Source organism: Pseudorca crassidens, chromosome 6, assembly GCF_039906515.1.
Source record: "Pseudorca crassidens isolate mPseCra1 chromosome 6, mPseCra1.hap1, whole genome shotgun sequence".
In the NCBI taxonomy this organism is placed as follows: domain Eukaryota; kingdom Metazoa; phylum Chordata; class Mammalia; order Artiodactyla; family Delphinidae; genus Pseudorca; species Pseudorca crassidens.
In genome coordinates this window covers 11,289,798-11,766,263 of record NC_090301.1, presented here as the reverse complement: position 1 = coordinate 11,766,263, position 476,466 = coordinate 11,289,798, and the positions used below count along the sequence as shown (strand labels likewise).

Here is a 476,466-nt window from a genome sequence, read left to right as displayed (position 1 = left end):
TGAATTGACCTGGGAGAGGCTTTGCCACTTGCATGTACATGAGCTAAGAAAATCACCACGTGGGACCTGGGAGCACCTTGACCTGCCAGCTGGCACGTGTTACCTGAGCTCCTTGGGTTAATTTTTGATTGATATAAAGCTACGTACAGCATGTTTAGAGTATGAATTGTATCTCTGAGTCTCGTAGCTTCAAACATTTTAAAATTTAAATGTTCAAGCTAAATGTCTTTTCTCCCAAACTCTTCGAACTTGTTTCCCATGCCTCTGTTGGGAGTAAGCTCATTCTTTTTTTTTTTTTTTGAGGTACGCGGGCCTCTCACTGTTGTGGCCTCTCCCGTTGAGGAGCACAGGCTCCAGACGCGCAGGCTCAGCGGCCATGGCTCACGGGCCCAGCCACTCTGCGGTATGTGGGATCTTCCCGGACCGGGGCACGAACCCGCGTCCCCTGCATCGGCAGGCGGACTCTCAACCACTGCGCCACCAGGGAGCCCCGGAGTAAGCTCATTCTTAACATGCCATCTTCTCATAGCACATTGTAAAGGTAATTCTGTTATAACACTTATATCTTGCCCTATGACTTTTTGTGCACAACTGTAGAAAGACGTGCCTTCTGCATGCGAGCGCGGGTTATGAATGGCTCTGGGATGAGGCCTGTGTCTTGTTAACTCTACACTTCCGCCTCAACCCTGCCACCCAAAGGCTGGCGCCTGGCTCCCAGTAGGGGCTTATTAAACGTTAGCTTCCCCAAAGTGTTTTTTTCAATGCATTAAAAGTCCAACCACTATATATGGACGTATATATATATATATTTTTACTGCTGTTGAGTCCAATAATAGTAGCTCCTTGCTCTGTTTCACTTGTCAGATATAAAGACACCATAACTGAATTTCAGATGTGTACCTGTAATATGCATGCCGTCTTTATTTATGGGGTGAAACATCACTAAACTTTACAGATGTGGGAAAGGTCACTTTAGTTACAAATATAAACCGGTTATCTTAGCACAACAGTAAAGGTGTTTTGGAAACTACTATAATTACTTTGTTCAGTTAATAGGCTTACTTGTAACCAGTGCTTATTATTTTCAACATCCGTCTTATTTTTTTTCCTACAAGAAGGAATCTCCAAAGTTATGCCAAAAAACTGGAATTGGATTGAGAAAGACAAAAGCCAGTGCATTCGACTGTCTCTAATAGGAAATAAGCATTTAGAGCTGGTTTTAAATTTGGTTTCTTTGCTTTAATAGTAATTTCCTGATTGTTAAACATCCCCACACTTTGGTTGTGGTTAGTCAACTTATGAGACCTCTTAATTCAGAATCTTTCCTTGGTTCTCAAGATGAGGGAGCAGTTAAATTGCTTCCTCTTTGCGACCTTGGAAGTATTTAGTGCCGGTGATTCCAAAGTTGTACATGATTGTTCAAGGCTCCTCTGTGCTTTTAAGCTGTCTGTTTTTGAGGCCCAGACAGTAAATGGCTGGTTTTTGTAGAATCGGGGCCAGTCTACATATTGGTCACACATTCCGCCGCTTGGGGAGTAAGTTAAAGGGCTGAGACCCACCACCAAACAAGGACAGTAAAACAGAGGGTGTGGCCAACTTGCCACCGACTTCCCAAGTCCTAGTTCATCTTGGGAGAGTCAAATAGTCATTAAAACAAAACAAAACAAACCTGTCATCTCTTCCTTTCCCTTTCCATGGATTATTGCAGTCATTTCCTTTTTTTTGCCCCTAGTCTTTCATTTTAGAGTCACAGACTCCCTGCTTAGAAGGACCTTAAAATCTCTCAGTACATTGCTCAATACTTAAAATACCTCTTCACTCAGTTCTACACAGCGCTGCCAGTTATCTTCCAAAACCTACTTTTGCGATGCCACTCACCATCTCAGTACCTTCTATTGTCTCTCTGTTGCCAAAGGATAAAGGTCAAACCCATTTGCCTCAACCATGGGGCTCCAGCCAGCCCTTCAGCCTCATCCCCCCGTATCTATAACAGAGTCTGTGCTGCTAACTGGTCTCGCCGTCCAAGCTGCGAGCTTTCCTGACCCTGTGACTTAACTGAAGCAACCTTTTCCTCTCCCTCTGCCCATCCAGATTCTCCCCGTCCTGCCATCAGACACCACAACCCAGAATGATCTGCTCTTATAGGGTGTTCATCACAGTTACCACAGACCACTTAGAATTAATTGCTAGTTATCCTTCAGTGAGAGGACTGTCTTTCTCTCTAGATTGTAAACTTCACAAGGGCAGGAACCCTGCATGTGTTACTGTGTATCTCTTCACAGTACCTGAAACAATGCTTTGTCTGGAATGTCAAAACCAATAAACGTTTGTGGATTGAAACAGAAGCTCATTTATACCATCGCCAGTGGCACACATGAAGAGGTGCCCATGGCTGCTTGATACTGTTGAGGGTGTGTGTGTGTGTGTGTTTTCTTGAATCACAGGAAAGAATCACTTGAAAGAAAGCTTTTGTCCATAGAAACAGAAAAATCCAGGCCTTTCCCAACACTTCATAAGACAGCATGCTCACCAGATGGTGGTGAGAGGTCTCCATCCTCCCTGTGTCAGTCTGAGGCATGCCCCACGTCACGAATGCTGCGACCTACTGCACAAAACTCAAGATTCCAGGACATTCAAAGAGTATCACCAGGGAGCCCCTATGGGTACCGCCAAATCTGGCCACTGTACTTTTGCAGGTGTGTTTGATGTGTCTGTGCTAACCCTTTTTTTTTTTCTTCTTCTTCTTTAGGGGCAAGGAGAGAGTGATCTTGACATCTTGTTTAGATCTTCAGATGAACTGACAGATTGGAACATACGATTTATACTTTATCAAGGAAAACTGAAACATTGCTAGTAGAAATCATTGAATTTGGAGGTAATACATATTGCTGCTTGGGAAGAGAATTATGTAATGAAATCAATAGTATGGGAGGTGATGGTGTGGGTAAAATACAATCTTTAGCGACTGATGGACCAGGGTTCAAGTTCTACTGGGTGCTGACTGTGTGACCCTGAGCGAGTTATTCATTCTCTCCAAACCTCAGTTTCCTCGTCTGTAAAATAGGATAGTTGAGAGGTTGAGGGGAGCACCTGTAACAGGGTTCATACAGTTTCTGTCACATAGTAGGTGCTCAAGAAATGTTAATTAAACAGCATTATTTTTCTGTTGAGAAGTTGGACCAAATACCACTCAAGTTCCCTCCTACTTAAAAAGAGTTACTTCATGAAACAGGTGAATATTACCTGTGAATATCGGCACTGCAGCCACCCCTGTGCTCAGCAGTGCGTGGGCTATAAAAATATAATCATCACAAACCCCTAACTGCCAGTTACTCTGGTCATCAGTAACAGTACCTAACGTTTTATATCTCTTTGTAATCATATCTCTTACTCTTGACCCTTACAGCAACCTTGTGAAACAGGTGGTTCAACTAATGGGACAGCTGAGACCCGCGGGGTCTCTGCCCCATGCTGGAGGGTGCATGCAACTCAGCAGAGGCTGCTGCAGGACGGCCCGGGCCCTGAGGCCTGATTTCATGTCTACCCCACCCCATCACTGTGTACAGGACAGTGCTTCCAGGAGCTTCAGAATCCCACGCTTTCCCAAGCCAAGGGGGTCACTTTCCACACTCTGCTCACATGCTCTTCCCATCTGCAGATCGCACTTCTACCATGTGTAACCTTTCCTGTTTTCCCTACTGAGCCAGACCCAAGGTAGGCTGTATTACAAGGTAGGTTAAGTAGTAAACTCACTTTGGCTTGAAAGAAAATTAATGCACCAGATAAAACACAGTTGTTTTTGGAGGTCATTGCAGAATTTTTATACGTAATAAGTGATATTACAAATTGTAATACAAGATTTCAATGTCAATAGCAGGTCAGGCATCTTGCAAAGTTTACATGTTGAAAGTCTTTAACTTTACAACCCTAGGTTAGAGAAAGGGATGCAACTTATCAGACACATTTCACATTTTTTCCTATGAATCATTAAATATTTAAGCACCATGAAATTCAAGCATTTCACACAGATGTGGCAGCCAGCCTTGGTGGTCGAAAATGCATTATGCAGAGTCTCTGGCAGATAATAACAGTGACAATTGCAGAGTACTGACTTTTAATGTCGATTGTTTTGTTCCCTGCAGAACTTCCTGATAATGACCCTGCAGGAAATTGTGAGTTTTGTGTGTGTGGTACAATAACTTTGAGAATTGAAATAAAATAGCATTCCCAAAGACATTAAGAATTGGCCAGGTATAAATAATTCTAATCAGTAATTTATATGCCCTGTGAGAATCCTTATGTTAATTCTACTATGTAAAGAATCCCAAGAAACATTTTTCATATTAAACAGCTTGTTTTAAATAGAAGATGTGACGATAATAAATATACAAGGTCTGCTATCTGCTGGACATAGAATCTAACTTAATTTTCAATGCAAGAGTAGGTGTTACGTCCCACTTTGTAAATGTGGAAAATGAGGCTCAGGGAGTTCGTATAACTCACCCAGGGTAACACCTCTGGAGAGTGACAGAGCTGGATTGAAGCTTGGATTCAACCAACTCTAAAGGCACATCTTTCCACTATTCTTGCAGCCACACCAAATAAAAGTAACTATTATCATTTTAGTCTGGTGAGCCGATAGAAGCACAAATCTAATGTAATTTCCTGGAAAACAGAATGATTTCCTTTATTATCATCTCTAAGAGGCTCAAAATAAAATCCTTGATAAAATCCAGTTTTAGTGGACCATTCTGTTCCTCTTTTCCCAAGCACCAATAACAGGTACACAAACTCTGTAGAGGTGATTTTATAGTAGAACGCTTTGACGATCATGAGGGAATACAGATTACAGCATGAGTTAAGTCATATCACATTTCCATGAAGAGTCTTCTCTCATTGTCACATCTCTCAAATCTTATTTCTGAAATTTCAGTTTATGGAAAAGTAAGCTATTTTTCAGGAGGGGGCTGACTCACTGTGGAGGACTCACTGTGCAGGAACGTGCCCACTTAATTCGGGCTGTTATTTCAAAATTTATTTGACCAGCTTATTAAGATAATTCTAATACCAAAGTTAAGGTGTTTAAAATAGCAAGCAAGATATGTTTCCTATGGCCCATCGATCACCCTTACCTCTTCCCAGAAAGTGTTCTCGGACCAATTTCATGAATGAACATGATGAAATTTTAGAAGGCTTGAATTTTGATAATATATGATAAAACTTGTGGCAACAAAATTGTAATTATAAACAAGGTTGAAATTGGGTTCAATACCACATATTTAGCATGCCATAGGAGAGTTTCAAAAAATTAATAAATGGGTCAAATGAACTAGGAAATATTCTGGTACATCAAGACAATATTTCCTCTTAAAATGTGTATTTTTTCTTCTTACCAGGAAGTAGCCTTAAAATAAATTGTCCCCCCATCCGGGGGACACCCCAGAGCAAAATTCATTTGAAATATATTCTGCATGTAAGTGCACACTCCCAATCAATGTTTGCCAAGGAAAGCATTTCTTATAAACAAAGTTTTAATTGAGTTTTTCTTAATTATTAAGTGCATTGAAAATAAGCACTGAAATGAATGTCACTTTCTCGTGAGAAATTTCTTTAGTTTTCTCTAGAATAACATTTATTTAAATAAGGAAGGCAAGTTTCCTAGAAATCTTTTCCAATAAGCCTTCTAACTTCTAGGATTAGACCACTGAATTCCCAGCAAAATAGAAAACCTATCCTTTGCTATACAGAAAATTACTCACTATAAAGTGACATATCTTCTAAGCTTTTACAGAAGATATTAATGCCAAATATCAAACTGCTGCTTTGCTCTAGTACTGATATAAAATATAAGAATGTTTTTAAGATTAGAAAAGCAGGATGCTCCTGTAAAAACCAATAACAGGAACATAAAATTCAAGTTGTAGGTTATCTTTGTTTCATTTAAAAGAGTGCTAGGTCTTTTGGGGGCATGGGGTGATGATGACTTAAATGAATCTTCTTACCTAAGTTTAATTAAGTCGGCCCTTAATTTTCTCCCAAGTGCATAATGATAGCTCTGTCACTTCCCCGTATGAGATGCCATTATGTGGATGGAGGGAAAGTGTCCGTTGCAGGCCCTCTCTGTGAGGCAGCTCTGCAGGCGCCCCCAGGGAGGGGAACAGGATGCTTTATGTGAACATGGCTCCATGTGGCTCCAGTCCCATTAGCACGCACACTGGAAGACAAGCCAGACCCCGACTGGGCAAAAGCAGTCTGTTTGGAAGTTGACGGCAGTGGGGAGTCAATTCTTGTGAATCGCTGCCTTAATATTCATTAATAGCTTTTCGACTCTTAATCCCTCACTGGACGTATATTTTCCCATAATTGCTACTTTTCCAAAGGGTTGCCAAAGCAGGCATTTCTGTTCTCTGAAAAATGCAGAAGAGAACATAATGTTTTATGTTCATCTGTGATGTGTTTTATGCTAATGTCGCATCTCTGGAATACAGCGACCGTGGTCCTTCCTGGCATAATGATTCATTCTGCTTTGAAATGAACTCTTCAGGCTGGCTGTGTGGATTTTTGTTTAATCTCCGTGGGTCATAGTTTTACAATTAAAGTGCATGGAAAAACAGATTACAGAGGAAATCATTTTGAAACGTAGGAAATCTCTACTTTCTAGTTTCATTTGTTGGCCTATTTATTTTTTCCTGTAAAATCCATCCAGAAGCCCACTGTATTACAGAGTAATTGACTTCAATTGTTTGAGTTGCTATTAACCAATGAATGACGTTTTCAGTAATGTAATTTGTATCATCTATTTGCCTTCCCCTGAATTAGCATACTTTTAAATAAAGCCAGCTAAGAATATCCGGGTTTCATGTAGGTTGGTAGGTCCAAACAAATCCATACGTGTAGCGTTTGCTTAATCTGTCCCAAACGGAGGAAGGGATTACAGTACTGTGGGAACAACCACATCGAAACAGAAGGAACAGCTAAACCAGGAGTCCAAGATGAGCACCACTGAATCTCTTAGCACAGCCTAGGATGCCTTCACCTCCTAGCAAATTTCTCTTGGTGACCTGATGACAAGCGGCGGGTTCTCTAGCTGTGCTTCACACAGACCTGGCACCTGCTAATTTTCTGGCGCTGGGCTTGGCTTTCTTTCAAGGTGTCCGGTGAGGGTGCTGAGGAAAACTGCAAGTCAGGTCTCACAGTTGTCAGCCAGAAGCTATACTCATTTGCAAAAAAGTGGCAAGTTCCCTGACGTCCTTGGCATTCAAGGAACGGTGCAGCTCTGAAATCCTCCAGGCAGCTGCCGGGTGACATGAGGGCCTGGCCGCCTCCTTGGTCCCCAGCGCCTGTGTGCTACCCGGACAACAAGAGAGAATTAGGGCTCAGACATCTGCAGACAACCCCCTACCCATCCAGTGACACGCCGAGGTCTGGGCCTGATTTACATTTTCCCTGAAAATCATCCCAGGAGGGAGAAACTACAATCTGCTGAGGAAAGGAGGCGCGGGAGACGTGAGGGGTGTGCATGCAACAATAAACCACTTTCGCTGAGGGCTGATGCAAACCCATCTTCCAAATTCTACCAAAGTTTAAAAAAAAAAAAAAAAACAAAAAAACATGGACAATAAGAAAAAAGAGTGGCCCTGCATCTCCACAGGCTATAGTCTGTGGTGGCCTTCGTGACCCCATGTCCTACTGCCGTCCGGTCTGCACAGGACTCTCAGAATTTCGGTCCAGTCCGGACGGAAGGGGGTTTAGGGACGGCGGGCGCGCAGGGGCTCACCATCAGGAAAGAGTACCCGATCCAGAGGCTCCTCCAGGCCCGCGGACACGGCGGGACAGACTGGTCCTGACTGTGCACGGCCACGGCTTGCGCGGGGGCCTCGCACACGGCGCAGCGGCTGATGTACGGGCGGATCTCCTCCTCCGAGAGCGGCGTCATAGGCAACGGCGCGGCGCTCGCCAGCCAATAGGACCTGTCGTTCCTCCGGGCGTACTGGCACACTTGGTGGATGTTGCAGTGGGCGAAGGGCAGCGTGCTGAACATGGGGAGGCAGGAGCCCGCCAGGCCTTGGGAGGGAAGGCAGCAGCATGGTGTGCGGGGTGCAGAAGCGGCCTCCCCGACACGGCCCATCTGCGCGCACACGGTCTGGCATCGGGAGGCTCTGGCCAAAGCCTGCTGCTATGGCGGCGAGAGCACGGTGTGCCCCTGACCACTTGGGCCGCCTCCGCGGTCTCAGGGGCCAGCCCGCATTCCCTCGGCCACTTGTCACTGTCTCGGGAGCCAAGCAGTAGGCCGGGTGCTGGAGGGAGAGGTGAGCACAGCTCTTCCCCGAGAGCTTCAAGAAGCTCCTAGCCCGGCCTGATGGGGGAACGTGAGGGGCAGACGGGCCCTGGGAACACAGCAGCACAAGCCCTGAGAAGTGGAGGCACTGGGGCTTACAAGAAGGATGGCTGGAAAAAGTGACTCTACGCTAGGACCTGAATTATGAAAAAGATCTGGCCGGGTCTGGAGATGGTGGTGACCATTCAAAGGAAAGGCCTATTTATACAGCAGTAAAGAGGGCCAGGGGTAGTAAGGGGGCATGGAGCTCAAAGAACTCAAAGAAATTCACTGGGGGGAAGGTGGGGAGAGCAGGTCTGGGTCTGTCTCAAGGGCATCCCAAGGTAAATCAGACCAGAGGATGCGGGCTCTGTCCACCTTGTTAAGGAGTTTGGATTTTATTCCCAAAGCTCTGCAGAGCGAGGCCATGGTGGCTCTGGTTAGACCAGGGCAGGGGAGGTGACCCGTGGTACACATGTAAGTAGCTGCCCCTCTAGGCCTGCACCCTTTCACCACCCTTATGGACTTGGGGGGGGGGGTGTCACAGCCCAATGAGAGCCGTGACGAGACTCACCTTAACACCAGCTGTCCCTGTGGGCACAGCCCTCCTGCACCCACCACTCCAGCCACCACTATCTCGGGGAGACCACGAGTGCCAGCACCCAGGGGGCGGGGGGACTCAACCCTCGGCTTAAAAATCAGTTCCTGCGGCTCACAAATCCACTATTGAAAACTGACAGATAGTGCCAAGGATAACTCCCTGAATAAAGTTCTGATGTTGCTTAAGGTACAAATTTGCAAACAGTAGATAAATAAGTCCTAGTGATCTAATGCACAGTGGAATGAACATAGACAACAATGTTGTATCCTAATCATCAATTTACTAAGGATTAAATCTTAATTATTCCCACCACAAAAAAGAAGTGATAGTTATGTGATACGAGGGAGGTGGCAACTATCGATACAGTGGAATCATCTTATGATATATCGGATCAACACTTTTGTACACCTTAAACTTACATCATGTTATATGTCAAATGTATTTCAATTTTAAAAATTGGCGTAGGTTGAGGAGTTGATGCTGGCTAATGCCACACCATATAACCACCAGGGTACCATTTTACATCTAAACTCAGGAACCAACCATATCCTGATCAAATCATTTACACTGAGAAATAAAAATTGCACTTTATATCAGAGTTACCCTTAAGAATTATTTTTTTTAACTAATAATAAGTAGTCAGATAATAATAACTATAGCCAGAATGAGCTGCTTTGGCACCTCTCAGGATCATAGGTTTAACAGAATTAGTTGAGAATTAGCATGGTAGTTGAAAAAGAAAAAAAATCCCATAGATGACTGATCGTTTAAGATGTTGATGAATCCGTAAAACTAACCCCAAAGTTTTGCTCTTAAGCAATGAATCTGGGTGACCGCGTGCCAGCTACGTACCAAGGTCTTGATTGTGAGCTCTCTCCTGTCCTTCCAGGTATAACAGACTATACCCGGTCCAGAGCCTGGGCATGCCCGCGGGGCAGGTGGGTTCTCCATCTGTCTGACTGTGGAGAACCAGGAGGAAGCCACTGGGGTATACAGGGCCGAACCCTTCGGGCCCAGGATCCCCCACGGGCCCAGGAGGGCCTGGAGGAATAAAGAAACACAAATAAATAAAGGCCATTTAGCGAGTTCAGTTTAACAAGCATTCTTAACACCACCCCGTCTGCTGCTGTGCTAAGTACTCAGGGAGCAGAGAGGAATGTCCCCCTCACACAACTGCAATGTACACCAGCAACTCATCCAGCAAGGACCTGTTCCAAGCAACTTCTAGCTGCTTGTCTTACATTAGCATAAAAACAGATGAAAATCCCTGGCCTCCTAGAGCTTACGTTTTACTCAAAGAAGAGAAATGACAGTAAGCATAATCGAAAGGTAAATTGTGAAATACTTAATAAGTGATAAGTGCTGAGAAGAAAAGAGCTGGAATGACACACCCCATGTAGGATCTCCCAGACCCCTCCGACTAGACTGGGAACCTGCTCTCTGAAAAGGCGAATCTCAAAGTTAGTCTTTCTGACACCTCCCAGACCTGTCCCATTGTTCTGCCATATCGTCAGTTCCATTCTAAGAAGGACAAGGGCTTGGAATCCATATGTTTGGCTTTGTAGCTCTTCTTTTATAAGGGAGGGAGGCGGAAGGAGGGCCGAATTCTAGAACTCTTGAAGTGGCTGGTGGGAAATGAACGGTTGTACAGAATGTGGGCAGGAGCCTCTCCTTTGGCATCTCTAAAGGGCTGACCCATGGAAGAAGGCCCGTGGCTACTTCTAATTGCCAAAAGCAAAAGGTGAGGTTAGACTCTGAAATCAAACGGTGTTTTAAAAATGTGTTGTTTCTGGAAGACTGGCAGCTCTTCTCATCTATACACCAGAAGTTACAAAGTGGTAGCTCGCGGACTGCATCGTGCTCATGTGTTTTGTTTGACTTACCAAGATCTGATGAGTTAAGATTTCCGGCTAGAAAAGCAGAGTGTAGGGAACGTTGAGCCCGCATTTCTACGTGGCAACAATTTCTACAGAGCCGAAGCTGAGCTGCTGCTTTTGGACTGCAGCTTCCATTTTCTTGCAGTGCCCCGTCCTCAGTCCCTCTCCCACCCCTTCACCTGCTTCTCATTAGTAACCCGGTACTGCCAGACAGATACTCTCCAAAGATGAGAGGGTATCTGGGAGCCTTTGGGCCCTAACATATTGCCTAGTGTGTTATCGTTCAAATTTATATTCTGTAGAGTCTTATCTCTTCTCATCCAAGGCCCACTCTCAAATATTTCTCTTAAGGAACAGCCTTGTATTCTATATAAGTTGATTGATGGCTGTATGCTAAGATGAATGAACTCAGAAAACCAGAGGCCAAGTGATTCAGTCAGTTGTAGATGTGAGACCACCCCCACTGTCCCCAAGATCTTCAGCACAGCCTCTCAGTGGCAGTCACACAGCCAATGCCAGGCTTACCTGGGGAAATGGCAGAGCCTTTTAGGTTAATGTACAGTGTTTTGGGAAAATAATGGCTTGACCTGTTTTTATGATGGTCGAGTATCAGTTAAAATGTGGAGGACACATCCTGTTCTGTTCTTGTTGCTTTGTCTCCCTAAAGCCTGGTGAGTGGATGTCTAAGGCAAATGCTTAAGAGGCCAGGGGATCTTGTAAACAGTCTTAGATCCACTGTGCCAGGGAAAAGAAGAGAAACCGAAACTCCTTACCTGGTACTCCTGGGCAGCCCGCTTCTCCCATGTCACCTTTGTGTCCCGGAGGCCCAGGGGACCCTGGAAGGCCATCCTCGCCTCTCCTGCCATCCAGCCCGGGCTCTCCTTTGCACCCTGCAGGGAAGTTCACAATGGTGATGATGACAGCAATGTGACACCCACTAGGCTAGGATTTACTGCGTGGATTCCTCGTGTCAGCCCTGGGCCTCCCATTTGGACCAAGCAGCACTGGCTCATTCCATCCCTGCAGCTACCTGAAGTTGGGGTTATACTGTCTCCACTTGGCAGTGGGGGTAATTGAGGCTCTAAGAGATCAAGTAACTTGATCAATTAAGGCCAATGAATCATTAATGGGCAGAGTCAGGATCTGAAGCCAGAGCAGCGAGGTGTTGAGTGAGACATTTTCACATTTTCTTCATAGTCTTGTATATTTGACCTGGTTGGGTTTTTTTTTGTTGTTGTTGTTGTTTTTAACATTGAACACATCTGGCTTTTGTAATTAAATATTTTCCTTAAGAATAATTTTTTGGAAGCCTGAATGGAGGAATGAATAAAACTTAATAGCATTTAGTTGAGAGTCAGGTTAAATTTAAAGCAAGGGCAGCAATTTTTTTTTTTTTTTTTTTTTTGCGGTACGCGGGCCTCTCACCATTGTGGCCTCTCCCGCTGCGGAGCACAGGCTCCAGACGTGCAGGCTCAGTGGCCATGGCTCACAGGCCCAGCTGCTCCGCGGCATGTGGGATCTTCCCGGACCGGGGCACAAACCCGTGTCCCCTGCATCGGCAGGCGGACTCCAAACCACTGCACCACCAGGGAAGCCCAGGGCAGCAACTTTTAACAACAGTTCTTTGTTGAGGGTTACAAGGTGCTACCCCTTTATGTGAATTATCCAGTTCAGTCTTCACAGCAGCCACGTGACGAGGTGCTCCCACATGCCAGGCTACCAGTGGGGAGACGCAGGCTAAGAAAGGCCATGGTGCTGACCACGTGTAGTGAGGAAACAGGCCTGGCAGGCCGAGGGCAGAGGCTGCACCATCCATCTCCAGACCCTGCTTGGTGACCAGGGCTCAGGCGTGTTCCCTGGAGCCTTGGCGGCCAGCCGTCACACTGAGACTCGAGCGGTTCTTTAAGTGTTTGGCTCCTTTTGGCCCACGACATAAGTTCATTAGCCACGATCTCCTTTGGTCTGGGTAGCAGATTTAGTCCCTGCCTGTGGGGGACTTTGCAGCCCTTCCCCTAATTACCTGAATCACGAGTCCCTCGAGGTTTCTGTTCTCTACCTCTATTCTCTCTCCCTCTCTCCCTTTCTCGATCAGTCTTCTCTGTCCAATCCCTCTCTCTGCCACAAATTAGCCTAAAACCAACCATTAAGTCCAAGAGGGCTCACTTCAGTAGCTGCCCCTCTTTTCCATGCCGGGACGTGTTCTTCAAGGCAGCGGGGGCCACCTGAGGATGTGGCATAGGGCCTGCCGTACTCAGGGGACCAGACATCTCACTTGACTCCGCTCTCACACAGGCACCCTTAAAGCCATCTGAAGTACATGCCCCCCAAACGTCACTGCCTTTACATTTTGTCCTAAAATCGCCTGCCAGAGTGGCCCCCACAAACCTCCTCTTTTCATCCCACATCCAGCAGCCACCACCACCCCTACACCCGACGCTGGTCGCACTACGTTCAGCGTGGGCGTCGGGGGCAGTCCTGGCTTTCGGGGTGCTGTGATGTCACTCTGTCTCCTCTTGGATCATAAATTCTCTTGGAACGTCCTGCAGTGCCTGGACTACGTTCTTACATGGTCACCATTCAGTAAGTGAGAAAGGAAACCTCTCCTCCCCATGGAGGGGAGGGACGCCCTCCCCTGTCTAACTGGGCAGAAGCCTCTTCCTGGATGGCACTGCGGTACGCGAGTTGGTGCATCTCTTTCCACCAGCTTCGAAGAGAATATCCGTTATCTCGGAAGGAACCTAAGCCCGCATGGTGAGCTCAGAGCACTCTTTTCTCTCCCACCCAACGAGGTGATTCCAACACGTGGCTACTGTGCGATCCTGGAAAGGGCTGCCCAGGGCTAATGAGACGGTGAAGCAATGGGCGTATCACAGACAAGGCAGCAGACATTCCTTCCCAAGTATGGACATGCGACGAGCTCACCGCCCCGTCTGGAAAAGAGTTCCCTGCCAGATGTTACAATAGAGGCTTTGCTCCCTTTAGGGGAAGACAAAGGGAAATTGTCAGCAGATGACGTTTCTGAGAGTCAGGAAGGAAGGCTTTTGTTAACTCGAGTTGTGTACCCAGAGCTTTCTACTTGGAACTTGTTTTACAGAACAGACCTACGTCTAAAAGCCCAGCAATGTTGGATGGAGTCCCTCCTCTGAGAGAGTCACGTGTTGACTAGAAGATAAACGCTCCCAACAGGATGTTGGGAAGTCCATTAGGCAGTGACCGTTCAAACCAGAATGGAAACCACTTTTGCGTTCATCACAGGAAGTCTCAGCCTTTGAGGGCCACCCAGGAAGGAAAAGTTGTAGATCAAAGAGATGTGTGGGGCTTCCCTGGTGGTGCAGTGGTTCAGAGTCCGCCTGCCGATGCAGGGGACGCGGGTTCATGCCCCGGTCCGGGAAGATCCCACATGCCGCAGAGCGGCTGGGTCCGTGAGCCATGGCCGCTGAGCCTGCACATCCTGAGCCTGTGCTCCACAGCGGGAGAGGCCACAGCAGTGAGAGGCCCGCGTACCGCAAAAAAAAAAAAAGAGATGTGTGAGTAGAGAAGCATTAGACCTTCTGTGATCGAGAGCTCTTAACAGACTCAAGTTTTACTTAGAGTGGCCATTACCCACTCATACTGGGTAGCAAAGAATCAGAACTTCGTTTTTCTCTATGTAGGTTTCAGCGGCAGCCCTTGGATACAAAATCAGCTTAGCAATGAAAGAGGTTTTGAGGGAAAACAGGAAGAAAACCACAATGTCATTTTAAGCGAAGGTGGTACTTTGCAGGGGCAGCTGATCCTTCACAACAAACCTTGGGGTGGTCTTTACAGCCCCACACACCCTGCTGAAAGAATCGCCTTCAGAAAAGGACAGATGACGCAAGTCCATCACGGCTGGGCCACTTTAGACCCTTAGAATATACCTGTCACTTTTCAGTAACTGGATAGCACGGCCAATGCATCTAGGGTGGCCAGTGGGAGCAGACAGGGAGAGGGGACCAAGGAATACATTGCTGGCAACGAGGGTTCTTTACAACAGGAGCTGGGTTGGGGGCTGTATCAGAGAAGAGGGGGCCCCACAGAAAGCAGTGGGTTGGGAGCGGGTACACAGCAGGGCCAAAAGGAGCTCCAGGGAAGCTGGACCACAGAGCAGTGCAGCCCACACTGTTAGACGGCTGGGGAAAGTGGGTGATGCTTGCCGGGAAGGACTGTGCACTTTTTTTTTTAACATAACAATCACATTCTGTGGCACAACGGTGGCCTCGGGGTGTCCCCACTGTCAGCAGGCAGGGTCAGTGACGTCAGTAAGGAGAGGGCACGGGAAGCCAGAGACGGCCGTTCTGTGGCCACCTGCGGCTGGATAAGCCCATCCGACCCCAAGTCAGGAGGAATTCGAGATGACAGGTGATCACACCTGGACCACAGACACAGTCAGCCCTCTTTCAGAAGCTCACAATCTATGCAGAGAGAATCTTTTATGTGCCCAAGATAACTACTAAGTTAAAGTGTGCAGAATTTGCCCATTTGATTTTTTTCTTTGTCACTTTCTTCGGTTATTTTCCAAAGCCACCACAGTAGGTGAACCCAACTACCTATCTGGTCTCTAATGATATTGGGGTGAAGCAATGGGTCTCAGCCCTGGCTGCCTGCTACAGTCATCCAGGCAGCTTTCTCAAAACACTGATGCTCGGGCCCTGTCTCCCTCTGAGTTTTGCTGGTCTGGGATGAGCCCTGGACATCAATATTTTTTCAAGCCCCTCCAGGTGACTTTAACCTAGAGCTAGGACTGAGTCACTCAAGAAGGCATCACCCTTAGCTGACTCTTTTGAGGACAGCATTCATATAATATAGTTAGGGTTTCTCAAACTTGAATGTATATACAAATATTCCGGGGATCTTGTTAAAATGCAGATTCTAATTAGGTGGGTCTGGGGGGTGGCCTCAGTTGCCACTGGTCCTCAGACCACACTTTGAGCAGCAAAGATGTAGCCGGTTCTCAGTTTCTGGATTATTAGGCCAACCTGCCCCAACTGCGCTCCTGCCATCTCCCTGTTGGACAATTCTGGTTTCTCAAAGTCCAATCTCTCCTTACAAGCTCTGCTCAAATGCCAGCTCTTGCTGGGGTCTTAAGAGTCCCGCAATCCTCCAGGCTGGAATTACCTCTCCCCAACCCGTTTTCCTAATGCCTTTTGCTTGAAACTCCTTCAAAACATGAATTATAATTTCCCATTATTTAGAATTACTTATGATCTGCCAGCTATGTCTACCATGAGGCTGTGAGACCCACATCTCATTCACATCTGTATTGCCCACAACACCTAGTACTGCATTTTATAAAGAGTAGAGGGGTACTTCCCTGGTGGCGCAGTGGTTAAGAATCCGCCTGCCAGTGCAGGGGTACATGGTTCGAGCCCTGGCCTGGGAAGATCCCACATGCCGCAGAGCAACTAAGCCTGTGCGCCACAACTACTGAGCCTGCGCTCTAGAGCCTGCGAGCCACAAATACTGAGCCCACGTGCCACAACTACTGAAGCCCGCGCGCCTAGAGCCCGTGCTCCACAACAAGAGGAGCCACTGCAATGTGAAGCCCACGCACCACAATGAAGAGTAGCCCCCGCACTCTGCAACTAGAGAAAGCCCGCGTGCAGCAACGAAGACCCAACGCAGCCAAAAATAAATAAATATTAAAAAAAAAGAGTAGAGGGGGTCTGGAAGTATTCTCTGAAATGAATTTGCAGAAACCCATTACAGGCCACATCTTCTACTTGAAAGTTAATTTTTTAAAGGGGGGATGGGACCAGCCCTCAATATTGCAGATATATACACAACAAGGCAGCTTGGTTTTAAAATAAGGTTGAGTGATGAGTTTATTGACTGACTAAGGGTTTATTCATGCAAAGAGTGCCAAAAAAAAAAAAGTAACTACTCTCAACTCCCAGCGCCCGTGGGCCGTTAAAGGAAGTTGCTCCCATCCACACTCAATTAACTGACTGCACAAACACAGATGCAATGCAGCAAACACAAACAACAGAATCCCATACTAACATAAACAAGGCTCCAGAGCTGTTCGGGATGCCACCCAAGAACTACACAGACTCCAGCGGACCGGGACATCTCTTGGGTCCTTAGCTACTTGAGTTTGGGGAAACACAAGGAAAAACAGGTGGTGCAAAATTCAGTTTTACTTCCAATTTCTTTGGCCCTGAACCAAAAGGAGCCAGAGCCACAGCTGGGCAGTGGGAAAGCCAGGAAGAGGAACGGTTTCATGCCTCTTAGGCTAATTTGCACATTTGTTTCTAGAATTTGGTATCTAGAACCACAGGCACTGCCACTGGTCTAAAAAGATAAGTTATCTCTAGATGACCAGCCTAAACTCTCTAATCTCTTTGTAAATTACCCAATGAGATGGGGATATATGAAGAGAAAATAAACCATTGGGAGGGCACCTTTTAAAGGAATGGTTTGGTTTAAATACTTAAATAAGAATCCTGCCACCCTGACAATGACTGAGCAATGCTCAGATCCGTTAGATGAATGACGCGATCTTTGCCATAATTTATCGTGACCCTCCCCCTCTTCCCTTTTCCTCTTCCAAGTGATACACCTCCTTCTCCCTTCCTGTAGGCTGTTCTGCTCCACTGGGTCCCAATTCAATTGTTTTTAATTCAAGGTCAAATCAACACCTAATAATGACTACTCACAGAGCATCTACTCTGTGGTGCTAAGAGGTTTCAAAACCTCATGCCCGGGCTTCCCTGGTGGCGCGGTGGTTGAGAGTCCGCCTGCCGATGCAGGGGACACGGGTTCGTGCCCCAATCCGGGAAGATCCCCCATGCCGCGGAGCGGCTGGGCCCGTGAGCCGTGGCCGCTGAGCCTGCGCGTCCGGAGCCTGTGCTCCGCAACGGGAGAGGCCACAACAGTGAGAGGCCCGCGTACTGCCAAAAAAAAAAAAAAAAAAGAAATACCTTATGCCCAAAAGCTGCCCACAAGTAAAAGATTAAAGTAGGCGTTCCTCATCACAACAGAAGGGATGTGTCGATCCCGTTACTACATGATTAAACCTTTGGACAGATGCAGAGAAGATGTTTAAGGGGAAGGAGGTTTCCACTGCTTCATCCCCACTAGTTGTTGCGGCTCCATACCAAAAGCTACGTAGCAAACACCCAGATTTTCATTTCAGCAACCTGTGCTGCCAGTAACAAACAATCAGTGTGAGGTTCATACCTGGTCCTGGGGGGCCTCTCATTCCGGGGAGCCCCATGGTTCCTTCTGGTCCTCTTGGGCCTGGTACCCCAGGAAGCCCCGGGATTCGGGGGCAAGCATCCACGTCTGCAGGGGGCCCAGGTTCACCTGCAATTAGAACCACCACCTGTGTGAGGGATTCAAATGCTTATGAACCAGGTCCTTCTGCCGTCTCGAGCTGGATGGGCTTCTGACACTACGCTGAAACGTTATCGAGCATCTTCAAGCATCCAGTGTCAGCTCTGTGAAGATGGGGCTTTGTCTTGTTCACTGTGAAAACTTCTAGAATGCTTTCTGTTAATGACTGAATGCCTGAATGAGTGAGTGAATGGGAATCTCAGAGAAAGCAAAAGAAGTATGAAATAGTGAAGATGGGCCATGACAGCGATCACGTGGTGACCTTCACAGGATCCGCAATCTTTGGGCCGTTTCTTACCAGGAGCTGGCCACAGGTGGCATGGGGAGAGGTCCCGGTGTGTTCCTCATACTCAGCTTAACATCACCCTAATTCATCAGTCTACACTGCAGCCACCTGGGTTTCCAGAGTGTCTGGTACTCAAGGGGACAATTTCAGGACTGCTAGAGGCACTGAGGCAGTGACTTTCAACCTTGAGTGCACGTTGGAATTATCCAGGCGAGTTATAAAAATACAGATTTCTGGATCCCACTCCAGAAATACTGGTCTCATTGGTATAGGATGTGGCCCGGGCAGTGCCCTCAAGCTTGACTTTACAATAATCCCATCTGCAGAGCTTTTCAAAGATACCGCTGCCAGCAACCCATCTAGATAATTAAAAAGGAATCTCTGGGGGTGGAACCCAGGCATTACTAATTTTTTAAACTCCCCAGATGATTCCAATATTAGCTAGGGCTAAGAAGCACCACCGGAACGCTGCAGTTCTGACGTCAGCACGTCACAATCATCTGTCAGGCTTGTTAGAGCCCAGAGTTTCTGAGTCAGTAGGTCTGGAGGTGCGGGGCAACATTTTACATATCTGACACGTGCCCAGGTAAAGCTGATGGTGCTGACATGGGGAATCTCATTTAGAGAACCACTGCCCTAAAGGTTTAATATGTTTTTTCTTCTTGGGCACATTCACAGCTCTAAAAACTGTGTTTTGGTTTTTTTTTGCTAAATCTTCATTCAGTCACCCTGCAAACATTCACAAGGAAAAAGAAATAATGACACTAAGCCACAATGCTAACAGCTAACACTTACTGGATCACGCATCAGACCTCGTGCTAAGTGCTTTATGAGTGAATGTTCCCACCCAGCCTGTGTGTGTGTGCTGCTGTCATTAGAAGGTTACAGGGAAGAAAAGTCAGGCTCAGGTAAATAAGCAACATACCTAAGGTCACGAAGCTACTACGTGGCACAGTCTAGATAAAACTCCAAGACATCCTTGCTCCAAAACTGCCCTCTTCACCCGCACCCCATAATGCCTTCCCTGAGAACTCTGAACACCTACGTGGTGAATTCTAAGAAATGCAACATATTGTAAAACACATCATTGATTACTTATGGTTTTCTTAAAATTCATACAAATGTGCAAAATAATTTTAAGGACAGTGATAAAGCAGTGAGAAAATCCTAGAAAACCTGGCCACAATGACAATGTAGTCTACACGGTACTTACTCTGCCTGTGGAAAAATGAACTAGAACCCTATAAGCTGTTTGGAATTTAACCTCCTCGAAAATATGGTGTGAAACCACAAGTGACACCAAGTTAGAGACCTTTTTACAGTACATACAGTTTAATGTAAAACTTGGCTTTTTCGCTCTGAGGGACTTGAGAGAGATGCATGTAGGTATTTCCTACTTTCCCTGGATAATCTGGTGCATTATGGTGGGAATTCACCAGTGAGGGTAGAGGGGAGGAAGCAGGTTAGTGGAGGATGGGCGGGCATTTGGCTGGTACGTCACATTTAGGATGTTGATGTTATATTCCAGTGAGTTTATATATACAGTCAGAGAGACACTAAAAGGACTGAAGTGAAACTCATTAAATATACAATAGTAATTTAAAAATATAAACATTTAAAATAGCAGGATTTCTTAAACTTCTGATTTTGCATTTCTTTACTTTCTGACAAACCAGAAGCTGAAAGAAAGGGGCCGAGGTATCTCTTGTAAGGGCCCTAAAAATAATAAATGGTGTCTGTATTCAGGGCAACGTTCCTTAGGGTTAATAACAGACGCCTGCAAAGAAGAAATGCACACTTTCACGATTTTTCTTTTCTTCTTTTGAGAAACTCTTTTTATTCTCTTTAAAAATGCCAGACACAAAATCATATGTTGCTTTCGCATTGTGGAGGATTGAGTGAACACTTAGTTGAAAAGAATAATGGCATTTTCATTTTAACACACAAAGAAACTTGCTCCTTGACAGTGGACTTTGGGTGTGATGGGAAAGGCTCATCACAGCCCCTTACTGGGTAGTAAGGACCCAGCTTTTCATGTTGTTGATGCTACTTATTTTAGGGACGTTCTCTGTATTTATATTGTAGAATTTAGAAAGGAAACCTGCGTTGGTATGTACTGTAGACTTTCACAGAGAAAGCACTCATACTCTGTGCCTGAATTGAAATTCTATAAGCTGAGTCTCTACGCCGCCTTGACAACCTGTAATGAGGCTCAGCATTGGGGCACTCTAATATGGGGTTACCATATCTGTAACGAGGAAGCAAAGGCATTAAAACCTAATATAATTACAGCACCCCATCTAAACAAATGCAACGAGTTGCACTCACACATACAGTGAAAAAGGCAAGTACGGACATGACTGCAAATGAGATTTAGAGGAAATGATTCATCTTATAGCAATGCTTACCTCTGGAGCCTGGAGAGATCCAAAGCCACAATGAGGCCACACAACGATTTTCATACGGCAGAAAGAGATTATAAAAGTGTGAATTAGGACAAAAGTGAAATGACAAGTAGAAGGACGGCATCTTATTTACATAAAAAGTCCACATCAATGTTACTGACAAGAACATCTATGATTAATGGAGTTTTCATATCTACAAAGTCCTGAAGTGAAACTCCCTTGCACAATATAAAATTCGAGTTGAATTCTTACGGCAAATATGCCCCCATTTAATGTATGTAGAAATTCCATCCATTCGAAGGCTTCTGAAAATTCCATATTAATTTGCCAAGTTTTGTAGATTATGCACAGAAAGGAAATAAGAGATGAATCATAGTATAAGTTCTTTATCATGCTGTTCTGTGATCCATCATAAAGCAGGGCAGTGTACTCATTCTTTGGACTAGAGGGCTCATTTACGAGACTGCAAGATATTCTGAACTGACACCGTACTGTCATAGTATTGATTTAGGATCTTCAAAGGTATTACTTCTGCCAATCTCAAATACACGTCTGTTTGCCCTTCCAACCTTTTCGTTGCTTATTTTGACTCTCTGATGAAAACCTGTTGTCTACAGAGCTTACATCGAATAGCCTTTCATCTTCATAGCAACTAATGTACTTTACAGGAAAAGTTTAATAAAACATCTAGGAGAATCGATAGGAGGGAATTTGGGGGCAGGAATTGACTATACAGTCTTCACATACGATAATCAAATCAGTCTTTGCCTCCTGTGTGAGGGAACACAGATTTATGGATATTTACCTTAGAAATAGTACATGTAAAATCAACTCCTAACTTTCAAACTTACTTGCTTTGATAATAAATAAGTTTAACAAACCTGAGACTTTGTAGTGCAGCCTGAGATAAACATAATCTTTATCAGAAAAAGCTTAACTTATTAGAATTTACTGGTAATTTCAGGATAATTACCTTCTGAAAGATGACCCTCATCGTAAATATTTCAATAAAACACTGTATGGAGGTTGCTGGGTGGAGATGACTAGGCATTAGAAGCTTACCTGGAGGACCCAAGGGCCCCTGTCTGCCCGGAGGTCCAGGTAAACCCTTCTCTCCAGGTGGCCCAGGAGTTCCAGGTGGCCCCTGCAGCCCCGGGAATCCCATTGGTCCTAAAACAAACACATGAAAAGGAGGGCACTAGAAGGAAGCAATATAAAGATAATGACAGCTCAATGGGCTGAATTCAGAGGTTCACTCCAGCAAAATGCAGGGCAAAGCCAGCTTCTTCTGCGAGGTGGAGAAGAGCTGCCTCTGTCTGAAGGAAACATAACTATCCATCAACCGGACTAAGGAATATTGTTCCATGACTGAGACAAAACTAAATTAGAATGAAGAGCCCAGTCATCTTCAACTTTCTCTGGAGACAGTCAAAGGACCGCGACAGAAAGGAAAAATAAGGAAAGATGCTCCACTGTCTGGAGACCACCGACCCTGAGTTCCCACCCCCTCTTCCTCACTCTCTCAGTTTCAGCCACACCAGCCACTCAGTGCCTCGCACATACTGTTCCTTTCCCCCCGTCCAGCAAGTGCTCCTCATTCTGTAGCGTGCAGATCACGCCAGGGAAGCCCTCCCTGGAATCCCAACCCAAGTCCACTTGCTTTTTTTTTTTTTGCGGTACGCGGGCCTCCCACTGTTGTGGCCTCTCCCGCTGCGGAGCACAGGCTCCGGACGCGCAGGCTCAGCGGCCATGGCTCACGGGTCCAGCCGCTCCGCGGCATGTGGGATCTTCCCAGACCGGGGCTCGAACCCGTGTCCCCTGCCTCGGCAGGCGGACTCTCAACCACCGCGCCACCAGGGAAGCCCAACATTTGCTTCTCTGGTATCAAGCTTCCTTATTTATGACATAAGGGAGGTAACATGGATAAGCTTTATTGGTCTCTTCTCAACAAAATGTCCTATGAACCTCATAATTCTCTAAAATTCTCGTAACCAAAAACTAAGGTCCCCAAACATTAGCAGTTAGGTAAAAATTAGTTAAAATAAATATTTTAGCCTTAAATACTGGGGGAATTCAGTAATGGAGACTCTTTTGTGATTATAAAAACACAAAGTCAGCAGTCTAAAACTGAACTGTCCAATACAGAAGCCACTAACCACATGCGGCTACTGAACACTTGAAACTGGCAAGTCCAAGCTGTGTTGTGCCGTCAGTGTAAAATACACACCAGATTTCAGCAGCAGAAAGGAGTGTCTTATTTGGGACAAGAACCAGGTTTGTACAGCCAGACCTAATTATCCCTTTGAGAACGCATATCGATTTTATGTTAAAATAATATTTGAATATATTATGTTAAATAAAATAAAGTATGAAAATTTCTTTTGTTTCTTTTTACTTTGAAAATGTGGCTACTATATCTTTTAATTACATACGTAGCTTGCATTACATTTCTATTGTTTAGCTCTTGTCTAGAAGATTATCAAGTATGTTATTAGGGGCTAAAGATGAACTTGTGTTTCTTCTTCTTACTTGTCCAACTATTACCCAAATTTTAGGACTCTGGGAAAGTCAGGACATTTTGGAAATGTAGTCACTATTTCCACAGGAAATGAGAAATACCTCATAGTGGTGCACACCCCAGACCCTTAAGGGCTAAATAATGAAAGTCATCCAGTACTACTTAAAGAACCGCTTGCATTCATACCTTTCTGGCCGTCTTTTCCATCACATCCTGGGAAGCCTTTGCGTCCTGGAGGGCCTGGTGGGCCTGGGGGACCTGGAGGCCCCGGCAGACCACAGTCACCTGGTTCACCTTTCAGAAGTTCAACCCTCCCAGGGGGCCCTGGAGGCCCGGGTATTCCTGACCACAGAGAGTAGGCAAAAAGATTCTTTCAGTCAAATGTGCATGCTGGCTGCCTGCGAGCTTCTTAAGGAAAGGAATTTAATGGCTTACAAGCAAGGGATGCAAGGAATTAGAATAACTAAGTCAGTAGTATCAGAGGTGAAACAGTATGTCTAATACTGGAGCCCAAGTTGAGAAATGGTGTGAATAGTCTGTTAGTAACTGTTAAACAAAATGAGCTAAGCAAAGCCTCCCTTCCTTTCAGAGCCACTCCTTTTGGCAGTATCAGTTTATGATTTTGTCTTGCATTGCCATCCTGCTGCTTTCACACGATGGATGGATGGATGATGGATGGATGGATGGACAGATGGGTAAATGGATAGATGGGTAGATGAATGTATGGGTAGATGGATGGGTGGACAGAGAGAGAGATAATAGGCTTTTAAGAAAATCTGGCTGATGAAAAAGGAATATCCGCTCAATTAAATTTAAAATCCTATTTGAAAACCAGAGTCTACACATGGGAATTGAGCCCCAATTCAATTCCTACTTAGCTTCTAAACTTCTCAGCACATTTTTGAGCATTTTTGTTTTTCTCAGTGTAAGAGAGAACTATATATTTATCCTACCCTTACTAAAATGCTGAAGATTTTAAGGTTTCTGTCTCTCTGGAAGAGTTCTGTGAGCTAGCAGGAATGTGATCGCCTGCCAGTTGGCAAAAAATTGCACTGAGCCACACTCTTTTTCCAACCCCCTGACCATCTCTGGTCCAGTCTTACTTTGTTAAATATTGACTGGCTAGAGTCTGTCCCAGTGAAGTGACGCGAGGAACAACACGTAATGTTAGCAGCACATGAGGAGACTGTTCCTGTGTGTGAGTCAGGCCTGGGTCCTGTCACCCTGGGCCAGAAGCAGTGCTCTCTGTGCGGACGCTGAGACCCACGTGATGGCCTCCTGCTTGTCACTCCTGCACCCTCACGCTCAGCATCGAGCCGACAATGGGAAAGGCTTGCTCTGAGTCAGAGGTGGTCCGATGGAGTTGAAACAGAAGTGTGAGGGGCCTAAGCACCGGTCCTGGGAGCCCGCCACTGCCCACACTCCCCCCGTTTCCATCTGCCAAATCGATGGGGCTGCTAAGGGGTTTCTACTCGGCCACTCTCTGCTCCTCCATCCTTACAGAGCTGGCAGCATCTAAGGAAAGGGGCATCACCATCCTTTGCCATGATTCTTCTCATACCTCTTGGACCATTGGGGCCAGGAGGTCCCTGATCTCCAGGCAGACCCGGGTCCGGAATGTCACCCTTAAGAGCTCTTCCTGGGGCACCTGCAGGACCAGGCGGTCCAGGTCTCCCTGAGAAGGGACATGTTCAGTTGTTAGTCTCATTACATTTGGAAGGCTTGGGTTTAGTTACTGAGAGAAGGGAAAAGCATGCTGCTTCTTACCTGGGGGACCTGGGGGACCTTTGTCTCCAAAAAGTCCTGGAGGAGAAATTCCTGGGCTCCCGGGGTCTCCTGTCTCGCCTTTTGGCCCGGGCATTCCCACTGGACCAGGTGGGCCCATTTTATGGGAACCTTAACGAGGAAAACAGCATTAGCACTGCGTCTTCTCCTGGTGTGTCCCCGCTGTGGGGCCTGGAAAGGAACTGCTTCTAAATAGTCATGTGACAGGGATGCTGCCGGCCCTGCTGAGGCTCAACACTGGCTGTAACGGTGACCCAGATGGCCGCACACCCTTCCTGGGTCGCGTCTCCTGTCTTATGACCCGTCACACTTGTCCAGCATAGCTTTGATTTATTTTATGGTTATTTCCCAGATTTAAAAACACAACAGCTTACTGACAATACTGACCCTTCAACCTCTACAGTGGAAAGAGTGAAACGAATGAGATCCGACGATGAGTGACTGTCAATAAACTGGCTTGAAATTTAAGGTGGAAACCGGCAAATAAAGAGAAGGAATGTGCAGTTTCACGCTGACAAGGCAGAACTTCACTGGTTTCTTGGAGAGGCCACACGTTTTACCAGACTATTTGGAAGAGCTGCTAACTGAATCCTAAGTGAGGTAAATTACTTCTTGACCTTCCAAACCGTATCAAGCTTTTGTCCCTCCTCAACAACAGATTCAAACCACGCAGCACGGCAATCCGATCCTTTTCCAACAGCCCCCCAAATCTGCATGTCTGATTCCAGCTACCTTGTCTGATTGCGAGCTCTTTTCCTGAGAAACTAATGCAACCGATGTGCATTCTATCCAAATAATGGAACAAGCTAAGATCTTGATGATTAGCCTATTTGTGGTATCAAAAATAACAGCAATTTGTTCAGGTAATTTGTTTTAGCAGCAGGCTATTGAAGGATGCTAGAAGTACTAATTAGACCCACGTGGTTGTACTTGGTACGACTATACATAAAACAAAACAATACCCCCCAATCCCGACTATTTATTGGTTGTTCGTAACATTTTGGAAGCTAGCTCCACCTAAGCGATTATTCAGAGTATTTTTAATAGACAGTCACAAGCAGTATCAACAAAAGGCACTGTTAACCAACCATTCCTGCTTAAATTGGGTTTTCTCAAGTGTCTTTCTTATATGTCATCACCAGCACTAAAAACAGTTCCAACATTGTGAATCTGAGCTAAACCACTGTCCTAGTTTCGCATCCGAATTTTGTGAAGGGAGGAAATACCAGCGGACTCTCGTGGTCCCCTGCCTGCTGTTCAGCCTCTTGCAAAGGGTTTTCTCTTACCTGAAGCGCCTTTGCTGCCCTTCTGACCCTTTAAACCGTGCAAGCCGTTCAGGCCGGGCGACCCGGAGGGACCTGAAACACATCACAGGTCTATGACACAAAGTACACAAGGTACATCCTCTGGCTGTACTTTGCAGGCACAGTCCAGGGGAGGGTTAGCTGACGGGGACCCACAGATTCTCCAGGCAGGAACCAGGAGACCTCACCTTCCGAACATCACTATCAAAGCAGAATCCATGCCAGTGGTCATCACTAAATACGTTCATTTGATGGATGTTTTCTGTTAAGACGGCTTAACACATATCTACTTTTTATATATATATATTCTTTTCCATTCTGGTTTATCAGAGGATGTTGAGTAGAGTTCCCTGTGCTATACAGTAGGACCTTGTGGTTTATCCATTCTCTATATAATAGCTTACATCTGCTCACCCCAAACTCCAAACTCCCACGCCATCCCTCAGCCGGGCATATATCCTATCACATAACTTGCTTTGGTTTTAACACAGTGCTGTTGGTTTATGACCGTATCATGAACCTCTCGCTCTCTCTTTCTTTCTCTCTCTTTCTAATCAGATAGACTCTAGAATTACTGAATCTTGGTATAGGAAATGACCTCCAATTTTACAACAATAAAATGATCCTAGGGCTTCCCTGGTGGCGCAGTGGTTGAGAGTCCGCCTGCCGATGCAGGGGACACGGGATCGTGCCCCGGTCCGGGAGGATCCCACATGCCGCGGAGCGGCTGGGCCCGTGAGCCATGGCCACTGAGCCTGCGCGTCCGGAGCCTGTACTCCGCAACGGGAGAGGCCACAACAGGGAGAGGCCCGCGTACCACAAAAAAAAAAAAAAAAAAAAAAAGATCCTAGACAAGGAAAGGGATTGGCTGGGAGCAAACGCCCTCTTCCTTCCTCCTTCCTCCCAGGCCCAGGATCTTCCCACACTCCATGGTCTGCAGATCCTAGTTTCTTCAGAATCTATCTGGATAAAGGTAGTAAGACAGTTAAGGACAGGTGGGGACGGTGGCACCCTGGGGAATACACACCCTACTGATTTTTTGAGCCCTGTGTGACTCAGAAAGAACAGGCCTGCAGGTCAGGTGTGGCTACAGCTGTTCCTCTGCCACCCCTTCTTCCAAAGAGAACCACTCTGATGCCTCTTCGCAACTAGTAAGTGTATTTCACGATGATCATGCAAACTCCATTCTCTGTAATTAGACAGGATCTCGCTGATGCCTGCATCTTCTTCCAGAACCTTCTGTCAGGTGTCAATAGAGTTCTCTAAGGAGCCATCTACTAATCTGACTTTACATAAGTTGTCACTGAAAGCCGAACACCTATAAATCTATAGATTGATAAATATATAGGTATTTGTATCTATATTTATATGATAATACATACAGCATATACATAATACGTTATATATATTTGCCATATATAAATATATAGATTTGTAGGAAGCAAGTAAAGGGAAGGGTGGGGGGAAGAGGCAGATAACTAACAGACATAGAACATCTCCCAGCTGCTGCGCTTCTGCCAAGTGCTGCACCCACGTCCCACTGATTGATGGGGGAGAAAGAATCTTCTCCTCAGCCCCTGGCCAAGCCTGGTAACCTTCCTATTTCATTAATGGATCTTCCAACCAGAAACTTTTCTTTCTCATCTGAGGCTAAAAGCCCCTCAGAACACAGCCAGCCATTCATTCAGTTAAGGGTCCCAGCCCTCGAATTTGTGATAATCACACCCTCAGCTTATGGCGAACACAGAGAAGTACCCCTCATCTACCCCCATGACACCTGTGTAGAGCTCCCTCAATGCCCTTCTGCCAGGCCCATCCTACTCTGTACAACAATCCTGTCTGCGGTGGCTGGTTTACTTTGGATGAATTAACTGAGTGTGAGATCAGGTCTTATTAGTTGTTCTATCCCGCCACTTAGCATATCTCCTGACACACAGTAGGTGCTCAATAAATGTTTGTCGAATGAATGAGTGAATGACCAAGTGTGGAACAGGGAGGGTGAGGGATTGAACAGGTGGAGAGGAAGCTATAAAGAAGGGTGGATTCCAATCTCTATTTGCATGTCATATCTTTCATTGATAGATTTATCGGATGAGTAAGATTTGAGGAAGTTAGTGCTATCCATTTGCATATAAAGAATTCAAGTGCTAATTATTATCTCTTCATTAAAGCAAGTCTTCTGTAGACTTCTTACTGGACGATGGAACAGTTAGTTGGTTCCATTTTATTTTTTATCAGTACTAGAAACAGAGTTATTCTATTTTTTAAATCTAAACGTTAGATTGGTGGGAATAAGCCATATTGTCTTGCACCAAAAAAAAAAAAAAAAAAAGCAGGGTGGGGGAACGCACCCTTTTTTTCCCTAAAGCTCTTATTTCCTAACCACTTTTATCAGTTCTGGCTGAGCTTATTCTCCAATTCTCTTTCCTATTTATGAGCAAATGTTTCAAGTTTGCACCAAAAGAACACACAGACCTTCAACTGCCAAATCTGGATACTTATTGCCATCTATCTGAAATGATAAGACATTTTCTGAGACTCCTCTGCTATTTCACTGTGTTTTGATCTCCAGCTTAAGCCACCAAGATTGATGGCTTGGGGACTTGGCTGGGGGTGGGACGTCTCAGCTCCTGCCAACTCTCCGTTGTCACATCAACACATCCAGGTCCTGCACTGTCACAGCCTCAGCCTCTCGCCATCGTTGAACTGGCTGACCCTTATCTGACGCAATGTTACCTTTCTAAATTGAATGCAGCTACATCTGGGTAGGGTTTTCAGGGCAATTTTTCCTTTTTACTGAAAGCTTCTTTTTTATCCATCCCATCTCTAAATCAAAAAGTTGTTCATGCATAAAATATATACCAGGCAGAGGAGAGGCAATTAGTCTCACAAAGCACATTCCTTGGCAATGAGCATTTTCTGTTCACCTCTCTGGTCATCCTCGGGCTTAACAACCATCATTTAAGGCCGCATCTTGCTGCACTCACAGGCCAGGGTGCCCCCCCTCTAGTCAGAGAATCTACTCTCCCACCCCAGCCATAATCATAATACCAGCTTCTATCTATGTGAGCCAGGTGACTCTTCGTGACTGGATTCCCTCTCTGAGGTTTTCTTTTGTTCTAAAGCCTGAAAATGCTACTCTATCCCCAGGGGCCTTTAACAGGTGTACACTTTTACTAGTGTGACCAACTCGTCCCTGACTGCCGGCGACTTTCTTATAGTTCTAGCACTGGAAGTTCTGTGTCCTGAGCACCCCCTCCGTCCCAGGCAAAACGGGACAGCTGGTCACCCTAACTTGAAAGCCGAAGGGAGAGACCTTTCTTTGTGACTACAGGTAAAGGTTGAACGAAGTGGAAAACGTATCAAAACAGATTCTGAAATAATTGATTGAATTCTTTTTTGATTCAGAAAATACACGAGTGCCTACCAAGGGGACACACAAGAGCCTAAGACATGGTGCCCTAACAGCGAAGTTTCAGTCCCCAAATGCACTTAGTGACAGGAGCTGACCAGACAATGAGAGCAAGAGAGAAACAATCCCTGACTTGACAGAACGAACAGGCAATTACCTCAAGAGTGGTAAGTGCTGTGGAGGCGGGAGAGGGAGGACACTAGCTGCATAAAAGGAGGGAGGATATTTCTGTGGTTTTCACAGCTGTAAGGTGCCCCGCATTTCTATGCTGACAAAAGACATTTCTAGGTGCTTTTTTTTCTTATGAAATAGTTTACCTGTCACCCACCAAAATAACCCAGTCCACATTCTTTACACATTCTCATGCTAAAGCTTATCATTCTAGGTTTCCATTATTACATTCTTTTTTTTTTTAAATAAATTTATTTATTTATTTTTGGCTGCGTTGGGTCTTTGTTCCTGTGCACAGGCTTTCTCTAGTTGTGGTGAGCGGGGGCTACTCTTCGTTGTGGTGCGCAGGCTTCTCACTGAGGTAGCTTCTATTGCTGCGGAGCATGGGCTCTAGGCGTGCGGGCTTCAGTAATTGTGGCACGTAGGCTCAGTAGTTGTGGCTCGCGGGCTCTAGAGCACAGGCTCAGTAGTTGTGGCACACGGGCTTAGTTGCTCCGTGGCATGTGGGATCTTCCCGGACCAGGGCTCGAACCCGTGTCCCCTGCATTGGCAGGTAGATTCTTAACCACTGCGCCACCAGGGAAGCCCTCCATTATTACATTCTTATATGAATGCCTAACTAGGAAATCGAGCATCTTCCTTTTAGAGGCATAGGTACTGGAAAATTTAAGTCTAGGCATCAAGCCATTTTTACATATGTTGAAGTTAAAGTTTAAATCTGATTGAACACAAGCAAGACTCAAGAGTCCATATGGCTCGTTCCAGTGGAGCAAACAACTTTGAGTTCAGCAGCTGGTTTGTTCAAACAAGATAATCAGTCCCCTTGACTTATTTAGAACATACTTCAAATATTTAGCTTCTCAGTTCAAAGCGTTTCTGCCCGAGTGTGGTTCATTTTTCTATCAGCATGATAAACTGCAACAATGGATTTATATTGGAGACGTTTTCATTCCTAGGAATGTATTTCACTGTTTCGTGGGGTTTTTTTTAAAGACTGTGCTGTTCACTGGGCTGTTTGCAGGGAAACAGTGTCCCTGCATGGTCAGGAAGCATCACTGCAGCAACCGTCTGTGCACTGGTATGAATATGTGGGTTGATATATTCATTTTCTCACCTTCTCTTCTTAACAAACTTATTATTTCATAACATCGAATTATGATGTAATTGGAGGTAATTTTGTTGTTCGGTCAAATTCATTAGCTATTAGTTTTTTAATAACATATACTGAAGTTATGTGATAAATGTGAACTAATTCAAGGGAAGGAAGAATCAACCATAGCGACATGAACCTTGTCATTTTAGTCAAACTGAGTGCATAAAATGGCACCCGGACACTTGAAAATCCTTGCCATTTCACTAAACTAGGAGGGTAGGAAGAAGTGGAGATGCAGCAGAAGTAATGGAAAATGTTTTCTTTTGGTTCTTTATCAATTTTGTCCTCCAGACACTCAAAAGAGCATCAAAGAATATCCCGCCAGGGCTATAGGGATTGCCAGAGACAGGAAACAGCCACAAGAACCAGTGAAACTCTTAAAAATACAAAATTATTTTGCTTGGAACGCTAAATTTATCACCAATCACTATACTTCACATTACTAAAAATGCCAGTGAAGAGGAAGGGGGACAGTACAAAGGTATCTTGTGGTGGGAGCTTTTCCTGTCTGCTTATTTGGCTGCGTAGAAATTCGTAAGTATACCAACTCTTCAAACTAAACGGCTTCCCTCTGTACAGAGGCACCAGGTAATACTCACCACCACACTACTACTTGCTGGACAACTGGAGTTATTTGAAATCTACCTGATGAGTGAAGAGGTGAGAGCGTGGAGAAACATTACTTGGATTTGCAAAACAATAGACTGACTAAGCCCAAAAGAAGGGATTTCCAATTCTTCTGAGAGGAAGTACTTTTTATTTGACCAAAATTTAGTGTATGTATGGGCCAACGAGCAGAAGGTAAGTGGGAGGAAAAAGGAGGAAGGAGAGAGAGGGGTCTCAGTTATAGAAACCTACCAAGTAAGGCTGGACCCTTCACCTATTGATCGAAGTGAGGACAGACTCTCAACCTCATAGCTACTTGTTCAGTTGTTCATTCTCTATTTTTCCATTAATTAATTAATTGTATTTATTTATAAAAGTAAATTTATAAATTTTTTAAAATTTATTAATATATTTAAATTTTTATTTATTTCTATAAGTAAATAAATACTTACAATAACCAACCAACAGACTTACTAGGAATATACTGGTTCCAAGGATACAAAAAATAGTTCTTAAAACTAAAAATAGAGCTACCATATGATCCTGTAATCCCACTCCTGGGCATATATCCAGAGAACACCATAACTCGAAAAAGATACATGCACCCCAACATTCATTGCAGCACTATTTACAATAGCCAAGACATGGAAGCAACCCAAATGTCCACTGACAGATGAATGGATAAGGAAGATGTGGTAACATATACACAGAGGAATATTACTCAGCCATAAAAAAGAATGAAATAATGCCATTTGCAGCAACAAGGATGGACCTAGAGATTATCATACTAAGTGAAGCAAGCCAGACAATGAAAGACAAATATGATATGCCGTTGCTTATATGTGGAATCTAAAAAAAAAAAACGATACAAATGAACTTATATTCAAAATAGAAATAGACACACAGACATAGAAAACAAACTTATGGTTACCAAAGGGGGAAGGGGTGTAGGGATAAATTAGGAGTTTGGGATTAACATATACACACTAATGTTAATTAACATTAACACTACTACATAAAATGGATAACCAACAAGGACCTGCTATATAGAACAGGAAACTAAAATCAATATTTTTAAATAACCTATAAGGGAAAAGAATCTGAAAAAAAAATATGTATGTATAACTGAATCACTTTGCTGTACACCTGAAACTAACACAACATTGTAAATCAACTATACTTCAATTTAAAAAAATGATTCTTGCTTTTTAAAAGACCTTTAAACAAACAAACACGATACAACGTAAGTGTCATGCTAGAGGTATACACAAGGTACCCATGGGAAAAAAGAAATCTAAAATGAAAGAAATGGACTGAAAAGGAATAAGTACCAGGGCTGTATGGAGGGGCATGAATATTTGTTAATAACCAATTATTCTATTCTATTCTATTCTATCCCACCAGACCTATGTTATTACCAGTCTACTGTACTTCTAAAGAGAAAAAACTTAACGAGGAAAAAAATGTTTCTCTATCAAACAAAGATAATAAATATTAATTCCTCTTTCTCCATAGCATCTTACTCTTTTCCTTTTCCTTTGCACAACTGACAAAAATACATTTAATATCTGTCTCCCCTACTAAACTGTGAGCTCTGTGAAGGCAGGAACCATGTCTATTTTCTTCAAAATTGTGTGCCTAGTATCACACAGTTAATTGTGTCCTAGAATCTAGGACATAACAGGAGCTTGACTATCTGGGGAAAGAATAAATAAAAAGGCCGGAACATCATGGGAAACAATAGGGGAAATGCAGCTGCACAGCATAGCGAGATCAGCTCGGTGCTTTGTGTCCACGTAGAGGGTGGGATAAGGAAGGTGGGAGGGAGACACAAGAGGGAGGAGATATGGGGATATACGTATATGTATAGCTGATTCACTTTGTTATACAGCAGAAACTAACACACCATTGTAAAGCAATTATACTCCAATAAAGATGTTAAAAAAAAATGAGGGGGCAGCAGCATCATTTTGGTAGAGCGGGTCCAGAGACCAGGCAAGCGCCGCCCAAGTAAGAAAGAACAGGAGGCGCCAACAGGCATCCTTGGAGAGAGCCAGGCCCCAGAGCATGTCATTAGGGTGCTAGAAAGGCACTGTGAACTTGTGGGAGCATCACCGGGGGGAGCTTTCTGATGCGTCGGGTCTCCTTTCGACTTACCTTTTATTCCCGGAAGACCTGGTGCCCCTGGATCCCCCACGAGGCCTCTTGGCCCAGGATCCCCCATTTCTCCTGGATGTCCCTGCAGCCCAGGCAGCCCTGGATTACCTGAGGACGACAGGGAGGTTTTGCAGACACCCAGACGATATGAGTTTCGTGAAATGGGAAGGTCATCTATATTCTTAATCTATGGGTAACTGGGATACTGTTTTATTACTTTTTCTTTCTAGACCTCCTAACTTAATCTCAAGAGGAGAAAATACACTTGAGTGATTAAAGTTGCCAATTATGATTTGAAATGCTCACTTGATTCTGAATTGGCAAGAGGAGGAGCCGTTAAAATGTTGTGTTGAATGTGTGCTGTTTGGCTTAAGTCTAAAGGAGAATAGGAAACCAGCCTCCTGAATGGTAGGTGCATGAGGGAAGGTTGGAAAGGAGCTTTCCTCTGTCAGACCATCGCTTTGTGCCTGGTATCTTCCTAGGTGCGTGACAGGCGCTGTCTTCGTTTACTCCCAGACCAACTCAGTGATGTTGGTCTATCTCCAATTTACAGGTGAGGAATAGTACATTTAAGTGACTTGTCCAAAGTCACAGGTTGGGGAAAAGGCAGAGCCAGCTTCTTCCCCTACACCAAGAGATAGATGAGTGCCCGGGAACTCTGCAGGCTCCTTTCGAGGTACCTGGACACCCCGCTGGTCCAGAGGAGCCAGGCGGTCCTGGCCTTCCGGGTGGTCCTCCAGGTCCTTGAACACCGGGCAAGCCCTGCTCTCCAGGTGCTCCCAAATGTCCTAAAGAAAAAAGGACCAGACATCTGAGTAGTTGTAGTTGCTCTTCAAGGTGGTGAATCTATAAAACCTCCAACTTCAGCTCTCTTTTCTATTCTTACTTTTTTACATGTACAATTTTTCTGTTGAAAAGATAACATTAAGGAAAAATGGAAAACAAAACACCTATAATCCCACCAATTTAATACAGTGTTTCATATGTATAACAAATGTGCAAATAAGGCCTACAATTTTATATTCTGATTTTTTAATTAGCTAGCATTGCATCATAAGTAATTTTCCAAGCTTGATATCATTTTCCTAATTATTGTTTTTAAATAACTGGCTGATAGCTTATTGAGTTAACCCTAATTAAATTAATTAATCTAATTTTCTCTACTGTTGGCCGTCCATGTTATTTCTAACTCTTGCTGTTATGCATAATGATCTTTATACATCTTTAATCAATTTTTTCTCCTATTAAATTATTTCCTCAGGAAAAATTCCTAAGAGTAGAATTTTTGGTTCTTTTTAATGCATTTTTAAATGCTCAAGGATTTTAAAGTAAATCACAGACATCGTGGAATTTCATCCCTAAATATTTCAGGAGGTAAGTCTGAAAAATAACATTTTCCTATGTGGCCAAAGTAACATTATCACAGCCAAGAAAATTAATAATGACCCTTAATATCATATAATCCTCCTTCCATATTTGAGTTTTCTCAATCATCCCCTCAATGTCCTTCACAGCCGGTGAGTCCACACCAGGTCCCATTCCACAACCACACATTACATCTGGTGGATACATCTATTAGGTTAAAAAAAACCTACTACAGTCCCCTTCTCAGGACAGTGACGTGCTGAAGAGAAAGGCCCAACTGTTCTGAGTCTTCTAGAACAGACCATTCAGCATTTGGTTCTTGACAGAGGTTGCCAAATGGTTTGGATAAATGCTCTACCAGCTCACAGCCCTACACGTCACCCACACACAGCCCCAAGACCATCATTCCATGTGCTCACTGAGGACTTTCTAATTTGTTGATTTGTTTTCTTGCTAATTTAGTAAGGATGAAATGATATTTCAGACTTCCTTTAAATTAAATTTCTTTGATTACTAGAGAAGATGACTTCCCCATGTGTTTATTTATAATGTATGACTTTAATATCAATACAATTTATATTTGTAGGATAAACCAATAGTCTGTGCTGAAAATGACCAGTTGAATCTGCAAATAAAATATGTGGTTCTGTATTTACAAACCCACGGGGGTCACAGTCACTATTTATTATAACACACAAGAGAAACAAGCCTATGTTAGTCTATACTTGTTCCCAATCAAATTTGAGATCTATGAGCTTCACTGTGTATTGTTTTCTTCATCCTGAAAATATTCCTATGGTAAAGGGAAGGCAGCCTTTTCCCACCTCCAAATGAAGAAACTGAAATATTAAAGCCTTGCCTCTCCAATCACAGTTATATTAAGAACAGAACCTGTGAGTTAAGCTGTACTGTATTTTCTCTCTGAAATAGAGAAAAGGAAGGTAGAACTGAACCCAGTACAATCATATAAAATCCCCTGAGACAGGCTGCAGATCTACGCCTTCTTGATAGGCTTGTTCAAATTCAATGCAGCATTTTTCAAGCCAATGGAAATTGCATGTTTAGGTAAACTCTGTGCTGGTGAATAACATATGATGCAATTTTAAAATTTTAAGCAAAAGCTATGGCATTTGGGAAAGGGAACCATTTAAACGGTGACAACCACAGGAGACCAGAGAAATTACACCAAGGCAAATTTTCTTGAAAAAGTTAGCCTACATATAAAATAACTCAGTTCTATGATTTTTAACTTACAGTATTAGGTAATATCAAAGGTTTCCATTTTGGACTCTTCTTAGCTTATAAAATCTTACTATCTTAAAGGTTTACATAAAAATACCAGTAAGTGTGGAAAAATCTCTTCATGTTTTGCTGACTGCTGATGACAATGATGAATTACACTTTCCATTTGTGTAGCAATTTTTAGTTTATAAATTGCTTTCAAGGAATCTCATTTGATCCTCAGAACAACCTGTAATATGCATAGGGCCAGTTTACAGGTGAGGAAATAGCTCAAAGATGATAAGCAACTTGCCCAAGACCATATGCTCAGTGGGAAAGGAGGTTGACTTTGAACCAGTGATTTTCCTTTCTGAGACCTCCCTCTGGTACTTTTTATGAGCCTCCACAATGCTAACCTCAAAGCTATTTTCCCCTCCAAATGTACACGTAAGCTGTACATTTCAGTTAAAATATTATATTATCTAAATCTATTTGACCATGCCAGAGGTAAAGGACCCGTATGAAAGGGAGTGGGGAAGGAAGTTTTTGCCAGTGCAATAGCTTGTTTTCCTGTTAGACTTCCATTTTAGCAATCTTATGGTGTAAAAACAAAGATTAATTCATTCTCCTTATTTTAAATGTTCCTTCCCAGTGTCCATAATTTACTGAATCGTGGATATTTATAGAGTGTAAAGACGACTCAAAATCTATAGGGCTTCCCTGGTGGCGCAGTGGTTGACAGTCTGCCTGCAGATGCAGGGGACGCGGGTTCGTGCCCCGGTCCGAAAGGATCCCACATGCCGCGGAGCGGCTGGGCCCATGAGCCATGGCCACTGAGCCTGCGCGTCCGGAGCCTGTGCTCCACAACGGGAGAGGCCACAGCAGTGAGAGGCCCACGTACCGCAAAAAAAAAAAAAAAAACTATAAAATTTCTGAAGTTAAAAATAATAAAAAAATTGATTTATCCTTTAAAGTAAATAAATAAATAAAAATAAAGAAATAAAATTTCCCATAATAGTTCTTCTCAGATATTCTTTCTGTTGTATGGAATGAAACATGGCCACTGCCGAAGAGAATTTTAAGGTAATACACAAAACTATTAATATGAGATATTTTAATTTACAGTGGACCCATCTAAATACAAGCCTGGCTTCTAACCTGTCCACTATCAGCTGAATGACATTGGGCATCACTTATGGAACCAATCATCTGTGAAGAAACAAATTCTTTCCAGGCAGTGGATATCCCTGTGCACAGAGCTGTGTACATTTGTCTGCTTATTGACTTAAGATATATTCCTACACGTGGAATTACTAAGTAAAAGCACGTGTATGTTTTGTCAGCTGTGGGTCGTCCACTGTAACGAGCCGCAACCTCTACCGGAGAGCAGGAACTCCCTGGAACATCACAGTCTGTTCTGAGGGATTACACATCTATTGTTGCTGATACATGAAGTGCTGTTTGGAAAGACTGAGATTTGTTGTTGATGATGAGGCTTTACGTTCCTTTGGTTTGGTTTTGAGTAAACTAGGTACTTAGTAAAGGAGGTATTCAATCATATCTCAGCAACTGCACTCCTCAGGGCATTCACCTATGCTTTTCTTTTTTCTTTGGCCACACCATGAGGCTTGTGGGATCTTAGTTCCTTGACCAGGGATCGAACCCGTGCACCCTGCAGGGAAGTGCGGAGTCCTAAACACTGGACCCCCAGGGAAGTCCCTCGCCTATGCTTTTCTGAGTAGGAAAGAAAGGGCTGGAATGACAACCTGCAGCTGCAGTCAGCTGAGTGGTTATTGTTAATGTATCATTTTTTTTTTTTTTTTTTTGCGGTACGCGGGCCTCTCACTGCTGTGGCCTCTCCCGTCGTGGAGCACAGGCTCCGGATGCGCAGGCTCAGTGGCCATGGCTCACGGGCCCAGCCGCTCCGCGGCATGTGGGATCTTCCCGGACTGGGGCACGAACCCGTGTCCCCTCCATCGGCAGGCGGAGTCTCAACCACTGCGCCACCAGGGGAGCCCCTAATGTATCATTTTTAGTTATAGATTTGCAAAACAGTCCGAATTTTAATTGCTTGCAATAATCATTTTTGACCCTGCCAAAATCTGGGCATGCCTAGGGAAGTGTGTTGTTAACATCCTAGGTCATGGGAGCCATGGTGGAGAAAAGATGGTGAGTTGCTGGTGTATAATCCTGGTGTCCTCCTAGGCCAGTGCTTATACATAATCCTTCTGATAGGTATCTTAATGAGCGAAGGGAGAATATAATACTGATACAACCACTGCCAGCTAGGAAGATAAAGTAATTGCACTATTTTTCAAACCAAACTTACTCTTTTTTGTTTTAATAAGAAAAGTATGTAGCTATACCTGGATATCCAGGGCTACCTGGCTCACCCTTTGGACCAGGTAGGCCAAACTGACTTGCAGGTTCCCCTTTGTATCCTGTAAGTGATAAAATGCACATAACATTATTTAAGAGAGTTTAATTTTGTTCATACAAGTGACTTAATAACTTTCATGATACTTCCCTTTATAGTCTATCCTCAATGTTCCAAGAGAGGATTTTTGAAACAATGCTTTTTTTTTTCTTACATAAGAACAAATAGAAACATAGATGCAAGCTGTGATTTAAACACACACACACACACACACTATTTTATAGTTCAAAACGGTCATAAGAAACTATAAATCTTAATAAGTTTAAATTTTTAAATTTTCTAAAATAATTTCAAATTTAGGGATCTATTTAAGAAATTACTTGGCATTGAGTATCCTTATATTGTTTTTTAGAAACAGAAAGCAGAAACTGTCACTGTTTCAGCTGCTGCAATCACATTTCAAGCTCTCTTCAAGGAAGCTCAACTCGGTGTCCTTGTAAAAAACCGAAATCACAAGTCATCTTACTGATGACTTCACAAGAGATGGTACTTTGGAGGCCATTGTAGGCAGTTGGAGGCCATTGTAGGCAGTGACCCCTACAGTCCCACAGAGCTGTTCCACACTGCTGCTGCATCCTTCCAGACACAAGGACTTACATTATAGCTGGGAGCCAATTACAAATGGAGGACTCAAAATGGTATGGTAGGGAAGGGCAAGAAATTGATGGGATTACAAGGGAAGAGAGCTAATTAGGCATGTTTTAAAGCATCTACACACGAACACCCCTTTTAAAGGGTCCCACCCACACCTATGGTAGGTTCTCTTCCACCTGACCCTACTCATAATTGTGGTTAATTGTTTGAAGGGTATGAATCTGGTTCCTCCCAGGTCAGCCAGTCTTTCCTTTAGGAATTGTAATAAAATGTAAGAACTTGAGGCCCTTGCCTATTGAGGCAGAAATCAAAAGCATCTTCACGATGTCCTAATATAGAGCATGATCAAGTGCAATCCAAACACATCCAGAAAGGATACTGAATAGAGAGTGATAAAGCCAATTGGTAGGCAGGTAAGTAAAAAACAGACCACGGAGAAAAGTCTCAAGAGAAAAATCCATGGATTTCCCAAGGGCTAGGTTCCTTCAGACTATGGTCCTGCAGAACTATCTTATCTGTGGGCTCCACGAGACAGCTTTTACTCCAAGTACCTTCATTGCATTTTGTTTCCTTGCAAACATGGCCAAATACAAGTAGGAAGGAAACAAGAAGAAATAGGTTTGTTCTTTGAGAGAGGCAAAGGGTCTATAATAAATGGATAGATGAGTAGAAGAGGACTGAGTTCTGAACACTGACTGAAGCTATAAAATGTCAAAATAAAATATGAAAACTTCCCTATTTGTAACTATTTCTAAAGAGAAGATCTAAGTTATTCTTTCTGAATAAATACATGTTCACAGTTCACTTTTTCTTACAGCAATTATCATGTTATTTATGGAGTGTCTCTCAAAGCGTAAAGCATGTTTCACTGGTAGTAAGGGAGAAGATTTTTAGGTGGTTCACTAATTACTGTTTCTGATTTTAAAGTTATTTATTTTAATCTGTATTAAAATAAAATATAACTGTACCACAAGCCTGTGAATTCACAGATAGTGAGAATAAGACTAAGGTTAAAAAGGTGAATCATTTTAAAGTAGATTTAAAGAAAAATATTAACCCAATGGTACACAAAAATAGTAAAAAAATATTAAAGCTTTTGTGTAAACGCTGCAATTTAAGATACCCTGGATTTGTTTGTTTTGTTTGCCTGGATAAAGGGTTAACGAAACCTCTCTTTCTCTGAGGACATTTTTTACCTTGGGTTAACTTCCTGTTCCTATTTCTCTGGAAACCTGATAAAGGCAGAATGTAAGTTGTGTTACAAGGCAATAGTCTTTGGCACAAATTAAACTAAGGCCTGTGAGGCCAAATCCAGCCTGCAGCCTGTTGCAAAGAAAGTTTTATTGGAACACAGCTACAGCCCTTTGTTTGCATACTGTCTACGGCTGCTTTCATGCTGTGTGTGCTTTCATGCACAGCTGTTATAGCAGAGACCACACAGCTGAAGATATTTATGATCTGGCCCTTTGAGAAAAACACATTTGCTGACCCTTGGCTTATGGTAAAAATAACTCAACTGTAGATTATGTGTGGCCCAGGAATTCTTAACTGAACTATTAGCACTTGGTGGGAAGTCATGGCTTTGGCCTTCTCCGTGTACCGTGACTCTTGTAACTGGGTCGCCAAAAGCTGTACCTATGGAGTCCTTAGAAGAGATACTGGCTCCTGTGGGGCACGGGGCCATGGACCACCAATGCGAATCTGTCTCCTGGCACCTGAGCTGTCATTTATAGAGCTGCAGTCACTAGGACAGCTGAGAGTACTCCCACCAAGGAGGAAATTATGCTATGCCTGCAAGCATGCTGTTTTCTGTATGGTACCCTTAGATCTGAATGACAAATATAGATGATTTAGGTCTCGTTTTGACTATCTAGTAGAGTCTAAAAAGAACTCTTTGAATGTTGCAGTTTGTTTGATATACTTTACTTTTCATGCCAGAGGTACCTGCTCACAATGCTACAAATACCCAGGACTATAAGCTTAATGGACGGCTGCTGTATCTCCAAACCATACCTTTAGGTCCTCTTGTACCATCAATTCCTGAAAGTCCAGGGGGCCCTGGAGAACCTGGCTCACCCTGATAGTTTAATGAAACAGAAATAAGATTGTAATCGAATTTCAAATACAAATGACACATGCTTGACATGATCCAGTTATAATTTTCTAGAACTAACTTGGTTTTTATAATTTGCAGTGGTAAAGAAAATTGGAAATGCATTGCAAGCATACTACTACATGCATCTAGGTTTTAAAAGTTGACGAAAGTCTTCCAGAATTAGTGATACCAACAGGGGGCATCCAAATCCCAATACTTGGTTGCAAAAGAGTAATTGCATCACATCACTTGAACTTTAAGTTTTGAATGAACAAACTGATACGAAATAAACTGTTATAATTTATACCCAAAACTTGAAAAATCTATTTTATTCCAAAAGATGGGTAGCAAAGTATATTATACATTTTCCAGAAATTATGATGTAGGCTACTGCATTTGTACTTCCTGGGTTCTCAAGGGGTATTTCGCTTATGATTGTAAAGATAAAGTATATTTACAGCAAAATCTATGATGTCTGCAATTGGATAGGAAAGCTTAGTAACCAGAATTTGGGTCATTTTTCAGATGACTCTTTGTGCTGGTAAACCAACAGTCCTCAGGCAAGTCTCTATGGAGCTGTTTAAACAAGGCTGGGGGTAGAATGTGGAGTAAGTGACTTGATCATTTATGTCACCGGAACCAGGCATAAGCACTGGCCAGAATTACAGTTACATCATGGCGTTCTAGAAGTTTCCATTCTTCCCTTGACCAGCTCCTTACATTCTAAAAGCCAGTGAAGGGCTGTGATGTACACTGGCAAAGTAAGATGACTTACGGGCATCCCGAGGCAGAAAGGTTTTATTGTATCTTTCCTTCCAAAACAGCAGTTGCTTACCTGGTCACCTGGAAATCCCGGAAAGCCAATGAGCCCTCTCAGCCCAGGTGAGCCTGGAGGGCCTGGGGGTCCAGGAAGGCCTGGCTGCCCTTTCCTCCCGGGCTCCCCTCTGTGAAGTCCAGGTGGTCCACAGCTTCCTGGCTCTCCTTTCTTCCCTTGTATCCCAGGATGGCCTTTATCACCTGATGGGGTTAGAAGTGTTACAGACCTCTTGGAGGAAATCTCTTGAACTTTAAGCAATAGTTAAACTATCGTGACAGGCGATAGTTAGGCTGTGGGTCTTGGTCCTACTTATAGGAGACAAAGCCATCTCCCAGGAACTGGGAGTCCTAATTAATTCCTGCCCTAAGCTGCATCACAACGGGTTTCTGGCTTCCGCGACCTCACTGTAAAAGGAGCTGCCCAGGGCTTCCCTGGTGGCGCAGTGGTTGAGAGTCCGCCTGCCGATGCAGGGGACACGGGTTCGTGCCCCGGTCTGGGAGGATCCCATGTGCCGCGGAGCGGCTGGGCCCGTGAGCCATGGCCGCTGAGCCTGCGCGTCCGGAGCCTGTGCTCCGCAACGGGAGAGGCCACAACAGTGAGAGGCCTGCGTACCGCAAAAAAAAAAAAAAAAAAAAAAAAAAAAAGGAGCTGCCCATGAAGAGACTCAAGGCTACCCCGGGGGGAGTGAGCAGCATCACTTGCTTTATTTTGGTTTGGTTTGGTTTTTTTGCGGTACGCGGGCCTCTCACTGTTGTGGCCTCTCCCTTTGCGGAGCACAGGCTCCGGATGCGCAGGCTCAGTGGCCATGGCTCACGGGCCCAGCCGCTCCGCGGCATGTGGGATCTTCCCGGACCGGGGCACGAACCCGCGTCCCCTGCATCAGCAGGTGGACTCTCAACCACTGCGCCACCAGGGAAGCCCACTTGCTTTATTTTAACATGCTCATTTTACAAATGAGGAAGGACTTAACCAGAGGACTTAAAACATTTGTTCCCTAACTCGTTAAGGAGAGGGCCAACAAAAGAACCCAGGTCCCATTCAAATTAAGTCTAAACCGGGAAAAGAAAACACAAATGTGGTTGTCAAAATCCTTGCTCTGGGGTGTTTCTGAGGACCAGCAGCACAGGCAGCGAGGGGCTTGTTAGAAAGTCAGAGGCAGACAGGCCCCAGACCTGCTGATTGAGCATCTGCGTTTTAACAAGGGCCCCAAGGGAGGCACACTGAAGGTTGAATAGCACCCACTGAAATGATTTGGAGAGTCATTGTGCTACTCATTTTAAGATCAGCCAGCAAAACCAGGAATACTTTAAACCTGGTACCAGTATTTCATGTATCTGTCTGGACTGATTCAAGTTTGGAATATCCAAATCTATAAACACATATGAACTACAGCTAAGTTCTAGCATGGAAAGAAAAGTACCATGAGGTTCTTTAGTGTATGTTTTTATTTTTATCTAAAGAATGACCTTTCCTAATCTCCGAATTACAGTTTTTTTTGGAAAGTTGTCTAATATGCATGCTTGTTTGAATGACCTGTAAAGAAGTCAACTTATTTGGTATGGTTAAAAAAACATAAGCATTTACCTTCTTCTCCTGGGAATCCACCATCTCCAGGAGGTCCAGGTTCCCCGGTTTCCCCCTTTTTCGAAATAATATCCATTTCTCCTTCATATCCTGGGGGTCCTCTTGCTCCTTTAGATATTAATTTTATAAGAGCAAAACAAAAGGAAGCACCACACACGTGATTATTCTGTTACAGCTCCTCACGCCCAGTTTGCAAATCCCCATTTAACCTGCCAAACTGTATTTATGTTCATAGATTGCACAGTATCAACATTGTTGATTGACTTCCTAAAGGAAGGGCCATGCCTTTTACATTCCTTTCCCAACTTGTCCAGCAAAGGGGACTGGTGTACACTGAGGGCTCAGTGAATGTTTGCTAAATTCAACCAAACTCGTCTCAGAGTCTTCAGACAGGCTTGAAAAGTTCCAGGTCTAAAATACATCTGTGTTACATATATAAAATGTAATATTACTCAGCCATTAAAAAGAATGAAATAACGCCATTTTGCAGCAATATGGATGGACCTAGAGATCATACAAAGCAAGGTAAGTCAGAAAGAGAAAGAAAAATACCATATGATAATCACTTATATGTGGATTCTAAAATACAAGACAAATGAACGTATCTATGAAATAGAAACAGACTCACAAACAGAGAGAACAGACCTGCAGTTGCCAGGGGGAAAGAGTAGTGGGGGAGGGAAGGACTGGGAGGTTGGGATTAGCAGATGCAAACTGATATATATAGAATGGATAAACAGCGGGGTCCTACCATATAGCACAGGGAACTATATTCAATATCCTGTGATAAAGCATAATGGAAAAGAATATGAAAAAGAATGTGTGTATAACTGAGTCACTTTTGCTGTAGGGCAGAAATGAACACAACATTATAAATCAACTATACTTCAATAAAATTTTTTAAAACTACATCTCTTTATCCTGTAAATTTTGAATTGTCCATCTCATATTTTCCAGTTCCTTATCTTCCCCTTCCTAACCAGCCTCCAATATTTTCCTTACATTAAAAGAACAGACACTTAACTTGGTTCTCCACATAGAGAATTCTAAGAGGTAGGGAGGGTATACAATATTTCTCCTGATTTCTGCAAACACTATTCAGTTGTAGATGTGGGCTGGAGTGGGCTCATCTCAGCTTGATGAGAGCCACTTAGTAACAAGTCAAGAATTTTGTAAACTAGTTGTTAAACCATCGGTAGTTTTAAATCAGTCATGTTGAGCGTATTTATGGTGGGAGTATTTACACCCTGGCAATCAGCAAACTGTAGTGTAGTAATCAGGGCATTTTTTAAAAACTTTATTTTAGAGAGCCAGCTTACCAGAACATCACTGGCATTAACCCAATTTTAAATATTTTTAGTGGGATAATTATATAGAAGCACAATAGCACAGCAAACATCACTTATCTAAGCTAACGGAGAATGACTCTGATTCCTTGATTCTATATAAATAATTTACAGGCTAGTAAAACAAAAAATAATAGTAGAATCAATCAACTAAAAGTAATTTGAATTAAATATGAGGCTATTTTCCCAAAGGGCTTTAAAGACAAAAACCTTGTTTCTAGAAATTGTCAAGCATTCATTCTTAACACTAGAAATGAAATCTTACCTTCACTCACCACAGCCTCATGGCTAAGAGATCAAAGTAAATATTTAACAGGGATGGGCACAGAACATTGACACCAGTGGTCTTGAAACTTTTTTTAAAAATAGTAATGGAAACTTTTCTTTAAATGAAGCTTGGGAGAGATGCAATTCATGGCCCAGATGAAAGCGGACTCATTTAGTTCAGCGGTCAGCAGACTACAGCCCACAGGCCAAATCCCACCTGCTGCCAGTTTTTATACAATCCATGAGCTGTGAATGGCTTTCACACTTTTAAATCATTGGGGGAGGTGACTCAAAATAAGAATAATACTTTATGACATGTGAAATTAAGTGAAGTTCAAATTTCAGTGCCCATAAATAAAATGTTCCCAGAACACAGCTATGTTTGTTTGTTTACGTGTTGTCTCAGGCTGCTTTTGTGCTACAAATGCTGAGTTGTGAAATTTCGACAGAGACCATATGGCCTTAACAAAAACACTGTTTTTTTCATTTAAAAAAATTGAAGGAGGGTTTGGGGACCAGGAGTCCTGCCTGCACCCCCTTCCCAAAAGGTGAGAAGGTTTTCTGAAACCCAAGAGCTCTAAGTCAAAGCCCTTGTTAATTTTTTTTCTATTAATAGAGCAATTCATTTGCCATAGTTATATGGGATAAGATTGGGAGGAAAGGAAAATACATTTTGTTTAAAATCCTAAAACAAACACCATAGATTCAAAAGGCAGCAGAATCCAAGCTGCAGGATAGTTCCATTTTATTTTTTCAGGGATCATACTTATAGGTTCTGGTCAAACACTAAAAACAATCTATGCTGCATCGCTGTGCCATTAGCTGCGTTTACCTTTGTCACCTTTCACTCCTCGGTCTCCCAGGGAGCCGGGCCAACCCTGTTCTCCGTGTTCTCCCTTTCTGCCAGGGTGTCCGTCCGGGCCAGGTTTTCCTCTCTCTCCCGGAAAACCCAGGAAGCCGGGTAGCCCCTGGGGTCCTGAGGAGTAACATGAAGTTTTAGGGAAAAGTTTTATAGGCTAGTACGGTTCCTAGATCTGTGTTCCTTGCCGTCCACGTGGAGAAGCGAACTCCCCCTAACTCTGAGCTTGTGCTGAAGGGAACAGTCACTACCAGCCTCCCGCCTGTAAGAGACAATCTGTCCCATCCAAGTCTCAGTTTTCCCCCCCACAGATCTGAACTGCAGGCCTTTATGCTTCTGAGTCCAGATCCCACAAAGCTTTAAGAGAACTGGGCTTCCCTGGTGGCGCAGTGGTTGAGAGTCCACCTGCCAACGCAGGGGACACGGGTTCGAGCCCTGGTCCGGGAGGATCCCACATGCTGCGGAGCGGCTGGGCCCGTGTGCCATGGCTGCTGAGCCTGCGCTCTGGAGCCTGTGCTCCGCAGTGGGAAGCCACGGCAATGAGAAGCCTGCACACCACAATGAAGGGCAGTCCCCACTCTCCGCAACTAGGGAGGGCCCACATGCAGCAACGGGGACCCAATGCAGCCAAAAATAAATAAATAAAATAAATAAATTTTAAAAAGAAAGAAGCAGAAGTTCAAACATGTTGGTCTGGGCCTTGGCACACAGGTAGTGCCTAAAAAAAAAAAATAGAGAACTGGGTATTGGGCAGGGAGGGAGGGAGGGAGGGAGGAGGGAGGGAGGGAGGGTAGAGGGAGGGGCCCATCCAAAGTGGAAGCACATCAGCCCTGACCTCCCCCCTCCATCAGTACCACCCAGTCCTCCGGGCAGAAGTGTGTGTAGGTTCTGTGGACCTAACCCCTCCCCCCAACACTCCCGTTTACCTAAACCAGAACATTCTGCCCCTGGAAATCACAATACAGAAGACAAGAAGAAGGGAGAAGTCACACAGGAAAGGACCAAGTCAGGCTAATATACCAGTAAACTCCACAGTATGGTCACCTGTAATTATCTTCACCTGGCAGTGGATTTCAGATTTATAAAATGGCGGGGGGGGGGGAATAATGGAAAAGCAATACCCACCCTTTGGGCCTGGAAGACCAGGTAGCGCATCATCCCCACTGGGGCCTGGGACTCCCGGGGGCCCTGGGGGTCCATCTGCCCCTGGCCGTCCTGGGACTCCGGGGAGGCCCTTCATTCCAGCGGGTCCAGGAGGCCCCATGTCCCCTTGTTGTCCTTTCCAACCTGGGGCACCTGTGACAAACCGCAGTGACAACAGTGGAGGAAGACTGAGAACTGGCTTCACACACAGGCAGGAAAAAAATCCATGGTAGCTTAAATTGTGTATCTGTGGCCAAGTAAACAATATTTATCAGCTAAAATCCCAGTAGCGACTCTCCATCAGTCTAAGTATATATTTTTCTGGCTGCTATAAAAAGAAAGGCAGATTACTTGAATAAATATTTCCCAGTTGAGATGCATTATAAAGTCTTTTAAAATGGAAAGTGGATAAGGGTAAAGAATTTATATTTACTCTTGGGTGGGGAGAGGGTGGGAACTAATAGGAGAAAACATTCCAGGTGCTTCTTAAAGCTACAGCCAAGTGAATTTTGGTCAAGCTGTTCACTTTGTAATGAAAGCATTATAGGAATCACCAACGTCATCTAGAATTACTGGTGATTAAAAACAAAGCTGTAGTGGCAGGGTTTGCTCCAATCTCGTTTTGATCCTTTGAGAGGGTGTATTCTTGGATGTGGATAAACACAGCAGAATTGAAATAACAGGTGACAATCTGGATGGTGAAATAAAGATCATATTGGAAACAGCCCCCCAGCACCTTGTACTGAGAGACACTTTCTCATGGGTCTCTTTGATGTCTTGCTGGGTATTCCAAGAACAGAGGGTCCTGACCCATCCTCACTCGGGCTATTTCTCAAGGTTGTGTTGGCAGCGAGCAGCCTGACAGATACAGTGTCTCCCTCAGTGAGAAAAGCAAGCTGTCTTGCAGGTTAATGTATAGCTGTTGTATCTCAGGCTCAGAAACTGCAACCCACCATGTGTGCGGCATCCACTAGCCCCTCTTATATCACCCCAGAGACACTTGGGTGACACAAGGAAATGACACAAACCAACATGAAACTCCTGCTACTTGCAGTGCCATAAATAATCAAATCCTTTGTTTCTGACCCAAGAATCTTGCTTCTGCCAGCAGCCGTAAAAGAGCGACAGGTGAGCTTATTCCTCTGTAAGTAGGGTAAACCCCACACCTGTCACAGTTCTTGACACCTGCCGACACTTACCTGGACTTCCTGGAGCTCCAGGGAGCCCTGGTGGCCCTGGTCTCCCTGGAGCGCCTCTTTCACAGGAATGGCCGGGTGGACCTGGGATCCCTGGAAACCCAGCACTTCCCTCTCTCCCTTTGGGACCTTTGAGACCCGGGAATCCGGGCATGCCAGCTGGCCCTGAAATGATACAGTTCATCTGTGACACTGAGGGCATAACACTACATAGACGGCCTACAGTGGCATTCATGTATATCAATACTGGAGGTAAACATTTTGATCCCGGCTCTGGGCTCCAATGAGTTAAGCCTCTGAATGGATTTTCTTATCATAGATGATAGTGAGCTCCAAGTGCACGGTAAAACCATGCATTGCTAAGAGAATTACTTGATAAGGTTATGTAGACAATGTAGAAGTTGCTTATGCAAATTAAAAATCCATGCAGTTCTTCCTGATTTCCATTAGCCTCTAACATTGCGGCAGGCTTTACCCCAAACCACCACAATGCTTGCACGCCCAGTTTGTACTGTCTGAATTTGCATTCTGTAAACGATTTCATCATTCCAACTCTCAAAATTTGTATTTATTGGAAAGATAGCATCATGATCTTCAGGGGGAAAAAAGTCTTCCATAATTCTACACCCTAACCTAAAAATCTATTTTATTGTTTAATGTTTTCATTGTATTTTGGTTCATATGTTTGCATTTTTAAAATAGTAATCCCAGTGCGCTTTCATTTGTTGGGTTATTTCATATTGCATGTTAATATGCAAATGTTTTCCATTTTATTGTAATCTTTGCAAATATAATTTTAATTGTTAATAGCTGAATAGTATTCCTTTGAGTGTGGTGTGTGAGTATGTGTATGTACGTATTACTTAGCTCTCTTTACTGTTTTCAATTGTTCCTCTACTGTGAATAATACTGCAACAGTATTTTCGTACTAACCATCTCCTGTTGAATTCTTCCCTTAAATACATTTCACAAGTGAGATAGTGGGATTACTGGGACAAAATAATTTTCATTGACTCACATAATGTATTATCTTGTTACGTTCCAATTAAATGGGTTTTTGTATATGAAAGCTTCTGACTTACAAACTATTGGATAAGCTCTCTGAGGACCAAGAATGTGGCTTATTTCCCCGCCTTCCATTTTCCCTGTACTATTGTACTATCATGGGTACCTAATAAACACCGGCCCATCCATCATTAGAAAAGAACCAGAACACTGTTTGTAAAAGTCTGATCTGGGGTCCACTTTTCGTCACCATCCCCCAGGGGTTGAAATTCAGACTGGACTGCTGGGCTCCACCCAGTTCTGATGTCATGAATCACAATTTCCTAGATTGGGGCCCAGAAGACGGTGATGTTAATGACCCCCACCTCTACCCCTGTTTTTTGGGGGGCGTGGTATTTTTAAGTACATGAAAATCTGAAAACCTCTGCTGGGGATCCTGAAGAATCCATAACGATTTCAGAAAAGGATGTGACTCAGTGCCAGGGCCATCTCCCCATCTTAAGTTTCACTGCCCTGCCTGCTACCCCTGCTGGAATGAAAGTCCCTCTATCCTTTCACCTGTCCAAAGAACACAGCGTCTGCCAGGACTCAGCTCGTGCCTAGCTCTCCCCCAGAGCTTTCCTTTGAATGCCAGCCCACCCTGCTTTGCCCCACGGAGCTGCTCTTCTCTGACAGCCTGTCCTGCCCTCCTTCAGCCTGGCAATGGCAGTGGGCTGATCTCCCTGCCCCTCGGAGCTAACATACTGTCCTGGAGTCCAAAGCAGGCAGATGTCCGGTAGCTGCTGAATCAAACTGAACAGACTGAGCCACGGTGAGCTGGGTGTGAAAACCACCAATAAAATGCAAAGGCAACACTGCGGATGCAGGTTATTAGAAATGTAACCAATGCCCATGTATGAAGGAAGATGCTTGACTGAAAATTTTAAATTCTAGATTTTTAAGGCAAGATAGTCTAGACACTCTTCAGGGACCTGTTTCAGAACTGAGCTGGCTTTATGGACCACAGGAAGAGCACAGCCCTCATACCTGCAGCCCCCGGTCGTCCAGGATCACCTCTGAGTCCTTTTGACCCTGGTACTCCTAAAAGACCCCTCTTTCCTGGGGGTCCTGGGTAGCCAGTAGCAGAGTCTCCCGGAGGTCCCTTCTGACCATTCACTCCAGGTGAACCTGGAGAGCCTGGGGGCCCGACAGGGGAGGACCCCTTTTCACCTCCAAAACCTGGATCTCCCATATCACCATGAAAACCTATTGAACAAAAAATTGTTTGAATTGTTACATGTACAGATATAGAACCAACACACATATAAGACTACTACTTTGATAAAAACACATTGTTTTAAGATACAGGGATACCTACTAAAATTAGGAGTAACTTAAGAGGCAACATTGTTTTTTCCCACCTTTTGTCAGAAAATGAATTGTAACTCCGTGTTTCCTATAAGCCAATGACGTTTCCCTAATTGCTTTCACTTACCAGCAAAGAGTCTGTCTAGACTGAGCAGTTCCTACAACATAACATAATAGTCTATAACTCATGCTCCAGGTTTAAGGAGCCCTGAGACATCACAAAAGTATCATAACCTAGAAGTTATCGAAACATAGCTAAGAGCCTACTATATCAAGAAAAACCATTCTCCCACCATCTAGGGATCCCTGGGCCATTCGCTGACTAAGATCATGAGACATTCCTAAATGAAAAGCCCTTATTTACCAGGTGGACCAGGTAGTTCTGAGATTCCTGGTTTGCCACGTTGACCCTTTTCCCCATCCAGACACCTCAACCCAGGAGCTCCCCGACGACCTGGAAATCCCTTTGGACCTAAACAAAAACAACAAAACACAGACACAATAAAACCAAATGAGGACAAAATAAGATGATTTTTAAAATAAAATCTATGTTAAGTCTTTCTTAGGGTATTTCTACTTTATGGAAGTATAGGTGGTGCCTAGCCTGGTTTTTATAAGTCTTGTGCTCCAAATAAGCTTTTCATAGAGATTGTGTTAAGGTACTTTCTCAGAAGCCATACCGTAAAGAATTCTTTCTGAAAGCCTTTGGGACGTACACCACCATTCAGATGAATCTTTTGATACCTTCCCATGCTGAGTCTCAAACACAAATATGTGAGGATACCCTTCCTTGTAAGAGGACAGAGGTGGTGGCCAGTGTGTGGCTTGATGAGAAAGCACCAGAATAAAGACCAAGTCTGTTTCCCTGCATCTTACTGCATTTGCCCTTAAATGAAGTACAGGCAAAAAGCACCTGCAAGTGCTTCCCTGGTGGCGCAGTGGTTGAGAGTCCGCCTGTCGATGCAGGGGACGCAGGTTCGTGCCCCGGTCCGGGGAGATCCCACATGCCGCGGAGCAGCTGGGCCCGTGAGCCATGGCCGCTGAGCCTGTGCTCCGCAACGAGAGAGGCCGCAGCAGTGAGAGGCCCGTGTACCGCAAAATAAATAAATAAATAAATAACGAGCACATTTGGGCTTCCCAGGTGGCGCAGTGGTTGAGAGTCCACCTGCCAATGCAGGGGACACAGGTTCGTGCCCCAGTCCGGGAGGATCCCACGTGCCGCGGAGCAGCGGGGCCCGTGAGCCATGGCACTGAGCCTGCGAGTCCGGAGCCTGTGCTCCGCAACGGGAGAGGCCCGCGTACCGGGGAAAAAAAAAAAAAAGCACCTGCAAAACGAATTGAGATTTTTTAAAAACCTGTGTTTTCCTACAAGGAGTTCTCGAAGCAAAAATAACTTATAAATCATGAACTTCAAAGGAGATGCAACTGCTAGCTGAAACTCTGAGTGTTCACTTCCCTTGAGGCTGAAGCTGCTGGAAGTGACCACGCGTGCTTTTTATCCATCCATGACGAGGTACCAGCAAATGTGAAGATGAACGTACAATCAGTCAACCAACCATTCTTCACTCCACTGATACAGAATTATATTTCCACACCCTTGCCACTGCCTTGTGGTGGGTGGCCCGTATTTCCCACACTTTGACCCGGGGCTTGGCCACGTGACTTGCTTTGGCCAATAGGATAGTAACACCATGAAGTAATGAGAGGTGTGAACAGTGCAAGTGAAGCTGGGCCCCACCCTCTGGCATTTCTGCAACCACAGGAGCAGAGCACACCCTGGCCTCACAATGAGATGCCCATTGCAGACCTGACCTAACCCAGGACCAGGCATGAAGCCGATAGAGACCATCTTAGATCAGCTGAACGACAGACCCATAGAGAGAAACTAAATATTATTTGTTAAAGCCCACTGCAATTTGGAGGTTGTTACACAACACGATTGTGAAAGCTAGTGGTTACAGAGGGCAATACAGAGCCATTCATCATTCAATGCTTAAACACTTTTTGTATTGATAGTTACGTAGAACAAGAAAGGTGACCTTTAGTGGCCATGCCAGTACTTAACAGGTCAATTTAAGTGAACTCTAAATAAATAAAAAAGAATTAGACAAAATCCCTTATATAGATCTAGGGTTTAATTCAGCTATAAATACGTGACTGAGTCAAGTGCAGTGGTTGTATGAAAGTGTAATCAGGGGTGTAGATGCATGGGCATTTTTCAGAATGTTTCTGGTCAGATATTTGGGTCTCTTGGAAAGCAGAATAGAGTAAAACTTATAATCAGTAAGCAAGTAATCAATTTTCACCCTCGGGGCACAAGTAAAGAAAGAAGATATAGTTTTAAAACGCTCAAAAGGCGATCATTTTTGCTGATATGTGATCAAATCAAGGTAAATTTTGTTGCACAGAAATATTATTCAGAGTGGGTTTGGTGGACTGGCGACCCAAGAGGAATGGCTACAAATGGTGTTTCCCGTAGTCCCTCAAAACTTTATAATCAGGGTAGAAATATCCTAAATAGTTCCTGAGGATTTGCTATTGGTTTATCTGTCTTACCAGTTCTTTTAGTTGGGAATGTGTATGACAGTAACTTCTCCTTGATCGTACCTGGAGGTCCATCAAAACCTGGCGGGCCTGGCCTCCCAGGGTAGGTTACGTTACAAGGAACTGTATCACCTGGAATGAAAAAAAAAAAATTGGCATTCACATAATTGATAGTCCAATGCAACGTGAATCTCAATGACAACTCGATCAAGATACTTCTTCATACGGTATATGTGGAATTCAAAGGAAAAGAAGACTCTCGAGTCTCATTAGGTCACTTGAACTACGTTTATTTTGAATTTCTAGAAGATCTGTCCTGAAATCTGAACTTCAACTGTCAGACAGTAATAGAAGGGGAGTAAGAAAAATATTGATTCCAAGAAATAGCAGTTTAATAACCTACAAAAAATAATGGATGTATAGACCCATGGATGTCTACTACAATGGAATCAGAAGCTTTGATAAATCATGAAATAGAAGCAAGTATCCAACACTGAGTTCCCAAGATCTGACTCCTAGCTTGGATGTGGGGGAATTGCGCAAATGAAGAGACTGGGAGAGATACTAATAACAGCATCCGTTTACTGAGGGCCTGCCATGGGTCAGGTGCTTCAAATATATTGTCTCTGGGGGCTTCCCTGGTGGCCCAGTGGTTGGGAATCCGTCTGCCAATGCAGGGGACGCGGGCCTGAGCCCTGGTCGGGGAAGATCCCACATGTGGTGGAGTAACTAAGCTCATGTGCCACAACTACTGAGCCTGTGCTCTGGAGCCTGCGAGCCACAACTACTGAGCCCATGTGCCACAACTACACGCCTAAAACCCGTGCTCCGCAACAAGAGAAGCTACCACAATGAGAAGCCCGTGCACCGCAACAAAGAGTAGCTCCCACTCACTGCAACTAGAGAAAGCCCGTGTGCAGCAATGAAGACAAAACGCAGCCAAAAATAAAATAAGTAAATTTATTAAAAATATATATATATACTGGCTCTTGTTTTTCTAATGACTTTGCAATGTGGTTTTGTCATCCTTCATTTCACTTGGTAAAGAAAATAAAATTTCAAAGTTGTGCTCTGAGTTTTCTTCTCCTTTAAAATGGAATGTTTCCCTTTTATAACAGAAATTTCATCTCATAATGTATTACACCATAAGCTCTTAAATAAAAAATGTACCATATGAATAAAAATAATGTTATATTTTGATGGTTCCAGACCATGATCTTAAACCATATCAAATTCCAAGGTATTCGTCTTTCTATGTTGTCAAAGCAAGAACCAAACATATTATTATATTATAAAATTTCACAAGTACCTATGTAACTCAAGTCATATGCACATATTACAAAAGAGAAAAATTTTAAATCAATCTTTTTCCAAACTTTTAAAAAGTTTTCAGCTATAAAACTACAAGTTACTTTATTGTTTGAAATCCAAATAACTGTCAAATATATTTAAAATCCCTCCTTTTTTTCTCCCTAGAATGCCTACAAATGGGTTTTCATGGACAATGCTGTATTTTTAAAATGAAATATTAGTGGTTTTATTCAAATAAAATGCATAATCTCAAAAGATAGTAAAAAAAGAGAGATTTTGAATATATACATGTATGTAATTTTAAGTCAGATTGTCCACATTGATACTGAGAAATGAATGAAAGGCAATTTGCCAAACCAATAAAACAGCAAAGACATCTTAGCATTTTAAAGATTTGTTTTAAGTATTGATTGTGCTGTAATGCTTTTATTTGTTTGACAACATTCAAGGTTTGAACAGTGAATTGTGGGAATTTTATTTTAGAGGTTCTACCATAACTGTAATAACTTTGCCCAGAAGAGAAGCTTACTTTAGTTTCCATGATTTCACTTGACATTCTGCCACAAAAACATTCAAAATTACCTTTCTGACCCTTCCAGCCATCAGGGCCCCTCTTGCCTGGGCAGCCTGGAGCTCCTGGTTGCCCTCTCTCTCCTGGTGGACCAGGAAATCCCAGTCCCGGAGGCCCCCTAGGTCCTGCTCTGCCCGGGGGGCCTGGTGGTCCAGGAGGCCCTTTATCACCTGGGGCTGCATCTTCATGATCTCCCTGAGAACATTTGCATCAAGAGTCAATCACCAACCTTTGAAAGGCCATGAACTCAAAGCAATCATTGTCACTGTAGGTTACAAAAATGCATGCAGAAAGCCAGTTAATTCTAGAAGTTACTTAATAGCAAATGCAATTTTAAATGATTAACTAAGATTCTTCTTAATGTTTTACATACATATCTACAGACATATATATGCTCTTGATGTGTGTTTTATGATTCAAAAACAGAAAATTATATGTGTTACGTCTTAAATACAGAATAAGAAATTTTATTTAGAACCACTCTGTGACAGCAAATACAATAACATATAGAAATGCATACATTAAGGGAAGTAGTGGGCTTACAAACTAAATAAATTCTTATCTATTAGAAACGTTTTCTTCTGCATTATTGTAAGACACAGGGAGGGACTTTATCGCCCTCCACCTCTGTGGGCCAAGGGCTGACAAATCCTTTCTCCTCCTGCATAAGAATGTGACCTTTGGTTAAGGGTCTAGTTCTGCTCTTCAGGAATCTGCATAAAAATGGATGTCAACTGCGTTACTAGACCACATTGCTTATGGTAAAATTAATCCCTGGCTGCAAAACTTGCATGTGGTCTGGAAGAACTATAAAGACCTGTGTGGAGCCTTTGTCAGGGCTTCCTTAAGAGGTGGCTCCTGTAACTGGCAAGTTCCTTGTGGGGTCCCCGCAAGCTAGCCCTGTGGTGGAGATAACACTCCCGTGGAGAAGGAGGCTTTCAAGTCCAGGCTGCTCACACTTCTGCATATGAGAATCTCATTGCCTTCACCCCAACTGAACGAAAAGCTGCAAGGACTCCCGTGTAGGAGGAAGGCCTGACACTGCCCTGCAGGCAAGCTGAGGGTCACGCCTTCTAGCCTTCTGAGCGGCCTGGTCCCAAATGTGGTCTATGAGTCTGAATTGTTTCAGACTCAGTCTGAAACTCTAGAGAGATTCCCCCGTCCCTAGCGGGTGGTATAGAAATTCCTCTCCCCATCTGATCTGTAAATATACTTCGGTTTTTCACAGTTAGGTTAGTACATGATGACACTTATCACTCAGTGACGGTGGTTTCTAAATACAGCAGTCCCCTGCTTATTCACGGTTTCACTTTCCAAGGTTTCAGTTAGGCACGGTCTGAAAATATTAAATGGAAAATTCCAGACATAAACAATTCACAAGTTTTAAACTGCGCTCCGTTCTGAGTAGCATGATGAAGCCGTCTTGCTCCATCTCACTAGGGACGCGAATCAACCCCTTCTCCAGCATATCCTTCAGTCGGTCACTTAGTAGCGTCTGGTTATCAGATTGACTGCAGTGGTATCGCAGTGCTTGTGTGCAAGTCACCCTTATTTTACTTAATAACAGCCCCAGAGCACAAGAGTAGGGACGCTGATAATTCAGATATGCCCAAGAGAAGTTGTAAAGTGCTTCCTCTAAGTGAAAAGGTGCACGTTCTCAATTTAATAAGGAAAGAAAGAAGAATCGTATGCTGAGGTTGCTAAGATCTAAGGTAAGAATGACTTTTATATCCATGAGATTGTGAAGAAGGAAAATGAAATTTGTGCTAGTTTTGCTGCCACACCGCAACCTGCAGAAGTCGTGGCACAGTGCTTGCTAAGTGCTTAGTTAAGATGGAAAGGCATTAAATTTGTACAACAAGATATTTTGAGAGAGAGAGAGAGACACTACATTCACATAAATTGTATTACAGTATCTTGTTATAATTGTTTTATTTTATTATTAGTTGTTAATCTCTCACAGGGCCTAATTTATAAATTAAACTTTATCATAGGTATGTATCATAGGTATGTATGGGGTCGGGTACTATCCACGGTTTCAGGCATCCACTTGGGGTCTTGCACCATGTCCCCTGTGGATGAGGGGGGACCACTGTAGTTTCTTAAGTGGAAGAATGAATGAAACAGGGATTACCAAATCTAAAGCAGAGAAGATTACTTATATACTCAATATCCGCTGAAAGACCAGAAAGCTATAAATACCATCTAACCCAACTTCCAAACTTCCGTCTCTCATTCACATGTATTTTATCAGATAGGAGTCCTATAAAATCAGAACATGGTCCTTCCTTTTTACAACACTCTCAATGGCAGGCTGCATGATCTGGTGGAAACAGCAGGTACTGGAAATAAGAAAGACTGGGTTTGCCCTCCTGCTTAGCCTACTTGATAGATTGTCGACCTTGAGTAACGTACCCTAAGCCTCCATCTCCTTACTGTAAACTCTCAAAGATAATTGTTCCTCAGAAGACAACAGTTACGAGTAAAACATCTAGCTCAGTTTGTGTGGCACTGCAAGCATTCAAAACTACCTCATGTGCCAAGATATTTTAAGTTCCTGCTTATGTCTCACAGTCTTTTCTTATGAACTTCATCAGCTACACGTGGACTCCACCCAAAACATGTCTGAAAAATGCAGAATTATCATTTATCAGTGGGACCTTCCATCAGCCAATATGTCTATCCAGTGGATCTGCACTAGTTCCTCCTTTCTTGCTTGCCACTTCCCCTCATGTGCTTCTTCATCAGAGAACAGAACTGAAGGTAATTATCAGGACCTGTGTGCTATCCTCCACGCTACAGAGTCAACTGAACAGACCTGAAACCAGTGCGGGCTCTGTAGAGACAAGGGCCCCAGAAGGAAATAAGCACCACGAGAAGAATATAAAGACTAGGGAGAGAAACTCTTGCTATGATGAACTTCACTCGGGATTTCAGACCATCTGCAATAAGCCATACCTTTTGTAACAGCCATCTTTTTGTGGCAGGGAATCAAAGGTGACTGATTTACAGCACGTTGACACGTTACCGTTCAGCTTTTTTAAACTGAGAAGGGGAAAACAGATGCTTTGTGACCATGTAAGAGCGTGAAACTCTATAGCAGGAGAAGAGTTATACACACCAGCGGTCCTGGGTCCCCTTTTTCTCCAGCATATCCATCTCGACCGTGTTGTCCCTGCTGCCCCGGAAATCCTGGGGGCCCATCAGGACCTCTTTCTCCTTTATGCCCTGGTAACAAAGGCCGAAAGAGTCAAGCCCTTCTCAGCAATGGAATAAGTAGAAGGAAACAAAGGACTAAAGATAAAGGCAATGACCATGACCCTGGGCTGGTAGAGGTTCCTCTGAGCGTCTCAGTTGACTAAAGTCACACGAAGACCACCATGCAAAAGTCAAAGGGGAGACTGACAATTGCCAAGCCCATTGAATCTCTTATTTGGGAAATGTTTCTTTTCCTGTTCTGACAAGGAGGTTGTGTGTGGAAGTGCCAATCCCTACAGCATCTTCCTCTGCTTGTGTGACACCAAACACGGTATGCCATCCCCTGGCCATAGTGAGTGGGGGAATGGTCCATGGTTGGGCCCATGCCCCAGGCTAATCCAGTCCTTCCTGGACCTTTTTTATTCTAACTGGAGCAGAAGGAGGTAGAGTTTTCTTTCACCTCTGGCTGTAAGAACTTGGAGCTACCTGGGGGCATGTACCCATAGCCCAGAGAAAACCAGACAGGGCGAAAATGCAGATGGTGCAAAGAAAGATGCAAGATGCCGAGACAGCCTTCTCATGCAGTCGTCCCGGTGCAAACCATACACCTAACCTTTCAAATTTTGTTTAAGTCAATAAATGACTTCTCTAAAAACACTACTTCAAGCTGGGTTTTTGTCGCTTACAACCAAAATATTCTTGATTAATACAGGATACTAGAATGCAGTGAATAAATGCTAGGCAAACCAAAGGAGGTCTTGTTTCAAACCCAGTTCACAACAATGAGGATTTGAGCACAGGATTTAGGCTCAACATTCACACGACTCTGAAGGGCAGGGAGTATTTTTTTTAAGCAATCGCAACAGTCCCAAATCTTATTATAGAATTCATCTGCAGTCACAGGAGAAATTAATGCAAGAGAATGGTTCATACATCATTCAGAAAATGGCAGGGAGCTGATTGATTATGCCCACCTTTCACTCTTGATACAACCAGGTCACCTTTTTCTCCTTTGCTGCCAGGTGGTCCTGAGGTACCAGGTTTTCCCTTGGTAAAAAACACGAGGAAAAAATCAGTTTAACTGTGATGGGTCAAAAGTTATTTGTATACATCTAACCTCTCTCTTCTTTCCTTCTAAATCACCTGTTCTAGATTCTAGTTTGGTACTGTTGGTGTCATTCTCTTCCCCACCTTCCAAGGGGGGGTCCTGCCTTACAAAACTGAGGTTCTTGAACTGCCTGTGAAAGCTGGTGGCATCTGAGTAACCACTGTGCCTGAGTCAGCAGAAATGTGTCACTGTCAGTTTCTTGGTTTTGGTAATGTACTGCGGTTCTGTAAGATATTCACTGGGGGAAGCCAGGTGAAGTGTACATGGGACCTCTGGGTATGATTGTGCAACTTCTTGTGAGTCATAACATAAAAATTTATCTCAAAATAATTTACAATTAAAAAAGTTAACTATCTTGAGTGTTGTCATGTAGAATTGGGAGGAAAGGAGGGGAGAGGTTAACCACTGCAGCTGGCACTAGAGCAGAACACAGAGGTTTAGGAATGAATGTGATGAGAAACACTGTGATATTGTAGGACATTGATGAGCAAGAGAAGGAATCTTTCTGTAATCAATGTATTTCCTCTCTATGGCAAGTAAACAACTGATTTTGGCCAATGGGCTCATCATCTTTTAACTTCAACACTGCCCTGAGCCTGGACTATTTCAGTCACAGTTTTGTGTTACATGTTATTAAATAGTAAGACATATCAAAAATCTGTAATCCTACCTCTGGTATATGAGAATGACCAAGCATTACAGTAAATACAGTTATAGAAGCACTGTATATAGCTTAAGGTCACTTATCTGGTGACCTCAATGATCAAGAAACACAGACAAGAATTTGGAAGGAGGTAAAAATGACTGAGCAGACCACTTGCTTTGCTTACACAGATGCCACTTTGTCTTTTTTTCATACAATCTTAACAGCATGGTCAAGCAAGCTTAATTATCTTTTTAACTGGCCTCTATTAGTTCATGAGCAGTGAACTACAAAGGGGGGTAGAGGTACAAGTAGAGAAAGGACAATGGCAGCATCAAACAGTAAGAGCAAAGAAAAAGCCTAAAATGTATACAACAGGTATCAAAACTAAAGTGGACAAAATGATTGGGAGCCATTTAATGTACAGAAAATACAGCTCCACACACTACTCAATACTCCCATTCAGAGCACCACCTAAATGAGCTCCAGAGACGGGCGCGAGTCGCGGCTAACGGCGCGGACACCAGAGATGGGCATGAGACGCTAAGGCTGCTGCTGCAGCCACCAAGAGGCCTGTGTGCGAGCACAGGTCACTATCCACACCTCCCCTCCCGGGAGCCTGTGCAGCTCGCCACTGCCAGGGTCCCGGGATCCAGGTACAACTTCCCCGGGAGAACACACGGCGCGCCTCAGGCTGTGGCAACATCACACCGACCTCTGCCGCCGCAGGCTCGCCCCGCATTCCGTGCCCCTCCCTCTCCCCGGTCTGAGTGAGCAGAGCCCCCAGATCAGCTGCTCCTTTAACCCCGTCCTGTCTGGGCGGGGAACAGACGCCAGAGGGCAACCTACACGCAGAGGAGGGGCGAAATCCAAAGCTGAGCCCCAGGAGCTGTGCGAACAAAGAAGAGAAAGGGAAACCTCTCCCAGCAGCCTCAGGGGCAGCGGATTAAAGCTCCACAATCATCTCTGGAATACCTGGATAGTCAATGAATCAACCCAAAATTGAAGTGGTGGACTTTGGGAGCAACTGTAGACTTGGGGTTTGTTTTCTGCATCTAATTTGTTTCTGGCTTTATGTTTATCTTACTTTAGTATTTAGAGCTTATTGTTATTGGTAGATTTGTTTATTGATTTGGTTGCTCTCTTCCTTTTTTTAATTAATATATATATACATATTTTTTTCCTTTCTCTCTTTTTCTGAGGGTGTAAGTGTATGCTTCTTTGTGTGATTTTGTCTGTATAGCTTTACTTTTACCATTTGTCCTAGGGTTCTGTCTGTCCGTTTTTTTTTTTAGTATAGTTTTGAGCGCTTGTTATCATTGGTGGATTTGTTTTTTAGTTTGGTTGCTCTCTTCTTTCTATCTTTCTTTTTTTATTACTTTTTTATTTTTAATAAGTTTTATTATTTTAATAACTTTATTTATTTATTTATTTATTTTTTTTCTCACATTTCTTCTGAGCCGTGTGGCTGACAGGGTCTTGGTGCTCTGACCAGGTGTCAGGCTTGAGCCTCTGAGGTGGGAGAGCCAAGCTCAGGACACTGGTCCACCAGAGGCCTCCCAGCTCCACGTAATATCAAACAGCGAAAGCTCTCACAGAGATCTCCATCTCAACACTAAGACCCAACTCCACTGAGCGACCAGCAAGCTACAGTGCTGGACATCCTATGCTAAACAAATAGCAAGATAGGAACACAACCCCACCTATTAGCAGAGAGGTTGCCTAAAATCATAATAAGTTCACAGACACCCCAAAACACACCACCAGATGCGGTCCTGCCCACCAGAAGGACAAGATCCAGCCTCATCCACCAGAACACAGCCACCAGTCCCCTCCACCAGGAAGCCTACACAACCCACTGAACCAACCTTAGTCACCGGGGGCAGACACCAAAAACAACGGGAACTACAAACCTGCAGGCTACGCAAAGGAGACCCTAAACACGGTAAGTTAAGCAAAATGAGAAGACAGAGAAACATACAGCAGATGAAGGAGCAAGGTAAAAACGCACCAGACCAAACAAATGAAGAGGAAATAGGCAGTCTACCTGAAAAAGAATTCAGAGTAATGATAGCAAAGATATCCAAAGTCTTGGAAATAGAATGGAGAAAATACAAGAAACGTTTAACAAGGACACAGAAGAACCAAAGAGCAAACAAACAATGATGAACAACACAATAAATGAAATTAAAAATTCTCTAGAAGGAATCAATAGCAGAATAAGTGAGGCAGAAGAACAGATAAGTGACCTGGAAGATAAAATAGTGGAAATAACTACTGCAGAGCAGAATAAAGAAAAAAGAATGAAAAGAATTGAAGGCAGTCACAGAGACCTCTGGGACAACATTAAACGTACCAACATTTGAATTATAGGGGTCCCAGAAGAAGAAGAGAAAAAAAGGGACTGAGAAAATATTTGAAGAGATTATAGTTGAAAACTTCCCTAACATGGGAAAGGAAATAGTCAATCAAGTCCAGGAAGCACAGAGAGTCCATACAGGATAAATCCAAGGAGAAACATGTCAAGACACATATTAACCAAACTATCAAAAATTAAACACAAAGAAAAAATATTAAAAGCAGCAAGGGAAAAGCAACAAATAACATACAAGGGAATCCCCAAAAGGTTAACAGCTGATCTTTCAGCAGGAGCTCCGCAAGCCAGAAGGGAGTGTCAGGACATATTTAAAGTGATAAAAGGGAAAAACCTACAAACAAGATTACTCTACCCAGCAAGAATCTCATTCAGATTTGATGGAGAAATTAAAACCTTTACAGACAAGCAAAAGCTAAGAGAATTCAGCACCACCAAACCAGCTTTAAAACAAATGCTAAAGGAACTTCTCTAGGCAGGAAACACAAGAGAAGGAAAAGACCTACAATAACAAACCCAAAACAATTAAGGAACATACATATCGAAAATTACCTTAAATGTAAATGGATTAAATGCTCCAACCAAAAGACATAGACTGGCTGAATGGATACAAAAACAAGACCTGTATATATGCTGTCTACAAGAGACCCACTTCAGACCTAGGGACACATACAGACTGAAAGTGAGGGGATGGAAAAAGATATTCCATGCAAATGGAAATCAAAAGATAGCTGGAGTAGCAATTCTCATATCAGAAAAAATAGACTTTAAAATAAAGACTATTACAAGAGACAAAGAAGGACACTAAATAATGATCAAGGGATCAATCCAAGAAGAAGATATAACAATTGTAAATATTTATGCACCCAACATAGGAGCACCTTAATACCTAAGGCACATGCTAACAGCCATAAAAGGGGAAATCGATGGTAACACAGTCATAGTAGGGGACTTTAGCACCCCACTTTCACCAATGGACAGATCATCCAAAATGAAAATAAATAAGGAAACACAAGCTTTAAATGATACATTAAACATGATGGACTTAATTGATATTTATAGGATGTTCCATCCCAAAACAACAGAATACACTTTCTTCTCAAGTGCGCATGGAACATTCTCCAGGATAGATCATATCTTGGGTAACACATCAAGCCTTGGTAAATTTAAAAAATTGAAATCATATCAAGTATCATTTCCAACCACAACATTATGAGACTAGATATCAATTACAGGAAAAAATCTGTAAAAAAATACAAACACATGGAGGCTAAACAATACACTACTAAATAACCAAGAGATCACTGAAGAAATCAAAAAAGAAATTAAAAAATACCTAGAAACAAATGACAATGAAAACATGATGACCCAAAACCCATGGGATGCAGCAAAAGCAGTTCTAAGAGGGGAGTTTATAGCAATAGAATGTTACCTCAAGAAACAAGAAACACCTCAAATAAACAAACTAACCTTACATCTAAAGCAATTAGAGAACGAAGAACAAAATATCCCAAAGTAAGCAGAGGGAAAGAAATCATAAAGATCAGATCAGAAATAAATGAAAAAGAAATGAAGGAAATGACAGGAAAGATCAATAAAACTAAAAGCTGGTTCTTTGAGAAGGTAAAATTGATAAACCATTAGCCAGACTCATCAAGAGAAAAAGGGAGAAGCCTCCAATCAGTAAAATTAGAAATGAAAAAGGAGACGTAACAACTGACACTGCAGAAATAGCAAGATAGGAACACAACCCCAATCATGAGATATTACTACAAGCAACAATATGCCAATCATGAGATAATCATGAGATATTACTACAAGCAACAATATGCCAATAAAATGGAAGAAATGGAAAAATTTTTAGAAAAGCACAACCCTCCAAGACTGAACCAGGAAGAAATAGAAAATATAAACAGACCAATCACAAGCACTGAAATTGAAACTGTGATTACAAATCTTCCAACAAACAAAAGGCCAGGACCAGATGGTGTCACAGGTGAATTCTATCAAACATTTAGAGAAGAGCTAACACCTATCCTTGTCAAACTCTTCCAAAATATAGCAGAGGGAGGAACACTCTCCAACTCATTCTACGAGGCCACCATCACCCTGATAAGAAGACCAGACAAAGATGTCACAAGAAAAGAAAACTACAGGCCAATATCACTGATGAACATAGATGCAAAAATCCTCAACAAAGTACTAGCAAACAGAATTCAACAGCACATTAAAAGGATCATACACCATGATCAAGCGGGGTTTATCCCAAGAATGAAAGGTTCTTCAGTATACGCAAATCAATCAATGTGATGCACCATATTAACAAATTGAAGAAAAGCCATATGATCATCTCAATAGATGCAGAAAAAACTTTTGCCAAAATTCAGCACCCATTTATGATAAAAACCCTCCAGAATGTAGACATAGAGGGAACTTACCTCAACATAATAAAGGCCATATATGACAAACCCACAGCCAACATCTTTCTCAGTGGTGAAAAACTGAAACCATTTCCTCTAAGATCAGGAACAAGACAAGGTTACCCACTCTCATCACTATTATTCAACATAGTTTTGGAAGTTTTAGCCACAGAAATCAGAGAAGAAAAAGAAATAAAAGGAATCCAAATCAGAAAAGAAGAAGTAAAGTGTCACTGTTTGCAGATGACATGATACTATACATAATGATGCTACCAGAAAACTACTAGAGCTAACCAGTGAATTTGGTAAAGTAGTAGGATACAAAATTATGCACAGAAATCTCTTGCATTCCTATACACTAATGATGAAAAATCTGAAAGAGAAATTAAGGAAACACTTCCATTTACCACTGCAACAAAAAGAATAAAATACCTAGGAATAAACCTACCTAAAAAGACAAAAGGCCTTTATGCAGAAAACTACAAGACAGTGATGAAAGAAATTAACGATGATACAAACAGATGGAGAGATATACCATGTTCTTGGACTGGATGAATCAACATTGTGAAAATGACTATACTGCCCAAAGCAATCTACAGATTCAATGCAACCCCTATCAAACTACCAATGGCATTTTTCACAGAATTAGAAAAAAAATTTCACAATTTGTATGGAAACACAAGAGACCCCGAATAGCCAAAGCAATCTTGAGAAAGAAAAACGGAGCTGGAGGAATCAGGCTCTCAGACATCAGACTATACTACAAAGCTACAGTAATCAAGACAGTATGGTGCTGGCACAAAAACAGAAATATAGATCAAAGGAACAGGATAGAAATTCCAGAGATAAACCCACGCACATATGGTCACCCTATCTTTGATAAAGGAGGCAAGAATATACAATAGAGAAAAGACAGCCTCTTCAATAAGTGGTGCTGGGAAAACTGGGCAGGTACATGTAAAAGAATGAAATTAGAACACTTCCTAACACTACGCATAAAAATAAACTCAAAATGGATTAAAGACCTAAATATAAGACAAGACACTATAAAACTCTTAGAGGAAAACATAAGCAGAACACTCTATGACATAAATCACAGCAAGATCCTTTTAGCCCCACCTCCTAGAGAAATGGAAATAAAAACAAAAATAAACAAATGGGACCTAATGAAACTTAAAAGATTTTGCACAGCAAAGGAAACAATAAACAAGATGAAAAGACAACCCTCAGAATGGGAAAAAATATTTGCAAACGAAGCAACTGACAAAGGATTAATTTCCAAAATATACAAGCAGCTCATGCAGCTCACTATCAAAAAGACAAACAAACAATCTAAAAATGGGCAGAAGACCTAAATAGACATTTCTCCAAAGAAGATATACAGATTGCCAACAAACACATGAAAGGATGCTCAACATCACTAATCATTAGAGAAATGCAAATCAAAACTACGATGAGGTATCACCTCACACCAGTCAGAATGGCCATCATCAAAAAATCTACAAACAATAAAATGCTGGAGAGGGTGTGGAGAAAAGGGAACCCTCTTGCACTGTTGGTGGGAATGTAAATTGATACAGCCACTATGGAGAACAGTATGGAGGTTCCTTAGAAAACTAAAAATAGAACTACTATATGACCCAGCAATCCCACTACTGGGCATATACCCTGAGACAACCATAATTCAAAAAGAGTCATGTACCACAATGTTCACTGCAGCTCTATTTACCATAGCCAAGACATGGAAGCAATCTAAGTGTCCATAAACAGATGAATGGATGAAGAAGATGTGGCACATATATACTATGGAATATTACTCATCCATAAAAAGAAAGCAAATTGAGTTATTTGTAGTGAGGTGGATGGACCTAGAGACTGTCATACAGAGTGAAGTAAGTCAGAAAGAGAAAAACAAATACCATATGCTAACACATATATATGGAATCTAAGAAAAAAAAGTTTCTGAAGAACCTATGGGGAGGACAGGAATAAAGATGCAGATGTAGAGAATGGACTTGAGGACATGGGGAGGGGGAAGGGTAAGCTGGGATGAAGTGAGCGAGTGGCATGGACATACATACATTACCAAATGTAAAATAGATAGCTAGTGGGAAGCAGTCACATAGCACAGGGAGATCAGCTCGGTGCTTTGTGTCCAGCTAGAGGGGTGGGATAAGGAGGGTGGGAGGGAGATGCAAGAGGGAGGGGATATGGGGATATATGTATATGTATAGCTGATTCACTTTGTTATACAGCAGAAACTAACACACCATTGTAAAGCAATTATACTCCAATAAAGATGTAAAAAAAATACACAACAACAAAATCTCAGCAGCCACAAGAAATCCTCTCTGCCGGGCAAGTACTAGTTATTTTATACACAGTCTAGGTCAGGAACTTCAACCATGGATGCCCACTGGGGGGCCATGCTCTTCCGAAAAGCAGGCGAGAGGGCATGGTGGAGACTCGAGCCCCCAGACCTCCTCAGCTTCCGGCAGTGGTGGGGATCCAGTGATCTGTGCTAATGGGCTTCCAATTTCTCAAGGGCAGCCATAAACATATTAATAGTACAAAAGCAAACACTGTGAGGACAGAATGAAACACGCTGGAGGTTCAGATTTAGTCCATGGCAGTTTGTGACCTTTGGTTTGCGCTGCAACTCCTCAGGGGCAGCGACCCTGGCCATCTGGTTCACTGGTGTGTACCTTGTAGCTCTCAGAATATACTGTTGAATTGAATTCTTACCAACAAACTCGTAGGACAGGTGTTGTTATATCCATCTTACAGGAACACCACAGAGCTCACCAATGTCAGAGTTGGGGTTTGAAGCTTGGTCCATGTGCTCCTAAGCCCTGTGCCTTCCAATAGAGCATCGTGGTGGCAAACCCCCATCCTGGGAACTGCTCTCAGGCTAAGGCAATGAATACAAGGCTTTGGTCCAACCACAGGAAAAACTGCAAAGAACTTAAACCTACTTTTCTGTTTTCTACTTTCCCACAAATCTGTGGCTTCTGGAGCCAGGGACCAGCAGAGGAGAGAGATGTACAGCGGAGTGAGAACACCCAAGAATGCTTGTCTGCGGGTCCTTCAAGCTCCCTCTTTCTGTCCATCCCTCCCTCCCTCCTTTCCTTTCCTGTGCCCCATAGTATGAACTTGGTCCCTAACTGTGATCACAGTGAGATGAATTTAGTACAGAGAAGTCATATGGACAGAATCATACACAGAACAGAGACATCAGAAATACGGCCAGTTTAATGCAACATTGTAAATCAACTACACTTTAATTTAAAATAATTTTTTTTTTTAAATTAAGAGGTAAGTCCTGGAGCAACTGAATTACATAAACCTCCGCCAGGATAACCCTGGCTGAACTAGTAATCCACACTCCAAGATGTTAGCTCTGAGAAGCGACTCAATGTGAAGGAAGAAAAATATTTTAGAGCCAATAAAACCTTCATTATGAAGATTAGGTAACAACATAAAAAAATAACTATGGGACTTCCCTGGTGGCGCAGTGGTTAAGAATCCGCCTGCCAATGCAGGGGACACAGGTTTGAGCCCTGGTCTGGGAAGATCCCACATGCCGCAGAGCAACTAAGCCCGTGAGCCACAACTACTGAGCCTGCACTCTAGAGCCCGTGAGCCACAACTACTGAGCCTGCGTGCTGCAACTACTGAAGCCCACGTGCTTAGAGCCCATGCTCCGCAACAAGAGATGCCACCGCAACGAGAAGCCCACGCACCACAACGCAGAGTAGCCCCTGATCGCCACAACTAGAGAAGCCCCGTGCACAGCAACAAAGACCCAACGCAGCCAAAAATAAATTTAAAAAAAGATTGTTTTAAAAAATAAAAAATTAAAAAATGACTATAAAAAGTTGAATTAAAGAAGCAGACAATAAAATGCAGCCTACTTAATATTGATAATTACAATTATGTTTATTCAACATATGCATATTAAGGACCTAACTTCTCGTTGAGTTGACAAGGTTGGTGCAGGAAGAGCTTAACCATCACCCTCACTTAAGGCTCTCAGACTGGAACCTTAGTTTCATGAGATTTCCTGGGGAAAATGGAAAAGAGTGCACAGGGGCTGATGGTTGGGCTCCTGGCCACCCAAGGATTAAGCCCCTGTAATAAGGGCTGTCTCCAGCCTCCAGGGGAGGGCCCCCAGGGGCACTGATTTTATTCTGAGGGACCGCTCTGCCTCAGCCCGAGTCACTTGGAATGGTCCCTTGGAATGGTCAGCAAATAGAAGTCACCGCAAGATCTCATGCATCCTCTGGCACGAAATATAACATAAACTCTGACGAAGCCGATATCTACAGCTCCAACCGATCTCTCATCTGGACCCCTCACTTGAATCTCATCCCACAGCCCACTTGAGACCTCCGCCTGCTCGTCTAATCGGCACCCCAAACTTAAAATGTGCCCAACAGCACTGCTCCCTTTCCTGTCCCCCAGGCCTGCTCCTCACATTGTCTGTCCATCTTGGCCCCATCCTTTATTTCCCTGCTTTTCATATCCCACATCCAGCCTCACAGCCAGTCTGTTGGCTCTATGGTCAAAATATACCCAGAATCTGACCACTTCCCGTCACACCCAACAGTAATAGGTACACCTGTCCGCCATCATATTTCACCAGGATTACTGCAGCAATAGCCCAGCTAAATCTCCCTACTTCTTCCCTTGTCTCTTCTGGTCTGTTCTTAACAAAGCTGCCTGAGTGATCCAATTAAAACTATTGTCAGACTCCTCTCTCCTTAAAACTCTCCGCTGGCTGTTCTATGTCATCCAGAGTACAAGCTCGAAGCCAACCCACCTGCAATGCTCCATGCTCTCCAACCCCTCCTAACCTCCAGCCATTTCACTTCAGGTCTGCTCTTTCCCTCACTCTCTCCACGCAAGCCACACCAGATGGTGACGGCCTTTATTGCCATCGGCCATACTCTATATTCACCCGTCTATCTGTTATATGGTGTATGTCCTCCCAACAGAGTAGAGGCCCCCAGAGGGCAGAGATAGTGTTCTGGTCCCTGCTGTATCCCCAGCACCTGGAATAGTACCTGGAACATAGTAGGTGCTCAATAAATATTAGCTGACTGAAGAAATGAATGAATGATGAATGAATGAATGAAAGGACAGAGATGATTTTTTGTCATGAATATACTTATAGATTCAAAACATACAATATATATATCACTATAAATTGGAGAGAGGTACAAGTGAATTCTATCTCTACCAGTCTCTTTTAACTAGAAAGACTGATACTGGAGAGAGTTACTCACTGGTGGCCCTGGAGATCCTCTGGCACCAGGAAGGCCTGGGTAACCTTTTTCTCCAAGTCGCCCAGGGAGTCCCAAGTCTCCTTTACTCCCTTGCCTCCCAGGAAGTCCTGGAGGGCCGGGTGGGCCTGAGGGACAAGGCTGGCAGGCACAGAGCCCTGTGCTTCCTAGACAGAGGATAAAAGGCAGCTTTGTCAAATTTCCTGAATGAAATCCCAATAAAGTCTTTACTATACAAAACCAATAGTGCGAATAAGAACAAAAAGGGTCTGATGTGCACAATTCTTATCACAGATAACTGATAACATGTGATGTGGAGAGCACAGGGCATGACCTGGAGGTAGCTATGGTCTATGTGGGTGGACATATCATTTCCAGACAAATGGGGGGTTCTGTCTTAATAAACGCAAACTGACAAAATCTAGGGGAAAAGCCGATGTCTGATTCTATGGAAGAAACTTTGAAAATAAGAAAGTTTCGTATTTTTTAAAGTTTAGAAGTCTCTTATTTGGTTCCTACTAAAAAAAACAAAGTCTCTTAATTTGGTTCCTGCTGAAACAACAACAACAAAATTGGTTAGAGCATAAACTCTGGGCATTTAAAGAATCCAAATAATATGTTAAGAGGGATTATTGATTGTATTGCATGTTACAGCTAATAATTCCCTATAGTGCGTTTTCTAATCATCAGGACCTTTATTTTTAAAAAATGCCTTTAGGACAGTCAAACTCCTCAGCTCTCATACCCACCTGACTCAGTTGGTCAAAAAGGCACCAAACAATTTAGGGTGTAGAAACATAGAGCTATAGGTATTTGATGAGTCTGGGAAAGATGGGACCCACAGAGAGAAACCAAAATTAAAGATCAATACTGTCCTATCTCTGCTTTTTTCAAGGAATTGAGAGGATCCTGTGGAAAAAGTCATCACTTTGAGGCAAATTTCATGGCAGGTAAGTGTCTCCTTTATGCTGTAAGATATAGATTTGACTTTTCGGTAAGTTCTAATCACATCACAAGCACACAGTGAGTTAAGTACTCACAGGGGTAACTAAGGTGAGTGAAGAATCTAAATGAAATCCACATTGTACATTTCACAATGCCTCCCAATCCTCCATATGTTGTTTTCTAGAAATTCTACTTTGATGCATACTTGCCTTTTTCTCCTTTTGAGCCTCTTCTTCCTGGTGGACCCACTTTGCCTTTTATTCCTTGTGGCCCAGGAGGCCCAGCACTACAATATACAACTTTCCAGCGGGAAAGGGGGCGGGCAGAGAGAATCACACAATTTTTGTGAACATCTGATATAGAACATCTGACATAGATCTGATATAGAACAAGTAGAGCTTGGTGTGTTCTCATTCACACCATCCCCTCAACACCATTCTTTCTTCCATTCCTTTCTTATGATTCTTTCTCTCTGCTATAAGAATATGTATACAAATAGACCATACAATTGTCACAGCAAGCTTCTGCTACCATAACCACTGATAACACTCTCCCTAATCTCAGCCCTAATTTAATGGGTTGCAGAGCAAAGTAGTGGATAATAAAGCAAACAAATATATCAAAACAAAACAAATAAACAAAAAACTAAAAGTAAGTATATGGCAAATATATTTTGCCCCTTAATTATCGATAATTACCTAATAAAGAAAGCATAAAGCAGGGTTTGTAAAAGCAAAAATTCAGAGACATCTGATTAAAAATGTTAGATAAAATGCAAACAATAAGTTCCTTGTCTCCCCAAATACCAGTAAGATAACAGACAGTAAAAGAATATTATAAAAAGGTATAATCTTTCAAGACAAAGAAAAAGAGAAACAAAAGCAAAAAAAAAAAAAAAAAGTAAAAAGATTTAGCAGACCTTAAAAAGCTGAATTCCAAGCAGGCTGTGGGGAAAGCGGAAACAGAACACAGTTTACCTAGGAAATCTCTTCCAAAGTTCAAGAATTGGTACCTCTGAAGTAGAATGACAGTGAGACCCCAAACAGGATGATTGGTCAAAGAAGCAGCTAAATAGTAAGAAAACCTTCTCAAAAACTGCAGCAGGAAAAAACAAACGTCCTCAAAACTGGAGGAAACAGACAATGAAGTAAGAAGGAATCTTTAAAATAAACTATATAGTTTAGAAAGCAGACAAGGGAAGGCATTTCATTCCCAAAACACAAACAGGCTGCTGCAAAAAGAAACATTAAAAGGGAACAACAACAGAGAGAGAGAGAGAGAGAGAGAGAGAACAACAACAACAAAATCCTCAGAAATTTAAAAAAAATGGTTATGAAAGCAGAAATTTAAAAATTCAGGAGCAGACTTGGAAGATGGAGTTGAGGAAGTCTACCAGAAAGTGTTGCAGAAAAATAGAAAGGTGAAGAATAATAGAGTGAAGATTTGAAAAACAGACATGTAGGATTGATTCTCTAACAGACAAATATATTGAGTCCAGAAATAGAAAACAGAGGGAAAAAAAAGGAGGACAAAGTATCTTCAAAGAAATACTCCAAGGGCTTCCTTGGTGGCGCAGTGGTTAAGAATCCGCCTGCCAATGCAGGGGACACGGGTTCGAGCCCTGGTCTGGGAAGATCCCACATGCTGTGGAGCAACTAAGCCTGTGAGCCACAACTACTGAGCCTGAGCTCTAGAGCCCGTGAGCCACAACTACTGAGCCCGCGAGCCACAACTACTGAGCCTGTGTGCCACAACTACCGAAGCCCATGTGCCTAGAGCCCGTGATCCAAAACAAGAGAAGTCACCTCAATGAGAAGCCCACGCACTGCAATGAAGAGTAGCCCCCGCTTGCTGCAACTAGAGAAAGTCCGCATGCAACAACGAAGACCCAATGCAGCCAAAAATAAATAAATAAAATAAATACATTTTAAAAAAAAAGAAATACTTCAAGAAATTTTTCCAGAAATGAAGGATTTGTGTTAAATTGCTCCTAGTGCCTGCAAATGTACCCACACTGAGGTAAATCACAGTGAAATTTAAGGACATTGAAAACAAAGGAGAATTCCTATAAGCTTTCAATAAGAAAAGGGATTTTAAACAAAGAATCAAGTATCTAAAGGTTACTGGACTTCTCAGTAACGACACTAAAAAGCAATGGAAAATGCCTTCAAAAACCTGGAGGAAAAATTATTCCAATCTAGAATTTTATATTCAACCAAACTATCAATCTAATTCCACAGTAGAATAAAGGTATTTCAAACAGTGAAGACACCCCAAATATACACATTCTCTCACAAAGTATAATGAGTAAACCATTAGAAGAAATATATGAGTTGTGGAAACAAAGGGACCCAGAGAGACAGAGAATCAGAGAGACAGAGACAGACAGAGAGATAGAGACAGAGAATTCCTAGGATAATGGTGAAGGAAGATCTCCAGGCAGTGTCGCAGCATCAGCTTTTAAAATTGCAACCTGACCTAATTTAAACAGGTCAAAAAGTTCCAGATGAGATTTATTCAAAGAGATTAATACTAGTAATGAGTTAAAACGTATGATTAAGAGATGTATACAATTCTGGACGGTTTGAGGTTGAATTAGCAATAAGTATATTGAAAACCAAGCAAACACACAAAGATATGACAATTATTACCAAACTGTTATGCTAGGAAAGCAGTATCATATATTATTATATGGCTAAACTGGTGAATAGCATTTATATAACCCTTCCGTGTAAACATTGCATATTTATTTAACTAAAATTATGACGCTAACTATATTGATAGGTTGTAGGAGTGGAAAATGGCATATGTGTGGTGGGTGGGGAAAGAGGTGAATTCACCCGCTACAGAGGAAAGTCAATAGATAATGCGCAAACTGAAAAATTAAGAAATAGCAACACAAGTATGTTGAATGGCAATATAGAGGCAAATCCCAAGAAATCCAGCTAATTGTGGGGAAAATATTGCCCCTGGGGAGGAGAGAATAGGAGAAGGGGTTGCCTGGGACAGCAGTTTTTTCACAAAAGGCTTTGTAGAGCTGTTTGACTCAAGCCAGGTCCATACGTAACTCTATAAAAATGACAACTACATTTAAAAAATAAAAATTGTGTTAATTTACAACATTCTATCAGCATACTTAAATTCCCATCCAAATATTTTCACATAATTTAAGAGATGTGGCAGTCCAACATCAGTTTACTTTTTTGTACTTTTAATACAACTAACTTGGCTTATGAAATATTAGATAACGTTTTTAAAATTTGGAAAGTCACGGTTTCTGAATGATACTGCAAATATCAAATGCAACATAAATGCTAGTGAATGTGAATGAAGAGCACTTTACCATCTGATCCTGGAGGTCCCGGCAACCCTGGCACTCCAGGCAACCCAGGTGGTCCCTGGTTGCCTGGTTTCCCTGGAGCAGAATCAGCTCTCCCAGGAATACCAGCTGCCCCTGGAAATCCTGGATGACCAGGAAACCCTCGTGGCCCAGGGGGTCCCATCATGCCTCCAAGAGAAATCAAGAATGAAAACCACACATACTCTCAGATAACATTTTTCTGTAGAAGAAATCAAAATCAGTACATGCTTCTTAGGCTGTGGGATTTTTTTAAGGGAAAAAAATGTAGCTAAAAAATAACTGAGTATCCCAGCCAGCAGAATGCCTCACCTCCTTTGAAACAAGCACACAAGTGGTAATAAAGGTTTAGGGAATCAGATTTTCTTACCTTTTTGTCTATTCTTTAGGATTATTGGAAAAGAAATATATATTATTTAATTAAAATTAGGTTGAAAAATATCAAAAAACTTTGACAACTTGATAAAAAATAACCTGAATAAACACATTAGCACGTATAATGAATTAAAATATGGACTCACAGAAAGACAAGTACTGTATGACATCACTTACATGTGGAATTTTAAAGATACAACAACTAGTGAAAATAACAAAAAAGAAGCACATTCACAGATATAGAGAACAAACAAGTGGTTACTAGTGGGGAGAAGGGGGAGGGGCAAAATAAGGGTAGGAGATTAAGAGGTACAAACTATTACATATGAAATAAGCTATAAGGACCTACTGTAAAACGAGCGGAGTATAGCCAATATTTTATAATAACTATAAACGGAGCATAACCTTTAAAAATTGTGAATCACTATACTGTACATCTGTAACACATAATACTGTACATCAACTAAAGTTCAATAAAAAATTTAAAAAATTAGAAGAAATTAAATAAGATAATACATTAAATCATGTAGATAGGTACCTGGTATATAATTTTAAGCTGTTTGTTTTTATAATTATCATTGACTAGTAGAATTTAATGAGAAAACTGGTGTTGCCATTTAGATACTAAAATGTAATATTTGGATATGATTGAGATATGCTTACATGGAGACAGTCTTCTAATCTTTTACCCCAAAATTAATTGGCACAGCCAAAAAAAATGGGGCTCACAAAATTATCTCTGTAGATGTAAAATACTATAACCACTTAGGTTTGTGGAAAAGCAAAGGGGTGCTAGATTTGAACCTGGCCTCTCCCTCTCCAGCCACAGGTACTTAAGTAGGTTATTTAACTTATTTAATCCTCTATAGCTTCCTCAGAGGCTTGTAATGAAGATTAAATAAAATAATCCACATAAGGAGCTTACTGCAATATGTGGCATGTTCTCAGTGAACGACTGGATGCTCAGTGTGTTTAGAGCAGGTCAAAGTAATGCAGCAGCAGCTAAATCCTGCTTCCCCTTGACATGCTACTTCCCCCTCGCTGGTGGCTTTGGCTTAAAGACAGCCGGAAGCCTTGGTGTGAGAGCGATCATTACTCTGAGCTGCTTCTTCCTAAGCATGCCTGGTTCCAGGACCTCTCTGTGGAAGACTGACGTTATCAAAGATGGCGCCAGGGTAGCTCTAGTCCCTCACGCTCTTGTAGAACCTTGATGCTCCCCTAGCAAGAGGTGGAATGTTCCCCGTCCCTTCAATGTACCAGCCTTTTGTGGTTGTTTGGACTAATGAAGTATGGCGGGAGTGACACGATATGGTTTCCAAGGCCAGATTATTAAAGAAGATTCAGCTTCTTCCTTGTGAGCAAAATGCTTGGACTGGAGTCCTGAGGCACCACAGAAGCAATATCACTGCTCGGAAGCCACCATGCTGTAAGGAAGCCTAAATTAAGTACAGAGTCACACAGAGAGACTTGAGACTATATGAGAAATGAAGGAGAGAGATGCCTGGCCATTCCTCATGTTTCAGTTCCAGACACGATGGCTGCAACCAGATGAAAATCCCTGCTCCATAATCGCTCAGCTTAGCCGTTCCTGAATTCTTGAACCACAGAAAGAGTGAAGGGGAATATACTGAACGTTGTTGTCTTAAACCACTAGGTTTTGGGTTATCTGTTCAGCAACAGACAATTGAAACCCTGTCCGTCATCAGTAATGTAGCATGCAAGTTAAGTTGATGGCTTTCGTTATTGGGTGCATACGTGCTGGGGCTTTACGTGTATTATCAAACATTATCTTTACTCCTTCAACAACCTTGAAAAGTTCATACCTTATAGATAAGGCACAGAAAATTTAGGCCAAATATGAATACTAATAATCGTAGCTAACACAGTGAGTCTTTACTATATCCCCAGTTGTATTCTAAGAACTGTATACATATTATTTCTTTCAACTGTAACAAGAACTCCGTTTTGCAGACAGGAAAACTCAGGCACAGAGAAGTTTAATAAATGCCCAAGATCACACAGTTTGTAAGTACTAGAACCTGGAATGATTTTAGTCCATTGTGTAAACACATAACTATTTCACTATACTATACTGATTGGGAAGGTTGGGATTCAATCACAGGGGTCTGACTCCAAAACCCAACTCATCTCATGGTAAATACTATAGATGACTATAAAATAAAATATGTATAATAAAGGCTACATACAATGGTATGTTTAAAACAAAATGAACATGTACTCCTGTGGACTTGGCTACCATCTTGTCTTCATAACAGTCCTAAGACCTGACTCGGAATCTCCACAATCAGTCACTGGATGGTCCCAGATGCTGCCTGCTATCTTGTCCCAGTACCAGGGAGAATGCTCAACCAGCTTCCAAAAGGCAGAATGGGTTACAGTGTATGGCATATCGCAGCCTCGACCACCAACTGATAGGACATGAAATCAATTCAGTTGTGGCCAGCATTAAAAACTTTTTTTTTTCAAAAGAAAAGAATGGAATAGAAAATAGAGTGTATCAGATACCCCAGAGATATTATTTTGTGAAATCTGTGTTTCAACCATATGTATGTATGTATGCATATATGTGTGTAATGTAATGTAAATGCTATACAATATAAAATTATTTCTTACTATAGGTTGGAGTCAAAATATGGATTCTTTTAAAAAAGATTTTTGGAATTAAGAAGCTTCCTGTTATACTTGGTTTGGAATCTGCTAGAGACAGGTGTTACTTACTCCCACTGGGTTTTGATTTCAATCTGCTGGAGGTGGTATTTTATTATAAACAAGCCCGAAAGGAGAAATGTAAGAGCGGGGTCTAGTGCCTCCCGACCAACAGAGTATTCTGTATGATTTATATAGTTCTGGGTCAATTAAGCCATGGCTGCGATATCGAAAGAGTAAATGAACTAAACAAAGCTTTATTTACTGCCTTTGTGGTCATCAGATCCTACAAACTGAAAGCTAGCTTTGTGAAACATTAAACAAGAACTTTGTAGTTCACAGTTGAATATCTCAAGAAACTTCTAACTCCTCAGGAACTATAACATGAAACAGACCGGATAAAATTACATTTATACCAGACTTTTCTCCCCACACGTTTAATCAGTCTTCCTGGGTTCACAGAATGCAAATATTCCCTAAACTTCCATTCTTAATCTCACTGGGAATATTAGCTAAGACAGCACTTGAAGGAGTTCAAAGTCCGTGTGTCAACAGGATTATTTCTCAGGCCTTTCATCAAATACTACCACGAGCCACAGGGGTTTTTTTGTGGGCGAGAGGGCTGTTGTTCTCTGTTTATTTTTTAACTAAGTCCGAATCAAAATTTTATTTTTTAATTTGCAATTTTGTATTTCCACATTTCATGCAGAAGATTTAAGCTGGGGCCTAGGTGGATGAACTAAATTTTAACAAGTAGATGTCCATAGAGAGAGCCTTCCAAGAAAGTGGGAAAGACCTAAAGACACACTCTAACCCTAGCAGCAGTTTCCACATCTTAACTGCATCTGGTAGTCTTGTGGGAAGCTTGTTTTACATACATATTTCTTATCACACCCCTGAGATAGTGATTGAATATTTCTGAGGTGCAGTCCAGGAGCCTGGATTTCTTCCAATTAAATGATTAATTGGTTTGAGCTCTGTGCTTCTTAATCCTGGCTGTGCATTAGAATTAAGCAGGGGTTGGGGGCGGGTGGTGGGTACTTCCCTGGCGGTCCAGTGGTTAGGACTCCGTGCTTCCAATGCAGGGGGCATGGGTTCAATCCCTGGTCAGGGAAATAAGATCCCACATGCTGCGCAGTGCGGCCAAAAATAAAAAAGTATGGGGACCCTTTTATAATAGTAGATGCCTTGGTCCATCCATCCCTCAGAGAGTCCAACATTCCTGATCTGGGGTACGCACAGCCATCAGTATTTCTGAAACAATGCTAAGGTGATTTTAATATCAGCTAGAGTGGAGAGGCCCTGGTGTGGAAGAGGATGCAGCAAACCTGGCATGTAAAAGCCATACCTGCACAGACTTCGCCTGGTCTACCAGGGGGACCAGGGGGACCAGGTGGTCCAACAGCCCCCGTTTCTCCATAGCGGCCAGGGTGCCCTGGATCCCCTGGAGGCCCTGCCAAAGATAATGGCATAATGTATATAGTAAACATATATATACATTGAAAGGCTCACGCACAATCACTTTTCGTGAGCCTTGTTAAAGTACAACAGGAGATTGTTTTGCAGTTTCTCATCACGTTTAAAGTGCAATATCTTAGACCCTCCGCTGCAGACACAGGAAGTAGTGCGGAATTTGTCATCGATCTAGGCTGCTTTCTTCCTGGAGGCAGCATCTTGGCAGGTCTTAGTCAAATGGCTTCACACATTTCTAGCGATTAAAAAACCTACTTTCTGAAAGGTAACATAATAAAAATCCCAGCATGAAGTTCACTCACTAAAATAAAATTTGGTGTCTTATGGCTGATAGAGACAGACCAAGATGCACATCTCTACTTGCACTAATATAATTATACATTCATGTTAAAAGTGCGTATATGCAGCCTGCTGAGTGTGTAAACTACAGAAGGACTAGGCCAAACTCTTCTTTTGGGACCATGCAAATCCCATTTCAGCATAATCTATAGAGAAACAAAATGGAACACAAACCTTTGAGTGGAAGAGCTGGAGTTGCCAAAATCCCTGGTGGTCCTGGGTGCCCGCGGTCTCCAGGATCTCCCTGAAATCATTCATTCGTTCACTTTTCTTAGAAATATTAATCTTTTTCTCATGTTTCCTGGCACTAAGTAAATATTAGCAACACCAAGTGGGCATTCATATAGGAAACAAAGCCTATAGGCTGACTAGAGAAATAAATAGCTCATGGTGGTCTAAGAGGAACAAAAGTATGAGATCTCCCACCTACAAGCAGAAGTTAACAGCCAACTGGGAAAGTTCTCCCCCCCCCAAAAAAAATTCAAACTCCAAAAATGCTTCCATGTGCATCAACTAGATACCTCTGAAGCCATGAAGTTTCTCGGATCTATTATGAGCATTAATGTCTAACTTGCACTCCAGAACAAATAGTTTATCTGCCTATAGGATCTGAACCTACATTTTAGCAGCAGATATTGTCCCCCTTAATTGTGTCACCTTAATGCCACCATGGCTTGTCCTGCACAAGTTCTAAGGTGAGGTCACATAAAAAGGAAAGAAAAAATGCAGTGGTGTTCAAAGCAAAGGACTCTCCACGGTTCCCTATGTTTTTAATCATGATACTGTATAATCCCTAGGGAATTTTTGAATCTCTCTCATTATTATTCACCTTCAAAAGGATCATTGCTCAAATGTAAAATGTAATCATTACCACATGCATTAAAATAATATAAGCAAAATGAACTGAGGTTTGAATGATTCTTTGAAATATTTTAAAAAATAAATTAGATAACGTAAGGGATATAGGATGTTATCAGACTGTACTCAAATAGGCTCACTTTTTTACCTTTGGACCAAGAAATCCAAACGGCCCAGGATCTCCAAACACTCCCGGTTCCCCCTACAAATAACCAAAAACATGCCTTTTTTAAGCATATATATTTATTTTTATGCACATATTTACCTCCAAAATTTACAGGAAATAAAACAATGCATAATATATACAGTGTTGTTTTCATGAGGATCAAACAATGAAGGTAATTGCAGAACATCAGGGATGAAACACGCCTTTTTTAAAAAATGTGATTGGGTAACAAATTATCTCATTCTCATTTAATCTGAATGACCCATGCTCACCGAGATTCTGTACAGAATCTTAACACTGCTTTGGGGTTGCATCCGACAGTTTTGCTTTAGTTTTTGTACCCACAGTGAAATCATGTAACTTATAAAATAAATGTGTTCCCTTTCTCATTACTGTGTGTGAGTCTACAGGCCCTGGAACAACTTTTGAATGACACTGAATTGCATTTACTGATGAATATGTATTTATCCTCTCTATAATCATGTTCATTTACCTTTAATCCTGGAAAACCTGGAGAGCCATAGAAGCCAGGGTCCCCCTAATAAATTCACAAGAATCAACACAAGCAGAATTAAAACAAAATACATAAACCAGTTCAGTGAATCATTTTTCACCTTAGGAGATTGCTTCATTGGTATTTAACCTTGTCTGCAAAGGTAGCTGGATAAAGGAAATAAATATAAAAGAGATTCCATTTCTTTATAACATTTGTTATTTTAATTATCTTTAATCTTATTCCAAAAAATGAATGTCCTTGACAGTGCTTTAAATTAAGAACACGGTTTTGTTGTTTTTGCTGTTCTTCCATTTCAATTTATTTAATTTAATGCTTGCACTGGGCTAAATATCTTTGAATCATCACAATATAATTTGTCTAGAGATTAATAGTTGCTCTATGCATTATGAGCAATGAAAATTACTATGGAAGTCAATATTGTCTCGTTAAGTACTGAATCTGAGTCAGATGAACTCAATGCCCGTGCTCGCCAAGGTCTGGCCTTCATAGCAACTCTATGAATGGGGATCCCATTAGTGATGTGTGGAGATGTTTGAGGCCTGATGCTATATAGTTGTTTTCTAGCTACTGCTCCTAGGTCAGTACCTTCTTTTATCAAATAGGCTTAAATGAACAATTCCAAGCTACTATCACACTGACATTGAGCCAGTAAGAAAATGCCACGATCCCATTACTTCCTGCCAATTCTCCCATCTTCTGCTTGCCTGTTTTATCCAAATAATGTCCATGAAAGGGATGCTCTGGGGCACTTAGCTATCACACAATTCTTGCTGACCAAAATATAGCATTCCTCTTAGAGATAATCTCCACTTTTGAACTCTCAGAAATATTGATCTAGTCTTATAAAAATGTGAGAGAGAAATGCCTCCAAACTCACTGAAGTTAAGGATGCCAAAAATGATCCTTACCCGAGGTCCTGGAAACCCAGGAATACCTTTCTCTCCTTTTGTCCCAATACCGGGCTCCCCCTTAAAGAGACGACACTTTTAGAGGAGTTCAAGCAACAGTATTTCAGCAATACGAATGCAAAAACAAAACGAGAAATAAAAATTATTGCCAGCAGCTTAAAGAAAACAGCTACTTTGGAAATAGTCTTCCTACAGAATTATGATGAAATATTGAAAAGTTCTAGTAACATATCGGCATTTAAAGCAGTGATAATAACCATGTAAAAATTTTAAATTAAGATAGCACATCATACAATTTTTTAAGTTCTTTAAATAAATTACCTTGGGTCCTGGTGGTCCGGGAGGTCCAATGATTCCAGGCGTTCCTTTAATACCCTAAAAACCACAATGAATATAATATGGCTTACCGGCTCTATTCAACATACTGAGTTCCATCTCTTTAAGAAATTACCTCTTTCAACAGCCATTCTCCTAATTTTTTAATGAGGGATTACTCGTCAACTGTCGGTAATTAGCAACTAAGATCCAAGCGCACCTTTGAACCTGACACTCTTCAGGAGGCCAGTTCTGTGTAAAAGGTGTAGCATTGGGCGGCGTGGGACAGCAGAGCGGTGGGGGGAGCCACCATGGACCCAGGGCAGCAGATGCAAGCTGGGAATGCAGCCACTGAGAGGAGAGGCTCCTTTTGAGCAAGGTAGTGAAACTGAATCCAGTAACTGAAAACTGATGGGAGAATGTGCACATGGCATCAGTAACATCAGTGCTGGAGGGTGACAAAGGAATTAATATTTGCCAAGAGTCTATTACATGCTCGGTTTTATGACTCTGTCACCTTTCAATTACCAAAGCATCAGATCCATATGTAACACCTAAAGGACAGCTGGATTTCCAGTGGTATTTTCAGCGACCATATCAAAGACATGAATGGGGGACTATATCCTGGAGGACATGTCACAGTTTAGCAGCCCAAGCTAGGTCTGCCACTCAACAGCCGGGTAAACTTGAGAACCCTGGTAACCTTTCCAAGTCTCACTTTTTCAACTCTTTATAATGAAACTAATAATAGTACCAACCTGTAAAGGTTACCCTGGGATCAAGGCAGCGTTGCATGTAGGTGCTCAGCTCTTCGCTGGCACGGGAACATGTTCAGAAAACGTTGGCTATGACTACTTTACCAAGGTCATATATGGATTGAAAATTACCTTTGCTCCTTTATAGAGACCAGAATCAGGTGGCTGCACCAGAAGGGTGGGTCCTGGAGAACCCTGCTGGCCAACCTCACCCTTTAAAAAAAATCAAGATAATAAGAATTTCATATTAACTTTAGTTTGAAATAAAAATGGAAACGAAGAAGACTTTCACCCACATATTGTGGTATAATGCTTACAAGCCTTTATGTCATGGATTTAAAATAAAAATTATGGCAAATACATCATGTAATTTTAAATGTTTATTGTTTTTCATAAATAATACATACTGTTAAAAATGAATTTAAAAAATAAAAGTAATCCATAATCCTACCATCCAGAGGTAATCTCTATTAAAACTTTGGTGCAGTTCTTTGTGGTGTGTGTGTGCTTGTATGTATGTGTGGGTCTATAACTGTGTATACACACATGTATACATATGTCTACATATACACATGTGCATGATATGCATGTGTGCATACATGTGTATGGGACTAAATGGTGTGTTAAACATAATTTGAAACTCTAATAGAAGACCCTTATTCAAAAAGACGCATACACCCTAATGTTCATTGCAGCACTATTCACAATAGCCAGGTCACAGAAGCAACCTAAAGGCCCATCAGCAGATGAATGGATAAAGAAGATGTGGTACATATACACAATGGAATATTACTCAGCCATAAAAAAGGAATTATACTGGGTCATTTGTAGAGACGTGGATGGACCTAGAGACTGTCATACAGAGTGAAATAAGTCAGAAAGAGAAAAACAAATACCATACATTAACGTATATATGTGGAATCAGAAAAATGGTACAGATGAACCTGTTTGCAAGGCAGAAATAGAGACACAGATGTGGAGAACAAATGTATGGACACCAAGGGGGGAAAAGGCGGGTGGGATGAATTGGGAGTTTGGAATTGACATATATAAACTAATATGTATAAAATAGATAACTAATGAGAACCTGCTATATAGCACGGGGAATTCTACTCAATGCTCTGCAGTGACCTAAATGGGAAGGAAATCCAAAAATGAGGTAATATATGTATACCTATAGCTGATTCACTTTGCTGTACAGCAGAAACTAACACAACATTGTAAAGCAACTATACCCCAATAAAAAATATATATATTATAAGTAATACTATATAATAATAAACATAATTTAAATGTAGAATATAGTTTATATTGTATTAAAATTTAAAATCATTTAATATATTTTACAACACTATTTTTTGCACATTTTCCTATCACATCGGGTGGGCCAAAAGGTTCATTCGGTTTTTTCCATAAGATGGCTCTAGTAGCACTTAGTTGTCTTTAACTTCATTCGGAACAATTTTGTTAGACCGTATGTGACAGGTGTCACGTCAGCGTGCATTTAAAAAAAGACATCAAAATTGGTGAATTTTTGTGTAGCCATTTTAATATTGGAGATGGAAGAAAAAAAGCAACATTTTCGGCATATTATGCTTTAAAAGGTAAAAACACAACTGAAACACACAAAAAGATTCGTGCAGTATATGGAGAAGGTGCTGTGACTGATCGAACATGTCAAAAGTGGTTTGCAAAGTTTCGTGCTGGAGATTTCTCACTGGATGACGCTCCATGGTCAGGTAGAGCAACTGAGGTTGAGACGGTCAAATTGAAACAATAATTGAGAACAATCAACATTATACCATGCAGGAGATGGCCGACATACTCAAAATATCCACATCAAGCATTGGAAAATCATTTGCACCAGCCTTGGTTATGTGAATCGTGTTGATGTTTGGGTTCCACGTAAGCGAAAAAAACCTTCTTGACCATATTTCCACATGCTATTCTCTACTGAAACGTAATGAAATAGTTCTGTTTTTAAAACAAATTGTGACGGGCAATGAAAAGTGGATACTGTACAACAATGTGGAATGGAAGAGCTCGTGGGGCAAGCGAAATGAACTACCACCAACCACACCAAAGGACGGTCTTCATCCAAAGAAGGTGATGTTGTGTATATGGTGGGATTGGGAGGGAGTCCGCTATTATGAGCTCCTTCCGGAAAACCAAACGGTTAATTCCAACAAGCACTGCTCCCAATTAGACCAACTGAAAGTGTCACTCGGCAAAAAGCGTCCAGAATTAGTCAACAGAAAACGCATAATCTTCCATCAGGATAATGCAAGACCGCATGTTTCTTTGCTGACCAGGCAAAAACTGTTCCAGCTTGGCTGGGAAGTTCTGATTCACCCATCGTACTCAGCAGACATTGCACCTTCGGATTTCCATTTATTTCGGTCTTTACAAAATTCTCTTATTGGAAAAAATTTCAATTCCCTGGAAGAATGTAAAAGGCACCTGGAACAGTTCTTTGCTCAAAAAGATAAAATGTTTTGAGAAGATGGAATGATTAAGTTGCCTGAAAAATGGCAGAAGGTAGTGGTACAAAAGGGTGAATACGCTGTTCAATAAAGTTCTTGGTGAAAATGAAAAATGTGTCTTTTATTTTTACTTAAAACCGAAGGCACTTTTTGGCCAACGCAATAAGTACTAGAACCTGGAATTTCCCCACATCATGACGTCTTCCAGTATATTTTTGGCAAGCGTGTTAAATGGCTGTACCATAAATTTCCCAACCACACTGGAACTCCATGAGAGCGGAGATCAGGTCTGTCTCGCCAAATCCCCACACCAAGCACCAATACTAGCCTGGCACAGGGTAGATGCTCAATATCTATTTACCCACAGTTGTTGAAAGAGCCCCTCACCGACTCTTAAGCATTCAGATTGTTTCCAGATGAGCTTCCACCTTAAGGCACTTTTCTAAAGTTTATCCTTACCTAGTTTTGTGTTTCAGCAGAAAGGACTATGGGTGTGAGGGGTGGACGGTGTGTTGCTCAATGCTTTGGGTCACAGTTATTCATATTTTTATTTATGTGTGAAGTTTAGGACTCTGATGAAATTTGGCAAGTTAAGCTAAACAAATCCATAATTAAACAAATTGTTACCCCGGATATATTATCAGAAATATTCCATGTCTTTGGGCTAGGGGGAAGTGTGTTATATAAATTAAATTGAATTTACTGTTAGGTTTTGTCAGAACTGTCATTTTATAGTCAAGGGTAATGGTGTCATAATAATTCAGCAAAGAAAAATTCTCAGCCATAAAGCTGTACAGTGACGAGAGAACGAACACAAGTTAAGTGGTAATCAGAACCGTCTCCTCGACCCGGGTAGCCCATACATTTTAACATGTGCTCCTCCACGCAAAAGGGAGTTCTTACCGGGTCTCCCATTTGCCCCTTTACTCCCACGCCAGGATTACCCTGGAAAAGAAAAGAAAAAGGAAACTAATTGCTTTGGAATATTAAAAAGTAATTACAAGTAATAAGACTTCTGGTTAAGCAATTTGTTGAAGTGTATTTATTAAATAGTTCGGGAATTCTAAAAAGAGGGAAGACATGATTCTGACAAATACTAGTGTCGCTTATCTCATTGTACATGGACTTCATTTGTGTATCTTACTCATGGCCGCCTACCTTCAAACCTGGACTCCCAGGAGGGCCTGGAGGTCCCTAAATCAACAGCAAAAACACACAAATCAGTTATCAGTGATGGAGATCAGACTGTGCCCTTATTGGTTGTCCCAAGCTCCTCTTTAGGAAACGCTTAATTTTGAAACACACATGATGGACTTCCTACCATGGCTGGGCTGCTTGCCCCCCACCTCCACCCCCCTCCTGCCCCCCACCCCCAGGGACCCGTGCTTCAGGAGGGACTCACGCTCATAATGGTGGGTGTGTCTCGGCCTGAATTGCCCAAGACTGCAATTCTGCTTTCTTTTGCTTGATTTAAATATCAAGTCAGGGCTTTTGGAGAGACAGAATCAACAGTGCTGTACTTACTGCCAACCCCGGCTCTCCTGGATATCCCACTGGGCCTGCTGGTCCTCTCACTCCCCTTGAGCCCTAAACGCGAGAAAAATCAGTAAATTCTTTACCAGAAACCATAATCATCGTTCACGGGAGAGCTGCATGTAATCCCAGTTGGATAAAGACCTCCGGAGAAACCACAGTCCCGGCCACACCTGCCCTGCTGCGTCATCTTGAACAGTAGCTCTGATAGAGCTGGGAAAAGGGCACAGAGCTGGCAGGCAGTAGCACTTGTTGGGTGTGACTAACTCCTACGTTTGGGATTAAGACCCAGAGATCAATCTACTTATCCACAAATAAATCTTGTAGTAGCAAAAGTAGAGAACAAAGAAACCTTGTTACTCCTAAATTCCATATATGTTATAAATTTAATATACATCAAAATGCTTTTACAATATTAATATTACTTAGCATTAAATAAATTATTAATGTAGTTATACTCTAATATATCCTTTCAACATGCCCTGTAAGATCAGTGTGAATAGAAATGTCCCCAATTCAAGATCAAGGTAATTAAGCCATAAACAATTTCCTGCAACATGTTAAGTTACAGCAGAATAACACACAAATTCACAAGGAGAGGTTATAGTTGGGCAGTTCTAGAAGTATGGAGAAAGGGGCTCTGTTCTCCCACTCACCCTGCCCATGTCAAATGATTTGAGAGTGTGCAATGGCATTACTCTCTCCTAGAGAATGAATTGGTATTTATTTTAACAGTGACACCAAGGTATCTCACTGATAACGTAGAACTGAGCTGCCGGAGTAGTAAGAAAAAAACAACCTGAGAAAGTAATCCTGTCAACAGCCAGAAGTTACCAAACACAATTATAGGTGAACCATTAGGAGGCCAAATTGCTTTCAGTTTTAATCTTGTGAATATTGATGAATTGCAAAGACAAATATAATCATTGAATCACAAATTCCAGGAACTTGAAGATAGGGCAAAATACTAAACATAATACACAATTACTGATTCAGCAAGCAAAATCATTTTCACTGGACATATATTATTTAGGTAGTTTCTAAGCGGAATTATCTTCCTAAATATTAAGCGACTATAGCTATCCAAGCAATACCAAATGATCACTGCAAGATAGAAGTGAAAGGTAAGCCGGAGCTTACTGAGATTCAAGGGCGGCTCTGTGGGCCCGGGACCTGTGCAGTCACACAGGGCCTCATGCTTGATTTAATGCTCTGCTGTCACCATCTTAAAATTTGTAATAATTTTTGAACAAGAGACCTACATTTTCATTTTGCACCAGGTGGGCCCTGCAAATTAGGTAGCTGGTCCTGCTGAGATGCAAACTAGTGGAGACCATAGGCTATCTGAGGAGCAAACAGAAGCGCATGGCCTGCCCAGAAGACTTACTGGTAAGCCGGGAGGTCCTGGGTCCCCTCTGTCACCCTGCAATAGTATCAGGACATTGCATTAGAAGAGCAACACCATTTCCCTAAAACACACAACATAAAAGTAAACACACACACACAGGACTTATTTGGACTGTCTGTGCAGTTTGTTCAGTTTTTCAGTGTTGAAAAGACAGCTGTGGAAGGGCTCTATGGAGGTGCTTTTCTGTCTCCATTCTTAAGCCCTGAATTCTACTTCTACCCAGCTGAAACCAGGGAAAGATTGCTGGAGTCGTGAGGACATGGAATCAAGATGAGATTTCATCTTTCAGTTTAAAATGTTCTAAAGAAAAAAACAAAGCTCTAAATTCTCGATCCAGTGGTCCCATTTCATCAGTTTAACTGTCTGTCATCTGATTGGCAGACCGTTGCTCCCTTAATTAACACCTGTTATCACCCAGGAGCAAATGTAAAGGGAATTCGTGTGGAAACCCTCTCTGCCGCTGTGCACACCTACCGCTTTGTGACTCGACTCTGCCCTGAGACTCTACTCACTTGAAAGGATCAAGGGGTGTATATTCTCTTGAATACAGACTCTTCCTTTTTTTTCCAAAATGTAAAATATACCGCAAAATATACGTATGATAAAATTTAACATTTTAACCTTTTTTAAGTGTACGGTTCTGTGGCATTAAATACATTCACCATGTTGTGCAACCATGTTGTGCTTCCATTGTCCAAGCTTTTCCATTTCCTCATGGAAACCCTGTATCCATTAAACACTAGCCCTCCATCCCCCCTTCCCCAGCCCCTGACAAGCACCATCTACTTTCTGTCTCTATGAATTTGACTACTCTAGGGACCTCATCTAAGTGGAATCACACATTTTTCTGTCCTTTTGTGACCAGCTTATTACACTCAGCATAATGACCTCAGGGTTCAACCATGTTGTAGCACGCTTTAGAATTCCCTGACTTTTTAAGGCTGAATAATATTGTGTTGTACGTGTGTACGTACTACACTCTGTTCATCCATTCATCAGTAGGTAGACACTTGGGTTGCTTCCACCTTTTGGCTATTGTGAATAGGCTGCTATGAATATGGGTGTACACATATCTGTTTGAGTTCCTGCCTTCATTTTTGGGAGAACATATCTAGAAGTAGAATAGCTGGGTCATAGGGTAATTCCACATTTAAGTTTTTGAGCAATCACCCTACCATTTTCCACAGCAGCTACACCATTTTACATTTCCACCAGCAATGCACAAGGGTCCCGACTCTTCCACATAATTACTAACACATTATTTTGTTTTTCTTTTTCTTTTTTTAATAATAATCATCCAAATGGGTAGGAAGTGGATATAGGCTCTTAAAACCATTGTTTCTCCAAGGTTATCGATCTGCATGCCACTTTCATTAGGGATCCTCTGTTTCTCTTTAAGATGAGGAACTCTCTATATTCATCTCCCTTTCTGTCTTGCTTGTTGTTTCTTGCACAATTACCAAAAACTACTCACCATAACTAATATTGTACCGTACATTATACTTTACAATACATGGCAGTATAAACTATTATAACAGACCATCAGCACTGAGAGGAAGGCAGGGTAAATATTAATTTCCTTTCACAAATAAGGCAAATGAGGGGCTTCCCTGGTGGTGCAGTGGTTGAGAGTCCGCCTGCCAATGCAGGGGACACGGGTTCGTGCCCCGGTCCGGAAAGATCCCACATGCCACGGAGCGGCTGGGCCCGTGAGCCATGGCCGCTGAGCCTGTGCGTCTGGAGTCTGTGCTCCGCAACAGGAGAGGCCACAACAGTGAGAGGCCCGCGTACCGCAAAATAATAATAATAATAATAATAATAAATAATAAAAAAACTAAGGAAAATGAGGCTCAGAGAGGTTGAGGGGGTTGCTTAAAGTCACAGTAGTAGGTAAGGGTCAGTTCACTCCTTCCAACACATCATACTGGTTCCTAGAATGACCCTGTTTTTGAAGCTATGTTTATGAATGTATCATTTAAGCTATAAATAGAAGCACAGTGCTTGCTGTCTAACAAGTAAGAATAGGCACAGAGGCTATAAACACACATTGTAAGCTCACTTAAGGGATCACCACTCAGGTGTGGCCACTCCAGGTGGCACAGAACTTGGAATCTGATAGAGGCAATCTAGGACTACTTTTATCTAATTATTGCAGAATATCTTTCCTTAAGAGAAATGACCATGTCTTGAAAATGTACTGTATCTCTCCTCTTGAGTCTATCGTATCTAGTGATCTCCTTCTGCTCATCCACGGCTACTCAGATTAGAGAGAGGCGGTGGTCATTCAAGAGTTTATTTCTGAATATTTGTACATCATTCTCTGTGAAAAACACAAAAGCATTTCATTTGCTAAGGATAGTGCTATCAGGTTTCTACAATTTTCAAGTTCAATAGTGGTGACTTCTATCATCATGAATGGTAAATATTAATATCACAATATTTTAACTACAAAGTAATTAATGATTCTCAGCTGGAAGTGATTTTTCCCCCAGGAGACATCTGGTAATGTCTGGAGATATTGTTTGGGTGTGGGGGGTGGGGGTCAGGGGGGTGTTACTGGCATCTAATGGGTAGACACCAGGGAAACTGTTCAACATCCTACAATACACAGGTCAGCCTCCACGACAAATGATTCACCGGCCCAAAATGTCAACAGTGCCGAGGCTGAGAAACTCTGAAATAAATGTATTCATTGCAACTCTGTGAGAATCATGGGGAGGGAGGGGAATTTTGCAGCCAGAGAAGCTAAAGCCAAGCGCCTTCACACAAGAAGTATGGGTCATCCCAGAGGGTCAGGGTAATGATCAAAACCAGTATCCTCAGAGCCATTTTAAAGGAAATCTCAGTCCATGTGTTTTCTGCATGGGTTTACTTATATAGAAAAAAATTGTTTTAAACCCGTCCTGATTGTAAAGCTTACCTGAATACCTTTAATGACACCTAAAATGAACATTGAATTTCCTTTTTCTCCTTTTTTCCCAAGAAGGCCCTGAAAATAAAATAGTCACTTTAAGAGAGGAAAAGAGCATATTACTATTTCTGTATTTTCTTTTGCAAATGAAATATTACTCACCAATAAAATTACCATTATAATCATATTTCACTAGTGGAGATTTCTTTATTCTCATTTTTATTATCATCCTAAGGTTGTCATATATACTTATTTAATATTTGGTTAAGATCTACTGAGGAATCTCCTAAGACAGAATATCTACTAATATATTATATTATATTACGTGGCCGTGAGGCACGGCCACGGAGCCTGCACGTCCGGAGCCTGTGCTCCGCAACAGGAGAGGCCACAACAGTGAGAGGCCCGCGTACCGCAAAAAAAAAAAAAAAAAAAAAATTCCTCTCGTCTTGAAATACCTAGAGGGGTTTATGTATCTGCAGTGAACCCTGAATGATAAACAACCTAAGCTTTGCTAAGTGGCCTCCCTTCCCCTATCATCCATTCTCTGTATTGCAGCCAGGAGCATCATGATAGAACATCAGTCGGATCATATTTCTTCCTTCCTTAAAACCATCCAGTGCATTCCCATGGCATGGAAAAGAAAACCCAGCTTCCTTCCATAGTCTACAAGGCCCCGTGTCTTCTACGTCCTGCCCAACTCTCTGTCCTCATCCTCCAGTCACCCGCATTTGTTCACCAGGCTCCCAGTACACTTGCAATAACTCTGTTTCTCGAACACATCCAGCCTGCTCCCACTGGAGGGCCTTTTCACTTAAGATTCCCACTAGGCTGAATTGTGGCTGTCTTACTGGGGAGCCTTGTGGGCCAGGAGCTCCTCTTTCTCCTGGAAAGCCTGGAGCACCTCTTGAGCCGTTGTAACCATCTATGCCAGATTTGCCTCTGGATCCAGGAGGCCCTGGGTGCCCCTACAAGAAACAAAATGATAGGTGAAGCATTTTTGCAAGAATACCATAACAAAAAGGTTCTGTGATATGGGTCCCCAAATTATGGCAACTGTGACTCACATGTCGTTCAGTTTTGTGAAACTTCCTTCCCCACCCACAAGAACTACGTAGCATAGTAAAAATAAATAAATCTATTTTCATATACCCCAATTTAAATTAATTTAGTCTGGAGTATTTTCAGAGATCAGGGAGGAAATCTTCCTTGAAATCCTTAGAAAAACTCTAATGAATTATAAACCCTGCCAAATACCTTTTCCTTCTTTCCTCTGGTTTTTGTATAAGCAATGAGAGGTTTGAGCCCACTCCCACCATTAGGACTCACCAGCAAATAAAAACTTTTGTAATGAGTATAAATTTATTTCCAGAACATTGTACTTGACCTGACAAGTATACGAGCTCATATCTTGGAATGCTTTTCTCCAATCTTTTTGAAAACCTTGTTCTTCAAGTAAAATGTTCTGGTCTCAGAGTTATTACACAAAATTGAAATGCAAGCACCCTTCCATTTACTAAAATAAGAAAATAAAGAAGAGTTTGCCATATATATTATATATAATATATATCATATAAATATATTTTATATATATACAAAACATGTGATTTTAAGGGCTTTGATGAGTGTCCCTCCCTTCTTTAAAATAAATGGAGAAAATTTAAGGATACTTACAGGTATCCCATCCAAACCTGGGAATCCAGGAACACCGGTTGGACCCTAAAATCCCAGAAAATAAAACGAAGATATAAAAGCTACTAAATTATTAGATTAACAGGTTAGTTTACTTAAAAACATTAATAATTAATAACTTGTTTTAAAAACAAAACCTTATCAGTCATTGTCATCTATTTTTACATTAAGGAGCTCAAATGCCAACATTTGGAAATCAACCATTTGTGCTTTTCTTTTTGTACTTAGGAAGCCAACATGGCAATATTAGTTCAAAGAATACATTCAATACCCTATAACTGGAAACTCAACTTCTCAGACTCTATTTATCCTAGAGAAACAAACTCTTAAATGTAAACACAGGTAATTTACAGGAGTGTTTTTGCACACTTGCACTACACGAAGTTGGACTAGGATCTCAAATTCTCATCAACAGGGAATAGACTATAGTTTTATCCATATTATGGCATATCATAGAGTAAAGGAGTAAATTCAATCTACATAAATTGATATGAAATGATCTCCAAGCCATATGGTTGAGTAAAAAAGAAGGCTCTGCATGATACATATAGTATCAGTTAGGTTGTTTTAAAAAGCCATAAAGAAAACCACTCCTTACTGGGTAAACTCATGTATTTAAGTGCCTAGAAAAGGTCCAGAAAGGCATGCTCCTCTGGAAAGGGGTTAGGAATGAGGACTGAATATCGAAGAGGAGTTTAGACTTGATTTTTCTAAGGTTCCGATAGGTACTACTCGTGATTATTAGAAAATCTGGCATAGCAATTCTGGTGAGGGTTTAATATGAATCTTTCACTTAAGAAGAGACTTACCTTATCACCCTTGTCACCTGCTGCTCCAGGAAGGCCACTGTCACCTCTCATCCCTTTCTCTCCTGGAATTCCAATGGGTCCTGGTGGCCCCAGGGGTCCAATAGGACCCTGTGGCCCTGGTGGTCCTGGTTGACCCTAAGAAGCAAGATTAAAAAGGCAGGGGGATGGATGACTCTTAAGTAACATTTTCTAACAAAAAAATATGGTGACTTGGGTTTACAGAAGACTGGAAAATTAAAGATGGAGCAAACTCTAATAATAGAAGCACGAACGATCAATTAATTATAAAAAAAGAAAATGTTGCCTTTTTCCATCTGAATCAAAGCTGTACGATAAATTTGAATTACTGCATGTACACACACATCTATAAACTGATTATAGTTCTCTTACTATTTTCATTCTGTCATTGAAATTTATAAATCTTGAGCTGTTTAGTGCAGTAAGGAATTTTTAAAAATCAAAGTCTCATTAGCATTATGTAAGTGACACAAGGTAAGAGTGAGGAAAAAGTGCCAGATATTTTATTTACTTCAAATGGCTCATAATTTGTCTGCCCTTTTAGGGGGAAACATTTCTTTCTTAGCTGCTTTTATCTAATTTCTTATCCATAATTTGGAATCAGGCTCTCCATGTCGCATTATTTTTACGCAATCCAACTTTCTTTCCGTGAATGAAAACATCACCTTTTATTTTAGGCAAAGAAGTTTCAGGAACTCAGTTCTCCCCCTAAACCCACAGTGGGAACATCTCTGGGACAAAGATGAGGAACTCCTTGCTCCCTTTAAGCCTGTTCTCCACTGCATTTAGATGCACTGTTGCAGTGAATGAATGTTCAGTTACGACAGCGAGTCTCACAGCTCTTTCTAGGAGTAGGAATGTTGGTATGTCTCAGCATCAGTTTCTCTAACTTCCAGATGATCGTATCTAGCTGCCTCTTTGACATCTCCTTGAATACGATGGTACCTTCAGCTTAAAAAAATCCAAAATGGAACTTTTGATTTTACCCCCAAATTTGATTCTCCATCCACTGTCTCTATCTACCCAGAATCCAGCCCCAGAATCCTGGGATTCATCCTCGATATTCCTCTTTCTGCCACACCTACATTTAACCCATGATCGATTCCTAGCATTTCACTCCCGAAATGGGTCTGAAACTCACCCACCTCACTGTCTGCCTTGCTGTGACCCTGCAGGTCAGCATCAGTGAGACCGGTGTTCCAGGCTCCCAAATGGCTTTCCACCTTCCTCTAACCCTCCTCCCTGCCTCTCTTCAAGTGACATTAAAACAGAAATCAGAGGGACTTCCCTGGTGATACAGTGGTTAAGAGTCTGCCTGCCAATGCAGGGGACACGGGTTCATGCCCTGGTCCGGGAAGATCCCACATGCTGCGGAGCAACTGGGCCCGTGAGCCACAACTACTGAGCCCGCATGCCTGGAGCTGGTGCTCTACAACAGGAGAGGCCACCGCAACGAGAAGCCCACGCACAGCAACTCAACTAGAGAAAGCCCGTGCACAGCAGCTAAGACCCAATGCAGCCACAAATAAATTTATTAAAAAAACAAAAAAAACAGAAATCAGATCATGGCATGGCTCTGCTTTTTAAACTTTCATTGTCTTCCCACTACATGTAGAATAAACCTCGTGCTCCTCCCTTCCAGGCCTTACAGGGTGTGGCCCCAGATTCCCTTGCACCCCATGCTGTGCCCGCCCCACACTCACTAAGTCCCAGCCACGCTGCTCTTTTCTGTCTTTGGGCCTCGGTGCGAGCATTCTCTCTAGATCTGCACATAACGGGGATCTCTCCTAAACTGCCACCAGTGAAGCAGGATCTCCAATTCATCCTCACCCCCATTAGTCTCCCTCAGGGTATCCTGTCCACTTCCTTCTTAGCATCTTAGCATTTCACAGTTTTTAAATTATGTATTTGCCCATTAGTTTGTTGTCCGCTCTCCGACTAGACACTAGCACCATAAGGGCAGGGATATCTGCTCACCAGTTAAGTCTTCCATCTACCATCTACCATGGCCTTTGGCTCAGGAATAAATGAATGAATGAGGGACAGACGTGGCAGTGACTATGCTCACAGGCTTAGTGGTCCAGCCTGACCACCCATCCGCTCCAGACACACGCTACGAGGGCCCTGTATGATCAGGAAAGTGATTTTTGAATGCTGCAAAAAGCTATTCTATCAAATGTAATCTTTATGACATACAGATTGATTTTACACATTCAAACTTGTTTACTTTTTATGAAATAATCAACTCATGGGAACAATGAGGCTCTTCAAATGAATTTAAGAATCTAAAATCAGGGTTTCTAAATGATACTTCTAGCCTCAGCATTCAATCTCTATCTATCTAAAATCAGGGTTTCTAAATGATACTTCTGGCCTCAGCATTCAATCTCTGTCTATAATTTGATGTGAGCAGAAAGTATCTCAGATTCATATGTTTTTTTAAATAACTCGCTTTTCATTCTTAAGATAATACTCTTAGATTAAATAAAGAGAAGCTTTATAATGAGACGTTTATAACGAGGCTTTCGCGGATGCAGGGTGACCTGGTCACATGACACCATGCCCTGTGGGGGCTAATGTGTCCAGCTGTGTTGTCTAACACATGTCAAAATCCATGCTTTATTTCACTACAGTTTGAAAACACTCTGTATTCATCTGCAGTCAGGCTGTCACCTGCAATTATTTTATGCTTTTTAAAAATTTTCCAAAGATTTAAGAAAAAATCATTTAATATCCCCTTTCCCGACCCAAACAACATGGATAACTGCATTCAGAGAGCAAGTAAGTCTTGATATGTGGAGAGAAAAGCTGAGTGGATTTCAGGAGACATCTGCTTAGAACTTGTAAACCTCTGGGCAATTTCAACCTTAGTGCTCAACTCTAACCGTGCACGGGACCCTGTATAAGAATGTAGGGCTATCCTTCGGGTGTATGGGGCCCAGGGAAAAATATGTTTTGGAGAGTCCCACCTACATAAAAATGAGTCACCTGAAATCAGTGTATCAGTGTCATTCTGGTGACCCAATCTCAGGGATTCCATGAACGAAGAACAAAATCCCACAAGCGGGCAAGGGAGGCTGTCCTATCAGGCGGCCACCCTCTGGATACCAGGGCCCGGCCATGGGGCCCCAGCCCAGCCCAAGAGCATGAACCCCAGAGCTCCTCATGCGGTCAACTCCCACTGGATAAAGGGTCAGAGAGCATCCTGTTGAAACTACTTTTAAGCCCAAGATGACGCCGCTGCTGCCTGGGTGCCACTTCAGCAAACTTATGTAACTTCCGTGCCCCTGTAAACGCTCCTCATAAACAGAAATGGAATCCATCCAGGCAGCTAATTGCCAGACGCCAAGCCAACTTCGGGCTCTACGCGTACTTCCTTGTTCCTTATTCATTTCTATTTTTCTCTTCCTTGTTCCTTATTCTTTATCCTATAAAGGCTTCTTGATTTCTCCCCATTTTGCAGTTCTCCAGAACCTCGGGAACAGAGGCTGCCCACTTCATGAGGTGTTAAATAAGATTTGTTTGTACCACCTAAACTGTCTTGAGTTTTAACAACCTTAAAGGGAAGAAACAGATGCTGGGACCCATCGGTCCTGGTCCCCAGTGAGGCCCTGCCTGAGGCGGGGCCTGGGGTCAGGAGCCCTGCTTGTCCTGGTCTAAGGACAATAATGCAAGAATATTCCCCACATCATCTTTGGTAATAACAAGAAAAACTGGAAATCCCATAAAAATCCCAAATGAAACTGACTGAATAAATTATGGTATCTTCATACAATGAAATACCGCACAGGCTGTCTTAGTCTGGGTGCCCCAGAAGCAAATTAGGACACGGCATCAATGCAAACGGTTTAATTGAGAATAAAGGAGACATGGTGAGAAGGAGACGGGATGAAGGAGCAGGGATGTGACACAGAGAAGGAAAGGCAGCCCATAAGGCTGTGCTATCAAGCCAGTTACCACCGTGGGTTACTGGAGCTTAACCCAGAGCGGAAACTCTGGGTGTCAAGGTAGAATACACACCTCAGAGTTATCCGGCCCGGGGTAAGGGAGTTAGGGTGTTTACCTCACTGGTGGAGGGCCACTGACGGTGGGTGGGAAGTGTCTGCTCCTGGGGCTTTGAGAAAGCCCACAGACAAAGAGATGAAGAGACTGGCAGCTGGAGACCCCCCCTTAACTCCCCCCGAAAACAGGAGCACTGAAGTAATAGGCCTCAGGGAAATGCACAGGGCCCAGACACTGAAGGATGAAGTAGGTCTCTCTGGATGGGTATAGAACAGCCTTGTGATACTCATGAAGAAGAAACAGAATGACTGAGCTCCAGGCTCTGCAGTCAGCACCTGTGCGTGAAGCCCAGGCCCACACTTACTAGCTGTGGGACCTTGGGCACGTTTCTTAACCCCCCTGTTCCTCAGCTTCTTTATCTGTCAGTGGCTTGTGGACATAAGAACAATGCATGTAAGGTGTTTAGCATAGTGCCTGCACAGTAATGCTAGCTATCGTTATTATACATGATTGTTATTATAAATAGTTCATTGTTAAGTGGGAAAAAAAAGCCGTGCATCATATGATCCCACCAGTAGAAAAACAAATGGACATACATTTTCTTAACATATATGTTTGTAAACGAACATTTCTAGACGGATATACAAGAAATGGCACGTTACCACATCTCAAGAGTGAAAAATGCAAACCAGGGCAATGATAAAGTCTGTTTTGTGAGCATCTTACCAACAGCAAATGTGACTTTTATAATAAAGATTAATTACGATTTCTTTCATCATTAAGTCATTGACCTTGCTAACATTACCGACAAACTTTAACATCTGCCTAAATTTTATATATCAAAATCATACTTTGTTTGTACTTTCCCTTCTCCTCATGCTTTTTCATCATCATTATAATAGCTACTATTTCTTGAGTATCCATAAAAATACTAAAAGCTCAGCATTTTCAAGGAAGCTTAAATGTATATATATGTGTTACAGAAAAGACAACAATAATATATAAAGTCAATTCTATGGGCACAAACCATCCGGGGGCACTCTGAGGGCATCTTACTTTTCTCTAGGTATTATACAATTTTTAAACTACAATCTAGAAGTAAGAATAAATAATGAATTCAGCTGACCTTTTCTACCTGTTTTAATTAATCTTACTTGGTTTAGATTAATTACCATAAGTGAAAAGCTCCCATTTTTCCTAAATTAAAGGCTCAGGAAATAACTGCTTTTTCATTAAGTATGGAAATTATCTTTGTGTCTTACATATAATTCACACAAACTCCTAAGTTATCTTTTGTGAATGCTGTACTTCACAATAACGTATTATTTAAAAACAACAAAAGGCATGTTTGAACATAAAGGGTAACAGAGTGGACAGCCAATTCACTGGCTATAATTCTCTTTAATGTATTTCATTTTAGACACGTGATGCCGGATCCAGGGAGCTAATGAAACTTTGGGGAGAAAACAAAAAGGAGTGGAAATATTAAGCACAGGGGCAAGAATGATAAAACTCCATTCAAGGGAGTTGACTCCCTGTGCTCCGCAACGGGAGAGGCCACAACAGTGAGAGGCCCGCCTACCGCAAAAAAAAAAAAAAAAAAAATACTCCATTCAACATAGAAATGTGTCCTGGTTTGAGAAAGCGCCATCTAAAACACTCACCAACAGAAGTAAGACGAGGGATGGTAATTTGCATTATTAAATTCTTCCTCCCTCCCTTCCCCCTCCTCCCCAGCCCTGATCGGTCACACCGACATCCTTGCCTTTCACAGACTTCGTTGTCTTATCCCTGAAGTGTCCCTCCCATGCCTTCCATGTCACCTCTCAATCCCCGCCTCCCCCCGCCCCGGAAAGACTCCAGTGATCTCCTGCCCTGGCCCCAAACCCTTCAGAATTAAATGCCTCTCCAAGCCGCCTCTATAATAACACTTCTCACTGGCTCCTGTGATCACCTCTTTGTCTGTAAGTTCCCAGGCCTACATCCACCGGACCGTGAGCTCCTGGAAGACAGAGTCTAGGTGCCCAAGGCCACGATGTTAAGACAGGCAGAGAACAATAAATACTTAATAAAATAACGTTAATAAAATCTTAATAAAATAATTAATCTTAAAAAATAAAATAATTTAAAATATAATAATTAATAAAAATAATTAAAATCTTAATAAATACTTAATAAAATAATAAATAATAAAATAATGTCAGACCCACCCACCCAACCCAAAGGAAGACTGTAAAGGAGGAAAAGGATCTGCTTTATCCTGTCTCTAAACTGACATCCCTGGAAGTCTGGCTGAGAACAGCTATGCAGATCTGAGATGATTCCACGCTGGGGCGAGCAGAGCAAGTGGCCTTGAACACAGTAATGTCTGGTGTCTATTGCTGTTGAGCTATGACACAGGTGTCCTCCATCTTCTTGTCAACCATGCTAAATGGCAAACACAATCCCTACCCTGAAAAGTGAAAAAAACTAACAGAAAGCACTAAATGCCTACTTTTATACGGGGCAGACTGTGGTTTGTTCTCTATGCAGTGCTGTTTTTTCCTCTTAATAGGTATTTTATTATAGGATAAATGTAAAAAATACTCTAAACCTTGTATAACAGTATTAAATCTGTCAGAAAGCTGTTCACAGAAACTTCCCAAACACCAATCTTTGAAATAGTCATGTTAGTTCACCCAATTTGAGTAAATAATTTATCCACAGTGATGGAGAGAACAATTCCACTTTCATTAAGTTATTTCATGTAAAAGAAGGAGTCAGTAATAGAAAAAAAGACGATGTTTAAAAGTAAATAGTTGAGCTTACTAATTTATCAGACTACACCAGAATTAACTTCAGGATGAAGGGGGCATAAATAACAAGCCCAGAAAAGACATTTCTATAACTACAGAATCATTAAATAATCACAGGAATTTTGCATCTTTAAAATAAAAAATTTTAAAGAAATAGTCCACTCCTACCCATGCACCCTCCACCCACGATAGGCAATGGACCACTGCACTGAAGTCACTGTAGCAAAAAGAAAAAATGCCCAGGGGAATGGCTGGCTTCCAGATGTGGGATCTCTGAATTTCTTTTTTTTTTTTTTGCATGGAATTGCCTCTGTGGTTTCCGACTTTCTGTGAGAGACAATGAAGTCAGAAAACGGATTCACTAAATCCAGAAATGCCAATCGGCTTGACAGCTGAGGAAGCTCTGGCATGCCATGGGAAGCCACCAGGCCATCGTCTTCTACCCAAAGGCCAGGCTGACACCGTGTCATCAGACCTGTTACACGCACCTCCCCACTGTGGCTACAGGCGCACTGGCCTCTCGGGCCAGCTGTACAAATAAAGGATGGAGGCAATCGGAGTGGACATGGAATCCTACACCTGGCTCTCTGAAGCCAGAACATTCCTTTAGGATTCTGCCTTGTTAATCGTCTGTGTCAGGCACGTTTCTGGAGCTGGGCTAAGATCAAACTATTTTTATTTCACAACACTTGGTAGACGAGACCAACAGATGTGAGGATATGTACATTTTTAAAACGCAAATCTCCACAAGAGCCTTTTGGGCTGCCACGGACCTGCTTGCCTCCAGGGCCCAAACCCTATGGGGAATGACAAAAATCTAAGAAATCCTTTGTCATTTTAGCAGTATGAGGATTGAGAGAAGTAGCTACAGATATACCATGACAAATGCACGTACAAACACACTTTTTGTGCAACTACTTCTTCCTATTTTTTAACCAGAGAATCAGTGCAAGGAAGTATAAATGAATGAATGAATGAACGAACAAATGAGTAAGAAAGATGCTTTTATTATACTAGTTACACATGAATTTCCAAATTACCCTTGGTCAATAAGATCATGACATTGATCATCAAAAGCGTCGCAGGAAGGGGAGGGTATTTCTTTATTAAGCTTGGTTATGCGCCTCCCAGTGTCCATACCTTTCCTCACTTAATCCAACCAGCAACACTGAGATTTTTATCCCTGTAGAAATGAGGAAAGCCTAGGGGGGTATAGCTTACTCAGACTGAGGTGCCTAGTGAGCTTGAGTTCATACCTGGATCAGTCAGTTTCTCTCCAAACCTCACCTCCTTCCACGGCATCATCCTGGCACCATGGAGGGTCCCTGCACTAAACCACACTCACGCTCTGCCTACCATGACATTTCAACTGCTTCCAGCCTTATCTTATTTGTAAACATTTTAAAAATTTTATCTTGATGTATTTTATTTTCTCTTATGAAGTTATTTTTGGGGGGGAAACAATAATATTCATCAAATGAGTTAAAGACCTCCATTTTTGTGGTTCTCAAATCTAGTTTTCTAGTCCCATCCTCTATCTCTGTTTTCTAGAAACTTTCTTGAATCTTCTTCCCTGTAAATTTACACTCATCATCTCAGAGGTGAGCTCATCCCAGACTAGTTTCCCTGCCTTTTTCTTCCCTGACTCAGCAGACGGCAACTTGGTTCCTTCCATCATTTAAACTCCCCACGCAGCTGTCAGCTTTGGTGATCCCCCTTTCCCTCCTTATCCATTCTGTCCCAAGACCAAGCCTATCACATCTTTCTTTGAATTAAATCTCAGGTGTCGGTCTTTCTTTCATCCCATGTGGAGACCCTGGGTCGTGGTCTGGTCATCTCAGGTGCGGGCGCAAGCACCTGCCTCCCCAGCTTCTCTAACTCCAGTCTCCTCCCCATTTCCACATGTAACTGTCAACCGACCTTCAGCCTTCCCTTTGCTGTGTTATTGCTTCCATCAACACCTGCAATGAGCACAGTCTACCTTCCTCCACCCCAGCCAACCCTAGTCCCTGTGTGTCCACACCTACACCCTCTGCTCCAATTACACTTGCGCCTTCTGTTTGCCTGAGGCAATAGCAGCCTTTGTCCATCGGTAGCTCAAATTCAACCTTCCTCCAACCAAAACTATGATGAGAGCAATGATGAAAATGATGATGACGATGTTAGCGTGCCCTTCACTGAGCACTTACTCCATTCTGGGCACTGACACAGCACTATGCATTCTTCTCATGGAATCTTTACACCCTTAAAGCAAAAAGTCATCCTGTATCTACTTTTTCATTCTGAAATGAGGAAGTTGAGCCTCAGAGAGATGAAGCAAGTGACCCAAGGCCACTTGGCTGCCACCTGGGGGAAGCAGAGTCATACATGCTTCCCTTTTCACCCCAGTCCTTATTAATCTCACTCTGGTACAAACTCTCATGCCCACCCTCAGACAATTAACATAATACCTAAATAGGCTCAGCACCTATTTTCCATTATTGTTTTGTGCACGTTACTTTAATATCTGCTTGGGGTGATGTCGTCCAGTAAGATTTTTGAGGCCAGGAATCTGTGTAAATTTTTATTACCACCTCAGCACCTTGGCTACTGCCTTACACAGTATAAATTCTAAACATATACTCATGGCCTTTTATTATTAAAATCAACAAAGAGGGCTTCCCTGGTGGCGCAGTGGTTGAGAGTCCGCCTGCCAATGCAGGGGACACGGGTTCGTGCCACGGTCCGCGAAGATCCCATATGCCGCAGAGCGGCTGGGCCTGTGAGCCGTGGCCGCTGAGCCTGCGCGTCCGGAGCCTCCGCAACGGGAGAGGCCACAACAGTGAGAGGCCCGCGTACCGCAAAAAAAAAAAAAAAAAAAAAATCAACAAAGCAGCCTTCGGCAGCACCCCTCTGCCTTTTTAACACTTGACTGTAATTCAACCACTCAGCCCCTAGGTGGCACTATAACATCAGTTAAACCCTCAAACGGGAATCAATGCGCAGCTAAAGAGCTGGTGCCTCCAGGGTCCTCCTGCATCACAGATGCAAGGACTGCTGGAGATCTAGAAGGATCATAAAATAATAACAAAAAGGTTTAACTCAAAGAGTAGACAACCCAAGGAGACCGGATTGCAATGGCAGAGTATTTTCTTGTACCTTAAGTTCACCTCACTCAATGAGGGCATAAATTTGTCAGTTTAGCCTGTAGTAACGCTGACTCAGGATCTTCAGCTGTGTTCTTTTTTTTTTTAATGGATGTAAAGTGAATACCATTTTTTTCATAAACATAAGCAGGACAATAAGGTGGTCTTCCAAACCAGTCAGGTGAAACTCACTTATTAATGTCTTTTTATTCGATTAATAAGCTATATTTTCTGTATCTTTTTTTTCTTCCAGGTTCTTTTTTTTTTTTTTTTTTGGCCGTGCCACACGGCTTGTGGGATTTTAATTCCCTCACCAGGGATTGAACCGGCCCTCAGAAGTGAAAGCGTGGAGCCCTAACCACTGGATCACCAGGGAATTCCCTATGCTGTACATCTTAAACTTACACAGTGGTGTATCAATTATATCTCAGTAAAACAGTGGGAATTCCTGAGTCCCAGGTTCGATCCCTGGTCGGGGAACTAAGATCCTGCAAGCTGCACGGTGCACCAAAAAAACAAACAAAAAAGATAAAAAAGATGTACAGCATAATGAATCACAATAAGTGGAGTGAACATCCATCATCTCCTATGGCATAGATACAAAATGTAAGAAAAAGATCAGCTGTTTTCTTAAGAGGCAGCTTGGTGCAGTGGGAAAAAAACACCGCACTGAGAACTAGAAGACACGGCTTTGCCACCGAACGATAAATAAGGTCCCCCACCTACTGTATAGCACAGGGAACTATATTCAATATCTTGTGATAGTCTAAAATGGAAGATAATCTTAAAAAGAATATGTGTGTGTGTGTGTGTGTATAAAACTGAATCACTTTGCTGTACACCTGAAACATTGTAAATCAACCATATTTCAATAAAAAAAAAATAAGGTCACCCCTTGAGCCAGGTCATGGAAGAGTGGTTTTCCCATTTTTAGAAACGGCGTAACATCAGCCCAGCATCGCACACCTGCTGTGGGAACGGAACAGGCAGCGCCGAGAGCTCCTGGTCGGCGTCTGAGAAGCTTGAACCCAGGCGTCTCTCCCTCCCTCTTCCTTGCTCTGCTCTCCTGGTGTCCCTGCCCCAGCCCTGGCCATGTTTTTCTCCTGCCTGTGTCTCCCGTGCTGGCTCCCCTTCCTCTGGGGGCAGGCGGGTTGGGTGGAATTGCCCCTGCAACTCCACTGGGCCGCCCTGCCCTCTTCTTGCTTTCTCTTGGGCAAACTTGTCCATCTCTACGGGGTCAATGACATCCAACTCTGAGCACCCCCTCTATTTCCCTCGCTCACCCGGATGCCCTTCAGGAGCCCCGGCCACACGTCCACATGCAAAGCTGGACTCAGGGTCATCCCCCAAAACGTGCTCCTCGGCCACAGGCTGCCACCCACACAGCTGCTCTCACGCCCCTGGGCGTCCTGGGCGCCTCTAACCGTAACCCCGACCACCCCGCATGGAGCCTCCTTCTCCCGACCAGTCTGCCTCCCAAACATTCCGACACCCATCCTCTCCCCCACCCCGCCCACGCTCACGCCCACGCCCACGCTAAGGCACCGTGACCTCCACCGGGGCAGCGACGGCGGCCTCCTGACGTCCTTCCTAAGGTTGCTCCCACCCCGCACCACCATCACTGTATTCTCCGAAGAGCTGCCAGAACGATCTCCTTATAACACAAATTCAACCTGTTTCTACTCTTCCTAAAGTCTTTCGAATCCTCTGCTTATTCTTCAGGATAAACTGTGTCTCTGCTTTTTCAACTGCATCCCTTACCACTTGCTCCCTCACCTGCAGGATCAAACCTTTCCGGTCACCTTTTGGTCCACCAAACATACCACCCCATCTCCTTCTCAATTCAGGGCCTCAGTAGGGGCTGTTCTCTCTGCCCAAACACTTGCAGTGGTTTGGAGGGTGGCCACAAAAAGATATGTCCACGCCCTAACCCCAGAACCTGTGCATATCACCTTAGGTGGCAAACGATGTGGTAAAGTTAAGGATTTTGAGATGAGGATTTTGTCCTGCGTTATCTAGGTATAAATGCCATTATATGTATCCTTATAAGACATGGAGGGACACGGAGGAAGATCTGAAACAGACACACGGAGGAGAAGCTGATGTGAAGATGGAAGCAGAGATGAGAGTGATGCAGCCACAAGCCAAGGAACGCCGGCAGCACCAGAGGCTGGAAGAGGCAGGGAATGGGGGTCTCCCCTATTGCCTATGGAGAGCGTATGGCAACAGTGACGCCCTGCTGGTGCACTTCTGGCCTCTAGAACTTGTGAGAAAATAAATTTCTGTTGTCTAAAGCCACCAGATATGTGGTCATTATTACAGCAGCCCTAGGAATGAACACACCATGCTTCCACCAGGCCACTGCTAGTTGACCGCCGGTTCCACCAGGTCCAAGCTTCCGAACCGGTCCAAGCTTCCCCGGCACTGTCTACCACACACACACAGGCTCCAGTGCAAAATCAAGGTAGGGCACCAAATATCCACCTGGGGAGGGCACAAGGATCTTCGTCTGTCCTCTTCCCTGATGCATTCCAAGCACCTAGACCGCCCCACGCCTGGCACTCATCAGGCACTCAGAAATAACGGCTGGGAGGTGAACCTGTCTCTCCTGCTGGAGCCCGAGCTCCAGGCCACAGGGACTGTGCTCTTTATCCCCGAGGCCTCACAGCCTCGTCAGACGCCTGGCACACGGGGAACGCTCAACGGCTGTTTGCTGAATGAACGGAAGGAATGAATGTTTATTTGCTGAGTGAACTGCAAGTTCATGTATGTATGACAGAGGAGTGGCAAAAGAGCACCCTGGAGACATATGTTTCCCTGTGGATTTCCTGGCAACTTATTGAAAATGGTATTTGAAAGGAGAAGTACACTTTTCTTTCCTAAAACTCTGTAATTCAGCATTTCAACTAGTTTAGTTGGAGGCTGCCTTTGCACTAGAGAGGTATTCTCAGACTCACAAACACCACTCCCTGTGTTCCTGCGTGGAATACGCCCTGCTTTGAGATGCGCCTTATTTCTCACCAACAACAAAGGCTGACTCCACTTTGGTAATGACCTTGATCCTCTCAAGTTCAGCCTAGTCCCACATTTGCTGAGCTCTGCGCCCGCCTGGCCACGGTTCACACTGGGTCGCAGAGCTCAGCAATCATCGTTGCTATGGGATTGAACTCCACACGGGAGACCAAGGGTTCAGGCTGCAAATCACTGCCCGTTTAATGAGGTGACTGACTGGGGCAGAGATGCCAAAATCTACCTTCAGACGCCTCTGCAACTAGGATTCCTCAGTGAGGTTTCGTACACTTGGCCTGTTTGGTAAATAATACTGGCAAATTATTTAATGAAAGTAGCAGGCAGATATGAGCTTGCTTTCTCTCCTTTTTCAAGCACAAACGCTGGATCTAAAGAGACAGATTGTCAAGCATGCTGAAAGCCATGTTAATTAGTTGGAGTTATTCCTCTGTATAGATATCAGCTATTAGTGACAGCTAATAGGCCAAATAATATAAAATGATAGGCATATATTCCCCCTCTACCCCCCCGGGTCTCCCATACCCTGTTCAGAAATACTTCCTCATGCACTGACATAAAAGATTCATTCTTTCAACTTCTGCAAGTTTTCTATTCTTCAAAATTTAAGCTTAATATTCATGACAAGGAGAACACTTTAACAAGCTAAACCAGTTACAAGCTGGCACGTGGCGGGTTGAATTCTACCAGGAAATTTGTTTAATTGTTAGGCACTATGTTTGTTTGTTTGTTTAATTCTGAATTCTGATGCCTTTACATGACAAGCGCACTGCTCTGCTCCTCATATAGTCCCCAAGGCTGAGGCCCCTTCCCAGGGCCCCTCACTCAGGTCACCTGCTGTCCCCTGAAGGCCGCTGAGTGTGTCAGCATCTATCAGAGAATTCTCCAGTAGAGACACAATGAGCTAGGGAGTTGGCGCTTGGAGGAGAAAGAAGCAGCAAGAAGAAGAAGAAATCAAAACCAAAACACGAAGGGGTGGTGACAGACCAAATGTGCCAACTTCTCCACTGTCACTGGAACTTGCTTCTATCAAAATGTAACATAATTGACTTACGCAAACTTTGGGACATGAAAATAATTGCTCTGAACCATTTATCAGGCTACAGTTAGAGAGTGTACTAGAACGCAGCTGTGTGAGTGATAAAGAGGTTGAATTCTAGAACTTTGTGTGCAAATAATTTAATGATATGAAAAATGTTAACAACAGTTAAAACTACCCAAGGAAATTCCATTTTTATAATGGAATGCAAGCTCTTAGGAGTGTGAGGGACAAGTGAATGAAACTGCAGGAAAGATACTTGTATATACTTTAGTGATTTAAAAGTCCCAAAGGAAAGACTGGTTTGCTGATGTGTAATTTTGGTTTTCAAACCGAAAAAAACTAAGACAGGCCTTGAGTTTTAAGCCATTTGACCTTCTTGTGTATAAAACTACCAAATTGTAAAGTTCTATTGACTTAACAGTTACTAGACTCCCTTGAATGGAAAACAATACAAATATATTTTATTCTGGAAAAATGTACAGAAGGTGTCTTTATTATCAAACTAGTTACTAAAGCAGAACTTACAAAAGGTCCCATCCTAGTCTATGAAGACATGTAATTTTCCCTACAAGAAGACCTCCATCAAAGAAACAGAGATTCTTCCCTTGAAACAGATAAAGAATAATTTAAAATCCTGCCCAAGTCCACCTCATTCATATCCTTAAAGAGGGACCATAATGATGCTTGGGTAAACGTTAGGCAGAGTCACAAAGTACTTTGGAAGCCATTAAATCGCTGTCACATGTGAAAAGTCGTGCCACACATCACAGAACCACAGGGCGTTAGGGCTGGGAGGGACAGGACCAGCCCTCCAGAACAAACCCTTATTTCCCAGGTGAGGGCTCTGAAAACCAAAAAGACCAGAGGGGTAATCCCCAGCGTCCCACACTGAGAATGCAGGATGCTACTGAACCTTTAAAAGGTCTGAGTACAGCAACGGTCATGCTCCTTTCTGTGGCTCAAAGTGCTTATTTCTGGCCCTACCTGAAATTCCAAGAAAATCTGAACTCTGTGAGATGGTCACTTACTACCAGGTTTACATGTTGTGTGTGGGAAAAAAAGACACGGAGGGGAGAGACTTCCCACTAATTCCGTTCCCGTTTCCCTTGGACTTGGCGGGTGTCCCCACATACGTGCTGCATGTGGCCACCAGCTCAGGCTCCCAAATCCTGTCCAGGCTGAACTCTGAATTTTAAGTTATTGATTTATGTGTATTTATTAACTACCTGTTAGGTGCCATCTACTGTGATCACCTCAAAGAAATACCAAAAAAGGACCCCCTTCCCTCAAGGAGGAGAAACAGACATAGGCCACTTCTATTTCTAGAGCATCCACGGTGGGCCGGGAGCCAGCGTGAGCATTTCGCACACGTCCACACAGCCCCCTTTAAGGAGCATGGGCTGACAATCTAATCCAGAGGGTCAGACACACCCACGCTCGAACCCAAGCAGAGCTCCAGGTCAGGGTACGAGAAGCATCACGGGAGGGAAGCAGGTTCACACGGGGGGACCCGTCCACACCGGCTGGGACAGGCAGGAGGCCTTATGGGGGCAGCGTCTCTTCTGAGCTCCTTTGAGGAGGGCTCAAGATGGAGGCCGAGTGGAAGTGGGAAGGCTTTCCAGGAAAGGGTAGAGGTGGTACGTCAAAAATAAATAATAATATAAAATAATATAAAGTAATATATAATAAAATATAATATAAAAATATAATATAAATATACTATATTTATAATATATAAAATATAAAATTTTATATTTATATTTTATAAAATATAATATATAATATATATATAAATTATATATATAATAAAATATATATTTATAATATATATAATATATTAATATATATAATATATAATATAATATATATAATATATATTAATATATATTTATATAAAATAAAATAATATAATAAAATATAAATTTTATATTTTATAAAATATAAAATATAATATATATAAAATAATATATAATAATATATAAAATAATATAAATAATAAATATTGAGTGATTGCTTCCTGGTGGTGAACCCATGGATGATTTATTTTGTGCCTTCTAGTTTTCCAGTATTATCTAAATGGTCTATAATAAGCATATATGAATAGTACAATAAAAACTACTATAATTATTCTTTAAAAAAATAAAAAGGTAGAGGAGTGGGAATATTTAGATTATGTTCAAGGGAGAGTGAGTGGCCCAGCTGATGCAGCAGGAGGTGGTCCAACGGGAGGTCACAGTGATTACTGATGAGAACGCGTGTTGAGGCCGGGCTGTGAGCCTCCAGCGGTACAGCCGTGAGATGAAGGAGCCCCCCTTGGCACCTGCCCTTTGATGCATCCCAACTCCCCCTCAAACCCCAGCTTCCATCTCCAGTTGAAACCCTCACCCAGCCTGGCACCCAACCCTCGCTGCAGACACAGCAGTTTTGATTTGGGGCTGAACAAACCACTCACTCAGCCATTCAACCATACGAGAGGAATCATTTCCCTCTTAGGAAGGCCTGGCTGTTCCACTCACGGGCTATGCCGCCTCGGGCAGAGCCTCAACCCTCGGAATTCGGTACGTTCCTATCTTTACAGTGCACCTTGAGCTGTCCTCGAGAGATGATGTGCGAGTTGGCTGGTCGCCTCCAAACCACCTGCCGGGTATGCACGAGCCACGTTCCCAAATTCCTACCTGGAAAACATCACCAGCAACCTGTGCCGTCACAAAGGACCCGTCTGTGCCGGGAAGGGCAGAGGTTGGCGGTGCTCCGCACACAGCTCCCCCTGACCACCCAGAAGCAGGGACGCAGACAGCGGGGCGGGGCGCAGCCCACCCCCGTGAGCCCTCCTGACCCACGGCGCTGAAGACTGTGTGATGGGAGAGACAGAGCATCCTCTACACGTGCAAATGCTTACGATGGTTTTAGGGCCCAAGGACACAGAAGACAAAGCACCAGGCAGGTAAATATGAGAAAACTGGGCAGAGGAAACTGCCAGGCTTGGGCAGATTCAAGCCGCCACTAGGGCTCCCAAAAGTTAGGGCTAAAACTGGTGTTTGAACCTGAGTGTAATCCTCTTCTCATTGATCATGGGGCAAACTCGGGGGCTGAGACCAAATACCAGGAGGTGGTTCCTGCCTCTTCCACATACTAGCAGGTTATTTAAAATTCTTGTAAATCCAGATTCCTTGTACTGACCAATGGAAATACTGGTAATAATCCTACTGGCCTCGCAGAGTTGCTGTAGGATTAAAGCAGGGTTTCTCAACCTCGGCACTACTGGCGTTCGAGGATGGCTAGTTCTTTCAGTTCTTTCATGTGGGGCCGTCCTGTGCATTGTAGATATTGAAGGGCATCCGTGGTCTGTGACTCACTAGAACCAGTAGCACCCCCCTCCATCCAGCTGTGACAGCAAAAAAAAAAAAACGTCTCGACATCATTAAATCAGAGGCCCACACCTAGCCGGCTTCATCAAAACAACTGTCCCTCTTTGTTTTGTGATGTCCCCATCCCATTCCTGCCACGGAGCTGATCACTACATTCTTCTTGGGCCTCAAGCTCAAAGGGTCTTAAAATCTTGGCACGTTTATAGGGACAACCTCACACAAACGCCAGGCTTTCTTCCTGAGTATTGTGTCCATTGACATGAAAAAAGCTAAAGCACTTCTGCTCTTTTTTAGGGTCCTAACTTTGTTTCCTGGAAATGCAGTTTTTAAATTGTATCATGAAAGTGGCTGGGAAAAGCTCGAGATAAATTCTGATCACCAAAATTTTACTGAAGAAGAAACAAATCCGTTTAAGTAGAAAGCGATCTGCCATAACTTCAGCTCAACAAGGTAGCTGCTTACAGCAAGAACACAACGAAGGACCTGCACATGTGTCACACAACTCGTGTGACGATAAAGCAATGCTGTGGGAGAAAAAATGGTCCTTTCTCTCAGAAAGGTAACATTTCACCTCCTTGTTGACTCATCTTGACTGATTTGTGTTTTTTCAGTGTCACACACAGCCCTGTGGGATCGATTTGGACATGTTTCAAAACGATCACTGATCTGACTCAAAAACTGTCCAAAACTTCTGAAACATACTCTTTTCTTGGAAGATTGTGGGAGTATTTTTAATCAAAAGGATGGTTTGATCTAATACTCCAGCACAGATGAGTTAGTGCCTGCCAATTGCTGCTGTCAGAATATACGAGAGAGGTTCATAAATAAATGTGTAAGAGACCCTATATGCTGTCAGGGTTACTGTGCATCTCAGGGCAGAGAATCGGGTGTAGTCATCAAGAGCACCGTCCTGGGTGGACTTAATTGCTCTGTGCTGAAGTCTTCGACACTGCAAAGATGGTACCATAAGATGGGAAGAGAGTTGTTGTGTGGGATCAGTGAGCTAAAGCATTTTGAGCACATAGGACAGTGCCTGGCACATAAGAAGCACATGATAAATGCAGCTCTCACTTTGATTACAGAACACTATTCCACGGGATTTTAATAGGTGCTGTCCAAACAAGCGTCATGTGGTCAAATGTCTGGAAACACTACTTTAAACAAAGTTAAGTAGGTTTTTTTTTTTTTTAACTCACTGCAGAATTTCTCAGACAGAGCCTTTAAAATGTTGATATACAACATGAATATCAATAATGGCGACCCGGCATGGACCATTCGCACCAGGATCCTTTCTGTACAAGGTGATTCTACAAAATTTTAAGTGAACACAACATTATTGCTGAGAGTGGGTAGAACGTTGGACGGAAGAGTTCTAGAACTTACTCATCTTGCGTAACTGAAGCTTTATGCCCTTTGATTAGTAATTTCCCGTTTCCCGCTCCCATTTCCCATGCTGATTTTTACATCACTTACCCGAGACCCCTTTTCAGGAAAGCACTGGCAAAGAGAGCAATCTCTTCCCCCGCAGGGACCAATAAACTTCTTTCCACCCTAGAAAGTGAAGAATCTGCTTTAGTTTACCAGTATTCATCACCTCGATGGGTACATGGTAAATACCTTATAACAAGCACTGTTGGTTTATCTAACTCATGAGAATGTCACAGTATAATTTTACCTCTGAAACTGTGAAACGACTAATATTGATATATAAAAAGGCAAAAAACTTACATTGTGGCTTGATAATAAAAGAGTTGATGGTTATGTGAGCAGGATAAAAGTTTATGTGAGCCAGGATTAAAAAAAAAAACTCCTGAAGCTACGCTGCTTTAATCAGAATCTTCTGCAATCTCTCTCTCGGTAAGATTTCGTTTACCAAGTTGTGAACAATCTTAGAATGTTAACTATGTAGTTGTGTACACAACTAGACACCACAGTGGTGTCAAGTTTAAATTATAAGCTTGGCTTTTTTTCAATAAGACCCTCTTACTTTATCTCCAAGATCAGCTAGGGTATGTGTCCCACAGGGAGGCCCTCCTGGGTCAGAACTGCAGTCATAGCCTTGGACTCGGATTAAAATTAGTCTTCCTACAATTTGCTCCAAGATGGCTCCCTCTAATGTGTGTCTCAACCAGAAAGCTCTTGGACTTCAATAACTTGAGCACTTTCCCCACTTTTAGCTAGCTTTTCTTCAACTCTCTTTAGAGAATGACCCCACAGTCGCATCTCGTCTTAACTTTAACACACACACACGCACATGCACGCACGCCCCGTGGGAAGAATCAGCCCCTTTTTCTCACAAATTCTATGTATATGGTGAGTCATCAGTCACTTCAATACAGTAGTCCCAGAGGAACTGTTTCCATAAGTAGATCCTCAACGACAGCCAGCATCATGCACCTGCAGTGAAAATGCACTGAGCATTTGTTCACAGACAGGGGTGCACGTTGAGAGGGAGGATGTGGTAAAGCAGCTCTCGGTGCCAGGAGTCGTAGGTGTGGACAGGACCACACGCTTCTATAACCGATAGATCTCTTAAAACTAACGACACTGTAGACTTTAGCCTTTAGACCAACATATAACGGGGAAACATAAAGGAACTGAACCAATATGTACAGTTCTGATAGAAGATATATATACATAACTATACAAACATACTTATGTGCATAAATATACATGAATATACATATGTACACATGAAATACACAAATGTATACATACGAATGTATATGTGATGGGAGGGAAAGGAGTCTGAGCAGCATTCATTTTTCTTTTCAATCATACCATTAAGACCTCTTTTTTCTTGAAAACTATGTGCAGACACAATAAAAAATCTTTAACTTAAGCACTAATAAAAAGGACATCTTTATAAACATAATGCTTATGGGTCATTAAAAGTATATAAAAATTCAAACCTTGACAAGAGCCAAGCAAGTAGATAATTTAAGTTTAAAAAAATGTATTTGAAGTTTCAGAAACATATGCCTCTCGAATTTTGAGGAACCCTGTTATCTATAAATGCAGAAACAATAAGTTCAAAACCCTGATTAGGTAAAAACAATTTTTTAAACGCTCAGGGCCAGGTCAGGACAGCATGAAAGCACTTAAAATAACTAGGCTGAACACTTGGGTTCATTTAAGGTTGGGATTCATTACTATGTGTTCAGTGAAATATCAAAATAACCAGAGAAAAAAGAAGGTCGGTTGATTAGATGGCTTGAAAATAAAGGCAAGTTTGTTTTTTTTTAACTTAATTGTGCCAAGCATCATTGAGATGTTTGTAGCAAAATTAAATTTCAGACAAGAATCAGTTTAAAGTAGATTAGCAGAATTCTAATAAAGGAACACATGTAAAGCTTTGACTTGGACCAATAAAAGAAAAAAGCGAGGTGATTTCAGTCCCTACAAAGTTCTTCTACATCAGACATATCCCCAAAAACATCACTTTAAAGGGGGGGCATTTATAGAGGAAGAAACTGCACCTCAGAAACAGATTGTATAATCCCATTAAAAAGAGATCAAGACAATATCTCAGACAAGTCAACACCCAAAATATAAACCACATTCACTGGGAATACAGTGGCATTCTCAAAAACCAGTGTCATTCTTCTTCAAAGAAAAGAAAAGTCACTATCTATTTTATCTCAGATATTTTTAAACAAATATTTGTTGCATAGAAAGTTAAAGAAAATATTTTACTAACTTCCAGGTTAGTAATCAGTCTTGCATTTTTTACTTTTATTGGGTTTTCTTGGCAAAACAAATAACATATGCACATGATAATTCAAACAGTACAACATAGTGTAATGGAAAAAAGATATTTTATCTTCCAACTCTGGCCCCCGGTTCCCTCCCCTAAAGGTAATCGCTCTCTTCAAACCTGTGTCTGGGCATTTATGAGCATATTTACACAATGATCACACACACACACACACACACACACACACACACACACACTTTTGGTGATTTTTGTCCTTGTCTTATTTTTACCCAAATGGTATATTTCTTTGTACCTTGCTTTTCTCACTTAATCATTCTGAATTAAAACATATGACTATCCACCAAACAAAGTACTATTTAATCAGTCCTTATTGATGGTCATTTCATTATCTCCCTTTTTTGCTATCAAACACTACCTTTAAACTAATATTCTTGTGCATACACCTTTATGCAGAAGTCAGAATAAATATGTATGATAAATTCCAAAAAGGGAAATTGCTATGTCAACAGGCATGTGCATTTAAAATCCTGATAGATAATGCCAAATTGCCTTTAATAGAGATTGCATCAATTTATTTCTCTCCCTTTAAAACCCACCTACAGTAGAGCCACTCTCTGTGTGAAATCTCTAGAATCTTCGCATACCAGAATTTGGCAGGAAGGTCCAGGATAGAATAATCTTTGGTTCAGGAGTTATATGCACTTATATGAGACATAAGTAACAAAGGAAGTAAAATTTAGTGCTCTGTAGACTTCTGTAATAGAAAAAAAAGAATGTAATATAAAAGAAACTTAGAAAAGTCAGATAAGAGAAAAAATAATTCACACACAAATATTTCAGTATGTTTCTGTTCATTATTTGAGGTGATTCTCTGAAATGCCTGAGAACTAAGTTGGGCAAATTTTATCATGCCCACTTCCCACAGGAGAAAACTGAGTCTTGAATAGGTTAAGAGATGAATCAGTGGCAAAGCCAAAAACCTAGGGCGCCCTATTCTTCAATGCATGTGCTTTTGCTCCTGACTAAAAGGGAAAGGAGAATGCATGGCAACTTTCTATTTTGATTCACTCTGCAAAGACCTATGATAACTTGAAATCACCGAAGTTGGATCGGGTGGATCCAAGCTAGTGGACGGATAGACAGACGTGTGTTCACTAGCGTGACTTAAACCAGTCTGGCTTTCTCAAGATGAACCTGACTAAAGGCTGCCTCTAGTAGGATTTCCTAGAAATGTCTGAAGTTGGGTTTAATAACTTAGATTCTCTAGAGAGGAGGCAGAAGAAAGAGGACTTATTACGGAATGTTCTAGGCTTATCCTTCTCCAGAATTAAAACGTTCAAATTTAATCTTATACTTCTTGATTTAATCTTGTAATGGCCCGGCTGCTTCCTGCCCACTCTGAAAAAAGTTTTGAAGAAAGGGTTATATTATAAAACAAAAAAAAATCTCTAATACCTATGCAATTTGGTAATCAGTCTTAACTGTAGAATATAAAAGAAACCTTAGAGTTCATCTAATCCAACACTTCATTTTTACAGATGAGAGAATAATCCCAGAGAGTGAATTGTTTAAAAGTATAATAAAGAAAGAAGAATGAACAAAACCCAAAGGTTTTCATCATAAAGGAAGGAAATAAATCATAAAGATCAGAGCAGAAATAAATGAAATAGAGACTAGAACACAAGAGAAAAGATCAATGAAACTAAAAGCTCACTCTCTGTAAAGGTAAACAAAATTGATAAACCTTTAGCCAGACTCATCAAGAAAAAAAGGAGAGGGATCAAATCAATAAATCAGAAATGAAAAAGGAGAAGTTACAACTGACACTGCAGAAATACAAAGGATCATAAGAGACTACTACAAGCAACTATATGCCAATAAAATGGACAATCTATAAGAAATGAACAAATTCTTAGAAAGGTATAATCTGCCAAGACTGAACCAGGAAGAAATAGAAAATATGAACAGACTAATTACAAGCACTGAAATTGCATGTGTGATTTAAAAACTCCCAACAAACAAAAGTCCAGGACCAGATGGCTTCACAGGCCAATTCTACCAAACATTTAGAGACGAGCTGACACTTAACTTTCTGAAACTATTCCAAAAACTTGTACAGGAAGGAACACTTCTGAACTCATTCTATAAGGTCACCATCACCCTGATACCAAAACCAGACAAAGATATCACAAAACAAGAAAATTATAGGACAATATCACTGATGAACACAGAGGCAAAAATCCTCAACAAAATACCAGCAAACCAACTCCAACAATACATTAAAAGGATCATACACCATGATCAAGTGGGATTTATCCCAGGGATGCAAGGATTTTTCAATATCTGCAAATCAATCAATGTGATATACCACATTTACAAACTGAAGAATAAAAACCATATGATCATCTCAATAGAGGCAGAAAAAGCCTTTGATAAAATTCAACATCCATTTATGATTAAAAAAAAACTCTATAGAAAGTGGGCATAGAGGGAACATACCTCAACATAATAAAGGTCACATATGGCAAACCCACAGCTAACATCATACTCAATGGTGAAAACCTGAAAGTATTTCCTCTAAGATCAGGAACAAGACAAGGATGTCCACTCTCACCACTTAACTCAACATAGTTCTGAAAGTCCTGGCAATCAGAGAAGAAAAAGAAATGAAAGGAATCCAAGTTGGAAAAGGAGTAAAACTGTCACTGTTTGCAGAGATGACATGATACTATACATAGTAAATCCTAAAGATGCTGCCAGAAAACTACTAGAGCTCGTCAATGAATCTGGTAAAGTTGTAGGATACAAAATTAACGTACAGAAATCTCTTGCATTCCTATACACTAACAATGAAATATCAGAAAGAGAAATTAAGGAAACAACCCCATTTACCATAACATCAAAAAGAAAAAAAATACCTATGAATAAACCTACGTAAGGAGGCAAAAGACCTGTACTCTGAAAACTATAAGTCACTGATGAAAGAAATCAAAGATGACACAAACAGATGGAAAGATATACTATGTATTTGGATTGAAAGAATCAATGTTGTCAAAATAGCTATACTACCCAAGGAAATCTACAGATTCAATGCAATCGCTATCGATTTACCAATTGCATTTTTCACAGAACTAGAACAAAAAAATGTTTAATTTGTATGGAAACACAGAAGACCCCAAATAGCCGAAACAATCTTGAGAAGAACGGAGCTGGAGGAAACACGCTCCCTGAATTAAGGTTATACTACAAAGCTACAGTAATCAAAACAGTATGGTACTGGCACAAAAAACAGACATAAACATCAATGGAACAGGATAGAAAGCCCAGAAATAAAACCATGTACTATGGTCAATTACTCTACAACAAAAGAGGCAAGAATATACAGCAGAGAAGAGACAGTTTCTTTGATAAGTGGTGCTGGGTAAACTGGATAGCTACATGTAAAAGAATGAAATTAGAACATTCTCTAACATCATATACAAAGATAAACTCAAAATGGATTAATGTGTTGGTGGGAATGTAAATTGATACAGCCACTGTGGAGAACAGTATGGAGGTTCCTTTAAAAACTACAAATAGAACTACCATATGACCCAGCAATCCCACTACTGGGCATATACCCTGAGAAAACCATAATTCAAAAAGAGTCATGTACCAAAATGCTCATTGCAGCTCTATTTACAATAGCCTGGAGATGGAAACAACCTAAGTGTCCATCATCAGATGAATGGATAAAGAAGATGTGGTACATATATACAATGGAATATTACTCAGCCATAGAAAGAAACGAAACTGAGCTATTTGTAATGAGGTGGATAGACCTAGAGTCTGTCTTACAGAGTGAAGTAAGTCAGAAAGAGAGAGACAAATACCATATGCTAACACATATATATGGAATCTAAGAAAAAAAAAGGTCATGAAGAACCTAGGGGTAAGACGGGAATAAAGACACAGACCTACTAGAGAGTGGACTTGAGGATATGGGGAGGGGGAAGGGTAAGCTGTGACAAAGCGAGAGAGAGGCATGGACATGTATACACTACCAAACGTAAGGTAGATAGCTAGTGGGAAGCAGCCGCATAGCACAGGGAGATCAGCTCGGTGCTTTGTGATCACCTGGAGGGGTGGGATAGGGAGGGTGGGAGGGAGGGCGACGCAAGAGGGAAGAGATATGGGAACGTATGTATATATATAACTGATTCATTTTGTTGTAAAGCAGAAACTAACACACCACTGTAAAGCAATTATACTCTAATAAAGATGTTAAAAAAAATGGATTAATGACCTAAATGTAAGATAGGATACTATAAAACTCCCAGAGGAAAACATAGGCAAAACACCCTTTGACATAAATTGCAGCAAAATTTTTTTGGATCTGTCTCCTAGGGTAATGGAAATAAAAACAAAAATAAACAAATGAGACCTAATTAAACTTAAAATCTTTGTCAAAGCAAAAGAAACCATAAACAAAATGGAAAGACAACTTATGGACTGGGAGAAAATATTTGCAAATGATGCTACTGATAAGGGATTAATTTCCAAAATACACAAACAGCTCATACAGCTTAATATAAAAAAAAGCCAAACAACCAAATAAAAAACGGGTAAAAGACCTAAATAGACATTTCTCCAAAGAAGACATACAGATGGCCAAGAGGCACATGAAAAGATGCTCAATACTGCTAAGTATCAGAGAAATGCAAATCAAAACTACAATGAGGTATCACCTCACACCAGTCAGAATGTCCATCATCAAAAAGTCTACAAATAGGGCTTCCCGGGTGGCGCAGTGGTTGAGAGTCCGCCTGCCGATGCAGGGGACACGGGTTCATACCCCGGTCCGGGAAGATCCCACATGCCGCGGAGTGGCTGGGCCCGTGAGCCATGGACGCTGAGCCTGCGCGTCCAGAGCCTGTGCTCCACAACGGGAGGGGCCACAGCAGTGAGAGGCCCGTGTACCGCAAAAAAAAAAAAAAAAAAAGTCTACAAATAATAAATGCTGGAGAAGGTGTGGAGAAAAGGGAACCCTCCTACACTGCTGGTGGGAATATAAATTGGTTCAGGCACTATGAGGAACAGTATGGAGGTTCCTTAAAAATCTGAAAATAGAGTTACCATGTGATCCTGAAATCCCACTTCTGGGTATTTATCCAGAGAAAACTCTAATTTGAAAAAATACATGCACCCCAATGTTCATAGCAGCACTATTTACAATAGCCAAGACATGGAAGCAACTTAAATGTCTATTAACAGATGAATGGATAAAGAAGATGTGGTAAATATATATATATATATATATATATATATATATATATAACAAATGGTATATTAGCCATAAAAAAGAATGAAATCATGCCATTTGCAGCAATATGGATGGACCTAGAAATTATCATACTAAGTGAAATAAGCCAGAGAAGGACAAATATATGATATCGCTTATATGTGGAATCTAAAAAAATGATACAAATGAATTTATTTACAAAACAGAAATAGACTCACAGACACAGAAAACAAACTTATGGTTATAAAAGGGGAAAGGAGGGGAGGGATAAATTAGGAGTTTGGGATTAACATATACACACTACTATATATAAAACAGATAACCAACAGGGACCTACTGCATAGCACAGGGAACTATATTAAATATCTTGTAATAACCTATAATGGAAAAGAATCAAGATATAGATAGATAGATAGATAAACAGAATCACTTTGCTGTACACCTGAAACTAACACAATATTGTAAATTAACTATACTTGCATTTTTAAAAATGGTTAAAAAAGTATAATAAAAATGATTCATTCAATACAGTGAATTTTCAACATGCAATCAGAGCTCATTAATGGACTTACCCCGTACGCATGTTGTACAGAAAAGAGAATAAGTACGAGCAACCTACGAAAAAGCAAAAACGCGGATTAATTTAAACTGCTGGTTTTAATGCAAAACAAACTAAAAAGAAAAAGAACACAAGAATTAACTCCAGAAACCTTTTTTTTTAGTTTCCAATAAGGTTACTATTGCCAGTTGATTGTCACAAGTGACAAGATAAATGTTATCCTCTCTCTGGATATCATCACTACATTTCCTCCTTTTAATCAGTCAAGTACTCACAACCTTTGGTGTGGTCCTCATTGTGCTGGGTGCGGTGGGGACACTTGGAAGGTGAGACCTGGATGGACGGATGATTGGAGGGAGACGACTCTCATAATGAAAACTAGAGGAAAGCTGGAAGGAGGCAGCCTTGTCCAGGAATTGCTGCAAAGACTAGTGTATCCTGGATGCTGTTAAGTGGAACCAGCCGGAAGGAGGGAGGATGGAAGAAACCTAACCGGACTGGGGAGACGGTTTGGAAAACAATACGAACAAGTCAGGGGAGAGTTAGGTAGTTCAGGGTCTTAAAAGTGAGGCAGAAATCCAACTGGGGTAACATCATTATTATAGAGAAATTTTAACAGGAAAGATGCAACCAAAAAAAGACTGAATGTGTGTGTCCTACCCCAATTCATATGTTGAAATCCTAAGCCCCATGTGATAGTATTAGGAGGTGGGGCCTTTGGGAGTATTAGGTCATGAGGGTGCAGTCCTTGTGAATAGGATTATTCCCCTTCTAAAAGGACCTGGAGAGCTCTCTCTCAGTCCTTCTCCCATGTGAGGATACGATGAGAAGCCAGCAGTCTGCAACCCAGGAGAGCGTCCTCACAAAAACATGCCCATGCTGATACCCGGATCTCAGACGGTCAGCCTCCAGAACTGTGAGAAATAAATTTGTATTGCTCATAAGCCCCCCAGTCGATGGTATGTGTCACAGCAGCCTGGAGTGACTAGGACAACCACTCAAAACTGCGTATGTCTGCCTCGGGCTTATAACCGTCCAAGAGCTTCCACATCCGTCATCGCATTGAATCCTTAAAACAGAGCTTGGATGGGAGGAGAACTGGGGCCCAGACTCGGGCTGTGATTTCTCTGCCACCCTTGTCCCTTTTTTCGTGTAGAGCCTTCTCCTCTCTGAAACCTCCTGTCCAAAGGAGGCTTATTTCTCCATCCTCGGCTCCTTCTTCTTGCGTTGAGATGCTGATAAGCATTACAGAAACCTACAGAGCCGTGCCTCTGCGTGAGACCCAGGCTAGGAGATGGGGGACTGGGAGTGGGTCCGGCCCACACTCACGGGCCTCCACACTAAAGTCCCCCTTCTCCGCGACCCTTCTCTTGGAATTCATGACAATTCCAGTATAGGCCAGGGTGGCATTTCAGTGTAGTAATGGAGTAAATCAGAAAAGAAAAAGGGGAAAGACGTGTTAAATAGAGGGAATAAACTGTTTTAAATCAAAAAGTATTTACAACAACTGTTGTTTAATCAGGTCGTTATCCCTTTGGACATTTGTAAATAAGGACAGGTTACATCTTATAGCAATTTTGGCCTCCGTATATATAGTCTCATTAAAATTGTAGGCAACGTAGGTTTTTCCACATTTTACACCAGAGCAAACTGACTCAGAAATGTTGGATAACGTGCCCAAAAGGCTGTAGGCAGAGTGGCTGGGAGGTGGCACTCGAACAGATCGGAATCCCTGTGACTGTCCCTTCTCCCCCCACCCCATCCCCCATTTGTTCCTCCCGCTGCTTAATATATTTAAAAATAAGGCAATTCCTTTTTTTTTAAATACAGCAGGTTTTTAAAAAAATAAGGCAATTCTATTTTTTATGTTTTTTTTTTTAAATTATAGTTGATTTACAATGCTGTGTTAGTTTTAGGTCTACAGTAAACTGATACAGATATATATATGCACACATTCTTTTTCAGATTCTTTTCCAATATATATTACAAGATACCGAATATAGTTCCCTGTGCTACACAGTAAGTCCTTGTTGATTATCTATTTTATATATAGTAGTGTGCATCTGTTAATCCCAAACTCCTAATTTATCCTTTCCCTCTCTTTCCCCTTTGGTAACCATACGTTTGTTTTCTATGTCTGTGAGTCTGTTTCTGTTTTGTAAATAAGTTCATTAGTATCATTTTTTTAGATTCCACATATAAGCAATATCACATGATATTTGTTTTTCTCTGTTTGACTTCACTTAGCATGATCATTTCTAGTTGCATCCATGCTGCCACAAATGGCATTATTTTATACTTTTTTATGGCTGAGTAATATTCTATTGCATATATCTACACCATATCTTCTTTATCTATTCATCTGTCGACGGACACTTAGGTTGCTTCTATGTCTTGACTATTGTAAATAGTGCTGCTATGAACACGGGTTCATGTTACCTTTTTGAATTAGAATTTTCATCTTTTCCAGATATATGCTTAGGAGTGGGGTTACTTTTTTTTTTTCTTTAAAGAACAATTCAAAATTAAGAGTACTTTGCAGTTTGCTTCACATTCGCTCCAAATAAATAAGACTTGGCTGCATTTCTGAAAGAATTGCGTCCTCCCTCCCATCCCCCTCTCTCCCTTCACTGCCCATCAATACATATTCATCAGCTCCAAAACTTCTCACATGTTTCACCGTTTAACATTTCCCTGTCTTAATTCCCAAAATTTTTTTTAGTCACCTCGAATAATCTCATATTAGTTTCCTACTGCTGCTGTAACACATGACCACAAACTCAGTGGCTGAAAACAATACAAATTTATTCTCTTATGGTTCTGGAGGTCAGAAGTCTGAAGTAGGTCTCACTGGCAGAAGATCAAGGTGCTGGCAGGGCTGTGTTCCTTCTGGAGGCTCCAAGGGAGACTCAGTTTCCTTGCTTTTTCCAGATTCTAAAGGCTGCCTGCATTCCCTGGCTCACGGTCTATTCCACCTTCAAAGCCAGTGGTGACCAGCTGAGTCTCTCCCTTGCTGCAACCCTCTGACCTCTGCTCTTTTCATCACATCTCCTTCTCGACTCTCACTCTTCTGCCTTCCTCTTTTGCTTCTAGGGACCCTTTTAATTATACTGGGCCCACCCAGATAATCCAGGATAATTTCCTCATGGCAAGGTCAGCGGATTAGCAACCTTAATTTCATCAACAACCATAATTCCCCCTTGCTACATAGCAGAGCACGTTCAGAGGCTCTGGGGATTAGGGTGTGGTCATTATTCTGCCTACCCCACTCATGAAGTGCATTGTCCTAACTCTCCTAGTTATAGGGACCCTGCTGCTCTGGACGTATGAGAAGGTTTTTGCTATTCAAACCCAGTGAATAGGAGAGCAAGAATCTGTAGGCTTGTGCGTCCTCCCACTGGGTGATCATGTGGGTGCAACTGGCGGAGAGGAGAGAGGACTGCTGTTTAATAATAAAAATGAATCACAGAATGGCAGCAGGCATAATCCATAGATTTCTGGAACAACTGGGCTTTTTGACATGTGAAGCATTCAGATAATTTACACCTGCAGAACCAACCTTTAGGGGAAATTATTAAATAAAAACCAGTGATCGTACTTGAGGACACTCACCAGGAATCTGTGGCCAAGGGCTTGATCCACCTGAAAGAGCGCCTTACCAATGCCATGTGCACGAATTACTTCATAGTCAAATCTTGGTACTTAAAAAAAATTCTGCCACTCTTCTCTTCCAGAAGACTCTCATCTACAAGTGAGGTTCTATGTCCTGGGTTTAAAGTCTGTATATGTTAAATATAAATATATCTCTTAAAACAGAGTATGCATTATAATGTTGAAAATAATTACTTTCATCATTCAGAGTTAGTGATGGAAATATTTTCTAAAGGGGAACTTCAACAGTGTTTTGACATAACAATCTTTTCTTAGCAATGGTTAAACTGAATACTTAATTTTTAATTCTTACAAGTAAAAATATTCTCAAATTCTTTACAGCATAAATATATTTTTGAGAAATGAAAAGATATATGTATGTAATGCTTGTACAAAAAATATTGCTTCATTTCGCTAAGGGGAATTTTCTTCTATTTAATCTTTTCTCTTAAAAATCCAAGCTACAATTCTTTCAAGTGCTTTTTTAATTTTTTGAAACTAAAAAGGAATCCCCTAGTATAGAAATACACATTTTGCCTACATACAGCAAATACATATAAACATGTTTTTATGTAAAATGGTACAACATTCTGGCAGGTCGTCAAAAAGTTAAACATAGAGTTACCATATGACCCAGCAATTTCATTCCTAGGTATATACCCGAGAGAACTGACAACATATGTTCACACATAAACTTGTACATGAATATATACTGCAGCATTATTTGTAATAGCCAAAATATGGGAACGACTCACTGCAACCGATGAATAGATAAGCAAAACGTGCTACATCCATACAACGGAATACTATTCGACCATAAAAAGCAGTGAAGTACCAATCCGTGCTACAACATGGATGAACCTTGAAAACATTATCCCAAGTGAAAGAAATCACATACTGTATAATTCCATGTATATGGAATGTCCCGAATAGGCAACTTCATGGAGACAGAAAATAGATTAGTAATTATCAGGGGTTGGAGAAGGGGAGAGTTGGGGTGATGGAAATGTTCTGGAACTGGACAGTGGTGATGGTTGCACAACATTCTAAGAACACTAAAAACCACTGAATTATAAACTTTAAAAGAGTAAAGATGGGGTGTTTTATTTTGTGAACTTTATCTCAATTTTAAAAAAGAAAAAATATTTTGACTCTAAGAACTGTATGCTTTGATAAAAGATCTCTTTGGCCGAACGAACTGAAATGTCTCATCTTTAAAACTTTGGCTTCTCTGAAGAGCTGTATCTGTAAGAATTGGGTAGAGAGAAGGAAACTGGGAGTGTAGAATGTTACAAACTATTTTTAAACTTCTGGATAAAATCTGGATAAACTAACTCAGTGTTGCATTTATGAAAGACTAGTTTTCCAAGTAAGTGGTGGAACAACATTCCATGATAGTCTCAAAACCAAGTAGAAACAGAATCACTTTGAGTACCTAGATCTTCTCCCATCCCTAAATCCATCATTTAAAATATTTTTTTACTTGCATTCCAGAAGCAAGTCTCTGTAAAACAAATTATTGTTTTATGAGGAATACAAATTGGTTTGAATCATTCAAAATGTATTTGATATTTTAAACAAATAGGAAACACAGTCAAAAATTAAAGAAAACCAGAGGTATTTGCATTTTAACCAAAAAATAGATACATCATGCAATTAGTCTCCAGACGCATTGTGGTAAAGCATGCATCAAGGGGATTTTGTTAAAATAGTGTGTTGCTGTGGTCACCTTTCAGAGGAAGAATGTCTGATGGTGGCCCTAACATCTAGGAGTGTCTCAGTACATTTTAATTGAAAAGATGGCTGGGTGGATAGATGCATGAATGGACAGCTGAACCAACCTGCAGGAACCTAACTGGTCTCCCATTAGTCAGTGGGACTGTCCAATGTGAAAGGACATTAACTAACAGTGAGAGGACACTGCTATGCTGGGAGTAGCCAATGCATTCCCATCACCATGCACTTAGTTACTATATAAGCTCTATGACAATAGGGATTTCATCTTTTTTTATTCACACGTTTACCCCCAGTGCCATAATAGTCTCTGAAATATAATAAGTACCCAATGTATATCTGTTGGATGAATGGACTTATAGAAGACACTCTGGGACCTTTCAAATGTGAATCAAATATATTTAATAGGGGGTGTAAGATGAGGCTAATTTTGAATATACAAGAGGGTAGAAGAAGGGAGAATGAAGGAGATGGAGAGAAAAATCATAATGGCATTGGAAGAAGTAATGAGAAACCAACACTTACTGATTATACGTAGGACCCTCTGCCTAGAGTGTTGCCCACAATCAAGTCACCTCTTTTCACCACAGTTTAGCAAGAAAAGTATTATTTTCATTGCGTAAGAAAAGCAAACTGGGGAATTCCCTGGCAGCCGTCCAGTGGTTAAGAACTCCGCGCTCTCAATGCCATGGGGCAGGGTTCAATCCCTGGTCAGGGAACTAAAATCCTACAAGCCCCACAGCACGACCAAAAAAAAAAAAAAAAAAGACACTGGATCAATTTAATTAATTGTGCAAAGTTGCAGAGCTACTAAATGGCAGAATCTGGATTTCTGGACTCCAACATATGTCCCTTCTCCCAACTGACACCCCAGCCTTCAGACTTTTCTGCTCTCAAACTCCCATTAGAATTTTGAAAAACCTATTTGAACCCTCTCTTCCTTTTTTAAAGTTAACATATAAAATCTTTAATCTTTTTATTGCAAGGAGTATAATTTGGAACATTGTAAATGGTTACCTATAAAATAAAACTATTTTATAGTTTTTAAAAAACTATAAAAATAAAAAACTATTTTTTATAAAAAATAAAAAACTATTTTATTGTTTTTATTGCAGCACTATTTTAGCTGTAGCCAGTACATCACAATACCAGGCAATCTGATTTTCACCATCATCAGTATAAAATATATGCACACGGTTTTTAACATTATTTTTCTTCATGATTTTGTCTTTCCATTCCACTCCCCCACATATATCCTTGTGCAATATAATTTTATACTTGAAAATCATATTGATCACCCCACACTACTTCTCTGCAACAAAAATACATATAAATTCGATATTTTTTTAATTTCTTATAGTCACAAATCTCTGAATCTTAAAAAAGATTTTTCTCCCGGATTGACTTATTGTTATGATTATTAGTAGTATATGATTCATCAAAGACATAAATAAATTTAAATCTTTATAAACAATTACTAAACATTAAAAGTGAAATTATATTGGAAATGTCATTGGCAATGAAAGAAGTGGGCTCTTTTGTTTCTCAGTTAGTTTATTTAGCCCTAGAGTAATAATACTTCTTACTGGAATGAGACAGGTTCAGCAACAATGTTACTTCCATTTTAATTTTTAAAGCTGTAAAGCCTAATAAAACTTATTCACAAAGTTCAGAAGTTGTGAATGGAAGGAATTTGTAACACAAATGTCACTCAATTCTGAGAACTTCTCTTGAGTTGCATATCAAAAGCAATATAGAATTTATCCTCAGGAATCATTTTGAAAGATCTACCACTTGATAGAGTCTTCCTTCAATCGTGATGAAAACAGAAAGTGGGAAACCAAGTGGCCCAGGGGATGTGCAGCCCAGAAGGTAGATGCTTTCTGTTCTCAACACCCTTCATCCGGCCCCACAAACGGTCTGGACAAAGCAGGCTGGTAACATTTGGGATGGATGGGGCAGAGGGATGGGGTGGAGGTATGCCTTTCTTTTGAAAAGTAGAAGGACAGTTGTGAAAGGGGTGGTGAGAACCTAGTCCAAAGGCCCATTTTCAGATAGAACAACCCTAAGAAATAATATCTGTAACAGTTGAGAAATTAATTCCTTTAATTACTTGTCCAAGCTGCTTGCATAACTTTTAAGAATCTTTTGGTCTCCCAAGGGTACATGTACCTCAGTTTGGGGCTCTGTGCCTTAGACGAGCTGCAAAAAGGAAAACCACTGCCTTGTTCACTGTTTTACCTAGAGAAAGCCTAGCATGACTACTTGCTCATTCCACGCATCTGTCTAGCCTGAAAACAAAGCTACAGAGGAGTTGCAGAGACTTTAGGACTGTTCTCCAGCCTAGGGTGCAGCTCCTAGGTCACAGCTAAGTAAAGGCCCATCTGGCCGTCAGCTAGACACCGTGAACAGCGGAGTGTACAGCACTCTACTCCCAAAAGGCTGTCACACATGGTACCCACAACAGTCTACGAGGATTTCCTTTGTTGCAACTGCCTGTGTTAAGAGCAAAAAACCTTTGGTCTCAACCATGCTTTTGATGACACCAAATAAAAACACCCCAGAACAGCATCCCTCTAACCTATCTTCTCATAAATAAAAGGCTGTCATCACATAGGAGTGGCCAAGACAGGATGTTTCTAATTGGAGTCTATCAAAAAAAAAAAAAGCCTGAACAACCCAAATGCAATGCCACTAAAACATATAGAAACAACAGCACTGGGAGAATGCCTACCTTGGAAACTTTTTCAAAACTTCTGTACCTTTCAAAGGGTGTGCTTTATTCTGCCAACTGTTATTCTCAAGAAGGGAGTGTTGAGTGCTATGGAGTGCTGTATCAGAGCCCCCTAAGTCCCCACCTTTGGCTCTTAATTGAGGGCATGACCAGGTTTTCACCACCTGATTCCATCTCCCCAGGCACACGGAAACTTGGGGAATAACCAAAGCTTGACCCAACCCAGAGCTTGGCTTGGTAACACAGAACTCAGGGCCAGAAGATGGTACAAAAACATCTTTTGAACCAGTCCTCTGAAATTAGGACACTGAGAGAAGAAAGGGAGATGAGGGAGGAAGGACGCATCCAGTACATCCTGAAGTACAGCCAGGCGTTAGAAAACTGGGACAAGTCAAGGCCAAGTGCAAGCCCGAGTTTAGAGGAAACAGATAAGCTAAGTAATCAGAAAAAGCTGTTTCCAAGAGAGGAAAACACAAAAAGAGAAAGACAGATGGTCTCATGAGAGGATGAAAAAACCGGCTCCTTCCCGAGAGCCCCCCCAATTCCTGACGCAGTCTTGCAGTCAATTCCCTTTTCTTGAGCGAATTGATCTCTCAAGCAGCAGAGTCCGATAAAAAGCACTGTCCTCATCACAGCTGCTCCCAAGGCTGCGACATACCTCAGGGAGCTCATTTGAAGCCACCCACCCGCAACAGGGAAGCTGAACGTCCGTGCCCTGGGCCTTTGACATCCATCTCCCTCACTGACCAAGTCCACAGGCTCTTGCCCAGCAGTGTATTTATATCAGTAATTTCTAGCATGCATATTCAGCAGATATCATTGTGTTCTCTTCCTCCAACTCCCTGGGATTATTTTTTTTTCTTCACTCCTTTATGAAAATTCCTGGACTCCAATTCCCCTGGGACTGCTTAGGAGTCTGTGCCCAAAATTTTCCAAAGGCTAGGTCTGGGAACAGGATCTGAGATCTTCCAAATCATTCTCTGTACCATGGGGAATTTGTTTTCTCTGCAACCCAATCTTGAATAGAAATACACCGTGCTGGAGTTCTCATCAATTGGGGGATGGGCGGGGGGCAATGGCCAAGATTGGAGGACCAGATAAACAGGAGACTGAGGAGTGGAATCTTCCAGTCACAAAAGGTAACAGAAACATAATGTCTTTTCTTTTCCCAGGTAACATTAAGTCTCTGAGCCCTTTTTAACAATATTTGTTCTTTCAGGGAAATCATTTCTTATTAACTCACTGACTACATGGTCTTTCCTTTGACTTTCTGACACTGAGCTATCTGAAGACTCTGTTTCCAAGCCTAAATTTTTTGGATGGTCTGAACACCTACTTTTGTATACCTTTATCTTTCCAAAATAGAATTCCTAAAGGCTCAGCTTTTGTAAAGATATAAGCAAGGGGCCTCAGGGGTTAGAAAAACGCTCCCAGAAAAAGAATGGCATGCCTGGTGGCTGGATATCTACTTAGAGGCTCATGCTTTCCCTGTTAAGTCACCTGACCTTTTCCCAACATCCAAGTTGGTTACTTTCTAAAACCCCGTATCTTTGGGTTGACTCTACCTGCAGACTTTCAAAGCCTTCAGGTTGATTTCAGCTTTTTAGCGAAAACAGTCAATCCCGTCAAACATCACAAGGTTTTGAAAGCAAGTCACGAATCTGTGTGGTCCATGCACTACTGGAATGTGGCTGGAGCATCATGTTCCCTGAGAAGGAACCGTGGAAAACTTGAGAACTGCTCAAGTAAATTCTTGAGAATATCTCTAAGTTCCAACGTGAGCTCCAATCCAGAATGTTGCTGGATTCCGGCCAGGCTTGCCCCCGCCTTGCCTTCCCCCTAGGTTCAGCTGAATTGTTTGAGAGTGCTGCACAGGCCTCAGTTGACCTTGGAGTTGACTTTGCTAGTCCAGGGCCAAATGGACAATATATCAGCTAATCCACCATTCTGCCAATATAGGCTTTTATTACCATTTTTCTCCATGAGGTCTCCTCCCAAAACCAACAGAACATTTGACCACAGTCTTAATAATGTCACCACGTGGGAAACACATGCAGGTGATATAGGTTCCACAGATACACAACTGATTTTCAAAACCAGATGCTCCCTTTACCTCCAAGTTAAGAATGACATTCTTAACTCAGAATGCTAGATGTCTCATGTCAAAAGCACTACTCCCCCAGCTTATTCTTGGTCTGTGATTCTACCTGCAGGGGGAGCGACTCTGGATTCCCTAGACCTTTCAGACCTCTGAGAGCTGCCTTTGGAGTAAGCTCTGGCAGTAACAGCCCTTGATTCCACTGGGAAGTGCCCACCCGCAACCAACATACTGAAAGGCTCGCGTTTGCTTTTGATGACGTCTTCCCTCCTCCCTAGAGACCCGCTGCCTTCTTCTCCTGGTACCTTGTGGTCTCGTGGTGAGGGACTGAATGCAGGACTGTAGAGTTACAAAGACTGGTGTTCAGATCTTGATCACTTACCAGTATAACCCTGAGCAAGTCTGTACCCACCCTGGGCTCTTGATTTCTCAGTATGTAAAATGAATGCTTGAGAGGATTACTTGAGTCACAATCCGTGCCTAGCACAGTCTCTGGCATGTGGTAGCAGCTCGATAAATGTTTATTTCCTTCCTTCCTAATTCGCCATGCAGGCAAAACGAGCTCCCGATAAATTAGAGAAGGGTTAGAAAACTGGGAACTGGGGCAAGCCTGGCAGACCTCAGGAGGGGGGCAACACTTGATCTGGGAAAGAAGGAAGATCTGGGCAAATGAGAAGGAGAAATAAGCTGTGACAGTCTCTCCTAAAGTACCTTTGATAACGTCAGGAGAAGTTATCCAGAGGGATGACTCTTCAGTTGGTGTAGAAGAAGGTATACAGGGGGACAAGTCTAGTCAAAATCAGAGTTAACTGGACTCTATGAGGACTCTTAGGAAAAGGTCAGTATCTGGCTTTATCAACCAGAAAGCCATCATCATCTTCCTCGCCATAAGAAATTATAATAAGCAGCATTTTCAGCAGGCAACTTATATGCTAAGCCCTGTGCTAAAGGTTTAACACAGATCTTCAATCTTCACAATAACCCCACAAGGTAAGTAATATGACTATGTCCTTTTACAAATAATGACAGTTAGTATGAGACATTTCCAGGGCTCAAACTCTAAAGTTTCCCTTATTAACCACTACAGTGCACAGCTTCAAAATTCATGGGTAAGTTTCGGGGAATTCATCTCCGGAAAGAACAACTTTAGCCTTCAATATAGTAGTAGCAGGGAAAGTCATTTATAAATGCAACAGTGCACTGTGGAATAAAGACACAGACCTACTAGAGAATGGACTTGAGGGTATGGGGAGGGGGAAGGGTAAGCTGTGACAAAGCGAGAGAGACGCATGGACATGTATACGCTACCAAACGTAAGGCAGATAGCTAGTGGGAAGCAGCTGCATAGCACAGGGAGATCAGCTCGGTGCTTTGTGACCGCCTGGAGGGGTGGGATAGGGAGGGTGGGAGGGAGGGAGATGCAAGAGGGAAGAGATATGGGAACATATGTGTAACTGATTCACTTTGTTATAAAGCAGAAACTAACACATCAATGTAAAGCAATTATATTCCAATAAAGATGTAAAAAGAAAACCCAAAAAAACAGTGCACTGTGATACATAGACATTCAGTTTCCCATGAATCCCAGAAAACTAGAGTTCTCCTGTGAAGGTCTTTATGTTTGGAATTTCAACTCTAGAACTCCTGTAGGACAGTTGGAGATCTTAAGGCACCATTTCTAACTAGATTATAGGAAAGTTAAAGCATTTCAGGCAGATATGTAAGCCAAAAAAAAAGAGAGAGAGAGAGAAAGAGAGAGAGAGAGATTTCACAAAAGTGTTCAAATGAACTTTTAAGGTTAAACAGAAATACTGGGGCAGGTGTCCAATTGGTTCCAAGAGAGGAGAAAAGCTTTGTCTCGGTGGGGAAGGAGAACCGCCTTGATGTGAATCTTGGGCCCTTTCTAAGGAGAGCTTAACCACCTGCTTTTCCTCATGGTTGCATCCTGTCTTGTGCCCACCCCTGTTTGCCTTGCTTCCGGCAGGAGTTGGTTCTAGAGACTGAGTCTCCTAGTGGCTTCCTCCCTATAGGACAAGACCTGGAGCTAGACTCCTCTAGGAATGCTTCTGCCACTCTGGAACCTAATAAAAGATTCAAGGGCATCCCTCAAACCTGGGCTTCAAAACTATGCCATCCCATAGTCTGCTACAGACCATAAAACACAGTTAGTGTTTCAGCGTCAAATTTACACATTGGAAAATAACTGAGCAAAGCCAAGAGAATGTGCTGTGTACTGGATACGGATGTCATGTGGGCAGAATGGCCAAGACAATCCGTGGTTGGAAGTTTCACAGAACCACAAAGAATTCCATTATTAAAGTAAGATTATTTCCCCACTAAAATTTGAAAATGAGAAATTTTTGAAACTTCAGAAATTAAGGATAAGAAGAGGTCTATGTTAAATTTTTACAACTACAACTTTACACATATGGGAATGAAACAAAATAATACATAGAATCTTAACTACATAAGAAAATTACAGGATTTGTAAATTCAAATCCACTAAATATATAATAACGGTTAAAATTTAAAGTGATTTTCTATTAACTAGCCTGGCATTAACCAAAAAAAAATTTTTTTTGGAATCATCTCCATATAACTTTGATACAACATAAAAAACACCTATGACTATTATTCATTCAAGAAATATCTGTCAATATATGTCAGTTTCCCATTTTGTATCAAATGCCATGCTAGGCACTAGGCACTATGGATACAAAAGTGAATTTGATTTACCTGAACTCAATATTCGGTAAATCAAATTTTCAACTTACTGAATATTGAATTCAATTTGAATTCAACTGAATTCAAAAATTCAATATCACTTTTAAGTAGATTGGGTAAAGTTAAAGATGCATACTATAATCCCTAAAGTAACCACTAACAACAATGCAGAGAGATATAACTAGAAGTCAAAAAAAAATTTTAATGGAACACTAAAAAATATTTGATTAACACAAAACAATGCTAGGAAGAAGAAAAGAAACAAAAAACAGATGAGATAGATAAAAAGTAAATGGAGAGATGGCAGACCTAAAAACAACTATAGCAACTACATGAAAATGCACTAAAAACTCCTGTTTAAAGGCAAGATATTGGATTTAAAATAGAAAAAAGAAAAATCCAAGTATATGCTGCCTACAAGATACACAATTTAAATTAAAAGACACAAATAGATTGAAAACAAAAGGCTGAAAAAAGATACACCACACAAACCACAAGCATAAGGAAAGCAGATGAGCTACCTATATATTTTTAAGGTAACAAGTGGATTTATTTACAGAGAGACACACTCCACAGAGTGTGGGCCATCTCAGAAGGTGGATGAGCTATATTAATAGCACATAAAAGAGACCTCAAGATGGAAAGTGACAATAATGATCAAAAAGTTAATATATCAGAAATCGATAAATATTACAAACATATGGGCTTCAGAGCAGAATTTCAAAATACATGAAGCAAAAACTGAAAAACTAAAGGGAGAAATAAATAAATTCTCAAACATAGTTGGAGAATAACTCTTCTCTTGGTAATTGATAGAACAAGGTAGAAAATACCAGTCAAGACACAGAAGATCTGAACAACACTATCAACTACCTTGCCCTAATTTATTTATATATAACACTACACCCAACAACCGCAGAGTATATATCCTTTTCAAGTAGATATGGTATGTTCACCAAGATAAATTAATTATATAATAAAACATAAAACAAGTCTCAACAGATTTCAAAAGACTAAAATCTTGCAGAGAATTAAATTAGAACTCAACAATAAAACATATAGGGAAGTTCAAAATGTTTAGAAATTAATCCACCCCAAGTAACCCATGGGCCAAAGAAGAAAATAATTTGAACTAAATGATAATGAAAACAACATATCAAAACTTATGGGATACAACCTACCCAGAGCAGAGAAAGAAACTAGATCTATAAATGTGTACATTAGGAAAAGAGAAAAGTCTAATCATCAATTATAAGTTCCTATCCTAGGAAACTAAGAGAAGGAGAGCAAATTAAACCTAAAGTAAAAGGTAGGAAATAATAAAGATAGAAGAGGAAATCAATAATGGAGAAAATACTCAAGCAATAGAGAGAAATGAATAAAACCCAAAGTGGTTCTTTGTTTTTTTTTGAAAAGGTAAATAAAATAGATTAACTTGACAAATTACCAATGTCATAAATGACAAAGAGGAAACCACTACAGATATATAGACAAATAAACTTGGCAATGTATAAGAAATGAACACATTTCATGAAAGATGCTAATTATCAAAACTGGCACAAGAAGTAACAGAAAACCTGAATAACCCTATAACAGTTAAATTCATAATTAATTAAATTTGTAGTTAAAAACCTTCCCCAAGGAAAACTCCGGGACCAGTTGGCTTCACTGGTGAATTCTATCAAGTATTTAAGATGGAAATAATACCAATTCGTCACACACTCTTTCAGAAAATAGAAGAGAGAACGTTGGTCAACTCATTTTACAAGCTTAGTATTACTCAGGTACCAAACAGACAAGGATATTACAAGAAAACTACAGACCAATATCTTTAATGAACATAAATACGACACTCCTTAACACAATATTAGCAAAGCAAATTACATATTTATGTAAACACAAATGAACTAGGATAGCATTAGCTATTTTTAAAAAGAGCAATAAAGTTGGAGGACTTATATTACCTGAGTCCATGATCTGCTATAAAGCTACAGTAATAAGAACAATATGGTATTGGTAAAAAAAAAAAAAAGAGATGTGTAGATCAATAGAACAAAAAGGCCCAAACAGAGATGATCAAATGATTTTCCATGAAGGTGCCAAGGCAATTTAACAGAAAAAGTCAACAAATAGTGTTGGAACAACCCGATATCCATACAGAAAAAAATGTTAGAAAATAGATCCTTACCTAACGCCATACTCCCAAATTAACTCAAAATGGATCATGGATCTAAATGTAAAACTACTATAAAAGAAGAAAACATAGAAGAATGTTTGCAATGTTAGCATAGGTGAAGATTTCTCAGATAACAGGAAAAGCATAAACCATAAGGAAAAGGTTGATAAATCGAGCTTCATCAAAATAAAAACATTTGCTCTTCAAAAGACACCAATAAGGAAATGAAAAGAAAAGCCACAGAATGGGAGAAATATTCAAAATATATACATCTGGCAAAGATCTTGTATCCAGAATATATAAGTAGCTATTATGACTCAACGGTAAGAACAACAACCAATTTTTTAAATGGGGAACAGAGCTGAGCAGACACTTCACGAAAGTTCTCTGAATGGTTAATAAGTACATGAAAAGATGTTCAACATCTCTAGTTATTAGAGAAATCAAAAGCACGTTAACTGCCACTGTGTAACCATTTGACTAGCTAAAATTTAAAAAGTTGGCAATACCAAAAGAAGGCACCAAAAATACATGGAGGAACTGGAACTCTCATACATTGCTGATGAGAATGAAGATACAGCTACTTGGGAAAACTCTTTCTTTTATGATTAAATATACATCTACCCTATGGTCCAGCCATTTCGCTCCTAGGTATTTATTCAAGAGAAGTGGAAACACATGTCCACACAAAGCCTTGTACAAAAATAGTCATAGTAGCTGTATTCTAGTAGCCCCAAACTGGAAACAATTCAAATGTCCTACAGGTAACTGGATCTTTAAAAAAGCGATGTCCATACAATGGAATTTTACTCAGCTATAGAACAGAACAAACTGCTGATACACGTAACATGGATCAATCTCAGTATTGTTCTGTTGAGCCAAAGAACCCAGACACCAAAGGGTACACACTGTATGACTCCATTTACATAAAATTCTAGAAAATGCTAACCAACCTACAATGACAGGAAACAGATCAGTGGTTGCCTGGGAATGGACAGGGAGTGAGAGATGGACTGAAACTGGACAGGAGGAAACTTCAGGGAGTGATTGAAAAGCTCTGTATCAGGATCATGCTATTGATTTCACAGGCTGTATGCATCTGTGAAACTCCATGAATTGTGTACTTTAACTAGGTACAGATTTGGGTACATAAATTAAACCTCAATAAATTTATTTTTAAATGTCGCAGTTACTATATTAAAAAAATTAATCTCTGTACCTGCCCTCAAAGGCCTTGTAGTGTGGAAGAGTAAAATACATGACACTGTTTCTGTGATCCATAATAAAGGTCTGGACAAAGGTCTTCACAGAGACCATGATCTTTGACCTTTGATCTAGGTCTCAAAATTCAAGGGTTGCACCAGACAGACCGAAAGGGAGGTCCCTCAAGGTGGAGGGAATGGCAAGTACAAAAGCGTGAGGTAAAGAAGGCTGTACGGTGAACTTGAGAAGTATGGGGTGACATAGGAGATTTTTCAAAAGTTGACTTTGGACCACTCTCTTCTATCCTAAGAAGTGTGAAATAAGCTGTAAAGAAAAACAGGAGCTTCTGGAAGTTTTAAAATAAGTGAGTTACACGATGTATGTGATGAGCATTACTAACATTCATCAAATATTTCCAGAGCTCTTCCAGGCATGTGGTAGATTATTTCCCCATCACTTTCAAAATGAAGTGACCAGTTTGGTCAACGAGATGGTGAAGTAGATGTATCGAGTGTCACACCCAGGTGGCAGCTGTTAGAGCAGTTTTTGATTTGCCGCATTCTCTTCCCCTTTGGAAGAGATCAGAGAAAACTACGTGGAGTGGGAATTTCCATGAGGTTCCTGAGTAGTTATGATAAGCAGAGCCCCCTCCCCCTTTCTCACCTCCCCACACCCTGTGATGAATACTCAGTGTAAAGGGAGAAGAAAAATCTTGTTATGTAAGCCTCTGAAATTCGGGGGTTGTTTGTAACTGCCCCCAAAGTAACCTGTTCCTTCTGATACAATGTGCACTTTTATTCTGACAATAACATAGAAGGTGGATTTCAAAGGAAAGAATCTGCAGGGGACTAGCTAGAAGGCTACCGTAATCCACAGATGATAAGTGCAGGCACTGGGACAGGGGCCATGATCTTAGAAAAGAGGAGAAAGAATCTGGAGATGTAATGGCGAGAGTTGAAAATGACTCCGAGATTGTAGAAGAACCCGAGTCTAATTGTTTTAGAGGTGTTGAAAAGAGAAGGTTCTTGAAAGAAGAGAGATGACTAAGTGGGGAGATGAAGTTAAAAAAAAGATTAACTTAAAATGTAATTAAGATTAAATTTAATCTTTTTAAAAGATTAAAGGAGAAGCTACAGGCAGCCTGGCAAAGTGCATCACATCAAAAGCTGAGGCACATCCCTACACAGGGAAGGCTATAGAAAGATCATAAGCTTTGGAAGAAATCAGACCTGGGTGTGAATCCTGAGTGAATCTGTCAAGTCATCCAGCTTCATTCGTTCAGCAAATAATAAATAACTTCATTCATTCAATAACATTAAAGAACACCAAAAAGTCCACTGTCCTATTGGAGTCAGCCTTCAAAAGTAGGGAAGCAAACATTACACATTTAAGCACTGTGCGAAAAACAGACATGATATTGTGATTATGAAAAGGGGGCAAAAACAATAAGACAGGGCTTGTCAAAGGCCATTACCATTTCCCTTTGTTCAAAACCCTTACCTGGCACCAAATCAAAAGCAGAGATTTGTGTGTCCTTTGTACTTACAAAAAGAGAACCATCCTCACTTTCCTTTAGTTTTATCACATTTCAAGAACCAACTGGGAAACTCTCTTGACTCTAAGACTGTTTTTTAAAAATCAAAAATTCTGGTTAATTAACACCTAGTGAGCATACCAACATTGTACTAAAGCAGAGTGTATACATGTGGGGAGTGAGGAAGGGGTTTGGTTAAACCTGACTCACAGGCAAGCCACTTCTCAACGTTTAAGCACCTGGAGAGCTTGGTGAAAAAAGGCTCTAATTCAGTGGGTCTGGGGTGGTGCCTGAGATTCCTTCTGCATTTCTAACCAGCTCTCCAGGATGCCAAACCTGAGGCTCCCAGGGATGCCAAGCAGCAAGGTTCCAGATGCCTTAAGAGTCTATTGACCTCAAGGGAGCTGGTGCAGTATGCTTGACTCTTGCCACTTCACTGCTGAGCTGAGGAAAGCATCTCTACCCTGTGCCTCTATTTCTCATCAGCTTCCTTTGTTTTCCTTTACAAAACTGGAGAATCAGATTCCAGTATGTGACTGTTTTATGAAGACCCTGGACAAAGGACTTCTAATGGATTACTGAATTAGATTCCTACAGTTCTCTGAGGTGGGTACCCTGATTATGCCCGCTTTATAGAAGAGAAGACCCCAAGCCACATTAGTAAGTGTGGAAAAGATTCAAAATCTAGAGTCTACTCCAGAGACCATACTCTTAACCACTGCTTCCTCCTTGCTGTGGTTACATCACAAGTTTCTTTCCTGCTCTTTTGCAGTGTTGGAAGTGACTTGCAGTTGACTGCTGCCTCCCCTTTCTAAAGTCGATAAAGCCAAGTCTTTATCAGAATGACTTGGTTTCATTTCAAAGGCAATTGAAATCCAAATTAAAAAATCTTCTGGAATTCAGCAAAAAGAAGGAAAATTTAACTCTAGCATTGAGGGTTGTTTTTTTTTTTTGGTCCAGGAAGTAATGTCAGTTCATGCAAGATTGTCATATGCCTCAGAATTCTTGGACACTGTTATTTTATCAACAGAGCACCTGATGTCCTATCTAACAAGGATGGCAGGAGAAGGTTCCACAAGAACCCTCCCTATCAATGGCGAGAAGCTACTATATACCTCACAGCAACATCTGTGGTCTGGGCACTCATAGGACTTAATAAAGAGTTTAATACATGTCCTTTTTATTATTCTATGAAGAAGAGTCCCTGATTCAATGCAACTAACTGAACTATGCATGGAAAACAGTGGCTCTCAAATTTGGTTGCACATGGTAATCTCCAGAGAGCTTTAAATACAGATACCTGAGTCCTACTGCTGGGGAGTCCAGTGTAACTGACTTGGGATGTTTCAGGATTTTTAGAGGCTCCTTAGGAGATTCTAATACACAGCCAGAGTTGACAATCACTGGCATAAAAAACAGGGGGAAGGGGCTTCCCTGGTGGTGCAGTGCTTAAGAATCCGCCTGCCAATGCAGCGGACACGGGTTGGAGCCCTGGTCCGGGAAGATCCCACATGCCGCAGAGCAACTAAGCCTGTGAGCCACAGCTACTGAGCCCGCGCTCTAGAGCCTGTGCTCTGCAACAAGAGAAGCCACCACGATGAGAAGCCTGCGCACCGCAATGAAGAGCAGCCCCCGCTTGCTGCAACTAGAGAAAGCCCGTGCACAGCAACGAAAGCCCAACTCAGCCAAAAATAAATAAATATATATATATATATATATATATATATATATATATATAAACAGAGGGAAGTGTATAATGTTCACTCTACAACCAAAAAGGGGGGTGTGCATCTCCATTCACTCACTGTCAGGGTTTCGCCAACCTACATAGCTACATAGGTCTAATACACATTCTAATTGCAAGCAAATGGTTCTCCACAATCAGTGACCAAACCACATATTTCACACTGTGTGTTTGATGACCGACTACATCAGCAACGCTGATCCAAAGTAGCGGTTCTTAACCTGGAGATGGAATTCAGGTGGTCTGTGAACTTAGATGGGAACAAATATTACATCTCTACTTTCACTAAACTTTCCTGGAAGTTCAGCATTTCCTTCAGTTATGAAAACAGCTAACAAACCACAATAGTATTAGCAGTTCTTGAGAGTTTGCACCCACTGGTATTTTCACGTCACATTTCAGTTTTGCAGTCATCAGTACTTTGAGATTACAATTGTTTAATAGATCTGCTGTTAGATCTAGGTATTTAGTGCAATAAGAATGATGCACCTATGTTACTATATCATGACTTTAATACTTTGATAATTTATTCAAAGTTAAACTGATTCTGATAACTGAATTATTCTAAGAAGGATCTAAATGCTTCATCAGATCCAATGTGGTCAGTGGCACAAGAAAAGGGCACGAGCCCTGCTCTGAGGACGGTGCCCTAACAAGCCAGATATTGCACGTTTGCGTCCAAGGCCACCTCCGAGAAGGGCCCTCTCAGGAGGGAGACACCCCGACAAAGTTGGCTCTTGGCTTTCCCTGCATTTCCGCAGATAAGATTTAACGTGAAAAAGCCAGTTCAACGCGGCAGAAAATAGAATGGATGGGCTTTCTCTTTACCCTCAGCTGCCTCTTGCTCTTGGCATTTCGTTGTGCCCAGACTGCCAGGCTGGTAACTCGAGCCTCCAAATTAATCAAAACACACAGCGCCCAGTTCAAGCCCAGGCAGACAAGCCGGGAGCCAGACAAGCTCTCGTCTGGTGACCCCCAGCCCAGCTCCCCTGCCCCGCCCGCCAGCCCGCGCGCCCCACCCTGGGATGCCACGCTCCCTCCACCGCCCGCGCTTCCAGGCGGGTGGCCCGGGCCCTGGGGCTGCCATCCATCGCCCAGACTGGGTCTGGGGCACCTTACCTCGTGGGGACGCCCGCCGCCCCGGGAGCCACGACTGCGCCCGCCCGCACGGCGCGCACCTCCCACCGCGCCCAATTCCGCGGGCGACTCGGCTGCCTCTTCCCCACGCGCTCACCGCCGGGTCCGGCGGCTGCCGGATTGGAGACGCGTTGAGAAGGGGAAAGAGGCGAGACGGCAGCGGTCGGGAGCCGGAGCGAGCGGGGCCGCGCGAGTGCAGACGCCCGGCGCGCCTCCCGCTTAATCTGAGCAGGGCCGCTGGCCACTCCCTCCCCCGTGCTCCGCCGCCTCCACAACGCTCACCCCCCAAACCCCCCACCTCCGACTCGCAGCCCCTTGCCCCGCCTAGGCCCCTGAACCTTGGGAGCGTCACCTCTTTAACCCCTGACCCTGGCCCCGCACCCACCTGCCCCGCAGGCGCGCAGCCCTTTCTCACAGCCTCCTGGCACGCTTCCTGGGTCGGAGGGACATCTCCCGGTGAGTTGGCTGGGAGGGGGAACGGGGGCGGGACCTAAGCCACTTCTTCCCTCCCTTGAAGCCTCGGTGGGGAGGCTGAGCCCTACAAAACCCGCCCCGGGCGGGCGGGCCAGGCTAGCTTCACAGCCGGGCCCCTCAACCCGCGCCGCGCAGGGCACGCGGCGGCCCAAGAGCCTGCGGGGCCCTGGACACGCCGGGGCTCCTAGCGGACGCCCACGATGCGCCCTGGGACTGCGCCGAGGCCGCCGGCGCTGCTGCTTCTGCTTCAGCTGGTGCTCCTGGTGGCCGCGCCCACTGCCGGCAAGGTGAGTACGCGGCGATGCGACCCCCACCCCGCGTCCTCCGACAGGCCGGCCCCGCCCGCGGGGGCGCTGCCCTTCACTCTCTGCTGATGCGTGCGGTGACTGCGGGCGCCAAGCAGACACCTCGGGGGGCAGCGTGGGACGGGGGCAAGCGGGGATACACAGGAACAGGTGGAATGCGCGGGGCTGGAGGGAGGGGCGAGGAGGAGGCTTGGAGGGCTCCTAGGGGTCAGGGATGGAGAAGGCCCTGACAGAGGTAGATAGGTAAGTAGGTAGGTAGACGGATGATAGATAGATAGATAGATATGCAGGCAGGTAGATATAGAGATGTGGAAAGATATATAATCTCCAGGGATGAGCGCTTGAGAACACGGGATATACAGACGCGCGATGTCACACCGGTGAATCAGAGCAGGCACATGGCCTGGCAGAGAGGACAGAGGGCTGGAGTCCCAGCCCTACCACTTCCTAGATGTCACCTCACACTGAACTCTGACCTCTCTGGAGCTCGCTTTTCCTCCTTGTCAATACTTGCCCTCAAGTGTTCCATCAGTTTTGTTGAGAAAAGCAAATGCCGTCACTGAAAATTTAATAGCACCTTAGAAATAGAACTCATGTTAGGATAAATTAAACAATCTGTCGCTGTGATTTCTATTCAAAATTTGAGAGCTCCTGGATTCATTTATATCCACCCGTATATTTCTTATTCTTTGCGAAGATAAATTAGTGTCCTCAAAACTGTTATGACTCCTAGAGTTGACTTACTTGATTTTAACTGGTGAAAGTGCAATGTAACTTTTCAGCCGCCTTCTGTGACTTTTACACAGAAAACTTAATCTGGGATGACAACGCAGTGTAAGTTTCGTTTCCCAGGATGATCAGATGTTTTTCAAATTTCATGATTAAGATTGTGATTGGAAATTAATAGTCACATAAATATGTGTTAACGTGAAAATGTTTTTCGAACTTTCAGTCACAGGAAATACAAGTATTTTCCATTTAAGTTAAATTTTAAATTATGACATTACAGGTGAAGCTAAAACCCCCTTTGATCACCTCCATACCTTACCCCACCCCGTCTAAAGAAATATATCCACTCTTGCCACTTTGTGTTTCTTTTCAGACATTTTTCTAGGCATTTATGTATTCATATATGGACCTGCAAACAATATGTTTTTTGTTTGTATTTTTTAACATAATCGATACCATATACTTATGCTGTATATATCCTTTTGCATCCTACATGTCTCCCCATGACAGTATTTGAGATAGATCTACCTCTTTTCTTTTTGCCTTATTGCATTATTGTATAGTTTTCCATGATATGAATATGCCAAAGTTAATTGAGCCATTCCCCTACCAATTTACATTTAGGCTATTTAGTGTTTTATATTCTAAAGGATTTTGTAATCCATGTAATCCCTTCATGTAGTTATAGTTCTAACAAAAATGTGCTTTGCATAGACTAAGAATGCCCAACCCATGTAGCTCAGTACTTCTGGGCATGATGCTTAGAACTCATCTAAGTCAGTATTGAATGTCTACCAGCATTAATCCAGGAACAAATCCAACAACTAAAAAAAACTAAAGGAAGTGTATGTATGTTGTGGGAAGGGCTGGGGAAGAGTTCCAGAGCAGGGTTTGCACATTCTTCTAGAGTTCAAAGAAGAGGGGAGATTAGGGACGGTGGAGAAAGAGGGGAAGAATTACACACCGGTAAAGATCAGCCTGAAAAAGTGATCCTCTGTAATCATTCAACCTCTAGTCACACCAATTTTCAATTATACTGTCATATTCCCTTATTATTTTTTACATAAGAATTTTTCTGTCTTGAGTTTGGCCAAATCTTGGAGGCTTCCTGCTGATTCTACAATTAATCCATTCATATTATTTTTAACAGCCCTTGAAGTAAGTCTCTGTTAAAACTTTGCTCAGTTACACAGACGATGTCATTAGAAATCATGAAACGTACCCTCATGGTGTAGAAAAATGGAATCACAGCAAATTAACTGATAACTGGTCGGCACAGTGCCAGCATGCCTCCCTCCACGGGGTAGCTCTGATGCTGTGCAAGCCTCTTGACCTCTCTGAGCCTCAGTCTTCTCATCTGTAAAACGAGGGAGTTGAAACCCCTCATGGAGCCAGTAGATAAGGTTAATTGAGTGAGGCTTTGAGGTAGGGGGCAGTCTTCAGGGCCAGCTAATTGTTGACATTCTAGAATTCAGACTCAGTAATACCAGAATCCAGCTTTTTCAGAAAAGAAGCTGGTAATCTAGTTTCCATGAGAAATCTCTCAATTTCTAAATGTTAGGAAAAAGGAACAAACTCTGTATAAGTGAGAGCTAAATGTAGTCTTTGGGACATAATATTTATCAACTTTGTGCTGCATAGTTAAGGACATATTTTGCTCTAAATTCCTGTAATTTTATGTTAGCATTTCTCAAAGAAATAGGAGTGCTGTTCACCCCTCATTCTGAGTTCAGGCGGGGTGGAACTGTCCACCCACACAATTTGCCCTGAAGAGCCCTGCGCAAAATCCCTCTGCTGCCTGCCTGCAGGCATTCAGCTCCAGGCCTGGCTGTTCAGCACATCCCCAGGTTTTATAGCTATTACCAGGCCCAGCTCATCAACTTGAAACTGGGAGGCACTGTGCTGTTGCCTCAGGCAACAGGTCTGGGAGAAGAGTGAGAGGGAAGGCTCCTTCTCTGATACCTAGAGAAGGTGAGATTCATGGTTTGAGATATCATGGTTTATCCTTCCTCTTTTTGCCTTAAAATTCCAGACAAGGCAGAAATCAAGTATCAGGAGCTGAATAACAGCTGCATTTAGGGAGGAGACTTCTCAACTGATTTGGTTTTTAAATCTAAAAAAAAAAAAAAAATTAAGTTGAATTAAGAAACATTTCAAACAAACAGAAAGTAACGTAACAGACTCCAATTTATCCACCCCTGAGATTACGCAAGTATTAATAAGTTTTGACCTGTTTGTTCTCACATCTCTCCCCTTAGGAAAATAACAGATAAATACAGAAAGTCCTAAACACATCCTTTGCCTCTTCTTCCATGCATGGTTTTATATTTATACTCCATGGATATGTGTGTACGTGTGTGTGTGTGTGTTAGTAACCATAAAAAATAAATATTATTGTTTTGTGGTCCTTCAAATGTAATAAATGGTTTCACATGATACATACCTATTGGAGCTTGCTTGTATCAGTCAGTATGATGTTTTTGGATTTTATCCATGTTGATACATAGAGATGCGATTTGTTTATATACATATAGATGTGAGAGCATAGTATCCAGTTACATAAATAAAGCAGTTTATTTTTCCATCTGCCTAAACGCAGCGAATTTGTTTCCATGCTTTCAGCTTACAGAGTTGGAATTTATATCTTTGTATATGTACCATCGTGACAACTAGATTTTGAATTCCTACGTGGAATTCAGAGGGTTATAAGAGAAAGCGTATTTTAAATTTTTTAGGAATTGTCAAATTGACTTCAAAAGGATTGTACCAACATCGTGCTAGAGTACCTGTTTCCCTATATCCTCAGCAAAACTTGGTGTGCTTAGATGTTAATGGGTGTGAAATAGGATCGTGTTTTGACTAGTGAGTTTAGGAATCTTAGCATATTTTGATTGACAGTCTATAGTTCTCTCTGAGTGAATTGCGTGAACAAGTCTTTGCATATTTATCTTTTGTGGGCTTTGCCTTTTTGTTGCTAATTAAATAGAAGCTATTTATATTTTTGGGTACTGAAATTTTGCTATTTAAATGTGCAGCAAGTATTTCATTCCAATCTTTGGTTTATCTTTTCATTTAGTTATTGGTACCTTAATGTATAATTTTTTTCACTATAATCTCAAACTTATCCATCTTTTCCTTGATTTCCTTGATTTTGTGTTTTGCGTCTTGTTGAAGAGATCCTTTCCTTCCCTGGGATTGTAAAAATATTCTTCTACGTTTAAAACAAATTACAGTTTAATTCTTTTATATTTAAGACTCATAATCCTGGAATTGTTTTCTACTTCCAGGATTATAATTTTATCTTTTTCCATATAGAAAATGAATTGTCCCAACATTATTTATTGAACAGTCCATCCTTTCTCTCACTGTTTTTCAGTGTTACATCTGCAAACATGTGTACCAAGAACTCATTCATGTATGATCTGTTTGTATTCTTACATGAGTCTGTTTATTTAGGGCTTTAATTTCTCCCAGCGTTTTAGAGTTTTCTGTTTTTTTGATTTCTAAGTATTTGACATTTTTTAGTGCTATTATATTAGAAATGGTATATACTTTTTAAATTTTATAGTTTAACTGGTAAAGATACAGCAAAACATAGTTGAATTTTATGTTTTGGCTTTGATCAAGCAACTTTGAATAGTTCAAATGCATTTAAGGCTAAAAAGTTTCCCCCAAAACGCTGTATTAGCTGCATCATACAAATTTTAATATCATTAAGTTCAAAATCTTTTCTAATTTTTTCCTTTGTCTTATTGGTTATTTAACTGTTTATTTCTTAATTTCCAAACATACAGAAATTTTCCAGTTATTTTTTTCACTGAATTGTGGTAAAGATGATATATTTTTTTCTCTTTTATTTTTATTATTATTTTTTAATTTTTATTTTTATTTTGAGATGATATTTTGACTTCAAAGATATCTACGTATGTCAATTAGGTCAAGATTTTTATCATGTTATTAAAATTGTGATACAGGTGCACATGTGTTTTTTATAAATCCTACTCAGTAGATATTTAACCTGAGATTCTCTCTTTTTCATCAAATCTTGAACATTCTCAGACATTCCTTTTTTATATTTCTCCTTCCTCACTCTGTCTCTATTCCTGGCATTCTCAGGATGCTAGCTGGGCCTTCTCATCTTTTCCTCCAGTTCTCCTTCCTTCTTACGTCAGATAACCTTTCCTGTGCCACTCAGCTCCGCTTGGCCTCTCCTTGCTCCTGGGCTCTGGGCGCTTTCTCCCCCAGTGGCCAGCTTGGCCACAGACTTCACACAGGCACAGCCTCGTGTTCCTTGAGACTCTCTTCCATGTCTTCCTGTTGCACCCCGGAAGTGCAGGGCATTAGCACCTGCAGGCAAATCTCTGACCAGTGGGAGATGGAAGCCATTGGATAAATTCTTCTCTTCTGCCCCCAGAAGAACGGTCCTAAAGTGCAGAGGTTCTCACAGCCTCTCCAGGAGACCCATCATCAGTTGTATTTGAGACCAAATTGTAACGTGTTGAGCTTTTGTTTCACATGCTGCTCCCTCCATGCTGTATCCTGCGACGTGTCCTCACATCCATCTTTCAAAGTTTAATTCTCTCTCCTGCTGTTTGTAATGTTCAGTAGATTTTCAATCCACTGTAACTTTCCATAATGGAAAAGAACTCTGGAACCATTCAACAATGGCTATAACCCCAGGTCTGTTAACTACCAGCTTTTTAAAAATTTTTGTCTCAGTTTCCTCATCTTAAACTGGAAGTAAGAGACTCACCTCAGGATTTTATGAGGATCAAATGATTTAGCACATACAACACATACTTTACCATGCCTGTCACATAGTAATCATCCAATAAATGTTAAATATGATTATTTTTATTCATTAAGTTTTAATTTCAATGACTATTCGTATTTCTAGATGCTCTTTTTGGAGTCTAAGTCTGTCTGGGGTTTTCTGACTTGTTAGGGTTTGGTTTTTTTGGTCTTTTTTGTAGGGGTTTTCCCCTCTTTTTTATGACTTTAGTCATTTTGCACTTATTTGTATTATCTTTCTGATTCTTTTTGTATGATTTCAAGGTTTGGGAGTCTATCTTGTTTCTTCAGTCTGTTGACTGACTCTCATCCATAGGAAGACTATGTACATGAGAGATTTGGGGAAAATAAGCCTTCTCTGTCATCACAGCTTGCTCCCAGATTGGAGCTGTCCTGCCCCGGAAGAAAAAGGAGCAAAGGAGTTCTGAGGCTTCCAGGGGATTTTCCCCACTAAGATGGACTGATGTAGTAATGATCTGGGGGGGAGGGGCGCACCAAAGGTGTTTCCTTTCCTGTTCTCAGGGTCACCCTCCTCCAGTCCCCTCCTACTACCTACTTCCTCCAAACATGCTAGACTCATATTTGATGAGGTGGGGCAGGGTCAAGACCACACAGCGAAGCCGCCAGCTTTGTCTCTCTAACCAGACTAAGGGTCTTCCTCCTTTAGTATTTCTCTGGGGTTTCAGTCCTTGGTATGTTTTCAGGCATTGTCCATGGAAAAACTGTGAATTAAATGCAATTTGTCTTTGTATTTCCCTTATCATTATGGCCGTGTTACCCAGAACAAAGTAATAACTGCTTAGTGTTACCTATGACTAAGATTAACTTTGTTAGATATTACAATTGTTAAGACCCTCAAACCTATAAGTGTATGAGTCTGACAGCAGGGCAGTCTGGTCTGCATACACCTTGTGGTCCTTCAGCCATGTGCAGTTAACCACACTCATGTCATGGCCTTCAGCCAAAAAGCAGCCATCCAGCACAGAGTCAAAGATTTTTCAAACACATGGTGCTCAGAGCATTTCTGTTCTACAAAGTTTATATCCAGCCTCAGTCTAAACTTTTGAATCATAACAGACTTTCACCATAGGTCATTTATTTCACCTCTATTTTCAGTTTGAGAAAATAAGGAAACCAAAATTATATCAACTTCTTAACAGAGTAGACATATTACGTTATCAGCCCTACCACCACCACGGCCTTGAACTTAACCTCTCAGAGTTGTCCTCATCTCTAAAAATCTGATAAGAAAGCATCTTACCCCAAGTTCTACTTCATCCCACAAGATCTAATCATTGGCTCTTGTCTTCTCTAAACACCCGTGTCAGTCTTCCCATTCCTCCTGGGGTTCTTCCTGTAACCTCCAATTAAGACCTCTGGCTTCAGGTACATTTTCTAGCCAAGACTGAATTAAATTATATCAGCTTTATAATTTTCCACTTAACTCACTTTCATAAGTTCAGATAAACAAACATCTATGTCCACGTCACCCAATAGAAATATACTGTGAGCCATAACTAGGAGCCACATATGTAATTTTAAATTTTCCAGTAGACACATTAAAAAAGAAAAAGCAACAGGTGAAATTAACTTTAACAGATTTTATTTATTCTAAAGATCCATAACAGTATTGTTGCAACATGTAATCACTATTAAAGACATTAATGGATATTTACAATCCTTTTTTCTTATTAAGTTTGCAAAATCTGGTGCCTATTTTGCATTTTTAGAACCTTTCAATCTAACTACATTTCAAGTGTCTATGGCCACATGTGGGCACCATTCTGGACAGCAAAGATCTAGGTAAATGGCATCCAGATATGAGAGAGGGTTACAGTCCATAAGGACTTACCTCTGGATGGAACACATTTTGTTTATTTACCATAAGAAATAAACATGTGGCAAAATGATAAACTTTAATTTAAGACAATAAATCAGCATGGGTTGTGCCTGAATATCCATGCAACTTTTTCTCCAGAAAATTAAGATAGTTGGCCTTGACTACAATGCTTAAAGCGAAACAAATTACCACTCGTACAAATTTAATTATAGTGATCCATTATCAAAATATGAGTAAGTTATGTGCATAAAGAATTGAAGAAACATCACAAAAACAGCAAACACTTGGCCAAAGAAATAGAGAAGGTGAGAAATATATTGAACACCATCATGCCACACCTAGCCTTTCGTCTAGACTAAATTGTCACTAGACTTCAGCCAGGTAACAGGGTGTTACCCTGAACAAGTTGCTTCCAAAAGCAAACTAGCTTCCCTATCTGAAAATGATGGTACTGTATCTATTACAGGTAAAGTGCTCAGTACAGTTTTTAGTACAAAATAAGTACCCAGCTTTTAGATTCTAGCTACAGTCAATTTGTTATCGTTAATAAAAGCAGGAAGGAGAGAATAGGACAGAGACACAGGCACATGGCAAGGTGCTGGGGATAAACCAAACAGCCTGACTCCCTGGCCATGATGGATTTGGGATTCTAGTGGAATAGGTGAGAGAAACAAGAGCTCAGTAAACAAATGTGCAGCTATGGATTTTGGTACCTGCTGGGAGAGAATGGGATGTGGTGATGGAGAAGAAGAGGTTCTACTGTAGCTAGTGGTGGTCGGGACCCGCCTTTCTGAGGGAGCAGCATAGAGGCTAAGGCCTAGGGAAACAGCATGGAGAGTGCCTTGGGAAGCACTGAGGAATATGGTCCAGGACCTCTGGACAGTGAGGAGAGGTGAGACACTTCCAATTTTATGGCTCCTGGGTGGTCAGAGAATAAAACCAAGACCAAGAGAACTTTTTTTTTTAAGGGAGAAAAAAAAGCTGAGTTTATTTACTCACCACCAAGGGAACGCATGCGCCTGACGGAATATGCTGAGTACTTTGTTAGAGGTGGACAAGGGATGGGAAGCAGGGAATCAGGGGCCCCAGAGGCCAGCTCATGGCGGTCCTGCTAATTAAGGATGGAAAATTGCTTACTGAATAGGGTGGGGTAAGTCCACAGGCCTGTATGTAGTTGATCATGGTATGATTTTAGTGTCTGCACTCAACAAATTTGTATTTTAACAAAAAAGACACAATGCATGTGTTTACGCTACTCGCAGGACAGTTGGCACATTAGTCATGGATGAGTAACAAATTCACACTGTGGCTTGGTAATGGGCCCACATGTAAAGTGGTGCGATGAAAACCTTCTTCTGCTCCTGTCTCTTCATCTTCTTCTCAACCTCACAGGGACGGGTCTAAATTTGCCAAATGTGGCTGTGAGGAGGTAAAGCTGAGCCAGAGTCCCTGTCTCAGCTGACGTAGGCCCAGTCCAGGGAAGGCTCTAGGCCAGGGAAGGATGAAACCCAGTTAAGGACCTGGAGACCTCCTCAATCAAATGACCAGTAACACCAGCCTCCCCTGGGTGTGGGTTAGGAAGACAGAATGTCATGTCGGGCTCCGCCCCAGACCTCCCCAAGTGGAATCCGCATTTTAACCAATCCAAGGGATTCCTGGGCATATTATTGTCTGAGAACTGTACCGGCCTTGATAAGGACACTGGAGGGTCCTTCAAACTGTGATGTGATTGGTGCTGGAGTGTTTCAGAAAGATGGTGACATGACCCCTATTTTAAAGATTTATATGGCTGACCCCTGGAGAGGGTTGACTGTTCTGTCCTTGGGAACCCAGCCTATGTAAAGGTGAAGTAACCAAGCAGGAAACAAGTCTTGTTGGTGCTTTCTCTTTGGATTCTGGTGCCTTGAAAATCAGAAAGAGAGGAAGGGAGGAGAACCAGTCTAGACCAGTATAGCAGTCGCTCAGTCTGTCCCTGTTAATTGTGCAGTTAATCTGATAATTATTTATGTACAAACAGAGGAAGGTTAAAAATCCAGTTCATGAAAAAAAATCCAGTCCATGGTGTAATGCTCTGTATATACAAGATCAGACTATCAAAAAATATTTCCACATATCATGGTAGGTATTATGTATGTCTGTATGTGTGTGTACATATAAATATACACACAAATATATTTAAAGAGTAGCTTATATTTTCAGAATTTTATGTTAATTGTTGTAGGGAGATAATGGCCCCCCCCAAAAGTGTAATTTTCAGGGAGACGCAAGAGGGAGGAGATATGGGGATATATGTATATGTATAGCTGATTCACTTTGTTATGAAGCAGAAACTAACACACTACTGTAAAGCAATTATACTCCAATAAAGATGTGAAAATATATATATATATACATTTTGAACATACATAAAATAGAAATAAAGTTAAGATTTAATTTTTTTTTTAAAAAAGTGTAATTTTCAGAGCTATTTAAAATGTAACCATATAAAAATATTTTATTTTTCTGACAGTAGTTTTGGAGTAAGTTGGGAATTTTCCATTTTTAATCTTTAAGATTGATGGTTGTTAATTAGATTGTCTCTCTAAATCGGTTTCTTAGAGAAGTGATCCCCATATTTAAAAATAAGTTCAAGTTATTTAGAAACCTTGGGAGGTTTATCATTATGTAGACAAAACAGTCAGGTCACTGGATTTTTTTCCCACCAGTATATTTTGCTGTTACATGAACTTTTCAAACAAAAAGTTCTACAAAGTGGAAAGTTGAGAAATCTTCAATATTATCCCTTTGAATCAAATGACAAAGGGAAGAGTGTCTGGGAAGTCAACAAGGCTAATATTCATTTTCTTTGTTTAACCAGATGATAGGATAATTTTATGCTGTTTATTTATGTATGAAATTGGGAAAGCTGAAGAATTCACATGCTGGCTTTAAAAATAAGAAGTTGTATGGGTAGTGCAAAATCTGGAAAGTGTTTAAAAGTACAAAAAGAAATATAAAAATTATCCATAATCATATTGTGCATAGATAATTACTGTTAACATTTTGGTCTATTTCCTTCCAGACTTTTTTTTATTCTACTTTTTTTTCACCTAAGAATAGACTGGAAAAAGTTTTCTGAGTCTTTAATTATTGCAAATATCATTTTAAATGTCTACAGAGTACTTCATTATAGGTGGTACCGTAACTTATTTCAGTAATGCCCTTCTACTGAATATTTTGGTTATTTCCAATTCTTTAGAAATAATGTTACAATAGAACTCCTTGGAGATAAACATTCACTAAAATTATATTTTAAATAATTTTGTGTGTAGATGGTTTCTTATCAAGTGTCTGATTTTGTGCTTTTCTGAGAGTTAGATGGCAAGGTGATATCATTTCTGATTTACAGATGACGGTCTGATGGAAGAGCATTCATCAAGTCAGTGGAGGGAGTGGATTTAGAATTTGGAGTTATCCTTATTAGGGCTCTTCAGTAGGGCTTTTTACTACCAAAAACATCACAGATAATGGAAAAAGAGTGTCAGATGCCACTTTATCCATCATTTAAATAACTAAGTACTATTTGAGAAAAGATTGATTTTTTTATTTAGTTATTTATTTTTTGGCCACACCACATGGCATGAGGGATCTTAGTTCCCCAACGAGTTATCGAACTCGCACCCCCTGCATTGTGAGCATGGAGTCTTAAACACTGGACCACCAGGGAAGTCCCAAGATTGATTTTTTAAACGCTTCAGTTATCCAGAATGACTGATTCCTGACACCGCTATCCTTTTACAATCAAAACACCAACGGAATACCTTTATTTACTGAAGTATTAATTATCTTGCCAATCTAGAAAGGATTTAACCTATTTCCATGTCGCTTTCCCTACTGGACTTCTTGCAGACAGGTGTCTTTCCCATCTTTGTTATTCCAGCTCTTGACAACACACTTAGTATTACTGGTCCTCAATGAATGTTTATAGAATTGGATGTACATTTTATTAAACACTAAAACAAAAAGGTTGATAAAGAATTAACAGATCTTTTGATCCTTTGGCATAAAAATAAAGCATTATTTTTCAGATGAATATTTTTTAATATTATAGTCCATTTATAGATATTATAACATATTGGCTATATTCCCTTGATGTACAATATATCCTTGTAGCTTATTTATTTTATACCTAATAGTTTGCACCTTTCAATCCCCTACCCCTAACATGCCCTTCTCCCCTGCCCTCTTCCCACTAGTAACCACTAGTTTATTCTCTATATCTGTGAATCTGTTTATTTTTTGTTATAGTCAATGTTTGTTTTATTTTTTAGATTTCATATATAAGTGATAACATACAGTATTTTGTCTTTCTCTGTCTGACTTATTTCAATAAGCTTAATACCTTCCAGGTCCATCCATGTTATTGCAAATGGCAAAATTTCATTCTTTTTTATGGCTGAGTAGTATTCCATTGTGTATATATATACCATATCTTCTTTATTCATGCATTTGTTGATGGACTCTTAGGTTGCTTCCATATCTTGTATTGTAAACAATGCTGCTATGCACATTGGGATGCATGTATCTTTTCCAATTAATGTTTTCATTTTCTTTGTCTATGTACCCAGGAGTGGAATTGCTGGATCATATAGTGATTCTATTTTTAGTTTTTGAGGAGCCTCCATACTGTTCTCCATAGTGGCTGCACCAATTTACATCCCACCAACAGTGTACAAGGGTTCCCTTTTCTCCACATCCTTGCCAACACTTATTTGTGGTTCAAGAGAAATATTGAATGCTTCATTCATTAAGTCAGCAAGACGATGGGAACAAAGATAAAACCAACACAGCCCCTCCTCCCTTTATGGAATATGTCACCAAGTGAGGGGTTTAGATAAATATGCAGACAATAGCAATAAAATTATACATGCTGTAACAGGACAAATATGCAAAAGCGAAATTTAAGTGGAGTTGGGAAGGAAGAATAAAGGTCCACAAATGTACAGAACGTCGAACATACAGGCTGTATATAAAGCAAGTGTGTGATGGCAATGGAGCCAGAAATAGTAAGATTTCGGTGGCTTAAACACATAGCTTCTCCTCAAAGTAGAGTACTAAAAATAAGGTTGGAATGAGTGCAGAAAGCAGCTCATAGAGTTACCGGTGGTATTTTCACCTTCTAGCCTCTGTCTCAGCTGGAGCTCTGGTCAGCGTTCGGCAGCTGTGCCCGCAAGGTTTACGCACATGGACTGGATTCCACAGTCCCTTCCAAAAAGTGATAAAAACTAAGAACAGGGACGTCCCTGGCGGTCCAGTGGTTGAGACTATGCCTTCCAGCGCAGGGGGGGTGAGGGTTTGATCCCTGGTCGGGGAGCTAAGATCCCACGTGCCTTGTGGCCAAAAAAACAAAACATAAAACAGAAGCAATATTGTAACAAATTCAATAAAGACCTTAAAAATGGTCCACATCAAAAAAAAATCTTAAAAAAAAATCTAAGAACAATACTGTATCTGAAATCTCATGAGATAAGGTTCCTACTGATTGGAAGCCAGACTATGTGCTCCTGAAGATGCCAACGCTCTCTAGTTGCTGCAGATAAGGCTGGAGAAAGCCAAGGGATTGATTTATCCAGTCCTGCATGTGCCTGGGGCTGTGCCCACAGAACTAGTCAGAGTTTCTGCTCACTGAGACCTGCTGAGACCTCTTGGAGATGAAGCATTCAGAGCCCATGAGACTGGAACAAGCAACATCTCCAAACCCTAAGAGGGCAGTCCTGCAGGTAAGGACATCTGAGGCTCCCTGCCATCCAATGAGGCAACACTGGGCAGCAGTAAGAACCCCTCATCCCGTGCCAGCAGGAAGATACTGTTGTGACAGTCTGAGGCAAATCACTTGAATTCCAAGACTCTTCATTTCCTCAATCATAAAACGTGGTAATAAAACCTCTCTCTCCTAGCTCCAGAAATAATACAATGGAACACATTTTGCACACAGTAAAAGCATGCTACAAATGCCAAGTAGTATTGAGACAGGAATGAGTTTCAATATCAGGAAAGCAGTAGTCCAAATATGTTTCTTATACTCATTTAATTCTCCTATTATGTTGTGACCTAGTATCAACTTCCTGGAATGTATTAAGGAGTTTCTTATTTTCAAAAATATTATTCAGTGCATTCTTTGCTGCTGGTATTTTCTAATAACATTATTTGGAAACATCAGCAGAAATGGCATCCTCCCTTAGCACTGTCTCCACCAAAAAATGAACAGTTTATTGACTTTACATCCCATGTAAATACTAATGCTAAAACTCAAGCGATGATTTCATCACTTTTCTGGTGACTTGCCACATACCTCAACTAAAATACCTGTTAATTACAGGGATAGTCCTGGATAGCATTTCATATTAATAATTTGTTCCTTTCTTATCTTTAAAATATAGGCTTTGGGGCCTGTCTTTAAAAGAAAAGCCATGTAACCAGCTTTGACACACAGCCTCCCTCAAATGCTGTTAATGAGTAATCAGCTGCAACAGGGTGGAAAGTGTAAATTCATTTTGTGCACATTCACTGAGCACCTTCGATGCAATGTATTGTGCTAAGGAAACTCTTGGACGGTCTTTCAAACAGAGGATTGATCCTTGAGGAGTTTCAAGATGAAGTTGCTAGAACCAGTTATCAGACCTACAAAAATATTTTTTCTATGTTGCTTTTTTTCCTAACAGTAAAAGTACAATATATGCCCATTTGTGAACATTCAAGATATATAAGTATAAAAACAAAGCAAAACAAAAAATACCCCTAACATAAGAACCTAGAGGTAGCCAGTGTTAATACTTTGGTATATTTGTATAAAAATAAGGTCATACAGCATATGGCATTTTGTATCCTGCTTTTTTGACATTATATTATATTGCTAGTATTTTCTCACATCAATAAATATCTTTTAAAAATTAATGCATACCATTTCATCATGTTTATATACCATAATTTAGCCTAAATTTTTGATGTTATAAACAAAACTATGAAGAATTCTTGACTCTTTATAATTTATTTTTATAACAGACTCATATATTGATAGAACTATTAATTAGATCAACTGGCATAATGTTCTTCTTTTTTTATACAAGTTCTACTTGTCCAACAATAGACATCGTTTAAATACTAAGCAAAAAGAAAACAAAATTATGCCAAATTCTATCATGTAAATGTAACTAGAATAAACATTTTGATATAAGTTCTATCTTATTTTTTAATTTAACCCGAAATATTTGGTGTATGATGTGAGCAAAGGATATAAATTTTTAAAATTTCTCCAAACTAGCCAATTTTCCCAACATCATTTCTGCAACGATCTACCAATATCCCACTGAATTCTAGTGATCTCAGTTCTGCCCGAAAATGAATATCTTGAATAGAGTCAGGATTTTCTTAGAACACAGATCTGAGAATGAGATACACAGCTAATGGCCACAGATTAAATATGGGGTTTACCAGTTATTCTCCTTATTAGGGAATAGACCTGGAGTCAGTCTAGTGTTAGATAGATTTAAAGATGCTCACCTCAGTCAGCCCACCATTTCTCAGTGACCGCTCCACCCTCGCCCTCAGCTGTAAACCTAGAATGAGGTTAGATTCAAAGATCTCCATTAACCCTCCCTATAGCACATCCCATTGGTTTTAGATCATTCTAAGCATTTGGAGAGAATGAGCTATTTCCAATCAATATCAATGAAATTTTTTTTCCTCTCAATTTCACTCTACCTACCCTATCTCCTCATGCCTCTCTCATGCATTTTTATGACCTCCCAGCAGGTGACATTTGGGCCAAGAATCCATTAGATTTTTTTTAGGTGTCTTGAAGGCCAATCGGGTTTAAACCATGCATCTAAATTAGAACTAAGCTGATTTCCTTATATCAAGTTGAGCAGTAACTTGATAAACATTATAGTACATTATAATCCCAGGAGTAGATTATATAATGATTGCATTATAATCTCATATGCAAATAACAGTGCAGAGAAAAACAGAATTGAAATAAAGAAAAGACCTGAAAACTCACGATTTTGTAAAAGAGGAAAATGGAAATTTTGACCTGCACCTACTGAAACGCAGTATCAGTCAGACCCCTCTTGAATCATCACACACAGGATTCAAGAACTTTTCTTTAAGCAAGTTAACGTGAATGCAATGTGTTTAGCATTTTCTGATGTAAAACCAGGAGACTAATACCAATTACTCTCAACATCCACCCACTAACATACTGTAAATGATTTACTTGGGAGTCTATTTCAATAAAGTTCACTTTCAGAAAGTAGCAGTCAGAAGAACTTCGCTAAAGCCAGACTTGTTTTTACATGTGAAAATGCTGTGCTTTCTCATTTGAATAAATCACTGAATTGGTCTAAATAGAGTGGGCTCTTCATTGTGATTATAAGCTTTTCTTGGCCTAGAGTTTTCCTGTTTATTCACTATGAAGAAGGATGGTGCTTTTTGTTTCTAAAATTAGAGTGGTAGGGCTTCCCTGGTGGCGCAGTGGTTGAGAGTCCGCCTGCCGGTGCAGGGGACACGGGTTCGTGCCCCGGTCCGGGAAGATCCCACATGCCGCGGAGCGGCTGGGCCCGTGGGCCATGGCCGCTGAGCCTGCATGTCTGGAGCCTGTGCTCCGCAACGGGAGAGGCCACAGCAGCGAAAGGCCCAGGCCCATTTTAACTGCTTTAAATAACTTAATTTGAACGTGTTTAAAGTTCATACTCAGAACCAAACAAACCGAATAGGGCATTTTTACTCTATAAAAAGTCTAATCTTGTTTTTTTCATTAGGCACATTTTGGAAAAATTCTCTCTAAACTTGTGTACCACAAATAAATAAATAAATAAATAAAATTAGAGTGGTAGTTCTAACAGTAAGCAAATTGAAGATGATCATGTTCATCAAAACCACCACAGTGAACCACGACCCCAGGAGATGATCTCCAACTGTCCATCTGTGGGGCCTTGTAGAGAAATACAAGCGTTCATAGCTATGCGTTAGAATAAAATTAAGAGACTGTTAATTCCAATCATAGTTTCTCCCTCAACACTGAATTCATCATTTTTAATCGGAGGCCCCTTTTCTCATGTAAAACTTTTTCACAGACCCAAACTTGATTGAGATGATAGAAACTCAATCATTATATAACTCAGTCCACCAACAACTAGTTGTCTGGCCTTGGCTAAGTTGTTGAACTTTATTTTCCTCATCTATAAAATGGGAATAATAATACAAACCTATAGGTTCCTATATATGATGATGATTAAATAAGACAAAGTCTATAAATGTTTAACACCATGGCTGGCACGTTGGGAGCTCAGTACATGTTCATGGCAGTGGGCGGTGGTATTGGGCAGTCTTCGACCAAATCAGCATCTGGTTTTTACTTACTAGAACCCAGCAGTCAAACTCCTTTAGTTTACTTTACAATCTCTTGTTGCATACTGAGAGGACTGTTGAGCTGCTCATTTTTAAAAATGAGATCCTGGTTATATCACAAGGTATTTGTTTCAATTTTTAAATTTCAGTTTACCAAGAGGAATAAAAATAAATTAAATTAGAATTGCCCCTAATGACACTGTACTCACAGGCATTGGATTTATGAAAGATTTGACTTTCAAACAGATGTAAAGTAATTTCTAAGTAGATAGATTCTTAAGGGTTATGCATTTCCAAAGGGAGGAGAGTGGTTTGGTTTGCTTGCTTGTTTTGCCATTTTTTAAAAAAATTGGAATTGTATAGATAAACATCTTGAATTTTTCTCCTTAAAATAATCATTTGGGGCAAATGAGCCCAGAATAACAGTGACCAGCATAAGGACAGGGTGAATCTGGGGAATTTCTCAGAAGCCAGAGGCCAGAAACATCTGAATGTTCCAACCAGAGACCAGAGCAAAGTAGTTTGTGGGAATGAGGGAGATGTAAATGGGCTCTTTTTTTTTTTTTTCGATACGCGGGCCTCTCACTGTTGTGGCCTCTCCTGTTGCGGAGCACAGGCTCCGGACGCGCAGGCTCAGCGGCCATGGCTCACGCGCCCAGCCGCTCTGCGGCTTCCCGTACCGGGGCACGAACCCGTGTCCCCTGCATCGGCAGGCGGACTCTCAACCACTGCGCCACCAGGGAAGCCCCAGGGGGCTCTTTAATTAGGTCAAACCAGGTAGAAGATTGACTCAAACTTGGTGGTTATCAACCTTGGCCAGAAGGACCCAAACTAAGAGGAGACAGTATGTCCAAAGCCAACAGACAGACGGAAATCAGGCAACACCCGAAAACAGAGTGCAGTGGACATCTGCTCTTTTTTCCTGACCACTCTCCTTTCTTCCTTCTGGGGGTGGCACGTTGATTTTACTTTAGGGAACTATCCTCCCTTCGCTGCTTGACAGTCCCTGAGCGAGGGGTTGGCACATGACCTGGGCTGAGCCAGTCAAGTGCCCTCTCCCAGGAATTTGAATCTTCAGCTGAAAGGGCAGGGAGCTTATTCATCCTGACAGCAGCGCCCAGAAAAACTTTCCGTTCGTTTTTGTACCTTGATCCTCACCACAGCCCTGAGGCTGGTCTTTTCTGAGGCCTGTTTGTTTAACTTTTCTTCAACTTCTGTGTGCTGCCCCATGTCATTCCAGCAAATTCCTCGTTTATCGTTGAGTTAGCCTAAATAATTTCTGTTGCTTGCCACCAAAGAACTCAGGAATCCAGACACCAGTCTGGCCAACAGAACTGGTGGGTCAGCAACCTTCTACCCCAGTCAAGGAGCCTCTTATATTAACATATGAGGAGAGAGTTCCCCTCAGCAGCAACAAATTCAGGCCAGCAAGTGCACATGGATGAACTTTTGCTAGGAAACTGACCTGGCAGTTACCCAGGATGGACTGGGAAATGTGAGAACTGAGTTACTGATTAAGCATTGCTTATCACCGAATTATGAAGCACTGTTTTGTATGCATCCAGTATGAGAGCCAGCCCAGGTAAAATCAAGATTGACTCAATCAATTGATAAAAGAAATGGGAACTATTGAAGTATTACCTCTTCCCAAGAGATGTAACTTGGAATAACTACTTGATTTAGCACATTCATGGAGGTAACCTTGTTTGCCAGCTTGGTTTCAGCCCTCAAGAAGTTATGGTCCTTGCTTTTTGTAACAAGAAGGACCTGGCCAACATTTTTGCTGCACTGCTATATTTTGGTGTTCATTTCAAAGTCTATTTTCATTAAATATATCCTTTTACTTTGTAAGGCCTCCCTTTTCTTCTCCACCAGCGATAATATTTTAACTGCTTTAAATAACTTAATTTGAACGTGTTTAAAGTTCATACTCAGAACCAAACAAACCGAATAGGGCATTTTTACTCTATAAAAAGTCTAATCTTGTTTTTTTCATTAGGCACATTTTGGAAAAATTCTCTCTAAACTTGTGTACACATTCTTGACCCTCACTTTGCATAGCTGACTTGTTTGACTCTTGACATTAGGCTGATTTTTTTTTAAAGAAGTGGATTCAGTCAACCAAATTGTAAAAAATAGAAAGCTTCTGGCCAAGTGCAAGGTTTAGTTGATGATTGATGAAATGAAGGATGGGTGGCTTGAGCTGATTTGCCGCAAGGCTGTCAGCAGTTACCCCAGGTAGATAACCAGTGCATGGTGCTGCTAGTCAGGACACCAAGAACAGATCAGATCTCCAGGTGGACTGGTTCACTTCTAGCCGTCTGAGAAAAAGAGCAACCTGACAGGCTGTTCCTGCTCTTGACTGTCAGGCAAAGCTGTCATTACTACTGGAAAAGCAATGCAAAATGGAGGTTTAAAGTTCATCTTCAACTATAAAAGGAATATATGTTTCATTTAATTTGTTATACACTGGATCTCTAACACACATAGCAGGAAAATTAAATAACACATTAATACTAGCAACACAGAGCCAAAATGTAGAGAAAATGAAGAAAATTTAGTTCTTGACAGTATCATAAACTTAGGTGCTTCTTAAGGGGACGGAAAATTCTACCTGGAACGACTAGTTAGAAACTGCTTGGAGCCACTCCTCTCATTGGTGGCGGTCTCCTCACTTACTAGACATCTTCCAGTTATTTTCACTACACATGGCAAAACGGCAGGTGCCTAGCAGTGCATTTCTTCGATCCTTGTAATCAACTGACATATTGTCTTTAAAAGTTCAGAGCACCTGACTCAGGATAATTGAATAATTCTCCATCTTCTTCAGGAATCAGGGATCCCAGCCCCCTTTCAGATGTTGACTTACTAAGTTGCTGAATGGGTTCTTCTGCCAACTGAGAAAATCAGAGGTAGGGTGAGAGTGAGGATGGGGGAAAGATGGTGATGACACTCCTCTAATTGGGGTGAGACTGGTACATCTGGCAATGCTTTTGCAAAAACGGGCTTTGAATGGTGTGACCACGGCAAGAGAAAAGTATGGCAGAAGGGAAGCACCCTGTACAACCCAAATGAGTCTGCATGCTGCTTTGGATATATAGATAGATAGGTAGATAGATAGATAGATAGATAGAGATATATATGCATACATACATATATGTGGATGATGCTTTTTTGATGAGGAACAGAGATTCTCCCAGTATCTCAAGAAATTGTTCTCTGTAAATATATACACTGAACAATAAGAAAAACAGGAATGTAGATTCCTCTTTTCTTTGGGGGGAGGAACTTTCTTTTTTTATTTATTTATTTGTTTGTTTATTTATCGGAGTCTAGTTGCTTTACAATGTTGTGTTAGTTTCTACTGTACAGCAAAGTGAATCATCTATACGTATACATACATCCCCTCTTTGTTGGATTTCCTTCCCAGAGAGGGATCTAAATCTTGAGGCAGGTCTCATGGATAGTGGAAGATGTTTTAGGAATGTGCACTTTTAGTGACCAAGTCACCTCACTGTCCCTTGAACAGTAGGAATTATAGCAACTCCGTAGAAGCTTCTGCTTCTGTTGTTCCTGCCCCAGCTAACTAACCACTTCACCATCTTCCCTGTGTGTGTTCCAGCTCCTGGTTTCTGTTTACTCAGCTTCCACCTCATGGTTTCTGCTCATTCACATCTTCTCCTGCCAGACTTTCTCCCTTCTGCCTTCTGTGTGCTGTTCTGGGCTTCTGTTCCCATCACCAAGCACCTAATTCCCCACCCCAAGGAGAATCTGATTGGTCCAGCTAATCATTTCATCTTTGCCTTGACATAGCTTTTGGGTCAGGGCAGATCACAGGACAATGGATTCACCCACCTTGGTCCAACCAGCTGTGCCCAAGGACGCGGTCCGTAATAAACTCTCAAACAACAATCCCTATTATTTTGCCTTTATGGGGTCTTATGAGAACAATGTCTCAAAATTACTTCCTTTTAAAAATTAAATGTTAGTAACACAGGATATTTATCTGATTGTTCTGCTCCAAAAAAAAAGTATTTTAAGCCCAAATCTAACAACCTTTCTTTATAGGAATCCTGGTTTCTTTCTCACTAAGTCGTTAAAGGACTTCCATCTTTTAAAGTCACTTTTAGTATTAGCACTGGATTTTTTTTTGAAGTATCTGGAGTTAAAAAGTGATAACTATTTGGACATTGTACCCTTTCTCTAGGAGATTTTTAGTCCGATTCTGTTGATAAGCAGATATTTAACACTGAAAAAAGGATCCCAAATAGCCTTTTCAAAGCTCAGCGATCCATTGTGAGACATTGGCTTAACACAAAATACTTTTACATAACCCAAGCCACCAAGAGGGATATCCGGTCAGCTATTTTTAAAGCCTTCTCCCTGACACCATCTCACGTAACAGAGTTACAGCAGTTCACTTAGAAAATTGGCACAGGTTCTGTGATTCATGAAATGAAAACCCAAATGAAATGTTTTTCACTTGTTTAAAGCTGGAACCATTTTCACTTAAATGTGCTACCATACCTGAGAAATAACTTTCTGGTTTAGACACAAATATATGTACACAGAATGTAGTTTTTTGCGTTGCTAGATACATATGGTATTATGTATTGGGTTTACCGGATGAATAATTTTCTAATTAATTCACTCATTCAACAAGTATTTCTAAAGCACTTATTGTGTGCCAGGTGCTGTGTTACAGCTGGGGGCGTGAGAGTGAGAAAGGTGGGCCTGCCCTCACAGAGCTTCCCGTCCAGTAGGAGTTAGGCAATTGCAGTGTCATATGATAGGAGGGCAGTGTGGTAGTAGAGGATGCCTGCACACAGAAGAGTGTCCAAGAAGGCTTCCCAAAGAAAGTGATACCCACATTGAGACCTGAAAGATGAGGAAAAGGCAGCCAGGAAGGATGGGAGGGAAGAAGCTTCCAGTAGAGAGAGCAGTCCATGCTGGACTAGGTTTTCCTGTTGGAGGCCCCAAGAGAAGATGAAATTGCCTGGATATAGAGAGGTAGAGTGAGGAAGGAAGGAGGCTGGAGAGGTGGGCAGGGGTCCGTCGTGCAGGGTCGTGTTAAAGAGTTTGAACTTGGTCGTGAGAGTAATGGGGAACACAGAAACCAGAGATATGATCAGATTTATGCTTTGGAAAGAGCACCCTGGCTGTGGTGTGGAAAAAGAATCAGAGGCATGGTGTGATCCAGATGAGAGATGGAGGTGGTCCCAGGGAGGATAAGGTCAAGAGCGTGGAGAGAAGCAGGCAGGTCTATGAGTTTTTTATATCTAATCAATAGAACTTGATGATAGATGGATGTCTTCAGATCTACCCCAAGTCATCATCAAAGCACTGACCTCGAATAAGGACTTGTGCTACACTCATTTTCCAATTAGTGTCAGTGAAGACTTTGTCTATTTTACTATGTTAGTATGTATTCCTTTTATCAAGTAAGAATTAGTATGTATTCCTTTTATCAAGTAAGAATTAAATAACCCAGAATTCCAGTTAGCAGCCTTGTGATTGTAAGTAACCTAAAACTCTATTCAAAATGATGTAAACAAGAAAAAGAATTTTTTTGTTCCCATAACTTAAAAATCCAGTGTCAGGAGTGTTTCAGGTGAGGCTGGGTCATGTTTCAGTATCATGAAAGACCTGGTTTCTTGGGCCCCTGCTTTTTTTATGATGTCTGCTTCCTCCTAAGGTTGCTTTCTGTCATGGTCTCAACAGCATACTTCCCTGTTGTGTTATGTCCACAATGAAGAGGAATCATCTCCACCAGTTATTCCTCCCCTCCAACCCCCAAATCAGGAAGTTTCATTTCCCAAAAATCTTCCGGGAAATGTTTTGGAGTCCTATGCTCTAAAGCAATCACAGTTGCCAGGGAGAAGGATGGAAGGGAAAAGAGGAAGGAAGAAGGATGTCAGCGGAAAGGGGAAAAAAAGCAAATATCCACTACATTCAGCACGTTTCCCTTTGCATCTTAACTGCCGTCACTGCTGTAAATGAGTAGAAATATTCACCAAAGAGATTTTGAAATAAATTCTCATCTTTTAGGGCAAAGTATATGCATTTCCCTCCAGAGCTGGAGGCATACTCGACGGAGCTATGCTTCTGCCTCACTGCCACCCTTGTCCACATGCCCCATGACTCTTTCTTACTTTCTCTGCTGGTTGTACAAACATGCCTTGAATATCGTCTTTTGCAGATTCTGATACTCTTTGAAAGCACAGACATAAAATGATGCTTCTCACAGCAGTCTGTTATTCCTGAATAACTAAAATCAAAATACTGCTGCAGTCTAAGTCAAACACATAAATAGATAAAGGTATTTAACATATTATCTAGAAACATACATAGTTTCTTCTTTCAGGTCCAAACATCTTATAGATGAGGGACTTTGTATATTCTCTATATTGAGGCTGAGATATAGTGAATAATTAAAAATAAAATGTATTGATGATTTTCTATTATAAAAGTAATGTATGCTAATGAAAGAAAATGTGCAAAATTCTGAAGATTTAAAAAGAAAAAAGTCAATCATAATTTCACTACTTAAAGTCAATATCATTAATGTTTTTAGTATTTTCCTCTAGCATTTTTATTATGTATAGAATTTTTTAAAATATAGATGTAAAGATATTGTGTGTACAATTCTATGCCCCTTTTTCTTTTGCAAAAATAGACTCCATAAATAATATTTACATTGTATTGAAAACATTTTTTTTTAACATTCATGCTTTCTTGACTACTTCTCTCTTAGCAGATTTAGAACCTTTCACATTTTTTAAAATTAATTAATTTATTTATTTTTAGCTGCATTGGGTCTTCCTTGCTGTGCGCGGGTTTTCTCTGGTTGCAGCAAGCGGGGGCTACTCTTTGTTGCAGTGCATGGGATCCTCATTGTCGTGGCTTCTCTTGTTGCCGAGCACGGGCTCTAGGTGTGCAGGCTTCAGTAGTTGTGGCATTCAGGCTCAGTAGTTGTGGCTTGCGGGCTCTAGAGCGCAGGCTCAGTAATTGTGGCGCACAGGCTTATTTGCTCCGTGGCATGTGGGATCCTCCCGGACCAGGGCTCGAACCCGTGTCCCCTGCATTGGCAGGCAGACTCTTAACCACTGCGCCACCAGGGAAGTCCCCTCACATTTTTTTATTACTGTAAATAATGCTGCATGTAATCATACTTGTATATAAAACTCTGCTTCAGATTTTGGATTATATTCTCTGTATAAGTTCCCAGAAATGGAATTCCGGTATGAAAGGGTGTGAAAGTTTAAAATTCTTGATGTATACAAAGACCCATTTTTTGAATTTGGACTTTATTCCAAAAAAAAAAAAAAAAAAGGGAGTGAGAAAGCAGGAAATATAATCAGCTTTAGAAAAGTGTTTTGAAAAGCAGTCCACAAAATCACTCTGCATCAGCAATATAAAAATGTTGAATGGTTCCATCTAAGAAGCATTTATGGAGCCCCCCTGGTGGCCAGGCCCCATATCAAGGATGCCAAGGGGCTGCAATAGAAGATTACAGTGACTCAGCAAAACAGAGTTATCAGATTTCAAAGTCAGCCTAATAACTCATCTTGGAGGCAGATGTGGCTATAATTTTACACTATTGCCTTCAACTTCAAGAAATTTCAGTGTAATTCTAATAGAAATAGATTGTGAACTTTTAGTGAAAACCACTTATTTTAGTCATTGAAAAGACTTTAAAGACTTTAAGAATCTTTAAAAATAAAGATTCTTTTCATAATTCATTTTTGGGACACTAATAATGTGAGAAATTAAGAGTATTACAAATGCTCTTGTACAGCACAGAGACTTTGGAATAAATTTGATAATTTCTTCAAAGGCAGTGCCCTTATCAAAACAGGCTAAGGATACTCATGAAGAGTAAAAAAACAAAAACAAAAAAACCCCCAATGATTGAAGGAAGAAAGAAATTTATATTTGCTTCAATTTACCTAACTGTGAATGTAGCACTGTTAATTTCTTCATTCTCTAAAGCACGCCTTTTAGAAGAAAGAATTGCTCTAAATTATTCATTTTTGTCACTCAGGTTATAGGCTGAAAAGCAAGACATGCCTTTACCATTCAGATGCAAAATGTATTTGAAAGACGGATGGTTAATTTATCCCAAACAAGTGTGGCTCCAGGTGCTGATATCATATTTCATCTTGAATAGCTTGTCCAAACCTAGTTATAGGGTTGTGAAGAAGGCTAGGTTTCTGTCTGGTTGTTATCTTTCCCCTATCATTTTATTTAATTTCTCTATGTGCGCAAAATGCTTTGAAACATTAAATGTGATTTAGTGTACACTATCTCATTTGACTTGCTTATTTCATTTTCTCCAGAACCTAAGGAGGGGGTAATAAAGTCAAAAGAACAAGATAAGTACCAACCCAACCCCTAGGCTTCAGTTTTCTCATCCACTCTTATTACATCTCAGCTCATTGTGGGGATCAAATGGTGTCCTACATATAAACATGATCCTCTTGTCCCGGGAGTGGTGCTGAGGTGTGGGTGCCCCAAATCCTCAATCTCTGAACGTGTCCCTTTTTTCTGGAACTTTGCTCTCTGTCTCTCTGTCTCTGTGTGTGTGTGTGTGTGTGTGTGTGTGTGTGTGTGTGTGTGTGGTGGAGAGCTGGGTGGGTTAGAAGTGGCCTGGAAGGCAGAGAGAGGTGTTATGTATCCTCTGTGTGACAATAGTGAAGAGTGAATAAAAGATCCTTGATCAACCAATTTAACCAAAGTAAATAAGAGTTTAGAGCAATGTTTCTCAATCTTTCTATGGTGAAGGGACAGTTTTGTTTTTGGCTTTTACTTTCCATTCTATCGTGGACCAATACTTGTGTAAAATTTAATGAATATGAAGGATAAGAAAGTAGAATAGGGGCTTCCCTGGTGGCACAGTGGTTAAGAATCCACCTGCCAATGCAGGGGACATGGGTTCGAGCCCTGGTCCGGGAAGATACCACATGCCACGGAGCAACTAAGCCCATGTGCCACAGTTACTGAGCCCACGTGCCACAACTACTGAAGCCCATGCACCTAGAGCACGTGCTCCTCAACAAGAGAAGCCACCGCACCGCAACAAAGAGTAGCCCCCGCTTGTCACAACCAGAGAAAAGCCCGCACACAGCAACAAAGACCCAACACAGCAAAAAATAAAATAAATTTTAAAAAATGTAGAATAAAGAAGATATAAAATATAAGCCCAACTATTTTATTTTAGATTCAACCATCATGAAATTGCTCTGTCAAGTTGCTCTAAACTTTCTAAATGCCTCTCAAGGTCTGATATTATTTTGTCATGTTCAGATGAGAAACTGAGACCCATGCTTTGAATTGCACTGTATTAGAGAAACTGAATAATGCAATTAGTAATTAACCTGATATGTCAAACTCTTATCTCCTGCATCCAAGGATATATATCTTTTCCAGTGTGCATAGAATATTTATAAAAATCAAACATAATTTGAGCACAAAGAATAACTGAAAGAATCCCACAAATTTTACAAATAAAGAATCAAAATCTGTTTACAATGCAATAAAATTACAAACAAATCAAATTAGAAGAAAACAACAACAAAAAGCTTACCTGTACACTTTACATCTTCCTCCTAAATGACTCTTAGCTTTAGGAGGAAGTCAAGGTCACAATGGCGGGATATTTAAATAAATATTGATAATGAGAAGACGAGGAATGAAATTATATGGGATGTATTCAATAGCGTCCTCCGAGGAAAATGCATAGCTGTTGTGTCAGTCAGGGTCCCAATAAGAAACACGTGGCACATTCAAATTCAGATCCTTTGAGCAGAGTTTATTTATGGAGACACTGTTTACAAGGATGAGGTCCAGGGAAGCCATCAGAGATAGTACAGCAGGCAAACTGTTTCCAGTTCTCTCTGCTTCCTTTCCCAGGACCCTGAAATACATTGGTACCAAGTTGACCACTGTTTTGAGGGGTTCCGGGGTCATAGGTAGAGGGACCCAGGAGTTCAAGGCAACCCAGCAGGGAGGGAGACAAGAAAATAAAGACCCTGGCTTCATCTGCTCTCCCCCCACCTCTCCTTTCCTCCATCTCTGGCCAGAAGCCTGACAGCTCAGAAGCCCCTCATTGTGTGAGCTCCTCTCCTTGGCCCTCACAATCAGCCTCCCAGGATAGAGGGCAAGCCTGGAGGAGGACTGGAAATTACCTGCCTCTGCTGCAAGCCACACTGTTATCAAAATAAAGAAGATAAATATAGGAAACAATCAACTCAAAAAGTTTCTTAATAAATGCAAATAGAGAAAATTAAATCAGAAGGAGAAAATTCAGTAAATATTCCAGGAAATAGTTAAGCTTCAGGCTATTAAACAGTTCCATGCATAGAGAAAAATAATAGGTGTCCTGATTTTTTGTTTTCATTTTTGTTATTTTACAAATCATCGTAAATCAATTGCAAACTTGAGCAAAATAGCACAGGAAAATAAAATCATAATATCATGTAAGTATTCTGATGAAAAAGTCCAGAATAAAACATTAGCAAAACAAAATAAAATAATAAAAGTACAGTATATTTTCACCAAGACCAAGTAGTATCATTCCAGAAATGCAAAGTTGTTTAATGCTTTTATGTATAAAATTGACCATGTTTATAACTCAGAAGAGAAAAACATAACCGTATCCCTATAGATACTAGAAAGCATTTGAAAATTTTCCAGTCATTTCTCACAATACACACACACACACACACACACACACACACACACACCCCTTGGAAAAGAAGCAGCAGTTGGAAAATTACAATGGCTAATACTTACTGAGCCCACCTACTGTGGGCCAGCATGCCAGCATGGTGGCAAGCTTTTTATGGGTATTAATTAGAATGTTCCAGCACTCCCATGAGATAGGTTACAATTATTATCCCATTTGACTAATGAGGGAGTGACAGCATGAGGTATCCCATTTGACTAATGAGGTAAATGTGCAGGGTCACAGGCTTGATGAGCAGTGGAGCTGGGATGTTAGCCTGGCAGTCTGGCTCTAGAACTCTGGGTGGGTATCATCACTCCAGTTTATTGCCTTTCCCATGTCCTTTGTGAATTGTGGAAATCATATTTATGCCCAGGTGAAGAAAAGGCAAAACGCCAAGTTTCTTGGAAATAGCCCCCCTTTGACTCTTACCTGAGTCACTGGCCCAGCTTGTTGGCTTGTTGTTCTAGGGATTGTTGCATTTTTCTCTTGGTCAGAATAGATTTAATTCAGTTCTTGGCTATCTATGTGGATCATCTTCTGTAAGTGATAGCAGGGCAGCTATCTTTATTTTGTAACCACTCATGGCATTGAAACCAAAGTCTGGAAGTGAGATGTTTGTTTCCTGCATCCAGGTTTTATCAAGCAAACTTGGATTTGTGAATGGCCATCATAGTCTGACTAGAAGTAGGTTCTTAACCTCAAACTTGGATTTTTTAAATTATCACAATTACTGTTTAAAATTTCAAATATAGGGCTTCCCTGGTGGCGCAGTGGTTGAGAGTCCACCTGCCAATGCAGGGGACACGGGTTCGTGCCCCAGTCCGGAAAGATCCCACATGCCGCGGAGCGGCTGGGCCCGTGAGCCATGGCCACTGAGCCTGCACGTCCGGAGCCTGTGCTCCGCAACGGGAGAGACCACAACAGTGAGAGGCCCGCGTACCACCAAAAAAAAAAAAAAAAAAATTTCAAATATAATGTATCATGTATTAAGAACATAAACTATCTTGTCAATCAAGTATTACTTATGCTTCAAATGAACCAAGTAAAATTGAATACATTGTTACAAATATATTATTTGTATTTATAGTATTATTACTTCAAATGAAGCACATGAGTTATATACATCATTTTTTGAGATAATTAAATAATTATTTCATTCTTTTTTTTAAATGCATTCATTTAATGAACACTCGAGGTCGTGTACTGGGAATATGAAGATGAATGAAAAAAAAAAATCCCTGACCTCAAGGAATATCCATTACAGCGGTAGATGGAAAAGTTTCCAAACTACTTGTAAAACTATTAAAATGACATAAGAATTAAAAGATGGGAGAGAAGAGCTTCTGGCAGCCTTGGCTGGAGGTCAGAGTTCTTGTACAGAGGTGGAGGGAGAGGGAGAAAGAGAAAGAAAGGGGAGAGGAAGAGGGAGATATACTCTATATTTATGAAAGCCCCTCTTTTTTCCCAATGTAAAATCATTTCAATTTTATATTGAAGGCAAGGTAGGGTTTTTAGCAGGGAATCAACATAGATTTACATTTTCAAGACAGTGTGACGGTATAAAGGATGGCTGGAAAGGAAATTGAATGACTTGGAAATAGCAGGAGCCAGGATGGTCTTTCTGAATCAAATGAATCAAAGCAAGGAGCCTGGGACTTATACCCCACCCCGTCTTACCACAGCATCGTGGCGTGCAGTCCGAACCACAGAGGGGGTGTGACTTTGGACAAGGGACTCGCCTCTGCAAAGTTTAGGAATGTTCACAGAAGATCCAAAATAGTGCTCACGGTAGGGGCGGGGCAGTGGGAGGTACTTAGTATCGGGTGTAAGATGGGCTCAAGGACGCATTTTGCAACACGGGGAATATAGCCAACATTTTGTAATAACTAATAACTGTAATTGTATAAACACAAAACAAAAGAGTGCTCACAATACTTGAAAATAAGATGACTAAATCGAAGGGCTACCTTAATATTTTCCATGTATCTGAAACTTTTCCTCTGCTGGTTTAACCCTGGAGAGTACCAGCTGTAGTCTTAACCAAGGACACACCAGAGAAAAATGACTTAAGGAATAAAAATTCAGGTGAGGCACAAAGAAGCACATTACCAGTAAGTGAAGACTGGGAAGTATAGCAATGGGGCATCTCAAAAACAAACATCTTGAGATGGTTATCACAAGAAGAATTCCATGTTCCTCTGGAGGATTTACCTGGGTAATTGCAAGCTCTGTAGTTTTAGAGCAGAGTTAGTTACTAATTTCCTTGTCTATCCTCCCCCTCCCCACTACGCCTTGGGTTGTTTCTATCTCTGACACCGCTTGGACAGTTTTGCCTCTGGAAGTTTTTGCCCCTGACACACCATCATTCTAGAAAAGAAGTATGTAAGAAATTTAAATATAACTGGGTAATCAATGTCCCCTTTGTAGTTTATTTTGCCTCAGCCTACAACCATGACTGGATCAAAACAGATCTAAGGGATTTATCTCTAATCTGAAGCATTCCAAAGAGATTGATTTGAAACTTTCCTAAAGTCCCTGAAAGTACTCAGCTGGAGAAATGACTCAGGGTCAGGCTGAATCCCCTGCTTCAGTGTTCCAGGACAACAACCATGGCATCAACATCACCTGGGGGAACTTCTTAAATATACAAATTCCCAGACTTAAGCTGAATCAGAATGAAGACTGGTTGTAGGAAACAGAAGTCCAGAAGGGCTTGTGCTTTTACCAAGCTCCCTGGGTAATTCCCGTGCACATAAAAATGTTAGAAAACTAGTATGAAGGATGGGTCACGCCTTCGATGATTTTTAAGAAAATTGGAAGGTTGAGGCAAGTGCTTATCTTTATATTTTATATGTTAATTTATAAATTATTCTGCATGTTTACTCACAGCCTTGAAGGTACCACATTTCATAGGCATGAGAATAGTTTGACCTTGCAACAGCATGCTAGAAGTAGAAGGAACCATAGAGATGGCCTTGACCAATCTAAGGAAGCTGAGTGTCAGAAAGACTGAAGTCTTTAACATGTGCTCATGGCTAAATGCTGGCAGAGCCAGACTGTGGGCTGAGCCTCGTCCGTCACCTTACCATCTTCAGACATTACTTTTTGTGATCCGGTTAGTCATTGGAAGAAAAAGAGCAGAAACAAATTTTGTGTCTTTACATAGTGTATATATGTATATCTAGTTCTAAGCAAGGGCTTTTTTTTTTTTTTCAGTCTAAAGCTACTTTCCATTCGAATATTGGATTCAAGTGTTCACAAAGTCCTTCCTGGGTGTCAGCAGCCCAAGGCACCCAACTGTTCTCCATTTCTCAAATAGTACTGGTTCCACATAGGGTTTCAACCCTTCTTTGTTCTCTCATTGGTTCTCATCCTCTTCTCTTCTAAATCCTTGACTCTTTGAGGGCTGGCCCACTATGGAATTTTTTTCGTAGTTCCAAACACAGCTACTGCACATGGTTGGTGCAGAAAGAATGCATGTAGATTTAAAAGTTACCCAATTTTAGAAAACCAGAAAGATGATGGTGGTTGTTTCTAGTATGCACTCGAGCTAGGACTCAGAACGGCTCAGACTCACAAAACCATTCATAGTAGACCCTTTGGCAGTGTTAGGGAGGAAAATCTTTTCCTCTGCCCTCCTATGTTTGTACCTGAGTCTTTTGAATTAAACTGACATAAGCCAGATTAACAGAAGAAAAGCATACAACTTTTATTTGATGTTGATTTTTTTACACGCATGGGGGCTTCACAGAAAAGAAGTGAAAAAGAAGTGAAAAAGTGGTTAGACTTGGGGGCTTATATACTATTTTAACAAAGGACAATAAATTGTGGAGAAGTGACTAGACAGAAGAAAGGGGTTTGGGGGTTTCTACAAATAGTAAATATATGGGAGAAACTAGTAGTAGATAAAGGTTACTTGTTAAGGTTATGCAGACTCATCTTGGTGCTTTGTCTCTGGTGATAAGGGAAGTTATCTTTTTCCTGGAATGGGTGAGGGGAGAGCTCCTTCCCAAGGGAAATAAAGGCCCTGTGTTGAGGCAGATGGCACTTCCTATATCCATTCCCATTTGCCTTCAGCTCAAAATAATCCTTACACCAAAGTAGAATTTTTTGAGATGACGTATTCTGATCCCCTTCAGCAGCACAAACAGAGCTACAATGTGCTGGGGTCTAGATTCTAGAAACCTGTGCACACCTTCCCAAAGCAGGGTTCTCTAAGAGAACCTTTTAGTTCTCTGTGCTTTGTATTTGTAAACTTGTCTCTATAATCAGTTACATGATGTTAATTACAATTAAGTTTATGATTTCAATGCTCAACTAAAACGGTCAAATCTCTGCTTTTTTTGGCGGGGGAGGTTGTTTTGTATTTTTTCTAAAATTTTATTATAAAAATTGTTAAACATTCAGAAAATTTGAAAAAGTTTTTCCTTTTAATTTACTGTTAAAAATTACACTTTTTACATTTCATTTTAATGTAAAAATCATGAAATGTCTCAAGTGTTTTTAAAAATAGTTTTGCTTGAACAAATACATCTACGTTAATTAGATTGAAATGTTACCCTGATGAATCTCTGTTCTAGAGCCAGTCAGCCCCCAGGAAGAACCAAGAAGGTAAAAGTTGAACAATATTGACTTCACATCTGTATAAAGAGCAAGGGAATATTTTATATATATATATATATATATATATATATATCTCCTCTTATTTACAACTTCATGAGTAGTTTTAAGACATGAAACTTTTCCACTGAGGAGGAAAAAATTTCCCCTGTTGGTAAAATTTTAACAGTAGTTTAATAGGAGGGACATAGTTAAGTGGGTTCAAAAAGCAAAATCCAAAATAAGAAAAATGAAAGAACGAAAATCCAACATATTTTGGGTTGGAAAAGCAAATTTGTCACATCCAGGCTTACATTGTATTTGGGGGCTCTCCTCTCAGTCAGTGGTTTTACTTGAACTCTGAAGGCAAAAAAGAAGAATGGAAGCAGAGGATTAGTTTCCAGTTGACCTCGATTTCAATAGACTGTGAAATCCAAGGTGTGGGGTCATGTGTTTAAAGAAACAAATAGTTCATTCTAAATACTGAGAACTACCTGATGTTACTACAGACAGCAGTCAAAATAGAAATAGAAAATAGAAAGGATTCTGTAAAATAGAAAGGATTCTGAATGGTACCAGAGATCTAAAACCATCTATGGGACTCAAGCATTCCAGTTGGATGTATTGATATTTCTCCTATTGAAATTAATGACTCCTATCTATTGGAAGCAGATAAACAGATTCATTTTGTCCTAAACACCCCCTAATCCCAAATAAGGTATTGGTCTAGTTTGCCATTACTTGTTTTGACCGATTCTTCAGACACCAAAGGATGATGTATGATTAACTAAAGTACTAAAAGGAAACTATAGTATACTTTAAATACCAACCCTTAACCATTAACCTGAACGCTGGTTAAAAAAAAAAAAAAAGATTTCAAGATTTGCCAGTGCACTAAGCCCTATTTAATAGTTTGATTTCAGGGTTGGTTAGCAGCATGAAAATCCATGTGCAGAATTCCTTTCCAGAATTATTGTATTACTATGTTCTATTACAGGTTCATTGAATTTGATGTTTTGAATACAGCACGTATTCAACATGATGTAACATTGTAGGTGTCAATATCAAGGCATCACAAGTTCTGGCTTGCCTGCAGTATGTAATTCACCTGTGTTCAGACAGCTAAGTAATTTATACTTGTCTGCATTTGTGACTATTCCCATGTGTTTCTTTCATGTTTAATTATCCTTCCAATCAAACGTTGCCATTTGTTACATACTGTATGTATTTCTTGAAGCCTTAATTTCTATAACTATGGCCGTCTTTCTTTGGCACCCCAAGTTTGCTCTCTGTTTTGGACTGATGATGTTGGTATGCTTGTGTTTAAAAAAGAAGCCGTATATCACGGGAGCAAAGTCCGTTTTTATCTCCAGCAGTAATATTCCACGAATATTTATCACATAACAAGCACATTCGCTTAGAATATAGCTTCTTGAAGGTGGGATGTTCACAGCTGGATCTCTGGCACCATTCATCGCTAGGCACATAGTAAGGGGGGAATAAATATTCATTGACTCACAGTCTTAAATAGAACCTGGGAATACAGTAGTGGAAAATGTTAAGATCCTTGACAGCATGGAGGTTACCTTCTTCATGAGAAGGGCAATTTGCAGCACGAATATCATTGGGTGGCATCTTCACACAGCAGATCTAGACTGTCTGAACTCAAATCCAAGTTTCATTATTTCCTAACTGGGTGACCTTGGGAAAATTACTTAGTCTCTCTGCGCCTCAGGTTTTTTAATCTGTTATATGTTGTAAGGATTAAATGAATTAATAGAAATAGCATATTTAGAACAATGCCCAAAACAGTAATAGACTCACATAGAAACCAAATTTATGGTTCCCAAAAGGGAAAGGATGGGAGGGAGAGATAAGTTAGGAGTTTGGGATTAACATATACATGGTACCATATATAAAATAGATAAACAGCAAGGACCTACTGTATAGCACAAGGAACTATATTCAATATCTTGTAATAACCTGTAATGGAAAAGAATCTGAAAAAGAACATATATATATATATGTGAGTCACTTTGCTCTATACATGAAACTAATACAACATTGTAATCAACTGTACTTCAATTTTACATGTTTTTTTTGTTTTGTTTTTTGGCCACACCACGTGGCATGTAGGATCTTAGTTCCCAGACCAGGGATCAAACCTGCACCCCCTGCATTGGAAGCATGGAGTCTTAACCACTGGACCACCAGGGATGTCCCTATACGTCAATTAAAAGAAAACCAAAAAACGATGCCTGGCACATGAATGTTCAATAACTCTATGCTATTACTTTTAGGTATAACCCGATACTACCTTTACTTGATCTTTTCTTCCTTTGCTTCTATCTTTTTCTCTCTCTCCTTCTTTCCTTCTACCTCACGTTTTTCTTCTCCCTTTACCCTTCCCCCTTCTCCTTTACTATAATCCTGGCAGGGACTCTCACAAGCATTACTAAAACCATCACACATGAAGGGGCCTATGGAAATGCTGGCGAGTCAACCATATGTCTGGGGACATTGGGAGCAGCTCAGCTGAGGCTCTAGGGCAGTGGCTCTCACCTGGGTCTCACCAATGGAAATCACTGGGCAACTTTTGAAAATACTGATGCCTGAGTTCAGCCTCCAGGGATCTGATTCACGAGGTCTGGGGGTGTAGCCTGGGACTTTGGAGGGTTTTAAGAGTTCCCCAGGTGATTCTGATGTGCCAACAATCAGGGTGGTTCTGAAGAATGGATAAGATTTTGATAGACTCGGTTGGGGACTAGGGAGAGGGCAGGAAGAAAAGGATGAGAGCCAGGAGGTCAACAAAAGTGAGTTATTGTGGGAACAACAGGAGAAGGAATTGGCTGAATTCTTCTGCTCAAAGTGTGACTGGTGGACTCACACCCTGGGTTTCACCTGGGAATTTATTAGAAATGCAGACCAGCCCCCCAAGAGTTACTGCATCAGAATCTGCATTTTCAGAAGCCCCCCAGGTGATTTATACTCACAGTAAGATTTGAGAATCCCAGGCTAGGTCACAGGACAACAACAGTGATGGCAAACGCTGAGGTTTGTACACTGGTGTGCAATTTTACATGTTCTCATCTCAGCTAAGCCTCCTATCAACCCAGAAGGAAGTATTCTTTATCATCGCCCATTTTTGAAATGAAAAACTGAAACTAAGGAGGGTTTGGTAGTTTGCTAAGCCAGAAAGTAGTGGAGCAGGGATTTGAACCCAAGACTCCTAACTCCAAAGCTCTTGCCCATATTCATATAACATGTCACCACCTCTGAAGGGGGTCTATGGGACACCCTGGAGGACGGGGGCTTTGAGATATCCCCAAGGGAAAGCCTAAGCCCTGGACTAGGAACGGCAGGCCTGTGAAAGGGCAAGAACCTCCCCACCCCTTGCCAGAGCCCTAGGGGGGTAACCCCAGGGGGCTTGCTCTCTTGTCACCCCTGAGCTTTCACTCCAGGTTTCTAATTAGTTAGAAGAACTTCTTAGAGGCCCGCGTAACGAAAAAAAAAAAAAAAAAAATGATGAGGGAAGGAAGGAAAGGGAAGAGGATAAGAGTTGAGAAATTCCCAAAGGAAAGCAGAGGGGGAGGAGGGCACTAAAAGTAAACTTAAAAAATAACCTAAGTTTTGGCCTAAGCCAGCTATTTTGTTTGTTTGTTTGTTTGTTTGTTTGTTTTGCGGTACGCGGGCCTCTCACCGTTGTGGCCTCTCCGGTTGCGAGCACAGGCTCCGGACGCGCAGGCTCAGCGGCCATGGCTGACGGGCCCAGCCGCTCCGCGGCATGTGGGTTCCTCCCTGACCGGGGCACGAACCCGCGTCCCCTGCATCGGAAGGCGGACTCTCAACCACTGCGCCACCAGGGAAGCCCATAAGCCAGCTATTTTTGAACAATGCAAAATATGGCTTGAGAAAAAGCAGCTCTGCTAACCATGGTCATATGTCACCGACGTGGTATAAGTCACCAGCACAATGCTAGGTCCTGTTACATGCTGGGGTACTTGGAAGGTTATCCGAGGATAATCCTGGGAAGTTCCCTAGGAATGCATGGTCCAGGCTGCATCCAGCTGTGTCAGGATGCTCGATTCCGATGTCAGTTGTCTGGAAGTCTAACCTGCTTTTTCAGTGGACCAAATAGGCCTTCCCTTCCTGCTGTCCTCACTGTAGCCAGTGGGGTCCAATAGCATGAAATCCTCAATATGCCTTGTATTTTTTCACCTCTAGCCTTTGCTTTTTATTCTTCCTTCCTGATACATCTTCCCCAATAGATCCCTTCTTTTGAATCCTACAGTCTTTATAAGCCAGCTGTAGCTCCACCTCTTCTGTGGGGCCTCTGTGACCTTAATCTTACGTGATCTTCACTTCCTATGAATTAGGACAAGTAGATGAGACTCTTACCTACCCTGGCCCCTTTGTCATCCTTTTATTTCTTTTTTAATTTTGACTGGAGTATAGTTGATTTACAATGTTGTATTTCTGCTGTACAGCATAGTGAATCAGTTATCCATACATATATATCTCCACTCTTTTTTAGATTCTTTTCCCATATAGGCCATTACAGAGTATTAAGTAGAGTTCCCTGTGCTCTACAGTAGGTCCTTATTAGTTATCTATTTTATATATCGTAGTGTGTATATGTCAATACCCATCTTCCAATTTATCCCTCCCCCCCCTTACCCCCTGGTAACCATAAGTTTGTTTTCTACCTCTGTAACTCTATTTCTGTTTTGTAGATAAGTTCATTTGTACCCTTTTTTTAGATTCCACATATAAATGGGTATGTCCTGACCAACCCTCAGGTGCTTGATGGGTTATTTAATGTCGTCTGCCTCAGTCTTCTTGTCTGTAAATTGGGAATAATACTATATTCTCAAAAGGTTGTTGTAAGGATCTAATGAGTTACTGGACGTAAAGTGCTTAATACATTGCGATGCGCCTAGTAAAAGCTGTGTAAGCGTTATCCATGAATCTGACTACCTTTGCTGAAACAAACCCAAACTGACGTTAGCTGTTGTCGCAGAATGGGGACAAAGGTTCCAAAGTATCCTTGTAAGTCTGTAACAAGCAGTGCATTATCAAATGCAGCATACGTATAAAAGTGTGCATATTGCATACACACAGTGTAAAGAGGACACAATAAACACACAGGCAAGTGCATGCACACACACACACATCCACCTTAAGATACAGAACTTCACCCGTGCATTTAAAACTCCAGTGGGATCGACCACGACTATGTTCCCTTCCCACAGTCTCCTCACCACCAAATGCAATCCGGAATTTTATGTTTATCATTTCCTTATTTTTCTCTATAGGTTTGTTCTACACAGTTATTTCTAAACAAACAAACGTATGTGTGTATATATATATACATTTATACATATATTAGTTTTGCCTATTTTTGAACTCAGTGTAAACGGAATCTTACTGTATGAATTTTCTGTGACTTGCTTTTTTCACTCTACGTGTGTTTTTAAGTCATCCTTGTTAATTGTAAAGCTGTGGTCTCTTCATTTTCATTGCTGTATAATATCCCATCCTAATGTCATAAAGTTTATTTTTTCATCCTTCCGTGAAGTATATGTGGGGATTTTCAGTTTTTACTATTAGAAACAGTACTGCTGTGAATATATGTTTGTACACTTGTCCTGGTACACGTGTGTCAGGGTCTCTGTAAGGAGTATCCTAGGCATGGAATTGTCATGGCTGTGCATGTTTATCTTGATTAGGAAATGCTAACATTTCCAACGTTCACATTGGAAAACAGTTTATGTTCTCTCCAGCAGGTTATGAGAGTTTGGGTTTCTCTTCATCTTCACCAACATTTGATGCTGTCAGACTTAATTTTCACTGGTCTGGGACCCACTTTTAATTTTGCCAAAATGATTCATGTGAAGTCATACCTGAATTTGGATTAATAATTCTTTCTGATTAATAATGGTGTTGGACATGTTTGTGCATGATTATGGACTGTTTATGTTCCCTCTTCTGTGAAATGACTGGTCATATCTGTTGTTTATTCTTTTGTCTTTTTCTTTTTGATTCTCAGGGTACTAATTCTCTGTTTTGTGTGTTGCACATATCATATTACAGCTTATGACTTATCTCTTCATTCTCTCTATGGTATCTATGGGAAAGACAAAATTTTCATTTGAATATGGTAGAATATATCAATTTTTTAATGTATAATCTGTGCTGTTGCGTCTTGTTTAAGATAGCCTTCCCTACTAAGGTCATAAAGATACACTCTTAAATTTTCTTCTAAATTTAAAAATTGTGTCTTGTTTCTTTGAGTCCTTAGTGCATTTGGCATTGATCCTTTGTAAGACATGAGATGGGGAAACTTTGCATTATTTTCTATATGGATGACCCATTGACTCAGCACTATTGATTGAATAGACCATCCTTTCCCCAGGGTTCTACAATGCCGACTCTGTCATATACAAGGTTTCCATATCTGCAGGTCTATTCTAGGTTCTTTGTTGTTCCATTGGTCTGTTGTCCATCTCTATACCAACAACACAGTGCTTCATTACTATAGTTTTATATCGTATGTCTTGAAATCTACACCAGCATGTTCCCTCCTTGTTCCTTTTTTTTTTTTTTTTGGATTTTTAGAATTTTATTTATTTTTTTATACAGCAGGTTCTTATTAGTCCTTAGTCCCTGGTCCTTTTATTCAGATCTGTTTTGGCTACTGTGGGCTTATTACACTTCCATGTACATTTTAGAATGATGCTTCTCACTTACTGTAGTTCTTGGTCATCCCCGGTGCGTATTGCTCCTGTCTTACCGCTAAAAGCACATTCTCAGCTCTTACTCCCAGGCCTCAAATGTCAGGCCATAGTGTGGGGTGAACATCCACGATTTGTAGGGTCCTGGTGAAAGTCATTGAGAGGTTTCAGAGTCAAGACACTGTCGTCTGTTTGAAGGCTATAAACCTGTTTAAAGTAAAACTCAAGACCCTTGCACTAGAGATGGTTCTTGACTCAATCAGTATAGCCTTGGCCATTCATAAACAACCTGTTTCCGTCAAACTTTTTGGTTTGACATTTAGAAACTTGTAAACACCATAATTACTTCCTTTCATCTTGACCCAGCTTGGCTTCCTCCAAAGCAAATTGAGGTCACAGTGCTATTCTCTGGGTGCTGTGCAAATTAGGTTTGTTAGAATTTCTTAAATAGCTACAGTGTTGTCGGAAACACAAATTAGAATTAAATTAAAAGAGACCATATGTTATAGGAATATGGAAACCCAGAGAAGGTCCTTAGCCAGCCCAAAATCACACAGTCTGAAAACTAACTCAAGTCTTCTTGCTCTCTGTTTAGTTCCAATCCTTTCTACTTTATACCAGGGCCAACAAACTCTTTTTGGAGAGTCAGAAAGTAAATATTTTAAGCAACTGCTCTCCTGGAAAGGCTGATTATGCTTTTATATCTTTAGATTCTTAGCTCGAGGGTCATACAAAAACAGGTGGTAGACCCGGTTTGCCCTGCAGGCTGTATTTCTACCCCTGCTCTAAACCACACCTAGGAGATGTAAATTCTTGTTTCAGTCTTTTGGTGATAAGAGGCATATGAAAATAAAGTTAGAGCCCCAATGGAACCAGAGTCTGGTTGCATTTTACAGGCAACCACAGATGAAAATATGTTCCTGGAAAGAAACTAATTCTATATTATTTGAGAATCAGTTCTGAAGATGACTTGAGTCAATTGGATTCTGGTTCATTCTACCTTCCACATATTGAGAAATCTGCATGCTTTGGGGACTCTTAGGTACCAAACCACAAAATCAAGAATGGTAATTGATGTGAAAATTCCTGATAACCTAGTAAAACACAATGTCTTAGTATTATAATCCCTTAAATATGCACACTTGGAAAGCATATCAGACATGCCATTAATATTTCCAATGTTCTATCAGAGATGGCTTCTTTGATGGGGATTTTGTCATTCGCATCTTCTCTGGTTTAGACATATGCTGTTTGTCTCATACATTTTAAAGGAAGTTGCATTTTCATGACAGCTTAGCATCCAAACCTTTTTTCTCTGTTTCTTTCTCTAAAGCCAGATGACTATAGAGTGTGTTCAGAATTGTGTCTTTTTTCGGTTTTTATTCCATAAGCCAGAGCCTATAAAACACATTACAATCCTAAAGCTATAGCTCCTGGTACACTACTGGCTTTCCATTCTTCAAATGCCTATTCATTACAAATTAGAGGCACTGGCTGTGTAAAGTGGAAAACGTGGCAAACATCTGTGTGTAGAGAACTTGAGAGTCACTGCCGAGCCTTTTGAAATATGGTCATGGACATTGTTAGCTTCCTTCTCGTTATGTAGCGCCCCATATTCTGAAGAGCTTTCTTGTAAACCCATAGAGCTCTGCAGTCTGGGCGTCTGCTTTAAGAACCTCTTATCATATCACATCATTACCCAAGGGCACTATTTACCCACTCCACAAAAATGAAAAGCGTGCATGAAAATATTTGTTTTCAGACTGACTCATTCTTGAATGTGTGAAACTTGTATTTGAATTTCGGGGTTTGTTGTTGTTGTTTAGTTGCCTTAGAACGTAGGACTGAAATGAAAAATTAACATAAGCTGAACCTAAAACGTAGACATTTCTCAGCAATGAATTTTTTTTTATATTTGTGGATAAGTCAACAGCCTACCATTCCCTCATAATCATCATTATTTCTTTTTTTTTGGAAAAAAAAGGAAAATTGTTATTATTGTTTCTTTTCCAGATTAGGAAGTAATGTACATGCAAAAGTTTTAAAACAATTAAAGAAAGTAAAAAGTCAAATATGAAAGGCATATTTGAAAAGCATATCCCACCCCCAGTGATAATCATTTTTAACCATTTCATGTATATACTTCCAGAATTTCTACACATATGTAGATATGTTTCATACAAAAATGTGAAATATGACCATGCTGTTTTAGCAATTGATTTTCTTCACTTAATGTCATATCTTCTCTCCGAGGTGATACATATGGATCTGCCTTGTCTTTTTATGTGTTTCCATAATACTCCACTGTACTGATGTGCTGTAATGTATGTAACCAACCCCTTTTGAAATCTTGTGTCTTTTATGGGCAGATTTATACTCCCTCAGTGTTTCCTAGCTTCATGTAGGCAGGTGTGCATTTTGTGACCTTGGCTTTCAATGACAGATGTTTGTACTACTCTTCTGATATTAAAATTTTAATCATGATAAAGCAAATAAGAGAGTGTTTACATGTTACAACATGGATGAACCTTGAGGACATTATGCTAAGTGAAATAAGTCAGTCACACAAAGACAAGTCATTTGTGCGTCCACTTATACGGGGTCCCTAGAATTGTCAAATTCATAGTGACAGAAAAAATGATGGCTGTCAGGGGCTGCGGTGGGGGGGCAGGGAGCTGTTGTTTGATGGGTATAGCGTTCCAATTTTGCAAGATAAAAAGAATTCTGGAGATTGACTGCTCTATGTGAATGCACTTAACGCTACTGAACTGACACTTAAAAATGGTTAAAATGGTAAATTTTATGTTACGTATATTGTACCACAACCAAACGTTTTTAGAAATAAGAGGATATGTAAAATATGACTGTATATATTTTATTTAATAAAAATGTAACATTTACTTATTAGTTATATAAACACCACCCTTACCTAGAAATTTCAGTTATCTAGAAGATAATAAAAAACCTGGACAAGACTGCAAATCTCCTGAACTTTGTTTACAGCTGAGGCCTTCAGACTTTACCCAGAGTCTTTTTGTTCTGAATTTGTAAGCAATTCTACCAAACTCTAGTTACCTGATTTCTTAATAACACATATGAAACAATTAGAAATGCAGCAAGAAATACAGACAGCTACAGGCAGCAAACCAACAGCAGAAAGAAGGAAAGGCAGAATGCCTTCAAAAAAATCCTTCCTCAAAAAAAAAAAGGATATTTAACAACTGAAGCCATATACTATGTTGTAGTCAAATGATATAGATGCAAACCTCTCTATACATGTAATACCATCAATCAACAAATATTTCTTAATTATCAGTGACTTGCCAAGAATTCATTAGGATATGAAAATGTTGACAGTGACAGCAGTAGTGTTTAGAGAAGGAAGATTATGCCACTTAAAATCTATTTACAAAGGCAGAGGAGTGTGTAATACAATGACAGATGATCAAAGTTTGGGCACTTCACGGCATAAACTCCAGTTATCTAGAAATTAGACTTACAATATTTCATGTTTCCCAACAACCCTGGGTCAAAATGAGACTTTTTTTAATCATCATAGATGGATTAGTGACGTGACTTGCTACCTCACCCGCTTTGCTCCTTTTGTAACGGAGCAATTCGTAAGCATGGTACTCACCAAGCAGCCCGTGTGCAGGTTATGAAGGCATAGTTGCTAGTTTTAAACATTTGAAACAGGGTGTCTTGATTTTAGACACATTGTTTTCTTGGCTATAGCCCTGTTGTATTTGGGTATTTGTGCCAAGAACCACAGTTTATAGATTTGGGCTGTAGAAAAAGCTGATATCCGACAGAAAAAAAATAATACTTGTTGTACACTACATCACTACATGACGGTGAATTCTGGCGCTTTCCTCCCTATTTCCGGGGAAGCTGTAAATTGTGAAAAATTATCAATATGTCATCTAGCAGTGTATTTACCATGCGAAGATTCAGAAATGAAACTTGTGGTTTCAGCAACTGAATTCAATAGCAGAGATCATTGTTCAAGAAAAGTGTGCTTGTAAAAAAGACTTGATCAGTGCAGTCTCTGATGGGACCTCAGTATTTTTCTTTAGAGGTGAAGTATTAAAATTTGGAGGCTTAGGGACTTCCCTGGCTGTCCAGTGGTTGGGACTTCACCTTCCAGTTCCGGGGGTGCGGGTTTGATCCCTGGTCAGGGTGCTAAGATCCCACATGCCTCGCGGCCAAAAGGCCAAAACAAAACAGAAATAGTATTGTAACAAATTCAATAAAAACTTTAAAAATGATCCACATCAAAAAAACGTTTAAAACAATATTTGGAGGCCTTCGAGTTAAACATTATTTTGAATGTTTTGCTTGTTCCGTTGGGCAGCGTGTTTCTGCAAACAAGACTGTGCTTGCCGAAGGGCAGGAGATGCTCTCAGGGCTGCTGTGATAGCCACATTCATCCATTAAAATACACATTCAGAGCTTCCCTGGTGGCGCAGTGGTTAAGAGTCCGCCTGCCCATGAGGGGGACACGGGTTCATGCCCCAGTCCGGCAGGATCCCGCGTGCCGCGGAGCGGCTGGGCCCGTGGGCCGTGGCCGCCGGGCCTGCGCGTACGGAGCCTGTGCTCCGTGGCGGGAGAGGCCCGCGTACCGCAAAAAGAAAGAAAAAAAAAAAAAAAACACATTCAAACTCCCAGAGTAAATGACTTCTGAAAAACCTGAATGTGACTGAATAGCAACATTGTATAATGACTATAGCACAGCCCACGACACTGCAGCTCTCGTGAATCCTGACTGCCAAAGTCCTATTAACAGACAGCCACACCATTTTACTTGTCTGCATATATATATACATACATGTTGTGTATAAATTGTGTGTGTATATATATGTATACGTTATATACATAATTATTTTGAATTTGCCAGAATAGCTAAACCCCTTTTAGGGTTCTCTAAATGCAATCACACATTTGAAAAGATGTCATGTAAAAACATTGCCTTTCTTATTAGGATGTGATACTGATTATATCTCTGTCCTAAGAAAACTAATTTAAATGCACTTTTGTTGTTCTTTCTGTAGTCTTCATTCCAAAACTAACAGTGAAGCAAGCTATCTAGATGCCTGTTCTGAACAAGCAAACTTTATTTCAGCAACAACACAAAGATATTTTTAATAGTAAGAGAAAAGCAAAGCAAACATTAGGAATTCCTGGTGTGCAAATAGAATCATCTCAGAGAGCTCCAAAACATATCTGATGCTTAACAGTTAGAAATTTAGTGATCCAAATTTCAATTGTTTGCATTCAAAATTATGTTATTTTTGCCTGCTTGTATTTCTTATTCTGAAATACAGAATTAACTTTAAAAATCCGTTTATCGTATCCTTCTGTATTCCTGCAAAACAGATACCACCATTATGCAGAATTTCTCATCTTCTAATCAAAAATGAAATAGCATAGAATGAAATCTCTATCCTCTGACCCAGCTTTTCTCTCGTCTTTGCCTTTTCCTCTTACTCTGCTTTCCAGCTCATGCGTTTATTCTTCTCGTAGTGCCCCTCCTATTTATAATACTACACTCTGCCAGCTAATGGATTTTTTTTCCCCAGTGCTAATCCTAAGGACTCTGGTTAATTCTCCCGTGGCTTTCTCATTTATCTGCTCCTACGATTTTATTTACTTGGCATTAGTCATGTGGATGAGAAGAGATATTCAGTCAATCATTAAAATGTCTAAAATATCCATGTTTGTTTTTCCAGAGACATAGCTTACACTTTCTTTTTTTTTTTTTTAAGATGTTGGGGGTAGGAGTTCATTAATTTATTTATTTGTGCTGTGTTGGGTCTTCATTTCTGTGCGAGGGCTTTCTCTAGTTGTGGCGAGCGGGGGCCACTCTTCATCGCGGTGCGCTGGCCTCTCACTATCGCGGCCTCTCTTGTTGTGGAGCACAGGCTCCAGACACGCAGGCTCAGTAGTTGTGGCTCACGGGCCTAGTTGCTCCGCGACATGTGGGATCCTCCCAGACCAGGCCTCAAACCCGTGTCCCCTTGCATTAGCAGGCAGATTCTCAGCCACTGCGCCAACCAGGGAAGCCCTACACTTTCTTACTTATTTTTGTAGGATGTCTCACTCTAGCTGTCATCATTATATTCCCATGCTTATCTCTCCATGGTCTGTTTTCAGAGCCATGAAACATTGTATTACTCTTAATATTTGCCCAGTTTCATTTTTAACCTTCCTTCATCACTATAATTAGAGTTATATATTTTATATAGTTGTATAAATTACCCCACCACCAATTTTATGTACCATCTTTATGTATTTAGCAACCTGTAATCTGTCTTTCATCTAGTCAACATATATTGAGCATCTACTGTTTGCGATTGTAGCCCCAGTGCTATCTAGGAGTACCCTATCCTTTGAGGTTTAAAACCACTTGAAATTCTTTGAATGCCATCTCAAATCCATGGGAAGTCCAAGTTCTGCCCAAGACTTCTGCAAATTCCCTGGGGTCTGCATTTTCTTGGTAGCTGCTTCTTCTGATTTCCTGTGCTTGCTAAAGACTGAATCTCCCAAGCATCTCAATTTCCACTTCTCTTGTTCCATTCGTGGATCAGAGCAGGACAGAGAGCCACTTGTTCAATTTTCCCCAGAATAAGACAGTTTCATAGAGCAAACTTAACTGAGGATTCAGAGACAACAAAGGGGACTCCAACTGTATTTATACTGTGGTATTTCTTACTCTGGGTGGTAGGCAAAGGGGTGTTTGTTACGTTACTCTTTTTACCTTTCCATACATATGGACCACTCCCACCATTCTGGTGTATCTAGAGGGCCTCGTTTATAAGCAAAGGGGCCCCTTATGTCCTGTGCCACAGCTAAGGAGACAATTTCTCCCCTGGGAGGACGGCTCCTCCCCCCCAGACCTGCCCTGGGAACTGTCCCCACTGCCAGAAACACAGAGACAAGTAAAGTGTGGCTTCCTATGAGAAGGCTTGTCAGGTGATAGAGGAAGACATGTAAACAAATACCTACAATGCAATTAGACATGTAATATGAGAGCAGTTATGCACAAAACAGAGGAGAGAGCCACTAACTGCCTAGAGGATTTAGGGAAGTCATCTTCCAGAAAGAAGTAAACTTTGAACTGCTCCCAAATGAGCAAAACTTAGCCAAGCAAGGTAAGGGGTGGTGAGAAGTGCGCATTCAGGCCAAAGAAGGACCATGTGGAAAAGCACAGGAATGGGAATGAGAGCGAGGGTGAGCAGTGGCCTCTGAGGCTGGGGAAATAGAGGGACCAGAATACAAAGAGCCTCATACATCTTGCTGATGGGTATCGTGCTGAGGAACAAATAATTTTAATAGGGGAAGTGATGTAATGCAATTTGGGGTATCTATTTAGGGTTGGTAATTAATCCAACCATCTTCTATTTTTAAAAATAAATGCTGTTTTCATTATCTCATAAATAGCGCAGAGGTTAGTATAATAGTTTTCCAGATGAGTCTTAGTTCCTGCTTCATGCTTGATATGCTGAGGAGATTCTCAAAGTGTGGTCTGGGGAACCCAGTCTTCTGGGCCGCTTGTTTCAAATGCAGAAGCTAGGCCCTCAGACTTACTCGTGAGGAAGGGATCCTGGGAAAAGCATGCCTACCTGGAGCTCCAGGTAATTTATAGATACTAAAAGTTGAGAGCTGTTATCCTAAATTTTAGTTGTAGTACCATGAAACGAAAGAGAGATTTTTCTGAATCACAATTAGATTTGAATGGGTGCTATCAAATAAGGATGCTAATCGCAACAAAGGCAACAAACCATCCAAAAGGTTTATATTATACGTCTTCAAAAGCAAATTCAGGGTATCAGATTCTCTTCTTATGCTTTATAGAAAGTTATATTCATGATTTATTGGCTTGTGTCCAACCCTAATCAAAATGTTAATTGGACAGCATCTACTGTCCACTGTTCGGAGAAGACATTTTCATAGGGATGACCCAGCTAAGCCAGGAATTGTGCCTGAGCGCCATTCAGCCATAGAGAATTCTCCTTCTCTACGGTGAGCTTGCAGGTTTGTGGGCAGGAGAGCTTGTGTGCAGCGCCGTCTCTGTGCATGAAGTTTGCAGTCTCTCCAAAAGGCAGTCAGCTCCTCTAGCCAAGGGAAAATTAGAAGTTCCGGGCTCTAGATAAAATCTGGACCAACCTCAGAATCGGTCTGAGACAGATGACCCTAAGGCCTCTTGCAGTCTTAATATTCCGTGATTTATAACAAGGGAGAACGTAGGTCTCCACTACCAGCAACTGAGCTCTCAGGCAACCTCCAGATTTATTTTTGTCTCAGAGAATTGTCAGCTTGAGGTTTCTTCATCATGTGTCTGAATCATTTTTCTTAAAATTTTCCTGTGTTTATTCTGACTGTATTTTTTTTCTACCGGGGAGTCAGAGCTAAATTGGTAGTTTTCCAAATTGAAGGAAAACATCACTTAATATGAACTTAGAATGCTTCTTTGTTTGAGAATACAATAAATTATAGAACTTTAAATGTAAAGGAACAGGAAATTTTCTGTTTTTGAGGTGAACTTTCTTTTTTATTGTTCTGGGTGAACTTTATTTTTTTACTATTAATTTTTAGCAACATAAAGTATGCAGATAGTAAAAAAAATAATAGTGATAATGATAAAATACTTGTAATATAAAAGACAGAACAAAAACAAAGCCCCTCTTCGGGTTACCCTCTCCGAAGTTCCCCTCCACAGAGGCAACCACTTTCAATTCTTGTGTCTATTTCTTCCATTTATTCACCTCCATGTTTCTGAAAAACGGGCTTATAGAGTTACTTCTCAGTTTGCCACTTTTGACATTATCTATCGACTTGCGGTTTGGTAGGGGAGGACGCTCCCATGACCCACCTCCCTCCTTTTCCTCAAATCTTCTCAACACGCTTGTATCGTAACTTTTGGTTAAATCAGTAGTGAATGATTTTGGAAATTTTGTCCACTGCTGAGCCACTACTTTTCATGTTCGTAGACTTTCTTGGACAAACTTTCGTTTTACCCGAAGTCTTCAAATTTCCTACTGTCTCAGTCGTCAGACAATTGTCTTATCTCCTTGGTGTCCCCTTGGGGCCCCAATCCTCTGGTTCCAATCTGGGTCAGGTGTACCATCGTCATCTGAGACTGTCATTCTGAGTTAGGTCTCTCTCCTGGATCTCATATCTTTCCCTTTTCCTGACCTAATTCTCTTTTTTTGGTGGAGCACATCTTCCTGTAGTTTACTCTGAAAGTGTGCCTGGAAGGTAATATTTTTGTTCATTACACATCTGAAAAGGTCTGTGTCTTCTCAAACTTACGTATCATTTGGTGAGTATAAAGTGTGGGTTGAAAATCAATTTCCTTCAGAATTCTGAAGGCCTCAAGCCATATGTCCCGCGTGATCTTGCTGTTGACACATCCAATGCCTTTTCGACTCCAAGATCTTTGTATGCGACTGTTTCTTGTTGCCTGTTTACTCCTAGGATCTTGGTTCCCAGTGTTCTGTATTGTTATGATAATGCGCCTCAGATGTGTGTGTTTGTGGGAGGAAGACATTTCCTAGGCCCTATCAATCTGAAAACTTATTTTTTTCACTTGAGAAAATTGTTTCTTGTCATTATCTTTTTAATAATTTCCTCCTTTCTATCTTCTCTCTTTTATCTTTCTGAAACTCCTATTGGACAGACACTGGGCATCCTGGATTGATGTTCAAACCTTAGTTTTTTTCTTATTCACCTCTCTTCCTTTTGTCCTATTTTCTAGGAAGATTTCCTGAATTTCTCCTTCATCATTTCCATCAAACTTGCAATTTTAGTTGGGCCCCTGTATTATTTATTGCTGCCTAACAAGTCATCCTACAATATTGCACTTTAAGGCATCAAACACTGGTTATCTCATACGTTTTCTGAGGGTCAGGGTTCTGGGAGCAGCTTAGCTGGTTGGTGCTGACTCAGAGTCTCCCATGGAGCTGCAGTCAAGCTATAGACTGGAGCAGTAGTCATCTAAGGCTTGACAGAGTTGGAAGAGAAGCTTGAAAATAGGTCATTCACGGGATCGTTCCTCAATATATGGGCCTCTTCCTAAGGCTTCTTGACTTATCAAGGCAGCTGGCTTCCCAAGGCAAGTAATCCAAGAGTGAGAGCAGACGGCACAATGTCTTTTTATGAATTATTCTCAGAAGTGACATAACATCACATCTACCTTATTCTAACCTTGGTTCAGCGTGGGAGGGGACCACACAACAGCATAGACACCAGGACGAGATATCGCTGGGGCCATCTTGGAGGCTGGCTGCCACAGCTCTGTTCCAACTTTTTTTGTTTCTTTTCTCTTTCTCCTCTGTGTGTGCCAAGCTTTTCAGGGCTGCCTTTCTTGGGAGTCCTCCAGGACCCCAATCCAAATAGTGTTAAAATGGTGTTTCTTGGTTCATGCTCCCTCTTCTGTCCAGGAGCCAGTCTCCCGGGTACCACAGTGGGCTTCAGACTCAGTCCAGCCACCTAAGGCTTTGGCCTCTCCCACTGCTGTATGTTGCCATGGCATTTTGCTCACCGGGAACATGCATCTTGTTTTTTGAGTTTGTCTGTTTTATTTTCTATTCTTATATCTTATCTTTTATTGGAACAGAGACTATGTGCCAGTGTATTCATAAATGTACCATCCCACTTGACTTGAAGATTCCGCTCACCTCCATCTTCCAAAAATTAATTGACACTTTTAATCTTGTTTTGTCTTCTCACCCATTTTACTTGTCTCGTGAGTTGATACTTTTAAAATTCTTTATCCATCATCGTATTCTGGTGTTCAAAAGGAGAGGGCACATACGAAGTTATTGAAGCAACTGTCTTTCTGGATTAACTCTCATATGAGCGAGCCTGTTTTTCCTGCTTTTCTTCAGAATAGTATAGCTACTCAAGCAGCGTCCATATTTCCAGATAATGTAACGTCAGAATCTTCCCTAGAATCCAAAGAAGGCTTCCATTTGGAAAAGTGGCCTTGTCTTATGGGTGACCCTGAGCTTCTTCTTTCTTTCATACTTTTAAGTTCACGGATACAGCTTCTTCTTTCTTTCATACTTTTAAGTTCACGGATACAAAATGGATTTTTCCTTAAAATGTCTTAACATTTCTGTGATTAAGTACCAGGTTTCTAAGAATTCTTAACAACTGTCCCAGAACCAAAATGGAAAAATGTAAAACTTTTAAATGCACTTTAGATTCGCCATTGACAATTGGTGTAGTTAGCCAAGTAACAGCTTGTGGAAGTGGTGAAAGGCATGTGGTCATTCTCCACATGGACAAGGGCTAAGGGCAGCTTCTCCCAGGAGATTTACTCCCATCTGAAGCAGCACATTCTGGAAAGATCAACCAGAACCCTAAGTGCCTGGTTCAACTGTCAGTAAACAGGTAAAATCCTATTAAGTGCTTATTCACAGATTATCAAATGAAAATGGGAGAGCTGAGTTTTGTATATAAGCTACATTTTATTTTTTTTTAAACAGTATTATCAAAGATATTATCTGAAAGATGTGGTCCTATGCCCAGGCAAACCAGGCTTTCAAACTAAGGGGCCCCATCCCCCAACATGTGTCTCCACCTGTGGGTCTGAAGTTGGAACTTTCTACCATTTGTGGCATTTGTGGCAGGGGTTTGTGTTTGTGTGTTAAAAGGCATTGGTTCTTCAAAAACAAAAAAACAAAACAAACAAACAAAAAAAGGCATTGGTTCTTGAAAAATGCGTCAGATTTTTAAAAATTAATTCATTAGCGTGCCTTATGCACTATGAGATTAACTTCCTGTCACCTCTCAAACAGAAGACCATGCTGCAATACGTCACTAAGCAAATAGTGGCCAGCCAGAGGGGATGGGGGCAGAGAGAGGGGGCAGTCATGCCTAGTTTAGCGCTTCACAAGGTCATATCTGTGTAGACTTTCATCAGACTAAGGCAAACGAAAGAAATAAGAACAGTGTAGAGATTTTTTATGAAGAAGAAGTTATTTGTTTTCATTTTAAAAGAACATCTTGTACTCTGTGAGCATTTCCTTGCTTCCTTCATAGTTTTTTAATTAATTCATTTATTTTTACAGAATGACGACAGTGGTAGATGACAGATTGGTGAGTGAGAGGTTAGATTTGTTTGTTTGTGTTTGTAGGTGGCCATTGCCCTTACAGAGCAAATTATAAATAGGACAGTCCTAGGTTTGTGTCCATTAAAAAATATGTATTTTACATCTCTGTAAATTCCAAAGCACTAGGAACTTCTGGATTAGATGATCTTCAGGGTTCTTCCAGTCCCAAAATTGCATTATCTTGGGCTTAAGTGTGTTGGAGGAAAAAGCAAATAAGGGAGGGATGGGAGGAAAAGAGAGAAATTCCTGTCTGACATTTGGAGGCAGAAAAATCATCTCTCACCAGAGCTCAGAGCTGGTAAATTCCTTAGTTTCTCTTTTAATGTTTTTATGTAACTTCTGTACTGCCACAAAACATATAATCAAGATAATTTACACCAGGGGCTAACAAGCTTTTTCCATAAAGGGTCAAGAGACAAAATCAAGGATATTATGTCGATACCTACATAACAAGACAGAAAGCAAATACCCACAAATACTTTAGTGAAGAAACACCAAACTTTATTTACAGACACCAAAATTTGACGTTCACATAATTTTCATGATACAAACTATTATTGTTCTTTTGATTTTTTTTTCAATTATTTGAAAATATGAAAACCATTCTTAGCTCACAGGCTATACAGAAAAAGAGGGCAGACTGGATTTGACCTGTGGACTGCACTAGCCAACCCAGCTGATTTCATGAGCAACCATGTTATGCTTATTGCTGGGATTTTATGACATCCTTGCAGCGCAGTGACCAGATGAGGGCAGGAGATGTGCATTCTCTCTCCCCCAATGTCTCGGTAGCCCACAAAGCCGGTCAATAATGACACAGGGCGGGGCTTCCCTGGTGGCACAGTGGTTGGGAGTATGGCTGCCGATGCGGGGGGCGTGGGTTCGTGCCCCGGTCCGGGAGGACCCTGCGTGCCGCGGAGCGGCTGGGCCCGTGAGCTGTGGCCGCTGGGCCTGCGCGTCCGGAGCCTGTGCTCTGCGCGGGAGAGGCCGCGGCGGTGGGGGGCCTGCGAACCGCAAAAATAATAATAATAATAATAATGACACAGGGCATAGGGTTGAGAATATGGCATGGGTCAACCCTCCTGGGTTCAGATTCCCCTGCTCTGTTCCTTACCCCCTGTAGCCTTTTAATCTCCCAGTTGTCTTATCTGGAAGAAGAGACTAATAATAGCATCTACTTCACAGAACTGTTATCAAATGTCAATCAGATCATGCACTAGGCAGTGCGCCCTGAGCAGTGCTCCCAAAATGCTGCCTCCTGGTATCATTAGAGTCCTGATCGAAGTTCATTTTCTCCACAGCATCCTTTACATAGGATACTGTAGAGTCTATTAATCTTACATGAAGGGCAACGGCCTCATAGTCTTACTGAACTCAAAACATTTTAGGGCAAGAAAAATAAAAAAAATAAAAACCTGGGAGTTAATGATTATAGGTATAAAGGCCACTCACTGCTTTATGTGAGTTTATTCCCCAGTGGACCAAGAGACGTCTGATTGCCACCTTCTTAGTCAGAGCCAGTAATCTGTGCATTTGCTGTCGTCCAGAAAATCACAAACGGGTGGCTGGTTTAGAAGTCTAGACTAGTGTTGTCTCTCTGGACAGAAAGATAGGAAGTGGCAGTTGCAGTGAGATCCCTGTGATACACAAGTGCGGGGACAGTGGCTCCTGGGCGGGGAAGAAGGGGACACCGCAGAAAGCAGCACATGGATGTCAGCCTCGGTCACTGGAGGGCAGGCTGCCAAGGCTCACAGTTGGTTGCTTAAGGCAGACGCGGATGTAGGGACCCTGCAAAGAACAGCACTAGAGTCTGTCTGGCACCGCCAGCCCGCAGTCTGTCAGCTCTTCTTTTCACACACAGAAACTTTGGCCTCAGGCTATTGGCTGGGCAGGGGGGTCAATAATCATAATGCAAAATCAACAGAGCTGCTCAGTAGAGTGTTAACCAGCTTTGAACGCTGCCAACTTCCCCTTCTGCTAAACCAGGCTGGGCTGCGTGAGGGGGAGGGGAGCCTGGAGGGAGGGCTGGGAAGGCCATGTCTGTTGCACGGGGATGCACAGAAGCTGGGCCTGCGATGCTTTGAGAGTAGAAAGGGGAAACATCCAAGCTCATTTGGAAATTATTTCCTGGTTTATTCATGAACAATTTTTTTAAATGTATGTGCATAATTAGATCCTTTATTAGCTTTAAGAGTAAAAATCAGATAATTTTTTTACTGCCTGCCGGTGCTGAAGGGATGTAAAGATTGTGAGACCCAGTTCCTACTTGCAGACTAGTAAATGTAATAAGCCCTCAGCTCATGGGCATTTAAGTAGCAATATTAAGTTAATATATTAGTAATAGCCCACCTTATGGATAGCCCTCTGTAACAGCTGTAGGGGAGGAAAAAGTTTTCCTAGACCCTCTTAGGGTTCCTAGCTGGATCTGAAAATTAAACCGACAAAAACAGATTAACAGGAGAAAAGCATACACATTTTTAAAAAAATTTTTACATGTGCATGGGAGCATTTGCAAGAGAATGAAGATCCAAGGAAGTGACCGGAGGAGGAAGCATTTAGCCCTTTCAGACAAAGAAACAGTAAATTTGTGAAGAATTGATAAGACAAAGAGGTTTGGGCTAGAGGTAGTAAATGGTGAAGGAGTAACTAGGAGATAAGGGCTAGTTTAATGAGGTTTATATGCAGATTCCTCTAGTGCTATCTCTGGGCTAAGATTCTGTCTTTATTAAAAGGAGAATATATTTCCTGAATTTAGGCACAAAATGGGGGAGCTTTTTCTGCATTTAGTATTTCTTAATTACCTTCAATTCAAAATAATATTTGTATATCAAAGAGGCGAATTTTGGGTGACACATTCTGGTTTCCTTCACAGCCCTCAGTAGGCATCCTATGTACCCTTCTAAGTGCTTTACCAGTGTTACCCTATTTGACCCCATTTTACAGATGTGGAAACGGAGGCACCAGAGATCACCTAAAGTCACACAGGTGGCTTGGCAGAGCTGGCATTTAGACCCAGGAAATCTCCCTGGAGCCAGTGCCCTTTACCTTTCTGCCACACTGTCCCTGAACAGAAGGCAGTGTGCAGGTGACACACGGGCAATACATGGTCACGATGGGAGTTGAAACAGAGAGAAAAGTGTGAGAGCTGATTGATTAGCGTTCCCAGAAGTGCTTACTGCTTTTGTAATATATTTGATCTGCCACCTTTCATTTTTAAGCATCAAATACAATTGATGTTTCAAACCCCAATATTTATTTTATTAAATAAATAAAACAAATTGTTTCTGTGCTCAGGTACAAATCATAATTGGTTAATCAGCTAATATATTCAGCAAACTCTAAGAGGACTATTAACAAATACTACTTAATCCATTTGCAGTTTAACAAAAATACGTTTTAGTCTCTCTGACAATTGCTCAGGACCCATTATTTGGCAGTGGACAAACGACTTCAGGAGGAAATGTCTGGGAAGGCAGTGGCTAGTTTGGAAAAAAAATATCAGAAATTAGCATGTATGTGCTTTGGCACAGGATTGTGCAGCCAAAAAGGAGAGAGTGGCCGCCCCCAGTGACTGAGCCTGCTACTGAATGCAGGACACTCTACCGGCACCCTATTGACCTATAGAGATTATACTGGATTGGCCAAAAAGTTCATTCAGGTTTTTCTGTAAGGTGTTACGGACAAACCCGAACGAACTTTTTGGCCAGCCCAATTGCTTCCTTTACAGGTGAGATAACTTGGAAGGATTAAGTAATTTGTCCAAAGCTCCAGAGAGTAACTGGCAAATCTGGAAATAGATCCCTTACAGATCTGGCAGGAGGCGTGTAATTTCTGGACTTCATAGGCTTTTAAGATTCTCTACCACCAAAGTTTATTTTGCATCCTAAGTGAGGTCATAAAAAAATGAATGTGATTATTAAATGAATGGGTCTCACAAGTTCAACTGTTTAATATGCAGTGGTGCTAAAACGTCATGTAATCTTGGATCACTTCCTGATGTGTTAATGGTTAGCAGGGGGAGAAAAGCCATAAAATCATTATTAAGAGCTTTCTGCTCATGACAAATGATTTCTCACTTCATTAAGTTACATGGAAACTAAGAGGTACTTTATTGTTGGAAGAGGAAAAATCATTAAAATGTTGCTTAAGAAATATCCATCGTTATGCTTTCTTAAGACTTCATAGCATTTGGCCGTACTGGTTTTCAAGTGATTTAGCATTTGAGTAGTAATTAATGGGTTATATTCCATTAATATAATCATGATGTTTTAAAAGGGAGTCCAAAAAAGTGGATCAAACTCAACAAAAATGAAGATATGGCCACTATTATCTTCTAGTCAAATAACCTATCTGAATTATTGAATTATTAAAACACATTTGCAAAGTTAAAAATTTATTTCAAGAAAAGCAGCACAATTAAGAGAAATGGATCTCTTGAGTCTGGGGCTGCTGTCATCATATCCAAGAAAAGCGAAGTGCTTTATTTCACATGGCCCTCTGCTCAGCTCTCTGCAGCACTTGCTTCTAGAGAAGCAGCTGAACATCTGCCAGAGAGCTGCCCAGACCATAATTATGAGTTTATTCAATCAGGTGGAGCACCCACATGTCAGCAAAATTGTCACATCCTCTGAAATCCTAGTCGGTTCCATTGTGCAGATATATAAGCAGGCGATGCCTTGCCAGTTTCACTGAAAATTAAAGTTGGAAAAATTTTGGAGCAATTCTGCTCAACTGGGCACAGAAACACAGCCCTAGCCCTGGCTTTGGAGTCTTGCCAACAGGGCTGAACATCTACACCGTGGATGACTCTGCAAATGAGTAGATAATACAGTAGACCCTCTCTCAATGACTCTCCTTTTAACTTTCAGCAACTGACCAGAACTCTCCATACCTTCTATACGATAGACCAGTTTGATGCCCACTGTCTGCTGCCCCCTTGACACCCATAGGCTTCCCTAGCACACTGACATATGCCCACTCCACGGTGGAGCTTTACGATTGCCAAGAGTTAGCTGCTTCTGCCAGTTGTACTTATTATTATAACAAGGTCATCTGATTAAATATTAAATAACAAATTGTTTAAATACAAATGCATAAAAAAGACATGTTTCTCTCGAACTTATGGTTACCAGGGGGATGGGTGTGGGGAGGGACAGATTGGAAGTTTGGGATTGACAGGTACACACTGCTATATTTAAAAAGTAAATTAATAAATAAGAAAATTCTTAAAGACATGTTTCTGTGAAAGTTAGGTTGGAAGATTTGAAAAGATAAAACTGATAGAAAACTGCTATTCAATTAAGTGTGTCTGAGGAAACATTTCAAAAGTTAGAGGGAGGGACTTCCCTGGTGGCGCAGTGGTTAAGAATCTGCCTGCCAATGCAGGGGACACGGGTTCGAGCCCTGGTCCGGGAAGATCCCACATGCCACAGAGCAACTAAGCCAGTGTGCCACAACTACTGAAGCCTGCGCACCTAGACCCTGTGCTCCGCAAAAAGAGAAGCCGCTGCACCCCAACAAAGAGTAGCCCCTGCTCGCCACAACTAGAAAAAGCCTGTGTGCAGCAAGGATGACCCAACACAGGCAAAAATAAATAAATAAATTTATTTTTTAAAAAAAAGAGGGAAACATGGATTCGTATCTAGAAGGACTCTATACTCAGATTGCTCCACAAGCATCTTTAAGCAATTGGCCTGTTTCAAAGAAACTCAAACTGAAAATGTCGGGGGTGCATTATGCGTGTGACTTAGCAAGAGATGCCCTACACCTCTCGATAGCAGACCCATTCCCAAAGAAAAGACCTGGGCCCTGTTTCACAACGTTGAAGAATTGTTGTGCATTTATATGTTTTAAGTTAAAATAAAATGCTTAACATGTTTACGTTTCTTTTGTTAGTTTGTTTTTGATTCCTCACGTTCACTAACTTTTTCAACTAACCGACCAGCTGGCTCCAAACCATTAAATAAGCCTTCCACCCTTGTGTGAAAACAATGAAGCCAAATACAAACAAAAGCTAAATATGTCACCCCTTGAAGATTCAAGCAAACTCAAGGGCAATAATGTAAAAAATCAGGTGCCATGGTTTTGATGACAAAGAACAAGGATCAGAGTTGCTGTTGGTGTTCATGGGCGACCAGTCCCCAGGCAAGAGGGAATTCAGAGGAGCGAGGGCTGACACTGAGTCCCGCACCTGACCTCCGGGTGCAGCCGTGTCGGCTCTACAGCTTCTTGGATCTGTGACAGTCACTTGTTAAGATCAGACCTCATGTATTGATTATATGTGAAATCACTGATTAAGACCAAATCTCTGGTATGAAATAAAAGATTTGTGGGACTTCCCTGGTGGTCCAGTGGTAAAGAATCCGCCTTCCAATGCAGGGGACGTGAGTACGATCCTTGGTCAGGGACCTAAGATCCCATATGCCACAGAGCAACTAAGCCTGCACGCCACAGCTATTGAGCTCGCGCGCCTCAGCGAAAGAGAAGCCAGCGCCCCACAATGAAAGATCCTGCGTGCTGCAACTAAGACCCGACACAGCCAAAAAAATAAAATAAATAAATATAAAGTAAAAAAAAGATTTGTTAAAAATTAAATAGCTTTTCATTTTCTAATGGTCATCAAGGGTCTTGTAAAGCTGAAGATCTTGTTTAAAAACTAGTAACTAAGTTATTTTATCAATGTTGCTTCCTTAGGTTTGGAAATAATGTTGTAATTGGACAAGAATATACTCTTGTTTTGGGGAGATGCATGCAGAAGTATTAGGTGTAAAGTGTCATGGTGTCTACAGTCTACTTTTGAACGGTTTGGCAAGAAAGTGTGTGTGTGTGTGTGTGTGTAGCTGTAAAGGCTGGGAAAGCACGTTAACAGTTGAGAAACCTAGAAGAGAAGATACATAGGTGTTCATTGTACTGTTTTTCAATCTTCTGAAGATTTAAATTTTTTCCAGAAAAAAATTTATATCCAAGCAAGTAACAACTAATTAGCCTTGTGTTAATTTTAACATGTGTTAAAAGAGCCAAAGCTTCTAGTTTCATTCTCTTCCACTTCAATCACAGTTGTTCAGAATTCATACATATAGAATCTATATACATTTATATAGGAAATATCTTAGTCATGGCAGCCCAACAACAGCCATAGACATCACATGCATTGAAATTCCAGGACCAAACTGGATGTAAACAGATTACCAGCGCTCCATCCACTCACTTATCCATTCAGTCAATCCACAAGCATTTGTTCAGGACATATTATATGCCCCAGTTGCCATTGTGAACAAGACTGAACAATTCCTTCTTTCCTGGGGCTTAGGGCCATCAAGGAAAATATACATTAAACATAGAACTGCAAGTGGCCCAGGGGAGCATATAAGAAGGGGGACCTGACCTAGTTTGGAGGAGTTCAGCAAACATTTATTTGTTCAAGCTAAGGTTGAAAGGTTCCCAGTAGTATAGAGTGACTATGACTTTTACTGTAAGAAATAAAATTAAGATGACCTGCATGCATCTTCTTCGGAGTTAGAGGACTGCCCAGTTGCCTCCTCTTACCTGTGGTCCAGAGATGCTTGGAATCCAGGTGTTGTGTGGTGTCTGGAAGGCAGAAGAATCAGAGACGCTCATGGTCTTTGACCATGTAAAACAGTGGCCACACTGCTGTGGAAACTTGAGCCCCAGCTCCTTGCCCAGGTTGAACTTCCTCGCCCCAGTATCTGGTCCCCTTGGGTGCAGGACTCGGACTTTCCTTCCCAAGGCCCTGCTGCCTCTTCCAGACACCGTGTGGGAACATCTTGCTGGCCCTTCCACTCTTGGGGCCAATGGTCAACAGGTCCCTACACTCCAGAAACAGTAGCCAGGAGAAATCTTGTCTTCAGGCAGCTTTTGCTTTCAGCCCAGTGACAAAAGCATCCCGAAAGTGAGGGGCATACAAGCCTGGCTACTTTCCTGGAATGAGAGAAGAAATGGCATCATAAACAAAGAGCGGATGTGCAAATGAGTGTCTCAAATGGCATAGTGTTCAGAATCTTCAGAGAATTAGCTCTACCCTACAGACTGGGAATTTAGCTATTGGTTTAGACTGGTAGTATCAGAGTCACCCAGGGGACCTATTTTGATTACTGAGACCAACACCAGGATTACTGATTCAGTGCATCTAAGGTAGGGCCGAGAATTTGCATTTCTGAGAAGTTTCCAGATAATGCTGGTGCTGCTGGTCTGGAAATCCACACTTGGAGAACTACTGCTTTAGTAGATATTAGCATACTAGTGTACTAAATTAGTGTATTAGATTCAGTATATACTTAGTATACTTAAACATGTGACTGAAATGAACACTAACGTTTAAAAACCTAGAAAGACAAGATTAAAATAATTAAGCTAGGTATGACTTAATAACCCCAAGCATCTGGGAGGAAAAGTGGAAAAATTTAGTCTAAAAAAAACCAAATAGCCAACCTTGGGAAAAATATAGACTTTCCTTTTCGGTTAATTACTTTCCATTCATATAAATTGAGATGCGTGTAAATGTGGTGAGGATCAATGATGAGTGTATGAAAATTACTATGGACTCCCCTTTCTTTTTTTTTTTTTCTTTTTGCTGTACGTGGGCCTCTCACTGCTGCGGCCTCTCCCGTTGCGGAGCACAGGCTCCGGACGCGCAGGCTCAGCGGCCATGGCTCACGGGCTCAGCCGCTCCGCGGTATGTGGGATCTTAACCAGACCGGGGCACGAATCCATGTCCCCTGCATCGGCAGGCGGACTCTCAACCACTGCGCCACCAGGGAAGCCCTCCTCTTTCTTGAATAACAGCATAGCCTACTGCCCTCGGCTCAGAAAATATATTCAATTAAAGATGTTTGTGTATTCTTATTTTGATTGCACAAACAGGGTCCCCACTTTGGGAATATCTGAGGCAATTTCTTTTTCTTTTTCCTACCAGCCATCACATCTCCTAGCCTTGCCCTGCCTCTGCTGTCAATTACTATCTTTTCCTGGGGAAAATAAACTGATTTCCAGTCAATATTAACACCGCCCCAAAAAAGATAAATATATAACTATAGAAGGTGTGTCAAAAATTTTTTTAAATCCACTGTTTAAATCTGTTTCTCTTTGTTCCTCTGCTGGCAGAGAGGAATTTAAAAATTGACCATTAGAGTCGGCGTGTGCAGAGATGTGAAAGCTGGGCCTGTAAGTGTGTCAAAGTGACTAGTTAGACGGGTAAGAGTTCCCAAGTTCACAGCTAAATTTTTGGTTTTGTTTTTTAATAACAAAAAGCATTTTGATATTGGCTCCAGTTAATTAGTTTGTTCTTTAAAATACATGACGGGTACTGATAATCTTTTCTCAATATTGAACATTATTTCGGGAAAAGAAAACCTTAGAATTACCTATAGAAGATATCACCAATTAATATACACAAATACATATATGTTCATTTTGCTGAACCTAAGAAATTTGCAAACATTAGACCACTTTCTACCTACAACAATGGAAATTTCATATGGTTCAACTATATATATATATTTTTTAATTTTACTTATTTATTTAACCATTGTTTAATTGAAGTATAGTTCATTTACAATGTTGTGTTAGTTTCAGGTGTACGGCAAAGTGATTCAGTCATATATATGTTTTCTTTTTCAGATTCTTTTCCATTTTAGGTTATTACAAGATATTGAATGTAGTTCCCTGTGCTGTACAGTAGGTCTTTGGTTCAACTATATATTGTTCTGAAAAAAAGGAGAGTTGACTTGGTTTTTTGCATAAATAAATTACTTGAAATTCCTAAATACAATAAAAATGATGTACTCTCCACAGTTCTATGTACATCTCACTTTTCTACTCTATTTCTATTGATAAATTGCTACAGTATCACAGGGATCCTGCTAAATAGTGTTTGATGCTCAAAGAACAGAAAAATATGTTTGCTTTTGTTCTGTCAGTTGGGCTCTATTAAGCCATTTTTAAACAAAACCCTTTCTCTTTCCCTCTTCCTAGGGCTGTGTCTGTAAAGACAAAGGCCAGTGCTTCTGTGATGGGACCAAAGGGGAGAAGGTAAACACAAAACCTTCATTCTGCTTCTTTTCTCCAGAGAGCTCATTAAAGGATTCACACTCTTCTTTCATTCGTAGCAAAAAGATCAGCAGTATGATATTCCATTCCCCAAGTCCAATTTCAAAGTAGCTGTATATAAACATGAACCTGGGGTGGTAGAAAAAGGCCTTGGAGGGAAACTTCAAATAACTTGTATAAATACCGGCAGTTACTGTAACTCTCTTGATCTGTAAAGAAAAGATAGTAAGTTAAAGAACAACAGAGTGTATAAGAATGCCTCCGTGTGTATACCCTATTTACATTGTTGCTAAACGCGAGAGAACAACTGAAAACAACTTGATTGCCTCACTTTGGCAGAAACATTGAAACCTGCAGATTTTGCCCTGCAGCATTGGTGTGAGGGCGCCCCCTGGTGGAAGAATCTTGCATCAGCACTCTAGCTGAGGCAAAAATTCGGCGGAGGAAAGCATCTCCATTGTAGAATTGGAGTGAAAAATGAGTGCCGTGAAATCTCATTAATTCGCTCCATTAACTTTCAATTTGTGATGATTAAGACAGAGGCAGAACTAAAGTTTGTCCTTTGTTTACAAAACCCTTTTCTCAGATATGCTAATGAATTGCTTAACAATATTGAAAGATGACTGCTTAAAAATATTTTTAGAACATATTTTAAGCTCTTTAGACAAAATAATAAAAATTACCATATTTATTTTAAAGTATTCTATAATTCATGTGTAGTTTGACTTAGGGTATTTCCTGAAGCTATGAAAGTAGTATATTCAGATCCATGTTGGAAAGCTATGATTCATTCTCGAATTCAAGAAGCATTTATGGAATCCCTACTCTGGGTGAGATGCTGTTCCAGGTGTGTGAAGGTAATGGAGTATTAAGACGGGTCTAGCAAATGCTTTTATTTCTCTTTTTATTGGATTTCACACACACTGTGAAATCGCTGACTTGATCACTCTTTTAAAAATCAAATTTGCTAATTGTGTAACTAGATTGACTGAATCAACCTGTGGCCTTTACTATTAAAGAGGAACCGTGGGATCTGTGTCCACGGGAAGATTATTTGTGGCAGAAACATGTCCCTCATTGGGCCTAAATTACTAAATTACTCACTCATCCCTGAGGGCTTTCCCGTAATATCATCTCTTAACTATTTAGCTCACACTTTTCGTTTTGCCACTTGATATCTCTCCTGCATCTCCTCCACAAACAGCAGATTGAATTCCTAATCCCTGTGTAATCAAGAAAGGACTAAAACTCGTAGCCTGTGTGTGGTTCTTTCAAGCTACATAGCAATTATGCACACTCTCAAGACATTCTTGTGCCTGATTTTCACTGTCTCTCCATCCCCCAGAAAACACACTCCACCAACCTCCATCTCTCTAGCTGGGCTTTCCCCTCAGTTCTTGATTCATGCTCCCTTAATCTCTGTTCTGGGCAGCTCTACCATTTGGGTAAATGTAGAGTTTCCAGGAGACCAAAGACAAACACTTTCAAGCCTACAGACAAATACTAACAGCTGAAAATTTAGAGTTACTCTTGTACTTACTGCTGAGGGCTATTTTTTTTTAATCCAAGGAAAAAATATGCAAGATATTATCATTACATCATAAAGAAAAGAAAATGATGGTTATGGGTGTGTTTATTCCTGGGAATTGCTGTTCTCTGTGTTTATTGTCTTGTTTTGATTTTAACAGGGGGAGAAAGGCTTTCCCGGACCCCCTGGGCCTCCCGGCCAGAAAGGATACCCAGGTCCGGAAGGCCTGCCTGGACCACAGGGACCCAAGGTATGCCAGTCTGTGAGTTCAAAAAATCCCCAGTCCACTTAACCTTCTTTATGCTGACCCCAGGGCTGCTGAGAACCTGGAGAGAATTCCACATCGCAGCCAGCTGATGGACGCTCTGGTAATTTCCTGCTCCGGTCTTAGCTGGGCCCTCCGAACTGAATCTTATTCCAAGATGATTCAAATGATTATCATTATCTTCAAGCTCCCTGCTCTACCTCATCCCCCTCCCTGAGCTACAGTCTCCCTACCTGCATCGGCCCCTCCCTTCTTTCGTCCCACATGAAAGGATGAGTTCTTTTTACCTTCCATTCAGGACCTATCCCTCTACCGGTATCCTGGTCTCTGGGATTCCTACTAGAACCCTGTTCTGATGGTGTGTCCTCTTTCTCAGCCATTTCAACTTTCCTTTTGATGTTGGTTTTTCTCTTTCCATCCTTAAGCATGCAAATATAAAACCCGTACCAATATAAACTTCCTCTAGATCGTTCAGGTCCTGTAACCAAAGGATTGCCATCCTTTCCCTGTCTTACCTTTCTCAGTCAAGCTTCTTTTAAAAAAATAAAATAACTAACCACACTGGCTGTGTTTCATCTCCTATTCACTCCTCAGCCAGCAACAATTTGCTTCCTGCCCACTGCCCTGAAAACCCATGACCTCCAGGTCACCCATGGCCTCCAAAAGGCCAATGCAGAAGGATACTCTGTGTCTTTATCTGACCTGGACCCCTCTGCTTTGTTTCCAACTGTGTGGATCACTCTCTTTTCCTTGAAACACATGTCTTTGTTTCTGGAATCCTCTTTTCTTTGCTTTCCTCTTTCTCAGCTGGTCCCTTACACATCAGGCATCCTAAGGTTCCTACCAGAGCCTACTGCCCTTCACACTCATCACAGATTTTTATCCTAAAGTCTGTGATACAACAAAGGGCTTTGTTTCAATAAATGCCCTAGAGGATTTGCTAACTAACTGTATAACCACTAGATCTGCTGATGGCTCTTTCCTGCTGTGGACTTAAGCCTGGGCTCTCACGCATCCACTGGGTCGCTCCCCTGGCTGCCGGTTTCCAGGGAGCTGTGAACTAACTAATAAATTACGAAAATGCAATTATAATTGATCCACACAGAGTCTTTTTAAATTTCAGATGTATAGACTATTTAGGCAACATTTTCTGCTAATTTATTCTGAGCCAGGCATTGGGACATTTATTCTTGACTAGATCTCATTTATCCCTCACATTGATCCCATCAATCATGACTATAGTTACATATTATTATCTCCATCTTAGAGATGAGGAAACTGATTCTCAGAGCACTTAAGTAATTTGTTCTGGATTACATAGCTAATAGGTGACAAAATCACAGTTCAAATCCAGTATTAGATGACGCCAGAATCAAACTCTTACAGCCAAAGAAACTAAACCCACACCTACAGTTTCCAAGTAAAACGGCAAAGCTTATTATTTCCCAGGAATTCTACTTTATTGTATTTGTGTATGCTTTTTGTTTCTTCATTTCTCCTTCCTCTGATCCTAATTTTGAAAAAGTCATTCAGATTCTGGACATTTGGTGTCTGATTTCAGACATGTTTAGTGTCTGAACATTCCGCTGCGTTCCTTCAGGGTGTGGCCTCAGATTTCCCTCCATTCTCCTGGTAGAATGAAGTTGTCACTTCAACGCTGGACTTAGGATCAGCTTAATGCCAACTCCTTCCTTTTTATTTTGTCCTCTGCACCCCACTCTGCTGGTTTCCTTAGCATTTCTTTAGAGAAGCCAGCAATAAATTAAAATTATAGTTGTAAATACAGGTGCTTCGTATAGGTTACATGGTGTGCAGGTATTTCCTAAAGCTCATCCAGAAACGTATGTTGTCATGAGTTCATATGTTAAAGTATAGCTCAGAGATGTAGTCACAAATGAGAATCCGATCAAAGGCAGGCAATCAGAGAATATTAAAACCTGACCAAAAAGATTTTTCAGGTTTATAAATGTCTTAATTTTAAATATTTTCTATATATTCTCCTATAGAAGATAAGAGAAAATTTATAATGGGGATGTGAAACCTGCAAGTCACGCTTCTGCCTTTGCAGATTACACACAGCATCCTGCAGAGGAGGGGGCCATGGTCACACACCCAGGAATTCTACCTCAGACAGGAAAGGCTGACTTTGGCCTTGACAGTCCAGTCTCAGAAGGCTCTGTAACAACCTTTTCCTCAAATAATCAGAAATACCAAAACATACTGAAACTCTCAGGAATGATGAAAAACTTTTGGATAATGGAACTTTCACACCAAGTGGCCTCGTTAAAACAGTTTTGTTTGTGGTTATTCTCTAAGAAACAGGACCTCCAAATGTATTCATCGTGTTCTTGAAGCAAGTTTATCTCTGGTTCAGGCAGTCCTTAGTTTGCTATTTATTTATTTGTGCCCACCAGGGACATTTTGCTAATAAAGTGTTTCTCATGCACAGAAATATTGGCTGCCATTCTCATCCACTGTTGTAATCGTGTCATTCATCCTTATCAGCCCCCGGCAGCTGTCTGGCTAATGTGGGGCTTTTCCAGAGGCACTTCTCAGACACTAATGTGAGCAAGAATTATCATCACATCTTGTTGAAATGCAAATTCTGAATCAATAGGTCTGGGAGGTGAGGGAGCTGTATTTCTAACAAGCTCCCCCAATGAGGCTACTGTTGGATCCCGCACCTTGAGTAGCAAGGGTATGAATGGATTTTTGTTTGTCCTTTCGGATAAATACTATAGCGCCAATGAAACAACAAGCAATTGAACCGTATTAACGATGAAATAATCGCAAGAGCAAAACTCTTTGGCGTGTGAATAAAACTGGGACCTTTCATTTATGGGCTTATTAGTGCCAAATAATTGTCACAGTGCTTACCTTTTGTTTTCTCCTTTGGATCTAGGGCTCTCCAGGACTTCCAGGATTCACTGGTCCCAAAGGCGTGAGGGTTAGTAGTCCAACCAGTCTAGCCTGACTGTTTGCTGAAAATTCTTTTTTTTAAAAAAAGAAATCTGCACTGTAAAAGTTATACAGATGTCACAAAGGAGTACATTGTGTGTGATACACTTCTATAGATGAAGTTCAGGAACAGGTAAAACCAGTCTATAATGGTAGAAGTCAAAATAGTCCTTACTTTGTTGAGGGTAGGTGTTAACTGACTTTGAGAGGGCATGAGGGAACCATCTGGGGTGTTGGAGATGTTCTATGTCTGGATGGGGTGACAGTATCACCAATATATGCATATGCACATATATAAACATTCCTCAATCTGTTTGTGGAAGATTGGAGCACTTTACTGTATGCAAATTAAACCTGAAATAATCTACCCAAGAAAGGCCCAAAGCAATCTTAATCATCTCTTTTAAAAGTTATATAAATGGAAGATTTACAAAGTTTGTCAAGCCTTTTTTTGTTTTTCAAATAGTTTTTAGTGTTCCCAATTATAGTTGCAGAACGGGGTTATTGGCATGGTAAATCATTTTTTGTTTATAGGTTGAACATCTTTAAAGAGTTTTTTTCTTGCCGCCCTCTCCGTTTTCTATGTCTTTAGGGAACAACTGGATTACCAGGATTTTCAGGTCCTCCTGGACTTCCAGTAAGTAATGAGAAAAATGTGTAAATGGAATAATAAGAAGTAAGCTCATTTTAATAAAGATGTTAAAGCAATAGCACAAGAAAATGAGTACTGATACATTTGCTACATGATGAAAATATCAGAATCACATAGTGTATTAGAGTGTGGATTTACAAGACATACAAGTCAAATTATATTTCCTGAGATACAAACAGATGGAACAGATTGAGATGGAATGGGATGGGATGGGATGGGGTGGGATGGGATAGAATAGAATAGAATAGAATAGAATAGAATAGAATAGAATAGAACAGAATAGAATGAACTCTGCTTGATAGCACAGGATAATAAAATAATAAAATAGTTACCTCTGTGCACACTTCCCTCTTCTCTTTCCTTTCGCCAGCTTAACACAGCATGCTAATGGACTTATTTTATATAGAAAGACCTTTTGTTTTATCTTAAATATCTGTATCTCACTGGATAATTTTTGGTTTTAATTAGCCTATTTTATTTGCTATGATTTTTATTTAAATTATTATCTAAAAGAACTAATTTACTACTTTATTTAAATAACCATTTATACTTAAAGGACTATCTAAATTAGCCCATCTTTTCCCACCATGGTTTCTGCACTGTTTCCACCTGTTCCCGGGGCCTGATTATCTCTCCTTTTTGAGACTTGCTCTATTGTTTAGGGCATCCCAGGCCATCCTGGACCGTATGGACCTGTCGGTTTGCCAGGATGCAATGGTTCTAAGGTATGTATGCCTCACACAGGAGATGGTTAGTTAACGTTTTGCTAAATGAATGAATCAAGGTGAAGTAGTAATGAGACAGGCTAGGCTTTCCTTGAAATATTCTTTTAGCCAGAACCAATGGTATGTGTCTTCAGGGCAGACATATGATGGTTTTCTTTCTTCTTATGCCTTTTTCTTTACTTTCTTCCAGTTTTATTGAGATATAATTGACATACAGCAATACATAAGTTCAAAGTGTACAGCATAATGATTTGACTTACATACACCATGAAATGATCATCACAATAGTTTAGTGAACCCACCATCTCTTATAGATACAAAATTAAAGAAAGAAAAAACATTTGTGTGTGTGATGAGAACTCTTAGGATTTACGCTATCAATGTTCATGTATAACATACAGCAGTGTTAATTAGATTTATCGTGTTGTGCATTCCCTCCCTAGTACTTATTTATCTTATAACTGGAAGTTTGGAGTACCACTTGAGTGTCTGCATCCAATTCCCCTCCCCTCCCCCACCTTGCTTTCTTTTTTAAAAAATTTATTTATTTATTTTTGGCTGCCTTGGGTCTTCGTCGCTGCATGCGGGCTTTCTCTAGTTCTGGCGACCGGGGGCTACTCTTCGTTGCACTGCGCGGACTTCTCATTGTGGTGTTTTCTCTTGCTGCGGAGCAGGGGCTCTAGGTGTGCGGGCTTCAATAGTCGTGGCACGCAGGCTCAGTAGTTGTGGCTCGCAGGCTCTAGAGCGCAGGCTCAGTAGTTGTGGTGCATGGGCTTAGTTACTCCGTGGCATGTGGGATCTTCCCAGACCAGGGCTCAAACCCATGTCCCCTGCATTGGCAGGTGGATTTTTAACCACTACACCACCAAGGAAGTCCCCCCCACCTTGCTTTCTGATTGCTTTTTAAGGAAGTTCTCTGATGCTCTCCCACCGAAAGATAACTGGGGGCTCAAATGGTTATTTGCATCTGAGGTTGTGAGTGTATATAAATCAGAAACTAAGGCTTGGAATGCAAAATTGGTCTTTGGAATAGAATGACTGAGCTTTTCGATGTTCATTCATCTCCTTTGTTTCCTGACTGCACTCTCCTTTTCCCCAGAATGGTGGCCATGAAAGGAGTAATTACTAAAGTTTCAAGGAAGCAGCAATTGAAAAGTTCTTGGCACAATTAGCCTTTTGCCATTTATGCACAATTTGAGAAACAGTAGATTCTAATCCTGTTTTCAATTAAGATAATGGTTTCCTGGCCTTCAGCCTCATGACCCAGTAGCTGTAAGGAATTTGGGTTACTTTGTCTAGATTTACCACTGCAGGGTTGGAAGAGAGAAACAGGGAAATTATCTCAATAGGCTGTTCTAGAACAACTAAGAAGAATGACAAGCTCTGTATGTATTCCAGGGTGAGCAAGGGTTTCCAGGACTTCGGGGGACACCAGGCTACCCAGGCATCCCGGTACGTTTATATTTCTAACTCCCCATCCAAGACATAAAGTACAATTACAAAGAGTTTCCTTTGGAATGACCACATACAGAAATCTGTCATGACCTTGGGGAAGTCTGAAGCAGCCGACAGTAGACATTCAACTAATAGTTGAGAAATGAATGAATAAATGCACTTTGAGACTTTGTTTTGCTTTTGAGACACTGAAGGGGAGATGTGAACTAGACAGTGGGAAAGGCCTGGATTGTGGTGACTCAAGGATGGAAGAGAGGAGAAAAGGGCCCTGGAACTGGGACTTAGAGAGCTCCAGCATGTAATGTGAGATCAAGGACAATAAGCCTGTAAAGGAGGAAGGGCCCTTAAGGTAGAAGAAAGCAGGGAGTGTATTCTGGAAGCCCAGGGAAGATGTTGCTAAATAATAAAAATTTGACTGAGTAACTCTGACCATCTAATATTGGCCTTAGTGGATGATTCACGAGTCTGGCTGCATCCCATCTAGCAAGGAGAGAGTTGCTTCATCCGACCATAGATAGGAAAGGTTTTTAAAGCCAGAGAGGGAATGGAAAAAATGACATTATTAGCAAAGAATGTATTGTTTTATTAACAAAGAAGGCATTTTCTTAGGCAAAGCTGCCTCTTAAGGGGAATGGAAGGTGTTATTGGGTGGAATATCTTATTAGTGCGGACCAGGAATTTCCAGGTTGGCGGGTCAAAGGTCACATTCCTAGGGTAGGTTAAAACCGTAGTCAGGTTAGGTATTAAGTCTTGGTTTACTGCTGTGGACCTAACAGGAGTGATTCCATCTTGGACCCATCTCCTTTTTAACAATTTCCAGGAAAGGGGAGTGACAGATAGCTGCCTAGTGCTGCTGAGAAATCCAGTAAGGCGGGAACTAATGTGTTGTCGTCGGTTTCAGTAACATCAAAGTCACTGCAGACTTTAACTTCCATGACAGGTGGAGGGAGGACATAGACGTGAGTGTAAGAAAGATGTGAGAGATGAAGAGAGTGGGAAGTTTGCCGATGACAAGAAAGATAGACAAGGCAGTATGGGGAGGGTGGATTTAGGGGGAGACTTTGTTTAAATGAGAAAGACTTGAGCATGTTTAAAAGCCAGTGGGAGGTACAGAGCAGGGAGAGAAGGCAGAATAGCAGGGGGGACAAAGCAGGGATGCTGTGTATTTGATTTGCCTCTGGTCGCTAATATGCCGCTCCTTTTCCTAGGGTGCCGTTGGTTTGAAAGGAGAGAAAGTAAGTTATTTGTGGCATGTTATTGTCAAAAAATCTCTAATTGTACATATGAAAGGGACTTGTATTAAACAATAAGACATAAGTAATTACAAATCAGATCTCATGATTAATTCAGAAATCATAGTAATTAGGACATGATATTTATTCCTATTGAACAACTTCTACTTCTTGTCATAGATATGTCTTCAGGAATACAAGTTTTGTATTATTCTTTAGGGAAATAGGGTCTGGGAAAAGAGAGCTGAACTTATGCTCAGGGCCCCAAATTCTAGATAAGGAATTGCCACTCATTTTGGTGTCTTGGGAAATGGTCTGTTATTCTTGTGTCTTTCTTCCCGCCACAGTAAATGGTCAAGTTTAGAAAATACAAAAATGCTTTAAATTCTTGAAAATGGAATAACTAAATAATCCTAAAGCATTTCTCTGAGTATATATCCTGAAAGCGCTTTTATCCTTGAAGCGGTATGACCTTGAATAACCATTTAGAGGAGTTTTGAAGATATAACATTGCTTATGTTTGACGAACTTCTTCATTTTCAAGGGGGCTCCTGCTGAAGGAGAAGGTGTAGCCCTTGATGGAAAAGGTGACCCTGGGTTGCCAGGAGCTCCAGGATTCCAGGTAGGCACTTCAGAGAAGATCCCTATCATTTTCCATCTCTTTCTCTCTGTCTCTCTCTTTCCACCTCTTTTTTCTTCTTCTTCTTCTCTCTCTCTTCTTCTCCCTCTATCTCTTTCTCAATCTCTTACAAATATTCTTCATAGATATTCATATCTCTTCTATTTACATATTTACCTCATTTTATTCTAACACATTCACCTCATTATAAGAAACTACATTTAGCTCATATAAAAAAGGTGATTTTGTACATATGTCTTTTAGCCTCTTCTTAAGTCTCAATCACCCAAGCTTTACTAAATCTAAGAAGGAGCCTTCAGGGAATGGTTGTGTTCCACTTTGTATTTGTTGAAATCCCAGGTAAGATTGTATTACACGTTGAATACAATTTAAAATCGTCATATTACGTAACAGTCCTATTGTAAAGTTTGCATGATAGTAGTATTTTATTTAACTGCACCTTTCTCCTGTTGAATAGTTTGCTTTCTGATCTCTCTGTGTGTAGCCGGAGGGTGACCCAGAATAGATACAAGGAAAGAGCTATTTGGTGGCTGTGTGCACTTTACTCTGTGATTCAGAAGGATCTTTTGATAATAAGTTATTTGATTGGTATATGTTTTTGAAGGCCCTCAAAAAGCTTTCTTGCTGTAAAGAAGTAGGAAAAATAAACGTGTCTTAGCCAAAAAAAAGGAGGGGGAGATCTTTTGATACTAACTTTTAGGTTAATGAATCAGAAATATTTTAACTTAATTCAGAAGTATAGGTGGAAATTCCTGGGCAGAGATAGGAATTTGCCTGAGTGAGTCAAAGAGTTTGAGTTAAGGTTGTTGAACATCTCTATGGTGAGCCATGGCAGCTAATCATGGGCTGCAAAACTGAAGAATGACACGGTTCGGGGCCGTATAAGCTTTTGAGAAAAGATGCAGAATATGATGGCTCTTGTTTTTTTGCTTAGGAAGCATTTAGGGAGCCAGATGCTGAGGGCAGGGCATCTAGTAAGAGGAGATAGTAGCAGTCTGGGACACGGATGGATCCCTTCAATGTGTATTGAGTGTTGGCCGTGTACCACATTGTGCTACTGCTGAAAGTACAGCAGTGGGACCTTCAGTCATACAAGAAATCCTTATTACGTGCCAGGTAGGTTCCAGGGGCTATTTAGGTGCACAAATCTCCAAAAATAGTTTAACAAAAATGTTTGCCCTCATGGCACATTCTAGAAGGAGAACATATTTAAAAATGTAAATTACTAAGTATATGTTGTATTAGATAGTAATAAATGCCAAGGAGAAAAATAATGCAGGGTTGGGGGATAGGAAGTGTCCAGATTAGAAGGAAGGTTGTGGCATTAGGTCGGATGGGCAGGAAGGCCCCATGGAAAGGATAACGTTTGAATAAAGATAAGAAAAGGGAGAGAAAGTGAGTTATAGAGATATCGGGGGAAAGAGGATTCTAGGCAGAGGCAGAGCAGGTGGAAGGGCCCAGAGATAGGAGCGTGCTTGGAGAGGGAGAGAGAGAGAGAGAGAGAGAGAGAGGAAACATTTCTAAAAATTGTAAAACTCTTCTAAAGTAAAGCAACTGCTCTGGTCATTTTCCTGGAAATAGTACCATCAGGATGATCCCGGTAGCCTGTTATACATGGCAACACATGTTACACATGGCCTCTATTGAAATCAATTGCAGCCATAAATAAGAAACATAGGCTCTGATTTTTCTAAAATAGTTTAATGTGTTTAACTAATGGACATCGTTCTTCAGTGAGAAGTAAATTTAAACTTATTCTAATTCTTCTCTTAATTTAAAGGGTTTGCCAGGCCTTCCAGGTTTTCCTGGACCTATTGGTCCCCCTGGCCCTCCAGGATTCTTTGTGAGTATGAAGCCACCGTTGCTGTACACATCGTAACTAATAAAAGAATTATAGCCTAAAATTTTAAACAGAGTTTTAGGCTTGATTCATTACCTGCTGTAATTTTAACTGGTGGATTTTTCTAGGGCTTTCCAGGAACCATGGGACCTCCAGGACCTAAGGTAGATGACAATTCGTATGTTGTGTCAGCCAGAACATCCTAACCGATCTAAAAGCCAAACTCAGTCTGATTCCACATGTGGGTCACTGCTGGGCACCCCTTTGGAACTCACAAGGATTCCCAGCAGGGAAGTAAGCATGGCTAGCCGCTCTGCACCTCCTACTTCCCTTCTCCCTGCACTTCAGTAACTTGATCTCTGATACAAAGCGTCTTAATTCAGTTATAAGGAGTTCCTCATCAGGAAAAGGGCAAGGACTCCTACTCTTTATGTTTCCCGCAACACTTTACCTTATATATTTTTTTACTGGGCTGCTTCCCAAAGCCAACCTGTTTTTATACTAGTAAATAAAAATGACTATTCATGGACTCATTAAGCACAGTCCTGCATTTCCTTCTATTACAAAGGCCACCTGTTAGTATGGGGGAGGAAAAAAACTTTTTCTTCTATCTTCTTAGGTTCAGTGAGTGGATTAACTGTAGGAAGAAAGCTTGATTTCATATGCATGTGGAGACCTCACAGAAATGAAATAAAAAACCCCAAAGAGGCAGTCAGACCCAGAGGCTTGTATACCATTTTAACAAAGGGTGATAAATTTGTGGAGGAGTGACAGGACAAAGGAACAGGGTTTTGAGCTTCAAGGGGCAGTAGATTGTGGAAAGATCAATATATGGGGGAAACTAACGGAAGATAAGTGTTATTTCAGTAAAGTTTGTTTATGCAGACTTAAGTGTGTGTTGTCTCCAGTGATGACTTGTCTTCTCTTCCTGGTACAGGAGAGGGGAGGGTGACACCTTCACAAAGGGAAATTTAGGCCGGGTCTTGAGGCAGATGGGGGAGAACAAGGAACTTTTTCTGCATTTGCTGTTTCTCACTTGCCTTCAGCTCAAAATAATTCTTCTGCCAAAGTGGTGTATTTTGGGGTGGCATATTCTGATCCCCTTCATTATTTTAAGTAAGAAAATGTTGAGCAAGGCTGAGCCCCACCAGGAAATTACTTACTATCAGATAGCCTTTGTGTGTAGGGTACTTGCCAAGGTGCTTTCACATTTATTGTTTCATTGATGTGTGTACACACACACACACACACACACACGTGCACACACATACATACCCTGTGAGATGAACAGGTTCAGGTTAAGTGCTTTTCTCTACAGCCTGTGGCCTACTTGGGGGAAAATCTGCAAACTCAAGAGCAGAAAAGCAAAGACACATTGGTTGAAATGATAGATTACTGAAGAGAGATGATTCACAGACTTATCTCATGTCACTAACTTACTAGTGAAGTCAGGTTGCTTGAATTCTATTCTTAGTTCTCTATTAAGTTTTGAATTTCAGAATCCTGAAGATCAGCTACACATCCCTCTTATTTTTAAGATGGGGAAACTAGGGCATCAGGAAGTTACCAGCCAGAGGAAGCAAAATTGGCTGGTGGCTGAGCCAGAAAAATGTCCTCCGAGCTGGGCTCCTTCCCCTGGCCCACAGCATCTCGTTATCACTTGCCCTATTAAGTAAACCCCTTAAGCTTTCTGCCCTTCAAGATCTCTACTTTTAAAAGAAACATGTTGCCACTCCACTCCAAGAAATAGCTAAAATAACTTTCACGATACTAACATTACAGTTAAAATATAAATGTTCAATTATAAACATTGAACCTTAATGGGTTTAGACTATACATTCATGTTCATTTTTAAAAAAATAATTTGGTTTTGTGTTTTCTTACAGGGTCACATGGGCGATAACGTGATAGGACAAAAAGGAGAGCGGGTAATTTAAATTCTGTGGTTTATTTGTGGGCAAGATATTTTAAGTTCCCTAGCAATCAACTTACACAATTGATTCACTAAGTCACACTGAAACGAAAGTATTTCCTGTGTCTCAGGTTTCATGTGCTTTATCTTCCTAGGTAAGAACTAAAGAGGAAATGTAGATCTCTCAAGCTTAGTTTTTTATTCCTGAGTGTATTTGTCTTTAGGGTATGAAAGGATTAACAGGACCGCCGGGACCACCAGGAACAGTTATCGTGACACTAACCGGCCTGGTTAACAGAACGGTAACTCTTCAATTTTATTATTAAGGTTGCGCCTTCCCCTTTCTGGGATGAGGTCCTTTGATCCCTTACCTCTTTTATAAGCTCTGTCACCCAAGCCCAGCTCAGCCAACTGGGCTTTTATTCCTTCTCCATCTTTTACTCGAGAACTAGAAAACATGAAATGGGGAAGATACAAGGCAAGCCACTTCCAACATTCTTGAAGGAAGAGCCTAGATCTAATTTTGCTAACCCATTATCCCCATCCCTCTCCTTGTTGCTAACATAGGGTGGGTATATGGTGAGTATTTTTGAATAAACAGTAGCAAAATGGTGTGTGGCTCTGATGCAATTGGATAGCAATGACCTAAAGATAAGGGTAGAGCAGTATCATAATCAAATGGGACATTTTTACCCTGCCGTCATAACCCCAAGGCAGTGTGGCCCCCACTCCTCTCCAAGGACACTGTGACTCGTTATTTTGACATTATCATGTGCTTTTTGCTCCCACACTGGGGTAGCTAGAAGGACCAGAGGATGGAATTGAATCAGATGCTCAGAAGAAGTGCATCACAACATCATACACCAATCCTAGACACCAGGTTGATCCTGGAATGTCTGGGAAGGGGAATGGGGAGTGAGGAGGAAGCTAACAATTTTCTTGTGGATTAACTAAGAAATAAACATAAATCATCCTTCTCCTTTAAACTTAATGATTAATTGTTTTTAATAATAGCTTGATTGCAATATAATTCACATACCATAATTTTCACCCTTTCAAAGAATAAAATTCATGAGTTTTAATTATAATTAACTTTTAACCGCATTATTGAGATATAATTCACATGCCATAAAATTCACTTATATAGTGTACAATTCTGTGGCTATCAGTATATCCATAGAGTTGTGCAGCTATAACCATGTGCAATTTTAGAACATTTTCATCACCCCAGAAGAAATCCCTTAATCATCTCTTTCCAATATAATTAATTTTTAATGATAGAAATTATCAAAACAAAACTAGAAGAGTTAAAACAGAACATGGTGAAGTTTTATATGGCCAAAATAATAACTCTCATTGAAGACTGGAAAAAAATTGGCTGAGGAGAATAACTGAACTTTTCAGAATTAATCAACAAAAGTATATTTAATAAAGTCTAAAGCTTTATTGGCTGAAAATTGATGGGAAAAAATCTTATTTTGACAAAGGCAAGATCTGGAAGATTTGACCCAGGGGACAAAATTGAGTTATTTCTAAAAATGATGCCCTCAGGAGGATACTCACATTGGGAAAAAATTGTTTTTGAAAATTATATTTTCACAATATATGAATAAAATGTGATAAGGGCAAAACAAACCTAATTAATGAATTCAATCCTCCTAACATTTACTCAGAAAATAGTTGATCTCAGTGAAAATAATTTCAGTATATTAAAAATGAAAGTAAACTACATTAGAAATGATCTGGGCTTCCCTGGTGGCACAGTGGTTGAGAGTCCGCCTGCCAATGCAGGGGACGCGGGTTCATGCCCCGGTCCGGGAAGATCCCACATGCCGCGGAGCGGCTGGACCCGTGAGCCATGGCCGCTAAGCCTGCGCGTCTGGAGCCTGTGCTCCGCAATGGGAGAGGCCACAACGGTGAGAGGCCCGCGTACCGCCAAAAAATAAAAATAAAAAATAAAAAAAATAATAAAAAAAAAGAAATGATCTAATTGTGCTTATAGAAAACTGATTCAAGAATTAAATTAGTTTAATACAGTTTGATCTAAAGGATACTTTCATTTTTTTTAAAAAAAAGAAAAGGTTATAAAAAGGATATATTGTACAGCACAGGGAATAGAGCCGATATTTTATAGTAACTATAAAAGGAGTATAAAAATCTTGAATCACTACATTGTACACCTGAAACTAATATACTATTGTAAATCAGCTATACATCAGTTTAAAAAATAAATAAAATACAGCACACAAAAAGTTTGTATATTGTTTCAGGGGGTTCCCAGGTATAAAATTCAAAATGTGAAAATTGATAATGTGGTGTGTTAACAGGAGGTATATAAGTAGCTTTAAAATCCAATCCATTGAACAGATAGGGGACTTTTGCAAGTATAGTCAATAATATCTTGTTTGATCTGTTTGTAATGACCTTAACTTGTTTTTGTGACAGGACCTCAAGGGGGAGAAGGGAGACCAGGGAGCCATGGGCCAGTCTGGACGCCCTGGACCCTCAGTAGGTCACTAAGAATCATGTTGTTCCCTTGAAACAAAAAGTAGAACCTTAGAGCATATTCTGATGTATGATCTACCTTTAAATCTTAATATTAGCTGAAGCACGGTAGTATTTTACCGCAGAGATCATAAATACTAGGATTATTTTATGGCCACTTCTGGCTGAAATCCCTGCACCGTTTTACATGTACCCAATGGCACCCATCTTATGATTTATCTTCAGCATCTGTTTTTATATTAATATTCATAAATAAGATGTCCTTCTTAGATAACCCACCATTTCAAAAATTTTAACAGAAGGGAAAAGTTAATAAAAATCAATGTAAGTCAAAAATCAATAATTTACAAAACTTGACCTAACTCTCATTAATACAGGGGCCACCTGGAGAATCTTACGGATCAGAAAAAGGTGCTCCTGGAGAACCAGGCCCGCAGGTGAGTTTGGAAATTCAGTGTCATGGGCAACCTAAATTAGTCAGTACTCAGGACTCTTGAGGTCGTGAATATAAGGTGCTTAACTCAAACTAGCTTAGATTGTCTAAACTTTTTTTAAAAATTTGGGAGTTAGAATTTATTTGTTCAAGTATCTGAGAATTTCAAGGTTAAAACAAGCTTCAAGGACTTCTGAACCTGAAATGAAATGGGCAGGACTCTGTCCATTTCACTTCTGCTCCTCTCTGTGTATCAGCCTCATCCTCTTCTTTGACAAACGATCTTCATCCATATAGGGGGCGATGGGTAAAAAAAGAGGAGAATGTAGAAGTAACAGAGGCTCACTCTCCCACCCAGCTCTATTTTGCAAATATTTAAACACATATATTGTTTAAAAACTCTAAAAATTATACGCTGGGAAAATATTTTTTTCTAAGAAAAAATATTCAACTAATATGATTTTTAATTTTATCATATCATTTATTATTTTATCATAATAGTTAATCCCAAAAGCCCTGTCTGTTTGAATGCTGCAAAATACCTTTTATGCATATATTTAAATATAGGCACATTTGGAGTTCAGGGAATTGCCAACACCGCAAATGAATAGACTGTGAACGCCTCCCTCTTTCTGGATTTTCCTGTTCGATTCTCTGCTCAGTGCTTCCTTGATTTTCCTTCTAAGCTTTGATGGGTAGTGTTAACTCTAGTTTAAGCTTAGCTCTTAATATTCTCTCCTTTTTCCAGTGACCCTCCCTAATTTCCCATTCTGACTGGCTTCTGCCTTCCCTGGCAAGAGAAAGTCATCACCTGTTCTGTGGTTAATAGTTTTTCCTTTTAATAAGTGGGGGAAACCTCAGTCAGGCTTTCTTGCCTAAGGTCAAGAGATGATCATATCATTTAATTTTTCATGTTTATTGAAATTACCCATATTTATGAAGTTACGTGTTTTTGTTTTGCTTTTGTTTTAGGGAAAGCCTGGAAAAGATGGTGCCCCCGGTTTCCCTGGCACTGAGGTAAAGACATGACGTGGCCCATTAATATAGTGAAAGTGTCGGTCCTATTAGACAAAGAAGGGTTTTTGAGAGTCACTAAGTAGTTTTAAGCAAACAAAAAGCATATAGCTTTTAAAAATTATGTTTGAGAATCATAGTGTTACACCCTCACTGTGGAGAGAGGTCATCTGAGCACATTTTTTTTTCCCGAAAGGAGTTTAAAGCATTTTGCTTCCTACAGAAGAGATTGATTATCAATGTGTCTTCTGACCTACGCACTTTGCTGTTCTCCGTAGGGAGCCAAAGGCAGCAAGGGTTTCCCTGGGTTAAGGGGCGAAGATGGCATCAAGGTAATTCCCTTCCTAACATCTATCTTCAGCTTTTTTAACTGGTTGGGTTTGGTCACCCTTTCCCCACACGTCCTGAGACTCGGTACAAGGAATTGCAATTAGAGCTCACTAAAACATCTTAGCATATTTGTTAAGAAGAAAACAAGAGATGTGGCAACTATATTTGAACACTTGAAGGGGAAAGATGTTACACCTGTCCTGTGTAGTAGAAGCTGACTTTGGACGAGTGAGATTTCAGCTCACTCTCAGCTGAGATTTGAGATTTCAGCTCCCCGAGGAAGAAGCTGGAAAGGACCTGCGATTGGAGGAAGTTTCAGGTCATCAGAGGTCAAGGGTAGGCTGGTCCCCGTGAGTCTCAACCTGGGTCATGATGTACTGAAAGGTCATCATCAGTTAACTGTGGACCGTATTCCACATCATTGTTTCTGACAACACGTTACAGATATTTTCAAATAGTTTTCATACGTAGGTATATATGCAGATTCAAGATTTTTATCCTGTGTTAATATCACTTCCAGTAGAATTCTGGAATGCCTTCCTGAGTAGGTAAGAAAGGAGTTTGATTATAGCTGGGACACTGGGAATTGCCTACAACCCACAGCCTGGTTTCTCTGTGCCTCTAGTCTGGGTAGGAACAGGAGAGCACGCAATGATGCAAACATCCTTTGAAGGGAGTGATGTGGAAGAAACCTAGACAACAAGAGCCACTTCTTCCAGACCTTGTAGATAAGATTCTTGACTCAGATAATGGCCCTCCAGGAAGATAATCACAAGTAGTATCCCTTTCATGTTAACTTGGTTTGTACATTTCATAGAAATAACATCAATTTTAACATAGATTTGTTTAACTGTGCATTTTGGTTTCTAGTATACCTAACATGTAAATACTTTTGATTAATGTGCTCATAATTTCTAACTGTCTTTCAACATAGGGGTGGAAAGGAGACATGGGCCCTCCAGGATTTCGTGGTCCAGTAAGTGTAATTAAAGACCATTTTAAGGTCATGTTTGATCAAGTCTTTCAAAATATCAAGGAAATTTTGAATCATTGTCTCTCATTGACTGCTATGATAGAGATTACAGTATTTACCTTTTTATCAAACCGGGGCAAAAAAAATAGCTGTTGTCATTATTTGTCCATTTGATAATGGACAAGTATTTTTCTTTGGTCCTACTTGGTCCCTGGAATGCACTGGCCATGCCCATCCTGGGCTGTAGAGAAGAAAACCTTTGTCTAATCAGGCCTGGCCCAAGGTAAGTAATCCCTTGCCCTTAAGTAGGGCAGGAAGGCAGCAGAGGAGGACAGCATGGGCAGCAGGGTGGCCGTCTCCAGCTGGGCCCCATTAAGACAGCCCTGCACTGTGAGGCAGCAGAAGCTCAGCCCTGGGTTTAATATAGGACCAGCAAAAACCAATGACCCCAGCCCATGCTCCTTAGTGGCAGGCTGTTTCCTCCCCTCCCCGGCGTGAACATGGATTTGATGTCTGTCAGCTCCTGACTGCAGGGTGGCTACATTTTATACCGTGACTCTGCAGCTTAAGGAGATGAGTGCAGAAGACCCAGGCTCTGAGGTCTGGCCTCTTCCTTTCCTGCCTCAAAAGACAGTGGTTCTCACGTTCAGTGTGACTGTGCAGGTGTGACAGAAAGCTCCTCCATGGTGGCAAAGGAGTCACTGGGGGAGTGTGTGTGCGTGTTATTACAAACGCAGTTCTCAGACCCTTCAGGCTAAGTAAGTCAACTCAGTAACCGGAGGAGGGTCCCAGAAATCAGCCTCTTTACACTACAAGCAAATGATTCAGATGGCAAGTAATCCCAAGATACTTTTAAGGGGTTGCTGGGAAAATAAAAGAGGCTATTCTGTGAAAGTACTTACGTGGAAGGTACTCACATGTCTTTATGGATTTTATGATGGAGGAGATTATTACATTATTAGTACTATGATTAGTAGTAATTCTTTTTTGTGATTTTATACTGCTTAACCACAAAGCTCTAGTTACCTGTTCTTTAAACAAGTCAGTGAACTAATTGGCCCCAGGCAGCGTATGAAAAAACTAAGTTTTTAAAAAACTTTTATACTTCCATCTTCTTTCTATCTTCTTTTCTCATGCTCAATACCACATAACTCTGAAGCTTCTGCTAACTTCAGAGGAAGTTCTGCTTTGGAAGTAGATGGTTAAGGAGACCAGCAGTAGGTCCACTGATCACTTCAGAAATACGTAATAGTCGGGCTTCCCTGGTGGCGCAGTGATTGGGAGTCCACCTGCCGATGCGGGGGACGCAGGTTTGTGCCCCGGTCCAGGAGGATCCCACATGCCATGGAGCGGCTGGGCCCGTGGGCCGTGGCCGCTGAGCCTGCGTGTCTGGAGCCTGTGCTCCACAGCGGGAGAGGCCACAACAATGAGAGGCCCGCATACCGCCAAAAAAAAAAAAAAAAAAAGAAATACGTAATAGTCCTGAGTCCTTGAACTGAGGAAACCTTTGTCTGAAGGTCAACAGTGTCCTGAAATGTAAAGAAACAATCAATAAAGTATTTTTGATGTGTAGGTCCCAATATACTTTGAAATAAATTTAGTCCTCAGGACAAGCATTTTTAAAAAGTGAAATAGAATAGAATAAAAAATATCAGAGTTGATCATATGTTGTAAGAAGTCACTATTTTGTGAAACTTTAATTTCTGCATACATATTCACACATACATAGATATGTATATGTATATTGAAATGTGTATATGTGATTTGGGCCACATCATAAAATGTATTTCTAATTGAAAGCCCATGAAATATATGATATCATGATACCAGATTAACTTTTATTTTTAAATGTATCCATCCCATATACTTAACTGCCATATCCTTCTAACACATAAACCTATGAATTCAGGAAAATAAGGAAACTATCATTGTAGCCAAAAAAGAAGGAATTGAAGTAATTGCATTTGGCGAGCTGTCCATAAATAACTGTCTTTTTTCTTTATTAATTTCTTTTTCCTTTAAGACAGAATATTATGATGCGTACCAGGAAAAGGGAGATGAAGGAATTCCAGGCCCACCAGGGCCCAAGGGAGCTCCTGGCCCACAGGGTGAGAATAAATTTCTTCCTAAAGCATTTGCTGATCATTCCATGTCTTTCTTTCAAGGCAAAATGTATAGCGTGTGTTTACAGACCCAGAATTGGCAAGAGGAGAAGGGAGGTCTCCTAATATTCATAGGTGGTGATATTTTTTGGTGTTTCCTAATTTTCATAAGAAAATTCCATAGGTGGTATACAGTAGAAGGTAACTGAATTATCTTTATGTAGGAAAGCATAACGTTCAAGTCTGGTAGGAAGACACAAACATGGCTGGAGAGAAGGAGGTGGGAGTGTCCGAAACCAGCAATCTCAGTGGGATACAAAAGAGAAAATGGAGTCCCTGAAAAGCTATGATTGGAGCAAATCCACACAAATAGTGACAAGAAAGAACTGAAGTCCTGGTTTTCTGACTTCCAGCATCATGAATTAAAGTCACATTTACTTACGTTCTATCCCTTTTGATAGATTGCAAAGATCTGGCTAATAGCTCTTATCTCTTACTACACATTAAAATCCCCAGGAACTGCTAAATAAGAACCACGTCCAGGTCCCATCCCTGTGGTTCTGATTTAATTGCCTGGAGGAGGGCCCTGGATACTGGCAGATCGTTAAAGCTCCCCAGATTAATTCTAACGTGCAACAGGATTAAGAACCACTGATCTAGGAAAATTATTGATATAAATAAGATTTCAAAGAATTTTACTTAAGAGGGGTAAAAGTCTCAGTGTACTTAAACAAATGGACAGATAAGTATTAGACATAGATTTTTAAAAATCTGATATGCTTACTATAAATCACTCATATACATCAAAGAATTAGAGCCCTACGCAGTGTTACAGCTATAAGCGATCTGAGACGGATCCAGACCAAACTCATATTCTTGACAATTCCAGCTATTTAATATTCTGGCATCTGAATCATCCCAGCAAAATGCCAAACACAGAGCAGACTCTTAGGAAGTGTCTTGTTGAATTATTTGAAGATGATAAAGTCATGATTTACTTTTTTTAAAAAATTGAAGTATAGTTGATTTACAATATTATATTGGTTTCAGGTGTACAACATAGTGATTCAATATTTTTGTAGATTATACTCCATGTAAAGTTATTACAAAAAATGGCTGTATTTCTCTCTGCTGTACCATATATCCTTGCTGCTTATTTATTTTATACAGAGTAGCTCATGTCCCTTATCCCCTACCCCTGTCTCTCTTCCCTCCCCCTTTTTGAGTGCTAGACATCTAAGATGAACTTAGTTTCTTCTTTACAGTTTGTTTAAATGAGTGAAGTTTTCTCATATTTACCTCTGTGAGAGTGGAGAAAAAGTATGAAAAATGTATTATTATATTATTATTATATCATCATCCAAGATTTCAGTAACCGGGGGGAGGGGATATTTACATCTTTGTAAACAATTAATTGCTATTATGTATTCACAGGTCCCAGTGGTCCCCCTGGAGCCCCTGGAAGTCCTGGTACGTACATGTTTCTCAGGATACCAATAGAAACGCTATTAAATGGAAAACACACTGCTCTCTAGTGAGTCGACAGTATTTACATAAGACAAATGTTTCATTCATTGATATACAAGTGTTTCCAACGTCTTAATCGTTAACTTTGTGACCTGCAGGGGAAAAGGAAGTGGAAACTGGGAAACTGACACAAAGTAATAGAGAAATGCTCTTTTTTACTTCTCAGTAGTTTTAACTAAGTGTAAGACAGTAACTTCAGTGTAAGGAGCAGAAGCCTTGAAACTCAGAAGAGGCACAGAGCTAGAAAAACAATAATTTTATGGCAACTAGGTTGCTTAAAATGATAGTTTTCGTAGTGTATCACAAGTTGCCTAAAGACACATAGATTACAGCTGTTGTGTAAAGTTTTAATTTTAAAAATATATTGTTTGTGGTACATAGACAATTCTGTGAAGTGGAGAAAATATCCGTGAGTCATTTGAGTGGTTGCCTCTTGAGAGAGGAAGAATAGGATCAAGGATGGTTAAAGATCAACGACCGTAGCCTCAGTTATAACTGTCGTACCGTAATGTGTCATTTTGTAAAGGAGACAAAACTAAGAACAAAATAGCAAAGATTTGGTAAGCCCTGCCATTGACTATATTTTTCTCTGTACTGTGCTGTATATTTAAACTATTTCATAATTTTGAAAATGAATTAAAATTAAACAGACTGAAGAACTACATGTATATTATAATCCTATTGCAAAAGAAAAAGATCAGTGGATAAATATTATGTGTTCTTGCATATGCGTGGAAAAATATATACCAAATTCTTAACAGCAGGTATTTCTTGAAGTCGAAATGATGCAAAAGGGGATTTTAAAGGTCTGACCAAATATTAAGAAAGACTTCCTTCCAAGTAATGAATAGAATGGTTTAAAAAGCCAGCAAGTGAAAATTAAAAAGCTCTAAAACAGATGTCAATCCGAAGGATTATTAGCCTTTAGGCCAAAATCTTCAAGCTCAATAATCAGAAATAATCGGATATTACCCCCACTGGTTTCTCAGCAGAGATTCTTAACTATGAGGCAGAGATTTGAGACTGCCCTTCTCACATCCGGGTCATTTTAGAAGGGACAGAAGAAGGGGGTTTTGTATCACCTGGCATGGCTTCTGCCCCAGGAGATGCCTGCCTCCCCCAGGGTACCCTTTAATATAACTAAGACGATTGGCAAGAAAAAAGTCCAATTACAATTTTCTCTCTTTCTCATTGGAGACCCTGAAAGATAGGCATCTTTTAGTCTCTAATAAAAAGAATTTATAAAATAACATATACTGAAGAATTTCTCCTGAAGTCCTTTTGAATCAAGAGACTACAGTGCATCCCAACCTCTGTTTCAGCCCCTTGTAATAAGTCACATAAATTATCTTCTTGAAATGGAATGGTCTGAGCTCTGCTGTATTGTGATAGTTTAACAAGGCCACAGATAAGGGACATCAGATAATTCACTTTTATATGCTCTATATACTTTTCAATTGTACAACTTTTATAAGAATATATCACTTTTTGCAATTGAAAAACAAATGTATATTAATCAGGGAAACATCTAAAAAACCATAAATGATTATTTTCTCCAAGGGTCATCAAGGCCTGGCCTCCAAGGAGCCCCTGGAGTACCAGGAGCAAAAGGAAGTAAAGGCGAGCGAGGACCCCCAGGAAAGAGCGCAGTGGGGCTTCCCGGGTCCCCTGGCTGTCCTGGTTCACCAGGCCCTACAGGGTTGCCAGGACCTCCAGGACCACCAGGTAAAGATGCCCTTTTGCGTACGTTGCCCGGTGACAGAGAAGTGCCCATCGGGGGCGATGAACCTTACACGCAGCTTGGCCATCAGTGTGGACCGTAGGAGTTATGTTTCCACTGGAGTTTCATTTTATTAACTATCTGTGGAAGCAGCTACGGTGGCAGGGCTACTTTGCAAGCGCAGCCCAGTGTTAGCCTGAGTTCCCACAGAGGGTGGAGCAGGAAACAGGAACAAGGGGAGAGAAGCAGGGAAGGAATGACCATTATCAAGTTGGCCTAGGCCAAGCGCAACTGCTCATTCAGTCCCTGGAGACTATCTTCCAAGAAGCTGTATAACTTCGTCTCAGGATAATCTTTCCTGGGGAGACAAAGAGGCAAGAATTTCCCCACCAGACCCTATTTCGCATGGGTCAAAGTTGTGCGCCACAGGACGGGACTAACACCCTACCATCCCCATCCACGTCCCCCCACAGACACACACTTCCAGGCTGTGTTGGCATGGCTCCTGGGGCGTCCTGGGGCTTGTCATCAGCAGGGGAGCCCCAGGACAGGAGGCTAGAGGTGTGCAACATGGACCAAAGCAAGATGCTACCAGGAAAAGTGGGTCAGAAACCGCAGAGCTGCAGCCCAGAGGCTCTGAAGCGGTACCTGGAAGTTCTGATGAAGTTATCCTTTTCTCTCCATCCCCTGATAGAGCCACTTAGCATTCTGTATGTGGCTGATAGGGATATAGAACCTCAGGAACATACAGATCGCTCTATATATTTTTACATGCCTTTCCTGGCAGGTTCCTGGGAGGTCTTGTGTTTTATACCCAACCCTCCTACTAGCCTTAAGAATCTTCCATGCATCAGTGATATTTTTAAGAAAGGAAGAAACATTATTTATAGACAATATAATTATAAACATAGAAAATTAAAAAGAATAATCTGGAAAACTCTTAGTAGTAATAAAATAATTCTGTTAAGTGTCTAGTTATATGAGTAATATTAAAAATAAAGGGAGTTCCCTGGTGTTCTAGTAGTTAGGATTCGGCACTTCCACTGCCGTGGCCTGGGTTCAATCCCTGGTCAGGGAACTAAGATCCCAGAAGCAGCGCATCACGGCCTAAATAAATAAATAAATAAATAAAAGCTTTCCTTTAGGCTAACAACAATCTAAGAAATTATCCTATTAACAGAAGACAATGTCTAAGAACAAGCTGTTAAGCTATGGAGTGGATCTATGGAAAACTAAGCAAAGCAAAACTCAACAAAAATACTTTACTGTATATCAGGGGTTTGAACAACTTCTAGCCCTCCAAGTCTTTCTCCAGGTGTAGGTTTTGTGTCCTCATTTTATCGATGACAAGCCTGATACGCACAGCTCACGAAGCTCAGGAATGTTCAAATCAGAATCTGGCCCACAGGGCGCCTGCCGTAGATCAGCTCCCGCTCCAAAGGCACCATGCTCCCTCGCCCTTCAGAGACTGTTCTTGTTTCTTAGCCTTTCTTCTCTAAGCAACACCTATCTGTCCTTCCTGTTGGAGCTTCAAAGTCCTGCAGAAAGTTTTCACTGAGCCCACCTACCTCTTATAACACTCAGGTTTATCCTGATCATAGAATTTTCCACATTGCTTGTCTGAGTCAGTTTCCCCTATAAGACTCAAAGCTCTTTGAGGTCAGGGAGTGTCTCATTTACTCTTTGAAGCCCAGCATACAGCATGGGGGCTGGAACATTGTAGGTACTCAAATATTTGTTGAGTTAAATATGAAATGAATATGAAAATGTATAAGTATCTACAAATGTATAAATGTAAAAGTATACATGAGTCTACGTTAAGTATAAAAGTGCCATAAGATTTTCCTTTTTTTTCTATTTTTTAAATTCAGTTTGTTTTATTGAAGTATAATTGATGTACAACATTATATTAGTTTCAGGGGTACATAATATTGATTCAATATTTGTATATATTATGAAATGATCATCACAGTGTCTAGTTAGTGTCTGTCACCATACGTAGTTACAATTTTTCTCTTGTGATGAGAACTTCTAAGACCTATTCTCTTAGCAACTTTCAAATGTGCAATACAGTATTATTAACTATAGTTACCATGCTGTATATTTCATCCCTATGATGTATTTGTTTTAGAAGTGGAAGTAGATTTTACTGTTCAGAGATAACTACCCATTCAACTTAAAGACACAGATAACTGGATCACAAAATAAGCATTCTTTCATAATGGAACAGACATAATATAACACATACATATTCCATCCAAATTAAATGTTTCCACTGTTACCTGTTGCTCTGAAATTGGGGGAAGCTATAGGTATTGTTTGTACATATTTAGTTTCATCAGCATTGCCTTCAACCTATATTGGAAATGGCAAGACCAAAAATTAGATCATAGAACACAACAATTTGAGAGAATTAACTATTAACCGTACCATTATAATAGCAGATGTATGTGGAAGACTGGGAACAGCTTTCTTGAAAAGCTGCTTTAAGAATGACAAACTCGGGCTTCCCTGGTGGCGCAGTGGTTGAGAGTCCACCTGCCGATGCAGGGGACACGGGTTCATGCCCTGGCCCGGGAAGATCCCACATGCCGCTGAGCGGCGAGGCCCGTGAGTCATGGCCACTGAGCCTGCGCGTCTAGAGCCTGTGCTCCGCAACGGGAGAGGCCACAACAGTGAGAGGCCCCCATACCACAAAAAAAACAAAAACAAAAACAAAAAACTAGCTTTGGTGTTTTCTCTTCGTAGGTGGTATTGTTCTTCGCAGAGGTCCCCCTGGAGATGGTGGACCTCCAGGCCATACAGGGTCTCCAGGAATTCCGGGAGTCGATGGGCCCAAAGGTTGGTTCAATCAGTGATGTTTCTCAACTAGAATAAGCCATTCTCATCATCTTTATTATCACTGATTTTATATTTCCCTGAGACAACAATGACCCCAAAATAGCAGACAGTCAGAGACGGCTTCTTTTCCAAAAGGATTACCTAACGGTATTTATTTATCTGGAAATGAATCATTTATTTAGCACCTGTGCAATAAATCATTGGCTCTTCCTAGAATGTGGGTTGTAGCCTGCACTCGAGGAGAGAAACACTGAAATAGTAAATATTTAATACTAGGCTCTTGGGATTTCCTCTCTCAGAACCCAAAAAATAAGGTCAGATAAAGTAAGCAGGTATAATAGATGAATGATGTTTTTCTTAATATGTACAATGTCCTAAATGATTTTCAATACATGAAAAAATTTTTAGGCGTAACGAATGATCGTGTGGTTCGAAAATACGTCCTTTCTGAGGACTCGGCATGGGTTTGTGAGTGATGCAAGCGTGTTCTCATTGCAGGGGAGCCAGGCCTTTTGTGCACACAGTGTCCTTGTGTCCCGGGGCCTCCAGGCCCCCCAGGATTGCCGGGGTTAGATGGCGTAAAAGGATTCCCAGGTACAGACAATTTGCACACAAGTATCTTTTCAAGTACCGAAAGGGTCGATTCATTGGGCAGGAAAAAAAGGCATCAGACTGCTAGATGTCAGGATGTGGTTTATATGAATTTAGAGGGAGACTTTCAGAAACACACTCTGTTAACATAAAGTAAGCCAAAAATCCCATAAAAGCTGGCATTTCCCCTTATTCCGTCTTAGTTGCTGAACTCTAGCAAACCACTGTGTTATCCAGGAATTGTAAACTCACTTTTCTACAGGGGAGCAGCTGGTAACTCGGAGGAGTGAAGCAGCCATACCAAACACAAACCACTTTTTTCTTCCATAAAGAAATAAGCCCCTGGGACTTCCCTGGCAGTCCAGTGGTTAAGACTCTGGGCTTCCACTGCAGGGGGTGAGGGTTCGATCCCTGGTTGGGGAATTAAGATCCTGCAGGCTGAGAGACGTGGCCAAAAAAAAAAAAAATGCAAGAAACTGTCTCCCATTCTTTTTTTCAAGAGACATGACCCTTCTCAGTCTAATTTTTCATGTGCCCCCTTTTGATATCATCATGGGCACATGCACTATTTCACATTATGCTTAACCGTACAAGCACGATAACAAAGTTCACCCATGGCCCCAGTGCCGGGGAAGATAGGGAGTGGTGAGGACTTCAGTAAACTGAAGGGGCTCCGCGGTAAACGGGAAGGTGCCATGAGGCACTCAACTCCAGCCTGTTGTTACTCGGCAGCCTTTTAGGCTCTGTGCTAATAAATCTTCCAATCTTTCATGGGAAGAATAACATTGGGATTTTTTATCTGAAATCTCATGTTTTAAAAAAAATTAGCCGTCAACTTTTGAAGGAAAAAACATTTCATAGGCCAGTATCCTGAGGACTAAATAAAGCATATGTCGCTTCCCTTGTCGACCTCTGTGCCAGCCCAGAACGCTCCACCTCAGCACTGTTGCTCCAGGCTGTCTCTGCCTCGGCTCTCCTACCTTCCCCTTCCCTGGTCATAGAAATGACCATGGACAAAGCCTTGAAGTAGAAAAAAGTCTCTATTTTATTAGTTGGGTTCCTCTGCCCCTGTACCACTCTGCTGGCCACCCAGGGCCTTCACGTGGTATCACACACCATCTGGGTTCTGCCATTAGCACCTTGGTCTATAGACACCATCCTCAAATGATTTCTCATTAACTAATAAGAGCTCTCAAGTTACGGAGCCCTCGCTCAGTGCCCTAGTCATGGTTCTAGATGTCTTCTGTGCCTCCATCCCTTAGTCCTCATGTCAACCCTAGAGCCAAGTGTTACATTAACCCCATTTAACAGAGGAAGCTGAGGTATCAGATGACATAGCTAATAAGCGGTAGAGCCTGACTCCAGTCCAGACACTCTCCTCTGGAGACATGCTCCCGCCTTCTACACTGGAACCCCTTAATTGCTGTACCAGGCGCTGCCCTTTGAGCCAAGTTAATCCAAAGCTCTACCTTAGGAGCTAAGAGCCAAAAGCTCTACCTTTGGAGATAAGAGCATGTTTGCATGTTACCACCATCCAGTAGACATTTGCGTTGACACAGAGTCTTCGGGGAGGCTTGGTCTCAGTCCAAAGAAGAAAGGGTCACGGTGGCAGCTGCGAGCACTGTGGCCAACCAGTAGAGGACATGCATTGGGGCAGGGGTCCTTTGTCACCCTCAAATCCTACCCACTTCTTCATGAAGGCCTTAGTTGCTTTGTAGTCACTGCCCCCTGACTCCCTGAGACCAGCCTGACGGGAAAGGATGGGGCAAAGAACAGGGGGCAGTGTTCTTCATACAGCTCCTATTTGAGGCCCAAGTCTCTGGGGGAAATGTTAAAACAACAACTAAAAGGAAGGGAGGAAGGTAAAGAACAAAAGGAAAGCCATCATAATTTTCCTACATCCCCAGAGCGATCTCTGGCCCAAGGTTAGTGTTGCAGGCAGGTAGCTCACTGCTGCTAACCAACCGGTCGCATTGCTGTATATTCCTTGGTTTTCCTACATTTGAGGTACTACAGGTATAGCTCAAAGAGATACATAAGCAGTAAAACTGTTTGGATTACTATACAAAACATTCTCCTGGCTTAGATCTTGCCAAAAAAAAAATCTGAATAAACATTTGTTAATAAACTGACCTGAGATCCGTCCAAAAGATCCTCTAAAGGGATCCTCTTTACAGAGATAGTTAAATAGAGGAAGTATAAAATCATACAGTAAAACGCAATTTGGCAACCGATATACAAAGCCTCAGAAAGATTTGTACCTGTTTGGACCTGCAGTTACACTTTTAGCAATTTATTGTAAAGGAAATCTTTGGATAAATTTGCAGAACTAAATATCCAGAGGTATTTATCATAGCATTGTTTACAACAACTAAAGTTGAATAAGACAATCTAAATGTCTAAACATAGCTGTTAGCTGAATGAATGATGGTTCACCCATACAATAGGCTACCATGCAGCCATTTAAAGGGAAGCTGTAAGTCCATATTTATTGACATATGTACAGTATGATTCCAAAAAAGTGTATTATGAGTCCTATGCATTTATGGATATATAATTTTATGAGTAATGCACATGAAAATTTTAGCAAATACTGTCTTCTGGTGGTAGATTTATGCGTGATTTGTTTTTTGAATTTTATTTTATTTTATTTTTATACAGCAAGTTCTCATTAGTTATCTATTTTATACATATTAGTGTATATATGTCAATTCCAGTCTCCCAATTCATCACACCACCACTGCCCCCGTATGTGTGATTTTTATTCTCTTCTTTCTGTATTTTTTTTTTACAATGAACACCCATTACTTTTATCATTAGGAGAAAAAAATGTGTCTCCTTAAAATTATAAAGACAAGAATTTTAGGAAGCTAAAATTTAAGAGTTCTTGTTTTGAATGTTATCTCTTATTCCAGTTATTTACTCCCATTCTTACCTTGCACTGTGTGTTTTAATAAAGAACTTTTCTTTCTTCAGAAGAAGACATCCTATTTTCTTCACATACTGCATTACCCTGGCTGTTCAGAGTTTGTGTTCAATGTATACTTAATAATTTACTGCTTTCAGGAAGACAAGGGGCAGCTGGCATTAAAGGAATCCCAGGGTCCCCAGGAAGTGCTGGTCTTCCAGGATTTCCGGTAAGATTTCATGGTTTTAAAGCTTTATTTACTTTCAATTTGGAAAATGGAGCCCTCTGGAAACATGGTTGCGCCCCATATAGGTTGTCAGTTTGGTGCCCGGCAAGGAGCACTTAATAGTAAAGCACTTAGTAGATACTTGTTGGTTGAATGAATAAATGAATGATGTGCGAAAGAATAAGTGAATGAATTAATGAATTTATAATCATTTCAAATGGTTATCAGAGACAGAAGCTGATCAGTGGCTGCCTGGGGCTGAGGCTGGGAACAGGGATGGACTGCAAATAGATTTGCGGGAATTTGGAGGAGTGGTGGAAACATCCTAACACTGGACCGTGGTGATTGTGGCATGAATGTGTAAATTTACCAAAAATCATTGAATTGTATTCTTACAAAAGATTCATTTTATAATATGTAAATTATACATCAATAAAGTTGTTAAAAATTTAAATCAGAAAGTTATACTTGGATAAATATATTTAAATCAAATTATCCATAGATGCATATTGAAATTTACCAGTATTCTAACATAATCTGAATTATGATGAAGGTTGTATCATATTGAATTATATTATTGTATATATATTGCATTGAATTACACTAATTGAATTTTTTTTATAGTTTTGGAAGAAAAAGATAAAGCCAAATAGCTTGAAATTTTACTTATGGGCCAAAAAAAGGGTCTGGAAAAAAATTCACGTTCATTAAAATTGAAAAGTTCTTATTGACATTTTTAAATATTGACACAAGAACTGTACCCAAATGCGAGGTAGACTCATGTCTGTACCACCCTAGGGACTGCCGGGTGACCAGGGTCATCCAGGACTTAAAGGAGAAAAAGGTGGAGCGTCTCGGCCAGAGAGACAAGTGGGTGCCCCAGGGGATCCAGGGCTCCGAGGACATCCTGGAAGAAAGGGCTTGGATGGAATTCCTGGAACTCCGGGAGTAAAAGGATTACCAGGACCTAAGGGAGAACCGGTTGGTATCTAGACACTTTTTTCAAATTACCCTCCCTCTGAATGAAGGGCTCTAAAGTTAAGACATCAGATGATTTCTTTTCAAAAAATTGTTGGCCATTCAGCACAGTTCATCCCTTTAACTGCAGGATTAGGCATCTTCAAATGAGCAGTAATAACCCGAACAAATATTTATAGTATTTTGACAAAAAAAAAATAGCACTCCATGGTTTTTTTAGCCCATAGAGAATTCTACGTTGATAATGACCTTGTTTCATACACAAGTTACAATTCCACATTTGTATCAAATGAGTTTATAGGGAAGTTCAGAAAATGATTAATAATGGAAAGTTTTAGTCAACATTTGGGGGACAATGTTCATTCTTTTAAGTAAAAATAAATGCATAAGAGGACAGAATAGTTAGGGCTTTGTCATTTGGGTAAATGTTTTGTCATTTACCGTATTTAAGTTTATATAATTCTGTTTCTTTTCATGGGATGGAATCTCTCACACGTTCAAGTGAGAGGTTCCTACCAGGATCTTTTTTTTTTTTAGCGTCTTTATTGGAGTATAATTGCTTTAACATGGTGTGTTAGTTTCTGCTTTATAACACAGGGAATCAGCTACACATATATGTATATCCTCATATCTCCTCCCTCTTGCATCTCCCTCCCACCCTCCCTATCCCACCCCTCCAGGTGGTCACAAAGCACCGAGCTGGTCTCCCTGTGCTATGCAGCTGCTTCCCACTAGCTACCTAGTTTACATTTGGTAGTATATATAAGTCCATGCCACTCTCTCACTTCGTCCCCAGAATCTGTTTTTAAATGTCATAGAGGCAGAGGCTGAGAACCTATCGCATGTATCTGAGAAGTTTGCAAGGCATGCTGCCCAGCCTGTTTTATAAAATCCCAGTTTCTCCCAGGGTTAATCAGTGTCATCCAATACAAAGGGTTTCACCTCAAGCAGAGAAACTCGTCAAACAAATTTAAAGATTCACTCACAGACCCTTTAGTATGAGAATATGAGTGGTGACTCCCCAGGTTGTGGATGTGATATGCAGACTTTCCTAAACCTTTTAACTACAAAACGCTTTTTGAGTGGAAGCAGCTAGCAGGGCCAATGTTTCAGACTCTCTTTGGCAAACTGTCAGCAGCCCCTCCAGAGTGGCAGTTATCCTTAAAGAGGGCTGGAGTTGGGAACTCTTTTGGTCTGATATCAAGACAGTTCACGTGATGCTTCCATTTGCATCGCCCTAATTTTTTTTATTAGTTCCAGTAAAAAAGTCCCAGAAAGTAAGAGAAAATCAAGGAACTGATTTGAGTCTTACACCCTGCAATTATGAAAGAAGGATTACTCAGTCCTGCATTGACACTAAACAATGAAAAATCCAGTCAAATTTATTATTTGGGGCCATGTTGGAGAAGAAGGGGAACTTCGGTTATTTTGTCAAATTCAACTTCTTTAAAATAAACAACTCATTTTCAAAGTGACAGACTATGGAATTAACAACAAAAAAAATATTTTATAAGAAAAAAATTACTATAGATAGAATATCTCCTTTATAATGAAACTACCTGGTGAAAAACCAATCAAATTAAAGTTTGCTGTACTGGTTTTATTTTAGAAATGTGCCAGTAACATGAATGTCACCTCTAATGCCATTTGAGTTGTTGGCCAATTTGAGCTAAGTTTTTGGGGCTGTTGTCATATGTGGCATCCCATTGTAGGACACCTTAAGTGGGACTCAAGAGAGTTAATGAAATGTTGCTGGATTCCAAAGGGTAAAACAACAGACATCATTCAGTGCTCTTATTTTAGGAACAATGCCCTTCAGGTAACAACTGCTTTTTAATTCAAGATCTTCTCCATGACAACCTAACTGGTATTCATATTCACGGTGAGGTTAGCCTGTGTAAAGGGATACTGGACGAATCACTATCCAAACATATTTCTATTGATACAGGCCCTGAGGGGGGAGAAGGGAGACCAGGGTCTTCCAGGGGATCCTGGCATCCCTGGGTCCCCAGGACCTGCAGGACCGGCTGGACCATCAGACTATGGACCTTGGGGAGAGCCTGGTCCAAAGGGCACCCAAGGACTTCCTGGAGCCCCTGGACCACCTGGAGAAGCCGGTTGGTTAGTTTTCTTTCCAGTCCTGTTTTCCTGTGGAGTGGGTTGATGGTTCCTAGCGCTAGTGAAACTCCCTCAAGACTAATGAATAGAAACATGCTTCTAGTAAATAGACGATGTCAACTTGTAGACACTGGGAAATAACATGTAGGATATGGTAGAGATAATCCTTTTTTTCCCTGTTAGTGAGCAGTACAGCTGATATTTCCTAGGAATACTGGAAATTTCATTACTGATATAAATACACGGAGTGAATAGATCCTAAGAGATGAGTGGAAGTTAGCTACGATAAACAAAGGGAAGGCAAAAACCTATAGGATTGATCTTGAGAAGCCTTTTCCTGGGCCCAGGGCCCACTCATGTTATTGCAAATTTGTTCTTTTTGATTCATAACCTCATAAATGGTTTCTAAATAAAACTTCAAAGTATCTAAGACAAATGAAGAAAAGTTGTCTTGATAATAAAGTCCCATTAATTTGGGGATCTACGTATACTGAACGTACTTGCGGGATTCAGGAGGGATCTGAACCTCAATGTTTATCTGTGGTGGAGAACGTGGCGAAAGATGAGAATTTCACGTTACTGACAGTGTTAAACAAATAATGCTACCATGGTCGTTTTTTACTTCTAAAATCACTTTAGAGACCCAAAAAACCACTGGTCTCCAAAGCTTTTTATAGCCTCCATCACCAGGAATAAAATTTTGAGTGCAGTATCCCCAGTAGTATTCACGTACAGGTGACCCTCAGATAACGCGGGAGTTAGGACGGGCAACCCTCTACGTGTATAACTTAGAGTCAGCCCTCCTATGTGTGGTTCCTCCGTATCTGTAGTTCATGTAGTACTCTAGTATTTACTATTGAAAAAATCCGCGAATGAGTGAACCCTCGTGGTTCAAACTTGTGTTGTTCAAGGGTCACCAGTATCTTATAAATTGTATGCATGCATTTCTGTCCACACACATATGTAAATCTTATTTTGTGATTATTCATGCATGTGTGTTTTTTTCTGCACCTTACCTTTGAGGCTGCTATTCTAATCCAGGGATTGGCAAACCAATGCAGACCTCAGTCTCAATCCAGCCCACCTCCCACTCATGTATAGTTCCCAAGCTAAGAATGGTTTTTATATTTTTAAATGATTGGGAAAAAACCTTTTGAATAATATTTTGTGACATGTAAAAATTATATAAAATTCAAGTTTCAGTGTCTATATAGGTGTATTGGCACACAGCTATGCTCATTTATTTACAGATTGTTCCTGGCTACTCTCACACTAGGATAACAGAGTTGAGTAATTGCAACAGAGAACCACCTGGGCCATAAAGTCTAAATTATTTACTATCTGGTCCTTTACTGAAAAAGTTTACTCAGCCCTCTTCTAATCCATCTTCAAATCTTCTTCTGTTCTTTCTAAATGTGAATTTTTAGTGAAGGACTCCACTGTCATAAAATATATTATTACCAAATTTTCCCCATCACATTACTGTAAACTTATTCTTTCTATAAATATATGAATATATGGACAATACTGATCACTAACATGTTTTTAATATTGGCCACTGTGGTCAGAATGTTATCTCAAATCTTTACCAGTGACACAGGCATTATTTTCTCAACACATGAGGAACTTATGTTAAAAAACATGCCCGGGCTTCCCTGGTGGCGCAGTGGTTGAGAGTCCGCCTGCCGATACAGGGGACGCGGGTTCATGCCCCGATCCGGGATGGTCCCACATGCCGCGGAGCGGCTAGGCCCGTGAGCCATGGCCGCTGAGCCTGCGCGTCCGGAGCCTGTGCTCTGCAACGGGAGAGGCCACAACAGTGAGAGGCCCGCGTACCACAAAAAAAAAAAAAAAAAAAGCAGGGCCAAGAATCAAGCCCAGATCAACTTGTTAGGCCTCACTTCATGTTTTGTCCAATAAACCATACTGCCTTCCTGTGAAAACTAGTCACCCAATAAATAAATATCCTACTAGTATTCACCAGCAGTTAGGCTGAATTCCATATTATCAATATTTTTAAAAATAGGCTCTCTTTTAACAGACCAGCATGTTGGGCTCTTAATTAAAACAAGGCTTAGACAATAGTAGATGAGCTGGTCATCTTTAAGCCAGTTTTGAAGCCTATGGAAGCAGATTAGTTTTTATATTCCTTAGGGTATGTTTATGAACCCCTTATAATTGTGTTTTTCCCTTCTGAAGAAAGAAAAGCTTCAATATGCACACCAATCTTATGATGCAAATTTTCTTAAGGTCCTAAGGGAGAAATCGGTGTTTTGACACCAGTTCCAGGGCCCCCAGGACCTCCTGGAGCCCCAGGCCGTGCTGGCCCCCAAGGTCCACCTGGTGAGTATCCCTTTGCCACATCTGGTACATGGCATCAGATGGCACCCTGACTCTCCTAGTTATAACTCTCCCATTCTAAGGAAAGCATATAGTCACTGGCTCCAAAAAAAAACAGTGCAGGCCAGAAGGGACAAGCCAACAGACAGGAGACTTGCTGTTGTCCTATGAGGTTCCCCAGATTATTCCTGTTAGTACTTCTGATTCCAAAACAGAATCTCTACCATTACTTAAGAGGAGTTGGAATGCAGAACAATCTGCATGGATTTTTGGTGGAGGAGCAAGGAATGTGGGCTGGTGTTTAATCAGGACAGTTCCCACAGCTTCTTCATTTGAAAACTTACCTTCTTTGCCAACATCGTCTAAAACTTAACTTTGCATTGATGGAGGGAGACATATAGTTCAAGATATCGAGAATATTTCTTTTTAGGAGTTAAATTATATTTTCAAAATTATTTGCACCTCCTAATGATTAGCTCATTGCATAGAAAGGGGGAGGAAGGTGGGGTTATTATTTCTTAATTTTCGAAAAGATCTGGGATGACCGAGAAACAAACATTTTGTTTTAAGGCAAGATAAAGGGAAGGCACTGATGTAAATGTATGCATGTTTTTAAGGTATCCCTGGATCCACAGGAAAATGTGATCTGGGTCTTCCTGGGCCCGATGGTGAACCAGGAATTCCAGGAATCGGATTCCCTGGGCCTCCTGGACCTAAGGGTAAATTTTAAAAAGTTTTTAAACGTAAGGTTCATTGTGGATATTTATAAAATATAAATGCGTATAATGAATAATATAGGAAATATCCATTTAATCCTTTAAAATGATGTTTTCCACCAGTCTTAAATGGGAAAGAAACCTTACAATAATTTTAGCGAAAAAGGGAGAATTCACATTGATTTATGCAATCTCATCGCAGTCATATTTTTTAAAGTACATAAAAAAAACCGTAAGGAAATTCACTAAAATGCTAATAGTGATGCTTCTTGATTGTGGGATTAGGAGGAATTTATTCTTCTTAATAAATGCCTGTACTTTGTACATTTACACATTTCTTCACCTTATACATTTCTTTTATAATAAAAAAAAAACTGTTAAATCACAGATAGCTGATCTCCCTATATACTCCCAAATAAATTATGGAAGTTATTTTCCTTTAGGGAAAAATGCTGTTTCTCATCAAAGTGGGAAAACACTCCAAAGAAATCCAGATGCTAAGAACTCAAACAGGAACCTGAGGCTCCCTGCTGACACATACATCAAAGTCCTGTCCAGGATGGCATATGAGTCATCTCAGTCCCTGCGATGTCCCATAGAACTTAAGATTTTATGATAATTTCATGTTTGTTTCAATATTGTTGAAAGTGCTTATCCCAATATAATCCATTTTTTGGTGCTTCAACTCTTACATTAATATGTCAGCAATGTTTATCACCCATCAGTTCTGCCCAAATATAGGAATATTGATCTCAGTTTATGAGTATTTGAAATAGAAAACATAGTCACATTTCTCACATGGTCCCAAGAATGGCTTTGACTCCAGTTTCTTAGATTTCTTCCCAGTGATCTTGAAGTAATGCAACCTGGCCCATGTTTTAGCCAGGTGCTTCGTGGACCCTGCCTTGAGACGTTGCATCCTAGCTTGTCACCCTATGGATTTGCCTTCTGGAAGGAGACTGTAAACTATGGGAAACAGAACTAGCATAAGGGCTTCTTGAAAGTGGAGATTCAGAATTTCCCAGTTGAACCTAATAAATCCCATGAAATAACTGTGAATTTAAAATTGGTCAAATTAGGGACTTCCCTGGTCGTCCAGTGGGTAAGACTCTGTGCTTCCAATGCAGGGGGCCTGGGTTCTATCCCTTGTCGGGGAACTAGATCCCACATGCATGCCGCAACTAAGAAGCCCACATGCCACAACTATGAGCCCACATGCCACAAAGAAGATCCCACGTGCCGCAACTAAGACCCGACATGGCTAAAATAAATAAATAAATGAAACTGGTCAAATTAGGGGCACAAAGGAACTCTTTGAACGCAGCCTTGCTCTACCAGGCTTTCCTCTTTTGAACCACAGACCGGAGAAAAAGATGTGTGTTAACTCCTTTCTCAACTCTCCTATTATAAATGCGTAAAAGAGAAGTTAATGTTCAGTGGCTATTATAGAGCTTTAGGAAGTAATTCTCTTGAGCAGCCCAGGTTAAGAAAGGCTACCTGGATGCTGGAAATGCTTTATATCTCAATCTGGGTCATGCTTGAGTAGATATATAGACACATTTAAAAATTCATTTGGCTGTACACAGTATGCAAAATACACTTTTTAAAAAAGGCACCCAAATGGTCATTCGGTATCAGTGGTTTAAAGAATTGCTCAAACTTTAGTGGTGCTAAACAACAAGAGTGGAGAAGGTAATTTTTTAAACTGGGAACCAATTTAATCTGATTTGGAATTGACTTTTTTAAAGTGCTAATTTAGCGGTTGGCATTCTCATCATTTAAACTTTCATAAAAATATCTAAGAGCTACTGTTCAGAATCTTCTAAGACCTGTCTTACAACCTTTGTTATCTTTTTCTCTGTAGGAGACCGAGGTTTTCCGGGAACAAAAGGATCACCAGGCTGTCCTGGAGAAATGGGAAAGCCAGGGTTACCTGGAAAGCCAGGCCTCCCAGGAGTCAAGGTCTTTGAGAATTAAAATTCAGACTGATAATTGGGGAGGGGAGGGGAGGGGCAGTTACAGTCAGTCAGTTAGGATGCTTTGTGTGTAGAAATTGTCAATATATTTGTAGATGATGAAGATGCCGACTTTTTTAAAAGTTTCTCTGAACCATCACTCCCCTTTAGAAAGGAGAATAGAAGGTGTAAGAAGACCAATTTGCCTCTCTATTTCTTCCTTAATCTTCAGAAACATTCAGAGTACTTAAAATGGGAAAACTCTAGAAACAGACGTGGATATCTATGAGAAAAACTATCAAAAGGAGAGACATCTAGACTGTTTACAGAAAATTCCACAGTCTTCTTAAAAAGTGGAGGCTATGAAGAATTACTAAGCACAGTTTTATTTAAAAAGTCAGCAACTACAATTGAAAAAGGAAAGTGGATGGAATGGTGGTGACTGTACAAAAGGGACATAGAACCTCCATCACGGAGACGTTATTTTCACGTAAATAGCCCTAAAGACCGGTCAATAGTCGATAAGGATTTGCAAGCATGATACAGTAAAACTAACGTAATTTCTGTGCTATAGGGAGAACCAGGGCTAGCCATGCCTGGAGAGCCAGGAGCACCAGGTTTGCCAGGAGAAAGAGGCAACTCTGGGGAAAAGGGAGAAAGTGGACTCCCTGGACTTCCAGGTCTCCCTGGAATTCCAGGAACTGGAGGGCTTGATGGACCACGAGGTAAAATAGCAAGTGTGATTGCTTTTCTCCACTGTGAGCTCAGCTAAAATGCTGCAGATTGAATGTGTAGGTGCTCTAGGGGTGAAGAACTCTTCTCAAACTTCCAGCTCAATAAATTGAACGTGCGAGCCTTAATTAACTTTCCATTCAAATTTCCATTCCATTGCTGCCCTACCTTTGTTCCCTCTTTCTTCCTTTCTTCCTTCTTTCCTTTTTAATGAGTGTCCTCTCTATAAGACATATCAATGGTATTAACTCTAAGTTCGATATAGGAGGGAAAGTTATAAGAGAATGACTGGGATAGCAATACTAGGACCTTGAGTTTTGCCACCCGATTGTATTCTTGGACTCTATTTTGCAGGGGATCCAGGGCAGCCTGGACCACCTGGAGAAAGAGGCCCCCCAGGAAGGTGCAAAGAAAGTCTCAGTGGAGCTCAAGGACTTCCAGGCTTAAATGGATTGAAAGGGCAACAAGGTAGGGGGAGGCCCTTGAAACCAGTCACCAGGCGGGCAGATGACATGGGACTCCTGCTTTGAGTTTTGCTGCTTAACATGAGAACTATCCGGTAACAAGTCCTGACCACTGTTCAATGGGAAAATTGATTTCAGAAACAAAAACCTGTTGTCACGAACTTGTTGCAGTGAATACCAACTATAGAGTAAGAGACCTGAAGTTACTACAGTAAGATTGGTTTGTGTCTTGTATGCAAGAAAATATGAACAATGAAGATATATACAGATGTATACTTACATATATATATATATATATATACATATAAACTCTCAAATAACTTTTATCTTTAATACTTTCATAGGTATATTAAAGCGGTAAATGTATCCTTATTATTGAAACAGAGTGAATGTATGCAAAGGTATATGTTCACAAGTTACAAACTAAAATACATAGTTGGTTGCTTTACAAGCAACATAAAAGAAAGGGTATGAAAGTAAATCTAAATTATGAAAGCCAGGCGGTCATGGGAAACTTACCCTCTTTTTCGCTCCTCTCAACCAGATCTGTGAACTGTTTCTGGGTAAAAAATCCTTTAGAACTCGCCTATTATACTTCTTATATGTTCACAAACAAAATTTTGGCCAAGAAGTTAATTGTTGTAGTGGTGCTGCTATTGTTTCTAGAAGCATCTGGTGGCTTGCCGCCACGTGAGTGGCTCTGTTCTGGCAGTGAATTCTGCCAGTTAAAGACTGCGCCACGGTCAGAAAGTGCATTCCCAAGATGTGCCTGCAGGACTAGAAAATAAATCTAAATTCTGCACTATCATTACTTCATGAATCATTGAAACACAGAATGTTAAATCCAGAAGGGATCTTAGAATTTTACAAAAGGGGACCTAAATCTATCAATTAGAAAAGTCTGTGGTTTGCCCACAATCACAGAGCTAAATATTTACAGCCATAAAATATATCTGGAGTTGGTGTGGAAAGCAATCGTGCGTTCATTCATTCATTCATTCATATATAGGCAGAAGAGGCGAAACGGGGCCAAAGGGAGACCCAGGTATTCCAGGCTTGGATAGGTCAGGATTTCCTGGAGAACCTGGACCACCAGGAATGCCGGGTCATCGAGGGGAGATGGGACCACCTGGTACAAAAGGATATCCAGGAAATCCAGGATTTTTAGGGCCACCAGGTACCCTTTATGTGCTTTTGTTTTTCTTCTTCTCTGTTCTTCCACATATTCCTTTTAAGGTAGCTGTGTAAACTAGAGACCCGCATAGGCTTTTGACTCTAAGCTTCTCTTTCATTTAGTATAAGTTTTTCTTCTGAGTTATTTGCAAGGAGCCAGAGGGCTGGGAACTGGTGGTAGTGGGATGGTCAAATTTCACAATTACCCACAATATGACTATTTTTGCTGTGTAATCTTGTTAATATATTACTAGTAAAATGTATTTGCTAGTATTTTGTTGAAATTTTTTGCATCCATATTTATAAGGGATACTTACTGGTCTGTTTTCTTGTGATGTTTTTGTCTGGTTTTGGTATCAGGGTAATGCTATCTTATTGAACAAGATGAGAAGTGTTTCCTCCTCTTGTATTTTCTAGAAGAGTTTGTGAAGAATTGATATGCTTTAAATATTTGATAGAGTTCACCAGTGAAGTCACCTGGGGCTTGGGTTTTCTTTGAGAGAAGTTTTAAAATTACTAATTCAATCTCTTTACTTCTTATAGATCTATTCAGATTTTCTGTTTCTTCTTGAGTCAATTTTGGTAATCTGTGCCTCTTCTAAGAATTGGATTTTCTGGCCTGTCATTATTCATAGTATTCCCTTATAATTCTTTTATTTCATCACTTATTATGGTTTATATGTTTGGGGGAGAATATTTCAATAGTCTTCTCATGGCATAAGGACCTCACTGGTCTCTCCTCCAGAGAAGAGTCCAGAATAAGAACTTAATCTGCTAATTAACCTTTCATTTACATTATTGAGCTACTATCATATGCCATCACTGTTCCAGACCCTAGAGACACATTGGTGGATAAGACTCCACCTCGAACAATGGGGAACACGATAACAAACACATTTAAGACCTAAGTTCATCTAGCGACAAATGCTATGGAGAAAGTAAAATAAGGGAATATAACAAAGTTATTGATCAAGGGTTGGGACGAGGGAATGCTCCAAACCTTCAGTATATTTTCTCCTCATCCACAAGTGTGATTTGCTACCAACTTCCACATCTACGATGTAAAAAAAGACCATTTACTGACCCATCCCTAGATGAGTGGGATTTTTTTCCTGTTTACAGAAAACATTTTTTCAACACTCTTTCTCTCTTTCTAAGTATAATTCTTTTTATTTTATGGAGTGTTTCACTTTTCTCATTCTTTACAGCATGTGCTGCCTTGTGTTAATTTGTTTCCATAGGTGAAAAAGGAACGATTGGGATGATGGGGGTTCCCGGAAACGTTGGCCCTCCGGGGCCTCCTGGGAAGCCAGGCACCCTGGGACAGAGGGGTAAGTGATAGAATATCTTTCCAGCTATCAGGGGGCATGAACAATGTTCATTTAATTAGCAGAAAAATAAATTATATTTTATTCTTTGAGGAGAAAGTAGTTCTGAGAAAACCTTATATTTGATTTTGCAGTTTTCTGTATTCCTTTGTCCCTTTTGAATAGTCATATTTTCTCCCTACAGGCTTAGACAACTACCCTCATGTGGCTGCCTGTTTGGGGGCAACTATTTATCAAGTTCTCAGCCCTGTTAACCTTTTTTGGTTTATCTGTCTTGTTTTGTTTTATGGTAAGCACTGTTAACTTTTGAATCCTCATGAACTTTTAAAGAATTAAGGAACTGATGTTGTTACATCTGTCTCTTAGGGAGCTTTGGAATTCCAGGAGTAAAAGGCGAGAGAGGAGCCCCAGGTGCCAAAGGGGAACAAGGAGATAAAGGAATTCCAGGGCCTCCTGGAATATTACGCTTAGTCGGGGACAAAGGGGAACCAGGACTCAAAGGTACAAACGTTCTTACGTTTAGAACCAGAACATCAGAGCTGATTCTGGGACTAAGAAATTATCCAGGAAAATCCCTTTAGTTGACATAAGAGAACAGTGAGGACCAGGGTTTAATTTCCCGCCCAGGCTCACAAAGCCAGTTGGTGACTGAGTTGGACTAGAACTGGGTTTTGTGTGCCTTGAACAGTAATATGTTGCCTCCTTAAATCGTAACTTTTTATTTCCAAGTTAATTCTGCATTTTGGTCTGCTGTCTTTAAATTTTCACTAGCCAATCTTTAAATTCTAAGCCTCAAAACCCCCTTTTGCCAAGTATGGTGAAAATTAAACCTTCAGAAAATTCCACATAAAAACTTCCCTGGCTGGAATAGAAAACTCCACCCCAAATTCAACTCTATTCTATCAGCTGCTAGGGTGAATTTTTCTGATTGCATCTAAAAACTGCTTCTTATACTCAGAATCCTTTGGAGAATAATTACTAAAGAGAAAATATGTTTTGATTACAAATCAGTGCCTTAAAAATGCTGTTATTTGGGCTTCCCTGGTGGCACAGTGGTTGAGAGGCCGCCTGCCGATGCAGGGGACACCAGTTAGTGCTCCAGTCCGGGAAGATCCCACATGCCGCGGAGCGGCTTGGGCCTGTGAGCCATGGCCGCTGACCCTGCGCATCCGGAGCCTGTGCTCAGCAACGGGAGAGGCCACAACAGTGAGAGGCCCGCATACCGCAAAAAACAAACAAGCAAACAAAAAAAACAAAAAAATGCTGTTATTTGTTAACTATAGCTATTAAGCTCAAATTCAAACCCATTCAAATTATTTCAAGTTATTTAAGCACTTTGTATGACAGGTTTTTTTATATGATCAATACAGCCAATATCAAATCAAAATTTAAGAAGGTTTGCCTTGCAGTCTTCCTGATCCAATCTAACCCCAAGTAACTTTAATAAAACAAAGGATTTCTGGGTAAAATTAAATGTTTGCAGATCAAACCTATATGGCAAGGAAGAATAAAAGAAAAATGTGTTTGTAGTTGCAAAACCATATCAAGTTTTGAATAATTTGTAATCAACTTTGAGAAGTTAGATTGTAATATTTGCTTTAAAAATTCTGGATAGAGTTCTGTAGACCAGGCTGGCAAGACTGAATAGCTGTCTCTCCCAGAATCAGGAAGGACTTCACAGAGGTGACATTGGAGCAGGGTTCTGGAGAGTGATTGAATCCAACTAATTTGCTAACTTAAAAAAGGATAATCAGGGACTTCCCTGGTGGTCCAGTGGTTAAGAATCCAATCTGCCTTCCAACACAGGGGATGCGGGTTTGATCCCTGGTCGGGGAACTAAGATCCCATATGCCTAGTGGCAACTAAGCCCGCGTGCCACAACTAGAGAGAAGCCCATGAGCCGCAACGAAGATCCCGCGTGCCGCAGCTAAAACCCAATGCAGCCAAATAAATAAATAAGTAAATATTTTTTAAAAAATAAATAAAAATAAAATAGCCATTCTGGCCTTTTGCTATTCCTCAAATGGACCAAACTTTAAAAATAAATAAATAAAAGGATAATCATTGGGAAAAGAATCAGATTTTTTTCTATAAAGGAAAATTAGCAAGTAAAGGCCTTTTGGGTAGTCCCCCTTTAATCTGCTGTCCAAGGGATGGTTTAGTTCTGGGTGCGAACAGAAGACTGCATTACATTTTTAACAATAGAATAGAAAGTAGTATGAATTTTATAAAATTCTGCTAGAACTGGTCTAAGTCAAGATGTAAAAAAAAAAAAAATACTGGCACAAGTGTCCAGTCTTCATAAACTGTCAGACACCACTTCACTGGATTATTCTAGATGATTTAGGTAGTGTTGCAAACATTTTGAAAAAAATATGAATAGCATTTCTGTGCCTACATAAACTAAAATTTGACTCTAACATCATGAATGCACAATGGGTACTAATTTACAATTAAAGAATTGTTTCTGTAAAATATATAGGGACACATGCTATTTTTATGCTTCTAGCAAAGTACAAGGTGCATGGAAGCTGTCCTACATGTTTCCTTTTGGCTTTTCAAACCCACAACCAAGGAGCAGAGATAGAACCACCACAACAACAAAAGATCATACTATCTAGGCCTCTCTAATTTCTATATGATTCATTTTTCGTCTGAGTTTCTGACTTAAAGACATCCACTGCAAATGTGGAAGAGCTATTGAAGGTATGAAAAGCAAAGTCGTCCTCTCCTCAAGGAGTCTGCATGGAAGATTTAGACATATGTACAAAAAGGTAAAGAATAATACAAAAGAACTGTTACGCTATTTTAGCAAAGACCTGTGAAGCCCTTCCCACATGCAGGTACTGTTCCAAGCTTTACAAATATTGACTCATTTAATTCTCACAACAACCCTAGGAGTAGGTTATTGCTGTCATCCCATTTTATAGATGGGAAATGGAAAGGTCACATTACTCAGTGTCACTCTGATAGGAAGTGCAGAGATGGACCTCACACTGATGTTGTTGGTTCCAAAGTCCATACTCAGCCTTCTCACTGTGCTGCCAGCTGGGTACCACTGGCAGTGAGCCTTGTGGGACATGAGCAAAGCAGAACACACCTCAACCAGGGTAGTCAAAGAAGCCTCCATGAGCACAGGGAACTATATTCAGTATCCTGTAATAAACTATAATGGAAAATAATATGAAAAAGAACTTATACTTGTATAACTGAATCACTTTGCTGTACAGCAGAAATAACACAACATTGTAAGTCAACTATACTTCAATAAAATAAATTTTAAAAAAGAGAAGCCTCCATGAAGAAGGATTTAAATTCTGAGTAGGTTTCCAATGAGCAAGGGATACTCTCGGCTTAAAATCTTTCCAAGTCTCCCCTTGCTTTAAGAATTCAGGTTTCTGGGCTTCCCTGGTGGCGCAGTGGTTGAGAGTCCGCCTGCCGATGCAGGGGACACGGGTTCGTGCCCCGGTCCGGGAAGATCCCACATGCCGTGGAGCGGCTGGGCCCGTGAGCCATGGCCGCTGAGCCTGCACATCCGGAGCCTGTGCTCCTCAAGGGAGAGGCCACAACAGTGAGAGGCCCGCGTACCGCAAAAAAAAAAAAAAAAAAAAAAGAATTCAGGTTTCTTTGACTGGCATCCAGGTTTCTTTATCACTTGCCCTTTGCCTACTTCTCCAGCCACATGACCTTTATTTACTTAGCAAGTATTTTTTAGTACCTATGACTAGACATTTTTACTATGTCCTGAAGACACAGAGGTGAACAAAGCAGAGGTAGTATTCTGGCCGTGAGGAAACTTACAGCTTAATAAGAGAAAGAAACAATAATGTCTCTGTAAACAATTTATATCCAGGGCCAGGTAGTAAATATCTTAGGCTTTGTGGACCACATATGACACCTGTTGCCTATTCTTCTTTTGTGTGTGTTTGTCTGTTTACAGCCCATTAAAAATAGGAAAAGCATCCTTAGCTGTCCAGCCATGCAGCAACAAGCCAAGTTTGGCCCACAGGCGGTTGTTTGCCCCTTAAAAACCAAAGCAAATGAGTAAACTAAGTGATCTATATTTTTAGGTTATGATAAAGGATATAAATGGAAAAAAACCAAAAGTTACAAAAGAAAATATTCTAACTCCCTGCTACTCACCACTCCTTTGCACATGTTATTTTCTTGCCTAAGAATTCTGTCCCACTCCATGCTTTCTCCATCCAGCTAGCTCCCACTTGCTCTTCAACACTGAGCTTATAAATATCCCCTCTTTGGGCTTCCCTGGTGGCGCAGTGGTTGAGAGTCCGCCTGCCGATACAGGGGACGCGGGTTCGTGCCCCGGTCCGGGAAGATCCCACATGCCGCGGAGCGGCTGGGCCCATGAGCCATGGCCGCTGAGCCTGTGCGTCCGGAGCCTGTGCTCCGCAACGGGAGAGGCCACAGCAGTGAGAGGCCCCCGTACCGCAAAAAAAAAAAAAAAAAAAAATCCCCTCTTTTTAAGGAACCTCCATACTGTTCTCCACAGTGGCTGTACCAATTTCCATTCCCAGCAACAGTGCAAGAGGGTTCCCTTTTCTCTATACCCTCTCCAGCATTTACTGTTTGTAGATTTTTTGATGATGGCCATTCTGACCGGTGTGAGGTGATACCTCATTGCAGTTTTGATTTGCATTTCTCTAATAATTAGTGATGTAGGAATAGAAACGGAGAAGTAGAGAATGGATGTGTGGACGTACATTAGGTTTGACATAAATACACTACCATGTGTAAAACAGATAGCTAGTGGGAACCTGAGCACAGGGAGCTCAGCTCAGTGCTCTGGTGATGACCTAGATGGGTGGGATGGGGGGCGAGGTCCAGGCGGGAGGGGATATATGTATACCTATAGCTGATTCACTTCACTATACAGCAGAAACTAACACAATATTGTAAAGCAATCACACTACAATTAAAAAAAAATCCCCTCTTCTCAAAATTCTTCCCTGTAGCCTATTGTGCCCAACTCTGTTACAGAAACTATCTCACTGGTGGTAATTTTTTACTTGGCTGTCTCCCCAGTTAAACACTAAAAACTTGGGAAAAGAGAACTTGATTTTTCTATGTCTCCAGCACTTAGAACAAGAGCTGTCTGTTAATTACGTACTCAATGCGTATGTGAATGAATGAATACGTAAGCAGGGAAACAGCCAAGGGAAGTGAATTTGCTTGAGAAAAGGCACAAGTTGCAGCCATGGATAGATTGTAGAATCTTTCAAGTGCCAGTGAAAGGAGCCTGTCATTTACTCTGTAGGCAAAAGAGATTCAATGAATATTTTTGAGCAGGAGAATGTGATCAAAGCCATGTTTTAGGGAAGGGAGGATGGTGTTGTGGGAAACTTATGAGACTTCTAGCCTGCAGAACTGGATTCAAGTCCCAGCATTACCACTAACTGATGGTGTGACTCTATATTATTTCATTGACTTCTTAAAGAGTCTCAATTTTCTCATCTCTACACCGTATCTGGAAAGGCTCAAGAATACACTGAGGTTGCCTGAAGATTAAATAAGATAAATAAAAGAAAATAATGTCTTCCATAAACCAGTTACTTAATAAATGATAGTTGTAATAAATGGATTAAGAATGAAATAGTCCAGACAAGAATAGTAGTAGATAATCCTCTGTCATTATTTAAAAAAAAAAAAGAAGCTGTATTTAGGCCACTAGTTCTTAAAATGTTGGTTCAAAGTGTAAATGTTATGAAAATTGCTAGAGTTCTTTGAGAACTAACTCATGCCAGGCACTGTGCTAATGCTTTTCATGTATTACCTCTTTTAATCTTCTTTTTAAATAAAATATAAGCCCAAATCTGCCCATACTCTTAACAAATATGCTATGTTGTATATCAATAATAGCTCAAAAATTTTAATCAGGACATGGATAAGCCTGATAAAATTCTAACCTGTATTTTTAATGCATAGTTTTTAACTTTAGGACTTGCAGGGAAGCCTGGTGAGAAAGGAAACAGAGGCATTCCAGGATTACCAGGTTTCAAAGGACTCCAAGGGCCACCTGGACCACCAGGATCACCAGGTATAGCTGATTCTCTAATAGAAATATCAGGTGTTAAGTTTTCCTAGATCTAAATGTAAAAAAAATGTGTTTCTAGAATATGAATTCTGCCCCAACAGAAATTTGCTTCTTATAATTTAACCAAATTATATTTCTTATAATTTAACCAAATTGTAGTCAGCCTGTATTAACTAAAAAATGTTAACCTACGTGAAGTTCTGCTTTGCACTCAAAATTTTATGTTGAACTAGCTGATATGTATTCTAAACTATAATTTATTACAACCTCATATATCCTAGAAGAAAGTAAGATAATGCTTTAGAGGTTTTCAAATTTGCCTCTTTCTATTTTAAACAAGTTATTGAGTTTGCAAAGTCATTTTTTAAACAAATAATGTAGTCCCCTATTCCCGTGACCACATCTGTGATGAAATTTATTGCATTGTAATAAAATTTCCATATTGCATTTGAAAATCTGTTACTATATTGTCACAGGAGCCCCCTCTTTCCTGCTGGCTTTGGTCCTAGGATGATTCTGATGTTTGAAATCCAGGCCTGCTGACAAAAATCTAACTTTCTCTAATTTTACATTTTCTGAGTCACCAGTCCCTTCCTTATTTGAAGGCATAAATGCAGCTAAACAAGTACCTAAACCAGATGGTCTGGCTGCGCTGGATTCATTCATTTGTGCAAGCAACAAGTGTTTATTGAGCATCTACTATGTCCAGGAACTACACAGAGCGTATGACTATTTATTTGTTCTCAAGACTCCAGAGGAGATCCAGGCAGCATTGGGAATCCTGGTGAGCCAGGACCACGTGGTGTGCCAGGAAGCATGGGAAACATGGGGGTGCCAGGTAATGCATAATGTCCTGTTACGAGCCTACAGCCTCAAGATGGGTCCTAATTCTAGATTTTCTGTGTTGTCATTTTGGTTTTCTACTTGGTAGAAAGTTGGTGTGAAACAACTAGATTTGCTTCTAGACAAATGTACTGTATGCAACCAGAACATGAGTGAGAACAAAATAAACATTTACATTGTGTAAAAATCATCCATTAAGACTACCTGTTTTTAGTTTTTTAAGGAAGCTCCATACTGTTCTCCATAGTGGGATGTAGCAATTTACATTCCCACCAACAGTGCAAGAGGGTTCCCTTTTCTCCACATCCTCTCCAGCATTTTTTGTTTGTAGATCTTTTTGATGATGGCCATTCTGACTGGTGTGAGGTCCTACCTCATTGTAGTTTTGATTTGCATTTCTCTAATAAGTGGGATGGGGGGGTGGGAGGGAGGTCCAAGAGGGAGGGGATATATGTATACATATAGCTGATTCACTTCGTTGTACAACAGAAACTGACACAACATTGTAAAGCAATTGTACTTCAATTTTTAAAAAATTGAAAAAAAAAAGACTATCTGACACATCAGTGCTTCTGAAAAACCAGCTTCTTGGGAGAAAGGTGGTTTGTGAAAAGGTGAGAAGTAGAACCCTTCAAGATCTCTGCCTTTACCAATCTACCTGATTTCTTTCCTAATTTCAGGTACTAAAGGAATGAAGGGAACGATGGGATTCCCAGGTCTAGCTGGAAGACCAGGCCTCCCAGGTACTCATGGTCCCCAAGGAGATAAAGGAGAGCCAGGTTATTCAGAAGGTACAAGGCCAGGACCACCAGGACCAAAGGTATATAGGCCACTGAAGTATTTATGTTTTGGTGGTGGAATGAGTCCCTTTAAATATCAACAAGTATCTGGATTCATTGTGGGCAAAGAAAATTGAAAATATTACTGTATTTTCAGACAGTTATTTGAGGTTTTCTCCCCTCTTTCTATAACTAAGGATGCCTATCACACAACTTCAATTTCTGAGTTTATTCCCTCCAGTTTCAACCCCCAAGGAATTTCTCATAACCAACCCTGCAATTTAAGTGTGCTACCAGGAGGAGGTAGTGATCAAAAGCCCATACAAGTTGCCAGGGCAATGTTTGTTTTTCTTGTGCTACAAAGTGGCCAGTCTCTGCTATAGACTCATCTCACACAGGCTTACAAAAATAAATGTTCCAACTTTGTAATAAAAAATACTTGTCTTCTTAAACACAATAAAAGATGAAAAATAAAATAAATTTAGAGCATTATTAAAAAGCAAAACCAAAAAAAAATCCTAAGATATATACATTTATCTTTCTTAATCGTTTTAAAAGTTTCTTGTCATTGCATTACACAGAAGATTTTCTATCTTGTCACAGTGTTCTCAGCGCTTGTGCTCTGTCAACTAGAGACTGGATGCCAAAGCCCTCCCTTGTATGTGGTATCATGCAGCAACCAAAGGCTTCAGTGTGGCTCAGCTGTTCTTTTAGGTTTATCTTCTTCCATCCTTTCTGCATATAGCAGTTACACAAGGGCCAGAGCTAGAGCGATAGAGAATAATTAATAGAAATTCCCACAGGCGGGGTTCTTCACATGGGATTCCATGGATCCCTGGGGAAGCCTATTGTATCCAAAGAAATCGAATGAAAATTGTTTGGATACAGTTTTTGTTTTTGTTTTTTTTAGGAGTCTGTTATTTTTCATCAGACTTCCAAAAAGTATAAAAATCATTACTTAGGAGACTTTCTCCCTGACTCTCTTTTGAGCCTATAAAACACCACCTTTCCTAAAGATTTCCTCCAGCTGTAAAACAACAGGAAAGAAAACTTTTAGAAACCACAAAGACCCGAGAAAGTAACCCTTTACTACTTGGAGTTCAAACAAATTTCCTTTGCCCTTTATTTTTAACGAGGTCCTCAGAAAACCAGAAAGAGACTCCTTCCGCTGAAATTTTTCCTGAGTGAGGAATCATATTTGACTTAATTCACATTCAACTAATGAATAGTTTCATTTAAAGTTTTCATAGGTAACCACAGGAGAAATTTTTTAAACTATGCGTTGAACACAGAATGTGCTGGTTTTATCATGCTGGCAAATCTTAGTAACAGAATAATGAATCTTAGTCAGCTACCATCAAGATTTTGTAAGTTACTATCAAATCCATATGTTCTGGCTTATCATAAAAGTGAAGTACAGATTTAAGGAATATTAAACCATGGGAAGTTTGTGTTTTTGTTTGTTTCTTTTTTTACATGTGGTTGGCATACGTTTATCTGCATGCAGAGTATATGAAGAACACACATCCATTTGTTCTATTTCTTTCTGACCTTATTTAGTGTCTATCTCCCACTGGTCTCTAAAGCTCCATGAAGGCAGGGACTGTATCCATCACATATTCGTACATGGTTACTATTATATTCCTGGCTTCTTGGGCACAGGACTCGTGTAGCCACAGAGGTCCCGTGCTGACAAGGACTCCATGTTTGGTTTAATGCTCTGCCATTTCTGTCTTCAATTACTTTTTAAAAGTTCTTTTAAAGAGAGCTGCATTTTCATTTTGCACTGCACCCCACAAATTATGTAGCCATCCTGTTCCCAGCAGCTATCAGGGTGGTAGCACACAGCAGACACTTACCATGAATTGCTAAATAAATAAATACATAAATAGAAACCAACGTAGTTTATACTTAATTCTGATCACATATCCTGCTTATGAGAATTTTAAAGGTGTTTGACTGAATTTAAGGGAGATCCAGGATTGCCAGGTGACATGGGAAAGAAAGGAGGTAGAGGGCCACCTGGCACACCTGGATGTTCGGGCCCTGCTGCACCAGAGGGAGTTCCTGGGAATCCCGGAAGCCCTGGCCACCCAGGTGAGCTCTGGTTTTGCAACCCGAAAGCTGCAAGCGAGAAGTGTGGTATGGCCCTTGCCTCCTAGAATAGTAAATGGAAAGCAGTTTAGGCTTTTGTACTACAATTGATTTTATTCAAATCTGATCTTCAAATTCGAAGACACTAAGAAATGGCAAATGAATCGCAAGGAGCCCATTTCAGTCGACTTTGGTGACCTGAAATCTAAAAACCTCCTCCTGTAAACAAAACTTCGGGGGTGCTGCCTCAATGAATTCAGCCTAAAGACCTGAAATGTTAGCTTGTTGTCCAACTTTATATTTGTATTGGTTTTCCAGGGCTTCCAAAGCAAATACCACAGATTGGGTAACTTAAACAGAAATTAATTTTCTCCTAGTTCTGGAGGCTGGGAGTCTGAGATCCAGGTGTCGGCAGGGTTGATTTCTTCTGAGGCCTCTCTTGATAGCTTGTAGGTGGCCACCTTCTCCAGGTGTCTTTCCTCTGTGTGTCTGTGTCCCAATCTTTTCTTATAAGGATATCAGTCATATTGTGTTAGGTACTGCCTTGGTGACCTCATTTTAACTTAATTGCTTCTTTAAAGACCCTACCTGGGAATTCTCTGATGGTCCAGTGGTTAGGACTCCTCCAGGGGCCTGGGTTCAATCCGTGATCAAGGAACTAAGATCCCACAAGCTGTGTGGCATGGCCAAAAAGAAAGAAAGAAAAAAAAAAGACAATAAAGACCTACCTCCAAATGCAGTGATATTCTGAAATATAGGGAGTTAGGGCTTCATCATATGCATTTGGGAGCAACACAATTTAACCCATAGCACTGTTGTTCTAAGGGTTTTGTTGTTGCTGTTTCCAGTTTAAACATCGGCTTGCTTTCTTATTTGCTTGTTATTTGGGTTGAAGTTTTCACTTTGATCAAAAACAACTGCCAGGCCACTGGTTTGCAGCTTCAGGTCTTACCTAAAGACAATATTTAAACTATCTTTTCCAACACGGAAAGGTTCAGTGGCTTTGCTGCTAACTCCCAATTAAAGTAATAAATCAGATATTGAGCGGTCCAAGGGGCTGGGGTATGCACACCTTTGAAAATGATTGGCCATGTCTCTGCTGTGCTTCTCTGGGGAAATAACAGCCTGAAGTGACTGGTCGCAGGAGTGCCCCTTGAAGGCCAGCTTGAGCGCAGTTGACTGTAAGAGCTGACTGTTTCAGCCATTGCTGGAATCATTTATCTTTTGGTTTTCTTTTTTTCCTTCCCCTCTCTCTTCATTTATAGGAAAGCCCGGTCCTGATGGTGATTTGGGGTCTAAAGGAATCAAAGGTTTCCCTGGCTCTCCAGGAATAAAAGGCCCTCCAGGTTCCATTTTTGTACTTTGTCTAGTTCCCTTTTGTGAGGGAAGCATATTTTCTTCTGAGGCTGGAATCTCTGTCTACCGGTACCTCTGACCCATGACTGCTCCTTAGAAGGTAGCTCCCAGTTACCCAGTCTTCAGACGACAATGCAGAAAAGTGAGGTTAGGTATTATACGGATCTAATTCAAAGATCAGCTGATCTACACGTTCCAAAGTGAAAAATCCTCATGGTAGCACTAACCTGTCCATGGTTTTCACTGTGAATTTAGCTTCATATAGCTTCAGTTCTGAAAAATGAACACATTTCGCAGAATTCCACACATCTGGGGTTCACATTAGGCCACTGATAGGAAGTAAGTCCTCTCTTTGAATGGCTTTTTTTTTCCAGGCCCTCCAGGATTCCCAGGAAATCCTGGACCAGCGGGTGAGAGAGGTAATCAAGGACGTGATGGAATTCCTGGTCCAGCTGGAGAAAAAGGAGAAACAGGTACCGCTTGCTCATCATTTTGGATACACTAGTTTTCTTTTTCGTAGAATAATTAGTGTCACTGTAATCCTTCATGGCTCTAGAAATTCTTCCCTGACGGAACTGATGATATTTAATGTGTTCTGGGTATGTGATAATTCTTTCTGTAACCAAAGTGAAATTGACCAAGTGGAATAAATTTTATATACATTGGTCAGTTTCACAATTTATATATATAAATACGTATACATTTTTATATGTATATATAAATTAACTGTATGTATAGAATATTAAAATGCCAAAATTTTCTCTTTCAGGTTTGCTGGGAGCACTTCCAGGCCCAAGAGGGAAACCTGGTCCTCAAGGTGAGCAGTTCTTCCTTCCTGAACCTGGTGATATACATTTTCAAGGATAGAATCTAATTTAATATGCCTGATAGATAAAATAAACTTAGCATACTGAATTAAAGAAGTCCCAGTGGTAATATAGCATATGTATATTCTTAGTGTTCAAGTAAAAATGCTTCATTATTACCATCACCACGAAATGAACAAACTAAACACTGTGATCCAATTTTGGAATTTCCTTCCATGAAGGTCTTTAAACATGAAAAAGACTTCTGTATTTGCTTCGATGTTGTTAGCATGGTTTAAATGTATCACCTCCTAAAAAGTTGGAGGTGGAATTGATAGCTTCTCAAGGAGTTTCCTCTCCCTGCTGTTCTGAGATGCAGTAATAACACTAATCCTTTCCCAGCTTGTTATCTTCATAGGTCTGATTCCAACCTCCCAGAGCCAGCTTGTGGCTCGGGTTACTGTTTATTCAGGGATTCCCGGTAACTCTCTCAGCATCTCAGACACGGCAACTTACTGAATATGTCATTCAAAGAATATACAAGTTTTTGTTTGACAGACTGCCAGTCTGGATTTCTCATGCCAGTGTTTCATAAGATAAGCAGCTTCTTTTAACTTTTTCCATTTTGTATAGAAACCTGCCAGAAGAAATACTAGATTGTTTGTACCTTTTATTGACCCTTCTCAGCCGTAGATCCTGTAGGTAGGAGTATTTTATTAGCAAAGATTCCTAAGCCCAGTGACGGCCTCTGGTTATTGATGCTCAAAAGAACCAGCAAGAGTAGCCTGATGCTACAGAGAAACCCCACGGGGCAGGAACTGCTCTGACCTCCCAGCTCAACGTGAAAGTAGACAAGAGCCGTTCTTTCCTGTTTCTGGATGATGCGATAGTCGTTTTGGTTGAGCTCAATGTCTGCACGTCTCTCAGACCCTTCCCTCCCTCGTGAACATAAAGGCTTTTCATAACCTAGTTTTAGAATTATGGTCAAAAGGGGAGTTTCCGTTCATTTTCCTAGGCTAAGCTCACAGTTTAACCATGTGTAATGAGGACACTTTAGCATTTAATTGGAAATAAAATTTGATACCAAACGATCAAATCTTAAATTAAAAAGCCTTTAAAAACAACAAATAGCCTAACTATGAAAGCAAATGATTATGCACCTCAGTCCCTCTAGGATAAATAAATATGGAGACGAGGTCATTGATACTTGGAAGGTATGAATCCTTTTAATTAGTTTTAATTCTCCCAAATCCCAAAAAGAAATCATATTGTAAAACAAGGAAGCATCTTCATGGACATGGAATATACAACTCAAGACAGCATCCTGGTGCCTCAGACCATTGCCAGACCCTGTCGTACAATTACAGGATTTCAGAGCTTGAAGAGAGCTGAAATCATCTAAATACTTTCTTTTAAAAGTATAAATTGCAGGCATAAAAAAAGCTAAAGAACATGATAGACAAAGGGCTAGATATTCAATAGTCATCAATTTTATTTTCATCATCCCCCTAAGCCTTCCCTGCATAAAGCCCTTTCCTGTGCCACCAGCCCCCTCCTCACTTGTCCTTCTTCCTTTCTTCTCTCTCCCATTTTCATGCCATTTACCACTTCTAGAATAACACAAAGATGGGAGAGAAGAGGGAGAGATTATTTTCAATTCAAGCAACATCTTCCATTTATGAATGTCAAAGCACAATTTCTTGAAAGTTCTCTGAGATGAAAAATATTAGTATTAAGTTGTGACCTTTTGCAGGGTCTTCTCTGGTAAATCCAAACCTCTCGCCACATTTGTCCCTTCCAGACTAGTGTTTGTGTTATGGGGGAGAATCAGAGGACAGAATGGGGATGGCAACTTTGTCGTTCCTTTTTCTGGGTTTGTCTGGGCAACACTTTAAATGCACAAACCAGCCATGAAGTTTAGCTTTTTTTTTTTTAATGTATGTATGTATGTATTTATTTACTTTTGGCTGCTTGGGTCTTTGTTGCTGCGGGCGGGCTTTCTCTAGTTGCAGCGAGCGGGGACTACTCTTCGTTGTGGTGCGTGGGCTTCTCATGCGGTGGCTTCTCTTGTTGCAGAGCTCTAGGCGCACGAGCTTCAGTAGTTGTGGCTTGCAGGCTTGGGATTAGTTGCTCCGCAGCATGTGGGATCTCCCCGGACCAGGGCTCGAACCCTTGTCCCCTGCATCAGCAGGTGGATTCTTAACCACTGTGACACCAGGGAAGTTCCGAAGTTTAGCTTTTTAGTGCTCTATTGAATTATCAGTGATTGAATAATATCATTGTAATTAAATATCACCAGATAATAATGATTATGGCTTACATGGACAGAGTACTTTAAAGGTTACACCATGCTTTTCCATCTGTATATTCTCTCACTTGATATTTAAAAAACTGAGTTAAGTCAGATATCACCTTCATTTTTTATTTTTTTTAATTTTTATTATTATTTTTTTTTTGGCTGTGCTGGGTCTTCGTTTCTCTGCGAGGGCTTTCTCTAGTTGTGGCAAGCGGGGACCACTCTTCATCGCGGTGCGCGGGCCTCTCACTATCGCAGCCTCTCCTGTTGCAGAGCACAGGCTCCAAACGCACAGGCTCAGTAGTTGTGGCTCACGGGCCTAGTTGCTCCGCGGCATGTGGGATCCTCCCGGACCAGGGATCAAACCCGTGTCCCCTGCATTGGCAGGCGGATTCTCAACCACTGCGCCACCAGATAAGCCCCCTGGCAGGAGTTCTTTAGACCCAGCCAAGTTGTCAATTACTTGCCGCGCAGTCTTAATTTGGATGTTTGGTGGTCATCTGGGTGGATCTTTTCACGTCCAAAGAGATAGAGCAATAGGAGAATGAGAAAGACTGAGGGGGAAAAGCCTTGGCCTCAGTGCGCTTCTTCACAGCCAGAGAACTGGTCTCTGGCAGATCCTGCAGGTGACGTCAGCTGCCCCTTAACGGGCTACTCGAATCTACGTGGCTCAGGATAAGGCCCAGCCACCCTTCAGAGGGGAGCCATAGCCCAACAGGCGGATCGAGATTATGGCCTTGGAGGCCCCGCACTGGGTGCCAGAAAAGATGCTACAGGAAAGAGAGTGGGGTGCGAGAGGATGGTCACATCCCAAGTCATGTCCGAGTCCCTGGGATGGCCGCCCAGTGTGGGTTCTTGGCTTTGTGCAGGCAAGAATTCAAGAGCAAGACACAGTAAAGTGAAGGAAGGTTTATTCAGGGAGATACACACTCCATAGACAGAGTGTGGGCCATCTTGGAAGGCCAGAGGCCTCACCTTCATTTTTTAGATAAGAAAACGGAGACTTGTAACAGTGAAGAGACTTTATCAGGATCAAACAGCTAAGTGGAGTCAGAATTGAGTCTAGTCTAGACCCAGTCCTTGTAGACCTGTATCTCTTTTGTCAGCCTCTTAAAAAAAATTATCTTGTGAAGCTTAACACCTTTAATCAAAGTGCCTACATTATTAGGGATAATCACAAACTATAACACCACATATAGGGGCATTACAGGAACTTACCAGGCGTTTTTCTTTGCAGGAGCCAAAGGAGACAGGGGAGCCCCAGGCTTGCCGGGCCTCCCTGGCAGGAAAGGGCCAGTGGGAGATGCTGGGCCTCGAGGGCCCATTGGCATGACAGGACCTCAAGGGCCACCAGGCTTTCCTGGTTCAATCATCCCTGGCCAAAAAGGAGATCGAGGTCCACCTGGCAGAAGAGGAAACCCAGGTAGAGGATCTACTTCTAAATACGATGAAAGAGTGAAAGTAACATTTGATGTCTTTCAATCTTCTCGTGACCATCTTGCTTCTTTTCCCCTCTGGTCTCCTCTGGCTTCCCATGCCCACCTGTCCTCACATGGGGTGCAGTAAGGCTGTTGGTGTTGAGGCAGAGGGACCTGTTTGAAAAATTAGTACATACCAAATTAATGAGCCTGGAAGAGAGAGATGCATCCATTCATCAATATTTATTGAGTTCCTACTCTGTATAAGGTACTGGGTTAGACACAGACCCTGCTCTAACAGCCCGTCATCAGGGAGAAGCAGTTCCTGCCTTGTGCCAGGCGCTTGGCTGGCATTATCTCATTCACAATCCTGTCATACCCCACGAGGCAAAGTATGTTCGCTGTAACGATAAAGTACAGAGTTTGCTCTTCATTCAAAAGGGTAACTGACAGGAGCTGCAAAGCCCCCTGAGTGGCAATACTGACAGGCTTTTTGTAAATTCAGGTGAGCCTGGTCCCCCTGGACCTAAAGGGGGTCCCGTAGAAGGCATAAAAGGAGACAAGGGATTTATGGGCCAACCTGGCCCAAGAGGTCCGCCTGGAACTGTAGGAGACATGGGGCCACCAGGTCATCCGGTAAGTGTGGAAAATTATTTTGACGTCTTAGATTCTTCTAAATCGATTGCCAGGATCAGATGTAACTGGAGGCAACAAAAATTTCCCACTTGTGATGCTTCTGTGTAGTGCACCCCAAAAAAGATGGAGTCCAGAAGGTTCAAAGAATCTTAAGAGTTGGACAGATTTGGTCTCCAAGAGGCCTCTGAAAGTTTGGTCCATATGGGACCCTTCTCTATGTCATTCCCGACCTTTTCTTGTTTAGACTCTGAACAGTTCCATTCTAGATGACAACATAATTTTTCTCTATTAATATGCTTTCAAAATGATCTTTGCCGGGCTTCCCTGGTGGCGCAGTGGTTGAGAGTCCGTCTGCCGATGCAAGGGACACGGGTTCGTGCCCCGGTCCGGGAAGATCCCACATGCCGCGGAGCGGCTGGGCCCGTGAGCCATGGCCGCTGAGCCTGCGCATCCGGAGCCTGTGCTCCGCAACGGGAGAGGCCACTACAGTGAGAGGCCCGCGTATCGCCAAAAAAAAAAAAAAATTATCTTTGCCATCCCCTAAATGTCTATTTATTTTCTCCCCATGACATACCTTCCAGTATTTGTAAATAACTGCCATTTCCTTCTATTTTCTTTCTCAATAAATACATGGGTTTTTTTTCTCTCAAATTCAGTTTAAGATGTCATCAGCTCTGCCTCTATTCTGAATATATCTTAGTTTGTCAATACCTTAAAAATGCAGCCCCTGGGACAAACACCTTACAGGAGTAAGAACTCAGTACCCCACGGAGTGGCTAGAGGATGGAAGAGTCTCACTATCCTGAACATTCTGTTTTATAATCCAACCTAAAATTCCACATGAGCTGTTTGGCAGCCTCATTACCACACAGTCATCACACATTGAGCTTATAGTCAACGAAAGACCTTGTGCCTTTTCCTCATGAACTGCTACTAAGTTCTCTCCATTACTTTTTTTTTATTTTTATTTTTGGCTGCGTTGGGTCTTCGTGCTGCATGTGGGCTTTCTCTAGTTGCAGCGAGTGGGGCTACTCTACGCTGCGGTGCACGGGCTTCTCACGGCAGTGGCTTCTCTTGCTGTGGAGCACGGGCCCTAGGCACGCTGGGTTCAGTAGTTGTGGCACGTGGGCTCAGTAGTTGTGGCTCGCGTGCTCTAGAGCACAGGCTCACTTGCTGTGGCTCACGGGCTTAGTTGCTCCACGGCATGTGGGATCTTCCTGGACCAGGGCTGGAACCCGCATCCCCTGCATTGGCAGGTGGATTCTTAACTACTGCGCCACCAGGAAAGCCCTCTCCGTTACTTTTTGTCTTGTCTATTTGTATACTTGCGACATAAGGGCAGAACTTACACATTTACCTTCCTTAGTTATCATCTTGTTCCTTCAGGCTCATGTTTCCAGCCTATTAAAATCTCTCAATTCACAGCATCTCACTCAACACTATGGCTTCCCTAGCTTTCTCTTAACAGCATATTTGAAAAACCTGATCCCTCTGTTTACATCAAATTCTTGGAAACTAATGAGGAAATCGGTTATGTCAGAGATGTTCTGTGTTTCCTTGTGATGGGTAATGAGGTTCTTCAGCATGGCTTCTTGTCAGGAAACATGTTACACTCTCTTAAGCTCTCTTGGTATTTGGTTTCCAGAATCTACCTTTTTAAAACTTTTTTTTTAAGTGAGATATTTGCCCAACTCCAGTCTTAGGTATTTCTCATGTTCTCCGTGATTCTTTGAAAGTGGCAAACACTAATCCTATGATCACACTGAAAGTCCTTCCAAGGACACTGGGATGTGGAAAGTCTGGTTTGGAAATGCGATCTCTCTTAAATCCCCTGTGCCTCCAAGGTTAGTCTAGGCTTCTACATTTGCGCTTGAAAGAAAATTCTTCTTGATGGATATCTAAACTGACTCCTTGCCCTTAACCGCTCTCTCCTTGCAGGAAGCAGCTTCTTCTCCACCCTAGGGCAGGGCCTGGCACCAGAGCTTCCTCCCTGGTTATCTTTACCTCTGGAGAACAGGCCAGACTTCAGAAGCCTGAGACTCCTTGATCACATGGTTGTTTTCTCTCTCTCCTTTTTTTTTTTTTTTTTTTGTGGTACGTGGGCCTCTCACTGCTGTGGTGTCTCCCGTTGCGGAGCACAGGCTCCGGACGCGCAGGCTCAGCGGCCATGGCTCACGGGCCCAGCCGCTCCGCGGCATGTGGGATCCTCCTGGACCTGGGCACGAACCCGCGTCCCCTGCATCGGCAGGCGAACTCTCAACCACTGTGCCACCAGGGAAGCCCTCTCTCTCCTTTTTTAACCTCACACCACCTTATCTAAGAAATAGGACTGTTCTTTCTTTCATCTTCTAGCTCCAAAGACAGCAGGCTGAAAGACCAGTTTTGTTATTGTCGGCATTTTCCATGACCTTCAATTCATTGTTTTCAAGTAATAGCATTCTGTCTCATTCATATGGACAGTATAAGAGTAGATGCAATATACATTCTGACATAGAACTCTTTTCGGAAGCCCTGTTTCCTCCCCGCTCCTCCGATGGCCTTGCTTGAGCATCTTGCTTGAGGTTCAGCAATTAGTCTGAACCTCATAAGGAGGGAGCATCTCTGCCCAGTCAGACCACTGCATCTTTGCCAAACATGCATGTCAAAACTCCCCTGTCAACCCCTTCATGCTCCCATCCCTGGAACCTTTACTTCTATCACTCTGACCAGAGTAAGTTATAACCCTGATGGCTTAGTTAGAATGATGGTGGGTGCTACAATTCAACAGCAACTCTGTTGCCTTTGCAAGAATTACAAATACAAATTATAATTTCCATCCTGGCAATCTGGTACCTATTCTTCCTGAAAGATCTTCAAATACTGGGCAGTTCACTTTAGAATACAGAATATCCAATTGTATCCAATACTCACACCGACACACATTAACATGAGAAGTTATGTTGGCTCTTGGGCTTAAGGGTAGTTTTTACTTCTTTCTTATTGAAAATGACAGTCATAAGGTGAGGTAGGTGGCACAGGAGTTACAGGAGGTGAAATACTGGATTGGAATGTAAAAATGATGTCTGACAACTTTAACTCATTCTGACCCAACATATATCCTATATGCTTTTAAAAAAAACAAACTGTAGTGAGTATTGTGATTTTAAAAATATGTCTGTTGTTCTGCTCTTTCTTATTTAAAATATAGGGAGTACCAGGTGCCCCAGGTCTGCCAGGGGTCAGAGGTGATCCTGGATTCTATGGATTTCCGGGCATGAAAGGTACTGTTTTTGTGCACTACTCTTTGGATGCAAAGACAATGACCATGATTCATATTTTAGGGTACACAAATGTTTACTGAACCCCTACGGTCACCACAGACAGTTGGGATACAAATAGGACCTCAGTATGAACGAAGAAGGAAGACTTCACCAGCACACAACCCCAGGGGCCTTAAAAATTAAACCATAGCTTAAGGATGGAAACTGTAGAAAAACTCAAAACAGGAACAGTTTAAAGTGGTTACCTTTGAGAGTACTGATGTGTGTCGGGCTGGGGGATAAGGAACTACATCAGCGGCAACAGTATTGCTTTGAATGGTTTATTTTACTTTGTGCATGTGTGATAATTTTAAGAAGCTGAAAATCTAAAAGAATATTCACCAAGCTGATAATGGGGGAGGGTAAGTAAATTTTTATATGCAGATTCAAGCACTTGTTTTTTTATGGGGCACATGTATTATGTTTTTAATCAGAGAAGACATGTAATTTGGAGACTTTAAGTTTAAAATGTTCATACACATAAATTTAAACTTCAGGTTTCAGAAAATAATTCTCAAATCTTCCATAAGGGTGCTATGACCTCAAATGACATTTTGAATATTGGATTTGTTGTCTTAGCTGGTTAAATCCACTGGTATTGTTTTGTGTGTGCAGGGAATCTATTATCGTAGACTAAATAGATGCTACACAAGAATTTCAACCAAAGTGAACAAAACCATGTTTCTGTGAAAGACAAACTTTTTCAGGTCTGAGGGAGGACAAGCTGGAGTTTAAAGAGAGCCTTTTCAATGCTTTCAACCACTGGCTCTTCAAGGAGCAAAATAGCAAAGAAGAAATCAAAGCAAGTGATTTTGAGGAGTCTCCCTAGACACTGGGTTGGTGAACACTGTCAGACAGCCTGGGGAAAAGGTGTGCACCTGCCACTGCCCCGAGTCTCAGAACAGGAGCAGCTAAGACTTGAAAACTTATAGAAAGGCCCTACTAAAGAAAGAAATATTCTGGTGAAATATTTACAGGTATATAGAGGGAAGATTAGTAAAATCAGTTCTTTGGAATATGTTCCATGAAACACATTCAATTAGTCTCTTAGATTCCAGAATAAGACTGTCTGTCATCTGGCGCTACCTATGAGTTTGCAGTTCTTTATGTGGAAACTTTTAATCCCCAAAGGGAAAAATACTTAGGCCTCTTCTGGTAGATGTAAGCAAATGTTAACACTATCCTCAAGTTCTGATATCCAGTGGATAATTTATAGTGTAGTTGCCAGTTACCTTTGGGTAATATAATTGTTTTATTATATTTCTGCTATCAATATCATGTTTAGTATTAAGTTCTTTCTAAGTAATCAGATGTAATGTCTACATTTTGTCAAGATTTTTTAAAAGAGAATATTTCTCCAAATCGATGGTTCTTGGTAACATTTCATTCATGTCAAAGACTGTTTGGGAGAGAAATCTTACCTCTTTCATAGTTTACGTCAAAGTAGATATTCCATATGAGCTCATGAGAGTTTCTGACATAACTAACTTTGGGCTACTAGTAAAGCTAGAGTAATAAGCTGATAAAGTAGATAACTATTGATAACGAATATAATTCACTAGGAAGTGCTAAAATAGGTTTTAATGTCACTTCATATTTTACCTTAAATATTAAATTGAATAGGTTTCTGAACTTAAAAAGTGAACTCTTAGGAATCCTTCCCCTTCAATGCTAAAATACTAGTTCTTAATGCCTACTTCTAGAATATATTTTTAATAGACATTAAACATGGCTACATGGCTAATTGGGTCCAAGTGAAATTCCACAACCCACACAAATATAACTAAGTTGCAGCCATTGTCACAGAACTCATAACCTCCGGTCATAACTGCCATTATCTAGAGTCGACCATCAACCTAAAGAGCTGGGAAACCCATTGTTCTATGTGGAATCACATTGCCTTTTTATTTTTTTTAAGGGGAGAAGGGTAATTCAGGATTTCTGGGACCAAGTGGACCTCCAGGGCGAATTGGGCCAAAAGGACCACCTGGTAAATATTATTTCTTTAGTATTGCTGTCCATGAAGAAACAGTAACTCATCAGGAAAGCCATCATCTTCTTATATGTTCATGTCAATAGGTGTACGTGGAGACCCTGGCACAGTGAAGATCATCTCCCTTCCAGGAAGCCCAGGCCCACCTGGCCCACCTGGAGAACCAGGGATGCAAGGAGAACCTGGGCCCCCGGGGCTACCGGGAAACCCAGGTGTGGAACTGGCAGCATTGACTGGGACCACTAGGAAGCAGTTGAACCAAAATACCTGTAAAGAGCCTTGGAAACAAATGATACAACTTCACAGAAAATGTTACACATTACAGTGTTTTTAATAATCAGCTTTAGCATTGAGCTCATTTTACTCTTGACCAGCAAATAAAACTCCTTTTGAGTCTATTGAAAACTGTTGTGTGTAGTATAAACTTGAACAAATACACTTTAGGAAACTCAGGATTTTTTTGGTTAAGGTAAAAGTATGAAGTCTATCTTCTCTGACAACTGTCATTCTTAGAGTTCTGACTATTTATAAATGATTGCCCAAATAAACTTGAGTTTCAGGTATTTATACTTTTCTAACAGTTTGTACAGTACTTGGAAGAGTAGTAAATGCAAATGTATGCTTAATATTATGAAATCTTTTCAAAATATTGGTTCATGGAAATTGACTAACCCTTTTTTATAGTCTTAGCATATTGTAATAGACTTCTGAACGGAATTGTTGTGTTCTACGTTTGCCTGAATCACCTGGGAGATAAGAGAGAGACGATTTATTACTTTGATCAATACAAGGGCATAGTGAATTCTGGAGCGACATAAATCAAAATGGTAGCACAATTTTAAACTGCTGTATTTCATATACTCCTAGTTCACTTTTCAGGGTTTTTTTTTTCCCCCTGGGAAGTAGAGTGTAACATGTTGGATGACCAGCTGTCCCAGTTTGCCCAGTCTGTTCTCTTTGCAGGACTTTTATTGCTGAAACTGTAGAAGTCTTGGGTAAACTGGGATGGTCGGCCACCCTGCATTTTTTTCTATATGATCCATTCAATACAATGTTGGTTTTTTTTGCCTAGGACCCTGTGGGCCAAGAGGTAAACCAGGCAAGGATGGACTACCAGGAACCCCTGGACCAATTGGAGAAAAAGGCAACAAAGGTTGTAAAGGAGAGCAAGGTAAACAAACAGCTGGCTGTTCTCCTTCACTGAAGGAGAGCTATTACCCATATATATACAGAGAAAGGAGCCTTGTTCAAATTTGTGACTATAAGATCTAGATCAAGATCTAGATCTAGATCTTTCAATTTGTGTTGTGCAGATTAGACTAAAAGCGGGGGCAAAATGTTCTTTCGGAAGAAGACAGAAAATCAAGAGTTACTGGAATAAACCATTCTTCCTATCTGTTAACTGGACAAATGTACTTCAGATTTTTAACCTGAGGACACACAGGCCTAATGAAACACCAGTTCTATTTTCAGAAAAGCAGATACTGTGTACTTAGTTGATAATATCTACTTGTAAGAGTAGCACCTAAGTACATAGTTGGAAAAACATTACCTTGATATGAACAGAAGAGCAACTTAGTATCCCTATTTAGGAAAGCTGTCTTTTAACTTTGCCATTCTTGAATACTAACTCAACAACTCATGTACGTGTCCCAAAAGGGGGCCTCTTTAAGTACTTTAGTCTGAACATAAACTTATATGTGTCAATTTGATATGCCCAGATCAAAACCTACCTTCTGCAAAAGTTTCAAAAGCACCTTTCTAGAAAATACCCAGCTCTCCAAATCTTATTTTTTAGGATTGCTGACTTTGTTAAAGTAAGAGAAAACTCTAAATGTGATTTCGAATTCATTGACATATGCCCAGATCTACTATAATACAACTGTAAAGACTAGAGATTTGTCTTTAAATATGCTAACTAATAATATTAATTGTAATATTAACTGCATAATCACTCATGACTTAGAATTGTCCTGAGTGCTTTAAAACATTATTAATCATTCGACTTTCCTTAAAAATGTGTTTTTCAAAATGGTAAAAAATAAAACTCTTATTAATAATCCCATAAATTTAAAAACTTTACTGACCAAGTCTGGGTTACAGAATGGGGCCAAAGCAAGAGCAAGGCTACTACAACACAAACTGTGCTGAGAATTATTCACAAGTAGACAGAGTTTGTCTTGAGGTCAGGCACCACAGGGCAATACGAAGATGAAAACGTGATCTCAAAAGACTCATCATCAGATATACACAAATATCTATCGTAAGAGGCATTTGTAATAAAATAGTCAACATTTAAGAATATTCTTTGGCCATTTTATAAACCATTACTCTTTAGGACTCCTTTCTGTATTTGAGGCTTAATCAATATATATAAACATTTAAATTCTTATTTTGGAAAGACAAGTTTGAGGTTTCATTTGTGTTGCAACGTGTTTAATGTGTTTTTTAAAGGACCGCCTGGATCCGATGGCCTGCCGGGCTTGAAGGGGAAACCTGGAGACACTGGACCACCTGCAAGGGGGACAACGATGAGGGGCTTTGTCTTCACCCGGCACAGCCAGACCACGGCGATTCCCTCCTGTCCAGAAGGGACAGAACAACTCTATAGTGGGTTTTCTCTTCTCTTTGTACAAGGAAACGAACAAGCCCATGGACAGGACCTGGGTAATGCCCTCATTCTCATTTCTAGCTACTTTGTTCCACATGCAGACTCTACATTTTTATGGCATGGGGTACTTCCCTCTGAAGTTAAGTATAAACAACCTGAGTATCTCACAGCACTTTTTAAAGAGAGTAAATAAGATGTTGGCCTGTCTAATATTCATTCCGGAATGTTAGCTCTAGAAGGAGCCTGGCTCATGAATGTCAATCTAGCTCATCCTGTGCAACGCAAAGACTTTTCACTAAAATACCTGTCTGCTTTTTAATCTTCAAAGTAACATCTTTTCTAAAGATTTGTCTGGTTATTGGCTAGCATATACATATGAAGAACTGGGAATACTTCGAAGCAGACATTTTTCCAAGCAACCTCTGCTAGTCCTTAAATTCTAGACTGATTAGAAACGGCCACAGGAAGTGTTAAAGGTGGAAGAACGAAGGAGGATTTCTTTCCCTATTGGATCTTTAATTTCTACCAGTATTAAAACTTTTCAATCACACATTTTGTAAATAGCTCTTTTGTGTTGTCCTTCTCCAGTTTTTGCCATAGGTTGTGTTTTAATTAGCCTCTGTCTAGTAATGATAATCAAAATAATTTGAATTTACTGAAGGTGACACCCAGTCTGATGTTTTATTAGGAACTCTTGGGAGCTGCCTGCAGAGATTTACTACGATGCCATTCTTATTCTGCAATATCAATGACGTATGTAATTTCGCATCTCGAAACGATTATTCATACTGGCTGTCAACACCAGCTCTGATGCCAGTGGACATGGCTCCAATTACTGGCCGGGCCCTGGAGCCTTATATTAGCAGGTAAAATCCCAATCCCTTAGTTTCGTGATGGGAGCAGTTGAATCACTTCGTTTGTAATGGAATGTAAGGCAGCACGTCATGGTGCAGAAAGTGGCGATGCTGCCATCTTCTTTGTTTCGTGTTACAGATGCACTGTCTGTGAAGGTCCTGCGATTGCCATAGCTGTTCACAGCCAAACTACTGATATCCCCTCATGTCCTCCTGGCTGGATTTCTCTCTGGAAAGGATTTTCTTTCATCATGGTAAGGAGAAAAGGAACAGTAAATTCATAGTAAAGATAATCTGTGGAATCTTACATTGGGCTGGATGAGACGTGGCCCCAGGAATATTGCTTGACATCAATATACACAATGTGCTGTGGATATTTGCTTGAAAATCTGCAAATATACTTTTTTTTACTTCAAGTAAGTTGTTCTTTGGTAAATAATGGAGCATTTTAAAAAATAGACTTCTCAGAAAGAGACTACCCACAAATTCTAAGTAAGACATTTAAGTGAAGAGTAGCTACCATATTGGTAATAGAATGCCTTTTTTAAAAAATGTGGCAGCTGTTTTATATATCCTCCAAAAGCCTTCTGAAAACCCTGCAAGGTAGTTTCTATCATCTACAGTTTTACAAGTAAGAATTAAGTAAAGAAATTTCCTCAGGGCCTCACAACTAGTAAGTGGTAAGACTGGGATTTGAATCTGAGCCTGTCTGCTCCAAAATCTTTGTGCCTTATACTGTGACCCTTTGAACTTCCTATGAAGATGGGAACTAAAAGAAACAGCCTTTTAAAGAAAAATTCCCGAGATGTAAGTACTAAGTGAAGAAATCTAGGGATTAACATTTGTGATTCTGATACCTGCACAAACGTGGCTAGTGGTCATTCATATTCTGTGTAGCATCATTTATGATATACTCTTCCCCCTTCTTTACTCACAGACGTCCATTCATTCAATCATTAATTCAACAAATATTTATTTAACACCTACTATATGCCTTGACCATTCTAGGTACTAAGGATACTGGCAGCGAACCAAAGTTCCTGCTCTCATGGAGCTTATATCCTAGTGATAGACATATAAACAAGAAGACAAAATAACAATAATAGTAATGAGTTCAGGCGGTGAACAGTCCTAGGAAGGAAATAAGGCAAGATAAGGGGAGAGACTGATAGGGATGAAGTCGAGGAAATCTTTTTGGAGGTTATATTTAAGCGGACTCCTGAATGACAAGGAAGAACCAGTCAGACCTGGGGAAAAGAGCATTCCAGGCAAAATAAATAGCTTTTATTTTATTTTTGATGACTATCCTTCAAGTTGGAAGGTAGCTGGAGTGTTAGTAAATTTGGGTAAAGAAGCACAAGAGGTTTAATTCATCCTTCTGGGTTTTTTTCTTACTGTCTTCTATTACAACAAAGAACATTTTCGAGCATTGAAAATGTGAGCAGTATGCAAAGAATTCTTATTTGGATACTTTTATTATGATAGTTCACAAGTGCAGGTTCAGAGGGCGCTGGGCAGGCACTGGCATCCCCTGGCTCCTGCTTAGAAGAATTCCGAGCCAGTCCATTTATAGAATGTCATGGAAGAGGAACATGCAACTACTATTCAAATTCCTACAGTTTCTGGTTGGCTTCATTAGACCCCAGAAGAATGTTCAGGTAACTATTCACAGTCACGTTTAATGTGATGACTCAATTGCATAACGATTCAAAGCTTGCCTATGTTAGATTTTCATGCCCTGTGTGTTGACGTACTCACATCTAAAACATCTCCCCATGCCAATAAAATCCTGTTTAGCCTGTTGAGCCAATAAAATCCAGTTTACAAGTGGTCTAGAGTCAACAGGTAGCCCTGGTTTGTGCTACTGTACCAATAAAGACCAAAAAAAATGTGATTTTTGTCATCACTAAATGTATTTAATATTTATATATGAATTTATAGACTACTGAATGAAACTGTCAATACTAAATGATCTGCTAATCTTAATTTACTGTATTGGAAGACTTGTGAGTAATACAGAGTATTGAAAGGATAGGAGTAGTTTTTATTTCAGAAAAAATGATCCATAAGTTTGCACCTGCAAGTTGCTACTAAATACAACTAAAATACTGACATAGATACCTTTTCAGAAATATACCTCCCTATAATAAAGTTTAGATGAGCTACAATATTCATTAATAAAACTCGAACCCAGGAAGTATTTCCCTTTTATCTATAAATTGATGAAACTTTTTGTGGGTTTTTTTTTTTAGTTTTGTTTTGTTTTTTATTTCAGAAAACCTATTCCATCAACTGTGAAAGCTGGGGAGTTAGAAAAGATAATAAGTCGCTGTCAGGTGTGCATGAAGAGGAGACATTGAAGAAATAAAGAAAAAATAGAACTGTGACTTTTCATCCTAAATAACCAAGTAATGATAAAGAACATGCAGTTATTTAAGTATTTTTCTCTAACCAAACAGTATCGCCCTATGATGGCTTAGTACAAAGTTGCTATTTGTTTCCCCACACAACAAAGCATTCTTTTAAGTTAGTTCTGTGATACTGCTCTCTAAATCTGTACTGTGTCAAAGTTCCCTAACTCAAGGCAGTAGACTTTTCACAAAATATCACTGAAATTGTATTCCATTTGTATCCAATGCACTAAGTAAATGGTGACTGTATAAAGTTTGATGCTACAAGTTAAGAGCTATTTGGTCTACTGGATTCCCAGGATTTGCCCCCCTTCTATTCCAGTCTTTGAGACTCAGGGAGGCTAAATCTGTTTTAGATTGCCCAACCACCCGCTTCCTAAAGCTTTAGACCCAGGGTAGGGAAGGGGATGGAGACAAGTGGAATACTAGAGCATCATGAATAAACTGGACTTTCAAACCTGGTGAGTAACCTAAGGCCTAAGGGAACCAGAATTGAACTGAGGTTTATGGATTTTTCTAGTGCTTTTTCAAACATACCCAAGACTATGGCCAAAAGGGGGTTGCTCTGAGTGGAATCATAATAGCCTGGGAAATACTGTCTGGTTTTGGTTTACATTTTTTAAAAGATATTTTTGTTTGTCCATTGAATTCATTTCACTGCAGCAATATAGCTTGCTTATATTCAAATAGATACAATTTTTACCCTAGTGAATTAATTACATCCACACAAATAACAAGGACACTACTTCCTAAATGTGCACTTTATCCCCATCCCTATAAATCTTGGTGCATACCTTATAAAATAGTAGTTCAGCAATCCATGGAAGAAAAGTCATTTGTTAGCTGATCAGGCTCAGAATATTTTTCCTTTGCTCTAAATATTCCATTTAAACTGGGTGTTCAGAGATTTATTCCCTTGTTAACTGTCTAATTCTTCCTTTGTAAAAACATGTTTTTGATATTCTTACAAACCATTGAAAGAGTCCATTGTGTAAAAATCTTGATGTACGAATTGTATAGTTTGGCAGTTGTATGTCAACTATGCTTCCTGATCCACCTAGGTGGAGTTGGTGCTGATATTTAAATTCAGGTTATTGCTTCAGCCTCAGTTGCTCTGTAAGTGAAGATGTGACCCCAGAGGACAGCACAGACTGTGACCTTGGTTGGCATCCTTCACTGCTCATGTGACTACTGTCAAGCCATTTTTACATTTAAACTGAGAAGTGCATTTTACTTATTTACTTAGACTCATTTTTTTTTCAGACTCATCTGATACTAAGACTTCTTTTGCTCTAAAAATATCCTACTCTCTTAATTGTACTATCACGGCATAGGGCTAGCTGATCTCCACAAACCCTGTGTAGGTCAGCAATTCTCAAAATGTCGTCTCTAGACCAGCAGCATCAGCAGTATCTGGGTACTGGCCGTAAGTGCAAATTCGAGGGCTCATCCTAGACCTTTAGAATCAGAAACGCTGGGGGTAAGGCCCAGAAATCTGTGTTTTAACAAACCCTCCAGGTGATTTCTGATTGGGAAGAACTGCTCTAGGCAAACACTCAAGAAACAATTCTACAGACAGTTACCAGGTACAGCTGGCTTTGGTTCACTGCCAGTATCATTGCTCCATCCATGCCTCTCTTTAAAGTCCAAAATCACAAATGACCTTAAGGTCATCTAATTTTACTAATAAGTAAATGCTCTGTACTGGTGCTAATGCCAAATGACTGGCCTCTGCTTGTCCCCAAGCCTCCATCTTTTCTTGCCCTCTTATCAGTGTTTAACTTCTGAGGAAGACAAGTGATGCTAAAACCTTAAATTCCAATGAAGCCATATTAACAGTTGCTCAGTCCCACTTCTAAGACTGAGCATTAAAAGATAGTTCATGTGCATTTCTTTCCAGATACCTATCAGTAGTTTATAAGGTTAGGAAGATTTAACTTTGTAGATAAATGTAAATAACTTGTTTCTTTTAAATTTCGGGCTTCAACTTTGGAATTTCACAGTGTGCTGAAATAGTGGATTTCTCAAAGGTCTTTTTACAAGATAAACATTATTAAGTAACTTATTTATAAAAGTATTACAATAATTCTAAATTTGAATTTTATTGCTAATTTAACTTACAAAGATTTTTCTATGCATCCAATGTAACTTACTGCTACTAAATTTAATATTTACTCTATAACCAAATGAAATATATTTAAAATATATTGAATATTTTATATTATATCTTGACAAAATTACAATGTTGTAATGTACTAATATTTCTGTAATTACAGCTTAAGTATTATTTTATTGTATTGTCTAAGAATAAAATGGAAAAAATTATATCTGGTCTTATTTTTTTCAAAATGTAAACAAATTTTTTTGGATTGTAAAAGCAGTATATGTTCACTGTAAAAACAACAGCAATTATGAAGAAGAATATAAAAATTGCCATGATCTAACCCTCACCCTCACCCAACTTTTTTCTTGTAAATATATTTTTAAACAAAAATGGAATAAAAAGCATGCTGTCTTGAAACTAAAATTTTTAATCAAACTTAATACACTGTGGACATATTTTCACATCAATAGATAAGAACTAATCATTATTTACATGGATTTCCTATATAAATCAATGAATTGATGGACATTTATTTTAGTTTTATTATGGACATATTATACACATTTTATCTTACATTTGTCCAATTATTTACTCAGGATAAATCTCTAGGAGGAAAACTGAAGAATCAAAGGACTTGCAATCTTAGGCCTTTGAGAGAGAGAGAGAGAGAGCGAGAGATACATACATATATATATATATATATATATATATATGTACATATATATATAAATGTTCTCCAGGAACATTGCTAGAATTTCCAGTTGCATCAACACAATGTAATGAAAACACCCATCTCCTTATGATTTTATCAATACTGGATATTCTTTTGTAATTTTGCCTGTCTCATTTTAATTTACATTTTGCTCATTACCAGTGAGGCTGAATATTTATCACTTTAAATTAGTATCTGGGTTTTTTAATTTAGTATATTTAATTAGTGCGTGGTTTTTGTTTTTTTTTTTTACTGTGAAAGGCCTAATAATATCTTTATCATTTCCTATTGAGATATTTAAGGAGTTTTTACAAGTCAATAAGAAAACATACAAATTACAGAAGTTATGGGTCATTTATTTTGATAAATGTTCCCCATTTATAATGCAAATACTCCTTATTCAAAGAAAAATAGTCATAAAATTTCAAAGGTAGAGAATTGGTAAAGATGAATGCCTTTAATACACAAAATCTTAACTCTCATAGGTAAGAAATTTTGGGGCCGTGTTAAATGACAATAAAGATATAATCAAAGGAAAAAACAGAATGAATGAATAGTGATGCTGGGTAATAATTCTAAGAAAGCCAAGAAAATTGTTGCTCAAATAAATATTTAGAAACACTCTCATAATTGGGACAAAAAAATCTAATTTGAAAACATTTTGAGTCAAAAAGTATCTATTTTAATGAACTTATTTTTACTGCTGACAAGTAGAACAACGAGTGCTGTATTTGAGTTCATTCTCTCTACTTATAAGCCTGTTTAAAAAGAAAAATCTTGATCAGTCTCTAAGGGATTCTTTGCAACTTACTGACAGGGCACTTGCAGAACACTAAGAGTGCCTAATTCACCTCGCCCTAATCCCTGCTCTGCTTACTGGAAACTAAGAGACAACCAAACACAGGAGGAAACGTAACTGATTTTGAATAACCGGGCTCAACTTAAACATTCGGATAAATATGACCCTCTCTAGGTTTTTGGAGGCCCCATGGTGTTTCTAAAAATGCTAACACTGCTCAAAACCTGGTTAGAACTATTGCTTTGGAATTATCTTTAATTCCAATTTATCAGTCAAACAGGGAAATAGATCTCATTACTTTAAACCCAAGACCTACAACATGCTCAATATGGCTGCTCCATAAAGATAGAGAGATGAGTGAGATAAAGACCTTGGTCTCAAACATGGAACTTACCATCTGGTAAGGGAAAATAAGGCAAATACATAGATAATTATAATACTGAACAGAATATGACAAGTACTGTAAGAGTCAACAAACAGTGGTTCAAAAGTTGGAGCCCTCAGGAAATCATAAGAGAGAGGACATTTTAGGTGGTCCTTTAAGGGCAGTTAGGATTTCAAGAAACAGAAGGTGATCAGAGGCAGGATGGCATTCTAGGTGGCAGAAATAGCATAGATAAAAGTAAGTACTTAGGAAAGCATGAAGCAATCTCACAGAACAATTAATGGTCAAGAATACATGGAATATATACCTATATATCATATATATATACACACACACACAAGGAGTGGTAAATAAAGTGGCATAGCAGAAGGTGAGGGCCATATTAGGGTTTAGAACACCAAAGTGAACTTGCACATCATTGGTTGGCATTAGAGACCCACTGAAGATTTTGAGCCAAAGAGTAGAATGATCATACAAATGGTAACATGGAAGATCCAATATTTCATATACTACCCTTCCAGTTTCAAGTGTTTTTAAAAATTACTATACTGCTGTAAGGACATTTGAATTTGTGGAGAACTATAAGTCATCAATTTATTTTTGTATTTGGGGCTTCAAATTTGGGATGTCTTTGTCACAAATTGTAAAAATAGGTTCTTTGTGTATCCAATATCCAGGAATAATTAGAGAAAGAAAAATATTGGAAATGGGGAGGCCAGTTAAAAGGGTAACAGTCCAGATGATTGGTCATGGTCTCATAGCGGGAAGAGAAATGACAGAGAAAGTGGACAGTTAGCCCCGAGGTGGGAGAATATAAAGGATGGGGGACAGTGAAAGGTGATTTCAGAATCTTGAATCTTGGTGACTGTAAAAAATATCTTGCCATCAACTGAACAAGGAAATTCAGAAGTTATCTGGATTAGGAAGAGGGAGAAAATTTGAGTTGGAAACCCTGTTGGGATCAAAGCTCCAATGGGACACTTACGAAGAAATGGCTAGAACTACTGTAACAGGATGAGACAAAATGGTCTGTTAATTTTATTTAGATTTAAATACCACCTTTTCCCACAAAAGATTTGAGGCAACTGTGGGTGAAAAGACAGTCAATGATGGATTGAATCATAAACAGGAATGCCCACATTAATGACGGAAGAGACAGAAGACCCAGCATGAAGCTTTATTACAAAAAACAAGGGAGCAGGGCTTCCCTGGTGGCACAGTGCTTAAGAATCTGCCTGCCAATGCAGGGGATATGGGTTCCAGCCCTGGTCCGGGAAGATCCCACATACCGTGGAGCATCTAAGCCTGTGTGCCACAACTACTGAGCCTGCGCTCTAGAGCCCGCGAGCCACAACTACTGAAGTCCGAGCACCACAGCTACTGAAGCCCACACGCTACAACTACTGAAGCCCATGCACCTAGAGCCCGTGATCCACAACAAGAGAAGCCACTGCAATGAGAAGCCCGTGCACCGCAACGAAGAGTAAGTAGCCCCTGCTCGCCAAAACTAGAGAAAGCCCGCGCACAGCAATGAAGACCTAACGCAGCCAAAAATAATACGTAAATTAAATAACTAAATTTACTTTAAAAAAAAAAGGGAGCAGAGTTTCCAGGTAAGGGAGAGAAAGAGCCTTTTTTTTTTCTTTTAGAATTTACTACCAGTTAGGTGTAACTGGTAGGTGCTTTCATGTATTGATACTACAATCTTGTCTAATTTAATTTAACAGAATCAACTGATGCAGGAAGATTATGGATTATCAAGATTAAGGGAGAAGACTTTGGATTTGGTAATTGGATCACAATCCTCATTTGAAAGTGAATTCGATTTTCCTGGAGGGTAAGGGACAGGAGTAAAAACCAAACTGCAAGTAATTAAGATATAGAAAGATATTAATACTAGTGGAGCAGGAAGACCCTCACTTCTAAAGATTTTGGTCATAGTGGGCTTATTCAGCTTGGTCTCTAAATTCCCCCCGAAAGTTTGGCTTGTAATGTCTGATCACTCCTAAAATCAATCTATTCTTTTTGTTTTTTTTTTTTTTTTTTTTTGCGATACGCAGGCCTCTCACCGTTGTGGCCTCTCCCGTTGCGGAGCACAGGCTCTGGACGCGCAGGCTCAGCGGCCATGGCTCACGGGCCCAGCCGCTCCGCGGCATGTGGGATCCTCCCGGACAGGGGCACGAGCCCGTGTCCCCTGCATTGGCAGGATGACTCTCAACCACTGCGCCACCAGGGAAGCCCATCAATCTATTCTTAAAGGATGATTTGTCACTATTAAGAAGGGGCCCCAAAACGAAATTCTCAGAGGACTTTCTAAATGGTTTTAAAGAATGGTAACATCTCTGGAGTATCTTTAGACTCTAGCGAAGTACCTACTCATGTGTATGTCTTTGGCTGTTTGTTAACGTCGAGGCACACAAAGTATTCTGTGAATTGGCTTCAGTCCCTCCCAACGTTGATGAGCATGGCACTGACTTTCCCCCGGAAAGTTAGTGGTTAAGTGGTTAGATGCAGACAATTCTTGGAAGCTAAACAAGGCTGCTAACTACTGTGAACCCTAACTTCTCCTTTTCGGTGATTCTCATCTTTAAGGGTCAGTGGAGCCAGTCAGGGCAGGGGTCACTGTTTAAGGAAGACATAGAGGGCTTGAAAAGTCGTCAAAATTGTACTATAGTGTTTAAGAATCACTTGCAGAACTGGCGAAATATGCAGATTCTTAGGCCTCACACCAGTCCTGATTTTGATGCAGACAGTCCTGAAAACTAGTTATTTAACTAGCTATTGAAGGTTTACCTTGTAAACAGGAGAAGCGGTTGGCACACCTTGCCCATAACAAAGATGTCGCCTCATCGGCGTCGTACTGCCCCCGCTCCTATGCGTGGGCCGTACGTCCGCCCTTCCCTGAGTCACATGACCACAAACCTGCCTCAACTACGGCTCCTGGGAGGGGCCAGTCCCGGAAGTTCTCGCGTCTTTTCCCGCCCGCTGCGGGCCTCTCTGGCCGGTGATTTGCCCGGGCGCCTCCGTGCGCTCGGCCAACGGTCTCTGACAGCGCCCACCCGAGCGCCCCGGGAGCCGGCGGGCGGCGGTCCTCGCCAGGGACCTTCAGCGGGCCCAGGGGTGAGTACTGACGTCTTCCCGACCCGGGAGCCGCGGCCCGAGCCGGCTGCCGGGCCTAGCGCCGCGGCTCTGACCCTCCGTTGATGGAGGGACCCGCTGCGGCCCCGGCCCGTTAGTAGCGTAGTCTTGGCCGGAGGCCCGACCCCAGAGCCTCTTGTCCTCAACCCTGGGCTTTCCTCCTCCTTAGGGCGTCCTGAGAGCTTCAAGCGCGGTTTGGCTGGTAGTATTCTCTCATCCTTCTCAGCCAAGGTCCTGGTACCTTTTAGTATGACCTTGAACCCGATGCCTGCCGTCTTTAAAAGTAGTTTTTGGTTTGTTTTGTCTTTACTTTGTGGAAAAGAACGTGTTCGAAAAGAAAGGCCTTGTTGGAAGCCCAGGTACCTCGGGGAGGTCCCTGGTCGGGCCGCTGTGTAAGCATCCTTGCTCGCAGGTGTGGATGCCCGGAGATGCTCCTAGATTTCATTCCAGGAGCTGGGAAATGGGGAAAGCTCGGATTCCCGTTCCGACAAGCCTCTGACCTTCGTCTGCAGGTGCAGTTCCGCTTATATGGTATTTAGAAGAAAACCCTCGGGTGCGGCCTACAACTTTAGAGCAGGGGGCATTCTCGAGGGAGGAGAATGCTTTCAAAAGTTGTGGCGTCTTTTAGTTGCAAAAGATAAAAGCTTTAGGGCCCTTGTTCCCAAATATAGAACCAGTTGTTTACAGGCCTCTCACCCCACTGAGAGACTTTAACTGAAGGATTTTAAATGTTTTCTCACCCTAAATGAAAAACATTTGTTTCCGTGTCTGATATCCCAAAGGAAAAACCCTGAGGAGGATAGATTCAGAAACAATTAGAGCGATTTAGTTGTACCTAGTAGTCTCTTCCCCTGTAATTAAATTGTGGGTGGGACCTGCTATCTATTTGGTTTCAAGCACTCGTGAGTTGGTTTTGCTGGATTTTTCCAAAAGGAAATTGTGTTTTCTATCCCTTCCTGTCTGATAGGGCTGCCTTATTTTATGATTACAAAGTTTAGCTGTTACTGTCCTCCCTTCTTGTGTTGAAACTTGTTTTCTGTGGATTGATAACCTTATTTTAAAATTCGTTAATTTGTATTTTTCCAAGTTTTCAGTGATTTTTCTTTAAAAATTAAAATTAATCCTGGGTTACTACACTGTGATTTTCTCATACACCCATTCTTTAAGTATAGTTGCTTGAAAAGAGAACTGAAACAGGGTGACTGTATAAAAGCCTTGAACTAGGTCCACATAATAAGCGACAAACAACCCAACATTTTTTTTGGTAATTGGAGAATTATATAAATCTTTGCAACCACAGTCAATTTGACCCAGGTTGTTTCTGTGACTTCCTGGGCTACTTCTTTGCATCCCAGTGTTCTGATATAGAAAATAAGAAAGTCAGGCTTGAATCATTGTGTCCCCAAATTGGGACACTTTCCACAAGTGGGATGTGACTTGACTTTAGGTGGTTTGCAGATGAGGGTTTTTTGTAAGAGTTATGTTTTTGTTACCTGTCTTTATATATGTACATTAAGTCCATGGTTTAAAAAAGTAATGTAAGGGTATTCCCTAGTGGTCCAGTGGTTAGGACTCAGCACTTCCAAAGCCAGGGTCCCAGGTTCAATCCCTGGTTGGGGAATTAAGATCCCTCAAGCTGCATGGCCAAAAAATAAATAAATAAAATAAAATAGTAATGTAAAATTTCCTTTTAAAATACACTTAAGGTTTTTAAAAATTGAGTTAAAGAAAAGATTAAGTATACGTACTGTGTGAGTATGGAAAAAAAAGCATGAAGTTGGTAAGTTACTGATGGTTGGAAACCACCGGGCTTAGAAAGTAGAGATATAAGATCATCTATGATTCTGAGACAGATTTTTGTCTCCTTAGTTATATCACAGAGACTCATGTACTTGTTGCCTAGTAGATTGTAAGTGACAAAATTGGAGTTAGTATCTTAACTCCAAATGAGAAATTTATTTTCTTTATTGCCAAAAGATATTAACAAAAATGTCACAGTCTAATGAGGGAGAAAAAAATTAGATTTTGATCTCTTTTACTTAAGCAGAAAAGCCAGTAATTGGAACAGTACAATGTTAAATCTTAGTAGAAAAGTTCCATCTATTTTGTCAGTAGCTCAGATTGGCTACAGGAGAATTTGACTTTTTCCAGAAGTTGTCTTTTCATTGTCCACCTTTATGATCCAAGTCTGGGATACTTTGCAAACTCAGAGAGTCTTGTAAGAGAAGATGTTGCTGTAAAATGAAATGTTGAGACCCGTGGGATGTACTAGTGGAAAGTTAATAAGAAGGCTGAAATGTAGTAAATGGAATGTGGAGAATAGCACATTTCAGGGAGATAATGTTTTTCTAGCAATTGCGTCCCTTGTTTATTATTATAAAGTTTCAGTTTATAATGTCCCAAGGCTATACTTCTTTTGAGGTATCTCTTTTCAGTGTTAGTTTTAACTATAAGCTTTTACTGTGCTTCAGATATATACGCACAATTATAAGAAGAGTATCTCATTTAGAATGAGGCACAGAAATTGATGAGAGATTGCCTATGGGGACCTAGGTGGTTATAGGATAGGATCTGGTGGGACACTTTATTTTCTTTGTGCATTCTTTTTTTTTTCTTTTCTTTCTTTCTTTTTTTTTTAACATCTTTATTGGAGTATAATTGCTTTACAATGTTGTGTTAGTTTCTGCTGTATAAGAAAGTGAATCAGCTATACGTATACATATATCCCCATGTCCCCTCCCTCTTGTATCCCCCTGCCACCCTCCCTATCCCACCCCTCTAGGTGGTCACAAAGCACGGAGTTGATCTCCCTGTGCTATGCGGCTGCTTCCCACTAGGTATCTATTTTACATTTGGTAGTGTATATATATGTCAGTGCTACTCTCTCACTTCGTCCCAGCTTACCCTTCCCCCTCCCCGTGCCCTCAAGTCCATTCTCTACGTCTGCATCTTTATTCCTGTCCTGGCCCTAGATTCTTTAGAACCATTTTTTTTTTAGATTCCATATACGTGTGTTAGCATATGGTATTTGTTTTTCTCTTTCTGACTTACTTCACTCTGTATGACAGACTCTAGGTCCATCCACCTCACTATGAATAACTCAACTTCATTTCTTTTTATGGCTGAGTTATATTCCATTGTATATATGTGCCACATCTTCTTTATCCATTCATCTGTCGATGGACACTTAGGTTGCTTCCATGTCCTGGCTATTGTAAATAGTGCTGCAATGAACATTGTGGTACATGACTCTTTTTGAATTATGGTTTTCTCAGGGTATATGCCCAGTAGTGGGATTGCTGGGTCGTATGGTAGTTCTATTTGTAGTTCTTTAAGGAACCTCCATACTGTTCTCCATAGTGGCTGTATCAGTTTACATTCCCACCAACAGTGCAAGAGGGTTCCCTTTTCTCCACACCCTCTCCTGCATTTATTGTTTGTAGATTTTTTGATGGTGGCCATTCTGACTGGTGTGAGGTAATACCTCATTGTAGTTTTGATTTGCATTTCTCTAATGATTAGTGATGTTGAGCATCCTTTCATGTGTTTGTTGGCAATCTGTATATCTTCTTTGGAGAAATGTCTATTTAGGTCTTCTGCCCATTTTTGGATTGGGTTGTTTGTTTTTTTGATAGTGAGCTGCATGAGCTGCTTGTAAATTTTAGAGATTAATCCTTTCTGAGTTGCTTCATTTGCAAATATTTTCTCCCACTCTGAGGGTTGTCTTTTCATCTAGTTTATGTTTTCCTTTGCTTTGCAAAAGCTTTGAAGTTTCATTAGGTCCCATTTGTTTACTTTTGGTTTTATTTCCATTTCTCTAGGAGGTGAGTCAAAAAGGATCTTGCTGTGATTTATGTCATAGAGTGTTCTGCCTATGTTTTCCTGTAAGAGTTTTATAGTTTCTGGCCCTACATCTCTGTGTGTTCTTGTGTACTTTGTACCATGTGCGTGTGTTACTGGTTCAAATTAAATACCAAATTAAAGTTGGGAATGAAATGAAACAAATATGAAATTAAATACTGAATGAAAATAGCTGGATGAAAATTTAGCCAATGCATTTGCTCCTCCTTAATTTGTGTGTATATATATATACACTTATATATACACTTATTTATACACATAAGTATTAAGATTCTTTTAAACATAAGTATTTTTCATCAGGTATGTTTTCCTTTGTTTCAAATCAGAAACAATGATTGTCTTTTATCTTGCATTAACTAGTGAATGGCTGTAGGGTTCTGTCTCTAGACCTAAAATTGGTGGTAAGCTTGTTCATTTTTTCTTTATTTATTTTACTGGTTTTTTTAAGGTAAGGTTGTACATCTTTAGTGACTTTCATTATTTGGAGTATTTCCAGCAATGAATCCCTAATGGTAGTATCATCTAGTTTTTCAGTTAGCTCCTGTTTTTTCTCCCCCAGGGACAAAAGTGGCTCTAAATCCAGCACATGCATATTGAAGCAAGTTAAAGGATTTAATATGAAGCACAGAAACAGATAATGCCAAAAAGCAAGCAGTAGTTGGTACACTTTTGTGAGTAAAAATTTTCTTTTGGCTCTGTTTTCTTAGTCTTTAAACTATTTGCATGCAAATCCTGAAAATTCACACATTTTGGTAAAGAATGAAGGGTGCAAGTTAGCAGTCATAAGTAATCATTTGTCAGGGCTTAGCCCCTTAGCAACCTCTAAGAACCCTCCAAAGCATGTCAGTAAGGTGGAGTTTAAAATGTGTGATATATCTCTGACATGGAGTTTAAGAAATGTCCCAGCTATGGCTTACATTTATACTGTCTTTAATTTTTTATTGACCTGGATTTATATATAATACCTTCTGCTGAAAATGTAGTGTAATTTGGCTTTCAAAGTTATTTCCTTTTAAAGAAACCATTACTTATACATCAAATATTAGGTTACTTCAAATACATTTTTCTGCCCTTTACATTATTTTCATAATTTTTTCATTTGTACTTAGGCTGAAAAAGAAAAGGATCTTTTCCCCCTTTAGAATATAATAATTAGAGGAGTTTTATGGCAAAATGTTTTCTTTTAATCTGACTTCACATTTGTATATACATTTGATTAGCTTTTCTTTATCCCGTTTGCAAAATCATAATACAGTGACTATGCTTAAAACAGTCTTTATATTTTTTTGAGGTATAGAATAACTCTTTTTAGGAGAGATTTGGAAATTGATTTTGGTTGAAATCCAAAAATAATTTTAAGTAGATATTTACTTTTATTGATAGTTTTCTTATGAAATGAATTGTTGAAATACTGATTTTTATTCTTTCTTTTTTACAGCTGGAAAAGCAGTTTCCGTGTTGTTATGTACACCTCCAAAAAAATTCAGATCTTTAGGGGAATTGTTGTGTAAATAAACTGAACTACAGGGAGGCAGTACTTTAATAGCTATTATAAACGTGTATTTACTGTATTAAAAATGAGTAAACGAACAAGCAATGACACATCACTAGGAAGGTCAGTGACATTTTATTCAGTTGAGCTGATGACATTATAGGTTTGAGACATAGTTGCTTTAAAGCTGATTGCCCATAGGCTAATCCTGTTCCTTTACACTTCTGTCAGCATTTTGTATCTTGGGGCAACTTCCTTTCTGCTGCATTTCCCTGGAGCATGGATCCTTCTCTGATTTAGGTTTCTCAATGCATTTGTCCTGTCTTTCTGTTTGAAGGCATGTCATGTTTTTAAAAAATATACATGTAAATATGATACTGAGTACAAATTAATAGTGTGAAACTTTCACACTATAGTCCCTCAAAATGAATGCAAACATTAAGGATTTATTAGTGTATATTCTGTATTTGGTATTCATTTCATCTCAGTCATCAGATATACATTCAGTAAGAGAAGTTTTCATTTTTATTTTGTGAAATTCAGGGGGTTGCTTCTTTTTTAGTAAATTTAGAATTAACATTATTTACCTTATGAATCTGATATTCGTCATTAAAAGGTTTTATTTTTTCCATGCATGACCGGAATTTCTAATTTCATTTTTATAAAGTTCTAGCAGCTTCCCTTCATATAATTCATTAGGAAATTTCTATTTAAGTTTTATTTTAGGCATTTTTTGAGTTATGTAAGCAGCATGCATATCTCTTTATGCAGAGAGGAAGAGAGTGTATGTGTGTGCACATTCGTCTTGTGGTTATACAATAATTTAAAAAATTTGTTCCTAAGCAATATCCTCAAGGTGCAGTTTCAACTAAGTGAGAAGGTATTATGTTGAGGAGAACATTTTCTTTGATCTTTTATTTTTCCTTTGGATGTATTCAGTACTCACGAATGAGAAGTCTCCTTTGCTCTTTCTAAAAGATATCCTAACTTCACTACATAGAAAAGACTGACATTTTAACACTCAGTCACCCCTGTCTAAATTTTTTGCCTGCAGAGTGAGTGGGGCAGCATTTCCTTCTCCCAGTGCTGCTGAGATGGCGGAAATTAGTCGAATTCAATATGAAATGGAATACACCGAAGGTATTAGTCAGCGAATGAGGGTCCCGGAAAAATTAAAGGTAGCACCACCAAATGCTGACCTGGAACAAGGATTCCAAGAAGGAGTTTCAAATGCTAGTGTGATTATGCAGGTTCCAGAGAGAATTGTTGTAGCAGGTATTTTATATTTGTTTATAAAGTTGCCTGATAAATGTATTTTATATATTTTTATGAAAACTTTTGGGATTTTTCAAAATGTTACTTAGAAAAGGGGTTGGGAAATGCAACTTTACATTTTCTTCAAAAAGTTTATAAATTACAATAGTCTGAAATTTCAACTAGTATTTTTTAATAATTCAACTAATTATTGAGATATAATTTACATACATAAAATGGTGTAATTTTAAAATGTACAGCCTGATGAGTTTTGACAAATGTATACTCCTATGTAACCTCCACCACAGTCCAGATATAGAACATATTCATTACCCGCCAAAAGGTTTCTCATTCAGTTCCTACCCCTCAATTCCAGGCAACCATAATCTCCTTTTTATAACCAGAGATCACATTTGTCTTTCCCAGAGTTTCGTATGAATGGACTGATACACTATATACTCTTGGGTCTGGCTTCTTTTGCTTAATGTAATGTTTTTGAGATTCTTCCATATTGTTGCTGTATCAGTTGTTCATACCATTTTATTTCTAATATTCCAGTGTGTGGATAAACCACAATTTGTTTATACATTCACCTGTTGGTGGACATTTGGGTTGTTTCCTTTTTGGTGCTATTAGGAATAAAGCTGCTATGAAGACATGTGTTTTCATATCTCTTAGGAGTGGAATTGCTAGATCATATTATAAGTTATGACGTTTAACTTTATGAAAAGCTGTCAAGCTATTTTTGAAATTGGTCGTACCCTGTTATATTCCCATCAGTGACATATGAGAGTTTCATTTGCACTCAGCAACACTTTGTATTGTTAGTCTTTTTAATTTTAGCTATTGCTAGTGGGTGTGTAATGGCAAATACATTTTAATAAAACCTATGTCTTTTAAAAATCTCCCTCCTTTCCTTTTTTTTTTTCCCCCTACGCTTAGGAAATAATGAAGACATTCCATTTTCAAGGCCAGCAGATCTTGACCTTATACAGTCAACTCCCTTCAAACCTCTGGCACTAAAAACACCACCTCGTGTACTTACACTAAGTGAAAGACCACTAGATTTTCTGGATTTAGAAAAACCTCCTCCAACCCCTCAAAGTGAAGAAGTAAGTGCTAGTTTTAACATCATCTGAATTTGAAGTAATAGAGACAGAAGCAAAAGTTAAAGAGGAGTTAAGAGGCTATAAATCATATCATTGGTAATATGTAATGGAATCCTTTTGCATGGAACATTGATTACTATAAATTCTGGCTTATGAATACCCCAAATGAGATACTATGCTGTTGGGTTTTTTTTAATTTAAATATTATATTTCAGGAAAATGACAATTTTGTGGAAATCATTAACATTCATGTGGTCTTGAAGGATGAGCTTTTATGGCTGGGAGTTACACTTTAAGCAATACAGAAAAATTTGGGAAGTTTAGCATGGGAAAAAATTAATGCATCACTTTGTTATAAAAGCAGTCTGGCAAATGGCAGAGAAAGCTCTTTTTTCCCCTTGATACTACCTATTCTCCCTGCTTGCTGGAAAGTTTCTACTGAGTTAGTTACCGTGTTGTGTAATGTTAATGGCCTTGTTGACCTAAATATGATAGTATATGGACTAATAAGGTATTAGTTGCAAAGTTCAAATCTTGCCTTTGCTGTTGATTCAGGGCCAATCTTGTAAGACTCCTTTTCTGTGGTTTCTGTAGTTGCAACTTTTTCATTATAACTTCTAAATTCCTGTGTTGTCATGATGCTAGTATAAAACAGTGTGCAAAGATATGTTTTTATTGATAATGGAACTGCCCTTGTCTTTCATTTTTCATATAATCCTTTCCTAAGAGGGTAAATCACCCATATAACCTACGGGAGTGCAGTTTCCTAGTACTAGGTATGACCTTTTCTTAGGTTGGAAGTTTGAGCTGAGGTGACTCAGATAATACACTCCTAGGTGCCAGTTTAGACATTCTAGGTATTTACTCGGTGAAGAGTACTAAATTTGAATGTTCACACGATGAAGAGGCACTAAGGTACTTGCAGAATTGTACTGATATTTATTTAACAGACATTTTTTGAGCTTTTGTGTAAGACACTGTGCATTGAGACATGGTTCCTTTGTAGTGGTCTGTGTATAATATTGTCTTGGAGTGAGGATTCTGCCAGGAGAGAAACCCTCCCTTTGATATTCTTCAGGTTTTGTTTGTCTTCTGATCTTTATGCTCCCACCATTTTAGACACTTGTGCCTACTTGGTGTGAATAACCAACTGAAAACAAGACGAGTACTGTCTCTCAGGAGACCTAGGTTTTAAGCCCATGTTGGGTTTACTCCTGCTGTAATTGATATATAGCCAAATGTGATAAATGTCCAAAGTGTATAGCACTGGAGTGAAAAGCTGAGGCTGAGAATTAACCTAATTTTGAAGGCCTGCTTTGTTACTTATTAACCACATAACTTTGGGCAAGTTATTTAACAATTCCAAGGCTCATCTCTAAAATAATGATAAGAATAATGCCAACTGCATACGATTATTGAGAGAATTAAATGTAATAATATGTGTAGTATGTTTAGTACATGTTCTAATTGATGTGAAAAGTTCAATAGGTACAAATATCATTGTTGTGAAAATTAACATCCTGTGGCAGAAGATTTGGAAGCATCTTAAGTGTCTATCAACAAATGAATGGATAAAGAAGATGTGACATACATGCACACACTCACACACACACAATGGAATATTACTCAGCCATAAAAAAGAATCAAATTTTGCCATTTGCAACAACATGGATGGACTTGGAGGGTATTATGCTAAGTGAAGTAAGTCTGAGAATCTAAAAAATACAACTAGTGAGTATAACAAAAAAGAAACAGACTCACAGATATAGAGAACAAATTAGTGGTTACCAGCAGGGAGGGGCAGTAGAGGGGTAAGGGTTTAAGAGGTGCAAACTGTTATGTATAAAATAAGCTACAGGGATATACTGTACAACACAGGGACTATAGCCAGTATTTTATAATAACTATAAATGGAGTATGACCTTTAAAAATTGTGAATCACTATATTGTATACCTTTAATTTATGTAATATTGTATATCAACTATACTTCAATTAAAAAAAAAAAAAACCTTTGGCAGGGGCCAAATCCTGAGATGTAGGAGAGGAGTTTCCGATATTAGTACTAGTTGCCTATTAAAAGGAAAGCAAAGGTGATGATCTGTGCTTCAGTCCATAGAAGGGTCAGGTGGCCCTCAAGAGGCAATCAACTAGTGAGCAGAGGAGAAAAGGGAAGGAACCAGAGTTCTGGTAGCTTCTACAAAATGGATTGAAATGGAAGGGTAGTAAGGCCCTGAGTGCTGATAACATTGATTATTCATTCGGATGCTACTTAGAATATATCAAGTAAGATTCCCTAAATCATTTATTCTGTAATAATCATTTTACAACATATGCCAAGGTTTCTCAACCTCAGCACTATGACATTTTAGACTAGATAGTTCTTTGTTGTGGTGAGGGCTGTCCTTTTGCACTGTAAAATATTTAACAGCATTCTTGAGCTCCATCTACGAGACGCCAGTAGCATCCTTCAAGTCATGAAAATCAAAAATGTCTCAAATAACCAAGAGGTGGAAACACCCAGATGCCTTTCAGCTGATGAATGGATAAGCAAAATGTGGTATATCCATACAGTGGAGTATTATTCAGCTATGATAAGGAATGAAGTACTTATACATGCTACAACATGGATGAACCTTGAAAACGTGTTAAGTCAAAGAAGCCAGACAGAAAAGGCCATATGTTGTATGATTCTGCTTACATGAAATATCCAGAATAGTAGTTGACAGGGGTTTAGGGGAGAGAGTACTTGGGACTGACTGCTTAATCTTGGGGTTTCCTTTTGGGGGGATGAAAATGTTCTGAAACTAGATAGTGGTGATGGTTGCACAACACTGTGAATGTTCTGAATACCACTGAATTGTATAATATATATACTTTAAAATGGTTAGAATGGTGAGTTTTGTGTTATGTCTATTTTATCACAATAAAAAGACAGAAAAGATGATCTGCATACATTGCCAGATGTCCCTTGGAGGGAAAAAATCACACCCAGTTGAGAACCACTGGCCTGTGGCAAGAAAGAAGAATACTTGAAGGTGACTTGTGAGGAACACTATACGATTTTTGTTTAAAAGCCTGACTGATACAAGAAATAAATTTGCAGAAAATAACGTACTGACTTCTTAAACTGGCTTGAAGTATCCAAGTGAACATGTGAAGAGGCCTTAAAACACGAAGCATATAATCCCCCTAGCTCAGAGAGGGTTTATAAAATCTGGAGGTAGAGGAAATTGATGAACCTTTCAATATGCCTAATCTCTGCTAATATTCGGAAAGACCATTGCTTGGTGATTCTACCTACAGGGAACTAATAAAGAACTGTGCAATAAACCATCTGATCTGGCTATGAACTGCAAAGTACACAAATCATGACAGCTCTCAGTGTTCTTAGAATAGGTTAGGCAGTGTGAATGAGGAGAAAGAGGCTGTGACACTGACACTACCTCCAGATGGGAGCCCGTGAGAGAAGATCTTGCAGAGAACAAAAAGGAAGAACTGTAAAGAAAAAGAGTTGGAAAATATGAGGACTTGACACAGCTTTGAAGCAGTGTGACCCAGTAAAAAATTTGGACTCCATCAGTATATCCCATCACTCAAGCAGTGGTTTTCTTTGAAAAAATCAATTACAATAAATGGCCAAGAGCTTTGTGAGAAGACCACTGAAGTGGGAAGAGGAAACAAATTGGACTAAAGACAGGTTATAAGAGCTTTTGCCTGAATTGGCAACTTCTACTTCAAAGAAGAGAAGGATGAGAAAGCCATTCATTTTTGCAATAAATCTGGAACAGCAGTGAACCCCAAATGTCCCAAGAATTGGGAAGATTGGTCTGTATAAACCCTGACCTGGTTTTGGAAAAGAACAAAGGCAATGAATGTTTTCAGAAAAAGAAGTGTATCCAGGCCATGCAAGCTTTACACAGGATGCCAAATCCTACAGCAACCATGTACAAAGTGTCTAGCTCAAGGGCTAGGAGGAAATATATCCAGCTAGAACTGACTGCTTTAAAGAATACACTTGGAAAGCAGCTGCTCTAGAAGCTGTCATTAAGGACAACACAAAGGCCATGGGTGTCTAACAGAGGGCTCTAGATCTGTAATCCAACAGTCTGTAAGGACGTAGCAGGTGGTTATCAGTGCCGGGTGATGGTCCAGTTCAATTGCCATGACAACCTCTAGGATGTGAAGTGAAAGTACATAGTTGACCTGAAGTGTAATGAGTGACTTAGCCATATGGCACGTCCTAAAACAAATGTGGAATTGGGAGATTGGGATTGACATATATACACTGCTATGTATAAAATAAATAACTAATGAGAACCTACTTCATAGCACAGGGAACTCTACTCAGTGCTCTGTGGTGACCTAAATGGGAAGGAAATCCAAAAGAGAGGGGATATATGTATACATATGGCCGATTCACTTTGCTGTACAACAGAAAGTGACACAACATTGTAAAGCAACAATACTCCAATAAAAATTAAAAAACGAAAAAGAAATGCGGAAGGACTCCCGGACACTCAGAAGGACTTAAAAGGGTCCTGGCAGTAGCTCTGAAAATTGAGAAGCTGATGAATGTGGGTCTGATCACAATTTGGTGATGGTTTGTTTAACTCCCTTTCCTTTCCCCTCCTGTGGAAAGAGGAGCTGGGGCTGTGATGAGTAGAATGGAGCAAAAGGGAGAGAAGAGGAAAAAGAACAGCTTAATTAATTGTATGTATGTATGCACATTCATCCATGGAAGATTCAGAGATGTGCACTCACATCCTTTGTGCAGTTACTGTTTCATGACCCTATCGCATGGGCATTGTATTCACTGCTGACACATGTATTCCATGTTTCCTTCCCATTGGGTTAATTATTTTTCCAGGTAGTTTATTATTTTAAATTTTGGACAGTGAATATGTTTTGGGGGGTAAGACTGTTCACCCCGATCGTTTGGCCCACATTTTTAACTCTGCTTTACCTCTTCCAATAAAAGTCCCACAGCAATTCACAGATTGTCTCTGAACTATTATTTTTAAAAAGAGGATCAGTATTCATTAATTTGCTGAATAATTCTATTCAATAGTTATATTTTTTTATTTCTTAACTGAAAATGCAACTAACTTACATACTATTTGAGGATAAATCTCCATTTTTCACTGAGATTATACCAAATGATAAAGTGGAGGATTTCCCTTTCTCTCTCTGGACAGAATTAAAAGAAATCCTTTTCTTAAAAAGGTAAAATTGTTTTAAAAATACTAAAAAGAATAAAAAACTGCCTAAATGAAAGGCATAACACAAACATTTCAGAAATCAGTTTTCAATCTTAGTTTTTGCTACAGATTTTCTGAGGGTTGTTTAGTAATCACAGTGGTTATGAAGAACTAGGCTATGGTAGGATCTATGTGCTTGTAATACTTACTGGTTGTTTTAATATAATTACAGTTTTTTATTTTGTATGTGTTGAGAAGTAAAACAAGTGTCTTGTTAAAAAAGGGAGTACACGGGAATCAGTATATATATCCGAAAAAAGACAAAAACACCAATTCGAGAAAGATACATGCACCCCAGTGTTCGTAGCAGCATTATTTACAGTTGCCAAGATATGGAAGCAGCCTAAGTGTCCATCAGTAGATGAATGGATAAAGAAGACGTGCCATGTATACACACACACACACACACACACACACACACACACACAATGGAATATCACTCAGCCATAAAAAAGAATGAGATTTTGCTGTTTGCAGCAACATGGATGGACTTGAAGGGCATTATGCTAAGTGAAATAAGCCAGACAAAGACAAACACTATATGGTATCACTTATGTGGAATCTAAAAAATACAATAAACTAGTGAACATAACAAAAAATAAGCAGACTCACAGATATAGAGAACAAACTTAGGGTTACCAGTTTGTGGGAGGGATATGAGGATGGGAGAGTGAGAGGTACAAACTATTGGGTGTAAGATAAGCTACAAGGATGTATTGTACAACATGGGGAATATAGACAATATTTTGTAGTGACTGTAAATGGAGTGTAACTTTTAAACATTATATAAAAAAATAAAAACAGGGACCAGTATAGGGGAAAATACTGAGGCATCTGAGCAGATTCTTGAAGGAGAGACAAGCTCTAGATAAATCTAGAGAACCAGTAAACAAAGACCTCGGGGACACTGATTTGTCCAGGATTCTGTGAACAATCGAAAGTAACTCAGAGTATAAGCACATTAGAGGAGAATTTTATGCCTGTAATTAGACACAGAAGACCCTGTGACCTAACTTCCAGGAAGTTACCTGAAGCTTGGAAACTATTTCTCAGCCTAAGGAGTGCATGTAAGTTTTATAATGGGTAATCAATGCAGGATGGTTCTGAATGACATTTTAAAACCTTGAATTGTCAATTGGATCTCAATAATGTTGGGAACAAATGTAATTAATTTTTAAAAATTGTTGAATTGAAAAAAACCATCATGATTGTGAACTAAAGGGGAAAGTATTTAAAGATCACCGTGTTGCTTATCACCTCAGGCAGTATCAAAGTTCTTTGGTATTACAGTATACAGGCTGGTCATATGAAGGCATAACAAATATATGCTTTTGTCTTATGTTGTCTTTTTCCTCAATATGTTAGTAATGTCGAGCTTAATGTTCCTGTTAAGATATAATTTAAATCAGGTCTCAAATGGCGAAAATAACAGACCTAGGATCCTCTACTTTGTCAGGTTATGTTGGAGTCATAGACTAATTTGTCTTGTCCTGTCTCTTCCTATCTGCTGAATGTTAGTTCTTACCACATAGCAGGAGGAACAGTTCTAATATAGTAGGAAATTCATCTTGATCCCTACAACGTGGAAGAACAGTTCTCTAGAAAAAGCAAGCACAACTGTGCAGTAGGTAGGCAGGCAAGCATCAGTGGGATTCTCACAAAGCAACCCAGTACTGCTCACTATGAGTAAAGTGTATTTGATTGTGGAGGTGCTAGTTTTTATATATAAATGCCTTCAAGTAATTTTGATTTTTGGTTTAACTGTAAAGAACTCTTGCAGTAGGCTCTGAACCGACTCCTTTTCTGTTTTTTTTTTTTCTTTTGTTTAGATGGGTAAATGGTTTACAACCATAACCAAATCTAAACCAGTCTCTGAAATTATGTGCTGCATAGTAGTCTTAAGTTTTGCTGGCATGAAATACAGGATTTATTCTGTTTTGATGGTGCTTATAACCTGATAATCTATTCCCAAGTCTTTGAGCATTAATAGATACTGGGTGTGCATTTTTGAAAATCTTAATTATCAAGTCTATTGTTTCACACACCAGTTGTCCTTTACAGTAAAGTTCAAATTTTTCTTTAACCATTAAGTTGCCATGGGTGTTTGTAGTAAAAAAAAAAAAAGACGAAAAAAAAATTCTAAAAAAGAAGTGAAGTTAATGATTACCATTGTTCTAGTTATCTATTGCCCCTTAATAAGCCACCCTAAACTTAGTGGCTTGAAACAAAAACAAATAATTTTGCTCATGGATTCTGCGGGTGAGGTATTTGCATCAGGAATAATGAGGAAAGCTTATTTCTGTTGTATATTATCTGGGCCTAGGCTAGGAAGTATCAAAGGCTGTTTATGACTCACACAGCTTGAGGCTGCAGTCATCTAAAGGTTTACTCACTCACATGTCAGTTGATACTACCTGTTGTGTGGACCTCAGCCAGTATTATTGGCTGGTGCACCTACACATGGCCTTTTGTGTGGCTGCTTGGGCTTCCTCACGTCATGGTGTCATTGTTCGAATCTCAAACAGCTCCCCTGGGGAAGGGGAAAAAGGCAGAAGCCTTATTGTTGTTTATGACCTAACCTCAGAAGTCACATTGTATCATCTCTGCAGCGGTCACTAGAGTACCCAATTTCAAGGGAAGGGAACATAGATCCTATTCCTTAATGGAAAGAGGTCAGCAATAACATTTTGTAAGAAGAGCGTGTGAGATGGAAGATTGTGGCTATTTCTAGAATGCTAAAACCTTTAAGCTAGTAAAACTTTTTTTAAGTCTAGTTTTCAGATATCCAACCAAATCTGAATTTGTTTTAACCCCAGAAGCCAGGAACACTTACTTGAGTACAAATATATCCCATGTCCTATAGTGTTTGTGCCTTTAAAAACTATTGTAAATTGTTCTTAAATAATGTAAGTATATTGTATAAATTATGATAAATAAAAATATTAATAATTGTACCAAGTAAGATTGATACTTAAAAAGAAACTAGAAGTAACTTTTTTTGTAAAGAAGATAAGCATTCCTAAGTTTATCTGCATTATAATAAGTAGAGTGTTCTTTTTTTTAACATGTCTACGTATAATACACATACCTGGTAGCAATTCTTGGTTATTTCTTTGTAAATTTTGTGGCTAGTCTTTGATAAAGGTCCTTTTGATGCTAAGCAGTTACTAGGCTATTAAGAATATTCTCTATTCCTTTCCCCTTCTTTGTGCCTAACAGATCCGTGCAGTTGGCAGGCTAAAAAGAGAACGCTCTATGAGTGAAAATGCTGTTCGCCAAAATGGACAGCTGGTCAGGACTGACTCCATGTGAGTAGAACCACTAAGCATTGTATCTCCTTCATTAAGTTTTCTCCATATACTGTCTGTCCTATCCTTTTCTAAATAATTTATTTCCTTTTTTAAACTCTCAAATATTAAAAAAAAGAGGAGGAAGTGTATGTTTTATGCCTAAGAACCTGGAGAAAAAAATAATTCTAATAGTGTTTGAAATCTACTATACATTTACATCAACTTTATATTTTTGCAATACTCTTTATAGCCTTAAAGTCTGACCATTTTGTTAGTTGTGAGAATTTTTCAATCCTGTTATCCTCTTCTATGTGTATGATAGTCTTCTATAAATATGATTTGCTTATTTTGGAAATCTCCTATAAAGTATACTTAAGAAAAATTGACAAAAGTAAGTGCTCAGTTATGTAGCCTTCCAAAATGCTTATCTAGCATATAGGTTGGGGGGAAAAATATAAAATAAAAGGAAAACAATTTATTAAGGAAGCATCTTTATTTTCAAGTTACTCAGTTTGTCATAAGATTATCACAGGATTAGCCCTTTCCAGCTCTGCTTCTTATGAGCCATGGTAAACAATGTAGCGTAAGCAAGTCGAATTTTTTTACTTTCCAGGATTAATTTTTAGCTCTCTGCCTACTGAGTCATTGAATTCTTGGATCCCTGTCATTTTCCAAAAATTTAAATACATTAACAGACTATTTGTGTCAACCTTCCTTGCTCATTTGGTTACATTATACCCTGATCTTAAAGCTACCCCTCTATAAGATGTTTTAAATTGGGCAAGTGCTTTTTGTTGTTTTATTAAAATTAATGGGTTTTAAAAAATAAAATATCCCTTTAAAAACTGGTCAGAATTTTAAGTCTCAAAGCCATTGATGATTTAGATTGTTAATGTAAATTAATGTTTCTTCCTCATTAAATTTTCAGTCAGTTTTCATAAGCTCATTCACCATGAACCATATTTGATATCAAGCATCATATTAGCTTCTCAAACTGACTTTTATTTTTGGCCACACGGCACATGGGATTTTAGTTCCCTGAGCAGGGATCAAACCTGTGCTCCCTGCTTTGGAAATGTGGAGTCTTAACCACTGGACCACCAGGAAAGTCCATATTAGTTTCTCTGGGAACGGCCAAAGAATCAGATGATACGTCTCTCACAGAGCTTGCAAATCTAGGTAAAAGCAAAACATTTAAATTTACATACAAAATAACTAGAGCACAATGCAATTATACTATTTCTGTTAAACCATATCAAGTTCTAATTCAGACTTGACTAAAGAGTATAAGGATGCAGAAGGGATTTTGATAGGGGTAGGATCTCTCTTTTTTTGTGTTAGGTGCAAAGGAGAACTATAACAGTTCTCATTTCTTGGGGAAGCTTTAAATGTCTCCTCAAGTAGTTAGAGTTATTCTGAAGGGGTATATGGGAAGATAGTAAGTTTAAAAGAATATATGTCTCCTTCAGGGAAGGCCTATCTGCAAGGTTCAACCATTATTAATACGAAGTTTTTATGATAACTGTATGTTTCCCTGAAGGTACCTGGCTTACAGTGATGTCAGCCAGTCCATGGAATCCGTTTTTCTAGAATATATTCGATTATGTTACACAAATGGTGAAAAGACCATATAATTTATGGTGAAGGTAGCTTCTTGATATTTAGTACCCTCTCAGAATGATTAAACTTACACCTGAGGGCTTTTGTTATTTTCTATTTGTAATACTTTCTAAGGCACCAAAAGTTTCTAATAAACTTTCCTGTTATATAAAGATATGGCTTATTCTTTAGGTCCGTGATTACTTTGAAACTTCCCGTTAGTGAAATAAAAACAGGACTGTTTTACTATAGCATCATTTTTGGGTTTTTCCCCCACAAAGTATATATTATTGATAGCTGAGTTAAGTTGAAGAGAAAGGAAACAGCTCTATTATATATAAAAACCAGCCTAGTGAAGTATGATTTATAGTAAATGATTAGTTCATAGATATTTTTGCAGTTACCTATAATGTAAGTCCTCATAACAGAAAAGGTTAACAAAGTTAACTAATATTTGAATTCTTTGTTTCTTTAAGTTGCCTTAATGGCATTTTTAAATAAAACAGAATCTCATGTTTTAATTTTTGGTAGTAAAAATAACATGAATATTTAACTATACAATTTTTGCAGTGAAATGCTTACATTACTCAACCATACTTTTTGTTTTAGTAGTTATTTATGTTACCGTTACCTGGTAACATACTTAACCATCTTTTTGTTAATAATGTAACCTTGCCCTTTCTTCTCCTACCGTTATTAATTTTATCATTTATAATTGTATTCATCTTTAAGAATCTACATTGAGTGAACTTTAGAATTTTAATATAATGAGCACACTATGTATTTAATGTTGGCAATGTGGTAAGGAAGAAACTATTAATATAACATGGCTGTATTTTACCTCTACCAAAGTAATTATTAGACTCTTCCTGTCTTTACCTACTGTAGTCTTTTCTTTGTAATGTGAGATTCCTTATGTGTCATTGTGCACAAACCATTGCCTGCCTCCACTTTATTTATTCCTTGGCTTTAAGAATAGAAGTCTATATGGGTATAAGAGCAGAAACACTGGCCTTTGTTTTCTTATTTACCTGCAAGAGACAATAGGATTGATTATTGTCAGCTATTGACACAGAAACGATTGACCAGTAGAATCGTATTTAGCTTTCTGTTTGTGTTATAAAAGCTGAATATATAAAAAGAAGCATAATTATTATTTAAGGTGGCACAGATCAGATTCTGCTCCAAGAAATAAAATTTCAAGGTTCCAGGCACCGATTTCTGCACCGGAGTACACGTAAGATTTTATCTGCTCTGCTTTTCACAAATAGGAGTTGTTCTAATTTTGCAGGCTTTTTGTTATACTAATATTTCACCAGGTAATTGGCATGTAATGCCCTAATTCTTTTACTGTTTGGCTTTTTAGTACCTCTGTTTCAGGATTTCTCAAGCTGTCATCATACACTTTGTCAAGAAAAGAAATAACTAGACCAAGGAAGTTATGTATGATTTGGGGTGTAAGGGTGAAAGTAAAAGGGAATAGTTTACACCAAGCAGCCTTTTACATTTCCTTCATTTTGCTCTGGTTGGCACAAGGTTCAGTGATCCCAATCTTTTTGAAAATTTTAGCATACTATCTTTTCTTGTTCATTTTCACCCAAAAGGACAAAGAGTCTGAGTGTAGTTTGTCATTAAGTTTTTTTTTTAATTCCATAGATTAAAATTATGCTTTGGAAGAATATTTTGAGATCATTAAACCCACTCTTTCTGTACATGTGCTAGAACTAGGTGTGGGAATGACTGGCCTCCTAAGGGGAGGGGGCACTTTGGCGTGCAGTATAAGATTCATCAGCTAATGTAGTTCTTAAGTATCAGAAGCCACTCTGGCAACCAATGATTTTTCTCCTGTTCTCATTCTCTTGTTATGCTTCTAAGAACTAGTCAGTTACCTTAGTGGCAATAAATTAAAGCTTTCTCTCTATTTAAAATTTCAAAAGAAATTTTATGGTACAGAATTTGTACCATAATGGTACAGAATTTGTGTTTCAGTGAGAATTTTTTCTCCCCCATTTTACTGTCTTACCTTTACTGTATTTTTGGAAGAGGCTGGGCCCTCACCAAAGAGATAATCCTCACAGTTTGAGAAACACTGTTCCTATGACAACCCACACAGAAAGAGGTGTTTGACTTTGGACTTACCTTGTAATAATGACATAGTTATGCCAAGTAAATCTTTTAAGTTTGAGTTCTGACATTGGCTAGTGTTGTTTACTCAGCAGTTGTGTAGTAAGATTTCCTGTAAGCATAAGAGAGAGATATTACTAATGAAATAGCATGGTAAATGTAAGTGCTTTCTTCAAAATGTCCTTACCTTTTTTTTTTTTTTTTTTTTTTTGCGATACATGGGCCTCTCCCATTGCGGAGCACAGGCGGCTCCGGACGTGCAGGCTCAGCGGCCACGGCTCACGGGCCCAGCCACTCCGCGGCATGTGGGATCTTCCCGGACCGGGGCACGAACCCGCGTCCCCTGCACCGGCAGGCGGACTCTCAACCACTGCGCCACCAGGGAAGCCCGAAAATGTCCTTATCTTTTATGAAAGAAAGAGATAAAACAGATTTTGCTGTTTTATAACATTACTAGGATCAATTTATCATCAACATGCCTTTTTATTAAATTACTAATATTATACCTTCTGCTTAAATAATCTCAGTGCCTTCGCAATATGTTTACTTTTTCACAGTATTTCATGCGTCAAAACAAACAAACAAAAAAGCCAAAAAGTCAGTCCACTTTGGTTGGGTGGATGCGTGGACAGAGATGAAACTCAACTCTGAACTGTTTCCTGTCACAGTTGATGCCAGTGCTGGACATCCCAGCTAGCATCAGACCAGTTGCTAAAATGGGGCTTATTCTTTTTCGATCTTAAATTTTTTTTTGAATTTTATTTTATTTATTTTTTTATACTGCAGGTTCTTATTAGTCATCCACTTTATACACATCAGTGTATACATGTCAATCCCAATCTCCCAATTCATCACACCACCACCACCACCCCTGCCGCTTTCCCCGCGTGGTGTCCATACGTTTGTTCTCTACGTCTGTGTCTCAATTTCTGCCCTGAAAACCGGTTCATCTGTACCATTTTTCTAGGTTCCACATATATGCGTTAATATGCTATATTTGTTTTTCTCTTTCTGACTTACTTCACTCTGTATGACAGTCTCTAGATCCATCCACATCTCTACAAATGACCCAGTTTCGTTCCTTTTTATGGCTGAGTTTAAATTTTTTTATTTGTAAAGAGACTTGCAAGACTGCTTAAAGCTTGAAGAAGAAAGAATTGCTAGACTGTTTCTTCTAATTCGGGTGAACTGTGGTCATCTTATGATTTAATCATTCAGTTCATCTGTAGATAGAAATAAATATTAACAATCAAGGGCATTTAATCTATATGTACACTGCCTAAAGTGTTGTATAAAATGCTTCCTACTCTGTTTTTGCTGTTTATGAAAGATTGCCATGTACATTAATGAAAAGTCAAATTTCTTACTAATCTTTGAAACTAATTTCTTTTCAGAAACAACCTGAAGTCCAAATATGTTTTTAATATTAGTCTTTGATGAAATATCTTTACTAGTATTGATGAAGACTTAATTTAACTTTTATCTTTCTTCATAAACATGTTTTCTTATTAAGTTACAATTACAGACCATGTAGGATTTTTTTCCATTTAATACCATATTCCAGTTTTATGTGATCATAGAATCTTAGAATTGAAAGTGATCTTATAGACTGTTTTTAAAACTCAGTCTTCTGTGCATTCCATGTTAAGAATTCCTTGCAATTAATCTGAAAATAATTTATTCTAGATTACCTGATTTCCTGTGCAGGGACAGGAAAAACTTGTACTTTTAGAACTTAAATAAACAATTCCTACTGCTTATTTCTGACAAAATGAGTTCTATCAAAGGAAGCCTTCTGGGCTTCCCTGGTGGCGCAGTGGTTGAGAGTCCGCCTGCCGATGCAGGGGACACAGGTTCATGCCCCGGTCCGGGAAGATCCCACATGCTGCGGAGCGGCTGGGCCTGTGAGCTGTGGCCGCTGAGCCTGCGCGTCCGGAGCCTGTGCTCCGCAACGGGAGAGGCCACAACAGGGAGAGGCCGGCATACCGCAAAAAAAAAAAAAAGGAAGCCTTCTTTCCTTTAAAATTTTAATGGGCAAAAATGCATCAAACTTTTTTCATGGATTTGGATTCAGTTTGTCGGCGTTTTTGCTGTAAGATTATAATTCTAAATATTGATCATTATAGACTTTAATATGTATGTAGCTAATTTATTTACTAGTACAAAGTGATATGTGAAGTGTTCAATTTAGCCCCAAAATACGAAGACAAATGCTTTAATTATATCAATAGATATTGTACTGATTAGTGTTTTAAAACTTGCTTAAGTATAAATTTATCCAGGTATGTTGGCACTGCTATCAAGAAGAGTGTAAGATGGATTGCCTGTTTATGTTGACACAGAACTGGCCACTCCATTCCTGCCTCTGGTGACACTTTTCTAACATGAATTCAGTCTGGTTTCTCACAAAGAGCAAGAGCTTCAGGTTTTCTCCATGCTGCCTAAAGAGAATTATGAGTGCAAGGCTAGTACCTAGACTTTGAGTCCCAGATATACTGATTCTTTCACTCTTCTTGGATACGCAGGGTGGGTTTTGCCAAGTACTGTGGGTCAGTTGATAAGCTATATATATATATACTGTTGTTGATACGTTATATATATTACAGAAGATTCCTAGTCTGTGGACAGATGTTTAAGGTAACCATCCATGAGCCTGCGTCTGAAAAATTGCATTTATCTTGACACGATTAAGCCTAATTCCTATGGTGAATCAGCCCTGACAGATTAATTTCTCAGTGTGCCAAGATTTGGCTTAAATCTTTGTCTTTTAAGTAGTCTTTGGAAAACATGGTTTTCATGTTTATTGTACTTCTCACTTTGGATCATCAAGACATTGAAAGTTATTCACAAAATTGTGGAGAAGATTTTGTTTTTAATTTTCTGGGACTCTGGGAATAATATTAGACGACAGTTACCCCTGTCAAACATTATTGCACTTATTTTGTGGTTCCCAAACAAATACATGTTAAGTTAGAAAAGATTTACACAAATCAAAATAAAATCTTTTATCTTTTCAGTCGTTCACTGTCTGCTCCACTTTCATCCTTTTGTGCAGAATACAAAAGGATGAGGTTTAGTCTAAGGCGTTCTTGCCCTGACACTGAGAAAAAATATTGAGCCCACTTCCCATAGTCCTCTTGTAACAACACCTCTTACAACAAACCAGATGCCAAGTCCATATATCAGTTAGATACCTCATATGGCTGATCATGCTCTAACATTAGACAGGCCTCTGAAAGTAAAGAGTTCAGGTTAGAATTGTAAAATTGCTTCATTCAAATGCTCTCAGCTTTTAGGAGGTGCTGTCAGGGGAGCCAAAGAAATTGTGAATCGCAACTCACGTGTGAAAGAATGGTTAAGGTCACTGTCACTGAGCAACCCAGAAATAGCTGTTTAACATCCATCCTTACCTTTTCATTGTATTCACAGAATTGGGAGTAGTTTTATGTTTTAGTCATTTAGCTAGGGAACATATGCTTTAATGTAATTAAGTAATCAAAATGCTTTTGTTAGCTTTCTGAAACTTTAATTCATCTTTAAATTTACTCGTCATAAACTCAGATTGCTTCATTGTCTTTGTGAAGTATTTGAAATGGCATTTTCATGGAATCACTTTGGATTCATGTGTGTAAACCTTGACGCCTATATACCAGAATTCTCTATCTGACTGTTCTGCCCATCCATAAGTTGCAGTGCAGTGTTGTTTGTTAGAGGCTTGGTTTACTGAATTGGAATATACACACAAAGCAAAGAATGCCGCTTCTCTTAAGCTGGGGGTTGAATATACTCCTTGCCGTAGTTCTCTTCCCTCTTAAAGTTGTTCTTTCATATTCAATTTGTTCAATTTGATGTTTAAAGCCACAGTTACAGATACTGCATGGTAGCCTGTTTTTTAAAGCAATTTAATATGTTTATTAACTTCTTTGGCTTGACTCTTTTGGGGGAAAATGAAGGGTGGGAAAAATGGGCAAGAAAACGATAATTCTTAAAATTTGGGGGAAATTTTGGGGAAATTCTTAAAATTTTAATAATTTTAATAATTATTAAATAATTATAAAATTAAGAATTTTAATAATTCTTAAAATTTTGGGGAAACTGCTGAGCTGAAGTTTTATACAAATCTGACTTGAGTGTTTTTCTCTTCATTTGCTGTGCTTGTGTAAACAGTGTGACACCATCGCCACAACAGGTTCGGGTTTGTCCTCCCCGTATGCTACCTGAAGATGGAGCTAATCCTTCCTCCGCTCGTGGCATTTTGTCGCTTATCCAGTCTTCCACTCGTAGGGCTTGCCAGCAGATCCTGGATGTGCTGGATGAAAGCCGCAGGTGATCGGCCCTGTGATTCGCGCCAACTTTACCGCCTGTCTTTTGGCTCCTCATGAGTGGACTGTGGTGTCTTCCTTTTATGTTCGCGCCTTTGTCTCTTTCTCAGATGCAGCGGTTTAAAACAGCTTGCTTTGCTTTCTTTTAATTTGAAATTATTGTCCAAAATTCACATTTCACAAGGTTCTGTTAACTTCTCTTCAGTCAGGGAGGGAATTCAGTTAATAACTAATTATACACGGGAAGTATAATGGTTTTTTTCCCAAGACTTTGTTGACCTGTTTTTAAGTACCTGATTCCATTTTTGGTTATGCTGAGGGGTACTTTTGGATTGAGTGTGTGATGTTGGACTGAACTGTACTCATTTTCTTCAGTAAGTCTTTTGATTCACTCATTTATGTTACTAATGTGGTTGGATTAGGAAGCAAATCTGATATCAGTGTAGCTGCCAGGACGATTTTTTTCTTTCCTCTTAACTAGGGATTTCCACACCTGTACTGAAAATCCCAGGTGCTGTTGTCTTTTTAATGCTGATTTTTTTTCAGTATGGATAGTGTATCTAACTTTCGAACATCTCCAAGTAAAATCATTAGTAGTGTATACTTAGACTTTGTTCATTCAAATAAATTGTTTGCCATTATTTCAAATACTTTTTTCTCCTTGCTTCATTACTAGATGGTGTTTTAAAAAGATGGAATTTGGGAGCTTTTTTGGCATAGTATGAGGAAGGTACAGTCAGTTTCACTTCAACTCTAAACATTTTATGTAGTAACTCTGTGAGTCAGTGTTTGAATTTTCATGATCATTTTTTTAGACTGTTAATTTTGCATTTTGAAGAATTCCCAATAAATTCAGCTGGCCCTTCAGTAAACCTTTTTTGTTACTTTAGGAACTCATATGTCTTATGACTTGCTCTGAACAAACTTTTTATTAAGTGCTTTTGACCCTCACATAAGCCCCAGGTGTTTCACCTCCTGCTGCTCAACTGGTGTTTCTGACCCTTCCCAGGGCTCCCATATGTGTGGGTCCAAGGACTTAAAGCTGTACCAGAAAGAGCATAAAAGAGAAAACTCATGGCAGGGGGAAAATTATATATACATCTATGGACATATGTATTCATGTATAGGTGTATATGCATGTGTGGGTGTTTATCTCCCTCCCCAAAGGTTTAGAGTCCCTCTAATCTCTTTGAAGCTTCAAGGACTATCTTAGGATATTTGGAGCCTGTAAGAAGCATCATGGTTCAGAAGAAAAAAACATGGATCAAGGGAGGGGGTCAGATTTAATCTTGATCCACCCCACTGAACAGCTATAGCTACATGATGGCCTTGGGCGAATTGCTTAGCTTCTCTGGGCCTCATTTTCTTCATCTATTTTTAAAAAAGAAGGGTAATACTAATATTAACCTAGTTTTCTGGATTCTTATGAGGAATCTTCCCCCCTCTCCTGCTTTTATTTAAGATATAGGGATAATGGACTCAAATTCTTTATTTAGTGTCATGGGAGATCCTTAAAAAGATATTGAATATAAAGTACCTGGCACCTGACTAATATTTCCAAAGCCCTGTTTTCTCCTCCCTCCTTAACATAGATTTATTCTTCACCAGGTATCCTCTTTAACTTTTTAATTAAAATAGGTCCTTAGAAGAGACTAGATTATTAGGTCAAATTACATCATATCAAATGCTATTATAGTGAAAATATCTGAATGAGAAAGATGTTTATAAATCCTATATAGATTAAAAGCTAGATGACAAAGCCCCAGTATGTTAAAATTATTTGTCCCATCCCCCTACATATAGACAGTTCAGTGCAGTATATGGAAACATAGTTGGATTTTTTTACTCCTTAATGGAAAAATTTTGCCTCAAGCTCACAAGTACAAAAATCTTACTAATTATAAAATTTACTTTGTATTCTTTTATTTATAAAAAAACTATTTTGAGCTTTAAGTGATTTTTTTTAATTGTAATAAATTGATAACGAAAATTCCCTTTTTTGGGAAGGAAGTATCTTTTCTTATTCACTTAAATGAGATTTTTAAAATTCATAAAGTAGTTGTATTAATAATTCTTTGCTCCTGGATACACACCTTGGAGCCTGGAGGATTAGATTCTCATTAGTGTTATTGGGTGCTTTCAATTTTGAAAGTTTTTTTTTCCCCGTTGCACTGAAATCTCTTATGATCAGATGTTCAGCAGGATTTAATCAGAGTTGTAAGTGCCAAATCAATTTTTATTTCTACTACGAGAACTGTCTAGCATGACTTACCAGATATAAGAAATAGGAATGTGAAATTTGGATAATGTTCTATTTGCATGACTATAAAATAATACTGCTTATAAAGTTTTAAGTGCTTTTATGTTCCTTGCTCTGTACATCATTTTTTTTCCTTTCTGCTTTTTATTCCTGGCTGTTACGCTAATGCAATATCTTATCTTTGGTCTTAAGCCATCACATTAGGTATAGTTAAATTAAGTTAGAACTATTTGGCAGAATGAAAGAAAAAAACCTGTCTGCCTGTTTTATTATCATAAAATAATGTATTTTCACAGTTGTTTGGCATGAGAACTATTTTTAGTTTATACTTTGAGGGACACTGTTGAAAGGTTTATGTATTTTTGTTTTCTCATCTTGAGCACTTACATGATCTAAAACCAAGTTCATCTGAAAACAAAGTTAAATCCTAGGTATACATTAGAAAGGTTTATTTACATAGGTCAGTGCTGTGCATTTGGAAAACTGAGGTGTCAAAAATTCACCAAAACACCTGGGACAAGCACCAGGTGTGTTCTTTGCATTTAAAATGCTGTTTAGTCCTTGCTGGTTATGAGATGCTCATGTCTTCTGACACCTGCCAGAGCTCCGTATCTCACTCGCCAATGCAAAATATTAACGTTTTTAAAAAGAAACTTAGTCCGTATGAAAGAACATGATTTAAGTATTGACAGATTAGTCATGTTCAGCATGCTTAAGTTTTACTTTTAGAAGGAGCTTGAGGGACTTCCCTGGCGGTCCAGTGGTTAAGACTCCACGTTTCCACTGCAGGGGGCGAGGATTCGATCCCTGGTCAGGGAACTAAGATCCCGCATGCTGCGTGGCATGACCCAAAAAAGGGGGGGGGGGTTGATTATTTCTTTAACAGATTATACTAGCTTTGAATGAACAGAATGAGAAACCAGTATGTAAATAATTTATATTTTTTGCAGGTATCCATATAAATATACTATTTGGAAGACCTAGAAATGCAAAGTTGCAGTTGAAACAGTGTTTGTTATTTATCATTTTTAAATTTAAATTTTTAATTTTTAAAATATTCATATAATTCCTGATACATCCAAACTGTTTACTTACTGTAGAAGTTTCCTTTTTTTTTTAGCAAAGAAACATATTCTACTAAGTCAGACCATTTATTTACTCAAAAATGTCAGTATACAAGTTAATGCGGGAACTTGTAGAGCCTTGAATCTCATTCCCTTTTGCCACTTTAATTACAAAACATATTTTCAAACTTAAAAAGATTTTTTAATGTATTAAGTCATAGAGTAGAAAGTGGTACTTGAAGTTTCTAACTTTGCCAAATACCCCTCTAATTTACTTTTATATTATATGTGTCAATTGCCAGTGTGAGAAGACAAAATGAAATACGTTGTGAAAGGTAACTGTGTTATTTTCTGGCTCTGCATCATAAAAGGGGAATCTCTGTGGTGGAATATGTTGAATATGGCAGCTCCTTTTGAGCAATGTATGATTTTTTTAGAAAAAGCTTTAGGTGACAAAGCGGTGGCTTCATTTTTAACCTTTCCTATGTTAATGTAGTGTAGGATTGTAGTTAAGTAAGTTTTCCTAATGTCACAGAATAAATTAATTAGTAGGATGGGATGAGTTGAAAACCTGTCTCAAGCATATGTAATTTTTCACTGTTGTTTAGCCAACAAAATAGAAGTCTAACATCTGACCCAAAAGTCTCTTATCCTATAGGCTCTGGAAATTTTCTTTAAGCACCAGTAGTGCCTTTAGGAAACATACAAGCTAAACATTAAAATTTTCTTGTATAAACTGACCTGACATAAAATAGTGATTTGTATTGTAACCAAAATTCTACAGCGGTGCCAACTTGCAGAAAAAAAATAGTGCATTTGGTACTAAGTGTTTACTATAAGAATTGTCTTGATACTTAAATTCAGACAAAACCTGATCCGTCTGTAGAGTAGGAGACATTCAAAATAGAATGTAATAATTCTTCAAATCCTTATATGGGTTCTATATCCCAGTCTCCTTTCTCTGGTTATAAATATTGCTGATTACTTTTTGGGGAATTGACCAGTGACCACATAGAGCTTTTGTTTTCTGATTTAAAAAATAAAATAAAATTTATTGGAAAGGTTACTGCTTACCTAGGTAGAGAACTAATTGTCCTCTAGAATCAAAGTATGTACTCGGTGAAAATCCAGTGCACCTTAATCTTCATTTCCAGCAGTCCTGTATGTCGCTTCTGGTTGTCTCAAGGTCAGACTCACATATTTGATTGCACTTCCTGTAATGTGCTGCAGTATGCCCCTCAGAGCATGTCCCTGATCTCCTTAGCTCCAGAGCTGAGGCTTGCAGTTTTGCTCTTGAGAGCTGAGGGTTTGAATGAGACACAGCTATATTAAGGTATCAGGCACTAAGCAAAATTAATGAGGTGGGAGGCAAGGAATTGTGAGAAATGGGAGTTTCTTGAAATTTTTGAGATAGAGCTTTGATATCAGATGAGCAACCATGATGATGCAGGTGCTACTAACCAGTTCTTGACATGCTTCTAAAGTTGCTGGTGATTTTTTTTTCCAACTAGAAGAGAGAAAGTATACATTTTGAACAGAGTTGTCCTCTGTCTTGAATTTCATAAATCAAAATATAAGCACCAAAAAAATTATATGCTGGTGCTATTTTGTTATGAAAAACGTAGGTTCCCTTTGTTTTTTAACACATTGTAAGATACTAAACTTATGAAAATCATAAAGTGGAGGACAGTGAGACAAAGATACTTGAAGTGTTTGAAATATATTGTATTGAAACATACAAACATATTTGACATTTATTTGTCTTATTTTTGTCTTATTTTTGCTTTTATCTTGTTACTCTCTGGTTCCTGATTCTGTCTTGTGCCTTCTCCCGCAAAAACCCGCCTTAGACCTGTGTTGCGTGGTGGGTCTGCTGCCGCCACCTCTAACCCTCATCATGACAACGCCAGGTAAACTTTGAGACTTTGTAATTACCAGGGTAGAGAGTTGACTGAACGTGTAGTTTGCAGGACGTAATGCATGTAGCAGCCACGCCTTTATATTATAGCTTGAATCTCTACAGCTTTTCTCTGAGTACATCCTGTTTTTCTCTGAGAACAGTGAGTCTAATCATTCATGACATTTGGCCAAAAGAGTATAAAGAAAAACTGTTATGATACATTATCATGGGAACATCAGAGACAGGGTATTTAAACATGGTTTTAATAGCTTATTGGCGGTCATACTAAAACACAGAAAAAAATAATCTTAAACCTTGTTTTATGTGCATCATTTTAATTGTTGCCTGAGGTTCTGTCCAGCATTTCCTTTTTAGTTGTTAATTGTCTGTAATGTCACTTTCAGTGTGTAGATAAATGTGTCTGTAAAGCATCATCTTAAATTGGGGGAAATCAGCGTTGGTAACCTGAGAAGGTAAATGTTTAGAAAGAGAATTTAGTTTTAAGAATTTTTGTCATCCGTTGATTAAGCTTTTCTCTCTTATTTTTGTCCCTTTCACACTTTCAGATATGCTTAGCCTGAGTAGTTATTTCTTCCTGTCATGCACAAGGACAGATAGAATGGCACATACGAATACTTTGAGGTTCTCAGGTGCCAAAATCTCATTTCCCAACTTCTTGGGTTAAAAAAAAAAATAAAAAATTGGTTAGTATTTACAGATAGCATTTCTGTAATTTTTTCAGAGCCAGTTTTATTTATTTTAAGCAGAACTTGATTATCTGTAGCAGTAGATTTAAAACTGTCAGTAGGGGCTTCCCTGGTGGCGCAGTGGTTGAGTGTCCGCCTGCCGATGCAGGGGACACGGGTTCGTGCCCCGGTACGGGAAGATCCCACATGCCGCGGAGCGGCTGGGCCCGTGAGCCATGGCCGCTGAGCCTGTGCGTCCGGAGCCTGTGCTCCGCAATGGGAGAGGCCACAACAGTGAGAGGCCCACGTACCGCAAAAGAAAAAAACAAACAAAAAAAACTGGCAGCATTATTTCTATGATGAGAGGAAGCAAGCTGGCACGTTCATTTTTAGGCAAGAAAAGAGGGAAATACTGGTTTCTCATTAATACTGAATTCAGGTTAGAAAATTGAAAAGTGTGTCCTTAGGGGTCCCTTTCCACTCCGCTGACTTGTTTCTTTTTACAATATTAACTCAGTCCGTTTTAAGTTTTTCCTTGTGTATTTCTCGTAAGTTTGTGATCCTTTTATTTTTCTGTGAAAGTATTTTCAGGCAGTGATCTGACTTAGATTTCTTACAGAGTTTTTAGCTCTGATCAATACAGGTTTTAGTTTTAAGTCAAATTACACAAGTAAAGTCTTTTGTCATATCCTTAGATTTCTTAGCAAATGAAGATTTCCTTTACAGATATTTAAAACCTTAGTTAGTTCAGGATCTAAATTGTGGGGAGTCCCTTTCAGTTACACTTCATTCTCTCTCTTCAGTCTGGGTCCCTTTACCTTTGAAGCAATTGCTTCTACTGTTTGTTGTTTTTTTCCCAATTATTTATCTCATGTATGACCTCACAGAAATAGAAGAGTTTTATTTTGAGGATAAAGTGTAGAGAAGAGGAATCTTCAACCCTTATGTTTTCCACTAATTGTTTAAGAATTCTGCTTAATGTTCAAAGGAATAATTAACTCAGATGTTTGTAAAGCCATAGTTCTTAGCACCTACTAACTTAGTAGCTAACTTCTCTATCTGATGCCGTTACTCTCGGTATTCCAGTATATTTGCTGTGTTCCCATGAAGGAAGGGGCAGATTAGGAGAAAGTAAGTTAATTTAGCCCTAAAAAGAACATTTAGAGATTGTTCTAGATTATCTAAAGTCAGTACATACCATCTATCATTGAAACTGCAACCTCTGTAATTAAAATCAGCGTTCAGAATGATGACACTGCAGGATTATACAATTAAAAATTGTTTTATGTTATTTATTAAAGTATTTTTGAATTATTTTCAGTGGCATTTGTAACAAAAGGATTTTCTGAATAGACTTGTCTTTAACGTGTCTGGAGGAAAAATATAATTCTCTTCATACACGTTTGTGTGGTAATATGCTTTTTGTAATAGGGACTTGCTTGAAATATATCAATATTACGCTCTATGTGCCAACTCTGTAGATTACATAGGAGTAACTTTTAAATTCAGTTTATTTATGATCCACTCATTTGGAAAAGTTAATGTGCCATTTTACTGAAATAACCATACAGGATTCAAATAGTAAGGATATAAATATACGAGGTGAATTATATGGTATGTGAATTGTATCTTAATTAAAATATATTTTAAAAGTGGAAATCTGGGCAAAGAGGAATAATAGCATTTGTGTGCATTTGTATCTCAGAAGTTTATTGTCATTCATTTAAAAATCGGTGCGCCTTTAGAAGTAACTGCATTTGAACAAGAAATACTTTTTAATGTTTCTCTAAGGTTTGTCTTAGTGGCTTTCCAGTATTATTTTATACACCGCTTCTTAATTATAGTATTTAAATTCTGGATCTGAATGTAGTGACAGGATGTATTCAGGTGATTTTATAATTGCTTCTATGGAGACACAGTAGAGAATAAGTAATTGGAAATAAGAAGTGAAGAGTGGAAATGGCAAGAGAAGAGGCACTGAGAAGAGTAGGAGAAATAAAACATGATCAGAGTCTTCCTTTTTCAGCTGGAGTTTGTTTACTTTGTGTTCCCTGCCATGAGTCTCAGCAGGGACTTCTGAGGAACCACATACAGACATCAGATGGTGGGAGAATTGTATTTCGTTATATGCTAGCACAGCAGCTCTCAAATCTTTTCAGCCAGGTATCCTTTTTAACACTGCCCATCCCTCTGAGTTGAAAAGTGTCTCCTTATTTATATCTTTAGTCAGGGTTTCTTCTCTTTCTCAAACTTTCAGCACACCTTCCTAGTATTGTAGGTAGTTGTTAAGCTAAGCTCTTTCCTTTCCTTTGTTAGTACCCGTTCAGATTGGTAAATATTTTAGTAATTTGTACTGTTAAATACCAGTCTTTTTAACAGTTCTCTGAGCATTACACAATATATTACATGATTTGACTTGCCAGGTACTTTTAGTTCTATTCTAATATTAAATCATATTTTTATTTCTTATCTGCTAGGTATGGCATTTCACATATAGATACAACGATTGAAGGAACCTCAGATGACATGACTGTTGTAGATGCAGCTTCATTAAGACGACAGGTATTTAATGTACCAAATACCATATAATCCTAAATTATATTCATATAATATTTAAAGTGGTAGTTCCTAACATTTTATCATTTTCTGTCCAGTGGAACCCATGGATTAAAATATTTTATCAAACTATTTATTAAACCATAATTGACTTTCCCATTTTGATTAAAGACATATTAAACCACTATTTACATGTTTTGATCAGCATAAAGCAGTATTACCAAAATGGATTGATGTAATTCTAGCCAATAACAAAGAATCCTAACATTTTAAGCAAACCAGTGCATCCATAAATTGCTCTGAAGCTGAGATGACCCTTCACAGTTGGAGCAAGCGGCCTGGGCCTTTTAACCCCATCACCGACCAGTCGGTGGATTCATGCTGCCTTCATAAGGGAGCATGAACTTGGGCAAGACAGTTGTTCAGCCCAGAGCTATTCACAGTAGGGACCAAAGCCGAGGACAGTGCTGTCAACCAGTGACACTCCTAACAGGTAGAGAATTAGCCTTTTAGTCCTGAAGGGTGGCAGGTCACAGGGCCCACTATAGTAGGTTAATTATTGGGATCCTTTTAGTAACTCAGAGAAGGCATAAAACAGTGAAAGCAGGTTAAAGGTGAAAAACTGAAGCTGAGTGACAGAAGCTCATAAGAGAAGAGAATTTAAGTGAATTTAAGCTGTCGCGGGTAACATTTTTTCTATATATAGCTTTCTTTATTTTGCTCCAAATGAAACTCTTCATGTTTGTAATAATTCTTTTTACAAATTAAACTACTCTGTAAGAATCTGATTGCATCATGCATTAAAGCTTCTATTCATTTTTTGATATTGTTTTTTACTTAGATAATCAAACTAAATAGACGTCTACAACTTCTGGAAGAGGAGAACAAAGAACGTGCTAAAAGAGAAATGGTCATGTATTCAATTACTGTAGCATTCTGGCTGCTTAATAGCTGGCTCTGGTTTCGCCGCTAGAGGTAACCTCAACTCTCAAAAATATTGTCTCAACAGCTGGAAATATAAAGAATTTGCAAACCTCTTTATTTCTGTCTTTGCATTGTATGCCGTTTTACAGTCCCCACCCTGAAAATGTATTTCTCCCAGAAAGGATGGGGGAAAGACTTATATTTGCAGAAGTAAAGGTATGTCCTGTCACTCGACTGTATTTAGTTTTAACCAGTTCTGCCATAACACCTACTTAAAATTCTCCCTTTGCATGTTTTGTAAATAGGACCTAGTTTGTTTGTTGTTTTGTTTTGTTTTGTTTTTGCCTCATCAATCTGCACAGCTAATTCTATGAATGGGAGAGAAAAAAGTGTACAGAAAATGGATTTAGAGAAGTGTCTGTAAAGGAAAAATAATACTTTATATTGTCCTGTTTCTCAAACACTGTTAGATTAAACAGTTTAGTTAATAGACATTTTTGCATCCACATTTCAACATTAACACTACTGAAGTCATGGTCTGGTGTCAGATTTAATAAACTCAAGTCACCTCATGTTTCAGGATCACCTTCAATAAAATAATTCCTAACATTTTCAGCAGTTTAAGATGAGGGCAAAATGTGCATTTTTATTTTTATTTTAGTTTTGCAGATGGTTTTCTATAAAGTACATTTTTACTAAGTCCTTGTGTGAATGATTTAAAAAACTACAGAATAAGGTACAAATGTAGTGTATTTAATAAACTGTCAACCAAAGCTATATTTGTGTATCAAAAGATTTTATTTCATCATATTGTGCTGTGAGCTATATTCCATATTATGTTTCTTTATATGCACCTAAGTTTTCCCGGCTCTGGAGCAAGGAAAGCAATTAATGACTTGGCAGGTAGTAAGAACCCACTTGCTTCCTTTCAGATCTTCGTCCTGGTAGTGGTAGGCGCTGGTTTTGTTACAGCTGTTTTTGTAATTTGTAGTGTCTATAAAGTGGTTCAGCTAAAAATACCTTCAGTTGGGCTTCCTTGGTGGCGCAGTGGTTGGGAGTCCGCCTGCCGATGCAGGGGACATGGGTTCGTGCCCCGGTCCGGGTAGATCCCACATGCCGCGGAGCGGCTAGGCCCGTGAGCCATGGCCGCTGAGCCTGCGCGTCCAGAGCCTGTGCTCCGCAACGGGAGAGGCCACAACAGTGAGAGGCCCGCGTACCGCAAAAAAAAAAAAAAAACCTTCAGTTGTGTTGCTTTTTCCATTGTATTTAGCTGATATACTAAATCTGATGAGATTAAATGCATCAATGAAACCAAGTGCTGGGAACCTTTAGTTCCCAAACTTTTTTTTTCCTTTTTTTGTTTCAGAAATGGATAGAATTTTACTTAGGTGCAGTATTCTCCATACATCTTCAGTATCTTTCTACCAAGGCAGTGAGTTTTGAGAAAGGCAATTAGGGGAAATTCCTTAGATGTAGGTATATTGAACTGTTCTATTCTTGCTTCTCTCCTGTCCTTCCAAAAAAAAAAAATACTTGGAGGAAGGATTCTTTTCTTTAATTCCTAGGGTTTATCCTGAGTTTGGTGACAATTTTTTTTACCCATGAAAGTCTTCTGACTTTTATAATATCCTAATGATGTCATTAATTATATTCTATCTTTATATGTATATCTCAAGGTAATTTCTGTGAATAATTGAAACTACAAAAATGATTTAAAAAACAATGGATAAGGGCTTCCCTGGTGGCTCAGTGGTTGAGAATCCGCCTGCCAGTGCAGGGGACATGGGTACAAGACCTGGTCCGGGAAGATCCCACATGCTGTGGAGTAACTAAGCCCGTGTGCCACCACTACTGAGCCTGCGCTGTAGAGCCCGCGAGCCACAACTACTGAGCCCACAAGCCACAATTACTGATAACCGCCTGCCTAGAGCCCGTGCTCTGCAACAAGAGAAGCCACCGCAATGAGAAGCCCGCACACCACAACGAGGAGGGGCCCCACTCGCCGCAACTAGAGAAAGCCTGCACGCAGCAGCGAAGACCCAACGCAGCCAAAACTAAATAAATTAAATTAAATTAAAAAGAATAGTGGATAAAGTTAACACCTCTTTTGTTGGGCAGACATGAAAAGGATTGATTCCATAAAAGTCAAAAATGAACATGAGCAGGAATTCCAGGAGATAAGCACAAAAGCTATTTTTCTCCCTATTGACTTTTACCAAACACTGGAGACCTAGAACTTTCTCTCTTAATGGCTATACGGGGGTAGGAGATATAATTACATGTCTTCTTAGGCAGGCATTAGCTATAACAGGAGACTCCTGCATGAAACTCAAACCCCAAAAAACTACACCCTCAGTGAAAGGGTAAATGAGAAATCAACTTAGCAACCAAAAGGGGACAACAAAGAAACATGTCTTCACCTTGTCACAGATCTAAAAACAAAAGAGCTTGAGTCTCTCTAACTCCAAAACCAAGTCCAGCTATGCCAGCCTCCCTTCCCTAGAAGTCATTTTTCATCATTGTAAGAAAGTGGTTTGGGAGTTGAGAGGAACAGATTCACTCCTGGTCAGGATGGTCAAGAAATACTTCTTAGATATTTGAGCTGAACCTTGAAATAAATAAATATATGATTTCAACAAGCAGAGAATGAAGAAAAGATTCCAGATGCAGGGAACAGTGGAAGAAAAGGATACAGTCAGGGCCAGTAACAGTAATCAACCTACCATACTCACTAGTGCCATACAACTAAGTAGCAAGTACAAGTGTAGCAAGTACATTGTGCCACTACTTTCGGAACTCTGTTTAAAGGTTGGGCGTTTTTCACTTCTAGGAATACTTGTTGAAGCATTTGCTGGTTATTGACACTTTGAGGGATAATTTTATGAAAATATATTTGCAAGAGAGCTTTCCTTCTTTTCCTGCATGAATGTCTGTTATCCAGCTTCTTGATCATATTTGACACTGAAATTGAACTTCTTCTGGCCTCAAGTTTGGAAAAATGTAACTACCGTAACTTGTTCTTTTACATACAATGTATTATCCTGTCAGTAAGTAGAGAGTCATGTGTGCACAGCACTGACCTCAGTAGTAAGCGGTTATAGCAGATGCACCACAAGCCCTGCTCTTAAGGAATTGACATTAATGGAGGAGGAGGGAAATAAGGCTTATTAAAGAAGTAGAGGATTATAAAAATAATTTTATGAAGGAGAAGGAATTTGAGATATATGCCCAAGAACAGGGAGAGAGTGTTTCAGATGGTGGATGCAGTAAAAAAAGTATAAAGATTCCAAAGTGAGATTGAACATGGGAATGGAAGTGAGAAATAAAAAACAATGAGCTTTGTAGATGATTAGGTGCATGTTGTATGTGTGTGGGGGGGGTGGGTGTATAGACGTGCATTTGTAAGTTTAGGTACCGGGGTGGAGAGGGCATGTCCCCAAAAGCCACCTCACCACAAGTGGCCCATCGGCTTTAGGCATTTAATCAAGGCTGCAGTTTCCACAAGACCAAAATTGCAAAGAACTAACTTGCCAGCTATTTCAGCTGATTGTGCTACTGCCAACCATCCTTTCTTGTGCCCTCTGAAATGAGAGGCTCACGTCTCTGTTCATGACCCTGTAGCAAACTGGGGTCATCTCTCGCCCATTTCCAGGCTAATGAAGATTATATGCACTGTCATTGACTTGTTCAGTCAAATACAGTGAGCTGTCGTGTTTATTTTACTTGTGTTTTAATTTTGTGGCTCTTGGCAGTTTGACATTCATTTAGTAAGTGTTGAGTCTTGGCTAAAAGCTGAGTACTAAAGATAGGATTAATTCATTCAACAAAATATTCGTAGTGGCCCTACTTTGTATCGGGCACGGTACTTGGTACTGACTCTCCCGGGAGTGAATAAAAGAAAAATATCCCTGTACCCATGCAGCTTATGGTCTTATGGGGGAGAGTGAAATTTAAGGAACAAGTACACATTAAAATGCTGTTGCCATTGTGATCAGTACTGTTAAGTCAGCAGTCCCCAACCTTTTTGGCACCAGGGACCGGTTTCGTGGAAGACGTTTTTTCCACGGGGTAGTGGGGGATTGTTCAGGTGGAAATGAGAGCGACGGGGAGCGGCGGATGCTGAAGCTCCGCTCGCGCGCCCACTGCCCTCCTTCTGTGCGGCCCGGGTCCTAACAGGCCGTGGACCGCTACCGGTCCACAGCCCGGGGGTTGGGGACCCCTGCTGTAAATGAAAGAACGCTAAAGGAGAGAGTAAAGGGAAGCCTGCCTTCCATTAGGCTGTTAGGGAAAGCCTCAGAAAAAGTGATACTTGTGCTGAAGTCTGAAAGATGAAGAGGATTTAGCCAGAGCTTAGACAGGTGGGAGTGAGAGGTGGGAGCTGGGCAGAGAAGAGGCCTTGCTGAGGACCTGAAGAAGGAAAGAGCTAATGAATAAATGGATGAGAAGGACATGGTCCCTGTTCTCTTAAATTGTGTTAAAGTGATGGATTTATAAACAAAAATATTTACGTTACATTGTGACAGGTATGATAATCGTGGTTTGGGTAAGTGCTAACTTAGTTTGTTGAAATCATTCACTCTGGGAAGGCTTTTTCAAATAGTAGATTTTTAAGCTAGACCTTAAGGATAAATAGGTATTTATAGGAGTATAGGAAGAAGGTCTTTATACAGTAAATGGGTTCAGAAAAAAATGCCTATAAGTTCTTGATGTTACTGATTGGGGGGAGGGGGACAGCTATAATATATGTATTGTAAATTATTTCTAAAATCTTAAGCCCAGTGAATATAAATAATTGAAAAAAAAGCAGGAATGATCATATTCAGAAAATTGTAGATTTTGAGTTTTGTCTATTTTATAACATTTTAATATGGTAAATATGCTGTTTCGTTATCCTGTCTTAAAGTGTGGCATATATATAAGCCAGATTTCAAAAGACTGATTTTATTTCCCTAGATATTTATTGTTTTTTTAATTATTGCGAAAAATGCGAACATAGGAAAATTGAAGAGTGTAATGAATTGCCATATGCCTGTCACCTAAACGTAACATTTTTCAGTTGCTTCATTTTTTAACTGAAATGTCTTAAAAACATGGCATTTTCCCCCAAACACATAAATATGCATTTCTGAAAAATAAGGACATTTTCCTACATAACCATAAAACCATCATCAGGCATAAAAAAACTAACAGTAAGCCCTTAATATTACCTAAACCAGTCCTTGTGCAGGTTCCCCCAGTTATCCCCAACGAGGTTCACGTAATCTATTTGGTTGAATCATGTCTGTCTCTTTGCTCTCTTAATCTAGAATAGTTCCCTCCACCCATCCAACCTTTTATTTTTCTTATACTACATTTTCTTGTTGAAAACAGGGGACCATTGACTGTTTACTGTCCCACCTTTTGAATTTGTCTGAATAATGTCCTCTTTCCCTGGATTTTCTGTAAGCTGAATTAGGTCTAAAAACTTGATTGTATTTAGATTACTGTTCACACTTGAATAACTCAGGGGTTAGGGGCGCCAGCTTTCCACGCAGTCAGAAATCCACATGTAACTTTTGGTTGGGCCTCCATATGCTGGGTTTCTCTGTATCCAGGACTCTGCACCCACAGATTCAACCAACTGCAGATCGTGTAGTACTCTAGTATTTATTTACTCTTGGAAGAAATCTGCATTATAAGTGGACCTGCACAGTTCAAACCTGTGTTGTTCAAGGGTCAACTGTATATATTTAACCTTTTTGAAGTATAAAGAAATGCAATAAAAAGGTCCCATACTTTGGCTTCCAGTATAACTTCTGTTCCTGCTTACCCTCCTCCTTCCCTCCCTTCCTTTCTCCACATATGAGAACATAGTTAGAAAATCCAAATAGTACAGAAAGACACAAAACAAATTGAAAGCTTCTCTCCACTTTTCCCCAAAGTCAACCACTGATGATATTTTTCTTTCCATATGAAAATGTGCATTTACCAACATGCTTCAGTGTGGAAGCTTGACTTGTTTTTTAAGTACATCAAAGGTGACTTTAAAAACAACCTTTGGATTAAACTGACTCATCCACAGCTTTCTAGATAATGTTCCATTATTGAATTTCTAAAAGCATGTCTTTTAAATGTCATTCTAAAATGGTTCAAACTAGTATTTCCATTTTTTTATTATTAAACTACACAATTCGGTTTCTTCGCTTAGAGACTCCTCCACACAGACAGCCAAGGAAGCCGATGAGTATCTGACTGAGCCCAAACAGGGTCTCAAGAATGCCCACAAGCAGTAGACCTAAAAATACTGAGAAATGGATAATCCTATGCTTGTTTTCCATAGAATTGAAGTGTAAGCTGTATGTTCTCCAGTTACTGGCTGTTGTGTTGTTGTTGGAGGGATTATTGAAATCCGTAGGAGAAACACAAGAGTCGTCAAAGAACCACTGCAGATTGAAGGATTCTGGATGAATGGCACTGGACAAAATGAAAGAAATGATAAAGATAAGATATTCAGGAATACCACTGACCGTCTAAAGAATGCAGCATTGTGCCTAGAAAAGGACATGTATGGTAAAACAGAAAGTGCTTTTGAAACATCGTGCCCAGAAACTATAGCTAAGATGAGGGTTTCTGAGCATGTGCCGTTGTACTCTTAACAGTTGTAAAACGTTGACATCGTATATCCCATCACTCAACAAGCATCTACAGAGGATCTACTCTTAGGTTGAACTGTATGAAATTTTCTATGTCAGAAAGGGTTGAATATTAAGTTTCCTGTGGTCGCACCTATTCATGCAGGCACTCTTCTACTGGCTAAAGAAACTAAAACAAGCTCCCCCGTTCAAGGAGCTCAGTTCTTAGTGCAAAACTGGTGTGTTGCGTCTGTTCTTAAACCCGATGTACAATGTTTACTCACAAAAGGCATTTCAAATATGTCTGGTTAAAACCTTGTTGTAACAAGGTATGGAGAATGAGAAACTTTTAGCCCTAACACATCTGTCCTGACATGATTTATCTTTGGTTTTCTACAGTAGGACTAAGTGTTCTTAGAGAGTTTGCATTTCTGCATACCAGCAACTGATGTGCAGCCTGGGAAGAACAACAGCATGTCAGCACGTGGAATATGAGTATGCTCATTGCAGTTTGCAGCGAGCGTAGGGTCACTCTTCTGTAATTGTTTACTCTCCGTAACTGTCTGTCTCCCCAACTAGAGTGGGAATACCTTGATGCTGTGACCTCCAGCTTGGCCTGGCCCCTGGTACATGGTGAGTAGCCATGCGCTGAGGACTGAATGTGTATAGCATGTGTGGTTGAAATCTCTAATTTTCTACTCCAGCTCTACTAGTAAAGGGAGTTTCTTTGGATTTTGATCCACAACAGCTGTGGTATGCAAATTTTGAGAGATTTTTCTTTTTTAATGCAGCGAGATAAGGAAAAAGGGAAAAAAAATTTTTCATGTAACTACAAAAGTGAATTCTAGTTATTTTCCATACTGAACAATATATAGGTAACGAATGAATTAGGTTGTTCTTTTCTTCCAGTTTTACAAATTGTGCCTAGATTCAGGCCAGAACCATCTTACAAGACTGAAATGAGCCATTTCCATGTAACTCTTCAGCATTATTTGTTACTCTGTGAGTTAAACTTTTGATTCATTGTCATGCTGACTGTGTTTCTATTATGTTTGCATGATTCCATTGGCTGCTGCTTTGTTTCTTTCTTAAGGCTTATAGGTAAGCCTCTAGATTTTTTTTTTTACTTATTGTGTTTTTATTCAGTTTATCAAATTATAAAGGTAATATATGCTTAGGGCTTACAATTTTTTAAAATATTTATTTATTTATTTTGGCTGCGCCAGGTCTTAGCTGCAGTGCACAGGATCTTCCTTGTGGCACGCGGGATCTTTAGTTGCGGCATGCAGACTTCTTAGTTGGGACATGCATGAGGGATCTAGTTCCCCGACCAGGGATCAAACCCGGGCCCCCAGCCTTGGGAGCACAGAATCTTACCCACTGGACCACCAGGGAAGTCCCAGGGTCTACAGATTAAATTAGATCAGAAGTGGAGAAAGTCAGTGCTCCCTTCCTTCCCCCAGGGCATCCTCCATTACCATTCTCCAAAGATGAAAGTTAAGTTTTTGGTGTATATTTCCAGAACTTTTTAATATACATGCACATATGCAGCTGTAGATTTTTAAAGGACAAGGATAATCCATCTAAGTCAACTACTCCTTTTAGACGAGACCATACCCAAAGCACTCTGAATGCAGTGATTCCTCCATTTCTCTGCGATTGGGCCAATTGGGATTAATGTGCTAAATACCTAAGAATCTGTCCCACGCCAGATAACATGGCACTGGGTCAGCACCACACTATCCTAACCTAACTAGCTGCAGCTGTGTAAGACGGCAAACGGTTACTCACGTTAAGTTTTCAAATGACAATTCACAACTGGAAGTTCTGTTGCCTTGAGAGTTACAAATGAGAGGGCCCTCCGCGAGAGCCTGGATGGACACCGTCAGGCAGTATGCAGCTCCAGTGACTGTGATCACGTTCAGAAGTGATGAAAGAAACATCTGAAAAATAAAGTAGGCACATTTGCACATGTTGTTACATGTTGCCTGTCTGTTTCTAGTTTCAGCAGCACATGCAGTCTTTATCATCAGCTGCTGCCATTCTGCTGACACCTTACAGTCCTAGATCTTAAGATCACAGTTTGATTAGGTGTGACTTACACAAGAAGGCAGAGGGCAGAGTGCCTGCCATTTCATTAGACTTGCTAAAAGATCATTGGTCTTGCCACTGTTTCTGAAAAACCTGAACTCTTATGCTCTACGTGAACCTTGTCCATTTCAACGGACCACTACAGTGTGTCAGGAACAAAGATAGACTGTAAATAACTAGCAAAGTAACTATAATCCTATATGAATACCAAATGTCAGGAAAAGGTAATTTAAAAAATAAATAAACCAAACTCATGGCTATAAATATGTACCCTTTTAAACAGTGGCTCTCACCCCTGGGAGCACATGAGAATCACACAAGGTGCTTTTGAAAGATACTAATGCAGAATCTCAGGGGGACCACCAGGCATTGGTATTTTTAAGATTTTCCGCAGGTGATTCTAATGTTCCCATCAGGCTGAGAACCATTGCTTTAAAACCTCAAGCTCAGTCAGGAATATTTACTGTGATTTCTTATTTATTGATCTACCTGCTTCCTTAAAGAATTATGAGAGCCCTCGGTGTTACTTCGTAACAATGTTCATGGCATAAAAAGTATGATGACTGGGAATTTTGGAGTCTGATGGATTTGGATACAAACCTACCTAATAACTGTGCTACACTGGCAGGTTATATGCTTTCTCTGAGGATCAATTTCTCAGTAAAACAGATCATAAAACGTATGGGTTTTCAGAAAAATAAGATAGCGTATTTGAAAATGTTCTGAGTATAGTGAGAGAAGGTTAATAAATATTAATTTCCTTTACTTTTAACATAGTTACAATTTTATACATGCCAAATGTTTGAAAAAATAAGTGTTGTCTCCTTTAACTTAACTGGATAAGGACAATTAACATTCTGCTCCTAGTAAACCAGTCTTTCACATGCATAAGAGAACTGAGGATACTTTTTCCCTAAGTATTTTGTACACACCACAAAAGTAACAAGTATTTGAGTATTATGAAATTGATTACAGCCCTGAGTGCAGACATAAATCTCCTTTCTTTGAAAACTTTTAGACTGAAACCGAAGATTGAGGAGAGGTCTGAAAGCTCGCTCCAAAACCAAATTTTTATGGGAAAACAAAAAGACAAACTTCACACTTTCAGCATTATCATATAAATTATTCTAAATAACGTGTTTCTAGGACCAGCCCTGCCACTGGAGCCACACGGTGATTCAGGAGATGCTGACGCCTCGGCGGCTTTGCTGAGATGCCGGTAACTGCTTATGCACCAGACCAGCTGTGCTGTGCTCACCCCGGTTTTGTTATTGCAGCATGCTCTTTTCCTCGCTGCTAAGGACATCGTTGTTGCTGGAATGACCTGGAAATTACATCAACAGGAACAAAGAATATTATTACTTCTCATCAGTTGATAAAGCAATAATCTTCACTTTCTACTTGCCAGCAGTTGTGGGAAGCCAAGAGGCTTAAGAGAATAAAAGGAGATGTGACAATGTCCTTGATCTTGTGACCCTTAACGATCCCCATTTGGACCATAAAGATTAAAAAGGGGGAAAGGATGGGGGATTTCAGGATAGCAATTTAAAACTTCCATCTACATTTTTACTTTGAGTCATTAGAGAGACTTGGATTTTAAATAAAGTTATTTATTCATTATTTTGGAGGAATGTTTCTGAAGGAATGGCTGCATCATCCAAAATTCACTTTTTTTTTTTTTTTTAACTATAATCTGCAACCACTTACCCAATTTCCCCAAAATAGTGTGAATTAATCTGGCAAGGATTCAGAAAGGAACTCGATGGTTTTGTCTGCCTGGTAGTTGGGAGCTAAGAATTCTGTCACTACCCTTCTCCCACTTCCCTAACTTTCCTCTCACTCCCAGGGTCACCACCAGCTCAGTAGTTCCCCAAACTTATGATTTGAGAATTACTTTTAGTTCTACATTCTCCTTTCTACTCCTGTATCCATGGTATGGAATGATCTCACTTCACACTGATGTTTAGAAATCTTGTATTACATTCTGTGTCAAGGGAACACACATTGCTGGGGAAAGCTGTAAGAAATGATGCCATGTTCACAGGCCTTAGGTTAAAATTTCTACTAATAACTAGTCAGCAGCTATAACTAGAAATTCTTCATGAAAGAAGTTTTGTATCATTGAAGGGTTGAATATCGATTACTTCCTTACACTTAAGATATTTTAGCCATAAGTTTTTTGCCGTCTCAGCACAGCTGCCCTTGAGTAGTTCTCTCTCTCTCCTTCCACTCTTGTTTTCTAACATTTTACTGAGTTCTAACAACATACCAGGCACTGTTATAGGTGCTATACGTGTTTTAGTTCATTCACAGCCTCGTAAAAATCCTATGAGGTAGGGCTTCCCTGGTGGCGCAGTGGTTGAGAGTCTGCCTGCCAATGCAGGGGACACGGGTTCGTGCCCCGATCCGGGAAGATCCCACGTGCCGCCTAGCAGCTGGGCCCGTGAGCCATGGCCGCTGAGCCTGAGCGTCCGGAGCCTGTGCTCCGCAACGGGAGGGGCCCCAGCAGTGAGAGGCCCGCGTACCACAAAAAAAAATCCTATGAGGTAGGTGCCAATTATCCCCATTTTACTGGGTCGGAAAACTCAGGCACAGGAAGCTTGAGTAACTTGCCTAAGAAAGTGGAAGAGTTGGGAGTCACAGTTGCGCATTAGGGTTCCAGAGCCCAGACTCAACCACTATTCCAGTCACACTGGCCGATTCTAGCAATTCTCTGTTCCTCCTTAGAGCTTGCACCTTCTCATCTTCCCCACCACCATCACCCCCTCACTCATCTCATTGTCCTCCTCCTAATTGCTCCTTCCCCAATCCATTTTTCCAAGACCATGTCCACCTTTGTCCTTTCAGAGCAGGTCTCGGATTGAACAGCCTTACAAGGCAGCTTTCCTGACAGACTTCACCCCACTCTGACCATGTGCTGACTCCGTGTCACGTATGGAAAACACTGTATTGTTATCAAGCTTTGCTTGCATACTGCCTTGACCACCAACACTCTTATAATTCAAAGGGCACGTGTATGTATGGCAGCCTAGCCATTCAAGGCATAGCTGAGAGCCCAGAAGAAAAGGGAAAAGAAATGTATGTACCCAAATAGGTGTCAGTGTTCATGGGCTAAATTTCTTTTGTTGTACTTAGAAGTGATACTGCCTTCTGAGCTTAAGGAACAAATCATTTAGAACAGGAACTGGCAAACTGGCCCACTGCCTCTTTTTTATAAACTTTTATGAAAACAGACATGCCCATTCGCTTACTTATTATCCATGCTGCTTTGGCGCACCAGCAGTAGAGTTGAATTATTGTGAGAGAGACTGGCTCACAGAGGCTAAAATATTCACTACCTGGCTTTTCGCAGAAAAAAACGTGTTAACCCCTGATTTAGAAAATTAATCTGTTAAAAGAAAGAGCAACATTAAATTATAATTAAAATGGATAAATCATTCCATTTTCCTTATTGATGTAAATTAAACTCTGCTAACTTTCTTGAAGGTTAATTTATTTCAGAGATGCTGAAAGAGATACTTTCATAGTTCGCTTCTCTTGCAAAGGAATTTTATAAAGTAAAAATAGCTTATCATGTATGAATCCTCACCTGGTTGACTTCATGGCATGTTGACACATCTTTGTTACATCATTATGGGTAACTTGGTAACTCTGTATTTCAACCATTTTGCTTATTCAGAGCTTTGGAAATTAGAGGGGCTCTTTATAGGATGAACATTAAAATGTGAAAGTGTGTGTGTGTGTATGTGACTGAATTATAAGTCTTCCAGATAATCTCCTGCACAAGTAAGTAATCTTGAGAATAATCTTTCTCTTCAATTCCTAAGCACATTTGAATGCATGAGTTTTTGTGAAACTTTCTTGATAGTCGTTTGTTTTTATAAAGAAGTAGCACTGTTTATTTTTCCTTACAGAAATCCATATTTTCATCCAGTTTTAGAAATAAGGCATATGATTTCATCAGTGAAGTACAGAAGAGCTTTAGACCATTACAACTCTAATAGAATTCAAACTTTCAGGGTTCCTCTAAGTACTTGAACATGCAAGTAACAAAACAGTGGCTCATTATATAAAATCTATTTTGAAAATTTTTGTTAGACATAATATTTTCTAATGTAACATTCAACAATTTCTTCTCTGTTAAGATTTTAATAATTGGTGAATTATTACACAATAAGTGAACTCAGTAAATAGGCATGATTAAGATTAGGCTTACAATTAATCTATAAAATAAAATGGTCTTTATTTTTTAGAGGAAACATTTCAAGGAAACGTTTCAAGTCGTTTTTTCAGGACTTGGAAAAAGAATGTGTATGGATTTTTCCATTTAGCAGATAATAGGTGAAGGTAATTACGTAACATTTTTACTCTTAGTTATGGTTTCAAAGATGACAAGGTTCACCTCTGTTTTGGGTAAATCATAAAACCATAAAATGACTGTATTTTATGGAGTAATCGATAATGAATTCCATAGTTTTTATTATTGACTACTTCCTGCAAAATTCCCTGTTTTTGAAACAATACTAATTTAAAATGCTACAGATTAGAAAGATTTCAAGAACTATGACAAAAGTGCTTATCACGACAGTGATTTCTTCATTAACTTTTCTGTGTATTTACAAGTATATTGAGAGTTCAATGTTTTGAACTAAGTCAGTATTTTGATAGATGTAAAGGACACAATTCCCTTTGAAAAAAGATATTCTTCCACATTCTATATATAGCCAAGGATCAAGAAAATAACCTTTCTATCACCCACTTATTTGCTTGTGAGCCTAGTCTAGAGTTTGAGGCTCTAGCTATAAAATGTCTATTGAACTTTTCAAAGGGTTGTGTGATACTTTGAAGGTATTCCACAATACCGAGTAATAGTAAGAGCCTGGCGTGATACCAGCACATTGTTAATATTTATTGAGGTGATAAAGCAAACTTAATCCTGGAACAAGAAAAGTCCAGGGCTTCCCTGGTGGCGCAGTGGTTGAGAGTCCGCCTGCTGATGCAGGGGACACGGGTTCATGCCCCGGGCCGGAGCCTGTGCTCCGCAACAGGAGAGACCACAACAGTGAGAGGCCTGCGTACTGCAAAAAAAAAGTCCAGGGCTTCCCTGGTGGCGCGGTGGTTGGGAGTCCGCCTGCCGATGCAGGGGACGCGGGTTCGTGCCCCGGTCCGGGAGGATCCCACATGCCGCGGAGCGGCTGGGCCCGTGAGCCATGGCCGCTGAGCCTGTGCGTCCGGAGCCTGTGCTCCGCGGCGGGAGGGGCCGCAACGGTGAGAGGCCCACATACCGCAAAAAAAAAAAAAAAAAGTCCAGATTCTCTGAAACGATTTCATATTTATATAATTTTTCTATGCTTCAGTTTCCTGGTCACTTAAGTTTATGGGTTAAGTTATAGATCTTGTCTTTCCCCTTTGTCAGCCTGAGACAGGTGATGAGGATTATGTTGCTAATACTGGTGGAAAACAGAGCTTTGGAGTCAGATAAATCTGGAATTGGGTTTCACACCTACTATGTGACCTTGTTAACATTCTTAACCTTCTGTTTGCTGGTCTGTTAAAATATAAATGTTAATAACTACTCAGCCAAGTTATTATAGCATTTAAATAAGATAGTGTAATGTATGAACCCAGTGGTTAGCACTTAACAGTGGTCTCTCTTTCATATATAATGACCTACAAGTGTTTTCATGTTAAGTCTGGAGATAAGACTAGAATAAGACTAGAAGCAATAACTGATCATCATTGTAACACACATACACACACACACATACATCCAAGCAAAGGCGCATTTCTCTGGCATTAACGAGACCACAAGTGGGTGTTATAGCACCCAAGTGGTATCACAAAAACAAGGCTCTTGAATGCTGAATTTTCAAACTTCAATTACATCCCCATTTGACTGATACGGAAACAAAATCACAGGATAAATGATTTGCTAACAGTAGTATATTGGAGAATATACAACCAGAATATCTCAATATCCTGTCATGTCTGAAAACAGGATTTATTGCTCTACACCATGGGTACCACCCAGGCCTGCTGAATCAGAGTTCCCAGAAGGTCTGTGAATCTGCACGTATTACAAGTGCCTCGGGTGACTTATGACCAGGTACCTTGGGGAGTTCTATCTTACACTGCTCTGCTACGGACTTCAACAAAGATAGCCCTATTAAAAATGATCGAACATTAAACAAGCACCATGATGTACGGGTTGTAAAAGATCTGAATCAAAACATCCCTGAGGTCAGAAAGCCAGGGTTTCAAGTCCCCAACCTCTTGGGCCAACTCCCCTCGGTGCAGGCAATGCCATGTTCGTGCCTCACAATCATCATCCAGGAGACTCATCGGGCATGGAATGTTCTTGCCCTTCCTATTGAGCACTTCTCGCTTTTGCCGTATTCCCTGTGAATACTCAGAGCTGGTTTTGGCAAAGGAAAGCTGAGGGAATAAATTCAAAAAGTCCCGAACACTAACTATGAAGCTTGGAAGAGCAGCCTTATATGCGAAGAAGTATGATACGTAATTACCCAACCAATTTTTTTTTTTTTTTTTTTTTTGCGGTACGCAGGCCTCTCACTGCTGTGGCATCTCCCGTTGTGGAGCACAGGCTCTGGGTGCGCAAGCTCAGCAGCTATGGCTCACGGGCCCAGCCGCTCCGCGGCATGTGGGATCTTCCTGGACCGGGGCATGAACCCATGTCCCCTGCATCGGCAGGCGGACTCTCAACCACTGCGCTACCAGGGAAGCCCAATTTTTATCAATATCTTATTTTTTGCCCAAGCTCCCTAGCCTGTACCACAGTTCATTTAAATTGTTGTTCTTCACTGATGCCAATATAAATTAATACCGTACTCACTGATCCTCACTATATCCTAAGCCAAGACATAGCTCACGGCAAGGCTGCAAGATGGTCTTTAGACCGTGTTCAGTAAAATAGCTCCAAATCAAGTCAAATAAATTTCACTCACCATCAGACCTGCTCCAATAATCCCAGGGAACAACCATTCAAAGCAAGAGATGGGGTTTTTAAAAGTTTGGTCTTCCTCCACTAAGTTGACAATTAGAGGTATTGCATTGAGAGTTACTCCAAACAGAAGTAGAACCAGCAGGCTGAATCCATTGCAGGCTGTCCATCCTTCACAGCAGGTCATGGTCACCCCCTGGTTCGAGGAGAAACCCTGTCAGGGTGGCTGTTTTTGTGGCACTGTCTTGCCTTTTATCCTGAGCTTTCTAGTTAAAGCTCAGCACTTACAAAAAAAAAAAAAAAAATTACAGAAATGAGTTCAGAGTCCAGTAGGGCAGGACATTATTATGAGGAGTATTGCAGGAAGTAAGGATGATTTTACGTTACCATGGGGTGGGGAAGGTAGGTGGGAAAAAAATCTGTGGTTGCTACTAGGTAAATTTATACATGAAAATCAGCAGATAAGAAAAATGGGTTTAAAATACACCCTTCTAACATATTTTACATTATACCAGTATGCCATATAAAAAGTAAAAACAAGAATATCCAGTTAATATAACCTATTTTTCTTGTTGTATTGATATTATTACCAGCTATGGAAGATCCTTATTTTGAAATGGTTCAACAAGAAAATGAATATATATGAGATTGGGAGAAAACATTTTCTCTACTGCCAATGTTCTTGATTAGTCAAAATGTTAGGGTTCAGTTTCAGGCTGTATGCTCACACACACAAAACAGGCTTTCTACTTCTTGGTCTCTACCCTATGAAGACTGACTGCTGGTCCTGTGTCTGTTTACTGTGAGATGCCTCTATATTCTCATAATAAATTATCCGCCTATTAGTACTTTAAGTGGGCTTCTTTTTTTTTTTGAAAACAAAGCCAAAGTTACTAAAACCAAGGATAGAAAAGTATACAAATAACTTGCCATACTAAAATAGCAAAAGGAGTCAAGAAAACAGAAGGATTCTATCAAGATGGGCAAAGAAGCAGGATTCCTCTCGGCTTTGGAAGATGGCTAGAATTTGACACAAAAAGATGGTCAGAAAGGTATTTCATGTACCACTGTCAGTTGCAGAAAACCCAAACTCTTCTAGCTGTGCTAAGCTGGAAGAAGGATAATTGGGGAATCGAGTACAAAACTGTTGGGAGGGCTGGAGGGGCAGTCTCCAGGAATGCCTTCCAGGACATGACTGCTGAATGGCCCCAGGGGAACTTCTGCCTCTGCAGTCCTCACAAAGGCAGGGAAATCAAGAAGCTACCTCTGGGATGCATACATCACGGCAGCCGCAGTCCAGGAACCCACCGCCACTGCTGCTGCCACTGCCCCTCCACAACCTCAAGGGTAGACAGGACCCTGGAACGCTGAATTTGACTTCTCCTGCCACTGCAACTTCTTCTTAGCTTCCGTGAAAGTAGTATCTGGACCCAGGAACATTGCGGCTGTGCAGAAAACTCAAAACCCCTGCCCCCCATCTTCCTTCACAGCCACAGACAGAAGCAGCAGAAAGAGGGCCTCTACCTCCTTGCTGTCTTCCATATTGTTACTGAAAGTGGGGTCTGGCTGCTCGCCACTCAGAAGCCAATAAAGAGGCATGTTGGTGGAAAGGAAAATTTGCCGAGGGGAGGGCGGACTCCTGTCCAAAGGCCGACTCCCCACCCCACTGACAATCAGTGGGCAAGAGCTTTTATAGACGGAGGCTGGGGGCTACATGCAGAAAAAGCACAGTCAGCTCTGAGAGTCATCTTGAAATTGGTCATTCAGTGGTCTGACCAGGGTCATCTTGATTGTTTTAAGTACAGTTAATCTTCAGTTCCAGGGTCGGTTTGTTCCCATTGCCTTGAGACCTGTTCTCGGAATTGTGGCAGCTTATGTCGTGGCTACAGTCTGGTCATCACGTAGTTAACTTCTTCCACCTGATGGGGCTTTCAGTATCTATAACACAGCTCACAGGATACGGCTCAGAATATTATCTATAGCCCCTGAGGAGGAACTAAACGTCCTTGACTTTGCTTAATGACCAAACTATTATTATTTGGTCTCCTTTGACTCTTTTCCTTTGTTGCTGCATGTTCTCACTTCTCTGATTAAACTTACTCTTTTCTAAAGTTTTTCTACAGACAAAATGCAGGCTGAGGACATGGGGTGGGGGGCAGGCAAGGACCGCAGGGTCCTGCTCCGTTTCAATATCGCTCAAGGATTGATCTAATTATTGCAATATCCAGACTTAGATGTAGAGTATTCTGGAAAATGTAGTTTTGCCACCCATGTGGGATCTTAATTCCCCAACCAGGGATCGAACCCGTGCCCGCTGCATTGGAAGTGTGGAGTCTTAACCACTGGACCACCAGGGAAGTCCCTGGAAAATGTAGTTGGTAATCATTCCAGTCTCTACTGTACTGAAAGCTATACTAGAATGACATTGAAATGAATATTGAGGAAGACAATTCACCAGGGTGATTTCATTTAAATTGTATGGAAAAATCTTTCTCTAGAGTAGCTGGGATTACCATTACTATGTACCATTTTAAGTGATTTCAGTCATGTTTGTGTTTCTTCCATGTCTTAGATGCCTAGAATGTCTAGATATACTTACATGTCTAGGATGACATGTAACATTTTAAAAACGAGTTAAAACTACCTGTTTGATTCACATGAGAACACATCTCAAGAAAACATATTAGAAAAATATGGTTTTTCAAGGGATAGGACTTATATATATGAGAGAGAATGGAGTCACAGCCAAGTCATATTTGTGCCATTGGTGAAAACAAGAGGTAAAGCAAAAGCACTCTGTTTTGTCCTCCCCCCGCCCGACCCAATGCTTCTTCTCCTAGCCCACTGCACACCACGGACCTAGGAGCAGTAAGGATTGTAGTCAAACACCAGGGACCGCATTTCCTAAAATTCTCTAGCTTTTACTGTCTTCTGCTCACTCCATGGTTGGAGTTAAGTAGCTCCAACCATGCACTGAGTATGCCTGACAGTACTACCCCAGGAGGAATTCATGTGATATGAATGGGTATTAAACATTCACCCATGTTATGTCAGGCGTCCTCTTCTAAACACACTTCAGTCAAATCAGTTGAGGCTGATTTGACTGAAAAACTTGGGCTTTATATACAGATATGGCTAACTGTCCACTAGCATTTGTGTTTTTACATTTCATGTAGAGTGGTTGAGAAGTGTCCACCCAGCCCCGGACTACATTTCCCAGTTACCCATGCCTCTGGGTTGGGCCATGTAACTATTTCTAACCAATGGGAAGTTATTTTCATCTAAGGAGATTACAAAGTGATGGAGGTCATCCATTTTCTTCTTTTCCATCTATAGTTTGGAGACAACCAAGCTACTCTGGAAGTCATGTGCTGAAAATATCAGCTTCCACGGACCTAAATCTGTACCAGCTAGAGGCCCCAACCCCTGCCCCTTCTGCCCACCTAGGACTGCTCAGGATAGTTGACATCAACAAGCAATAAATGTCTATTATGTTAAGTCATTGTATGTTTTTCATTGTATGTTTTTGTGTCAATGTTAGAGTAGCTAGCATTACCCCAGTGAATTCAGTGTGTCCCTGTCTTTCACCTCAAAACCTTCCAGACCTTTGCAACATATTGCTGAAAGTCAACTCCATCATTTCCACCCCTCCTCAAAAACATCAAAAAAAAATGAGAAGCCCGTGCACCGCAATGAAGAGTAGCCCCCACTCACCGCCAACTAGAGAAGCCCGCGCATAGCAATGAAGACCCAATGCAGCCAAAGATAAATAAAAAACAAATCAAAACAAGACACTGAGATACCATATTTTCCTAGAGTTTTATTCAGAAATTAGGAAGATTAGGGAACATTAGAAACTGTAAGAAATATACTGTACTGGTTATATACTTACTGTATATAACCAATATAAGTAGGAATACAAGTGCAGAAGTTCCACAAACAGAAAAGTAAATGTTTCAAAAGAATGAAATACATTTAAAAGTATCATTTCATTCCGCTGACCCCATTGGTGGGAATTTTTGCACCCTCAGAACCAGGCTGTGACCTATTTGTGTTGCAGGGCAGATTTTGACCGATGGATCATATTGGATTGAGAGTTGTTTATATATACATAAAAAAATTTTAATGCCCACTGTAGCCAAAGTATATACAAGAGTCTGTGGGCTAGAGAACCTGTGAATTTAATTTTGAGAACTCAGTAGACTCCTGTGCTGCTAAAGCTGTAAAGGCTTGTAGAGATTCTCAGCTCAACCTTAGTATTTTATAGATGAGAAGTAAGACAGTCAGATTCAGGGGAGCTAAGGTGACTCACTCACGGTTAGGCTGGGACTTCTAACTTCCAGTCGGGTGTCTTTCTGTTCAATTGTAAACTTGATATTTAGATGAACCAGCTGGTGGACAGAAACCAGACGCAATCCCACAGCATGAATCAGATCCTGTAGACAGACCCACGTTTGGACCTGTCGGCCCCGGAACACGAAACACCCTCTTTCCAAGAGCATGGTGGCTCTCCACCCGGCCACATAAACAGGATGGCAGGAGTAGCTAGAAAAACAGATTCAGTATAATTTTGTATTTGGCAAATTGAGTATGTGTTACCTTGGAAACACAGCAAAGTACCAGTAAATTTTGGTTTTAAGCTATGGGCCCTCAAGGAGACTGCAGGGGAATGAGAGCTTATGTACAAACAAGCCATCTCAGTGCCACATGCTGAGTCCTGTTTTAGAGTCAAGTCCCAGTGGTGGTCCCTCCTTCCCAGAGGAGGTCTCCATGGGGGTGATTCGTCAATAATCACAGGAGTTTTCCATGCACCCAGCAGCACCCTTAGATTTGGGCAAGAGGCCTGAGGCCCTTCATGTTAGGGTCCCACATACCAAAAGCATATGGACATAAATCTATTAAAGAATACAAGGGCCCCTCTGCCACGTAGGATCCAGAACTTGGCCCGTAATCCTCAACATTCGCTGCTGCGAGATGACACACTGTTCGGGCCCTGGGGCAATGGTGTCCACAGCCCTTGCCCTATGTCCTGGAAACAGGGGCTCACGACTGCTGTGGAGGTTTGTGGGCTGATTGCTTCAGAAAGCATGGAGGAGGATTTGTGGGATGGAGAGACACTTAGGCAAGAGAAGCGTCTGACTGACTTGTCAAATGCTTCCTCAGAATATTCTTGTATCATAAAGTATCATTTCCGTAAGGAGTGGCAAGCATCCATTTTTTTGCATCTTCTTTTGTGTTCTAATTCCTTGTCCTGGAGATACTCACATGTCCCTGTGGTGTCCACAACATTTGCATGTGGTTGCTGAGCAGTGTTTACAGTATTAAACAACACATATTTTCTCTACATTTGTTTACATGCATGAAATGGGCTATTGATTCTTTACTGTGGCACTACATGGACATTAAACACTAGCCTTGTGATGGCTTTTACTCTCATAATGTATCTGCTAAAAGTTAATTACATATTTTTGAAAGAAATATTTTAGTTTTACTTAAATAATTTTAATTTAAAATGTTCATTAATTATAATTTGATTTTTATCTTTTAACTTTATAGGTAATTTTGAAGATTTTTTTCCAAGAAAGTTAAGCTTTAAGCATGTGAAAAAAACTTTAAATTTTTTACTTTTACACTTTCTATTTTTTTGATGAAAATATATTTAAATTTTGTACAGTTTGAATACTTTTACATTTCATTTTTAAACCTTTAGATCATTACGGTCAATAGATTAGAAGTTATTTTTTAATCTTTATTATTCCAAATAGTTAATAATTTGCTGAAATGAAGGTAAGGAAAAACACTCTGTAATAAACATATAATAATTTATGAATTATGTGTATCTCTATTTTACTACTCATCCGACATCCTGACCCATCAACATAATACCCAGACACAATGCAGTAGTGATTAAATTCAGTTGTCTTTGGCATTTTGCCAAAAGTCACACAGTTATACATATTTTTTCCTTTTTTTTTCTTTTTTTCCTTTTTTTTCTTTCTTTTTTTTTTTTTTTTTACAGTACGCGGGCCTCTCACTGTTGTGGCCTCTCCCATTGCGGAACACAGGCTCCGGACGCGCAGGCTCAGCGGCCATGGCTCACGGGCCCAGCCGCTCCGCGGCATGTGGGATCTTCCCGGACCCCGGCACGAACCCGCGTCCCCTGCATCGGCAGGCGGACTCTCAACCACTGCGTCACCAGGGAAGCCCTTTCATATGGTTTTTATGATGGTATATCTGACCAGGCAAAAGGATAGAGCACATCGTTAACAGTCTGTTAACATGATTTATTGCTTTATAGTATTGAGACTGTACAGTCTGCAATTCCATTTGTACCCAAGTCTCAGCCCTGCAAACGTTAGGGCTGGGATGCATGCAAACAAAGGTGGAGGGCATCCGAGCCAAAGTACAAAATAGGCACACGGAGAATGGGGCAGGCTTGGGATAGTCAGGGTGTGTGTGGCCGGAGTCCAAGGAGCAGTGAGGGGCTGGGGTGGCAGGGGTCACAGTCCAGAGAGGCCTGAAAGCCACTCTTAACTGTCTGTGCTCATCCCGTGGGGACTGGCGGCCCTGGAAAGTTAGGCGTGGGAGGAGGAAGTCCCAGCAGTCCAGGGGATGGGTGAGATGTTCTTCCTGCAGAGCAGTCAGTTAGGATGCTCAAAACCATGTCTACTGGGAGGGAAACCCAAAGATGCCCTTCAGTCGAAGGATGGGAGGTAGGGTTTGGAAAGGTTCATTGCAAATCTTGCTTTCATATGGAGTTGCCACCCCCCGCCCCGTAAAGAAGTGGGGACTGATTATTGTTCTTCCCTACATCACCTGAGGCAACAAAAAATATTAAAAGAGAGTGTGTTCTTTCAAACGGAATATCTGGTCATTCCTTGTTTGTTCATGGGATGCTATCGGGTAGAACACCCTTCGGGGAAATGTTGTGGAAGGTGAAATTGGAAGGAAGTCATGACGAAGTAGGAAAATGCACTGGTGATGTAAGGCGGCCCCTCCAGACGTCTGGCTTATGCAGGTCCCTCTGCTTCATGTGTCTTTCTCACAAACAATTTCTTCTTCATGTCTTATGTTGCTATGATGTGGTATATTTTCTCACAGAAAATAAACAGTGTGTTTTTGAAAAGTTTTATTGGAGTGTAGTTGATTTACAATGTGTTAGTTTCTGCTGTACAGCAAAGTGAATCAGTTATACATGTACATATATCCACTTTTTTTTAGATTCTGTTCCCATATAGGTCCTTACAGAGTATTGAGTAGAGTTCCCTGTGCTATACAGTAGGTCCTTATCAGTTACCTATTTTACACACTATTATCTATAAAACAGAAAGCTAAAATAAACATTGTTAATTTAATGGGATCTTGGTTTCAGTCCACAGTCACCATGAACCTTGACATTCAACTTCCTAAAGTGCTCCACTCTGCCCATAGGCTCAACTTGGAGCGATAACAATGAAGCAGACAAGAGCTTGCTTTCTCCACCTTCTTATCCCAGAGGAAAGAGGAACATAGCTCTGTATTAGAGCGAAGGGGAAAACGGGAGTAAATGAGTAGCTCTTTTAGAGTCGTGTGCCTCGACTGTGGCAGAGCAAAATGGAAAACCTCCAGGACAAGATCTGAGAAGCAGTTCTAATAGAGTTGTTTATTGTGTATCTGCAATAAATAGTCACGAGCAAAATAACAGCGAGCTGTTTTGCTCATAGAGGTAGTTTTCCATACAGTTTCTAAACCAGCGTAGATTAGATGTAGAGGATTTGACTGCGGTTTTGTGTATGTAGAAGCGTATATGATGACGTTTGTCGTATTCTTTAGAGTCATGAAAGCGTATAAGTCATTGGGGAATTGGTTGAAGTATAACTCACTGCTTAATTCAATTCATCCAGCAAGTATTTACTTGAGAATCTACTGTGTGATAGGCTCTGTTCTAAGCACATGGGATACAGCAGTGAATAAACCCAACACAAATCCTTGCCACCTGACATTTCCATGCTCATGGGAGGAAACAGAAAATAAATATTAATGGATAAATATTGAGTACATTAGAATGTGCTAAGTTCAATGGAAAAGTAAAAGAATATTACAAACGTGGTGTGGTTTTGTAATTTCATGGGGAGGGAATTCTTTGCCTATCAAAATATTAGGAGAAATGCTTAGAGGAAATGATGGAGCCCTCCAACATGTTGTCAGGAAAAATATGCCAAAACCCTGCAATCAAATCTGAGTTATTTGTCATTCTAGAAATGAGCACACAGTGGTAATCATAACCTATATTTTATTAACCATAAAACAAAATAATTTATATGCATCATTTTTAGCCTCATTTTTAAAGATAGGGTTGCAATCAATCGTGTTACTAAATTATTTGCTGTGAAACTTTATTTCCTGTCTAAATAGATTCAAGTTTTTTCCCCCTGTACCAATTATCCCTAGATAATGAAGACCTCCAGTATTCCCATTTTAAAAAGGAGGGTATTGAGACTCAAAGAGGTCAAGTACTTTGCCCCACATCCCCCAAGTGCTGACTTAGAGCCGGGGTTCTAGGCCAGGTCTCAGTGATGTCAGGTTCAGGCTCTGTCCATTCTGGGCGTGAAGCCAGGGCGGGGTGGCCGGCACCTGCGGCATTGCTCCAGCCCACCTGCTCTAGGACTTGTTCCCCTTCCTGTTTCTCATCCTCTCTCCCAGACCTGTGCCTCCCACCCCATTTGGCCTCAGGATCTGGGGTCCAGTTTTAGGTCTGCTTTCCCGGCTTCTACCTTCAGGGCAGAAATGCTCTGTCTGTCTCTCAAGTCCCACCCCTCCCAACTCCGGGTGGAGACCACTAGTCTGGTGGGACCTGATTCGAATGCGCCAGTCTCCCTCTGGGCCCAGAGCTGACAGATGAGGGGTGTGTGAGGGTTGGATGTCACGTCCCATATTCTGTTCCTGTGACATCATCGTGATTAGCTTAAGGCTGTGACCTCAGCCGAGCGCCTGCGTCAGTGGGAGAGCTGACTGGTCATTGACGACTGCGGCTACCTTGTTCCCTTGATCCTTGCCTGCCTCTGGGTCCCAATACCCCATTACCTGGGTTCCTGCCACAGACCTCTCACATGTTCAAGATGCAATGACTGATGATTTCTTATCACTGTTAACACAGTTCATAACATAGTCATGACAATGTTATAAGGTAATTTCCAGACTTTGTTTCCCTAACATGAAGATTGTCTATTATGGAAGACTGAGGAACTAGCCTTTCTGAACACACAGAGAGTAAACCAACACACAGTGTAAGAAGCAAGGCTACATTTTCCAAGCGTGAATATAAACATGAGACCAAATGATCCATGATTGTGTGGATCCAATTGCTAGGGACATGCGACAACTGTCTTCAAATTAGATTTCACCCAGCTAAAAATCACTAGTTGTCTATCTTATTTGTGTACTTTCTCAAGAAAAGAGGGTATTCAACCTCTTTCTACAGTCGGGGATTTTTTCCCGTGTCACTAACCTAAATGCTTCTATGGTTTGAGGCTGGCTGGCCTTCCTCTGTCTTTGGAATAGATGGAAAACATGGGGCAAATGTAAAAAATCAGAAAGAGCCCTTCAGGGCTTCCCTGGTGGCGCAGTGGTTGAGAGTCCGCCTGCCGATGCAGGGGACAGACACGGGTTCGTGCCCCGGTCCGGGAAGATCCCATGTGTCGCGGAGCGGCTGGGCCCGTGAGCCATGGCCGCTGAGCCTGCGCGTTCAGAGCCTGTGCTCCGCAGCGGGAGGGGCCGCAACAGTGAGAGGCCCGCGTACCGCAAAAAGAAAAAAAGAGCCCGTCAGATGTTGACAAATAATTACTAACGTACCTTTTAGTCACTTTTTTCTTTTCCAGAACATGTTATTCTGTCTCATTATTTTATTTATTTATATTTCCTTAGTTCTGTTTCTTCAGTCTGGTTTTGCCCACTTCTCCCCTTTCCTGTTTAATTCCCTCCCTTGCCTTAACCCCGCAGTGCCTTTCCAGAGCTTCCAGAATAAAATTCAGACTTCTTAGGATGCTTCACGGGGCCCTTCTCCGGGTGGGTGTAAATTACTTCTGGCTTCTCCCCACTCCGGCATCGTTTTCTCCTCCTCCAGCCCTGCCAGCCTCTCTCTCTCTGCAATACATGTGTTCCCACCTCAGGACTTTGCACTCACTGTGTTTGTCAGCTGGAATCGAATCAGGAAAAGAGAAGCCCCTCTAGCAATTGTTTTTGAAGGAGAGAAAGATGTCCTTCAGAGGATTCGACGCGTCAGATGAAAGGATTGGAAGGGGATGGCTGCTCTTAGCTTTGCAGCCACAGCTGAGCATCAGGTACCGGGGGGTCAGGGAACCGCTGTTGATGGGCACAACTGCCAAGTGTGGGGTGCGGGGGGGGGCGGACCGGCAGGGAAACTGAGCCACAACACATGCAAGGCCAAGCCCCGCATTTGCCAAAGCCCACGCGTTCCCCTTGCCCCATAGAGGAAGCATATGGGCCTTTCGTATACATACATATGTATATCTACCCTGCAGTGATAGAGGACACCTCACAGCTGTAGACTCCGCACGCACCTTAGATCGTGCACACAGTGTAGACTCTGAGCTCACTGTGTAGACCCGGTGCCCACAACAGTGCCTGACATAGAGCAGAAACAGGATAAACAGTGCCCCTCCCGGCCCCTACTCAGAGCCACATCTGGAGGATTCTATAGGCAGTCCACATAGTCAGAACTGACTTCTCCAAGATGCACAAGCTTGGTAGACGAACTGTGCGAAGAGTGTGGATTTTGAGTGCCTCAGGCCGTGTTCTCAGGACTCCTTTGTGTGGACGGCTGCTCACAAGTGAGACTTCTGCCCGTGCTTGTGGTGGCTGAGTCATCTTTTATGGCCTGCCTCTCACAGCCTCATGGCGAGAGGAGCCTTGGAAGGTATAGGCCAGCACAGAGATGAGGTTTGAATCTGGGTTTTGTCTTTTCGGGTTATAGAACTTGGAGGAGTTGTTTTACGTCTCTGAGCTCAGGTTCTCCATCTGAGCTCCCTCCCAGGGCATCAAAAAGTGTGAAATGGCCCTGTCACCGTTTCTCCTTACTCTAAAGAAAGGAAGAGCAAGCTATGGCCCCAGGCCAAATCTGTCCTTGGTCTGGTTTGGTACTGTCCCCAAGCTCAGAATAGTTTTTACATTGTTAAAGGGTTGTAAAAATAAGAAAAAATAAAAATATGCAGCAGAGATGGTAGATAGCCTGACTAATTTACTACCTGCCCCTTGACAGGAGAAGTTTGTGATGCTGTTCTAAAGGTCTAATCTCCCTTACACTGTTGTGTGGTTTACTTGATTGATTAGAATGAAACGTTTTTCTTAATTAAGAAAACATGATTATTGTTCTGGGAGAATTTCCAGAAACTGTTAAAACAGGGACGCGTGAGCCAGTCGAATAGGTCTTGAGAAACTGACGTGGGATCGATACCGTATTCACCTCCGTCGTCGTCCTGGGATTTATTGCACCTGGGTGTGTCTGGGGACATATAAATCAGCTACATATAGGCCTTAACAGCAGCTCTTCAGGAACACTGGATGGAGCTTCAGCTAACATTGATCTTGGGGAATTTCCGAGGTAATATTTACAGCTTTTGTTGTCTGACGAAAGCGGGGTACAGGCTGGAGTCCGCCCTGCCTGCCCCTCCCTGCTGGCCACTTCTGCACCCGGCCGCACCAGTTATCTTACTTCCTGTTTTGCCCCCACCCCTCCCCCCACCCTCCTCCACCAAGTCTGCCGTGTGGACATTTGCAGGAGGATGGTCAGGTAGAGTGGACATCCATCCCACAGAGTCTGTCTTGATCATGTCAGCTTCTACAGACATTTCTCCTGCCACAGCTGTCCTCGTTACTTGGAAAAAACATTCTTTCTGGACTCAAGTTTAATAGGAGTCAAGTTACCCAGGGAGAAGTCTTTGACACAGACAGGTAGATCTGTTGATGCAGTCCTGGGTAAATAGAATGTTTTAAGAGCATGCTAACTCTGTTCTTCAAAGGGCTTTTCCAGTCACTCCACTTGGGCCCTCTCTGTACCCTTTGTCCCATAGCATCCACCCCTCCATCCCTCATTGCTCCTGTTTCTGGATACCTCCGAGAAATCCAGCGTTGTCATTGTTACTGTATTAGGTAGAATGTTTTAGTTTTCCCGTACACTCTCACAGTCAGACTCCTTAAGATATCCAGCAGTGTCATAGGTTCTGCCCTCCTTGGAAGGCAATTGTGGTTACAAAGAACGAAAGATATATTTTGGTTCCAATGGTGAGGGGTGCTGGGAAGGAGAGGCTTATAGCAGAGGGATCTTAACCAAGTCTGTGGGTCAGGGAAGGTGCCCCAGGAAGAGACAGCTGCCGGCTGAAGTCTGAACAGGAGCTGGCCACCAACGTGTGGGAGTGAGAGCATTCCAGGCAAAGGCAAGAACAGGTTCAGAGACTCAGGTAGGAACATTCTGGAATTAGAGGACTTGAAAGAAAGCTGGAGGATGTGGATTGTGGAGAAAGAAGGGGCAATTGTTGCAGTGAGACTGCAGGGGGAGAGTGGGGAGCAGGTCTTGCCCAGCACTGCAGGATCGGTGAGAATCCTGGTCTTTCTCCTGGGGGCAGCGGGTATGTTCTCAGCCTGGCACTGAGTGGCCCCTTTGCTGCCATGTGGAGAATGGGATGGAAAAGGGTGGAGATGGGGAGAAAGGAAGCCATTGCGATAGGCAGGCAGGTGGGATGGATTAGATTTAGGGGAGGAAATTGCTCTGGAAAGGAGTGAATGGGTTTAGTATATGTTTAGGAGGACATGTAAAGGAGGGAGGGGCAGGGTCAAGATTGCTCCAGGTTCTGAGTGACCAGGTGTGGGAAGACCGTTTCCTTGCTGGGGTTGTTTGGGGTGAGGGCAAGACTGTGACGTTCGAGCCAGTCACGTAGGATTGGAAATACCTGTGCATCGTCTGCATGACGATATCAAGCAGGCTGTGGGAAGGTCAGGCCTGGGACCAGAAGAGAACCAAAGAGAAGGAGGCTTCACAGGAGCCACAGAAGAAGAGGCAGAGGGGTGGCAGGAAAACCAGGCAGGCAGGCTGCAAATGCCAAAGAAAGAGAAAGTCTTCAGGAGATGGTGGGCAACGCTGAGAGCACAGGGGTGAGGCAGGCCAGACATGGTGCACAGCATCTAGCAACGTGGAGACCAGGAAAGAGCCGTGGGGTGGTGTGGTGGGCTTGACGAGTGTGGGCTGAAGAATGGAGACAAGTGGTATATTGAGACTTCTCTTAGATTCTTCACCCAACAAGAGCCCCCTCTCAGGCCTCAGAAAAGGGAACTGTCTTCAGGAACCACTTTGAAATGCCAATCAACCAATCCGATTGGGCACCCTACACCTTATGAGCCAGCCTGGAGACGGAATTGTTGTTATGTTTTTAATCTAATCCCTTTTACAGAAGAAAACTATGAACCCAAGGGCCCTGCCCTTTACCATTAGCCTCAATTTACGCTAAAGAGAAATCAGAAAAAACAATTCCTGGAATAATTTAGCTCAGAGCAAACAACACTCCGCTTATCCTAGGTACACTGGTGTGATCACTATTGCCTTTTCGAGCCCCTGGAGGGAAAGGTCAGATCTATTCTGCAACTGGGCCAACTGTCCTTTGATCAGTGAGACTGGGATAAGAGAATAAAAAGAGAGAGAGAAAGAGAGGCTTCTCTTCACAGAGATGACAGAGACAGGCATAGAAAGCCTGCTTAAAGGGCTATCGGAAATGTCATGCTACCCCAAATACCTCCCTTACCTGCTGGTCACCAGCAGAGCTTTTTTCCTCTGAGGTAAGGGATTGTGCCCTGTTAGAAGCAGGGTGCACCTTGAAAGACAAAGGATGGGCAGAAGACCTAAATAGACATTTCACCAAAGAAGACATACAGATGGCCAAGAGGCTCATGAAAAATGCTCAACATCAATAATTATTTGAGAAAAGCAAATCAGAACTACAGTGAGGTATCGCCTCACATGGGTCAGAATAGCCATCAACAAAAAATCTACAAACAGGGCTTCCCTGGTGGTGCAGTGGTTGAGAATCTGCCTGCCAATGCAGGGGACGTGGCTTCGAGCCCTGGCCCGGGAAGATACCACACGCCGTGGAGCCACTAAGCCTGTGCACCACAACTACTGAGCCTGCTCTCTAGAAGCCCGCGAGCCACAACTACTGAGCCCACATGCCACAACTACTGAAGCCTGTGCACCTAGTGCTCCGCAACAAGAGGAGCCACCACAGTGAGAGCCCGTGCGCCGCCATGGAGAGTAGGCCCCGCTCGCCGCAACTAGAGAAAGCCTGTGCACAGCAGTGAGGGCCTAGCACAGCCAAAAATAAATACATAAAATAAATTTATTTTTTAAAAAATCTACGAACAATAAATGCTGGAAGAATGTGGAGAAAAGGGAAACTTCTTGCACTGTTGGTGGGAATGTAAATTGATACAGCTACTGTGGAGAACAGTATGGAGGTTCCTTAAAAAACTACAAATAGAATTACCATATGACCCAGCAATCCCACTACTGGAAATATACCCTGAGAAAACCATAATTCAAAGAGTCATGTACCAAAATGTTCATTGCAGCTCTATTTACAATAGCCAGGACATAGAAGCAACCTAAATGTCCATCGACAGAGGAATGGATAAAGAAGATGGGGTACATATATACAGTGGAATATTACTCAGCCATAAAGAGGAATGAACTTGGGTCACTTGTAGAGACGTGAATGGACCTAGAGTCTGTCCTACAGAGTGAAGTAAGTCAGAAAGAGTAAAACAAATATTGTATATTAACGCATATATGTGGAATCTAGAAAAATGGTACAGATGAACCTATTTGCAGGGCAGTAATAGAGATGTGGAGAATGGACATGTGGATACGGGGGGGCGAAGGGGAGAGTGGGACAAGTTGGGAGATTAGGACTGACATATATACACCACCATGTGTAAAATAGCTAGCTAGTGGGAACATGCTATAAAGCACAGGGAGCTCAGCTTGGTGCTCTGTGATGACCTAGATGGGTGGCATGGGGGTGGTGGAAGGAGGTCCAAGAGGGAGGGGATATAGGTATACATATAGCTGATTCACTTCATCGTACAGAAGAAACTATCACAACATTGCAAAGCAGTTATACTCCAAAAAAAAAAAAAAAAAGTAATGTACTACTTCCATTGAAGAAAATTCAGAAGGCAAAGAACGTATGCAATGAAAAAACTCTTCCATAATGTTAACACCCAGGGAATATTGCTATTGGCATTATGTTATATTTCCCCTTATTATTTTTTCTATGCATGTATAATTTACAAAATTATCAGGTTGTATAGTTAGTTGTGAGTATTGTTAAGTGAAAAAGCAATCTGTAGAAGAGAAGGTGAATAGCAGCATTTTTGTTGTATTTATGTGTACATCATGCGTTAGTACTCTCAGGTCTGGGCAATATATGCCATATTGTTGATATAAATAGAGTCTCTCTGGAAGTAAAACACAGGAGACTTTTACTTTGTAAGCCCTACGTTACTATATTTCCTGAACATTTTGGAAAAACTATGGGCTTCCTTTGTAACCTAAATGAAGGTAAATAGCCAAAAAAAAAAAAAAAGACAAAGGATGGAGGAGGCATAGTGATCGATAAGGAAAGACACAGTACCGGTGGGATGAGAATCCAAGAGGGGAGGTAGGAAAGTCCAGGCCTGACTTACTTGAATTTTCTGAGTAGTGAGCAAAACAGGGTTTTAAAGGCATAGTCTAAACATTCGTGCTCTTTTGTTAGAGAAGGTATTTTATCAGGGTTGCTTTGTAAGGATGTTCAGGTTGTGCACTGCACACCTTCGGGGGTGTTTATTTCGCAGCCAGGGTCTCCTGCAGAGGCCCTAACTGCAGTTTTCTGAAGGTGAGGTGCACCTGTATGAGGGGTGGAGCCGTAGAATGCAGATTCCTACAACACAAAGTGTGTCTTTTTTACTCTTTTTTTTGCAGTATGTAACCCAAGACCACATACCATCGAGTGTTCAGAAGATGATTTTTATAATGTCAACGATGGAAGTGTCTTTCATTCTAGCCTCTACTTTAAAAACAAATAGAACAGAGGCTCAGTTCACCAGTCTCACCCAGACCACACTTGGGCAGTGAACGTGCGCATTTCAGATTCAGGTGTTTGTCTGGCTGTGCCAGAAGCCCCCCTTGCACCTGCTGAAAGGCTTGGAGTGAAGAGGACAGGCTGCAGTAGAGATCCAAGGTCCTCTCTCCCCGAGACAAGGTGTGCGAGTAAGATGAACAGTCTTACCCTGTGATTGGGTGTACGGACCCATCGAATGGGTATATTTGTACCCTCACACAGCTTGCATATGTGAGCGTGTGTGTGTGTTTGTGTGTGGTGTGAATGGACAACACACACACACAAAATATGTGGAAAATGGTTCAAAAGGCAATACATTGGCACATGAAGATGCTAAGAGGGCAGCTTCATGCTTCTACTTCATAGTCTAAGTGTCAGTTTACGGAAATGCCCGGCCCGTTAGAAGGTAGAATTTTCTGTCTACGAGCTCTTGAATTTGAATTTTCTCATGCCTGATTTTTGTTTTCATTTTCAAAGCTCTGAATTAGTAGCATCTTCAAAACATTCTGGACATTCACGGCAACTGGGCATGTTTGTTCTCCCTCCCCCTTAATACTGAGGTCTTTCTGCCAAGAGCCATAAAGGGCTTCATCTGGCTGCGCTTTAGCGGCCCTTGGAAGCTATGTTGTCAAATGCATCATAGACACAAGAGGGCGGTGTGTTCTCAGGAGTCAACCTGGGCGAGGGTGAGCCATCCACCCTCTGCAGGAATGTCTGACTTAACTCCTGGACATAGAAGGGACCCATAAAATAACGTTTGCAAGGGGCAAGATTGGCCCCAGACCTAATCAAAGAGGCCCGAACGTAAAGTCAGCGTGAGGAGGCAGCCTGGCAGGAGCTGGGAGGAATTCTCATCCTTGTGTTTGAAACCGTGGCCGTCTGCGTAGCAATCTAGGCTCACGATGGTTGTAATCAAGACACGGCCTCTGTGAGGATATTCAGAAAAGATAGACTTCACGACTGCAGAGAATCTGCCGCTGTCTTGTCCCCGATCACAGAAAACATTCTGAGAAAGCCCCTCATTCATTTGAGGAAAACTTACCGAGCACGTGTTATGTGCCTGGCATGAGTCAAGGGGCTCAAATGCAGCCCTGAGTCAGACAGTGCCAGCCCTGCCCTCCTGAAGCTTACTTTCCAATAGGAGGGAGGGATGAGCAAACAAGGGCACGAATCAGTAACCTCAGTCACATAGTGTCCCATCCTGTAGTTTCTTTTCTCTCTCAGCCGCTCCCAACCAGCGCTGTCTACATTATCTGTTTTTGTTTTTCTAATTGAGGTATAGTCGATTTACAATATTATATAAGTTTCAGGTGTACCGCAGAGTGATTCAATGTTTTTATAGGTTCTACTTCATTTATAAAATAATGGCTATATCCCTTGTGCTGTACAATATATCCTTGTAGCTTATTTATTTTACACACAGTTTGTACCTCTTAATCCCCTATCCCTATCTTGCCCCTCCCCATGGCCGTCTCCCCACTGATAACCGTCCTCAATATGTGTGTCTGTTTCTTTTTTGTTATATTCACCAGTTTGTTTTATTTTTTAGATTCCACATATAAGTGATAACATACAATATTTGTCTTTCTTTGTCTGACACTAAGCATAATACCCTCCAAGTCCATCCATGTTGTGGAAAATGGCAAAATTTCATTCTCTTTTGAAATTCCATTGTGTGTGTGTCTGTGTGTCATACAGGTTGCTTCCATATCTTGGCAATTATAAATAACACTTCTATGAAGATTGGGGTGCATGTATCTTTTCAAATTAGTGTTTTCATTTTCTTCAGATATATACCCAGGAGTAGAATTGCTGGGTCATATGGTAACCCTGTTTATAGTTTTTTGAGGAGCTTCCATACTGTTTTCCACAGTGGCTGCACCAATTGACATTCCCACCAACAGTGCACAAGGGTCCCCTTTTCTCCACATCCTAGCCAACATTTGTTATCTGTGGCCTTTTTGATGATGGCCCTTCTGACAGGTGTTAGATGACACCTCCTTGTGGTTTCGATTTGCATTTCTCTGATAATTAGTGATTTTGAGCATCTTTTCATGTGCCTATTTGGCCATCTGTGTGTCTTCTTTGGAAAAATGTCTCTTCAGGTCTTCTGCCCATTTTTAAATCTGCTTCTTCGTGTTTTTGACGTGGAGCTGTATATCTGTTTACATATTTGGGATATTGATTCCTTGTCGGTCAGACCATTTGCAAAAGTTTTCTCCCATTCAGTAGGTCGTCTTTGCATTTTGTTGATGGATGGTTTCCTTTGCTGCACAAAAGCTTTTAATGAGGTTACATTATGTATTCTTATTCTGAGAGAGAGTGCAAGTCACACATTCGACTCCCAAGCATGGCTGCGGGCCACATTTTTAGAGATACCATCTGGCTGCAGTCGATCTGACTGTTTAGTGGAGAGTGGGGATTGCGACAACATTCTACCAAATGAGAGGGGATGATGGAAGTGTTCAGTCTTTGCCGTAGAGGTGGTCTCTGGCCTCCCCTATTTGCAGTCAAATGATTTGAGGGTTCACTCAACAAAGTGAACAATGCTTACTCCCTCTTGCATGGAGCTGTCCCTAACCTATTTATCCAGCAGCAAACTCTGACGCCTCGCATCCCATACAACGTGGAACTTTTGGGGGAGATCATGGCTATTTCAGATCCCAGCCCGTAGCATCCTGTTTTATTACATTGCCAGCTTCTTCGTGTCCTGGAGTCTGCTCGGCCATTATCTCTTTGAAAAATTGGGATCTGAGGAAATGAGAAGCAGGCTACATCTCTTACATAAACCATCCCCCGTCTCTTACCCAGATAACACCCATTTGATGGTAATACCATGAACCCTCCCCATGAAAACCCTGTCATTGTCCCGTGAGTGGTGCAAGCCCAAAGCCCATAGGGCCCTGTGATGCCCAGCACCTCGCTGTCTCTTCTGAGTTCAAGTTCGGGGTGTGTCATTGATAGCATGTGGCTCACCTTCCAAAAAGGATCGAAGGGCACAGCAAAAACAACGCATTAGCTGTGACCTAATACATAAACCTTGCACATTTCTGCCAAACAGTCCTAGGAAAGCGCACCTCTCTCCTCCCGCCACGTGTTACAGCGGGCAGTTCTGCTGCTAATCCTTTCCTCTACTTTCTGTCGCATCTCTCGATCTTCCAATTTTTGGGACAGCGGCATTCACAGCTCACCCCTGGGGCACTGGGAACCACCGTGCAGTGAAAAATGCATCCCGACAGCACTGTGTTTCCAACCAAAACTGGGACTCAACTTTTGTGTCCATCAGTTTGGAAGGAATGAAAAAAGACACAGCTAGTTGGAAGAGGATGAAGACTAGGTGCCATGACCCAAAAGTGGGTTGGTTACTTGAGTAAACTGACACTTAGAAGGACGATGTCACTCTAAACACGTGTCGCTTTCTGGCTGTAGCTCAGCTTCTGTGTATAGTCCAAATTCTGTCAGACGTGCTTTTTTTCGTCTGTCAGCACCGTGTCTGTTGCCAGGATTCTTCTTTCTCTCCATCAGGCATAATTTTCAGACTTTGCCTTTCCTGTCAGAGAAAGTTTAATTCATCATTTTCCTCAGTCTTTGAGAGAATTTCTTTAGAAGAAAAGCGGTGGGAGAGTGACTTCTTGACAAAAATAAATATATAGCTTTTTCTTCATGTGTAATAAAAAGTTACTTATTTTTGAGTAGGTAATCTGTATACATGGTACAAAATTCAAAAAGTTCAACTGTGAGTATGGGGGGAAACCTCCACATTCCCATCGCCTGTTTTCCAGGAACCTGGTTCCTCAATAGAAGCAGCGTCTTAAATCTTCCTAGAGATGATCTCTTTATAAATTAGCAGAGATATTCTTTGTATGGCTTTTGAAAGTATCTTTTTCTAAATTCAGGTGCATTCTGCAAGCAATGTATAAAAGATACATTAAAATACAATGAATGTACCAAAATGGTTTGTCCAATGAAAGCCCTGAGGCTAGACCACATAATTTGTTTGGTTTTTGTTTTAATTGCTTTAACAGAAATGTGACTGAACTTGTAATCAGTCTGGAAATCTTTTAGGTACTCTGGAGTCTGATACGGCATTTTCCTGTTTTTTTTTTAATTTTATTGAAGTATAGTTGATTTATAATATTGTGTTAGTTTCAGGTGTACAGCAAAGTGATTCAGTTATATATATGTATAATATATATATTCTTTTTCAGATTCTTTTCTCTTATAGGTTATTACAAAATATTCACTATTGTTCCCTGTGCTATACAGTAAGTCCTTGTTAATTATCTATTTTATACATAGTAGTGTGTATCTGTTAATCCCAAACTCCTAATTTATCCTCCCCACCCCTTTCCTCTTGATACAGCATGTTTCTTATCCCTTAATATCCAATTCATCACTTCTTAGTTATGGCTATTAGTCGTACCCCTTTGAAATGGAGGGAAAAGCCTCAATTCTCAAAAATAAAGGAATAGAGTTTTTTAAGATGAGTTCTTTTGTTACTGAAATCTAGGGAAAAAGCTAGCTGGAGATCCACCTGATCGTACTCCAAGAGGGGACTCTTGGTCACTGGGGGCATCTTAAGAGGCCCAGGAGGGCTTCCCTGGTGGTGCAGTGGTTGAGAGTCCGCCTGCCGATGCAGGGTACAGGGGTTCGTGCCCTGGTCTGGGAGGATCCCACATACCGCGGAGCAGCTGGGCCCGTGAGCCATGGCCGCTGAGCCTGCGCGTCCGGAGCCTGTGCTCCACAGCGGGAGAGGCCACAACAGTAAGAGGCCCGCGTACCACAAAAAAAAAAAAAAAAAAAAAAATTACAGGAACAGTGACAAGAGGAAATGTGAAGGAGGTAGTTAGATTCATGGGCAGGAGCTCAGAGAAGGGGTGTGGGCTGGAGCTATATATTTGGAAGTCTTCATCTTATAGAGGGTAATTGAAATTGGGGGTGTTGATGAGATCACCTTAGAAGAAATGATATAGCAAGAAGGGAAGGAGCCCAGTACTGAGCTTTAAGACAGTCTAACACTGAGTGGCTGGAAAGGGGAGGAGGCACCAGCCAGAGAAAGAAGAGGGAGTCCATGGAGTGCGGCCTCACTAGAGTCCAGGGAGGAAAGGCTCAATAGGAAGTCACCTGCGTGAACTGACACTGTTGAGGGACAAGAAAGCTGAGGCCATGGGTGACCTTAGGAGAGGTCTTAGATGGAGTGATGTGAGTGAGAGTCCAGTGAGAGCTGGCTAAGAGGGGGTGGGAAGGGAGGGAATGAAGCCAGTGGAGACCAGCCATCTGCAAACCTGGGTCCACAGGCCAAATCTGGCCGCAGGCCTGGTTCTGGAAAGTTTCACTGGAACACAGCCACCTACTCAACCGCATACTGCTATTTTTTTTAATTTAATTTAATTTAATTTTTTTAACATCTTTATTGGATATACTGCTATCTTTTGTGGGCTGGATTGTGTGTGTATTCCCCCCCACCAAAATTCATATGTTGAAGTCTGAACCCCCAGTATCTCAGAATGTGACTGCGTTGGGAGATAGGACCCTTAAAGAGGTGATTAAGTTAAATGAGCTGATTAGTGTAGGCTCTGATCCAATATGACTGGTGTCCTTATAAAAAGAGGAAATTAGGGCGCAGAGACAGAGGGATGGACGGTCATGTGAAGACACAGCGAGGTGATGGCCATATACAAGCCACAGAGGGCGGCCTGAGAAGAAACCAACACTGCCGACATCTTGATCTTGGACTTCTAGTCTCCAGAACTGTAAGAAAACAAATTTCTGTTGTTTCAGCCACCCAGCCTGTGGTACTTCATTATGGCAGCAGTAGCAGATTAATATATTATGTCTGGCTGTTTGGGGGCTACGATAGTTGCTAAGAGTTGGGAAATTACAAAGGTTGGCAAAGTGGAAAATATTTATTAGCTGGCCCTTTACAGAAAATGTTGGCTGACCCCTGTTGTAGACAGCAGTTTCAAGGACACTGAACTGGTCTGTTCCCAAGTCAGGGTTTGCACCCAGCTTGGCCCCCCTGAAGTCTGTACCCCATCCCCCGGCGGGTGCTGTCTCTTCTCAGTCAAGAGAGTGGAGTCAGCCGTGTTTTCCTTTTCCTCAGTTCATGTTCTGTCCCATGGGCAGCTGCTGTGGGGAAATGCTGAGTCATAAATAATTCTTACATTAATGCCAAGGCAGCCAGAAGGGGAATGTCAGTAGGAAATGGTATTTCAAATAAGTGCAAATTTCATAATTCAGCCAATTTCTTAGACTATTTCTCATAGCAATTTTGCCTTAATTTGAAAGAGGGTGGAATGTGGAATGAGGAAGAAACTTACCTCCCTTTGGACCTTTGGCCCAGGTATAGATGTGATATAAAAATGAAGGCATTCTTCCTGCCATTTAGAACAGGTCAAATGGACCAGAGCAAAGAGAGGAGCCATGGGTCCTCTTTACAGAATTTGACCTTTGTATCTTTAAATCACCCAATACACTTATGACGCTGTGACAGCCTCTATTTGAGCTTATAATTGAAAGGCTCCAGGAAGCTTCGATTCCTACTAAACAGAATGGCTCATCAGTGTAATATTATCCTTTCAGGAATATATCACACATGTCTGCCCTCACCACCAGCTTCATTCCCTGGAAGAACCCAGAGAGGCAGGGGCGGTGGTGTGTGTGTGTGTGTGTGTGTGTGTGTGTGTGTGTGTGCACAAATGCCAGCGTCCACAAGGCCAGGCTGCTGGGGTCAAGAACAAGGCCAGTCAGGTGAACGCTCCCTCCCCCACTAGCACATGAGGCCCTGAGGAAACTCGGGCCAGCTCTTCCCAGATCTGCTTTTTCACAAGAAGCCGGAAATCCAGATTTGATCTGAAATTTCCCAATGTCTAAATCTTGGCAATGTATTACAATTTTTTTTAAAAAACCACTCAGGCCAGACTTTTTTTTTTTGTCTATGGGCTGGATCCAGCCATGGGCTCCCAGTTTGCAACTCCTGCCCTGGCCAGGCTGTATTGCAAAGTTGAAGGTCAAAACTGCTGTGAACTCACGTGTGCTCGTCATTACCAATTTCAAAACCTTGCTTCTGGGTGGGGTCTGCACGTGTGTTTTTGTGGCTGTATCTGACCCATCCAGCCTCATACCCAATTTCTCTCTCTCCCCTTTATTTCTGGAGACTGAAATTCTTGGGGTTCTCTAAGCGGCTGTCGCAGGAAATGTCAGCTTCTGAACTGCGTGTTCCCAAGCAAGAAATCAGGCTGAGCTAGACCAGCAGGAAGGATGCGACTAGATTTTTTCTGTCACCCTGACAATGTTTTCTAAACCTGGAGTGAGGTTTCCTGACTCAATCTCTGTCGCTCTTCACATCAGAGTTGCCAAGGAACAGAAGAAAGGATACTAAAAATATAAACTTTGTCATCTCTCTGTTCTTTTTCCTTCAAAGCTTTTCTCCACTAAATGCCTCTACTCAACTCTTGAATCTCCATTTGTTTTTCTTGTTTGTTCATTTATTCGGTCACCCATTAAACATTTATTAAGCAAGTGATATGTGCTGGTCACTATGTTAGGTGCTGGGAAAGCCAAGATAAATCAGACCTGGCCTCTACCATTGAAAGGCCTATGGTGACATGGGTTCCCAGATGTCAAAAGCTAAAGTTTGTCTGGTGACCACAACTCCTATATACATGACCCTTCTCCCTCGCCATTACCTCCTAGGTCTGATAAATGTGGCTTGGAAGGGTGGAGGTGAACAATAGACACTAAATTGAAAGGGAAACCATGTCTCCTCATGAAGGTGTGGCTTCCAATATGCAGCACGAAGTAGACCTCACACCTTCCCATTTCAGTTTCTCTAAAACACGTATACTTACTGATTTCATGGGAATTTAAAAAGCTTTATTCAAAGGGCATAACAGGATAAATAACAATTTAAAAGGAAAAGAGAAACCATGGGGTTCCTTAGGAGAAAAATTCATCATGGTGGATACCTGTAAACCAAGAAATGATTTCAGCAAAGGCATTATTTTACTTTATTTTAATTTTTATTGGAGTAGAGTTGATTTACAATGTTGTGTTAGTTTCTGCTGTACAGCAAAGTGAATCATCCATCCATATATATTTATCCACTCTTTTTTAGATTATCTTCCCATATAGGTCATTACAGAGTACTGAGTAGAGTTTCCTGTGCTCTACAGTAGGTTCCTTTCAGTTATCTATCCTATATATAGTAGTGTACATATTGTCAATCCCAATCCCCAATTTATCCCTCCCTAGACTTTATTTTTTATTTTTTTATTTTTTTTTTTTTTGCGGTACACAGGCCTCTCACTGTTGTGACCTCTCCCGCTGCGGAGCACAGGCTCCGGACGCGCAGGCTCAGCGGCCATGGCTCACGGGCCCAGCCGCTCCGCGGCATGTGGGATCTTCCCGGACCGGGGCACGAACCCGTGTCCCCTGCATCGACAGGCGGACTCTCAACCACTGCGCCACCAGGGAAGCCCTAGACTTTATTTTTTAAGGTAGTTTTCTATTTACAGCAAAATTGAGCATAAGGTACAGAGACTTCCCATATACCCCTGCCCCTACATACACACAGCTTTCCCCACTATAAAAATCCCACACCGTTTTGTTAATTTGTTATAATCAATGAACCTGCACTGACACAGCATTATCACCAAAAGTCCGTAGTTTCCGTTAGGATTCACGTTTGGTGTTGTACATTCTATGAAAATATATAATGATGTGTATCCACCATGATGGCATCATACAGAATAGTGTCACTGCCCTAAAGATCTTCTGTGCTCTGCCTATCGGCATTATCTTTTTAACTTTGAAATGGTTAAGAAGAGGCTCATTAAAATGTTTGTAGCCCAAGTAAAGAATGATTTGATCATTTTAGGAAGTGAACCAGTTGGCATCACCAGCAGAGTTCAGGGAGAAACTGCAGATTCTGATATAGGAACAAAGAAGGTTTCCTCCAAAGGTTACTAAAATTATTGAATAGCATTAGGCAGTTAACCTTGTGAAACAGCTTGCGAGGGATTAGTGAAGCCATGGAACTTCATGGAATTAGTACTTCCCCTCCCATCCCTTCTCCCAGCATTTACCATTCAAAATACTTGGAAGCCTTAGTGCTCAACATATTGACAATCCTATATTTTTTCAAGAAAGATAATCCTAATTTTTAATTCAATTGGAAGGTCCTTGTTGCAGTGAGTAACAGCTATATTTGCTGAGCTGATTTACCAGGAAGAAAAGGGATCTTCAGTCCAAAGTCTACTGGATTTATATTTTAGGAGATCTCAATTAAGAAAAATCTCCTCCAAAAACATTTGCCAAACAGCTTTTATATTAAATGTGTGGGTTCACATTCTCAACTGTTTACAAATGCATCAACTTGGATTTTATTTTATTGTCAAAATAAATGTCTATAGATTCATGGTTTGAATGGGCTTCCGGAAGTGGGATAGATAGTCAAGGTTTGACTTCAGCCTGTTCCATTTGTGACTATTATCCAGAAAGAAAGTAGGTCCTAAATCTGGAGTCACCTGTCCTTGAGCCTATACCTGACCCAGTCAGAAAATGGAGGTGTGTCAATGGCCTGGGGAGGAAAGGACCTTATATAAAATTAAAAGAATAGTGTAGGGCTTCCCTGGTGGCACAGTGGTTGAGAGTCCGCCTGCCGATGCAGGGGACATGGGTTCGTGCCCCGGTCCGGGAAGATCCCACATGCCGCGGAGTGGCTGGGCCCGTGAGCCATGGCCACTGAGCCTGCGCTCTGCAACGGGAGAGGCCACAACAGTGAGAGGCCCACACACCGCCAAAAAAAAAAAAAAAAGAATAGTGTAGTTAACCACGTTACATCTTGGGTCCAAGTAACTCATTTCTGCTGCCTTAAATAAGGCAGCAGAACCCAGAAGAGGAGGAATGGCTCTGTAATGGGAGGAATGAGATGAGACTGGCCAGGATCATCATAACCCTGGTCATTGACCTGGAGACAAGGGCAGGGTTGAAATCTTCCGACAGTAGCTGAGACACGTCTAGAGACCCCCAAGATACCAGAAGGGAGAGGAACCAAGAAATAAGGTTGCTGCCCTGCATTGGCATGGGTAGGAAGGGGCAACTGAGGTAGTGAAATGCTGTGTTAACAATTACTGTGAGAATTCCCTGGTGGTCCAATGGTTAAGACAAGGCACTTTCACTGTGGAGGGCTCAGATTCGATCCCTGGCCAGGGAACTTCCCGCAAGCTACACGGCATGCCCCACCGCCCCCCCAAAATAAATTACTGCAAACTAATTTGTACCGAGGTGATCACTAAAGCTATCTTCTCTCGGCTCCGAAGCCAACCTCCTCCATTCTGCTTTGTTATTCTGGGGCTGGGTGTCTGCAAACCACATTTTTGCTTTGGAGGTGGCTTCCTGTAAAGCTGTGCCTATGGGGGAATTCTAGGGGGCTACTGCAAGGAGGATGGAGAAGGTCATGCTCCCTCCTGACTGCTTCCTGCTCCTGGGGGCAGCACCTCGGCGACGCTTCTTCACCCCGGCAGCAGCAATTCCTGCCCATGGCAACTACCAAATCCAGTTTGCGGTATTTTCAACACTTACAGAGCTGGTCTCATCACATGCCCTCAGAGACATCAGCACCAGCCAGCTGGCGTCCTTCTTTGAGGGTTGGTTTGCAGCTCTGTGGGGCTTTTCCTCCAAGCATCTAAGTTTCGATCATTTCAGCCTCGTCTCTTTGTTCTCCAAGCCCTAGGGGTCATAGCTGTTTCCTACAGTTGCTACTTCCCTGATAATTTGGTGCAATCTTTTTGCCATTTCTGGTTTCTAGTCCACAGATTTGTACTTTGTTAACAATTAAGCCCTCTCAATTCAAATATTTCTTAACTGGAACCTGACTGACTTACTCTTAAAGTTTGCTCTGTTCGTGTATTCATTCAACAAGCATGTAATCAGTTCCCACTGGACGCCAGGCACTGTGCTAAGTCCTGGGGATGCTGAGATGAATAACCCAGACAAGCTCCTTGGCTTCGTGGGGAGAGAGATAAACGCAATTAACAAGCATGGGGAATCTCTTAACGCACTTCCACTTACCGCAGGGAGAGATTTAAACTCTTAATTTCTAATGTAAATGGTTAATGCTCCTTTAGCTTCTCAATGAATTTATAAAATTGAAGTAGCCATTGCTTTCCACATCATCATAAACCTCACTGATGGATACCCTTGTCAGGCTGACAGCCACGATGCCAAACGCTCTGCTCCCACTTGTGGAAACCACAGTGATCCAGAGTCAGTTGTGTTTGCTCCCAATCCTGTGTCTGCCATTTTTATTTATGTCTCTGATTACATTATTCAATGAAATCACATGTAAACCAATAAAACGTAAGTGCTCAAAGGATGAGCATTATTTTATAAAAACTAAATTACGTGGAGGTTACAAGCAATAGTGATGCAAGAAGGTATGATGTGACCGAGAAGAGCATTTCATCTCTGTGTGTTCTTTCTAAAAATCCGTAACTCCAGTGTAATCATGAGAAAAACATCAGATATTGGGAGACATTCTACAGTCTATTTTATAGTCTATTTTGTCTGATAATGAGTATTGCTACTCCAGGTTCCTTTTTTGATTTTCATTTGCATGGAATACCTTTTTCCATCCCCTCACTTTCAGTCTGTATGTGTCTCCAGATCTAAAGTGGGTCTCTTTTTTTTTTCGGTACACGGGCCTCTCACTGTTGTGGCCTCTCCCGTTGTGGAGCACAGGTTCCGGACAAGCAGGCTCAGCGGCCATGGCTCACGGGCCCAGCCGCTAGGCGGCACGTGGGATCTTCCCGGACCGGGGCACGAACCCGTGTCTGTCCCCTGCATCGGCAGGCGGACTCTCAACCACTGCGCCACCAGGGAAGCCCTAAAGTGCGTCTCTTGTAGACAGCACATATACGGGTCTCGTTTTTTTATCCATTCAATCAGTCTATGTCTTTTGCTTGGAGCATTTAATCCATTTACACTTAAGGTAATTATCAATATGTATGTTCTTATTGCCATTTTGTTAATTGTTTTGGTTTTGTAGGTATTTTTTTCTTCCTTTCCTCTTTTGTTCTCTTTTCTTGTGATCTGATGACTCCTTAGTGCTGTGTTTGGATTCCTTTTTCTTTGTTGTGTGTATACCTATTATAGATTTTTTGGTTTGTGGTTACCATGAGGTTTTGATATAGCTGTCTATAAATAAATATGATTGTTTTAAGTTGCTGATCTCTTAATTTCAAATGAATTTCAAACATCCTGCATTTGTACTCTCTTCCTCTCACAATTACTAGTTTAGATATCATATTTGTGTGGGAGACACTCTACAAATACCTGGCCAGTACTTCTAAAGACTGTCAGGGCCATGAAAAATAAGAAAAGACTGGGATTTCCCTGGTGGCGCAGTGGTTAAGAATCTGCCTGCCAATGCAGGGGACATGGGTTCGAGCCCTGGTCTGGGAAGATCCCACATGCCATGGAGCAACTAAGCCCATGAGCCACAACTACTGAAGCCCGCGTGCCTAGAGCCCGTGCTCCGCAACAAGAGAAGCCACCTCAATGAGAAGCCCGTGCACCGCAACGAAGAGTAGCTGCTGCTCACCACAACTAGAGAAAGCCCGCACGCAGCAAAGAAGACCCAAAGCAGCCTAAATAAATAAATTAATTAATTAATTAAAAATAAAATAAAATAAGGAAAGACTTAGAAACTGTCATAGACCAGAGGAGACTGGGGAGACATGACAACTGAACGCAATGTGGCACTCTGGATTGGACCCTGGAACAGAAAGAGACAATAGAAAAAGTGGTAAAATCCAAAGAAAGCCTGGAGTTTAGTTAATAATAAGGTAGCAATGTTGGTTCCTTAGTTTTGACAAATGGAGACGGTAAAGACCGGGAGAACTGGGTGAGGGGTATTCAGGAACTCTCTGTACTATCTTTGCAATTTATCTGTAAATCTAAAATTACCCCCAAATAAAATATTTGTTTAAAAAAAAGTACTAAATTACACGCTTTGGAAGATTAAATAATGATGGGTTGCTTTTAAACAATGCTGTTAAATTAGGCGTGGGCAAGACTTAATTGGTAAAATTAGGAAATTAATGGAAATGTTTTTTTCAGTCTTGCTTTACAAGTTTCCTTATGTTCATGCTCCACTTTAAAGAAACTGAAACTGGAAATTGTAGATAATGCTTTATGGATATAGTTTATGTAAGAAAGATGATGCTGAACTTGAATCAACAAACTTCCATCCAGGGTGATGGTCTTGGCTCTAGGTTAAAACCACGGTAAATGAACGTGCCTTTATTTATATTTTCACAAAAATATTTAACATACGCATATGTCACTTTTTATGATTCCCCAATTTTAGTGTCTAACTTTTAATCAACTTACCAACTACTGGTATCAATTGTGTCAAATAAGGCTGCTTCTACTAAAAACTAATAATCACAGGCTCTGAATGGCGCTCTAAAAGCTACAGGCAGGGTGTAAAGAGTGACGAGGTAGGGGGTGGAGGGCTTCTTGGGGATGTCAGAGAAACTCTCTGAGGAAATGACATTTGAGCTGAGGTCAGAATATGGCTTAGGGAATTTTGGTTGACAGAGTTTAATGAGGGAGAGACTCATGCAAACAAATAAATGCAACAATGTCAGGAAGATGGATGCACTGACTGGAATGGGGATGGGAGAGGGGGACAGAGGGGTGGGTGCTCATCAGAAGAGGCTGCCAAACAGCTGTGCTTTGGGAGAGAAGGCGTTTCCCAGGTAGATACAGGAGGGAGCAGAGTGATTTCAGGCAGTGGGAGCAATATTAATAAAGCACAGAGGTGTGAAACAGCCTGTTCTGTCTGGAGAACTATACATAGCTTTGTACAGGGGAGTAATGCGGTGAGATTCACATTTTTGCAGGAGTGTTTAGCAGCCTTGTTCCTTAAAGTGTGATCTGAGAACCAGGAACATCAGCATTGCCGAGGTGCTTGTTAGAAATGCAGCATCTCAGGCCCCTCCCATACCTGCTGAGTCAGAATCTGCATTTTAACAAGGATCCCGATGACTCAGGTGCATATCGTAGTTTAAGAAGCATTGTCTAGAAGCTGGGTTGGAGGCGTGCCTCCTGGACTCAAGAGAGGATTTCAGAAAGTATCATAATAGTCTGGGCAAGAGACGAAGATGCCCAGAGGTAAAAAGCATTAGCACCGAGGAAGGAGAACAGATGTTACAGAGGTTTAGGGGATGGAATTACAGGACTTGGGGACCAATTTGATGGGCTGGCATGAGGGAGGTGGGGTGCTCACGTGTCCTTTCAGCAGTGGCCTGCCGGAAGCAGCAGGTGATCCAATTGTAAGTTTACATTGCCGTCACTAAACATTAAATACATTACAATAAAATTAATTTTTTTTTTAAATCAGATGGCAGTGATTTTTTTTTTTCCCTAAAGAAAAGTGAAATGATTGAGTTCCTTGTCTGATCTTTTTTTTTTTTTTTTTTTTTTTTTTTTTGTGGTACGCGGGCCTCTCACTGTTGTGGCCTCTCCCGTTGCAGAGCACAGCCTCCGGACGCGCAGGCTCAGCGGCCATGGCTCACGGGCCCAGCCGCTCCGCGGCATGTGGGATCTTCCCGGACCGGGGCACGAATCCGTGTCCCCTGCATCGGCAGGCGGACTCTCAACCACTGCGCCACCAGGGAAGCCCAATAAAATCAATTTTATTAAAAGCAATGGTAACACGTTCTCAGAAGTCATCGCCTCAATTATTTTACTAGATTTTACTGTTCTCCGAGCTCTGGAGGTCACGTGCATCTACCATATCTGTCTGATGGACTTACCATTTCATGGTGCACTTCTGCGTCTCTCTTCCTGACTCCATCACTGATGTCACCCTAGTAGCTTGAAATCTGCCATGGTGGGAACATATAAACACAAAAGTTGGTCAAAGTTACAAATTAGGGCTCAATTTGTTGTTTTGTTGATTTTCTAGCTCAGGGGTCACCAAACTTTTACTATGAAGTGCCAGATAGAAAATATTTTAGGCTTTCTGGGCTCCACAGTCCCTGTCATAACCATTCAGCTGTGCTGTTGTTGTGTGGAAGTGGCCATAGACAATCATAAAAGATAACTTTGATTGTGTTCCAATCAATTTTTATTGATAAAAACAGGCAGCAGCCAGTTTTTTTGCTTTGGTGTTTTTTTTTTGTTTTTTTTTGTTTTTGTGGTACGCGGGCCTCTCACTGCTGTGGCCTCTCCCGCTGCGGAGCACAGGCTCCGGATGCGCAGGCTCAGCGGCCATGGCTCACGGGCCCAGCCGCTCCACGGCGGCATGTGGGATCCTCCTGGACTGGGGCACGAACCTGTGTCCCCTGCATCGGCAGGCGGACTCTCAACCACTGCACCACCAGGGAAGCCCTTTGCTTTGGTTTTTTGCCCACAAACCATAGTTTGCCAGTTCCTGCTCTAGACTAGAAAGTGATACAGAAAGTGTTAATAATGTAAGTTAAACTTTAAAGGGTTTTATGTCTGTAGCCATGACATAATAGTGTAAAAACTTGAAATATTCTTCCAATGTTTAGATCTATTAAATGATTCAGCTAAGAAGTGAGTTGCATCACTGATGAACAAGTGAAGTTCAATATACGCCTTCTGCTTCATATTCACTGTTATAAACAAAAATATTAGCGAACATTTGTTTGGAGCTGTTACCAAATTAGACTGAAGGCCGTCAGCTACATCACGAAGTTCTTTCCCTCTCAGGTTTGCAGTGCCAAGGATGAAACTGAGTTTGGTGCTAGCAAGACAGGCTTTTATTCAATGGCCAGAGGATAGAGAGGGGGAGCCCATGCTCTAGAGAAGCTCCTTCTCCCAAACGGGATGGGAATAAGGGAATTTTTAGGGTGAGGAGGCAGACAGGTCATCAGGGCTCTAGGAAAGGGGCAAGCACAGCCTTCCACACTTCTTTGCACACGGCACAAATTGTGCCTAGCAGAGTGCAAATGCCCGCTTTGGCTTGAGATCGTAACATGGTAATGAAGCAAAGGTAACTCTCGGACACCTCCAGCTTTCATCTGCACAGGTGCGTTCCTGTGGTCAAGTCAGATGTGGTTTGAGGCAGCTGACCATCCTTTATCTCTCAATGCATGTGTCTCAAAGTACAGCTGCAAAGCATCTCTGCCAGACACCAGGTACTTTTGAAAACAAACACAGAAATAAATCAGGGTAAGTGTCCCTTAGCTCTCAGGGGTTGGTATGGAAACACAGAGATAAATCAAGACAAGGAAAGCAGGGACCTTTAGCCTGCTTTGCCCGCCATCTTGGATCTAGCTGGTTCAGCCTGGTTTTGTCACGGGCCTTTGTGGCATCCTGTTGATAAAACACAACTAGCTTGTATGGTTAAAAAAAAAAAAAAAACACCATTTCTGCGCCTGGGGCCTGGGTTGCATAGCATGGGTGACAGGGCCATACTCCTTCAGCAGTTGTACCATAGGAGGGCTGTGGTTACAAGAAGCCAGTAAAAGTCAATGAAAGCATTTGCTAAGAATAGATAGACCACATGGAATCTACAGTAAAGACTATTGCGTGTTTTATTATATTTGTAAATTGTGTGCCACACGTTCTTCCTATCGGTAAAACTTCTAACAGGTTGGGACTTCCGTGGTGGTCCAGTGACTAAGACTCCGCGCTCCCAATGCAGGGGGCCTGGGTTCGACCCCTGGTCAGGGAACTAGATCCCACATGCTGCAACTAAGAGTTTGCATGCCGCAACTAAGACCTGGCACAGCCAAATAAATACATAAATAAAAATATTTTTTAAAAAAACTTCTAACAGGTGTATATGTGTATAAGGACGTAGGTGAGAAAGGGGACCAGGTGGGCTTGAGCGGGGGAGGAACAGAAGAAGCAATATTGCAAAGAAAATTGAGTTCAGTTTTCGACATATTCCCTGATTGTAATATATGACTTTCAAAAGGCTGAAAAAGCAGAACCCACTCAGGGTCCAACCCCAAATTCCACGAGCAACCCTATTTTATTACCAAATCTCGAGTGGACTCTTATCAGTAAAATGAACCCTGATGCTGGCTTTCCCAAAGTGTGTTCTGCAAAACAGGAAAGGGTTCTGAGGTCACTTAGGTTTGAAATGCTCCAAGTTAATGATAAAGTTAATTGTATTTTAATGAATACAGAACATCTCAGAGCCTTGCATGGGCAGTGTGGACTGTGACTCTCCCATACTGGGTAGAGCATGCAGTATTTCTCTGTCTCCTTGATCTCAGAATCTTTTTCTCTGCACATCTATCTTCCATGGCTGTTGTTCTCAGGAAGACACTTTGACAAACAGTGCCCCAGTGCAATCACAAAAGGAACGAAAAGTGGCTTCTTCCATCAGTCTGGGCACATTTCTCTTCTTCAAGGTTAAAAATGTTTATTCTAATATTTTAGTCTAATACTTTAGCACTGTAGGGGAGGAAAAAAATCTTTTCCTCCACCCATTTTAGGTTCTCCCACAGGGGCCTGGAAATTAGACTGGCTGAAGACAGATTAACACGAGACAACAAACAGAAATTTATTAACGTGCGCATCACGCATATGCAGGGGAGCAGCCAGTGCCGAGTGACCCAAAGGGGTGATTAGAACTTGGACGTATAAAGCATTGTAGGCCAAACCGAGAAAAAGGGGTCTTGGGCTTCTGGGTAGGGGAGACAAGTTATGGAGAGGCAAAAACAAGGGCTGTGACATTTATTATGGTGCCTTCTCCACTGATACAAGTTGAGTCCTCTTCTTCCTGGTGCAGCAGAGGGAAACATCTCTACAAATGGAAGTTTCCTTTGTAAATGTAAATTTCCTTTACAAAAGAAAGCTGTGTGCCCTGTTTTTCCTGCATCTGTGGTTCTTAAAATAATCCACATGCCAAAGAGTCATATTTTGGGGTGGCAGATTTCGGTACCCTTCAACACTTTTCAGCTTCAAAAGCTGGTGCATGTTTAAAGTAGCCATTTTCACCATAAGGTAGAGCTGTGTGAAGTCTAAGCTGGATCTTGAACTGGCCTCTTACATTGCCTGGAAAGGTTTTTTCGATGCGTTTCTTGATTGTATTCTAAGAATATTCCCACATTCAGTACCTCAATTTCAAATCCAGAATCTGTTAATTTGTAAATGATGATAAGAGAACCTATAGGCTCCTTCACATAGATAATATTATTACCAGCCGGTTAAGGTTATGCAACTACTGAGAAATTCCGGGAGATGCAAGTTAAGCAAACATAAATTATTTCCATTTCTTAGCTGTGTTTGTACCCATTCCTCAGCATGTCTGTACATGCTGTGGAGGGTTTTATGGATATTCCCAGGAATTAGTGGGAAAAAACAAAGAGAGAAATATTTTCTATCTCCCAGTAAGCAAAAACCACAATGGAAACAATTTAAATGTCTCCTCTTATCCCAAGAATGTCCCAAGCAGCACTATAGACAATGAGCATGAACAATGTTGTCAGATTTGGTAAGCAAGGGGAGAGAAGAGGCAGAAGTTAGGAAGCAGAAAAAAGCCTCTGTGTTCCACATTGAAGATGCTGGGATTCAGAATCAAAGAATGCTCACTGTGAAGAACGTTTGCTGCAGCCTTTCATCTTGTAGATGAGGAAGCTGAGGCACAGAGAGGGAACGTGGTACAAGGACGCTCAGTTAATCCGGTAGAGCCAGGACAAAGGAAAGCCTTCACCTTTTCAGCTCACTTCTCATTAAGCTCTGGCCCTTGGAGGCAGGCTGCAGCCTCCCCCTGCCTTGCTAATGTGGGTCAGGTCCAAATCCACGTGTCGGTCAGAATCGCTTCAACTTGTGCTCACGGTATTTCCCTCCTGAGGTTTGAGAGCCAATTTCTATGGTGTTTGCTGACCCTGGCTGTTCACCTTTCTTCAAGCCTTTGGTGCTGCCATGTAAAGGCATCAGAATCTCTTCCCAACAAGAAGCAGTCTGTTCTGCAATCCTCTTCCTAAGTTGAGTTAATAGCTAAGTTCCTGTGCCTATTATTTAATGATCAGAAATGGCCCCAATCCTAGTTTTCATTTCCTTTGAAGCAGCCAACATGCTTTTCTTCTTTTTTCACTTTTATATAAAACAAAATAAAGGAATTGTTTTAGGTTGGAGATAACTTTTATTGACAAGAAGACATGTTTTTAGATAGAAAATATTTGCAGATCTTTAAAAAGGGAGCAAGGGCTTCCCTAGTGACGCAGTGGTTAAGAATCCACCTGCCAATGCAGGGGACATGGGTTTGAGCCCTGGTGCGGGAAGATCCCACATGCCACGGAGCAACTAAGCCTGCGAGCCACAACTACTGAGGCCCCCGTGCCACAATTACTGAGCCCAGGCCCATGCGCCTAGAGCTCGTGCTCCGCAACGGGAAGCCACTGCAATGAGATGCCTGTGCACGGCAGTGAAGAGTAGCTCCCTCTTGCCGCAACTAGAGAAAGCCCGTGTGCAGCAACGAAGACCCAACACAGCCAAAAATAAATAAATATATTAAATAAATAAAAAGCAAGCAAGATTTGAATGAGAACTTGCATGTGTAGTTGCAAACTTCTTAAAATAGATCAGACAAAATGACATAATGGAGAGGGTGGGCTTGTAAAAAGTTCAGTGACAATCTTAGTGAATTTCATGCATCAGATTAGGCAACCAATCATCAATCATTACGAAACCATACACATAAAAAACCAGAAACTTAGCTCATATGACTTATTACCTATATAACTACTTCACGAACAATACTATACAATATCAAAATGAACAGCAGTTTAACAAGTCAGCTTAATTGAGATACGGTTACAAACAATAAAATTCATGCACTTAAGTTTGATGACCTTTGACAAATAAATACGTTCATGTAACCATTGTAATCACCACGGTCAAGATATGGAACTCTGGGCTCCCTGGTGGTGCAGTTGTTGAGAGTCCGCCTGCCGATGCAGGGGACACAGGTTCGTGTCCTGGTCCGGGAAGATCCCACATACCGCGGAGCGGCTAGGCCCGTGAGCCATGGTCGCTGAGCCTGCGCATCCGGAGCCTGTGCTCCGCACGCAGGAGAGGCCACAGCAGTGAGAGGCCCGCATACCGCAAAAAAAAAAAAAAAAAGATATGGAACTCTTTTGTCAGACAGAAAGTTTTCTTGCACCCACCTAAGAGTAAATTTAGATATGATGACATTTTACTCCCTATTTTTACAAAATATTTGTTGGTAGTTCCTAAAGACATGGATTCTCTTGCATGACTATAGGATGATGATCAAAATCAGGAAATTAACAGTGAAACAATGCTATTATCTAATCCACAGCTTTTGTCAATTGTCCCTAACAGTGTTTTTTATAGTAAAAACTATCCAACATTTGAATTCAGTCATCTTGTCTCTTTGTCTCTTTTGGTCTCCTGGGATCGGATATGGTTTCCTGAGTCTTTCTTTCTTACAACATTGGCATTTTTGAAGAGTATAGTCCAGTTGTTTTGTAGACCATCCCTCCAGTCGGGTTTGTTGGTTGTTTCCTCATGACTAGATTCAGGTAACATACTTTGGACAAGAATCCCACAGGAGTGATACTGAGCTCTTCTTAGAGTATCCTATTAGGAGACACATGCTATACATTTTTTCCATTGCTGCAAGGTTATCTTTGGTCATTTGGTTAAGGTGTTATCTTGCAGGTTTCCCCACTGTAAAGTTACTATTTTAGCCTTTATAATGAAAAAATATTTGGAGGGACTATTCTTTGAGATCCAGTACATTATTCAGCATCTCAACTCATGAGCTTTTCTTCTCTGAAGACAGTAAAATCTCAGTTGGCCAGGGTCGATGAAGTGGAAGTTTTCCTTTGCCAAACTTTAGGTTTTGGATCCCTACACCCTGGTGAAAGGAGAGAACTTAATGCTTTAAAGCTGGGATCAGGAATTCATCTCTCCAAAAGGATTCTCTAGGATTCACCTGAGGGTCTGAGGGCTGGTCTTCAATCCTGGCATCTGCTGTACTCAGCCATCATCACAGATGTTTCAATATCTCAATCTTCAAGGGTTAACTCAACTGTGATAACTTTTCTGTGCTTAAAAAGTAAGGAAAGCTTTTATATTTTAGAAAGAGTTTCAACAATAGATGTAAAAGTGGTAGAAAAAATTTTCCCATTTCCTATTTAAATTTGAATGGAAGCTTTCTGATTAACGGAGTTTCTCTAGCATGCGCAGAAACCCTGTTTAATCTTTGACAACTATACTCCTAGTATTAATGTAACATTTATTCCATATTTAATTTTTTTAAGCTTTTCCACATTCATGTGAGATTGTATTAATGGACCATTAGATTTTTACCACAATAATTTTCCTTGTCACTTAAGCTTCTGGGTTAACTGTTTTTAAATGAACATTCCTGGTGTCAAATCATGTGGTAATTAAAGGGCAGGAATTATATTCATTCTCTAAAATCATCTTCCGGAATATTTATTTATTTTGTTGTTTCTTTAAAAGATGTGTGGGAAAATGTGCTACACACATTTCTCAAAGCTAGGCTGTTACCACTTACAAAAAAAAACCCAACAAAATGACCAGATTCTAAATGCTTACTCATCACTGGGAAAGCTTTTAGAGCTTTACATTTACTGAAGCACTAGGTCCTCCAGTTTCAGATGCTTTCATTATATGTTTAGTTAAATAAGAAATGAAGATTTGAGAGGATATACATCTGGGCATTAAGTAAGTTTGAAAGTCTGTAGCTTCTTATTCCTTTACATCCATGGACAGACCAATGGAAGCAGAGGAAAGTCCTCTTCCTTTCTCAAATGAAATCAGAGGTGGAGAGCAGAGAAGCAGCAGTGAATTTGAGGGTGTCTGGATACTTATTTCGCATTCTCATCCTTCATATCCTCTCCCCACTCTCAAAATGGCCATGAACTGCTCTCTTCGTGGTTCTCCCCCAAGACCTTGACCAACCAACCCATTGTTCTATGGCTGTGCTGTTGTCCACACTCAACTGGGGACTCTTCCTTATTCTTATTTGTATCTAGGGCACCTAGATAAGTTCCTGAGAAACATCAGGCAGTTGACTGGACAATTGAATACTTCAGAGGTTTGATTAATATCCTGTAGTATTTTATAGGTGGAAGAGACTTAAAATAATCTAGCACAATGCAAATTTTTAAGGAAGAGGAAAGCGACTCTGAGTAGTTAAATGACTTGCCAACATCACCAACTATTTAGCTGGTAAAATAGGACTAGAACTTATAGGGTACTTTTTCCAATGCAGTATGGATAAATAACTTTGATTTTTACAGGATTGGAAAAAAACAAATGAGAGAAAATGTAGAGACTAGTTCCCTCATGTTTTTTACTTAATGTTGAAATAGCTGAGATCCCTGGAAGAATTCACCTTTTGAGAATAACAGCCTTTAAGTTTAGAGTCAATGGCTTATGATGGATAACCTCTGTCAACCTTCTTGTCAAAGTGATGTTCCCCAGGGGATCATCTGAACCTGCTCCATTTAATGATATTTTTCATTTTAGAATCAAGTGCATAGATGGCTCCAAGGTCACATCAGTTCTGAATCTTTGTTCCTAATAGTCCTACCACTTGGAATGCATTCTTCTACCTACTGGAATTTTTCCAAGACGTAGGTAGATCTGGATATAAAACAATGTTGAGTGAATAAGAATGTTGCAGAAGGATGACAACACTCATGTAAACTTTTTTCTTTACTTTTTAGTAACATATAGTAAAATTCACTCTTTTTTGGTATACAGTTCAGAGTGGGGTTTTTTGGTTTTGTTTTTTGGCTGTGCCATGCAGCATGCAGGATTTGGGATGTGGGATCCTAGTTCCCCAACCAGGGATCAAACCCATGCCCCCTGCCTTGGAAGTGCAAAGGCTCATCCACTGGACTGCCAGGAAAGTCCCTACAGTTCTGAGTTTTGACAAATGCATACAGTTATATCATTACAACTACAATCAAGATACAAAAGAGTTTCATCACACACACACACACACACACACACACACACATTGCCTTGTGCTACCTCTTTTCTTTCTTTCTTTATTTTTGGCTGTGTTGGGTCTTCGTTTCTGCACACGGGTTTTCTCTAGTTCAGTAGTTGTAATGTGTGGACTCAGTAGTTGCGATGTGGCTCTAGGGTGTGCGGGCTTCAGTAGTTGTGGTGCGCAGGCTCAGTAGTTGTGGCTTGTGGGGCTCTAGAGCGCAGGCTCAGTAGTTGTGGTGCACGGGTTTGGTTGCTCCATAGCATGTGGGATCTTCCTGGACCAGGGATTGAACCTGTGTCCCCTGCATTGGCAGGCAGATTCTTAACAACTATGCCACCCAGAAGTCCCAAATAAAAGTTTTAGAAGGGAAAATTACAGTAACTGAAAATGTAAAAACCCAAATGCATGGATTCAACCACAGAATGGGGGGATCAGAGGAAAAAATCAGTGAACTGGAAGACTGAACACTGAAATGACCAAATCTGAATAACAGAGACAAAATAGATTGAAAAAAAGAATGAACAGAGCCTAAGGACCCTTTAGAACTATAACAAAAGTTTCTACATTCATGTCATTGCAGTCCTGGAAGGAGAGGAGAAAGAAGACAGGGCTGAAAAATACTTGAAGAAATAGTGGCTGAAAACTCCCTAAATTTGGCAAGAAGCATAAACCTATTGATTCAAGAAGGTGACTGAATCCCAAATAGGATAGACCCAAAGAAATCCATTACACATTATAATTAAGATTTTGAAAATTAAAGATGAAGAAAAAAATCTTGAAAACAGCCAGAGAAAAATGGCACATTACCTATAGGGGGATAGATAATTTGAAAGGCAGAATATTTGTCACCAGAAACCATGGAGGACAGAAGAAAAGGCACAATGTTTTCCAAGTGCTGAAAGAAAAGAACTGTCAACCCCAAGTCCTATATCCACCAAAAATGTCCTTCAGGAATGAAGGGGAAATCAATACATTCTCAGATGAGAGAAAACTAAGAGACATTATTGTCAGCAGACCTACTCTAAAGGAATGACTAAAGGAAGGAAATGATAAAAGTAGGGACCTTGGAACTTAAGGAAGAAAGAACGTGGTAAATAAACTATGGGTGAATATAAGAGTCTTTCCTTCTCCTCTTGAGTTTTCTAAATTATGTTTTTCAAGTGAAACAAAAATTATAACACTGTCTAATATTTGCAATGTATGTAGAGAAAATATTTAAGATAATAACGTAAACAGCGAGTGAAATGGATGTAAAGGGAGGTTAGGGATCTCCACCTTACTCAAACTGGTAAGATGACAACACCAGTAGACTGTGATAAGTTACTATATATAATGCAACACCTAGAGAAACCTTTAAAAAGGCTAAACAGAGAGACATACTCAAAAACATATGGAATTCTAAAATATGTTCAGGTAACCCACAGGAAGATAGAAAAAAGAAAACAAAAACAAAAACAGATAGAACAAAGAGAAAATGACAACAAAATGCCAGATTTAAGCTCTAACATGTCAATAAATGATATAAATACACCAATTTAAAGACAGAGATTGGTAGCTTGAATTAAGAAACATGACCCAACTGTATGCTCTTAGAAATATAATGGTATAAGCATTGAAAGTAAACAGATGGAAAAAATATGTCATGCAAACATTAGTCAAAGAAAAGCAGGAGTGGCTATAGCAATATCAGATGAAATAGACTTCAGAGGAAAATCACCTGAGATAAAGAGGGCATTATATAATTAAAAGAAAGGGGGAGACCAATTCACCAAGAAGACATAACAATCCTAAATGTATACACACCAGACAAAAGAGCTGCAAAATACGTGAAGCAGAAAACATTAGAACTGGAAGAAGGAATGGACAAATCCACAGTTATAGTTGGAGACTTCAACACTCTTCTCTCAACAATTGATAGAACAACTAAATAAAAAATCAGCAGTGATGTAGAACTCAACACCAATACCCAATAGGACCTAACAGACATTTATAGAACACTCCACCTAAAAACATCAGAATACACATTCTTTCCAAGTACCAGTGGAACACATACCAATAGATTATGTCCTGGCCACAAAACAGACCTCAAAAATTTAACAGAATCAAAATTATACAAAGTGTGTTTTCCAACCACAATGGAATCAAACAAGCAATCAAAAATAGAAAAATAATATGAAAATCTTGAAACTTTTGGAAACTAAACACTGCTAGATAATCCATGGGTTAAAGAAGTCTCTAAGGAAATTAAAAAAAAAACACTTTGATGTGAATGAAAATGGAAAAACAACATATCAAAATTTGTCTCATGAAGATCCTACGATTGTCTATGTAGAAAATTGCAGGGAAAAAACAAACAAAAAAATACCTCCTAGAAGTGATTAGTGGATTTAGAAAGGTCATAGGATACAAGATAAACTTACAACAATCAATTGTATTTCCATATACTAGCAATGAACACATGGACACTGAGATTAAAAATACAATACCATTCACAATAGATTAAAAAATGTAAATTTAACAAAACATGTACAGTACTTGCATGCTGAAAAAACTGCTAATGAAAGAAAATTTTAAAAATCTAAAAAAAAATGAGAGGCACGCTGTGTACATGAATTGGAATACTTAAGATAATGATGGGGAATTTCCTCATGGTCCAGTGGTTAGGACTCTGCACTTCCCACTTCCACTGCTGAGGGTCTGAGGTTCGATCCCTGGTCTGGGAACTAAGATCCCATAAGCTGTGTGGCACGGTCAAAAAAAAAAAAAAAAAGATGATGATATCAATCCTCCCCAAATTTATATACTGTTTTAACACAATTCCTATCAAAATCCCAGTAAGATTTTTTTATAGATAGAGGCAAGATTATTTTAAAATTTATATGGAAAGGAAAAGGAACCAGATTAGTTAAAACAGTTTTGAAAAAGAAGAATAAAGTAGGAGAAAGAAGCCTAACAGATATTAAAGCTGATCATATAGCTATAGTAACCAAGACAGTGTGGTATTGGTGGAAGTATATACACAGAGATCAAGGTAACAGAAATAGACCCACACAAATATGCTCAGCTGATGTCTGACATAAGTACAACCGGAGAAATATAGCCCTTTGGACCAATGATGCTGGAGCTCCAGATGTACTGGAGCACATCTATAGCCCAAACTATGAAACCTAACGTAAGCCTCAAACTTTAAAAAAAATTAACCCCAAATGGATCATGGACATAATGTTAAACATAAAGCTACAAAAATTTTTAAAGAAAACATGTAGGAAAGTCTTCAGGTTCTAGGGCTAGGCAGAGCATTCTTAAATTTGACAACTAAAGCACAATCCCTGAAAAGAAAAATGGATAAATTGGACTTCATAAAATTAAAAACTTTTTCTCTGCAAAAGACCCTGTTAAGAGGATGAAAAGACAAACTACAGAATGAGGGAAAATACTCACAAACCATATATCTGACAAAGGACTGGTATATAGAATATGTAAAGAGCTCTCCAAACTCAAACAAGCACACAAGCAAAAAACAATTCAGTTAAAGAATAGGCAAAAGACAGAAAGAGGCATTTCACAGAAGAGGATATACAGATGGCAAATAAGCATATGAAAAGATGTTCAACATCATTATTCATTAGTGAAATGCAAATCAAAACCACAATGAGAATTAGGAGTTTGGGATTAACATATACCTGCTACTATATATAAAACAGGTGAACAACAAGAACCTACTGTTATAGCAAAGGGAACTGTACTCAGTATCTTGTAATAACTTATAATGGGTAAGAATCTGAAAAAGAATATATATACATGTATAACTGAATCACTTTGTTGTACATTTGAAACGAACACATTGTAAATTAACTATACTTCAATGAAAAAAGGCACAATGAGATATCACTAAACACCTATTAGAATGGCTAAACTACAAAATAGTGACAACTCAAGGTGCTGGTATGAATGCAGAGAAACTTGATTACTCATCCACTACAGGTGGATATCTAGCATGGTACAGTCTCTCTAGAAAACAGTTGGGCAGTTCCTTAAAAAATTAAACATGCAAGTACTATGACCTAGCAATTGCAGTCCTGGGCATTTTTCCCCAAAGAAATAAAGACATGTTCAAGCAGCCGCATAGCACAGGGAGATCAGCTCCGTGCTCTGTGACCTCCTGGAGGGGTGGGATAGGGAGGGTGGGAGGGAGGGAGACGCAAGAGGGAAGAGATATGGGAACAGGTGTATATGTATAACTGATTCACTTTGTTATAAAGCAGAAACTAACACACCATTGTAAAGCAATTATACTCCAATAAAGATGTAAAAGAAAAACCTGTACATGAATATTTGTAGCAATAATAATAAAGTTTATTAGTAATAACCAAAAACTGAATGGTTAAGCAAACTGTGGCACATCTGTACCATGGAATATGACTCAGCAATGAAAAGAAATGAACTGCTAACACCCACAATAGCTTGGATGAATCTCCAGGGAATTATGCTGAGTGAAAATGCAAATCCCAAAGGTTGCATGCTTTATGATTCCATCCATATAACATTTACAAAATGATAAAAGCGTAGAAATGGAGAACAGAATAGTGGTTTCCAGGATTTAAGGAGAGGGTCCTAATAGGAGAGATATTAGTGTGGCTATAATAGGACACCAGGAGGGATCCTTGGGGGGATGGAAATGTTCTATATCTTGACTGTATCAATGTCAATGTCTTGGTTGTGGTAATGTATTACCTACATCTACAAGATGTTACCTAGACATTTCTCCAAAGAAGACATACAGATGGCCAAGAGGCACATGAAAAGATGCTCAATATCACTGATTATTAGAGAAATACAGATGAAAACTACAATGAGATATCACCTCACACTGGTCAGAATGGCCATCATCAAAAAATCTGCAAACAATAAATGCTGGAGAGGCTATGGAGATAAAGGAACCCTCTTGCGATGGGAATGTAAATTGGTACAGCCACTACAGAGAACAGTATGGAGGTTCCTTAAAAAACTAAAAATAGAACTATCATATGACACAGCAATCCCACTACTGACGCAGACGCAGAGAATGGACATGTGGACAGGGCGGGGGCGGTGGGTGGGTGGGATGAACTGGGTGATTGGGATTGACATACACACACTACCATGTGTAAAATAAATAGCTAGTGGGAACCTGCTATAAAGCACAGGGAGCTCAGCTCAGGGCTCTGTGACCACCTAGGTGGGTGGGATGGAGGGTGGGTGGGAGGGAGACCTAAGAGGGAGGGGATATATGTATACTTATAGCTGATTCAATTCATTGTGCAGCAGAAACTAACACAACATCGTAAAGCAACTATACCTCCCCCCTCCAAAAAAAAAAGATGTTACCATTGGGGGAGCTGGGGAAAGACTACAGGGGATCTCTTGGTATTATTATTATTTTTTAATTTGAATTTGTTTTATTTCTTATTAAAGGTATCACAACTGTTAAAACAAGGCATCTTATAATTTCCAACAGTTTCCCTTTACATAGAGACACAAGGCTGGGGAATTGGTATTCTTCGCCAATCTCCCTGGTCGTTAGTAAAGCTTAACGTGTAACTTACCCCATCAATCTCTGTATTATTTCTTACAACTGCATATGAATCTACAATTATCTCAAAATTTAAAAATTAATTTAAAAAACGAATCTAAAGCCAGAACAGCAACGTTAGTATTTATTAAAAAAAAAAAAAAAGTTTATTGAGGACACAAGTGCTTAGTACGTAATTCTCTGTATTTTTTATGTTTGAATTTCCTTTATGCAAAAAAAAAAAAGCTTTAAGGCTCAGGTCAAATGTCACCTCTGCTCAAGGCTATTGTCAGTTAGAATTACATTAACTGCTCTTTCTCCATGATTCTTTGGGGATAGGACTAGAATGAGAACATCTTAAGTCTAGCACAATGTTATTTATCTTTCTTTATACCTCTTTCCATAACCACTATATTTAGTCCAGTGCTTTAAATGCAATTATTATTCTTACTGATATTAATATATATATACATTTAGCTGTGTCCTATGGTTCTAAATTAGAAAGAAAGAAAGAAAAAAAAATCCACACAATTTGGGTCTTCATTTCATAAAGAAAACAAAACACAGCAGGCCAAAACAAATACATGTTATAGAAATTCAAAGAAACCATAAGGGTATTAAAAAGTACCCACAGTGTGCTTTTTTCCAAAGCCGTTACTTTGCCCAAGAGGACAAAATATGGTTTGTGGGGTAGAAATTCTGTTTTTGTTCCTTTGATGCTGGCTTCCCTATTTTTGTATCATTTAGAACACTTTCGGTGTCCGGTAACACATACTGGACTTAACTGGCTTATACAATGACAAACTGTCTTGGCTCCCACAACTGGAGCGTTGATAGGACACGGTCAGGGTTGACTGAATCCACAGGCTCTAGTTCCATTCCCTCGGGCTCTGCATTCCCCTGTGGGCTGAACTCATCTGTAGGCGAATATTGAGACGTTCCAGAGGAAGAGAAAGACCAGAACAGCAATGTTGGTATTTAGTTTAGTTAGTATTTAGTTTAGTTAGTATTTAGTTCCTCTCACTCTAAGGAGACTTTGCAGGATGCTGCAGGAAACCTCTCCTCTCACAAGCCCATCACTGAACCAACTGCTGGAGGAGGGGATGGGATTCCTGACAGACCAGCCAGGCCCTTCTCCCATCCTGGAGGCTCAGCTGCTCCCAAGGACCTGAGGGTTGTCCTGAGCAAAACTGGGGTTCTTCAGGAGGGGTGATGGGGGCTAATAATAAAATCCATCCTGATCTTCCTGTCAGCTCTCCCTCATGCTGTGGCGAGTGCCTCGCAGGTAATAGAAAGACAGGGGCCTATCACCTAGTGGCAGCCCCTTAGTGACTTGGGGGAAGTTGGTGAGTTTCCCTAAAAGTAGTCTCGAGGCCAGAATGACTCAACAAAAAGGCTGGGGTCAAACCTAGATACAGTAGTGGTATGTGTTTTAAAAACATAAAAGGTTCAAGATATGTCCAGGGAGAACAGGAAATCGGCCAGGAAGACAGACCAGGGGCGTGATGCATTCCTGTTTCAGGATTTAATAAAAATAGTGAGAGTACAGCATCTTGAAGCAACAAGATATTCAGGACTATCAGAGCACCACATTCAGATCTGTGGGCCTGCTAATGAATACCCTATTTCCACACTGTCTTCATGGGTTTGCAGGATCAATGTTAGTTTGTCTCCACTTAATTTCACTAAATGAAGCCCTTTGTGTAATGAAAGAAAACAGCTACAAAATTCAAAATGAACTTGGGGACTTGAATTAAAAAGCAGAAAGGGCTTCCCTGGTGGCACAGTGGTTGAGAGTTCGCCTGCCGATGCAGGGGACATGGGTTCGTGCCCTGGTCCGGGAGGATCCCACATGTCGCAGAGCGGCTGGGCCCATGAGCCATGGCCGCTGAGCCTGCGCTCCGCAACGGGAGAGGCCACAACAGTGAGAGGCCCGCGTACCGCAAAAAAAATCAAAACAAAACAGATAAACAGAGAGAGAAACCATTGAAGGCTGGGGAAAATGTTATTTAATGTCTGCCACTAATATTAAGAAATTATTTTCTTTAATTAGCTCTCTAATTTATTTAGAATTGCCTGAGATATTTATGGGACTGACCTGGTAAAGAGTTAGTGGTGATATAAAGTACTGTGAGCTCTGAAAAAAAAAATTTTTTTTTAAATTAAAAAAAAAGGAATTGGGGCACAGAAAAAAATTTTTTTTCTCTATTCTTGTCTCTGAAAACTTCTAGGAGAACACATGAAGAAGCACTATTAATAGTGCCTATTTCTGAGCAATGGGGCTGGAGGTTGGGCAGATAGAGAAAGGAAATTTTGTTTTCACTACCATTCTGTGTGGTAGACACTTTTTCATTTATCATGAGCTTATATGACTGTTGTAATTTGTACAAGTTCAGTAAAATAAAAGGAAAGGAAAACAGTTTATTAAATGTATTCCTGGTTTATAGAGAAAGTCAGGACTGGATTTATCAGTTCCCAGTTCTGCTACGATCAGTCCTATCCCTGTGAAGAATTCGTGTTTGAGCTATCCTGGGCATGACTCATTCAGTAGGAGAGGAGTGTGGGTGACTGATTTTAATAACAAGAAAGAATGACGATTCTAGACTGTATGCTTTGTAAAGATGCTTCACATACTAAATAGCACCATGAAGTCTCTCCTAAGCCTTAGTTGCACCATTCTCACAAATCCCCTAGGAAATGCAGGAAGATCAGACACAGTTCATTAGGAAATACAACAGAATTGTAACTGAACACAAGTGACAGATTTTAATTCAAGTTATCCTAATAGTGCAGAAAGGTTCAACCTTGATTCTGTTTGGGGCAGGGGAGGAGGGTGAATGTCATAGTCAAGGCACAGTTTCAAAAAAGGAATAATAGGCAAAGAGTAAACGGCTTTCATGTTTCAAATGCACAGGTGTCATTTTGCTATTGAAATCAATGAGCTAAACAAAGCCCCATGTATTTAAAAAGGATTTTCAGTGGATCTGGCTTGCTTCTCACACTTTCAAAGCCTCTGAGCTAATCTGGAATTTGTAACAACTCCTTCGGTCTTTGAAAATATTAACTCAAATTAGATTCTCAATACTAGAAACACAAAGCAAGCGAAAATATTATGACATGGGATAAGCTTAAGCTGATATATTTGTAATACTGCTTACTTTTTCGATGCTAGTATTTCGTTAACAATTCATAACTGTTTTAAATGTTTTACCCATTTCTTCCTTTTACAAACTTCCCTGATGTGCAATATTGAAATCTACATTACAGGTAAGGCCAAGGCCGGTGCTACGTCGCACAGAAAGTTGGGTGTTGAACAACCCACCAGGAAGTTTCTGTCAGCCAAGGTCCATTTGAACCTGCAGAAACAAAACTTTGGTTTACCTCTCTCCTTTCCTCTCCTTACCTTGCCCTTATTCTATCCCTCCATTCTATCTTATATTTTCTTTCCCTTTCTTTACTTCCTAAAAAAGAATGAATGATGGACATGATTTGGGGTAAGGGCAGGAGGGTATCTGTCGAGTACTCTGAGCTGTTTGTTTGTTACCAAAAGTTTTTCACCTAAGGTTTTGAGTTTAAAGATCTACTCTGCCTATAAACATTTGAAGACTATGTAGAAACAAAAATATAAGCTTCTGATGAACAATAAGGCTCTAATGATTTAGGAAAGTATGATAGTTTCTTTTTCCTAAAGCGTGTAATGGTTCCTTTGCCTCAAGTTTCTAGAATGTTATTTACCAGATCTGGAGCCTTCTGAAATTCAACACAGTCTAACTCTTGAAATAACTAGAAAAGGTGCTTTTGTTTTCTCCGTATGATTCTTAATACTTGCTTGCATGCTGAAGAAGAAGGAATTAGTAGGGATTTTATTTGAAATAGTTTATTTCAGAATAGTGTGTGCTCTTCGGTGCCACGGAGTCAAGCAATCTGACTTGCTTGGAGCTGAGTGAACAGTTAAACTTCAGGGAAAAAAGAGTTAGAAAAGGACCTAAACCAGGGTTTCTCAACCTGGGTACTATTGACAGTTGAGGCCGGATAAATTCTTCATCGTAGGGGGGCTGTCTTGTGCAATGTAGGAAGTTTAGCAGCAATCCTGGCCTCAACCCACTAAGTGCTGGTAGCAACCCCCCACCCCAGCTGTGACAACGAAAAAGGTCTCCAAATATTGCCAAATATCTCCTGGGGGCCACAACGGCCCCCACTTGAGAACCACTGACCTAAATTCAGCTTGAGCTGTTGTTTCAGTCTCTGGGAGTTATTTCAGAAACTTTCACAAATTAAAAACTGTAGCAGGTAAAATGTTACATGCCTCTACATTCTCCTTGGTCATCTGCTTAAGATGCTATGGTCACAGGCTCTCCCAGGAGACCTAGGCCCACTCCAGGAATGGACTTTGATGATCTAATAGATCTCTTTCCTGTCTCAGTATTCTGGCTAATGACAGCACAATCCATGTGCTGATGCTGAAAACATGCTGAGAAAACAGGGGGAACAGGGTCAGATTCTCCTGAAGAAAGATTTTGGTTTTTTTTTAGTAGACTGAGCCAAACACAACATTGCAGTGTACATGTTTCATAAGGTAGAAAAAGTTAGAGATTCAGGATGAAATAAAAAGGCATCCTTTTTATGGTAGTGAAGTCCAGTACACATTTGTGTATAGATGGAGCTAAGATACAGTCACAAAAGGAGAACTCTTGAAATATGTTACCACGTGGCTTAAACATCATATCCAAATCTATATATTCAATTTGGCAGGAAAATACCTTCTTTCTTTTTTGGGAAAGACATCACACTATGCTTCCTAGATTCAGCTGAATTATGAAATGCAGAAATTGAGACTTGGAGATACAAAGGAAGCCAATGTTCTTTTCTCCTCTCTCCCTCTTTATTCCCTTCTTTCCTTCCTTCCCTTTTTTTTTTTATTACAGTGTTCATGCATAACAGAAAAGTTGACTCAACACATCTGGATTATGAAATCAAGCATGAGGCATGGATGTGTCAGTACAAGTATTGCACAGTGTTCATGTTCAATTGAACACTTAAAATCGAACCGCTGCCTTAGCAAGTTCTATAAAGAAGTGTGGATTTTACACGCTTCCTTGAACCTTGCAGAGCTTTTCATATTGTACGAACCAAGGACAGGTATTTGGTTGTAAAATCTAAATATTATTCCATGAAATGCTTCCTAGTGGGTGCCTGGCCCCCTGGCTACTCCTTCCATGTAGCTTTAAATGTGTGAAAAAATCTTCTTCTACTAGGAATGCTAAGAGAGGGTCAGACAAGTGACTGGGTAATTGAGAAGACTTTCACTTTATTGAAAGACAGACTCATCATGCCTTCTAAGCCTTATTAACAGAAATTACTGTTAGAAGAAGTTTGGCCTTCAAGCACCCTACATCACGGACGAAGTCAATTCTCTGTTCTGGCTCTGCCTCTTGTATTTCCTACTTTCAGCCTTAGCCCCGGTTGTTTCCTCTGCCTGGGATGTTCTTTCTTCCCAGGGCCACGTGCCCTCCAAATCCTGCCCACCTCAACTGCCAACCCCTCTGTGAAGTCTCCTTTCCCTTCTTCTCCCAGACTGAGGGAATCACACCTTCCTTTGAACTGCGTTAGCACAGTATCTCACCGCTCTTGTGACACTTCCCTTTCTGTCTTGCTTTGAGGTCATTTATGCTCCCTTCCTATTAACCAGAAAACCCTTTGAGGGGAGGATCTGCCTCTACTTCCTTGTTGTATTTCCTATACCATGTGACTTAGGACTTTGTACACGGCATTCAGATCACACGTTAAGTAAATGACTTTTTAGATACAGAGTCCACGTCTGATATTTGTTCTACCCCGAGGAAGTCTTTCTGGACAGCAAGATAATGCAGTCAAGCTCCTCTCCAGCCCCATCAGGTTGAAGAAAGACAAAGTCCATTTATAGTTCAATTCCCTGGACTAATGTTGCAATCGTTCCCTTTGCAAATGTGTGTCAGCAGTTTTGCTTCCATTCTTTCTTTCTATGGTGAACAAATTCCCTACTAAACCCTGGCTGCTGCCTCTTTCTCTTTTTTTTTCATAAATTTATTTTTTTTATTTATTTATTTTTGGCTGCATTGGGTCTTCGTTGCTGCACGCGGGCTTTCTCTAGTTGTGGCGAGTTGGGGCTACTCTTCGTTGCGGTGCACGGGCTTCTCATTGCGGTGGCTTCTCTTGTTGCAGAGCACGGACTCGTGGCGCGTGGGCTTCAGTAGTTGTGGCACGCGGGCACAGTAGCTGTGGCGCACGGGCTTAGTTGCTCCGCGGCATGTGGGATCTTCCCGGACCAGGGCTCGAACCCGTGCCCCCTGCATTGACAGGCGGATTCTTAACCACTTCGCGACCAGGGAAGCCCCCTGTCTGCTTCTTGAAATGGGACACATTACTAAAGACACAGCCGTTCTTTTCCTTTCACTGTTGTATAACACGCCAACCTGTGCTTTCATATTTAGAAGTATAAAAATGGTTACATCACCTAGCCCAACCCCTTTGTAAGGCTACCACTGCCAGGGACATGTTGAAATGACATGCCTGACCTTCCTGAAAGAAAAGGAAGAATGCTCCAGACCTGAATTCTTAAAAATGAGAATGTTCAACATTCAGAGTTCCTAAAAACCTGCTGTCTTGTTCCTTTATATAAATACATAGCTAGGTTAAAGCAGTTATTTGAGCTGACTATTTCTTCCCACAGAATGAGAATCAGATTTCTTGCATTTGGCCTGGCTCTGGGTTTATCTACCTTCTTCCTTCTAAAGAACTGAACTTGGCAAAACAGTTTCAGGTTTTCTGCTAATTTGTGGTCATTGCCTCTTTTGCAGTATTTGAGATTCATATAAAGGTTCTTTTGCCTCCAAGATATTGTGCCATTGGTTGGGTTTTAGATGGGACTAGCGGGGAGGTAATGTTGCTCTAGTGAATGGCATATGGACAGACACCTGAACTGGAGTCCTTGCTCTGCCACAACTGACAGTTTGGTTTGAGGAAAGCCAATTAGCTTCCCAGTCTTCCACTTGAGAAATGGAGACAATACATACCTTACAGAATTGTTGAGAGGTCTTAATGAGATAATGTATGTGAAAATGCACTGGAAAGCGTACAATGCTATGTTTGCTGTGTCTTTTTACTACATCACTAGACTCTGGTATCCAAACCACACATTCACTTCAAATCAACAATGCTTGGTGTTTATGAACCCCTTCTCCAAGTGAGGCACAGGGTGTGGAAAGTTGAGTAAGAGATGCTGACTTTGCCTTCAGAGAGCATTTAATCTAGAAGTGAAGTTAAGGAGACACATAAGTTTAGTCACATTTGCTTTGTGCATCTGGAAAAGTAGCTTATCTTCTGTGAGGGTGGGTTTCCTCATCTGTAAAATGCAAGTAGTAATACATACTCTTCAAAAGCAAATAAGACAATACACATGAAGTGTTGAGCTCAGTACCTGACATATCTAGTTACCTAGTAAGGGGTACCTTTCCAAGGGGATAGGAAAAGCGCCAACCTAGTACTACAAGGGTTCAAATAACTAAACAGGAACCATTACATCTGGTTGAAAAAAATCTGGCAAGGTTTTACAGAAGATTAAGATCGGGTCTGAGGCTTGAAGGATAAATCGATTTCTGCCTTTGAAGAAAATGGTACCAAGTGGCTAGTATTGAAACCGAGCAGGATGCTGTGGGGCTCCTGGGGTGGAAGCCTTTCAACAGTTGCTAATCAGGAAGGGATACAGAGAAAAGGGAGGAGTAGTCAAGAAACAATAGTGCAGCCTTGGGGCAGAGTCCTGGTTCAGCCTCAAGGGACACACCTAACAATATCTTTCAGCTCTTCTGCGGAACTAAAACCCCCGCCAAATGGAAGATGTTCCAGAGAGAAGGAACGGTTTGATAACCTTGAGAAGCTCATTCGGAGACCACCTGAGGCCAGATTAAAGGAGTGCAGGCCCTGCACACTCAGCAGCCCTGAGCTTGAACCATAGCTAGAAAACTCCTCACCAAATCCTCCCAGGTTGGGACATACAGTTTTTCAGGGAATGAGCCCGCTGTGTCCCCCTTTGCTTGGCAAAGCAAAAAAGCTCTTCTTTTCTACTTCACCTGTCTCTGAGAATCTGTCTGCAGGAATTGATTCGGCACTGGTCCACAGAGGCTGAGTTTTCGGCATTAGGTTTTCTTAGGAAGCTCTCTTGTCTAAGAAACCAAGGTTAATCCCTTCTCTGCCCACGGGACGCTGGTGACTTTTGACTTCAACCAGAGATTCATCTGAAAATCTTTCATTGGTGTCGCTTCTCATTAGGTGTTAGCAGTTAGGTGCACTTTTTAAAAAGGTTAGCCTTGCAATTTTTCTAAGCTCACACAGTAGAGTGTCATTGTGTGCATGTTTAATCAATCATGTCGGCATCTAGATTGTGAAAAGCACTTCTGCAAAGTACATGGAAGGAAACAATAAACACCCTTTAGTCTTTAAAACCCAGATTGCCATAAAAATGCACATTTTCCTTCTGAAGCATACAGACTCAGGGTACATTTACCTTGTCATCTTATTTTGCATATTTCCTCTCCTCTCTCAAATTCAGAGTCTTATGGACACGGTTTCATTGGGCCTCAAGTGTCAACTTTCTTTTCAATAGAATCATGCTGTCTTTATACAGCCCAGTATTGTTAGCATTTAGATTCAAGGTTGCTTCCTCTGTAAAAGTTAATTGGATGGGATGATGGTTATTTGATAATGATGCATTGCACTGCCTTGGTGGTACCCTTCGGCCTGTCATTTCATTAACAGTCCAGAGAGCATGTCTTACTAAGGCTTTTTGGCTCCTGGTGACATGAGCTCACCTCCACGTGCAAAAATAGAGTCGCTGAAAGGTAGTTAGCATAAATTATCCCATCATTCAACCACAAAAGCATCTTTCTTTTGGCAAAATATTCATGTCTTTTAAGTAACTTCCTTGCACATGCATTTCTGCTTTCTGTCCAATGAAGGAAAACCTGAAGTGCTATTAGAGTAGTCCAGGCTACCTTTTTTTTTTTGCCAGAAAGACCCAGAGAACTGCTGCAGCCGTCTTTTATAAAATAAAATCAAATATTAAAATCACTACTCTATAAAAAAGTTACTGTTAAAAGTACCTGCTGGAAGTTGTGTCAGTTTTGCTTCTATAAAAATAGGTCACCACCACCAGTGAGTATGTATTACGCAGAGAAATAAATGCTATCGATCATCTCATCGTGTTCAGACTTTTCTACAATGTTGATTTCACCCCCACCCCTTCCTTACTCTAGAAACGCTGTTAGAGGTGATGTTTCTAGATGCTACTAATTGGCAGTCATCCCAGAACAAAGGCTTTATTGATTCATTTCTTTATTCATTCAATCATTTATTTATCAACTATTAATTGAGCACCTAAACTACCTAGCACAATTCAAGGCACCTAGAATACATTAGTGAAAAAGACAATTAGCGTAAAATATTCCTGCCACCCCCCGCAGCTTACATTCTCATGGGAGATAGTTGATAATAAGCAATAAATATGGTAGGTAAGAACAATATAGTATTTAGGAAGTTCGTAAGTGCTCTGGAAAAAAATAAAATAAAATAAAAATAAAGGCGAGCAAGTTTAAGGAGATGGAGAACTGGGGTGTGTATGTGTGAGGCTGGTTGCCATATTAAATAGGGTCATCGAGACACGCCCTGCTGAGAAAGTGAGATAGAGAGGGGAGATGAGTGAGTTAGCCAAACAAACATCTGGCTTAAAGCAGAGGCGACAGCTAGAGGAAACGCCCCAGGCAGGAGCCTGCTGCCTTCCCCATGTGGCGAGGTCAGAATGGCTGGGCAGAGAGAGGAAGAAGAGGAGCCTTGTAGAAGGGGAAGCCAGGCGTGGAGGCGGGCATTATGGAATTTTGAGTAGCAACGTGACATGGTACGACTTACGGTTTTAAAAGGACACCCCCCCCCCCGCCCACGTACTGGGTGGAGGATGGACAGTAGAGGAACATGAGTGTGGAAGCAGGGGGACGAAAGGATTTCTCAAAGTCACATCATAAAATATTAAAACCTTCTTGGTTTACGTTAGACTTACAACTATTAAACCAAACACAACACAACACGACCTCCTGTTCAGTCCCTCTCTTGCACAGAGAACTTGACCACCCTCCCATCACAGGTTGCGACATTCCTGGCACGTGGCTTCTTCCAGTTTGGAGATATAAGTTAACTTGGTTGTTCCTTTTTTTTTTTTTCTGCGGTACGTGGGCCTCTCACTGTTGTGGCCTCTCCCGTTGCAGACCACAGGCTCCGGACGTGCAGGCTCAGCGGCCACGGCTCACGGGCCCAGCCGCTACGAACCCGTGTCCCCTGCATTGGCAGGCGGACTCCCAACCACTGCGCCACCAGGGAAGCCTGGTTGTTCCCTTTGAGGGCAGTACTGCTGTGTTGCAGAAGACAAATCATCACGTCAAGGGACACTGAGGAAAACACAAGGTTGGAAAGTTCCAGAAGTAGTTCTGGAATGCTTGGTGATGCAAGCAAAGAAAAGAGGCAAGAAAGGGGCCCAGCACTGGGCTCTACCCTCTATGTATCTAATCAATGTCATGTATGCAGAGAGCTCCCTTTTAATGTTTAGGGTGACAAGATGTAAAATCCTACACTGTACCTCACCCTGTCGTTGTCTTTGAACTTCATGATGCAGCTTAGATTTGTGTCAGTCTACTTGTTTCTTTTTCAAAATCTAACATAAAGGATGTAGTTGAGAGAGAGAGAGAGGAGAGAGGTAGACAGGGAGCACTTATACAAAAGAGGGTTTTGAAATCAAGACCCAAGCTCTACGGGCAATAATAATATTGAACTTGAAACTTTTAAAGAGCTGCCTTTGTAGACTAGGTAAACATAAGTTATAAGCAAGGATTCTTAGGGCTCTCTTAATTATTTCACATGACTGATAATGTAGGAGTACAGCTATTAGAAGAAATCCTAGGGGAGATTCCTGCCCTAGAAAGGGAGGTCCCTAGGCCGCTGCTGAACTGAGTAAAGCCATCAGAAAGTTTAAATGGAAATCCCTACAGGGAAATCCCTAATCACAAGAGACTAGAAAGAACATTGGAAGGTCATTTAGCCATAGGATGGCATACAGGTTGTAGACCTTATTGCCAACTAGGAGGAACTGAGTTGTGAAGGATTTCGAGGCCACAGCTGGTGTTGGTTTAGAAATAGTACAACGAGGGTGAGTGATGTCCGCTTGGGGCTAAGGAGGTAGGAATGGTGTGCCCAGACAATGTATTTAACATTCCTGACCAGCCTCTTGTCTCCATATCTATCTACATTCAAATCATCTTAGATAGATGGGGAGATGCTATTCTATTTTTGAGGCCTGCAGAGGACATCATATAAATTTCTTTTAGAAATGCAAAGATAGTTACTTAAAATTAAATTTCCTTGTGTTAGCTAAGGCCTTGCTGCTTTAATGTAAAGTTCTTTTCTTTTGACTTGGCCTTGGTGGACACTGGAAGAATGCCATGTCTGAGGAACCCACCGTGGTGTCCTGGCCACCATCTGTGTGGAGACCTTGAACTCTCTCTCCTGCTTCTGACCATTGGCTCCTTCAATCAGGGTCTTCCTTCCCACAATACCCTCTTCCCCACCTTTGTCCTGTCTGCTGGCAAATGGGTCTTCTGACTGAAACATAGAGTCACAGAGAGATGGTAGGTCACGCAGAATCTGGGTTCTTATCCTGGTTCTACCACCACATCCCTCTGAGACCTTTTTTGCTTTATTTTTTCGGAGTCTGATTTTTCTCAACTGTAAAATGAGGGGGACTTTAACCTGGGCGCAAGGACTGGCCTGAGATTCTAGTTTATATGTTTGGTGCACAGTTCAGGGGAGGGGGTTGGCATCTTTATCAGATTTTTTTTTTTCTTTTTAAAAGATTTATTTATTTATTTATTTATTTTATTTATGCTTGTGTCGGGTCTTAGTTGCAGCACGCGGGATCTTCGTTGAGGCATGCAGGCTTCTCTCCAGTTGTGGCGCACAGGCTCCAGGGCACGTGGACTCTGTAGTTTGCGGCCCTCGGGCTCTAGTTGAGACGCACGAGCTCAGTAGTTGTGGCACGCAGGCTTAGTTGCCCAGCGGCACCTGGGATATTTGTTCCCTGACCAGGGATCCAACCCACGTCCCCTGCACTGGAAGGCGGATTCTTTACCACTGGACCACAGGGAAATCCCTGTAGGATTCTTAAGAGTTAGGAGACTTGGAATATTCTTTTAACTTGAAACTTTGTATGTGAAGATCCCTTTTCATGTAATTGATAACTCTGTATCATGCTCACAGCTGAAGATATGGCAAAGCACTCTTCAAACGGCAACTTCCAGTTCTTACAGAGCACGGACCCATATTAATATTAATGGACCCATATTCATCAGATCTGTAGAAGGTGACTAAGGTAGACAAAAATGTAACCTGCATGAGAGGAAGTAGGTTGTTAAAAATTTCCCTGAGAGCTCATGAGTTAGGAAAAAGGAGACATTGTTCTAGAGGATTCCCTTGTCTTTTAATGATTGTCAGTCAGAGGCAATGCTCAGGGGAGACACAGGAGATGGTTCCTGTGGTCCCCTGGGAGAGGCAGCACAGCAGCAGTCCTCATCCTGGATGTGGTCCAGCTGCTCGGCTGCAATCAGTGCTGCAGAATGTTATGAACACGGTTAGCCACAGTTGCCAAATGTTGTTGTCAATTAGACAAAATATGTTGGCTACGTGTGTAAGGGCATGGGAGAAGGTCTGGAAAGGTAACAAAATGACACTGTGCTGGGAGAAGGGACGTGGGTGGGGGCCACGTGCCGTAGATAGGAGAACGCTTGCTGTGCCGGCTGTATTCATGTCCTAGGGCTGCTGTAACAGATGTTCACAAGCGAGGTGGCTGAAAACACCAGGAATTGATTCTCTCACAGCTCTGGAGGCTAAAAGTCTGAAATGATGGTGTCAGCGGTGCTAAGCTGCCTCCGAAGTCTCTAAGGAAGGATCCTTCCTCGCTTCCAGGTGGTCCCGGGTATTCCCTGGCTTGTGGCAGCATGACTCCGATCTCTGCCTCTGTTGTCACATGGCTTTCTTCCCTGTGTGTCTGTGTGTGTCCCCTTGTCTTACAAGGACACCAGTCATTGGATTTAGGGCCCACTCTATTAAACTAGGATGATTTCACCTCGAGATCCTAAACTAATTACATCTTCAAAGACCTTATTTCTAAATAAGGTCACATCCTGAGGTTCTGGGTGAATGGGGGACATTATTCAACCACTGTACCAGTAATGTTTGAAGTTCCTTTTTTTTTAAAAAAAAAAAGGTTGTATCCATGTATTACTTAGGATATTAAAAAACAAAAGGAGGGTCTTCCCTGGTGGTCCAGTGGGTAAGACTCCATGCTCCCAATGCAGGGGGCACGGGGTCGATTCCTGGTCGGGGAACTGGATCCCGCATGCATGCTGCAACTGAGTTCACATTCCGCGAATAAGGAGTTGGCATGCCACAACTAAAAATCCTGCGTGCCGCGTTGAAGATGCTGTGATGAAGATCCCGCGTGCTGCAACGAAGACCCAGTGCAGCCAAAATAAATAAATAAATACATAAATAAATAAATAAATTTAAAAAACAAAAGTAAACAACAACAGCAAAGTGTATTATAAGAAGACACACACACACACACACATTTGCTTGCTTACTCTGGCTGGATTGTAGGGGAGGTGTTTGATGGGAAGAGAGAGGAATATTATGATAACAGCTAACACTTATAGAGTGCTTACTATCTGACAGACACAGACACTATTTTAGGTGCTTTTTATATACTAAATCACCTCATCTCATAGCAACCTTATGAAATAGGTGATACAATCATTTCCATTTTACAGATGAGGCACAGAAGACTTAAGTTACTTGCCTAAACTCCCAGGGGAGATCCAGGATTGGAATCCAAACAGTCTGACTCGGAAGCTGTGCTTATAACAGCCCTTGCTGTACTGTCTCTTCACATGCAGACAGACCTAGGAGATAGGGGTCTGATTCAAGAAACCAGTCACCTAAACACACACAGACCCACATCCTCCCCATCTCCCTCCAAATCCAATAATAATAAAGGAACATGTTGCTTCTATGGTTAGATGTGTTTGGAGCATTGCATCTGCAGAATCCATTGAACTAGACATTGTCAGATATTCACTTAGAACAAACAAAGACTAGTATGAACTGAATGAAATATAGACGTTCATGAGCATCACCGACTGCCTTGCAGACCACTCAGACCGCAAGTGATTTCAACCAGTCAGAGTGCAATGTCGCTCTGGTCAAAGTAGCCAAGTACCCAAGGGGGGTTCACTTACGGTTTTACAGTAGCTTCTAGCGAACTGCAGCTAAACTGCATTACTTGTACATTACAAGCAATACTCACTGAGTGAAGAAAAGGGAATTAATAGGCATCTTTAAAATAATAAGAATGACTGTAGTACTTACATTAAAATGTCAGGTGCTGGGCTAACTATTTTTTCTCATTCAATCCTTACCAAAACCTTCTGAATCATCGCTGGCCCCAGGTCTGGGAGGGTGACTAGTAATAAAGCAGTAGGTTTTCTTTATGGTAAAAATGACTATAGGCTTGTTCCTGTAAACCTGCTCCAGGGGCTCTCCCACCTCTGAAGTGAACTTTGCTCTGTGGCTGTCTGCACATTCTGTGAGGACAAATCTGTACTGCAACAACTACCTAAATGAATATTTGGGACATTTTCACTGGGGGAAGCTTAGTGTGTCTAACTTTCTGGTAATTTCCCTCATCTGAATAACTTCTTGAATGAAAATAGGTCCTTCAAGTGCACAGCCTGAAGCTCTGGAGGTGGGGTGGCATCCTCCCAAAGCAGAAACCTTGGGCTAAACCAGCCCCGTTGTATTCCAGGGAGTTTGTAACCCCAGAGGCCAGATCAAGACCAGGAAGGCACACACTCCTGTCTTTTCCTGCTCTCACGTAGGGCCAGGTTTGATTGACAAGAGCATCTAACAGATAGCGAAGTGCTGACTGTAGACGTTAAATCCTGGGCTCTGAAGTCACCCCACTGACCTTCAAATCCCAGCTCCATCACTTCCCAGTCGTAGGACCTTGGCAAGGTCCTCCACTCGGCAGCCTTAGTTTCTTCATCTGTAAAATGGGCATAACTAATACAGCCTACCGCTGAAGGCTGGTGTGAGGATAAATGGAGTCACTCTACAGAGCGTGCTTTGCATAGCGCCTGGTGCTTTGTCCCAGGAAATGTTCGTCATCGTTACTGGGCATCAACAGGGAATTCTGTGCGATCGCTTCCCTTCTCAGGGGCTGGGGTGTGATGGCAACGCCAGTCAGCTGGGCTCAAGAGATATGCTCTGTGCTCAGATCACCCCGTGTCATAGGAGCCATCACCTGTCTGCTGGCATTTGGTGAGAAAAGGAAAAGGAAGAAGATGAGTGTTTTTAGAGACCCACTTTTACAACATCTCCGTCTGACCCCTTCAAAATGGACGGCTGCAGCTAGGGTCCATTCTCCTCTTGGGCAGCCCTGCAAGCCCTGCTGGTGTTTCTTTTCTGAAGCCAAAGCAGGTTTCTCTCCCCACAGGAGCCCCATTCTTTACCCTGGACCAGAAGGGAAGGTCCCTTTTCTCTTTTCAGTAATGGGCAAGAACAACATTCCATTGACGCCATGAATGGAGCGTTTCTTACCCCAGACTCTCTTGCTGCTGCAGACGCAGGGACCTTTTTTCTCTCCCTTGGTTTCCGAAGACTCATGTTCTCTGTAGGTGACCCCCGGGAGGCCAGGATTCCTGATTCTGGCACAAACTGACAAAGGGAAGGGGGCTGCTCGGTTGCGGGGTCTCCACACCAGGCCCTATGACTTGTGGTTTCCTTTTTTTTTTTTAATTAATTTTTATTGGAGTACAGTTGATTTACAATGTTGTGTTAGTTTCTGGTGTACAGCAAAGTGAATCAGGTATACATATACATATAGCCATTCTTTTATAGATTCTTTTCCCATACAGATCATTACAGAATATTGAGTAGAGTTCCCTGTAGGTTTTTATTAGTTATCTATTTTATATATAGTAGTGTGTATATGTTAATCCCAATCTCCCAGTTTATCCCTCCCCCCTCAATCCCCCTTGGTAATCATAAGTTTGTTTTCTACATCTGTGACTCTATTTCTGTTTTGTAAATAAGCTCATTTGTACCATTTTTTTTAAATTCCACATATAAGCGATATCATATGATATTCGTCCTGTGATTTCTGACAGGTGCACATCCTAGAATTTTCCCTGATTCACCAACCTTTGGGCCTGCCCCACCACCCGGCAGCATCCTCTCCTTTCACACCCTATTCCTTTCCCTTGCTTCACTTTGGGTTAGAACACTTAGCATCACCTGGCCCATTTCTATTAACATAGATACTGTCTGGTCTCCGTCTCATGGGCAACACAAGCTTCAGAAGAGTAGCGACTCTGTCTTATTCATTGCTGAGTCCCCAGTGCCCGGCACACAGTAGGTGCTCAAGAAATATTAATTGAATGAATAAATGAATAAGTGAATGATGTCTGAAAACTGCCTCTGGTTTCTCTCTAACATCCAGAAAATAACTTTCTGATAAACGGATGACTGAAGTCTAGTTGCAATTGTTCTGGGTTTCCAGAGCGGCCTGAGATTAGAGCGGTCAACCAACTGGCACAGTCCTTCTGTGGCCCGGCAAACTAGGAACACAGAGCTTAGGACCTGCTGTATGGGCAGATGCCATTCAGCTGGTGAGACAAAGCTCACAAAGGACAGAGTAAAATGAACCCAGGCAGAGGAGCAGGGCTTCGGTGGTGGTGGGGACAGCTGGGGGGCGGATCTGCCGGGAGAAGGAGGCCAGGTGACCGATTGCCTGTCAGCTCCACAGCATTGCCCTTCAGGTGCGTGGTTTCCCAGGGTTCTGTGCAGAGTGTACCCAGAAACCACGCCGATGTTTCCAGGAAGTAGGCACCAACTGCTTGTTCTCTGTAGGTTCTTTCCCTCTTCCCTTTCTGTGTTGCTGTTTCTTGCAAGTTAAAAAGCAAGTCAGGAAGCAATGTAAAAATAATCAAACCACAGCTAAGAGAAGGCGGTATCAAAAGAAGAAAAGGGGGGAAAAATCGAGTTGGGTATTATTCCACAGTGCTTTGTACCCAGGCCCTGTGATTATTCACTCTGTGAAACCTGCCGAGGTCTGGGGGAGTTAATGGGCTGATGTGACTTTCCTTTGCCATTACTTAAATGGGCCATAAAAATTAGCATTGGCTCCTCGGTCACAAGCTGGAAAAAGTCACGCTCTGGAGAGGGAAGAATGTTAGTAAAAGGGGAAGACCCACAGCTCCAGTTTCCTACCTTGGAAATGATCACAGCTATCAGGGAACTCCTCTGCATAAAGAAAATCAGCTTCAGGCATCAAGGGATCCTGAGGGGAAGGAAGATCAGAAGACCCCAAGCATCGAGAAATGGGCCGCCTTGAGGGAGGATTGGGGAGCTTCTGAGGTTTGGGGCTGGGCAGAGCTGATTGAGGGTTTGGGGGCTTTGGAGAGAGAGGGGGCTCGCTTCAGGGAGGGTTCACGTCCGCTTCAAGTTTTTCAAAATTCCCAGTATATCAAAACATGGAAAGCTGTCAAACAGGACCATAGGGCTTCCCTGGTGGCGCAGTGGTTGAGAGTCTGCCTGCCGATGCAGGGGACACGGGTTCATGCCCCGGTCCGGGAAGATCCCACATGCCGCGGAGCGGCTGGGCCCGTGAGTCACCGCCGCTGAGCCTGAGCGTCCGGAGCCTGTGCTCCGCAACGGGAGAGGCCACAACAGTGAGAGGCCCACGTACCACAAAACAAAAACAAACAGGACCACAAAAACTGCAGCGTATTTTTAAATAATTACACGCAACAGATTAGCACTTTTAATATACAAGCAAACAAAGCAATTGTGTTATTCACAAGGTAAATCCAGGACTTATTAAAAGTATGAATTCAGAGTGCGCTGCAGGTTGTGAAGAGGGACACAGGCCATGCGTGTGTCTCTGGCAACATTTTCTTTCTATTCTGTCAGTAGGTCTCCTCGACACTGTGTGTAACTCAGGTATATTGTCAGTAGTCTAAACTTGAGTCCTTCACATAAAAATGGGGGGACTCTTCTCTCCTCACTCAGATACCCTGAGCGACCAAGCCACCGCTGTTCTGATACTTGTTATTGCTTGTCCTGCTTTGCTCCCAAGAAGACTCAGAGGGGCCTCCTCTCTGGGCCTTGCCTACAGGCCCTGAGGGTGGGGCGGCCTAGGATGAGTTGGCAGCTCTATCGCTGGCTCCATGGGGCCTCTCTAAACACCAGGGTTTGTTCAGGACATTTTCTCTGAGTCACCCCTGGTGATAAGACAGGCGGGAGCCTCTAAGCAAGTCAGGTTTTAGATTCTTACCCTCAGAGGTTTGATTTCAGAATGTGCAAGCTCCTTAACAAAACTATTGTAGCTTTGGCAGAACTGTAGTCATTCTGGGAGCCAAAGCAGCGGAGACAGCAATAAATAGAACGTGGAACCCACTGCATAAGACTGAGGGAAGCTTTATTCTCTGACTCCCATTGCTGCATTTATGTGTTCATTCAACCAATACTGACTTGAGCCCCTTCTAAGTGCCAGGCCCCATGCTAAGAGCTGGAGAAATAGTGCTGAGCAAACACAGACCGGATCCCCATCCTGATGAAGCCCACAGTGTATTGGGGCGAGAGGGGGGCTAGGAACCCTATCTGAAAAAAAAAAAAAAAAAAAAAAAAAAAATCCCAAAGCAGTCACAGCTGCAAACACTTTAAAGGAGAGGTACATGGTACTGAAACCGCACAACTCAGATGGGACTCGAACCCAGCCGAAACCCATACTGGGACTTGAACCCACTGTCTTTTTTAAAAAAATAAATTTATTTATTTATTTTTACTTATTAATATTTGGCTGCACTGGGTCTTCGTTGCTGTGCACAGGCTTTCTCTAGTTGCGGTGAGTGGGGGCTACTCTTTGTTGCAGTGCGCAGGCTTCTCATTGCAGTGGCTTCTCTTGTTGCAGAGCAAGGGCTCTAGGCACGTGGGCTTCAGTAGTTGTGGCATGCAGGCTCAGTAGTTGTGGAGCACGGGCTTAGTTGCTCCGTGGCATGTGGGATCTTCCTGGACCAGGGCTCAAACCCGTGTCCCCTGCATTGGCAGGCGGATTCTTAACCACTTCGCTACCAGGGAAGCCCAAATCCACTGTCTTTTTTTTTTTTTTTTTTTTTGCGGTACGCGGGACTCTCACCGCTGTGGCCTCTCCCGCTGCGGAGCACAGTCTCCGGATGCACAGGCTCAGCAGCCATGGCTCACGGGCCCAGCCGCTCCGGGGCATGTGGGATCTTCCCGGACCGGGGCACAAACCCCCGTCCTCTGCATCGGCAGGCGGACTCTCAACCACTGTGCCACCAGGGAAGCCGCCCACTGTCTTTTAATTAAAATCGCACACCTAGTCTCAGGACTAAATGAAGCTCAGGTTCTTTATGTCTCAGCACAGAAGGAGTTCAGCGAGAGGCATAATGATAGGTAAGAAGTGGATTTATTTAGAGAGATATACATTCTATAGAGAGAACGTAGTCTGTCTAAAAACGCAAGAGCGGTCCTGGGAGAAACACACTCCGCAGAGTATGGGCCACTCAGAAGGCAAAAGGTCCTGAAATATGGGGTGGTTAGTTTTTATGGGCTGGGTAATTTCACAGGCTAACGACAGGGAGGAGTATTCCAACTGTTTTGGGGAAGGGCCGGAGATTTCCAGGAATTGGGCTCCTGCCCACTTTTTGACCTTTTATGGTTAGCCTAGGAATTGTCATGGCACCTGTAGGCATGTAATTTAGACGCTAATGTATAGCAGTGAGCGCATAATGCGGCTCAAGGTCCACTGGAAGTGGAATCTTCCGCCATCTTGGACCTAGTAGGTTCTAACCAGTTTATGTCGTATCCTCAAGAGCTATGTCACTCTTTTAGATGTTGTGCCCTGCCCTCCTGTTTCAGTACCATGAGCACATATTATGGGGTCTGACTTGATTAGGCAGGACAGGGAAGGATCTCTGAAAAACAGATATTGAGCTGGATCTGAGAAATGGGAAGGGAAAGAGGAGAGGGATTGAGACGCATCAATGGCATTTGCAAAGGCCCTGCAGTGGGAGAGAAGAGAATATAAAAAACTTAGAAGGCAGAGGGCTTGGAGCAGACTGGTGGAGACTTAGGGTGGAGCTGGGGCATGATCGGGGAGACCAGCATGGGTAGCAGGAAGGAGGCTGCCTGTGCAGGGCTGAAACCCAGCAAGACCTTGTGGGGCCCTACGGGGCACAAAAGCCTTGGCTTGTCCCCTATTCCTTGTTTGTAGGGAAAAGGTTTCAGCCTCCTAGACCTTTCCTGAGTTCCAAAGGGCAAATTCATGCTGTTATTAATTAGAGGCCTGAGGGAATGCAGAAACAAGGGAAAGGCAGTCAGAAACAATACTGCAGTGATGGGGCAGGGTCCTAGTTCCTCCTTAAGGGATATGCACAACAATCTGATAGGAATCTCTGAGTTCTTCTACAGGAACTAAGGCCACCACCCACGTGGAGGATGGTAACTTCAGGCTGAATACAGCACATGGACCCCAGGCTGATAGGAACCAGAAAGCTGATGATAGAGAGTTCTGGAACACCATTGTGTTACCTCTCCACCAACCAATCAGAGGAAGATCATGCATCCTGCAGACTTCCCACCAAATTGTGCCTATGAAAACTTTTCCCTGTAAACCATTAAGAGTTCAGGTCTCTTGGGCATGACCCACCCATTCCCCTTGCGTGGCCCTTGCAATAAACTTCTCTCTGCTCCAGACTTCAACGTTTCAGTTTGTTTGGCTTCACTGTGCATCGGGCACAAGAACTGGGGTTGGACCACAGGGCCTCTGGGTCTCCTAGGGTCTCTATCTTCCTATCAGCAATGGGAAGTCTCTGAAAGGCAGGGGGAGGAGACTGAGGATGCCTGAATCATATTTGCATTTGGAAAGATCACTCTGGCTGCAGAGCTAACTCCTCTGAAGGTAACTTCTGCTTTGCAAATCCAATAGGCAGGATCGGTATTCAGTTATTGGAAGAAGAAGTTGGCGCCTTGCAGCCGGATCTGGGTTTGCATTGCAGCTTCATGCTTCACTTATGGCGAGGCCTTGGGCCAGCCAGCATTTCAGAGCCTCAGCTTCCTCGTATATAAAATGGGGATAATAATACCTCCTTCTGCATTGTTTTGAGGGTTAAGAAAATTAAAGAAAATAAATAGTTTTGCTTGACACGCTGCAAACTCTCCTTGGGATCTGAGAAAGTAGAAGCCTACTTTGATATTATATGGGGTATAAGAAAGCTAAAATTCAGCAGGTCATAACCACTTTCGGCTTTATTTGGAGAAAACATTTTGGACTTCACCTTCCTATAGAACGACAGTCTGGAAGTATCTTCTCCTGACTCAACAACAACACAATAATACAACAACCATGTATTAAACTGTTTGTAACAGGGCTACAGTCGCGCCTTCTGATTTTGGCATTTATCAGACGATAGACCATGTACAGATGAACAAACAGAAAACATACAAATGACAAGTGAGCGTTATAAACATAGAAACAAGTAAGCCATTGGCTGTGGGTTGAGTGCATTTGTTGGTGATGAATAACAGGCTGCTGGGTGTCACGTTTAGTCAGAGGGGGGTTGAGTAAGCCTTGTTCTGATCAGTCCAGGATTGAACATTTCAGTACTCTCCTCTCCTAAACAGCCAGGGATCCTGCGGCAATGACACTCCAGTTGACCTTAACTCAAGGGTTTTGTCAAAAAGACTTGGGAGTTGGGGCTTCCCTTGTGGCGCAGTGGTTAAGAATCTGCCTGCCAATGCAGGGGACACGGGTTCGAGCCCTGGTCTGGGAAGATCCCACATGCCGTGGAGCAACTAAGCCCATGTGCCACAACTACTGAGCCTGCATTCTAGAGCCCGTGAGCCACAACTACTGAAGCCCACGCACCTAAAGCCCGTGCTCTGCAACAAGAGAAGCCACTGCAATGAGAAGCCCGCACACCGCAACCAAGAGTAGCCCCCGCTAGCCGCAACTAGAGAAAGCCTGTGCACAGCAATGAAGACCCAGTGCAGCCAAAAAAATAAATACATAAAATAAATAAGTTCAAAAAATAAATAAATTTTAAAAATTCATTGGCCAATCCAAAATCTGTTGATCCCTTTCTTTTAATATTAAAAAGATTATTATTGGGCTTCTCTGGCGGTGCAGTGGTTGAGAGTCCGCCTGCCGATGCAGGGGACGCGGGTTCGTGCCCCAGTCCGGGAAGATCCCACATGCCGCGGAGCGGCTGGGCCTGTGAGCCATGGCCGCTGAGCCTGCGCGTCTGGAGCCTGTGCTCCGCAACGGGAGAGGCCACAACAGTGAGAGGCCCGCGTACCGCAAAAAAAAAAAAAAAAAAAAAAAAAAAAAAAAAAGATGATTTTTAATAGTATTGTTGACTGAAAAAAAAAATTCACAACCTAAAACTGAGTTATGTTTTATTCAGCGGGAATTTTTAGGACTTCAAGCCCGGGAGGCAGCATCTCAAGTAACCCTGAGAGAACTGCTCCAAGGAGGTGAGGTGAGGGGGGAAACCAGGTTATATAGGAGTTTTGCAACAAAGGGCAGGTAGTCAGAACATCAAAAGATTATTGTTAAAGAAAACCAGACATCTCAAGTTAAGGAATTTAGCGCTTTTCTATGTATGAGAAGATGCAAGAGTCTGGGCTCACTGAAATCATTCCTTTGATAGGCACCTCAGCTATCTGGGGCCGACATCCCATGTTGTCACATCCTGAGTTCCCTCAGGGCTCACCGCAGGGAGTGGCTGCCGTCTGATGGCTGCTAGATGGCAGGTATTCTTTCCTTCCTGAGTTTCCTCAGGGGTCACCAGCCCACCATCGGCTGTGGCTGCAATCACTGATGACAGTGACATTCTTTGTTTACTGATATGGCAGGCAATATTCCATTTCTCAGTATTATATTAATATGAAGTCTCATTCGGTTGATTTATCCAGTCACTTTCATGGGAGATCTGGAGGCTGGCCTTGGCAATTAGGAAACCTGGATTCTAATCTTACTTTCAGTCATTCACTGGCTGAATGACTTTGGACTCACTGGGTCTCCCTGTATTCTTTTGGAAAATGAGGGGCAGGGATGATTTTTAACGTCCTGCTGGTTGTGGATTTTTGGAGTGATTAAGAGATTTGAGTCCGACAGTCTGACTATCTGGGCCAACCCACATGTATCCTAGGGTAAATTACTTAATCCTCCAGAGCTTTGGCTTCCAGATTTGTAAAATGGAAAGAACAATAATGCTTACCTTAACAAGAGATCTTGTTAAGATTAAATGAGGTACTTAATGCATTCATTCCATAAATACTGAGCACCTAGCCTCCAGCTCTGGGAGGGGCAGAGGGTGGAGTAGTGAAGAAGACACTGGGGTGTAGGCTGTTTTTGGAGCCTAAAGGGAGATCCCAGATAAAACATAATAAACACTAAAGGAGTAGGATTTTAAACAGCTAGAACCTTGAAGACAATAAAACACAGCCATTTCATGGAAAGTGACTTTCCAGGAACGTGGAAATATTCACATGGAAATACTGCACTTTCCAGGCTGCATGGATGCATGGATGCCGTGGTCTTTCACGTGTAGCAATGGTCCGCAGTCCCGTTGATTTCACTTCCCTCTATCATCGCTCCACATACAGCAATGTCCGGGGAATTTTGGTTGCCACAGCTGTGGGAAGGGTGGGGAAGTCGTTCTGGCATCTAGTGGATAAAGGCCAGGGATGATGCTCAATATCCTAACATCGCACAGGATAGCCTCCACACCAAAAAATTAACTAGTCCAAAACGTCAACAGTGGCATGGTTGAGAAACCCCGCTATAGAGAGAACAGCAAGGGCAAGGGTCCTGAGTCAGGAGGGAGCTTGCTGTGTTCGGATACAAATGGAAATCCATTGTGGCTGAATAACCCAGGATGAAGTGAGAGAGGCAGCCTGGGCTAGATGATGGAGCGCTGTTTAGGGCGCACGGTGAGGAACTTGGAATTATCCCCAAAGCAGTGGGCAGCCCTTGGAGAGCTTTAGGCAGCGGGGGAAGGTAACCCAAGTAATGCGCTTAGCCCTGTAAGCGTGGCCGCAGTAACTCCTCCTGGCCAGCAGAAGGCGCCGGCCGACACTTGGCCTCCGGCCGCCCGGGGCGGGCTTCCTCTTGCCGTCCTCCTTCCTCGTCTTTTCCCCTCAGGAGAAGTCGGGAAGGTGGCGGAGGCGGCGGCGGCGGCGGTTGTCCCAGGTGGGCCGGCTGGTGTGGCCCGTCAGCCCGCGCTCCGCAGCGTCCGCGCCGCGCCCAGCCCAGTCGAGTCCCGCCGCGGCGGCCGGGTCCGGCGCGGGCGGCGCGCGCTGACGGAGGGCGGCGGCCGCGGCCAGGGCGGCCGGTGGGACCGCGGGTCCCCGGCGCAGCGCCGCCCGGCTCCCGGCCCTGCCGGCCTCCTCTCTCGGCGCCGCAGCCATGGCGGCCAGCGCGAAGCGGAAGCAGGAGGAGAAGCACCTGAAGATGCTGCGGGACATGACCGGCCTCCCGCACAACCGAAAGTGCTTCGACTGCGACCAGCGCGGCCCCACCTACGTGAACATGACGGTCGGCTCCTTCGTCTGTACCTCCTGTTCCGGCAGCCTGTGAGTGCGGGGCCGCCGGGCGGGCGGGGGGCCCTTCCCCGGGCGTGGGGAGCGGGCGGCTGGGTGGGGGGTCCTGTGGGGGTCCGGCCGGCGGCGGCGGTTGGGGCGCGGGCTCGCGGGGCGGGGCGGTCGAGGCCAGGGGCCGGGATGCGCTGGGCCCGGGCCGCCGGGCTGGGGATGCGCTTTCGATTTCGCCGGGCGAGGGTCCAGGCCCGGGGCAGCCTTTGTGGGTGGGGCGTGGGCGGGGTTGGGGTCCGGAGGGGGCGCCCGGCGTGAGCGTCTCTGGTCCTCGCGGAGCCGGCGCCGCCTCCCTCGGGTCTCGGCTCTCCCGGGCGCTGACCCGACGGGACTGCAGGGGAAAGACGGGAGGAGGCTGGGGACGGCCGTGCGGGTCCTTTGTGTGCCCCGCCTCTCCTCCGGGGCGCGGCGGTCCCGAGCAATACACCTGCCGGGCGCCGTTGGGGGGTGGGGGAGAAGCTGGGGTGGGAGAGAGCAGGGACGCTTAGCTTGGGTTTTTTTTCCTCGGGTCGAGAGTACCTAGGTCAGTGGGAGGAAGCCGGCACTTAGGAATAGTAGCGGGATTAAAATGTCGTGATGGCAGAGATGTGATTCCCAAGGGAAAAGTTAGAGAAGATTAATTGCGGGAGAGGGAGGCAGAGAAAGCAGATGTGAGGCTGCGGGGCTTTAGCTCTGTGGTCCAAAGAGAGTCTTGAGGAGTTTGGGGGAAGTTTTAGTGGAAATAAGGAATTGACTCGGAGCTGTGTCATTGTAAATAGGGTGGTGGTATCTGTAAGATTTCTCTGTCAATAGCTAAGTGTCCTGGCTGTGTACAGAAATGAGGAGAGATGGAAAGACAGCGTTGTTTCAGAAAAAGGGAGACCACCGTCTTGAATTACTGGGATGGTTTGTATTTCTTCCTCTTTGCTCCATTAAGCTGCGTTTTCATAAGACTTTTGTTGCTGTGATTGAAGGTTTCTTTTGGAGAGTTTGCGGATGATTTTGGAACTGAATAAGTTGCTTTTATATGCTAAATTATTTTGTATTCACTAAGTTATTGACGAAGTGGTAGTTACTAAATGTTCGTAAAACCTTTGGTCTACCAAATATCTACTTAAGTTCTTTCACTTGTACCACTCTTTGAAATAAAGTAATTTGGTACCCCACTTCTCCCCCAAAAAACTTTGTAAGAGTAATACTGAGGCAATGGGTATATGAGAAAACTCATTCTTGGAAAATGCAAGGTATGCCTAGTAGAGTATGATTTGTTTTGTTTTCTTCTTAAGTTGGGCAAAGAAGCATTATTACTCTTCCATGACTATTATTTCTTCAACAAACATTTATTGGGTGCCTACTAGGTTCTTTGTAAAGCCTTGGACTGTGCTGATGATTAGAGCAAAATCCTTGTTCTCTTGGTGCTTACATTCTAGTGGAGGAGATGGGAACACATAATAAGTAATGAGAAAAATGTCAGGGGCAAGTATGCACTAAAATAGTATGATAGGAGAGACCTTCTCTGAGAGGTCACTTTTATTTATATATATATATTTAAAATTTATTTCATTTTATTTTTGGCTGCGTTGGGTCTTTGTTGCTGTGCGCGGTCTTTCTTTAGTTGCGGCGAGTGGGGTCTACTCTTGGTTGCAACTCATGGGCTTCTCATTGCGGTGGCTTCTCTTGTTGCAGAGCATGGGCTCTAGGCGTGCGGGCTTCAGTAGTTGTGGCCAGAGGGCTCAGTATCTTCCCAGACCAGGGCTTGAACCTGTGTCTCCTGCATTGGCAGGCGGATTCTTAACCACTGTGCCACCAGGGAAGCCGGAGATGTTAGTTTTAGATTGTAGAGTCAAGAAAGCACTCTGAGAAGTTGATAGTGTTGTTATTGAAGTACAACACAATCCTAGAGCTAGGTAGTATTTAGGAGATAGTCTGGTTCATTCTTTTCATTTACAAATAAAGACTTAGTTTGTGGGCAACTTTTGGTTTTAAAATGAAGCCAGTAGTCCAATTTGTTTTGAGTATGCTTGCATTATGTGCATAATAAGTATGCCAGTGTTTTTACTAAACACAAGGTCCTTTGATACATTTCAAGTATTTAGTTTGGAAAGTATGTATATATTTACTCTTCTGGATTTCTGACATTTCTGTGTAGCCGTTTGCAAGTATAAATTTACTTTGTTGCAGCAAATGTGTAATATGAAAAATATTTACAAATTTCTTCCTAGAGGTCACATTTCCGAAACATTATATATGAAAGGATATCTCATTATACATGACAATTGTTTATTTTATTGGAATTTAATCTGTAACAGATAGGACTCCATATCTCTGTTTAGGGGTGATTCTGCAAATATTTATTGCTCACTTGGCTTGTGTCATGTACTGTGGGAGGCACTGGTCCTACCTGGATCCCACTATCCTTAAGGAGCTTGCATTCTAAGTATGTAAACATAGTTATGATACACTGTAATGTTTCATAGCTTTGAGCTATCCCTGAAATACGTAAATGAATAGGGAAAGCTTCACAGAAGATTTGATGCCTGAGCAAAGACCTTTAAAGACAAGATCCACATGGCAGGTAGCTTCATGTAGTTGAAAGAACAAATACTTATGAGCTAGATAAACCTGGTTTTGAATCCTGGCTCCACTTACTGTGTGGTACTGAGAATGTCAGTCTCTTTGAGTTTGAAGTTTCTCATCTATGAAAAGGTGAGGATAAGGTTTACCTTATACATTTGGGATGTAGATTAGTTTTCAATATTAGAGATAGTGTATGTTTGACATCTCACATGATGCCTGGGATATATAATATCAAAAGCTCCCCAATATATGAGGGGCATTATTAACAAGGGGGACAGGATATTCCATGAGTAGGGAACAATATGTGAAGGATGCTGAAATGAGAAGCAGCTTTATAAAAAAATCTATCAGTTTGGATTCTTTAGATGTAACTCAAAACCTGACTCAAGTTGGTTTAAAAATATGAGCGGAGGGACTTCCCTGGCTGTCCAGTGGTTAAGACTTCGCCTTCCGGTGTAGGGGGTGCAGGTTTGATCGCTGCTCAGGGAGCTAAGATCCCACATGCCTCCACACCAAAAAACCAAAACATAAAGCGGAAGCAATATTGTAACAAATTCAATAAAGACTTTAAAAAGTGGTCCACATCAAAAAATCTTTGAAAATATGAGGGGAATTTATTGTGTGTTTTTAAATAAGACTTTATCCAGTGGTTAATGATGTTGCCTCGATTTCCCTCATCCAAAGATGGCTGCTCCCAGCTCCTGAGGCTACATACTGCCTTAATTTATATCATTGTTACAACTTTTCCAGAAGTTGTGATTCAGTCTGGATTAGCTTAGGTCATATGGCTAAGTAGAACCAGTGCCCTCATTGGATGCGTTCTATCATGACGTTATTGGAACAACAAGGATTTCCAAGATAGGGTTCCCAACTCAGAAATCTGGGATACTTGTGAAGGAAAGAATGGATCCTGAATCAAATGTCTGCTGCAGAAATATTGAAAGGACAGTAATTCCTGAGGATTTTTTTCTTTGGAAAGCAATAATATAGGAAAATAAGAATAATATAACTATTGAGTTTAATAATAATGTCTTTGCTATTTAGATGCCATGGTATAATTGAAAGAATATGAATTTTGAAGTCAGATTTTGACACTGCCACTAGCTTTGTGACTTAGGGCAAAGTATTAAGGCCACTATGTGTAGGTTGGCCTGAACCCATCCCCTCAGCCTCAGTTTCTTTATTTGTGATAAAAGATGGTAATATATAGCTTAAGGTTGTTCTGAGGATTAAATGGTACAATTCATTGAATATTTATTTAACATATATTATTTTTGAGTATGGGGCTAAGCAGTGGATGTACATATATGAACTGAGTCATGTTAGCTGCCGGTCAGAAACCTTGATGTGCCTAAAAAATGCTGATACACAGTAAAGGGTATCTACTATCATGAATTTAAAATTTTGGGATAGTCACATGCCTTTTATCATATATTTAGCAGTATCTTTGTTTAAATAAATCGAACAAGTATCTTATTGTTAATATTACTAGACTCAGAGCTGATCTTTTTTTTTTTTTTTTTTTGCGGTAAGCGGGCCTCTCACTGCTGTGGCCTCTCCCGCCGCGTAGCACAGGCTCCGGATGCGCAGGCCCAGCGGCCACGGCTCACGGGCCCAGCCGCTCCGCGGCATGTGGGATCTTCCCGGACCGGAGCACGAACCCGTGTCCCCTGCATCGGCAGGCGGACCCTCAACCCCTGCGCCACCAGGGAAGCCCAGAGCTGATCTTTTATTTCCTGTTTTTTCTTTCAGATGACTGCACTCTCTGCTTGTATGATGCTTATTTAGAATATGTAACTGAATTCCGATTGTGAAACTTTAAAATAGACTTGAGATAGATGTATTAAACTGTCACTGAGGTAGAATGGGGTTGTTCTAACAGATTGATTTGTCACTCTTTCTGCTTCTGTCTACAGAAATATTTAGAATTATGAATGGCATTCTATTACAGCCAACATAAAATATTACCTTCATGTTAAAGAACTTACAGTTAAAGACTAGCTTTAGACCAAATTATTTATTTTGTGGAGAGTTTTAGCATTTGTGTAATCAGTAAATAATATGAGAGTTGTTTTATCCTTTAAAAATGATTCATAAACTTTTCAGAGAGAGTTTAGATAAAAATAAAAAATAACATTTGAGAAACACCGTGTCCCACTTAATACCAGCCCTTTTATGTGAACAGTGCATTTAAACTTGGAATTTCACAGGAGGATAAATGTAGACAGATAGTAACTTATACTCTATTAATTTTGTGTGCATTTTGAGTCTTTTGGTGAATCTTATAAGAATTTTGACTTTAAAGTTGGACAGATGAAAAGAGGCATTTGTTTTTATACACTCATTAACATTTGAGTGGATTGCAATCAAATACCCTTTTGGAACTCTGTTTATAATATTCAGTACCACATGAGCTCACAGTTGGCGGTGATTTATATCCTTAATTCACTTTTTTTAGTACTCTAACATGGCTACATTCAGTGAGATATTTTGACAGTGTAGTACAACTTCAATTTAGTGTGAGTGGGAAAACTGATAACTTTTTCAATTGTGAAGGGCAGAGTTTTTTTTTTCCTTTTTTTCCCCCTTTTTAAACAAATATTCATTAAGTCCAGGCACTAGTACATGTGTTGGGGAAACAAAAATTAAAGAAATGAAAAATAAGATAATAGTAACTACTATTTAGAATTACTGACTGCTCACTCTGTGTCAGGCATTATTCTAGTAACAATCATATAAGGAAAGTACTGTTACCCTCCACAACTTTAAATTGTAAAATGTAGCTTACACTCTTAATGCTTGCTGTAAATTGTTGTGAATTCTATATTTGAGGGATTTAAATGGTAGATTTTACTTCATTGGATTTTAAGAGGCAGGACAGGTAGTTTATGGATGTATCACACATTTTTGTTTTATAGTTATGTCATGCTTTTCTTTAAATAGTTTTAGTTAGCTTCAAATGTCTGTTCATTGCCTTATTTAGAAACTGTTGTTGTGTATTGTGAGTGTAATGGGATATGGTGCTGACTGGTTCTGATACTGATTTTTTTGAGTTTGGCACATAGGTACCAAGGCATTTATAACTTGCTACCAAGGCATTTTTATATCAAGTTCGTATCTGTTCTTCTCTCATTTGTCTGTGAATTTGGATCAGTGTGATTGTAAACACTTTGACCTTTAGTCAGTTTCAAAGTATTGGTTGTACAATTTATCTAGATTAAATCTATATTAAAATTTTGTGAGTTGGATTACAAATAAAAAGAATTAAAACATTCTTTTAAGGAACTTGCTGGTCTCTGGACCTCAATTTAAAATTTATTGCCTCTTTAGAAAGCTCTGTATCTAACTTCAGTACACTCTTTGGAAAATAAGCAAATCCTCAGACTGACAATTTTCAGTCTTCTCTATGCAACATGCATAATGCTTACATTCTTGAGAAGCTTCTGTGGAGATATTCAGGACTAGGTGCCATTACCCTTCCTGTTTTTTCCTCCACTCAGTAATGCATTTCCCAATCCACATGGTCAAATCGATGATTATCTAGGAATATAAACCTTTGGTTCTTCTAATGTATATTAAAATAAATCATTCATAACTTTGGGTACTTCGTTAATAGGTTCCTTGGGACATCCTTTACAGCCTCACACATTAGAGCTGTTGCCCTAAAGACACCTGATTAGACATGATGAGAATGAAATTTATTAACTTATAGGAGGGATAGGAACCTTATTTGAATTGTTCTATGTATGGGGAGTGAGTTTTTGTTTGTTTTTAAGTTAGAACATATTTTTCCAAAGACTCCTGAGTAAGACATGGTCTCTTTTTTTTTTTTTTTTTGCGGTACACGGGCCTCTCACTGCCATGGCCCCCCCCACCGCGGAGCACAAGCTCCGGACGCGCAGGCCCAGCGGCCATGGCTCACGGGCCCAGCCGCTCCGCGGCACGTGGGATCCTCCCGGACCGGGGCACGAACCCGCGTCCCCTGCATCGGCAGGCGGACTCCCAACCACTGCGCCACCAGGGAAGCCCCATGGTCTCTTTTTGATTGGTACCATAACTGCTTTTTAGAGGGCGGGAAGTCATAGTTAACACTTTGCTTTTATTCTAGTTGCTTATTTTAAGAGATGAATTAAACTGGAGCATGGTGTAAGGCAGTTGATTAGGATAAGGAGATTTGAAATTCTGTATGAGAGGAATATTTGCAGGGACCAGAAGTGTTATTAGCTTAAAGAAGAAAAAACTAGAGAGTGAGGGTAGGGAGCTGTTCACTTAGTCACTGTCTTTGGGTAAATTAAGGCATTTATGTGGAAGAGGTAATAGGTTTATTCTGTAGGGGGAGATACAAGACCAGGTATGGAAGTTACAGAGAAACATACATGTTTAGAAAAGGAAGAGGAATTTTCCTTGTAGTGTCAGATTCTAAAAATTCTTTTCTTCCCCCACTTTTTGGTTAAATTTTGCAAGATCTTTGATGGGAGAAGTATGAAAATCAGCAGAACTAATAATGTGGGAAGATGTGAAAACTTCCTCATTTCTCTCTTCTAATCTTTATCTCTTACTCTGTGAGTCTTGGTGGCTCTAACTTGGAACAGTTGTGCTCAGTAGGTACTTCTATAAAAAGATTGCTAGTGTCTAGTAAAGAGACTTGGCATTTTTGAAATAGGAGGGATTTAAAATTTTAAGAATTCCTCATGTTTTCTAGGAATGTTTTTTCATCAAAGAAACCAGCCTACATATATGTCAGTTAAATTTGATTTTGAAGGGAAGGAACCATTTATTTTCCATTCTTTTTTATGTTTAGTTTTTAATTGAATTTTAATTTTTATCGGAAGAATATATGCACATAGTTTTAAAAAGGCCAAGACTTATAACGAGCAGCAGCAGTCGTCTCTTCCCTTTCTCTGTTTCTGATTACCATAGACAGTCGGTTCTTTTTCTCTTTACTTACCTTAGTATTTCTGGCTAGCATGCTTACAGCTATTTTTTTAATTTTTCAATTTTTGCTTTTATCTATTGACTTCTCTACTGTACAAAAGGGAAGATAAGGCTTTGGCCCTCTTAACACTCCTCTCACTCTCCACCTATACTCTGCTTCTACTCCTTCAATATAACATCACAATTTTTGGTTAAATCACTATTTAGTATTTACCTTATTGCATTATATACATACTGTTCTCAGCTAAGTCATACAGTATATTACTACTACATTTTCTTTCTTGTACAACCTTTTCCCCCTGAAGTTTGTAATTGTCTAGGTTACTTCATTTGCATTGTTTTCCATGTGTGTATCATTATTATATCCCCAGATAAATTATCTCTGGCTGAGGTATATAACTGTTTTCAATATGACCAGATATGTCAGGTACTTCTTTTTTTCCTGGGTACTTCTGTCAGCCTCTGGTCTGGAAATGCTGCTCTCTAGGCCTGCTCCGCAGCTGTCATCCTGGGACTTTCTCCTGCCTTCATTGTGGAAATTCCCGTCATGCCTAACCTGTGTTGCAACCTCTTTTTCCAGGACCCCCGCATTTCCATTAGCCTCCTGATTCAAGGTTAATGGGAGAGCATTTTTGAGAGCTACATGGCTGAAAGTGTTTTATTCTGCCCTCACATTCACAAAGGTGAAAATACTTTACCCTTGGAATTTTTAAGGCATCGCTTAATTGTCTTTAATTAATTAATTAATTTTTGGCTGCGTTGGGTCTTTGTTGCGGTGCGCAGGCTTCTCATTGTAGTGGTTTCTCTTGTTGTGGAGCATGGGCTCTAGCACGCAGGCTCAGTAGTTGAGGCTCACGGGCTTAGTTGCTCTGCGGCATGTGGGATCTTCCCGGACCAGGGCTCGAACCTGTGTCCCCTGCATCAGCAGGTGGATTCTTAACCACTGCTCTTACCAGGGAAGTCCCGCTTAATTGTCTTTAATCCTTCAGTACTGCTATTGAGAAGTTTGATTCTATTCTTATTACTCATTCTTTGTGCCCTATTTTCCACTCCCTCTTTGAGAGTATGTATGATCTTTTTATCCCTACTATTCTGAACCTATAGTGAATTGTTTTTTTTTTGTTGTTTTTTTTTTCGCGGTACTCGGGCCTCTCGCCGTCGTGGCTTGTCCCGTTGGCTTCCATTTCTTAGCATAGTACCCAGTAGCGATCCTCAGCTGTGCCTGAGTCCAGAGCCTATTTGGAATAGCCTCTCCAGATCAGATTTTCCTTCAGACTTCTGCCTAGGACTTCTTAGGGGTAGTCTTATGGAAGTAGGGAAACTGGGAATCTATTTTTGACCCTATGTAAATTCCCCAACTTGTGGCTTGATTCCTTTCATGAATCTTCCAGGGGTTCTGTGGTGGGAATCATCTTTAGTTGGCTTCTCCCACCTCTACAGGAGCATCTGTTTTGGCTTTCTTTAGTCTGCACAGTCAGTTACTGCTGGTAATTTTCTAGATTTTGGTATGCCTTTGGGTTCCTTCTTTGTTCTCTGTTCTTCTCTTTGTGGGTTAATGCTTTTTTATTCCTTTGCTGTCATTTCAGTAGAGCTTAGAGAGGTAGTAAACTCTAAAACTTGGGTTTTGTCCACTTTTAGCAAGAATACCTTAATTAGGTTTAAATTGTTACTTGGGTGTTATTTTTTAGGTGCTTGCCCTAAATGTTACAAGGACCTTACAGTGAGTGTAGTGTTTCTGGCTTTCAAAAACAAAAACCCAAAATAACAATTATAGTTTGCACTGTGTGTGTGTGTGTGTGTGTGTGTGTGTGTATTTTCAGTGTTTTAAAGTTGTGTTCTGGATAAACTAACATTCTGGACTATCTAATACATATCTTGGTATCAAAAGTCTGTAGATTTTTGATAACCTGTTAAAGGCATCTTCCATTTGTAGATTTTAAATGTATAATTTATTTATTAATTTTTTAATTTTTAATTTTTTGCGGTACGCGGACCTCTCACTGCTGTGGCCTCTCCTGTTGTGGAGCACAGGCTCCAGACACGCAGGCTCAGCGGCCATGGCTCACGGGCCTAGCCGCTCCGCGGCACGTGGGATCCTTCCGGACCCCCCTGCATCGGCAGGCGGACTCTCAACCACTGTGCCACCAGGGAAGCCCTTAAATGTATAATTTTTATAATATGAAACATTGTATATAATATTTTTACTAAATAACTAAGATTGGAATAGATTTAAATGCCAGATTAGCTTTATTACTTTATGCCAACATTAACAACCACCTAAATCTCCACAGCCTAGTAAAATATTTTAACCAGCTTTTCCCCCAGCAGGAGAAAAACAATTAATAAAACTAGCTAAATAAGTTTTCTTACTTATTCATCTAGCATACATTGTAATTTGAGTTGACAAATGGCTATTTGGAAGATTGTTTGCTGCGTAGTTAAGAGTAGCATACTGATGGACATATGGAATGAGTCACACCATCTGGTTGCAGTCATACCTGGGTGGTGGTCGTTAAAACTAAAACTCCTGGTAATCTGCATATGACTTAATTATACTGCAGAAGCATGTTGGGCTCCACCAGTAGATGACTTTGGAACTTCTTGAAACCAATTAAGTGACAAACATGCTTTCAAAATATCAATACTGCTGTTATTAAATGAGTCATTAAAAAAATTTCTTTTGTACTAAACTGGAGACTTAAAACGTGTATTTTAGGATCCAGAATGGGTGGTACTTCAATATTGGCACTGTAAAAATGATGTGGTTTACTTGCCTGACACTTTCATCCAATAGTTATGACTAATGTCATCACAGTAAAGTGTTTTATAAACACTGGATTCACATGATAGCTAAACTTGGCTTAGCAGAAAAGGGGAAGTGGCAGCAGCTTCCAGGAATATATCTTGAAAATAACTAAATAAATGAGTAATTCAGATTTGATTGAGGATTTCATTCATTTAAGTGATCAAATTTGGTAGATGGAGAAGGTAGTCTGCCGATGAAAAAAATTTAGTTTGTGTAAAAATTGTGGTTTCTATAGATAGTAACATGGACTCTTAAGTTGACATACATTAAAACCAACTTTTTTGTTGTGTAATTTTAGGAGTCTTAACATCTGTATAGATTCATGTAACTACCACCACAATCAGAACATGGAATGGACCTGTTCAGTTACCCCTCAAGACTCTCTAACCCTTGTCTTTCCTTAACCCCTGGCCTCTACTGATCCATTCTCCAACAACTATAGTTTTTCTTTCTGAGAATGTCATTTACACAGTATATAACCTTTTTAGATTACCTTCTTCACTCAGCATAATACTTTTAAGATTAATTCAGGTTAGTTGTTATTGGATGGGCCAAAAGGTTTGTTCCGTTTTTTCTGTAAGATGGCTCTAGTAGCACATAGTTGTCTTTAACTTCATTTGACACAATTTTGTTAGATTGTATGTGGCAGCTGTCATATCAGCATGCATTTAAAAAGACTTATCAAAATTGGCCATTTTAATATTGAAAATGGAAGAAAAACAGCATTTTCGGTATATTATGTTTTATTATTTCAAGAATGGTAAAAATGCAGCTGAAACACACAGAAAGATTTGTGCAGTGTATGGAGTAGGTGCTGTGACTGATTGAACGTGTCAAAAGTGGTTTGCAAAGTTTCGTGCTGGAGATTTCTCCATTGGACAATGCTCCATGGCCAGGTAGACCAGTTGAAGTTGATAGTGATCAAATCAAAACAATAATTGAGAACAGTTGATGTTATACCACGCAGGAGATGGCTGACATACTCAAAATATCCACATCAAGTGTTGAAAATCATATGCACCAGGTTGGTTACGTGAATCACTTTGATGTTTTGGTTGCACATAAGGTAAGTGAAAAAAACCTTGACCATATTTCCGCATGCGATCTTCTACTGAAATGTAATGAAAACATTCCTTTTTTAAAACACATTGTGTATCCAATGAAAATTGGATACTCTACAACAATGTGGAATGGAAGAGATCGTGGGGCAAGCGAAATGAACCACCAACCACACCAGAGGCCGGTCTTCATTCCAGAGAAGGTGACTTTGTGTATATGGTGGGATTGGAAGGGAGTCCACTATTATGAGCTCCTTCTGGAAAGCCAAACGGTTAATTCCAACAAGTACTGCTCCCAGTTAGACCAACTGAAGCGGCACTCGACAAAAAGGGTCCAGAATTAGTCAACAGAAAACACGTAATCTTTCATCAGGATAACACAAGACTGCATGTTTCTTTGATGACCAGGCAAAAACTGTTACAGCTTGGCTGGGAAGTTCTTTTTTTAATTTTTATTTATTTATTTATTTATTTTTGCGGTACGCGGGCCTCTCACTGTTGTGGCCTCTCCCGTTGCGGAGCACAGGCTCTGGACGCGCAGACTCAGCGGCCATGGCTCACGGGCCCAGCCGCTCCGCGGCATGTGGGATCTTCCCGAACCCATGTCCCCTGCATCGGCAGGCGGACTCTCAACCACTATGCCACCAGGGAAGCCCTGGCTGTGAAGTTCTGATTCATCCATCGTACTCAGCAGACATTGCACCTTCGGATTTCCATTTATTTCGGTCTTTACAAAATTCTCTTAATGGAAAAAATTTCAATTCCCTGGAAGAATGTAAAAGGCACCTGGAACAGTTCTTTGCTCAAAAAGATAAAGAGTTTTGGGAAGATGGAATTACTAAGTTGCCTGAAAAATGGCAGAAGGTAGTGGAACAAAAGGGTGAATACGTTGTTCAATAAAGTTCTTGGTGAAAATGAAAAATGTGTCTTTTATTTTTACTTAAAAAACCGAAGGCACTTTTTGGCCCACCCAATACATATTCTAGTAGTCCATTTCTCCTTATTGCTGAGTAGTATTTCATTGCTTGGGAGTTTACCTGTTCCTCATTTGAGGGACACTTGGGTTGTTTCCAGTTTTTGTTACATATGAAACAACCCAGTTGTTTCATACAGTTATTTATATACAGATTTTTTGGTGAACACAAGTTTTCATTTCACCTGGGTAAATACCTAGGAGTGGAATTGTTAGGTCTTATGGTAAGTGTATGTTTAATTTTTTTTTTAAAAAAAGACAGTGTTTTTGGTTGTTTTGATTTGATTTCCCCTTTATACTGGTTAGGAAGCTGTAAATTCTATGTTATTTTATGGTCACCGTTGAAACTTTATTATCCATCCTAACATTCTAGACTTAATCAGTATTTTAACCTTCCCCTAATAATACAAAGTCTTTAAAAATACAGAGTACTCTCACTTAAGTGCTATTTTTGGTAAAATGTTAAATTTGCCCCTTCCTCTCCACCATACATAGGATATTTTGAAATCAGATGCTATTTGTTTAGATTTGCCAATGTGTTTCCCAGTTTTTTTGCTCAACCCTTTGCATCGCACAACCTTCTTGGGGTTATTTTTTTTCTTAAAGTGTATACAGTCATCCGCTAGTATCCTTGGGGGATTGGTTCCAGGGTGTCCCACAGATACCAAAATCTGATGACGCTCAAGTCCCTTATGTAAGATGCATATGACCTATACACATCCTCCTGTTTACTTTAAATCATCTCTAATTACTTATAATACCTAATAAAATGTAAACGCTATGTAAATGGTCATAAGTACAATGTAAATGCTATGTAAATAGGTGTAAATGCTATGTAAATAGGTGTAAATGCAATGTGAATACTGTGTAAATAGTTGCTGGGCACATGGCAAATTCCAACTTTGCTTTTTGGAAATTTCTGGAATTTTTTTTCCCCAGTGTTTCTGATCTGGAGTTGGTTGAATTCCTGGATGTAGAACCCAGGGACACAGAGAGCCAACTGTATGTTTCTTTAGTGAAGATCTCCTGGGGGTAGACTCTGGTTTTTGTTTATCTGGAAATGTCATTTTGATGTTAGACTTCAAAGATATTTTTGCTGAGTTAACAACTTTTTTTTTAACTACTTAAAGATAACATTCCACTATTTTCTGGTTTCCATTGAAAAGTCTTTCGGTCAGATTTTGTTTCCTTTGTCTTTTCTTTCTGAGTGCTTTTTTTTTTTTGGGGGGGGGGTACGCGGGCTTCTCACTGTTGTGGCCTCTCTCGTTGCGGAGCACAGTCTCCGGACGCTCAGGCTCAGCGGCCATGGCTCACGGGCCCAGCCGCTCTGCGGCATGTGGGATCCTCCCGGACCGGGGCACGAACCCCTGTCCCCTGCATCGGCAGGCGGACTCTCAACTACTGTGCCACCAGGGAAGCCCCTGAGTGCTTTTAAGATATTCTGTTTATCTTTGAAGTTTCACCCAAATGTTTCTAAGTATGAATTTTATTTGTCCTGATTTTGATAAGCTGTGCTTCCTATATCTGTAGACGCATGACTTTCATTGGATTTTAAAAAATCTCAGCCGTTAGCTCTTCAAATATTGCCTCTCCTTCATTCTTTCAATTCTGTCTCTCAAAAGCAAGGCCACCCCCACCCCTGTTTTGTTTCCTTTTCTAAAAACACTTGCTTTTTTCCGTCTCCTTAAGTATCTGTGCTGCCTTCTGGGTTATTTCTTATTTCTGTTTTCTAATTCACCAAATCTCTCTTTTGGTGTGTCTTATCTGCTCTTTAACTAATTTGTTGAATTTTTAATTTCCACATTTATAATTTTTCATTTCTGAAAGTTCTGACTTTTAAATTTAACTGTTATTCTGATAATTACACAATTTCCTGTTCATTTTTATTCCATCTTTTGTTTGTTTTAACATTTCCTACATGCTATATTTACTTTGTATTTTGTATTTGATAAATCCAATGGCTAAAGTCTTGGGAAGAGGTGGCATAAAGCTTTTGTTTCTACTGACTCAAGCTCAGTGATTTGTTTTTTTGTTGTGTGATGATTTTTATTATAATCTCATCTTTTATTGAAATTAATATTTTCAAATCCTGATAGCATAATTTATAAATTAGAAATGCATTTCTCTTTTTTTTTTTTTTTTTTGGCGGTACGTGGGCCTCTCACTGTTGTGGCCTCTCCCGTCGCGGAGCACAGGCTCCAGACGCGCAGGCTCTGTGGCCATGAGTCACGGGCCTAGCCGCTCAGTGGCATGTGGCATCTTCCCGGACCAGGGCACGAACCCGTGTCCCCTGTATCAGCAGGTGGACTCTCAACCACTGCGCCACCAGGGAAGTCCAGAAATGCATTTCTCTTGAGAGGATTTGTATATTCTTCTCCTGTGATCTAGGGATACTACCACCCTGAAGCTACTTAATTCTCCATCCAGGGTCTTGGGTTTAACAGGGATATCTCAGGTTTACCTCTCATCTTGTCTTAGTTATTGTTGGTATTTGCCTTCTGAGCAACACTGAATTTTTTGTATGACATGGGCCACTCTTCTGGTTTCAGCTCACTCTTTTTTTTTTTTGGTCTTTTTTTTTCTTTTGGGAAGGGGGGATTCTTTGAGAGCCCCCTTACTTTCTAGAAATGTTAACAATTAGGGTTTTCTTATTTTTTTAAATAATTTATGGGGTGTCATATTTTAGCAGAGGAACCTGTCAAAATATCTAGTCTGCTCTACTATTGTAAGTAGAAATTAATGAGATTAGATATGCAAAGTGGCAATCTAGGTTACTTTAAAAATATTAATTTCCTTCTGTCTTATTAAATTATATTTTGCCTACCAATTTGTATAAGTGTGCTTGACATCATATGGTTACTTTTTGTGGAAACTTTCTTTAATCTCTTCTAAGGGTTTCTATTTTCTGCTATTCTGGAAATAGTAAATTTATGGGAAAATTTAAGTGTTTTGTTGTATATGAGGTAAATGTGTAGAATGTTCTGTAGAAGATTGAACCTAGGTAGAATTTATATCTCAGTAGTGATCCAAAAAATTCTGCTTCTCTCTTCACTTGGTAGTTAACATATTTGATATATTTAGAGCAGTGGTTCTCAAGTAGAAGGACTCTGCTGTCCCATCCCACACCCCTGAGGGACATTTATCAGTATCTTGAAACATTTTTCATTATTCCGACTGGGTTGGGCATGCTTCTGGCATTTAGTGCGTAGAGGCCAGGGATGCTGCCCTACCTCCTACAGTGCACAGGACAGCCCCCTCATGGTAAAGAATTCTCTTGCCTAATATGTCGGTAGTGCCTGATTTAGAGAAATGAGGTAAAGATAAATTGTTGATGCTGGTGGCTATATTTGGGAGGAAAGTTTTCCAGGTTTTTTAGAAAAACTGAAAGAAAGCCTTAACAACTGTTCTGTCGTTTACTTTCTGTAATTCTTCAGCACAGACATTCACATCCATAAAGCCAGGACTAAAAGTCCAAATTTTTTGACTACTACTAGTTAATTGAATTGTTTATTATTTCTTGCAGTTTCTTTTTTTTCTGTTACAGAATAAGTAACAAGTTTTCATTGTGGAAAACTTGGAGAGAATAGAAAATTATAAATAGAAAAAAAATCATTCAGTTCCATAATCTATAAGCAAAGACTGTTAACATTTTGGGGTATTTAGTTTGTTTTCTTTGCAGATATTTTTAATATAGCTTTGAGAATACTATATAATTTTCATCTTAAAACCAAGCATAAGTATGCATAGTTGTACAGTTTTATTGTCGCTTAATCACTTCCCCTTTGATAATGAAGTTTTTTTTTGTTTTTTTTTTTAGTATGAGTGATGTTTGATGAACATCTTGTACATAGTTAAGTTTCAGATTCCTTCTTTAGAATAGATTCCTAAAAGGTTATTACTGGGTCAAAACGCATGAATAAGGTTATTCACAGGTTGGTGAATTTATCCTACTGTCATCCGTGTATGAGACTACATTTTTTACTACAGCCTCATCAGTCTGCATTCTTCTTAAGAAATTGATAGAGTCAGCCTTCTATTTTTTTTACCAAACTATTTTATAGTCATGTTATATCCACATACAAAGCTTTTGGAAGCTAAAAAAGGAAAAATTTTTGCACTGAAGATACAGTTAATCTACCAGAATTAATGGAATATAAAAGAGTAATTAGAGAAACCAATATGAACAAATGTAAAATTTCCTTGGAGTTACTCAATTTATGTAAGTAATCTGCTGACCTGCAAAATTGTGTCTACCAGTTTTGTAAATTGAATCTTATTTTAAGTGCACTGAGAGCGCATTTAAAGAAGCTCTGTAATAGGTCTTCTTGTTAAGTGGGAAAATGTCCTGTCATATTTTGGTTATGAGTATGTTATGGTTTTGTTTGTTTCATAAGTGAGAAAATTTGTTCACTTATTTAAGTAATATGAATACCTTCTTTATGCAAAAATGGGCATTGTGGTATGGTAGGGCCTTGAGATGTATGAGAGAGTAAGCTATACAGTGCAGTGCTTTCATGAGATTACATCTGTATGTAACTTTAGGAGTCAGGGGTTCCCTCATTTGATGATTTGAGAAGTACAGGGATATAATTCATTGCTCCAAACTTTCTTATTCAAACATACACCCTTGTAGCAGTGTTTGACATTTCCTTGTTAGAAAGTTATTCCTTTGCTTTTTTTATTGAAAGGATACTATAAGGGAGATGGAAGGGTAGAGGGTTGGCTGGAACAAGGGTAGAGGCAGTATTAGGGAATAAGGAGAGACAAAGTTGCTAAATGTGAGGGAGGGAGCAGAGGAATCTGAGAGAACAATAATAAGTTAATTCCTTTTCAAATTGTTTTGGAACAAGATAGGACTTGTTAGGATAAATATCATAAATGAATAAGCTGTGAATATGATGAATTTAGTCTTATTCTCATAATACAGATGAATTGGAAAACAAAATGTCCTGCTTTAAAGGAATAATAATGACTTTGCTAAATTTTCACTTTTGGAAATTTAGATGATATCGTTAAAGCCTTAATTTGTGATTGCTAGTTGTAAAGGTACTTGAAAGTAATTCATATGGTAGTTGTTTCTTCATAGTTAAGTTTGGAAGTTTTACTAGGATGAAATTGCTGTGTTCAGTTTCTCCTACTGTGCAATCTTCATAACTGTATTTTATAACTTACCAAGAGCTGGAAGGAAAGTAATTTATTAGTTTAGAACTTAAAGCAAAACAACAAAACCTAACAACGTTTCTCCACTTCGAAATGTGAAACAGATAACGTCCAAACCTGACATATCATTGTCACTTTCTTAGGAAATATGAAAATATTTAAGTAATAACTTTGAATTCTTTACCATTGAGCCCCTCATATATATATTATTCTCCTTCCATCAGACATACACTAAAGCAATATTTGTGTTTCCAAGAAGCTCATGTGTTACAGGTACTGTTTGCTTCTAACTAGGTGGTTACTTGAATTTATCTTTAAATATATTATTTAGTGTGGGTCTGACTAAATTTACATTGACATAACTATTGTGGGGATTAATAGTTTAAGATAACTTTTAAATATTTGTAGTTTATGGAATGAAAACACTGTTCCAAGTTTAAGTGTGCTAATTAAAAATGTTTTGAATTATCTGATACATAATTTTTAAAATACTATAGTTTGTAATAGTAAATCTGTAAAATATTTTATCTTTCAGGCGAGGGTTAAATCCACCACACAGGGTGAAATCCATCTCCATGACAACATTCACACAACAGGAAATTGAATTCCTTCAAAAACATGGAAATGAAGTAAGTGTTTTTTACAATTTTCAACTTTTTTGTTGGTAGTCATTTTAATAAGATTTAATAAGTTGCTTAGAATGGTGAATTTTCACTGTCTAAAAAGTTATTTTTGTATTCTATATTTAGATGTTGTAGAAAGTACTCATTTAATAATGTGTTTAGAATTAATGTCTACTACATAAATATTTTACCTTAAGCCTGAGATGAAACCTGTGTGTAAACTTTGTCACTATTGAATATAAAAGGCATTTTTGGAGGACATCTAGTATTGGAGTAACTGTTAGTTTTTGCTTTAAAAGACAAAATAAGAGAGGGAGAAAGGGAATTAACATTGTGGTATTGTAGTAAACTTTTGTTAGGCTGTTGTGTGATCAGCTTTCACTTGAGGACCCCTCTTTGCTTTTTACGTTTTTAACTTTAGATGTATGTGATGTTTAATATTGAGCAGTGCTCAGTAGGGAGGAGGTTCGTAGTGCTGAGGGGGCAGCCTAGCGTCATGAGGAACTCAGTAAAGATTAGCAGGGGAGCCTTTTCTTTCTACTCTGCTTTAATGGGCTTTCAGGAATTCCATTTTGTTTGCTTTCTTAGTAAAAGTGGTGGTCTACTATTTAAAAAAAAAAACTATAAAATTAACAGCGAAAGCAAGCATATTTTATAATCTTGGGGCAAGGATGAGCCAGTCAACCCAATTGATCAGTAATAGCCATTATTATTTAATATACACTTTAATCACTTCCTAGAAAGGAAATATTATTTTAGTTGTACTACAGTGGTTGCATGTTATTTTGGGGTTTTTTTGGCATGTTTTTGATATGACACAGAAAAGAATTTAAGTCTTAAGATTTTATTAATTTCAATCTTCTTTTTCACCCTCAGAAGATATATGCAAGCGTTTTGTACTCTGCCTCTTTTTTTCCCTAACACTTTGATAGTAGCATCTTAAACTTGCTTGTCTACTTGTGATTCATGTGTGTATATGGTTCTAAAGTAGTAAAGAAGTATAAATTTAAGATTATGAAATATTTTTAAATACATGATTTAGAGAATTGAGCACACACTTTGAAGTTTCCAGACTTTGCCGATAAAAAATTATCTTGAGTAATCAAGTTCCAGACTGATGTAGGTACATTACAGGAAAATCTAAAGCAAGATAAAGGGCAGAAGGTGTGTAATGACAGTAAGTGTAGAAATGTATTTTTGGATTAAAAGACAATTTGAACTATTTGTATAAAGTTTGGGATTAGCCTAGTAGTGCATATTTTAAATTACTTCCTTAGAATTTTGGCCTTCTATACAAAATTTTGGACATCAGAATGGAGTCAGAAATGAAAAAATATTATCTGTTCTTAGATTAAAAATCAGCTGACAGTAGATAAAGTCCGAGTAGTAGAACTGGAAAGGTAACAAACAATGCATTGGAGAAGTAAGTAAAAAACGTTCAAACCTGTCAGTAGATAAGATTAGGTGGAGACTGGTTCCAGAATACTACGATTGAAGGACCTTTTTTTTCTGAAATTGTGGTAAGTACACTTGACATGAGATGTACTCTCTTAAAAAATTTTTAAGTGTAAAATGTAGTATTGTTAACTATAGGCAGAGTGTTGTAAATGGATCTTTAGAACTTACTCATCTTGCATAACTGAACTTTATACCCATTGAAGCAACCACCATTCTGTTTTCTGCTTCTGTGAGTTGGACTGTTTTAGATGCCTCATTTAAGTGGAGTCATGTAGTACTGCTCTTCTGTGACTGGCTTATTTCACTTGGCATAATGTTCTCAAGGTTCAGCCGTACTGTTGCATATGACAGGATTTCTGAAGGAAGTTATTAAGGCTGTAATATCAAAATAAATTTAGAATATATGAAAAGAAATTTTAGGTAACTCATTATATCAAATAGTAGAAACAAAATACAAACAATAGAGATGACTGGAATGGATTTATGAATCTTAAATCCTAAAAAGAGTCATGCAAATTAATAAGCCATTTAAAGCCCTCACCATGGCAGTCACTGTACTAGGTACTTGGATACAGTTATAGAAATGTCACATAGGCTTAGCTGACATAGGGCTCATGGTCTAGTTCGGGAGACAGGTATGTAACAAATAATTACAACAGTGTGTTAGATAATTACTGATAAAGAATAAGAAGTTTCAAAAGTAATGTGGAAGGAGGGACTCAATCTGTTGGTGAAAAGGAGAGGATTGGGAAGATCTCACAGAGGGGGCTGAACATTTGCTGGCTTTTGAGGGTGACTAGGACTTAGGCTGGCAGGAAAAGATATTGCAGGCAGAGCAAACACAGTGCACAAAGAAAAAGAGAAATTTGCAATGGTTCTTACTGCTAGAAAGTGTACCAACCATTTAATTACTTGTTAGGGGAGAAAAACATACTTTCTTGTGTCCCTGAGGACATCTTAGAACCAAAGTATTGGACTAGGTATATTTGATTCTTTACAATATTAGCAATATCTGTGTTCTTAAAATTTCAAGAGATGTATAGAAGGTGAAGATTGATATCATGAAATGCAGGATGATTGGTACAACTTAATAAAAAACTATAGACTTGAAGTACAAGTGCTTTATTATCAGTTTATCTTATTTAAACATTTAAATCTTAAGTATAACATGCATAGAGAAAAAATACAGATCTTTATTTTTTGTTTCAAATTATGTTGCCATATTTGCACTGTGTGTTCTCTCTCAGTAGTCTGAAAAGGACCATACTCAATCATATAAATTTTGGATTAAAAAGAAGATACTGTCATACATCTTGTGCATGAATGGGTTCATGCCTGAAGTTAAAAGATCAAAAAGTATATTAACTGCCAGAAGTCTTGGATCTTCTACCCCTATGAGGAAGTTTTAACGTTCTGAGGGGCATGTGTGGTTGTTACGATTAGGGAACGTTGCTGGCTTAAGCAGACAAGCACCATGGTTGCTGGATGATTCACAAGGTGTTGAATAGAGTTAACCTATATTCCATATGCTTTGGATGTTCCTCCAGACCTTTATAAGTGGGAAAAACCTTTTCACAGTCGGTCTGCATGTATAACTTAAATCTGTTTTATATGCTTTCATTAATAGCCGTGAACAACTTATTGCCAGAAGTCATGCTGCCAAGTCCAGAGTCAAGTGTGGGAGGGGACTACCAAGTTACAGGGCAGAGGGCTTGGATACAGGAAGCCATTAATTGAGACCGTCGATGCAGTGACTTGACACATTTGTATATCTGGGAAAGATTTCACTTTTCATTGAGAACTTTACTAAGAATTGTTCACTGTTTCTGGCAAGTCACAAAACTGATGGCAGCACTACTCACGGCATTTGAGTCATTAATAAAGTACATCTGAATTGGTCTGAGTTGGTAACTGGTAAGCGGATGATGTTATTAGTATTTATAAATATGTATCACGGACACCCTTGATGTTTATAACATATCATTAGTATCTACAGATGTAGTTTACAAGTTACTTGAATATTACTTTAGAATTCTTAGACTCCTACAGTGTGTTCATTGGAGGAGATACGTACATTATCAGGATATAGAACATACTTGCCAGATGTTAGTAAAATATTTTATAACAAAGCACTTTGTGTTTATTGGTGTTGACATTTTTTCCAAAAGTCAGATATTTCACAAAAAATTTCCACATATTTATCTTGTAATGCTTTCTTTTGTATCATGATGTTACTTAAAAAAAATCTTTAGTGGTTTGCTCCATATGTCCTCTTTTATGATGTTGTGGGTCAACCATGGTCCTCTAGTTGAGGGAATTTCACTATTGGGTTAACTTCTGATTATCAAACTTAATGGAAGGAAGGCTGGCTAACAGTGCTATAGATAATTCAGTAAAAGGAAAATGTAGAAGTAATTTTATTTTGAACCATACAGTTTTTCTTTTCTAGTAATAAATTAATCTTCCTAATTATGTTTCAGGACTGAGAGTAAAAGGGTTACTGCTGATGCTCCACAGGCATAAAATCTACATGTAGAAATAAAATCATGCATTCATTGACAGTATTTGATCATCTTTATGCTAGATAAAAAAAATAACCCCCAACCCAGAAGCTAAAGTTTTAAAAAAATCCTTCTTAAACAGTAGACCCATAAGGTAAGGTGTGCTTTTTCCCTGGTTAACATTCATAATTGATTCATTCTTCATTCTTTTTTTTTTTAAATTTATTTATTTTTTATTTTTGTCTGTGTTGGGTCTTCGTTTCTGTGCGAGGGCTTTCTCTAGTGCAGTGAGCAGGGGCTACTCTTCATCACAGTGCGCGGGCCTCTCACTATCGCGGCCTCTCTTGTTTGCGGAGCACAGGCTCCAGACGCTCAGGCTCAGTAGTAGTGGCTCACGGGCCTAGTTGCTCCGCGGCATGTGGGATCTTCCCAGACCAGGGCTCGAACCCGTGTCCCCTGCATTGGCAGGCAGATTCTCAACCACTGCGCCACCAGGGAAGCCCCATTCTTCATTCTTGAAGCAGAGATTTATTAATCATCTACCATGTGCCAGGGATTGTCCTTGGGTGCTAGGGATACTGTCTGTGATTCGTGCCCTCAGGTAAAGTTTACAGTCTACTAGGGGAGAGAGACAGTAAAAATCATTTTTTTCAGTTCCATTTTGGTATAAGAGTGAGAAAGGCCTTCAGTTTAGAGTTGTAAATGCTTGGGATTATGCAGACAGTTTTTTTCAAGAAGTTATACTTATGGCTTAAATAGGCTTTATTTTATGAGACAGCTCTTTAGGCCTTTTGTGTAGTTAAATTGCATCTTTGGGAAGATTGGAGTTATTTTATAATCAGAAACAAGCATTGCCACAAAGAAAAATATTTTGATACCTAAAAAATTTAGAGTTCCAAATTCACATGCTGTGACAGTTTTGCTGGAATATTCAGGTATCATTTTATGATATGTTATACTCAATCTATTATGCTGTTAAATAGGACACTAATGGTTATTTCCTAAATCATCCTGTCTTATAAACTTATAATAAGTGATGGTCATTCTCAATACAGAACAGTGGACTCTGTAAAGTAGAAGACCAATATCAGAAAGAGCCCGTAGGCCATTACCATAGTAAAGACAATGAGCTTTTGAATTAATCCTGAATCAGGGCATGGAGCTGTCAGGTAGTTTCAAAGTGTTGTATTCATTTCTTTTAAGTTTGATTAAAAACTAAACAATCTAACCCAACTGCAGCTCTCTAGGGAAATTGATAAAATTTGGGCTGGGCCTATTAAAAGAGTACTTGAAGTGCAGTGGTCTTGTGCAGAAAGGATTGGATTTGGACTTGGAAGGTTGAGAACGATGGACAAGATGCCTCTGAGCCTCAGTTTCTACAAGTGTAAAATAATAACAGTATCTTAATATAGAAAGGCTAGAATAATTTGAGCTCAAGCAACCTGTGAAAGTTCCCAGCATATTTCTTATTTTTTTATTTATTTATTTTTTTGCGGCACGCGGGCCTCTCACTGTTGTGGCCTCTCCCATTGCGGAGCACAGGCTCCGTATGCACAGGCTCAGCGGTCATGGCTCACGGGCCCAGCCGCTCTGCGGCATGTGGGATCTTCCCGGACCAGGGCACGAACCCGTGTCCCCTGCATCGGCAGGCGGACTCTCAACCACTGCGCCACCAGGGAAGCCCTCCCAGCATATTTCTTATAGAATAATATAGATATTCAGATGTTTGTTGAATCAGAATCTAAGATAGTAGAAGGTATAGAAGGATTATCAATATTTTTTTTTTGACTTTTTGTTCAGAGTGGTTTCATTAGGGGAATTTTTCAGTTTTCTTAGAATACAGTAGCATCATTTACATTAATTTTAGCTTATGTATTTAAACTCTTGGAGCATTTTAATTATATGCTGAGCTTAAATAATATTAGTAAAATTTGGCAGTTATTTTAGTAACAGCATATTAAATGTCACTATTGAGTGGCAGAGTTAAGTTACATACTCATTAATCCAGGGTCTACAGTTACTTTGCTGTCTGTACAGAGGTTGGCAAAACTGTTTCTGTAAATGGCCAGATGGTAAATATTGAAGGCCACCTACGTACAGTCTCTGTTGTATATTCTTGTTAGAAAAAATCTTTAAAAAGTAACCCTTTAAATATGCATAAACCAAATGATCAGGGGCAGTACAAAAATAGGCCAGTGACCCAAATTTGATCTGCAGGTGGTTGATTATAGACTCCTTGGTCTATGGAATTCCAAAGTTTTCAGTTCTCAATATAAATTCTTTTATAACCTTGCTTCTTTTCCTAGTTAATCTTTTTCTTGCTTCATTACCAATAGAAATGTTTGAACGCCAGTGGTTTCTGTATCCCACTTTTCTTGCCATTTTGCTCAAGCTGAATCATTTATCCTGAATCTGTTTTTCAAGACCTATCAAAGTTTTTACCCTTCCATCAAGTCTTTCAGGAGAATTTTAGCCCACAGGGACTAACACCCCCCTGCCCCCCATACTTTAAGCTTTTTTTTTTTTTTAATATAGCATTGACTCTAAGATTTTACACAATTTTTTTTTATTGCTCTCATAGTTTCTTCTGTATTGGTCTTATTACCTTCAAAACATTATAGACATTTCCATGGCATAATCTTATATACTTCTTCATTATACCTAGAGCAGTGAGAATGTATGAATGTGTGTGTTTGTGTGTGTGTGTACATATATGTAAATGTGTTTATTTTAAATTTTATTTTAATTTTATTTGTTTTATTATTATTATATTTGTAAAAATTCCTGGGCTTTACTCCTCAGAGATTCTGACCCTGGGTGTGGGGTGGGGCAGAGGAGTGTCTGTCTGCATTTTCAGCCAGAAGCCCCATGTGATTCTGTTGCTGATGGCTACAGACCACCTTTTGAGAGAACCAGTACAGTAACTAAAGGCTCCATCCAGTCTAGACTCAAAATAATCTGTGGTCTAGTTTCGGCACCACTAATTGATAAGCCTTGTTACCTTGGGGAAACTACTTTTCCCTGAGCTTCATTTTCCTTTGTACACTATGGGAAGTACCTGTCCTGCCTATTTGATGAGGTTGATTTGAAGGTAGTACGTGTGAAAACATTTTGAAAACTGATGTATTATGTAGATGTAAGATGTCAGTTTTAAGTGCAAATGTACTTTTTCATTGACTTCTAAGCTCAGGGGGAAAAAAGTATATAGGAAAATGGTGTGCTTTGAACTGAATTTAGTTTAGGGAGATTTTTGCAGAATTACAGTCAATATGATGGTATTAATCAGTATGAAAAGTTAATTCAATAATAATAGTAACATTTCAAAAAATTTTAACTAAAAATATGTAATTATTTGAGAGACTAGATTCCTAGTGAGATATTTGAGGTTTAAAACCATCTAGCTAAAATATCGAAGCATGTTCTGTATTAAAGAGGCTATTTGTTTAACTCCTGCATATTTATGAAGAAACACATATTTTAAAGTTTGACCTCTATTTTGAAAGAAAGGCGAGGTGTTAAGTTTCTAAAAATTCTGCTGAATCAAATCAGTAATGACATAGTAATCTTTAAAATATTCAGATTGCATTCTTTGATATTAGTTGTTGGCTTTCAGAGAAATATCTAATGATACTAATTAACAAAAAGAATGTTGGAAATGTTATCTTTGTTTTGTACATATTGTAGCTTGTTGATCTTTCTGAGTGATGACTGAAAACTCAAGAGTATTGTAGAAGGAGCTGGACGGTAGTTTGTAACTACTCTGAGCATTTATTTAACTTTTTATTGCATTTGTATCCCAGGTCATATTATTTATTTCCTTCTAACTCTTTGCTTCAGCCATTCTAGCTTCCTCTCATCTCTCAGCTTTTGGTTCTTTCTTTCTTGCCATTAAGTATGTTATCTTTTTTTTTTTTAAATCTTACTTGAATCTAATTAAAAATAAAATTATTCATTCTTTTTGTTCTTTTTTAAACTTTTTGTTGTGGAGCTGCTCATATATCTACACAGCAGACAGAATAATGTACCAAACTCCTGTCCCTTTTTTATTATGTGAAGCAGATCTGAGACATACAATTTTCCTCTGTAAATTCAGGAACTAGATGTTATCTCTAAAAAAGGACTTTAAAAGAATATATAACTCCATATCGTTTTCATATCCATAGAAACTAATAGTAATCTAATTACATAGCCAGTGTTCAAGTTTCCTTTTATTTCATAAATTTCCTTTTTTCTCTTCCCTTAAGCATATGTTTGAATAGAGATGCAAGTAAGGCTCACATGTTATGAGTGGTTAATATGGGTTTTGAAACTCTGACAAAGGATTGGAGGCTAGATGGGTCAGACTTTGGCCTGCCTAGGCCTGGCTGGGACCAGGCAACTTCCTGGGGCCTGTACCAACCACTTGGTCTGTGGGATAAAGTCAGGTTTGTGCCAGGACAGTGGGGGCCTCAGACCAGGTGGTTACTCTGGGGCTGGATACACTGTAACTGGGGGCCCTTCCAGCTCAAGTCCCTGGGAAACATAGCAGTTGAGGTGAATTCCAAGCTTTGCAGTCAAACTCATAGTACAAGTTCTCCCGGTACATATCTGAGTTGTAGTCTTTCACATGTGTCTTCCATTGCTCCAGCATCACCTGCTACCAGGCTGCTGAAAATCAATGTTGGGTTCTTACTATAGAGCAGGAATGCTAGTTGGTTGCTAGGACCAACCAACAGCCAACAACTGGCATTCATCTTGGCAACAGAAGATTCCATCTGGATGCAGGGTGCTTAATGAGCTGGTAAGAAGGAACTTAAGAAAAGCTCTGGAGCCATAGAGTTTTGACGAATTGGTGATGACATCGAAGGTTTTTTGGTTCTGTTTCATGAAATTCAAGCCATCCTGCACAGGCAAGATCATCTTTGGGTAGTAGTAGCCATAGGCCATGCCCGGCAGGAACTTCTTAGAGATTTAGATGGTATCTTTTGTCAGTTTTCTCCTAGACCATGGGCTCCACCAGTTCCCCAGGGATGATCTCTTACTGGCCTGTGATGCTAGGATTTTTCCAAGGATGGGGTGGGTGTGAGCAGTCATCTTCTGGCACTGGAACCTGTCCTGCCTTGTGCCACCTAACTGCAGTATGGTGCCATAAGTCTTACTGAAGGTGAGCAAGGCCTCCTGGTAGTGTGAGCGCTGTAGCTGCTCTGCTTGAGGGGGGCCTGGTTGGGTTATCTGCTAAGTTGTCTCTCATACCCCCCTCTCATGGATGGCCATAGCAAGATCTTGTCCCCGGCAGAGGCTGCTCAAAGCCACAACACAATGGCCATATTTGGCTGTCTTCTGCCCCCTCACCTCTCAACATTTTATTATGAGAAATACATAAAACTTTAAAAATTATGCAGGCACATTAAACACGGTGCTGTATTTGCGCTAGCAAATATCTGTGTGTGTCTCCATTTGGTCATCCACCTTATATTTTTCTTGCATTTCAAAGTAATTTGCAAACATTAGTTCATATCACCCCTAAAATCTTATATATATCATTAATTAGAATTCGATATTTGTTAAGATTTTTTTGAGGTATAATTTATGCACAGTGAATGTAAAAGTCATAATTGTACCTTTGGAAGAGTTTTGATAAATGTATCCAGTTTGGTAACCCAAAGTCCTATAAAGATATAGAACATGACCATCATTCCCCCAGAGTTCCCCTAACATCTCTTCCTGTTCAGTCCCTCCCCTTTCCAGAGGCAACCACTGTTTTGATTTTTATTCATACTCATATAAAGAAAATAATTAAGAATGCTTTTTTTGTTCTACAAATAAAAAATACTGGAAAGGGTATGGAGAAAAGGGACCCCTCCTACACTCTTGGTAGAAAGGTAAATTGGTGCAGCTGCTATGGAAAACAGTATGGAGGTTCCTCAAAAAGCTAAAAATAGAGTTGTCCTATGATCCAGCAATTCCTCTCCTCGACATATATCCAGACAAAACTATAATTCAGAAAGATAGATGCATCCCTATGTTCATAGAAGCACTATTCACAATAGCCAAGACATGAAAACAACATGTGTTCATCAGCAGATGAATGAATAAAGATGTGATACATATACACAGTGGAATACTACTCAGCCATAAAAAGGAATGAAATAATGCCATTTACAGCAGACATGGGGGACCTAGAGATTATTGTACTACGTGAAGTAAGTCAGAAGACTTATCATATGATATCAAGTATATGTAGAATCTAAAAAAATGTTACAAATGAATTTACTTACAAAGCAGAAACAGACTTAGAAAACAAACTTATGGTTACCAAAGGGGAAAGGTGAGGGGGAAGGATAAATTAGGAGCTTGGGGTTAACATATACACACTGCAATATATAAAATAGATAATCAACAAGGACCTACTGATTGCCTTTTCTTTTGATTATGGATCACACTCTCTTGTGTATCTAGTGATTTTGGATTATATCTAGAGCATCAGCAAATGGTAGGTTGTAGAGCCTCTGGGTTCTGTCTTGTTTGTCCAGAAAGTATTCGTTTTGTTTGTTTTGTTCACTTTTTACTTTAGCAAACTCTGCCTTTCCTGGTGGGAGCCAGTTGAAATCTCTGTTTAGTTCTTTTAGTCCTTAATTGAACTGCTTTGAATTGTCCCTGTACATTCCTCGATCAGGGGTGAGCCAGAGATTTGTGCAAAGTTGTTATGCAAGTTTTGCAGCTCTCCCTTCTTGGACATACCCTTCACTTTACAGTTGCTGTGGTTGTGCACTCTGTCTTTAACCTTTTAGATTTGTAGATTTCTCCTTGAGTTTTGGCAGCTCTGCTTGGCAGAGGTCTGCTTTCAAATGATGATCTTTAAAAAAAGAGTAGATACTTAGTGCTGTTTCTTTCTTACAGGTGTTGACTCTTCTCCAGAATCTGTTTACCTTGTGGTTGCTTTCTAGTGTCTTCTGATAATCCTTATAATGTGTGCTGAGTTTATAGTTGTTAATTTCTGGGAGCTGGGTTTTAATTTGAGCTACACTGACGTTACTGGAAGTGGAACCTGCTCTGCTTGTCTTTTAACTTTTTTTTTTATTCTATAAGTTTCCCCTTCAGTTATTCTCTTCTCTCTCCCCCTCCCTTTTTCCTTCTCTCAGCTCAGTCATTTTTCAGTAGTGTCCCACTATCACGATTTTGCTGATTCCATCCATGCAGTGTCAGTGTTCCTCTGTCATCTCAGTTGCCTATAAATTGATAGTCGGATCTAGTAGCTTCCTAAGATTCACATTTAATTGGGGGAAGAGGGAAGACTCAGTGTTTCATAGGTTAGATGGTGTGTTCTTTTGTGGAGAAACACATTTTCGTGTTGTTGTCTGTGTTGAGAGGGGGTGGCTGATACTCTATGCCTACGTCCATTAGTAGGGATTGTAAAATGGTGATAACTTAGTCTGGGAACCTGTAAGGGGATCCTTGAGACCTTTACAGGGGTTCTCTGAGGTCAAAATTTTTTTAATAATAATTCTAAGACTTGATTTGCTGTATTTACTCCCAGTCTCATGATTATACAGTGGAGTTTTCCAGAAGCTACATAACATAACAATGCAGAAGCTGATCAGAAATCAGCTGTCTTCTATTTAAACAGGTATTAATGAAATTTGCAAAAATATAAAGCAGTGCCACTCTTCTCACTAATTTTTGCTCTAGAAAATATAGCTATTTTTACAATTAAAAGTTAGTTACATTAACATACAATAGTTTTATTGCTGTTAAAAGTACATTAATATTGCCTAGGATGTGGGAGTAGGGGTAATGTAGAGTGACTGCTAATGGATATGGGATTTCTTTAGACGATAATAAAAATGTTCTAAAATTGAGCTGTGCTGGTGGCACAACTCTTGAATGTACTAAAAACATTAAATTGTACACTTTAAATAGGTGAATTATATGTTATACAAATTATATCTCAATAAAGCTTCTAAAAAGTAAAAAAAAAGTACATTAAAACTGTTTCTCATAAGTATCAGTAGAGTGCACATAAACAAAGCCATTTATGGTCCTCAACATTTAACTGTTTTCAAAATGAGTTAGTTCTGTAGCATCTCCCACAGTGACCAGTCAGGGTGTGTGTGTGTGTGTGTATACAATAAATTGGTCATGTATAGATATCATTGTGAAATTGTTTATTTGACTTATTTCAGTCAGTAGCAGTTATTCTTGTTGATGTTCAGTTGTCCCCTTTGGACAATGAGATAATCTGTTTTGGAAACCTACTATAACTTCTGCAAATCTCATTTTTACTTAGAAGAGCTTTCCCTAAATTTTCCTTTTCCTCTTCTTATATTAACCTGTGAGCCATCTGTCTATTTTCAAATATTCAAAGAAAACTAAATGTTTCTTCTTCTCATGATTGATTTATGTAGAATACGGTACAGATCACGTTTACTTCAGAGACTTGTTTTGCATTTGGGCCAGTTAATCTCTCTGTTCATTTGCCAAGGGCTACATTCCCAACCTTAGTCAAGTGCCTGGCAAATGCATGCCTTCAGTCACCAGGACAACCAGACAATAGAATGTCAGTCCAAATCAATCACTATTATTGAGCCTTAGATGAAGCTAAACAGTGGATGAGTAGTGTTCATGCTAGAGGTGGTGCTCTGGTATTGATGCTATCCCTAAACCATTGATAATCCACGGACAGTTCTTCATATCAAGACAAGTAAATAAAACTTCTTAATATTCAGTTCTAAATGAAGTATCAGACCAACTTGCCCAATTCTCCCTTGCTCACCTCTGTGTTTATTCTTGTTATATTCTGAAAAATGTAAAAAATGTAAAACTTGCCCTGTAGGGAGAGAAACATAAACTTTTGGTAATTTTTCCTTCTTGGCAAGCTTGCTTATCAGATTCATACTGTCTTAGGGAATGAGAATGCTTTGCTTTAAGAGACTTCACAAATTAAGTTTAGAACAAATGGAACCAAAACGTTGGTGGGAATTTTTTTTTTAATACCATTTTAGAAAATGGTTCTAAAGTTTATCCAAAAGCTCAAAAAAAGTAAAACTAGCTGGAAAGAATTTATAAAGCAAGGAGTAAATAGGATTGGCTCTAGTAGATACTAAATATGTCTCTGTGTTTATAGGCAGTAATTTGCAATGTAAACTTGAAGTAATTAATTACAGTAATCTGAAGCTAGTGCAGGGCCTAGTAGACTAGATCTGTAGAATAGATCCTGAGATATACTATAATCCTTATGTATATTAAATATGTATATGAAGTTATTATAAAATAAATTAAGTTCATCAGTCTGCTGTGGAAGGAATTCGTTATTCAATAAATGGAGAATCAATTAGAATGTTAACTGACATGGTACGCCAAGATAAGTTTCAGAAAAATTTTAGAGTTAGGAAGCCATAAAAATATAGAAAATAGTCTCAAAGTATTTCCCTACAAGATACTTATTAATCTTAAGGGGAAAAATAGTGACTTTACTGTGGAGAAATCTGGCCTATATTGTTTTAACCAAGTGATTAAAGTTAACATCCCCAGGAATGGGACAAACTGACATCATGTGCTTCCTGATATGATGCACTGGGAAGGATACAACATTACTTATGTGGTATTCCTTCCCAAAATGCGTAACATAAATGTAATTATGAGGAAACCTAAATTAAGGAACGTACTATAAAATAACTGACTTGTACTCTTCAGAGATGTCAAGGTCATTAAAGACAAAAACAGACTAAGGAACGGTTCCCGATTAAAGGAGACAAGACAGTTATGGATACTGTACCAGGAGAACTTTTTCCATTTGCTGTTAAGGATACTGTTAAGATAATGGTTAGTCTGTGGATTAGATAGTAATAGTATAAAGTGTTAATTTCCTGATTTTGATAATTGTGTTACGGTTATAGGAAAGAATGTCCTCATTTTTAGGAGGTACACATTTAGAGGTAAAAGGTTCATGTCTGAACCTTTAAATGGTTCCAAAACTTTTTTTGGAGAGAGAATGATAAAGCAAATGTTAATCTTAGAGACTCTAGGTAAACAGTACATGGGACTTCTTTCCACTACAATTGCAACTTTTCTGTATAACAGATTATTTCATAACTAAAAGGCAGGCAAAACTAAATGGTAGTGTTTAAGGTTAGCTGACTACATATTTAACATTTAAATGTGTGGAGACTTTATAGACTAAAAGCAATGGAAGAAATCACAAAAGTAAAAATGGCAAATTTAGCTAAAACATGGAAACTTACTAAAGACATGGCATACAAAATTGAAAGAGCAATACCGGGTACAGGGTAATTTACATATGTCATCTTAGTTTGATAAAATAGGGCAGTTGATAATCTTTCCCCAATACTTGTCCCTTTGCTAATATACTAAATCTTACATTTTTAAAGCTGTTTATAATTTATAAAGCACATTCATGAATAGATGTGTGTTTAGGAGGCGAGGGGCAGCTTAGCAAGCTCATGCTCCTTACTGAAGAAAGGCGGGAAGGCTCCCTCTCCTGGGAAAACCACAAAACACACACACAACACACAAAACACACAGCTGTTTGGACTAAGAATGGATGCCTAACCCTAGGGGCCAGGGACTAATCAGATCCTCTCTTTTACGAAATTGAATTAAGGTTCACAAAGGCTGGACTGAAAAGGTGAATCACTTAACCGAAAAGGCAGTATGTAGTTGGGCCATGTGCAGTCTTAACAAGTAAACAGGAAAAAAAAAATGTACTAAGATAAGCAAGAGCAGGGATTAGACATAGTATGAGAAACAAAAGTGATAAACTATATGTTTGCAGGGGGCGGGGTGTGGAGAAGGGCTTTGGAAACAGGTAATCAGACTGCCTAGGTCCCAGATGGCTTCCTGTTTGCAGTGCAGGTTCCCATGTTTTAAGTGTTACTGTTCACTTTGCATAAACTTGTTTTATCTGATCAAATGTGGCTGAGTTTTGGTTCTTTGCAACCTACCTGGAATGCAATTCTGACATTAGAGACATTAAATGAAACAAGGCATGGGAGTGTGCTGTGAGTTGTATATACTGACTTACCGTAGGTGTTTGAATTAGATCTGCCGGTCTCCTTCACAACTCACAAACACTTGCAGTTAAGGTTTATTGCTATTTCCACTTCATTTAATTTCTCTCTAGTATCCTAAATATTTTCTTCTTTTATCTTTTCTATTTCTTTGTAATTATCAGGTTTTTTTTTTTTTTTTTTTTTTTTTTGCGGTACGTGGGCCTCTCACTGCTGTGGCCTGTCCCGTTGCGGAGCACAGGCTCTGGACACACAGGCTCTGGACGCGCAGGCTCAGCGGCCATGGCTCACGGGCCCAGCCGCTCCGTGGCACGTGGGATCTTCCCGGACCGGGGCACGAACCCGTGTCCCCTGCATCGGCAGGCGGACTCTCAACCACTGCGCCACCAGGGAAGCCCCAATTATCAGTTATTTTGAAAAGTGTTACTCTCTCCCTGAAACTCAAACTCTGGTACTTTTCTCCTTTATTCTCAAGTGAATGGGTTTGTATAATAAATTGGCCCTTAGATAGTCCTCACTCTTGGAAAGTTCTTCCTGCAGGGAAGGGCTTCTTTCATTTTATGTTCATCTCTCTGTTGTTATTCCCCATGCACATTATAACACAGACCTCAAAAACAGGCTTTTATTTATTATACTATTTAAATCATTATTATTCTTGGATGCTGGGATGGTATCATAGTAAGTCCACGTTGCATGTAATTCAGGCATCGGCAAGCTTTTTCTATAAAGAGCCAGATAGTAAATATTAGGCTTTTGTATCATACAGTCTCTGTTGCAGCTACCTAGCAAAGCAGCCCTAGACAATAGATAAACAAGCGGACATGGCTGTGTTCCAATGAAACTTCAGCTTTAAACACAGGCTGTAGGCCAGATTTAGCCTGGGAGGTGTAATTTGCTAACCTTTGGCCTAAATTTGATTTGAGAATTTGGATCATTGAATTTATTACTTCTGTGTAAGTTGGTAAGCTGAATGTTCTAGGTCAGCATGTATATTTTAGACAGAACGAAGGGGAAAAAAAGATAATTTCCACTGTACATATATTTCTGGGCTGTTAGGAAGTTGCTTCCACCCATGCACCAGATATTTATTTAGTGTCTGCTCTATGTTTGGCAGGCACTGAGAATACAGATAGTGGCAAATCGGAGAGAAGGTTCCTGCCACGTGAAATTTACATTTAGAAGTTGTGAGATAAAGGTCTGTGAAAATAAATAATACATTGTGATAACGTTTATATTAGTTTTGGTGTGGGGAATGTTACCCCTTTGGAATGGTGGTCAGGGAAGACTTCATGAGGGGGCCTTTGTGGCTGGAAAGAGCGATGATGTAAGATGAGTTTGGAGAGTTAATCAGGCGTGAGATCCTATGGGGCCTAAACAGGTGGTGATGAAGAATTTGATTCTTAGGCTGAGGAAGCCATTATAAAGTAGTTTGTGCTTAAATTAAAAAACAACAACAACAAACTAGGATTAAATAAATTGGATTTGATGTCTCATAAATCTGATACTCCCTCACATACCCAAATTATCTGTCTGGTTCACAAAGGCTCTGGTGTCTCGGTGGTCTGCACATGCAGCTTGTGCATGCCTGTTTTCAATGACTCAGTTGCATATGTTCTAATTCTTGCTAAAACGTTTTGTAAAACCAAATTTTAAGATGGAATATACCATACAGTCCTCAAAAGATGTAAATAATTGCAGGACTATCTGTTTCTTTGCTTAAGGCATATGGATAGTGTTATTTCTTTAAACACTATTAATGAGTATAAATCCTTTATAGATAGGTCATCACTGAGAAATACCTGTCAGCTGTTGACCTAGAAATACTAGCATAGTCATGCTCATGTAGACTTGGGTGAATGTAGAAAATTTTAATAATGTACTTGTTTTTTCAGTATCTAACTTAAATCATGGCATATATATGAGATATTGTTTCTGATTGTTAGTTTTTAGGACAAAATAAGGCAAAAAAAAAAAAAAACCCTTGTTTTCCCTTTTAGGGAAAAATGTTATGTTGCTGATAGAATTTGTGTAGGTCTATCGTAACTCTCCAGAGAACTTCTAATGTTAATATTTATTTCTGTTAAATTTTTCTTTCTGCTTCCAAAAAGTGGATGTTAGTTCCTTGCTCATGAATTTTTTCAGTTCTTTAAGTCTCCTATTTGTTCCTATATTTTATGGACAGTACTGTTAAGTGCTGTAATTATATCTTACAGAAGAAGGCACTCCATCTCTCTACTGAGGAGAGAAAGGACAGAAAGGAGTCTGAACTCTAGTTGATGTGTATAGGTTGGCTTAATGAAAAAAGTCTCTACTTCCACAGAATCTTTCTGTCCTTTCCTTATTTTTATATCTTTGGACCTAGAGGTTGCAAGCAGGGTCATGTCACATTGTGTATTCTTTGTATCTCTTTTATGAAAATAAGGGGTTGTCTGAATCTTAAAGGTAAGTATCCATTCCAGCAAGTTTCCACTCTATTTTGTTGTCCCTGAGAGGATTATAAAACTGTAACATGTTATCTCTATTCATATCTATTTGTCTGATGGATGCAACACTGTTTTCTCATTCTTCCTTTTATATGTGAGTAATTGAGAATTAGTATGGGTGTTCCCTATTTTTGGTGTTCATAATTGAGTTGGCTAAACTGCTTGCACTGCATGTATTTACTATCATGATTTAGGTTCAGTGCTGCATAGCTTTCAGCTGCCCTTCTAGCTCTGTCTCCAAGCACCTGGTTTGTCTGGATACGCAAATGGGCTTTCTTGCTTCCTGGCTTCTGGCAGGGTGGGGGTGGGGGGTTCATTCAAGCTGATGGAGAACGTTGTCAGCAGACCAAAGAAAGGAAGGAGGGAAAGGTTAAGATATTTACTTTCTTAACTTCTTTCATGTGGGATTTCTGTAGCCTGGCTGCCTCCTTTCATTGAAGGTCAAAACTCCCATCAAGTAGCCCTCTTAGTTTTAAGGTTGCCAACCACTTCCTCTTCTTCTACCTTCACTGCCAACGGGTGGTGGTAGGTCCTCCTGTTGCTAACCCTTGGACACTATACTCTCACTTGTGATTTCCTTACAGCCTACCTATGCTTTAAACAGTCTCTATTAAACTTCTCAAATTACCCAAATTGAGTGTGCCATCTGTTTCCTAAGGCAACCCTGACTGATAAATGTACTTTAAAGTATTTTAGATTCTGTCAGTGGTTATTGTGATTGCAATTCTAAAGTGGATTAGCACTAGAATAAGGGAAAAAATTATTCTGACAGTTTCATGAACTTATTCTGTTGGTTGATGTGTGATTTTATTTTTAATTCCTCCATAAGATGTGGTTTTGGGTAGCATTGGCCTGGTTACTGAACACTTAATACGGCACAACCCATTGTTTTAAGCATTGTGGGGAATTCAGAAGTAGGTGAGACACATGCTCAGTAATTCTAATAAAAAGCAGTTTGTGGTAAGTTTCATGTGAGAATTACAAGTGCTATAGTAGTTCAGAGAGGGTGATTGTTCCATTAAGACCACTTTGATTCCATCTGCAGCAGGACTGAAGAGAGACCTACAGTTTCCTGTGTTTCTGGTAAGGCCTGTATTTCCCAGTCCTTGCTTACTTCATCACCCCATAACACACAATGCAAACCACATAAGATACCAGGCTCCAAAGTAAGAATAACTAATACTATTTAAAATTCACTTATATATACCTGTTCTGAGTAGACAACATATTAACTCATTTAACCCTTCCAACATCTCAGTGAAGCAGGTTCTCTTACCTGAGTTGGAATTCACATTAAGGCAGTCTTACTTCCTGGTCTAGGCTCATAACTACCATACCTACAATATTATTCTCTAATTAAAACTAATTATCCACCTCTCCAGAGAGATCATCAAAATGAATCCATCATATATGCAGCCCTTTCACATGATGGCTTTTAGGTATCCTCGTTGCTCCTCAGTGATGTTTCAAGGCCTGCAGCCCTGTGTTCCTCTTGCCAGTAGAATTTATCACTTGCTCTGTCATCCTGTTGCAGTCATACCAGTTAGCCCCCCTCATTCAATATAGATTTCAGCACTTCACGTAGTGAGTGTCTTTCTTCCACTAGTGTTAACCATTTCTGCCAATCCCAGTGTCTACACAGATAACTCAGCCTCTGGAATTCTTTGACTTCTTATGTCCAGTAATCCTTCCTTCTGTTTTAGACTTTATTTATCAGTAACTGTATTACTTCTCAGATTTCAAATGTAAGCATCCTGTTCTCTGACCATCATTGCTTCTCTCTTCCCAGCTCATTCCCTCTAATTTCGTACTCCAACAGTTCTGGGACAACCATAAGAGACCTCCAGTCCACTGACGCTAAATTTCTTTGTTGTGTATCATCCTTACTGTGTTTTCATTTTTCTTAACCTAGCTTTGATTCTGTGTTCTGTTGTTATAACCACTCACTTTAACTCCTGTTGTATTTTACCTGATTAAAGCCAATACTCTACCTACTTTGTACCTAAACAACCAGATGAGACTGGTGGAAAACACACCACTGTCTTGACTAGTTTCACTTTAAATACTTGTGACCTCAAAACCTTAGTGCTGCCTGCAGTTTTAGTTGGTTCACTCTCCCATTTTTATTCAGTTCTGAAAAACCCTCCCTTTTCAGTTGATGGTGTTTATTATTTTACTTTAAAAGAAAAAAAAAAAACCAAAACAAACATGGAGAAAGGAGAACTTTATACTTTCCTATCAGCAGATCTACAAACCTGAAAGAGCAGTTTCAGGAGAATGGTAGGAGCAGAAGCCAACTTTTCAGGGACTAAAATGTGAATGGATCAGAAGAGATAGGGACTGTGACATTTTCCCAGATGTATCTCTGGAACACTGTTTTTATTTAATGAATCTTGTTCAAGAAGAGGTTTAGTGGCTAAGTAAATTTGAGAAGTGCTGAAAACTATATATAGTATTTATATGGAAAGGAAGTTTCCATTTGCTGGCCTAGATTTTACTAAATCATTAGTTTTCAAACTTCGGCCTATTTCACAGTCACCTGAAGGGCTTGATTGCTGGGTAGCACCTCCAGAGGTTCTGATTTCATAGGTCTTGGGTGGCTCCTAAAAATTTGCATTTACAACAAGTGTCTAGGTGACACTGATGCTGCCAGTCCAGGAAATTGGGGAATCCCATTTTGAGAGTCACTTCACTTGAGTAAGAATTCAGCTGCCAAGAGTGGCAGGTACAGTTAGGATTTTGAGCAATATAGCAAATAGCTATTATGGGATAGCATAGTCAGAAGAAATAAGAGCTGACTAACAACATCATGGAACTTTGATAGTAAGATAGCAGGAATTTGTAGTGGACCCAAGCAGTGAGTTTTAATGATTTTCTCTAGCAGTTTGACCTGTCAGAGAAGGATCAGAACCACCAGCAGTTAGTACAGAATTTTGAGTGACTCCTACAGGCTGCTAATGTCATATATGTATAAAATTTATCATCAAGCACTCCATCTTTGCTTTGTATTCCCATGATGAGTGCCAAGACAGTAACTTTATGATGTCTTTAACCCATCTCCTTTTTATTTGTTTGTATCAGTATGTTTATTATTTACTATTCATTAATTGTTTTTAGTTAAAATTGTATATGTTAGTTAATAGGGGTTTTGGAATACAAAGACTAAATGTCATGAAGTGTCCTAAACTAATTCTGTCAATTACAGTCAATAAGTCTTTGAGCAAATTTCTCTTGTTTTCTCACTTGGGAATTTTTAAAATAAAAGAATTAGAAACTACCAGTTCTCGCTTTATGAATGTAATTGTAAAGCCACAGAATCTTTTCCTAAGGAGAGTCTCATGTGGGTTTTTGTGTTTTTTTTTTTTTTTTTTTTGCGGTACGCGGGCCTCTCACTGTTGTGGCCTCTCCCGTTGCGGAGCACAGGCTCCGGACGCGCAGGCTCAGCGGCCATGGTTCACGGGCCCAGCCCAGCCGCTCGGCGGCATGTGGGATCTTCCCGCACCGGGTCACGAACCCGTGTCCCCTGCATCAGCAGGTGGACTCTCAACCACTGCGCCACCAGGGAAGCCCTGTTTTTTTTTTTAATATTTTAATTTTATTGGAGTATAGTTGATTTACAACATTGTGTTAGTTTCAGGTGTACAGCAAAGTGATTCAGTTATACATATGCATATATTCATTCTTTTTTAGATTCTTTTAATATTGAGTAGAGTTCCCTGTGCCGTACAGTAGGTCCTTATTGGTTATCTATCTTATATATAGTAGTGTGTGTCTGTTTATCCCAAGCTCCTGATTTATCTGCCCCTCCCCTTTAACCATTAGTTTGTTTTCAATATTTGTAAGTCTGTTTCTGTTTTGTAAAGAACTTCATTTGCATATTTAAAAAATTAGATTCCACATATGAGTGACATATGATATTTGTCTTTCTCTGTCTGACCTCACTTAGTATGAGGTCAGACATGTATCTAGGTCCATCCATGTTGCTGCAAATGGCATTATTTCATTATTTATGGCTGAGTACTATTCCATTGTATATATATACCACATGTTCTTGATCCATTCCTCTGTTGATGGACATTTAGGTTGCTTCCATATCTTGGCTATTGTAAATAGTGCTGCAGTGAACATTGGGGTGCATGTGTACTTTTGGATCATGTGGTTTTTTAAAAGTAGCTAAATATTTATTGGAGAAGCTGGCCCTCTACAGGGTTTATATAGAATTTCTAGCGTAAGTTGCATTACCGTTCCTGGGTATCTGAACTTCTTGAGCTTTGCCACTGAAATGTTTTTATAATGAGATTGTGCCATCACCTAGGCCTCACTTATGTCAGTTGTACTGCCTTAATGACTTTGTAGTATCTGTACTGAGCCTGGAGTAGGAAGGAACCACAAGAAATGCTGTTTTGAAACATGCTTGGGGTACATAATAAGAGAGGAAAAGGGTGAATCCTTTTTTCCTATCTTTATTTCTCTCTTACCCACTTCAGTGAGGACATAAGCTTGAGAAGGGTGCTACCTTTCTGTCTCTGATTTCTCAAATCTTTGTCAGGCTTTTGAAGTTAGATACTGCCTTCTTTTCACAGTGTTACAACTGGTTATTTTTTAAAGTAATATAATTTTAGAAACTTGTGGATGTGTTTTTATAGCATTACTGAGGAATAATTAATTATAATAAATAAATATTTAAAGTGTACAATTTGAGTTTTGACATATGTTAAACTGTCATTACAGTAACAAGATAACATACATTTTCATCATCCCCAAGAGTTTTTTGTGCCCCTTTGTAATGCTTCTCCTGATCTGCTTTCCATCACCATAGATAAGTTTACATTTTCTAAGATTTTAAATGAATAGAATTACGTAGTATGTACTTTGTAGGGGGTGGTTCTGAGGTCTGTCAATCAGCATAATTGTCTTGAGGTTTATGCACGTAGTTTCTTGTGTCAATAATTTGTTCATTTTTATTGCTGGATAGTATCTTACTTGGATATTCCACAATTAATCCGTTCACCTGTTGATAGACATTTGGGTTGTTTTCCGTTTGGAGTTACTAGCAGTAAAGCTGCTGTGAACATTTGTGTACAAATCTGAGTATGGACATCTGCCTTTATATTTCTTGAGTAAATACTTAGAAGTAGGATGGCTGGATCATATCGTAGGTATATGTTTAACTTTTAAAAAACTACCAACTGTCTTCCAAACTGGTTGTACCATTTTTACATTCTTAAGAGTTCTAGTTGTTCCACATTCTCACCAGCATATGATATGGCCAGTCTTTTTTCTTTTCCTGGCTAGAACCGTTATTATTTCAGAAATAACCATCCAATGTAACTTGAGGTGGTTAGAATAGTTATTTCTGGATGACTGTAATAAATATTTGTCAAAACACCAAGTACCTCAATAATCATACACATTTCATTCATAAAAACTTCCAAAAGTTCTTATGTATCAAAAAAACTTACAAATGGCACAAGAGAGTTAATAGTCTATAGAGGAGAGAAAGAAAATTATTCTAGGGGAAATTCTAATGAAGCATTTTCTCCATTGCATTTTTTTTTTTCCGGCACGCAGGCCTCTCACTGTTGTGGCCTCTCCCGCAATGCGGAGCACAGGCTCCAGACGCGCAGGCTCAGCGGCCATGGCTCACGGGCCTAGCCGCTCCGCAGCACGTGGGATCTTCACGGGCCGGGGCACGAACCCGTGTCCCCTGCATTGGCAGGCAGACTCTCAACCACTGCGCCACCAGGGAAGCCCTCCATTGCATTTTTGATTAACATAGTTCATGAACAAAGCCTTGCTTTGCCTTTCTTTAGTCTTTTTGTTTTTGGCCATTCTAGTGGTATGTCTGGGTGTCTGTGTAGTGGGGTCTGTGTTTTTTAAATTTGCATTTTCTACATGACTAATGATGTTGGGATGCTTATTTGCCATTTGTATACCTTCTTTGGCGAAGTGGCCAACTTTTCTGCCCACTCTTTTAAAAAAAAAACTGATTTGGGGTCTGTTTTGTCACTGAGTTTTAAGAATTCAAGGTTTTATACATTTTGTAACTACCTTTTTTCAGTTGGTGGCTTGCCTTTTCATTTAAATGTTTTGAAGAGCAACAGTTGTAAATTTTGATGAAGCCCACCTTCTAAATTTTTTCTTTATACTTCTCTTTATGTTTTGTGTCTTATTTGAGTTCTGCATCATTTCATTTCTTTGATTTTATTGAAAACTTAAATCTCAGATTCTCATTTTTTAGCCATTAGGGAAAAAAAGCATAGGAGGTAATTATAAAGCTAGAGTTGTATCTGCCTTGTATTTGTGTTTTGTTATACTTTAATAGCAAATTACTTATGATTCTAGTACTTCTTATTTCTTTTTGGTTGATTTTTAAACTTGTCAAGGATTCAGGAAATTGCCACTCACTGGTCTAATTCCTTTGTTTTACGGGGTGAAGGAACTGAGGTTCATAAAGGTTACATGACTTTGCTGATTGTTTACAGTGTATGATTATTTTAAGACCAAACAATCTGAGGTCCTCTGAAATGCCATTTCACTGTTTGTTTCCCTGTGAGGAGCTGTTCTTTGTGATACTGTTGATAAGATTTTACTGCATGCTGTAACATTAAAATAAATTTAGTTCCTTCATTTGTTGCTTCTTCATTGATCATTGTGATAAATATCCTCATTGAAAGCAATATTTAAAATTAAGTAGGTTATCTTTCTGAGAGAATCTTAATTATCTTAAAATTTCATTAAGTTAAGATGTCGAATTTAACACTTTTGTTTTTTTAATTCTTTCCAAAGGTCTGTAAACAGATTTGGCTAGGATTATTTGATGATAGATCTTCAGCAATTCCAGACTTCAGGGATCCACAAAAAGTGAAAGAGTTCCTACAAGAAAAATATGAAAAGAAAAGATGGTGAGTGAATAGTTTGTATTTAGAGCAAAGCCTCCCCAAATCACATTAATTATGGGTAAGATTAGTATAAGAGGAAGGAAGGAAGAAGGAAGGAAATAAGTAGGTAGGTAGGTAGATAGGGAATAAGGAAATAGGTAGATACTCATTATACTTTGGCTTTTTATTGAATTTGGTTTCCACAGACCTTTACTTCTGCTTTATCTTAACTCATCTGTGCCTAGCAGTAGCCTGTTTCTTATCACCAGGCCTCTTACCCTTTTGGGGGAAGTTAGGGATTCTTCCTTATAAACCGTCTCTATCCCTGTTAGCTTCTCTAGACATTGTAGTCTTATAAAGCCTCCTGTATGCAGAAAATTATAAGACACTGATAAAAGAAATTAAAGATGATACAAATAGATGGAGAGATATACCATGTTCTTGGATTGGAAGAATCAACATTGTGAAAATGACTCTACTACCCAAAGCAATCTACAGAGTCAGTGCAATCCCTATCAAACTACCACTGGCATTTTTCACAGAACTAGAACAAAAAATTTCACAATTTGTATGGAAACACAAAAGACCCTGAATAGCCAAAGCAATCTTGAGAACGCAAAACGGAGCTGGAGGAATCAGGCTTCCCAGACTTCAGACTATACTACAAAGCTACAGTAATCAAGACAGTATGATACTGGCACAAAAACAGAAAGATAGATCAATGGAACAGGATAGAAAGCCCAGAGATAAACCCACACACGTATGGTCACCTTATCTTTGATAAAGGAGGCAGGAATGTACAGTGGAGAAAGGACAGCCTCTTCAATAAGTGGTGCTGGGAAAACTGGACAGGTACATGTAAAAGTATAAGATTAGAACACTCCCTAACACCATACACAAAAATAAACTCAAAATGGATTAAAGACCTAAATGTAAGGCCAGAAACTATCAAACGCTTAGAGGAAAACATAGGCAGAACACTCTATGACATAAGTCACAGCAAGATCCTTTTTGACCCACCTCCTAGAGAAATGGAAATAAAAACAAAAATAAATGGGACCTAATGAAACTTCAAAGCTTTTGCACAGCAAAGAAAACCATAAACAAGACCAAAAGACGACCCTCAGAATTGGAGAAAATATTTGCAAATGAAGCAACTGACAAAGGATTCATCTCCAAAATTTACAAGCCGCTCATGCAGCTCAATAACAAAACAATAAGCATCCCCATCCAAAAATGGGCAGTAGACCTAAATAGACATTTCTCCAAAGAAGATATACAGACTGCCAACAAACACATGAAAGAATGCTCAACATCATTAATCATTAGAGAAATGCAAATCAAAACTACAGTGAGATATCATCTCACACCGGTCAGAATGGCCATCATCAAAAAATCTAGAAACAATAAATGCTGGAGAGGGTGTGGAAAAAAGGGAACCCTTTAGCACTGCTGGTGGGAATGTGAATTGGTACAGCCACTATGGAGAACAGTATGGAGGTTCCTTAAAAAACTAAAAATAGAACTACCATATGACCCAGCAATCCCACTACTGGGCATATACCCTGAGAAAACCATAATTCAAAAAGAGACATGTACCAAAATGTTCATTGCCGCTCTATTTACAATAGCCAGGAGATGGAAACAACCTAAGTGTCCGTCATCGGATGAATGGATAAAGATGTGGCACATATATACAATGGAATATTACTCAGCCATAAAAAGAAGCGAAATTGAGTTATTTGTAGTGAGGTGGATGGACCTAGAGTCTGTCATACAGAGTGAAGTAAGTCAGAAAGAGAAAGACAAATACCGTATGCTAACACATATATATGGAATCTAAGAAAAAAAAATGTCATGAAGAACCTAGGGGTAAGACAGGAGTAAAGACAAAGACCTACTAGAGAATGGACTTGAGGATATGGGGAGGGGGAAGAGTAAGCTGTGACAAAGTGAGAGAGTGGCATGGACATATATACTAAATGTAAAATAGATAGCTAGTGGGAAGTAGCCACATAGCACCAGGGAGATGAGCTCAGTGCTTTGTGACCACCTAGAGGGGTGGGATAGGGAGGGTGGGAGGGAGGGAGACACAACAGGAAAGAGATATGGGAACATATGTATATGTATAACTGATTCACTTTTGTTATAAAGCAGAAACCAACACACCATTGTAAAGCAATTATACTCCAATAAAGATGTAAAAAAAAAAAAAGTGGGAATAACTCAAATGTTTTTCAGTTGGCGAATGGGGAAAGATTGGTTGAAAAGGGACACAGGCACAATTCTGGGAATGACGGAAGTGCAATATACAGGCATATCTCATTTTACTGTGCTTCACTTTATTGTACTTCACAGATTTTTTTTTACAAATTGCAGGTTATGGCAGCCCTGCACTGAGCAAGTCTCTTAGTGCTGTTTCTCCAGTAGCATTTGCTCACTTCATTTCTCTCTGTCACACTTTGGAAATTCTTCAGATACTTCAAACTTTTCCATTATTTATATATCTGTCATGGTGTTTTGTAATCAGTGATCTGTAATCAGTGATCTTTGATTTAATATTGTAATTTTTTTGGGCACCACGAACTGCATCCATGTAAGAGCAAAATTAATAAATGTGTATGTTCTGCCTGCTCCACTGAGGGGGCGGAAATCTTCCTTCATTTAGCAAGTGTTTATTTACTATCTTTTATATACTAGGCACTATGCTAAAGCACTCATGAAGCAATCTATTCATTCACTTAATTGCATGTTGTAGTAATTCTTTGCTCAAACTATCACTCACTGCCCAACCAAGAAGTCATTTTACTCTACCTGTTTAAGAAGGAAGATTTTATACCTTTTTAACTAAATCTGTCAGATGTTAATTTTTAAAAAGGAATTAAGACAGGTATGTATTGGCTAGTAAGCCTTTTAAAGCAGAGCAGGGGGTATATTCATAGAACTAGTAGTGTTCAATTACTTTGAGCTCTTCATTTTTACCTGTATGAGTACAGTTTAAGTCAGTTTACTGAAACTCAGTGATGAATTCTTGGTTGTTTCTTTATCAGTATTCAGTAGTGTATATTTTCCTTCTTGGGACGTTAAGAAGATGAGAGAGAGAGTCACAAATAGAAGGAATAGGTAATGAGGAAGTACATGGCCTCTTGTTTCCCTGAGGAGCTGTATTTGAACCCAGAGAATATCTTCAAGAGCTTGTTTTGGTTGAGGGAATACTTGCCATGGTTATGAGTGAGATATCTCTACCTACATTAAGTGAGCATGGTAGAAAGAAGTGGCTCTGATTTGTATGTTCTGTGAACTTTGTATTCCCTAGAGGAGACTAATTTTTGCCAGGGCTATATATTCAGCATTACTAGAAACATTAAGTATGAATGTAGAAGAAAACATATCAGTAAGATTTTAGTTCAGGAAAGAAAAAACTTAGAAGATGCAGTGATAGTAAAAACATGGTGCCATAAATGATTCTCTTAAAATGAAGTGTATAATTATCTTTTTATCATTTTAGTTCTTAATTTCTTAGACCTTTTCCTAGACCCTTTCCTGTAGTTAAGACATTTCTGCTTGATAGCCTTGGCCTAACTTTTGATTTTCCCAACAGTTTTACTTTTACCAGCTCAGAGTTAGTTTGAATAGGACTTAGCTGGGATTTCAGATAGTTTAGCTTCAACTACTAAGAGAAAAGTGTGTGTGAATAAGGTTTATAGAATTAAAACCAGGAACCCCCCCCACATTAATAATAATAACAAAATAAAAATAATTCATTCAAACAGTAAGCAAATAATTGTAAACCTCAAATAATTATAATTTGTGTTATCTTTTCTGTCCTGAGAAACAGGATAGTTAATAAGAGAATAAGAGAAATAGTTAATAAATAAGAGAAATAGTTAATAAGAGAAATACAATACAAATAAGGATAGTTAATAAGAGAAATACCCAAAACTTCAGTTGTTGGGTAGGGGAGAGGGAGTGACCAACATTCAGCTAGGCTGGGACCTGTGCATTTTAAACTCACACTCCTGCATACCTGCATACCTGTGACGTGTCACTGGAGTGGGGCAGTGGGTTTTTAACAGGGCATAAGCACTATCCAAATGCACTCTCCCTAAAAAGCCTCACTGGGCAACTGCACTTAGAACATTGAGACTGTTGCTGTCATCTAAAGGGATTTTGAAATTGTTCTTTTAACCAGTTTTCAGACTCAATTCCTATGCTATACATGCTTAGCTGTTTTACTTTTAGTTAAGCAAGCCTTTGAGCCAAAGACTATTATCTGATTTTATCCGTTAATAAGACTTGGCTATACTCAGAAATTGGCATTATCACTGATAGGCCAAATTATGGGAAAGTGTGACTTCCTGTTTTCTCCCATATACTGGAAAAAACAAAGCAGTTTTATTGTTCGTGATTATTATATAATTTGATAATTGCCAACACTTGTGTAGCTAACACCTGTACCAGAAAACTGTTCTAAGTACTTCATAAATGTTAACTTGTTTATACCTCATAACAACCATATGTCAGTGTTTTAGAAGAAAATTTGGATGCACAGAGAGTTGAAGTAGTTTGCCCTACGTTTCATAGCTATCGAGTGATGGAGTTGGGATTTGAACTCAGATTCTGGAACAGAGTAGAAAAGCTCTGTTTTTCTACTTCTCCCACCTGTGTAATATGGGGAAGGAGGGTAGGTAGAACAAACCCTAGAAATACAGAGAGCAAAAGCTCTCACATAATCCCAGCGCTGGAGATTAGCGTTGCCAATATTTGGGCATTATATTCTTAACTACCTCTCTTTCCTTCCTTTACTCCCTTGATCCTGTGAATTCTTACATGACTGAGATCAAACGTGAAAGACCTGTAAAGTCTTATGGACATATTTGCATGTGAAGACAGAGTAGCTATGTATTATTCTATTATATAGATGTTAGTATAATCCTTTTAAGCATTTTTCTCCTGGTGGATTTTGGTTTATTGTCCAATTTTTAAAATTTTAAGGAGTGCTGTGATAACCTACGTATACATTTATGTGTGTACAGTTAGTCAATTATTTCCTAAGGATAAGTTACTAGAAATGGCACTTCTGGGGCACAGAGTATACCTATTTATGTATTTTAATAGAGAGTAACACAGTTTGTAAAGTTTATACTCAGATCAAATGCGAATGTCATTTTAATTTACATTTTTATTCGGTTACAAGTATTTTCATTTCTTTGTCTCCCTTGGTGAATTGCTTCTGTCCATTTAAAAATTGTGTTGTTAATCTTATAGATTTGTAATAGACCTTTATATTTTGGGCTACTAAGTGTAATATAATAAATGTTTCTCCTTCCTTCTCTGTTTTCAAACGTTATTTATGAGCATACGATACTTTGGTTTTTAAAAATTAGAGTTATTAACTATCATCATGATTAACTACGAGTCCTCTTTTTTTAAAAAAGCAGTTATTTAATATATTGTATTTATTAGAAAAACTGTAAGTAAATAATCGAAACAAGTTTTGTGGTTAGTCTTTATTACCCTTTCTCTGAATATTTTAATTAAGTGTAGTCTTAAGCTATCAGTTCTAAGACGGTTTTGAAATAAGATTAATATCAAAACAGTCTTGTACAAATTAGAATTAAGCTTATCATTTTGAGCTTAGTGTTCCGTACATCTTCCTTAGTTAACTGCCTGTTTAACTTTTCGTATGTTTTAGGTATGTCCCACCAGAACAAGCCAAAGTGGTGGCATCAGTTCATGCATCTATTTCAGGGTCCTCTGCCAGTAGCACAAGCAGCACACCTGAGGTCAAACCACTGAAATCTCTTTTAGGAGATTCAGCACCAGCACTGCATTTAAATAAGGGCACACCTAGTCAGGTGAGTAGTTTTTAAGTCTTTGTAGAGGCTTCTTCTTAAGGAGGATTGAGTACCATGAATTTGGGAATTCATTAAGACAGTTGCATAACCTTATATACCAGTAGCATTGTGTCCTAATGGTTTATAATACATTAAAAGATACTTGGTTAAGTGGTTGGAATGTGTCTATGTTTGTTCTTTTTGCTATTGCGAATGCTATTGTGAATACGAGTTTGTAAAGCTGTACAGGAACATTGTTATAGCTATCTATCAACATATATGTATCATACGTATCATATAACATGCAGTGGTAAAACATGAATCTGTGGTGACCATCAGAGTTAGAACAGTATGGCCTCTGTGATATTCTTTTACAGGAAAGGATTTCTCAAGCATAGAATTTTTTCTCCATCCTGATTGTGAAGCATGTTTATCGTTGAAACGCAGGTGGCTTTGCATTACATAGCATATTCTAAAAAACTGAAGTCTTTTCAGCAGTTGGTGTCTAGAGTTTATGCTTCTGTACTTCATGATAGTCAGCGAGCTGTGACAGATCTGTTACTGTGTGGCATTATAATGTCTGTCCTACACAAGAATGATTCTGAGGCATGGTACTATTTGAATTAAATTCCACCTTTTAAAATAATGCACATACTAGGGCATCTAGATAAGTTGCTCCACTTTCATCAAAGGTCTGAGTAGAAAATGAAGAGAAGGGTAAAGTCAGTATATTGTAACTCTTCCCATGGATAAAAGATTTGTCCTATGAAAGCCTTATCATCATACTGTCTTAGCAGTAAGTCTGTCTCGTGTCATGAGGTGTAACAACTGTTGTAATTATATTTCATTGCTTTTGACTCTGTACTTAACATTGAAAGATAATATGGGAATAGATGTTGAAAATTTGTGCTTTTCAAAAAACATCGAAGAACTCAAAACTCTACAAATGGAAGATTATGTAATCTTTAAACTGTGTTTTAAGCTTGGTGAATTGGAAGTAGTGGTATAAAAATTCAGCAGATCTGACTGGAAGTTCTTTATAGTTAATATGTGGTTTATAGTCTCCTGTTGTAGGTCGCTCTCAAGGGCAGCAGCAGGAAAAGAAGCAGTTTGACCTTTTAAGTGATCTTGGCTCAGACATCTTTGCTGCTCCAGCACCTCAGTCAACAGCTACAGCCAATTTTGCAAACTTTGCACATTTCAACAGTCATGCAGGTAAGTTTTTTCCCAGCAGCTTTTGCCAGAGTGATTGAATAATCGTCAAATTAAATATTGTACACTAATTTAAGAATTGATTTGGTCATTTTGAAGCAGTTTTATTTGATAATTTGAAACTTTGCTTTCTGTTTTTTGCATATATATATTTCACTGTTTTTTAAGCATAACTGAAGCCAGTGCTTACTGAATTGATTTCCTATTAGTACTTTGGGATTTATTTTACCTTCTTTTATTCACCTATGAAATTGCGATGCTATCCCACTTATTTTTTTTCCTTTCAATTTCACGTCCTGGCTTATAGTTGGATAATAATGGTACAAAGTTTGTCATGTATATATGCATCCAGAAATGTGCCTTTTGAGATAGTTTGGAAAATTATGGAAAACCTGCTCTTCAGCCACATTTATTTCTATCAAGCATTGAAGGAATTTTTTGTTTTAAATACCAGTGGAAACATTTTCTAAGAATATGCTACAGAAGGAAGTTGTGGTGTGATTTATGTATGTGTGTGTGTGTGTGTGTGTGTGTGTGTGTTTGCTTTTCAAAAGGGATTCTAGGATGAGAATTTCTTTCAGGAGAGATTGTACTGAGAAGGGTAAGAAATCGGGAGGCTCGCGCTGTTAGGGCTGTGGTGGGTTTCCATCTGCTTTACATTGGCTGAGCCCAGAAGTCCAGAAGGAGGCTGAGGAGACTCTTCCCTTCATACTCTAGGTGGGAAGCCAGTTCCCTCTCTGAGCAGACAGGAGCCCTAGCTTCTGTCCTCCCTCTTGGTTTTCGAATGGTGGCCAAAAGAGTTGGTGGTGGAAGACTCAGTGAATAGAGAGTGAACCTTCTGTAATTTATGAGTATTCTGCATTTATCTCAGTTTTAGGTTTATGGAAATGTAATTTGAAATGATGGAAAAGTAACTGCCAAACTCTTTTGTAAATTTTCAGCTTATTTCATGACTTATTTCATGTTTCCCTTGTGTGTGTGTATGTGTGTTTTTGTTTTGTGTTTTTGTCTCTAAACGCAATTTGTGAATATTTGCAAGTCAGGGAATTGATGTTACACTTTTCTGTGTAATCATATTAGCCAAAAATAGACAAGACAGTGCAGCTCCACAGACTAATTTGTACCGTGATTACCCTCATACTTTTAATAACCCCCTTAAAATGCTTTTTGAAAATAATTGTCATTATTTAATTGTAGAAAATGTTAAGAGAGAGAGAAATGTATGATTTTATCAGATTGATAGAAGATAGTAAATCTTAACTATTTTGTCTCTTTTCCACATATGGCAGAAATGGTAGGACAGATGTGTCTGTGAGGAAGTAGTTGAATAACCATGTAGATTAGGTCAGGTTGCCTGAGAGTAATAGTTTTTTAGCCTGAAGTTCTTTTGTATTTACAGATGACTACTCAGATCACTCTTTTCTTACTTCATTTGATTGATCCCAGGAGCATAAAATATATATGGATATTGCAAGAACAAGCTAATAAAATTACTCATTTATTTTCCCTTCTAGTATAGTTGATGCCATCTTTCACATTTTACCTTAAGTAAGTTTTAAATTGGTGTCACAGTTCAATCTGAAATGTCTTTTTCCAGAGCCTTTGCAAGCACTCTGAATTTTTACTTTTCCATACATGGTTCATAGATACAAAGTCATTGATAGCTGAGTTTTTACCCTGAACTTATCATTTAAAAAAAAAAATACATTAGGTGAAAATTTTCTCCTGAACACATTGATGTGACAAATGGAACTTTTAATAGCAAACAGTAATTATTCAGATACGCCAATCTGGCCGGCATTGTTTTAAAGGGAAAACTGTTCTTTTGCAGATAGTTCAGTGGGTTAAAAGCCAGAAGTCTTTACCCTTCTTTATTTGAACATTCTGGCTGAGTTGGTGTGTGTGTGGATATGTGTCAGTGGTGGGGTCAGTATTATGTTCAGGAAAAGTCATCTTCTACAGAAATAGGCATGCAGTTAGAAACATAATTTACTACAGCATGTAATAGTTATTTTGCTTGGTAATAAACGTATCACAAAACCTGTGAACTGTAAACTGTAATTGATTTTGGCCACACCTTATATGAGGGATGTCAAACTCAATTGCCTTGCCACCCAGTTAACACAAATGAATAATATAATGCAGTGCCCCTTTCAAAGGGGAATGGTCTATAATCTCCTGTTGCCACATGAAAATACAGGCTCAGGATTACTAAATACACCGATTTTCTTTTAAGAGATGTATGAAAACTTGTTATGTAATGTGAAATGCTCTCTTTTTAAATGTTAGGAATTAATGAAAATAAACTATCATATAGGTGAAACAAAGTCTGTTTGTCAGCTGAATTTGATGAGGGTTGCCTGTTTCCATCCTCTGGCCTCTACATTTTTTTTTTTTCCTTTCTCATGAGTATCTGTTGCTCACCGAAGAGTAAAGACAACTCTTGGCAAGATTCAGGCTCATTAACTTGGTGCCTTAAATTCTAAATTCTGAGTTGACTCCTTTGTACTTTTTGAATAAGACTGTGTAAAAAGCATCTTTATTATTTTGTCACATTCTTTTTAGTTTGGATTTCTTTGTGTAGAGATTGTTTGAGGTTTCAGATAGTAATTTTTGTTTACTGAATTTATTAGTGTTTAATTTCCAAAGTTGTGTTTATCAGTTTCATTCCGCAACACTTTACAGATTTAAAAAGTTACTATAATCAGTTGTTGAAGACACTAGATTCAGTGTCTACAAATAAAAACGGATAGAAGTATTACAAAACCCTGTCTTGCTATAGTGAATAGGTATTTGATGAGTGTGTTTGGTGCTCTGGTGGGAAATCATTGGGAAAATATAAATGTGATAAAATAGGCTTGCTCAACAAAATGGATTGCATTGAACTGATTTTTTTTTTTTAAGAAGATGTTGGGGGTAGGAGTTTATTTATTAATTAATTTATTTTTGCTGTGTTGGGTCTTCGTTTCTGCGCGAGGGCTTTCTCTAGTTGTGGCAAGCGGTGGCCACTCACTATCGCGGCCTTTCTTATTGCGGAGCACAGGCTCCAGACACGCAGGCTCAGTAGTTGTGGCTCACGGGCCCAATTGCTCCGCGGCATGTGGGATCCTCCCAGACCAGGGCTCGAACCCGTGTCCCCTGCATTAGCAGGCAGACTCTCAACCACTGTGCCGCCAGGGAAGCCTGCATTGAACTGATTTTTTTCCCCTGATGTTGTTGAAACATGTTAAATGTAAAATCTTCCCATATGATGTTCTAAATACAAGTTACATGTAGAATATGTATTATTATAGGCTACACATATGTTCGAGGTTATAAGCCACAAACTAGCTTAGGGACCCAATTCTTGTTTCTACAAGGGACAGATGTTTCATTTGTTGTTCTCAACTGTACAGCTAAGTGTTCAAAAAACTTGGAAACTTGCATTTTGGAATATAATCCACTCTAAATTTGAGAATTTCCTATATCGTGTTCTCTATTCATTTGGTTTATAGTTATATTATCTATTTATTACCTATTTTGGCCTTAATAAACTTATTTTGTCTTTTAGTAGAATTTTCTTCTCTTTGGCTTAGTATTTCAAAGCTCTTAAGAAATTTATTTCTGTTGTTTCATAAGTTGTAGAATTATAGTGTTTGTTGGTTTTGCTAGTAGAGACCATCTAGCAAATCTTCTCATTTTGTTAGTGAGAATACTGGTAGAGCCAGAACAATTGAGGGACTTGTCCAATGGTTTACAGTTTCTTATGTTAGGATGGAGTTCCCTGATTCTTATCTTAGATTCCCTTTTCACTAAACTGTACTTTTTTACTGGTGTTCTCAGCAATGCTAAATGGTAACTATTTAAACTTATATTTAAACTGGTATAGATATTCCTTTCAAAATATTTTTTAGGAAATTAATTTTTAAAATTTATTATTTATCTATTAGTATTTCTTCCATTATATTTCTTTTGGGGAAAGTAAAATTTCAGCCTGTAAAAAAGTTGAATTTTATCATATTAAGTAAAAACAGACAAAATATTGTAGGGAGTCCAGAATACAGAATTTATATTGTTAAGCAATAAGCAGCCTTTTAATTTAGGTTCTAGTGTGTAGTGCTTAAGGGCCAGGTCACATGTGTTTCAAAAAGGTTTTCAAGAACGCAGTGTGAGCAGTGACATGTGGGGATAGCACTCCACTCGTCAGAAGTGGTAGGTGTGAAGACACTAGAAGGGAAGTGGCACATGTGTGTAGGAAAAGGGGGTTACTCTAGGTACATTCCTCTCCCGCCCCCGTCATATCCATTTAGATAGATAAAACAGCAATTACATGAAATACTGTTAAGTTTTCCTGATTTTCTTCCTACAATAATGTTTTACTTTGTTAATGGAAAATTTTTTTGCTTAGTGACTTCTTTTGGTTTGTTTACAAGTAGAGTACATATTCATTGAAAAAGCTTAGCGAACTCAGGCAAACAAAGAAGGAAATGATACCTACCTGAAATCTCACTACTTTGATTTAACTAAAATGCAGATTTTCTATGCACATGATGCCATGTTTAATGAAATTAGCAGATGAAAATGTATCTGGAATTTATTAACCTATTTATCTTACTTACGTAGCTGTAAGTATTTTTGTATCGGGCTAAATATTCTTTTACATGAATTTTTTAAATGGCTGCATTATATTCCATTGTATGATGTTCCATAATATATTTAAGTGATCTCTCGTCGGCCATTTGAGTTTCTAAGTTTTTCATTATTATAAAAAACACATTGTTTAGCTGTTAGATTCAGCCATGCTCATTTGCAATATTATCTCTTTACAAAAACTACCTAGAAGTAGAATTGCCTGCAGAGGGTTTAAGTGGCTCACTCACTTTGTTGGTGACATATTATAATCTTTCTCCATCTTTTGGACGTGCTTTTTGTTCTTACCACTTAGCATTCCCTTTCCTGCATACCAACCACTTCTTATTCTTATCTTATCCTCTATAAAAATCTTATCCAGCATCTGTTTTGCCTTAAAAAAAGTCTTTTGAGTTATTTCGTTTTACTTACATATTTTAACTTTAGGAGAGCCTGGAGTTTTGCTCTTAGGTTGGTGACCAGTTGGGAAATGCCAGTTGGTCTTTTTCACTGGGTATGAGGTGCATTTATGCTATGATTTTTACGTTTTTGTCATTTCTTAAGTTTTAATATGTGTTTTAAAATGGCAGCGTCCTAATAAAATATGAGTATCTTCAATGTATTTGGTGATCATGTCCTTCTTTTTATACACTCGAGTTTTCTTTTTTTAAATATGCTATGGTGTGACATCGTTGTAAACTCAAAAAGCAACCAAAAGATTTAATGTAATTAAGCCATCTTTGTATCATTATTTTAGGTTCACATAACTGATGAATCACTTATCACTATTTTAAATCTGAATTTTCCAAATGTATCCTGTATCCTGCATCTCTATCTGCTTTACTGTAACTAAATATTTAGTGCTCTTAATTCAGAGTTTCCTTTAATAGAGGCACTTTACTATTCCTGAGGTCACTCAAAGGCTATTGTGTACAAATTTATCATTGTACAAAGCGTTTTTGGAAATTCCTGGATACCCTTTAATAAATTGCTTGAAGTTGGGTGAAATAAACACTGGTAGAATTTAAAATCTGATTTCTAAATGAGTTTTCTTTAAAGTAAGTTGTGAGACATAGAAACTTTCATAAAATTCTTAAATTCATTTATCATATTTTTCATTTATAATTTTCATATTCATTAACATATATTGTTCCTTACCATTTACAGCTCAGAATTCTGCAAATGCAGATTTTGCAAACTTTGATGCATTTGGACAGTCTAGTGGTTCGAGTAATTTTGGAGGTTTCCCCACAGCAAGCCACTCTTCTTTTCAGCCCCAATCTACAGGTAGAGCTCTCCAGCATTATGCTTAAATGTTTACTTCAAAAAATAAAAAACTCTCTAGAGGTAGTTTTGGAACATTACTCTAAACTTAAATTCTGTGATTATCTGGTTCTAAATTAGTTCTGTCTTACAAAGCTCTGGGGAAACCTGAAATCTTTATATTTTTCTTTGTTCGTTTTTCTGAACGCTAGTATTTTGTCTAATTCACATCTATTTTCCTTTTCCTGCACATGAATCTTCCTTAAATTTCTTAGGCACAGAGGTATTAAAGTACTAAAAGTTTTTTAGGTTCACAAAACACATTACGATTTAATTCTGAATAAAGGAAGCTAGTTGATTGCTTGCTTCCATAGAACTAAAAACGTTAAGTAATTTTCAGGGCAACAAGCTTCAGAAAATAAATATTATTAGTTGAGTAGATTATTTAACAGTCATTTTAATAAACTTTAAATAGTTTTCTGTGCAGGAATTGGTCTTTAAAAATTGAATACTCTCCCATAAACTGTATTGTTTTCAGAAACTCATTGAACCTTTGTTTAGATCTTTGGCTGATTATTTTTCGTTCAGCTTTTAACTCTGTATTGTCTTAAAGCCTTTTCTTTCAATTTTCTTTCTTTCTTTCTTTCTTTTTTTTCTTTAAATTTCATCATTTACATAATATCTGGCTGTCCAGCATTTAGAATGCTTTCATCTAGCTGCAGTTTTGGTGAATTTACTTCAGCTTTTCCTCTCCAGGCTTCCAACAGTAAGTTCTGTTGTCACGTAGGCATCTTTTACTAATTTGTATGTTTTGTGCTATATTTTTTAGGTTTTTCAATTATAGAATGTTAATCATCTTTTAACGATAATCCTTCAGAAATTCTCACTTTTACTCTCTCCACTATTGCTAAACTCAGAGAACATAGTAGTATACCATAACAGAGTTAGTTGATTTAATAATTCAGTTTTTATTAATTTGAAATAAATTTCTTCATACAGATTTTGAAAGCTCAGTATGTACTTTGTTCATCAGCTCCTTGTAACAGATCACAGTCTTTTAAATACAAACATTACTTAGTTTTAATCGAAAACAACGAGAGTTTAATTCCTGAAAGAAATATATTTGTTTTAGAATGCATAAAAAACTGATTGATGGAAAGTGTTTGTGGTTTTTTAAAAAATAGGGTGTAACCTTTGTTTCTGAAATACCTATAAGTGTGCTTTGCTCTCACTTTAATATATAAATATCTATATCTATCTACTATCTTGATTGCTGAGACTAATGTTTAGGCATAAAGAATCAACATCAAAAGTGTAGCACCAACAGTGTAGAATGAATATATACTGGTTTCAGTATTTTAGTAGTACCTTAGGGAGTTCTCTAGAATACAGAACAGTCTTTAAAATCTTAGCAGGATAAAGTTGATGTAATAATTTTTTCCTTGAGCTATATATTAGGGCATAATTTTACTGAAGACATTGTGGTGTTGTGTGTACATTAAATTATTATGTGGAATTAAGTAATAGCTCTTCAAGTAAAATAAGTCTAAAGCTCAAAAACCACCTTTTAAGAAATTTGGATCAAAGTAGTACATTGTAAACATTTTAAATCTCTACCCTGGGATTTGTTTCAACCAGGTCTCTGTTGGAACTACAAAACTTCTGTAGTGTAAGATATTTTGCATCTTGCCTACAGAGTTTGTTTAGGGAGAATTAGTAAAAGGTCGTAGTATACATAGCTGAATGATCTATGAAGTAACTGAGTTTCAAATTAGGTAGCATGGAGATGCTCTCCTGTGAATTATTTTCTTCATTCCAGGATAGAAAATTACACACAGAAACTTGTTGCCCTGTATGTTGCCAGGGCCTTTGAAAATCTAGTTTTGTAAATTATGGAAAGTCACGTGTAGATAATAAAAGTTGAATGCCATTTGCCAGTTTTTAATTTTAAGAATTTAGGATTGTTTATAGAACACTTAATTTAGGAAGAAATGATCATATAATCTTTATCAAAGGATATTGGGAAAAATCTAGCAATTTCAAGTTTTCTGTCTGTTCTGTTACAGGTGGAAGTGCTGGATCAGTAAATGCTAATTTTGCTCATTTTGATAACTTCCCCAAATCCTCCAGTGCTGATTTTGGAACCTTCAATACTTCCCAGAGTCATCAAACAGCATCAGCTGTTAGTAAAGTTTCAGCGAACAAAGCTGGTCTACAGACTACAGACAAATATGCGGCACTTGCTAATTTAGACAATATCTTCAGTGCCGGGCAAGGTATCAACCTTTAAACAGACGAATACAAATTTGTATATTAAACAGTCCTCTAAATTTGGTTGTATTTATTAAAATCTGAGGATGTGCTTTTCTTAGTTGTATAGATGTTTAGTTTACACTAAATGTTCATGACTATTTGGCACATTTTGGATCTGAAATAACTACACAATGGGAGGCCTAGAAACTACTTGTAAACGTCTAGATTTAAAAGAAAATAATTAACAAAAATTTAATTTTTTCTTAGAAAGCATGCTTTATTGTTCTAAGGCCATAAAGGGCCAAGAAATCCTATTAATAGAGATGACTAGAGGATTATTTGGTAGGTTCTGTGATATATTTGTTTTGAACTACGTTCTATTAATATTTTTGTATTTATTTAAAGAAACAAGATATTTACAGTGTATTTTTATACCTAGTTTTGGTCTTAAGGCTAGTATTTTTGCCTCTCAAAGTGCGTAGTGTAGTGGGGGAACAGCAGGGGTCTACTTTCAGACTGGATTCTGCATCCTAATCTCTGAGCCTGATTTCTCATCTACCCTCCGAAACGAGGGCAATAGTAATAGCATTGAACTTAAAAAGTTGTATTATATGTATTATTGCATGGGAGGCATTTAGAACAGTGCCCGGCACATCGTAAGTCCTCTGTGAATGTTTTCTCTTACTACTGTCTCTAATTTTTTCATGAACAACCCTGGGAAAATGATATTATTAATAGACTCTTCACATAGTTCAAGCATTTTATGAGTGTATATGTTCACTTGAATGAGATGTCCCCGTCTTGCAGATTTAATGTAGCACTTTGAGAATTTCTTCTTTATGTGTAATCTAGACATGTTATTGGTACTGGGTCTTAGTTTTTGTTACAGAAACAGTATGCTGTCTTTATCAGAGTGGTATGTATAGCACTAATCTTGTCCAATATTTTCTGGATTATTTATTGGATAAGACTCTAGAATCATGTCCATTTATTTGCTAAGCTCCAGATCGGTTTTAAATTTACATGTGTTTCATGGCAAATGTGGTTGTAAGTTGAAAGCATTAAGTTAAGCATCAGTTAAAAGTTTTGATGTAGTATGTTTTTGTTTGTTCACAGGTGGTGATCAGGGTAGTGGGTTTGGGACCACAGGTAAAGCTCCTGTTGGTTCTGTGGTTTCAGTTCCCAGTCAGTCAAGTGCATCTTCAGACAAGTATGCAGCCCTGGCAGAACTGGACAGCGTTTTCAGCTCCGCGGCCACCTCCAGTAACGCATATTCTTCCACAAGTAATGCTAGCAGGTAGCTTGTCTTAGTCTGTGTTCCTGCTTTGTGTTTTATCTTTTAAACTTTTTTGCAACGCTGAATAATAATGCTGTTAAGTAATGACCATTTGGGGCTTAAAGATTCCTGAATATTTTTGTAAATTTGAGGAAACTGTGTTTAAATTTTCTAGTTAAAATATAATTCTTGAGTTAAGTGCCATAGTTTTATTTTTTTATTTAATCGAAGGCTTTGTTACTTTTTTCCCTTGAACACTAAAATGTGATTTAGAGTATATACACATCTTGAAATGGATAGTCATATACAAATTTAATTGTACTCAGCAGAGACTCCATTTACAGAATTATTTGCTTTTAATGTACAGTTCTTAGTCATGAAGATTAAACACTTAAAGTAGCATGTTATAGCCTTAGTTGTAAATAAGCAGTTTTAGAAATGTTTGCACCAGAACCCAAGACCAATTCTGTATCTCTTTTGTCATACTGGTATTTATAAACAGACATATCTGTTACTGTGTTCAGATATATCGGATGTAAGAAATTCTTGGCAGCAGAAAGTCTACTGCATTTTAACAGTGTTCGGTCTTTAAAAACTCTCCTAGTTTTGACTTTTTCATCTTTGGGTCAAGGAAGCAGACCTAGAAGTACAGGTGACTTACCTGTACAGTGTCTTACCCATCTCTTAGTTTTCCATTCCTACAGATTGTCTCTTCTTTTTTGTTATCTGAGTAGCTTTTCATTTCCCTTTAGCACCTTTTCCAGAGAGAAATGGTAGGATTGTAACATTAACTAGTTTGGCTCACTCTTCAGTAACAAATTTTCTGTATGGCAGATGGGAAAAATTGAATCCAAAGAATAAAATTTAGAGTATTTATATATTTTTTGCTTTATTAATGTTGTCTACATTACACATATATAATAGTGGACTATAGCAATGTGGTCGTAAAGTCTGGAAACATAGACAGGTATATGTAATGAAATGGTTTATTGGTATTACATTATAATCATAAGTGGTCCCCCAGAGTGTAACCCATGGAATGTTTGAAGTACCTGAGACCCATTCAAAAGGTCTGTGAGGTTAAAACCTAAATTCATAATAATTCTGAGGGTTATTTGTGTTTTCAGTAATTGACATTTGTTTTGATGGTGCAAAAACTATGACAGGTAAAACTTGCTGGTGCCTTAGCATTGATTTACAGCTTTGGTACCAAGCTGTACAAATAGTCATCTAATAGTCATTATATTCCTTACCACCACACATTCAGTTTTACTTAGGAATATTTTTGATGCAGTTTTTATTATGAATATGCTGTATGAAGCAGTAAAGGAATTTAAGTCTTGACCTTTAAATATGTCTTCTTAATTTTCTGTGTGTTGAAGTAAGGTATGCATCAGGTAGTTCTGCTATGTACTGAAGTATAAAGCTGTCTTGAGTAAAATCAGTTTGTGTGGTTGTTTGAGTTGTGGAATAAACCAGCCACTTGTTTTATGGAACACCATTTTTTCTTGAAAGTATGATTGATAGACAAACTATGGTTATTCAGATTTCGATATTTGGTAGACATTTTCTCAAAAATGAAATTTTAAGTCTGTCACTTTAAGGAAAATAACTACTTAAAATACATACTCTCAAGCAAATAGTAGAATTTTGGAAAATTTAGGGGCCACCGTGGGCTTAAAATTAAACTTCCCATTACTTTTCTGATGAGACGGATGGTGATATTAATGATTGTAATTTTTTCATTTTGCATAGGGAAATATGTTGACATTTTGAAGATTTGCATCAACTATTTTCCAAATGATATAAAGTTAGTAAAAGATTCATTTAAAGTGTAAGATAGACTAGTGGATGTTACTTTACATAAAAGTCCATTGATATGGTTTCAAATTCCATATTGCAACTAACCTTTAGGAAACTATCCCTGGTGTTTTTTGTATGATGTCAAGGAAAATATCCACAGTTATCTGGAAAAGGTGTTAAAATTCTCCTGTTTTGTTCAACTATGTTACCATGTGAGGCCAGTTTTTCTTCATATGCATCAACCTAAACAACATATCACAAGAGATTGATCATATATTAAGCCAGCCATTAAAGAGATTTGTAAAAATATCAGTGTTACTCTTCTCATTAGGTTCCTTTTGTTTTAGAAAATATGGTTACTTATGAAAATGCTACTTAGGTTAGCATGTAATGGCTTTATTGTTATTTTTAAATGAATAAAATTATTTAAATTTGTTTTAATTGATGTACAATATATATTGGTAAATATAGCAACTTAAAGTTCTTTGGGGTTCTCAATAATTTTTTAGAATGTGAATGAGTTCTGAGACTTAGAGTTTGAGAACTGATGTGATACATGATATGTTCAATATTATTTGTTTCCATATTTTATGGCAACCTTGTAGATAGATTACCGTTGCTTTTTTTCCCCCTCAAAACATGAATTCTTTCAATACTTGTTTTCAGTAATGTTTTTGGAACAGTGCCAGTGGGTGCTTCTGCACAGACACAGCCTGCTTCTTCAAGTGTGCCTGCTCCATTTGGAGGTACGTGTTTCTGGTATATATATATACTGGTTTTTATAAAGAACCCTAATATATATTGTATCGCATTTTCGTAGGGATACCAGAAGACAATCAAAGCACCAGTTTATTATCAGAAAGCTCTAGTTTTCTATCTTCATAAATATATGAACAAATACTTTAAATAATTGAATACAAATGCGTTAGGATTTTATAGTGTATTTTATAATTTTTTAAAGCTACACCTTCCACAAATCCATTTGTTGCTGCTGCTGGTCCTTCTGTGGCATCTTCTACAAATCCATTTCAGACCAATGCCAGAGGAGCAACAGGTAAGAAATAAATATAAATTATAGAACAGTAAGCTTTGGAAAAGGTATATATTGCAAAGACACCATGTGAAGAGCATCAGAAAATAAGGTTCCTTTCTTACTGAAGTGACTGTAAAGTGGATTAGTTTTGTCCGTAAAGACATATAGTAGCTGAAAGTTTATAAAATCCTTCAATTTAATATTTGAAAATGGACCAGAGAAGTTATCTAGCACCCACCACTCAAAGCTTTCGTTTTTCAGGTGCAGAAGCCCAAGCATGGAGATGAGACTTAAAGCCTTAAAGCCCACAGCCAATATATGACAGAGATGGTACTTGAACATTGTAATTCTGACTTATTTGTTGGTCTGGTTTCACAATTATTGGTTATAACTCAATCTTAGTAGAAAAAAATGTGTAAGGTTTTTTGCTTTTTTCCTTTTCATGGGATTGCAAGGAATAGATGGGTATTATTAACATGAGATCTTAATAATGAGGTCTTTTTGTAGTACGTATTTCTTTTAGGTGTTCACATTTTTTTAGGTTGTGGGAAACTGGTTTAATTTGTGGTATAACATTTGGGTATTTTCTCTTCTGATAATTTTTTAAAAATCCTCTTTATCGCTCCCCCTTTTTTTGGTTCACAGTGTAAGCCAGCTACATATTTCTTGTATTGTACCTCTTTGATTTTTGTCTTATTACCCTGAACACCAGAGTTATTTGCCAGTACCTTGGAATATTAGCAGGTGCATGTGGTATGGCCCAATACCCATTAAACTGAATTTGTCAGTTCTGTTTTTAGATTTAGATAATTTTACAACTAAAGCTTTGAACTTCAGTTATAGCCTTTGTTGATGTGGTATTTTGAGAGAATAAGGTGTTTGTAACATCACAATAAATTTGCACCATTTAGAATTGGTAATTACTAGCATATCTTTTTGTCATTGGCAAGGTTTGAGAATATGTGATATTGGGAGTTTGAACCATAACTTTCCTTTTCATATAAATGTCTTCAGTCATAATCTGTTGATATCTCACACAATAGATGTTTAATAACTATTTGAATTTTGCACATAATTTGATTTTTAAAAATTGTTTATTTTAATCCAAATATACATAATCAGTGATTGTTTCAAATTTCTGTTGTGTTTTGGACAAAATATTTATACATCACTTGTGATATATGTAATATTTCTGTTTCTAAGCATATTATTTTGACTTCGTGGAATGAATTTATAAAATGTCTCATGACACAGGGTTTTCTACGTTTTCTCATTTAGTCCTCTTAACTCTCATCAAATAAATGTTTTAATCACTCTTTGACAGCTGAGGTAACTGAGGCTCAGAAAAGTTAAGTGCGTATGTTTTGGGTACAGCCAGATTTGTGTTCAAATGCTGATTTAGATTTACTTGCTAGGTAATCCTAAAAATGCTTTCTGTATATTATTTTTTTAATGAATGGAGGAAAAGTGATAGGAAGATATATTATTTGCAAGATACCGTTGAGATGTTTATAGCTATTATAACCCCATTTGACAACTGAAGGATGGAAACTCAAGTTATACCTTGACCAAGGTTATGTTGATGTAACTCCTCAGAACCTTATTGTTGTCCTTTTCTGTAAAATGTGAACACTATTCTCTGGCAGGGATGTTGTGAGAATTAGATGATGGAAATCACCATGCATGGTCTTTGCATTATTGTGTATACTTGGTAAATCATTCCTATTATTTTCCTTTCATGACTGTACCTCCAGACTGGTTCTGTTATTAGAGCTAAGGGCCCACCCCCCCCCCACCCCCCCCCGCCCCAATTATTTGGAGTATGAAAGTCCTTTAAAGTTAAGGTTCTACATGGGATGTGAAATAATATAAAGTGTACAAAGTATGTTCAGATGATATAATTTTAATATTAGCCTAAGCAAAATTTATTGAAAGGTAAACCTACTGTGTCCACAAATTTTTATTTCAAGGTAAAAAATTTTTTCCCCTTATAAACCATTTTGATTTAGCACATTGATCATCTTTACTAGGTTATTATTGAATTGACTAAGTCAAAGTAAATGTTAACTATATAACATGTTTCTGCTGAAGCTGAAATATAAATAACACTTTGACAAATACACTGTGCTTAGGTATTTCCAGTGTTTTCATACCATCAAAATATTAGTTTTGTAGAAATATTTTGTGTTCTTAAATATATTAGTATTGTTAAATTCCATTTGAGGTAGCTTTTGAAAGAGGGTATTGATAATAGTTCAATGTGAACTATTTAAAAAGTTATACTGATGTATTTCATTCTTAAAATACACACTTTAGTAATAACTTTTTTCCTGCATTTACAAAGCTTTTGGGCTTTCTTTTACCATGTTATATAGAAACCTTCAGTAGACTAGCCAATGTGGCCTAAGACCTTTTTTATTTTAGGATTCTATAATTAGCATTCTTTTTCCAGAGCACTTGAGCCCTTAAATCTAATTAATAAAGTTAATATAATTTTCGGTTATTAGGAAATTCTCCTATAACTCTTAAATCTCTCCTTTGTCCCTGAATGAGTACCTTTATTTTCTAATATTCATTTAATGAAAAAATGATTTTAAAAGATTCCCCCCTCCCCCCCCCACCTTAAGGGTCCAAAATTAATCAATGACTAATCTAGTGTTAGTACCCAGAGTGCTTCTAAACCAGCACTGTTTCCACTGGTTCCGCTCATTCCACTCATAAGAAAGTAAATGAAACATATATCCACACAAAAACTTGTATACAAATGTTCACAGCAGCATTATTCCTAATAGCCAAAAAGTGGAAACAACCCAGGTGTCCATCCACTGATGGATGAATAAACCAAATGTGGTATAGCCGTACAGTGGAATTTGTTTGATAATAAAAAGTAATGACGTGTACTGATACGTGGTACAACACGGATGAACCTAGAAAACATTAGGCTAAATAAAGGAAGTTAGTCACAGAGTGACATATAATGTATGATTCCATTTATAATCTGTCCAGAATGGGCAAATCTACAGAAAGTAGGTGGGGCAAAATGGAGAGCTGATAGGTATGGAATTTCTTTTAGTGAGGGGGGTATGAAATGTTCTGAAAGTAGATTGTGATGATGGTTGTACACCTGGTGAATAATGTTAAAAAAGAACACTGAATTCTATCTTTTAAGTGGACAAATTGTATGATATGTGAATTATATTATCAAAAAGTTGTTAAAACAAGTCTAAAATATTTTTATAGCAGCCCAGGACTAGGCATCATTGTTGCAGATTGAGGTACAGAAATTAATACTGGTTAACAATCACTGTGGACTAAAAGTCAGTTTTTGCCAAAGCCTATTTTGTAGAACATGTGTCCTGAGATGGTGTTATCAGTGCTTCATGGAAAGGGATTCTACGCCCAAATATATATGGGAAATGCTGAGTTAAACAAAATTTAACCAGTATTATTAATTCAGGATTTCTCAGAGCTTATAAAGTGCTCTAAGAAAGGAGATAAAGTGACCAAGCTTGTTTCAAAACCCTTCCCCCTCAATCAGCCTTTTGTTGAATTTAGAACACGCTGTAAACATCTTTTTAAGTTAGCAAGAAAAAATAACACTCCTTGGATATTTACCCTGTAGCACTTTTAATCACAGCAGCTTTGTAAAGTAGATATGTATTACACTATCCCTGTCCCTCCACCCCCTGTTTGCAAATGACGAAACTGAGGCTTAAAGAAGTTGTGGTATCCTGTAAGTAGAAAACTACAGAACCGAGACAGAACCACTCTAATCTCTCAGTCGCCTTGTTTCCCTAAATTTAGTTGGTGTTAAGTATGTTAATTTAAAATGCATGGCCATATATTTTAGAAACAACCCCACTCCAGATGGTTAAAACAGCGGTTCTGGTACTTAACAACCTAAATTTGTTTTCTGTTAATTACATTTATTTATATGTAACCTGTCTGACCTCAGTCATGCCAGGTAAGATCTGCACAAGATGTATTTTTCTTTTCTCTCTCTTCTTAGCCATCATATTTTAAACTGAAAGTGCTGCTCGCCTTTCTAATGAACTACATTGAATAATTTTTCCTGCGTAATATTTAATTCACTTGAGTTATCATTAGGCTTTTCTAGTTAATGTATGGAGTCATAAATAAAACAATCAAACATTATTCAAGTGCTTTCTCCAAGATTTGAGTTTTATTTTATTTTTAGTTTTTTAGATTTGAATTTTTAGATGCTAAAGGTAGATGCTAGATCATTTTAGATGATCCTATGAATAGCATTTTTGGGTGTAAGTGGTGAGGCCTAGAAAGTCTTTTTATGGGTATTATTGTATCTTCACATGAAAAAAATGTTATTTGTTTAAAAGATGGATTTCCTAAATGTTTCTTCATTTGATATTTTGTTTTTCTGGTATTCTAATCTCCCCTTTATTTCAGACAGTGTAAATACTACTGTCATGAATATAGTTGAAATAAAAAGACTCTGTTGGATGTGTCTTTATTATGTATTCTTATGCTATCTACTTTGTAACAGTATATTCTAATTTTAGAACATTTTAATGAAACAAATTTACTTTTATTTTGCCAGTAGCTATTCATAAGTTAATTGACATTGGTCTCTTTATGGCTTTCCATAAGGCCTTTCTGGAGCAATGCATTCTCAAGTGTTTCCTCACGCTCATTTTGGTAGGTGGCCACAACTAATATCTAGATTTGTGTGGCAATTTGTCTACCTGCTTGTGGAAGCTTCTGCTGGTGTTCTGGATCCCTGCATGTGGAATTAAGTTTTTTCCATGTTTTAAAATGGAGTGGTCATGGATGTGTGGCATTGGGAATACATTATATTTAAAGTTACATGAAAATCTTCTGTGACGTTTTAATACTGAAAAGCATATTGCTTACCTCCATGGTAACATTAGAATGTTAATGGCTTTCTCAATTATTTTTCTTAAGTTTGAATTCATAGTACTTTGAGTGACACACCTTTTCGATGCACCAAACCATTTTACCACATTATTCCATGGAGTTTGGTTTTGCTTAACTGTATCCAACTTTTGCTTTATACTGCTTTCTTAAAAAGTGATTTGTCAAAGTTATGTCAGTGCATTGTTGTCTGTTCTGAAACCCTCCTGTTTCCCTTGCAGTGTGCTTATTATTCTTTAATTCACTTGCTTCCCAGTGGCTTAGTTCCCCTTTTTTCTTATCAATAATAAAAAGTAATATTTAAAATTGGAAAATCTAATTAGGTTCATTGTGGAGAATTGCACTGTTGTAAAAACTAGGATTATGAGAATTATGTTGGGCAACATCCGTAACATGATTTTTAGTTTTTTTTTAAATAAAAGATAATTATGTGTAGCACTTTTAGTGTTAATTTCTTGTGCCTTAAATCAGCAATCAAGTTGGTAATTTTTTCTTAAAATCAGGAAATTCAGTGAGTTATGTTTTTTGATAGCATCATGCTGAAAATATTTCAGTATGTAATTTCTAGTGTTCTGTATTAAAAGCACCATTATTGGCTCTTATTTCACTTAGGCTTTTCCTACAACATATAGTTGGAAGGTTCCATTTTGAATCTTCACTAGCAAAAAGTAATATACTGTTCTGCTACTATGTGTGTTTATATATAAATAATATATAATATAATAACGATAATATAAATAATAACATGATAATGTAATAATGTGAATTAGTTCATAAGTAATTCGTAAATGGGGGGAGTGATGGCAGCATACCATGTATATATATAGCTGTAGTTCACACGCGCATTTCCCCAACTTGTGAATGAATGCTTTATTCCATCGAGTTATAGTGGCTGGACATGGCAAGCCATGGAGAAGTTATTAGACACAGTGTCATTCACCTTACATTCTTTGTCTCTTGTAAGAATGCTTATTTCACTTTCTGTTCAATTTTTATGTACTCTGCCCCAGTTTCTATAACTCATCAGTCCTAACCTAACCTTCCTTATACCCCTTGTCCAAAGCAGTGCTCATTTACTTTCCAAAAAAGGAATGGGAGTCCATATGTTTTCAGTTTAATTGTGTTAGTGTTTTTATTAGGACCGCCCCCCGCCCCACCCCTTTTTTTTGCCTTGGGTTAGAAAGCTGCATAGGTTTTGAGTGGCCTGCCTGTGACCCCATTTCTCCTGTAAGTTTTATTTATAGTGAATTATTTTGCAGAGGTTTTAAATGTTTTTCCAGGAACACATATATTACATTATAGCAGACAATTCACTGGATACAATTAAATGTTTGACTATTTTACTGCATATAGCAAAACAAAACTTAAAAATGTATATACGAGTATACATGTGAATAGCATGATGATGGACTTTAAAAAGTAGACTGCTGTTTAGACTCAAACTGTATATAATTACTCTGAGAAGTTTTCTTGTGATTTCAAATGATAGCTTTATTAGTTTCATTCTGGTCATTGGTTTCAGGAGAACAAATATAGATTATGTTAAACTGGAGCTAAAACTTACTATTAAGTTTGTTGGGAGTTTTGGAGTTTAAAATACATCATACTGTTTTTAAGGTAAATGATGTCTGTTTCATAATGTTGAGAATGCGTATATATACGAAAACCTACCCTTCGTAAGTGACCAGCCTTTCTTTTCTCCTGCCAGCGGCGACCTTCGGCACGGCATCCATGAGCATGCCTGCGGGGTTTGGGACTCCCACGCCCTACAGTCTTCCCACCAGCTTTAGTGGCAGCTTCCAGCAGCCTGCCTTCCCAGCCCAAGCAGCTTTCCCTCAGCAGACAGCCTTTTCTCAACAGCCCAATGGTAAGATCTAACATTTGGCTAGCTGTAGGTCCACTGCAGGTATCCTTTATGTATCATAATATGAATGTTTGGACAAAAAGACTTACCTAGAGAATGCTGTAGCATTATCTGCTGAATGTTTACTACACAAATATAGAAAAGCCTTTGGTGATTTGGGCCACAGAAAATTGAGTGATTTCGTAGTTTCTGTGACCAGATTATAGGTTTAGGAGAAATCAGGGACTAAAGAGTACCTCTTCTTACTCAGAATCTCCAGTGTCTTTCTTATATCTTCTGTGTTATTAATATGCCTCTTGATTTTAAAAGGAAACTTTATAGACCTAGAGTGTTTTTGTTTATTTTGCATTGGAGAACTGTTTTTGTTCCATTTTGTGTACGTTTTCTGTTGTTGTTTTGGGGGTTTTTTGGTGACATAAACTCATTTTCTAAATAGGTGACTGTGTTGTGGTTGGAGTTTGTTACTTGTTTTCAGGAAAATTCACTAGAGACCAGTTTTTGTTTTTGGGGTTTTTTTGGGGGGTTTTGTTTTTTTTTGGTGGGGGGGGAGCCCATTTCACTCATTTGCTAAAGTTTGAAATACCTGGATCACAGCCCTTCTCAAATAGTCACAAGCTTATCTCTTCATTAAATCCTTTGTCAGCAGTTTACGTAGCTGAGACAAACTGGAATTAACCATTTCTGGAGAGTCCATGTAAGTTCTTTAAGACATGCCAGTGGAAGTTTAACTGCTATTTGAAAGAGCATGAGACTCAACAGTTTAACATTGATTTTTTTTTATTATTGTTGCTCTGGTAGGAATTTTTCTGAAACTCATTATGAAGCTTTATAAGCATCAGATTGTCTCAGAGGTATGGTTATAATTGGTGGGTTTTTTTAAACAAGGTGCAGGTTTTGCAGCATTTGGACAAACAAAACCAGTGGTAACCCCTTTTGGTCAAGTTGCAGCTGCTGGAGTATCTAGTAATCCTTTTATGGTAAGTGAGAGGCAATTTTAAGCACTTTCTAAATTGTTGCATTGTTTTCAAATTGGGAAAAGCAGGATGTGATTCCTCCTAGATGCTCTTTGGTATTCTGCAAGATTATACAGATCCGAGGCAGCCATTGTGCACGATCCCTTTTTAAGAAAACACATTAAAGCGGGGGAAGTGGCGGGCTGGGGGTGTGGTGTGATGAATTGGTTGGGAGATTGGGATTGACATGTACACACTAATATGTATAAAATGGATAACTAATAAGAACCTGCTGTATAAAAAAATAAAATTCAAAAAAATACCCCAGAAAACACATTAATCAGTTGCAAATCAAAGCACTGACAGTTAATAAGCTATTTTAGACATGAAACTTGTCTGCTTTCTAGTCAAAATAATGCTTTATGAGGGGCTGTAGATTTAGTGAACAATGTGAAAAAGGAATCCTGGAGTCAGGTTTGGTTTGAATCATAAATGCATTTTCTTAGGGCCAGGTCTATTATGAGAATTATATGAAATAATGGATATAAATAGGCACAACACAGTGCCTGATACCTATTGCTTTATTACAGTATATTGCTAATAACAATAATGAATAAATATGATTGCCAATAATTATGAAATAATTCCTAATCTAAATACTATTTAATTAAATCTAGTTTAATTAAATAACATTAAATATTTTCATATTTTCTCCACACACTCTTATTTATTTATTTTGTCTTATGTTTTCCTTTAGACTGGTGCACCGACAGGACAATTTCCAACAGGAAGCTCATCAACCAATCCTTTCTTATAGCCTTATATAGACACTTTACTGGAACGAACTTTTACATGGTCACATTACATCTCTCCGCCTCTTGCACTGTTGTCTTGTTTCACTGATTTTAGCTTTAAACACAAGAGAAGTCTTTAAAAAGCCTGCATTGTGTATTAAACACCAGGAAATATGTGCAAAACAGAGGGCTCCAGTAACAACTTTTAACCTGTGAATTGGCAAAAAAAGTAGCGGTATCATGTATATTAAAAATTGGCTAATATTAAGTTATTGCAGATACCACATTTATTATGCTGCAGTACTGTACATATTTTTCTTAGAAATTAGTTATTTGTGCATATCAGTATTTGTAACTTTAACACATTGTTATGTGAGAAATGTTACTGGGGAAATAGATCAGCCACTTTTAAGGTGCTGTCATATATCTTGGAATGAATGACCTAAACTCACTTTAACCATTGCTTCTGGAAAGTTACAGAGTCAGAATTGGAAGGTTTTATTCATTCTTGAATTTTTCCTTTCTAAAGAGCTCTTCTATTTATACATGCCTAAATTCTTTAAAAATGTAGAGGGATACCTGTCTGCAGAATAAAGCTGATCATGTTTTGCTACAGTTTGCAGGTGAAAAAAAATAAATACTAGAAAATATGCTATTGTTTTTGTGTTCTTGCTGCAATGCCTTTACCAAAGTGGCCTTAAATATCAGTAGTGAATTGAGAACATCTTGAATTCTTAAATTAGAATTTCAGAAGACTTCTAGTGACTAACTTTTATGTCTAAAAGAGAAAATTTTATAAAAAGGCCATGTAGAAAATTTATTAAAACTGCTATGTTCAGGAATATGTCAGTGGTAAAGCATTTAAATGTAGCTTGTTAGATTCACCATAATCCTTCTGATTTCTTTGCAACTTCTTAATTTTGTGAAAATTTGTATATATGAAGAATTTGCATGTATGTGTATTTACAAATTTTTTAAAGTATCTTGAATTCTCAGACTGCAAAAGGCTTATTTTAACTATTGATTTTTTTTTTTTTTTTTAAATACTGTCTTTGAATGTATTGGAAGCAGACATGCATTAACTGTGACATGATTGCACCTCAGTTTTCTTTGTTTGGACAAACTGATATTAATAGGACATTTGTTTATGTTCATTTCTAGGGGGAAAGAAACTGGAACCCAGTGTTACCTTAAAGTTATAGAATACTTTGTTTAAAAAGGCAACAATACTAATGTTTAGTTATAGTTTTATGTTAATATTCAAATGAACTTGTTTAAATATTTATATAATGCCTCATTCATCCAGCGATAATCTGGCAATCTCATCAAAACAGAACACAACTGAGAAACTTGTAATATTTTTTTTAAAAAAATGCCTTTGAGCAGCCCATATAAGTCACAATGTCTATACATTAGAGCTCATGCATTTGTCTTTATGTGAAGTTTTGATTAATAGATTTCCCAGACCAAAAGAGCATATATTGTCAAAGACCAGTTAGTGTAGGGACAGCCAGCCCAGCTTAGAGGGCATCAGTATATTACATCTTCTTCTGATAATTGTCTATTACTGTGACTCTTTGTCATCAAGAAAAGGTGAGGTTACATATATAAATATGTGATACATGTTTGAAAAATTTTCTTATGATGATTTAAATTGTTTCTAAAGCTTGGTATTAAAAGAGGTGAACATCAGTTTCCTCAAACATTATTTATTCATGTTGAATACCTTTTCGAATGGTGACTACAGGAGTTGTTTTCATACTATGTTAAAATCTGTGTAGAGTTCCAGACTTCTTGAAACATTGCTGTCCAGTGCATATCTAGCTGAACGTATGGTTATCTGAACTATTTTGATAAGCAAGAAAATTGGGAAATCTCTGCCCCTTTTCTGAGCAGTATGCCTCTTAGAATTAAATGAATGCTGCAAAGGTCTGGGTGTGTCTTGGTGTATACTTGAAATGTCTGCATTTTTGGGGTGTCCTTCCAGACCCCTTCTCATGGAGGGAATTCTTAAGAAATGTCTTTGAATTCCTGTGTTTTAGATTGTATTGGGTCCCAATCAACTCATGTACAAAGTTATGCTATAAAATTGTAGGCCATTATTCAATTAACCTCCCAGGCTTTCCATCTGAGAAACAAGTAAATTAAACAGTTGTTAATAAAATAATTTTAAAGACTATTTTTTTCTGGGTAAATCTTGAGGTTTGTAATTAAGTGTCAACTCTTGTTGACTTTAAATGAAAACTTGTGAAATTGAAATGCTTATTGTAAGAAGTGATCCAGATTTGATGTGGATTAAAATCTTCAGTTAGACTTTCAGATTTGCTTCTGGTTTTGCACAGACCGTCAGAATTGTGTTGAGCACTGAAGAGGAGAAAATACTCAGAGGTGGTAAGGATGAAGACTCGAGTTTCCTGATTTACTAGTTGAATCAGGTCTTCTCTCCTGTGTTTGCTGAGGAAAGAAAATTTTCTTTTCTTTTAGGGTGACAAACTTCATTGATAAGTTTAAAGGCATATTTTTCTCTCATTTTTGTGAAAATAGAGATTAGGTAATCACTTTCTTGTGTCGAATAGTTCTTTCTGTAAATGTGAAGAAGCACATCGGTGCTTTCTTTACTTGTGACTTGCCCTGCTCCCAGTACACGTCCTCGTTGGTATAGTTCCTGTCAATTGGTAAAATGGAAGCAGTAACTAACTGGCTGCTTTCCTGTCACAGTACCAAGACTTCTGAAACAGTTTGGTCTCAGGACTATTATTAACTCTTAAGTTATTGAAGATCCCCAAAGAGCTTTTGTTTATGTAACTTATATCGCTCAGAATTTGTTGTATTAGAAATTAATACTGAGATATTTTAAAAACATGTTTATTCATTTAAATATAATGATAATAAACCCATTACATGTTAACATAAATACCCTTTTTGATGACAAATTACTGTTTTCCATAAATGTTATTTAGAAGACCATTGTTTTACATTTTGCACATCTGTTTAATATCTGGCCTAATAGAAGCAGTGGGATTCTCATACTACTTCTGCATGACAGTTCTTTTTATGTGACATGGCATGTGGGCACTGGAAAACTCCACTGTGCACTTGTGGAACCATGAGTGAAACAGACATATAACATTTTAGTATTATGAAAATAGTTTTGACCTTGCGTTTTGGGAGGACCCTCAAGGGTCCTGAGACCACACTACACTTTACGTTTATATTTTCTGGAACAACAGTGTTTAGTTTCAGGGTAAATATACTACTCCGTGAACTTCTAAGTGTTTTTGTTGGCTTGGTGGGGAGAATTGAAATTTCATTTGAAATTGTAAACTTTTTAAACACTGTTTTCTAGGTTTTCTTTTTTATTTGACCGTATTTCAATAATGATGAAATTAGTGAATAGCTCCTTTTTAAAAGGGATATTACAAGTTCTGACTCCTGGTTATGAGTGTTTATTTAGGAATTATTTACTATTCTGACCACTTTGAAATTGTTTTGGGGGAGTATCAAATAGCTATTTAAAAATTGAAACACCTTGCTAAAGAAAGTTCAAAACGAAGAATAATTTCTTCTCTCTCCTATGCTTATAGTTAACAAAGAATTTTAGCTTTGTTTGTGTCTGTGTGTGTGTGTGTGTGTGTGTGTGTGTGTGTATATATATATGTATGTATGTATATATATAAAATGAAAGTTGGATTTCTCTAACAGAAATCACTACCCTCCAGGAAGTTGGCTACAATTAAAGGAATGTGTTTACTTCTTAAGAAGGAGGTTTGCTATGGTTTTATCCCCCAGTGTTTTTTTTATACCTTGTCCATTTTTAGAGAGAGCACTTGTTGCTTCTCATTGAAACAGAATGTTTTAAAATTCTTTTGAAGACAGAGTGACTTTGTAAAAGGTAACTTACGGTACATAGTCACCACAGAAAGCTCTGGCTCTGTTGCTGCTGCTGCTGGCACACACCGCAGAACACGCTGCCGTCCTCAGGCCGGCCTGTGCCTTCCCTCTGGGGCCTCCTTGTCCATACGTTTGTGCTCCTCTGCTGAACTCATGTTCAGAATGACTCACCTCATGTTTGGCCTCCACTTGTAGTCTCAGGCTTACATCAGAAAATTAATCTCTAGGGGAGTTTATAAAGATATATTTCTTCAAAAATAATGACTTGAAAAGAACCTGGTGGTGGTATTACAGAGTGTGGCTTATTAAGCTCTTTCAGAAACTTGCTAAATGCGTTTCGTGTATTATCTCATGCAGTCCTTAAAGTGGACTCATACTTTAAGGATGAAAGAAGCAAGGCACAGGCTAATGACAGAGCTTTTGCTCTGGGGAGCAAATATTATATTGTTGGATTAAAATGCTGTCTACATTTATGTGTAAGTCAATTTTTTACAAAATCTTAGGAAATTCTGAGAGAATTGCTTTCTATATCCTATATACCTAATTAAACTTAATCATTTTTAATTTGGGTTCTCTTCATAATTTGCTGATATCAGTACGGTTTATTCTCTAGGGTTTTATTTAAACTTCACAAGTAAATTAATGGGATAATTAGTGGATCAGGTTTTAAACTAAAGAGACATCTGAAGTATCACAGGGACTCCTATTTTGTGAAACATTTCAACTTTATTGATAAAGTCTGTGCCCTAGACAGTAAAATTTACTTTTGAAAGGATGCTGTTACTAACATTTGTGTTACATTAGCCTGTTGTATTGAATTTATCTTCATTAGTTAAAATTTTTTCTTTGTATATTTTAAAACGTCATTCATTAAAATTTTTATGTCGTATATTTGAACAAATGAAAATATGACCAAGATGTACTGGTCATACATTGTGGTGGTGAATGCTTTTCTCTTATGAAAAAGTGCCCTGTTTTGTAGTGTTTACTGACATTGTGGTTATAAATACTCTCACCATGGCTGATTTCACCTTCCAATCTGATATCATTAAATTTGGTGTTAGAAAGAGACACACACCAGTCTTTCTTTGCAGGCCAGCTCCAGCACACAGCACTGATGTGTAATCCCACAACCCAGTTCATTAAATATACTCGTTATTTGGTGATTGTATCCAATATTTGAAGAACCTTTTGTTTTATGTTGTTAATCCAGAAAATATTTGAACACTAGTTTACTTCTAGAAGTGTACTGGGCACTGAAGTATTTAATCTGGAAAGACCCAAGTATTGTGAATTCTGTGCTAATGTAGAGGTTGCACATTCATGGCATATACTCTGAATTCTGTCTGGAGTTGGGTTTTGTTTGACCATCACAGTGTTGTAAAAACTCCAATTTTATATAGTTTGAAGGGTATTCACACTCTCAAGGTGGCCACTAGCCTACCACTCACAGTGTTCTGAGCCTCAAACGTTCAAACGTGTTTTAAGGCCTTTGAATTGGCAAATCCTGAGTAGACATAAAAGGGCTCTTCTTATGCCACCTCTTAGCTGTTCTAATTTTGGAGTCAGTCCTGTAGGATTTGAATTTATGATGATATTTTCTGGTGAAGACTCTTGCCAAAAATGTATTTTTCTTTCAAACTTGATAACCTCTATGTATTTTGCTTATTTTATGCCAATGGATAAAAACTCAATATATATTTACCTATATTTTTGAAATCTGTGCTTTTGTCCAACTCACAGGGCTGTAGAGTTTAATGAAAACAGTGCAGTGATTCAGGCTTTTGGAACAAGGAAAAGTGATCCTAGATAAAATTGGCGATTCAGATGTCCATTGATTAATTTTTTAATTACAGTTTAGGCAGTGAGAGTTAAAACTTAAACTGAATTCTCAACATTTCCCTCAATCTTGAGTGGAGGGACAGAGAAAGCAAACACCCCAAGGAGCCTTCTAATTTTGACTAAATGACCATTAAGTAAAAGGCAGCAGAGGATTGCGAATTGATGTTATACAGTGTTTCGTAGAATGCTGTGGGTACAATCAGGTTTTTTAAAGACTTTAAAGGTTTTTTTATATGTTACCATAGAATAATACATGTTTATGATGTTTAAAAAGTATGCAGTATACAAAGTGAAAAAGTATGCCTCCTTCCTGGGACTTGATTCCCACATCCCAGAGAAATACAGTTTCTTGTGTTTTTATATAGTCTTTCAGAAATGTTAACATTTATTTTATATACCTCTTTCTCTAAATGCCTCTCACTGTCCTCCCTATTTTAAATGTATGGTTTTATAACTTGGTTCTCTTTGTTTAACTTGGTTATTTTTCCATATATTTCGATGTTCTCGAAGTCCATGTTGGTCTAGCTTGGTTTTAAGACAGTATTTTTTGTAATTGGATTTTAGTTACTCTACTACCTATTGAAATTTAAAAGGCAAATAGTGAACTAGTTTTAGTTTTTCACACCCCTAATCTTATTTCCTGGTAGTAGTCACCATTATTTTTTCTATATCCGTCTCAGTTATTCTATCATTTTTGTTGTTTAAATTATTTTCATTAATCATCACCAGAACCCAGAAGAAAATTTACTTTCCTTAGAATCAGTAATTCCACCACCACTCCCACCACTCTTCCCTCCCCTCCCACCAGGGGGAAACTAATATTTATTTTAGTCTCACTTATTTAATGAGGAAAGATTCAAATTCTTACTTTTTTCTTCAGTAGTATGCTAATGGTTGTTGTTGTTTTTTTTTAACTGAACTTTAGGATTGGGACTCTGGAAAATACTAAACCAGAGTCAAGTTTCCTGTGTTTCAGTCTTAAATTCTGCCGTTAACTGGCATTCAAGCAGGTAAGTTAGATGCCGGTTCCCCAGCTTTAAAGTGAGATCTCTTCCAAATGGTAAAACATGGTAGAACGTCAGTCGTTTGGTATACATGTTTAGAGAACAGTTAAGCTTTGGAGATTGGAATGAGACATTTCAGAATAACAGCTGTTCGGTTGAACATAAGAAACTTGTGTTTTTGTAGGTTGAAAGTACCAGGTATCAACAACATCATATAGTTTAATGTT

The 476,466-nt window shown here is 40.1% G+C and overlaps 5 protein-coding genes and 1 pseudogene across 30 annotated transcripts; 4 read left to right on the top strand and 2 right to left on the bottom strand.

Annotated features, from left to right (window-relative positions):
• Positions 1-6,550: 6,550 nt before the first annotated feature.
• On the bottom strand, positions 6,551-142,371 carry COL4A4 (collagen type IV alpha 4 chain). The gene is made up of 47 exons (XM_067740375.1): positions 142,246-142,371; positions 124,738-124,904; positions 121,139-121,181; positions 113,041-113,118; positions 94,191-94,325; positions 93,364-93,408; positions 92,541-92,657; positions 91,699-91,767; positions 88,758-88,793; positions 87,362-87,424; positions 86,996-87,031; positions 86,741-86,782; positions 83,487-83,567; positions 82,606-82,659; positions 82,285-82,344; positions 81,353-81,397; positions 80,842-80,895; positions 80,010-80,079; positions 79,372-79,476; positions 74,967-75,131; positions 71,829-71,922; positions 70,682-70,841; positions 59,823-59,895; positions 58,772-58,878; positions 55,662-55,845; positions 53,832-53,900; positions 51,589-51,696; positions 50,904-51,122; positions 48,876-49,037; positions 47,659-47,829; positions 46,507-46,650; positions 44,062-44,169; positions 42,496-42,677; positions 41,579-41,642; positions 38,901-38,975; positions 34,629-34,736; positions 33,949-34,056; positions 26,432-26,503; positions 25,128-25,256; positions 24,922-25,035; positions 23,547-23,702; positions 21,890-22,012; positions 17,996-18,115; positions 11,569-11,685; positions 9,771-9,959; positions 7,778-8,064; positions 6,551-7,347 (listed from the first exon to the last, which is right to left on the bottom strand). Exons 2-47 carry the CDS (start codon positions 124,791-124,793, stop codon positions 7,084-7,086), a joined length of 5,061 nt encoding a protein of 1,686 aa, XP_067596476.1. The 5' UTR covers positions 124,794-124,904; positions 142,246-142,371; the 3' UTR covers positions 6,551-7,083.
• Positions 142,372-142,534: 163 nt separating this feature from the next.
• Positions 142,535-275,488, top strand: COL4A3 (collagen type IV alpha 3 chain). Its single transcript, XM_067740363.1, has 52 exons — positions 142,535-142,621; positions 203,558-203,614; positions 205,321-205,410; positions 208,328-208,372; positions 208,976-209,020; positions 209,698-209,760; positions 211,159-211,212; positions 212,424-212,450; positions 212,992-213,069; positions 214,868-214,930; positions 215,056-215,091; positions 216,814-216,855; positions 217,064-217,141; positions 219,285-219,347; positions 219,722-219,781; positions 220,750-220,794; positions 221,070-221,123; positions 222,056-222,097; positions 224,118-224,202; positions 225,631-225,666; positions 227,284-227,448; positions 230,192-230,284; positions 230,783-230,878; positions 233,942-234,012; positions 234,808-234,990; positions 236,936-237,104; positions 239,356-239,448; positions 240,063-240,164; positions 242,026-242,123; positions 242,691-242,841; positions 243,203-243,316; positions 244,322-244,489; positions 245,727-245,816; positions 246,180-246,314; positions 251,770-251,868; positions 252,614-252,703; positions 253,389-253,528; positions 255,458-255,584; positions 256,847-256,927; positions 257,312-257,410; positions 257,707-257,754; positions 261,277-261,462; positions 261,963-262,093; positions 265,281-265,353; positions 267,311-267,382; positions 267,472-267,597; positions 268,458-268,556; positions 269,840-270,052; positions 270,685-270,862; positions 270,990-271,104; positions 272,336-272,508; positions 273,126-275,488. Exons 1-52 carry the CDS (start codon positions 142,535-142,537, stop codon positions 273,208-273,210), a joined length of 5,013 nt encoding a protein of 1,670 aa, XP_067596464.1. The 3' UTR covers positions 273,211-275,488.
• Positions 275,489-280,222: 4,734 nt separating this feature from the next.
• Positions 280,223-314,216, top strand: MFF (mitochondrial fission factor). 16 transcript variants are annotated; one of them, XM_067740345.1, is made up of 13 exons: positions 280,224-280,381; positions 284,221-284,283; positions 284,820-284,931; positions 285,699-285,875; positions 286,807-287,027; positions 287,949-288,118; positions 296,594-296,682; positions 299,426-299,500; positions 304,555-304,713; positions 308,336-308,368; positions 309,884-309,943; positions 313,097-313,181; positions 314,017-314,216. In XM_067740345.1, the coding sequence occupies exons 4-13, from the start codon at positions 285,838-285,840 to the stop codon at positions 314,146-314,148; spliced, it is 1,062 nt and encodes a 353-aa protein (XP_067596446.1). In that variant the 5' UTR covers positions 280,224-280,381; positions 284,221-284,283; positions 284,820-284,931; positions 285,699-285,837; the 3' UTR covers positions 314,149-314,216. The 16 variants fall into 16 exon arrangements, with proteins under 16 accessions (XP_067596445.1, XP_067596451.1, XP_067596450.1 ...); XM_067740344.1 differs by lacking the exon at positions 284,221-284,283 and having other exon boundaries at positions 280,223-280,381; XM_067740351.1 differs by lacking the exon at positions 285,699-285,875 and having other exon boundaries at positions 280,226-280,381.
• Positions 291,485-293,802, top strand: LOC137225944 (stress-induced-phosphoprotein 1 pseudogene; annotated as a pseudogene).
• Positions 314,217-320,260: 6,044 nt separating the features above from the next.
• Positions 320,261-329,949, bottom strand: TM4SF20 (transmembrane 4 L six family member 20). The gene is made up of 4 exons (XM_067740362.1): positions 329,767-329,949; positions 324,060-324,125; positions 322,502-322,653; positions 320,261-320,552 (listed from the first exon to the last, which is right to left on the bottom strand). The coding sequence occupies exons 1-4, from the start codon at positions 329,947-329,949 to the stop codon at positions 320,261-320,263; spliced, it is 693 nt and encodes a 230-aa protein (XP_067596463.1).
• Positions 329,950-398,823: 68,874 nt separating this feature from the next.
• Positions 398,824-470,152, top strand: AGFG1 (ArfGAP with FG repeats 1). Of its 11 annotated transcripts, none has more exons than XM_067740333.1 (15): positions 398,824-399,237; positions 417,279-417,372; positions 441,604-441,719; positions 447,391-447,553; positions 448,594-448,747; positions 454,520-454,639; positions 455,310-455,381; positions 456,682-456,891; positions 457,985-458,165; positions 460,614-460,693; positions 460,909-461,001; positions 465,607-465,654; positions 467,600-467,758; positions 468,647-468,732; positions 469,466-470,152. In XM_067740333.1, exons 1-15 carry the CDS (start codon positions 399,071-399,073, stop codon positions 469,523-469,525), a joined length of 1,803 nt encoding a protein of 600 aa, XP_067596434.1. In that variant the 5' UTR covers positions 398,824-399,070; the 3' UTR covers positions 469,526-470,152. The 11 variants fall into 11 exon arrangements, with proteins under 11 accessions (XP_067596434.1, XP_067596444.1, XP_067596433.1 ...); XM_067740332.1 differs by having other exon boundaries at positions 398,826-399,237; positions 468,641-468,732; XM_067740335.1 differs by lacking the exon at positions 465,607-465,654 and having other exon boundaries at positions 398,826-399,237.
• The last annotated feature ends 6,314 nt before the right edge of the window (positions 470,153-476,466 follow it).

What these genes read in the sequence shown, in the direction of transcription:
- COL4A4 (XM_067740375.1), bottom strand. Translation starts at nt 124,793, where the DNA reads ATGGCATTGGTAAGGCGCTCTTTCAGGTGGATCAAGCCCTTGGCCACA. An exon ending in AGGTTTTGATGGACCTCCAG is followed by an intron (nt 51,697 to 53,831) that starts GTACGATCAAGG and finishes GTTTTTGTTTAG; the next exon opens with GTCCAAAGGGATTTCCAGGT. An exon ending in CGGGATTTCCAGGTGACCAG is followed by an intron (nt 41,643 to 42,495) that starts GTAAGCAACTGC and finishes TTAAACTATCAG; the next exon opens with GGTGAGCCAGGTTCTCCAGG.
- COL4A3 (XM_067740363.1), top strand. Translation starts at nt 142,535, where the DNA reads ATGCGCCCTGGGACTGCGCCGAGGCCGCCGGCGCTGCTGCTTCTGCTT. An exon ending in TTGGTTTGAAAGGAGAGAAA is followed by an intron (nt 212,451 to 212,991) that starts GTAAGTTATTTG and finishes TTCATTTTCAAG; the next exon opens with GGGGCTCCTGCTGAAGGAGA. An exon ending in GGGAGCTCCTGGCCCACAGG is followed by an intron (nt 224,203 to 225,630) that starts GTGAGAATAAAT and finishes ATGTATTCACAG; the next exon opens with GTCCCAGTGGTCCCCCTGGA.
- MFF (XM_067740344.1), top strand. Translation starts at nt 285,838, where the DNA reads ATGAGTAAACGAACAAGCAATGACACATCACTAGGAAG. An exon ending in ATTTCTGCACCGGAGTACAC is followed by an intron (nt 299,501 to 304,554) that starts GTAAGATTTTAT and finishes TTGTGTAAACAG; the next exon opens with TGTGACACCATCGCCACAAC. An exon ending in CAGCTTCATTAAGACGACAG is followed by an intron (nt 313,182 to 314,016) that starts GTATTTAATGTA and finishes TTTTTTACTTAG; the next exon opens with ATAATCAAACTAAATAGACG.
- TM4SF20 (XM_067740362.1), bottom strand. Translation starts at nt 329,949, where the DNA reads ATGACCTGCTGTGAAGGATGGACAGCCTGCAATGGATTCAGCCTGCTG. An exon ending in GCTGCAATAACAAAACCGGG is followed by an intron (nt 322,654 to 324,059) that starts GTGAGCACAGCA and finishes TTTATTTTTCAG; the next exon opens with ATGTTTCTTTCATCACTTCT. An exon ending in TTGTCATTTGAAAACTTAAC is followed by an intron (nt 320,553 to 322,501) that starts GTGAGTAACCGT and finishes CATTTTGTCCAG; the next exon opens with TGCCATTCATCCAGAATCCT.
- AGFG1 (XM_067740332.1), top strand. Translation starts at nt 399,071, where the DNA reads ATGGCGGCCAGCGCGAAGCGGAAGCAGGAGGAGAAGCACCTGAAGATG. An exon ending in ATAAGGGCACACCTAGTCAG is followed by an intron (nt 447,554 to 448,593) that starts GTGAGTAGTTTT and finishes TGTGGTTTATAG; the next exon opens with TCTCCTGTTGTAGGTCGCTC. An exon ending in CTTTTCTCAACAGCCCAATG is followed by an intron (nt 467,759 to 468,640) that starts GTAAGATCTAAC and finishes TTTTTAAACAAG; the next exon opens with GTGCAGGTTTTGCAGCATTT.